Below are 576,716 nucleotides of genomic sequence, written 5' to 3'. Positions count from 1 at the left end.
ATTCAGTTTGGATCTAAAGTATTGATATTTGGTGAGCTACATTGAAGAGTAGTATTCTCTATTACTTGAGTCTACTTGAAGTTGGGATCAAAGTAATTCTGAATAATCCCGTAATAATAGGAACAACTGCCATTATCCATATATCAAATGTCAAAAATAGATATGGAGTATTGGATTACTGATGGAGCTTGCTACGAGCAGTTTGATCTAAGCACTTAAAAGACCAGAAAGAATGATTTCAGTGCCATGGTTATGTTTTATGAATCACTTATTAGACATTTGCCTTTCAGCTCTTTGACACACATTTTCTTGTTGTCAATTTCGCAGAATTTAAGACCTAGAATAAATTTACCTAATCCAATTAAACAAGTATTTTATATAGATAGAAACAGTCCAGGCCTTAACAAGTTATAATTGTTAAAATAAGCTTAGTTTATGTCTCATATTGACCAATGGACATAGGTGATGGTATTGAATATGAATAATCTTTACTTGATGGATGAATATTGCATTTTGTGAAATAATTGTAAATCATTTTTATTATTTTTCTATGCATGGTGGCACGGTGGCGCTGTGTATGGTTGCTGCCTTACAGCGCCAGAGTCCCGGGCTCTTGTCTGTACAGAGTTTATACATTCTCCCCATGACCTGCGTGGGTTTTCTCCAGGATCGCCGGTTTCCACCCACACTCCAAAGACCTAAAGGTTTGTAGTCTAATTGGCTTGGTATAATTGTAAGTTGGCCCTAGCGTGTGTATAGGATAGTGTTAGTGTACGGGAATCACTGGTTGGTGCGGACTCGGTGGGCCAAAGGGCCTGTTTCTATGTGTAAATCCAAACTAAACTAAACTAAACTATATTTGAATTGGTAGATTAATTGAAATAAGCAAATTGGATTAAATAATTAATTGTAGAATTAGACACTTAACAGGGCTGCCAACATTGGGTGAGAGTTGAGAGTGAGAAATTGCGAGGGAGCATAGCGACCGAGGGGGGGGAGGGTGTGGGAGGGGGTGTTCCCCCTCCCATAGTAGGGTCCGGAGGCGGCACCAACTCACCAGGTCCTCTCCTGTATCCGGGCCGGGGTTAAAACTCCATGGGGTGTGGACAGAGCGGTCGACGGACATAGAGCCGCCGGAGGTGAGGGTGGGAGGTGTGTGCCGTGCCTCAGGGGGGAAGGGGGATGGGGGTTGGTGCTGGTAGTTTGGTAGCCCTGCTTTAAACCAATCCCCTCTAGTGCTTGAATCACATATCCTGGGAAAAAGACTATGCATTCATCTGATATTCCCCTCATGGTTTTTACTCACCTCTAAAACAATTTATTTTGAACTTTCAGCACCCGCAGATATTTGAGCGTGAGAAATGTTGTGATCAGCGTGAGAGCATGAGAATGTTGTGAAATACGTGAGTCTCACGCTCAATGCGTGAGATTTGGCAGGCCTGCTAATACAAACATTTTATGCAAGTTCCAATTGTTTGGACAAAAATCACTTATTACTGCTTGTTCAAGTTCAAGTGAGTTTATTGTCATGTGTCCCTGTATAGGACAATGAAATTCTTGCTTTGCTTCAGCACACAGAACATAGAAGGCATTTACTACAAAACAGATAAGTGTGTCCATATACCATAATATAAATATATACACACGTGAATAAATAAACTGATAAAGTGCAAATAACAGAAAATGGTTATTAATGATCAGAGTTTTGTCCGAGCCAGGTTTAATAGCCTGATGGCTGTGGGAAAGTAGCTATTCCTGAACCTGATTGTTGCAGTCTTCAGGCTCCTGTACCTTCTACCTGAAGGTAGCAGGGAGATGAGTGTGTGGCCAGGATGGTGTGGGTCTTTGATGATACTGCCAGCCTTTTTGAGGCAGCGACTGCGATAAATCCCCTCGATGGAAGAAAGGTCAGAGCCGATGATGGACTGGGCAGTGTTTACTACTTTTTGTAGTCTTTTCCTCTCCAGGGCGCTCAAATTGCCGAACCAAGCCACGATGCAACCGGTCAGCATGCTCTCTACTGTGCACCTGTAGAAGTTAGAGAGAGTCTTCCTTGACAAACCGACTCTCCGTAATCTTCTCAGGAAGTAGAGGCGCTGATGAGCTTTCTTGATAATTGCATTAGAGTTCTCGGACCAGGAAAGATCTTCAGAGATGTTCACGCCCAGGAATTTGAAGCTCTTGACCCTTTCAACCATCGACCCGATATAAATGGGGCTGTGGGTCCCCCTCCTACTCTTTCCAAAGTCCACAATCAGTTCCTTGGTTTTGCTGGTTGAGGGCCAGGTTATTGCGCTGGCACCATATGGACAGTTGCTCGATCTCTTCTCTATACTCTGACTCATCCCCATCAGTGATACGCCCCACAACAGTGATGTCGTCAGCGAACTTGATGATGGAGTTCGCACTGTGATTGGCTACGCAGTCATGGGTATAGAGTGAGTACAGCAGGGGGCTGAGCACGCAGCCTTGAGGTGCTCCCGTGCTGATTGTTATCGAGGCTGACACATTTTCACCAATACGAACAGACTGTGGTCTGTGAATGAGGAAGTCGAGGATCCAATTGCAGAGGGATGCGCAGAGACCCAGTTCTGCGAGTTTGGTAACCAGCTTGGAGGGGATGATTGTGTTAAATGCCGAGCTGTAATCGATGAATAACACCCTGACATATCAGTTTTTGTTGTCCAAGTGGTCCAGAGTGGAGTGGAGGGCCAGCGAGATCGCATCCACCGTTGATCTGTTGTGGCGGTAAGCGAACTGCAGTGGGTCCAGGTTTTTGTCGAGGTAGGAGTTGATTTGCTCCATGATCAGTCTCTCAAAGCACTTCATCACCACTGGCGTTAGTGCCACTGGTCGGTAGTCATTGAGGCACGTCACCTTACTCTTTTTGGGCACTGGTATAATTGATGCCCTTTTAAAGCAGGTGGGGACCTCAGACCTCAGAAGTGAGAGGTTGAAAATGTTCGTAAAAACTCCAGCCAGTTGATCCGCACAGGTTTTTAGAACACGACCGGGTATACCATCAGGTCCAGGTGTTTTTCGGGGGGTTCACCCCTCTGAAGGATTTCCTGACATCGGCCTCTGTGACTGAGACTGAAATGCCATCACAGCGAATGGGGGCTCGGGAAGGCACATCAGTATTCTCCCTATCAAAGCGTGCGTAAAACGCATTGAGCTCGTCAGGGAGTGATGTTTTTCGCCGACATTCGAGCTGCCTCCTGGTTTCGCCTTGTAGGAGGTGATTGCATTCAGGCCCCACCACAGCTGCCAAACATCTGTTTCATCCTCTAGTTTGGAGCAGAAGTCCCTCTTGGCCTTTTTGATGGCCTTACCAAGGTCGTATCTGGATTTCATGTAGGCCACTGTATCATTGGAAGTGAATGCCCTGTGTCTGGACTTCAGAAGAGTGCGGATCTCAAAGTTCATCCAAGGTTTCTGATTGGGAAACACTCGGAAGGTTTTTGTAGGGATGCAGTCCCTACTTTATAACAGTTAAGTTACTTTAAGACCATTTCAGAAATGATGGCACTCAACAAACAATCAACTAACAAATTAAAGCAAACTAAAAATAAATAACGTTCCCTTTCCTGACTCGACCTCATAAGTACTTTAACGCTGTTAACAGAGCAAAGGGATATTAATCTCAAGAATCAAAATGGGGAAAGTGGGGGCAATTTTGCTTAAATGGTCTTTCTAAGCCCATTCAGATCTTCATGGAGTCAGAGTTATACAACATGTACGTGGCTGGCCCAGTTTGTCCATAATGATCAAGTTGGCATTCTGCGTACCCAGGGACTGGCTGCCGTTCCCAGATCAGCTCGCGTCCCAGGGACTGGCTGCAGTTATCAGGTCGGCTCGCCTGCCCCGACCCTGCGAAAACGAATTGAAAAAAAACGTGGTTTTTCGGGTTACGGGCCGGATTCAGCCCGTGTGCCGTAGGTTGCCGAACCCTGTCCTAGGTGTTTGGCCTTATTGTGGTCCTCCCCATGTTTTACAACCGATTCACCTGGTTAGTTTTATCTCCGGCTGCTTCATTTTGTTGGCGGCTGCACAATCAACCAAGAAAGAAGAGAAGAGAAGAGATGCGACGTCACTCACAGCCGCCAACTGACGCGCTTCCCCAGATTGCACAGATCGTTGTGATATGGCGCAAAAAGACAAACTGTGCAGGGACTGAAGACAGCGTGAGAATTCTGTCATCAGCGTGAGAATGGCTGAAATGCGTGACTCTCACGCTCAAAGCGTGAGAGTTGGCAGCCCTGTCTAAGGCCAGGATGTGACAACAGACGCACAGGGAGACACATACACAAAGGAAGACACACACACAGGGAGACAGACACACACACACACACATGGAGACAGACACACACACAGGAGACAGACAGACAGACAGACAGACACACACACACAGACACACACACACACACACACACACACACACACACACACACACACACACACACACACACACACACACACACACACACACACACACACACACACACACACACACACACACACACACACACGCGCACACACACGCACACACAGGGAGACAGACACACACACACATACAGGGAGACATACAGACACACACACACAGGGAGACAGACAGACACACACACGGGGAGACACACACACACAGGGATACGCACACACACACACACACACACACACACACACACACACACACACACACACACACACACAGGGAGGCACAGACACACACACAGGGAGACACACACACGGGGAGCCACACACAGGGCGGCACACACACACACACAAGGAGACACACACAGGGAAACAGACACACACACACACACACACACGGAGACAGACACACGCACACACACAGGGAGACAGACACACGCACACACACAGGGAGACAGACACACACACACACACACAGGGAGACAGACACACACACACACACAGGGAGACAGACACACACACACACGGAGACAGACACACGCACACACACAGGGAGACAGACACACGCACACACACAGGGAGACAGACACACACACACACACACACACAGGGAGACAGACACACACACACACAGGGAGACAGACAGACACGCACACGGGGAGACACACACACACAGGGATACGCACACACACACACACACAGACACACACAGGGAGACACACACAGGGAGACACACACAGGGAGACACACACAGGGAGGCACACACATACACACACACACACAAGGAGACACACACAGGAAAACAGACACACACACACCCTTCCTTCCCCCCCTCCATCCTCCCCCTCCCTCCCTCTTCCCTTCCTCCCTCCTCCCTCTTTCCTCCCCCCCATCCCTCCCTCTTTCCTCCCCCTCCCTCTCTTTCCTCCCCCTCCCTCTCTTTCCTCCCCCTCCCTCTTTTCTCCCCTCCCTCTTTCCTCACCCTCCCTCTTTTTCCTCACGCTTCCTCTTTCTCCCCTTTCTCCTTCCCTTCCTTCAATCCCCTTTCTACATTCCCTCCCCCTGTCTTTCTTTGCCTCCATCCCTCCCTTTTTTTCTTTCTCTCTCTCTTTCTTTCTCCCCTCCCTCTCTTTCCCCGGCCGCCCAATGGGGAGTCTGGCGGGCACGGTGTAGCGTGGATTGGCGGCGCTGGCGCTGCCATGTGAGTTGAAGGGCAGGAGGGAGGGAGGGAGGGAGGGAGGGAGGGAGGTTGCCGCAACAGCCGGAAGCGCAGCGCTCGCAGACGGCGCATAAAAACGCTGACACCCGCTGCCCGGGACCGATGCGCTTCCCCAATCCGTGCAGATCGCTGTCATGTGGCGCAAAGAGACAAACTGTGCAGCAAAGATCCTATAGCTCCGATATAGGATCTTTGCTGTGCAGGGACCGAAGACAGCGTGAGAATTCTGTCTTCAGCGTGAGGGCGTGAGAATTGGCTGAAATGCGTGAGTGTCACGCTCAAAGCATGAGAGTTGGCAGCCCTGCAGTTAATTTAAGCTATCACATTGAGGTCCATTTAAATGAGTAACCAAAACACAAAGTACTGTAGACACTTAGCAGGTCAGACAGTATTTAATATTAACATTTCAGGGTGAAGAACAGATGTAGAGTCTTTGACTTGAAAACAAATCTCTGTATCTCTTTTTACAAATGCTGCATGATTTGCTGAATATTTCCAGACTTGTCTCTTTTTATTAAAGGAGTCACCACATTGACTGTAACTATGGCTGTGACCATGAAGCTTTTTTTAGTTGGTTAGTTGACTGTAAACAGTCAGTTTACTTGGGAGGAGGATTTCTCAAATTTAACAGTATATTTTCACTCATGCATGAATGACAGGGACATGCCTATGAAGAATTTAAACAGACAATATTATGTGGAAAGGATATGAATGGGGAAAAAAATAGGACCAGCAGAAAGTCTATACAGAAAATTTAACATCTTGATTAACCAAGTAAATTGCAGTTTATCATTTTAAGTTTCTTTGATTCGTTAAAATATTTCTGCAGTTTCAGTGGGCATGGGACAGAACAAAACAACTCAGTTTGGCAGAAAATGTAAAAGTTCCAAATAGTCATATGATGGTGGGTGTGGGAGTCATAAAATATCATCATGGGGTTGCCGTGTTTTGAGTTTGTGGTTAAAGCATTATTGTCAGAAGCACTTACTTGTCCAATTAAATAAAAAATAACAAGCATTTAATATCGTTGAATCTTCTTGGAATGTTTAGCTGTGTTTATCTGCCTCAGTTGGCAGTTGAAACAAAAATGAATTAAATTCTGAATCTGTGATCTCATGTTTTAGAAAGACGTATACAGACTCTATTGCCTTTCTTTATTTCACTTTTTAGTTGCATTCAGTTTAGCTTAGAGATACAGTGCTGAAACAGGCTCTTCGGCCCATTGAATCCATGCAGACCATCCCTGTCCTACACCCTAGGGACAATTTACAATTGTTTTTACCAAAGCCAATTAACCTACAAACCTGTACGCCTTTATTTGGAATGTGGGAGGAAATGGAGCACCCGGGGAAAACCCACGCAGTCACAGTGAGAGCATACAAACTCTGCACAGACAGTACCCGTAGCCAGGATCGAACCCGGGTCTTTGGTGGGTGTAAGGAGACAAATCTAACTTTACTTATTATTTAAAACATGAAAAACGTATAAAACATTTATTATTTTTTAACATATAAAACATTTATTATTTTGACTGCGAAGACAAGAGAACATCCATTCAAAGACATATTTTTGAATTATTTCAAGTCTGGAAATATTACAGAATTTAATAGCCCTTCGCTTCTGTCCATTAATAGTCCTATTCAGTTTGGCTGAGCAGGGCATGTATCAGAGGTATCATGACATTCTTGGATCATTCCCATGTTACACAGAAAAAAACTATTTTAATGATACCATTAAAGAATCAAGATTCTGTATGTACTTCCTCAGACTGACTGCAAAGTTCAAAATAAATAAATTCAATATTATTACCAAAAAAAAGTTGCTAGAGCTTGGCTCCCTGTACTTTGTTTAGTTTGAGAATTTATATCTGAGAGCCACTGTAAATTGACACGGCCCTACAGGAAAATACGATCCAGAAATTTGGGCGACCCCGATGTTAGACAGACAGTCCAGGCCAGTTTCTCATTGTTATTGATCCCTGAGCTGTACTTACTATGGTTTATGCAGAAGAACATATAAATCTGGGTCCACATTATTACCAGTAGGTCAGCTGAGCTTTGACAATTGGCATTACCGAGAGATAAGCTTTTCGAGAAAGGAGAGCAGTGGAGGTCACTAGTATAGGCTTTGACTAAATTGAAAAAAAAAAAATTCTTACTGCATGTAGAAGTTAGTACTTTTTAAAAACGTATCTTTTTGGTGGTGGCCTGTGTGGGTCTGTACTAGGTCTGTAGATTTTTGTAGGCAGTATGTAGACTAGGCTTCTGTGACAATTCTGGCCCTGCAGCCTTTCTTTCTTGGCAAATGTATCAAGTGGATATTGGCCTCAATAAATACTCATAAAAATGGCAAGTAATACACTTTGAAGCTCAGAATGTGCAGAGATTAGGAATGGGCCATATTTGAGGATTTGAAAGTCTAGCAGATGCCAACAGCAAAGCCAACTACATAAGTTATCCAAAAAGTTTGAATTGTTGATACCTAAATGCAGGAGATGTCACTGTACAGAGGAAAACAACTCACCGTCTAACCAATCTCGATACATTTACACTCAGAGCAGCTGCATTACAATTCCCAATATTTGAAAGGAAGCTAAAGGATTATTTTGAATTTAATTTTTCTCCTTGTGGAATTATGTGGATAATGAATAATATGTCCAAAACTTTATTTGAACAGACTATTTGACTAATTTCAAATTCTTGATGAGAAAACGATTCAGTTTCCTGAAAACAGCTGGGAAGAAACTGTCCCTGAATCCAGAGGTATGCATTTTCAAACTTCTGTACCTCTTGCCTGATGGGAGAGGGGAGAAGAGGGAGTGACCGGGCTGAGACTGTTCCTTGATTGTGCTTGCGGCCTTGCCGAGGCAGAATGAAGTGTGGATGGAGTCTATGAAAGGGAGGTTGGTTTGCATGATGGCCTGGGCTACGTCCACAACTCTCTGCAATTTTTGACACCTACGTCAGACTCCTATTTATAGACTACAGCTCTGGTTTCAATACCATTATCCCAACCAAGCTCATTTCCAAACTCGTGAAACCTGCAGTCAGCACTCCCCTCTGCAACTACATCCTCGACTTCCTAACGAACAGATCACAATCAGTGAGAATAGGTGTCAAATCGTCCTCTACGATAATCCTCATCACTGTTGACCCGCAAGGATGCGTTCTCAGCCCCCTACTATACTCTTTCTAGACTCACGACCGTGGAACCAAATACCAATCCAACTCAATTTACAAGTTTGCAGATGACACCAGCAAAGTGAGCCAGATATCAAAGACTTAGGAAGTTTGGCATGTGCCCAACAGCCCTCACCAACTTCTACAGATGTGCTGTTGAATCATAGTCATAATAAGTCGCAGCATGGACACAGGCACTTCAACACAACTTGCCCAACCTACACTAGTCCCACCCTGCTGCGTTTGGCCCATATCCCTCTAAATCTATCCTTTCCATGTACATGTCCAAATGTTTCTTAAACATTGCAATAGTACCTGCCTCAACTACCTCAATTTGTGTGTAAAAAAGTTACCCTCAGGTTCCTATTAAATCTTTCCCCTCTCACCTTAAACCTATGCCTTCTGGTTCTCATTTCCCCTACTCTGGGCAAAAGACTTGTGCGCTTACCAAATCTATTCCTCTCCTGATTTTGTACACCTCTAAAAGGTCACCCTTCATCCTCCTGCGCTCCAAGGAATAAAGGCCTAGCCTAACCTGCTCAACCTCTCCCTATCAGACCTTCAGGCCTTGGAGACCAGTCTCACCCCAGTCGCTCCTCTTCTCCCTCTCCCATCAGGCAAGAGGTACAAAAGCTTGACAATGCATACCTCCAGATTCACGGGCAGTTTCTTCCTAGCTGTTATAATGCAACTGAACTGTCCTCTCACCAGCTAGAGTGCAGTCCTGACCTCCCATCTACTTCATAGGAGATATTTGAGCTATCTTTAATTGGACTTCATTAGACTTTATCTTGCATTAAATGTTGTTCCCGTAGTCCCTTATCTATACACTGTGGATGGCTTTATTGTAATCATGTGAGACCTTCTTTGGCTGGATAGCACGCAACTGTATCTTGGTACACATGACGATAATAAACGACACAAAACTACGATGGTGTTATCTGCGTACTTGTAGATTGAGTTGGATTGGTATTTGACTGCATAATCGTGAGTGGATAAGGAGTACAATGAGGGGGCAAAATGGGCATCATGGTCGGCATGGATAGGTTGGGCCTGGCTCTGTGCTGAATGACTCTAATGGCTGCCAGTGTGTCGACAATGGGTGATGGAGATGATGTAAGGTTTGAAACTCAGTTTATTATCAAAGTGGCTGTATTTTAATTGAATGGGTACCCCAGGGGTCAGATATATCATCCAACTAGTTTAACTTCATAAATTAAACATTATATTATGTAAATAACAGATCACATTAATGGCAATTCCTAGTACGTTTATTACAGAATAGTGCACTGTACACTTGTCTAATTGACAATGCACAAAGAAGAACCAGTTGGCATGTGGGAAGCAGCACAGAGAATGTCATATTCTCAGCAGAGTTCTTTCTTCCTACGCTATTAAACTTTCAAAGCTAACTACACTTTATAATTTGTATCAACAAAGCAAGTTTCCTCCAGGAAAATGATTTTGTTTTATGTTATAAATGCAGTCAACTGTCATGAAAAAAGAGCATTTAATTAGATATCTGTGTCATATTCTGGATTTGAGGAGAGAACCTTTGAAGACTTTGTAGCTGACGAGCAATTATTTCCTTCATCTTAAGCTGAGTAACAAAAAATAGTGCACAAAGTTTGCCTGATTATGAAATAATCTTTTTATTGTTATAGGGTTACAGCGTCATGGAGTTACACAGCACGGAAACAGGCCCTTCAGTCAAACTCATCCATGCTGACCAAGATGCCCCATCTAAGCTAGTCCCATGTTCCCGTGTTGGCCCATACCCCTCTAAACCTTTACAATGCATGTACCTGTCTAACTGTCTTTTAAATGCTTTTATAGTACCTGCCTCAGCAATCTCCTTCGGCAGCTCATTTGTCATGATATTGGCTGCCCCTTTGAGGCAGTGCCTACTATAGATCCCTTCGATGGTGGGGAGGTCAGTATCTATAATGGACCAGACATGCCCACCATTCTGTGTAGTCTCCATTCCTGGGCATTCGAGTTGCCATTTGTTAATGCAATTAAATGAAGGTGGGAGGTGTCTTAAAATAGAGAGGAAATATCCTCGCCAAGCAACTGGAATACCAAACGCATTGACCATCACACAGAGAACCAATCCGGTCCAGCATGGAACTGATGGCATTGCTGATGAGCTGCAACCTATTAAAATGTGCTGCCTTTGAAGATTAAAGAAAACCAAAGACAGTCTGAAGCTGAATTGGAAACCGAGAATGGAATCAGCAGGGAGAGCAAGAGGAGTAAAGAGATAATTTTTTCAATAAGCTTACATGGTATAACTTGTTTAAATACTGGTGAAACTACGGAGCTATGAACCAGTACTATGGTGACATGCGATAAGCCACATGGACATGCAGGGATTGAGCGAAGAGGATCACCTACAGGCAGAGGAGATTCATTTAACTTGGCATCATGGTCGGCAAAGACATTGTGGTACAAAGGGCCTGTTCCTGTACTGAGTTGCTTTATGTTATAAGTGATTCTCTCAGTGGGCCCTTTCCTCTAACTTGAATATACAGACCCTCCCCAGGTTATGAGGACTACGTATAAACTCTACAGATCACGTTGAAAGTGTGACCATGGGGCAATATAGTTAAATAAAAACAAAGGCCAACAAAGGTGTTCAACTGAACCATTCAGTATTCTCTGCAAGATGTAATGATATTGCTATGAACCAAGTTACCACACGGCAGAAGAAGCCTGTAGCCCTAGAGTGCCTGTGAAATCCATCTCACCGATCTCCCATGTACGGGCTGTACATAAGATGTGATACAATCGACAAAACTTTATTCCTCCCCAGAGGGAAATTGGTCTGTCATTGTCTGCTAACAGTCACAACACACAACAAGGTACACGAAAAATTTGAAATTAAAAGTGAAAACAAAAGAAAAAGACAAGCGACTGTTGTCTGGCTGCCGTATGCACAGCGCCTTCACAGGAACAAATGAACAAACAAACAAACACATTCTTATCCTCTGGGCAGAGGATTCTAAACTAGAGCAAATGTAAACTTTACAATAGCTAAAGACTGATGACAAATTAGCTAAGCAGATTAGAAACCAGAGAGCACCAGAAAACTAAGACAATTAATTAATAATAATACTGTCATTGCATGCCTATGGCCAAGTACCTTGTCAGCTGCATCATTCATAAACGGTATGAAAGAGGATACTTGTTTTGATTTGTTATAACATAATGAGAATTGGGCCTGAAATTCTAATAGTATACCAGGCCAAGTGCAGACCCGTTCCACCAACGCTCCCTACCCGTAGCCCCCACGGGAGGCGTGGTCCTCCAACTCAAGCCGTTCCCGAACGCAAGATTCCAGCACTCCCTCAGCAGTGCTCTTTTAAAAAAAATCCAATTGAACTTGCCCTGCGTGTTGCAATAGCAATTCGCCCTCCCTCAGCTAGTCGAGCCATTGTGACATCATCAGTTGAAGCTGGTCGGTTTGAAATTCAAGATATTTTGATTTTTTTAACCTTTAATCTAATAAATCGAGAAATAAAGCATAACATTTTCAGTGAAAGTGATCTGCCTAGAGGGGAAATACAGTATGTGAATCAGAATATGTAACAATCTTGTGAAAGTTGGCATTTTCAGAGCTTTAATCGTGAACAACGTGTCAAATATAGGATGAAATCTTCAGTGAAGATGATCACTGCTATCCGAACCATTGTGACGTCATCAGTTGAAGCTGGTGGTTTTCATTTCAGTCTTTTGATTTTTTAGACTTTTAATCAGTAATGAGTCGAGAATAAGTCGAGAAATAAAGCAGAAAATGTTCAGATAAGGTGATCCCAGCCTCGAGGGGAAATATGTCAATCGGAATATGCAAAAATGGTATCGTTACCCCGTAGTATTTTTGCGAAGATGTAAAGCCAACCACATATACATACACATATACACACGTACAAGATCAGTCTTTTAATAAGTATATGATGATATGATATATGATATGATAAGCGGGTGATGGGAACAGATTTCCCAAGGAGTGTGTAATTTGTGGTGAAACTGGAATTGTCTGTTGCAGCTACTCCTGTTACTTAAAATACACCTATCCTGACACTTTGAATGCTGCAGGTGACGGAGCTGCGATACCATTGCATCTCTCTTGTGTAGCATGTTTAAGATAATAATTAAAATACATCAATTCACAAGAGAGTAAAAATGGCCACAACATTTGGCTGACTTTAACAATTCTTCTGAGCAGAGAAAATGCCATAAGTTTGCATTTTAGCCTCAAGAATTAGTCATTTCTGGCCTCATTAAGTTATAGATTGTAAACAATTAAACACTGAGCCCATATGGTCATTAAGCTTTAACATCAGCAACAACAACACACGTGGCATTTTATAAAGTGTTATACTTTTGTCCTATAAAACAGTTCGGTAACCAGCATCATTGTCAACAAAGCCAAAGAAATACTCTTCTTTGCAGACAATGTGATGCTGAGTGGAAAAATAAGTTGTGAAAAAGAGGAATAGAATATTCAAAAAAATATATAGGCAGGTTAAGTGAGTGGGCAAGGTGGTGGCAGTTAGTTTAATGCGTGAATATGTAAGCTTATTATCTCTGTTAGGAAGAATAATACAAAACAGATTTTTTTTTTCTATTGCTATCCACTTCCCAGTCTAGTTAAATAATAAACTGGGGCTCATTAGTTAGAACTTCAGTTTCAGTTACAGTTTTAGGGACCCAGGTTCAATCCTAACCTTGAGTGTCTCCTGTCTTGGGAGCACAGTTTCCTGTGTTGTCAGTATACAGTGCATTCAGAAAGTATTCAGACCCCTTCACTTTTCCCACATTTTGTTATGTTACAACCTTATTTAAAAATGGATTAAATTCTTTTTTTTAAAATCATCAATCTACACACAATACCCAGAATGAATAAGCGAAAACAGGTGTTTAGAAATATTTGCAAAGTAATTAAAAAGAAATAACTGAAATATCACATTTACATAAGTATTCAGACCCTTTGCTATGACACTCAAAATTGAACTTAGGTTCATCCTGTTTCCATTGATTATCCTTGAGATGTTTCTACAACTTGATTGGAGTCCATCAGTGGTAAATTAAATTGATTGGACATGATTTGGAAAGACACACACCTGTCTATATAAGGTCCCACAGTTGACAGTGCACGTCAGAGCAAAAACCAAGCCATGAAGACGAAGGAATTGTCCGTAGACCTCCGAGACAGGATTGTGTCGAGACACAGATCTGGGGAAGGGCATAAAACAATTTCTGAAGCATTGAACGTCCCAAAGAGCATAGTGGCCTCCGTCATTCTTAAATGGAAGAAATTTGGAACCACCAGACTCTTCAAAGAGATGGCCGCCCGGCCAAACTGAGCAATCGAGGGAGAAGGGAATTGGTCAGCGAGGTGACCAAGAACCCGATGGTCACTCTGACAGAACTCCAGAGTTCCTCTGTGGAGCTGGGAGAAACTTCCAGAAGGACAACTATATCTGCAGCACTCCACCAATCAGGCTTTTATTGTAGAGTGGCCAGACGGAAGCCATTCCTCAGTAAAAGGCACATGACAGCCCGCTTGGAGTTTGCCAAAAGGCATGAAAACACGATTCTCTGGTCTGATGAAACCAAGAGTGAACTCTTTGGCCTGAATGCCAAACGTCACATCTGGAGGAAATCAGGCACCACTCATCATCTGACCAATACCATACCTATGATGAAGCATGATGGTGGCAGCATCATGCTTTGGGGATGTTTTTCAGCGGCAGGAACTGGGAGACTAGTCAGGATCGGGGGAAAGATGAATGGAGCAAAGTACAGAGAGATCCTTGATGAAAACCTGCTCCAGAGCATTCTGGACCTCAGACTGGGGTGAAGGTTCACCTTCCAACAGGACAACGACCCTAAGCACACAGCCAAGACAACGCAGGAGTGGTTTGTGACAAGTCTGTGAATGTCCTTGAGTGGCCCGGCCAGAGCCCGGACTTGAACCTCATCGAACATCTCTGGAGGGACGTGAAAATAGCTGTGCATCGACGCTCCCCATCCAACCCAACAGAGCTTGAGAGGATCTGCAGAGAAGAATGGGATAAATTACCCAAATACAGGTTGTAGCATCATACCCATGAAAACTTGAGGCTGTAATCGCTGTCAAAGGTGCCTCAATGAAGTACTGAGTAAAGGGTCTGAATACTTATGTAAATGTGATATTTCAGTTATTTATTTTTAATTACTTTGCAAAAATTTCTAAACAGCTGTTTTTGCTTTTTTATTATGGGGTATTCTATGTAGATAGATGATTTAAAAAAATGAATTTAATCCATTTTAGAATAAGGCTGTAACGTAACAAATTGTGGAAAAGGTGAAGGGGTCTGAATACTTTCTGAATGCATTGTAAGATAAATTGTATAAGGTGTAAGGAATATTGGTAGCTGGAATGGAATATAATGAAATATAAAAGTGTTTGTGATAAGATTAAACAAACAACTAGGTAGACAGATAGAACATTTACCGTTATTAAACAGAGTTTGAGTACACAACGGAATTTTCCTGCAGTTTTACAGTATATTGGTCTGATCATGCCTGGAATATTCTGTCCATATTTGGTTTCTGCAGCTAAGAAGGTTATATTTGAATCAAAGAAAGTTCACTAGATGAGACAGTTTTCCAATGAGAAAAGAATGAAAAAGATGGCTCTGTTCTTCAAAGTTTAGAAAGTGAGAGGTTGTCAGATTGACATGTCAGATTCCAGCATATCTACACTGAAGAACATCATCACAGGATAAAGAAATGATGAATTAGAAATGAGATAAAGAGACATTTCTCAAGGGAGAGGCTCATGTTTTTTTTGTAACTCTCTGCCTCCATGTTCAGTCATTAAGTAGATCCAATGGTGAGATTGACGGAATTTAGGAGTGTAAATTAATCACATATCATCGACATTAGGCAGGAAGGTGGAATCGAATTTGGGGATCAGGTTTGATGGTATAACTGGTAAAAATGTATAATAGGCTTGAGAGGCCAAATGTCTTACTCCTGTTCATCAATCTTGAACAGATTGTCTGGAATCAGACATAATTTAAGCAGTGGCTTCAACTTCTTGGACTAATCTGTTTGGCTCTGTTAACGAAAAAGGCTTGGTGAAAAAATTGTTTTCCACATATTTGATTTCCCATAAGTGGCACAATGAGTGATCTCCTGTTATAAATTATAATAGCAGCGACCAATTGGGTGATTAGTAAAATAATGAAAATGAATAAAGGCCTGTAAACAAATCAGATGAATTTACAAACAAATTCCAATTAAATTATACCGAATATTTTTTAATCAATGGCACAGCAAAGCAATAAGGTGTAGCATTAGATGGATAATATAGTGTAATTTACATAGCGTAATTCTGATTCAAAATTTCATCTAACCCTCAAGGGATAAATTTAATACATGTTGGAAATGTAAATAAAATGTGAATCTTCAATGATCATCTGCGCATTGCAAAAAATGAAAAAGAGAGCACTTTAGATCCAAACATATATGGTCAATGTGAAGCTGCTATTGAAAGAGGAAATCATTTTGTAGAATGCTGTCAAGGACATTTGATTAGAAACTGAAATATGTTATTTTTGCTCTGCAATGTAATGGTAAGGCCACTCAGCACATAATGTGCAATTCTAGGCTGTGATGTATGGGAGATAATTCAGAACATGGTGAGAAAACTGTGTGGCATTAATTTAACATGATAGTAAATTCACATAGATGAATTTATCTTCACTGCAGGAAAGATTAGGAGATATCATCCATATTTTTTTTTTCTCAGTGAGAGACATGAATTATTCAATGCGAATAAGTTATTTTGGCTTAAGCTACATTTGGTGATCAAGATATATCGGACATAGAAAATATGTAAACTCCATTTCCCTGGGGGTTCTTCAACCTTCCGTTGAAGTGCAAGAGTTCAGGAGAATCCCACAGAATCTACATCCACACGTGTATGAAATTAGCACTGATGAAGTGAATTAATAGTTTAAATATTGGTCACCAAATTCAACGGACATTTTTAAATTCTCAAGAGATATTGTCATCATTGGCAATGCCTAATTTTGTTTTTGCCCAGCTCTAATTGTCATTAAAAAGTTAGCTGTGAGCCAATGACTTGAACCACAGATTGTTTGGAACAAAATTGTAGGATTTTGATGAAATGATAATGAAGGAACAGTGAAATGATATATTTCTAAATCAAGGCAATCTTCGTGAGTAGATCAATATGTTTTAAAGATAGCTACATTGTTTCACAGATGGTGGTAAGGAATGTTTAGGATGGTGTTCTTATCCTTGCATGAAATGGATTTTGTTAATAAATTCATAAGTCATAGAAGCAAAATTAGGCCCATCGATTCTCCTCTGTCATTCATTCATATCTGAACTATCTTTGAATTCCACAGATTCACCATCCTTTTCCAAAGTATTGTTGGAGCTACACTTATTCAGGCAACTAAGGTGTGTGTGTGTGTGTGTGTGGGGGAGGGGAGATTTAATAGGAGTTACACAAAGGAAATAGGAATCTACACAATAGGAGTTTTACACATAGGGTGGTAGGTGTACTATCACATTGTTTAAAAAACATTTAGACAGGTACATCTTCAGTTTAGTTTATTCTCACGTGTGCTGATTAACAGTGAAATAGGATAGGTTTAGAGGGATATGGGCAAATGCAGACAGGTGGGAGTAGTGTTGATGGGGCATGTTGGTCGGCATGGGCAAGTTGGGCCGAAGGGCCTGTTTCCACACTATATGACTATGACTCTATAACTGGATGGTTTTCCATCATGTTCCTGACTTCTGCTTTGTAAGAGGTGCAAATGCTTTGGGGAGTCAAGAAATTCTCATGTTGACGGATATCCAGTCACTGACCTGCTCACATGGCCACTGATCTTGCTATTTCATTTATGTTTCTGCTCAAAGTGACTCCCGAGATGTTGCTGGTAATAGATTCACCCACAGGAATGTCAATGAAGTTCAAACAGAGATGACTGGATTCCATCTTGTTGGAGATGCTTATATGTTGACACTTGGAGAACATGTTATTTGACAATTATTATCCAATGAATGTCAGCTTTACAATGGAGTTACTAGAGGTAAAATCCCGTAAATTCCCATAAGGTTGTTTTCATTCCTAACGTTTGAGGTCGTAATCAGATCAAACGGAATTTATTAAATAAAGGGTCTGATGAAGGGTCTCTCCAAAGGTGCTGCCTAACCTGCTGAGTTACTCCAGTATTTTGTGTCAATCTTTACTAAATAAGGATCATCCTAAAGAGCTGATTAGTCTGTTCCTACCCCTATTTTGCATGTAATTTTAATAGTATATTGCCAGAGTTGTTCATCAGTTTATATTTAATTATTGTTGCATGCTGCCATAAACACTGTTAATTTTGGTTGGAATGTCATTGAGCCTCTCATTTCATGATAAAACCCTTCTATGGAGATTTTACCGATGACTGTGTAGTGAATCCATGAACTAGCCTGGCTGAGCAGTGGCTGGCATTCAACATCAACCCCATGTTAAACAAAGGTACACAAAATTGCTGGGGAAACTCAGCGGGTGCAGCAGCATCTATGGAGCGAAGGAAATAGGCGACGTTTCGGGCCGAAACCCTTCTTCAGACGTGTTAAACAAATGTTAAACAAATTCAGGCAGAGGCACCTTTACTCATTTTGATGACACAAAAAGATCACTGCAGAAGAGCTGAATCTGAACATAGTTGTAAGGAACTGGTACAAAAAAAGACTCAACGGGTCAGGCAGCATCTCTGGAGAACTCGGACCTGCTCCTGTGAAAATCTGGGGTACAAGCAAATAAACTCCAAACAGCACAATAATCTGATGGAATCTGAAACATAGAAACATAGAAGCATAGAAAAATAGAAAATAGGTGCAAGAGTAGGCCATTCGGCCCTTCGAGTCAGCACTGCCATTCAATATGATCATGGCTGATCATCCAAAATCAGCACTCTGCTTCTTCCCCATATTCCTTTTTTCCGTTCCTGCTTCTCCCCCATATTCCTTTATTCTGGTCTTGTCACCAAAGTGGTTAACCTCACATTATACTGCATCTGCCATGTATCTGCCCACTCACCCAACCTATCCATGTCACCCTGCATCCTCATGGCATCCTCCTCACAGCTCACACTGACCCAGCTTTGTGTCATCCGCAAGCGTGGAGATGTTACATTTAATTCCCTTATCTAAATTGTTAATATATATTGTAAATAACTGGGGTCCCAGCACTGCGCCTTGTGGCACCCCACTAGTCACTGCCTGCAATTCTGAAAAGAACCCGTTAATTCCTACTCTCTGGTTCCTGTCTGCCAACCAGTTCTTTACCCTACCCCCAATACCAAGTGCTCTAATTTTGCACACTAATCTCTTGTGTGGGGCCTTGTTAAAGGTTTTTGAAAGTACAGATACACTACATCCACGGGGTCTCCCTTGTCCATTCTACTTGTTACATCCTCAAAAAATTCCAGAAGATTAGTCAAGCATGATTTTCCCTTCATAAATCCATGCTGACTTTGACCGATCCTGTCACTGCTATCCAAATACGTGGCTATTTTCCCCACCACTGATGTCAGGCTAACTGGTCTATAATTCCCTGTTTTCTCACTCCCGCCTTTGGCTACCCTCCAGTCCACAGGAACTGATCCAGAGTCTATAGAACATTGGAAAATGATCTCTGATGCATCCACAATTTCTAGGGCCGCCTCCTTGAGTACTCTGGGATGCAGACCCTGGGGATTTATCTACCTTCAGTCCCAACAGTTTACTTAACATCATTTCCTGACAAATGTGGATTCCCTTCAGTTCCTTCCTTTGTCCCGTGTGTGAAGAAGAGTTCTGACCTGACACCTCGCTGATCCATATCCTCCAGAGATGCTGCCTGACCTGTTGAATTACTCCAATACTTTGTGGGTACACAAAATTGCTGGGGAAACTCAGCGGGTGCAGCAGCATCTATGGAGCGAAGGAAATAGGCGACGTTTCGGGCTGAAACCCTAGACATTGTCTACTCCAATACTTTGTGGTTTGGTCATAATTCCAGCATCTGCAGTTCCTTGTTTCTCCAGCACAACAATCTCATGTTGTACAACCTTTGTCCAACCAATAGATTGCTTTCCTGCTATTTCTTATTTATTTCACTTTTACAGCACGTCTTGATGTCAGAGAAGATGAAAATCTTTAAGGAATGTGGGGCATTGGTCGCAAGGTATAGATCTGTGAGTATTAGTACCACTGGCTGCAGCTTGACTTACAGTATACAATTTAAGTGCAGGCAGCCGATGACCATTTTCGTTCTCTAACTTCAACAATTCTGTAAATTCTCTCTAAATTCAACAAGATCATGGTTCATCTTGTACCTCAAATGCCATTTTCTTGACCAATCCACCGATACTTTCAATATGTGTGTTTAGATGCTTGTGAGAGTCATCGAGTCATACAACGCGAAAACAGGCCAACCAAGATGGCCGATCTGCACTAGTCCCACCTGCCTGCATTTGGCCCATATTCCTGTACCTGTCCAACTATCTCCTCTGGCAGCTCATTCCATATATCCACCAACCTCTGTGTGAAAAAGTTTCTCATCAGGTTCCCGCTAAATCTTTCCCCTCTGACCTCAAACGTGCAGTATGTCCTCTGGTTCTTGATTCCCTTACTCTGGGTGAAAGATTCTGTGCGTTCACCTTATCTGTTCCCCACATGATTTTATACACCTCTTTAAGATCACTCCTCAGCTTCCTGTGCTCCAAGCAATAAAATACTAGTTGCCCAACCTCTCCTTATAATTCAGGCCCATAAGTACTGGCAACATCCTCCTAAATCTTCATTTCACTCTTTCCAGCTTAACAAAATCATTCCTATAGCAGGATGACCAAAACTGAACATAATACACCAAATGCAGCCTCACCAACATCTTGTAGAACTGTTATATAACTTCCCAACTTTTATACTCAATACCCTGACTGATGAAGGCCAATGTGTCCAAATCCCCCTTGACCATCCTACGTACCTGTGATTTTCAGGGAACAAAGTACCTGCATCTTAGATTCCTCTGCTCTATAACACTCCCCAGAGCCCTGCCATTCACTGTGAAGGTCCTTCCCCGGATTAACTCCCAAATTACAACACCTCACACTTTTCTGCATTAAACTCCATTAACTAAACCACAGCCCACTTGCCCAGCTGATCAAGATTCAGCAGTAATTTCTGATAACTAATTGCTATCTACGACAACACCTACTTTAGTCATAGAGTGATACTGTGTGGAAACAGGCCCTTCGCCCCAACTTGCTCACACCGGCCAACATGTGAGGAGTTTGGGGAAACTTTCTAATCTCTTACCTCGACAGAGATCCGATTTTTTTTTTCCCCGTATCGTATCTCCGTCCGCACTGCGGCCTAACATCGAGGAGTTGCCGGCCTTTGCTGGAGGCCGACTTCGAGAGTTCCACCGCGGGAGACTGCGGGATTTTAACATAGCGGTGCTCGAGGTTTCTGGTCAGAGACTGACTTCGGGAACTCCAAGCCGCAGGAGCTTTGACCACCCGACGCGGGTGCTTCGATCACCCCGACACGGGGGCTTCGATCGCCGGCTGCCAGAGCTCCCATAACCCCTATGGATGGTTCGACTGCCCCGACTGCGGGAGAAAAATGAGGGAAGAAGGTTAGACGTCATTGCCTTCCATCACAGTGAGGAATGTGGGTAATCCGCTGTGGTGCACGTTTATGTTAACTTTTATGTACTTGTGTGTTTTGTTGCTTTTTTAGTATGGCTGTATGATAATTCACATATCACTGTACCTTAATTGCTACACGTGACAATAAAAGACCTTTGTTTAAAAAAGAACTGCAGATGCTGGAAAAATCGAAGGTAGACAAAAATGCTGGAGCAACTCAGCGGGTGAGGCAGCATCTATGGAGCGAAGGAATAGGTGATGTTTCGGGTCGAGACCCTTATTCCTTTCACCTTTGAAACCTTTTGAAATCTTTGATGTCCCAGCTACACTAGTCCCATCTGCCCTGGTTTGGTCCATATCCCTCCAAACCTGTCCTATCCATGTACCTGTCAAACTGTTTCTTAAACGTTGGGTTAGTCCTGCCTCAACTATCTCCTCTGGCAGCTTATTCAAATTTGAATATCACTGTACCCTAATTGATAAACGTGACAATAAAAGACCTTTATTCCATACATCCACCACTTGTGTGAAAAAGTTACCCCTCAGATTCCTACTCAATCTTTTCACCTTCACCTTAAACCTATATCCTCTGGTCCTCGATTCACCTAGTCTGGGCAAGAGACTCTGTGCATCCATCCAATCTATTCCTCTCTTGATCTTATACACCTCAATAAGATCACCCCTCATCTTCTTGCGTTCCATGGAATAGAGTCTCAGCCTACTCAACCTCTGCCTATAGCTCAGACCCTCTAGTTCTGACAACATCCTCGTAAATCTTCTCTGTACCCTTTCCAGCTTGACAACATCAATCCTATAACATGGTGCCTAGAACTGAACACAATACCCTCAATGTGGCCTCACCAACATTTTATACAGCTGCAACATGACCTCCCAACTTCCATACTCAATAATCTGGCTGATAAAGGCAATGTGCCAAAAGCCATTTTGACCACCTTATCTATCTGCGACTCCACCTTCAGGGAGCTATGCACCTGCACTCCTAGATCCCTCTGCTCTGCTCCCCAGAGCCCTATCATTCACTGTGTAGGTCATGTTCTTGTAAGGATACCCAAAATGAAACACCTCACATTTTTCTGCATTAAATTCCATCAACCATTTCTCAGCTCACTTGGCCAATCGATCCAGATCCTGCTACAATTTTTCACAACCATCTCCACTATCTGCAAAACCACCCACTTTTGTATCATCTGCAAACTTTCTAATCTACCGTGTATGTTGTCATCCAAATCATTGATGTAGATGACAAATGGTAATGGGCCCAGCACCGAACCCTGAGTCACACCACCAGTCACAGGCCTCCAGTCCGAGAATCAACCCTCCACCATCACCCTCTGCTTCCTTCCATGAAGCCAATTTTCTATCCATTCAGCTATTTCTCCTTGGATCCCATGCGATCTAACCTTGGATCCCATGCGATTTAAATGTCACCCGCAAGCTTACTAATTAAGCCATGTACATTCTTACCCAAGTTGTTGGTATAAACCGCAAACAACAATGGGCCCAGCACTGATCCTTGCGGCACACTACTAGTCACGGGTCTCCAGTCTGAAAAACAACCTTCCACCATCACCCTCTGCTCCCTTCCACAAAACCAATTCTCTATCCAGTCAGCTTGCTCTCCATGGATCCCATGTGATCTAACTTTCCAGAGCAACCTAACATGCGGAACCTCATCAAATGCTTTGCTGAATGCCACATAGACAATATCTATGGCTTTGTCCTCGTCAACCTTTTTGTTATAATAGACAATAGTCAATAGGTGCAGGAGTAGGCCATTCGGTCCTTCAAGCCAGCACCGCCATTCACTGTGATCATGGCTGATCATTCACAATCAGTACCCCGTTCCTTCCTTCTCCCGATATCCCTTTACTCCTCTATCTTTAAGAGATCTGTCTAACTCCCTTGAAAGCCTCCAGAGAATTGGCCTCCACTGCCTTCTGAGGCAGATAATTCCACAGTTTCACAACTCTCTGTTTTTCCTCATCTCCGTTCTCATGGCTTACCCCTTATTCTTAAACTGTGGCCCCTGGTTCTGGACTTTTTCACTGCAGTTACTCCTGCAGAAAACTAAATCAGATTTGTAAGACACGATCTACCTCATGCAAAACCACACTGATTATCCCTAATCAGCCCCTGAGGAATGCATCAATATCATATCCCTCAGTATCCTTTCCAGATACTTACCTGGCATAGATTTTATGCTCACTGGTCTATTGTTCTCACATTTTTCTTTGCAGCCATTCTTAAATATAGGCATAATATTAGATACTTTCCAATTTTCCGACATCTCACCTGTGTCTGATGAAGATTCATATATTTCAGCCAGTCCTCCTACAATTTCTCCTTGAGCTTCCCATTGTGTCCATGGATATATCATATCAGGTAGATTTATATACCTTCATACGCCTTAGTACTTCCAGCACCTCCTCGACCATAATACACACTGTCCTCAAGTCATCACCATTAACTATCCTGAGTCAGCCTCGATAACAATCAGCACGGGAGCACCTCAAGGCTGCGTGCTCAGCCCCCTGCTGTACTCACTCTATACCCATGACTGCGTAGCGAACCACAGTGCAAACTCCATCATCAAGTTCGCTGACGACACCATTATTATGGGGCGTATCACTGATGGGGATGAGTCAGAATATAGAAGAGAGATCGAGCAACTGTCCATATGGTGCCAGCGCAATAACCTGGCCCTCAACACCAGCAAAACCAAGGAACTGATTGTGGACTTTGGAAGGAGTAGGAGGGGGACCCACAGCCCCATTTATATCAACGGGTCGATGGTTGAAAGGGTCAAGAACTTCAAATTCCTGGGCGTGCACATCTCTGAAGATCTTTCCTGGTCCGAGAACACTAACGCAATTATCAAAAAAGCTCATCAGCGCCTCTACTTCCTGAGAAGATTACGGAGAGTCGGATTGTCAAGGAAGACTCTCTCTAACTTCTACAGGTGCACAGTCGAGAGCATACTGACCGGTTGCATCGTGGCTTGGTTCGGCAATTTGAGCGCCCTGGAGAGGAAAAGACTACAAAAAGTAGTAAGCACTGCCCAGTCCATCATCGGCTCTGACCTTCCTTCCATCGAGGGGATTTATCGCAGCCGCTGCCTCAAAAAGGCTGGCAGTATCATCAAAGACCCACACCATCCTGGCCACACACTCATCTCCCTGCTACCTTCAGGTAGAAGGTACAGGAGCCTGAAGACTGCAACAACCAGGTTCAGGAATAGCTACTTCCCCACAGCCATCAGGCTATTAAACCTGGCTCGGACAAAACTCTGATTATTAATAACCACTTTCTGTTATTTGCACTTTACCAGTTTATTTATTCATGTGTGTATATATTTATATCATGGTATATGGACACATTTATCTGTTTTGTAGTAAATGCCTACTATTTTTCTGTGTGCTTAAGCAAAGCAAGAATTTCATTGTCCTATACAGGGACACATGACAATAAACTCACTTGAACTTGAACTTGAACTTGAGTTTCCCGTCTTTCTCCATGTTAAAAATTCAGGAGAAATACTAATTGAGAAACCTTCCCCATCTCTTGTGGCTCCACATGGAGATGACCACTTTTGTTTACTTATCCATGGTTCTTTCTATTCTCTCACCAGAGCCTCAATTTCTCTTGTCATCCAAGCTTCCTAACACTGACCTGCCTTGCCCCTCACTCCAACAGGAACATGTATGTGCTGAACTCTCATCATTACACTTTCAAAAACACCCCATTTTCCAAACGTTCCTTTGCCCACAAACAACCTACCCTAACCAACTTTAGCAAGTTCCTGTCCGATACCATTAAAGTTGCCCCTGTCCCAAATTAGAATTTTATCTTGTGGGCCCACTCTATCCCTCTTCATATTATTTTAAAGATAATAGAACTGTGGTCATTGGTCCCAAAAGCCTACTGACCCTTCAGTGACTTGCCCGTCCCAATTTCTGAAGGGTAGATCAAGCTTTGCCCTCTCCCTGGTAGGGCCCTATTGCCTAAGGAAACTTTCCCAAACACATTTCACAAGTTCAACCTCATCCAAGCCCTTGGCACAATGACAGTCCCAGCCTATATTGCAAAAGTGGAAATTCCTTATCACGACAACCTTATTAGTCTTGTAGTTGCCTGTAATCTCCTGACATATTTGGTCTTCCAATTCCCAACATGGTGATTATTACCTTTTTATTTCTCAGCTTCACACCATCAATAATATCATGTTGGACTACTGCAGTGACATTCACCTTAATCAGAGGGTAAGGCATGTCTTTATTATGTATAATCTGCTGTTCCATTCAGTTTTATTCTGAATGTATTTTGTCAAAGTGGCTTTGTGCAACTGAGTGGTTTGTTGGATTTTGGCAAAGAACAGTTAAGTGTCAACTACATCTTTATTTGTCTGGAATCACATTTGGCCAGACCATGTAAGAAAATCAAACTTCCTTCCTTCCTCAAGAATTTTAGAAAATCAGATGGTGCTTTACAATCCATTAGCTATTTATTCCAGACTGTTAACTTGAATAAATTTAATTTCCCCAGGTGCTAGCGTTTTGAAATACATTTTCCAGATCTTTTGTTCAGTTATTTGGATTACAAGCAGCTAGTTCCATTCCCAATAAATATTGAAAATATGAAACTCCTGAAAGCAATTATTGCCGCAATGATTAACCTCTTTGGCCAGGCCAGTATTTATCATACAACCTTGAATGTACTCAGCTGATAGTTAAACCAGTGAAGGTGCTTGAAAGAGCAATTAATATGGATGTGGTGTTAAACATAACCCAGAATGGATAAGAACATGTTTATCCCCCTAAAAGTTATCATATTTTTGATGATCATATTTTCTATTACCTGTACCAGATTTCTTGGTGCAGCACAGTGGTGCAACTAGTACAGTTGCTGCCTCACAGCGCCAGAGACTCACATACAATCCTCTGATCTCTGGTGCTGTCTACGTGGAGTTTGCAAGTTCTCCCTGTGACTGCATGGGTTTCAGCCAGGTACTCCGTTTTCCTCACACATCCCAAGAACGTGCGGGTTTGTAGGCTAATTGTCACTGTAAATCACCCCTTGAGTGTAGCAAGTGAATGCGAAATTGGGATAACATAGAACTTGTGCGAATAGGTCGACATGGACTCATTGGGCTAAAGAACATGCTTCCCTGCTGTATCTTTCAATTCAAATTCAATTCAATTCAATTAATTGAAATCTAATTCTTATTCCTCCCACGGCAATTTCCCCTGGATTATTGGTCAAGATACAGAACCACAGTGATCATATGAATACAAATCCTTTAGAATGAAATGTGCTATGAAAGTCCAATTTTAATGTAAAGAGGAAATTAATCAGATCAGATTCCAAAAAGCTTTTAAAATGGAAAGCCCAAGATTTGCGGATGGTGAAAAAGAGATCCCAAAAGTCCTTTCAAAATGTAAATAATAACAGGCAAATTAAGGATCAGAAGGAAGATCTTCAGGCACAAACAGCATGTGCGAAATGAATGATTTACATCCATCGTCACTCAAGATAGAATGCTGTCAATGTCACAGTAAAGGGTAAGAGGATTTGGAAAAGAGAAAAATATGTATTGAAAATATTGGTGGCTCTTCCATAGTAAATCACAAGTTTCAATTGAATATATTCTTAAGTTGTTGAGCAAATAAGGAAGATAAATCACTGAAATTTGCCAATCTATTTTATCTATCATAAAGGGTGACATTTATAATGCCCTCAATATCCAGCAAAAGAAGAACTAATTTGTAACAATTGCCTCTGGAGTATTGTAGTAACTTTATAACAGAGAAATTGAAAAAAAACACCACTTTGTGTTAACCACACGTTGATAGTTTGAATTGAGATTTTCAATCTAACTTAATATTTTAAAGACTTATTTTGCTTATCCAGCTGATTCAATCTTCTCTAGACATTTTGTTATAATAAATCAATTAAATACTAGATTTGGAATAGATTGAAGATGCTGGAAAGTAAATAGATTTACAGGGATCCCTTGCCACAGATTTTATCTAATATAGCAGCAATTACCATTTAATATAAACTGTACATATCTATAGAATTTATAAAGCAATACAAAGCATAAAGGAACTTGGGAAAAGTTGATTCTTCAAAGATACTTTTTGACTCCGATAAGTTACTATCAGGTCTTGTGTTGCATTAGAGATTTAAGGCACTTTTAGTCAAGATATCCTCATGACAAAGGAATTGAGCCAACTGATGGAAAGAGCATCTGGTGGATCGTCTGATGGACATTAAAATTGCCTATTGGCACTGCGCATTGAGGCTAGCACTGCAACTGAAAAACTTCATCCAACATGTCTAGCCGATGAGCACTGTACAGGTTGTTGGTGAAGATTCCAATCATTCCTCGTGGCATGCTCAACTTCCACTGTTCACTTACTATTGCAGATTTAAAAGCAATCGAGGAGGACTCCTTGAAACAATTTCTCGAGATTTCACCAAGGATATCTCTCTAAGGATATCGTTGACTGATTGGGCATGGTTGTAGAAACACACTAGAGAGAAAGCACCTTGCAAGGGGTCATCATCACCTTGAAGGGGGTCCTCTTTGTCCTGCAAATGTGAGGACGATGTGAGACCAGTCAGTGTAGTACCAGCTGCTAGTGGAGGTGGAGGGGCAGGAATGTGAGGTGGGCTTCTTCCCCTTTGTAGGTGTGACGCATTCCTCTTCCCTTGGACCACATCCATCAAGGTGAGCATTGCCACATCTGAGAACCTGTGTGCTACCTCCCCTGATTGCTATGCTCTGGTGAGTTGGTGGACAGCTGTCTTTTACCTTCCTGTTCATCGTGGGTGTGAATTTCAGACAGCGCTCCCCTGCTTTCACTAGCCCCTGCCTTTGCTATGTGTGTGTGTGTGTGTGTGTGTGTGTGTGTGTGTGTGTGTGTGTGTGTGTGTGTGTGTGTGTGTGTGTGTGTGTGTGTGTGTGTGTGTGTGTGTGTGTGTGTGTGTGTGTGTGTGTGTGTGTGTGTGTGTGTGTGTGTGTGTGTGTGCGCGTGTGTTGGTGCGTGCGTGCGTGTGTGTGTGGTCGATCCAGCTCACGGCTTCATCGCTGACGGTCGATCCAGCTCGAGGTTTTTTAGGCGAGTGCCCTCGAGCTTGAAGGTCGAAGCCAGTCGCTGTAAAGTCGCGTTAGTGGGGCAGGCCCTTTAGGGGCTATGGGTGAGTGGTGGAATATTGCATTGGGGGAACGGTTTGCGTTGGGGGAAAGGGTGAGTGGTGGAATATTGCGTTGGGGAATTGGTTGCGTTGGGGGATCAGGCATCCCGTGTGTCAAGTCTTATCTACAAACTTCAAGATTTTATATGCCTCATTTTATATGCCTCACCCATCAACCTAATTTGCCCCAGGGAAGTACATCTCGGTTCAGCCTGCCTCCATATAATTCAAGCTTTCCAGTCCTGGTTACATCCTTCTGAATCTTTCCTGCATCCTTTCCAGCCTAATGGCATCCTTCCTAAACAAAATGGTTAAAGCCCCTCTCTAGTGACTTGTCCATAAAATGACTAAACTCACCCTCCAGCAATGCTGTACTGTCAGAGTTGCTGTATTTTGGATGTGATACAAACTGAGTTTCAGATGTAGGATGGAACTTCATAATACTATTTTGAGCATTGTTATAATAGTTGTTCTTGTTTTTCCAGCCAAAGCAGTGTAGCTGCTGCTGCTGTTTGCTGCTGATGGCGCCGATGATGGCGGCCACGGTGTACTGCTCCTTGCCGCTTTTGTATGTGTTTGTTCATTGGTGTCATCTGTGAAAACCCTACAAAGATTACTTTCACGAGAGAGGTACTCATAAACATCGGACATACAGTACCTCCAGACATCGTTCCGGATTTCTCTCACTCGCTGGATTATTCGGACATACTCGTCGGCGGGGCTGTGGCTGCGTTCAAGGTCTTGAGACGGAGGAGGACCTGTGGGAAGCGCTCTGGAGCACTCATCCGACTCCGGCGACGAGGATCACGCACACCACTACCGAGCATAATCCTGGCAAACGTACGTTCTCTCAAGAACAAAGTGGACGAACTGCAACCCCTGCGCCGGACAAACAAGGATTTCTCTCGAGCCGCTGCTCTGTGCTTCATCGAGGCCTGGCTGTGTGAGGGACAATTTACACTTATACAAAGCCATTTAACCTACAAACCTTTACGTCTTTGGAGTGTGGGAGGAAACCGAAGATCACAGAGAAAACCCATGTGGTCACGGGGAGAACGTACAAACTCCGTACAGAGAGCACCCATAGTTGGAATCGAACCTGGGTCTCTGGCAATGCAAGTGCTATAATGGGGCTTTTTCACGGGGCGAGTTGACGCAAGATGTCACCAGAGTGAAGAGGTCGTGGTCCAGCACGAGTCTCGCATGATATAACGGGGGTAGATAAAGAGTTCCCACGGTACTCGGCATTTCTGTTATTTGTGCGAGTGACTTGTCCGTTTCCCGAGCTTTCGCGTTAAATCTTGAATGAACATCGTGAACTACACGTGACACAAATGATGTAACTTTTTTTTTCACACACTATAAATATCCTCCCTTGGTTGAATTGGCTCATTTGGAGACATGCCTATACTAAGTAATTTCGAGTACAGGATGGTGGTTTTTTTCATTGACGCGCTGTCTGCGACTTTTTTACTTTGCAGCTGCAGGGCACAGACAGACTTATAAGAGAAGTTTAAGTTAACTGCAAACACAGCACTTTTACATCAATAGCAATGTATGTTTTTAAATCTTGGATAACATTAAATGGTTCTCCTCTTGATGAACTTATATATCGTTATATAAACTCACATGAGCACTCGGGAAACTCGGCAGCCTTCGTCTCCAGCAGGTTCCTTTTTCTCTCCCTGTTTCTATAATCCTCTCTGGATTTATCGTAGAGAATCTCGTTAAATTGGTACCATTCTACAAGTTCCCCCTCTTGTTCCCTGGTGAAGTTATATGGCCTTACCTTCTGCCATCTTCCCTTTACATAAGCGTCTGTAGAGGCTATTCCTACAATGGCTACTGGGGAGGCAATCTGAAATCCACCTTGCTCACCCTCTCCCTGCTCCAAGGAGCCCACAGACAGTGTCATCTGTGGCATCTCCTGTTGCCTCTCCACCTGTCTCTCTTGCTGCGTCTCCTCCTCATTCTCCTGCATGGCAAAAACATCTCTGACACGCTTTACCCCCTTTCTTTGAGATTTTCTGGGAGCCATCTCTGCAAGTGTTCCTGTTAAAAAGATTATCCAACAATGACAATTAGGTGGGACGTCCTCGAAGGACACATGTTCCCTTGTCGATATTGAGACCACCTTTTTACTCACCTTCTGTCCCCTCTGTCCAGCTTCCGGGTTTACCGTTCGCAGGAGTTCCCACGCGCTATATCTCTAAAATCTGAAGTTAGGTAATGTCTAAAGGAACTGCAGACGCTGGTTAATGCTGGTTAATATGCACAGAAGGACACAAAATGTTGGTGTAACTCAGCAGGTAAGTCAGATCTGGGAAGAAAAACATAAAAAGCTGGAGTAAGTCAGCGGGTCAGGCAGCATCTCTGGAGAAAAAGAATAGGTGACGATTCGAATCGGAGCCCTTCTTCAGACAGCCTAATCGGAATTGAGTCTGAAGATGTGTCTCGTCCCGAAACATCAGCTTTTTTTCTCCAGAGATGCTGCTTGACTCGCTGAGTTACTCCAGCTTTTTGTGTCTGTCTTCGGTTTAAACCAGCATGTGCAGTTCACTCCTTACACGGGTCTCTGTACAACATTGATTGGTAGCGTTCCGGACCCCTGGACCCGAGGACTCCGACCTGTATCTCTCAAAGAAGTACATGTGAAAAATTTCTCACGGACCATACAAATGCGTAACCTTTCAGTAAAGTCCCTTTTAAAGTCCCTTTTAAAGATTATAGTTATTTTCTTGAATCTCAATAACATAACTCATGAATAAGTTGATGTCCATATGCGGATGCAAATCTTTATTTTTATTTATTTTTTAAATTCAATCCCACAGAAGATAATTTTTACTCACCTTCTGTCCCCTCTGTCCAGCTTCCGGGTTCACCGTTCGCAGGAGTTCCCACGGTACCCGCAAGAGTTATTACGGATATCGCACTGGCCACTACGTTCATATAATGTTGCAATACTCAACCACAAGTGTACAAGTCAATCTTGGAGAAATTCAAACTTTCTTGAATTTTCTCCCGAGTGACCAAGTTACACGATTACCTGCCGTTAGTGCTACGGTGGTCCACGGTGGTCCACAAATGCCGTACTGTTATCGCACGAGGTTCCCATGATGTTAAACTCCGGTTAACTCTTGCGTCAAGTCGCCCCGTGAAAAGGCCGCTTGGCAGCAATGTTACTGCTGCGCCACAGCATAGAAGGTTACAGACAAAGTGCTAGGAAATAGAATTGGTGTAGATAATAGACAATAGGTAATAGACACAGGAGTAGGCCATTCGGCCCTTCGAGCCAGCATCAACCATTCAATGTGATCATGGCTGATCATCCCCAATCAGTACCCCGTTCCTGCCTTCCCCCCATATCCCCTGACTCCACTATCTTTAAGAACCCTATCTAGCTCTCTCTTTAAAGTATCCAGAGAACTGGCCTCCACTGCCCTCACAACTCTCTGTGAGAAAAAGTGTTTCCTTGTCTCCGTTCTAAATGGCTTACCCCTTATTCTTAAACTGTGGCCCCTGGTTCTGGACTCCCCCAACATTGGGAACATGTTTCCTGCCTCTAGCGTGTCCAAACCCTTAACAATCTAATATGTTTCAATAAGATCCCCTCTCATACTTCTAAACTCCAGAGTGTACAAGCCCAGCCGCTCCATTCTCTCAGCATATGACATTCCCGCCATCCCGGGAATTAACCTTGTAAACCTACGCTGCACTCCCTCAATAGCAAGAATGTCCTTCCTCAAATTAGGGGACCAAAACTGCACACAATACTCCAGGTGTGGTCTCACTAGGGCTCTGTACAACTGCAGAAGAATCTCTTTGCTCCTATACTCGACTCCTCTTGTTATAAAGGCCAACATGCCATTCGCTTTCTTCACTGCCTGCTTTTCCCATCATGCTTACTTTCATAGACTGATGAACAAGGACCCCCAGATCCCGTTGTACTTCCCCTTTTCCCAACTTGACGCCATTTAGATAGTAATCTGCCTTCCTGTTTTTGCTACCAAAGTGGATAACCTCACATTTATCCACATTAAACTTCATCTGCCATGCATCTGCCCACTCCCCCAACCTGTCCAAGTCACCCTGCATTCTCATAGCATCCTCCTCACAGTTCACAATGCCACCCAACTTTGTGTCATCTGTGAATTTGCTAATGTTATTTTGAATCCCTTCATCCAAATCATTAATGTATATTGTAAATAGCTGCGGTCCCAGCACAGAGCCTTGCGGTACCCCACTAGTCACTGCCTGCCATTCTGAAAGGGACCAGTTAATCCCTACTCTTTGTTTCCTGTCTGCCAACCAATTTTCAATCCATGTCAGCACTCTACCCCAATACCATGTGCCCTAATTTTGCCCACTAATCTCCTATGTGGGGCCTTATCAAATGCTTTCTGAACGTCCATGTACACTACATCCACTGGCTCTCCCTTGTCCATTTTCCTAGTTGCATCATCAAAAAATTCCTGAAGATTAGTCAAGCGTGATTTCCCCTTCGTAAATCCATGCTGACTCGGACCGATCCTGTTACTGCTATCCGAATGTGTGGCTATTTCATCTTTAATAATTGACTCCAGCATCTTGCCCACCACCGATGTCAGGCTAACTGGTCTATAATTCCCTGTTTTCTCTCTCCCGCCTTTCTTAAAAAGTGGGATAACATTAGTTACCCTCCAATCCACCGGAACTGATCCTGAGTCTATAGAACATCGGAAAATTATCACCAATGCATCCACGATTTCTAGAGCCACTTAAGGAAGTACCCTGGGATGCAGACCATCAGGCCCTGGAGATTTATCAGCCTTCGGTCCCATCAGTCTACCCAACAATATTTCCTGCCTAATGTGGATTTCCTTCAGTTCCTCCGTCACCCTAGATCCTCTGGCCACTACTATATCAGGAAGATTGTTTGTGGCCTCCTTAGTGAAGACGGATCCAAAGTACCTGTTCAACTCATCTGCCATTTCCTTGTTCCCCATAATAAATTCACCTTTTTCGGTCTTCAAGGGTCCAACTTTGGTCTTAACTAATTTTTTCCTCTTCACATACCTAAAGAAGCTTTTACTATCCTCCTTTATATTCTTGGCTAGCTTACTTTCGTACCTCATCTTTTCTCCCTTGGAAACTTAATGGTCAGTATGGATACGATTATGGGCCGAAGCTCTGTTTCTGTGATTTATAATTTTATGACTGAAACAAATTTGCTGTGCCCAGATTGGTACTACCTTTCCAACATTATGTCAGTGACAACACTTCAGAAGTATCTCATTGTTTTGGGAAACCCTGGAAGGGAAATGAAAAGTAATTGATAAATCTGAGACTTTCTATGCTTTATTTGTAATGCACATAAGAGAAAGGTTTACCAGGGTTACCCTTGGTCTACTTCCATAATAATAATAATAATAAATTTTATTTTCGGGCGCCTTTCAAAGTCTCAAGGACACCTTACAGAAATTAACAGAAGAGAAAAAAACATATAGTCGGAGTAAAAAGAATAATAAGGACATCACCAATACACAAATTAAAGACAGAAATCGCTCCAAAGACAAAAAATCAAAAAACACAATGTGAAGAGAGAGCAGCGGCAGCTAAAGCGCGCCAGCGTTCATTCTCCCTTCCGACAGCCATCTTGGACACAGACTAACATGTTTACTTACACACAAAAAAATCATCCCCCCACAGTGGATACCATTGTGGGGGAAGGCACAATGTCCAGTCCCCATCCCCAGTTCACCCAAAGTCAGGCCTATTGAGGCCACCGCTATTGCCTCTACGGAGGCCCGATGTTCCTGGCCGTTCTGGCCGGGTGGTGTTGCCCCGGTGTCGGGAGAGTCCTCACAGCAGCTGGGCCACCTGGAACGGCCGCTTCCTAGCTGGGGACCGCGGCTTCCGAAGCCGACAAGGCCGCGCTGGGTTGGAGCTCCCAGGCTCCCGATGTTTGAATCGGCGCCGCCCGCTCCGCTCCGCAGACCCGCAGCCCGGAGGTGTTGATTTCGGCGGTCACAGCTCACCGGAGCTCCAGCGCGTCAATCCAGCGCGGCGACCCAGGCAAGGCATCGCCCGCTCCGCTCCGCGATAGCGCTCCAGCGCTGTGCCGCCAACGAAGCCGAGGTGCTGGGCGGTCCCCGCCAGGAAACGGCGCTCCACGCCCGCTGGTAGGCCACGAGGACGGGTCGACGGGGCAGCCCGGAGAAAAAGCTGCCTCACCGACCAGGTAGGAACCTAGAAGTATAATTACCCCCTTCCCCCCACATTAAGAAGTCCATTTCTCCAACAGACGAAGAACAAGACTTACTAAAAACTTCAAAAAAAAATGAATTAAACGTACGGCTGCTGGTTAGCAGCCGCTCCCCAAGATGGCTCCTCCACAAAGATGGCTCCTCCATGTCCTGCAATGTAGTCACAGGTTAGTTACTTATCTAGACTTGTTACGTTTAGCTTCTTTAGACATATTTCTTTGGTGTTGTACTGACATGTTACAAGCGATCTTTAACTTTTGCAAGGTCAGGCGTTGTATACTGATATGAGTCATAATGTTTATACTTAACTTGGGAAATAATCAGACAAGCTCAGGCATAAACCAGCTACCATTCAAATGCATTTGCAGTCAGGTGATGTATAAGCTTCTCTGTTTTAACTGTTGGGCTCATAGGCTTTGATTTCCATGGGTGAAAGATAAATGAGCAACTCCAAATTACTTTAAATATAATTTCAGAGCCAAAGCATAAAAGTACAATTTACACATTTCTGGCAAGACCAGACCAAATATTTAATTAAATCACACCCTGAAATTTATTCTTGTAAATATGAATTATGAGAAACATACTGTTAATATTTGGCAAAAAAAACTCACACAAGTGATTTATGGAGCAAAGGCATCAAATTACGTTTGTTTTTGTGCCACTTTCTTCATCTATTCATGTGAAACACTTTCCCAATGTCCCTCCTATTCAATTGTGCAAGTGATCTAATTTTCCTGTATTACTACTATCAATGGCCGTGTTTAACTATTGATGACCTTCCAAAATATTGCGCATGATTATCTTGGCAAGATTTTCTCTGTCTTCCTACTACGGACAATTGACCATGTCCTCCTCAACATATATGAAAGTATAAGAGGCATAGATAGGATAGAGGGAACCTTTATCCCAGGTCGGAAATATCAGTGACTACAGGGCTTAGCTATTAGGCGAGAGGTGCAAAGTTTAAAGGAGATGTGCAGGACAAGTCTTTTGCAGAGAGGGTGGTGGGTGCCTGGAATGTGCTGCCAGGGGTGGTGGTAGAGGTAGGTATGATTAAGAGGCTTTTAGATAGGCCCATGGATATGCTGGGAACAGAGAGGTATGGTTCCTGTGTAGACACATGAGGTTAGTTTATCTGGATATGATGTTCGGCACAGACATTGTGGTCCGAAGGGCCTGTTTCTGTGCTATTACATTATTAGCTTATTTTCTTGGCATCTTCTGCTTTGAGATCTAAACTCAGTGAGCTTTCCTGACTCGTATCAGCTGGAACACTGCAATGCTCCTGACCACACTGCATCTGTTCATCTGCTAGAAATGCTGGCCTCTGTGCTGCTTCCTTGGCACATGATTTAAGGTCGATGTTTTTGAGGTTTGTGAGGGTGAGACAATTGACGTCTCCAAATCAATGTGCAAAAAGGGTTGTTAATTTGCTTATATCCACTTGCACCTCTGTCTAAGCCCAATCACACCACCTAAGGAAAGATAGACCAGGAAAAATAATGTGTGTAGGAAGTACACTAATGAAAGGCTAGTTCCATGGTGTTGGTAAACAGAGATAAAAATTGAGAAACAAGAAATTGCAGATGCTAGAATCTAGAGCAAAAAAAAAAACTGTTGGAGGACCTTCAGGGTTCAGGCTGCCCCTTTCAAGAGAAATGGACAGAAGAAGGATCTTATCACAAAACATTGTCTGTCTATTTTCCTTCGCAGATACTGCCTGACCTGCTGATTTTGTTCTGCACTGTGTTCTTTACTCAATTATTGACTCAAAATTATTGACCCACAAAAAATACAGATGATGCTGGGCAAATACCTGATGATGGATCATGCAAAACATTACACAACAGGCTTGGTAAAAAACATAACGTTGCCAGGAGCACAACAGGGTAAAAGTGAGAACACACGCCAGGATGCAGGTATGCCCACAGAATCTGTAAACAGTACATTATGGTTTTCTATGGGAGGATAAACGATAGATGAATCAATTTGTAGTCCCTCATTTGTACTTATCTGGGTATCTTTGTCAACAACACGCTGGAGATGAGGCTTCTGATTAAGGAAGTGCAGGAATCAGCAAGCTGCCGCTTGGATTGCTGTGTAGAATGAAGAGCAAAGTACCAACAAATGAGATCAGGTCATAGAGCCGTAGAGTGAAACAGTGTGGAAACATGCCCTTCGGCCCAACTTGCCCAAAATGTCCCAGCAACACGAAAATGATCACGATTTGATCACTTGCACAATTGAATAGGAGGGACATTGGGAAAGTGTTTCACATGAATAGATGAAGAAAGTGAAAAAAAAACAATCTGGTGCCTTAATGCTATAAATCATTTGTGTGAGTTTTTTTTGCTAAATATTAACAGTATATTGCACATAATTCATATGTACAAGAATAAATTTCAGAGTATGATCCAAACCTGTGCCTGTCTATCTGCTTCTTAAATGTTGGGATAGTCCCAGCCTCAACTACCTCCTCTGGCAGCTGGTTCCATACACCCACCACCCTTTGTGTGAAAACGTTACCCCTCAGGTTTCTAATAAATCTTTTCCCCTTCACCTTGAACCTGTGTCTGGAAAGTGTTAGGTGGATGCAGATGAGGGTTTTTTTTTTGTTTGGTAGATGGTTGGATAATAGCCAGAGATGAAAAGACGATAAAATGTGCCCTCTGGTTCTCGATTCCCCTACTCTGGGCAAGAGACTCTGTGCATCTCCCGATCTATTCCTCTCAGAATCTTAAGGGCCTGTCCCACATGGGCATCATTTGCTCATCATTTACGCAAGATCATTTACGCCGCACGACGCGCGCGTCATGATGCGCACGTGATGCGCGCATGGTGCGTGGTGACGTAGGCAGTGACGCGCGGTTACGCGCGGCGCCCCAGGATTTTGGAATTCACAAAATCTTCGCGCGCCACCAATGTGACACGCAAATGTCGCCCAAGTGGGACAGGCCATTTATACACCTCTATAAGATCACCCCTCATCCTCCTGCAAAGGTAGGTTGCAAATCTCCCAAGTTCATAGTAAGATGGCAAAACTAGGGGGCACAATTTCCCGACAGATTTCCCATAATTAAAAAAAACTTTCTTTCACAATGCCACCCATTCAACTGAACCCAGATAGAAGCAGTCATTCTTAATTTATAACCTTTGAACTACTTAAGCAGCCACTGTAGTTCTGCTTGAGGTACAGTTGGAGTGTAATACTTTTTGGAAAAGTAAATATTTGTACGTTGCTGCCAAAGGGAAAAAACAAAATTGGAGTCATTTATACTCAGATATTCACTGTATTACAGATTCCATAGTGAATCAGTTGTCTTTATTTTGAATATACTGTATTTATTATTATTTATGTGAACAGTAGAACAGCAATTTAATTCAAAAGACACTGTCAATGCTCGCATGCAACACATGCTTCAAACATTCTGTACAAATGAGTAGATAAAATAGTTAATCTGAAGTGAGAAGTTTGAAATATATAGTTAGGTGGGGTCATTGTGGTGGGAAGGGCTTGGGGAGTTTGTGAAGGGGCGTAAGTATGTTGTGGCTTTTGGAGTCTTGAGGAGGGAGAGCGTGATGAAGGGTCCCGAACCAAAACGTCACCTATCCGCGTTCTCCGGAGATATTGCATGACCCATTGAGTTCCTCCAGCACTTTGTGTTCAGATCAGTTGGTTTGCTTTGTGTGTCATCATGCTTCTATGTGAAGGTAATGTGATAATATGTTTTTTCTATGCAAGTTATGCCATTGTATCATGTGACAGTATGACATTCCTTTGACCCATTTTCATGGGCGATGGTGCCCTTTTATAATATATCTGGCACATCTAATGTGACATGTAACCTAATTGGATTCATACCCATTTCTCCCTTTCCCCCTTCCTCCGTCACCTTCCACGTACATTCCCTTCTCTCCTTATCTTACATTTTATCGTCTTTTCATCTCTGGCCTTTGTCCAACCATCTACCAAACAAAAAATAACCCTCATCTGCATCCACCTGACACTTTCCAGACATTGGACATTCCCGCCCCACCTCTCTTCCAGCTTTCTCCTCCCCCCCCCCCCCCCCCCCACAACAACAAGTCTGATGTAGGGTCCCGACACGAAACGTCTCCTGCCGTGTTATCCAGAGATGCCGCCTTTCCTGCTGTATTACTCCCAGCACTTTCTGTGTGTGATTTTTTTTTTTTCAAATCAATTGTGTAGCACGTCTTCCAAGGCTTTGAATTATTTGGCAAAATTCACTGTGTTCCACCTAACGCGACTTTTGCTGCGGTGGTTCCATCCACGGTCACACACATAACACTGAGAATTCCAGGATGACAAAAATCCCGCAGCAGTGCATCATTGACACCTCATCTTTAAAGTGATCAATGTCTATGTCATGGCCACAAAATGGAAAAGTTGATTCTAAGAATCTCTTGGAAAATCCCTAGGAGTTTCAACGTTACCACACAGTACTTGTACAGCAAGTACTCTCATCATTATCGGCGCTCACTCGAAACGAGTATGACTGTGTGGTCATGGAGGATGCCTGTGTGTGACTTTGTTTAACGTGGGGAGACTGGTGCACAGATACCCACCACATGGTCCTTGACAGATCTGGGTCAGGATCCAGTGGCATGGAGTCCAAGACGACCGGGGACCCTTTTCTGCTGCAGCCTTCATCCGCCTTCCCAGCTGTTGTGACACTCCACTAAAGTCAGCCATCATCCTCCCCCTGTTCCACCGTTGAGGTCTTGTTTGGATTGCTCTTTGTCAGTGACCTCCCCCTCAACCTTACCGCCATGAGTGACCTTACCAGGAGCATAGCTCCAGATGACATCGCTCTCAGGATCTTAGGACCACACAAGCTTCTCCACCACGACAAGGTGACAATCCACGGAGGAACAAGCACTCTATCATCCTGCACAGTTAGGGTTGCCAACTTTCTCACTCCCAAATAAGGTACAAAAGGTCAAAATACGGGGCAAATTCCCGACGGCAATTCGTTAACTGACTCACCTGTGGCTGGGTGAATGATGAGTTGGCCCGGGTGCTGGTCTGCACACAAAGCACAGCCGGCAGGCCAGCTGAGGAGTTTTGGCCCAGGCGACGTCGCTCGCAAAGTCCAACACCCCAACTAACTCATGAACCGAAGATTGGCCATGAGAAGGAGGGGTAGTGGTGTCGGCGGTAAGCGAAGGTCCGAAGGTCGGACAGGTGGCCGGGTTGCCACCCGACGGGGCCATGGGCGAGGCACTACTGCTGCACTCCATGGGCTGCACTACGTTGGGACGGGTGAGGCGGGACCGGCCGCGGTGCTCCAACCTGACAGTCCCATCGACCCGAGTAGTAGCAGTCAAATACGGGACAATGGTGATCCCGTATGGGACAAACCAATTTAGCCCAATATACGGGATGTCCTGGCAGTTGCCAACCCTATGCACAGTGCACCCTATAGAAAATGGTGAAGACTGAGGAAGGGTCACGAGGAAAGGCCTCTATAAGATCACCCCTTATCTTCCTGCACTCCACGGAATAGAGACCCAGGCTACTCAACCTCTCCCGAAACCTCACACCCTCTAGTCCTGGCAACATCATATGCTCAGCCGTTGTGCTCAAATCTGAGACTCCTGGAGTGAAGTGGTACACGGCTTCACCCACCAGGGACTTGGCAGAGGAGATAATCGGCTGCAGCCCAGTGACTGACACATAACTAAACCCCTCAAGCCTACCATCTACATTCTGCCTCGTGCCTGGTATCCAAGTAGATGGACGCAAATGCTCAATGTCAGATATAACAATGTATTGTCTTCCTCCTCTGAATGGAGCAGATCTACTGCTGGTGTTTGGCCATGTGGCAAGAAAAACCAGAAAAGGCACAAGAATATGTCATCATATTGTACTGGAGGTCTCTACAGGTGTCAGGGGTTATGGGGAGAAGGCAGGAGAATGGGGTTAGGAGGGAGAGATAGATCAGCCATGATTGAATGGCAGAGGAGACGATGGGCCGAATGGACAAATTCTACTCCTATCACTTATGACCTTATGACTATACCACAGGACTATACTTAATGTCCAGGACTATACTTAAGCCACCTGGGTCTTACAAGTCAGAGGTGATTGGGGAATGAGAGAAAGAGGACTGATTGTAAGCATGTCGCCATCTCTGATTTACTTCTGGCCTCTGGCTTTATGACCATTATCACCAGCTTCTTCTCCCCAAGATAGCACAACCTCTGGTTGCAGCAGGGCCCCCTGAAGTCCGGTGCTACTGTCAATGTTGGCATTCTCCCAGAAGGGTGAAGGAGGATTGTTAGTGATAAGTTTCCCATGACAGACTGACTGGTATGTGGTATAAAATAAACAGAATTGAAAAGCTTAGAGCCATAAGGTCATAAGGTCCTAAGTGATATGTGTAGAATTAGGCCATTTGGCCTATCAAGTCTATTCCGCCATTCAATCAGGGCTGATCTATCTTTCCCTCCTAACCCCATTCTCCTGCCTTCGCCCCATAACCTCTGACATGTGTACTAATCAAGAATCTATCTATCTCTGCCTTAAAAATATCCACTGACTTGGCCTCCACAACCTTCTGTGGCAAAGAATTTCACAGATTCATCACCCTCTGACTAAAGACATTTCTCCTCATCTTCTTCATAAACAAACGTCCTTTAATCCTGAGGCTATGACCTTTAGTCCTATACTCTCCCCTACTGGAAACATCCTCTCCACATCCACTCTATCCAAGCATTTCACTATTCTGTACGTTTCAATGAGGTCCCCCATCATTCTTCAAAACTCCAGCGAGTACAGACCCAGTGCCATCAAATGCTCATCATATGTTAGCCTACTCATTCCTGGGATCATTCGTGTAAACCTCCTCTGGACCTTCTCTAGAGCCAGCACATCCTTCCTCAGATATGGTGCCCAAAATTACTCACAATATTGGCAGTGAAAGGCATGACACCTAATGAAAGAGTGGTTAAGTACAAGAAAGCATAAGAAACACAATAATAAGTAGTTCCTTGGTCACTACCACAGTTTCACTGTAATTTCTGTAAAAATAATCTATAATAGACAATAGGTGCAGGAGTAGGCCATTCGGCCCTTCGAGCCAGCACCGTCATTCAATGTGATCATGGCTGATCATCCACAATCAGTAGCCCGTTCCTACCTTCTCCCCATATCCCCTGACTCGGTTATCTTTAAGAGCCCTATCTAGCTCTCTCTTGAAAGTATCCAGAGAACCGGCCTCCACCGCCTTCTGAGGCAGAGAATTCCACAGACTCACAACTCTCTGTGTGAAAAAGTGTTTCCTCATCTCCGTTGTAAATGGCCTAATGCAGCTAGAGGTTGAGTGATTCTGAGTAGAGGATGCTGGTGATAATGGCCATAAATCCAGAGGCCAGAAGTGAATCGGAGATTACGGCATGCATATAATCAGTCCTCTTTCTCTAATAACTAAAGATACCATGTTTATGTGTATCTTTGATCCTCTGTGGTCAGTCTTAGGAACCACCCACCCAGAAGATGTGGCATTGGATTTTGTAGTCCAGTTCCATTTGTCCTCCTTTATCTTGCCTTGTGACTGACATTGGATGGGGAGGATTGCTCATCCGTGGTAGAGTTAGATGGTTTTAGTTAAATTATTTTGTAGAGGAAAGAGTTCTGGCACCAGTTGTGCCTTACAGACCTGGAACAGAAGCCCACAGACATCCTGTGCAATCAAGCGAATGTGTATATTATCCCTCAATTTCTTTTTCTAGCTCTTGTGACTGTGCACTTAACACCAGTCGTTAAATAATAATATTGGCTTTCTTTCCTCTGTTTTGTCGGCAGATTTAAGGATTTCATAGGTACTTTTACACTATCCAGTTGTTTTCCAGAAATTCAAAATGCTAATAAAACTGCCTTAATAATTAGTCATAAAGGCGCAGCTGCAATATCCTGACCAGTCCTCTGCCAACCAATGCTTCTCAACTGGAAACCTGCATTCTGGTGTTGCCACTAATCAGCAGTCTGCTTGAAATATTACTCTTGGGAGTCTAAAATGCATCCTTTCTTAATAAATATCATAACCAGCCACAGAATGGCCGAAAGAACACATGTAAAATGTCTCTTGTGCAAAATATATCTCTGTAGCCCTGCTCAAAGTTTTACTTTAGATTTTAAATTGATATTATAACCTTCAGCGCTAACATATTAGATATCAATTTCAGGTAGTTGTCCACAGCGTTTCTTTCAGAAGTAAAATCGTATGTTGCTTATGTTGAGTAAATGAACAAATGGATTAAAATTATTTTCTTTGATACTTTAGCAAAATTATAATTGTGTGAAATTTAAAATTTATTTGGCAATCTTAAGGATACTGCAAACCAGCCACTGTAAAATTAAAAGTAATTGATACCAGATGCACATTATCTAACCATTTATACACTGATTTGGGGTCCTTTTCCAGAAAGCCAAAATGATAATGGTTAATGTCGCGAGAGTGGATTTTGTATAGTAAAATTAACAAGGTACTACAAGTAATGTGTAATAGATTTGTTAACTAAAGTCAAACCACTTTAGATTGAAAGGACACTGTTAGCATGGATACAACATTGGCCAAGAATCAGAAAGCTGAACAGACAGTGTTGTTAGACTGCCTTGAGTATGGCAGATGATATAAATAACAAGGAGGTGGGAACAAATATGAGAACCAGGATAGGTGATGTTTCAGGTTGGAACCCTTCTTCAGACTCTCCCCCCAAGTGGTGATGGGGGGTAATAAATTGGAGGTGAGATAAGGCTAGAACAAATCAGGGCCAGCAACAGATGACCTCAGGAAGGGTGGAGCCCATAATGGCCCACTGTTGGATGGGGAAGGTGTGATAACGAGGAAGATACAAGGATACAAACAGTAGAACTGAAACGATGACAAGGTGGGGGAGAGCAGAGAGAGAGGAGAGGGGAAAGTAATCAACATTCATACCACTGGGTTGTAAGCTGTCCAAGCAAAATATGAAGTGCTGTTCCAAAATGGCCATTGGGTGGGCCAAACATTGCCTCGGTATAGATGGCTGAAGCTTGTGGCTTGGGACAAATAGAAGAAATACTTTTGATTTTTTGCTGCCAGTCATCCAATTTGAGGCAAGAATAGTAGCTGCAGAAGAGAACACCTGGATTATCACTGAGATCTTGAAACAGTGGCATGAGGGCCATACTCATAGGTTCTGGAGCATAATAAGGGCAATTTGGTTCATCTAGTCTACTCAGCCATTCAATCATGGCTGATCTTTCCCTCTCAACCACATTCTTCTGCCTTTGCCCCCTGACACCCGTACTAATCAATACTCCTACTCTGCCGGGTATGACAAGTACCTAAAATGACCTGATCTACTTTTTTTTATTAATCTCTATCTGCTTATATTATTGCTTATACATTTAAGTTATAAAGCTCTGAGAGAAAGCCATCAGCATATTTTTCTTAAGTAGAATGTGGAAACCGCAACAATATATTCACATAAGATGAATAAAGAAGACCAAAGCCGCACTAGATATACATTCAAACAGAATTCCCATGAAAAAAAGGAGAAATTGGAAAAATGAACTTTCTTTTATTAAATGAACTAATTTAATAAAGGAAAGGGTTAACAATGAATCCAGTCTTGAAGTCGGCGATGTCACTTAATCGTCTCAATTGTGCCTCAAATTTGCCATGTGCCACTTTGTATTACGTGCATACTTTTATTATATTATTTGCAATTTATGCAGAAAATTTGAACTTAATTGGCTTTTCCTGACGTTCTACCAAATGCTCTGAGGCTCATCATCAGCAAGCACATTTGCCCTCATCGTTTTGTTTTCATTAGAGAATTTCCTACAAGACTGCAAACAGAGAGAACCCAGCCAAAGCGTTGCATCCGCTTTCACACATGATAAAGCCACACTTGTTTGGCACATTAACTAAACGAAAAGAGCAAAAAAGTACAACCTGACATGTGTGTACAATTTTTGGCACGGATTTTTCCTTTAATCATTTTTAATGTTTGCGGTTTACAATTCACTGCAGTGAAATTGGTTCAATTTCAGCAATTTTAACAAATTGATCTGCAGTTTTGAGAATAATGGGTTTCCTGATGGGCTGGAATATAGGTCTTATCTAAATAGGAAATCACAAATTTTTTAAACTGTTTTTCAGACAATTAAACCAGAGGTTGCAACATGTGAAGATTCAGACCTCTTCCTTAAAATGGGTGTGAACTGATTAGAGCAGCCTAGGGCATGGCTGACGGCAGCAAAGGGCAGCTTGGATCTTTTTTAAGCTTCAGACATCATTGACATAATTTTTTCAAGCAACTGAGTAGATAGTAATTGCCAGTGGACATCTTGCCACAGCAGGCAGTTGGTAAAACTGTGAAATTGAGCTTTGATGTGAGCAAGGAAGTGGGCAGGAATGTATATTTTATTACAGTATTGTATTGTATTGTATTGTATTGTACTGTATTGTATTGTACTGTACTGTACTGTATTGTACTGTATTGTACTGTATTGTATTGTACTGTATTGTACTGTACTGTACTGCACTGTATTGTACTGTATTGTACTGTATTGTACAGTATTGTATTGTACTGTATTGTACTGTATTGTACTGTACTGTATTGTACTGTATTGTACTGTATTGTATTGTATTGTACTGTACTGTATTGTACTGTATTGTACTGTATTGTATTGTACTGTATTGTACTGTATTGTACTGTATTGTACTGTATTGTACTGTACTGTACTGCACTGTATTGTACTGTATTGTACTGTATTGTATTGTACTGTACTGTATTGTACTGTATTGTATTGTATTGTATTGTACTGTACTGTATTGTACTGTACTGTATTGTACTGTATTGTACTGTATTGTATTGTACTGTACTGTATTGTACTGTATTGTACTGTATTGTATTGTACTGTATTGTACTGTATTGTATTGTATTGTACTGTATTGTACTGTATTGTATTGTATTGTACTGTATTGTACTGTACTGTACTGCACTGTATTGTACTGTATTGTACTGTATTGTATTGTATTGTACTGTATTGTATTGTATTGTACTGTATTGTACTGTATTGTACTGTACTGTATTGTATTGTACTGTACTGTATTGTATTGTATTGTTTTGTGGCCATGTGATGTTCCTCCTGGTGCTCTGTTTTCCACCCACATCCCGAATACGTGCAGGTTTGTAGATTAATGAGTCCATGACGATGATCTATCACTAGGTTTATGTTGTCCCACTTTCTTGTTCACTCTCTACACACTTGGGGCAATTTGCAGAGGCCAGTTAACCTACAAACCCTCACATCTTTGGGATGTGGGAGGAAACTAGAGCATCCGGAGGAAACCCACACAGGGAGAATGTGCAAACTTCACAAAGACAGCAACCGAGGTCATGATCAAACTGGCACTGTGACGCAGTGATTCTACCAGCTGCACCACAGTGCCACCCCTGAACATATGGAGCTGGATATGTCGGAAGAAACCAGAGTACCTGGAGGAAACATGCGCTGTCACAGGGAAAATATGCAAACTCCAAAGACATCAGCGTAAGTCAGGATCAAACTCGGGTGTCTGACACTGTGAGGCTACACCTCTACCATCTGCACCACTGTGCCACCCTTAAGATCCTTAATTCAGATCTGTCAAAGGAATGAAGAATTAAAGAAGCTTATCAAGACAAGGAAATGAGAAACCCATAGATAGACACATCTCCAAATAGTCTGAAGAAGGGTCCTGACCCGAAATGTCATATATCCACTGTCTCCAAAGTTACTGCCTGACCAGTTGAGTTACTCCTGCATTTTGTGACTATCTTTAGTATAAACCAACACCTGCAGTTCCTTTTTATTACAAAGGAGAAACCAAGATGTAAAATTGAAATGTTGCTGGATGGCGGCCAATATTAGTCATTGAGCACAAGGATGGTGAAAGGGATGATGTGCATTTGGGTTAGAGTAGTTTAGTTTAGTTTAGCTTGGTTTATTGTCACATGTACGGAGGTACAGTGAAAAGTTTTTTTGTGCTATCCAGTCAGCGGAAAGACTATACATGATTACAATCGAGCCATCCATACTTAGTTCAGCTTATTGTCACGTGTACCAAGGTACAGCGAAAAGCATTTATTGCGTGCTAACCAGTCAGCAGAAAGACTAGACATGATTACGTTTGAGCCATTTACAGAGTATAGATACATGATAAGGAAATAATAACGTAAAGCCAGTAAAGTCCGATTAAAGATCATCCGAGGGCCACCAATGAGGTAGATCATAGTTCAGAACTGCTCTCTAGTGGTGGTAGGATGGTTCAGTTGCCTGATAACAGCTGGGAAGAAACTGTCTCTGAATATGGAGGTGTGCGTTTTCAAACTCCTATACCTTTTACCTGATGGGAGAGGGGAGAAGAGGGAGTGGCCAGGGAGCGACTCATCCTTGATTATACAACTGGCCTTGCTGAGGCAGCGTGAGGTATAAATGGAGTCAATGGAAGGGAGGTTGGTTTGTGTGATGGTCAGGGCTGCGTCCACAATTTGCTGCAATTTATTGCGATCTTGGATGGGGCTGTTCCCAAACTGTGTTCAGATACAGGTTAAAGGGAATAATGTTAAATGCAAGATAAAGTCCAGTAAAGTCTGATTCAAGATAGTCTGAGGATCTGCAATGAGGTAGATGTAGGTATGTTGCAAAGCCTACCTGAAGCGTCGTTGAAGATCTGCTGCTGAGGCTGTGCGCGATTTTGGCGCCGTTTAGAGGGGGCGGGTTTAAAACGCGATTTTCTCTAAGCTGTTCCAATCGAAAATGTTCAGCCTAGTTAATTATTAACGAAAAATCGCTGGAAGACCCCGTCGCAAAAGCTATTATTAGGTTTAAAGGCCTTGAATAATAGTTATAGTAGTTTAAAAATCAATCTTTAAACCCGCGACCGTCATCAACCGCAGGGTCTCATAAAGAAAATAGCAGAAGTTAGGTTGTATATTTTTACATTCAAAAGGGCTTCTAAAGATCCTTTTATACAAAATTTAATATTGCGAGTAGCTCAATTTGGGCCCATTATATCGCGCAGTATTTTTCTGGGCATTTGAGGCACAAATCTACCGCAATGTGAACGTTCTAAACCAGCGCGTTCCACAGGGACCCACTGGAAAGCTGATTTAAATGGGCATTTATTTACAGCAATTGAACACTGAATTCCTTCCATTTGGCCTATAAATTAATGTAAATGAGATTTAAAAATCATGTTTTATTGTGAATTATTTGTGAATATTATTTGGACATTTAGGCTATTTAAAAATGTTAATCATTTATTAAGAAATAGATAGATGTTTAGATCTAGTAATTGAAGTCTGAAATTAGCTACAATTAGGTAACTAACTAATTATATGCTTTAATTTCAGGTCATCCAAGTAAGATTATTTTATATTTGTTTCAGAATGCTTCAATCTATGATAACTGAAAATTTCATTCAGTTCTCTTAATTTTTAAGAAAGTTATGGGCTTTTGACTGTTCACGATCACAACTTTTTTGTTATGTCCATAGAAAATCAATAGGGAACAAGATGCTCATTTCCGAGTATGAAAATGGCCATAACTTTTTAAATACTTGAGATATGAAAGTGAATTAGATGTCAAATTAAACTTATTTTTATGCTTTATCTGATGGGATAAATTACAGACTTGATTTTTAAAATCTCAAAATTTTGTAACATTGCTAGTAGATGGTACTAGAAGAGTTTAAGATAAGCTCAAGATTACTGAGATATAAAAAACTCCTAACAAGTTGCTGCCTGTGTTGTTGGGATTAATCATAGAAATTCACAAAATAGAAAGCTGATCAAAGTGCTCTCCTTGCTACAATTCAGCAGTACAGTATTTCTGAGTGGCAACTCCAACAATCTGGCACATAGTGCTGTGCTTGCAACCAGTTGATACCATAGCAGCATTTGGGAAATTGATCATGTAGCTTGACAAGGGCATTCAGAGGTCTCGTGAAGCACAGAAGCTCCAGAACGAGTCTGACAAGTGTTTGGACGATTGCCTGCGGCAAGGCTGACAGCTGGATGATAAGGTGGAGTTCCAGCGGAAACTGTATTTTCACTTTGAGAACTGTATTTGCTGCAAACAGGTGCACAGCAGGCCAGTGACATTGAAAATGGGTTTTTTTGATATTTATGTTCCCGTGTTTCCCTCATTTTGGAGGATCGATTTTTACCTGGACCAGGTATTGAGCAGGCATGTCAGTGGAGCACCGAGCACCCACGACTTCATCAGAATGAGACCCAGGCCAATTTCACTCTCGGCCCCATTTAACACACGAACGATGAGGTCATCTTTCAGTCTTCCGCACAATCTGCCGGCCCAGCCATGTGACGCTTCTCTCATTTATCTTTTTCTACTTGAAGCAATGTTGCTTTATGTTCTCACTTCACTCCTCAGGAAAACCTGCTGGCTGTGGAGGTATCAGAAGGGTAACTTCCTATAACTTTGAAAGCTACCTCTCTATCCCTACAGACCACACATCACCAAGGTTCTCCTGATATGTTCTTGGAGCTCATAGACTAATAAAGTGATACAGCGTGGAAACAAGCTCTTTGGCCTAATTGCCCACACCAACCAACATGTCCCATCTACACTGGACCCATCTACACTGGATCTATCTATCTATCTATCTATCTATCTATCTATCTATCTATCTATCTATCTATCTATCTATCTATCTATCTATCTATCTATCTATCTATCTATCTATCTATCTATCTATCTATCTATCTATCTATCTATCTATCTATCTATCTATCTATCTATCTCTGATCTTGTTATCTTCCGGTTTGGTGGTCGTTCTATTTGCACGAAAACAGTACACGATAGTGCTACGATTATTTGCCTGTTCACTCACTGTTCTCCTGTGCTGCGAGTGTACCAAGCTCACTCCCCCCTCCCTCCTCCTGCCTACACACCCCTCCTCCTGCCTACACACCCCTCCTCCTGCCCACACACCCCTCCTCCTGCATACACCCCCCCCCCCCACAACCCCCCCCCCCCCCCCCCCACGTCTGCAAGGCCTCTCTAAGATAGCTTTGCTCTCAAGGCATGGGGCTCTTCAACCACTCCTCTATTGCTTACTCATTTCTCATCACATATGCCCTTCTCTGCCCGCATTTTGCAATGAAATGTGGGGCCAATTTTAACCAGGATCTTGTGTAGGATGTGGTGGAGGCAACAACATAAAGTCCCTCCCTCCCCCTGGAAAATCTTGAGCAGACTTATCTTTTACGGAGGTAAAAGACCAAAGGAAAGTTCATAGAATCTTTGTGCAAATTCTCTGACCATTTCCTTCCATGGATGCTGCCTGAGCCATTGATTCCCTCCAACAAGTTGTTCCTTTGTTCAAGATTCCAGCATCTGGGGTCACTCGTGCTTATACTCCATCATCCACTGAATATGCTCGGTGGATTAACAGGCGCTGAGATACGTGTACAATGGTGTATTATAGTGGACATCTTATGGGCACGACTGTATGTGCCTTCATGTCCATGTCTGGCCATATATGGTGTCTTGGGGGCTTCAGGGCAGGAGACATACATGTGATTATCAGCACGGTGATGACACTCAGAATGTTTTCAAAAACAGGTCACCCACCCAGCGTGGACCTCTGATCATCAACGTCCAATGGGGAGAGAGGCAATACAGGGGTTACTCGAATAGTGAAATCCCTCGTCCCCTAGCTCTAGTCTGAAGAAGGGTCTCGACCTAAAACATCACCCATTCCTTCTCCCCAGAGATGCCGCCTGTCCCACTGAGTTACTCCAGCATTTTGTGCCTATCTTCGGTTTAACCCAGCATCTGCAGTTCCTTCCTACACAGGTTGAGATGTGAGTTGTGACATTCTTGTGCTTGGTTTAATTCTCCCTGCAGGTCAAGATCAGAACTTAACTCAACTTCCTCACTGCAGGATCTTTCCCAGCAATTGCCACCACTGTTACATTAGAGAGGTCGCCCGATCACAGTACTCGCGAGGAAATTATATCATCTACTTTGGTTTCAGTAAGGAACAGGTGGCGTCTCCAGCACTGGAGTTTGCCAGCATTCCTGGCCTTCCCTCTAATGCCAGCACTCATTGATCGCACACGTGTTGCCATGAGGGTTCCCCATAATAACCTAGTCCTATTCATCAACGGGAGAGGTTCCTACTCTCTCATTGTGCAGCTTATTCTGGATCATGAGACAATTTTCCTCACGGTGACAGCCATGTTTCCAGGAGGTGACTCCTTCGTCCCGAGAGAGACCGCACTGCCAGACATTTGCATTAGTCAGCATTGACGGGAGTGGTGGATGGCAGTGGGACAAGGCCTCCCTCTGCTTGTGTGACTGCTTACAGCAGTGAACTTTCCCAACATCGCAGATACATTTACCAAGCCGATTAACCTACAAACCTGCACGTCTTTGTATTGAGGGAGTGCAACGTAGGTTTACAAGGTGATTCCCGGGATGGCGGGACTGTCATATGCTGAGAGAATGGAGGGGCTGGGCTTGTACACTCTGGAGTTTAGAAGGATGAGAGGGAATCTCATTGAAACATATAAGATTGTTAAGAGTTTGGACACGCTAGAGGCAGGAAACATGTTCCCGATGTTGGGGGAGTCCAGAACCAGGGGCCACAGTTTAAGAATAAGGAGTAAGCCATTTAGAACGGAGATGAGGAAACACTTTTTCTCACAGTGAGTGGTGAGTCTGTGGAATTCTCTGCCACAGAGGGTGGTGGAGGCAGGTTCTCTGGATGCTTTCAAGAGAGAGCTAGATAGGGCTCTTAAAAATAGCAGAGTCAAGGGATATGGGGAGAAGGCAGGAACAGGGTACTGATTGTGGATGATCAGCCATGATCACATTGAATGGCGGTGCTGGCTCGAAGGGCCAAATGGCCTACTCCTGCACCTATTGTCTATTGTCTATTGTCTATTGTCTATTGTCTATGAACACAGATACAAACACCATGCAGGTGTAAGGGTGATAGTGCAAAGTGTCATTCATCTCATCATGGTGTGTATATATCTTCTTCTTGTGTATGGCGTGCGCAGCCTAAAGTTGTAGGACAACTTGTTCTATTTGATCTTATTTGATTGTGCACACCGGGTTGATTGCATTTGTCGAAACTGGGCGGACCATGTGAAGGTTGCAATCTCCCACCCCGTGTGTATATATGAGAGCAATAGATAGGGTGAATACACAGAGTCTTTTGCCCAGAGTAGGGGTATCAAGAACCAGAGGATATAATGTTATGGTGAGATGGGATAGATTTAATAGGAACTTGAGGGGTTACTTTTACAGAGGGTTGTGAGTGTATGGAATGAGCTGCAAAGGAGATGGTTGAGCAACATTTAAAAGACATTTGGACAAGGACATGAATAGGAAAGGTTTAGAGGGAGCTAGCACAAAATGCTGGAGTAACTCAGAAGGACAGGGATGTCAGAGGTTATGGGGAGAAGGCAGGAGAATGGGGTTCAGATGGAGAGATAGATCAGCCATGATTGAATGGCAGAGTAGACTTGATGGGCCGAATGGCCTAATTCTACACCTATTCCTTATGACATTTAGGGCCAAGACCCTTCTTCAGTCTGAAGAAGGGTCTCGACCTGAAACGACACTCCTTCCATCTTTAACCAAGTGTGTGATTTTTCTTCCAAAAGGATCTGATTTGCAGTTAGTGTTAACTTTAGTGATCTTTTAGCTAACCAAAAATGGCTGCAATCCAAATTCTTGCCTGGATTTTAGCTTTAGGTTGTGAGCATGCTGAATATGGATACATTGCACATGCTGTTTTACTCTCCAACTTGTTAGTAATCATCATCTGGCCTTTTTAATTTGGCAGGAAATGTTTAGAAAAAAAAAAGATTTTAATATTTCAAGTAGCTGTTCACACAGCTGAGAATCCTGCTCATGTAAAGACATGTAAGGCAGTGTAAACTGCCAACACCACAATAGATTTCCGCTCTTGGCTGCCTTCCCGAGCGATTGACGTCACTCCACATTAGACAGCATATTTTGTTCTCTTTCTTGGATGCCTGTTCCACGGCAATCCAAAAACAGGCTTTGGAGAGAGCTCACAGTTGTACACAGTTCAAGATATTTGATCCAGTGTTTGTCCTGCAGCAGCAGTAGCGATCGCAAGACGACATACATGGAGTGGTGGTGGTGGTGGTGGTAGTTTTGCGGGGGGGGGGGGGGGGGGGGGGGGGGTGCTGCATCAGAGATGACAATCCGGCAGTCACGTAGCCAGGCTTGATACAAAACAAACAGCCAGCAGAACGAGAGAGCAAGGAAAGAATAGTGTGTTTATGCGGGTGTGGGCGCTCTTTGGTTGCAAGTAAGCAGAGCAAACAGGAAAAAACGTCATCAAAATGAATTTTGATCAGTACTCCGGGGAGGTCGTAAACGTTTGCTGCAAATGATAATGGAAAATGATTCAGTCGTCCCTTTAAAGGAAAAGGAACAGATTTATCTGTTCTATGCTGCACATTGGGGTGACACTGATTTGCAGAAATGAAACGACACCAGTGATCTTGTGACTAATTATACTGGCATTCCAGAAAAGCTTCAGTGGCCTACAGCAGATCACAAATAACAATGGTGAGCAGTCAGTGCTCATGCTTACCCACAAGTGCTGATAAATAGTTGAAAATAGCTCTTTGCCACTGACATTGAACACGAACAAGCATCTCATTACTGAAATAACTATTATAGATATCAAACAATGTTAGATGAAGCTTACAATGTAATGAACGTGTCCGCATGCACTAGGCAAGGTTACCAACTTCTCTGCCACTAGCACAGAATTTTTCAGATTATCCTCATTATAACAGACCATGGGGAGGGGAAATGTGTCTGTTATTGCCATTTGTCTGCTATAACCGAGTAAGAAGGGTAAATATGTACAAACATTAGTCAGAGGGAGGTGAATCTTGGGAATTCATTGCCACAGAAGGCTGTGGAGGTCGTCAATGGATCTCCTATGCCCCTGTCCCACTTAGGAAACCTGAACGGAAACCTCTGGAGACTTTGAGCCCCACCCAAGGTTTCCGTGCGGTTCCTGGAGGTTCCCGGAGGTTTTGGTCAGTCTCCCTACCTGCTTCCACTATCTGCAACCTCCGACAACACCTGCAACCTCCGGGAACCGCACGGAAACCTTGAGTGGGGCACAAAGTCTCCAGAGGTTTCCGTTCAGGTTTCCTAAGTGGGACAGGGGCATTAAGGTGGATATTGACAGATTCTTGATTACTATGGGTGTCAGAAGTTATGAGGAGAAGGCAGGAGAATGGGGTTGAAAGGCAAAGATAGATCAGCCATGATTGAATGACAGAGTAGACATGATGGGCCAAATGGCCTAATTCTGCTCCTATAACATATGAACTTATGAAACATATTTACCCTTCTTACTCGGTTATAAAACAGCCAATAGACATACATTAATCAAGATACACAATAAACAGGAAAGGAAACAAAAACATTGTAAATACATTTTTAAAAGTTAACTTGGTCCTTTGTTCCTGATATGAATTGATGCCTTAGTTACAATAGATTTTGTCCGCTATAACCAAAATCCGTTATAAAGATAATAACAAGGGTAGACTGTAATGTCCTGGTTGCATTCAATTCAGGCACATATTGTACAAAATCTTGCGAGGAATAGAAACGCACAGAGTCTCTTGTCCAGATTAAGGGAATCAAGAACAAAAGGACATAGGTGTCACGTGAGATAGGATAGATTTAATAGGCACCTGAGGGGTCACTTTTTTTAACACAGAGGGTGATAAGTATGTGAAACGAGCTACCGGAGGAGGTAGTTGCAGCAGTTACTATCACAACTTAAGAAACATTTAGACTGGTACATGGATAGGATAGGTTTAGAAGAATATGGGCTAAATGCAGGCATGTGGAACTAGTGTAGATGGGACATGTTGGCTGGTGTGGGCAAGTTGGGCCGAAGGGCTTGATTCCACCCTGCATGACTCTATGACTCTGCATGTCACCTTTACAAATATTTGCAGATATTCCAATGGAAGGAAATTATCATACATTTATTGTTTCTACAAAATGTTGCCAAATAAGCTGAAATGATTTCAAGAAATGTTCGTATTGAATTACAGCCAACTGTGTGGGTCCAGTTAATGCTGACTAGAAAACGCCAGTTTGTGATATTATATCCAATTTTCTACAATATTAATCAATGACCCACATACACAGTAAAGTGAATTGTTTTTGAAAAAATATACTTCAGCTACACTAATGTTGCAAATCTTTGCATTTCACACATACTAAATCCAGTATCCATTCTCAATATTCATTTGGAAGTGAGGAAAGTGCTTGGAGCATGAGAGATCACGATGGTTTACAACATGATAGTATTTCATATTTAGTTCTAGCAGGACATAATTTAATCAGAAGCTGGTCATGTACTTAAATAAAATCAATTGCAAAGGTATAAAAAATTGGCTTGGGTAGATTGGAAAATCAAATTAAAATGTTGAACAGATGTCAAAGAAATATTTCAGTTTAATATCATTTTAAAACGTTAATTTCAAAATCAAAGCAAGTGGTTCATTATGTTAGTACAAAGACTAGTGGGAATGGTATCCAGAGTTTCAGGAGGCAGCATTGGATGCCATAATTACAACAAAAAAAAGTCTTAAGGTATCATTAATTACCAGAAATAGCTGGAAACTGAGTCATTAATACATAACAAACATTATTAACCAAGGTAGGGAAGCTTAGCATCTCCACACAGATATGTACAAATGTGCAATTCCTGAAATTTAGCACTGTCAATTATCATGACCTTTTCACACCATCTTTAGACTTCTCAAGGTGGTTACTACAACTTCTCAGCAGTTATCACTGGGAATTCATGGACCCTAACCCAGCTCTGAGTTAGATCTGGTACAGACTTTTTATTTTATTTTTTTAATTGCTGTTTTGTTCCCTTTTTCCTTCCGCCCACAATATTTAATATGAAAAAGAATGTGTGATTCTGTTACATTCTGTTTGTAGTTTGTTTGGTTGTTTGTTTGTTTGTCTTTTTGCACAAAGTCCGCGACCATTGCCACTTTTCATTTCACTGCACATCTCGTATGTGTATGTGACAAATAAACTTGACTTGACTTGACTTGACTTGACTGCATTAATTTCAAGCATACAAATTGCTGGAGTAACTCAGCAGGCCAGGCAGCATCTCTGGAGAACATGGATAGGTGGCTAACTAGCATCTGCAGTTCCTTCTTTCTACATCTTAATTTCAATGGAGATGATTGGTGATGGTGGAGGCAGGTAAGGTTGAAAAAGGGTTCTGACCTGAAACATGGCACCTTCCATGTTCTCCAGAGATGCTGCCTGACCAGCTGAGTTACTCCAGCACTTTGTGGGGTATTTTTATAAACCTGCATCTGCACTTCCTTGTGAATGTAAGGTTTAGGTCATTGATGTTTTTCCTCTAAAAGCAAAAATTTATAGATACTAAAAGATTTGAAATGAAAAGAGCTTTTGTCGCAGATGGTGCAGCGATAGGGTTGCTGCCTTACAGCACCGGAGACAGGGTTCAATCCTGACCACGGGAGTTGTCTGTACAGTTTTTGTACGTTCTCCCCGTGACTACTTGGGTTTTCCCTGGGTGCTCCAGTTTCTTCCCACACTCCAAAGACGTAGAATTTTGTAGGTTAATTGGCTTTGGTAAAGATTTAAATTGTCCCTAGTGTGTAGCAAAGGGCCCGTTTCCATGCTGTATTTCTAAACTAAACTAAGCTAAGAAGCTACTGGGAATCTTCGTATTCTGAAATACTTACGGGTGAAGTATGACTTTGTTTCCACACCCAATCCATGGGTTCTGAGGTGACTGATGTAGTCAATATGGGAATTGCAAACTCTTGCACAGGAGTTGCCTGAATGGATGACGAGGTGGGTAGTTGATACACTTATGAGCCTCCATATGCTCTGATGAATAGACTCAAGGTACTGTGCCCCATCCCTAATGGTTCTTCTGCACTGTAGGACTAGAGTTCTCCCTGCCCTCCATTTCTGCAACGGGCCAGTAATATGATTTCCACCGTCTGCCCAGAAATTCCAACCAGGGATATTAAGGAAATGACAAAACCCCAGCATTGCTTATTCTGCATCAAAATGCTTTTATTTGAGATTGCGAGATAATAGCAATTCAAGTATAACAACTGGCTCCGGATTGGCTTTCTGACCCTCCATCCATCCTTGATCTGAGGTAAACCCTGCATTAATCCAGCAATCGTGCCCATTGCCAGTCTGTCAAAGATCCCATGAGGAAGAACCTCCTATGAATAAGCAGTTCACTTCCCTAACTGTAGCTCCTGTCCTGACTGCAGCTCATGTTCTGATTAATAATGCTGTTTGACTGTGGTAACCCTGTTCTATCTGTATTAAAACTGTGTAGAGTGTAGTAATCCTGTTCTGACTGTAGTAAACCTGTTCTATCTGTAGGATATCAATGACAACTGCAGTAACCTTCCTGACTTTGTAATTCTGGCTTGGCTGTAATAACTCTTTCCTGACTGTAGTAATGCTCCTGTCCCACTTAGGAAACCTAAGGTTCCCGGAGGTTCCCGGAGGTTTTTGTCAGTCTCCCTACCTGCTTCCACTATCTGCAACCTCCGGCAACCACCTGCAACCTCCGGGAACCGCACGGAAACCTTGGGTGGGGCGCAGTCTCCAGAGGTTTCCGTTCAGGTTTCCTAAGTGGGACAGGGGCACCTCTATCCTGACTGCAGTAATCCTGCCCTGACTGTAGTATTGTGTATGAAGGAACTGCAGATGCTTGTTTAAACTGAAGATAGACACAAAATGCTGGAGTAACTCAGCAGGACAGACAACATCTCTGGAGAAAAGGAATGAGAGACCAGTCTGAAAAAGGTTCGCGACACAAAACATCACCCATTCCTTCACTCCAGAGATGTTGCCTGTCCTGCTGAGTTACTTCAGCATTTTGTGTCTTTCTTCTGACTGTAGCAATCCTGTACTAACTGCAGTCTCTGCCCAATTTATAGTAACTAAAGAATTATCTTGATCCCTGCTGACATGAGCAAACAGTACTATAACTCTCTTCCTCTTTCCTGTCTGATGCCCGTGTCAAGTTATTGATATATATTTTTTTTATAAGACAGACACAAAATGCTGGAGTAACTCAGCGGGACAGGCAGGCAGTGAAGCAAGCAAGCGGCATCAGTGAAGAAAGCGAATGGCATGTTGGCCTTTATAACAAGAGGAATCAAATATAGGAGCAAAGAGGTCCTTCTGCAGTTGTACAGAGCCCTAGTGAGACCACACCTGGAGTATTGTGTGCAGTTTTGGTCCCCTAATTTGAGGAAGGACATTCTTGCTATTGAGGGAGTGCAGCGTAGGCTTACAAGGTTAATTCCCGGGATGGCGGGACTGTCATATGCTGAGAGAATGGAGCAGCTGGGCTTGTACACTCTGGAGTTTAGAAGTATGAGAGGGGATCTCATTGAAACATATAAGATTGTTAAGGGCTTGGACACACTAGAGGCAGGAAACATGTTCCCGATGTTGGGGGAGTCCAGAACCAGGGCCCACAGTTTAAGAATAAAGAGTAAGCCATTTTGAACGGAGACGAGGAAACACCTTTTCTCATAGAGAGTGGTGAGTCTGTGGAATTCTCTGCCTCAGAGGGCGGTGGAGGCAGGTTCTCTGGATGCTTTCAAGAGAGAGCTAGATAGGGCTCTTAAAAATAGCAGAGTCATGGGATATGGGGAGAAGGCAGGAACGGGGTACTGATTGGGGATGATCAGCCATGATCACATTGAATGGGGGTGCTGGCTCGAAGGGCCAAATGGCCTACTCCTGCACCTATTGTCTATTGTCTATTATCTCTGGATAGAAGGAATGGGTGACGTTTCGGGACAAGACCCTTCTTCAGACTGAGAGGCTGAACATATTTTTATAATTACAATGGAAGCACATCTTTAAATAAAGAAATAAAAGCTTGTAAAGTACCCAACAATTGCTTCCTGCCGTTGAACCAAGCTAAACACATTCCACGTGTAAACAAACAACTCCTAGCAAGCCTAAAGTTCTAAAAGTATCCTAGGACACAAATCAGACTTGCCGAGCGTTAGTTTACAAAATTATTGTGAAGGCTTGTTCTTTGGATAAACAACCACTGCAAATCGCCAAATTTACCACATCACTGCTCCCCGATGAGGCATTGCTATTCTGCTTCTCACAGCCTTCAGCCTACATTCAAAGCCTTCCAAAGTCAGCATGATGTGAAAAGAAAGCACAAATATTTAGCCAATTCCTGGAACATGTCACAAAAAGCGCTCCGCTGGCTCAGTATCCAGCCCTATTACTATGGGTACAGTAAGCCACTTTGAATAGCCAGGGGACTGGGATTCAGAATTCAGAAGAGATGTTGCATTTCTTCAATAGAACACAAAATACTAGAGTAACTCAGTGGGTCAGGCAGCATCTCTGGAGGACACGGATAGGCTATGTTTGGGTCAGGACCCTTCTTCAGATTGACAAGGATCGGTGACATAAACGTTGCCTATCCACATCCTCCAGAGATGGTGCCTGACCTCTGAGTTACTCCAGCATTTTGTGTTTTCCTCAATATTCCACCATCTGCTATTCCTTGCCTCTCCAGTAATTTGCCTATCACAGATGATAGGCTTCCTGATCTATAGTTCTCAAGTTTTTTTTTTGCCGCCCTTCTTAAATAGAGGCACAACATTAGCCTCCAGCCTTCCAGCACCTCACCCGTGACTTACAATGATTCATATACCTCAGCTGGAAGTCTTGCAATTTGGTCTCCGTCCTTCCCACAGTGTACAGCGGGATTTTATTTTGATAGTTAATAAAACAGATGAAATTAACATGGAGGTTTAGTTTAGTTTAATTTAGTTTTGAGATACAGCGCAGAAACAGGATCTTTGGCCCAATGGGACCAGCGATCACCCCGTACAGTTGCACTATCCTACACACATTAGGGACAATTTACAATCTTTACTGAAGCCAATGAACCTGCAAACCTATATGTCTTTAGAATTTGGGAGGAAACCGGAGCACACAGGAGAACCCACGCAGTCACGGGAAAAACGAAACACTCCGTGCAGACAGCACCCATAGTCAAGGTCGAATCCGGGTCTCTGACGCTGTAAGACTGCAACTCTACTGCTGCACCACTGTGCTGCCCCAGGCAATTGGTTTGAAGACTTTTGTTGCATAAAAGCTAGAATTCATAAGAAAGATTTTGCTTGGATTCTGTTAGATTTTGTTAAGGACATATCTGGTGCGCTGATTGAATAGATTGATTCCCGAGGTGAGGTAGCTTCTAATTAGGAAAAATTAAGTAAGATCAGCCTGTACAACACAGAATTTAGGAGAATCAAAGATTATCACAGAAATATACAAGGTTCCAAGAGCAATTGGCACAGAAAATGCTGAAAGCTGTTTCTGCTGCTGTTGCCTGGAGCTAATTGGCACTCTCTCAAGAGAATTGAGACATTTCTTCAATCAGTAAATCTTTGGAACTCTTCAGAGGACTGTGGCTGCTCAGTCTTTGATTATATTCAAGGCTGGGATTGATACAAGTTTGGATGTTAAGGGAATCAAACAACATGACAATTGGGCAGGAAAGTGCATTTAAGGTAATGGAGGATCTTTTTGAATGATGAGCTGGTTCAAGAAGCTTGAATGCCTCTGAGCAACCACTTTCTTCAAATAGTCTTGGAGTCAGACAATGTGGAAACAGACCCTTTGGCCCAACCTGCCCACACCGTTTGAAGAAAAGTCCTGACCAAAAACATTGTTTGTCCATTCCCTCTACAGATGCTCTCTGACCCTCCAGCACTTTATGTTTTATTGAAAAGAAGAAAGATTAGACCTAATGGCACTGAAGAAGGCAAGAAGAATTTGAGAGAAATATTGAAAAAACAAAATTTAACTTTTTATGAGAGAGAAAGAAGAAGGGTCGATACAGGGAAGGGTAAAAGAGGAAGGAAAATATGACAAGCAAAAGAGGATATTGTAACCAGTTGTGTTTGGGAACTGCTGTATTGTTTGAGAATTAATATTTAAGTGGCAATGTTGACATGGTGCATGTAATAGCAATCTTGTCCCAAATAGAATGATCAGTAATTGTGGAACATTCAATGGATTCAAGATTGCTCTAATTGCACTTTCTAATAATGGGAATTATTGTCTTGCAGATGTAACAGGAGTGTGGATGAGATTATTTTCACAAAAATATGGTTAAAACAGGTAAAACAGGTAAATTCACACCTGATCCCCTTATGGGTATCCATGTAAGCACTACTCAAAGACCATAAATTGCACCATCACCAAGGTCTTTATATGGGATTACTTACCTTACTTAAGAAACAATCGTCCCAATAATTTCAACCATAAGTTTTTTTGTTTTTTGTTTTTGTTTTGTTTTGTTTTCAATATGTCTAAAAGTGTGTTTTAGTGTGTTTTAGTGTGTGGGGGGGGGGCACTTACCTCGGTGGAGAGCGACTTTTCTCCTAGTCGCATTTTCTCCCTCCCTCGCGGCCTAGCTTGGATTGGTGTGGCCTCTCCCAGAGTCGGGCCCAGAGCTTCAGCAGCGGGCGCAGTGTGGACTTTCCATCATGGAGCCGTGCGATCCCTTGCCGGGGGTCGCCAGAAGAAGTGCTCCGATCACTGGCCCACGGACTACAACATCCTGAAGCCGCGACCTTTGGAGCTTCTAGTCGCGGGCGCAGCGTGGACTTTCCATCGCGGAGTCTGGGGATCCCTCGCCGGGGATCGCTGGAGAAAAGCTCCGACCGCCGGCCTGTGGCCTATAACATCGTGAAGCCACGGTCTCCGGTAGGAAGCGGCCGATTTAGAACGGAGATGAGGAAAAACGTGTTCACACGGAGAGTTGGGAATCTGTGGAATTCTCTGCCTCAGAAGGCAGTGGAGGCCAATTCTCTGGAGGCTTTCAAGAGAGATTTAGATAGAGCTCTTAAAGATAGCAGTCAAGGGATATGGGGAGAAGGCAGGAACGGGGTACTGATTGTGGATGATCAACCATGATCACAGTGAATGGCGGTACTGGCTCGAAAGGCTGAATGGCCTATCCCTACACCTATTGTCTATTGTCACCTCCTTCTGTAGCAGAGAATTCCATAGTTCACAACTCTGGGAGAAAAAGTTTTTCTCACCTCTCTCTGGGTGAAAAAGTTTTTCCTTATCTCCTCTTAGCTATTTCTTATCATCTCCTTTTCCTCATCTCCTAAGAAGTTTATTAGCCTGCTGGCTTTCCTGGGCTGAGGCACTGAATCTATGAGTCGAAGTGTCATGCTGCAACTGTACAAATTGTTGGTCAGGCCGGACTTGTGCCCTCTAGTTGCCCACTAGTGTGAGCAGTCTCTGGTAGCCACACTACAGGAAAGGTGTGGCAGCATCAAAAAGGGATCAGAGGAGATTTACCAGCATGTTACCTAGAATGGGGAGCTTTACATATAAGGAGAGATTTGACAGGCTACGTATGTTTATTCTAACTCGATCATAGAAACCTGAAGCATGATCTTATGGAGATTTACAAAATTATGAGCGGCATAGATAGGGTAGATAGTCAAAGTGTTTTTCCCAGAGTGGGAGAGTGGGTTGAAGGCTAGAGTGAAGACATTTTATGGAGATCTGAAGGGCAAGGTTTTCATTCAGCGTGTGGTGGTTATTTAGACCAAGCCAGCAGAAGAGGTGGTTAGGGCAGGTACAATTGCGAAGATTAAAACACATTTGGAAAGGCATTCAGTTGGGGAAAACGTAGAGAGTTATGGGTCTAATCTGGACAAATGCGTAGACATTATGGATGAGTTGGGCTGCTTAATGCAATATGAAGGGACTCTGTCACTCAAAGAAAGTTAAAGAAGTTGTTAATTCTTGTTATCTGAGCCCCCAAACAGAAATATTCACATTTACAGGTCACTTTCTTCTGCTTCTTCTTCTTCTTATCCGGTCCTTTGAAATCAGATATTGTTTTTGTGGATTTTCAAATATCTCACAAGGCCGAAGCAGGAAGTGCAGGATCTTCCGCATGGGGCAGGGTGTTTGGATGAGTAGTGTATGTTGCTGCTCCCACTCACGTGGGGCTTCTGCATGATCCACAGACATGGACATGAGGTTCTCAATAACAACCTGACCACTCCTTCTCCACTTTGAATGACCTGTAGCCAAAGATTCCTGGGAGTCAGCAGGGATGTTGAAATTCTTCAAGGAAGATTTGACGACATCAATGAATCTTTCCCTCTGTCCTCCTGGTAATATCTACCAGGACAGAAATCTGAGGGAGGGTTCCGACATGAAACGTCACCTATTCCTTTTCACCAGAAATGCTGCCTGACCCGCTGAGTTACTCCGGCATTTTTGGAGCTGAGTGTCACACATCTTTGGAGCTGAGTGTCAGGTGTCAGGGAACCTTTAATCCTAATTGACCAAAGTCCTTGGTGAATTTCATCATCCATAGCTGTCTTCGCTGAGCGATAACGCCCAAGATATGAGAAGTTCTAGTCTTCTTGTGTTATTAAGAGAGCGCAGTGTGGTGCAGTGAGGCAAGTTGATAGAAGACATTTAAGTGTCAGGCCCATCTTCTCGGGTGCTTCAGCAAATACTCCGTCATTTTGGAATCAATTTTCACTGCTACGCCGATGATACACAACTTTACCTCTCCATAAAACCAAACACCTCCCTTCCCTCAACTGCCCTCACCACCTGTCTTCAAGCTATCAGCAACTGGATGTCACTCAACCTTCTAAAACTCAATGGAAATAAAACAGAAATCATGCTAATTGGCTCAAAGCCCATACTCTCCAAAACCCACCCGTTCACCATTTCAGTTGATGGCTCACCCATACCCACCTCCTCCCATGTCAAAAGTCTCGGCGTCATTCTGGACAGTACATTTTCCTTTGGTCCCCACATCAGCAATATCACACGCTCTGCATACTTTCATCTCCGCAACATCTCCAGACTCCGCCCCTCCCTCTCCAAAGACAATACAAAAGTCCTCATCCACGCTCTGGTCACATCCCGCATCGATTACTGCAACGCCCTCCTCACTTGCACCTCCAATAAACTTCTTCATCGCCTCCAATGCATTCAGAACTCTGCAGCCCGGATCATCACCCGCACCAGATCATCGGACCACATCACACCCATCCTCACTCAGCTCCACTGGCTCCCTGTGCACCACCGGATTAACTACAAGATTTTACTGCTGGCCTTCAAAGCCCTACACCACCTTGCTCCCCAATACCTTTCTGACCTGCTGCTACCATACACTCCTTCCCGGTCACTTCGTTCCTCCTCAGCTGCAATTTTAACTGTCCCCACATTTAGACTCAGCACCATGGGTGCCAGAGCCTTCAGCTGCTCTGCCCCATGTCTCTGGAACACTCTCCCACCTCCCATCCGTCACCTGGACACTATCGATCAATTCAAATCACAACTCAAAACACACCTGTTTAGATTAGCATACCCGACATAACTTCCACCATGTTCACCCTGATTTTAATGACTTAAAATGTTTTGTGTATTTTTTTTTTTTTTTTTTTTTTTTTTAATCAACTTGATTTTAATATTGATAAATGTATTGTGATTTTATGTCCTGTAAGGTGTCCTTGGGTGTCCAGAAAGGCACCAGCAAATAAAATGCATTATTATTATTATTATTATTATACCATCTTGCAGCTTGGCTGACTGGTCCTGAGGTGCAAATGGCACAAATGAAACCGTAGCTTGAATAGGAAGGAGCTACAGATGCTGGTTTAGACCGAAGATGGACACAAAATGCTGGAGTAGCCCAGTGGGACAGGCAGCATCTCTGGAGGGAAGGAAGTCTGAAGAAGGGTCTCAACCCAAAACGTCACCCATTCTTTCTCTCCATAGAGAGAACAAAGGTTTGTGCCGCTGAGTTACTCCAGCATTTTGTATCTATGAAACAGTCGCTTGGTAGTCACAGTTCTTGCAGGAGCTTAGGCTAAGAAGAAGCAGCTGGATGAAATGTGTGGAGGGGGCGGGATAGAATTTTAGAAGATTTTCAATTGTTAAATGAGAACTGATTATTTTCCAATTCATTAATGTGCTGACCTCACATGTTCCTTTCATAGGCTGACCTCACATGTGCTGACCTCTCATGTTCCTTTCATAGGCTTCTTCCGTATAAGAATCTGAAGGTGTTGACATTTTGGAGACCATTGCATTGTAATCCATCAAGATGTGCAAAAGGTCCTAAGTTAGCAGGATGTCCATACGATCAAGGCAGTGCACCATATGAGTGTGTGTCTGTGCGCAATTGTACAGTCTGAGTCACATGTTGGTTATTTGCATCACTTTTGAATCTCACATTTGCATGGGTGGGGATTTTTCCACTGCCGGGAAAGTGAGCTCACATATGTATCTGGTCATTTGTCATAGTTTAGTCGCGTAGGAGCAATCCCACACAGAATGGGCTGAATACTCATGCTTTCTGTGACAACAAAATACACAGCAAATGCTCATTTTTGGAAACCATGCTGAAGTATGCTTGGGTCCACAAGATCTGCAAGCTAAATATGTTCCAAATGTATGGAAATAGTACTAAAATGTACATCTTCTCTCCCAGCATTTAAATAAACAAGAAATGATACACTGTAACTGTTTTCAATTTGGAATTTATTTTTAATCAAATGTGAGTTAAGATTTGGGTGCATGGCAATAGGCTTTTTAATGCAGTTTCCATTTATTTGACCCTCTTACATAAATTCTACAATTACAATTCTTGGAAGAAACTTAAGATTGGCTATTTCAAATCAATTCAGTGTTTGAAATAATATTAAAACTCATTCCTGGCTTCCCTTATGGAAGTCATTGACTTCAGAACAGGCTGAATTCTTTGAAAATTACATTGCTCATACTTACTGAATTATTTTAAGTGCGTAAGATGGGGGAAGCTTTGAATCTTCTTCCAATAATTTCTCACAACTCATAATCCCCAACTTGACCACAGTATTAAAAGAAATACTGTCTACGGAGTAAACCGTTTTCTCTGGAGTGGAAGAAAAAAACAACAAGAAGAATCAGCCCTGACCTTTCCCATAAACTTCCAGGCTGACCATCTCTCCTGCGTCCAGCTCAAATCACCCAAGGGAGGTTGAGTGCAGTGCTCGTCTTATTATCAAGCTCTAGTGTGCATCTACGCCAGTGTATTTAGGCCTTTCTCTTGTTTAACGTTATCGGAGAGCGAGAGAGAATAATAGCTCTGTTGAAGCTGGAGGCCAATTTTAATAGAGGGATCTAACTATTTCGACAAATGCAGAAATATTCATTCTTTTAGAGTGATATCTTGAAATGCTTCACTTGAAATGGCAGAGAAACAAAATCTTTATGAATCCCACATTCAGATGGACTGTGAAAACAATGGCAATAATAACAAAATCCAGAATACTGTAGGAATGGCAACATTCATTAATGTAGGCAGCTGATCACTATGTGTTCCCACAAGCTATGAGGGATGGACTATTAATGCTGGCCTCAACAGCATGGAAAATGAACAACAACAAAAGATCCTGCAGCCCATTTGCAGAATTCAGCCAAGGTGACAGTTTAAAGGCATGCTTTCCAGCTGGTGAGAGGTGTTCCATTAAAGTCTGCTTTCAGCCTGGTTTATTGTCTGCCAACATTAGAGCAGCATGGTGGCGCAGCGGTAAAGTTGTTGCCTTACAGCGCCACAGACCTGGGTTCCATCCTGACTACGGGTGCTGTCGGTACTGTGATCTCGTGGGTTTTCTCCAGGCTCTCCGGTTTCCTCCCACACTCCAAAGACATACAGGTTTGTAGGTTAGTTGGCCTGATAAAATTGTAAATTGTCCCGAGTGCGTGTAGGATAGTGTTAATGTGCGGGGATCGCTAGCCTCGGTGGTGCGGACCCGGCGGTCTGAAAGGCCTGTGTCCACGTTGTATCATTAAATGAAAATAAACTAAACTAAACATATTAATGAGTGCACATAGAAACTAATGGAGCAGTATTGAGCCAGAATTTACTGCATAAGTAACAATAAGGCCACTAATCACCTTCATGTATAAATTGGATTGGAATTATAAGGAGGTACAAAAGAAGTAAATATAAAATCTAATAGACGCTGCTTGAGGCACACCTAAAACGGTACAAATTACAGATTGAATTGCCACAGAAGGTTAAGCCTAGAGCTTCAATCTAAGTACTTTTCAACATCATGGTAAGTTATACAGTAGAACTGCAAAATAATATCTTTGGTACTGAAAATTACATGTTACAAGTATGAAGTTTGCTTTCAGTGGTTGAAGAAGGACAAACATATTACTTACTTATGTTTATGCTTGCTCTCTTCTTTTCTCATTCAACCTAGTATTTCATTTTGTGTAGGAAGGAACTGCAGATGTTGATTTAAACCAAAGACAGGCATTAAAGGCTGGAGTAACTCAGCGGGTCAGGCAGCGCCTCTGGGGAAAAGGAAAAGGAATAGGTGACGTTTCGAGGTCGAGACCCTTCATCAGAAAAAGTATTTAATTTTGTCTGTTCTATTTTCTAACCCTGTTAGGTTCACTACCTGCAAGGGGTGGTGGTAGACACAATAGTGGCATTTAAGAGGCTATTAGATAGGCACATGGATATGCTGGGAATGGAGGGATATGGATCAGACATAGGCAGCGGAGATTAGTTTAACCTGGCATCATGTTCAGAATGGACTGTGGGCTGAAGGGCCTGTTACTGTGCTGTACTGTTTCATGATCTATGTTCTATGTACCTAGTCCAGACTTTGTGCTGCTTTTGGACATCTCTTTGTTCTGATTTCATACAGAGTTTAATACAGAGAAGTGTTAGGTGTTTCATTTTGGGAGGTCAAACCTACACATCTACACAGTAAATGGCAGTGCTTTGGGGAGTGTTGTGGAGCAGAGGGATCTAGGAGTGCAGGTACATATTTCCTTGAAGGTGGTGTCACAAGTAGATAGGGTTGTCAAGAGGCTTTCAGCATGTTGCCCTTCATCAGTGCGGCATGTTGGATGTTGTGGACAGGTTGCGCTGAAGGTCCTGGTTCCATACCGTATGGCTATGACTGGTTTATACGACATAGGATCATAAGATATAGGAGCAGAATTTAGACCATTTAGCCCATCAAATCTGCACCTGGTTAAGGAGATACACTATTGAATTTCTTGTTCAGCCATGTCCCTGGTGCTTTGTAAGAGGGCACCATGTTTCAGAAGCCACTTGCAGAAAATTGCTATAAAAAATAGGAAATAAAACAGGCAAAAGGCTTATAGTTCACCAGTTAGAGTAAGTTCAGGCCCATTGAAATTTGCAGGTGAAACCAAAGTGGGTGAAATGCATATAATGTTAAATGTTGCGTGAGAATACAGAATAATGTTGCTGATTTGTTCATAGAACGGTGAGTTCCTACACTGTGCTGCCAGGGGTGGTGGTGGAGGCAGATATGAAAGTGGCATTTAAGAGACTTTTGGATAGTTCATGTTCATAAGCAGAATAAGGCCATTTGGCCCATCAAGTCTACTCCGCCCTTCAATCATGGCTGATCTATCTCTCCCTCCTAACCCCATTCTCCTGCCTTCTCCACATAACCCCTGACACCTGTACTAATCAAGAATCTATCGATCTCCGCCTTAAAAATATAGGCACATGGATATGCAAGGAATGGAAGAATATGGATTATGTGCAGGCAGATAAGAGCTTGTCTCATCATCATGATCGCCACAGACATTGTGGGCTGTAGGGCCCATTCCTGCGCTGTACTCTTCTATATTACCTGTTCCAAATGTAAATAATTTTGAAGTAAATGAGCTGACGCATGAAGCATAGTTAATGCTGCTAACTAGGGCTGGATTTCTGGGCTACAGTTAAGTTAATAAGATTTATTTTTATTCATGTGTGAGTGAAGGGCATTATTGCAAATCTATTCATTTTCCACCCCTAGTCGTTGCTGAGAGTGGTGGTGAACCAACTTCTTGAACTGTGCGGTACCTCTGGAGAAATTGCTTGAAGGTGTGAAACCAACCCTTGGATTTGAACCCAGCAAAAAATGAGATGAGGACTGCAAGAAGGAAAGCTTTTCACTGTACCTCGGTACACATGACAATACACTAAACTAAACAAAGGAGACGGAATTATTTTCAAGTCAAGATGGTGAGTGATTTGATGGGGGGATTTGCAGATGTGGCATTCCTATCTGCTCCAGTCCTTCTTCTTTCAGTTGAATATTTAGTTTAGTTTAGTTTAGTTTAGTTTACGGATATTGGGTGGAAACAGGCCCACCGAGTCCATGCCGAGCAGCAATCCTCGCACACTTACGCTATCCCACGCACACTACGGATAATTTGCAATTATTCCAAGCCAATTAACCTACAGACCTGTATGTCTTTGGAGTGTTGGAGGAATCCGGAGATCCCAGGGAAAACTCATGCTGGTCACTGGAGAGAATGTACAAACTCCGTACAGGCAAGCATCCGTAGTCAGGATCAAACACGGGTCTCTGGCACTGTAAGGCAGCAACTCGACCACTGCGCCACTGTAGAATGTCCACTAAGCTCAGTTAACACATCGCCAAAAAGATTGGTGAGAGTCAACTCCTGCCTCAGAAACGTCCTGGATCGGCTTCAATGTGCCATCTTCCACAACAGATCAGCAGCAGATGCTATCGCACTGGCTCTTCACCGAGCTTGGACCATCTGAAAATCAGGAACACATATGTCAAGTTGCAGTTTATTGACTACAGCTCAGCATTCAACAATATCGCCCCATCCAAACTTATCACCAAGCTCCAAGACCTGGGTCTCTGTACTTCCCTTTGCAATAAAGAGGCAGCACAATAGTGCAGCTGGTAGAGCTGCTGCCTCACAGAGCCACCTGGGTTGGATCCTGACCTTGGCTGCTATCTGTGTGGAGTTTGTACGATCTCCCTGTAACCGCATGGATTTCCACTGGGTGCTCCCACATCCCAAAGACATATGGGTTTGTAGGTTAAATGGCCTTTGTAAAATGTCCCTAGTGTATAGGGAGTGGATGAGAAAGTGGGATAATAAAGACTTAGTGAGAATAGGTGATCGATGGTTGGTGTGGTCTCGGTGGGCTGAAGGGCCTGTTTCCATGCTGGATCACTGAACTAAAAAACTAAACTAGATTCCTGACTTACTCATGGGCAGGACTCAATCATTGTGATTCAGTAACAACAGGTCCCCCTCACAGACCATCAGCACAAAGCAGAGTCATGGAGTCACGAGTTGAACAGCCAACCAAAATGCCCCAAATAAGTCATAGTCAGAAGATAGACACAAAATACTGAAACAACTCAGCAGGACAGGCAGCATCTCTGGATGAAAGGAATGGGTGATGTTTCAGACTGGGAGTCAGGAGAGAGGGAGCCACAGAGATAAGGAAGTGTAAGGTGTGAAAATGAGACATCAAAGGAGATGCAGTTTAAGAAAAATTAGATGCTGTCTCAAGAAGGTGATATCTATCACAAAGGATGCCCAGCATCAGGGCCATACACTCGTTGTGTCGCTGCAGTAGGAGAGGAGATGCAGAAGCCTGCAGCCTCACACCACTACCGCATCAGCTACTATCCTACAACCATTAGATTCTCATGCCTCGCCTCGTGGGTCGGAGCCCGAGTCGGCGGAGTGGCCGACAGAGCCCGCAGCTGGGGCCCGGGTTGGCACCACGGAGCGCCTAGGAGAGGACCCGGCAGCGTTGTGGAGAGGTCGGTGCGTCGACCGATGATGGCACTGACTGACGGACGAGGCAGACACATGAAGTAAGGGTGTCACTGCCAAGGGAAGGAACGATGGAGGACCCGGCGTGGGGCCGCCGTGAGGGGGACGGGGGGAGGGTGGAACAATGGACAACGGGGAACGGAGACCCGGCGTGGGGCAACCGCAATGAGGGCGAGGGGAGGGAGGGGGAAGAACCAAGGGGGAACTTGCACGGGCAGATGGGGGCAATTTGTAAATTTGTAAGTGCCCTTCATGGGCAACTATTGCATACCTTGGCAAGGTATGCAAGCAAAGAATTTCACTGTGACTTGTCACATGTGACAATAAAGTTTTAATTCATTCTTAAACCAACCTGCACAACCCTAACCCCAAGTCAGCAAGGGAATACTACAGATCACTATAATGGACTTGTTTTCTAATGGTCTTTTGCACTAATGTCTTGCTTTTGTATAGTTTTTCTTACACTGTCTTTAGTTTAGTTTAATTCAGTTTAGTTCAGAGACTAGGCGCATTGCTTAATTAGGAAAGGAAAAATAGATTATGAAAGAAAACTGGCAGGGAACATAAAAACTGACTGCAAAAGTTTTTATAGATATGTGAAAAGAAAGAGATTAGTTAAAACAAATGTAGGTCCCTTGCAGTCAGAAACAGGTGAGTTGATCATGGGGAACAAGGATATGGCGGACCAATTGAATAACTACTTTGGTTCCGTCTTCACTAAGGAAGACATAAATAATCTGCTGGAAATAGCAGGGGACCGCGGGTCAAAGGAGTTGGAGGAATTGAGTGAAATCCAGGTTAGCCGGGAAGTGGTGTTGGGTAAATTGAATGGATTAAAGGCCGATAAATCCCCAGGGCCAGATAGGCTGCATCCCAGAGTACTTAAGGAAGTAGCTCCAGAAATAGTGGATGCATTAGTAATAATCTTTCAAAACTCTTTAGATTCTGGAGTAGTTCCTGAGGATTGGCGGGTAGCAAACGTAACCCCACTTTTTAAGAAGGGAGGGAGAGAGAAAACGGGGAATTACAGACCAGTTAGTCTAACATCGGTAGTGGGGAAACTGCTAGAGTCAGTTATTAAAGATGGGATAGCAGCACATTTGGAAAGTGGTGAAATCATTGGACAAAGTCAGCATGGATTTACAAAAGGTAAATCATGTCTGACGAATCTTATAGAATTTTTCGAGGATGTAACTAGTAGCGTGGATAGGGGAGAACCAGTGGATGTGGTGTATCTGGACTTCCAGAAGGCTTTCGACAAGGTCCCACATAAGAGATTAGTATACAAACTTAAAGCACACGGCATTGGGGGTTCAGTATTGATGTGGATAGAGAACTGGTTGGCAAACAGGAAGCAAAGAGTAGGAGTAAACGGGTCCTTTTCACAATGGCAGGCAGTGACTAGTGGGGTACCGCAAGGCTCAGTGCTGGGACCCCAGCTATTTACAATATATATGAATGATCTGGATGAGGGAATTGAAGGCAATATCTCCAAGTTTGCGGATGACACTAAGCTGGGGGGCAGTGTTAGCTGTGAGGAGGATGCTAGGAGACTGCAAGGTGACTTGGATAGGCTGGGTGAGTGTGCAAATGTTTGGCAGATGCAGTATAATGTGGATAAATGTGAGGTTATCCATTTTGGTGGCAAAAACAGGAAAGCAGACTATTATCTAAATGGTGGCCGGCTAGGAAAAGGGGAGATGCAGCGAGACCTGAGTGTCATGGTACACCAGTCATTGAAAGTGGGCATGCAGGTGCAGCAGGCAGTGAAGAAAGCGAATGGTATGTTAGCTTTCATAGCAAAAGGATTTGAGTATAGGAGCAGGGAGGTTCTACTGCAGTTGTACAGGGTCTTGGTGAGACCACACCTGGAGTATTGCGTACAGTTTTGGTCTCCAAATCTGAGGAAGGACATTATTGCCATAGAGGGAGTGCAGAGAAGGTTCACCAGACTGATTCCTGGGATGTCAGGACTGTCTTATGAAGAAAGACTGGATAGACTTGGTTTATACTCTCTAGAATTTAGGAGATTGAGAGGGGATCTTATAGAAACTTACAAAATTCTTAAGGGGTTGGACAGGCTAGATGCAGGAAGATTGCTCCCGATGTTGGGGAAGTCCAGGACAAGGGGTCACAGCTTAAGGATAAGGGGGAAATCCTTTAAAACCGAGATGAGAAGAACTTTTTTCACACAGAGAGTGGTGAATCTCTGGAACTCTCTGCCACAGAGGGTAGTCGAGGCCAGTTCATTGGCTATATTTAAGAGGGAGTTAGATGTGGCCCTTGTGGCTAAGGGGATCAGAGGGTATGGAGAGAAGGCAGGTACGGGATACTGAGTTGGATGATCAGCCATGATCATATTGAATGGCGGTGCAGGCTCGAAGGGCCGAATGGCCTACTCCTGCACCTAATTTCTATGTTTCTATGTTTCTATGTAAAGAACAGGCCCTTCAGCCCACCGAGTCCACGTTGACCAGCGATCCCCGCACACTAGCACAATCCTACTCCTACTATGGACAATTTATAATTTTATCACGCCAATTAGCCTACAAACCTGTACGTCTGTGAAGTGTGGAAGGAAACTGGAACACCCAGAAGAAACCCACACAGGTCACGGGGAGAATATACAAATTCCGTACAGGCAGCACCCGTAGTCAGGATCAAACCCAGATCTCTGGTGCTGTAATGCAGAAACTCTACCGCTGTGCCACCATACTGACTTGTAGGTATATATGACTTATGTTGTATGTGTTGTCTGAGTGCATGTTCCTCTGATGCTGCTTTAAGCAAGCTTTTCATTGTACCCGCACCATGCCATACTTGTGTATCCGATAATAAACTTGCCTTGACTTGAATTGGAGTATGGAGACCTCTTATGCTGATGCACAGATCAGGGAAACTGTGGCATGAAAAGGTGGCATGGTGGCATTGAAAACATTTAAAGGGACTATGCAGTACAGTATTGAAAGCATAATGAACAATTGCTCATCAGAGATGTGAGTCTTGAAGAGTAAACCAAACAAAATATTCATTTTTTAAATTATAGGGCAGCACAGTGGTGCAGCTGTTAGAGCTGCTGCCTCACAGTGCCAAATACCCCAGATCAATCCTGACATTGAGTTCTCCCTGTGTGGAGTTTGCATGTTCTCTCTGCAACCATGCTGGTTTCCCCGGGTGCTCTGGTTTTCGCCCACATCCCAAAGACGTGCATGTTTGTAAGTTAATTAGTTTAGTTTTGTTTAAAGATACCGGGCAGAAACAGGCCATTCGGTCCTCTGAGTACGCATCGACCAGCAATCACTGCATATTAACACTATCCTACACATACCAGGGACAATTTACATTTATACCAAGCCAACTAACATATAGACCTGGACATCTTTGGAGTGTGGGAGGAAACTGAAGATCTCGGAGAAGATCCACATGGTCACAGGGAGAATGTACAAACAGATAGCACCCGATATCAGGATCGAACCCGGATCTCTGGCACTGTAAGGCAGCAACTCCACCACTGCACCACCGTAACGCCCTTACCTGCGTAATAATTGACCTGTGTAAAGTTCCCCTTATTGAGAACGTGGGATAACATAGAACTCATGTGAACGGGTGATTTATGGTTGGCGTGGACTCGGTGGGCCGAAGGACTTGTTTCCATATATCTCTTAAAAAAATATGAAGGCTTTCCAAACAATATTGGGGTATGGTTGGAATTGGAATTCCAATCAATTGGAATTTGGAATAAGAATTTGGATTTTTCCCCTGTCATTGTTGAAAATTTACCGCCCAATTTCCAGCAGTCCGTGAGTTACCCAAATAGTTTATAGTAACAGGCAACGCAGAATTAAGATAATCGCAAAAAAAGCTGTAAAGGGAAGAGTAGAAAATTGTAACCACATTTTTCGAAGGCGATTGGAATGTTCAAAACATCTTTATAACTTTTGTTGAAGTAGAAATCATAAATATTTGAACAAGGGTGTCAGTTGATTGAAGATGATTACAAAATTCAGTAAAGAATATGTAGCAATCGATGAGAAAAATGCCAGCGCAGACATGATAAATGAAAAAGCCTATTTCTGTGCTATAAACTTTGATTAATCTATAATGCCACTAGCCAGTTCTGAACACATGTTTAGTTGCTAGTTGTCTAGGAAAGAACTGCAGCTGCTGGTTCAAATTGAAGGTAGACACAAAATGCTGGAGTAAGTCAGCGGGTTACTCCATCTCTCAGCGGGTTATTCCATCAGGCAGCATCTCTGGAGAGAATGAATGCGTGACTTTTCGTGTCGAGACCCTTCTTCAGACTGATGTCAGGGGAGTGGGCAGTACACATATAAAAATTGTTGGCTCAAGGATCAGGCTGGCAAGTGAAAGACCCACAGCCTAATGCCCTGTCCCACTTACGAAAACTGAACGGAAACCTCTGGTGACCTTGCGCCCCACCCAAGGTTTCCATGAGGTTCCCGGAGGTTTTGGTCACTGTCCATAATGGTCGAAAGTGGTTTCCGCATGGTCGAGGCTTCTTTTATGTTTGTTCGATTATTTCAACAAAAACAAAACCGGCCTCGACTAATAATAGATCAACGCTTGGTCGAAACCAGTGGAGTGGGGTCGCTATTTACTTACAGGCAGTCAAAGGCCATCTCCTTCGCTGACCGGCCATTTTGATTGGCTCATTGGAGTTTCATGACCTAGAAGACCCACCGGAAGGTAAAATGCCCGCTAACTTTATTAAACTTCTTAAAACTGCCTCCACTCCTTCTCCCTCCCTCTTCTCTCCCCCCTTCTCTCCCCTCTTCTCTCCCCCCTTCTCTCCCCCCTTCTCTCCCCCCTTCTCTCCCCCTTCTCTCCCCCCTTCTCTCCCCCCTTCTCTCCCCCTTCTCTCCCCCCCTCCCGCCCTCTCTAAAGGACTTACCGCGCTCTGTGGCAGCCGTTTACCTTCCTCTTCGTCGCGCAGACAGCGCTCCTCCGCTGTCCCTGGCCCCCACCTTCGCGATGTGTGCCTTTGTGTGTGTGTGTGTCTTTGTGTGTGTGTGTGTGTGTGTGTGTGTATGTGTGTGTGTGTGTGTGTGTGTGTGTGTGTATATGTGTGTGTGTATGTGTGTATATGTGTGTGTGTATGTGTGTGTGTGTGTGTGTGTGTGTGTGTGTGTGTGCTTGTGTGTGTGTATATGTGTGTGTGTGTGTGTGTGTGTGTGTGTGTGTGTGTGTGTGTGTGTGTGTGTATATGTGTGTGTGTATGTGTGTATATGTGTGTGTGTGTGTGTGTGTGTGTGTGTGTGTGTGTGTGTGTGTGTGTGTGTGTGTGTGTGTGTGTGTGTGTGTGGTCAGTAGCAAAGTCCTGTAGGATCTTTGGTCAGTAGATGCAGCTCAGATCTTTGGTCAGTAGATGCAGACTTCGGTCGAGGCTTTCCAGGCGAGTGACCAAAACCTCTGTCGACTCTTGGAAACCTTGGATGGGGCGCAAGGTCACCAGAGGTTTCCGTTCAGGTTTCCTAAGTGGGACAGGGGCATAACTTGATGGTTGAAGGATAAGACTGAAGCAACACGAGCACCATTGTGGCTACCGTCTTGTTGACCAAAATGTTTCCGTTTGAGTTTGAGTTTAGTTTACTGTCACGTGTACCAGGAAACAGTAAAAAGCTTTTGTTGTGTGCTAACCAGTTTTCATGTTATGAAATACAGAAAGAGAAAGCATGATTTTAATTAAGGCTTGTTTTGATGCGCAGTTTCTTGGTTGAGAATGGTGTTGTTATTTCATGCACGACTTCAGGAACCATATTTAAAGTATTAGGTTTCTGCCAAGTGTAAATTATGTGAAATAAAAACCTTCATCTTTGTCGTCTACTGTAAACTTATGAGTGAAAGGATTCTACTCAGAACATTCTCCTAGCAACTACATTCTGCCAAGTCTGCTTTGTATTCAGGTGCTGAAAGAATAATTAAACTGTGAAAAGGAATAATATTTTTTTAGTTCAGAAGGATCATCGACCTGAAACAGCTTCTTCTCTTTGCAATTCTCTCAATTATCTATGTGAATATACCTGGTAAACTGATTAAATAATTTCCTTCCACAGATGCTATGTGATGATTTAGTTTTGTTAGTTTAGAGATACAGCGCGGAAACAGGCCCTTCGGCCCACCGAGTCCGCACCGACCAGCGATCCCCGCATATTAGCACCATCCTACACTTGGGACAATTAAAAAAAAACATTTATACCAAGCCAAGTAACCTACAAACCTGTACGTCTTAGGAGTGTGGGAGAAAACCCGAAGTTCTCGGGGAAAACCCATGCGGTCACGGGGAGAACATACAAACTCTTTACAGACAAGCACCCATAGTCAGGATCGAAACCGAGTCTCTGGCGCTGTAAGTGCTGGAATTCAGCAACTCTACCCCTGAGTATTTGCTGACGCTGAGTATTTCTTGCATTTTCAGTACTTATTTCAAACGTTTGGCATCTGCATTTTTGTTTGCTTTTCAAAATAACAAAAACATTCTGAGGCCCCATTGTTTTCCCTTTTCTGATTTGTAGTCGAATCGAGTTTATTGTCAAGACACAAGTACGGTGAGTTACAAGTACAATATAAATCTTGCTTGCAGCAGCATCACTGGCACAGAATCAAACCACCATATATAAATAACACATAACATTCTGCAACACAGTCAAAAGAAAAAAAGACTGCAAAAAAAAAAACAAGACACAATTAGACAAACAAACAAGTCCGTGCCAGTTAAAAAAGAATATATCTAGAAATTCACCTGCACAGCACATAAAAATCTGACAACATCAAGGATTTCTTTTGTATTAGCAGCCGTTAATAAAGTTTGGCCTTGGGGTGCTATTAAAATACTCAGTTCAGGGATAATTTGGGTCTGGCAGCACCTGTAGTGTGTGAATATATAAACAAATGGATAAGTGAGAAAGGGGCTCTGCTTATGGTCAACTTTCTATCGTCGGTCCTGCATGTGTGAGCCATTGAAAAATTGTTCCTTTGCAATATGGAGCTGCGAGTGCCCGTTTTGCATGGTTATCTCTCGCGTGAGATGGGGACGTGTAGTCGGGAGTGCCATGTATTGTAACAAGGTGGTATGTCCAATGGCTGAATAGTCCATAGAGTCTAGGTCCATAGTCCACAGAGTTGTGTTGCGTGCTATCCAGTCAAAGAAAAGACTGGACTGAAAAACGAAACATGATTACAATCAAGCCGTCCACAATGTACAGCATTTAGTGCAAGATAAAGTCCGATTAAAGATAGTTCAAAGGTCTGCAGTTAGTTAGATAGGAGGTCAGGAGTTGTACAGTTTGATAGCCACAGGGAAAAAAGGATCTCCTGTGGCGTTCTGTGCTGCATCTTGGTGGAATGAGTGTTGCTGAAGGTGCTCCTCAGGTTGACCAGCTTTGGCTTGATCTGCCTTGGCTTTCAGCACTCAGCAAAACCGACAATTGAGCTCTCCCACTGACTGGAGTCACACATGACCTACGTTTTTAGATACAGGTGCTGTTTTTAACAGATGCAAGCTAGTTTGAACTGGTATAAGTTGCATTTCAGATGTGCACCAAGGTCATCAGCAGATGGGTCAAAGCAGCCTGGGCTTTGAAATTGTGTTACTAAATTACCAGCCTTGATTCTTTTGTGTTGCAAGATTAGGGTCAAATGAGCCAGGACATTGTGATCTGCACACATTTTTTGCATAGTCCTGTTTATCCTAAAGTGAACTGTAAGAATAATTAAAAACTGACAAATAAACATTGAACAATGCGACTATGTTTCTGGGCTCTGTCCAAGAATTTAGAATAACGAGAATACTCATGGGGTGATTTTATTCTGTTGTGAATCCAATTTATTGCCAAGAATAATTGTGTTGACGTTGATATCTGGGAACACTGAATTATTGAAGATTTCATGATTATGATTTGATCTCATGATAACAACAGTTTAGATCAAAGTATGGAATGATAAAATCCATATTTATATTATTATGTTATAATTTATATTGAGTACAAGAATTTGGACTTCATTTTACTGATGTATATAATATTAGTTAGGCTACACTTGGTGTATTGTGTGAGTTTTGGTCACTAGAGTGCAGGCAATTCATGATTAAGCTGGAGAGGGTATAGAAAAGATTCAGGCGCATCTCTGGATAGCAGGTTGGATTGAAGGGCTTGGGTTATAAGGAGGGATTGGATTTCTGAGTCTGTTTTTCCCGGTGCAAAGGATTCAAACATCATAGAAATATATAAAACTAGACTAAGTGGGACCCGTGGGTCCCATGTCCCCCAACGCAATATTCCACCTCTCCACCAATTTCAATATTGGTGGCCAGTGGGGGGGGGGGGGGGGGGCTTTCTGGAGCACTAGGATGGGTGTTGTGGGATGAAGGGACTGGTTTCCAGAGGGCTAGTATGGACATTGTGGGCCAAATGGATTCTTGGAGTGGCAGCTCAGTCACTCAAGCCTGATGTGCTGGCAGCTCACTCACGGCTGGTGGGCTGGCAGTTGACTCACGGCTATTCCTTGAAATTCCTTTTCAAACCGGGTGCAAAGTGCAGTTTCATACCACTTCAAGCAGGGTCAAGTCAAGTCAAGTCAAGTCAAGTTTATTTGTCACATACACATACGAGATGTGCAGTGAAATGAAAATGGCAATGCTCGCGGACTTTTGTGCAAAAAGACAAACAACCAAACAACCAAACAAACTATAAACACAATCATAACACACATATTCTTTTACATAATAAATAATGGAAGGAAAAACGTTCAGTAGAGTTAGTCCCTGGTGAGATAGGCGTTTACAGTCCGAATGGCCTCTGGGAAGAAACTCCTTCTCAACCTCTCCGATCTCACCGCATGGCAACGGAGGCGTTTGCATGACCGTAGCAGCTGGAACAGTCCGTTGCAGGGGTGGAAGGGGTCTCTCATGATATTGTTGGCTCTGGAGTTGCACCTCCTGATGTATAGTTCCTGCAGGGGGGCAAGTGAAGTTCCCATAGGCAAGGCCACCAAATTCAAGTGCAGTTTCATACCACTTCAAGCAGGGTGCAAGGCCACCAAATTCAAGTGCAGTTTCATACCATTTCAAGCAGGGTGAAACTATTATAAAACCACAATAAAACCACACAAAACACCACATAGACACCAAACTCACAGTTCAGTAGACATTCAGTGTGTTCAGTTGATTCACAGCTCAGACAGTTGTGACCTCTCCCTCCCCCATCTTGCAGAGACTGAGCCACACCCACACTTCTGGCTTTTATAATCCCTCCCCCCTCCCACCAGAAGGGGCATGGCCTTCATGCCATGATTGACAGCATAGAGGTTCTCAACATTTTTTAAACAATAATAACACTTTTATTTTTAATTGATGGAAAGAATCCTTTGCACCTGATGAGCGGAGGGGGACTGAGTAAGATGGCCAAAAATCACAGCCGTAAGTGGTAGCATTTTACTTCGGAGTCACGTGAGTGACTACGTGAAGAACCCGCTCAGTGCGCAGGCGCGGCATTACGCCAGCAGTGCAACAGCGGCTTGCAACGGGAGCTAGGCTGTCCCGTTACAGGATGAACCGGACCGTCAGGTGAGTACCCTGAGGTCGGGTTTTCTTTTACAGGTGAGCCTTTTTCTGCTTGTGTTTTTTTACAGGCAGAGAAAAAGGCTCTGGAACAAAACTGTCCCCCGTTTTCCCGTTGGGGAGGGGGGCAGCAACAGGCGGTAGGAGCGACCCGGTGTTCCGTAATTCCCCGACACCGTGCCGAGGCCAGCCCGCTAGTACCTGAAGCAGCGGGCTGGACGCATAGCCACTCGAGAGGCATCCGGCAGGTGTTTCCCGATGTCGGACGGGACGTCTCTCCACCCGCACGGGGGGAGAGAGAGCCGCCTGAGCCGCTGGAGCGGTTCACGGAGCAAGTGCCTGCGAGACGCGCTGCTTGAGGGGCGCTCTCGCTACTACAAGGCAAAAGCTCCAGAAGAACCTGTCCCCTGCTCGACTCCAGCGGAGGAGTGTTCCATTGCAAGGGGGGGCAGCAACAGGCGGTAGGAACAATTACCGGTCGCACCGCTATCCCCATCACCGCGCCGAGCCCAGTCCCGCTAGTGCCTGAACTGCGGGCTGGATGTCTAGCCATCCGAACAGGCATCCGGCCGGTGGCGTCCGATTCGTCGGACGGGGACATGTCTCCACCTAAATGGAGGAGAGACAGCCGCCTGAGCTGCATCCAACAGCAATTGGAGCAGCTCCAGCGAGATGCGCAGAAAGAGCGCTCTCGCGGAGGGAGGTCAGGCACCCCCTCCACAGTGCCTCATGCACTGCCCTCTGCTCCCTCATTACTGGAGGCTAGCATTGGTGACCAGGGCTGGGCTGGTCTGGAACAGGGGCAGGCGGACGAATTCGGGAGTATGCCAGGGGTGCAGGAACATGAAGAGCTGTTGGGTGTGATGGACCGCTTGTAGCAACCCCACGGGCTGGAGCACCACTGGAACCAAGAATGGCGGCCAGCATCAACCATTACTGGAAAAGGTGCTCGCTGAGGTGCTGAAACAACACAGCACCAGAAAACGGTGAGGCCCTCAAAGTAAAAAGTGTCAACAGCAAAATCTGGGGGCATGTGGGTCACACATCCAGACCCAAGAACTCAAGCTACAGCGGATCCTAAGGCTCCTGACGTCAGCCATCACAGCCTTTGCTCGTTCCGTGGAGACCACGGAGATGGATACCTGCCAGCAGGATGTGCTGGCATTAATGTGTACCACACAATTTGAGATCAACAATCTCCGGAGGGAAACATAAGACCTGCCCTCAATCCCAAATTTGCTGGCTTGTGTAAAGCCCCAGCTGCGGAGACGGACGCGCTGCCATTTGGGAAAGATTTCAATAAAAACTGAAGGAGATGCAGGAAGCATAAAAAACCTTCGGCCTAATGAGGGCAGGCCCCGGGACGAGCAAACCAAGACCTCCGATACCCAAGTGGCAGCACCCCACGGCATCCACCAGTCGACGTCCGCAATATGGGACTGGTGAACGCTTGGGGTCCGCACATTATCCCCAAAGATCTTTCAGATCAGGGCCCGCAGCGGACCCTCTGGAAAATGCGCCTCCCCCCAACATCGCCAGCATGTCAGAACAAAATCTTCAGGAAAATGAAGAAACAGAATCGCCAATAACCATGGAGGTAGGTGGGTCTGGCCCCTACCAGCATATAGAGAATAAGGGTGCTTTATTAACAGGGGGGAGATTACACTTGTTTAAAGAAGCATGGGGTATGGTCACGAGTGACAAGTATATACTCAACAACATTACAGGATATAAAATACAATTCATGTCAGAAAAAACGCCGCCAGTTCAACAATGGCCCCAAAGGGTATTTCTCCCTCCGTCAAAGAGAAACGTGAGGGACAAGCTGAACTGGTGAGACTTATCACAAAGGGGGTCATCGAAAAGACCAAACATGAACCTTTGGAAATTGTATCGAATATATTCACTAAAACCAAAAAAGATGGTGTCTGTCGCATCATCATTGACTTAACATCACTAAACAAATTTGTTAAGTATATACATTTCAAAATGGAGACATATGTTACTGCCAAACAACTGAATTCCAAAGGACACTTCATGGCAAGCATTTATCTTAAAGATGCTTACTATCTAGTACCCATATACAAGGATCATCGCAGATACCTAAAATTTATCTGGATGGTACAAAGCATTGCCCTACGGGCGAACTTCAGCCCAAGATTATTCACCAAAATATTGAACCCAGCCATGGCAATACTAAGAAAACATATTGTCATGGCATATCTGGAGGATATTCTCATAGTAGGGAAAACGATGGAATTGGCTGTGGCAGCAGTATCAGCTACAAAACAGCTCCTCGAAACTCTGGGGTTCGTCCTACATCCAGATAAATCTAAGTTGAAGCCATCCACTATCATGGACTACCTGGGCTTCACAATTAACTCAGTCCATATGACTGTTACCTTGCCAAAGGCAAAAATGGTTGAATTAGCACAATCATGCAACAAATTAATGGTCAACGAGCTACCAACTATTCGACAAGTAGCAAGAGTAATTGGGGAAATGGTAGCAGCATTTCCGGCTACACAATTCGGACCTTTGCACTATCAAAAAATTTTACAGAGAGCAAAGGTAGGGCAATAAAACGACATACAGGTCACTATGATCGTGTCATGAACTTACCCACTGAAGCAATATCAGAGCTACAGTGGTGGGCAGAAAACGTTTGGCATAGTTTCAGCCCTATCTTTATCACTAACCCTACTTTAGTTATTCAAACAGATGCCAGTGCTCAAGGCTGGGGAGCGACTAACTCCATATCCAGCACAAGTGGTAGATGGACTAAACTAGAGTCATCATTACTACTTACACTGGGCATTAACTATCTAGAGATGTTGGGCGCCTTTTATGGTTTAAAAGCATATGTATCTAATATGCAGCACTTGCATGTTCGGTTACAAATTGATAAATACTACGGTGATGGCTTATATTAACCATATGGGTGGCATAAAATCATTATCATGCGACAGATTGGTCAACCTGATTTGGCAATGGTATGTCGAAAGACATATTTGGCTATCAGCTACTTACCTACCAGGTAAGCTAAACACCCATGCCATAAGAAAATTAAACGCCAGGGTTGCAAGTTTGAACAGACCTTACCTGGAACTGGGATTGTCCAAACAAACCATCACCACCATGTCGGCATCCCTTCGAACATCCACCAAGAGGCAGTACTTAACCAGCATCAAAAAAGGGAGAAGTACTGCCAGGAAACATGGACAACATACGCAACAGCTACAGCCACCAACATACTGGAGTTCCTGGCCATCTACACCACGATGTAGGGATCAGTTACAGTGCCATCAACACAGCGCAGAGTGCTCTTTCTGCTTATCTCAAACCAGCGCCAGGACAACAGGCGATGGGATCCCATCCACTGGTGGTAAAACTGATGAAGGGCATTTACAATATCAAGCCCTAAGCCCAGGTATACTCATATTTGGGATATCAGTGTGGTCCTGACATATCTCAGGGAATGGCCACCAGCCAGATCCCCCGGCCTCGAGCAAGCTACACTAAAGACGCTTAGGTTGATAGCACTTGTATCCGCACAGAGGGTCCAGTCACTACACCTATTGCGACTGGACAACATGATCACAGCTCCAGACCAGATCTGTTGTTATCCAGCGACTGGTCAAACAGAGCAGACCAGGAACACCTAATCCAGTCGTGGCTTACCCACCAGAACCACGGTTATGTGCCATGACCTACCTACTATCCTACATAGACACAACCAGAATATTCGAGGGAGATGAAAAGCCTTGTGGGTCAGTCACAAAAACCTTATGGTGGGGTACGAGCCAAACCATTGCGAGATGGCTCAAGCAGGTGCTAGAAACTGCTGGGATAAACACTAACATGTACAAAATTTATTCCTCCAGGGCAGCATCCATGTCGACGGCTAAAGAATGGACATGCCTATACACCACATCCTGGCTACAGCAGGATGGTGGGAAGGGAAAAGACCGTTCAGAAATTTTATAATAAGCCGTTGGCAAAACCTGGTTTATTTGCAGTAAAGATTTAACTGCAAATATTTAATTTAAGCCCAGGGGAGCAACTTAATTCTTTGTTGTTATTGTTTAAAAAATACCATTGTGTTTTTCTACAAATAGACTCATTGGTTCATTACGATAACATTTCCTCCCTCAAGAACTTCGGCAGTGAGTGAAATGAAACTGTTACACGGTTTGAAATCACAGAGCTTTGAAATCTTCACGTAGTCACTCACGTGACTCCGAAGTAAAATAGTAAGATTAAACGAGAACTTACCAGTTTGAAGTTTGATCTGTATTTTATGAGGAGTTACGATGAGGGATTACGTGCCCTCCGCTCCCACCCTCATTATATGGATCAAACTAATAAATTGATGTCTCCTTATCTTTACTATGTTTACTTCAAAATAACTGTGTCTATCTGTGATTCCACACCGCTGCTTGGAAGTATGCCGCGCCTGCGCACTGAGCGGGTTCTTCACGTAATCCCTCATCGTAACTCCTCATAAAATACAGATCAAACTTCAAACTGGTAAGTTCTCGTTTAATCTTACTATTTTATCTAATATCAATATACAGTGCAAACAGGAAGTTGTCAAGTTTAGACTTTTAATGCTGAGCTTTATTTCAAAGCAACCACCACCAACAACCATTTGCTGAGCTTTATTTCAAAGCAACCACCACATTTTCATTTTCAAACCACATTAAGGGCACTCAAGGTCTGTAAAGCCACACTCACAGTTTAGTAGACACGTGTTCTGTGTTATTCACAGCTCAGACTGAGAGACGTGACCCTCTCGCTCCCCATCTTGCAGAGACTGACTGAGGCACTCAACACTTCCGGGTTTTATTGTCCCTCCGGAAGGGGCGTGGCCTTCAGGAGAGAGAATCTCAACATTTCTTAAACACTAATAACTCTTTTATTTTTCATCGATGGGAAAAATCCTCTTGTCCTGCACAGCGGAGGGCGACTCTGAGTAAGATGGCCAAAAATCACAGCCGTAAGTGGCAGAGTTTTTTCTAAAATCATTATCATGGAAACAGGTCCTTCAGCCCATCTCATCCATGCCAGGCAAGGTGTCCCATCCAAGCTAGTCTCACTCGCCCACATTTGGCCCATATCTCTCTAAACGTTTCTTATCCTTTTACCTGTCCAAGTGTCTTTTAAATGTTGTTATTGTACCTGCCTCAACTTCGTCCTCTGGCAACTCATTTCATATATACACCATCCTCTATGTGAAAAGGTTACCTTTCAGGTTCCAATTAAATCATTCCCCTTTAATCTTAAAAAGATGTCCTCTGGGTGTTGATTCCATTACTCTGGGTAATGAAATACCCAGTTACAGAGGTGTATATGATCACGAGAAGAATGCATACGGTGCATTCACCCTATATATTCCCCTCACAATCATATACACCTCTATTCTTCTTCCTCGTGTCCGGCATCTTCCATATCACATCTTTCCGGTCGGTCAGTGACGGTTGACGGTTGGTGGTTGCAGAATTGGCTACTTCAGTCAGTCACTGTGGTACAGTTTCTGTCGTCAGCATTGCCCAGGATGCGCCACGTGGAGGCTTCTGCTTGCATCCCATACACCTCTATAAGATCACCCCAAATCCTCCTGCCCCCCAAGAACTAAAATCCTAGCCTGCCCAAAATTCTCCTGATAAGTCAGGCACTCAAGTCTGGTAACATCCATAAGGTGTTCTCAGCACTCTTTCCAGCTTCTGATATGGTACGATACGGTACGATAGAACTTTATTTATCTCAGGAGTATTCAGTATTCAGTATTTACTTTAATGTCATTTTAACTGAGTACTTACATACACAGATGAAACGAAAAATTGTTTCTCAATCAGTTCCCATCAGTGCAGTTAATAAAAACAGAATAAATGCATATAGCTTTAAAAATTAAAATGACCATATCTAAAATAGGCCTAAAATTTTAAATAAAAACAGACATTCAGACCGAACAGTGGCTTTGCTTTGACAGGTGCCTAGCTGTCAAACTATGGGCGAGGTTAGATGTGTTGGTGTATGATATATGGGGAGGGGGCACAGTCCGTTAACCAGTCTTGTTGCCTGTGGGAAGAAGCTGTGAAGCATCCTGCTGGTTTTGCAGCTGATGCTCCTGTACCTCTTCCCAGATGGCAGAATGGAGAAGATGTGGTGTGATGGATGATAGGGGTCCTTAATAATGGAGATGGCTCTGCGGATGCTACGCTTCTTATAGATCTCCAACAGGAAAGGGAGTGGGGCACCAATGATCCTGCTGGCTGTCTTCACTATCCTGTTGAGTTGGTTTTGCTCATAAGCCTTGCAGCTCCCAAACCAGGAAGTGATGCCGAGGTCAATATACTCTCGATGGTGCCCCTGTAGAACAGTAGGGAGACCTGCATTCCTTGGTCTCCAGAGAGGGTGGAGCCACTGCTGAGCTCTTTTGATCACTGCTGTGGTGTTGGTCCCAAGAACTTCACACTGCTGACCCTCTCCACAGCAGCTCCATCAATATGCAGCGGAGTGTGATGTTGTTTTCCAGCCCTCCTGAAATCGATCACCATCTCCTTTGTCTTTTCCACATTGAGGATGAGATTGTGAGATCTGCACCACTCCGTAAGCAGCTCCACCTCCATCCTGTACGCCGACTCATTATTGTCACTGATGAGACCCACCACTGTTGTGTCATCAGCGAACTTATTGATCTGGAGGGGAATTGATCTGCCAACAGTCATAAAATTAACAAACTACATGAAACAATCACATCCTTCCTGCAGTACGGTGACCATAAATGAACGCAACAGCTGATGGCCTGAAGACTTGTTTCCTTCTCCCCTGACTCTCAGTCTGAAAACTGAACACAATGCTTCAAAGTGTTGTGAGGTATGTTTTTTTTCACAGAGGATGGTCGGCCCATGTTCATGCTGCTGGGGTGGTGGTGGAGGCAAATACAATGGTCGCATTTAAGAGACTTTTGACTAGCCATATGGATATGCAGGGAATTGAGGGATATGGATTATATGCAGGCAGCGAAGGGTTAGTCTTGACATTATGTTTGGCACAGACATTGTGGGCGAAGGGCCGGTCCTTGTGCTGTACTGTTCTACGTTCTATATTCTAATGAGGCAAAATAGAAGAGTAAAAGTTCAAATGAAAATAGCCTAAAAAATAAAAGAGCAACCTGAATAGAAGAAAAGGCAGATTATGCTAAATATGCAATTAAGAGAAAGCCTGAACCAATATGTAATTGCTGCAGAATTATCACTTCTGTGATTTTAGGCGCAGAGTGGCACAACGGTAGAATTGCTGCCCTACTGCAACAGGGACCTGTGTTTGATCCTGACTATAGGTGCTGTTTGTACGGAGTTTGTATGTTCTCCCTTTGACTGCACTTGCATCTCCTCCAACCTCATCTACTGTATCCGCTGTTCTAGGTGTCAAGTTCTCTACATTGACCAGACCAAGCGCAGGCACGGCGATCGTTTCGCTGAACACCTCTGCTCAGTCCGCCTTAACCTACCTCAGCACTTCAACTCCCCCTCCCATTCCCAACCTGACCTTTCTGTCCTGGGTCTCCTCCATTGTCAGAGTGGGGCCCAGCGCAAATTGAACGAACAGCACCTCATATTTCGCTTGGGTAGTTTACACCCCAGCAGTATGAACATTGACTTCTCTAACTTCAGATAGCCCTTGGTTTTCCATCCCCTCCCCCTTCCCAGTTCTCCCACTAGTCTTACTGCCTCCGACTACATTCTATCTTTTTTCCACCCCCTCCCCTGACATCAGTCTGAAGAAGGGTCTCGACCCGAAACGTCACCCATTCCTTCTCTCCAGAGATGTTGCCTATCCCGCTGAGTTACTCCAGCATTTTTGACCTCCCTTTGACTGTGTTGGTTTTCTCCGTGTGCTCCAGTTTCCTCACACATTCCAAAGATATGCGGGTTTGTTGGCTTCTATAAATTGTCCCAAATGTGCAGGGTAGAACTGGTGTACGGGTGGGTGATTGCTGCTCAGCATGGGCTCGGTGAGCCATTGGGGCCTGAATCCATGCTGTATTTCTACACTAAAATAAACTAAACCAAAGTAAAGCTTTTCTGCAACCAGGGATCAGCCTGACATAACCAGCTCTACAGCAAGGGATTGCCATCAAACTAATGTTATATTCACCATGAAAGCATGGTGAATCATTTGTAGAAGTAACCAGCACCCTAGGTGAACATTTATACCTCAAGCAAGGCCACCAATGACGAGTGGCACACCAGCCACTCCCATTTCTCCCCTCTCCCATCGTGCAAAAGGTATAGAAGTGTGAAAACGCACACCTCAAGATTCAGGGACATTTTCTTCCCAAGTATTATCAGGTAACTGAACCATCCTACCACAACTAGCGAGCAGTCCTGAACTACTATCTACCTCATTGGAGACCCTCGGACTATCTTTGATCGGACTTTACTGGCTTTACCTTGCATCAAGCATTATTCACATTATGCCCTTCATCATGTATCTGTACACTGTGGATGGCTCGAATGTAATCATGTATTGTCTTTCCGCTGACTGGTTAGCACGCAACAAAAGCGTTTCACTGTACCTCGGTGTACACGTGGTATAAACTAAACTAAACTTAACTCAACTTACTCAAAGATGCATGGAGATCTGACTGTCTATCCTGTTTAGATGAGTAAGATATTTATACTTAGTGAGTTCTTAACCTCTAATGCAGTCCAATGGAGAGCATCTGTGGGGCACAAGGTGATCAAAACAAGACGTGTACAATTATTTTTGAGGACACTTCACAGACTATGTGGGTGAAGATTAACATGGATTATATCCCAGATGACAGCACCCAGTAGTGCAGCTGATAAAGCAGCGGCCTCACATCGCCAGGGAACCGAGTTCGATCCTGACATTGGTTGCTGTCTGTGCGGAGTTTGCACGTTCTCCCCGTGACCATGCATGATTGCTCAGAGATCTCTGGCTTCCTCCCACATCCCAACAAAGTCTGGGTGTGTTGGTTAACTGGCCTCAACAAAATAGCCCCGGATGTGTAAGGAGGGGATGAGGATTTAGGATAACATAGAGCCAGTGTGATCAACTAAGGTGATCACAATGGTTGGCGTGGATTCAGTGGGCCGAAGGGTCTGTTTCAATGCTGTAACTCAAAACTATAGATGTCAGACTAGACTTTAGAGATGCAGCACGGTAACAGGTCCCTTCGCCCACTGGGTGTGCACCGACCAGTGATCACCTCGTACACGAGCACTATCCTACACATTAGGGACAATTTACAATTTTTTTACCAAAGTCAATTAATCTACAAACCTGTACATCTTTGGTGTTTGGGAGGAAACCTTGGCACACAGAACACGTGTGGTCACAGGGAGAATGTACTAATTACATACAGACAGCACCGGTAGTCAAGTTTGAACCTGCATCTCTGGCGCTGTAAGGCAATAACTCTACTGCTGTGCCACCGTGCCAACTCTACACACCTCTCTTTTCTCAAAACAGACAGACTGTTTAATTTTTTTTAAATTTTAAGAAGTTTTAGAAATATTCTTATAACAACACAGGAGGTCCTTTGTCATTTTGGCTGTATGCTATCTCCTAACAGAGGAAGTCCCACACCCCCTTTTCTTATTCCCCTGCAGTCCTTATTCTCTCTCATCTGTCTATCGACTTTCCTTTGATTCTTTCATTTACAGTAGTCAATTAAACCATTTGGGATGTGTGAGGAAACCAGATCACCTGGCAGTGTCCAGTGACATACCACAGGGATTGGTGCTGTTTGTGGTATTTGTATTCATGACTTGAATGCCAATGTAGGAGGAATGATCAGTAAATTTCCGAATGACATGAACATTTGGTGGAGTTATGGATTCCGAGGAAGGTTGTCTAAGGCTGCAGCAGCTTATAAATCAGTTGAAAAGTAGTTGGGGCAGAGCATTGACAGATGGAATTTAATTCCAACAGGTGTGATGTGATGTATTTTGAGAAGTCAAAAAGGAGTTGGACAAGTTCAAGTTCAAGTTCAAGTGAGTTTATTGTCATGTGTCCCTGTATAGGACAATGACATTCTTGCTTTGTTTCAGCACACAGAACATAGTAGGCATTTACTACAACACAGATACGTGTGTCCATATACCATAATATAAATATATACACACATGAATAAATAAACTGATAAAGTGCAAATAACAGAAAATGGGTTATTAATAATCAGAGTTTTGTCTGAGCCAGGTTTAATAGCCTGATGGCTGTGGGGAAGTAGCTATTCCTGAACCTGGTTGTTGCAGTCTTCAGGCTCCTGTACCTTCTACCTGAAGGTAGCAGGGAGATGAGTGTGTGGCCAGGATGGTGTGGGTCTTTGATGATACTGCCAGCCTTTTTGAGGCAGCGACTGCGATAAATCCCCTCGATGGAAGGAAGGTCAGAGCCGATGATGGACTGGGCAGTGTTTACTACTTTTTGTAGTCTTTTCCTCTCCAGGGCGCTCAAATTACCGAACCAAGCCACGATGCAACCGGTCAGCATGCTCTCTACTGTGCACCTGTAGAAGTTAGAGAGAGTCTTCCTTGACAAACCGACTCTCCGTAATCTTCTCAGGAAGTAGAGGCGCTGATGAGCTTTCTTGATAATTGCATTAGTGTTCTCGGACCAGGTAAAATCTTCAGAGATGTGCACGCCCAGGAATTTGAAGCCCTTGACCCTTTCAACCATCGACCCGTTGATATAAATGGGGCTGTGGGTCCCCCTCCTACTCCTTCCAAAGTCCACAATCAGTTCCTTGGTTTTGCTGGTGTTGAGGGCCAGGTTATTGTGCTGGCACCATATGGACAGTTGCTCGATCTCTCTTCTATACTCTGACTCATCCCCATCAGTGATACGTCCCACAACAGTGGTGTCGTCAGCGAACTTGATGATGGAGTTCGCACTGTGACTGGCTACGCAGTCATGAGTATAGAGTGAGTACGTAGCCTTGAGGTGCTCCCGTGCTGATTGTTATCGAGGCTGACACATTTCCACCAAATCGAACAGACTGTGGTCTGTGGATGAGGAAGCCGAGGATCCAATTGCAGAGGGATGCGCAGAGACCCAGTTCTGCGAGTTTGGTAACCAGCTTGGAGGGGATGATTGTGTTAAATGCCGAGCTGTAATCGATGAATAACAGCCTGACATATGAGTTTTTGTTGTCCAAGTGGTCCAGAGCGGAGTGGAGGGCCAGCGAGATCGCATCCCGATTTACGACATATGCAGTAAATGGCAGAGCAGTGAGGAATGTTGAAGAACAGAGAAACCTAGGGGTACAAGACTATAAGAAGCGATGGTACCCTCCTAGTGCTGGTAAATGGGATTAGTGCAAATGGGGATAAAAGTTGTCATGGGTGTGGTGGCCCATTTCTATCCTGTAAAACCCCATGACTCTATGACTCTTTGACCTATAGAGTCACAGGGAAAATATGCAAAAACTACACCGAGAGTACCTGAGGTCAGGATAGAAGTGGGCAGCAGGCTTAACCACTGCACCTACACTGTTTCCTTACCGTGTTGCCTCGGGTCATGCGTTTTTAAAATCACTGTGATCTTTGCACTGATCCTGGTGATAAATGCAAATTTATCTGATATTGTCAGAGAAATTTTACCTCTGGACCCAAGGTTTAATATCCCTGGAAGAAATATTACACGTTGATTCATTTAGAATGATTGTAAGATTCTCTTTAAGAATATTCTTGATCTTACAGTGGAAACAAGGAAATGTAGATGCTGGTTAATACATAACATGACACAAAGTGCTGGAGTAACTCAGCTGGTCATGCAGCATCTCTGGAGAATAAGGATGGGTGATGTTTCAATCTGAAGAAATGTCTCAACCTGAAACATCGCTTATCCATGCTCTCCAGAGATGCTGCCTGACCCGTTGAGTTATTCCAGTACATTGTGGCCTTCCTGGATCTTACAGTCTACTTTGTTAATCTCACTGGTCTGTCTGAACTTTTCTGAGTCTCTTCAGATGCTGCAATCAATAAGGCATTCACTGTGGCATTTACTAGATTTTTATTTATTTATTTCAAAAATAGACTTTATTCAAGTAATAAATATATACAATACATAAACCGTGCAAAAAAAATTATCCGACATTTTCGGCGGCTATGCAGACATTCAATACTGTTTACACACATTGCTCAAATTTCACAAATTTCCCCCCCACCCTTGCCGCTCATGTGGCCAATTTTTAGAACCAAGCAGGCTAAACCACATCTCCCAGTGGCCTATGACAGTCTTTCCTCACCTTTCCTTCTAAGTTAGACTGACCTGGCCTGAGTTTCTGAACATCAGCATTTGTGTAGGATTATATCCAGATGCACATCGTGGTATTGTACATACGCCTTATAGAGAAATGCTGAAATTCTAAATTTCATGGCTATGTTTGACTGTCGTCTGACCTTTAATGCTTCCTTTGCAACTGACCTTTCCGTGTCCCCCATTTGAAGATAGCTGGAAAGGAGAAGTGAAAGTGCTTTCATCCATTGCTCTTCATTAACTAAAACGATCTTGGTTGTTTACCAATTTCATTTGCAATTTCTTTCTTGAAGACTGTCAATAGCGAAAGTAGGCGTTTAATTCCTGTATTTTACATTTTGTGGTAGTGCATGAGCCAGTCTGCCTAACCTCTAACAGACAGGCAGGTTAATGCCAGAATGGCATATTAAATGGATACCAATACCGTTCTTCACAATAATCTATATGAAGCTATTAGATTGTTTTTACGCCTCTTCCATTCCGAGGTATGTGATTTAGGCAGCTGTGTTCTACAGTCTGACATAGTTTAATGGAGTTTAATGTAGTGTAGTTTATTTTAGTTTAGTTTAGTTTAGAGATACAGCGAGGAAACGGGCCCTTCAGCCCATTGAGCGCACCGACTAGTGATCCCTACACATGAATACTATCCTACACGAGGGACAATTTTTTAACATTTATACAAAGCCAATTAACCTACAAACCTGCATGTCTTTGGAATGTGGGAGGAAACCGAAGTTCTCCTGTACGTCTTTGGATTGTGGGAGGAAACCAAAGTTCTCGGAGAAAACCCACGCAGGTCAAGTAGAGAATGTACAAACTCCGTACAGACAAGTGAATTTATGAAAGGAAAATTACATATATGAAATTCATGAGAGTGTTTTGATGTTGCAACAATGAGAGAAAACCCCAAAGATGTGGTATGTTTGAACTTTCAGAAGGTCCTTGATAAGGTTTTTTATTAAAAATAAATCGATCACATGAGGTGGAGGACGGTGGTGCTAATGCTATTGAGGGTCATGGGTAGTCAGTTTCTCACTTACTGGTAAGGACACAAAGTATTGGAGCAATATGGTGCATCAGGCAGCAACTCTGGAGAACATGTTCACCACGGATGCTGCCTGACCTGCTGAGTTACTCCAGCAATTTGTGTCATTTTTGTAAACCCAGCGTTTCCAGTTCCTTGTTGCTACCTCTCTTACTAGTGAGGTTCATTTACTTTAGTAGAATGACTTGCTCGTTGTCAGTTGATGACCCAGTGTTCCCTGAGGAATATGGGTTGTTTCATTTTGTGAGGAATTGGGTAAGGAATTGTATTTTGAACTGGTGTGGTTAATGGACAGAAAATAAAAGCTGGGAATTGGTCATTTTTGGATTGGGAGCGAATGGCTATTTGGGTGCCACTGGAATGGAAGCTGAAAACCCAGCGTTTCATAATCGTTAGCAGTGATTAAGATGAAGGAGCCAAATGTCAAATATCCAAATTTGCTGATTATGCAAAGTTTGGTGGCAGTGTGGGTAGCATGGAGAATGCAGCTTTTAAGGAAATGTAGATAGGATAAGTGAATGATAGGATATAATGTAGAATCATTTACTTTGGAAGGAAAAATAGGAAAGTGGAGTATTTTTTTAATATGTTGAGAAAATGAAAGATGTTAGCGTTCAGAAGGATCTACGAAGTCTTGAAAATTAATGTGCAAGCAATTGGGAAAGCAACGGTTATGCCAGCCTTTATTGTAAAAGCATTTGAGCACAGGAGTAAAGATGTCCCATTGCAAAATACATACGACCCTGTTGAGAATGCATCTGGAGCAATTCTGTCTCTGTATTAAAGGAAGTATATATGCAAAAACGGGAGAGAAATGAAAATGTATTTAAATCTGATGAGAAAAATATAATTATACTCCATGGGGAGATGAGATGGGATTTCAGGGAAAAGTTGGTAGGCACATTTATAATTATAAACACTGCTTTCCATTTAATTCCAAGAGAGTGGAAAATAAATTACTGCTGGGCCACTTAAAGAATGAGAAATTGCGTAATAAATTGAGAATAAAATCATGAGGCAGTGGGTTGGAGGCTGTGAAACTACATATTAGGCACACCGTTAAAGATATGAAGGAGTCGTGTGATTTTACACAATGATTCATTTGGGGTTTCATGTTATTTGCAATAAATTTAACTAACGTGTAACAATTCCAGAAATAACGATGAAGCAAACAAATTAACCACATGTTTTATTCGTTCTTTTTTTCTACTTCACCAGACGAGGCAGTAGTAGCGCACGTTGAGCTACAGCCTCACAGCTCCACCAACCCAGGTTCAATCCTAACTTTTGTTTAGAGTGACACACAACAAGCTGGAGTAACTCAGCCGGTCAGACAGCATCTCTGGAGAATAGGTGACGTTTCGTGTCGAGGCTCTTATTCAGTTCGCAGTTTCCACATTCTCCCTGTGATTGCCTGGATCTCAGCTGACTGCTACAGTTTGCTCCCGTATCTCAAAGACTTGTTAGGATAATTGGCCCTAGTGTGTTGGTAAGAGGTGGAATCTGGGGGGAGTTGATAGGAATAGGGGTCAGATAAAATGAAATTAGTGCAAACGATTTCTTGATGATTAGTGCCGACAATGCATTGAAGAGCAGGATTTGTGCTGCATAGCTCAATATATGTTAAAAGAACAATGATTTTTTGGGGGTTTTCTCAGTAGAATTCCAATGACAAAATTCCAAATGATCACTGAGTATTTTCACAGTTGCAGTCAATCATAAAGTTGTATATTTGATGAGTGTGTCATTTGCAGAAAAGTAATTACATTTATCAATGTATTCTTTTTATTATCGTTCCCAAACATATGATATTTCTGACAAACTTGCTCTTTTAAAAGAGAGCAATATTCAATTTTCCAAGTACTGATGAGGGAATATGTTTTTTGTTACAATTAAGAAATCATGAGGAGATAATAGAACAGTCACCTATTAATTGTCAGGAAAGAACAATCGATATTGATTATATATTTTTTGCGTTTAGACATTAACGTCTGTCTGTTGTTTCCACTTCATTAATGATTGGTGATGTCAAATTGCACCTTGTCGTGGTGGAGAAGCTTGTGTGGACCTGAGATCCTGAGAGCGATGCCGTCTGGAGCTATGCTCCTGGTAGGACCACCCATGGCAGTAAGGTTGAGGGGGAGGTCCCTGACAAAGAGCAATCCTGCCAAGACGTCAACGGCGGAACAGGTGGAGGATGATGGCTGACCTTAGTGAAGCGTCACAACGGCTGGGAAAGCGGATGCAGCAGAAAAGGGTCACCGGTCTTGGACTCCATGCCACTGGATCCTGACCCAGATCTGACAAGGACCATGGGGTGGCTGCCTGTGCACCAGTCTTCCCACGTTAAACAAAGTCATGCACAGGGATTAGCAGCCTGGTGACACCCATGGTCAGCCATGACTGAAGACGACTTCAATGACAGTGACGTGCATTGGTGGGGCAGTACAGGAGTGCAGGGGACGGCACAATTGCACAGAGGTAGAGCTGCTGCCTTACAGCGCCAGCGACCCGGGTTCGTTCCTGACTACGGGTGCCACCTGTACGGAGTTTGTATGTTCTCCCCGCAACTTTGCGGATGACAAAGCTAGGTGGCAGTGAGAGCTGTGAGGAGGATGTTATGAGGCTGCAGGGTGACTTGTATAGATTGCGTGAGTGGGCAGATACATGGCAGATGCAGTATAATGTGGATAAATGTGAGGTTATCCACCTTGGTGGCAAGAACACAAAGGCAGATTATTATCTGAATGGTGTCAGATTAGGAGAAGGGGAGGTACAACGAGACCTGGATGTGCTTGTACATCAGTCACTGAAAGTAAGCATGCAGGTACAGCATGCAGTGAAGAAAGCTAATGGTATGTTGGCCTTCATAGCGCGAGGATTTGGTTTAGGATCAAGGAGTTCCTACTGGAGTTGTACAGGGCCCTGTTGAGACCGCACCTGGAGAATTGTGTGCAATTTTGGTCTCCTAATTTGAGGAACGACATTATTGCTATTGAGGGAAGTGCAGCGTAGGTTCACCAGGTTAATTCCTGGGATGGCGGGACTGACATATGATGAAAGAATGGGTCGACTAGGCTTGTATTCACTGGAATTTTGAAGGATGAGAGAGGATCTTATAGAAACATATAATACTATTAAAGGATTGGACAGGCTAGATGCCGGAAAAATGTACCCGTTGTTGGAGGGATCCAGAACCAGGGATCACAGTTTAAGAATAAGGGGTAGGCCATTTGGGACTGGGTTGAGGAAAAACATTTTCACCCAGAGAGTTGTGAATCTGTGGAATTCTCTGCCACAGAAGGCAGTGAAGGCCAATTCACTGGATGTTTTCAAGAGAGAGTTAGATTTAGCTCTAAAGGCTAAAGGAATCCAGGGATATGGGGAAAAAAGCAGGAATGGGGTACTGATTTTGGATGATCAGCCATGATCATATTGAATGGTGGTGCTGGCTCGAAGGGCCGAATGGCCTAAAATAATTTTCTATGTTACTATGTTTCTATGATTCTATGTTTTTATGCAACTGCATGGGTATTCTACGGGAGTTCTTGTTTCCTCTCACACCCCAAACACGTGCAGTTTTGTAGGTAAATTGTCTCCAATGCATAGAATAAAACTAGTGTATGGATAATCGCTGGTCGGTGCGGACTCGATGGGCCGAAGATCCTGTTTCCAAGCTGTAACTCTAAACTAAACTAAACTTTCATGACTTTGCACAATTGTTTTCATTGCATGACAAAGATGATGACTGGAGTGCAGACGAAAAACAAAATAAATCAAGAGATATTCCTAGAAAAATGAACTAGAATTTACTGAGTCATAGAGTCATAGAGTGATACAGTGTGGAAACAGGCTCAACTTGCCCAAAACCGGCCTACAATGTCCCAGCTACACTTGTCCCACCTGCCAGCGTTAGGTCCATATCCCTCCAAATCTGTCCTATCCATGTACCTGTCTAACTGTTTCTTAATTGATGGGATAGTCCCAGCCTCAGTACCTCCTCTGGCAGCTTGATCCATACACCCACCACACTTTGTGTGAAAAAGTTAACCCTTGGATTCCTATTAAATCTTTTCCCCTTCACCTTGAACCACCGTCCTCTGGTCCTCCATTCCCCTACTCTGGACGAGACTGTACATCAACCTGATCTATTCCTTTCATGATTTTGTACATCTCTGTAAGATCCCCCTCATCCTCTTGCACTCCATGGAAGAGAGACCCAGCCTACTCAACCTCTCCCTATAGCTCACACCCTCTAGTCCTGGCACCATCCTCTTAAATCTTTTCTGAACCCTTTCAAGCTTGACAATACCTTTCCTAATACATGGTGCCCTGAACTGAATACAATATTCTAAATGCGGTCTCACCAACGTCTTACACAACTGCAACATGACCTCCCAACAGATTGAATTTAAAAAATGTTAAAAGCCTGTAGGAGGAATATATACTTGAAAAATGGAGAAAGAAGTGAGCTTGACTAGGAGAAAGAGTGTTAAGTTTGAGGTGGTGAGAATGGGGAAGGATGACTAGTGACATGTCTCAAACATAAGAGGAACAAGCAAGGTAGGAGTCGAGGAACACTGGCTATGATACAATTGTATACAAGGAAGTGAGGGAAAGTTGTGGTGTAACAGATAGATTGGAGACCCTTGTTACTCCTTATCAATGTTTGTTTTAATATTCCTAAGAAAACTTCATAAATTATGTTAGAAACACTTAGTAATGTGACATGTGTGTTCAAATGTCAACATTGTTTATTATAGGAAAACCAAATCTTAGTTTAGATAGGGATATGGTAGCCTTGTGATTGTTATGGGGCTGTCTCACTGTACGAGCTCATTTAAGAGCTCTCCCGAGTTAAAAAAAAATCAAACTCGTAGAATCTACGTAGCGGGTACGTCGGAGCTCGGGACATCTCTTAGCGGCTCGTAACGCTAACGGCAGGTACTCGGGAAACGCGGTAAGCTCGAGAAGACTCCTGAAGATTTTTCAACAAAATGTCCAGGAGAGCCCCGAGTACCTACGAGCGGCTATTACCGTAATTCTCCGAGTTCGAATCAGGGGAAACTCGGGAGAACTCTTGAATTAGCTCGTACAGTGGGACAGCCCCATAACTGGATTAGTAATCCAGAAAATAAGATATTTGATCTAGCATTGAGAGGTTAACTCACACCATGGAATCTGGGGAGCAAAGAGGGTGGTAGGTTAAATTAAGCTAATTCAATAAAACACAGATCTATTGTTAAAAAGTAAACCATTTACATTTATATTGAATCAGTAAATAACTGGGAGAAATCTCTAGGGGTGGCGTGGTGATGCAGTGGTAGAGTTGCTAGTGTTAGAGCATCAGAGACTTGGGTTCAATCCTGACTAGGCGTGCTGTCTGAGTTTGTACGTTCTCCCAGTGTCCATGTGAGTTTTCTCCAGGTGCTCCGGCTTCCTCCCACATTCCAAAGATGTACAGGTTTGTAGGTTAATTGGCTTTGGTTAAATTGTTAACTTGTCCCTAGTATGTATGATAGTGCTAGAGTACGGGATGATCGCTGGTCGATGCGGACTTGGTGGGACAAAGAACCTGTTTCCGTGCTGGATCTCTAAAGTCTAAAATGAACAAATTCAAGGAATTATGGACCAGCTTGGATTTGTTAAAACCATCCGTGCTTAACTATCACAAATGCATGTTAACCTTTGGAGATGTTAAAAGAGCACATTAATAAGAGGTTAGGCTATAACCTATGTAAGGCACTTGCATACCTGCACTTCAGGAAGAATGAGAAGATTGTAACGGGGTATAAGAGAGATCTCTGGTTCGAGGGGAGAGAGGATAGTGTTGTGCAGGTAACTTAGGGTGGCTGGCATTGTTCATCTTAGAGCATAGCTGGTTAAGAGTGGATTTAATAGATGTGTTCAGAATCAAGATGGGTTAAAACAAATCAATTGAAGTGAAACTTTCCTCATGGCTTACAAATCAAAAGCTCTAGGGCTGGTATTTGAAGTGATTTTCAAACAAACCAGTAATAATAGAAGAAATGTTTTTTTTTAATGCAATGAAAAAATAAGATTTTAGAATACAGTATTTGATGGGATGATAGATCGAGATTCAATAGCAGCCTTCAAGAGACTATCGGACCAACATTTGAAGAGGATGAAATCTTCAGGGATATGCGGGTGGGTGAGGAGAGTGGGACTAATTGAAAGAGCACAGACTCAATGGACCAAATGCCCTCCTTTATTCTATAATTGTATTACCTGAAATTGCTTAGAGAACTATAATTCAATTCAGCATTTGCAATAACTTAGGCAAAAATAGTATTGCAGAAAAATTTTACATATTTCTAGACATTCGATATTTATGCATTTGAAAGATTATTTAGCTCAGAATAAATCAGGTTTGTGCCCGTTCTGGGTCAAATCACACCCATCATGAATATGAATTTTGATCAGGATATCCCTGCAGTAAATCATCTTTGAACCCTTACATCTGCACCATAGCCACAAGGGCTGTTTGTTACTCACACAAAAATCCTATGTAACTTTACAAGTAAAATAGACAAATTCAATAGCTGTATTTCCAGGCAATAGTCTTTTGCTGTAAAGTGAGAAATAAACATGTTGTAGAAGTGTCTTGGGGTGGGGTAAATTTTTGTGTCTACCTTCGATTTAAACCAGCATCTGCAGTTATTTTCCTACACATGGTTTTAATCCCGCAGTGCCAGTTGGAAGGTAAAATATGTAAATTCTGTAATCTTGCGTAGAACACAATATTCTGGAGTAACAAAATGCTGGAGGTCAAGCAGCATCTCTGGAAGTCATGGATAGGAGCGCTTTGGGTTGGAACTCTTTTTTATGCTTACTAAGTGCTGATTAAGAGTCTGAAGAAGGGTCCTGACCTGAAACGTCGCTTAACCTTGTCCTCCAGAGTTGCTGCCTGAGCTGCTGAGTTACTCCAGCACTTTATGTTCTACCTTTTGGAAACAGCTAATTACCCACAGCATCTAGATATTGTTGCACATGACAGCACCACTTATATTCCTATTGTACTCTGCAAGACATTTTGAACTGATAATCATAAACCACGGAGACAAAATGTATAAAATTAAAACTGACACTTTATTGTGAATGTTGTGAACCGGAAACCAGAAACTGCACATGAACATTATTCCTCAGGGAGGGTTAGGAATACATCAGAGAGACAATTCTCTTACTTGGACAGCATATGGTTGCTTTAATAAGGAAATACCTGGAGTTGGTGGGTTGGCTTATGAGGAAAGGTTGGACAGGTAAGGCTGCATTGGCTGGATTTGAAGAGCAGGAGGTTACTCGATTCAAACATAGAAACATAGAAAATAGGTGCAGGATTAGGCCATTCAGCCCTTCGAGCCTGCACCGCCATTCAATATGATCATGGCTGATCATCCAACTCAGTATCCTGTACCTGCCTTCTCTCCATACCCCCTGATCCCTTTAGCCACAAGGGCCACATCTAACTCCCTCTTAAATATAGCCAATGAACTGGCCTCAACTACCTTCTGTGGCAGAAAATTCCACAGATTCACCACTCTCTGTGTGAAAAATGATTTTCTCATCTTGGTCCTAAAAGACTTCCCTCTTATCCTTAAACTTAGACCCCTAGTTCTGGGCTTCCCCAACATCGGGAATAATCTTCCTGCATCTAGCCTGTCCAACCCCTTAAGTATTTTGTAAGTTTCTATAAGATCCCCCCTCAATCTTCAAAATTCTAGCAAGTACAAGCCGAGTCTATCCAGTCTTTCTTCATATGAAAGTCCTGCCATCCCAGGAATCAGTCTGGTGAACCTTCTCTGTACTCCCTCTATGGCAAGAATGTATTTCCTCACATTAGGAGACCAAAACTGTCGCAATACTCCAGGTGTGGTCTCACCAAGACCCTGTACAACTGCAGTAGAACCTCCCTGCTCGTAGCATACTGTATATGATCCTAAGTTGTCTTGACAGAGTAGCTGCAGGGAGAATTTCCTGTTATGTTTTCAAACAGTGATCCTTCTAAGTGCACCCATTTAAGACAGAAATGAGGACTCTTTTCCCCTCAGAATGTTATGAAACTTCGGAATTCTCTTCCTCAAAGAACAGTGGCAGCAGACTATTTCTGGTTTAAGATTGCAATCATCTTGATAAATTCTTAAACGCTTATGTTTTATGTTACTTTGTGATATACAACAAACGTTGGTTAGCTTGAAGAGACATTGCCATCATTGATTGAGTACTGATTAGGGGTGGCGCAGTGGCTCAACGGTAGAGTTGCCGCCAGAGGTCTAAGTTCAATCCTAACTGTCTGTACGGAGTTTGTACATTCTCCCTGTGACCGCGTGGGTTTTCTCCGGGAGCTCCGGTTTTCTCCCACACTCCAAATATGTACAGGTTTGTAGGTTAATTGGCTTTGGTAAAAATTGTAAATGTCCCTAATATGTAGGATAGTGCTAGTGTACAGGTGGTTGCTGGTCAGCGTGGTAACGCCTATGCAGTATTTTAAATTGTATCAGAGAATGCCTGACATTGAGAGAGCAGTAATGTATGTAGAGTAGGCTTTCCTCCCAAATATCTTTTGAAATTGATAAACCCAACTCGTCTTCCCATGGGTCCAGATATACTAGACGATTGTTTGAATAGACATGCTGACACATGCAAGTTAACATCTTACATTTATAACACTCTTTTAAATGCGCATACCCCATCTTCTGAGATTTACAGGCGAGCATTGGAAGACGGGTTTATCAATTTCAAACGATATTTGGGAGGAGAGCCTACTATACATACATTACTGCTCTCTCAATGTCAGGCACTCCCTGATACAATTTAAAATACTGCGTAGGCTTTACTACTCAAAGATGCAGCGCATTTTCCTGGGTCGACTCACATAGCCAGGTCTCGGTGAAGCACAGGGCAGCGGTTCGAGAGAAGTCCTTGTTTGTCATAATAGGTCGTTTGTGCATCTCCGTTATCCAGACTGAGCCATACCCTTTTGATAATATTGGGCATTTTAAGTGCCTGCAAAATGGAGGATTTCTGCCTTTGCAAAAGCTGCTTGGCATCTTTTTGCAAAGGCTCCAAAGACCATGAGGATCATGGCTCCAGAATGTCTGTCGCCTGGGAGGAAGATGAGTACAAGGTGATGTCCAGATGTCCTTTAATTGATAATATGTATGAGGGTTTTGCAGAAGGAGCTCGGTCCTGCTGCAAATGCATGATCAGGATTGGTTGGGGAATGATAGGTTATACTATTGTTAACTATGTTGCATGGTCTTTGCACCGCCATTTGTGATTGGTCAAGTAGAGAGGCCTTGCCCAAATTGTTTACATTACCTAGTGAAATGTTTCTTTACTAAAAGCAATCGCTGTCTACTAAAGTCTATCAGTGGAAGAAAGCAAAAACACAACTGTGTGTTGCCAGAGCTGAGAAGGACTAATGGTTAAAAGAGGATCATCATTTTGGAAATGGACCATCAAACATCTCAGTTACTTCCTCGCATGTTCATTAATCATTACGTTACCATTTCACATGCAAAATGTACCATTCAACTGGCATCCAGAAGCCTGGATGATTGACCCAGAGACATGACTTCAAATCCAACCAAAGCAGCTGGGGAATTTAAATTCGTCATTAGATTCATCCATGATTAAAAAAGCAAAAACATAACCATAAAAAACAGTTGGATTGCTGTAAGCACCTATCTGGTTCCCTCATATAGTCGAGGGAAGGAAATCCAATCTGCCCTCTGAAAAGGCTTAGGGGCAATCCGTGATGGACATTAAGCACAAGGTTTGCCAACAACATCTCTATCCGGTGAACAAATAAATTAGAAGGAAAATTGTGCCAGGATGCATAATCCAAAATATCCTGTTCATAAAAGTGTTGATCTTCCTGTTGGGGAATGTTAAAGGGGTCAAACACCTCAGCGATATTTTTATTTAGGAAAGAGAGAACTAAGCAATATCATTCATTTAACTACTTTCAGCATAGTTGACATGTAAAAATTTATTTTTTCCTTTTACCTGTGAATCACATTTATTCAGCAGCTTTTTCATGATTACAAAAGTAACTAGTCAAACATCCTAAATCAGCCTTTAAATATTTATCAGCATGTCTCACCCCAGGTTAGGCCAGGAAACTACTGTACATGACGAAGGACCCCTGCAGGAAAAGTTCTAAAACATGCAGCCACATAGAAAGAGTGGAAGATCTGTACTTTGATGCAGTGGTGCATCCTCAGTTGGATTAATTTTTTAGACTTTAGACTTTAAGAGATACTGAACTAAGTGGGACCCGTTGGGTCCCAGCATCACGCGGGAGGGCTGGTCCCCCAACACAATATTCCACCTCTCCACCAATTCCAATATTGGTGGCCAGTCGGGGGGGGGGGGGGGGGCTTTCTGGAGCACTAGTATGGGTGTTGTTGCCTGAAGGGACTGGTATCCAGAGGGCTAGTTTGGACATTGTGGGCCAAATGGGTTCTTGGGCTGGCAGCTCAATCACTGAAGCCTTTTGTGCTGTCAGCTCATTCACTCACGGCTGGTGGGCTGGCAGCTCACTCACTCACGACTGGTGGGCTGGCAGTTGACTCACGACTATTCCTTGAAATTCCATTTCAAGAAGGGTGCAAGGCCACCAAATTCAAGAGCAGTTTCTTACCACTTCAAGCAGGGTGCAAGGCCACCAAATTCAAGTGCAGTTTCATACCATTTCAAGCAGGGTGCAAGGCCACCAAATTCAAGTGCAGTTTCTTACCACTTCATGCAGGGTGCAAGGGGCCAAATTCAAGTGCAGTTTCATACCATTTCAAGCAGGGTGCAAGGCCACTAAAGACAGCGAGTCATGACATCTCCCTCCTCTATCTTGCAGAGACTGATCCACTCTCATACTTCTGGGTTTTATAGTCCCTCCCCCTCCCACCAGAAGAGGCGTGACCTTCATGGTGTGATTGACAGGAGAGAGAATCTCAACATTTTTTAAACACTAATAACTCTTTTATTTTTCATCGATGGGAAAAATCCTCGGCACCTGATGAGCAGACGGGGACTCTGAGTAAGATGGCCAAAAATCACAGCCGTACGTGGTAGATTTCTTTCTAAAATCATCAATATAAAATGCAAATAGGAAGTGTTCAAGTGGAGTTTTAATTATGTAGTAGCCAAGGCAACTTTAATTAGGCAAGGTAACTATAGTTAGGTAACACAGTTTTAGCATTTCCAAACCAAATGCAACACAGCTTTAGCATTTCCAAACCAAAGGCAACACAGCTTTAGCATTTCCAAACCAAAGGCAACATAGCTTTAGCATTTCCAAACCAAAGGCAACACAGCTTTAGCATTTTCAATCCACATTAAGGGCACTGACAGGTCAGTAAAACCACTCACAGTTTAGTAGACCGTGTTCAGTGTTATTCACAGCTCAGACTGAGAGGTGTGACCCTCTCGCTCCCCCATCTTGCAGAGACTGACTGAGGCACTCAACACTTCCGGGTTTTATAGTCCCGCCGGAAGAGGCATGGCCTTCAGGAGAGAGAATCTGAACATTTTTTAAACACTAATAATTCTTTTATTTTTTATCAATGGGAAAAATCCTCTTGTCCTGCGCAAAAGGGGGACTGAGTAAGATGTCCAAAAATCACAGCCGTAAGTGGCAGCATTTTTTCTAAAATCAATATACAGAACAACAGGAAGATCAGACTTTTATTAATATAGATAGCTCGGAAACAGGCCCTTCGGCCCACCAAGTCCTCGCCGACCAGCGGTCACCCCATACACTAGCACTATCCTACACACTAGGGACAATTTACAATTTTACTGAAGCCCATTAACCTACAAACCTGCAAGAAAGTAAACTTAGGGTGGCAAGAAAAGACAAGGGAGTTAAAACCTCTCTGGCATTACACTGGCTTGATGAGGATAGGCTATCCCTGAAGTTAAGGTTAATTTTCAGCTATAGATTTTACAGTAGTTTTTAGAAAGTTTCTCTGCCATACAGTCATTCTGCTTTTCTGCTTTATTTTGGAAACAGTTTGTAACTGAAATGTTGCTGCAAAAAGTCTAATTTGCACCAGCAGAAAATTTTATTCTTGTTAGAATTGCCTGGAAAATTAATTCTGTCTTTAACAGGAATTAACTGTAAGTGGGTTTCATCGTAATTGTAATGTGCTATGGTTTGTAAGCAATCTTACATAAAAATTATGACTCATATTTATAAGAAATGTGCCAAATTGTTCTTCCTCACTGATGCTAACTAACCGTCTGTACTTCAAACCCATTTCAGTTCTTAAGCTTTAATAATTGGCCTGATCTGCAGTTGCAACAAATGAATGTACAAATAATTCTACAAATTAATCTGGCCTGGAAAAAAACAATGCAGAATAGCACAAATGAAATTAAGTGGTGAATAAGACTTTTGATGAGGCACTGGACGAAGCAAAAAGTAGGAGTAAGAGTATGACTGGTATCATCTATATCAATGATTTGGATGAGAACGTACATGGCAAGATTAACAAGTTTGCAGATGATACAAAAGTGGGTGGTTTTGCAGATAGTGAAGATGGTTGTGAAAAATTGCAGCAGGATCTTGATCGATTGGCCAGGTGGGCTGAGGAATGGTTGATGAAATTTAATACAGAGAAATGTGAGGTGTTGCAGTTTGGGAACATGGGCAGGACCTACACAGTGAATGGTAGGGCTCTGGCAAGTGTTGTCTTGGTGGATTCATCTCCTCTTGTCTGAATAAGCTGTGAATAAAGAAGCCTTGAAACCTACCACTGGACTGAAAAAGTGATATATTCTAACACTTGTTCACCTAGGTAGCTAGTAGTTCAACTAGAGAGCAGTCCTGATCGGCTATCTACTTCATTGGTGACCCTCGGACTATCTTTGATCGAACTTTACTGGCTTTATCTTGCACTAAACGTAATTCCGTTATTCCCTTAATCATGTATCTGTACACTGTGGTTGACTCAATTATAATCATGTAGTGTCTTTCCGGTAACTGGTTAGTGCGTGACAAAAGCTTGTCACTGTATCTCAGTACACGTGACAATAAGCTCAACTCAAACTCAACTCAAGAATGTTGCATTACCTGATGGCTGATGTTGGAGCTTCCACTACAATAGAGGAATGCCCAATGTCTGACACAAATGCATGAGTAACTCAACGTGTCAGACACCATCTCCCCGGATAACATGGACAGATGATGTTTTGGGTCAGGACCCTTCTTCTGCCCTGTTCTCCAGTGATGCTCCTGACCAACTGAATTTATGTAAATCAGCATTTGCAGTTGCTTGTCTCTCCCAATATTTCGCCAGTGGAAGCATGGAATATTTTGACACAAAATTCACTTTTTCCCAGGGAAGGTCAGCCTGCTAACATCCCAACTGGGGACCGTTGTATAAAGAAATGAACAGGGTTTTACAGTCATCAATCTGTCCTCCCAATACCTAATTTAATTAATTACCTCTTCTGCCGTCAAACACTCCCACTCCTTCTTTACTGGGTGTGAGGGCGACAGGTGAACTCCAATCTGTTGCTGGTCCACTGGGGAGGTTGAACTGGCTTCATGGAGCAGAATGTGCTGTCCAATATTCACTCACTCGTCTCTTCCACTTCATCAGTGTCCTTGAAGATTCCCCTAATTTAGCAGACTGGTCTCTGGCAATAGAGAATAAAATGCATTCAGCTCTCAATGAGTATGGAGCCTCAGAGATCTCCCTTACATGATATTAGTCAGTAAATGACACTGCAGAGCACTTGTTCATTCGCATCATTACGAGTAGAATGCCCACCATTGTACCCAGCAGCATCTGCTTTAAACAGAAATGCTAATCAGCAAGTTATCCATTAGGGCCTATTACAGGGTTCTCTATTGAAGTTTGCAATGAAAGAACAATATGAAAGCAGCACAAACATGCGAGCTTGTAGCAAGGCCTCGCAGAAATAAAACGTCAACTAATAGTATGTAATTGTCAATCCTTTTAAATGAAGCTGATGGAGGGCAGTGGAGGTGGGGGACGGTTAATGGGGGGGAGGGGAATGGAGAGGTCCTTCCTAATTCTGAACACATATTCAGCTACAAGATATTATGTTGCATTGAGTTTAGTTTATTGTCATATGTACCGAGGTACAGGGAAAAACTTTTGTTCCACTTACTAGTCAGCGGAAAGACAATAAATACATTTTTATCATCGAGCTATCTACAGTAGAAAGGAAAAAAGGACATTAGCTGGGGCATTGAGCTCCAAATTGATAGAATTGTTGAACTAAAGTACTGCTGCCTGTTTGGCTTCATAAAAACATAAGAAACAGAAGCATGGGTAGGACATCTTGCCCTTTATTCTTGCTCTGTCATTCTTCATTGATGATCTTTTGCCTCAGCCCCATTTTCCAACACTTTCACCATATCCCCTGATTTTCCCTAACATCCAAACATTTAGGTTTAGGTTTATAATTGGCACATATATCAAGGTAATAATAATAATAATAATGGATGGGATTTATATAGCGCCTTTCTAATACTCAAGGCGCTTTACATCGCATTATTCATTCACTCCTCAGTCACACTCGGTGGTGGTAAGCTACTTCTGTAGCCACAGCTGCCCTGGGGCAGACTGACGGAACTTTGTTTTGGTTGCCATCCAAACAGATAAGATAAACCATACATAAATACAATCAAGTCATATTGGTCTCTGTTATGAACAAACTCAATGACTGAACTTTCAAACAATGACAGCTTCCTGATCATAATCTGCTTGCATTGCAAATTCAACGAGGTATTCACAGCACAGGTAAAAATAACCTCATTGATGGCACATTGTGTCTCACAGATGTGGTTTGCGTGCCACAAATGCCATTTTAGACTCCAGAAAATGTGTTTGTGTTGTGTTCATATGATACAGTTTCCTAGCCTTTTCCTCACCAGCAATGTGGCAACTACCAAGGATATTTTAGCAGTCTTATTTTGCAAAACTTTGCATTTTTGATTTGACATAGCACATAAAACAGTACAGTAGGGAATCAGGCCCTTCAGCCCACAAAGCCCATGCTGAACATGATGCTAAAATAAACTAATCTCTTCGGACTGCATATAATCCATATCCCTCCATTCCTGCATATACATGTACCTATCTTAGATCCTCTTAAATATTATATCTGCTTCAACCACCACCACTAGCAGCATGTTCCACTCTTCTCTGCACACCTTAAACTTTGCCCCTCTCATCTTAAAGCCAGGCACTTTACTCTTTGACATTTCCACTCTTGGGAAAAGGTTGTTATTGTCTACACTGTCTACGCCTCTCATAATTTCATATAAATTTATCAATGGTCCCCTTAACTGCCAACTCCAAAGAAAAGTTGACCAACTTTTCCTTGTAGCTAATAGTTCCTAATCCAAGCAGCGGTCTGGTAAACCTCTTTTGCACTCTCCCCAAAGCCTTTACACCCATCCTGTATTGGGTCCACCAAAACAGTACATAATAGTCCAATGCAGCCTAAACAAAGTCTTATAGAGTTGCATCACAATTTCTTGACTCTTATGCTTAATGCCCCAACCAATGAAAACAAACAAGCAGTATGCCTTGAATGTTTCTTAAATGATTATGAACGTGTTTCCAAAAGGCCACGTGTAAGAACTTTGAAAAATAATGACATCTCTGAGCACAATGTCATGACACCGATATTGTTTAGTTTAGTTTAGTTTAGTTTAATTTAGTTTAGAGACACAGGCCCTTTGGCCCACCGAGTCTGTGCCGACCGGCGATCCCCGCACTCTTATGCCCCTGTCCCACTTAGGAAACCTGAACGGAAACCTCTGGAGACTTTGCGCCCCACCCAAGGTTTCCGTGTGGTTCCCGGAGGTTGCAGGTGGTTGCCGGAGGTTGCAGGTAGTGGAAGCAGGTAGGGAGACTGACAAAAAACCCCGGGAACCGCACGGAAACCTTGGGTGGGCGCAAAGTCTCCAGAGGTTTCCTTTCAGGTTTCCTAAGTGGGACAGGGGCATAACTCTATCATACACACACTAGAGACAATTTACAATATTACCAAGCCAATTAGCCTACAAACCTGTATGGCTTTGGGAGGAAACTGGAGCTCTTGGGGAAAACTCACACAGATCATGGGGAGAATGTACAAACTCTATACGGACAGCACCCGTAGTTAGGATTGAACCCGGGTCTCTGGTGCTGTAAGGTAGCAACTTTCCCACTGTGCCACTGTGCAGTCTTGAATGATTAAAAAAAACAAATACTGGGGTAACTCAGTGGGTCAGGCAGCATTTCTGGAGAACATGAAGAGGCAATGTTTTGATTCAGGATCCTTATTCAGAAGAAAGTCTGAAGAATGGTCCAGTCCCGAAATGTTCTCTGAAATGTGTTCATGTCCTCCAGAGATGCTGCCTGATAAGCTGAGTTACTCCAGCACTTTGTGTGCTTTTTTTTGTAAACCATCATCTGCAGTCTCTTCTGTCTACATTATCTTTAATGATAGCAGATTTTGACATGGAAAATACTGGTAAGGAATTGGTCTGATTGTTGCCTATGATACAAAAGGATTAACAATGGTCAGATACATTAAATATTACATTTAAAATGAGCCCATAAATGAAGAGATCTTAAAAACCTATGACATTTCACAGACAGGGAGGTAATGTAAGAAGTGACATTATTTGTTTTATCAGGGAATGTTCTTTACTGGGCTTTTTTCATGAATGGTGCTGCACAGATGAATCCATGATACATAGTGACATTGTGTCATAAAGTTATACAGCACAGATATTTACCTTTTGGCCCAACTTGCCCAAGTTTCCTACCTGAGCTGGTCCCATTTGCTTGTGTTTCGCCATAAGCGCTCTAAACCTCTAAACCTTTCTTATCCATGCACCTTTCCAAATGCCTTTCAAATATTGTAATTCTACCCACCTCTGCCACTTCCTTTGACAGCTGTCCACATACCTACCTTCCTCTGTGTAGAAAATGTTGCCCCTCAGGTCTGCTTTAAATGTTGCCATTCTCACCTAGAACCTCTAATTTTCCAGCATCTACCCTCAGAAAAGGACTGTGATTTTATATATCAATATAAGGTCACTGCTCAGCCTCTTACACACCAGGGGGGGAAAAAAATCACAGCCTATCCAGTCTCCCCCAATAATTCAAGCACTCCAGTCCCAATAACACCATTGTGAATCCAATCATTAAATACATGAAAAGCAAAGGCTAGCTGAAAGAGATGGAGAGAATAGTGAAAGTCAAATTTAAGAAAATGGTAGAAAGATAAAGGAAGGCATTGAACCTAAAAGCACGAAATGTTCAAAACCATGCATCCAAACCAAAGGCAGAATAAAAGTAAATTACTTGAGCAAATTCATTATAATGGTTGTGTGGTAGTCAAGGTCAGTGCTTGAATACTCCTTGGTATTTGTGGCTTAGAAAGAACAAACAAATAGAAGAGTCAGGGTAATGGAGGTGAATGTTGCAAAGGCTTTACAATAAAGGATGATATAAAGCTTGTGAACTTTCAAAATGCTCTTGGAACAGTTAATAGAATCAGTATGGGTGGAAATGAAATAATGAGGGACAAGAACACTGGTGGGAATAGCTTTTCCAAGAACAGTTAAACTATTGGGAAGAAATTTAATCAAGAGATGAGAAGTGCTGGAGCACATGCAAAATGATAATCGTGGGGACTTTAATTTTCATATGGGTTTGGGAAATCAAATTTAGTTTGGACAATTGTAGAATTTGGGCCAATTTCCAGTAGCAATATGTAATGCACCAATTAAGGATCCAACAATTTTAGACCTTGTGTAAAAGGACATGATTAACCTGCAATGCCAATGTAAAATATGGACTTGGGAAACATAATTATATGAGGGATTTTTATATAAACCTGAACGGAAACCTCTGGAGACTGTACCCCACCCAAGGTTTCCGTGCGGTTCCCGGAGGTTGCAGGTGGTTGCCGGAGGTTGCAGATAGTGGAAGCAGGTAGGGAGACTGACAAAAACCTCCGGGAACCGCATGGAAACCTTGGGTGGGGCGCAAAGTCTCCAGAGGTTTCCGTTCAGGTTTCCTAAGTTGGACAGGGGCATAAGTCATATACTCTTGATTTTGGGTTGCTGGGGATAAAGGGTGTGACTTGGCAAAAGTAGATTAGCAAATTACATTAAACAGTCAACTGGAAACATTTGTGGAAATATTTCCCAACACTCGATTAATTCCACTGAGAAACTGTGAAATAAAAACTATACATGAAAAACAGTTTATCCTTGGCTCAAGAAATCAATTAGTGATAATTATAATTTAAAAGGAGAGGCTTTTAAAGTTGTCAAGAGCCAAAAAATCTGACGGTTTAGATCTAGGTTTAGATTTTTTATTTTGTGTGTACTGAGGTACAATGAAAAGCTTTGTTTTGCATGCTATCCAAGCAGATCAGGTATACTATACATAAATACAATAACGTCAAACTCAAGTACAGTAGGTAAAGCAAAGGGGAGGATACAGATTGCAGAATATAGTTCTCAGCATTGCAGTGCAGCAGTTCCATAGACAAAGTCCTATGTCTGCAAAAGGATAGAGGTGTACTCTAGCTTGTGGAGGGGTTGTTCAGAAGCCTGATAACAGGGGAGAGGAAACTGTTCCTGTGTCTGGTGGTGCAAGCATTCAAGCCTCCATACCTATAGCCTGATGTGAGCGGGGAGAAGAAGGAATAACTGTGGTGGGACAAGCTTTGGATTATTTTGGCTGCTATTCCAAGGCTGTGTGAAGTGTTCATAGGTGATAGGGCCAGAATTAGGTCATTCAGCCCATCAAGTCTACTCCGTCATTCAATCCTGGCTGATCTACAGTATCTCTCCCTCCTAACCCCATTCTCCTGCCTTCTCCACATACTGTAACCACTGACATCCATACTAATTTATCTCTGCCTTAAATATATCCACTGAGTTGGCCTCCACAGCCTTCTGTGGCAAAGAATTCCACAGATTCACCACCCTCAGACTAAATAAATTTCTCCTTATATCTCCTTCCTAAAGTAACGTCCTTGAATTCTGACCTCTGGTCCGAGCCTCTCCCACTAGTGGAAACATCCTCTCCACATCAACTCTATCCAGGTCTTTCACTATTCAGTGAAACTGGCACAGTGTTGCTGGGCCAGCGTCAAACGCTCAGCATATGTTAACCCACTCTACAACATCTACAACTCCCTGCAAATTCTTGGGTGAGACCCATTGTTTCCAGCGATACTGTCCACCTTTGCATTGTAGAGCATTATAGGGTGCAAGGCTTGCTACAATCTATGGGTATTATGGTCACGTCTCAGGACTCCAGCTTTGTCCAAAAAGTAGAAGAGTTTTAGAAACAGATGGTCAAAATCATTATTGAAGCATCGAGGGAAAACTAATAATAGTAGCTTAGCAAGAACATAGTAATAGTTTGTAAGAACTAGAATTACATAAAAAGGTAAAGAATCACAAAAATAATTGTGGGTTTCTTAGAGGTAGAGGAAGAAGTATTAAAGAGTGACAATGTATTGTTCTGCACCATAAAGGAAATGCAACATATCTGATATGGTGCGAATTGATGTTGGTTTATTTTTGTCATGTATACCGAGATACAGTGAAAGTAAAAGCAGTCACTGAAACTGTGCCGGGCGCAGGACACCCAGGTTCGATCCTGACAACGGATGCTGTCTGTATGGAGTTTGTAGGCTCTTCCTGTGACCGTATGGGTTTTCTCCGGATAGAACATAGAACATAGAAACATAAAAACATAGAAATTAGGTGCAGGAGTAGGCCATTCGGCCCTTCGAGCCTGCATGATCATGGCTGATCATCCAACTCAGTATCTTGTACCTGCCTTCTCTCCATACCCCCTGATCCCTTTAGCCACAAGGGCCACATCTAACTCCCTCTTAAATATAGCCAATGAACTGGCCTCAACTACCTTCTGTGGCAGAGAATTCCAGAGATTCACCACTCTCTGTGTGAAAAATGTTTTTCTCATCTCGGCCCTAAAAGATTTCCCCCTTATCCTTAAACTGTGACCCCTTGTTCTGGACTTCCCCAACATCGGGAACAATCTTCCTGCATCTAGCCTGTCCAACCCCTTAAGAATTTTGTAAGTTTCTATAAGATCCCCCCTCAGTCTTCTAAATTCTAGCGAGTACAAGCCGAGTCTTTCCAGTCTTTCTTCATATGAAAGTCCTGACATCCCAGGAATCAGTCTGTTGAACCTTCTCTGTACTCCCTCTATGGCAAGAATGTCTTTTCTCAGAAAATAGGTGCAGGAGGAGGCCATTTGGCCTTTCGAGCCAGCACCGCCATTCATTGTGATCATGGCTGATCGTCCCCTATCAATAACCCGTGCCTGCCTTCTCCCCATATCCCTTGACTCCAGGAGCTAGAGCTCTATCTAACTCTCTCTTAAATCCATCCAGTCACCCTCTGGGTGAACATTTTTTTTCTCACCTCAGTCTTAAATGACCTCCCCTTTATTCCAAGATGATCCGGTTTCCTCCCACACCCCAAAGACGTACAGCTTGTAGGTTGATTGGCTTCAATAAAAATTGGAAATTGTATTTTTCTGTGGATTAGGATTATGAAATATGGAATGTTGAATAAGGAAAGATAAAACCCGCAATTCTGGGCCAGTTAGTTTAATCTTGTTGATGGATAAGATTTTACAAACAATTACTTGATCTGATTCTGTGCTGTGACAATGGCATGATTTCATGACGATTATCTATCTATATATTAAAACTGTGTGTGTGTGTGTGTGTGTGTGTGGGTGGGTGGGTGTATGTCAGATTCAGCCTTTGATTCCTTTCCGCCAGCACCACACGCTGAATCTACATCATTTTTTCCATTTCGCTAGCTAATTCTCTTTTACATTCACGGATTCACTCCTCAAAACATTTTGACTTTTTTATGTACCCGTTTTTTAATAAAATCCCACTCACTCATTTTGTCGCCTCCTGCTGGCCAGCGACCATAACGCCTGCTGACGCCCGGCTCTGCTCCAAAGACGCCGACATATTTCCCTACCGCTGGTGCCCGGCCCGGCTCTGTCACGTTGCCTCAAGCCAAACATCTGATTTTGAACCGCTGTTTTTCCAGCAGCGGGGGAACAGCCAGCGCGACAGAGCCGGCGTCTCAGAAGTGCCGAGGATGCGAGGCCTCACAGTCTCTAATCGCGCCGCTTTCACTGACTTTTCATTCCACAGTGAGTTCAGTTCGGTAACAACACCCCCCCGCTCCCCCCCTCTCTCCCCTCCCCCCTCTCTCCCCCCTCCCCCTCCCTCTCCCCCTCTCCTCCCCCCTCCCCCCTCCTCCCCCCCTCCTCCCCCCTCTCCCCCCCTCCCCTCCCCCCTCCTCCCCCCTCCTCACCCCCCTCTCCCCCTCTCCCCCATCTACCCCCCCCCCTCCCCCCCGTACTCGGAGTCTGAAGCACGTTCGGGGACCAGACCCAACGGGTCTGCACTTGGTCTAGTATAATATAAATCTGAAGAGTAGTCAAGTCACTCTTAACACTGATGGAGACATCTCGTCAAAATGAAACAATTAGCTGTGAAGTTGAAATATCCAAACACCATGTCTGCAATTATTGAAAACAAAATCTTTCCAATGAACAATTTCCACCTGTACATTTGAACTGCTGTTCAGAGTAAGTATTGGATATCATTAAATGCCACAATTTTGATGGACTTCGGGTTGAGTTCTTGAGATTGTCTATTTCCCACCTATTTGGTCAGTGAGGTATACGAGTTCATTTAACATTCATTGTTCATTGACCTGGATTGAGCAAACTGTGTAGGTAATTAAGCAGTGTTCACTGGTAGATTGTTCATCGGCATGTGTTGATCAGCACATGGATATGCAGGGAATGCAAGGAATGCAAGGATATAGATCATACACAGATGGAAGTGATTTGTTTAGTTTGGTAACATGTTCACCACAGTCATTTTGAATTGAAGGGCCTGTTCTTGTGCTGTACTTTTCTCTAAGATTTGTTAATTGGGTATAAATTGCATTGGGAAATCCCGAGGTTGTGCAAGGCACGATTTAAATGTTATTTCGTCCAATTAATGTTTTTTTTTTCTTTTCTATATTTCTAAACTATTTACTTTGACTCACTGCTTTCCAACAACTTAATTTTGTTGTCTCTGTCTCCAATTAAATCATAATATGTGATATAGGTACAAAATCCACCGAGTGGCGCCAGCAATGGCTGCCTCGCTAACAGTCTGTCTGTCCCTTCCTTCTTTGTTGTTTGTTTGTATGTGTTAAATGTATGTTTTTAGTGTTCTTTAGCTTGTTTTATGTGGGTGGTTGTGGGGGGGGGGGGGAGTTGGGGGAATTTTTTTCTAATCTCTAACCTCGACGGAGATGTGATTTTATTTCGTACCGTATCTTTGTCCGCACTGTGGCCTAACATCGAGGAGTTGGTGGCCTTTGCTGGAGACCGATTTCGAGAGCTCCATCGCGGGAGCCTGCAGGACTTAACATCACGCTCATGATCCCTGTCGGGGTCGACTTTGGGGCTCTACCCGCGGGAGTCTGCGGACGTTAACATCGTGGAGCTCGTGGTCTCTGGTTAGAGACCGACTTCGGGAACTCCAAGCCGCAGGAGCTTCAACCGCCCCGACTCGGGGGCTTCGACCGCCAGCTGCAGGAGCTTCCATCGCCCCGACTGGGGATGGTTCGACTGCCCTGACCGCAGGAGAATAAAAGAGGGAGAATATTGGACGTTGGTGCCTTCCATCACAGTGAGGAACGTGGGAAATCTGCTGTTGTGGATGTTTATGTGTACTTTAGGTAATTGTGTGTCTTGTTACTTTTTTTTAGTACGGCTGAATGGTAATTCGAATTTCACTGTACCTTAATTGGTACATGCGACAATAAACTGACCTTGAAACCTTGAACGTAAAAGAAAAGGGACACCAATGGAGTTGTTGCCTTACAGCACCAGAGACCCAGGTTCGATCTTGACCACAGGTGATGTCCGTACGATGTTTGTACGTTCTCCCCGTGACCATATGAGTTTTCTCCGGGTGCTCCGGTTTCCTCCCACACTCCGAAGGAGTTAATTGGCTTCTGTAAATTGTAAATTGTCCCTGGTGTGTAGGAGAATGCTCGTCTACAGGGTGATCGCTGGTCGATGCAGACTCGGTGGGCCGAAGGGCTTGTTTCCGTCCCTTACCTATAAAGTCTAAAGTCTAAAGGAAAATTCGGAACATATTGTCCAAGATGATTATTACCAGGAAATAGAAGCAAAAAGTTCTTAAAGTATTCAAATGGCAGTTCGATTTTTGGCTCCGATAGGACAGAAATCACGTCATAAGTAAACATTAAGTTGGGGGGGAGCTTGGATATTTCCCAATGGTAAATGTTAACAGTTGAAAGCATTCAACAGGTTGGCACATCTTGAACTGTGATTCAGAAAGCCTGCAATAATGCTGGAGTGATAACAAACTGAATTGGAAAAATGCGAGAGTGGGCAGCAGAATGTGAGTAAGTGCTTTGGCTGCAGATAGGATGACAACATGAACACCAGAAATACCTCCTGTACAGTGTACAGAATAACAAAGTACAAAGAGATTCAGAATTAATAAAATAAATCAATTGTGCAATACTGCACAAAACAGATAAAAGTAGTAGAATTGAACTCCAGCTATAAACAGCACTGAGTTTTGTTCAGACCACATCTTGAGTACTCTCCTCTAGTATAATCAATGACCCTATCCTATACTGCTTAAACACCACAGAAGACATTCAGCCTACTGAGTGCTAGCCTGCTCCCAGGGCAGTAACCCTATTTAGTCCTCTCCTTTCATTCCCCATGTACTCCCTGTAACATCTTCTCTCTCTCACATCAACCTTGGATCCTTTCACAATTAACCTCGACCAAAGAATAATTTACATTTGTCTACCAGCGCTGGGAAAAGAATCACACAGTGATGGAGAGAATGCGCAAACTCTGCACAGAAAGCACCCACAGTTAGGATCGAACCGGGTCTCCGAATCTGTGAAGCATCAACCTCATTGGAGGCCTTTGACCTATATTTTTGATCAGACATCAATGTGATATTTTGCACAAAATCTCGCGCTGTGGATGGCGTGATTATATTTATGTAGTCTTTTCTTTTCTTTGACTCACTAGCATGCAAACAAAAGCTTTTCACTGTATCTCGGTACACATGACAATAATAAACTAAACTAACTGCTGTAACGCCTTCTTGAAAACAAGAGGGAATTATGTGTCTTAGAAACAGTTCACAGGATCACCTCAAGGTTGATCAATAAATGCAGAGCACTGAGCTGTATGGAGCAAGTTCAAGGCACACAAAGTTGGATAAAGAAATGAAACTGAAAGAAAAAACAATCAGCAAGACAGGTGGAAAATATGTGAAGAGAAAGATAGCTCATGTTTCAGGTCGAGGATTGCAAAAGAGAGAAACAGGTTTTAAATTGGAAGCACAGTGGTGCAAGGGATGAAGAAAAGATTCCAAGGCAAGTTGGAAGCAATTTGCTGTATGTATTTTGCCAGAATGTCATGATATTATTTTCTTTAAAATAGTAAACAGCCTGGAAAAAGATCGATTCAGAACTTAATTAAGGGGATATTGTGAGAAGGCAAGAACGGGGTACTGAATGTGGATGATCAGCCACGATCACAGTGAATGGCGGTTCTGGCTCGAAGGGCCGAATGGCCTACACCTGCACCTATTGCCTATTATCTATTAAACTAAACATGATGATAATGACATTTTGAGTCTTTAAGCTATCTTGGCTGTACGGTATATTAATATTGCCCTGTTCATTGACTGGTAAGAGGGGGACATGGGCAGGTTCATGTTTAAATTCCACTTAACCAGCCCATTCCTCACAGTGGTGATGGATATTGAGACATTGAGTGTCCAATTGAGGATAGACTCGATGCTGATTAACATGTTGTAATTGGTCTTGGATTGTGGGATGGGAAGATCATTGGTAATTACCCAATGTTGCACAGAGTCACTTGGCATGGGAATAAGTAGCTCTTGGTGTATATCCTGTGAGACTAGGATGCTCGCATGGGGCCATTTAGGGCATGGTTGGGCTTCCCCAACTTCTATATACAGGAAAAGACACAGCGCTGTTGTATCTCAGCAGGTCAGGCTGCATCAGAACATGGAGAACATGGATGGGTTATGTTTTGGGTCGGTATCCTTCTTCAGAACTTATTGGACAACCAATGGGTCAAAATCCTGCCACTGCAGTCAGATTCTCTCTTTAGTATTCAGGGCATCGTTTTTCACAATAATGTACAATAATCTTCAATGAAATGAATTTTTGACATTTGTAACTCTCAGCAACTTACTTGATTTATTGATTAAAATTAATGAAAGAAAATGAGTTGAAAGTATAATCCAATTTTGTCATTTCAAAGACGTCAGTAAATCAAGAGCAATAACATTATCTAAATATATGTACTAAGTGTCACTATTCCCTCTCAATTCTCTATCCATCAATGCAAGGAAGGAGTGATATGCAGCATGTGATTTACCAGAATATCATCACATTATTCACTTAAAAAAAACAAATTAGCACCTCAGATAAAGAATCATTTTTCACAATTGTTCAGCCGGAGGGCACAAGGTGATGGAATTTTGAGGTCGTGCGAAGGAATCCAATCCCGAGACCAGCACGAATACAGTTGTCCTTTGTTGTGAAAGGATCCTCTTGATGGAAGCGTCCAGATAATATTTTCAGTGGTGAATCGGAACATAACATTTCCTCTTTGGTGGTTGAATGGACAGGAAACTCCATGTGCTTCCTGGTCTGTGAGGTGGCAGAGCTGTCTGGGGCAGCCAGCAAAAGCAAACCTTTTCAAGATATGACAGGATCTGCTGACTCTGCCGAGCTGCACTGCTGTCATCCTGTAGAAGCATGAACTCAGCCAGCATGACCTGTCACAGTGGACACTTCAACATGCACCCGACTGCCGCTGTACAAAAGGAGACTGACTTGAGACTTTAGAGATATACGGCAGAAACAGGCACTTCGACCCCCCGACTCCTCGCCGCCCAGCGATCACCCCGTACACAAGCACTATCCTACACACACTAGGTACAATTTTACAACTTACCTAACCCAATTAACCTATAAACCTGTACGTCTTTGGATTGTGGGATGAAACTGGAGCACCCGAAGAAAACCCACACGGGCCACGGGGAGAACATACAAACTCTGTACAGACAGCACCCATAGGCAGGATTGAACCCAGGTCTCTGGCGCTGTGAGGCAGCAACTCTACCGCTGTGCTACTGTTCCTGGATATCTGTTCCGAAAATAGACACAAAATGCTGGAGTAACTCAGTGGGACAGGCAGCATTTCTGGAGAAAAGGAATGGGTAACGTTTCGGGTCGAGACCCTTCTTCAGACTGATGTCAGGGGAGTGGGCGATACCAATCTGTTCCAAAATAGGTTAAAAAAATGAGCCTGCATTTTCCCTGTAAATGGAAGCAAAATTAAATGGACGCATGTCCATGACCCGTCCACACGCTTTGTGAAGTGTGGAGGTCCTGGATTTAGTGACAAATATGAATAAAGAAAGAAAACGCTGGATAGGTTACATGACTCAGGCAGCATCTGTTGAGACAGAAAGAGAATCACACTTCAAATTGGTGGCTTTGCATTAGAACTGAGAAAACTTAGAGATGCAAGCTTTAAGATGGATTTAAACTTAAATGGAATGGAGTTTTCGAGGGAAGGAGGCTTGTGACTAATGGTGTGCCTCGTGATCATTGCTGGGCCCACAACTGTTTGTCATCTATATCAATGATTTGGATGAGAATGTATAAAGCATTATTAGTAATTATGTAGATGACAGTAAAGTAAGTGGTATCGTAGACCGAGAAGCTGGTTATCAGAAATTACAGCAGCATCTTGATCCACTGGGCAAGTGGTCTGAGAAATGGCTAATGGAGCTTAATGCAGGTAAGTATGAAGTTTGAATTTTGGGAAATTAAACCAGAGCAGGAACTTCACAGTGAATGGCAAGGCCCTGGGGAGTGTGGTAGAGCAGAGGGATCTAGCAGTACAGATAAATATATGCCTGGAAATGGCATCACAGGTCAATAGATTGGTGAAGAAGATTTTTGGAACATTGACCTTCATCAGTCAAGGAATTAGTATAGAAGTTGGAGTTTTATATTGCAGTTGTACAGGACACAGGCGAGGTTGGATCTGGAGTATTGTATTCCGATTAGGTCACCAGGGAAGGTGCCATTAAACTGGAAAGAGTACAGAGAAGATTTACGAGGATGTTGTCAAGGACTCAAGGGCCTGGGCTGCGGGGGGGGGGAGCGAGGTTAATGAGGCTAGGACCTTATTCCTTGGAGCACAGCAGGCTTGGAGCACATTTATGATTAAAAGGTGAACCACTGTTAAAAACACTGTTTTATTTCGAAGCACGTGAGTAACTACATGAAGAGCCCGCCAGCCCGCTTGCGCATCAATGCGTCGACGCATGGCGAGCAAGTCGGAGCAGTTTGAAACTGCTCTGGCATGTAAGTTTAATTTTATTTTCAGCGGGCCGCTGCGGACAGCGGGCCCAGAGTAGCTGACGGAGACGGCCGGTTTTGGGTTGACGTGGAGGCTCCATAAGGAGCTAGATACAATATTGCGGCTGCCGCCGTTGGAGCTCTGAACGGGAGGCCACCGTGGGGCTCCGTAAGGAGCTGGGATAAGATATTGCGGCTGCCAGCGCAGCCAGGTCAACGATCGCTGCAGGAGGTCTAGCAGCAACTGGTGAGTTAAAAATAGCCACGGCCAGGAACAACTGACAGGTAAGCACAGCTGCCGTAGCACCGAGCAATTTTAAACATAGGTGCTGCTTGCTGAGGTCGGCTCAGCATATAGTGTATGCTTTATATTTAGGGTGGCTATAAATAGAGGTGGCAGGTTTTTTAATAGCGGTTGCCACTCGGTCACGTTTGTGACTATCGTAGCAGATAGCATTCAAAGGTCATGTTTAATTCTTTGGCAAAATAACGATGCATCTTATCATGCCAATAAAGTTTAAATTGAAAATGAATTAAATTAATTACAAAGGACATTTATTATCACATACACCAAACGGTGTAGTGAAATTGGACTTGCCATTGCAGTCCAGAGCTCCTGGCTTAGGAAGCCTTTTTTGAGCTGCGTCTATCAGACACCTGTGGGAGCTGCACCTGGGTTCAGGGTGGTGTCATGATAATTTCCGCTCACTTGAGGGGACTGTTGGAGATTCTTTTATAATAGACTCCAACTATGTGGATATCGATTGAGCAGTCGAATCTCTGATTTAATGGGGATATGCTTCTTTTAATCATATGAACACACTATGCTCCGTGTACCGAAAGCATTAACAGGCAGCTCAAGCCATATGCCTGTGCTAACACCTGGCAGGGTTGCAGTATTCCTCCCACTGTTGTGGGGAGTATCGGAAAGAGGTGACTCTGATTATGATGCTGGCTCATCCAGGTCATATGTGGGCCAGAGGCCTGAGGTAGCAACACCTTGTGCAGGGTTCGCTCTATTTCCTCCCCTATATACTTCGTTGAGGCTCCAGAAGGGAGCAAGGGCTCGGAGTCTTTAACAAATGCAACCTGTCTGGTAAGTACAATAAATAATGATGATTTATACCAACAGCAGAGGACCGCGGCAGTGTGGAAAGCCGACGGCCACTTCGGAGTCGCTGGCAGCGCCGGTCTACACAGCTAGTTCCAATTCGGCTCCTAGAGAGAGCAGATTGGCAACCCCGAGTCGGGGCAAAGCTAAAGCCAAGTCTGTGAGACAAGTCCTGTCGGACGATTCGGGACAAGGGGATTCTGTCCCCACATCTATGGCAGATGTGATTAGCCATTCGTCTCAAATTGAAACATCTGATGGATCAGATGGTGGCACAAAATATGCTCCATGTTACGGAGGCATGCACAGGCAGTTCGAGTCATACGCCTGTAGCGGCACCTGCTTCAGGGTTGCAATATTCCTCCCACTCCGATGAAGGGAGTGTTGGAGATGGTGCCAAAAAATATGCTCCGTGTTATGGAGGCATGCACAGGCAGTTCGAGTCATACGCCTGTAAGCAATACCTGGTTCAGGATTGCAATATTCCTCCCACTCGGATAAAGAGAGTGTCGGAGATGGTGGCACAAAATATGATCTGTGTTACGGAGGCATACACAGGCAGTTCGAGTCATACGCCTGTGGCAACGCCTGGTTCAGGGTTGCAGTATTTTCCCCACCATGTCGAGGGAAGTGTCGGAGATCAGTATGGAGCTGACTCCGAACATGAGTATGTGCCGGAATCCCATGCTTTAATGCATGATGTACGAGAGTCGCATAAAGAAGAGCTGCCTGCTCTCACCTCTAAATTTGCTGTTCCCTCGGGGACGGGCAAGCATTACAAGAGGAGTTGGCTAGCGACATCAGCTACCTAACATCACACCAGCTGAAGGAGATGTGGTCAGACAGGGTCTGAAAATTGAACTTCGGTGAAGCTCCAACATGCAGATCGACCCGGGTTCAGAGACGCTGGCAGGTAAGGTCTCTTTATTAACCTACGTAAAAGTCCGAAATTAAGCAGTCTGTCGGCCCAGGTTTGGGTTTACTGGCAGCATGGGCTGTCTAGTATATCTCTGGTAAAGATCAGGTTGATGCAGAGACATTGGCAGGGTGCCTTGCATAGTAACCTCTGTAAGTTCCAAGTAGGAACAGCTTGGTTACCCTGGTTCAGGATACACCATCATGGAACTGGCTGGCCATATGGGGCATATTGACCAGGGAAGCACTGTCTCAATATCTATGATTGAGGTTATCAGGCTGCTCAGTAGAATGAAGTAGTTCAAGTCTCCCTCAACACATGTTTAAATTTCTGCTCAGTTAGTGGAGTTGCCAGTTCATTGGAAACATCATTGCCATCCTCTCTGGGATAGGTAGCTACCAGCAGGAAGCTGGTCTGGCATATAATATTTTATCTGACCTGCAGGTTCATGTTGTGAATCAAAAATGTATTTATAATAATCTGTAGGCTCTCTATACCAGTATTCCTGATTGAGTGGCGGGTCAAAGAGATTGTGTTGTGCACTCTACTGACTCAGACAAGTGGTTTCAGTCAGAGGACTATGAAGCAATTCCTGATTCAGGTTTGCATTATGCTAAATTCCACTCTGAGTAACAACGCTGAGAATTTGTGGTGACTCTTCTAGTCAAGAGTTGACAGGGAACTCGTATTCCCACATCAAGGGAAGACTGTGTTTTCAGCTCTAGTCATAAGGTTCTGATTATATGTTATCAGCGAAATGTATAAATAACTAGATAATGCATCTTCCGCGGCAAGAGAAGCCAACAAATTTTCCGTCCGTATGGTCAATAGAGGAACGGTGGTTCCAAGTGGAATCAGTGACATCTCACGGAGGATGAGTGGTCTGCCCAAGAACAAGAGGAGTATCTTTCTGATACTTCTCAAGATTACAGAAACATGGAGCATGCTGAATCAGGTTAGGATTTGGCTAATCTGATCATGTGTTTAGTTACCCAGTTTAAGATGGATGATTGGCTTTCAGCAATTTAACTGATTCAGAGAATCGATCTTCAAGATACATACTTTGCCATATCTATACACATGAGGCACCGGTTATCTGGTGTTTTGATAACAAAGCCAATGGTGGAAGCTAATTCTGCCCTACTCAGATCTAAGGACATTGTGTCATCGAGGTTTAGATAATATGCAAAATTTGCAGCTGATAAAACGTAGGGGTTATCAGTAGATACCTCTTGCGATATTAAGAATGCGGCAACATGAAAATTAATAGTGCCAATTTTGCCTATTCATTCAGGCCATGGTAAGGCAGCCTGTCTTCTCGGGCAGCTAGCTCTGCACGATTGCATGGGAAGTTTGTGAACAAAATATGTGAGTTACTTTTAAACTGAAGTAATTACTAATGGGAGCAGTATTTTTAAGATGATTATGCTTTCAGCAACTGATCTCAGCACTAAGAACAGTCTTTACTCAATCTCTGGCTCGGTCTCTGGGTCATAACTGACATTAGGGTAGCTTGTTATGGGAATGATCTCATAAGCAAAATGGGCATGATTGCGTACATTTGAAGTTGACAGCATATGCACCAGAGCAGAGATTGGGGGTGTCATTAGGTATACAAGTGCACTGAGCTTGCTTGTACCTATGAGATGAAATATAGTTCTTTATTGTTATTCAATAGTCTCAAGATATTGCTGATGGCTCATTAGCAGCCAATAGAATGGATACATCATACAGCAAGAGGCTTACATAGTGCGTGTTAATAAATTATAAAATTTGGTTGAATATGTCTGGATATTTGCAGATAGAATTCTGCACAGTGTTGCATGAGTTATTGTCTAATTCAAAGTCAATTGGGACTATGGTCCGGTTAAGAACAATGGCCATGTATGCAAGTTAGCATCATGGTATTAATAACCCATGTTTTTCTACCATTAATGGTTTATCTGTTTAAGTGTTTCACACACAGATTGAGTTACTGCATGAAACCACAGAGCTTTGAAGACTTCAAAATAAAATAGAAAGATTAAACAAGAATTTACCGTTTGAAGTTTGATCTTTATTTTATGAGAAGTGAGGGATTACGTGCCCTCCACTCCCAACCCTACTTCTCATAAAGATCATTCAGTAGTTCTAAGGTCGTTAATCTTTCTATAGCATAAGTTCAGCAACTAGTCTGTGGTTTCATACAGCTGCTCTGAAGATTAACGTGCTGGCGGCTCTTCACGTATTCCCTCACTTCAACTTCTCATAAAATAAAGATCAAACTTCAAACGGTAAGTTCTCGTTTAATCTTTCTATTTTATCTGCCAGTCTTTGATTGCGATTTATCTACATTTATCTACACTTGGATCCTCCCCCAGATCCTCACACATTCCATCTTGATCTGCTCCCACATAATACTGGAGTTATCTGTAACTTCACAACTCTTTGTGCACAACATTTCACCTTTTTTTATGAAATGTCTGATTCTCAGCACCTGCTACATTAATTCAAATCTTCCTCAATGGCAAAAATAAACATCACTGGAAAAATTATTTAAGGTGGCGGACGGAGGAAAGGAACAGTGCCAGTGAGCGGGGCTGCCGGTGAGCGGGCTCACCTCCTGCAGCCCCAGAGATGCTCTGGGTGTTCCAACATTGGCTGCGGGAGGTGAGAGACGATACATTCGATGGTCAATGTGTCTGGGTTTAGGTGTCGGTGAAGTGGGCCATTGGAGGCCCTGCAGCATGTGGCTTGAGTGGATCAGGCTCCACTCCAAGTGTGTACACGGATCGGACGCGGCCTGCACGGAGCGATGGAGGACATTGACAACATTACATGGCCAGGCCAACCCCTGCAAGTCCAACCCAGTGTCGCCACCATTACCATGGGGATTTATGGCCAAGTTAAAGCTCTACATTTTTAACAACTCTGAACCTGAAGGATACAACTTGCATAGAAACGTGGCGACTCCTGCATTTAAGTATGATTGTGTCTCTGAGTATTAAGATTTTTAATGAACTGTGTGCAAAAATGAAATATTGCTGTGACTAATTACAAATGACAATAGAGTGCCATTGGTATTGGTCCTGGGCTTGTTGTGATGGACTTGCCTAGGTATGTAGGTCTCACTTCCCCAGAACTGGAATCCAAAGACACAATCTTTCCAGCTGTTCAGTTTTGGTGTTGCCTGGTGCTGGTTTATTATTGTCATGTGTACCAAGATACAGTGCAAAACTGTATGGATACTGTCTAATCTGAACAACAGGTAGAGCGAAAAGAAAAAATACCAGAGTGCTGAATATACTGTTGCAGTATCACAGCATTAAAGTTAGAGAGAAAGTGGAGATTAAAAAAGTGCAAGGACCGCAACGAGGTAGGTTGGGAGAATGAGACTACGTCCTTGTCATATGAGAGGACCGTTAAATAGTCTGATAACAGCTGAGAAGAAGCTGTTCCTGAATCTGGTGGTACGTGCTTTCAAGTTTTTGTATCTTCTGTTCAAAGGGATAGAGGAGAAATCAGAATGGCTGTGGTGTAAATGGTCCTTGAAGTAAATGTTTCTCACAGCCATCTGTAATATCTTCTTACTCATTTGCTCACAATTCAAACGTACTTTAGAAATTACTATCTTTAAGGTCGTACTTTTTGTTCTTTCCTTGATCCCTTAAATCATCCTGTAGATCATTATGCTTCATTACTCTTGCTCACAATTCATAAGTAAATTAGGAATTACTACCTTTAAGGTCATCCTTTTTATTCTTTCCTAGTTCCCTTAAGTCTCCCTACAGATCGTTATGCTTCTTTCCACCAATGTTGTTGGCAATGAAGTGGATCACACATTGTTCATAAGGTTGTAAGGAATAGGAGTAGAATTAGGCCATTCGGCCCATCAAGTCTACTCCATTATTCAATCATGGCTGATCTATCTCTCCCTCCTCGCCCCATTCTCCTGCCTTCTCCCCATAACCTCTGACACCTGTATTAATCAAGTTCCTTAAGTTAAATTAGAAAAGGTCTGAAATATTCAGTAGGTCAGGCAGCATTTGTGAAAAGAAAAGCAGTCACTGTGTCAGAACTTGGAAAGAGAGAGATCAGATGAGTTCTAAGCAGCAGTAAAGTGGGGGCAGGAATACCCAGGACAAAGGCAATGTCTCTGAGAGGCCAGGAAAAACAGAAAAAGCAGATCAGGCAGCACCCATAGAGAAAAGGAGAGTTAATGTTTCAAATGAAAGACCCAGGTTCAGAACTAGGAAAGGAAAATGCTTGAGCATGGGTTGCAACCCAGCAGTATGAATATTGATTTCTCTAATTTCAAGTAACTCTTGCATTCCCTCTCTCCCCTACCCTCACCCACCGAGTCTTCCTACTAGTTACGCTGCCATCCTGCTCAGCTTCACGGTTTGTATCCACTCCTTATCATCTCCACAGCCAACAATGGACCATTGTGGGCTCCACCTTTCCTTGATCATCTTTGCTCCCTTTGATTTGTTTTTTTCATACCTTTCATTCATTTGTTCTTTATACCTTGTCATACCTCTAGTTTTGCTCCTCTGACTATCAGTCTGAAGAAGGGTCTCGACCTGAAACATCACCTATTCCTTTTCTCCAGAGACGCTGCCTGACCCGCTGACTTACTTCAGCATTTTGTGTCTTTCTTCAGTGTAAACCAGCATCTGCAGTTCCTTCCTACACCAGAAAAAAATAGGTGGGCTTTAAGAAGCAGAGATGGTGGGGGAGGGATGAATGGGAAAAAGGGAATATCATTGATAAAGTGAGGCAAGGGATTGAATCTGTTCATTCTCCCCATTTATCTTCACTCAATAACATCCTTATATTCTGTCTTCACTCAATAACATCTATAATTCAGGGAGGCACCATCATCCCTGTGGAAATCCCTGTCTTTTCCCATTCATATCCTTAATTTAGTTTAGTTTAGTTTGGAGATACAGCTGGAAACAGGCCCTTCGGCTCACCAAGTCCGCACCGACTACTGAACCCCGCTCACACTTCCACCATCCCACACACAATAGGGACAATTTACAAAGAGACCAAGCCAATTAAATTAAAAACCTGTAGGTCTTTGGAGTGTGGGAGGAAACTGGAGCATCTGGAGACATCCCATGCATGTCACAGGGAGCAGGGACTAACTCCATACAGACAGCATCCATAGTCAGGATCGAACCTGGGTCTCTGGTGCTGTAAATCAGAAACTCTACCGCTGTGCCACCGTGCCGCGCATTTCCTCCTGAGCTCCTGACAACTGAACACCAGTGGGGCCACTGACCTGCTCTAGCTCTATCTTTGTTCCAATACTTGTAGGAGATGCACTTTGAGGAATCAGAGATTATCCTCCCGGTTCTTTTTTTCTGTTTGACTGTCTCCCGATCCTTCTCTGCCTGTAGACTATTTCAACGAAGGGATGACCACCTGTTGAAATGCACCATTCACGCAATTCTCTGCTTCACAGACGGAGTTCAATAATGCCAGCTGCTGTTCTGGGTCTGAAACCTGGAGCTCAGTTTCATCCGGCTGACAGCACTTCCAGCACTCTATTGACATCAGGGATATCCTGGATTTCCCACACAATGCAGGATGTGCATTTACTCGGACCATTACTCCCCATTCTGTCTCCGTTTCTCAGAATAATTCTTTCCGCTGACAGGTTAGCGCACAACAAAAAGCTTTTCACTATACCTCGATACACGTGATAATAAACTAAACTGAAACTGAACTCAACTGAAACTGAACTCAACTGAACTAATTCAATTAGGTGAAGATTCCATTCATTTCTCATTTAGTTTTAATTATTTAGTACATCTATTAAAAATAAGAACATATTCACTAGGGTTAATATGATTTTTTTTTAAATTACAACACTCGTGTGCTTAAATATAATTGTGCCCATGTAAAGACCGATTTTTACTGAACAGTACGCAAAATGGAATTTCACTCTACCTGTTCCCAGGTACAACTAAACAACAGAATTAAAAAGTAAATGAAAATAATATAAGCTTAATATAAACTTACTAGATGCTCCAGACAAATTCTTAACTACTTAAGGGCCTGTCCCACCTGGCGATTTTTTCGGTGACTGCCAGCGTCATTGACTGACGTATCAGGGTCGCCGAAAGATTTTGAACATTTCAAAAACTAGCGGCGACAAAAAAAATGTTGCGACACTTGAGGAGACACCGCGCATCAATACATTGTCTCGCCACGTCACCGCTGCGCTACGCCGCATTACGTCGCAACTTTTTTGGTGCCCTGATACGTCAGTCAATGATGCCGACAGTTGCCGCAAAAATCGCCAAGTGGGACAGGCCCGTTACTGCTTAAATATTCCATGATAGAGTCACAACTTCGCAACTCGTGCTACACACTAAATTTCCACACTGACATCCTCCACAGTACGTTGTGCTGTAGCAGCACTTTGCTTATGATCAATCTGTGATTATTCGAAGGCATTCATAAAGTGGCCTTTATGTCACAGTGGTGTGTCTTAGGGATTGGTGCTGGGCCCATTGTTGTTTGTAGTTTATATCAACACTTTGAATGAGAACGAGTATAGACGTTGGGTTTGGTTGCAATTTTATAAGACGTTGGTGAGACCGCTTTTAGAATATTGTGTTCAGTTCTGGGCATCATGTTATAGGAAAGATATTGTCAAGCTTGAAAGGGTTCAGAAAAGATTTACAAGGATGTTGCCAGGACTACAGGGTGTGAGCTATAGGGAGAGGTTAAGTAGGCTGGGTCTCTATTCCATGGAGCGCAGGAGGATGGGGGAAGATCTTATAGAGGTATACAAAATCATGAGAGGAATAGATTGGGTAGGTGCACAGAGTATTTTGCCCAGAGTCGGGGAATCGAGGACCAAAGGACATAGGTTCAAGGTAAAGGGGAAAATATTTAATAGGAATCCGAGGGTGGTGGTGGGTGTATGGAAAAAGCTGCCAGAGGAGGTAGTTTAGGCTGGGACTGACTATCCCATCATTTAAGAAACAGTTAGACAGGTACATGGATAGGACAGGTTTGGAGCGATATGGACCATAGCACAGGCAAGTGGGACTAGTGTAGCTGGGACATTGTTGGCCGGTGTGGACGAGTTGGGGCTAAGGCCTGTTTCCCCACTGTATCACTCTATGACTCTAATGTGGCTGGCATGATTAATATGTTTAATGCAGATAAGTGTGAGGTGTTGCATTTTGCGGTCAAACCAGAGCGGGATGTATAAAGTGAATGGTAGGGCTCTAGGGAGTGTTGCAGAGCAGAGGGATATAGGAGAGCAGGTACACAGTGGTCCCATAGCAGAAGCGTCCACGTCGCGGGGCTGGAAACTGGAAGTATCCTGAGCAAATTCTGCTACCACAATCATCTATTACAACAAGTGATGGCTCCCACTGATTGTCACCGGAAGCTTGCGTCCTTTTCAGGACGGACGATGACGGCAATGTCAGCATTTGAAACATAAAAGATGGACACAAAAGAAGAAGGTACACAGTTCCTTGAAAGTGGCATCATAGGTAGATAGAGTTGTCATGAAGGCTTTCAGTATATTGGCCTTCATCAATTAGGGTATCGAGTACAGACACGACATGCTGGAGTAACTCAGTGGGACAGGCAGCATCTCTGGAGAGAAGGAATGGGTGATGTTTCGGGTCGAGACCCTTCTTCAGACATTTATTTTGCTACAGTTATACAAGACGTCAGTGAGGCCGCATTTAAAGTATTGCATTCAGTTTTACTTACTCTACTATAGGTAAGATGTTGTTAAGCTGGAAAGAGTGTAGAGAAGAATTATGAGGATGTTGCCAGGTTTTGAGGGGCTGAGCTGTAGAGGGAGGCTGGGAAGGCTAGAACCATATACTTTAGAGTTCAGGAGGATGAGCAGTGATCTTATAGAGGTGTATAAGATTATGATGAGTATAAAGAAGGTGATGCACAGAGTATTTTGCCCAGAGTAGGGGAATCAAAAACCAGGTGAGGTGAAATGAGAAGACTTTAGTAGGAACCTGAGGGGCAACTTTTTCACACAGAGGTTGGTGGATAAATGGAATGAGCTTGCAGGGTAGGTTGTTAAGGTAGGCATTATAACAACTTTTAAAAGACATTTGGACAGGTACATGGATAGGAAACATTTAGAGGGATATGGGCCAAACGCAGGCAGGTGAGACTAGTGGAGATGGGATATCTAGGTTGGCTGGGGCAAGTTGGGCCGAACGGCCTCTTTCCATGCTGTATGATTCTATGACTCTATGACTCTGAACTCCTCTTCAGATAATGGTTGATTATTTTATTTTCTCATGAGAAAGAAGACAGTCTTGTTGTAATCTACCGATATATTACTAAAACTCATCTTGTTTGTTGTTTGCAGGTTTTGTGTTGTACTTCTATTTGTGCAAAAAATGGTACACGATAGCGCTACAATTTTTTGGCCCACCTTACTCACCATTGTCCTGTGGTGTAAATGAAACAAGTTTTGTTCAGATTGATGGTATATTTTAAAAGTTTTTAACGTTTAAAACTTAAAAAGGGGGGAGGCTGCGCCGACGATCCAGGGTCTGGGCGCTGAGGCTGCCTCTGAGGCCGATGGCTGCTGCTGCTGCTCCGGGCCGGCGCGGCGGCCAGAGGCCGCGCCGAGGATCCGAGTCCTGGGCGCTGAGCCTGGCTCTGAGGCCGACAGGTGCTGCTCCTCTGGGCACACAAGGAAGGAAAGGAGCGACACCCTCGATATTCCTGGAAAGGGGAGGAGGGAGAGTGGGAGGATTGAGGGAGAAGAAAGGGTAGGGAGGGAGTGGGGGGGAAATGGGGGAAATAGAGGGAGAGGAGAGCTGTGGGGGAGGTGAGGAGTGGGGGATAGAGTGATAGGAGGGGTGCAGGGAGGGAGGGAGGGAGGAGTGACTGACGGTAGGGGAAAGGAGAGGGAGGGAGAGGTGAGGGACGGATTGGGGGAGGGGAGGAGGAGAGGGGAAAGAAGAAGGAGGGTGAAGAGGAGGGGGAGAGAGTGCTGAGGATGAGGGGAAATGAGCCGCACCTGCGCAGTTGGGGGCTATGGGTGAGCGGTGGAATGTTCCGTTGGGGAACGGGTTGCGTTGGGGGACAAGGCCTCCCGTGTGACAGGGACCCAGTGGATCCCACTTAGTCTAGTGAAAGATAAGAACAGAGAGTTCAATGTTATCATGATTGACTTTAATTTCCAATTCCGACTCAAGAGCAAACACAGAAGTTTTTGTTTCAATAATAAGACAAGATGCAGTCAAAAACCCAATATTCAAAATCAATATCCAGATTTATTTTTTGTTACACTATGTTTTATCTGTGTGCAGCTGTGTATGTGCTAATACTTGTGATACAATGATATGGCTGTACATTGTGATAAAGCAATGTTCTCAGACGTGAATCACACTCCTGGGCTGAGAATAAGAATCTCGACTTCAATCTGTAAGTTTAATGTCAATGTTTTGTGGCGTGTTGAAATATGCAAATAAGGTTGGTGTGATTTTTCTTCAAATGCAAAGGAGTTAAATGAAAATAAAAGGTAAGATTTTGAAACATATCGTGCTGTAGAACATTGGCATGCACATGCTCATGCAAGTCAAACATCTTCAGGCGCAAAAGCAATCTGCTAATATTGTCAACAGTGACAACAGATTGCATTTACAGTATATAAAGCCTTTATCAGAGTGTGATAAATGTCAGATTGATTTGGGAAAGTGACTATGTAGTTATTAATAGGGAATGATAATTGGGCAGGCTTATTGACAGGAGGAAAATAGTTTTAGGTTTAGGTATAGGCATAGGTTTATTATTGTCGCATGTACCATGGTAAAGTGAAAAGCTTCGTTTTGCATGTTTTCCAAATAGATCAGATATATCATACATAGATATAATCAGTTTGCACTCAAGTACAATAGATATAGCAAAGAGGAAGATATAGAGTGCAGAATATAGTTCCCAGCATTGTAGAGCATTGTTTCCTTGGAAAAAGTCCAATTTCATCAATGGGTTAGATGTGAATCAAACAGAACCCTAGCTTAAGGAAGGGCCTTTCAAGCTTCATACTTGTCTTTTGGTTTTTACAAATGTATGCAATAGCTAAGGGGTATAACATTTGTTTTGTAGGAAGGAGTGAATTTACACCAAGACTACACTGTGTATAGAACATGGCCTCATGTCCAACACACTGGAGTAGTAATGTGAAGGCAAAATCCAAACTAAAGGTACGTGAAAGTGAGGTCAAAGATCCTGGAGGAAATCAACGGACTCATCTATTGACTCTTGGACACACCTGTAACCCTATCTCCCCTTTCAAAGCCCAGAGGATTTGAGCGAAGGACATTAAAAGAGGCAGAGCAGGCCTCTACGATCTGCTGAAGGACACAGAATGTTAGAGTGGTGCCAGATTTCCCTGGGAAGTTTGAGAGTTCCTGCAACTATGCCCTTGATGTGGGCAGATAGGGAGTATCTGACCTTGCCCCGCCCCAGACCCTTCCACTTACATTTAAAAGGTGAGGGAATATAAACCCTTTAACAAGGTTCTGTTGTAATTCCTGTTGTCCCTTTTATTCGATCCTTAACTCAGTTTAGTTTAGAGATACACCGTGGAAATAGGCCTTTCGGCCCACCGAGTCCGCACAGACTAACGATCCCCGCACACTAACATTATCCTACACTGGGGATAATTTTTATATTTATACCAAGACAATTAACCTACATACCTGTACGTTTTTGGAGTGTGGGAGAAAACCAAAGTTCTCGGAGAAAACCCACTCAGGTCACGGGGAGAACGTACAGACTCCGTACAGACAGCACCCGTCGCTGGCGTCATAAGCACTGCAAGGCAGCAACACTACCGCTGCACCACCATTCTAATATAAAAATTCTCAAGTGCAATGCTTTCAAAATGTTCTGATTGTAACTTATTACTTTGAATTTCCATTGCATCCACAGGACTGCCTGAGGTCTATTTGTAAGTATCCCCATCAAATATCCAGCCATTCGTACTGAATTTTAAGTTCCCCTGAAACATTTACAATCCCTATAAGATTGATGGAATTCTTTGCGGCCTAATGGACTTACTAAATAAACACAGAGCAAACTGATATTCCAAATATATATAAATGGCCGGGTTTGCATTTTACAGGATAATCGATCTGTCATGTGGTACATGGGTGCAATACACTGTACAACCTTTGCACTGAAACAAAATACTGAAATTTATGTTCCAACTGCAGCATCTGTGGTTTTATGAGCCAATAACACATCAGCTCTTTCAACACAATCTCTTTCTTTTGCAACATTTTTTGCTCGACAGTTATTTTCTGAAATAAATAAAATTGGAATACAGCTCTTTACATTAAAGGGCTTGTCCCACTTGGGCGACCTAATCCGCGAGTTCTGGCGAGTTTGCCCTCGATTCATACTCGCAGCATGGTCGGCACGAAGTCGTAGGAGGTCTTCGTAACTCTCCTTCATGCTCGAGAGTGGTCTTCGCGTACTCGAGGCCTCAGCCAGGTCGCGGTGTTTTTTTCAATATGTTAAAAATGCCCGCGAGTAAAAAAAGGTTGCCATGGAAAAATCGATACTTTTTACTCGTAGGTTTAGTCGTAGTAGGTCGTAGTAGGTCGGCATGTTAGTCGTAGGTAATCGACGGTAGTCGAAGGTAATCGAAGGTAGTCATAGATAGTCTTCATCATAGTCGAAGGGAGGTTGAAGGGAGGTCGAAGGAGATCGAAGGAGATCGTCTTCACTCTCCACTATTCGGTGTCCAATTTTCCCGAAGTAAGTCGTAGCTAATCGAAGCTGGTCTTCAACATAGTCGAAGGAGGTCGAAGAAGGTCTTCTAGTCGAAGGATGTCTTCAACATGTAATTTTTTCAAACTCTTCTAAACTCGCCAATTAGGTCGCGCAAGTAGGACAGCCCCTTAAGCATCCACAGAGCCTACTATAAGGGAGTCTCCTGATCGCTTGCAATACTGTAGACTTGCCTTTTTCTTGGAGTTACTCACACAAATAACACGTCACACAACTGCCAGGCCTTCGAAAATGCGCCAAAACATCGCGCTGCTTCCTTGCGGGCTCGGTATACTTCAGAATTAAAGGAGTTTCTTTTGGGAAGGAAATTAGGAGAAATGTCTTTACTCAGAGGGTGGCGAATCTGTGGTATTCTTTCTCACAGAAGACTGTGGAGGCCAATGCAATGGATATTTTTAAGGCAGAGATAGATAGATTCTTAATTAGTACAGGTGTTAGGGCTTATGGGGAGAAGGCAGGAGAATGGGGCTGGGAGGGAAAGATAGATCAGCCATGATTGAATGGCAGAGTAGACTTGATGGGCCGAGTGGCCTAATTCTCCTATTTCCTATGACCTTATGACCATTTCTGTACACTTGCTAATCGAGAATCGATGGTATGGCAATACTCTACCAGACTGTTTGTATGAAAACGAACTTTGCTGTGTTAGCACTTCACACATGTGACAATAAAAGTACCTTTCAACCATTGAGGCAAATTGCAGCTTACATATTTTGTATATGGAGCCCACAGTTCATCTCTTCCAAATGTTGCGATCCTTGCATCTCACAGAAACGTCTAAAGGGAAACATCAAAAATCTTCACTTGAACAAAATGCAAAGTGCTGGAGTAAACCAGTGGGTCAGGCAGCATCAGTGGATGGAATGGAATGGAATGATGACATTTAATGCATGGACCTTCTCCCCCTTGGAATAAAATACAAAGTGCAATCTTCTCATGTGGAGCTAATTAAGCAGACTTCAAAGCATTTAACAGTTAATTATTCACAATGCAATAATAATTCTCAAATTTAAAAACTCACAGCAGAAAGTTCCTTGCAAAGGTTTTTTTTAATTAAAGCGTAAAATGGAATGGCACCAATCAGTGTTCAATTTCCTGACATTCATTGAATGGTCTCATGAACCCACTTTAAATGAATACTTCTAGGTCCAGGATTGAAACACTAATTTTATTAAACTGGGAGACTTAATTTATTTTAATGTGATTGTTATAGTTACAAACAAATGTATATTGAGATATATCTGAAAATATATATTGAAGATAGACACAAAAAGCTGGAGTAACTCAGCGGGACAGGCAGCATCTCTGAAGAGAAGGAATGAGTGACGTTTTGGGTCGAGCCTTCTTTAGACTGATTAGGGATAAGGGAAACGGGAGATATAGAAGATGATGTAGAGAGATAAAAAACAATGAATAAAAGATATGCAAAAAGTTACCAGTGATAAAGGTAACAAAATATATATTGATATATGTTGGGGAAGTCCAGAACTAGGGGTCACAGTTTAAGGATAAGAGGGAAGTCTTTTAGGACCGAGATGAGAAAATCATTTTTTACACAGAGAGTGGTGAATCTGTGGAATTCTCTGCCACAGAAGGTAGTTGAGGCCAGTTCATTGGCTATATTTAAGAGGGAGTTAGATGTGGCCCTTGTGGCTAAAGGGATCAGGTGGTATGGAGAGAAGGCAGGGATGGGATACTGAGTTGGATGATCAGCCATGATCATATCGAATGGCGGTGCAGGCTCGAAGGGCCGAATGGCCTACTCCTGCACCTGTTTTCTATGTTTCTATGTTTCTATATATTGAGATATTGATCAGTCTGAAGATCGCCTATGCATGTTCTCCTGGGATGCTGCCCGACCGGCTGAGTTACTCCAGCACTCTGTCTTTTTGTGTGAACCAGCATCTGCAGTTCCTTATTTCTGCAGGATTACACCACGTGTAAGGCCTCAAGCCTTATATTAAAATTCAGGCTTTGACTCATCCCCAAACCTGTCAGAAATCATTACATGCAATGATACAGCAATGTCTTGGCTGATAGAAAAAAATGGGTGTGAAGAGGCAGCTATTGAAGTACAAAAGGGACCAGGTTAGGAGAAAGTCTAGCGGTAGATGGAGGAATGGGTGGAGTTGCTCAAGGGGAAGAAAGATGCTTGTATAATTTGGAAGTTGACTTAATCCAGGATTGGTTCTAATGAGGGACTTACTATAGTTCCCCATATCAGATTTCCAGTTGAAAATCCTCAACCGCAGGCGGCTACAGTGCCGCAAAAACAATGTGTAAAGCAAATTATTATGTGTTTCCTAATTAGCCGTCTGATAACATGCAATCTGCACAATTATAAGAGGAAAACACAGGGAGCTCTAAAAGGTGCGTCTACATTAAAACTCCAATAGTCTGGCATTCTTGGGGTTTTGGTTGTGCCAGACGGTCAGATTTTCTAGACCAACACAATTTTAATTCAGATTGAGATACAAAAGAAATGTTAAATTGTAATACAGTAAACCTTCCAGTGTACCAGGTAAGTTTGAATGAAACAGGGTCCTGGATGGTCTCAAGCACTACTCACAGCACTACACCACTGACGACAGACCTCCGATCCCCCTGCGACATTGCCCTCTGCTTCCTGTCACCAAGGCAATTTCAGATCTAATTTGATAAATTTGCTGAATCCCATGGTCTCTTATCTCTAGGATCAGTCTCCCACGCCACCCTCATTGACACACGTAAGTCTCTCTTTCAAAAAATCAATCAAACTAGTCAAACAGGACCTCCCATTAGCAAAGCCATGCTGATTCTCTTTTGTTAATCCCTGTCTCTCCAAATCAGATTAATCCTGTCCCTCAGAACTTTTCCCCACAGTTTTCCTGCCACTGATGTTCAACTCACTGGCCAATCCCTGCAATTTGGCATTTCCCCCGTGGTCAGAAAACATTTAAACATTTCAATCAGAGGCCCTAATTTATGGTCACTGTCATAATGGTGCTCCACTAATACTTCCCCAGCTATATTCCCAAAGAATTGCCCCGTTCTCTCATCAGACTTTCTATTCACTGATTTAGGAAGCCCTCAACGACACTGCTCTAATCCTTTCAGGCAAAGGCGATCACACTTAATATTGGAAAATCATAATTCATAACTGCAATTATTTTTACATTTTAATGATAATTCTTTCCATTATTTACGCCGGTTTTTATTTATTTAATGAATTAACCTGATGAAGCTATAACAAGTCAATTTCTTACTATTTCAGCACACAATGTCTGTGTTGAACACGGTGCCATGATAAACTAATTTTATCCACCTTCTTCTCCCATCCTTTTGTGAATTGTGGCACTGCAAGAGAAGGCACAAAAAGCAGCATCAAGCTGTAGTGGGATGCTCCTTCTTCAAATTAATATTCCAAGGATTAAAAATAAGACAAACAAGATTACACAAATATACAATATGACCAAATTATATTGCCAACTGTAAAGCAATTCCTACTCACTAATATCAGGTGAAATTGTCTCTCGGGTTAGAAGGGTGAAACAAAACAATACAAACTATGTGAGGAACTTTCTGAAGCAAATAGAGCGGTAGAATCATGCTTTCAGACCCTTGCCCTTCGGTCCAACTCGTCCATGCTCACCTACTGTGGGTGCCCCATCAAAGCTGGTCCCACTTGCATGCGTCATCTCCCTCTATATCGTTCCATTCCATGTACCTGGCCAAGTGTCTTTTATATGTTGTTATAGTACCTGCCTCAACTATCTCTCCAGGCAGCTCATTTCATCTACCCACCATCCTCTGAGTGAAAAAGTTACTCCTCAGATTGCTATTAAATCTTTTCCTCCTCATCTTAAATCTGTGTTCTCGGGTTCTTGATTCCCCTTCTCCAGGTAAAATACTCAGTGCATTCACCCTATCAGTTTCCCTCATTATTCTATATACACCACCATAAGATCACCACTTAGCCTCCTGTGCTCCAAGGAATAGAATCCTAGCTCTGGCCCTCGAGTCCTGGCACTTTCTTTATGTTTTCTCGGGACTCTTTCCAATGATAGTGGTGCCATCGAGTGTGGCAGCCTCGCCTGCAGCTGTTCGTCCTTCACCCTTTTTTTAATTTTTAGTTTGTCAAAAAGTTTTGTTTTGGAGGCCTTTTAGTCTTTTTATGTGGGGGATGGGGGGAGGGGGGAAAGGGGGAAACCGATTTTCCCGGTCCCTACCTCGGCGAGGATGCGTCTTTCCTCCGAGCAGCATCTTCGCCCCCTCCTCGCGGCATACCACGTGGATTGGCACGGCCATTCCTGCCGGAGACCGGCCAGAGCTTTGAGCGGCAGCTTCAGCGGCGGCGCAGCACTGAGGTACCATCGCGGAGCGGGCAATGCCTTACCCGGGTCACCGTGTTGGAGCTCCGGAGTGCTGGGCCTGCCGACTTCAACATCGTGTAGCTGTGGTCTGCGGAGCTTCCAGCTGCGGCGGCGCTGACTTTAACATCGCGGAGTCCTGGGACCTTTCGCCGAGATCGCCAGTGTTGGAGCTCCGCCCAGTGCGGCCTGTGGACTTCAGGAGCCGCAGTCTCCGGTAGGAAGCGGTCGTTTCGGAACTCCAAGCCGCTGAGAACGTTCTTCCGACGCCGGAGTTCCATCATTCCGGCGAGAGGACCGGAAACATCGGGCTGCCATAGCGGCGACTGAAGAGGCCTCAAATAGGCCCCGACCACGGGTAAACATAGAGGAGTGGTCTGAACTTTACTGCCTTCCCTCACAGTGGGAAACGTTGATCCCGCTGTGGGGGGATGTTTTTAGGTTTAATGTTCCATTTTATAATGTGTTTATTTTATTTGTGTGCTGAAATGGCAACTCAAATTTCACTGCACCAATTGATGTATGTGACAATAAATGTCCTATGTCCTTTGATATCCTTACTACTGCAGTGACCAAAAATCACAATAGTCCAAATGTGGCCTCATCAACGTCTTGTACAACTGTAATATAACAGGGGGAGATGGCAGGGTGTGGCCACAGGGGGAGATGGCAGCCCTACCGGCAGTCTGTTTGTCTTTTCATTCCTTTTGCAATTTTTTTTTTTTAGTTTGTTCTAAGTTTGTTTTATTGTTCTCTGGTGTGTTTTATGTGGGGGGGAGGGGTGTGGAGGAAACTTTTTTCATGTTCTTACCTTCCCGGAGATGTGATCAATTTTCGGATCACATTCTCCGGGTGCTGCGGCCTACAATCGCTGGAGCTGGAAGCCTCCTCGGACTGTCGTGAGCCCCACCCCAGGGCGCGGATTTAACATCGGAGCGGGTGGCTTGCCTGGGATCGCTCCCACCGTGACCACCGCAGACTTTAACATCAAGGGCTCGCAGTCTCGGGTGAGGCCGAGTCGGGTGCTCCAACGCCGCGGAGGGCTCGACCAGCCCCGACGTGAGATATGATCGCCCGGCGCGGGGGAGCTGACATCCCCCCGATGCGGGAGTGGAGCGCCTCGACGCGGAGGGCCTGAACGCCGGCTACGGGTCAAGATCGTCCCGTCAACGGGGGCTCGAGGCCCACGACCGAGGAAGAGCTAGGGGAAGGACTTGAACTTTATTTTGCCTTCCACCACTGTGAGGAGTGTGTAGGAGTCACTATGGTGGATGTTCAATGTTAAAATGTGTTTTGATTGTTCCGTTTCCAAGATGGCTGCTGGAAGGGAGAGTGAACGCTGGCGCGATTAGCTGCCGCTGCTCTCTCTCTCAATTGGGTATTGTTGATGTCCTTACTATTTATTTTTTATTTTTTGTTGTTTTTTTTATTTTTTTTTTTGTTTCATTCCGCTTACATGTTTTGTAATCTGCTTACTAAATTTTGTAAAGCGACTTTGAGTCCCTGAAAAGCGCTATATAAATTCAATTTATTATTATAATTATTATAACGTCCCAACTTCTACACTCATTGCCCTGACTGACGAAGGTCAATGTACCAAAAGCCTTCTTGACCACACTTTCAATCCGTGACACCACTTTCAGGAAACTGTGTACCTGTATTCCTAGATTCCTCTGCTCTAGAACTCCAGTTGGGACTCTACGTTTCACTGGGACGATCCTACCCTGGTTTGACTTGTAAGGAAACACATTACAGCCAGTAAATAAAGCATTGGTTTGGCAATGCTCTTACTCTCTCAGCCTTGCAGCATTGAGTACAGGCAGGTCAGTGTCACCTCCAGCAAATTGACTTAATTACGTTTTCTTAGAACTAACACATTGATGACATCTTCCAGAAAATAAGATAACTTTCCCTCCAGTGACCTTAAAAAGTACTCAAAAAAGTACTTAAAGTGCGTTTTCTTGGTGTTAGACATCAGAGACATTTCATGGTGTGATAATGCTGCTTCGATTTTTGTTTTGTTATCTACATTGAAAAGCTGCCTCTTGAGTGACCAGAAATCACAGTGTGAGTACAGCAGACATTTTTACATATGCAAAGCAATTACATTATTAATGGGGCAAAGGGTAACACAATGGCTCTGATACAAAAGATAATCTAGTTTTGGTTTTGTTTAGAGATACTGCACAAAAACAGGCTCTTCAGCCCACCAACTATGCGCCAACCAGCAATCCCCACACTATCCTACACACTAGGGACAGTTTACTATTTTTACCGAAGTCAATTAACCTAGAATCCCGTAAGGATGGTGGGAAGAATCCGGAACACCCGGGGAAAACCCATGCGATCAAGGGGAGCCTGACATCGGTGGTGGGGAAGACGCTAGAGTCAATTATTAAAGAAGTAACAAGAGGAGTATAGGAGCAAAGAGGTCCTCCTGCAGTTGTACAGGGTCCTAGTGAGACCACACCTGGAATATTGTATGCAGTTTTGGTCTCCAAACTTGAGGAAGCACATTCTTGCTATTGAGGGAGTGCAGCGTAGGTTCACGAGGTTAATTCCCGGGATGGCGGGATGTCATATGTTGATAGATTGGAGCGGCTGGGCTTGTATACTCTGGAATTTAGAAGGATTTTTGAAACATATAAGATTATTAAGGGTTTGGACACGCTAGAGGCAGGAAACATGTTCCCAATGTTGGGGGAGTCCAGAACCAGGGGCCATAGTTTAAGAATAAGGAGTAAGCCATTTAGAACGGAGATGGGGAAAAACTATTTCACACAGAGAGTTGTGAGTATGTGGAATTCTCTGCCTCAGAGGGCGGTGGAGGCTGGTTCTGTGGATACTTTCAAGAGGGAATTAGATAGAGCTCTTAGGGATAGCGGAGTTAAGGGATATGGAGAGAAGGCAGGAACGGGGTACTGATTGTGGATAATCAGCCATGATCACATTGAATGGCGGTGCTGGCTCGAAGTGCCGAATGGCCTACTCCTGCACCTATTGTCTATTGTCTAAATAACCACATTTTATGAGAACATGGGAAAATGTTGATTTCCTATTTATTACTAAATGTATGGATGATGCATTTACAAACTGCCTCTCCAATTTCACCTGGTTTAAATTTTAAATTTTAGATAACTTCAAAACAGGTCCCCAATTATTTTGTGAACATTAAGTTGTTTAACAGCCTCTGCAATTTGAGTAATAACAGTGCATTTGGATAGCAGTAAAAGGATTGGTCCATGTCAGCATGGATTTATGAAGGGGAAATCCTGCTTGACTAATCTTCTGGAATTTTTTGAGGGTGTGACAAGTAAAATGAATGAAGGAGTTTCTGGACTTTCAGAAAGCCTTTGATCAGGTCCCACACAGGAGATTAGTGGGCAAATTTAGAGCACATGGCATTGGGGGTAGGGTATTGACATGGATAGATGACATGGATTGTCAACAGGAAACAAAGAGTAGGAATAAACGGGTCCCTGTCAGAATGTCGAGTGGAGCGCCGCAAGGGTCCATGCTGGGTCCGCAACTATTTACAATATATATTATTGATTTAGATGGTGGGATTAAAAGTAACGCTGGCAAATTTGCAGATGCCACAAAGCTGGGTGGCAGTGTGAACTGTGAAGAGGATGCTAGGAGGTTTCAGGGTGACTTGGACAGGTTGAGTGAGTCGGCAGATGCATGGCAGATACAGTATAATGTAGATAAATGTGAGGTTGTCCACTTTGGTGGCAAAAACAAGGAGGTAGATTATTATCTCAATGGTGTCAGATTAGGAAAAAGAGAAGTGCATTGAGACCTGGGTGCCCTTGTACACCAGTCACTGAAAGTAAACATGCAGGTGCAGCAGGCAGTGAAGAACGCTAATGGAATGTTGTCCTTCATAACGAGAGGATTTGAGTATTAGAGTAAATAGGTCCTTCTGCAGTTGTACAGGGCTCTGGTGAGCCCACATCTGGAGTATTGTGTGCAGTTTAGGTCTGCTAATCAAGCGGAATCAAGGGATATGGGGAGAAGGCAGGCACGGGTTATTGATTGTGGATGATCAGCCATGATCACTATGAATGATGGTGCTGGCTCGAAGGGCCAAATGGTTTCCTCCTGCAGCTATTTTCTATGTTTCTATGAGAACATACAAACTCCGTACAGACAGCACCCGTAGTCAGGATTGAACTCAAGTCTCTGGCGCTGTAAGGCAGCAACTCACCGCTGTGCTACTGCTCTACCTTTCCACATATGTCCAGAACTTAATATGTTTCACTGTTGCTGCTTGTCACTTAAATGCTTCCTCAGCTCAATGGTACCTCCATATTTCAGAAGAGAATTGCACAATGCGCTTTCCAGCAATTTGACAATGTTGGTGCGATACACTGTATTTTATAGATGGATTGGTTTCCGCATTTTAATCTTAAAACCTACAATAAAACCGAGCCACCATTATGAATAAGATTAAAGATTTTTGCAACTATTCATGAATGGTAACCTGGCCATTGATTGCATTAACAGTAAATGTTGTTATATTTAGCTGGCGCCTGCAATTTTAATAGTGCTTTAAAGCTAGTAAAAGCTGTTGAATGATATTAATGCAGTAATTTAATAAGATTTATCATTAGACTCATAGACTCGTTACCCAAATGTAAATGTCGCCGTGTCTTCAGGCAGGGGAACATGCACTGAGCTGCTATTTCCATCAGTGTCTGTAATTTCTTTTTCCATCCTCTATGGCCAGATCTGTTTCCTTTAAGGTGTTTTTCCATCTGTGTTGCCAAGGAACCTTTGTCAACCTCCCATCCTGTTATTAGAATCCATACTGAGATTTATTTCAGCATCCACACATTCCGTATGTGACCAGACCACTAATGTCCTCCTTTTATTCTACCTCCTCATTTATTCATTATTATCTGGTATCAGAAAATGAAAGAATAAATTGACAGATGCACCACACTACCTTTGCGGGGTCCCGAGCAGCTTCTGGTAGCTTTCAAATTGATGCGGATAAATATATATTTTTTTACCCCAAGGGTGTGGATTCTGCAAGCACAAACAAAATAAAACATTCACTGGTTTTCCAATACTTTTCAGTTCTCCCATGCTGACAGCCCAGTGGGAAGGTAACCAATTGTAACATCACAGAAGTCAGATTCATTTTATGCTTTTGCATTATAGGTATGCAGGCTTTCTATGTTTATACTTCAGTCTAACTGATAGTCAGTGCACACTTTGGAACAAACCAATATTTATGTAACGCCGGTAGCAAAAAGATCTACTGTTATTGAAAATCTACGACTTAGGAGCATGTTGCCCAGACTCGAAGGCCTGAGCTATAGAGAGAGGTTGAGAAAACTGGGACCCTATTCCTTGGAGCGCAGGAGAATGAGGGGGTGAACATATAGAAGTTTACGAAATTATGAGAAGAATAGATCAGGTAGACTCACAGTCTCTTGCCCAGAGTAGGGGAACCGAGAACCAGAGGTCATTGGTTTAAGGTGAGGGGGAGGGAAAGATTAAATAGGAATCTGAGAGGTGACCTTTTCACACAAAGGGTGGTGGGTGTATGGAACAAGCTGCCGGAGAATGTGGGTGAGGCAGGTACAATCGCAACATTTAAGAAACATTTAGACAGGTACATGGATAGGACAGGTTTAGAGGGATATGGGCCAGCTGCAGGCAGGTGGGACTAGTGTAGAGGGGACATGCTGGCCAGTGTGGGCAAGTTGGGCCGAAGGGTCTGTTTCCAAGCTGTACGATTCTATGACCAGCATTTCAAGGGAGATGTAAATACGCAGGTGTGAGTCTGGTGCTGGGAAGCCGAGAGATGCCAGAGGGAGAGAATTCCTATAGAATTTAAAAGCAAGACCTCTTCAGTTATGGGTCAGTCTGAAGAAGAGTCTCGATCCGAAACATCACCCATTCCTTCTCTCCAGAGATGCTGAATGTCCCGCTGAGTTACTCCAGCATTTTGCATCTATCTTTGATTTAAACCAGCATCTACAGTTCTTTCCTCCACCTCTTCAGTGATGTTTCTTGAAGGTTGATTTCTGCTGGCAGCTCAGCTGATTTAAAGACGCTGGATTCCTGCTGGTCTCTGGTAAGTCTGGAGCTGCGTTTCCCAGTTGCAGGGCAGCCTGTCAACTGGCAGGAGATGGGAACTGCTGGATCCAGTTGGCAAGTGCTTTCCCGCCACAGGCGGGTGGGTCAGGACCAGGAGAAGGACGAGCTGGAGCCATAGGATCAACCTAAACCTAGACCCCCCCCAAGTTCACAGCAATCATCATCCATTAGTACAAAGATTATGCTAGTCCCATTTTATTCCCTCCAGATCATCCTCAATTTAAAGTGTCTGTACTGGCTGGATAACCCATTAAATCTGCGCATCTTTAGGACATGGGAGGAAATCAGAGCAGCCAGAGGAAGCCCATGTGATCACGAGGAGAAGGTACATACTCCACATAGACCCCGGATGTCAGATTGAATCTGGGTCACTGCAGTGGTGAGGCAGCAAGTGTACCAGCTGTGCTATCCCCACACTTATTACCCTGTTAACCTCCAGCTCAAGCAAATGGTTCAATTTCTCACATCTGGAGCCACTGTAGACAATCTTTGTCAAATAGAGACGCTTGTGTTCCTGTGGAAGGAGAGACTGGGCCTTTCTACATCCACCACCCTCCAATCACCACTTCACACCCAATCACCCACATCCTCTGTGCTGCACAACATAACTTATCCAATATCAACAATAAAAATAGAGGAGGTGGAGAGGCTTTTCAGAGGACAAAGGGGGCGGAAATCTCCAGGACTGGACAATGTTTCCCCCTCTACTCTTAAGCTCTGTGCCAAAAAGCTGGCACAGGTCTATACAGTCATTTTTAACCAGTCCCTGCAAACATGTACTGTCTCTGCCTGCTTCAAAGTCTCCACTATTGTCCCTGTACTCAAAACAGCAAGGATTACTTGTCTTAATGACTACAGGCCTGTTGCACTGACCTCTGTAGTCATGCAGACACTCGAAAGGTTTGTGCTGGCCAAGCTGAAAAATATCACAAACTCCCTGCTGGACCCTCTGCAGTTTGCATATCGGGCCAATAGATCTGTGGATTATGCAGTCAACCTGGGCCTGCACTTCATCCTACAGCACCTAGACCGCCAGGGGACCTATGCGAGGATCCTGTTTGTTGATTTTAGCTCTGCATTCAACATCATTGTGCCAGAGCTACTACACTCCAAACTTTCCGAGTTGGCTGTGCCTGAACCCCTCTGTAAGTGGATCACCAACTTCCTGACAGATAGGAAACAGCATGTGAGGCTGGGAAAGCACATCTCGGACACGCAGACTCTCAGCATAGAAGCACCGCAAGGCTGCGTACTCTCTCCTCTCCTCTACTCTCTCTCACCAACGACTGGACCTCCACAGACACCTCTATCAAGATTCTCAAGTTTGCGGACGACACAACCCTGATTGGACTGATCCAGGATGGGGAGGAATCTGCCTACAGACAGGAAGTGTCACAGCTGGCGTCCTGGTGCCGTACCAACAATCTAGAGCTCAATGCTCTTAAGACAGTGGAATTGATAGTAGACTTTAGGAGAGCTCCCCCTCCCCTCACTCCGGAGTCTTTTAAGTTCCTGGGAACCATAATCTCCAAGGACCTTAAGTGGGGGGGCTACCATCAGCTCCACAGTCAAAAAGACACAACAGAGGTTGTACTTCCTGCGGCAGCTGAGGAAGCACAATCTGCCACAGACAACGATGGTCCAATTCTACATGGCCATCATAGAGTGTGTTCTCACCTTCTCCATCATGGTCTGGTTTGGCTCAGCCACCAAGCACAACACCTGGAGGCTGCAGCGAATCGTCCGATCAGCAGAGAATGTTATTGGCTGTAACCTTCCCTCCATTGATGAACTGTACACTGCAAGGGCCAGGAAGCGAGCGGGCAAGATCATCTCTGACCCCTCTCACCCTGGCCACAAACTCTTTGAATCACTTCCCTCTGGAAGGCGACTCTGGATGTGTCAAAGCTGCCACAGCCAGACATAAAAACAGTTTTTATCCACGAGTAGTTACTCAACAGCCAAAAATCTGTAGCTGCCCTTTGATCTGGTATTTTGTTGGTTCACATGCTTGATCAATGGTGTTTTATCATTAATGCCTTATTATTATTAATGTTTAGTGTTTTCTGAGCCATTCGTAACTGTCACTGTATGTCATGTTGTTACTCCTAGTGGCGGCGCGGCTCTGGCTGCAGCGGCTCTCCGGCAGTCCTGTTTGTTTTGTGTTTTTTTGGGTTGTTTATTTTCGTTTTGGTTAGTCTAGTTTTGGTTTTTAGTTTCTGTTTTGGGGGGGGGGTTGAAACGGGGCTTGCTGTCTCTCCCTGCGGGGGAATGCGACTTTTTTGTCGTATTCCCCTTCTCTGCCTCCGTCTGCGCTGAAGCTGGCACAGGTCTATACAGTCATTTTTAACCAGTCCCTGCAAACATGTACTGTCTCTGCCTGCTTCAAAGTCTCCACTATTGTCCCTGTACTCAAAACAGCAAGGATTACTTGTCTTAATGACTACAGGCCTGTTGCACTGACCTCTGTAGTCATGCAGACACTCGAAAGGCTTGTGCTGGCCAAGCTGAAAAATATCACAAACTCCCTGCTGGACCCTCTGCAGTTTGCATATCGGGCCAATAGATCTGTGGATTATGCAGTCAACCTGGGCCTGCACTTCATCCTACAGCACCTAGACCGCCAGGGGACCTATGCGAGGATCCTGTTTGTTGATTTTAGCTCTGCATTCAACATCATTGTGCCAGAGCTACTACACTCCAAACTTTCCGAGTTGGCTGTGCCTGAACCCCTCTGTCAGTGGATCACCAACTTCCTGACAGATAGGAAACAGCATGTGAGGCTGGGAAAGCACATCTCGGACCCGCAGACTCTCAGCATAGGAGCACCGCAAGGCTGCGTACTCTCTCCTCTCCTCTACTCTCTCTCACCAACGACTGGACCTCCACAGACACCTCTATCAAGATTCTCAAGTTTGCGGACGACACAACCCTGATTGGACTGATCCAGGATGGGGAGGAATCTGCCTACAGACAGGAAGTGTCACAGCTGGCGTCCTGGTGCCGTACCAACAATCTAGAGCTCAATGCTCTTAAGACAGTGGAATTGATAGTAGACTTTAGGAGAGCTCCCCCTCCCCTCACTCCGGAGTCTTTTAAGTTCCTGGGAACCATAATCTCCAAGGACCTTAAGTGGGGGGGCTACCATCGGCTCCACAGTCAAAAAGACACAACAGAGGTTGTACTTCCTGCGGCAGCTGAGGAAGCACAATCTGCCACAGACAACGATGGTCCAATTCTACATGGCCATCATAGAGTGTGTTCTCACCTTCTCCATCATGGTCTGGTTTGGCTCAGCCACCAAGCACAACACCTGGAGGCTGCAGCGAATCGTCCGATCAGCAGAGAATGTTATTGGCTGTAACCTTCCCTCCATTGATGAACTGTACACTGCAAGGGCCAGGAAGCGAGCGGGCAAGATCATCTCTGACCCCTCTCACCCTGGCCACAAACTCTTTGAATCACTTCCCTCTGGAAGGCGACTCTGGATGTGTCAAAGCTGCCACAGCCAGACATAAAAACAGTTTTTATCCACGAGTAGTTGCTCAACAGCCAAAAATCTGTAGCCGCCCTTTGATCTGGTATTTTGTTGGTTCACATGCTTGATCAATGGTGTTTTATCATTAATGCCTTATTATTATTAATGTTTAGTGTTTTCTGAGCCATTCGTAACTGTCACTGTATGTCATGTTGTTACTCCTAGTGGCGGCGCGGCTCTGGCTGCAGCGGCTCTCCGGCAGTCCTGTTTGTTTTGTGTTTTTTTGGGTTGTTTATTTTCGTTTTGGTTAGTCTAGTTTTGGTTTTTAGTTTCTGTTTTGGGGGGGGGGGGGGGGTTGAAACGGGGCTTGCTGTCTCTCCCTGCGGGGGAATGCGACTTTTTTGTCGTATTCCCCTTCTCTGCCTCCGTCTGCGCTGAGGCCTAATGGCGGAGCTGGCGACCTCGAGGCTCAGGAGGCAGAGCCCGCCAGGACTCGCACTGAGCTCGCTCTCGTGAGGGCGGCCCGGCTCGGGGCTGGAACAGGGCTTCCGTGAGGGGCTGTGACGCTCCCGTGAGGACGGCCGGCCCGAGGAAGGAACGGTGCTCCCATCGGAGTGGCCGAGCTCGGGGAAGTACGGCGTTCCCAGCCGAGGGAGGAGCGGCGCCCGAGTCGGGGTCGGCCCAGCCCGAGGGAGGAAGCGGCGCCCGGTCGGAGGCGGCCCAGCCCGAGGGAGAAGCGGGTTGCCCGGTCGGGGCGGGCCAGGAACGAGGAGGAGCGGCGCCGGTCGGGGCGGCCAGCCCGAGGGAGGAGATGGCGCCCAGTCGGGGCGGCCAGCACGAGGGGAGGAGACGGCGACCAGTAGGGTCGGCCCGCCCGAGGGGAGGGAGCGGAGCCCAGTCGGGGCGGCCCAGACGAGGAGGAGCAGCGCCCAGTCGGGGCGCCACAAGACCGAGGGAGGGGTAGCGGGAGCCAGTCGGGGCGGCCCAGCCCGAGGGAGGAGCGGCGCCCAGTCGGGGCGGCCCAGCCCGAGGGAGGAGCGGCGCCCAGTCGGGGCGGCCCAGCCCGAGGGAGGAGCGGCGCCCAGTCGGGGCGGCCTGGCGCGAGGCTGAGACGGTAACGGCACTCACGTGAGGGCGATCCGGCTCGGGGCTGGGACGGTGTTCTGGCGGTGGTGGCCTGAGTCCGGGGTTCGGCCGCGGACCAGCGGCTGCGTCAGCAGGACTGGTGGGCGGCAGCTTCGACCACCCCGGGCCGCGGTGTTTGAGCCGCGGGACAGTTGTAACATCGCCCGGGGGGTATCGCCTCAGCGCAGAGGGAGAAGAGGAGGGAAGAGACTGGAGACCTAAGACTTTTGCCTCCATCACAGTGAGGAGATGTTGGGTGGACTCACTGTGGTGGATGTTAATATGTGTTTATTGTTGTTTTTTATTGTATTGTATTGTATGTATGACTGCTTCAATTTCGTTCAGACTTCAGTCTGAATGACAATAAAAGGTAATCTAATCTAATCTAATCTAATCTACTTGTGGGCGGAGCACCACGGCAAATTCCTTGTATGTGACTACTTGGCCAATAAACTTAAAATTACTTACTTACTTAAAATGCTGGAAATGGCCCAAATGCTTAAAACCCTACCTTACAAAAATGAGGTGAACTTATCAAACTTATCAGAGAGTCTGAAAATATTCCATAGGGTAGACAGCAACAGCAGAGTGAGAAACAAATTAACAGCTTTAGAGTCGTTGTTTTTTTTATCATATAGACAAGTACAGTGAGGTACAGGTACAATGAAAATCTTGCTTGCAAGATTCAGACACATACACAAAAAATATTAATTAATCATAAATTGTATAAATTCTACAAGACAATGAGAAGAAAAAGGCCGTGCAAAAATAAAACCAAACATTGGTGCAAAATGACACAATCAGAAAACAAGTCCACAATGAATGTGCGAAAGTGCATGAGAGGAAGCTGGAGAACAAGTGGGTTATGTTGCAGTGTGAAGAGGGACTTAGAGACTGAATGAGATGTATAATGGTGGTGATTGTGACTCAGCTCCAGTTCAGCTTTCACCATTTATTGATTTCTGAAAATCATTATATACTATCTGTGCGCTTTGCATTTACAAGCCTGTTATGCTGCTGTTATGGTGAGAATTTCATTGTTCCGTTGTCAGAAACATATGACGATTATACACACTTGACACCGGTCTCTCTCAGCCAGTTCAACTATTTATGCCACTCAGTTTCTCTTAGTCTCCACACTATCACGAACATCATTCTCTGTCCCTTCATATCTTCGTTCTCTGCCTCTCAAAACACATTTGATTTCTGTTTTACCTTGCACTGATGAAAGGTCAGTGACCTGAACTGGTAACACCATTTCTCCGTCCGCAGTCCCCTCCTGACTGCTTCCTTTTTTTCCCAAGGAAGGGTCGGTTTAAGGAAAACATCACATGTCCTTCTGACCCAACAGTTAAGAACCTGCCCACAAGATCTAGTCCTCAACCTCCTTGCAGCTGCCCAGTTTGCCCATGTATGTATCTTAGCTATTAATTTGAATTACTGCCAACAGGATGAATGAAACATTTTTAATCAGTGCAGTCACTCTCCAGAATGGGCGGCATGGTGGCGCAGTGGTAGAGTTGCTGCCTCACAACGCCAGAGACCCGGGTTCAATCCTAATCTCGGGTGCTGTCAGTACAGAGTTTGTACGCTCTCCCTGTGATCGCGTGGGTTTTCTCCGGATGCTACGGTTTCCTCCCAGACTCCAAGTTCATAGATGAATTTGTTTCTGTAAATTGTCTCTAGCATGTAGGATAGTGCTAGTTTATGGGGTGATCGCTGGTCTGCATGGACTCGGTAGGCCAAAGTGCCTGTTTCCACACTTTATCTCCAAAATCAAAAATAAAGTCTAAAATTGGTTATTTTTTCTTTTACACACCTGCCATGGTTTGACCAGAAGTGCTCACCTTCATGGAAGGTTGTAATCCAGTTTTAATACAAGGACTATTTTAACTACTCCATTCCTCTCCCCAGAAAAACTTCCAGTCTTGTTGAGAAAATTGTGTCAAGCGTTAAAAATGTTGTTCTTTATTGAGCAAAAAATGATCTGCTGGAGGAAAGCATATCAAGCAACAACTTTGGAGAAAATGGAATTAACTATGTTCCAAATTCTGAATCAGGACTGACAATGGTGACCAGTATAAAGACGAGGGGTGGGGACAGAGGGAGAGAGGTGGAGTGAGGAGGGGTTCAGAATGATGGGTAGATGGAACCAGGTGGGAGAGAAGGAAGGGCCGGGTGGGAGACAGAAGGGTCCCAACCTGAAACAAGTCTGAAGAAGGGTCCCAACCCAAAACATCACCCATCCTTTTTCTTTAGAGATGCTGCCTGACCTGTTGAGTTACTCCAGCACTTTGTGTCTATCTTTGGAGACAGAGGTAGTTGGGTAATATGTAGAAGCAGACAAAGAAAGAAAAAAGTAAATGGAACCAGGGGAGCAGAGTAGAGGAGGACAATAGACAATAGACATTAGGTGCAGGAGTAGGCCATTTGGCCCTTCAAGCCAGCACCGCCATTCAATGTGATAATAATAATAATAATATGGGAGCCTTTCAAGAGTCTCAAGGACACCTTACAAAAATTTAGCAGGTAGAGGAAAAACATGTAAGGGGAATGAAATAAATAGTAGAGACATGACTAGTACACAAAGTAAAGACAGAATTCAATTCAAAACACAATATGATGCAATTAATGCACCGATGAAAAGGGAGGGGGACGTGGGGCTAAGGATAGGCAGAGGTGAAGAGATGGGTCTTGAGGCGGGACTGGAAGATGGTGAGGGACACGGAATTGCGGATCAGTTGGGGGAGGGAGTTCCAGAGCCTGGGAGCTGCCCTGGAGAAGGCTCTGTCCCCAAAACTGCGGAGGTTGGACTTGTGGATGGAGAGGAGACCGGCTGATGTGGATCTGAGGGACCGTGAGGGTTGGTAGGGGGAGAGGAGGTCAGCGAGATATGGGGGGGCCAGATGGTGGAGGGCTTTGTAGGTGAGGATCAGGATTTTGTAGTTGATCCGGTGGGAGATGGGAAGCCAGTGAAGTTGTTTGAGGACTGGAGTGATGTGATGCCAGGATTTGGTGTGGGTGATGAGTCGGGCGGCTGCGTTCTGGACCAGTTGGAGTCAGTTGATGTAGGTGGAGCTGATGCCAAGGAGAAGCGAGTTGCAATAGTCCAGTCGGGAGGAGATGAAGGCATGGATGAGTCTTTCAGCAGCGGGAGGTGTGAGAGAGGGTCTGAGTTTGGCGATGTTGCGGAGATGAAAGAACGAGGTTTTAATGACATGGCGGATGTGAGGCTCAAGGGAGAGGGTGGAATCAAAGATCATGCCAAGGTTGCGGGCCTGGGGAGATGGGGAGTCAGTGGTGCCGTCGATGGTGAGAGTGGGGTTATTGATTTTGCTGAGTGTGGCTTTGGAGCCTATGAGGAGGAATTCTGTCTTATCGCTGTTGAGTTTGAGGAAGTTATGTTGCATCCAGGTTTTTATAGCTGACAAACAAGAGTTGATATGGGAGAGGGGGGGGTTGTGGGGGGATTTGGTGCCGAGGTAGATCTGGGTGTCATCGGCGTAACAGTGGAAGTCCAGGTTGAAGTGGCGGAGTATCTGACCAAGGGGAGGATGTAGATGATGAAGAGGATGGGGCCGAGTACGGAGCCTTGGTTAACGCCTTGAGTTACTGTGGCTGTAGCAGAGGTATGGTTGTGGAGAGAGATGAAGTGGGATCTGTTGGAAAGGTAGGAACAGAGCCAGCTGAGTGCAGAGCCTTCAATGCCGAGGTCTTTGAGTCTGGTGAGCAGGATGTTATGGTTCACTGTATCGAAGGCTGCGCTCAGGTCGAGGAGGATGAGGATGTTGAGGGAACCAGTGTCAGCAGAGGTGAGGAGGTCGTTGAGGACTTTGAGGAGAGCAGTTTCTGTGCTATGGAGGGGGCGAAAGCCAGATTGGAGGGGTTCAAGTAGGTTATACGCAAGGAGGTGGGAATGAAGTTGCGATGCAACGATACGCTCCAGGGTTTTTGAAAGAAAGGGGAGGTTTGAGATTGGGCTGTAGTTAATGAGAGAGGAGGGATCAAGACCAGGTTTCTTTAAGACCGATCATCCACAACCAGTACCCCCTGCCTTCTCCCCATATCCCCTGACTCCGCTAAAGAGCCCTATCTAGCTCTCTCTTGAAAGTACCCAGAGAACCGGCCTCCACCTCTGAGGCAGAGAATTCCACAGACTCACAACGCTCTGTGTGAAAAAGTGTTGCCTCATTTCCATTCTAAATGGCTTACTCCTTATTCTTAAACTGTGGCCCCTGGTTCTGGACTCCCCCAACATCGGGAACATGTTTCCTGCCTCTAGCGTGTCCAAACCCATAATAATCTTATATGTTTCAATAAGATGCCCTCTCATCCTTCTAAATTCCAGAATATACAAGCCCAGCTGCTCCATTCACTCAGCATATGACAGTCCCGCCATCCCGGGAATTCATTTTGTGAACCTACGCTGCACTCCCTCAATAGCAAGAATGTCCTTCCTCAAACTTAGAGACCAAAACTGCACACAATATTCCAGGTGTGGTCTCACTAGGGCCCTGTACAACTGCAGAAAGACCTCTTTGCTCCTATACTCATCCCTCTTGTTATGAAGACCAACATGCCATTCGCTTTCTTCACTACCTGCTGTACCTGCATGCTTACTTTCATTGACTGATGAACAAGGACCCCCAGATCTCTTTGTACTTCCCCTTTTCCCAATTTGACACCATTTAGATAATAATCTGTCTTTCTGTTTTTGCTACCAAAGTGGATAACCTCACATTTATCTACATTAAACTGCATCTGCCATGCATCTGCCCACTCACCCAACCTGTCCAAGTCACCCTGCATTCTCATAGCATCCTCCTCACAGTTCACACGGCCACCCAGCTTTGTGTCATCTGCAAATTTGCTAATGTTACTTGTAATCCCTTCATCTAAATCATTGATGTATATTGTAAATAGCTGCGGTCCCAGCACCGAGCCTTGTGGTATCCCACTAGTCACTAGTCAAAGGTCGATACAGAGGATGGATGTTGATAAGCAGGGACACAAAGTCCTGAAATCTGTTAAGTAGGAAGGTGATAATGGGAGCTGTTTATGGAGGGATGTAGAACAGTTGGTAGAGGAGACCTGGAGTGTGTATTGTGTGGATCGGAGGTAAATGGAACCAGAAGGGAGAAGGAGGTTAAGATGTGTGATGTGGGCTGGGGAGGGATGTGGGAAAAGGAGAAAAAATGGGAGGATTGGAGATGGATCGGACAGAGAGAGCGAGGGTAACACAGGAGGGAACGGTTATCTAAAATTTGATTCATTTCAGAATTATTTTCAATTTTTTCTTGCAAAAGAGGGAGATGTGCCTCAGAGGTGGGACAGTGGAAATAAAACCCCTGTCCCACTTACATGTCCTTGGCACGCTAATTACGCGACCTTGCGTCGTGTTGAGGCGCGGCATTCCCGCGAAGGTCGCGCGCGACTTCATGCGTCCGTACAGCCGTCTGGAGTGCGTGACGTTATTTGAAGATGGACACAAAATGCAGGAGTAACTCAGCGGGACCGGCAGCATCTCTGGAGAGAAGCAATGGGTGATGTTTCGGGTCGAGACTCTTCTTCAGTCTGAAGAAGAGTCGCAGCTTTGCGATCATTTGCCTGCTTCTGCTGCTGTTGGAGGTGAGACGTTGCGTCGCGCCAGGGTCTTGGGCCTGTCCCACTTTGGCCGTCAGTTACGCGACAGGCCGGTGGCGCGCGAAGATTTCGTTCGCTACCAAATTTCGGAGCGCCGTGCGATACCACGCACAACTCCATACCCCTCCGCACTTCTCAGTGGGACCGGTCCCATGTGCCTCAACGCAACGACGAGGTCACATAATTTGCATGCCAATGACACGTAAGTGGAACAGGGCCTTTAGTATGGAATTGGGATGATGCGATGCAGCTGTGCAGATTCTTACCTTGTCAGCTCTGTTGAGGTTATTAGAATTATTTTGGCATCGTATACATTTTCGATGAGCTAAGCTGCTGGCATTGTCTCCTCCAGAATTGATACTGAAAAATATGGCTTATTTTTTTTCTATGAAAATGGATCTCCGAAAAAAAATAATTATCCTCTCTTATCCACACTCAAGTTGTTTGAATAGCCGCAAAATGTGTTTTTTGAGGGGTAGCACTCTCAGTATAAAATTGTGATATGATTAAATATTATTTGGAGGAAGTGCAAGAAAGTTTTTTTCCAAAACTTTTCCAGGTTGCAGAGCATGCTAAAAGTGTTACCTGAAAAAAGTATATAACATTCCGAGAGGTATACTGTAGATAGGGTAGACAGTCAGAATGTTTTTCCCATGATAGAAAGGACAAATTCTAGAGGACATAGCTTTAAGGTGAGAGGGTCAATGTTTAAAGGAAGTGTGCCGGGCACATTGTTTATTACACCTGGTCCGCATAGGCATACGGGATCTTCCGGTTGTCAGCCATTTGAATTCCACTTCCCATTCCCATACTGACATTTCTGTCCAGGGCCTCCTCCATGGCCAGAGTGAGGCCACACGCAAGTTGGAGGAGCAGCACCTCATATTTCGCTTGGATAACTTGCATCCCAACGGTTTGAACATTGAATTCTCTAATTTTAAGTAACAAGACTCCCCTCCCCTCCTTCCTTGCCTCCTTCCTCCACCCTAGTTGTTTTACCAGTTCCTCTGTTCTCCACATTGTTTCTTTGAGGTCACACCTTCCCTCGCCAACAATGGACCCACCAGGCACCACCCTGCCTGAGGTCATCTGTGGTTGGTCCTGGTCTTATCTTGCCTCCAGCTCTTCACCTCCCCTCCCCTCCCCACCCACTGCTTTCAGCCTGAAGGAGGGTCCTTTTTCTCCAGAGATGCTGCCTGACCACTGATTCCAGCATTGTGTGTCTATCTTTGGTTAGAGCTTGATTGGTTATAACTCAATTTCAATCAAGAACTGAAGAGTCATTTAAAAGTTACATTGCAATTTGACAATCAGAAAAAACAAACTGTCTTGCAAATAAAATCAATCTGGGGATTTGTTGGGTTTTGTGTTTTACATATTCGCTTAGGGAATGGAATTCTACCAAAAACCACTGTGAATTAGACCCATATGTTGCAACTTCACCTTCACCAGTAAAGAATCCTGGAAAAGAACGAGGATACATACAATCATTATAATGGTTAACTTTTGCATATAAAGCCATACCTGTTGACACACAATTATAGTTTTAATCCAATTTAGCTGAAGCTGCTCTGAATATTGATGAAAAGATTTTGCTGATGTGAGATGGAAACTCCATAGGGACTGGAACTGGACTTTCCGCAGTGGTCATGATGTGTGGGGGATGACCCAGCAACTCCCCTTGTTGAGATACGCCTCTCCATCAACCTCAAGTTATGATTCAGTTTTTCTATTGATTTGAATCAGAAAATCCATTGCAAAGTGAATTCAACATCTTGACCCTATGGAGAGATGTGCTGCTCACATGCTTCCATATCACATTAAGACATAGTGAGAGCTTTCAGGATTTATAGACGAATTCAACATTTATATGGAATTTTGCCTAGTTATTAATGAATAGGAAATTCTGAAATGTCGTATTTTCTAATATAATTTTTAGCAATTATGTTTCCCCCAAAAAGCTAAAATAAATTGTGCACACATTTTAATTTATCTGTTGGAAAGACAAAATACATGGGTTTAAAATACATCTTTATTCTGTTCTTTTCTGAGATGAATCATGCAGTATAATATTAGTATATGAACATGATTCATTTTTAATGCAATCTGCCCTCAATTTCTTTAATAATGTCTATTTATATAGTATGTTTTAACTCTTCTAAAGGTAGAGCACAATTTCATGTGAATGTGTTAAAAATTAACATTGCAGTAATTTCACCTCAGATGTTCTTGATGTTCACCCTCTGCGTACATCTCTCGTTGTACAATGGTGTGATGTGTGTGGAGGGTGTACATTAATAAAACCAGCCTTTCAAACAGATGGCATTCTTTGTTCCAAACCCTTATCCTGACTTTCAAATATTGGCCATGGTTGAGTGGTGGATTAGAGAACAAATTTTAGGTGAGAGATACAAATTTTAGATATTGGCAAATGAGAACAATCTTCTACAGAAAGCTTCTTCATAAATCTGCAATACTGTCAAAACACAGCTTGTTCTAACACAACCTGCAATATCGACTGCATGGAGTGTCTTGTGGAGTGTGGTAAGTAAGGGGCAATTTCAGTTGAAATATCTACTTGTTTCATTTATGTTTACTGTTAGATTGTCTCATCCATGTAATTTTCACTTTTGACAATAAGCAAGTAGTTGAAAAATCTAGGGCAGAGAGACTGGTGGAATCAGTAGCAAAATAAATGGAGTAGCTGGAGGAACTCAACGGGTCAGGCAGCATTTGTGAAGGGAAATGGATACACGATGTTGTTTCGATCGAGACCCTTAGTCGAATCACAATTTTCCTAATTACCAGGTAAAACTGGATAAGTAGGAAATCCTGAGTCACTGTCAACTGACTCAGAATTTCCATAATATGGGTTTATAAATCTCTGAGTTCACAACATGCTTTAGCACAGAGTACAATGGCACTAAGTTTAATGTGTGTGGACTGTACAGGGCATAGAGTTTTAGATTTATTGGACTTTCAGATCGTATCTGTGGACTGTAGGACCTGAACAGATCAGAAAGTTGTGTACTTCAACAAAACTGAGACCATCACCTTCCCATCCCAACAAGATGGGTTTGCAAGTATCGCTGGAAAGGGTTTAAATGAGCTGGGAGGAGATTGGGAAGCTGAACGAAGATTTAGCAGAGAAAAAAGCAGAACTGGAAATGGACAGTAGAAAATTCACAAAAGAGTTTGTAGTGGCAGAGGAAAAAATGGCCAGAAAATGACCAGTGGTACAGCTGGTAGAGCTGCTGGCTCACAGCGTTGGAGACCCCAGTTCAATCCCCATCCCGACCATGGGTAATGTTTATGCAGGAATTTGCACTCTCTCCCTGTGACTACATGGGTATTCACCAGGTGCTCTGATTTCCTCCCACATCCCAAGGACATGGAGGTTTGTAGCTTAAGTAGCCTCTGTAATTTGCCCCTAGTGCAGAAGGAGCAGATGAGAAAGTAGGATAACATAAATCCAGTGTGAATGGGTGATCGATATTCAACATGGACCATGTGGGCTGAAGGGCCTAGTTCCACGCTAAATCCTAAAACTGAACTCGAAATATAAATGGAGAAGAAACAATTTGTTTGTGTATAAGGCTATACAACTCAATACAGGAAGCATAGTGAAGCAGGTGATTGGGCAGGATTGGTAGAAAGTATGATATTATAGCTATTATGGAATTATGCCTTGAAGAGGGGCAGGGTTGAAAATGTAATGTTCCTGGTTACAGAGTTTTGAGATAAGATAGGAACAGGACTAAACTTGGGGTTGTCTGGCAATATTGCTTAAAGAAACAATCACCGATTGAGATGTGACAATAGTGAGAGGGATCATTCAATGAGGCTTCCTGGGCTGAACTGAAAAACGAAAAAAGGGTAAATCATGCTGTTAAGACTATGGATCTCTAAATAGTCAAAAAAAGATAGTAAGCCAATTTTTGGCATACATTGATGAAGAAAAAATGGAGGATTCCCCTAATGTTAAGTAGGACACAGTTGTTGTAAAAGTTATAGAGGGTGCAGTGTTATAATTTGAGGTGAGTAAAAGTTGGCGTGGGGTGAAGGCAGGTCTGGAATTTACTTTACTTTAGGGTGCGTGGTGGGCAGATGAAATTCTGTGATAGTGATCACAAGCATTTATTTTGAGAGGGCTTGTACACAAAACAGGGATTCCTTAATGCTTTGGACGTCACCAGGTCCAAATGAAGTATACTCCAGACTGTTAAGAGAAGCAAGGGAGGCTATGATCACCCTTTTCCAATCCTTCCTGGCTGCAGAAGAGGTGCCAGAGGATTGCAAATTTATACTAACGTTTTGCAACGGTAGGAAGGAGGGAGAATTGTGAATTTTTTGTTGACAAGATGTTTGACAATGCAGCAGAGTTGTTTAAGACTAGCTGAAACCAGTTCTAATCAACAAAAAGCTCCCACATGTGGGAGAGTAAATCTTGTAGTAAACACCCTGCTGCCTGAAGCTAAACCAATCAGAAAGAAACATGATTTTGAGTAGCGCTATCAACAAATAGAAAGACAAGAGAAGTACTATCTGATCCGTGGGAATATCTACATATTGGTAGATAGACATAAAATGCTGAAGTAACTCAGCAGGTCAGGCAACATCTCTGGAGAAAGGAATAGTTGACGTTTCGGGTCGAGGCCCTTCTTCGGACTGATGGGAAGAAAATGTTCTTGGTGGTTATGATTCTCAGGTCCCTGTACCTTCTTCCCAATCGTGTAAACCAGCGTCTTCACTTCCTTCCTATACAAAGTTAAAGTTTAACTGGTAATTGCATCCATGGTTTCTTTGTACTTCTTCACTCAGATAGTATGTAAGCTCGGTACCTGAATAAAAGTTGTAAGATGCTACCACCGGAGAATCATAGAGAATTTGGTGGTCTAACAGAAGGGATACACCAATAAACGCATGATGGTGGGCAAACTATTGCAATCAATTCTAATTAGAATTCTAATTCTGATTAATGTCAGTATTTGGAAAAGCACAGATTAATCAATAATTAGTCAGCATGGACTTATTAAGAGGTCTATGTCAAAATTTTAGAGAAGGTAATGAGGAAGGACTGCGAGCATTGTGTTTGATGTAGTCAGTGAAGGGCCTGTCCCACTCGGGAGTCATTTGCGCGTCACGCAGATGGCGCGCAAAGGTTTTGTAAATACCAAAATCCTACGTCACCAAGCACCATACGCGCATCACGTGCGTGGCACAACATGCGCGTCATGCGTCATGACGCGTAAATGGTGACGCGTAAATTATGCGCAAATGATGCCCAAGTGGGACAGGCCCTTAAGAATCTAGCAATTATATTGACCAGGTCCCATCATTTCCCTCAAGTAAAAAAAAATGTCCATCGGATGCAAGGGAGAGCGGTAACAAGACAAAGTTTGCTTGAGGGAAGGAAATAGCAGGAATGGTAATAATGGACAGGTACTTTTGTGGCTGAAAGTCTGTTACCAATCGGTTTCCATAGAGCTCAATTCCTGATCCCTTACTTCTTATAACATACATTAATGTCTTCAACAACTCTCACCAACTACTACAAATGCGCCGTAGAAAGCATTTTATCGGGATGCATCACAGCAGCTCCATCCAAGACCGCAAGAAATTGCAGAGCATTGTGGATGCAGCCCACACCATCACACAAACCGACCACCATTGACTCCATTTACACTTCACGCTGCCTCGGCAAGCCCACCGGCATAATCAAGGACCCTGGCCACTCCCTCTTTTCCTCTCTCCTATGAGAGGTACAGAAGTGTGAAAATTCACACTTCCAGATTAAGGGACCGTTTCTTCCCAGCTGTTATCAGGCAACTGAACCATCTTATCATCAACTAGAGAATGGTCCTGAGCTTCTATCTACCTCACTGGAGAACCTCGGACTATCTGTAAGCAGACTTCACTGGACTTTATCTTGCACAAAACATTATTCCCTTTATCATGTATCTGTACACTGTGGATGGCCCAATTGTAATCATGTATTGTCTTCCTGCTGACTGGTTAACACACAACAAAAGCTTTTCACTGTACCTCGGTGCACATGACAATAAACTAAACGAAACTAAACTAAAAGTTAAAAATTTACACCAATATGTAAGGAACGCGATTGATAAATTTGCAGTTAATACACAAACTGGCAAATAGTTAACATTGAGGGGAAACATTTTTGTTCGTGAGAAGATGTAGATGGGAGAGAAGTGTGAGATAATACATTTGAGCAGGTGCAACAAGTTAAGGGAATATATGATAAATCAGTTTCAGTTTAGTTTATTGTCACATGTACTGCGATACAGTGAAAAGCTTTTGTTGCTTTTCCCGCCAGCAGAAAGCCAATATATGATTACAATCGAGCCATTTACAATGCATAGGCACATGATAAGGGAATAACGTTTAGTGCAAAGTAAAACCAGCAATGTCCGATCAAGCATAGTCAGAAGGCCACCAAAGTGGTAGATAGTAGTTCAGATAGTAGTAGCCCTCTGGTTGTGGTAGGATGATTCAGTTGCCTGATAACTGCTGGGAAGAAACTGTCCCTGAATCTGGAGGTGTGTATTTTCACACTCCTATACTTTTTGCCTGATGGGAATAGGGAGAAGAGGGAGTGACCAGGTCCTTGATTAAGAAAGGGGATTCGCCAGGGTGCAACTCGTCCTTGATTAAGAATTAAATTGATTAAATGGGAGAAGATTAAGTGATGAAAAGGAATAGAAAGAACTTGGAGCTCACTGTTCGATAAGGTAGTAGAATGGTCAAGAAGGTGATTAGCGCCCGCCGGGGGCTCTGACATTGGGACCCGGAGCAGGGCCTTACATCGCCCGGCGCGGCTTTAAGTGGCCGTGGGACTTGCTAGCGCCCGCCGGGGGCTTTGACTTTGACTTCGGGAGAGGAATGGAGAGCAGGGGAGAGACAAGATTTTGCCTTCTATCACAGTGAGGTGGAGATTCACTGTGATGGATGTTTGTGTAAATTGTGTTGGTGTGTGTCTTGGTTCTTTCCTTGTATGACTGCAGAAACCAAATTTCGTTTGAACTTCATGTGAGGTTCAAATGACAAATAAACGGTATTGTATATTGTATTGTATTGTAAAAAGCCATGTGAAATGTTCCAGCACAAAGGCATTGGATATAAGTGCAAGGAGGTTATTTGAGAAGTGTTCACAACACTAGCTTGACCACATCATAAACAATGTATAATTCTGGCCACCATGTAACAAGAATGATGTGATTGCTCTGTGGAAGGTCACAGGTTACAAGGAAGTCACCAAGACTGGAACAGTGAACTCAAGAGAAACGATTTTTAATCAGTTATTGTATTTTTTTTGAAACAGAGGAGGCTAAAGGGTGTCTTAACTGAGGTATATAAAATTATGAGGGACCTGGGTAAAATAAATAGGAAGGGCCTATTTCCCTTAATCGAACAGTCAAAAATCAGGGCATAGATTTAAAATAGTTGGAGGAATGTATGTTCATTTTAATTTAGTTTATTGTCACGTGTACAGAGGTACAGTGAAAAGTTTTTGTTGCATGCAATCCAGTCAGCAGAAAGTCAATAAATGATTACAAAAAAGTGTAAAGATACATGATAAGGGAATAACATTTAGTGCAAGGTAAAGCCAGCAAAGTCCAATCAAGGATAGGCCAAAGGTCACCAATGAAGAAATAGCAGTTCAGCACTGCTCTCTAGTTGTGGTAGGACATATCCAGAGGGTAGACACAAAATGCTGGAGTAACTCAGCGGGACAGGCAGCATCTCTGGAGAGAAGGAATGGGTGACGTTTTGGGTCAAGACCCTTCTTCAGACTGATGAATGCTATCCAAAGGGTGTTGAGGTCTGGCACTGATTGCACTGATTGCACTGAAAGGTGGTGAAGGCAGATATGTTCAGCATATTTCAAGAATACTTAGATGCGCTTTGAAGAGCTGTGATCTGCAGAGTTATGGATCTAATGCTGGAAGGTGGGACTAGGTTAGGTACAGAGTAGATATAATGGGTCAAATGGCTTGGGTTCTCCATCATAAATGTTTTGTGATACTGTGACCAATCAACAAATAACACCCCATTTTCAAATCTTGAATTATTTGGGAATTGGTTTAAACATCTTTTATCCGAAGGATTCAATCTGCTTTAACGCATTTCTTGCTGTGCACCACTGCCAAAGCTCGTGTCAGATGATTTTCCAACACGCATTCCTTCTGTGTAGCAAAAAGCAAAACCTTCATGACAATTCTTGATGGATAGCTGTGTACAAGCCAATATTCATCAGTCATCAAACTTGAGGTCAAATATTCAATGTCGCTTTAGGGAGCTTAATTATTTCACATGCTCGGATGCTAGATTGTGCGGAAATGAAAATATCTTACCATATCTGTTGGGACACACTTCAGGAGGCAATAATCGTGCTGTGCGTTGGCAAGGAAATGGACTTCATGCAATTGCTGTCTTATATTATTCAATTATGCGCTATTGTTCCCAGTGTGGAGAGACAGGATTGAAGATAGTTTTTCATGTTGGCACAAAGTTTAGTCGCCTGAAGATCAAAATACAGTAATTATAAACCAACAGAGCATTGTTATCTTCATTAAATTGTCAACTATTTTAACAGATGTTGGCACTCACTGTGGTATATGGACGTTTTCATACCTTGAGACAAATAGATAACAGATTTATGCAAATTAGGAAAGTATTATGGAAAGCAGCTTTTGGACCAAGTCACAATTAAAGCCAACGTCTGTTCGCTGTTAAAGATGAATGTTAAGAGAAGTAAATTTAAGATACACGGGGTCTTAAAATTATTTATAATTTAAGGTGAGTCTGCCTGCAGAAAATGAATAAAACTCAACGTAATGGTTAGGAATGGAACTAAATGAAGTGTGCTAAAACTGAAGCTAACTTTTTTTGAATTGGCTTTAGCAAATAAAAAGTTCCCTGGCAGATTTTGTGGTTGCACATAAAAATCTACCTTTTTTTCACAAATCCTTTCATTGGCATCATTATGTCATGACTGGAACTCCTAAAAAGTTAAGGTACAAAGAGATATTAATAATGAAATGTGGCATGTAAAAATATAGATTGGTGTCATTTGGGATGGGTATTTGAAGTACAACAGATTTTGAGCATCACGTTCAAGAAAAAAATTAGCTGCGTAGTGAGGAATGTTATTGCCATATTGTGCTGATATAATAATATTATTGATTAATTATCCCCAACAACAAATCGGCACAAGATACAAAAAATAACTAGTTAAAATGGGTTGTAATTTGCTGGTACGTGCCGGCAGACTTCCAGATGCTGGCAAATGTGGGTCTCCTGAGTGAATGCTGAAGCCCTAATCTTGTCGGCTGAGCTTTGCCAGTGAATTCCTGGCTGTACTCCAGTCCTGGACTACACGGAAATCCAGCAGCACAGGAGGAGCTTGCTGACATTTCCACTTATTTATGCTGTGGAGAAAGGTGAACTCTAATTTTTTTAATTTATTTTTGTGATTTCTGAGGGGCAGCAATGTTGAGGGTCAGTTGAAGGAAATGTTGTGACTAATTCTAACCAGCTGAGGTCTGCTGGTCAAGAAGTCCAGAAGCCCATTACAGATGGAGGACCCAATGCCTCTAACACTCCAAATATGGTCGGACCATATAAAGCCTCAGCTTTACATCCCTGTTTTCATGTTCTAGTCCAGCTTTGTATTTGCCTTTCTTGCCACTGATTCAACCTGCAAATTAACCTTTGGGTAATCCGACACCAGCACTCCCAAGTTTTTTTGCACAGGTTTAGAGGGATATGGGCCAAACGCAGGCAAGTGGGACTAGTGTAGATGGAACATGTTGGTCGGTGTGGGCCAGTTAGGCTGAAGGGCCTGTTTCCACACTCTATGACTATGACTCCGATTTCTGAATCCTCTTCCCATTCAGAAAATAGTTTACACCTTTATTCCTACTACCAAATTGCATGACCGTACACTTTGCTGCACTGTATTCCATCTGCTACTTCTTTGCCCACTCTCCCAATCTATCCAAGTCCTTCTGCAGACTCCCTGCTTTCTCTACACTACCTGCCATCCACCTATCTTTGTATGATCTGCATACATGACCACAAAGCCATCAATTCCATCATCCAAATCATTAATATACAATGTGAAGAGTAGAGGACCCAACACTGAACCCTATGCCATTCTCCCAATCTTCAATCCATGCTAGTATCTTCCCTCTAATACCATGGGCTCGCAACTTGTTTAGCAGCCTCATGTGCGGCACCTTATCAAAGGCATTCTGAAAATCCAAGTAAACAACATCCACTGACTTTCCTTTGTCTATCCTACTTTTTACTTTCTCAAAGAATTCCAACAGATTTAATAGACAAGATCTCCACTTCACAAACCCATGCAGATTTTGGCCTATTTTATCATGTGCTTCTGGGATGGGGGTGAGTGAGCCTTGCTGGAGCTTTGTTTGCCTGTTCAAAATGGGCATCAAAGACAAGGGAGTTTGAACCGGCCCGTTCGCGGAGTTGGATTCAGCCGCGGAACTGACTTACTTACCGTCACCCGGCGGGGTCACAACATCGGAGGCCTGGATCGCCTCAACGCAGAGGGAGAACAAGGAGGGAAGAGACAAAGACTTTAAGATTTTTGCCTTCCATCACAGTGTGGAGGTGCCTGGTGAACTCACTGTGGTGGATGTTAAAATTTGTGTTTATTGTGTGTTTTTGTTATTTTTATTATATGTATGACTGCTGGCATGAAATTTCGTTCAGACCGAAAGGGAATTCAAATTCAAATTAAAATTCAAATTAAGCTCATTCGGTAGCGAAACATTGTTGCCAAAGATCACCCCTGACATGGCTTGTAACCCAGTGTAGTATTCAAGCCCTGCCATGATCACCTGTCATCCGATTGATTGAATGAACCTCCAGCATGTTTTGGAATTCTCTCTTGGCATTCCTGATAGACTTGCAGAGATCATACTTGGTCTTCCTGTACAGTACGGGAACATCTATCTTGAAAGTCTTGGATCTGGACATCAGAATATTCTGGTTATGATGGCCCGAGAAAGGCATATAACTGGCTTCTGCCTCCTGCAGGACGATGCATAACATGTGCTTTTATTATTTCTGTAGCTCTTCGGTCAGCAGTCCATTGCTGACTATGACGATGGTGTTTTTAATTTCCTCTCTTGTGGGAGTTTGTAGTCTTGCTTCTCTTGGCTCCACTGCATCACTGCCCGCTCTTCCCAGCAAGTTGTCAACTCATGGCGCTTTCCTCCACCAACCCTTCTCCCTCCAAAGCGTTTTGGAGGCTCATTGCCGCAGCAGCCACTACTCCATCTTTGACATTGGTCCAACACTACCAAGGTTCAGAAGCAGTTCATAGCAGGCAGCTCCATTATTAACCTAAGGCTCAGTTTCAAGTGGATGTCAGGCATTTGCCACCCAATGAATTATTGCAACCGTTTACATTTTTATGGATCTCTGGTTTGGTGAGTATTATCAAACATAGCTGAACAGAGTAGTATCATTAGATCACAGGGGTCCCAGATTTCCAAATGTTCTTGCCTGTTAGCTCTTAGGGCTAACAGAATCAAGGGATATGGGGAGAAAGCAGGAACAGGGTACTGATTTTGGATGATCAGCCATGATCATATTGAATGGTGCTGGCTCGAAGGGCCAAATGTCCTACTCCTGCACCTATTTTCTATGTTTCTCTGTTTTTGGTGGGCCCCATCATTAAGACAGCATGATATCGACTTGCACTAATGGGCTAAGTGTTCGGCTGGCAACCGGAAGATAGCCAGTTCGAATCCCGCTTGGAGTGCATACTGTCGTTGTGTCCTTGGGCAAGACACTTTACCCACCTTTGCCTGTGTGTGAATGTGTGTGAGTGATTGGTGGTGGTCGGAGGGGCCGTAGGCGCAGATTGGCAGCCACGCTTCCGTCAGTCTGCCCCAGGGCAGCTGTGGCTACAGAAGTAGCTTACCACCACCGAGTGTGACTGAGGAGTGAATGAATAATGCGATGTAAAGCGCCTTGAGTATTAGAAAGGCGCTATATAAATCCCATCCATTATTATTATTATTACTGTAATTGCTCTATGTACTTTAATTTTTGCACTATCATAGTCTAGTTTATTTAGAATACTGATCATTCATTATATGTTTATTTCGTTTTATTTTTGTTGCATCTAAAGTTCCTCTAACGCTGTAGCAAATAAGAATTTCATTGTTCCGGCTCATATCTGGTGCATATGACAAATAAACAATCTTGACTTGATATTAATACTTAATACCTACTACTTACCTGCTGTGCCTTTATTTAATGTGTGGAAACCTCCAGCTACTATTAACACTAGTTCTGTACTTTCATAAATATCAATATCAAATTAAACAGTAGATCAGTAGATCATCAATTTAGTTTAGTTGAGTTTAGAAACAGCATGGAAACAGGCCCTTCGGCCCATCAAGTCCATGCCGACATGCTGACATCAATCACCTGTTCACTCTAGTTCTATGCCATCCCACTTTTGCAGTACATACAAGGAACTGCAGATGCTTCAATTGTGAGGAAAATATAAAGTGCTGGAGTAACTCGGTGGGTCAAGCAGCATCTGCAGAGGGAATGGATATGCAAGATTTTGGGTCAAGATCCTTCTTCAAACTGACATCAATCACACATTGTTAATATAAGGATATATCTGAAATATGTTAAATCCCTTGACATTCTAAAGTGAATAGCTTGGCATAGTTTCAATAACCTTTGCATACAAGTGGGACTACTCAGGTTGCTACTGTTCGAAAATTCATTGAAGCTATAGTGTGAGGCCTGATCTTCTGTGATATTCAAAGCATAAAAAATTAATGATGAATAGTAAATAGTTATAACCACAATGAAAACTGTGAGCAATGCGCAGCTAAAAATATATTCTTACTTCATCTTCAGGGGAAAGTTGAGCTCTCCTTAGCTCTTGCATCATCAATCTGATGTTATGTTCTACAGAAAAAAAATAGGAAGAAATCAAAAGATTTATGTAATGAATACATTCTGTTCTGGGCACCATTCAATTTTCAAAACACATGTAAATTAGGTCAACTGAAGGTGATATCTAATTCTTTGAGATATTATTTTAAAGAATTATCACTGAATTACATATCGCTGTTTACATATTCTGTTGTGCTGCAGCAAGTAGGGGACATATGGGACATATGACAATAAAACACTCTTGACTTGAATTTTATCGTGACCATTTTTATGTTATAAATATTTTTACAGCCTGGTGTGCCAATTCTCTCTCCCTTCACTGGTTCACCAATAATGCTCCTACAAATGATTTTCCTGCTGCTTAGCTACAATTTTGGTAATCCAATTTTGGCTGGATTAACTTTCAAATTTCATAAGAGGTGGATAATGTTGCGCATCAGTTTGCTTTTACACTGTCCTGTGGTATACCATCTGATTAATGAATTAATTGAATTCCCTATTTCTGCTTTATCTGATTCTGCTGCATTGTTTACTTGGTTGTATGTATGCATGGACATTGGGCATTTGTTGCATCCCCTTTATTCCCATTAACAATATGCATTGAACCTCAACATATATATTCCTTCTCATGCAAAAAATAACTTCAAACTGGCTTACTCTTCATGCTGCCTCTTTTTAACAAGATCAGCTGATCTGACTGAAGTACTCTCCCAATGTATGGCTTTTTGTGAATTATCAGCCTAGATTAGTTTGGTTTAGAAACAGCATGGAACACACCCTTCGGCCCAGCGAGTCTAGGATGACCATTAATCACCCGTTCACACTAGTTCCATGCCATTCCTCTTTCACATCTACTCCCTACACGCAACAGACAATTTACAGAGGCCATCTAACTTACAAACCCACACTTCTTTGGGATGTGGGAGGAAACCGGAACAACTGGAGGTCAAAGGGAGAACATGCAAACTACGCACGGACAGCACCCGAGACTACTGTTTGTCGTCTACAGCAATGATTTGGATGAGAACATACAAGGCAAGATTAGCAAATGTGCAGGTTATACAAAAGTGGGTGGTTTTGCAGATCATGAAGATGGTTGTGAAAAATTGCAGCAGGATCTTAATCAATGGTTGATGTAATTTAATGCGGAAAAATGTGAGGTGTTGCATTTTGGGAAGGCTAACATGGGCAGGACCTACACAGTGAATGATAGGGCTCTGATGGTAGTGTTCAGATGGATGGAAGTAAGTAAGTAAGTAAGTAAGTAAGTAAGTAAGTAAGTAAGTAAGTAAGTAAGTAAGTAAGTAAGTAAGTAAGTAAGTAAGTAAGTAAGTAAGTAAGTAAGTAAGTAAGTAAGTAAGTAAGTAAGTAAGTAAGTAAGTAAGTAAGTAAGTAAGTAAGTAAGTTTGCCAAGAATTCACATACAAGGAATTTGCCTTGGTGCTCCACCCACAAGTAACATGACATACAGTGACAGCTGCGAATGACTCAGAAAACACTAAACATTAATAATAATAAAACATTAATGATAAAACACCATTGATCAAGCATGTGAACCAACAAAATACCAGATCAAAGGGAGCCTACAGTTTTTTGAGCAACTACTTGTGGATAAAAACTGTTTTAATGTCTGGCTGTGGCAGCTTTGACAGTCAGGAGTCGCCTTCCAGAGGGAAGTGATTCAAAGAGTTTGTGGCCAGGGTGAGAGGGGTCAAAGATGAGCTTGCCCGCTCGCTTCCTGGCCCTTGCAGTGTACAGTTCATCAATGGAGAGAAGGTTGCAGCCAATAACCTTCTCTGCTGATCGGACGATTCTCTCAGCCACCAAGTTTTTATCCACGAGTAGTTGCTCAAAAATCTGTAGGCTCCCTTTCATCTGGTATTTTGTTGGTTCACATGCTTGATCAATGGTGTTTTATCATTAATGTTTTATTATTATTAATGTTTAGTGTTTTCTGAGTCATTCGCAACTGTCACTGTATGTCATGATACTTATGGGTGGAGCACCAAGGCAAATTCCTTGTATGTGAATACTTGGCCAATAAACTTATTCATTCATTCATTCATTCATTCATTCATTCATAGCTATGAATCTATGAATCTAAAATTCTGTCAAATGTAAGATATTCAATATTATATGAATAACCATAAAATACATAATATTCCTATGCTAGACATGACAGGCTAAATAAGCATGAATGAACTAGAGAAAATCTATTTTAAATATCAAATTATTGTAATCAGCGTGGTTAAATTAAAATATGTGCTTTTTAACATTCAAATTGCTTATAAAACTCACAATTTAACGTTTTTTGAAATGAGTACGAGAAACATGGGAGAATATTTTTAACAAACATCATTAGGTTTATGTTTAGGTTTATTATTGTCATGTGATTCAAAGTACAGTGAAAAGCTTTGTTTTGCATGCTATCCAATCAAATCAAATCTATACATGAATGCAATCAAGCCAAACTCAAATATAATAGGGAAAACGCAGAGTGCAAAATATAGATCTCAGCATTGTAGTACACCAGTTCCAGAGACAAGGTCCATTGTCCGCATTGGGGTAGAGGTGAATCGGATAGTACAATAGCTTATGGAAGGATCATTCAGAAGCCTTGTACAGAGGGGGAAAGCTGTTCCTGAGCCTGGTGGTGCATACTTTCAAGCAATTGTATCGTTTGCTTAACTGGAGTGGGGAGAAGAATGACCAGGTGGGCCAAGTCATTGATTTAGTTGTCAGCTTTTCCGAGGCAATCTGAAGTATAAATAGAGTCTGTGGTGGGGAATCTGATCTATGCAATGGACTGGGCTACATCCACAACTCCCTGTAATTTCAGTAGGAAAGAACTGCAGATGTTGGTTTAAATCGAAGGTAGACACAAAATGCTGGAGTAACTGGAGAGAAGGAATGGGTGACGTTTCAGATCTGAAGATGGGTCTCGACCCGAAATGTCACCCATTCCTTCTCTCCTGAGATGCTGCCTGTCCCGCTGAGTTACTCCAGCATTTGTGTCTACCTCCCTGTAATTTCATGTGGTCTGGGACAGCGCTGTTCACAAATCAAGCTGTGGTGCAACCCGACAGTATGCTTTCTATGGTGCATCTATGTAAGTTTATAAGTCATTGGTGACGTACCAAATTTCTTGTCTCCTGAGGAAGTAGAGGCATTGGTGTGCCTTCTTGACTGTCGCATCAATGTGGTTGAACCACAGCAGATTGCTGATAATATTTATGCCAAGGAACTTGAAGCTGTCAACCACTTCCACTTCGCACCATTGATGCTGATCGTCTCATGTAGTCCACCTTGCTTCCTGAAGTCAATAACTAGCTGACATCGAGGGAGAGGATTATTAAGCTTTCAAGGTTTCAAGGTCAGTTTATTGTCACATGTACCAATTAAGGTACAGTGAAATTTAAGATTCATTAGCACATGAAATACATGCTTCACTTGGAAGTAGTACAAAAGACCAAGTACAAATTAGTTTGAATGTAAACATTAAGGTAGTGGGATTTGTGTAACAGTCAATTTCCAGATATTTGCATATCCAACTCATTCTTCTACTAAAGTAAGGCAGAACATTTTGTTTTGATTCATGAACGGTTTCTTGCCTGAAGCCTAAACACAATTAAAATAATTGTCAACATTTTTAGATGTTTTTGGCTTGCAAAGGTTTTAACTGCGTCCCGCAAAGATCAAAGTGTGCCTGCCACGAGGTGCTCCAACTGTAACTATTTCCACCCCAGGGGCGCCAATTTTGTGTAGCCCATGGGAAAGTATGTCATAACTGCAAGAAACTCAACCACTTTGCTAATTGTTGTCAGTCTAGTGGGAGTACAACATCAAGGACGAAGCTGCACATGATTCAACAAGACCCGTCTGACTCTGATTCCGAAGAGCAAGATGAAGTTTCCCATGGGAACGACTCTGATAACATAGACATTGACTATACCGTACTTTCCCTAAACCTGCGCACCGCAGGCAAAGTGATTGATCCTGCGGTGACCATGATAATCTGTCACAAACCTCTGATTACCAAAGTCGATACCAGCGCCAGAGTAACCGTCATGTCACTCAAAGAGTTCAACAAGATAAGAACCACTGAGCTCATGAAAAAAGACTCCTCCACTCTACATGCTTACGGAGGGGAAATTCTTCACCCGTTGGGTAAAGCTGATTTGAAATGTACTATCAACGAGCAGACAAAGAACTTACTCTTGTCCAACCAAGTTCAGAAACCCTGCTTGGCATTAATGCATGCCATGACTTGGGTCTGGTTTATTTTGGGCGTGCTGTCCACAAACTCTGTTTGACAAAGGAACCAACACAACAGATGCTATCCAACTATAAAGACTTGTTTGACGACAAACTCGGCAAACTGCCTACAATACATAGAAACATAGAAAATAGGTGCAGGAGTAGGCCATTCATAGGCAGGAGTAGGCTGATCATCCAACTCAGTATCCTGTACCTGCCTTCTCTCGATGCCCCTCCATATAAGATCACTATTGATCATACGGTCGACCCGATTGTACGTGCATCTCACCGCGTCCCTCACGGCATGCGGGAGAAAATACACAACAAACTTAAACGTATGGTCTCTATTGGAGTTATTGCCAAGGTCAGTGAACCCTCAGACTGGGTCTCCACCATGGTCTTCACCACAAAAAAAGATAAACCACAACCGTCAACACCTCCTTCCTGTGAAGGAACGGCGTCCGCCGTTCCAGGGTCCTGATGCCCCGCCGTTCAAGTTTAAATCGACCACTGTTCCAGCCGTCTTAATACCTGCTGCCACCAGTCCCATCCACTCCCCGTGTCGGTCTGTCCCTACTGCTCCTGTTGTACCAGCTCCCCGGTGTCCCCGTGACGGCCTTCCCTAAGTTCCCCTGCGGTGTCTCCACACAGACCACCGGACTTACTGAACTGCGCCGTCAACTTTTCGGAGGAAAAGGTTGATGAGGCAGCTCCATACCGTACGAGGACCGGGCGGGTTAGCAAACCACCCATTAAATATGGCGATTATGTTTAACCCCATTATTACTAGATGTGGCGATTTATGTTTAATATTATTTACTCGTTATAGTCGAAATGCCTTAATTGCTTTTTCATTTATACAAGAAGAGATGTAGATGGGCTATTGCTTGTTAGCCAATTAAAATGCTTAGTAATTATAACTCCACCTAATTATAACATTTATAGTGTAAGAACTTGCCCACTGCCTTTCAGTAGCTGCAGTAGTGAGAATGTGTGATGTACTGCTTAGATGATATTGATGACAATAAAGATGCTTGTGCTTCAACCTGCGTGAGATTAAGCTCTTTACAACATTGTTGAGCCAAACAGATGTAATTCAGCTGCAAATGTAGCATTTTCATGTAGTTTGGAGTCTGTTAGCTCTATTTGCCAAAAAGCAATGAAAAATTAAAAGCAGCCAACAGAATTCATCAGAGAATAGCGATACCTGTCCTATGTTCTGCTACTTAGATTGTACAACATTAAGTTTTAGTGTTGTGGAAGCAATTTTTACCAGCTGTTATGAATAACATAAAGAACATTTCATTCCATGAACTCAAAAATAACAAGGAAATGAATTAGCAGCAAATTAAAATGTGATAATCTTTCTTTATTTGCAATCTATCACTCCTTTACTTTTCCCACATAAAATGCTCTTTAGATCTTTCAAAATCTGAATCAATATGTGAACTGAATAATATTAATTGTAATGCACTGCAGATTTTGTCATGGCTCTCTGCATAATTTAATATTGAGTTTAAAAATCCATGGCAACCAGAGATACTTATTCAGCTTTCAGTGCAGCTGCCAATTGACTCTTGAAATCATTAACAATGACCCACAGAATGAGATAAACCTTCAGAAATTTAAAGAGAGGAAAACAATAATTAATCCGTCAAAAATTGAATTGTTAATTTCTTCAGAGTTGCAAACAACAAAGATGAAGCAACAGCTGAAATGTTCAGCCTAATAATGCAGCAGCAAAATGTAAAGGGTTCTGTATATGCCCCTGGTTATCATCCAATCTTTGCTGACGGCCATTTTCACAAGAATATGACCACAGACCTATAGTGACCACAATCTTCAGCCTATAACTGTAACCTAGAAACATAGAAGTTTGTTTCTGAGAACATGAGTCTGAAGAAGGGTCTCGACCCAAAACGTCACCGATTCCTTCTCTCCAGAGATGCTGCCTGTCCCGCTGAGTTACTCCAGCATTTTGTGCCTACCTAGATACATATCTGTGCATAGGTTGCAGGAATTAAAATTGTTTAAATTTTGCGTTAATTAACTTAACGAGTCAGACACATCTCCCCTGTAGTCACAGGCAGCGTGCAGAACAACACTTGCAAAAACAAACTATAGGTTAATTACCCAAGCTAGTGTTGTTTACTACATGAGATTTGTCGGTGACCTCTGAAAACCACATGTGCAAACTCACACAAGTGTCTGCACTGTTCTCAAAGTCAGGCGCCCTCACATTTAGATACCTTGCCTCAGGAGCATTGCAAGCTCCTCTGCTGCCAAATGCTCACCGCCTCATCACAGAAGACCAAAGATCTCAACCAAACAATTGTGGAAAATGTTAGTGTCATTGGAATTTCTATAACCACACTTGGAATGGGCAGGTGGCTCCCAAATGTTCATGCTTTAGTACAAGGGAATCATATCCGATAGATACTCCTCAGCAACACCCCACCATTGCAAAAGAGGATGTAAACTTAACACTATTCTTTTAAAATCTTTGCAAGTTCCTCTACCTCCTTGGAAGGAATTTTCCATGGACATCCCATCACTGAATGTATTTATTCCTTGCCAGCATTCCCCAGTACCTTAGAGTGTATGCTGGTGTAATCCTTTCACGGCCATTTCCTGAGATCTGAAATGCAAGTGATACCAACTTCAGAAACTCAACCTTTAATCCCTACTGTTCCTGGAGCAGAGCAGTATAATATTAGGGAGTTTATGTTGTGGATCTGATGTTAACAAATTTCACATTTTTTCAGCTTTTTGGACGTATTAGGTAATATCTGAACTTTAAAAAAAAAAGTTACAGATGTATCTCTGGGTTTATGTATTCTATTCTCTGCCATATTAGATTAATATACAACCTCATATGAAACTAATTAAAATACAAAGTGCTAAATACTCAAAGGAACAAGCAGCATTATCTGCAGAAAGATGTAGTTACTGTGATGAAGAGTCATTCACCTGAAATATATACTTCTCTCCACAAACTGTTGCTTGACCTGCAGAGTATTTCCAGCATTATCTGTGTTTGATTTCAGATTCTCAGCATCTACATTTATTTATTTTTCCTATTTATGGCAAATTGTTAATAAATATTTATACAGGGTCTGTTATATTTTGCTTTGATGCAAAGATCAAATACATTTCTATGGTTATTTGGTTTACAAAGAAATCATGTCTCAAATGTACTTACAATAAATTTACAGAATCACAAGTATAGTTTCTATATAACAGGGCATTGAAGATTCTGCATCCAAACACCATATTGATATTTCTTCTGACCCCACAAGAAATTTTCCTAATTGTTCACAAATTTCTCCATACCCTCCACTCCAACACAAGAATGTCCTGGGAGTCCTGGGCCTTCTTCACTGTCAGAGTGCAACCCAATGCAAATTGGAGGAACAACATCTCATATTTCGCTTGGGCAGCTTACAACCCACCGGTATGAATATTGATTTCTCTCACTTCAAATAACCCTTGCTTTCCCTTTCGCTCCATCCCTCCCCACCCTAGTTATCTGATGAGTTTCACTGTCCTCCTGATTAATTTAATTAAATGTATGCCTCGTTGTCACCCTCCCTCAGCTAACAATGAACCATTGTACATTTCCTTTATGATCGTCTGGTTTGATCTGTCGTTTTCACACCTTACTCTTCCATATCTCGAGGTTCGCTCTCCCCGACTCTCAAGAAGGATCGAGTCCCAATATGTCACCCATTCCTTCTCTCCAGAGGCTGCCTGGGCCGCTGAGTTACTCCAACTTTTTATGTCTATCTTCGGAGTAAACCAGCATCTACAGTTCCTTCCTACACAAGAATGCCTTCCCTTATCTATTTTCCAGCTTGGCCCCATAGAGAACTCACTGGCTCTCCTAAAGTTATGGCTGTCTGTCTATCTTTCTCAAATTACATGAAGTATTGCAATGTGGTCTCTCCATGAAAGTGATCAGAGCTTCTTCCAGGAGTCACATGATGAGATCAATCTTCTCACGATTTGATGAATTCCCAACACAGAAATCACACTGGAGTCTTCCATTCCACCTTTGGAATTAAGACTGAATCCCACTGCAACTGTACAACTGTATTTTCGTATTGTACTTTTTCATTAAGTAAAACTAATAAAAGTTTTAAGATTAAATTCCCTATTTGCATACAACAGGCAAGAATGTTTAAGGTGAATTCATCCATATAACCATTCAATACATAGTTTCCCATTTCGTTATCTTCATCTCACCTGGCTAAATTACATCCATATGATTGAGACTGGCAAATCTATGGGGAGTTAGGTCTCAATAGAAAATCAATTTCCGATGGCTAAATGATCAACAGCAGAAAACAAGAAACCCCAAAGATGTGGAATTATCAATCTTATTTACTTAGGTTTGTAAGTGCTTTCTTCCTGGATGGGACAACTGCAAATGTGAAAATATTCTCTTCCATATCATTTTTATCCACCGTTTTAGTTTAGTTTTCGACTAGTGAAACGGAGCCTAGAAACTCAATTGCTCAAGTTAGTGATAATTATGTGGGCAGAGCAACAGTTTTGGGGGCTCTTGAAATTCACATTCATCTTGCAGGCATTAAACTGTTTGAAAATTTAGAAGAAAAATTCAGTGTGGGAAGTACATTATTGCTCGTAAAATTTGAGAAATCATCTCAATTATTAATTCAAATAAGTGAATGGATAATGAATCATAGAACCTCATAGACCAGAAGGAGGACTCATCTCAGGGAGGAACCTGCAATTTACAGCAGACATGCAGTGTGCTAAACTCACCTCAATTTAAGACGGTACTGAAGATTGATTTGGCTTCCATTTGTCAGGCACCCCAATTTAATATGAGTGGTGCTCATTTATTGTGGCTGTCAAACGCAAGGGGTTCCTTTTAATTTCTTTAATTGAAGGGAATGATAGGGAACAAAGAAGCAAAGCCAAACATTTCTGATACTTCAAAACACAGAATCCGCCTGTCAACACGCACGCCACCCACACTGCCTGTAGTTTTTAACGGTGTTCCCTGATTTTCACATCAGGCTCAGCTTCAGTGGGGGCACAGTGGACAGCTGTACCACTTGCTTCAATGAAAACTACAACTACTTTCCTACTAAGGTCAGTACTTCCAGTTTTGAAAGCGACCATGGCCACAAATGTTAATACACAATAGATAATAGACAATAGACAGGAGGAGACTACTCGGCCCTTCGAGCCAGCACTGCCATTCAATGTGATCATGGCTGATCATCCCCAATCAGTATCCCGTTCCTGCATTCTCCCCATGTGCCCTGACTCCGCTATCTTTAGACCTCCACCTCCCTGAGGCAGAGAATGATACAGACTTACAACTCTCACAACAAGAATGTCCTTCCTCAAATTAGGGGACCAAAACTGCACACAATACTCCAGGTGTGGTTTCACTAGGGCCCTGTACAATTGCAGAAGGACCTCTTTGCTCCTACATTTAACTCTTCTTGTTATGTAAGCCAACATGCCATTCGCTTTCTTCACTGCCTGCTGTACCTGCATGCTTACTTTCAATGACTGATGAACAAGGACCCCCAGATCCCGTTGTACTTCCCCTTTTCCCAACTTGACACCATTTAGATAATAATCTGCCTTTCTGTTTTTGCTACCAACGTGGATAACCTCACATTTATCCACATTAAGCTGCTTCTGCCATGCATCAGCCCACTCACCCATCCTGTCCAAGTCACCCTGCATTCTCATAGCATCCTCCTCACTGCCACCCAGCTTTGTGTCATCTGCAAATTTGTCACTAGTCACTGCCTGCTATTCTGAAAGGGACCCATTAATCCCTACTCTTTGTTTCCTGTCTGACAACCAATTTTCTATCCATGTCAGCACTCTACCCCCAATACCATGTGCCCTAATTGTGCCCACTAATCTCCTATGTGGGACTTTATCAAATGCTTTCTGAAAGTCCAGGTATACTACATCCACTGGCTCTCCCTTGTCCATTTTCCTAGTTACATTCTCAAAAAATTCCAGAATCCAGAAATCAAACATGATTTCCCCTTCATAAATCCATGCTGACTCGGACCGATCCTGTTACTGCTATCCAAATGTGCGGCTATCTCATCTTTTATAATTGACTCCAGCATCTTTCCCAACACTGATGTCAGGCTAACTGGTCTATAAATCCCTGTTTTCTCTCTCCCGTCTTTCTTAAAAAGTGGGATAACATTAGCTACCCTCCAATCCACAGGAACTGATCCTGAATCTATAGAACATTGGAAAATGATCATCAATGCGTCCATGATTTCTAGAGCCACTTCCTTAAGTACCCTGGGATGCAGACCATCAGGCCCAGGGGATTTATCAGCTTTCAGTTCCATCAGTCTACCCAACACCATTTTCTGCCTAATGTGGATTTCCTTCAGTTCCTCCGTCACTCCAGATCCTCTGGCCACTAGTACATCAGGAAGATTGTTTGTGTCTTCCTTAGTGAAGACGGATCCACAGTACCTGTTCAAATCTGCCATTTCCTTGTTCCCCATAATAAATTCACCTTTTTCAGTCTTGAAGGGTCCAACTTTGGTCCTAACTAATTTTTTCCTCTTCACATACCTAAAGAAACTTTTACTATCCTCCTTTATATCCTTGGCTAGCTTACCTTCATACCTCATCTTTTCTTCCTGTATTGCCTTTGTATTTTCCAGGTAGGCCCAAGTGACATCTACAAGTCAACCAACTCTTTGAGCACCGAGATATTAACCAGCTGATGGGTGGTGGGTATATAGAATGAGCTGCTGGAGGAGCTAGTTGAGGTAGGGACTATCGCAATGTTTAAGAAACATTTAGTCAGGTATATGGATAGGACAGATTTAGAGGGATATGGGTGAAATTCAGGCAGGAGGGATTAGTGTAGATGGGACATGTGGACAAGTTGGGCCAAAGGGCCTGTATCCACGCTGTAAGACTCTTTGACTCTATGAAGTTTCACTGCTTTTACAACTGGACATTAATAACTGGGAATACAAGGAACTACAGATACTGGTTCATCGAATAAAGCACACCAAGTGATGAGACAACATTTCTGGAGAACATGAAGAGGGTCCCGAATAGTCGCCTATCCATATTTTCCAGAGATGTTGTCTGACCTGTTGAGTTACTCCAGCACTTTGTGTTTTTATTAATAACTGGGGCTGTCCATTTCTCTATAAACAAACTCCACTTAACCATGCTAGGTGAGTCAATGGTGACATTACTGTGACTACCACGTCTTGGATCTTCAGATCTCCCAGCATTGTGAGCATGCCTGTGTATTTGTCCCCAATTATCAGGATGAATTTGGTGACTGGAAGCAATGTACCTTAAACACAAACGCTCTTCTCTTTATCTTTGATCCAGCCATTCACAAAACCAGGTAAAGATTGCCGTCTAAAAGCATAGCTCAGATATCTCAATAAGTATCTTCATGCCGGGGGATCTACTCAACTTGTCACATAATGCGTTTTGCATGCGTCTACAGAGCAAGGATACCTAGCCATGGAAAAGAAGGCAAACCATCCTTTAAATCAGAGCTGGTATAGACACTGACCAATGTGCTGTTGATACTGAAGAACCAATATACACAACAATGGCTGCATAAGGCATTTTCTAAGGCTGTTTCCAAATATATCTGATGATTATTGAAATGTAGTTGAAAAAGAAATTTAAAAAATAAATATATTAGTTACAAAATAATGAATCTACTTGACACATTTGACTGACAAATTAATTAAAAACATGGTTGTTTAAAATAAAGAGAAAAATCTTACTTTTTTAATGGTTCTGCAACCACTTCCAAATGACTAAGACCAGGGTAGCTAGGTCTGCCGTAAAACTGAACAATTAGATATGCCTCTGGCATAAACTGTTCCAGTTGCTTCACTGACAAATGATGATGCACAAGACACCTTACTTGTTTAATCATCCCAGATGCTCATGTTTGTTTAATGGAATACAGAACGGTAAATAGAATTTATTCATTCCTCCTGCAGACTGTGCAATTGGGCTGCTCTAAATACATGCCCTGGAGATGTTGTACAAGAGAAAGAATCTCAAAGCTTCGGCTCAAAGGGACGATGTCTGAACAAGTGCTAGCTTCTATTAGAGTCAGGGAGTCGTACAGCACGGAAACACGCTCCATGGCCCAACTCATACATGCCCACCAATATCCCCAACAAACCTAGTCCCATTTGCTGCATGTTCCCCCCAAACAGTAGTAAAGAGGACAAACACAATGCTCGCATTTATTTTGAGAGGGCTAGAATACAAAAACAGGGATGTAATGCTGAGGCTCCATAAAGCACTGGTAAGGCCGCATTTTCCACCGGGGTCGGTGCTTGGGCCGCTACTCTTCACTTTGTGTATTAATGATTTGGACAAGAGGATTGAAGGTTTTGTGGCAAAGTTTGTGGATGATACGAAAATAGGTGGTAGGGCCGGTAGTGTAGATAAAGCAGGGACTCTGCAGAAGGACTTGGACAGGTTGGGAGGGTGGGCAGAGAAATGGCAGATGGAATATAGTGTAGCAAAGTGTGGAGTCATGTATTTTAGTAGTAGGAATAAAGGCATAGACTATTTTCTAAATGGGAAGAGAATCCAGAAATCTGAGGAGCAAAGGGATGGGAGTGCTAGTGCAGGATTCGCAAAAAGTTAATCTGCAAGTCAAATCGGTAATAGAGGAAGCAAACTCAATTCTAGCATTTATTTCAAATGGGCTTGTATACAAGAACAGGGATGTAATGCTGAAGCTCTATAATGCGCTGATAAGGTCACGTTTGGAATATTGTGAGCAATTTTGGGCACCATATCTGAGGAAGGATATGCTGGCTCTGGAGGAGGTGCAGAGGAGGTTTACAAGAATTATCCCAGGAATGAGTAGGTTAATCTAAGATGAGCATTTGTGCTCTGGGCTTGTACTCGCTGGAGTTTAGAAGAGTGAGAGGGGACCTCATTTAAACATAAAGAAGATTGAAAGGCTTGGATAGAGTGGATGTGGAGAGGGTGTTTCCACTAGTGGGAGAGTCTAGGACTAGAGGTCATAGCCTCAGAATTAAAGGACGTTCTTTTAGGAAGGAGATGAGGAGAAATTTCTATAGTCAGAGGGTGATGAATCTGTGGAATTCTTTGCCACAGAAGGCTGTGGAGGCCAAGTCAATGGACAGATTTTTGATTAGTACAGGTGTCAGAGGTTATGGGGAGAAGGCAGGAGAATGTGGTTAGGAGGGGGGATAGATCAGCCACGATTAAATGGTAGAGTAGACTTGATGGGCCGAATGGCCTAATTCTGCTCCTATCACTTTTGACCTTATGATCAAACCTTTCCTATCCATGTACATGTCCAAGTGTCTTTTAAATGTTGTAATTATACCTGCCTCTGGCAGTTTTTTCGATATACCCACCTCCTTCAGTTGCAAAAGCTACCCCACTAGTTACCCCACTAGTTACCCCACTGTGCCCACTAGTTTTAGACACACTTCACCTGAGCAAAAGACTGTGGCTATTTATTTTATTTATGCACCTCATGATTTAATACACCTCAGGAGGGTCTGCTCTTATTCTATGCCTGTCTTTTCCAATTTAAAAAAAAATCTTCATTGCCAACACCTCCCCAAATCCAATTAAGTTAATACATAAAATTGCTTCCTTACTGCACAGTGATAAGATTAATCACCAGTGTCAGGTGAAGGAGAATGCTCACCATAACAAAAACCACAATATATTTTCCATCCATTCATTTAAACAGAGCCAAGGGGCACGCATAGGACGGCAGGGGGCAGATAAATAGAAGCTCAAGCTCAAGTTCAATTTTAAACCAATATTATTCCCTACATTAATTTGTCTAATATCATCTTTGAAACTGTCCCATTTTTATTCCTGTGCACAACTTTAGCACTTTTCTACAACACTTCTTCGCATTATAACAACATTTAGAATACATAAGGACACTTACATGGATAGCAAAAGTTCAGAGAGATACAGGCCAAATGTGGGCAGGTCGGACTAGATGGGGCATCTTGGTTGACATGGAAATGTTGGGCTGTTGTATGACTTCAACTTTTTCATTTGTAAAGTAATTGGGGTGATCAGCTTATTGATATATAGTCTATTACTAAAAAACTTTTAAAGCTGCTGAATTCATCTCCTGATTTGATATCTTGGAATTCATGGAATTATCTGAGTTTCTTGTTAATGATGTTGGTGGTTCAGCTCTTTCCAATTATTTTCCAATATGCTCTTTGCATTATTTTCCAATGCTCAGTATATGAGATGAGATTATCATTCTTTGCAGAACCTTGGAAGATTCTGCATGAAAGGACTGTGTACTGATATTGCTCTCCTTAGACCATCCTACCATTTTTGTGTTTTATGAAAAGCAAGGAAATAAAGTAAGTTATTATTATGAAACCCTTTAATAAGACTAAACCCACAAAATCCAGAAAGCGAGCGGGTAAGATGATCTCTGACCCCTCTCGACCTGGCCACAAACTCTTTGAATCACTTCCCTCTGGAAGGCGACGCCGGACTGTCAAAGCCGCCACAGCCAGACATAAAAACAGCTTTTTTCCACGAGTAGTAGCTCTACTCAATAACCAAAAGCCTGTAGCCTCCATTTGCTCTGGTATTTTATTCATTCACATGTTTAAAATGTAATGTTTTATGTGTCATTCTTAATTGTTACTGTATGTCGTGTTGTTACTTGCGAGCGGAGCACCAAGGCAAATTCCTTGTATGTGTAAATACTTGGCCAATAAACTTATTAATTCATCCATCATTGCCTCTACTAAAGATTGCCACTGAAATGCACTAGAGATGACAGATTAAGCCAAACTTCTAACATCACACTAATTAACCTTATAACACTCAAGCGATTCTGACATCGTCATGAAGGGCTGAATGGTGCAAATTTCTATGATTTTATGGGCGTGATTTCACAATAACCAGCGAAAGAGACAATTTTGAGGAACATAAACAGTAAATGAAATCACAATGGTTGTCTGGCATTTAAAAAAAAAAGCAATAGCTGAAACACTCATTTCTCAGCAGCGAGAAAGATACTACAGGTATCAGTAATTCAGATCAATGATCTTTCGGCCGAATCCTAAAAATCCTGTTGACCAGAGACACTAACCCTGCCTTCCTCTCCACATAATACTATTACGTCCAGTAGAGAAAGACAGCAGTGTAATGATACAATGTACTGATAGGTTGTCTAGAAATGCTGACACTTAAGGGCCTGTCCCACTTGGACGACCTAATCCACGAGTTTAGAAGACCCTAGACGAGTTGAAAAAAATGTCAAGGTCGTGTTGACTTGCTGCGAGTATGAGTCAAGGGCAAACGGCAGAGGTCGCCAATTAGGTCGTGAAAGTGGGACAGGGGCTTTACTATGCGAGTAAGTGTGTAAATTTGCCCCTTTAATATGACACCAAAATGGGGCAGCCTCACCACCTGTCAATTTAAGCAACAGAAACAAATGTGTTGAATTTGGATTGATTGCTTATAAGCATTTGATTTGAGGTAAACACAAAAAGCTGGAGTTACTCAGCGGGTCAGACAGCATCCACAGAGAAAAGGCTTTGAGACTGTGCTCCCAAATGACCAAGGTTAACAGAATTAACTTCATAGCCAATTGAAACATGCAATCCCAATGAAATTTGCCCTCTGTGACCTGCATTGATAAAGTCATATATTTGCTTTGTACTCCACTTTCAAAATCCATTGAAGTTATCGTTATATTGCACATTCTTGTTTATGATTTAGTTAATTTAGGCACATCACATAACACACACAGATTGTGAACCACAGGCTACCACTCTAACTTTCGGTTTGTTTTGCTCAAAGCATTGTGATGTAGGGAACTGACAGTTTTAATCTGCATTAACAACACATTTCCTGTGCTGGGGATGAGTTGCAATATTGCAACATCCCCAGAAATAATTCAATTTTAATAAACAAGAATGGATAAATCTTTCCCACCTTCTGAAGATCAAATTATTTCTCTGTGGCAGCAATAACTAACATATGTGATATTCAGATTAAGACATTTGTATCAAATTAAGCTGCATCAAATTATTTGGTTACTGTTAACATAAATTTACATTCATAAATACAATTGAGAATTTGATATTTATGATGATCTACTTCAGGGTGAGTACAGGAACTAAATTTGGCCACTTTAACAAAACCATCCTATGCACATGAGCTTTCTTAATGTTATTGGTGAAGGAGGGGGTTTGGATTCTTTGTGTTTTAAATGGATCCATGCCCTAACATAAGAAATCTTATAAATTATTTTAATTTTGGGCGGCATGCCCATTCCCACTTCATCATATGTATGACTGGGCTTCTTCCTCTTTTCCCAGTAATAAGTACAAAAATCTCATGGATATTTTAATTACTGAGATTGAGTTCAGCTGGTCAGCAGCAATTGGACATCCCTTCCTTCCCTCCTACCCCGGCCTAACCTACTCATGCTTATCTGCTCCTATGTATTATTGCAGATTAAGAGGTTAAATACAGAACCTCTGTTTGAATCCCTTTCTCTAGGAGCATGACCACAATGTCAAAAAAGAACTTTTAAAGTCGATACTTGTATTCGAATTAATGAATGAATAAGTTTATTGGCCAAGTATTCACATACAAGGAATTTGCCTTGGTGCTCCGCCAGCAAGTGACAACATGACATACAGTGACAGTTACGAATGACACATAAAACTTTAGACATTAATAATTAAACATTATTAATTAAACAGGTGAATTGAATAAAATACCAGAGCAAAAGGAGGCTACAGATTTTTGGTTATTGAGTAGAGCTACTACTTGTGGAAAAAAGCTGTTTTTATGTCTGCCTGTGGCACCTTTGACGGAGTCGCCTTCCAGAGGGAAGTGATTCAAAGAGTTTGTGGCCAGGGTGAGAGGGGTCAGAGATGATTTTACCCGCTCGCATCCTGGCCCTTGCAGTGTACGGTTCGTCAATGGAGTGAAGGCTGCAACCAATAACCTTCTCAGCTGATCGGACGATCCGCTGCAGCCTCCGGATGTTGTGCTTGGTGGCTGAGCCAAATCAGACCATGATGGAGAAGGTGAGGACAGACTCTACGATGGCCGTATAGAATTGGACCATCATTGCCTGTGGCAGATTGTGCTTCCTCAGCTGCCGCAGGAAGTGCATCCTCTGTTGTGCCTTTTTGACTGTGGAGTCTTTTTGACTGTGGATTCCATGTGATTGTGACAAGTTTAACGTGTCCTCGTTATTCTTCTCCATTTGCCAACTGCCTTTGTCACGGTTGACCACAACATCCACGTCCAACAGATCTCCACTTATGTCCTCCTGGCTGGGATATGATTCACTTGTTTCTTTTCTTATTCGTGCAGTTGTACCATTGCCATGAGGGGGCTACCTGGGGGCACATCCTAGCTCACATTTACATGGTGCTTTTTAGTAACATCATCTGCAGAACATTATTTTCTGTACATACATTGACTACAACTGGTTGGAATACACTGACCACTACCTCATCAGCACTTCTCTTGACCCATCAACTGTTCCAAAAATTGTTAAACAGTTTGTCTGTTACACCACACATGATGAGCAGAATTTTCCTTCAGCTAAGTATTGGGAAGGATAAAGTCAATGGAGTAGAAATTCTACCTCACATGAAAATGCATACGTGGGTAATTCTGCCACATAAACTTCACACAGGAACAATTTTCATGCATGTATTATATATTAGTGCATGTAACTGGTGAGATTCACGTGTCTTTTGCAGGGCTCTGGATACTATCCTTTTTTTTTGCAGAAACATGGCACTCATTAAATTCTGCCTCGACATAATGTTATTTGTAGCAGATTCCAAGTGTAGGATCTGCCCCTTTAATAAATATTTTCTTCTGATAGGGCTTGATTATCTATTTGTGAATTGCATTGTTTTAAGGACAAGTGGTCACGTTATGGCAAGAATGCCAAACATGTGATATCACTGCTGTCAGTCCAGGGTTCTTTGTGCGTGGGAGAATTAGGCAGAGAGAAATCCATTATTCAAGTATGCATTAAGTGCTGTTAAGACAGTGGAAAATAAGTTTCGCAATAATTTTTACATCTTAATTCAAGCAAATGACTCATAAGAAAAATGCTGCATAATTCCCGAGAGGGGGCAGTGCTTCCTATTAGGGACCGGGCAGTACTCAAACTTACCTTGGAAATGAAACTGAGTAGGAGGTGGAAGTGTCATCGTGGGAACACTTCGGGACCAGTGACCATAATTCAGTAAGTTCCAAGGTAGTAACAGAAAGGGATAAGGTTGGTCATTAAGATAAGTTCTTGAATTGGGTAAGGCCGATTTCAATAGCATAAGAGAGGACCTGGTGAAAATGCATTGGCAGTAAATTGGCGTTCAGGTAAAATAACTGCTAACAAGTGTACGTTTTTTTAAAGGCGGCTATTAAGAGTTCAGGGGCAACATGTTCCAGTCAGGATGAAAAAAAAAATCAAGATGAGGGAATTTTGGATGAGAAAGGATATTGAATATTGCATCAGAATATTTTTTTTTGTTTTTAATCAACTTGATTTTAATATTGATAAATGTATTGTGATTTTATGTCCTGTAAGGTGTCCTTGGGTGTCCAGAAAGGCGGCAGCAAATAAAATGCATTATTATTATTATTTATTATCAGGAAAAAAGAAACATGGCATGTATAGGCAACTGGAATAAAGGGTGTCACTTGAGGAATATAGAGTGTGTCAGAGAGAACTTGGGGTTGTGGAATATCCTTTCCAAGTAATATGAAGGAGAATGCCAAGACATATCAGGAGTAAGAATGTAACCAGGAAAGAATAGGTCCCCTGAGAAACCTATGTGCAGGAAGGAACTGCAGATGCTGGTTTAAACCGAAGATAGACACAAAAAACTATAGTAACTCAGCGGGTCGGACAGCATATCTGGAGAAAAGGAATAGGTGACGTTTTGGGTCGAGACCCTTCTTCAGACCTGAGAAACCTGAGAAACCTATGTGTGGAGCTAGGCAACAAGGTCAAAGTCCCAAATGAATAATTCTCATCTATATTCACCAAGGGGAAAGACACTGAGTTCAGGAATGGGTAGGTGAATAATCTGGAACAGGTCAGAATTAAGGAGGAGGAGTAGATGTCATGGGACACATAAGGTCCGACAGATTCCTCAGGGTCAGGTCAGAAATATCACAGCTTGACACAGGAAGCAAGGGAGGAGATGACTGGGACTATGATGGAGATTCTTGCATCTTCGTTAACCACGTGAGTCAAAGGTCAAGAGGATTTACTTGACTTATGTACTGGCAACGGAACAATGACGTTCTTATTTGTTTCAGCCCTTATTTGTTCTCGGTCCATTAACGCAATAACACACAAATAAATATACAATAATTAATAATACAACAAACTAATAATCATTAATACTGGGTAAATAGACCATAATAGTCCAAAACTGAACTATGTGGAGCAATCAAAACTTAAGACTGTAAAAGATCATAGTTGCTGAGGTACAGTTGTGGTTAGTGTGGTGTTGTGTTCAAGAATCTGATGGATGCTCTTGGACCTTTAGGTCACCGTGTTTAATCTCCTGCACCTTCTTCTCGATGGTAGATGAGAGCGCGGCCAGAGTGTTGTGGGTATGTGAAGATATTAGCTGCCTTTAGATCCCTTTGATGGTGGGGAGGTTAGTACGCGGGATGGACCGGGCAATGTCCACCACTTTCTGCAGCCTCCTTCATTCCGAGGCATTCGAGTTATCAAACCAAAGTGAAGAATTTTGGAAAGACAAATAGGGATAGGACGTATACAGTAAATGGCTAAAGAATGTTGATGATCAGAGGGACCTTGGGTTCAAGTCCATAGTTCCTAGAACTGACATCACAGATAAATAAGGTGGTGAAGAAGGTATATGGCCTTTATGGGTTGCAGCATGGGAAATAAATTTGGGATGCTATATTTCAACTTTATAATATCCTGTTAGGGCACACTTGGAGTATTATGTGCAGTTCTGGTCACCACACTATACAAAGGATGTATTTGCGGTGAGAGACATTCACCAGATGTTGTTTGGATTAGAGGTCTTATGTTATGGGAGAAATTAATTTGAATTAACTTGTTTTCCCAGGAGCAAAGGGGCCAAAGCAATGACCTATACTATTATAGGAAGCAATAGGACAAATAGCCAGAATTGTTTCCCTTGACAAAAACAAGAGCATAGGTTTAAGATAGAAACATAGAAATATAGAAAATAGGTGCAGGAGTAGGCCATTCGGCCCTTCGAGCCTGCACCGCCATTCAATATGATCATGGCTGATCATCCAACTCAGTATCCTGTACCCGCCTTCTCTCCATACCCCCTGATCCCTTTAGCCACAAGGGCCACATCTAACTCCCCCTTAAATATAGCCAATGAACTGGCCTCAACCACCTTCTGTGGCAGAGAATTCCAGAGATTCACCACTCTCTGTGTGAAAAATGTTTTTCTCATCTCGGTCCTAAAAGATTTCCCCCTTATCCTTAAACTGTGACCCCTTGTTCTGGACTTCCCCAACATCGGGAACAATCTTCCTGCATCTAGCATGTCCAACCCCTTAAGAATTTTGTAAGTTTCTATAAGATCCCCCCTCAATCTTCTAAATTCTATCGAGTACAAGCCAAGTCTATCCAGTCTTTCTTCATATGAAAGTCCTGACATCCCAGGAATTAGTTTGGTGAACCTTCTCTGTACTCCCTCTATGGCAAGAATGCCTTTCCTCAGATTAGGAGACCAAAACTGTACGCAATACTCCAGGTGTGGTCTCACCAAGACCCTGTACAACTGCACCAAGACCCTGTACAACTGTACCAAGACCCTGTACAACTGCAGGAAGGATCTTTAAAGGGATTTAAGGGGAAAGTTTTTACACAGAGAGTGATTGATATTTGTAATTCACTGCCAGAGGATGTGGTGGAGTTATGAACTATATATTTTGACAGGCACTAGGTATGGAAGGATGCGGACCTAATGTGGGCAAATAGCATTAATGTAGATGTGTTGAAACATATCCATTGGCATGGCAGACCAAAGGGTCCAGTTCTGTGCTGTACGACTCTTTAACATTTCTAGGCCAATGCCCTCAGATCCTGACCCAGTTAAAATGTTGATTTACCAATTACATCAGTCACCATAAAACCAACCCAGTTACAACTTCACCATGGTGAATGGATTACAAAATCTCAAGTAATTATGGAAATTGAAGTGAAAAGTTAGTTTCAGTAATAGTGACTGTGAAACTGTTGGATTGCCATAAAACCCCTTCTAATCCACAAATGTTCTTTAACGAAAGAGATCTGATTGATATGTAAGGCTAAATATCAAAAAAGCTCAAAGCTCAAAAAAGCACAGCTCATAGAGTTGCAGCCTCTCTGCTCTAGAGACCCGGGTTCAATCCTGACCTCAGGTGCTGTCTGTGTGGAGTTTGCCTGTTCTCCCTGTGACTGTGTGGGTTTTCTCGGAGTGCTCCAATTCGCTTCAGTGCCATGCATAGTGTCAGAGGCCTGATAGGTTGCTACCATGGTACAGCACAAAGTGAAAATTGCTGGTGGGAAAATGATTGGAAACAGCAGATTGATCAAGGATGTAACTGGTAGAGCTGCTGCCTCACAACGCCAGAGATCTAGGTTCCATCCTGATCTCGGGTGCTGTCTGGGCGGAGCCTGAATTTTCCCCCTGCGACCGTATGGATTTACTCTGAATGCTCTTCCCTCATCCAAAAGTCAATGGGGTTTGTAGATTAATTGTAGATTAATTGGCCTCTGTAAATTGCCGTCATTTTCACACCTTATCCTTCCATATCTCCCTCTCTCCTGACTGTCTGAAGAAGGGTCTCGACCCGACTGTTGACCTATTCCTTCTCTCCAGAGATGCTACGTGTCCTGCTGAGTTACACCAGCATCTTGTGTCTATCTTTAGTTTGTAGGGAGTGGATGAGAAAGTGAGATAAAATAGAACTGGTGTGAATGGGTGATCAATGGTTGGCATGGACTCAGTGGTCTGATTGGCATGTTTTCATGCTGTATCTCTTATCTAAACTAAACTAATTCCACCAATCTGATTGATTTGGTGGTCAATTAGAGACAGACAATAAAGACCTCCCTTAATGGTGATATCTACATCACATGAAGGAATAGAAATAGGCTACTGGAGCACAAAACATAAAACATAAGAATCAAGAGCAGTCTCAATGTCAAGTCTCTCTACCATTCATGGTCTCAACACCACATTCCACTTTCTCAAAGTCAGGCAAGTGTGGAACAGGAGAGCAGCATGAATCACAGTGGTGGAGCAGTGAGAGAGGGTCTCAGAACTGTCGGGAGAGAGAAGGAAAACTTCTTAAATGTAGGCATACTTTGAGGTGATTTTACCGTAAAAAGTAGGCACAGGGAACTACTTTTTACTGCAGCTCCTTGCATTATAAAATTATTAGGTTGTGTATGGTTTACCAACATCACAGTTATAAAATTGATCATCTTGGCCAATAATATTAATAACAGCGAACTAACAATGTAAGGCTTGATGACTCATGATTTTTACACATCACCACCTTATGCCCCTGTCCCACTTAGGAAACCTGAACGGAGACTCTGGAGACTTTGCGCCCCACCCAAGGTTTCCGTGCAGTTCCCGGAGGTTTTTGTCAGTCTCCCTACCTGCTTCCACTACCTGCAACCTCCGGCAACCACCTGCAACCTCCGGGAACCGCACGGAAACCTTGGGTGGGGCGCAAAGTCTCCAGAGGTTTCCGTTCAGGTTTCCTAAGTGGGACAGGGGCATAAGTGGACAGGGGCATTACTGATCTAGAAACCCACTGATTCCCATGGCTATCTAGAAAACCACTGACTCCCTGGTCAATTCTTCCCTTCCCACCCGTACCACCCCCTTCCCACCCCTACCACCCCCTCCCCGATATGCTACATTTGTCGCTTTACCTTCCCCCCTCGACTCCATTCAAGGACCCAAGCAGTCCTTCCAGGTGCGACAGAGGTTCACCTGCACCTCCTCCAACCTCATCTATTGCATCCGCTGCTCTAGATGTCAGCTGATCTACATCGGTGAGAACAAGCGTAGGCTTGGCGATCGTCTCGCCGAACACCTCCGCTTGGTTCACAATAACCAATCTAATCTCCTGTTGGCTCAGCACTTCAACTTCCCCTCCCATTCCAAATCCGACCTTTCTGTCCTGGGCCTCCTCCATGGCCAGAGTGAGCACCACCGGAAATTGGAGGAGCAGCACCTCATATTCTGCTTGGGCAGTTTACACCCCAACAACATGAACATTGACTTCTCCAATTTCCGGTAGCCCTCATTGTCTCCTTCCCTTCTCAGCTCTCCCTCAGCCACTGGCTTCACCTCTTCCTTTCTTCTTCACAACCCCCCTCCCCCCCCCACCCTACATCAGGGTTTCGGCCCGAAATGTTGCCTATTTCCTTCGCTCCATAGATGCTGCCGCACCCGCTGAGTTTCTCCAGCACTTTTGTCTACCTTCGATTCTCCAGCATCTGCAGTTCCTTCTTGACCACCTAACTGATTTTGTGGAAGGTAAAAAAAGAAACGTGATGCATTTGTAAACATTTTTTTACCACACTGTTGTGCGAGCAGTCTTTTTTTGTTTGCATTATGGATAAATGAAAGAAGATAACATGAGCAAGCCGACCCTATAAAGTCTAAACCTTTGAATGTAATGTATATTGTGTCTGGCTGTACCAATCCCACCAACATGCTGTGTAAATAAGAACAGCAGATGCTGGTTTAAATTGAAGGTAGACACAAAATGCTGGAGTAACTCAGCGGGACAGGCAGCATCTCTGGAGAGAAGGAATGGATGATGTTTTGGGTCGAGACCTTTCTGAAGGGTCTCGACCCGAAACGTCATTCTTTCCTTCTCTCCAGAGATGCTGCCTGTCCCGCTGGGTTACTCCAGCATTTTGTGTCTACCAACAACATGCTGCACATACATGAGTTCTAGAGTAATATAATGAATTAATTTCCTGTCAGTTTAGTCGAATGCAGAAATCCACTGAAATGTACGCAAATTAATGTATTATCTGTTGTGCTCTCTGTTCTTCCATCTGGAGTCTATGAAAAGGAAATGTAGAAATGCTCTTGAGATATTAAGATAGCATTTTGTTTCAGTTTCTCAAAGTACATTTGTTTTGCCTTCGGTCAGTTTATCTGCTTTATGAGAGTGGATGCCACACATGAACAGGGAGTTGGACCCCAGGGAGCACCAACCCAAATTTTGCCTTGGCAATGCCCATCTTACACCTCTGATCCTTCTAGTTTCAATCTACTCCTTTGTATTTTTAATATCTTTTTTAATGCAATAATGTTTTTCTGTTGTTGGGAGAACCTGCTGGAGGGTGTATATCATAATAATACTTTATTAGCCAAGTATGTTTTGCAACATAGTCAACTCATGATAGGTCCTGACCCGAAAGGTCATCTGTTCATTTCCCTCCACAGATGTTGCCTGACCCGCAAGTTCCTCCAGAACTTTGTATTTTGCTCAATATTTCAGCACCTGTGGTCTCTTTTCTCTCCAGGATTCATGTTATTAATTTGTAATTAACCATGCACATGAGACTAGGCTATGATATTGTATGATTTAGATGAGAAAGTCTTTGAAAAATTGCCATCTGGTTTAATTTTATTAAAACATATATCATGTGACTTACTGCAAAATGGTAATGTAAGTAAGCAGTCAGAGGATTGTCAGCATATATGATATGTTTAACAGGAAATGTGGAACAGGTTAATGGATCACACCATCTTTTTCACTTTCACAGGACTGATAAGAATAGAAATGTAGGTGGTTTGTAAAGCAGAATCAATTTTTGAACAGATATGAATATGGGAAAGGTGACAAAAGCACTTTGATAATAAATACGGCATGATAGGAGAAGACATCGGATGGAACAATGCTGAAGTATGAGGAAGAATTAACAAGTCAAGTGGTGCAAATGCAAAATCACTGAACGTGTAGGTCTGAATGCAAATGAATGAAGCATGGGGGAAAAAACTCAGCCATATATTGGGCTTCATAAAGCACTAGTGAAAAACAATTCTAAACTTGAACAAGACTATAGTTAAGAGTATCTATTATAGCATATCATTATGCAATGGATATTTTTTTTAAACACCAGGAAACCTAGATCTGTGGTGTAAAAATTACATGAATCTATTTACCTGGATGATTCCAAGGATGAGATGGGCAAGTTCGTCTCATTCTGGGGTTGATTTCCTGCATCTGGGATACATAAGAAAGAATTTTGCAGAAGACTAAAATATTATGAAACATTTTCATGGGATGACAACGTAAAACTATTTCTACTGGCAGGGATATCAGTGAAAAAGTGAGATCAGAGGTTAGGAGCATTGGGAATTATTGGAGGATAGAATGATTTGCCGCAGGGACCAATTGAAACAAGAAACATTGCATCTTTTACAGGAAAATGGATAGAAATGTGAAGCAAACAAATAAAACAAGACTATGGGGAGATAGTAAAGGGCTGCCTTGGTAGGTTTAATATTTATGGAATTATAATCACCATCTGTAAAGTTTGTGAAAATTGGATCTCGACAAAGCCATTTTATATATATCATGAAAAAAAATCAGACATTGGGATTTTACTGTTTGTACTTTGTCCTTTATATAGTTAAAGGTTTATGCAACAACAAAAATGTTACAATAGGGAACTTTTAAGTTTAGTGCAGGAAACAGTTGCCACTGTCAAATAAGCATTTGCGTCATTCGGGTTACTTTGTGGCCACATTTGTGGTTACAAAGGATAGTTTGCTTAATCTGTGTGACAAACTCTTGCAGCTGGTTTGCAGAAATTGTGATCTTTCAGCAAACACGTCTGCTGGACCAGGGACCATCGCAAAAAATCTTCATGCTCAATATGAGTGAAAAAAGTCCAATGCGAGTTGATCCAAATCCTCTTCAGCTGGAAGATTTAATGATATGGTCAGATTAAAGTTACTTACTACTAAAAATAAGGGACGAGCTAAGTAAAAGCTCACTAGGCACAAATTAATGAACACAAATTAAGTAAAAGTCAACTTTCTTTTTCATTTTGAGATGATATGTTTGTAGGTTCCTTATTCTGAACTGTTTACAGATTAGTTATGCCAATTGAAATTCAAATGCCAGCATACAATCTGTGATGCAAAAGTCTCTCAGTATGAACAATGTGACAATTAATTTCCCTTTTATTTTCCACCAAACCACATCACTAGACATATTGCAAATGAAGAACTGAGCAATCTGTGGAAAGAAAAACAGAGTAAATGTTTTATGTCATCAGAGGAAGTGTCTGCTCTGAAATGTTAACACTGTTCACGTCTGTTTCCACAGATTCTGCCTGATCTGCTAAATGTTTCTACCTATTTTTGGCTACCTTGCATTTCCGTCTTTTCCAAGAGTTGCATTTATTAACCCATCCATTCTTCACAATTCAGAGTCTGGGCAGATAGGCTCTAGAAATCAGGGACACATTGGTGTTCATTTTCCAATGTTCTATAGATTCAGGATCAGTTCCTGTGGATTGGAGGGTAGCTAATGTAATCCCACTTTTTAAGAAAGGCAGGAGAGAGAAAACAGGGAATTATAGACAAGTTAGCCTGACATCGGTGCAGGAGAAGATGCTGGAGTCAATTATAAAAGATGAAATAGCGACTCATTTGGATAGCAGTAACTGGATCGGTCCGAGTCAACATAAATATACAAAGGGGAAATCATGCTTGATTAATCTTCTGGAATTTTTTGAAGATGTAACTGGGAAAATGGACAAGGGGGAGCCAGTAGATGTAGTGTACCTGGACTTTCAGAAAGCATTTGATAAGGTCCCACAAAGGAGATTAATGGGCAAAATTAGAGCACATGTTATTTGGAGTTTGGTGCTGACATGGATAGAAAATTGGTTGGCAGACAGGAAACAAAGAGTAGAAATTAACGGGTCCCTTTCACAATGACAGGCAGTGACTAGTGGGGTACCGCAAGGCTCGGTGCTGTGATCGCAGATATTTACAAAATATATTAATGATTTAGATGAAGGGATTAAAAGTTACATTAGAAAATTTGCAGATGGCACAAAGCTGGGTGGCAGTGTGAACTGTGAGGAGGATGCTATGAGGATGCAGGGTGACTTGGGCAGGTTGGGTGAGTGGGCAGATGCATGGCAGATGCAGTTTAATGTGGATAAATATGAGGTTATCCACTTTGGTGGCAAAAACAGAAAGGCAGATTATTATCTAAATGGTGTCAAGTTGGGAAAAGGGGAAGTACAACGGGATCTGGGGTCCTTGTTCATCAGTCACTGAAAGTAAGGATGCAGGTACAGCAGGCAGTGAAGAAAGCGAATGGCATGTTGGCCTTCATAACAAGAGGAGTTGAATATAGGAGCAAAGAGGTCCTTCTGCAGTTAGGGCTCTAATGAGACCACACCTGGAATATTGTGTGCAGTTTTGGTCTCCAGATTGGAGGAAGGACATGCTTGCTATTGAGGGACTGTTATATATTGATAAAATGGAGCGGCTGGGCTTGTACACTCTGGAATTTAGAAGGATGAGGGGGATCCTATTGAAACATATTAGATTATTAAGAGTTTGGACACGCTAGAGGCAAGAAACATGTTCCTGATGTTGGGGGTGTCCAGAACCAGGGGCCACAGTTTAAAAATAAGGGGCAAGCCATTTAGAACGGGGATGAGGAGATACTTTTTCACACAAAGAGCTGTGAGTCTGTGGAATTCCCTGCCTCCAAGGGCAGTGGAGGCCGGTTCTCTGGATGCTTTCAAGAAAGAGTTAGATAGGGCTCTTAAAGATAGCGGAGTCAAGGGATATGCGGAGAAGGCAGGAACGGGGTACTGATTGGGGATGATCAGCCATGATCACATTGAATGGCGATACTGGCTCGAAGGGCCGAATCGCCTACTCCTGCACCTATTGTCTATTGTCTATTGTACATAGATAATAAAAAAGTACAGCACCAGAACAGGCCCGTTGGCCCACAATGACTGTGCTAAAACATAATGCCAAGACCAACTCTTATTTGCCTGCACATAATCCATATTCCTCCATTCCATGCATATCCCAATGCCTATCCAAAAGTTAATCGCATCAGCCCCAGCAGCAGGTTCCAGGCACTCTCCCTTAAAGTGATGCCCTCCAGTATTTGATTTTTCCATCTGGTGAAAAAAATTCTTACTGTCTACCCATTTATGCCTCTCGCAATTTTATTTTATTTTCTATCAGGTCTATCCTCAGCTTTTAACGCCCCAATGTAAAGAATGCCAGTATGTCTAACCTCTCTTTATAGTTAATATCCCCTAATCCAGGCATAATTCCAGAAGGTTTTCGGCCCGAAACTTTGCCTATTTCCTTCGCTCCATTGATGCTGCTGCACCCGCTGAGTTTCTCCAGCATTTTTGTGTACCTATAATTCCAGTGAACCTCCTTTGAACCCTTTTGAAAGTCTCCATATCCTTCCTGCAATGCGGCGACCAGAACTGTATACAATACTCCAAATGCGGCCTAACAAAAGTCTTATAAAGGTACATGGGTAGAGTCAATGTACTCTTTCCCGCTGCACAATCCAGATATGGAACATATGCCATGTTTCATGCATCGTGTATTTGGAGGGGCACCAAACATCACATGAATGAGTGCCAACTGGAATACATGGCAGATGTAATGAGACAGGTGCCAGAGATGTGCCTGGCATGGAATTAACTTCCAGTTCTTCCATGTAACTAAGATATTATCACTCTGAACTCACAGAACAGCCAGACCATAAGTGAAGACTATTCCAGCATACCAACTGGATCCACAACACAAAATTCTGTTAGAATTGATTTTAAAGTCGACTATCTGTTTGATGAACCACAATCTGCTTAACCTCTCATATTTTGTGAGATGTGATAAACATAAGAGATGTTATTCATTTAAAGGTTACAATCGTGCAATATAATGGTATGTGCCAATGCCATCAATGTTCTAATGCCTTGAGTATACCTCAGCACTGATGCCAGAAACAACCTAGACTGCACATTGAGCAAAACACAAAATGCTGGAGAAACGTTCTGGGTCAGGCTGCATCTATGGAGGGAATAGACAAGAACCCACTTCCCCCACATATGCTGCCTGACCTGCTGGGTTCTTCAAGCACTTTGTGTTTTTCTCAAGATTCCAGCAACTGCAGTTCCATCTGTCCCATAGATTGATAACAGTGTGGAAACAGGCCCTTGTGCCCAATTTGCCCACACCGACCAACATGTTTTATTATTTATTATTATTTATTTATATTTTTATGATACTGCCTGTAAGGGAAATTCATTTTGTTGTCTCTAACTGAGACAATGACAATAAATTTGAATACAATACAATGTCCCATCAACACTAGTCCCACCTGCCTGCATTTGGCCCATATCTCCTAAACCTATCCTATCCATGTCCAAATGTTTCTTAAACATTGTGATAGTAGCTGCCTCAGCTACCTCGACCCACAGCTCGTTCCATACACCCTTTGTGTAAAAAAAGTTGCCTCTCAGGTTCCTATTAAATTTCCCCCCTCACCTTAAACCTATGCCTCCATTAGCATGTACATTGGATTACCAGTAACATTTAAATTACAAGTGTAAAAATGTTTAAACAAAACACAGAAATAATGCAAATGTGTGTTTTGCATCAGCAAAAAAAAGGTAATGTTTCAGGTCTATGACCTTTGATCAGACTTTATGTGTAAGATAAAAGGTTTAGTTTTAGTTGCATTACTTACCTAATTAAAAGGAGGAAGTGGGTTGTAAACTAGTTTAAAACTAGCTTGAGACTGCCTTGCCAAAAAAATATCTAAATTAGAATTTGCACAGCTAATATCAGAATAAATGTATCAGGACCTAGTTCCAAACTGTCTTATTGCAAAGTATATTGCTCATACTGGAACTCCAACACATAGAAACATATTGGTTTGAATACTAGTGGGTGCTTAGTTAGATGACGTCAACTGCTGTTATAGTTAAAAGTGTCAGAAATGGCTCAGTGCTTCTGGCAGAAGTGAATGATTACTGGCAAGAGTGTGAGCATTGGATGAGAGGAGGAAATGGATTGGCTTTGTTGTCTGACTTGGATAAGCAGCCAGATAACCATAACTGTCGAAGCTTACAAGAAGGATTACAACTTACATGGACAATACAGCACGGGAACACGCACTTGGGCCCACCATGTCCATGCTGAACTTAAGGTCATAGGTGATAGGAGTAGAAATAGGCCATTCGGCCCATCAAGTCAACTCCATCATTCAATCATGGCTGATCAATCTCTCGCTCCTAAACCCATTCTCCTGCCTTCTCCCCAAAACCTCTGACACCCGTATTGACACATGATGCCAAGTTAAACTGATTTTCTCCACCTCTACCTGTCCATATCCCTCCATTTCCTGCATATTCACATGCCTTTCTAAAAGCCTCTTAAATGTCACTATCGCATCTACCTCCATGGCAACTCCTGGCAACATGTTCCAGACATTCACCAAACTCTGTGTAAAAATGTTCCACACATCTGCTTCAAATTTTGCCTTAAAACTATTCTCACCTTAAAACTATGCTCTTTAATCCTTGCTATTTTCCACTCTGGGAAAAAGGTTTTGACTGCCTACCATATCTATACTTCACATAATTTTATATACTTATATCAGGTCTCTCCGCAACTTCCCACATTTCAGAGAAAACAATCGCAGTTTGACCAACCTCTCTAATCCAGGTAGCATTATGGTAAACCCCTTCTGCACTTCTCCAAAACCTCTGCTGTAATGGGGGAACCAGAGCTGCACACAATACTCCAAATGTGGCTTAACCAAAGTCCTATAAAGCTGCAACATGACTTCCTCACTCTTACACTCAAGACCCCGACCAATGAAGGCAAACATACTATGTGCCTTTTTTTTTTTACCACTCTATCTACTTGTGTTGCCACTTTCAGGAAGGAATGTACGTTGTCTCTAAGACTTGAACTCTGTACATCAATGCTGTTACGGGTCGCCATTATCTGCACATTTTCCCCTTACGTTCAACCTCCAAATATGCCACACCTCACACTTGCCTGGATAAAACACACGTCCCAGCACAGATCCCTGCGGAACTCCAATGGTCACAGACCTCCAGCCAGAATAATGCGAAATTGCAAAGTGTCATCTGAGGAGCATCGGGTGTAACCACTGTGAATTTTTCTAGATGGTGCAGACTTCATCTTTGATGCATGGTGGAGGAAATAAATATTTAGGTGAGTAGATGGGGTAACAACCAAGCCAGTTTTTCATCTTGGATGATATTAAGTTTTGTGAGTGTTATATTTCATCAAACTTCTGGTTTGTTAAAGAATGATAGCAGCTTCTCAGCTGCAATGCTATAACCACATATATTAGTTGTGTTATTCCACACTACCTATACATTTACGGTGTAAAACCATTTACAGTTTCAGTAATGTCTGCATTATTTGATGGAGCCCCTTTAGACGAAAGGGTGCAATTTTCACCCTCTGCACCATGGAATAACTTACAAAACTATTAATTCTTCAGCAACCTGCCCCTTACTCTAGACGATGAATCTCCTTGAATAGTAAGTATGTTACCTGCCATCAACAGTAGCATACTTCAGATCAACAGGTCTAGCTCCAGTCTGGAAGCCAATCGATGCAAAGCAGTGAAGGACTACTGTGATCTTTGCTGACACAAGCTATGCTCTCCTAGCACAGCTCTGCTTGCAGCTCATGGCAAACCATAATCTCAATTTATGTACACAACCTCAGTTTCTGTAAAAGTTGGCTAAATATATCAGTCTGCTCCAGGAATCCTCAGGCAAAATGAACCTGCCTGCCAAAGCCTTTCTACTTTTTCTTCCACTGTCTCTTTGAGAGCTTGAACTGGTTTTAGTTTAGTTTAGTTTAGTTCAGAGATACAGCGTGGAAACGGGCCCGATAACAATTAGTACGGGAGCACCTCAAGGCTGTGTGCTCAGCCCCTTGCTGTACTCACTCTATACTCATGACTGCGTAGCCGGACATAGTGCAAACTCCATCATCAAGTTCGCCGACAACACCACTGTTGTAGGACGTATCACTGATGGTGACGAGTCAGAGTATAGAAGTGAGATCGACCGATTGACCAAATGGTGCCAGCACAATAACCTGACTCTGAACACCAGCAAAAACTTTGGAAGGGGTAGGATAGGGACCCACAATCCAGTTTATATCAATGGCTCGATGGTGGAAAGGGTCAAGAACATCAAATTCCTGGGCATGCATATTTCCGAAGATCTCTCCTGCTCCCAGCACACTGATGCAATTATAAAGAAAGCACATCAGCGCCTCTACTTCCTGAGAAGATTACGGAGAGTCAGTATGTCAAGGAGGACTCTCTCGAACTTCTATAGGTGTACAGTAGAGAGCATGCTGACCGGTTGCATCGTGGCTTGGTTCGGCAACCTGAGCGTCCAGGAGCGGAAAAGGCTGCAAAAAGTTGTAAACACTGCCTAGGCCATCACCGGCTCTGACCTCCCTACCATCGAGGGGATCTATCGCAGTCACTGCCTCAAAAAGGCTGCCAACATCATCAAGGACCCACACCATCCTGGCCACACACTCATCTCACCACTGCCATCAGGTAGAAGGTACAGGAGCCTGAAATCTGCAACATCCAGGTTCAGGAACAGCTACTTCCCCACAGCCATCAGACTATTAAACACAACTTCAAACAAACTCTGAACTATAACAGCCTATTGCACTTTATCTATTTATTTATGTGTAAATATATGGTCTATGGTATATAGACACACTGAGCTGTTCTGTATTTATGCCTACAATATTCTGTTGTGCTGCAGCAAGCAAGAATTTCATTGTCCTATCTGGGACACATGACAATAAACTCTCTTGACCTGATTTGACTGTGTCCGCACCGACCAGCGATCCCCGCACACAAACACTATCCTACATACTAGGGACACTTCACAATTTTGGTTTTCTCTCCCTAGGACCATGCACAAGCTTTTCACTGTACTTCAGTACACGTGACAATAAACTCAACTAAATGTTTAACTTCTGCAATAAAAAGTATTTGTGCTTTCCTTCCCAATCGCATTCGAACAAACCAGAAAGTCATTGAGATTGCCTTTTATATAGTACAGACTTGGTTTATTTTGCCTACTGAATGCTATGTTGCTCTACAGGGTAAATACATACCATTAACTGAATCAATGCAGCCCGATTTGGCACAATTGTCACAATCAATGTTAATTGTGATAGATGTAATCTACCACTTCGACAAGCAATTTATGTGTCACCAATATAAATGTTTGTCAAGTAGCCCGACTCACACTAAGAATGCAGTCTTGCAATTCAGTTTTAAAACTAGATGTAAATTAGCACTGACGGAATTGTAAAAATTATAGTTCTACGCAGTATAGGTTGATAGTCTGCATCTTTGAACCGCTGTGAAAGGATCTGTGATGTTGCAGCACAACTTCTGATACAGGAACAAGCCTCCAGCTATTCCATCTCTGAGAGTTACAGTGCCATCTTATGGGAGAGGTTAATGTGGCCATTGGAGTGCCATTAGCACAAGGTGTGCTAACACACTGCCTTGACATTGTGGGTTCAAGTTCAAGTTCAAGTGAGTTTATTGTCATGTGTCCCTGTATAGGACAATGAAATTCTTGCTTTGCTTAAGCACACAGAAAAATAGTAAGGCATTTACTACAGTACAGATAAATGTGTCCATATACCATGATATAAATATATACACACATGAATAAATAAACTGCAAATAAAGTGCAAATAACAGAAAGTGGTTGTTAATAATCAGAGTTTTGTCCGAGCCAGGTTTAATAGCCTGATGGCTGAGGGGAAGTAGCTATTCCTGAACCTGGTTGTTGCAGTCTTCAGGCTACCTTCTACCTGAAGGTAGCAGGGATATGAGTGTGTGGCCAGGATGGTGTGGGTCTTTGATGATACTGCCAGCCTTTTTGAGGCAGCGACTGCGATAAATCCCCTCGATGGAAGGAAGGTCAGAGCCGATGATGGACTGGGCAGTGTTTACTACTCTTTGTAGTCTTTTCCTCTCCAGGGCGCTCAAATTGCCGAACCAAGCCACGATGCAACCGGTCAGCATGCTCTCTACTGTGCACCTGTAGAAGTTAGAGAGAGTCTTCCTTGACAATCCGACTCTCTGTAATCTTCTCAGGAAGTAGAGGCGCTGATGTGCTTTTCTTATTCTGATTCTGAAGCCCGCTGCTGGTCTTTGCTACCATTCCACATGAAATTGAGACCATTGAGATTTTCCTATGTATTGATTTGAATGTGAAAGTTGCAGCGTTGCCTCTGTTTCAGAGATGCTCCAGGACTGTGATGTTTTGCAAACTCCTTGCACTAAAATCAAGACAAATCAGTGAAACTGACAAAAATAAATATTTTTCCAAGTTAATCTCATTACAAAATACTCTAATAATATTACCTTTTGTTATTTGAGGTAAAAAATACGTCCTTACGTGCTGATTACAAGTGATAGAGAACCTGGTGTATGGGAACAATAGAAAGTATGGCAAAAAACAAAGCGCTGGGTGAACTTAGCAGGTTAGACTACAACATACAGAATCCCCTCTGAGTCACACGCCGACTTGACTGGGAAATATATTGAGCAAAAAAAAACCTGCTGAAGCAGTTCAGCGGGTCAAGTAGCAACATCTGTGGAGGCAAATGCAAATCTGTGATAGACAACATTTCGGGTCAGAATCTAAAGAAGGGGCCCAACCTGAAACATCATCTGTCCACTTCCATCCACAGATGTGGCCTGATCCATTGAGTTCTTACAGATTTTTATTTGCTCAAGATTCCAGCATCTGCAGTCTCCCGAGCTTTCATTTGGCAAATATATTGCTCATCCTTCAGTTGTACTGGTCTGAATCCAAGAATTCCTTCCGAAAGAGCATAATGGGAATGTAATCACCAGAAAGAATGCAACCCACCATCAGCTTCTCAGGGTCCTTTAGGGATGGACAATAAATGCTACCCTAGTCAGTGACAATGAATTCACTATTCACTGGGTTTATGTCTGTAGAATATAATTCTTTCACATATAAAATCCTTGCAAATAGAATGGATTTTTCAACAAGTTTCTGATTAAATTTCTATCCTGCCTAATGGTAATTAAGGTTTAAAAAATAAATAGAAATTTTATAGAATTTGTTTTCTAGTTGGTATGCTCATTGAGATAATCAGCAAGTCTGGTGACATGTGGAAAAATAGGTTTCCCGTATCTCCTCTGTTGCTTTACGGCCTGTCCCACTGCAGCGACATAATTTGCAAGTTTAGAAGAGTTTGCGCTCGACTCAAACTCGCACCATGGTCAACACGTGGTCCTAAGAGGTCCTAGGAGGTCACTGTAACTCTCCTTCATGCTCGAGGGGAGTTCCCGCATACTCGCGGCCTCAGTTTGGTCGAGGAAAATATTTCAGCATGCTGCAAAATTTACCGCGAGTAAAAATTGGTCGGCATGGTTCTTTTGAACTCGTAGTGCAGTGGGGTGAGGTCGCTAGGTAGTCGAGGTAGCCGTAGGCAATCTCCTTTGCTGACCGGGCATTTTAATTGGCTCATTGGAGTTTTCAGAACCAAGGACGGTAATGTTAAATGCCCATTAAACTTTAATAAAAGTTGTCTGGCTTCTTAAAAGTGTCTCCACTCCTTCTCCCCCCTTCTCTCCCCTTCTCTACCCCCCCCTCGCCTTCTCTCCCGCTTTCCCTGGCCCCCGCCTTTGCGATGTGTTTGTGTGTGTGTGTGTGTGTGTGTGTGTGTGTGTGTGTATGTGTGTTGACGGTCGATCCAGCTCGCGGTTTCATCACTGACAGTCGATCCAGCTCGAGATGTTTCAGGCGAGTGCCCTGAGCTTGAAGGTCGAAGACAGTCGCTGAAAAGTCGCGTTAGTGGGCACGCCTTTAATTCTAATCCTTTGCTCCATCCAAATACTCACCCATACAGCTTTCTTTCCAACCCCATTCCTCAACACAAACATTGGCAATTCCTTTGCCTTTGCAGATACTGACTATCCTACTAAATTCCTAAGTTCAAAAGACATCGGAGCAGAATTAAGCCATTCAGCCCATTCAGTCTACTCCAATGGAGCAGCCCATTCTGTATGCCGATGACTTATGCATCGCAACACAATCCTCAGCCTTCCGCCAGATTGAGACCATACTAGAGGCTGCTCTGCAGAATATGACAACAGACCTCCCTGCGCCCAAACCAAACAAAAACGCAAAGCGCAGCTTTCCACCTCCGGAACCGGAATCCGAAACGTCAACTGCAGGTGCGATGGAATGATGTCCTGTAGGAACACTGCAAAGCCCCAAAGTACCTAGGTGTGGTCCTCGATCGCACGTTATCATATCACCAACATGTTGAGAAAACCAAGGCAAAGGTGAACACCCAGAACAATGTCATCGAAAATTTGGCAAACAGCTCATTTGGAAGTGACCCAACAACAATCCGCACTGCAGCCCTGGTGCTCTGTTTCTCAGTGGCAGAATATGCAAGCCTCATCTGGAGCCGCTCTATACATGCACGCAAGGTGGACTCTGCATTGAACACTGCCTGCAGGAAAACCACAGGATGCCTGAAGCCGACAAAGGTTGAACATCTGTATGAGCTGGCAGGCATCGACGAACCATCTCGAAGACGTGATCGGGCAGCAGCAGTAGAACGCGTCAATGCGGACACAGACCCCGTCACCCCTTGCACAATCACCAACATGCCAAGAAACGCCTGAAGAGTCGGAACAGCTTCATGGAACTAGAGCCAGCCGTACCAGGCACCAAAACCAAACAACAGATGGCACCAGGACACCACCTGCCTTATACTACCTGGAAAGCCCTAAACCGCCTCCGCACTGGAGAGGAACGTTGCGGAGACACGAGCGAACGAAGTCTACGCCGCCATTCATTCACGACTGATCTACTTTTCCTTTTCAACCCCATTCTCCTGCCTTCTCCCCGTAACTTACTGATCAAGAACCTTTTAATCTCCGCTTTAAAAATACCTAATGATTTGACCTCCGCCGCCAGCTGTGGCAATGAATTGCACAGATTCACAACCCTCTGGTTAAGAAATTCCTCCTCATCACCATTCTAAATGTACTTTTATTCTGAGGCTGATTCCTCTGCTCCTAGACTCTCCAACTACTGCAAACATCCTCTCCGCATCCACTCTTTCATTATACAGTCGGTTTCAATGAGATCTCCCTTCATGCTTCTAAACTCCAGCAAATACAGGCCCAGAGTCATCAAACGCTTCCCATATGTTAACCAAATCAATCCCGGGATCATTCTCTTAAACCTCCTTACGGCCTTCTCCAACAGCGGCACATTCTTCGTTAGATATGGTACTTTCTCAGTTCCTCCAGCAGATTGTTTTTTTGCTGATGGTGTATTTGATTTAGGGGTTCTATCGTAGTGAGACCAACGATGCAACCAACAACCAATAATGAAAACAAAATCCACATTACGTAGCTCACGAGGAGATCACAAGATCTCTCAAGCACTTTATTCCAGGGTCAATATTAAGCCCTATCCCATTGATGCTAGCCAGGATATTACACATATCCTGTATAATTACATCAGCTCTATTGATGCTTTTTAAACATTTTTTTATGGGTTGGAAAATTTCAGAAACTTACTCCATGCAGCTCCTTAGTCATCAGACCATGTTACAGATATCATAATAAAAACTCAATGAGGGATATGTTGTTGCCTATTTCATTTGGAAATATGGACAGAAGAGTCTGAGAAAATATTGTGATGACAGGAATACAGGTTTACAAGTCTGACCTTAATATATATATTAATTAATGATAATTTGGCCATGTGTGTCTCCAAGGGTGGCCCAAATACTGACATTGTGGGCGGTAATGATGGCATAGTGGTATTGCTGCCTTACAGTGCCACATATCCAGGTTTGATCCACGGGTCTGTCTGTACCAAGGTCTAAACGGAAGCTCAGAGGGGATAGAGCCTTTTCTGTTGCTGCTCCGGCACTCTGGAACACCTTGCCGCTGCACATCAGACAGGCCCCCTCACTGTCCATCTTCAAATCCTCCCTAAAAACACATTTTTATTCTTTGGCTTTCGACACTAGCTGAGGCATTGCTCCTGTTTTTAGTGCTTTTAATGTCTTTTAATTTTTAGTGTGTTTTTTATAGTCCTTCGTTTTACGGTTTTTAATGGTTTTTAATTGTTTGTAATAGCTTTTTGTTCATGAGTTCTCATGTACAGCACTTTGTGGCAACTGCAGTTGTTTAAAGTGCTTTATAAATAAAGTTATTATTATTATTAAGGAAATCTGGTTTTGAAAAGTATTTATATTTGCAATGGGTTAGTTTCAAAGTGTCCTCCTGCCTAACAGAGTTCTGCTCAAAAATGAAAATCTTTGTCTTAGTAAACTCTAAAACTAGAAGCTACGTTTGAGAGTTGGGGAATGGCCTGTATTATCCTCCAGTTTTTGGAGGTCGAGCAACAACAAAAAGTATTAATTGGGCCACCCTCCCACACCCTCTCCCCGCTCGGTCACTCCGCTCCCTCACCAGGTACCCCCAAGGCCGGTGAACAGTGATTGCTCAGCCCCCCCACTTTCAAAAACGTTCCGCGGCCCCTTGACTCATTTACTAATAGTCTCCAAAATCATTGATCTAAATACTGACATTGTGGGCGGTAATGATGGCATAGTGGTATTGCTGCCTTACAGTGCCACATATCCAGGTTTGATCCACGGGTCTGTCTGTACGGAGTTTGTACGTTCTACCCATGACTGCGTGGGTTTTCCCTGGGTGCTCCTGTTTCCTCCCACACTCCAAAGATGTACAGGTTTTTAGGTTAATTGGTTTTGTTAAAGATTGTAAATTGTCCTTTGTGTGTAGGATAGGGCTATTGTATGGGGATTGCTGGTCGGCGCGGACTCAGTGAGTCGAAGAGCCTGTTTGCGCACTGTGTCTCTGACCTATATATCACATAAGATAGGAATTTACAGTTTTACTTGATCCATAAAACAAGCAATATGTGCTAGAAACTTGGGTCTGTTTTCTTTTTTATTGCTGAAGAATGCAGAAATATGAACTCCAAAGCCACCGACTACCCTGCCCTGACGTCAGATTCATTTTTGAAAAATAATGAATGGGAACATAAACAGTCACAAGACCTTTGGTATTGCATTTCCTGTACTTTATCCAATTTTTCTTTTCATTGCTCCCATTTCATAAATTGGTTGTTTTTCATAATAATCCATCAAGAATTGAACTTCCCTATCTGTCCTCAGTGCGTCCTTGGAGGAACTTGAGACTGCTTTGATTGGATGATCTGCTTTATAAATTGCAGTATTCTTTTACTGACTGCAGAAACATTCACAGAAACATGTGTCCAACAAGATACATTCCTGAAAATGTCTTCATATTAGGATTAGGATAAAACAGGAGATTAATATTATCTTGCTCCATTCCTAATAGCTCCCATAGCCATAATAGCTATATAATTGCTATAGTGTGATTATTGCTGGATCGCTGTAAAGATGGGTTTATCAATAGAGAAACAAGGAACCACATATGCAGGTTTACAAAAAAAGACACCAAGTGCTGGAGCAACTCAGCATCTCTGGATAGGTACATTTCTGGACGGACACACTGAGTTTTTTTGGGTGTGTCAATAATCGAGTTGTGGTATTACTAACAAAGAAAAATGCCGAGGAATAATGAATTAATTCATGAAAAATTGCAAAGTTTAAAAATCCTTTAAAGAATAGGAAAAACATTTGGAAATTGATTGAGTTTTTTTATTCCAGGTTTCTTTAAATTAAATTGTAACATCATCTTTTGTCTCTGATGTCCTCATCTGTACCTTTACTACCTACACACTTGACTACACTAAGCTCTTCTGACCAGTTTTCACCATTCATAAACTCATTTGAAACTCACTTGAAACAGATGTATCTGTACCCACATCAAGTACTACTCAACACTGTGTCATAAGGTAATGTGATAGGAGAACAATTAGACCATTCGGCCCATTAAGTCTACGCTGCCATTCAATCATGGCTGATCCATCTCTCCCTGCTAACCCCATTCTCCTGCCTTCTCCCCATAACTTCTGACACCTGTACTAATCAAGAATCTGTCTATCTCTGCCTTAAAAATATCCACTGACTTGGCTTCCACAGCCTTCTGTGGCAAATAATTCCACAGATTCACCACCCTCTGACTAAAGACATTTCTCCTCATCTCCTTCCTAAAAGAATGTCCTTTAATTCTGAGGCTATGACCTTTAGTCCTATACTCTCCCACTGGTGGAAACATCCTCTCCACATCCACTCTATCCAAGCCTTCACTATTCTGTATGTTTCAATAACGTCATGGTCCAACTGTACCTCATCGTTAAAGTTTGTATGTTGTGTTTAAATCATGTCATGGTCTTGCCTTTCTTAAGTTACTCCAGTCCTACAACCTTATAAAAACTCTGCATTCCTACATCTTGTTAAATGAGGTTATGGATAATGTTAAATTGAAAAGCAGGACATACAAAGTGGCAAGGGCAGGTGGTAGTCCTGTAGACTGGAAAGTGGAGGAGAGCCGGGCGGCAGCTGAGCGTGTGGGCGGCTCTGAGCGAGCTGGGGGTTGGAGCGGGCAGGCGGGCGTAGGAGTTCAGATGCGGGAGGCGTGGCGCGAGCGTACTTGGAGCGGGGGGGGGGAGGGGAGTGGAGAAGAGCTGGGCTTCCAAATGAAGAGAGAGAGAGAAGTGGCTTGGATTGGTCGGCATGTGGGCATGGTGACGTCAGCAGCTGGTAAGAGCCGTTTAGATTTAAAACATTTAGTTTGAGTTTTGTGATCAATTTTACTCAAATCTGGGGAAATAATTGACCAAAGAGTGGATGTGCGAATGTAAAAGTAAAATCGCTAGCGAAATGGTAAAAATGTCGGCGTTTTTGCGTCTGGTTTTCGCGGAGTAATGAATCAAAGGCTAACACATACACATAGAGTTATAAAAGTATATAGATGTACATTGAAAGAAAGCAACTAAGGTACATGTTTTGACTCGCTGAGTTCCTCTGGAACATTGTTTGTAACCTTTAACTGTCTGGTCCTAAATTCCTGGAAATTATATCATAGTTTCATGCTTTAAGGTGCAGTTTAAAACCTACTGTACATCTTTGATCAAACTTATGGGCATGTCCCACTTAGACGATTTTTCAGGCGACTGCCGGCGACTGTTAAGTCGTAGTAGGTCGCTGAAAAACCGTCGACTGGAACGTCGACTGGAACGGCAACTGTCAGAGTGGAACACACACACACACACATCGCTTCCTTCACCAGCCAGTTATGCAGGCGGGGGACAGGGCAAGCAGGGGAGCGCTGCCTGAGTGAAATTCACACGGTGCAAAGGCAATGTGATACAGACACACATCACGATGAACAGGAAGGTTGGCGCTGTAATTAAGATGGTGAAAGCACAGTGTATGGGAAGGGTCACTTAAGTCCTTTAAAAGAGGGGGGAGAGAGGGGGAGAGGGGGGAGAAGGGGGGAGATGGGGTGGGGAGAAGGAGTGGAGACAACTTTTAAGAAGCCAGAGATACACGGCTGTGAAGCTCGGAGGACATCAACATTACCAGTCGGTTATCCTTGGTTCTGAAAACTACTGTTTATTTTTCCCAATGAGCCAATGAAATTCACTGGTCAGCACCGTTGACAACCTACGAGAACCTACGACAACCTTCGACCGCCTGGCGACCCACTACCGCTGTACCTACATGATGAGAATTCCCGTTACTCTCCATGGTGGCTTCATTCTGGTTGCCGCTAATTTTTCAACATTTTTTTCAAAAATTAGCGGTGACCAGAATGAAGCCGCAACTAGTTACGAGAATGCGGGAACTACTCATCACCATGCAGGCGACACCCTGGCAACCTCCAGCGAACATGTGGCGACCTCATATTCTCCTATAGCCGCCTAAAAAGTCGCGTAAGTGGGACAGGCCCATTAAGTTCCTCCTCCAAATATCTCCTATTATTCCAGCATTGTCTACCTTTACATAAATTGAGGGGCACTTAAAAACAAATTTAAAATATATTTAAAAGCTTTAAAAGAACAAATCTTTTGAAAATTGAATCATAAAAATACCTAAAATACCTAAAAGTATAAACAATTAAATGCATTAATATAAACAGAATTCCAAAAACAGAGGCCATACAATCCTATTAAATTTAATAGGGTCGTGGATTGTGGAACAAATTAAGATACTCAGATGAACTACCAAACAGGTCAATTGAGTCCAAATCATTACATATATTCATGAAGAAGTTGGATGAGAACTAATGACGAAAGTGATCAAGAAATGTTGGGAGAAAGTTGGAACAGTTTATTGAATTTTATAAGATCAGTCTTATAAAATTCAATAAAGATCATACAAATGAATGACAGAGCAGACATCTATTCTAAGCTGTGAACTTGTTCTAATACTTTATACATAGGTTTATACATAAGCTGTGCACAGGCATTTCTTCACTCTTCCTGGAGGAAGAAATGATGGATGTACACATAAACCTGACAGGGGTTGGAAAATGTCAAACAAACAAATGTGATGGTAGATTTCTTATGGGCTTGGGCCATGCATTACCAGAAAGCATTGGCTTTTATATTTAAAAAGGCAAAAAGCAAATTCTGGTTCATTTAACTGTTTTTATACTGTATTGGTTTTTTTTTTGTAAAATGAAAATGCAGATTATTGTTATGGATTTTGGTTTCCTTTGAATGGATTTCCTTATGAAGTTCTTCCCTTAAAAGTAAATTAACATTTCATTATTATAGAAACTGATTTATACTGTCGTATTCTTATTTTCTGATAATGTGATCTGGGTGTGTAACAACAGTACCCCCTTGTGACTTATTCAGTCAGTTCTTGCTTTCACGGAATGATTTCTCCAATCCATTCCGTAAGGACACTCAGCTCTGTAAGGATTGACATGAATTGTAAGGCTACTTCACTTTGTCAAAACATAGAGCAACAAAGTCACGATTGTGTGCAATAATACAGAATAACGAGACCTCTGCACATTATCATATCATTGTCATGTCTTTGCTTGACATAAATTGAATAATTCCCTTATTTTCTGTCTTTCTGACCGAGGCATAATTTCTCCCCCCCCCCCCCCCCCCCCCCCCCCCCCCCCTCAAGACCCCTGTCTCTTCTTTCATTAATGTTATTATCTTGTCAGCTTTTTGTCAAAATGCCTTCCCGGATCAGAGCGGAATCAACACACAAACATATTTCTCTGAATAAGTTGCATGTTAAAGATACATTACATGAATCATCCACAATGGAATAAAACCGTGATAATGGGCAATCAAGTTAATAATTAGTTTAAAAATCTTAAAACATAAAATATCATTCAATGCAAGAAGGGTCTCGACCAGAAACATCACCCGTTCCTTCTCTCCAGAGATGCTGCCTGTCCCGCTGAGTTACTACAGCTTTTTGTATCTATCCTTTGAATCAAATTGAATCGCCTGTCCAAATATTTCTAAAACAAGTCACTCTATCTAATTCTACTGCCTCCTCTGGCCATAAGTTCCAAGTGTCAACCATGCAGGAACCAATTCCTTCCTCTCATCATAATTCTAAGCTTCTCGATTTTGACATCCCTAACATGGGTAAAAAGATTCTGGCTGTATACCCTATCTATGCCTCTTATAATTGTATAAACCTCCATCAAATTTCCCCTCTGTATCCTTTGCAGCAGGGAAAACAAACCTAGCCTATAAAACATCTCAACTAGGATCGTCCAATCCATTCAACATCCTAGTTAATCTCCTCTGAATTCTCTCCAGAATTACCACATCTTTCCTATAGTGTGGTGACCAGAACTGCATATGATACTTTAAATGGGGTCAAATCAGTGTTTTATAAAGTTGCAACATAATGCCTCAAATTTTATATTCTCTGTCTTGACCTGCAAAAGGCAAACATGCCACATACCTTCGTCAACTGTATTGCCACTTCCACTAAACTATAGACTTGAACCCCAAGGTCTCTCTGCTCATATTCATTAATATATTTTTCCTTTATTTGACTTCAGAGATTGCAACCCTTGTATTTGTCAGAATTAAATTCCATCTACCAACACTCCATCTAACTTTCCATCTGATATATATCCTGCTGTAGCCTTGGGCAACTTCTTTCCATAAACCATCAGGTTGTTGAACCATTCTGCACCACCCTAACCCACAACCCAAACCCAACACCGAACCATTACAGACTTTGCTATTGTTGTTCTACATACCACACTAACATGGTCTTGTTTACTTGGGAAAAAACAACAATTCATTATATGTATATATTTATTGTTGTTGTTGCCACTAATTTGCCTGTAAAGCTGCAGCAAGTAAGAATTTCATTGCTCCAATTCATATCTGGTGCATTTGACAAATAACCACACATGACTCTTAATTTCTCCATTAAAACCCAAAGGTTCACAAGCCTGTAGTTAGTTGGTTATTCCCTGTTGCCCTTCTAAAGTAAAGCTACAACATTTGCTATCCTCTGGTGTTCTAACCTTTCATCTCTGGCTAACGTGGGTGTAGCCGCCTCCATTCGGGCCCCAGTTCTCACCTGCTTTGATCCCCATAGCATGTTGGAATAGATCTCATTTGGTTCTGGGGATTTATCAATCCTTATGTATCCCATGACATCTAGTATCTCCTCCTCCCTCTAAATTATCCATGTATCTTCCCTGAACTAATTACCTTCTATGTTCTTTTCCTTAGTGAATACCAATGCGAAGTATTAATTTTGCATCTCGCCCGCATCGCCTGGCCCCACACATAGATCATTGGTTTGGTCCCTACGAGACCCACTCTTCATCGGCTACCTTCTTGGTTCTTGGTTGGTTCTTGGTTTCTTGCTCCTATGTTGCATGTCAGAAGGTCCTAATCTGAGGAAAGACATTCTTGCCATAGAGGGAGTAATAATAATAATAATGGATGGGATTTATATAGCGCCTTTCTAATACTCAAGGCGCTTTACATCGCATTATTCATTCACTCCTCAGTCACACTCGGTGGTGGTAAGCTATTTCTGTAGCCACAGCTGCCCTGGGGCAGACTGACGGAAGCGTGGCTGCCATTCTGCGCCTACGGCCCCTCCGACCACCACCAATCACTCACACACATTCACACACAATGGAGTACAGAGAAGGTTCACCAGACTGATTCCTGGGATGGCAGGACTTTCATATGAAGAAAGACTATCCTCGGCTTGTACTCGCTAGAATTTAGAAGATTGAGGGGGGATCTTATAGAAACTTACAAAATTCTTAAGGGGTTGGACAGGCTAGATGCAGGAAGATTATTCCCGATGTTGGGGAAGTTCAGAACAAGGGGTCACAGTTTAAGGATAAGGAGGAAGTCTTTTAGGACCGAGATGAGAAAATCATTTTTTATACAGAGAGTGGTGAATCTGTGGAATTCTCTGCCACAGAAGGTAGTTGAGGCCAGTTCATTGGCTATATTTAAGAGGGAGTTAGATGTGGCCCTTGTGGCTAAAGGGATCAGGAGGTATGGAGAGAAGGCAGATACAGGGTACTGAGTTGGATGATCAGCCATGATCATATTGAATGGCGGTGCAGGCTCGAAGGGCCAAATGGCCTACTCCTGCACCTATTTTCTATGTTTCTATGTTTCTATGTTCACTTCCAAATCAATCCCAATGCTACTTCTCTCTTATCTCTGAGTATTGAAGGCTGAATTAAAGTCAATTTTGCACAGGACCAATTTACCATCTTATTTATTTTCTGGAAAGAAGTATCATTTAGAAAGATCACAAAGGAATCACCGTCAGTGAGATCAAACAACTCTAAAGCATTCGGCTATAACATACTTGATATGCAATTATTTTTCCATCAGTTTGGTAATTGAAACATATGACCATTGGAGGACCGATTTAAGCTCACTTGCTGTCTGTGCCAGATCTTTTATTTCTTGAACAAATACAATGTAAATCAGGTTTTATTTAGAGCAAAATACGAGTGCATTACTGAGGATGGAATTTTAGAAAAACATACAAGATGCCCTAGATCCCTCAAGATGAATAACAGATTGAAGAACATTATGCATGTTGGTTAGGCATTTACTGTTGTGGGTCACTTGAGGGAAGCCAATGACCTGATCAGTGTTTTGAACTGTTTGCCATAGGGTTTTTAGAGATCGTAAACTGACAACAATTCCCATTGCAGCTGTAGAGTTATCAAAATATAATCTTCAGCAAAAACAAATGCAAAAATCAGGCCTCCATTGGGTAAATCCAGATCTTGTATTTTATCCAGTGGAATAATTTAGCAGAAATTTAACAAAACCTGAAAATAAATGCAATTCAACATTTGGATGTCACGGCTGTGTTCAGAGGTGACATTACGGATGGTTTGTTTAGTGAGGCTATATGGGTGGAGCTGAGGACCAAGAAATGGATGTTCACCTTGTTGGGGGTGTACTACAGACCCCTGAATAGTCCAATGGGAATTAGAAGGACAAATGCGCCTGAAGATTACAGACAGCTGCAGGTCTAATAAGGTTGTTGTAGTCAGGGATTTTAACTTTCCCAATATAGACTGGGAAAATCAAAGAGTGAAGGATTCAGATGGGGGGCAATTCCTCAAAAGTGTTCAGGAGAGCTTTCTTAAGCAGTATGTGGAGGCCCCCATATGTGGATCTAGTATTGGGAAATTGGGAAGGGCAAGTTAATGAATTGTGTGTGGAGGAGCCTTTTGGGACGAGTGACCACAGTTCGATTAGGTTTAAGATAGTTATGGATAGGGACGGAGAGGGTCCACATATTAAAATGCTTAACTGGGGTAAGGCCAACTTTGAGGGTATGAGAGTATCAAGTTGATTGGAGAAAGTTATTAGAGGGTAAAGGAACATCGGCCAAGTGGGATGTTTTTAAAAGTGTACTGAAGAAAGCTCAGGATGTGTACGTCCCCTTTAGAGTGAAGGGCAAAGCAGGCAAACGTAAGGAAACTTGGCTGACAAGTGAAATTGAGACGTTAGTCACAAACAAGAAGGATGCATTAGCCAGGTATAGGCAGCTGGGATCAAGTGCATTCCTGGAGGTCATGATGAGTATAGAAGTTGAGAGATCATGTTGGAGTTGTATAAGACGTTGGTAAGACCGCATTTAGAGTATTGGGGTCAGTTCAGGGCACCATGTTTTAGGAAAGATGTTGTCAAACTGGAAAGGGTACAGAGAAGATTTACGAGAATGTTGCTAGGACTAGAGGGTCTCAGCTATTGGGATCAAGTGCATACCTGGAGGAGTTTCAGGAACTAAGGAGTAAACTAAGAAAGGAAATCAGAAGGGCAAAAAGAGGCCATGATACTTATTACTCTGGCGAGTATCATTAATGTCATTCCAAAAAGATTTTATAAATGCATCAGAGGGAAAAGGGTAACTAGAGAGAGAGTGGACCTCTCAGGAATCAAAGAGTTCACCTCTATGTGGAGCCACAGGAGATGGGCAAGGTCCTAAATGGTCCTCTGTATTTACCGAGGAGAAAGACAGTAGGACGGAGGAAATTAGAGCAGTCACTGGAAGTGTATTGAGAGCAGTCAGGATTACTGTCAAAGAAGTACTGAAGGTACTGTCGTATTTGAAGGTAGACAAATCCCCAGGGCCTAATCTGATATATCCGAGGACATTGTGGGAAACTAGAGAGGGAATTACGGGAGCCTTGGTTGAAATTTACGAGTCGTCCTTAAATACAGGAGAGGTGCCGGAAGACTGGAGGGTGGCAAATTATTTTCAAGAAGGGCTGCAGGGAAAATGCTAGGAACAAGAGGCCGATGAGCTTAACATGGGTAGTTGGTAAGTTACTGGAGAGTATTCTGAGGGATAGGATATACAGGCATTTGGATGGGCAAAGGCTGATTAGGGATAGTCAGCATGGTTTTGTGCGTGGGAGGTCGAGTCTCACAAATCTGATTGATTTTTTTTTGAAGACGTGACCAAAAAGGTTGATGAGGGCATAGCTGTAGATGTTGTATACATGGACTTCAGTAAGGCGTTCGACAAGTTTCCGCATGGTAGGCTGCTCTGGAAGGTTAGATCGCATGGGATCCAAGGAGATAGCTGAATGGATAGCAAATTGGCTCCATGGAAGGAAGCAGAGGATAAGGTTGCCTCTCAGACTGAATGCCTATGACTAGTGGTGTGACTCACGGTTTGGTGCTGGGCACATTACTGTTTGTCATCTACATCAATGATTTGGACGAGAGCAGACAGTGCAAGATTAGCAAGTTTGCTGATGATGCTAAAGTTCGTGGTTTTTGCAGATAGTGAAGATGGTTGTGAACATTTGCAGCAGGATCTGGATCGATTGGCCAGGTGGGCAGAAGAATGGTTGTTGGAATTTAATACAGAGAAGTGTGAGGTATTACATTTTGGGACGTCGAACAAGGGCAGGATCTACATAGTAAATGGCAGGCCTCTGGGTAGTGTTGTAGAGCAGATGGATCTAGGAGTACAGGTGTTCAGTTCTGGGCACAGTGTTGTAGGAAAGATAATGTCAAGCTTGAAAGGGTTCAGAAAAGATTTACGAGGATGTTACCAGGACTAGAGGGTGTGAGCTGTAGGGAGAGGTTGAGTAGGCTGGGTCTCTATTCCATGGAGCGCAGGAGGATGAGGGGAGATCTTATAGAGGTATACAAAATCATGAGAGGAATTGATGGGGTAGGTGCAGAGTCTTTTGCCCAGAGTAGGGGAATCGAGGACCAGAGGACATAGGTTCAAGGTAAAGGGGAAAAGATTTAATAGGAATCCGAGGGATAACTTTTTCACACAAAGGGTGGTGGGTGTATGGAACAAGCTGCCAATGGAGGTAGTTGAGACTGCGACTATCCCATTGTTTAAGAAACAGTTAGACAGGTACATGGATAGGACAGGTTTGGAGGGATATGGACCAAGTGCAGGCAAGTGGGACTAGTGTAGCTGGGACATTGTTGGCCGATGTGGACAAGTTGGGCCGAAGGGCCTGTTTCCACACTGTATCACTCTATGTCTCTCTGACTATAACTCTAAATCGCAGCATTTTGCTGGAGTAGGACATTGCATGGTATGCCGTTTAGTTATTAGATTCTCTCCTCGTTCAGGTCAAATATAAGGGCAAATCTTCCATTGAGATCTGCATTGATCTGCTGGCGTATATATCCTTAAATGGCAATTGCCAAACAAAGGCAAGGGACACAGCCTCCTCAGCCATGTGCCAGCTGCTTTGTTGTCCTCTATGTGGAGACCATCAAGCAGTGTGATCTTCCACAGATTTCCCAGCTGACGTCAAGAATGTTTAATTGCCATATGTACCAATAGGGAACAATGCAATTCTTATTTGCAGCAGTGCAACATGATTGTAAACACAATACTCAATAATAAGCATACGGAAAAAAAAATCCGATAAATAAAAAACTCTATATAGTGCAATACTAAACAAAGCCTGAAGTCCCTAGTGCAAGCAAGATAGTTCATAGTTCAGAGTTTAGTTGGTATTTGTAGTGTTCAACAACCTGATCATTGTTGGGAATGTTCTTTTTGAAACTGGAAGTCTATTGACTCCAATACCGTGATTTTATATGCAAATGCAAGGAAATACAGTTCATATACAGTTTGTACAGAAATAAGTGGATGAATAGGTATTGGTAGGGTTGCTCTGAGAGCTAGCACAGACTCAGTGGGGTGAATGGCCTTCTGCATCATGAGAAAATATGATCCATTCCACACTGGGAAAATTAAATACAGTAATATTGTCTCCAGTAACATTCTCATAAATTGCAATATAAAATGGACATCATTTCATTTTACGACTTGAAATTTCCCAATCAGCAAAGCTTTCAGCTTTAATTCAGCTTTCCAACATTCACTTGATGTTCCTCTGGTAATGACTTTACACAATCATTCTTTCTGAGATTTATCTTTTCCTCCTATCATATCATAGACATTCCCTTTCCTTTCCTCCTCTCCTTCTTTAAAAGTTATGTTCTTCCTATCTTCATTTTGATAAATTGTTCTTTACCTGAAATGTTCATTTGGGTTTTCTCTCTCTCCACAGATGCTGCCTAATTTACTGAACATGCATTTACTTTATTTTTATTTTGCATATGCAGCTTCTCTAACTTCTTTGTTTCGGGAATATAACACAAATAATTTAGCCATAAAGCGACCTTATTGTGAGACAAGAGCTAGAGTGCAATTGTATATCCATGCTTGCAGTGGGCTTTTCAGTTCACACTTCCCAGACCACTGCATCTGTTTGCAGTCTGTTGCGGCCTGCAGCAATTCAGGATGCTGGATTTTAATACCTGGCAAAATCTGAATGCATGGGAATATTTCACCGCCTCTGGTTGTTATAAATAAATTACAATAACTTGAGAATTCAAAGAGTTTGGCTTTATTTATTTACTTCTGAAAACTCCATAGCCCATACAAAAAGTCAGGCGGCACTGTATTTAAATGAATCAGCTAACCCAACATGTGACTACTTGGTTTACAAGCTGATGTCTATACCAGGCAGTGACCCACAACAATAAGTGTTCTGATTAGGCAATAATTGAAATACGATTGATTGAAACTGAAAAGGTTTTGTTTTTTTTTAATATTTATTTTATTAGAAGCAAGTGTACAAGGAGAAAGTAATCGACAGAACAATTATACAATTTTCGTACAGCTTCAGTTTTAACATTTTATAAACTGATAAGTGAATCGGAAAAAAATAAAAAGGAAAGAATGAAAAGGAAGAAGAAAGATATGAAAAAGAAAGAAGAAAAAACTCCTGAACTAACAAAGAAGTGGAAAAAAAAGCGGAGATATATCCCACTACCCTTCCCTACGCCCTCTCACCCGACCCTAGCATCAGTTTTGAATTTGTGTTCAACCATTCTGTTGTTGAAGAAATTCAATGAATGGAGACCATATTTTGGAAAATTGGTCTGATTTGTCAGACAAAACAAGCCTTATTTTTTCTAAATGTAGTATCTCGGTCATTTCTGTGATCCACATCTTCACTGTGGGGACTGTTATCTTTTTCCAGAATTTAAGTATAAGTTTTTTCGCAGTTATTAAACCGTAGTCAAGGAAGCGTCTTTGGAATATCGTTAACTTAGGGCAGCCCTCTGACATTCCTAATATTATTAATTTTGAATCTGACTCCAATTGAATTTTGAGTGTTTTAGAAATGGTATTGAATATTCCCATCCAGAAATTTTGTATTTTTATGCAGGATACAAAAGAATGGGTTAGGGTAGCTTCTTGGAGGTGACATTTATCACAGAGAGGGAAGACAGTTGGGAAAATCTTGCTCAATTTGGTCTTTGAAATTGAAAACTTTACTAATTCACATCCCCGGCAAGGTGTTTGACAGAATGACAGCATTCTATCAAGAGCACAAACCAAGAGTGGGCCTCCTAACTCCTCATGCGTGCTCTGCTTTTCAATATGATCATGGCTGATCTGCCTAGATCTCAATTTTTCTTCTATTGTGCACTAAATGTAGTTCCAACACTCCCTGCCACACTAAAGCAGCCTGCTCTCCCTCGGTCCTTTCTTAACTCTGATTCATGCTCTATGATTCACAACATACCTAACTTACTCTGTTTGCTCCATGATGAAACAAATTGGCACAGGAGTCTTGGGTTTCACTGACAACAGACATTCACTGACAGCATTCATAACTGCACACGCATTCACCCCAGCCACGTTAATGTTTTAGGCCTGACTCAAAGTTTATGATAGTTACCTATCTGGTAACAGTATCTGGTGGCCAGTGTAGGCAGCCCAAACCAAGCTTTTAATAGGCAAGGAGACAACCATGTGGGTGATATTTTCAACCCGAGGAGCAGCATAAACCTGGAAATAATTATAAGATACTGTTATTTAATTTGGCTGAATTTCCATCAGTATCTGAGAAGTGGCAAAATTACATTGTAGATAATTTTTCCTTGCTATGTGAGGGTTACAGGGCCAGTGTTTAGCAAAAGGTAGCATTTGGCAAAGGGTGAAAATAGTTATTAGATTTTCTTAGTACAAACTCTTCAGTACCGAATGTATCAGGAAAAACTGCATGCTTGACAATTGCATTACAGTTTGGGAGACAATGTGAGTTTCGTCAACACTTAGATTAGGAGCCCAGATCGCAATGGCCTAACAACAGGCAACCAACTTGTAGATAAAAAAGGCATCACTGAGCTGAAGCACAAATTAAAATTATTGTTTTTGGAGGTTTTACAAGATCTTCGGAACATCTTTGAATGTTGCTTTTGGAAATTCTTTGAGAATTCAGCCTAAAGGAAGTGAATACTATGATATTCTGTTCATTTATAGATTCCCTCTCTCCTGGTGAAAACTTGGTCGGGAACAGCATCCTGGAAAATCCTGGGGTCTGGAGCAAGAAAAACAAAAAGATTGAGGCCAGACAGAGGAGCACGAGCAACTGCAGAGGAAGGGATAGATGAAGACTTCTAGTTTGGTTATCTCTGGGTTGCTTCCAGTACCTTGTGCTAGTGAGGGTAGGAACAGGGAGAAAGGGGATCTGAATGTGTGGCTGAGGAGTTGTTGCAGGGGGCAGGGATTTAGATTTCTAGATCACTGAGATCTCTTCTGGGGCAGGGGTGACCTGTACAAAAGGGACGGGTTGCACCATAATTGGAGGGGGACTGACATTCTGGCAGGCAGGTTTGTTAGTGCTACACGGGTGGGTTTAAACTAAACAGTGGGGGGGGTGGAGTCAACAGCGTGGAAGCGTATGCATGCAGTTAATGGAAAAGAGAGTTTAGGAAAGGTCACTTTTAAACTAACAGGGCAGGGGGATGGGAACCAATGCAAGGAGACTGAGGGGCATAAAAGGAGGACAGAAGCAAAAGGTAAAAGGGAGATAAGAAAAACAAACCTGAAGGTTTTGTGCCTTAATGCGAGGAGCATTCGTAAAAAGGTGGATGAATTGAATGTGCAGTTAGTAGTTAAGGAATATGATATAGTTGGAATTATGGAGACATGGCTCCAGGGTGACCAAGGCTGGGAGCTAAACTTGCAGGGGTATTCAATATTCAGGAAGGATAGACAGAAAGGAAGAGGAGGTGGGGTGGCATTGGTGGTTAAAGAGGAGATTAATGCAATAACAAGGGGAGACATTAGCTTGGATGCTGTATAATCGGTATGGGTAGAACTGCGAAATAGCCAAGGGCAGAAAACGCTTGTTGGAGTTGTATACAGACCACCAAACAGCAGGAGGGAGGTTGGGGATAGCATCAAGCAGGAAATTAGGGATACTTGTAGCAAAGGTACAGTTATCATGGGTGACTTTAATCTACATATAGATTGGGCCAACCAAATTGATAGCAGCGCTGAGGAGGAGGATTTCCTGGAATGCATATAGACAATAGAAAATAGACAATAGGTGCAGTAGGCCATTCGGCCCTTCGAGCCAGACCGCCATTCAATGTGATCATGGCTGAACTAGAACTAGGGGACATAGTTGCAGAATAAGGGGGGGCTCTTTTAAAACTGAGATGAGGAAGAACTTCTTCACCCAGAGGGTGGTTAATTTATGGAATTCACTGCCCCAGGGAGCAGTGGAAGCAGAAACTTTAAATATATTTAAGACTAAAATAGATGGTTTTTTAGCTGCCAAGGGGATAAGGGGCTACGGGGAGAGGGCAGGGATATGGACCTAGGTATGGTTAGTATAGTAAGACCTGAGTGATCTCCTGGACAAGTGTCGATCGCCTGGATTGGGGTCGGAGAGGAATTTCCCGGATTTTTTTCCCGAATTGGACCTGGGTTTTTATCCGGTTTTTTGCCTCCCCCAGGAGATCACGAGGTTCTTGGGGTGGAGAGGGGTGATAGCGGTATAAAGGGGAGGGTAGTGTCTTGTGTTCTGTGTCTTGTGTCTACTGTTTGTGGGTAAGTGTGTCTGTTTAGTGTTCAGCCATGAGCGAATGGCGGTGCGGGCTCGACGGACCTGGTGGTCTACTCTCGCACCTACTTTCTATGTTTCTATGTTTCTATCATACAGAATTGTTTTTTGAACTGACTAGAGGACAGGCCAAAAAATAAAATGGGGAAGATGGCTCAACCGTAGCGAATGAGGGAAATCAAGGATAGTGTTAAATCCAAGGGAGGCATATAAATTGGCCTGAGGAAGCAGTAAACTGGAGACTGGGAGAAATTTAGGACTCAACAGAGGAGGATAAAGGGGTTAATTAAGTGGGGGGACAAAAGAGCATGAAAGAAAGCTTGCGGGGAATATAAAAACTGACTGTAAAAGCTTCTTTAGATATGTAAAAAGGAAAAAATGAGTGAGGACAAATGTAGGTTCCTAACAATCAAAGACAGGTGAATTTATAATGGGAAACAAAGAAATGACAGAACAGTTAAACGAGTACTTTGGTTCTGTCTTCACTAAGGAAGACACAAACAATCTCCCAGGAATACTAGGGGACCGAGGATCTAGTGGGAGGGAAGAACTGAAGGGAATCCACATTAGTCAGGAAATGGTGTTAGGTAAACTGTTGGGACTGAAGGTAGATAAATATCCAGGGCTGGTGGTCTGCATCACAGAGTAATCAAGGAGGTGGCCCTAGAAATCGTGGATGCATTGGTGATCTTTTTCCAATGTTCTCTCGACTCTGGAACAGTTCCTGTGGACTGGAGACGCGTCAATGTAACCCCACTTTTTAAGAAAGGTGGGAGTGAGAAAACGGGGAATTATAGACCAGTTAGCCTTACATCGGTAGTGGGGAAGATGCTTGAATTGCTTGTTAAATATGTTATAGCAGCGCATTTGGAAAACAGTGACAGGATTGGTCAAAGTTAGCATGGATTTATGAAGGAAAAATCATGCTTGACTAATCTTCTGGAATTTTTTGAGGATGTAACAGGTAGAATGGATAAGGGAGAGCCAGTGGATGTGGTGTATCTAGACTTTCAAAAAGCCTTTGACAAGGTCCCATGCAAGAGATAGGTGTGCAAAATCAGAGCACATGGTATTGGGGGGTGGGGTATTGACATGGAAAGAGAACTGGTTGGCAGTCAGGAAGCAAAGAGTAGGAATTAATGAATCCTTTTCAGAATGGCAGGCAGTGATTAGTGGGGTGCCACAAGACTTGGTGCTGGGACCCCAGTTATTTAAAATATATATTAACGATTTGGACGATGGAATTAAATGTGAATTCTCCACGTTTGTGGATGACACAAAGCAGGCTGGCAGTGTGAGCTGCGATGAGGATGCTATGAGGCTGTAGGGTCACTTGGATAGGTTGGATGAGTGGGAAGATGAAGTATAATGTGGATAAATGTGAGGTTATCCACTTTGCTGGCAAGAATAAGAAGGCAGATTATTATCTGAATGGTCAGGAAAGAACTGCAGATGCTGGTTTAAATGGTATCTGAATCATGTCAATTTAGGAAAATGGGAGGTGCAACGAGACCTGGGTGTGCTTGTAAATCAGTCACTGAAATTAAGCATGCAGGTACAGCAGGCAGTGAAGAAAGCTAATGGCATGTTGGCCTTCATTGCGAGAGGATTTGAGTCTTGGAGCAAAGAGATCCTAAGAGTTGTTCAGTGCCCTGGTGAGACCACACCTGGAATATAGTGTGCAATTTTGGTCTCCTAATTTGAGGAAGGACATTATTGCTATTGAGGGGGTGCAGCGTGGGTTCACCAGGTTAATTCCCGGTATGGCGGGACTGACATGTGATGAAAGAATGGGTCGTCTGGGCTTGTATTCACTGGAATTTAGAATGAGAGGGGATCTTATAGAAACATATACAATCCTTAAAGGATTGGAGAGGCTAAATGCAGGAAAAATATCCCCGATGTTGGGGGAGTCCAGAACAAGGGGTCACAGTTTAAGAATATGGGGTAGGCCATTTAGGACTGAAATGAGGAAAAACATCCACCCAGAGAGTTATGAATCTGTGGAATTCTCTGCCACAGAAGGCAGTGGAGGCCAATTCACTGGATGTTTTCAAGAGAGGGTTAGATTTAGCTCTTAGAGCTAAAGGAATCATGGGATATGGGGGAAAAGCAGGAATGGGGTATTGATTTTAGATGATCAGGCATGATCATATTGAATCGGGGTGCTGGCTCGAAGGGTCAAATGGTCTACTCCTGCACTTATTATTTTTCTTCTATGAGAGGTGATCAATCCTCCTCCACCCACTCTGGACCACTTCCACCAAGTCCTCACCTCTATTCCCTCCTGCATGCATCCTGAGGCATCTTGTGCTGGGTAAAGTTGTCAAATATCTGTATTTTCTCAATGTTGGCGAATCCGTAGACCTCTCTAACCAATAAATTCCAGGATTTGTAATCACTTTAAGAATTCAATGTATTTAAAATGAGCGAACATCATAAATGTCCTCAACCTAAGCTATAATCCCATATCCTCATGTGTTTCTACGTAATAAAAGCTGTTTCATTCTCTCTATTGTTCCTTGGGTCATTCGGGAATTCCTTGTTATCATGGGACCATGATTATTACATGCACTGCTGCAACTCAAGGTGAGGGCCCGCCACAATCTTGGGATAAATAAAAAATGATCTGTATCCTGAGACCATGTGTAAAAATAAAGAACAGGCTATAATTAAGGGCTGGTTTTGAAGATCTCTGAATGAACAGAGTAAGTCACAAATATTGTGGTCGGGAGACTGCAGATGTTGGAATCTTGAGCAAAAAAACAAACTGCTGGAGGAATTCTGTTAGTCAGGCAGAATCTGTGGAGGGTAATGGTCAGAAAACGTTTTGGGATGGGACCATCCATCAGACTGACGGTATTTTTTTTTACAAATGTTTAAACTCTTGCCATTGCACAGAAAAACACATCGGTATGAATAAGCAAACTTCATTAAAATAAAGTTAATAATGAAAAATATTTACACCAATAATATTTGCAATTATATATATGACAAACTAATAGATTGTTGACGGGTCAGAAGGTGGAATCTGATTAATTACAACCTCTAATTTCTAAGAGATATAGACATAGTCAATCCTACCCGAGGACCTATACTTTTTTAATTCCTGGCCATCTGTTTTAATGATCTGATGTGCAGTCAATAGAAAAGAAAATAAGTGGAAGTCTTGCTTCACTGGAAATACATGGCACACTCCCTGGTGGGCAGGCGTATTTATAATGGAAATATCTGCCTCACAGGGGTAGACACGTCATTCAATATCAATTTGGGGACATCTGCCTGTATTTCCTGTCTTCAGACATAATTCACATGTGGTGTGAAATGGGCACTGCTGTATTGAATTGAATACATTTTATTAGCCAAGTATGTATACATACAAGGAATTTGCCTTGGTGCTTGCTCGCAAGTAACATCACGATATACAGTAGACAATTAAAAATCAAACATTATAATTTAAACATGTGAAGAATGAAATAAAATACCAGAGCAAAAGGAAGCTACAGACTTTTGGCTGTTGTGTAGAGCTACTGCTCGTGGAAGAAAAGCTGTTTTTATGTCTGGCTGTAGTGGCTTTGACAGTCCGGAGTCGCCTTCCAGAGGGAAGTACTTCAAAGAGTTTGTGGCCAGGGTAAGAGGGGTCAGAGATGATCTTACCCACTCGCTTCCTGGCCCTTCCAGTGTACAATTCATCAATGGGAGGAAGGCTGCAGCCAACAACCTTCTCAGCTGATCGGACGATTTGCTGCAGCCTCTGGATGTCGTGCTTGGCGGCTGAGCCAAACCAGACCATGATGGAGAAGGTGAGGACATACTCTATGATGGCAGTATAAAACTGGACCATCATTGCCTGTGGCAGATTGTGTTTTCTCAGCTGCCGCAGGAAGTACATACTCTGTTGGGCCTTTTTGACTGTGGAGTCGATGGTGGCCTCCTATTTAAGGTCCCTGGAGATGATGATTCCAAGGAACTTAAATGACTCTTCAGATGTGACTGTGGTGTTGTTGATGGTTAGTGGAGGGAAGGGAGGGGGAGCTGTCTTAAAGTCTACAATCAATTCCACTGTCTTAAGAGCATTGATCTCCAGGTTGTTGCAATGGCACCAGGACACCAGCTGTGTCACTTCCTGTCTGTAGGCAGATTCCTCCCCATCATGAATCAGTCCAATCAGGGTTATGTCACCGCAAACTTGAGAAGCTTGACAGAGGAGTCTGTGGAGGTGCAGTCATTGGTGTAAAAAGAGTAAAGGAGAGGGGAGAGTACGCATCCTTGTGGTGTTCCTATGCTGAGGGTCAGCGAGTCATAGATGTGCTTTTCCAGCCTCACATGCTGCTTCCTGTCTGTCAGGAAGTTGGTGATCCACTGACAGAGGGGTTCAGGCACAGTCAACTTGGAAAGTTTGGAGTGTAGTAGCTCTGACACAATGGTGTTGAATGCAGAGCAAAAATCCACAAACAAAATCATATCTATATTACTAAAAGTCTGATCTTGACCGCTTTTGGCCCACTGTGCTCCGATTTTCGAGAAAACGCTGCCACCTACGGCCGTCATTTTTAGCCACCTCGCTCAGAGCCCATGTCTGCCTTCCTGGACCAGAGGATTTTTCCCATCGATGAAAAATCAGAGAGATATTAATGGGTTTTTTTAAATCACCATTCTCTCTGCTGCCCCTGCTGGAGGGAGGGGGAGGGACTATAAAACCAGGAAGTGGTGTGCCTCACTCAGTCTCTGCAAGATGGAGGTCACATCTCTCTGAGCTCTGAATAACACTGAACACATGTCTACTCAACTGTGAGTGCCCTTAATGTGGTTTGAAAATGAAAATATGGTTGGTTTGAAGTAAAAAGGCACTGCCTGCAAATGGTTGTTTGGGGGGTAATTAGCGTGTGTGCGGGGGGGGGGGGGGGGGATAGTTAGTGTGTGTGACGCTGCATGCCGCCTCCCCCCCCCCCCCACAACCGCACGTTGGGGGAACAGACCCAACGGGTCTGCACTTGGTCTAGTAGTATCTATAGTTCAAGGGAAGGACATATAAAATATTTTTCCTGTTTTTCATGACAGTTCATGGGATTTTACAGTTGAAAAGTAGAATGATTAAGTGACATTTTCTCATTTTAATTATTATAACTTTAGTCATTATTGACTTTTATTTTTATTATGAAATTAAACTTACTGTTTCTTGGGGAATGTCACACATGTGGTAATGTTGGAAGTTGTGAAGCCTCAAAAGAAATCGAATGAACTTAGTTGACTCAATTCTGAATACTTTCTGAAGAAGGGTTTCGGCCCGAAACGTTGCCTATTTCCTTCGCTCCATAGATGCTGCTGCACCCGCTGAGTTTCTCCAGCATTTTTGTGTACCTCTGAATACTTTCAGTTCATTATAACATCTATTTTGTCATTGTTTGTTACTTTTGATAGATTTTAAGTAAAATCTCTTGGGGTTTTGAAAGTTTTGATGAGCAACCACATCTAAGCATCTTGCAAAAATGTTGCAGTAGGCCATTTATCTGCACATGTTATAAAGCTGTGAAGGTAAATCACTTTCCATGAGTAACTAAGTGTCATGAGGTCTACTTTCTGTGTCTTTACTTGAATAATTAACTGTTAATACAGTATGTAGGTTGATTATCATTTTCTTGATTCCAAAACTAGCATAAAATATCATATCAATGGATGATTATGCAAATCTACAGCTTGTTTTCAGATATATTTATATGATAAATAAATAATAAATTATATCTATTTACATCACAAGCAATTTGGCCTGGACCAGCCACAGCAAAGCCATGGCCAAGAAAGCACAACAAAGCCTCTACTTCCTGAGAAGGCTTAGGAGGTTCGGCATGTCCTCAACAACCCTCAACAACTTCGACAGATGCACTGCAAAAAACATTTTATCAGGATACATCACAACCTGGTTTAGGAACAGCTCCATTCAAGGCCACAAGACATTGCAGAGCTATGGACATAGTATGGACCATCAGCCTCCCATTGACTCCATCTATACTTCATGCTGCCTCGACAAGGCTGCCAGCATTATCAAGGCCCAGTCTCACCCTGGTCACTCCTTCATTCAAGAAAAACGCATACCTTCAGTGGCTGTTTCTTCCCATCTGTTATTAGGCAACTGAATTGTCCTCTCATCAGCTAGGGTGCAGCCCTGACCTCCAGGGTGGCACATAGGTAGAGTTGCTGCCTTACAGCGCCAGAGACCCGGATTCGACCCTGACTATGGTTGCCGTCTGTATGGAGTTTGTATGTTCTCCCCGTGACTGTGTGGTTTTTCCCTCGGCGCTCCGATTTCCTCCCATACTCCAAAGACGTACAGTTTGTAGGTTAATTGGCTTTGGTAAAAATAATAAATTGTCCCTAGTGTGTAGGATAGTGTTTGTGTGTAGGGTTTGCTGGTCGGCATGGTCTAGGTGGGCCAAAGGCCTGTTTCTGCGCTGTATCGCCAAACTAATATAAATTAAACTAAACCTCCCACCTATCTCAATGAAGACCTTTGAACTATATTCAATCGGATATCAGACTGTATCTTGCACCAAATATTGCACCCTTTATTATTCATCTGTGCACTCTGGACATCTTGATAATATTCATGCAGTCTTTTCTTTGACTGGATAGCACACACACAATTGCTTTTCATTGTACCTCGGTACATATGACAATAATAAACTAAATAAACTAAACCAAACTAATCTAATTAAATAAGTCAGAACCTGAATGCAAGTACTCTCTGTATGTTATTTGGAACATTAAGTACAGTATATTGGAATGTTTCCCACTTGCCTGGTTAATGGTTCAACACCATCTCCTTGGCTGTAATGTCCTCGCTGCAAAATACATGAGAGCAACGTGTCACTTATTTCCCTAGCCAGTGACCTCCACCACTAACAAAGCTAAGATTATCAGAGTTGTGAAAACATTATCACTTGCAAGTTTCCCTGCGAGTCAAGAGTCAAGTTGCACATCATCTGTCTTTGAAATTTATTATTGTTCCTCCATTATCATAAATTCATACTCAAAATGTCTTGTGTAAGAAAATAAGCAAATGATTTTAATCCTCATCATTGTTCAGAATGTTACTGGATTTAAAAAACAAATTTGCCCAAATCAGAACAATGTTTTAACTTCCTGAAAGTTATGCATGGTTCATATTTTGGTAGCACCTTATGGATTGTTCATTTGACACTACTGTTAAACTTTAAGTTGAGAAAGTGCATTGGGATGGTATTGAAAAATTCGACTCCAGACTCCACAGTGGTCGTGGTTAAAGGGCAGAAAGAAATGCACCACCTCAGAAACTATCCATCAGCCTGTCCCACCAGGCACCCATAGTCCATTTGTGGGGAAGTCTGTGGATCTTACATTGACCTCATCAGTTATCATAATATAGGATGGAAGCAAGTCATTACCTGATCCCCTTGGACTGGATAAGAAAGAAACATAGGTTTTAGTAGAAATACAGCATGGAAACAAGCCCTTTGATCCACTGAGTCAATCCCAACTATCAATCACCCATTCATACTACTATCTTATCCCACATGCCCACAAATGCCATAATTGTACCCACCTTTACCACGGCCAATGGCAGCTTGTTCCATATACACCTATTGTTCCATATATCCCAATGTGTGAAAAATTATACTTCGGGTCCTTTTTAACTTTCTCCCCTCTTACCTTAAACCTATGTCCTCTGGTTTTAGACTCCCCTTTCATTGGGAAAAGACAATGGTTATTCACCCTATCTATGCACCTCAAGATTTTATAAACCTCTAAAAGTATATCACTCAGCCTCCTATCTCCAGGGAAAAAAAGTCATAGCCTATCCAGCCCCTCCTGACCTGGTAACATATTTGTAAATCTTTTTGCATTCTTTCCAGTTTAATGACATCCTTCCTACAGCAAAGCAACCAGAACTTTAGAGTACCTCAATTGTGGCCTTAGCTTGTAACTTAAAGCTTCTAAAAAAACAACTTTTTTAAATACAATTTCCTTTGCTTCTTTTTAATCTGTCTTAATCAAATACTTCTTTCCCTTTCACCTCACTGGAGTAAACATTGAATTTACCATTTAATTTTTTATCTTCTGATTCAGATTCTACATGGTTCATAATCAATCAGATTATAAAAGTGCTAAATGACACACAGTTGCTTGCCCTGTTCATCCAATTCTCAAAGGAAAACATTATGCTCTTAAGTGTCCTACAAAGTGCCATGCAGTGCCAAGGGAAGAGAATAACAGCTGGAGCTGTTTGATCTTTGTTCACAGCAAACTCCAGACAATATTTATTTATTTTTCAAGATTCAATTCAAGAACACAATCTATGGACTCTGAAAATTTCTCCCACAGGATGTTGCAATTTTGCTTCAGTGTCTTTTCACGTATACTTCACTTTATAACTTCGGATTCATTTCAAGCAATGCTCAGTTAAGAAAATACAGTTCATCATGCTTCAGGCAACAAAGTTGACATGGTACTTTATGCAAAGTAAATAGCATATCTGTGTTCCATCTTAGTTGAGTCGGAACATTTCATACTTAAAAAAACATATCTCGTTTTAATTACATTTGCACTTTTTAATTTATTTTTATTTTATTTATTAGAAGACATTTTATTTCTCAGAAAATCTGCTCTAAAATTATATTAATTGAAGAACTTTGTTGATCACTTCATTCTCAAATTGATCATGGAAATGTCATTTTCAATCCAATTAGATGATTTAACATTAATTCCTGGGGTTAATTTTGACAGATCATAACATGGAACTTGTGATTGCAACTAAAAAATGTTGTTACTGATTTGTATTTCAATCAGCTAAGGTGATAAAAACAAGTTAGAATGGGAGAAGTCCCCAGATTTATTTGGACTAGCCCTGTGGATTTATTTTACATTCAGCTGTGGACAGTCATATTTGTATCTGAAAGACAGCAACTTCAACATATCTGCACTGAAATATTAGCATTAGTTATGAGTTTGTGTCATTGGAGATACATTTGAATCAAATCTTCTGATTCAGAGGCAAAAGTGCTGCAGCTGAATCAAACAAGGCATGCTGGTTAAATTACTGGGCTGGCAGCCAGAGTTCTGGACCATTAAATAAATCTGGAATTAAAGCTAGTCTTGGTAATGGTAACCACAAAACCATAGAATTTTGGGGGGATAAAAAGAAGTCTGCCACATTAGTTAGTCTGTGAAATATGTAACTCCACACTCACCAATGTGGTTGTAAAAAAAATAAAATTGCAGCTGCTCGAATCTGAAACAAAAACAGAAATGTCTTTAGAACACAACCAGTCAAACAGTATCTATGGAAAGTGAAGTTTACTTAAATCGTCCATAGTCCACTCAGTTCAGAGTGAGGGTCTCTGACTCGAAATGTTAATCGGTTTCTCTTTCCACAGATGGTGCCTGACTGGATGAGTTCTTCCAGCCTTTGTACTTCTGCCAAAGTGGTGGATTCTTAATTGTTTCCTTCGTTGACATCTCATAGAAAAAACATAGTCATTCTCAGTCATTTGATTGACTTCAAGTTTTCTCTTTAACTAATACCAGTCTTGTAATGATTAGAATGGAGGCAAGATTAACAAGCTCCGAGTTATTATGCATATAAAAGGAAACTATCAGACAGCTAAGCAAAAGATGCCGGCTCATCCAATGAATTTCAATCAATATCTGGTTTGAGAAAGGACCGAAGATGCCGAGCGAAATAATGCGAGTAGCATGTATGAAAATGGGAAGGCTGTGGCCAAGCATTTTGGAAGAAGACACAAATTAAGGCGATTAAAAGAAAGCCAACAGAACCCTGCATACACACGGAAATTTAGAATTTCGGGCACGGCAGAGCCCTTCGGACGGCAGGCCGTTCGATTGTGTGCGCGAGGAGCCATTGTGACGTCATCTGCCTCGTTAGATTTTTAAAAGATAGTAGACCAAGTGCAGACCCATTGGGTCTGTTTCCCCAATGTGCGGTTGCGGGGGCCAGACCCAATGGAGGGTGGGGAGGGGGTAGAGGCAGCAACTACCCAGGTTGTAGAGCAGAAGCCTACGAGCTAGGTTGCGGCCGGCGTGGACCAGAGCGAGACCCAGAGCGATCTGGGGACGGTCAAAAGCAGCGGAGGGCCGGCCAATCGTGGCTTCCGCAAGGGGAAGCCCACCCACCAGCATGACAGACGAACGGGCGGGAGAGACGGAGAGGAGGTTGTCCCCTTTTCCAATGCGCTTGTCTGCGCCCGCGCTGCGATAACGCCTGCCGTCGCCATGTTGTAGAACTTCAAGGAGCCCAGCGGAGCGCGCTGCATGACGAGCACGTGTTTAGCGGCTTGAATCCAGAGCCCTAGGGGGTGGGGGGGAAGGGTGGCTGAGACACGTAACTCGCAGCTCGTGGAAAACAGCGGGGCTGCGCGTTGAAAATTCTGTGCACCTTGCCGCGAGGAGCAGAGGCATTGTGACATCATCCAGCTCACTTCAGCACGTTAGATTTTGAAAAGATCTCAGATTAGTGAACAATTTTAGCAATAAAATCGGGAAATAATTAATCAAATTTTCAGATTAGGTGATTTTTGAGATCATGAGGTAAATCTCTACCGGAATATGTAAAAATGTCACCGTTAGTGTGTGGGGTTTTCGAGGAGATGTGAATCACATATTAAAACACACCCACACAAATAAACACATCCACATCCAAGTTCAGCGTTTTATATTATAATAGATAGATAGATTTACAGATGACAACAGAGCTCAAGTCATTCTTGTACATAGGACTACGGCCCGAAACGTTGCCTTTTTCCTTCGCTCCATAGATGCTGCCGCACCTACCTTTTGTCTACCTACCTTCTGACAATGAATGAATGAATGAAATGAATGAAAACTTTATTGTCATTCAGATATACACCTAGACACAGTGCACCTTGAACGAAATTTCGTTGCATTTGACGCTCCGATCAGGTAAATAGTAAAAGTAAAAGTGCTAGGTGCGTCCATAAAAATGCCTCATGTGCATGATTCTGTAAAATAAATATATATAAAAAGTTTTTTTTAAAAAGTGTCGATATTTTAAAAGTTCTAGCCTCGGTTTTTTTGATTGTTCAGTAATCTTATGGCCTGGGGGATGAAGCTGTTGCAGAACCTGGTTGTCCCGCTCTTCATGCTGCGGTACCTCCTCCCAGAGTTAAGCAGTATAAACAGTCCGAATTGTGGGTGTGTGGGGGCTCTGGTAATGCCCTTAGCTCTAATCAGACAGCGCTTGTACCCCATGTCCATGATTGAAGGAAGAGAAGTCCCAATGATTTTTTCCGCTGTCCTCACCACTCTCTGAAGGCACTTCCAGTCCGCAGCTGTACAGCTGCCGCACCACGTAGAGATGCAGCTGGTCATGACCGACTCAATTGTGCTTCTGTAGAAGGTGGCGAGGATGGGAGGGTGGAGGTGTAAACTTCTCAACCTGCGGAGGAAGTACAACCGCTGCTGTGCCCGTTTTGCCAGAGATGTAATGTTTGTGGACCAGTTTAAGGTGTCCGTTATATGCACCCCCAGGAACTTGATCTTTTTCACCTGCTCCACTGCTGAGTTGTTGATGCAAAGTGGAGTGTGACTGGGCTGAATTTTCCTTCTGAAATCGACGACAATCTCCTTGGTTTTGTTCACATTTAGGAGAAGGTTGTTCCTGCTGCACCAGCTCACGAGCTGTTCCACCTCCTCTCTATATGCCTGGTCGTCGTTATTGCGGATGAGGCCCACTACTGTTGTGTCATCCGCGTATTTGATGATATGGTTAGTAGTGGACCTGGCGACACAGTCATGTGTCATCAATGTGAAGAGCAGCGGACTCAGGACACAGCCCTGAGGGGATCCGGTGCTCAGTGTGATGACCGAGGAGGTGTTCTTCCCCACCCGCACAGACTGGGGTCTTTCAGAAAGGAAATCCAGGATCCAGTTGCATAGTATGGTATTGAAACCTAGGGGTGCCAGTTTGCTCACCAGATGCTGGGGGATTATCGTGTTAAATGCTGAGCTGAAATCAACAAACAGCATCCGCACGTGGGTGTTCCTCTCCTCCAGGTGTTGTAGGCTCAGGTGGACTACAGAGGAAATAGCATCCTCTGTGGAGCGGTTCGGGCGATAAGCAAACTGGAACGGGTCAAAACTGGAGGGGAGTTTAGAGACCATGTGCTGCTTAATAAGCCTCTCAAAGCACTTCATTATTATTGGTGTGAGTGCTACGGGGCGGTAATCATTCAGGCAGGTTATTGTAGACTTTTTGGGAACTGGTATGATGGTGGCTGTCTTGAAACATGATGGAACAATGGCCTGGTTCAGGGAGATGTTAAAAATGTCTGTCAGAACCAGAGCCAGCTGGTCGGCACATCCCCTAAGCAGACGCCCCGGTATGTTATCCGGTCCGGCTGCCTTTCGCGGGTCAATACCCTCCAGGATTTTGCGGACTTCAGCAGTTTCAAAGGACAGTGTCTGTTCTCCTGGTTGAGGCTCTAATTTCCTCATTGTAGTGGTGTTCAGTGCCTCAAACCTGCCGAAATGATTATTTAGTTCATTTAGAAAGTCTGTGTCATCTTTACAAGACATCTGAGGTGCCTTGTAGTTTGTTATGGCCCGGATGCCTTCCCACATGTTCCTGGTGTTGTTATCATCCTGGAAGAAACCCTGGATTTTCTGTCCGTGGGCGCGCTTTGCTTTCTTAATTTCGCGGTTGAGGTTGGCTCTCGCTGTTCTCAGAGCTCCCAAATCACCAGATTTAAAAGCCGCATTTCGTGTTTTCAGCATGGCACGCACCTCTGCAGTAATCCAAGGTTTGTGGTTGGCCCGGGTTGTGATGTTCCTGATGACAGTGACGTCCTCCATGCACTTCTGTATGTAGCCCGACACTGACATGGCATACTCATCCACATTGATGTTTTCGTTATGAGTGGCTGCTGTCCTGAACATGTCCCAGTCCGTGCACTCAAAGCAGTCCTGGAGTGCTTCTGTAGCTCCCTCAGACCAGACTCTAACCTGCTTCACAGTGGGTTTCTCTCTGATCAGAAGGGGCTTATAGGCTGGGATGAGCATTACAGAGAGGTGGTCAGAGGAGCCGAGGTGAGGCCGGGGTACTGCTCTGAAAGCCTGCTTGATGTTGCTGTAGACCCGGTCCAGCGTATTCTCTCCACGTGTAGCAAAGTCCACATATTGATGGAAATGAGGGAGGACAGTCTTCATGTTGGCCTGGTTAAAGTCCCCAGCAACAATGACAACGCCCTCTGGATGATTCCTTTGCTGCTCACTGATGGAACGGTAGAGAATACGCAGAGCCTCCTTAGTGTTGGCTGCGGGGGGGATGTATACAGCAGTAATGCTAACCACAGTAAACTCCCGTGGCAGATAGAATGGCCTGCATTTCACAGTCAAAACCTCTATGTCCGGAGAGCAGTGGCTGGAAACAGCGGTAGCATTATTACACCAGCTGTTGTTTGTGTAGATGCACACACCCCCACCCCGGGATTTACCAGTCAAAACAGTGTCCCTGTCGAGCCGGAATGTTGTTAGCCCCCCTAAGCTAACAGCCGCATCAGGTACAGATGAGTTTAGCCATGTCTCTGTCAGGACTATAGCGCAGCAGTCTCTCACCTCCCTTTTTATTGTGAGATCCAGATGTAGATAGTCCATTTTGTTTTCCAGAGAGCGGACATTCGACAGGAGAATGGATGGGAGCGGTGTCCTCCACGGGTTAGCCTTTAGCCTCGCCGTTAGCCCCCCTCGACAGCCCCGCTTCTGTCTTCTGTAGCGCCGCCTCCGTGTTCTTCTGTAGCGGCCAGTGCCTGCGAAAGTCTCCGCAATTCTCCGCAATTTCCCGCAATTCTCCGCAATTCTGCAGGCCGCTGGGTTCTCCCGACACAGCAGTCCGAGACAGTGCAGGCGTTCCTCGAGTTCAACGTCCACGCAGTCTCTACTGCTTAACCGTTGTAATCTCAGTAATGCCCCATGATCGTACATTAACTTGCAGCCTGCCTGCTGCAAGTTATGAAGCCGAACCTTAGAAAACTTACCGCTATCCCTAACGAGAGTCAAAGCAGCCGCAGCCAACCAGGGCGCCAATGACAAGTTGTTATTTGTAGCACAAAGCACTAGTGTGCATCTGTATTGATCTATTCTATCCCCCACTGATTTTCTGCCTGTACCCAACTATAATTTCATATGAGCATTATTGTATTTGCTTATCAAAAAAATATACTTTTGCATAAGTATAACATGAGTGCCATCTGGTGGATGTTGTTTGTCATGTGTCTGTTACATTAGTAATATAGTAATTTAGATTTAAAATAGTATTTCAAAGACATACAAACACGTTTTACAAAATACTTTTACAAAAACATTTTTTATACTGTTCTACATTCTGATTAGCTAGCTGGTTGTCAAGCTGTGCTACAAACTCTTGCATCACTGTATCATCCTGAGTTAGTTTACATTAAGTCATTCAGTTCAGTTTGGTTTATTGTCACATGTACCGAGGTACAGTGAAAATATTTTGTTGCGCGCTATCCAGTCAGCCGAAAGTCAAAACATGATTACAATTGAGCCATTTACTGTGTATAGATGCATGATAAGGGAATAACGTTTAGTGCTAGGTAAAGCCAGCAAAATCCAATCAAGGAAAGTCCGAGGGTCACTAAAGAGGTAGATAGTAGTTCAGCACTGCTCTCTGGTTGTGGTAGGATGATTCCATTGCCTGATGGGAAGAAACTGTTCCTGAATCTGGAGGTGTGTTTTCACACTTCTATACATTTTGCCTGATGGGAGAGGGGAGAACAGGGAGTGGCCATGGTGTGACTCGTCAATTATGCTGCTGTCCTTGCCGAGGCAGTGTGAGGTATAAATGGAGTCAATGGAAGGGAGGTTGGTTTCTGTGATGGCCTGGGCTGTGCCCACAATTCTCTGCAATTTAACAGTCATTTAACAGACCTTGTACCTTGGGGACACCTCTTACAATGGATGTGGAGATTGAGTTTGGAAATACTGAGCCTATGATCTGCCCAGCACTCTGCACCACACCTGACCTTGGTCATTCTCACATTTTGCTGGTCTTTCTTCCTGACATAATTAATTAGATGCCAATGCTTTGAGTGTGGATGCATCCAAAATGTTTGTGACATTTTGGATAATGAAAGATGGTACTGGTTTTGAAAAGGTCATATATGTTGCACAGTTTGAATAACAAACCGCCACTACTGATGCACGTTCCCAGTTTGTTTTATGCCAATGCCTTCCTACGGGGCTTTGTAGTCTGTTCCAACTCAAGCAATGGAGCTTCCAAGAATGATGAGTTTCACTGATCTAGTTACAGCTGAGGTCACTGAGTGCATCTTCTTAGAAGTTGGATTCATTATTTGTCATTGTGAGAGCACAGACGCTGATCAAAGTAGCACTTTGTTTTTCCTTCAGTGGGAGTTGAAGAGTCATGAATGCATCATTACATCCGTAAGGGAGATGCGTTAAACTGCTGAGAAGTTTAATATTGTTGGCATAACCAAAATCTACCTCTCTACGCTCTTCGCTACTGAGAACACTCCAGAAGATTGTACATCCACAACCACTCGCTGCCAGATAAATTTAACTCAGTGCAGCAATGACGATATTATATCTAAGATCATAAAAGATATGAGTAGAATTAGGCCATTCAGCCCTTCAAGTCTACTCCACCATTCAATCATGGCTGATCTATCTCTTCCTCCTAACCCCATTCTCCAGCCTTCTCCCCATAACCTCTGACACCCGTACTAATCAAGAATAGTAAGATTAAACGAGAACTTACCAGTTTGAAGTTTGATCTTGATTTTTTGAGGAGTCACGATGAGCGGTTACGTGAAGAAGGGCCGTCCGTCTGCGTGCGCGTCAATCTTCAAAGCAGCGGTGTAAAATCACAGATAAAAAGAAGACCTGAGAATAGTAAGATTGTGAAGAAACTAGCACTTCCATATGACCTTGATAATATGAGGGAGGGAGCGGTGGGCACGTAATCACTCATCGTAACTCCTCATAAAATCAAGATCAAACTTCAAACTGGTAAGTTCTCGTTTAATCTTACTATTTTACTTCGGAGTCACGTGAGTGACTACTTGAAGATTTCAAAGCTCTGTGATTTCACGCCGGTTACGAATCCAGGCGTCACACACTGAATGGATTGACCATGGATGAGTGTAATCCTTAAAGCATTCAGACATAACGTAGTTAAGTAATGACACTGATGCTTTAATGTGAAAAATAATTTTTATTAATAGTAACCCCTCCCATCCTGGGGGGAAACTACAAAACAGAACTTAAAATGGTACGTGCAAACACCCCCGGTCCAGTTATAGGATTATTGTAAAACCGGTGGAACATTCGTTCATTGGCCCACCCCGCAGCTGCTAGGATGTCATCGAGGGTAAACGTCCATAGCTCTTGCTGCCGATGTAGATGCAGCCCTGGTGGAGTGAGATTTGAAATATTGACCCATACCCTGCCTCCAGCATTAAATAGGAGGATAGCGCGCTTCTGGCACTATTAATTGCACTATAGCCTAGTTTTTGATCATAGTACAGGGTGGATAGGAACTCCAGTATATCCTTTTTTTTTTGGAAAATATTTTTTATTGGAGATAGGTACATAAACTAATTACATCATTACAGTCTTACATTTTAAAATTGATAATATTGTCAATTATTATTACATTGTCTCCAATACTTTTTGCCTTTTTTTTTTTTTAAACTAGATAGAACTAAAGAGATAGATGAAATAAAGAAAGAAAAGAAAGAGAAGAAAAAAAAAAAAAAAAAAAAAAAAAAAAACAAAAAAAAAAGGAAAAAGATAGTTAAAGAAGAATGGAAAAATTTATTAAATTAAAAAAGACTTCATTCGAGATATATTCGTACATTTCAGAGTATAGTATTTCATCCATTCTTTAGCCCACGTGCTAGTCAGGTTCCTGTGCTGAACCATTCTGACCCTTTAAGTAATCAATAAAAGGAGACCATGTTCCAACGAATAATTCCTGTTTGTCCAACAGGGAAAATCTGATTCTTTCCACGTTTAAGGTCTCCGTCATTTCTATAATCCACATTTTGATTGTGGGGGCCGTAGGGCCTTTCCAAAATTTTAGAATTAATTTTTTTCCTGTTATTAAACTATAATCAATAAAGTTTCTTTGTGTTGTTCTAAGTGTTTGATTTAATTCTAATATTCCGAGTATTATTAATTTTGGATCTGGGTCCAATTGTGTGCTGGTTACTTTAGATATTATACTAAAAATGTTTACCCAGAATTTTTTAATTTTTATACAGTTTGCAAACATATGAGATAATGTAGCTTCTAAATGTTGACATTTATCACATATAGGTGAGATATGTTGAAAAATTTTATGTAGTTTTGTTTTTGAATAATGTAACCTATGTATTACTTTAAATTGTATTAGAGAATGTCTGGCGTTTAGTGAACACTGATGTATGTGTTGCAAACTTTCTTCCCAAGTATCTTTCGTTATTACTTGATTTAATTCTTTTTCCCATGTTTGTCTGTGTAAGTCCGTCGAAGGAATGTCACTGTCTAATAAGATATTATATATATAAGATATTAATTTTTCTGTATTAGGATGTTTGTTCCAACATTCATCAAGAATTTCTGAATTTCTAATTCGAAAATTTTGGGAGTTCGATTTTACATAATCTCTAAGTTGAAGATATCTGAAATAATCATTTCCTCGAAGTCCATAAGTCTGTTGCAATTCCTGAAATGTCAGAAAAGTGCCTTCCTTGTAAAGTTGTCCCATATTTTTAATTCCATAATTCTTCCATTGTGTAAAACCCCCGTCCAACCATGAAGGCTTAAACAAAGGATTATTCACAATTGGAAGAAAAAGTGATAAATTATCTAATTTTAATGTCTTTTTTAATTGTTTCCAAATTCGTATAGCACTAAATATTATAGGGTTTTCCCTATAAATTTTTTTGTTTAATTTAGACGTAGCAAATAATATCGAACCGATATCAAAAGGTAAACAATCTTCCTTTTCCATTTTTAACCAGTCTGGTTGATGATCTATTTCTTCCAACCAGAAATTCATATTTTTAATGTTAACTGCCCAGAAATAAAACAAAAAATTGGGTAAAACCAAGCCTCCATTTATTTTTGATTTACACAAGTGTCTTTTGTTTATCCTATGATTCTTATAATCCCAGATAAAATCATTAACAATAGAGTCCAATTTAAAAAAAAGTTTTTTGCCAGATATATCGGAATTGTCTGAAAAAGATATAATATTTGCGGTAAAAAAATCATTTTTATGGCATTGATTTTGCCTACCATTGAGATAGGAAGTGTTTTCCAGTATTGAATATTCTTATGTAGTTTGTTCAGTAATGGGGGGAAATTTGCTTTAAATAATGATGTATATATCTTAGTTACATAAATACCTAGATATTTAAATTTTTCATTTACTATTTTAAATGGAAATTGTTGTATTGTCTGTTTGTTATGTTCCCTTATTGGCATAATTTCACTTTTATTCCAATTTATTCTGTATCCTGAAAGTGAACCAAATTGGGTTATTAGCTTTAATAAGTTTGGAATACTAATTTCTGGTTTTGTAATGTAAATTAATACATCATCTGCGTATAGAGAAATTTTATTCACTGTGTCCTTTGTGTTATACCCATGTATTTCCGGATGCCCCCTAACTCTTTCTGCCAGTGGCTCAATAGCAAGCGCAAATAATAATGGAGATAATGGGCATCCTTGTCTACAACCTCTAGATAGGCTAAATTTAGGTGACAACCTTTGGTTTGTAAATATTCTAGCCGTGGGATTTGTATATAACAGTTTTATCCATGTACAGAATTTCTCCCCTAGCTGCATATTTTCCATCACCGAAAATAAATAAGGCCATTCAACCTGATCAAATGCTTTTTCAGCGTCAAGTGAAATTATTGCTAGATCTTCATTAATAATTCTCTTGGAATATATAATATTAAATAATCTTCTTAGATTATAATATGAGTACCGTTTCTGAATAAAGCCTGTTTGGTCAGGGTGTATTAATTTATTCATCACTGTACTTAATCTATGCGCTAGTATTTTAGTTAGAATTTTCTGATCTGTATTTAAAAGTGCAATTGCTCTGTATGATCCCGGGTCTTCCAGATCTTTATCAGCTTTAGGAATAAGTGTTATTATTGATTCATTTAAAGTGTCTGGAAGTTTCTGTTGAGTATATATATACTCATACAGTCTTTGTAAACGTGGGCTAAGCAAATCATAATTTTTTTAATAAAATTCTGAACCTAAACCATCTGGTCCTACTGCTTTACCATTTTTTAAAGAGCCAATAGACTCCTCAATATCCTTTATCGTTATCTCCCTTTCTAATAATTCTCTATCGTTTGAATCTAAACCTTTTAAATTACATTTTATTAAAAAATCTGCTATTCCTTCTGATTGTGCTACGGTTTTAGTTGAATAAAGGTTATGATAGTATTGGAGAAATCTATCATTTATGTCCTTGGGCATTTTTAATAATTCTCCTGTCTCTGTTCTAATTTTATGAATTGTTTTTTCCCCTTCCATTTTTCGTAACTGACGTGCTAATAATTTTTGTGGTTTGTCTCCAAATTCAAAATGTAGTTGTTTGGTTTTTTGATAAAGTTTTATTACTTGTTCTGAATACATTTTATTTAATTTATATTTCAATGCAGCAATTTTATTATGTTTTAAAGTAGATGGCATTCTCGCATTTTCTATATCTAGTTGCTTGATTTCAATTTCCAATGTTTGTTGCTTAATCCTGTTCTCTTTATTATAAAATGCTTGAGCAGAAATTAATGTACCTCGAACATATGCTTTAAACGTTTCCCACATAAGAGAAGTAGGTGTGTCAGGGTTGTCATTTACCTCAAAAAATATTTGAATCTGTTTAATAATATATTCCTGGCATGATCTTTCGTTCAAAATTTGTGGGTTAAATCTCCAATATGCTTGTTTCTCGGACATTCCATTTAATTTAATCATGAATGTTACAGGTGCGTGATCTGAGATTATAATGTTATGGTATTTTGAATTATAAATAAATGGGATAAACGTAGAGTCAACTAAAAAATAATCTATTCTTGAGTATGTTTTGTGCACTGGTGAGTAAAATGAATATTCCCGTCCAGTTGGGTTTTCTATTCTCCAGACATCCTTAATATTAGTGGTATTAATAAATGAATTTAGAAATACACTTGATTGAGATTTTACTTTTTTTTGCCTTGATGATCTATCTAAGTATGGATCTAATGTACAATTGAAGTCTCCTCCAATTATTAATTTATATTGTGTAAATTCAGGAATTTTATTAAATGTTTTATTAAAAAACTTGGGGTTATCAAAATTAGGCCCATAAACATTAAGAAGAATCACTTTTTCTCCATTTAACTCTCCAACTAATATAATATATCTACCATCAATATCCACTATTGTTGAAGAGTTCTTAAAAGGTATTCCTTTACGAATTAGTATTGCAACTCCTCTGGACTTATGGGAAAAGGAGGAATGATATGATTCAGCGATCCACTTAGCTTTAAGTCTATGTTGAGATTCCTTTTTAAGGTGTGTTTCTTGTAGAAATATTATATCTGTTTTGATTAAATTTAGATGTGCCAAAACTTTACCTCTCTTAATTGGTTCATTAATTCCCTTGACATTCCAACTACAAAATGTTATTCCCTGACCCCCTCTTATCATATTAACATCTTGCATATTGTTTCTAAGGTGGTCTATAACCGATCAGAAGGTACAACACATAGAACCTGACCCTGCTCCCGAACCTCAAATAGATGAAATTAAAATCATATACATCGCTCTTCCGAACACATCTCCTTGTATTAGTCTTATTTTTCCATTCAAACATTAAGTTATAAAAATATTTAAAGTGAAAAAAGTGATAGAGTTGGTTAGTATAGGGTGAAAGAAAAAGAACTACATCTACAATTAGTGTAGTTAGTGATAGCCACACTAACGTGGCTAGAATTCTAAAGACTTCCGTAGCCTTTGTAAAAAAAAAATTTCCAGCTCCGTGCCCGAAGGAAAAAAAAAAAAAGATTATTTCTAACATTCAAATAACTTCTTTGGGAGTAACAAACTTATTTACATATCCATACATACACACACACAATATACACACATATATATATATACATATATATATACATACATATATATATATATACCCATATGTATACATACATAAGCACGTAACCCTGCAGAAAAGTTCAAAAACAGCAAAAATTCACAACGTTATTATTCTCACATATCATATTAATTTTTTCGCTAAATCTATAAATTAAATTTTAAATCGAAAAATAAAGAGAAAAACCGTTACTTTTTTAATGACGTAATCTAATTTACCTCTTGCATATCTTCCTATATAATATAAGTATGTAATTCATTTCTACGTTAATCGAAGACTATTAATTATTAATCATTGTTATCAATCATATACAGTATTAAATTTTTATGAGAAATGTTAATGTTAATAATTTTAGTGGTAATATAGTTATTTAATAAGTATTAGTTGTTACATATATAGTTAGGCATGAATATACAGGTAATAATATTGATTAATAAACAAAAATACAAAGATCACGGTTTTATCCAATGTCCTCCGTCCATTTCGGTTTCCGAATGTCCTTAAAGCTCTTAAAAGAACTTTAAAGGTCCTTTTAGATCTGGCTTGACTCCTAAGGAGTAATGTAAATTCTTCAGTCTATGGTCATGTTACTGATTTCTTTGGCATATTCCAGTGCTTTTTCATGGTCTGTAAAAAAGTGCTCCTTGGACTTGTAGAGGACTCTTAGTCTTGCGGGGTAAAACAAGCTGTATTTCAAATCAGGTACATTCTTCAGTATTCTCTTTGTATCAGTGAACAGCGCTCTTTTCTTGAAGACTTCTGCCGGATAATCTCGGTAAATACTGAATCTCGCACCTTCAAAAAGGAGCTGTCCGCCTCGAACAATTTTCTTCATTATATCATCAAATTCATGATCCAATTGCACCTTTACGATAATTTGTCTTGGACGGGCCATCATCTTGTGTACGACGTCCCTGCGCTCTATGAGCTCGACCGAGTGAAGGTTTGTGATCCAATTTTAAGGCTTTTTGTAATAGGTCTGCCACAAAATCCCGAGTGCCCATTTCCTTCTCACTTCCTTCTTTCACCCCTACAATTCTTAGATTCTTACGTCTTTGACGCCCCTCCAAATCAATACACTTATCATTTAATTTGATCACCATATCGGAGAGGCGTTGGTTTTCAGTAAGGAGTCGACTTACAGTTTCCGCACTTGTCGTCACCGATTTCTCAAGTTCGGTTATCGCTGTTCTATGCTGATCAAGTATGTGATAAATGGGGTCCACCTCCGTTTTAACCTTCGTTTCCACCGAAACAAGCCTGGTTTCCAGCACTTCCATCTGATCCTTGATCTCTTCCTCCCTCGTCTTCTTCCAGATTTCCAGCATTTGTTGAACGGTAGAAAGCATTTCTGCTTTAAAATCTACCTTAAAAGAGTCAAGTTCCTCTTTAAACTTCTCTCCAAACTTCTCTCCAAAGGTTTTCATTTCGGCAGAGAGAAAGATTTTAAGATCCTCCATTTCAGACTTTTTCGGTTTCGTTTTCTTCGGAGGGTCTTCCTGGGCCGTCGTTGTAACTGAGGTCGAGGCCTCTGTAGGGCCTTCCTCTTCCTTCTGCGGTTTCCCTTTAGCGACTTTTTTTTGTGTCCCACGGGGGGGGGTATGTTGTACCGACGACATACCATAAAGTCGCGCGCCTGATGACGTCACGCAGGCAGCCGTTCAGATCGCGATCGCTGCAGGTAAGACCCGATTTTCTCCCGTTTTAAATTTCTTCGGCACGGAGCTAGTTGGCGCTGGACTCAAGCCTCCATAGCGCCACCGGAAGTCGAACTCCAGTATATCCGTAATACAAGCTGTATCATTTGAAATGTTGGTGGCCTTGCAGTACATCTCCCACTTCTTGATGTGAGAGACGTAATGTTTTTGTGTGCTGTCCCTCCAGGCCGCTGTTATCACATCCACAGTCCGTTCGGACAGTCCAAGCCTCTGATATGGTCTCCTCAGAATCTGCAAACCAGTAAATTAATTCGGTCATGAAGTGGATGGTTACTCCCCGTAACTGGGTGCACGAGTAGGTCCCTGCTCTTGGGAACAGCCATTAATGGCTGTGTTATCATTCCCAAGATTTTCGGAAACCATGCTTGTGTAGGCCATTCCGGCACTACCAAAATGCCTGTGACCTTGTCTTGCTTGATTTTTGTCAAGCATCGGCTGATGAGGCAAAATGGAGGAAATGCATACATGAAAATTCCTCCCAAATTTAGAGAGAAAGCATCTACTGCCACTGCTCCTGGATCCGGCTCACAGGACACATATTTGAGTAACTAATGGTTTAATCTGGATGCAAACAGATCAATATCTGGGATGCCATATCGTGTGGTTATTTTGTTAAAAACTGCACGATTCAACATCCATTCCGTGTTGTCATTGAATATCCGTGATCTGGCATCTGCCACCGTGTTGTATCTACCTGGAAGGTAGATAGCTGAGACCCAAATATCCCTCGCAATACACCAGTGCCAAATAAGATTTGCCAATCTGTCGCAAGATACAGATTTAACACCACCCATGTGATTGACATACGCCACCGCTGTTGTGTTATCAATCTGAAGTTGAACATGCACATGTTGCATGGTGCTGCAAAAAGCCTTGAGCCCATAATGTGCCCCCAACAACTCTAGGTAGTTGATCCCATGTTGTTGAAGAATTGCGGACTCCTGCTCATTCCATCTACCCCCGCAGCTGGTGACTGTATCAGTTGCTACCCATCCTAAACTGCTTGCATCGGTTTGTAGGACCACCGATGCAGTAACCAGCAAAATATCCCTTGAGCTATGACGTATGTTCGTCATCCACCATTGTAATTCAACAATGGCCTCAGCTGGCAATCGCATCGGTCTGCCGTACTGACCAGCATGGGATCTGAGTGCTCGTTCCTTTGCTCGTTGTAAATTTTGATAATGCAAATAGCGTACTGCTGGAAATGCAGCCACTAATTTGCCAATCACATTCGCTGTTTGCCTGATAGATGGCTTATATTTGACTATTAGATCATTGCAGGCTTTTGTTAAATCTTGTTGTTTGCCCCTAGGCAAAGTCACTGACATGTGAACTGTGTTAATTGTGAACCCCAGGTAATCAATAACCTTAGTAGGTGTCAATTTGGAACGATGATTCGATGATTTGGAACAAGTCTTTCAAACATGGTTTTTGTAGCTATGAACGATGATTCTGCCAATTCTTTGGTGACACCAAAGATAAAAATGTCATCCAAATATACCATGACTATGTGATTCTGAGATCGTAGTAACCCCAGAATAGGTTTCAGTAGTTTGGTGAATAGTCTCTCCAGCCTGCCGCCATCCCTCCACCCTCGCACAATGCCAACTTTGTCCTCCTCAACACCAGGTCGCTCAACAACAAAGCCCTTGCCCTCCATGAACTAATCCTTGACAACACTCTGGACTTCCTTCTGCTCACTGAGACCTGGCAACAACCAAATGTCTTCTTCTCCCTCAATCAAACATCCCCACCTGGATTTAATTACATTTCCAAACCCCGTCCCTCCCGCCATGGAGGTGGCCTAGCTGTTATTTTTAACCAGAATTTTCGTATCACTGAACTCACCTTCCCCCCAGTAGCATCATTTGAATTCCTCGCCTTCAAAGTCCTTTCCTCCATGACAGTCATCCTCATTTACCGGCCACCTAAACCAAACCCCTCCTTCCTATCTGACTTCACTGAACTCCTCACACTTGCCTCATCCCTCTCCCCACGTCTGCTGCTACTTGGTGACTTAAATATTCACATGGACTCCCCCACCTGCAAGCTTGCATCTGAATTCGCCTTTTTACTGGACAGCTTCTCTCTCACTCAGCACGTCACCTTTCCCACCCATGACAAAGGTCACATCCTTGACCTAGTCTGCTCCACAAATCAACCGGTACTCGACCTCCATCCTTGCCTCTTCCCCCTCTCTGATCATAAGCTTATACGGTTCACCATCCCTTCTCCGACACCTCGCCCCCGCTTCCTCCGAGAAATCACCTTCCGTAATCTAAAATCCATTGATTCCCACCATCTCTCTGACCTGCTCTCCACCACTCTCCCCCTGGACTCAACCCCCATCTCACCTGATGATCTCACAAACCATCTCAACTCCACCTTGTCTACCCCCCTCAACACTCTGGCCCCCCTCAAAACAAGAACCGTAACTTTCAACACATCTTCACCCTGGTACACACCTGCACTTCGTAAACTGAAACAGACTGGTCGCCAACTCGAACGACTTATAAAGAAATCATCTCTCACAGTCCACCTTGAAGCTTACAAACTCCACCTCACTGACTACAAAGATGCTCTCATTGCTGCAAAATCTGCCTACCTCTCCTCCATATTCACCGATCCCTGCCTAAACCACAGAACCCTCTTCTCCACAGTGGGCAACCTCCTCAAGCCTCGAGCCAACACTCTCCCTACCTCTACTCCGGTTCTCTGCAACTCATTCCTCCACTTTTTTGCTGATAAAATCAGCACCATCTATCAATCTTTATCCCCTGTACCCGACTCCCCAGCATCTACTCCACCACCTACCAAGGCCCCTCCTTTCAACAACTCCACTGACCTCCTTACCCCTCCTCCACACTGCTTCCTCTCCCAGTTTGACCTGGTCACCCCTATTGAAATCTCCAAACTCATCAGCTCTTCCAAACCCACTACCTGCTCCCTCGACCCTCTCCCCACTCCCCTGTTGAATTCCTGCCTCCCCGTTCTCTGCCCCTACCTCACTAATCTCTTCAACTCCTCATTGTCCCAAGGAATTGTCCCCTCCGCTTTCAAAACTGCTGCCGTTACACCAATCTTAAAGAAACCTGGTCTTGATCCCTCCTCTCTCATTAACTACCGCCCAATCTCAAACCTCCCCTTTCTTTCAAAAACCCTGGAGCGTATCGTTGCGTCGCAACTTCATTCCCACCTCCTTGCGTATAACCTACTTGAACCCCTCCAATCTGGCTTTCGCCCCCTCCATAGCACAGAAACTGCTCTCCTCAAAGTCCTCAACAACCTGATCACCTCTGCTGACACTGGTTCCCTCAACATCCTCATACTCCTCGACCTGAGCGCAGCCTTCGATACAGTGAACCATAACATCCTGCTCACCAGACTCAAAGACCTCGGCATTGAAGGCTCTGCACTCAGCTGGCTCCGTTCCTACCTTTCCAACAGATCCCACTTCATCTCTCTCCACAACCACACCTCTGCTACAGCCGCAGCCACTCAAGGCATTCCCCAAGGCTCCGTACTCGGCCCCCTCCTCTTCATCATCTACATCCTCCCCCTTGGTCAGATACTCCGCCACTTCAATCTGGACTTCCACTGTTACGCTGATGACACCCAGATTTACCTTGGCACCAAATCCCCCCACAACCCCCCCCTCTCCCATATCAACTCCTGTTTGTCAGCTATAAAAACCTGGATGCAACATAATTTCCTCAAACTCAACAGCGATAAGACAGAATTCCTCCTCATAGGCTCCAAAGCCACACTCAGCAAAATCAATAACCCCACTCTCACCATCGACGGCACCACTGTCTCCCCATCTCCCCAGGCCCGCAACCTTGGCGTGATCTTTGATTCCACCCTCTCCCTTGAGCCTCACATCCGCCATGTCATTAAAACCTCCTTCTTTCATCTCCGCAACATCGCCAAACTCAGACCCTCTCTCACACCGCCCGCTGCTGAAAGACTCATCCATGCCTTCATCTCCTCCCGACTGGACTATTGCAACTCACTTCTCCTTGGCACCAGCTCCACCTACATCAACCGACTCCAACTGGACCAGAACGCAGCCGCCCGACTCATCACCCACACCAAATCCTGGCATTACATCACTCCAGTCCTCAAACAACTTCACTGGCTTCCCATCTCCCACCGGATCACCTACAAAATCCTGGTCCTCACCTACAAAGCCCTCCACCATCTGGCCCCCCCATATCTCACTGACCTCCTCTCCCCCTACCAACCCTCACGGTCCCTCAGATCCACATCAGCCGGTCTCCTCTCCATCCACAAGTCCAACCTCCGCAGTTTTGGGGACAGAGCCTTCTCCAGGGCAGCTACCAGGCTCTGGAACTCCCTCCCCCAACTGATCCGCAATTCCGTGTCCCTCACCATCTTCCAGTCCCGCCTCAAGACCCATCTCTTCACCTCTGCCTATCCTTAGCCCCACGTCCCCGTCCCTTTTCATCTGTGCATTAATTGCCTCATACTGTGTTTTGTATTGAATTCTGTCTTTACTTTGTGTACTAGTCATGTCTCTACTATTTATTTCATTCCCCTTACATGTTTTTCCTCTACATGCTCAATTTTTGTAAGGTGTCCTTGAGACTCTTGAAAGGTGCCCATAAATAACATTTATTATTATTATTATTAGTCTGAGAGCTGAAGTCAGCCCATTCGGCATTCGACCCGGATGGGTCAGTTATGGCTTCAAACTTCAAATATCTCCTGTGCTCTTTGTGAATAGATACCGAATAGTATGCATCTTTTAGGTCGATGCATGCCATATAACCATTTTTGGAAACCAAATGTTTATATTTCACATATGTATTGAGTTCTGTAAGATCTAGGATGATACGACACCCTCCATCTTTTTTCTCTTTTGAGAATATGTTAGATATAAATTGATGAGGTTCCGAATACGACCTCTCAATTACCTCTTTGTTTGACAGAGTTTGGATCTCTGCTTGTATGTCCAAACTTTCTTGTTGTGAAAAGACATATGTGCGATTTGGTGAATGTTGTGTGGTGGTAATGAATCCATAATGAACTCAATCTTGAACCCTTGTACACTGTGCAGTTTAAACGGATCCGCTGTGACCCAACACCATTCATTCAAGAAAAATTTCAACCTTCCCCCCACTGGCACATGAGACATGTGTGAAGTGTTCCCCAAGGAACTAGGTTGACTTACCTCTGATGTTACTGGCGGTATGGACAACCTAGTTCCTTGGTTTCCGCTCGCGAGGCTTGGAGGGTTGAGCTGGTGGTTTCCCTTTGCGCATCCTCGCTGTGGGCCGGCTGGGACCTTCCCCTAAAAAAGACCTTGATGCCTCTTGTGCAGGTCTTCCACCAGTGCAGGGGCCCCTAGGTGTGTATCGCCTGGAGCTGTAAGCGTGCATCCGTTGTGATGGGCCCTTTTGAACGATCTGGCCTTTGGTTATGAGGCGGATGGTCTTCGCCTCATCGTCCAGCTCCCGTACCTGCCTTGGCAGATCTTCGCCAAATAAGAAGTTGGCTGGCTGGCTTTACACAGCACAGCAAACTTTGAATTTATTGCCGGTCTGAATGCGTTTTTACGCAAGCAATTGATTTCAAAATGGGCATTACAGAGTAACGCCATTGTATCTTGTTCCCTGTCGTTCAGTAGCCCTCCATCTATTCCTCTTGCAAACGACGTGATGCCAGCTGCCACTAGTTTGAGGACTTTCTGGAGTTTTATCTCCTGTGTCCTGTGTCCTGACTCCTGGTCCAATCTGTCCCCAGATGGTGTGGTTCACTGCTTGTACATTGAGGGAGGCACAGTTTGCAGGAGGGGGGTACCTGTTCATGGTCTCCTCCATAGCCAGGTCTTTCAACTGGTGAGCCGCCAAGTAGTTAATATTACTGGCCAGGTCTTCGTCCAGGGGTGCACCCAATGGTGTGGTTATTGCAAACCTAGATGACTGTAGTGGAACTTCTACTCCGCGCCCCTGGGATCGCTCCCCCACAGTGCTCCCGTATTCGGAATCAGGGTAATGCTGCCCTGATGTACTTCCCCCTTCTCCGGAGAAGACACTTTGGTGCCCCATGTATGAGGTTTCTGGCACGGCCTGCTGTGGGTACCCGTGCTGGTACTGCTCCCTCCTACGGAGCAGATAATTCTGGAGCAACTTCTCCATAAGTTGCTCCATATGGGTAAGTCGTCCACGGACGCTTCCCGATAACGGAGGGGATCCCTCCTCGCCCGACTCATCTGAGCCTACGGGCCTTGCAGACTTCTGTGTGGCCTTGTGTCCCGCCGGGACCGCCACGGTGCTTTGCTCAGGCACCTCGTCTGCTCCTGCCAGCTCTGCTGCCGGCGGCAATGTCAGTGAAACAGACAGTCGCGCGCTACCCGGATAACCGCGGTCTTCGGCAGCCGCCTTCCCCGCAGACCGTTTCTTCACTTTCGACATGGCTGGGTTCACTCCTGAAAAACAAATTTCCTGAACCCGCCAAAATACCACAGAGTAGTTTAAAAACACTTACCTGCCGTTTGGTTTTAAACTTAACCGCTGGGAGGACAAATCGCGCCTGCCAGTCAGTCGTTGCGCGTAGCTTTCAGACGTAATGACGCGCACGCAGATGGACGGCCCTTCTTCACGTAGTCACTCACGTGACTCCGAAGTAAAATCTATCTATCTCTGCCTTAAATATATCCACTGACATTGCCTCCACAGTCTTCTGTGGCAAAGAGTTCCACAGGTTTACCACCCTCTGACGAAAGAGATTCCTCCTCATCTCCTTCCTAAAAGAACATCCTTTAATTCTGAGGCTATGACCTCTAGTCTTAGACTCTCCCACTAGTGGAAACATCCTCTCCGCATCCACTCTATCCAAGCCTTTCACTATTCTGTATGTTTCAATTAAGTTCCCCCTCATTCTTCTAAACTCCAGCGAATATAGGTCCAGTGCCGTCAAACGCTCATCATATGTTAGTTTCCTACCAACCCAAGCAGTTCCTCTCTCTGGTCTGTCAGTATTACAGTTGTCTTCACATTCCAAACACAACACTCTCTTTCGCTTTGTTTTTGTTCGACTGCTGGGTTAGGGATTTCCTCCTATCAGCCACAGTAGGCTGGACAGGGAAGAAATGCTGCAGGCAATATTTAGGGCACCTTTTCAAGCTCCTTCTTCATTCCATGGAAGTGAACTGTGATTCTATTAGGGCTGCTCAGTCACCTTGCTGCGGAAGAAGGTTGTGGGAGGTATTAACATGCAGTGAGTTTGCAGGATCATATCTGCCTAACAACAGTTGGTTCTCAATCAGAAGTCACAGTATGAAAAGAGTAGAAAAATTATGCTGAGACCAAGATTAGAATTTATGGTCTGGTGTACATGAAGGACTGATGAAGTACTCCAGCTCCTGCATCTTACAATCTTATCAGCCACACACAGATATTAGGCCCATGTCACATTCTGAATACCATGAAACAGTGCAGATAAAGTTTTATGTCCAGCTGATTATAGCATGAAACAGTGTAATGTCAAACTGGATATTCCACTTTGAATTGCATCTTCACTGTAGCAACTTTCCTCCTAAAATGCAGATCCTTTGATTCATGCTGTCATCCATCCTTAGTTATTGGCCTCTCTGTAAAAGCCTGCATTTGATTCTCAGCATCATTCCAGGAGTCTCGTGGGGCATGAAGATAATGAGAATTCTCTAAAATAGAATTAAGAAAGGTTAAAGTTGTGTAAATTGGGAGGACATATTTCCCTATACAAAGGGATCAAAACCTAATACAGATTTAAAGTAATAGGTAAAAGGATGAGAGGGGGAGATGAGGAAACAGTAAATCACCAAAGAGTGGTGGGGGCTGGAAGAGTGAGGAACCGAAAGGGTGGTAAAACGTTGAAACACTCATCATTTTTAAAATGTCATAGTTGCATGGTATAAAAATAGGTCCTTCCGCTCATCATGTCCACGCAGACAATACACTATGCAGTTGCTTTTGTCTCCAGCAACAATCTAATACTTTTTGCTAGCCATTGATGCTGAACTTCTTCAGCATTGTCCATTCAGGTGCTCGTCCAGATTCAACATATAACCATATAACAATTACAGCACGGAAACAGGCCATCTCTGCCCTTCTAGTCCGTGCCGAACACTTACTCTCACCTAGTCCCATCTACCTGCACTCAGACCATAACCCTCCATTCCTTTCCCGTCCATATACCTATCCAATTTATTTTTAAATTATAAAACCGAACCTGCCTCCACCACTTCCACTGGAAGCTCATTCCACACAGCTACCACTCTCTGAGTAAAGATGTTCCCCCTCATGTTACTCCTAAACTTCTGTCCCATAATTCTCAAATCATGTCCTCTAATTTGAATCTTCCCTACTCTCAATGGAAAAAGCTTATCCACGTCAACTCTGTCTATCCCTCTCATCATTTTAAAGACCTCTATCAAGTCCCCCCTTAACCTTCTGCGCTCCAAAGAATAAAGACCTAACTTGTTCAACCTTTCTCTGTAACTTAGGTGCTGAAACCCAGGCAACAATCGAGTAAATCTCCTCTGTACACTCTCTATTTTGTTGACATATTTCCTATAATTTGGCGACCAAAATTGTACAGCATACTCCAGAATTGGCCTCACCAATGCCTTGTACAATTTTAACATTACATCCCAACTTCTATACTCAATGCTCTGATTTATAAAGGCCAGCACACCAAAAACTTTCTTTATCACCCTATCTACATGAGATTTCACCTTCAGGGAGCTATGCACAGTTATTCCTAGATCCCTCTGTTCAACTGCATTCCTCAATTCGCTACCAATTACCATTTAACATTCCTTAAAATTTGTAAGAGTACCCGCCTCCATGACCCATTCATACAGTGCCAAAACTACCTTGGTATGACTACCAAGAGCTATGACTAAGGACATTGTGTCCATAGGTGGTGAGATCGTAGGTGAGATATGATGGGGTCACATTTGACCAACATAATGAGTCATCATTTTTTAATGTCCCTAGTTACAAAATTTCTTAATTGCTTTTTCAGCTCAGGCAAATTCCAGATAACTTCCAGAATTCTCACTTCCAATACTGAAAGTTACTTTTTATTACTTTAAAAAAAACTTTATTCATAAAGATAACAATCAAGTATAATAGTTCATGACTCTCTTTACATTCACTGTGTCGTTCGGTTTATACATTCAGTGTTATCGTTCTATGTATTGGTAACGTTCACATAATTTGGTCACATAACATCATTGCCACTCATATGACATCTTGGGATGACACAAACTTCAAATGCCATTGAGTTTCAGTGTATCTCTCAACATGTACTCCTCCAGCCAGGAATGTGCCAGTCAGCAACATTCCCTTATGGGGCTGTCCCACTGCGGCGACCTAATCCACGAGTTAAGAAGAGTGTCTTCCTCCTTTAAGCTTGAGGGCACTCGCCTGGAAAACCTCGAGCTGGATCGACTGTCCGTGTTGAAACCGCGAGCTGCATCGACCGACCACACACAAACACATCGTAAAGGCGGGGGCCAGGGAAAGCGGGGTAGCGCTGTCTGAAATTCACACCTGCGATGAGAAAGACGGCTGCATAAGTCCTTTAGAGAGCGCGGAGAAGGGGGGGGGGGGGGGGAGAGAAGGAGAGAGAAGGGGGGAGAAGGGGGGGAGAAGGGGGGGAAGGAGTGGAGACACTTTTAAGAAGTACTAGACCAAGTGCAGACCCGTTGGGTCTGTTCCCCCAACGTGTGGTTGCGGGGGAGGGGGGGGGGGGGCTGGGGGGCATGCTGCATCACACACACTAACTACCCCCCCCCCCCCGCACACACGCTAACTACCCCCCTTGATATTATATTAATATTATTAATTTGCTCCTTTTACCCCATAACCGCCCTATCCACTGACGCATAACCCCCAACTCGCAGGCGCGTCTAGAGAGGGAGGGGGGGGGGGTAGAGAGTGAGAGCAGAGAGAAGGGGGCAGAGACAGAAGGGCAAGAGACAGAGAGAGAGTGGGTGGAGGGGAGGAGGAGAGGGAGGGTGGGAGGAGAGAGAGAGGGGGGATGAGAGAGAGGGAGAGAAGGGGGCTGAGAGGTGGGTGAAGGTTGTTTCGGGGGGTTGTGGACTTTCTGTGTGTGCGGGTTGCTGGATGTTTGTCTGGAGGGTCTGCTATGTGGGTTTTTGTGGTGTTCTGGTCTGCTTTTTTGCTGGTTCCCTGTTGTTTTTGCTGTTGTGCCTCTTTATCTGGTGCTCTTGTCGGCTTGTGGTTGTTTGTTGCTCTTTGTGTTTCCTCTTTTTCCTCTTGCCTGTTCCTTTCGCTTTTTCTCTTTTTTCCTCGTTTTTCTGTTCTTTTTCTTTTTCGCTCTTTTTCTGCGTTCTTTGAGTCGTTGGCTCTTTGTTCTTTCCTCTCGTTTGCCTCTTGTGTCGTTCTGTTCTCTTCTATGGTGGGGGTAGTCCATCTATTCCCCACTCCCTATCACCTCCACTCCTCAGGGTAGAATAGAGGGCCAGGTGTAAGGCTGGACTCAGGGTCAGGAATGAGAGAAGGATGCAACTGGAGTCAGGGTCAGGAGCAGTACTAAGGTGTGCAGTGAGACCCAGGTTGGTCAACATGGGCCAAGTGCTTGATTACAATCTGGTTTCCATACATGAATACACTAAGATTATTCCTGTTGATCAGAGCCTGGCTCTTCCGTGGAATGTAATTAGGAATGTAATTTCGCCTAACCTTATTCATAGCTAATCCAATTTAAATCATAAATATTGCATTCAAGTGTGTTAAAAGACTCCAGATTGCATAATTTCAAGCTGAAAAATGCAAAAGCTCCGTACCATGGGAATGGGGATCATCCCCATCCCACATCCTCCCCCCCCCCCCCCCCCCTCCTCTAAGCTCCCTCAGTTTGGTCTCTCACAATTTCTCACTTCCAACTCTCACCCAATGTTGGCAGCCCTGATGAAAGAAAACATGCAGGTACAGCAGACAGTGAAGAAAGCGAATGGCATGTTGGCCTTCATAACAAGAGGAGTTGAGTATAGGAGCAAAGAGGTCCTTCTGCAGTTGCACAGGGCTCTAGTGAGACCACACCTGGAGTATTGTGTGCAGTTTTGGTCCCTCCTAATTTGAGGAAGGACATTCTTGCTATTGAGGGAGTGCAGCGTAGGTTTACAAGGTTAATTCCCAGGATGGCGGGACTGTCATATGCTCAGAGAATGGAGCAGCTGGGCTTGTACAGTGGCTTGCAAAAGTATTCATACCCCTTGAACTTTTCCACATTTTGTCACGTTACAATCACAAACGTAAATGCATTTTATTGGGATTTTATGTGATAGACCAACACAAAGTGGTGCATAATTGTGAAGTGGAAGGAAAATGATACATGGTTTTCAAATTTTTTTACAAATAACAAACTGAAAAGTGTGGCGTGCAAAAGTATTCAGCCCCCCCTGAGTCAATACTTTGTAGAACCACCTTTCGCTGCAATTACAGCTGCAAGTCTTTTGGGGTATGTCTCTACCAGCTTTGCACATCTAGAGACTGAAATTTTTGCCCATTCTTCTTTGCAAAATAGCTCAAGCTCAGTCAGATTGGACGGAGAGCGTCTGTGAACAGCAATTTTCAAGTCTTGCCAGAGATTTTCAATTGGATTTAGGTCTGGACTTTGACTGGGCCATTCTAACACATGAATATGCTTTGATCTAAACCATTCCATTGTAGCTCTGGCTGTATGTTTAGGGTCGTTGTCCTGCTGGAAGGTGAACCTCCGCCCCAGTCTCAAGTCTTTTGCAGACTTTCTTCCAAGGTCTTCCAGACTTTTCTTCCAAGATTGCCCTGTATTTGGCTCCATCCATCTTCCCATCAACTCTGACCAGCTTCCCTGTCCCTGCTGAAGAAAAGCATCCCCACAGCATGATGCTGCCACCACCATGTTTCACAGTGGGGATGGTGTGTTCAGGGTGATGTGCAGTGTTAGTTTTCCGCCACACATAGCGTTTTGCATTTAGGCCAAAAACTTCAATTTTGGTCTCATCTGACCAGAGCACCTTCCTCCACATGTTTGCTGTGTCCCCCACATGGCTTGTGGCAAACTGCAAACGGGACTTCTTATGGCTTTTTTTCAACAATGGCTTTCTTCTTGTCACTCTTCCATAAAGGCCCAATTTGTGGAGTGCATGACTAATAGTTGTCCTGTGGACAGATTCTCCCACCTGAGCTGTGGATGTCTGCAGCTCCTCCAGAGTTACCATGGGCCTCTTGGCTGCTTCTCTGATCAACGCTCTCTTTGCCCGGCCTGTCAGTTTAGGTGGACGGCCATGTCTTGGTAGGTTTGCAGTTGTGCCATACTCTTTCCATTTTCGGATGATGGATTGAACAGTGCTCCGTGAGATGTTCAAAGCTTGGGATATTTTTTTATAACCTAACCCTGCTTTAAACTTCTCCACAACTTTATCCCTGACCTGTCTGGCGTGTTCCTTGGGCTTCATGATGCTGTTTGTACACTAATGTTCTCTAACAAACCTCTGAGGCCTTCACAGAACAGCTGTATTTATACTGAGATTAGATTACACACAAGTGGACTCTATTTACTAATTAGGTGACTTCTGAAGGCAATTGATTGCACTGGATTTTATTTAGTGGTATCAGAGTAAAGGGGGCTGAATACTTTTGCACGCCACACTTTTCAGTTTTTTATTTGTAAAAAAATTTGAAAACCATGTATCATTTTCCTTCCACTTCACAATTATGCGCCACTTTGTGTTGGCCTATCACATAAAATCCCAATAAAATACATTTACATTTGTGGTTGTAACGTGACAAAATGTGGAAAAGTTCAAGGGGTATGAATACTTTTGCAAGCCACTGTATACTCTGGAGTTTAGAAGGATGAGAGGGTATCTTATTGAAACATATAAGATTATTAAGGGTTTAGACACGCTAGAGGCAGGAAATATGTTCCCGATGTTGGGAGAGTTCAGAACCAGGTGCCACAGTTCAAGAATAAGAGGTAAGCCATTTAGAACAGAGATGAGGAAACACTTTTTCATACAGAGAGTTGTGAGTCTGTGGAATTCTCTGCCTCAGTTGGCGGTGGAGGCTGGTTCTCTGGATACTTTCAAGAGAGAGCTAGATAGGGCTCCGACTAATAGATAAATATGACCAATTCTTAAGGAGTTGGTCCCCTTTCATCGACTTTTTGGAATCATGTGATGCAGTGGTACCGTAAAGATTACTGATTTCAGGTCAGGTCGTGGATAGATTTACATCTCCGAATAAATATTTGAAAATTTATTTTTTAAGGGTCTTTCTCTCCTATTTCTACTTTCTATTTTTGTTTCCTTATATACACACTTCACGTTTTTCTATTTTCTACTATCTAGTTTTCCTCTTTTTCTTCTCTCTATTTTTTTTTCCTGTCTTTCTTACTTCCTTTTCAAAAACATAAAACTAGAGGTTGTACATAGAATGTATTACGTTATTACATAGTTGGCACCTAAAATTAGGTACCACTGTATTGTTTTGTATTGTATTAACTTCTAATAAAATACATTTAAAAAATTTTTTTTAAAAAAAGATGGCAGAGTCAGGGGATATGAGGAGAAGGCAGGAATGGGGTACTGATTGTGGATGATCAGCCATGATCACATTGAATGGCGGTGCTGGCTCGAAGGACCGAATGGCCTATTCCTGCACCTATTGTCTATTGTAGCGATGTTACAAAACCTACCTTCAGCAGCGTTCCAGTTCTGCCACTGGCTGTGCGTGCGACTACGGAGCCTTTGAGGGGGGCGAGATTAAAATGCAGGTTTGTATTGCTTGTCGGAGAAGGATTTCCTCGGGCTGCTAGCTGATGAAGAAAAATCAATCGGACTTCCGTTCCCAGTTTATTTATTTAAGTCGCTGGACAATTTAATCGCTGGATTAAAGTAAAAAGGGACTTCTAACGCCTTCAACGCCACGGATTGCAATATCAGGATAAAACAAACGGTAAATCCTTTATTTTACATATAATCTTGCTTCTTGGGGTGGCTTTAGTCTAATTTTACAATGCGAAAATGTTAATTAGGCCCCATAAGAATCGGCAGTGTCTTGCCTGACGATATTGGCTTAAAATGTACGGCAACGGCAACGTTCCAATCGATCACATTCCAGAAACACCCACTCGTAAGATGATTTAAATCCTCCTTTTTTTTGGACAATCATGTCATAAGAGCATCTAAATCATCTATATTTTGTGTTATTCTCGCTCCATGATCAATATCTATATTACTAAATCTCTGATCTTGACCGCTTTTGGCCTACTGTGCTGCGATTTCCGACAGAACGCCGCCACCTACGGCCGTCATTTTTGGCCACCTCGCTCAGAGCTCCCCTCCGCCTTACGGGTGCGGAGGATTTTTCCCATCGATGACAAATCAGAGAGATATTAATGTTTTTTTTTTAAATCACCATTCTCTCTGCTGCCCCTGCTGGAAGGAGGGGGAGGGACTATAAAACCAGGAACTGGTGTGCCTCACTCACTCTCTGCAAGATGGATGTCATGTCTCTCTGAGCTCTGAATAACACTGAACAAATGTCTACACAACTGTAAGTGCCCTTAATGTGGTTTGAAAATGAAAATATGGTTGGCTTGAAGTAAAAAGGCACCGCCTGCAAATGGTTGTTTGGGGGGTTTGGGTTGAAGTAAAAAGGCATTCTCTCTCTCTCCCCTCCTCTCTCTCCCCACCTCTCTCTCTCCCTATCTCTCTCTCTCCCCCCCCCGTCTCTCTCCCTTTCTCTCTCTCTCCTCTCCTCTCTCTCTCTCTCTCTCTCTCTCTCTCTCTCTCTCTCTCTCTCCCCCCCTCTCTCCCCCCTCTCTCTCCCTCCCCTCCCCCCTCCCTCCTCCCCCCCCTCCCCCCCCTCTTTCTCCCCCCTCTTTCTCTCCCCCCTCTCTCTCCCCCCCTCCGCCTCCCCTCTCGCTCTCCTCCCTCCTCTCTCTCTCTCCCCCTTCTCTCTCCCCCTCTCCCCCCCTCCTCCCTCTCTCCCCCTCTTCTCCCCTTTCTCACATATCTCTCCCTCCCCTCTCTCTCTCTCCCCCTCTCTCTCCCCTCCCCCACTCCCTCACCCCCCCTTTCCCCCCTCCCCTCTGTCTCTCCCCTGTCTCTCCCCCTCCGCCACCCTCCCACCCCTAAACCACCCTCCCCCCCACAACCCCCTTCCCTCCACCCCCTTCCCCATCCTCCCCCCTCCCCCTGCTCCCCTCACCCCCCTCTCTCACCCCCCCTCTCACCGCCCCTCCCCTCCCCTCTCTCTCTCTCCTCCCCTCCCTCTCTCCCCTCCTCACCCACCCTCGCTCTTCTCCTCCCCCTCTCCCTCTTGCCCCCCCTCTCTCTGTCTCTGCCTCTCTCTCTGTCTCTGCCCCTTATCTCTCTGCCCTCACTCTCTACCCCCGCCCCGCTCTCTTGATGCGACTGCGAGTTGGGGGCTATGCGTCAGTAGATAGGGTGGTTATGGGGTAAAAGGAGCAAATTAATAATATTAATAGAATATCAAGGGGGTAATTAGCATGTGTGCGGGGAGGGGGTAGTGTGTGTGACGCTGCATGCCGCCCCCCCCCCCCCACACAACCGCACGTTGGGGGCACAGACCCAACGGGTCTGCACTTGGTCTAGTTTTTATACTAAATATCCACAACAGTTTTAGTCACATGTATTGTACAAAAATAATAATTTTGATTATATTTTGAGTGGATGTTTCTGGATTAATTTATGGGAATTAAACATTTAATTCCTTCCATTTGGCCTATAAGTTCATGACAGTGAGATATAAAATTCATGTTATATTGTGAACTCTTGTGTGAATGTTATTTGGATACTTAGGCTATTTAAACATTTTAGCCTTTTCTTAAGAAATGGATAGATGTTTAGATTTAGTAATTGAATTTAGATGAATTTAATTGATTAAATGAATTTGATTTGATGAAACTAATAAATATGAATTTTTTGTTGGGTTTTTACTATTTGTTTTAGCGTTTAACTATAATTTCTAACTTTTTTTCCAAAACTACAAATAATAACTTGTTTCTGTTAATGCTGTTCAGTGTTTTTTTTAAATTTACATTATAAACAGATGTCTCCACAGAAGAAATGCAAAATTGTCAATCCAAAAGCCCAGCCAGGCATAGCTAGAGTTCAACTTGAAGTGAATTTCTCTGTCATGCCCGAGTCTAAAAGGGATCTTAAAAATAGACACATCCTGTACTTGTATACCTCGTTTGGAAAAAGTCTGTTTGAAACAGAGAAATTGCTGAGTTCACATTTCTCTTTGTCGGATGCAGAAGGCTATTCATTGGCTGCTGTTAACTCAAGAGTGAGGACTCTCGTTAACCGGACTTTGCTTAAGTTTAAAAAACTCAGCAATCTCAAGGAACTTGGAGCATTTATGAAAATTTGTGATGAAACTTTTAAACTTCCAGAAGGCAGTCAACACATTTCTTTAGTTGACATTTCACCGCCTGATGCTCAAGATCCTGAATCTTTGACATCAGCCGAAAGCCAAGTGCCCATATTTCAAGACACTGAGGACATGGGCGATGACAGTCATAGTCTGCATGCTCCACTGAATCTAGCAACGCCAACGACAGCTGCTGCCTCACCTGAACCAATGCCATCGACATCTAGTGTTTCAACAAGATGTAGCAGAGAATTTCTAACTCTTTCACCAAGGAAACAGAAATTGAAGAAAACACTAAACTTTCTGTCCACATCCAAGGTCGCTCTTGCACTAAAGTATCGCACAAAGATCAGTGAACTTAGGGCACAGTTGAAAACTACCAAAACGTGTAGTTAATCAAGCCTTAAAGAGAAAGCAAAAACAAATAGATTTAAAGGACAGAAAGATTCAGGAACTCAAAACCAAATTACGTGGGAAAACTTTTGCATGAGAGCTTGCTGAAACCAAGGCAGAGTTTTTGAGACTTAAAAAAGCACACAATTGCTGAAGTTTTGTGGCAGTAAGAAAAAGAGGAAAACTGTTTCAATTCACCAGTACAGAAAAGTTCATGAAAAACTAAAGGACTGGGAAGAGGATGTGAGACGCCTCGAATTTGACAATCTTGTCCTCAAAGAAACAATCGATATTCTGCAGGCTGCCAGTATTGTCAAGTCAAAGGTGGACCAGAAGACTTACACCTCAACAACAAGGATGCATGTGTTTGACTGTATTGTAAACACAACTCCCACAGCAAACATTCCAATCCTGATAAGCCAGTTCTGCATGCGGAGTGGACTTAATCTGGAGCATGTTCCTCAACGCAGTGCAGTTGAAGTTATGGCCTGAGAATTGGGAGCTATTGCTGAGTTGCAGACAGCAGAGATGATCCTAGCAACAAATGATTTGACTGTGGGTTTTGATGCAACTACCCAAGAGACCCATATTAACAGTGTACACTTCACCACCACAAATAAATGTCTTTCTGCAGCAGTCGATGAATTGGCTGGTGGGACTGCTGAGGACTATGCGCAACATATTTGCGAAACAGTTGACAATTTGTGTAAAACTTACACTTATTTCAATGAGCAAGCAGATTTTCAAGGACACCAGCCAAAAGATAATCAACAATATTTCAAATACAATGAGTGACAGGTGTGCAGCTAATCATGCTGCGATTAGGATTGTGAGCAGTGAGTGGGGTAAATCTTTGAATGAGCTCTACTGCCACTTGCATCCTCTTGACTCCATCGCAACATTAGTTCACTCAGCCCTCAAAATGCAGAAACAATCCAGAGGAAAATTCTTGTTTGGGAAAGACTGTCGAGCAGTAAATGTCATACTGCAGATGAGCAAACTTCAGTACAAGAATGGAAAAGGGGACCCAAAAGGATTTGTTGCATTTTTGGATGAAAGGAACATCCCCCGAGGTGTCCTCCCACGGTACCGTGGCAACAGATTGCATATACTTTTCTATATTTGTGGCAAGCTCATAGAACATTATGATGAATTTGTTGCCCTGCTGAATAGCGGAACATCCTGTGGGGGGTTGAGAAGCGCCATCCTCCATGACTTCACCCAGGCTGAAGCAAAAGTGGAACTCCAGATATTAGGCTTACTTGGCAAATAACTGACTGGGCCTTGGATAAAGTGCTTCTACACTTCAAGCCAGCATCAGATCAACCATGTTGATGGCATCAAAGTGGTTAAAGGGGTGATTGCTGCTCTAAAGGAAGCCACAGATAATCCAGAGAACTTGATATTGGCAAGGGAAGATTTCTTCAATGAGGAGGTGCATCTTGATGCCACGTTGACAAAACTTCGGGAGCTACCAGTACATCCACAGTTCAGTTCAAATATGAGGAGCTGTCTTCAAGCTGTCATCACTGTGGCGGTAGTGGCGGCGCTGTTAACAGCTGCGGCTCGCCTGCAGTCCGTCTGTCTTTACTGTTTTTTGTTGGTTTTTTTGGTCTTGTTTTGGCTAAGTTTTAGTTTATTAGGTTGTGTTATGGGGGGGGGGGGGGGTAGTGAAACATGTTTTTTTTTGTCTCTCCCTTCGGGGTAATGCAACTTTTTCTTGTCGTATTCTCCTTCTCTGCCTCCGTCTGCGCTGAGGCCTAATGGCGGAGCTGGCGGTCTCCAACCCACGACCGACCTCAAGGCTCCGGAAGCAGAGCCAGCCAAGACTTACCAACGCGAGGCTGCCCGTCTTCGGGGCCGAGGCAGCGGTGGCCCGACTCGCTGATGCGGCGTTCCAGCTTTCGGCAGCGGCCCAGAGCTGAGACTGCGGGACTCGGAGCTGTTGCAGCGGGACTCGGAGCTGATGCAGTGGCCCGGGGCTGGGGCTGCGGGACTCGAAGCTGGGGCAGCGGGACTCAGAGCTGTTGCAGCAGGACTCGGAGGCTGATGCAGCGGCCCGGAGCTGAGGCTGCGGGACTCGGAGCTGGGGCAGCGGGACTCGGAGCTGTTGCAGCGGGACTCGGAGCTGATGCAATGGGACTCGGTGCTGTGGCTGTGGGACTCGGAGCTGTTGCAGCGGGACTCGGAGCTGTGGCTGCGGGACTCGGAGCTGATGCAGCAGGACTCGGAGCTGATGCAGCGGGACTCGGAGCTGAGGCTGTGGCGGGCCGACTCGGAGCGGAGACGGCGTTCCGGCTTTCGGCAGCGGCGACATCACCACGGAGGTCCGCTGGACTGGAGAGCGGCATCTTCGGCCTGGATCGCCTCAGCGCAGAGGGAGAACAAGGAGGGAAGAGACAGAGACTGAGACTTTTGCCTCCATCACAGTGAGGAGGTGCTTGGTGAACTCACTGTGGTGGATGTTAATTTGTGTTTTGTTATTTATTGTTACTGTGTATGACTGCAGGCAACGTAATTTTGTTCAGACCGAAAGGTCTGAATGACAATAAAGGAATCAAATTCAAATTCAAACTGTGTTGAAGAGGCAGTATAGTAAATACTTTGAACTTGATGTAACTGAGAAACTGAAGGAGGAGACTGCATCAGCAAGATCACACAACATTGATGCGGAGGAGATAATGGGAATGTTTAGCTCATCGAAACAGAAATCTCCTAATGCCACCATGTGTTATTTGTCATGTAGGATGCGAGCCTGCAAGAATAGAACAGTCAATTACCTTGATAATCTCGAGGAGCAACATAGGGAGGAGGTGCTCTGTAAGGCAGTGACATGGGGGAGAGTGCAGAGGAACAAACGGAAGAAAAAACAGAAGGAATTGAGAACAGAAATCATCAAGCGACAGAAAGACAAGGAGCATGCTCAGGGCACGAAAGAGAGGAAAAAATAGGGAAAAAATTGAAATAGACTGATTTAAACAGCATTCGCAGAGATTATCGGAATTTGGACTACTCCAAATGTGATGATCTACAGGACATTCTTAATGGGAAAGTAGTAGGTAGAAAGGCATGAGATGCATGGTTTGAAGAGCAAAAACTTGTAGTTTACATTGCCAAAATTGAAAAGTTGAGGAAAAACAAGGTGTACAGAGTTGCTTATTGGTTTCAATTGTCGTGGTTTTAAGACTCAAATTTGGATAAGATGACACAGACATGGAGAATTCCTCAAGAAGACGAAAGCCTTTATTTGCAAATATTCGGCTGGAACATTCAGAGATGACACCACCTGTCCGCTCTCTAATTGCTCCCTGATCCATAGAAACAAACAGCTTATTACAGTTGTGTTCAAGAAGGAACTGCAGATGCTGGAAGATCGAAGGTACACAAAATTGCTGGAGAAACTCAGCGGGTGCAGCAGCATCTATGGAGCGAAGGAAATAGGCGACGTTTCGGGCCGAAACCCTTCTTCAGACTGATGGGGGGTGAAGGAAGGAAAAAGGGAGGAGGAGCCCGAGGGCGGGCGGATGGGAGGGTGGAAGGAGACAGCTAGAGGGTTAAGGAAGGGGAGGAGACAGCACGGGCTAGCAAAATTGGGAGAATTCAATGTTAATGCCATACGGACGCAAGGTCCCCAGGCGGAATATGAGGTGCTGTTCCTCCAATTTCCAGTGTTGCTCACTCTGGCAATGGAGGAGACCCAGGACAGAGAGGTCGGATTGGGAATGGGAGGGGGAGTTGAAGTGCTGAGCCACCGGGAGGTTAGGTAGGTTATTGCGGACTGAGCGGAGGTGTTCGGCGAAACGATCGCCCAACCTCCGCTTGGTCTCCCTGATGTAAATCAGCTGACATCTAGAGCAGCGGATGCAGTAGATTAGGTTGGAGGAGATACAGGTGAACCTTTGTCGCACCTGGAACGACTACTTGGGTCCTTGAATGGAGTCGAGGGGGGAGGTGAAGGGACAGGTGTTGCATTTCTTGCGGTTGCAACGGAAAGTGCCCGGGGAGGGGGTGGTACAGGAGGAAAGGGAAGAATTGACAAGGGAGTTGCGGAGGGAGCGGTCTTTGCGGAAGGCAGACATGGGGGGAGATGGAAAGATGTGGCGAGTAGTGGGGTCACGTTGGAGGTGGCGGAAATGGCGGAGGATTATGTGTTGTATTTGCCGGCTGGTGTGGTGAAAGGTGAGGACCAGAGGGACTCTGCCCTTGTTGCGAGTGCGGGGATGGGGGGAGAGAGCAGTGTTACGGGGTATGGATGAGACCCTGCTGTGAGCTTCATCTATGGTGGCGGAGGGGAATCCCCGTTCCCTGAAGAACGAGGACATTTCCGATGCCCTGGTATGGAATGTCTCATCCTGGGAACAGATGCGGCGTAGGCGGAAGAATTGGGAGTAGGGGATGGAGTCTTTACAGGGGGCAGGGTGGGAAGACGTGTAGTCCAGATAGCCATGTGAGTCAGTAGGTTTGTAATGTATGTCGGTCAGGAGTCTGTCCCCTGCGATGGAGATGGTGAGGTCAAGGAATGGTAGGGAAGTGTCGGAAATGGTCCAGGTGTATTGGAGTGCCGGATGGAAGTTGGTGGTGAAGTGGATGAAGTCAGTCAGTTGTGTGTAGGTGCAGGAGGTGGCCCCAAAGCAGTCGTCAATGTAACGGAGATAGAGGTTGGGGATGGGGCCCTGGTACGTATTGAACAAGGATTGTTCAACGTACCCGACAAAGAGGCAGGCGTAGCTGGGGCCCATGCGTGTGCCCATAGCTACGCCTTGTGTTTGGAGGAAATGGGAGGAGTCAAACGTAAAGTTGTTGAGGGTGAGGACCAACTCCGCTAGGCGGAGGAGAGTGTCAGTGGCTGGGTATAGGTTGCTCCTCTGGTCGAGGAAGAACCGGAGGGCTTTGAGGCCATCCTGGTGGGGGATGGAGGTGTAGAGTGACTGGACATCCATGGTGAAGATGAGGGGGTGAGGGCCTAGAGAGTGGAATGCGTGGAGACGGCGGAGAGTGTCTGAGGTGTCTAGAACATAGGTGGGAAGGGATTTGACCAAGGGGGAGTCAAGGTATGTGGAGATGAGTTCGGTGGGGCACGAACAAGCAGAGACAATGGGTCTGCCGGGAGAGCCGGGTTTGTGGATTTTGGGGAGAAGGTAAAAACGGGCCGTGCGGGGCTGGGGAACGATGAGGTTGGAAGCTTGGTCGGGCAGGGCGTGGGAATTGATGAAGTCGGTGATGGTGCTAGATATGGTGGCCTGGTGCTCGTCAGTGGGGTCATGGTCCAAGAGTAAGTAGGAGGAGGTGTCCGAGAGTTGGCGCGTGGCCTCAGCTTTGTAGAGATCGACGCGCCAGACTACCACGGCACCTCCCTTGTCGGCTGGTTTGATGACCCAATCTGGGTTTGTGCGGAGTGATTCAATGGCAGTGCGTTCAGAGGGGGAGAGATTAGAGTGAGACAGGGGAGTGGAGAAGTTGAGGCGGTTGACGTCGCGGCGGCAGTTCTGGATGAAGAGTTCCAGAGCCGGGACGTTGCGAGGGGGGTTCCACGAGGAGGGGGTGCGTTGGAGACGGGAAAAAGGGTCATCATTGGGGGGTGAGGACTCCTTCCCATGGAAGTGCGCTGTGAGGCGGAGACGACGGTGGAAGCGCTCCAAGTCATGGTGGGCGCGGAACTCATTGAGATGGGGACGGAGGGGGACAAAGGTAAGACCTCTGCTGAGGACAGACCGTTCGGTGTGGGAGAGGGGGAGGTCGGGGGGGGATGGTGAACACCCGGCAGGGGTGGGGGTTGGGGCCAGAGGAAGGCAGGTGGGTGGACTGGGGACGGGGCGATGTGTGGGGGGTTGTGGGTGTTGGAGGAGTGGTGGGTGGTCAGGGGGTGGGGGGGTGCGGGGGCTGTAATGTGGGTGGGGAAGAGCGGGGGTGACATGGTTGGAGGGGGATGGGGAGGGTCAGTGGAACAGCCACTGAGGTTAGCAAGGTTGGGCAGACGGGCACTAGGACCCAGTGGAGTTGAGCCCGGCGGGCCCAGTGCGGCGGCGATGTTAGGCGGGCCCAGTGCGGCGGCGACGTTCAGTGGTCCCGGTCCGGCGACGATGCTGGATGGGCCCAGTGCGGCGGCGATGTCGGGTGGGCCCGGTGCGGCGATGAGGTTGGGCGGTCCAGGGGGGCGGCGAGCGACGGAGGAATCAGCGAGGGGGAGGGTGTCCAGGTTACCGTTGAGGCGGCGAGGCTGGGCATCATCGGTCGGCAGGTGAGGGTCGGCGGCAACATCGATGTGGAGGTCGGTGAAGGCGGCGTCCTGGTGAGTATTGAAGGCGCTCCTCGTGCCCAAGATGTTGTCGCGGGACTCGGGCAGGCGATGTAGGCCGCAGTTGGGGCCCGGAGTCTGCGGGCGGTCGAGTCGCGGAGTATAGGCGTCGGGAGCGGCCTGGAGTCGGGATAATTTAAGGTCCTTTGTGGAATTAAGGTAGGCCAGGAATTTTTTATTTTGGGCTTATTACAGTTCTTCAGCCCTATCTCTGCTTCATTATCTTTCATGCTGTACTCCTTTGCATCAATCTATCGTCAATTCTAACATTCACTGTCTCACCACCATTACTTCCGACCTTGGTTCAGTCTTATTAAACTTTACATTTCCCGTCATATCTCGTCGTTCACATACAAAAGTAAAAATAAGTAACTTGTTTAGTGCCTTGATTACTAGATAAATGATTTAATTAAGTGCTGCTAATTAACTAACAAGCACGTGAGTCTAAGTTGATGTCTGGGGTACATAAAATAGCTGACATCTGCTGGCTATGATAAATGTTTTAATTAAGTGTTCTTCTATACAATCTGAGGAGTATGATGATGCTACTGATTATGATATGCCAATGTACCAGCTAGCAGCCGATCTTCTCCATAAAGACTTGGTCTTTTGCTAGAAATTGTAATTTCTTTAGCTATCTGTTATGGACTTACAGCATATAATACAATAATATTAAAGTTCTGATCTTGAGAATATCACATTTTTGAATTTTCAAGGCAGTCTGGGTGTTTATTGCTATTTCCGTCACAACGGTCAATTTTGTAATTAGCTACAATTAGGTAACTAACTAATTATATGCTTTAACTTCAGGTCATCCAAGTTAGATGTTTCATATTTGTTTCAGAATGCTTCAATCTAAAATAACTGAACATTTCATTCAGTTCTCTTAATTTTTAAGAAAGTTATGGGCTTTTGACTGTCCTCGATTACAACTTTTGTGTTAAGTCAATGAAAAAGCAAGTGGGAACAAGATGTTAATTTCCGAGTATGAAAATGACTATAACTTTTTTAATACTGATGATATGAAAGTGAATTAGGTGTGAAAATAAACTTATTTTTATGCTTTATCTGATGGGATAAATTGCAGACGTGATTTTTAAAATCTCAACATTTTGTAACATTGCTATATTGTCTTTAGACCAGCGTCTGCAGTTCCTTCCTACGCATTTTGTCTCTATTTTCTGTTTAGACTAGCATCTACAGTTGCATCCTGCACATTTTAATGACTGTTTTAAATGTTGCTGTTTTACCTGCTTTTAACTATTTATACAGTGTCATCAGGGGCTGGATTGTTTTTACTGTTATCATGTGTAAAATGTTTTAAGTTTCATGTGCGATGCTCTGGTATTCCCTGGGAAACGTCTTCTCATTTTGCATTGTACAACGGTTGCTTTGAAAGATGACAATAAAGGGGTTGATTGATTGATAACTCTATTAAACTCTACTGTTCATTTTAAAACCAATACTTTTTCCTCACCAGCACGTCGGCCCCGGTCCCTCCGCGTGCTTTTCGCTCGAGCCTGGCGGCGGCGTGAGGGCGCTTCAACCGTCGCGCTCGTGAATGGCAGCGACGCGGCTTAAGCCCGGTTGTTGTGACGCTGCTGTCTGTGGCGCGGCCCCCTTCTGCCAGCGGAGCTGTGGTGCGCAAAGAGCGGTTCGTGCAGCGCAGTAGCTGGCGGTGGCAGCGTCCATGTTGGCGCCGGACCGTTCATGACACCGCGCTGGAGCCGGAGCTACGCAGTCGAGGCCACCGCCATCCCAGACTCCGCACAGGTCAGTCAGTCAGTGCTCAGCTCAGCGACATTGCTTGTGCGGCGGTTGCCAAGAAGGCGGCTTCAGCGTTGCCAGGCCGCTGCTCCAAGAAAATACTTTGAATTCGTGTTACGGCTTTACCCGAGAGGCATCCGCGCTTTGAAATAACATGTATATAAAGCGAGGCAGTATCGTTGTAGCTGGATTTTAGATACGGATAACTGCGCGGTTGCTGTGGTTTCCATCGACTTTTCAATGTTTACAGTGGTCGCAATGACTCCCATGTGGAGTTGTCAACGCGACCTGACGGTGTCGTTTGGAGACACAAGACACTGCAGATTGAGCAAAACACAAAGTGCTGGAGTAACTCAGCGGGTCAGGCAGCATCTTTGGAGGGAATGGATAGACGTTTCGGGTTCCATCCTTCAGACTGATTGTAGCAGGAGGGGTAGAAAACTGGGAAAAAGGTGGAGGGCGGGCCAAAGCCAGGCAAGTGATCGGTGGAGACATAAGGAACTGCAGATGCTGGATATGTAAGAAGAAACTGCAGATGCTGGTTTAAACCAAAGATACCAGAGGATCTCCTCTAGTATCTTTGGTTTAAACCGAAGATAGACAATAAAAGCTGGAGTAACTCCGCGGGACAGGAAGCATCTCGGGAGAGAAGGAATGGGTGATGTTTCGGGTCGAGACCCTTCTTCAGACAGATACTGAATGCTTGAGCAAAACACAAAGTTCTGGAATAACTCAGTAGGTCAGGCAGCATCTGTGGAGAGGCTGGGCAGATGATGTTTTGGGGACCCTTCTTTTTGAGGGATATCAACTTTTGCACAAATTTTAAAACCACAGTCTATAGTGAATACAAGCCCAGTCGCTCCATTCTTTTATCATATGACAGTCCCGCCATCCCGGGAATTAACCTCGTGATCTACTCTGCAATTCCTCAATAGCAAGGTGTGGTCCACCAGGGCCCTGTACAACTGCAGAAGGACCTCTTTGCTCCTCTCTTTATGAAGGCCAACATGCCATTAGCTTTCTTCACTGCCTGTTGTACCTGTATGCTTACTTTCAGTAACTGATGTACTATGACACTATAGGTCTCATTGTACTTCCCCTTTTTCTAACCTAACCTGACACCCTTCAGACAAGTCTGAAGAAGGGTTTCGGCCCGAAACGTCGCCTATTTCCTTCGCTCCATAGATGCTGCTGCACCCGCTGAGTTTCCCCAGCAATTTTGTGTACCTTCGATATTCCAGCATCTGCAGTTCCCTTTTGAACACCCTTCAGATAATAATCTGTCTTCCCGTTCTTGCCTCCAAAGTGGATAACCTCACATTTATCCACATTATACGGCATCTGCCATGTTTCTGCCCGCTCACACAACCTGTCCAAGTCACTCTGCATCCTCATAACATCCTCTTCACAGTTCACACTGCCACCCAGCTTTGTGTAATTGCAAATTTGCTAATGTTACTTTTAAATCCTTCTAATGGCCCTGTCTCACGGTGCGAGTCCACCCACGAGTGATCCCGAGTGAAAGAAAAAATTAAACTCGTGGTTTTCTACGAGATTCCAAGTTTATGTTCACGAGTTTAAACGCGTTCCCACGTGTATCTAAGTTTGCCGTTTATTTCTCATTTCTGCGACTTACCAAGTTCCACTCCCGAGTTACCAAGTTCCACTCCCAAGTTACCAAGTTCCTCTCCCGAGTTACTCTTGAGCCAACAATGACTACCGACGTGTGGAAAAATCATCACATGGTTAAAATGATGTCATGCAGTTTTTTTTTCACTATAAAAAGCCTCCCATGTTTAAATTTCTTAGGGTTACGGAATCAAGGGATATGGGGAGAAAGCAGAAACTGGGTACTGATTTTGGATGATCAGCCATGATCATATTGAATGGCAATGCTGGCTCGAAGGGCTGAATGTGATCACTTCCATTATGTAGAGAGTCTCAGAACGTTAATAGAGATTCCATTCCGTTTACATTGCTCTTTGTGCACGGATCAAATCTTAGCCCAAAGTGTACATTAAGCGGCGAGGATTAATTTCAAAACTTTATATTATTTCAAAGTGTTTTATCCGAACAACAGATCAGGGCAGATGCCAGCCCCTTTAAACATCACGGACAGCTCAGTGTGAAATGGTGCTGGAATTATATATGTGAAATAGTCTTGGGAATGTTATTATCGATCCTAAATGCTCTATTTAAATTATAGGTCATTTAGTTTGTTGTGGTGGCCCCAGATTTAACACCTCAGTCTATTAAAATTGAATTATCTCACTGAACGAAAACATGCAATATGTTTCCATGCAAATATCCAGTGGTTGAGAATTAAAGAGCAGTCATTAGTGTTTTTAAACGGGCGGTTGTAGTCAATAATACAGTAACCAAATTATATTTATTCATTGCTAGAGAGGACGATGTAAACATAGTGAGGTTAGTGAGCAGCCTCTAACATTAACCGCTCCTCGTACTGTTCTGTTGTGTAGGAAGAAACTGCAGATGCTGGTTACCCCAACGATAAACACCAAAAGCTGGAGTAACTCAGAGGGTCGGACAGCATCTCTGGAGAGAAGGAATGGGTGACGTTTCGGATCGCAACTCTCCAGGTTGCTACTTGGACCCACCTGATCTCCCGGTTGCCAAACACTTCCCATTCCCACACTGACCTTTCTGTCCGAGGTCTCCTCCAGTCAGAGTGAGGCTAAATGCAAATTGAAGGAACAGCATCTCATATTTCGCGTGGGCAGCTTATAGCCCAGTGATATGAATATTGATTTCTCTCACTTCAAGTAACCCCGGCATTCCCTCTCTGTCTATCCCTCCTCCACCCAAGTCGCACCAGCTTCTCGTTTTCACCCAACGAACAGCGAACAATGGTCTGTTTCTTTTATCATCGTTACTTTTTTGCATACATTGTTCTTTATCTCTCTACAATACATCATCATCTATATCTCTCGTTTCCCTTACCAGTCTGTCGAAGAGTCTCGACCCGAAACATCACCCATTCCTTCTCTCCAGAGATGCTGCCTGTCCCGCTGAGTTACTCCAGCTTTTTGTGTCTATCGTCGCCCTTCTTCAGGCTGTTCCGTTGCATTGACTGAAAACGAACGATGTGACAGTACCAGTGACTTAATTAATGAAATGGAGACACGTGGAATTAAATGGACTTGGAATAACTGGGGCGGAGGGGTTTTATCGAAAAGTGACTACATGAAATCGGTGGAAGGAAATGGGCAGGCGAGGTTTTGGGTCAGGGTCCTTCTTCAGACTCCATGACCCGCTGAGTTCTTCCAGCTGACAAATGGAGACATGGGGGACCACAGATGCTGGCATGTTGAGCGATACACAAAGTGTTGGAGCAACTCGATGGGCCGAATGGCCTAATTCTGCTCCTATGACATGTACTCACGAAGTGCCGAAGTAAGCCAGTGGGTCAGGATCTGTGGAGGAAATGGATAGGCAACGTTTCGGATCGGGTCCCTTTTCGAGCGAATCAACGTCTGTCCATTCCCTCTGCTGATGCTGCCTGTCCTGCTGAGTTACTCCAACGCTGTGTGAGTTCCTACAACACATTGTATGTGTTTTATGATCATGATTCCAGCAACTGCAGTTTCTTGTCTCTACATAAACTAGGCCTCAGCAACACTGAGTGTACTAACCGGGAGAATATGTTGCTGCTGCCAAAACAACAGTTGGCAATGTATGCACGGTAGATGTCACATTGCGTGGGAAACGAGGTCTCCAGGGAGACAGAAGCAAAGTGCTGGAGTAACTCCGTGGGCCAGGCAGCATCTCAGGAGATTTATAAAGCATTACATTTTGGAACACAAGGAACTACAGAAGCTGGTTTACGAAAAAAAAACAAAGTGCTGGAGTAATTCAACGTGTCGGGCAGTATCTGTGGAGAACATGGACAGGTGATGTTTCGGGTGAAAGAAGGGTCTAAAGTTTGAAGAAGGGTCTCGACCCGAAACGTCACCTATCCAAGTTCCCCGGAGATGACTAATCTTCAACATTTCACTTCTGGCACTCAGGCCAAATCCACGAGTTACTCACGAGTCACTATGGAAACTAACGGGCTACTAGGGTATTACAATGAGTTTAAAAGTTTCAAATTTTTCCTTCAGGAGTAAATTTGACTCGTGGAAATCTTTCAACATGTTGAAAATTTTTCATGAGTTAACAAGTTTCCCGAGTACCTGCCATTAGCATTACGAGTCGCTAAGTTACGTCCACGAGTTCCGACGTTCTCACTGAGTTAATTCTATGTGATTACCATGATTTGTTTTTAACATGGGATCACTCGTGGGTGGACTCTCACCGTGAGACAGGGGTTTAAATCATTAATGTACAGTGCCCTCCATAATGTTTGGGACAAAGACCCATCATGAAGAGTGTTTCTGATCTGTCGGACAGGTGTTTGGGGATTTTTATTTATTATAGAGAGAATTCTTCTGTCATCAGCTGTGGAGGTCTTCCTTGGCCTGTCAGTCCCTTTGCGATTAGTAAGCTCACCACTCTCTTTCTTCCTAATGATGTTCCAAACTGTTGATTTTGGTAAGCCTAGGATTTGGCCGATGTCTCTAACTGTTTTATTCTTGTTTCTCAGTCTCATAATGGCTTCTTTGAATTTCATTGGCCCAACTTTGGTCCTCATGTTGATAAACAGCAATAAAGGTTTCCAAAGGTGATGGAAAGACTGGAGGAAAGACTAAGTGCTGAGAGCTCTCTTATACCTGCATTAAGGTGGCATTTAAACACACCTGAGTAATTACAAACACCTGTGAAGCCATGTGTCCCAAACATTATGGTGTCCTGAAATGGGGGGCTATGTATAAACATAGCTGTAATTTCTACACGATGAAACCAAAACCAAAATACCCTTTAATAAAATCTGAAAATGTGCACTTTAACCACATGTGATTTTTTTTTCTATAACAAATTTCAAATTGTGGAGTACAGACGTAAATAAATAAATGATGGTCTTTGTCCCAAACATTATGGAGGGCACTGTATATTGTAAATAGCTGCAGTCCCAGCAACAAGCCTTGCGACACCCCACTAGTCACTGCCTGCCATTCTGAAAGAGACCTATTAATCCCTACTGGTACTCAAAATTGCTGGAGGTACACAAAATTGCTGGAGAAACTCAGCGGGTGCAGCAGCATCTATGGAGCTACATAGATGCTGCTGCACCCGCTGAGTTTCTCCAGCAATTTTGTGTACCTTCGATCTTCCAGCATCTGCAGTTCCTTTTTGAACACTATTAAACCCTACTATTTGTTTCCTGTCTGCCAAACAAATTTTTTAATCTATGTCAATACCCTACCCCCATACCATGTGCTCTAATTTTGCCCACTAATAGTAAGATTAAACGAGAGCTTACCAGTTTGAAGTTTGATCTGTATTTTATGAGGAGTTACGATGAGGGATTACGTGAAGAAGCCCGCCAGGACGCATGCGTGCCATTCTTCAAAGCAGCGGTGTGAAATCACAGATAACTGTAATGACTAAACATAGTAAGATTAGAGAAGAGATACCAGTTAAGTATATGATCAAGGATGGGAGCGGAGGGCACGTAATCCCTCATCGTCACTCCTCATAAAATACAGATCAAACTTCAAACTGGTAAGTTCTCGTTTAATCTTGCTATTTTACTTCGGAGTCACGTGAGTGACTACGTGAAGATTTTAAAGCTCTGTAATTTCATGCCGTGGAAACGAGTCCATGCATCACGTCTGCCTTGATGACTGTAGGAGGAATTGTGTTAACATAATTTGGACATGAATTCGACATTGAAATCATAAAATTTGTTAACACAAAATTATAACCCCTTTTTATGGGTTTAAATTAATTTACAGAACTTAAAATTGTTTCTGCAAACGTTCCAGGTTTCATTACTGGTTTGTTGTAAAATAATTGGAATGTTTTTTCCCCAGACCATTCTGCTGCCTTGAGAATTTGGTCCATTGGTACATCCAACTGTATCGCTGCCGATGTAGGTGCAACCCTGGTGGAATGAGATTTTAATAATATTAGTATCCACCTCAGCCTGTGTTAGCACCTGTTTCAGCCATCTTGAGATGGTCTGGACCGTCACTCTTTTGTGTGGTTGCTTGTGGCTGACCAAAAGTGCCTTCTCATTGCCTCTTAGGATTTTCGTTGTCTCCATGTATAACGACAGATGTCTTACTATACAGAGACGGTCATCTGTTGGGTATGACCTAAATTGTATATTGAGGCCTGCTGATCCCTGTCTGTTCTGCTTTACTAACTCATAGATATGAAACGTAATATTTTCTGTTGAGGAAGTCATGTTGTCCAGTCTTAGTTTATGCAGTGACTGTACCCTCTGTGCCGTGACCAATGCCATTAGCATGACTGTTTTTAATGTCAGTCTGTGTAGGGACAGAGCTGTTGCTGGAGACCAATTCCTGAACATCTTCAGGACAATACTTACATCCCATATTTGGGAGTACCTGGTTCTCGGGGGATTAGTATTAAAAATTCCCCTCATAAGTTTTGTTACCAGTGGGTGAGTCCCAACAGAGTAACGCTCTGTCACCTGCCATAGGTAAGTCAATAGGGCAGTTCTGGCACAGTTGATGGCACTGTAACTGAGCCCCTCATCATAGTGGAGGCCTGCCAGATATTCCAGAACAGACGGGATGTTCATGTCTCTGTAGGTGATGTTGTTTTTATGGCAGTACATCTCCCACTTCCTGATATAGACCAGATACTGTTTTTTGGTTGACTGTCTTGGTGCCGCCGAGATCATGTTCACTGTTCGGTCCGTCAGTCCCAGTTGTAGTAGAGGTGTTTTTAAACTCTACAAATTAATGTTCAAATGTTTATGGCATGGGTGGCTATCCCTTGTTACGGGATGTAGCAATAAATCTGGTCTATGTGGGATGGTGATACATGGTTCTAATACCATGTTTAATACCACTGGGAACCATGGTTGAGTAGGCCAATCGGGTACTACCAAAATACCAGACGCAGAGTCTTGTTGTATTTTCCTTAATACCCGACTGATGAGGCAGAAAGGAGGGAATGTGTAAATAAACAATTTCCCCCCCAATGCAGCGAAAATGCATCTGTCGCCGCTGCCCCAGGGTCTGGTTCCCATGAAACATAATTTGATAACTGGTGGTTAAGTCTGGATGCGAATAGATCGATATCTGGTGTTCCATATTTTGCTGTAATATCAGCAAATACTTTTTTATTCAACATCCATTTGGTGTTTTCATTAAATTTGCGTGCCCTGGTGTCTGCCACTAAATTTAGTCTTCCTGGTAGGTAAGTGGCTGATATCCAAATATCTCTCTGGATACACCATTGCCAAATTGTATTAGCCAGATTGTCACATGATGTTGATTTGTTTCCACCCATGTGGTTAATGTATGCTACCACGGTGGTATTGTCTATCTGTAGTCTAACATGCTGGTGATATGACCCAGTACAATATGACTTTAGGCCATGGAATGCACCCAACATTTCCAGGTAGTTTATGCCCAGTGTGAGTAATAATGATGCCTCCTGAGCAGTCCATCTACCTCCACAGCTGGTGATGGTATTGGTGGCTCCCCACCCAAGTGCACTGGCATCAGTTTGTAGTACCATGGAAGGGTTACTGACAATGATTGGATTGGAACAAAACCAGATCTATCCACCATTTTAGCTTTGATTGGTAGTTTCATAGGTCTGTCAAAGTGACCTGCATTAATTTTGAGTGCTTATATTTTTGCTCTCTGTAAGTTTTGGTAATGTAGAGGTCCAAATTGTGTGGCTGGAAAGGCAGCCACCATTTTGCCAATTACTTTTGCTACCAATCTGATGGATGGTTTGCTGATGTCAATGAGGTTATTGCAAGCCTCTATTAAATCTCTAGCCTTTCCCTTAGGCAGAGTCACCGACATGTGAACTGAGTCAATGGTGAACCCCAAATAGTCCATAGTAGTGGAAGGCGTTAGTTTAGATTTAACTGGATGGATAATAAATCCCAGTTTTTCAAATAACTGTTTTGTGGCTGTTACAGTTTGTTTGGCCAATTCCAAAGTTTTGCCCACAATGAGTATGTCATCTAAATATGCCATGACCATGTGTTTACGTTTCCGTAGAAACGCTAGGGCTGGTTTCAAAATTTTTGTGAACAGCCTGGGGCTGATGATAACCCATTTGGCAGTGCTTTATACTGTCAGCGTTGTCCCATCCAGTTGAATTTTAAGTAACATCTGTGGTCACCTCGTATAGGCACTGAATAGTAAGCATGTTTTAAATCGATGCTGGCCATGAAGTAACCTTTGGAAATTAATTGTTTAGCAGTAACAAAGGTTTCCATTTTGAAGTGAATATATTGTACAAATGTAGACACGCATGCGTCCTGGCGGGCTTCTTCACGTAGTCACTCACGTGACTCCGAAGTAAAATCTCCTGTGTGGGACCATATCAAAGGCTTTCTGAAAGTTGAGGTACACTACATCCACTGGCTCTCCCTTGTCCATTTTACTTGTTTCATCCTCAAAAAATTCCAGATTTGTCAAGCATGATTTCCCCTTCATAAATCCATGCTGACTTGGACTGATCCTGTTACTGCTGTCCAAATGCGTCGCTGTTACATCTGTGATAATCGACTCCAGCATCTTCCCCACCACCGATGTCAGGCTAACTGGTCTATAATTCCCTGCTTTCTCTCTCCCTCCTTTGCTGAAAAGTGGTATAACATCAGCTACCCTCCAATGCACAGGAACTGATCCAGAATCTATATGATCACCAATGCATCTACGATTTCTAGAGCCACTTCCTTGATTATTCTTCAGTCTTCAGTCCCTTCAGTTCCATCAACCCAACACCATTTCCTGACTAATGTGAATTTCCTTCAGTTCTTCCATCACCCTAGGTCCTCTGTCCTCTAGTACATCTGGGAGATTGTTTGTGTCTTCCTTAGTGAAGACAGAACCAAAGTACCTGTTCAACTCGTCTGTCATTTCCTTGTTCCCCATAATAAATTCACCTCTTTCTGTCTTCACAGGTACTGCATACATTTGTCTTAACTAATTTTTCCCTCTCCACATACCTAAAGAAGCTTTTACTATCCTCCTTTGTATTCTTGCCTAGCTTACCTTCATACTTCATCTTTTCACCCTGTATTGCCTTATTAGTTACTTTCTGTTGATCTTTAAAAGGTACCTAATCCTCTGGCTTCCCACTCATCTTTGCTATGTTATATGTCTTCCCTTTTATTTTAATACTGTCCTTGACTTCCATTGTCAGCCACGGTTGTCTCTTCCCTTAGAATAGGGGTGTCAAACTCAATTTAACTCATTTTGGGTCACTGGCAAAGTGCGACTACATGCGCGCCGGATGCACCGCGTACGCGCGAACACAGTCCGAACACACCATGGACAGCTGCAGCCCGCTCTGGCATAGGGGAAATCATCGCGTGGGCCGGATCGGACCCTTTTGCGGGCCGCATATGGTCCACGGGCCGTGAGTTTGACACCCCTGCCTTAGAATCTTTCTTCCTCTTTGGAAAGAAATGACTCTGCATCTTCTGGATTATTCCCAGAAACCTGCCATTGCTGTTCCACCGTCATCCCTACTAGGGTCCCTTTCTGGTCAACTTACCTTCTCCCTCTCAAATTGCAGATTAAAACTTATCATGTTATGGTCACTACCTCCTAATGGCTCCTTTGCCTTGAGTTGCCTTATCAAATCCGGTTCATTTCACAACACTAAATCCACTTTATTTCTTATACTTTGCGCATTCATAAATAACACTTTTAATTCGGTATTCACCTCCCATCTCACACCGGTTCTTATTTCACCTGACCTTACTCCCTTATACCTTCTTGAACTTTCCATACTGCTGCAAGTAAGAATTTCATTGTTCTATCTATGAAATATGATAATAAATCACTCTGGATTCTTAATTTCATTTGTATTGTTAATTGAAATATTGGAATTACTATGGCCCAAATTGCATACAAATAAAATCTTTAACCATTTACAACATTGTGTTAATAAATGTTGTGCTATCACTCGTGATTTTCTTGCTCAAGGAATTAAAACATGATGGGAATTATATAAAAAGAGAGAAAGTAATGTACAGTTGTTGCCAGCAAGAAGGTATGATGTTTGAGGAAAGGATATGGTGAATTTCCGTCGGTAGAACCATCCAAATCCAAGGCGTAGCTATGGGCACGCACATGGGCACCAGCTATGCCTTCCTCTTTGTAACGTCGAACAATTCTTGTTCGGGGTGTACCGTGGCCCGATCCCAGAACTCTACCTCCGCTACATTGACGACTGCTTTGGTGCGACCTCCTGCACCCATGCAGAACTCACTGACTTCATCCATTTCACCACTAACTTCCATCCGGCACTCAAATTCACCTGGACCATTTCTGACCTCCCTACCGTTTCTAGACCTCACCATCTCCATCACAGGTAACAGATTGCTGACCGACATCTACTACTAACCCACTGACTCCCATGGCTATCTGGACTACACTTCTTCCCACCCTGCTTCCTGTAAGTCTCCAACACCTACTCCCAATTTCTCTGTCTACGCCGCATCTGCACCCAGGATGAGGTGTTCCAAACAAGGGCATGGGAGATGTCTTCATTCTTTAGGGAATGGGGGTTCCCCTCTTCGACTACAGATGAGGCTCTCACCAGGGTCTCCTCTATATCCCATAGCACCGCTCTCACTCCCCATTCCCCCACTCGTAACAAGGGCAGAGCCCCCCTTGTCCTCACCTTCCACCCTACCAGCTGTCACATGCAACAGATAATTGCTCCGACATTTTCGCCACCTCCAACGGGATCCTACCACTGGCCACATCTTCCCATCTACTACCTTTTCGGCTTTCAGCAGAGACCGTTCCCTCCGTAACTGCCTGGTCAATTTGTCCCTTTCCACCCAAACTACCCCCTCCCCTGGTACTTTCCCTTGCAACCGCAGGAAATGCTACACTTGTCACTTTACCTACCCCCTCGACTCCATCCAAGGACCCAAGCAGTCTTTCCAGGTGAGGCAGAGGTTCACCTGTACCTCCTCCAACCTCAGCTATTGCATCCGCTGTTCCAGGTGTCAACTACTCTACATCGGTGAGACCAAGCGCAGGCTTGGCGATCGCTTCGCCCATCCAGCTCGCAATAACCAATCTGATCTCCCAGTGGTTCAGCACTTCAACTCCCCCTCCCTGTCCGAATCCGACCTTTCTGTCCTGGGCCTCCTCCATGGCCAGAGTGAGTCCCACTGCAAATTGGAGGACCAGCAGCTCATATTTCGCTTGGGTAGTTTCCACCCCAGCGGTATGAACATTGACTTCTCCAATTTCAGGTAGTCCTTGCTTTCTCCCTCCTACCCCTCACCTTCCCAGCTCCTGTTAATATTGGCTAAATTAAAGACACAATAAAATGGAGGATCCCTGCACTTGTCAGAATTGCTTAACCCTTGTCAGCTGAACTTTACAGGCTTTAATTGGCACCAGCCAGTCTAGGCTCAAACTGATACACAGGATGGTGAGGGGTCCAGGTGTACTCCCTGTTTCTCTTAAATTGATAACATGTATAGCAGTTTTGCAAACTAACCTTAAATGCATCATTTCTATTGGATCGCTGCAAAAGCATTGTAAATAGTATAAATAATGTTGCAAGACGGTCATCCTGTTAATTGATGATAGGTTGAACTGTTAGAGCCTTGGAGAAATTGTTTGATTCTCAGGGCGCATGTTTCAATGTTTGTTCTTGTTTGATTCCATCGAGAGCTTTCTTTCTTATACAATGTATTAGCTACTGTATTATTGGGTTAGGGAAATGTCTGTTATGTATGGGGTTAATCGATATCTGTAATTGGATTGTAAAGAGACCACCCCCCACCGCTGCCACGAGGTCCAGCATCGATCTTCTGGGAGAGCGCTTGGGACTGCGTGGAGTGTCTCTGTTTGAGTGAGGCCTAGAGGGCTTGGACAGGCAGAGACGAGGATCGAACCCGCGGTGGTTAGGTACAGTGGTGGGAACTGTAATTATGTTTTGTTCAAATAAAGATTATTTGTTCAAGTGCTTGATTCAGTGGTTTTTGACTGAAACTAGTCTGCGGGGGAGCTTAGAACGAGCAATTTACACTCCCACAGCCTACTGTCTCCGGCTCTTCCTTTCTTTTTCCCGCCCCCCCACCTCACATCTGTTTGAAGAAGGGTCTCGACCCGAAACGTCACCTATTCCTTCTCTCCATAGGTGCTGCCTCACCTGTTGAGTTTCTCCAGCATTTTTGTCTACCTTCGATTTTTCCAGAATCTGCGGTTCTTTCTTAAACAGAACTAGGGGTTGTAATTTTGAAGTGAGAGGAGAAAAATGTATGTGACCTGATGGGTGAGGTCTTCATGCAGAGGGTGGTGCAGGTGTGAATGAGCTGCTAGAGGAAGCTGTGCTTCCTGTACAATGGCCACTGTTTAAAAGACATTTAGTTAGGTACATGAAGAGGAAAAGTTTGTAAGATTATGGAACACGGGCAAATTGGATTAGCTCCGGCAAAAACCTAATTGGAGTAGATGTGGCGGGCTGAATGGCCTGATCTCTGCTCTGTCTCTGATTCCAGATCTTGTCTGGGATAAGTTTTAAATAGCAGCAAAATTGTTGGGTTTCCTATCTTTGGTTTACGAACCACAGGCCCTTGTTCACAATCTCCTAATCCACTCGGCCAGAATGGTTGAAGAACAAGCAAGAAGTGCTGGTCAGGATTTGTTCCATGATAGCTTATTGAAACCATAAATCAATGAGTGTCTGTATTACTCTGTGTATTACCAAACTTTGTGAAGTTGTTTCCCCAGTACGTAATTTAAATGTTTTAAAACTTCATCGATCAAAAAATGAACTCTATTTCATTCTCCACATATACAGCCTGATCTATTGTATATTTTCAGCACTTTTTGTTTTTAATTTTGATATATTTATTTAAATGTTTAAAAAAATGTGGAAGGCAGGGGTTATCTGGTAATGAAGTATAACAGCAACTGTTTGAGGTAATCCGTAAACTGTTTATATCATCCTTTGGGACAACTAAATCCTTTTTCTCTACCCTCTTTTGACATATTGTAGCAATGTTACAAAATGTTGAGATTTAAAAAATCAAGGCTGCAATTTATCCCATCAGATAAAGCATAAAAAGAAGTTTAATTTGACACCTAATTCACTTCCGTATCTTCTGTAATAAAAAAGTTATGGCCATTTTCATACTCTGAAATTAGCATCTTGTTCCCTATTGCTTTTCCATTGACTTAACTCAAAAGCTGTGATCGAGGACAGTCAAAAGCCCATCAATTTCTTAAAAATTAAGAGAACTGAATTAAATTTTCAGTTATTATAGATTGAAGCATTCTGAAACAAATATGAAACAATCTTACTTGTATGACCTGAAATTAAAGCATATAAGTAGTTAGTTACCTAATTGTAGCTATTACAAATTTCAATTACTAGATCTAAACATCTATCCATTTCTTAAGAAATGGTTAACATTTTTAAATAGCCTAAGTGTCCAAATAACATTCACACAAGAATTCACAATATAACAAGATTTTTAAATCTCATTGTCATGAATTTATAGGCCAAATGGAAGGAATTTAGTGTTTAATTCCCATAAATTAATGGCCATTTTAATCATCTTGCGAGTGGGTTTTTGTGGAACGCAATCGATTGGAACGTTGCGGTTTGCGGTGAATTTAAACTCCATATCGGCAGGAAAAACACTGCCAGTTGGTATAATGACATTTTCGTCGATGGAATTTTGATTAAAGTAATCCTAAGAAGCAAGTTTATATGTAAAATAAACGACTTACCTTATGTTTTGTCGCATACGTGAGATCTGTCCCGTTGACGGCGTTAGAAGTCACTTTTTTATTTTACTCCAGCCATTAAATTGTCCCGCGGTTTGTTTTTTTAAATTCTGAGAACGGCAGTCGGAACGATTATTCAGCATCGGGTAGAAGCCCGAGAAAATATATCTCGGACATGCAGGAGAAAACGGCATTTTAATCATGCCCCCCTCCTCAAAGGCGCCAAAGTCGCGCACACGGCCAGTGACAGAACTGCAGCGCCTCTGAAGGTAAGTTTTGTAACATACCTACATATTGCATCGTTAAAAGTGCCTTACATTACTCCTTTTACTAATTTTAGGTTGCCTGTCAGCTAATGTCATTAGATGAGGATGTAGTGAATAAGGAAGACTTCAAGCACAATCTTGAGAAAAATGCCAACAGGTAGAGTATAGATAAAACTAATCTTTTGATTGAAAAGAAAACTTGACATTTGAAGTGGAAGTAGATTATTCTTCACATATTGGCTTAATCTATATCTGTGGAAATGACGGATTTGTTTAATCCATGGCAGGTGCAATTTTTTGGCTACCTAGAAAAGAAGCTGTTGTAAGCTCCCTTTTTTTTTTAAGTGCCTCGAACTCATCAACAACCTTTCTTTTGACTCCTCCCATTTCCTCCAAATCCAAGGCGTAGCTATGGGCACGCACATGAGCCCCAGCTATGCCTACCTCTTTGTAGATTACGTTGAACAATCCTTGTTCGAGGCGTACCATGGCCCTATCCCAGAACTCTACCTCCACTACATTGATGACTGCATTGGTGCTACCCCCTGCGCCCATGCAGAACTCACTGACTTCATCCATTTCACCACTAACTTCCATCCGGCGCTCAAATTCACCTGGACCATTTCCGACATCTCCTTACTGTTTCTTGACCCCACTATCTCCATCGCAGGTAACAGACTACTGACCGACATAAACCCGCTGACCCTCATGGCTATTGGGACTACACTTCTTCCCACCCTGCTTCCGGTAAGGACTCTATCCCCTACTCCCAATTCCTCTGTCTATGCCGCATCTGCACTCAGGATGAGGTGTTCCAAACCAGGGCATCGGAGATGTCCTAATTCTTTAGAGAACGGGGGTTCCCCTCTTCTACTACAGATGAGGCTCTCACCAGGGTCTCCTCTATATTCCATAGCTCCGCTATAACACCCCACCCCCCCCCCCCCCCACTCGTAACAAGAACAGAGTCCCCCTGGTCCTCGCCTTCCACCCTACCAGCCGTCACATACAACAGATAATCCGCTGACATTTTTGCCACCTCCAACGGGATCCCACCACTGGCCACATCTTCTCATCTCCTCCCCTTTCGGCTTTCCACAGAGACCACTCCCTCCGTAACTCCATGGTCAATTTGTCCTTAACCACCCCCTCCCCTGGTACTTTCCCTTGCAACCGCTGGAAATGCTACACTTGTCGCATTACCTCCCCCCTCGACTCCATCCAAGGACCCAAGCAGTCTTTCCAGGTGAGGCAGAGGTTCACCTGCACCTTGTCCAACCTCATCCATTGCATCCGCTGCTCTAGGTGTCAACTGCTCTACATCGGTGAGACCAAGCGCAAGCTTGGAGATCGCTTCGCGCAACATCTCCGCTCAGTTCGCATTAACCAACCTGATCTCCCGGTGGCTCGACACTTCAACTCCCCCACATTCCGAATCCGACTTTTCTGTCCTGGGCCTCCTCCATGGCCAGAGTGAGTCCCACCGCAAATTGGTGGAGCAGCACCTCATATTTCGCTTGGGTAGTTTACACCCCAGCGGTATGAACATTGACTTCTCCAATTTCAGGTAGTTCTTGCTTTCTCCCTCCTTCCCCTTCCCAGCCCTCCCACACCCCACTGTCTCAACCTCTTCCTTTCTCCACCCTTTATGTCTACCATCGGGATGAAGGATATGAGTTCTGCTGATAGCTGGTTGACGTGAAATGTTTTTCTATTCGCAGGTGATATCTGATGATAAATACTAACTTTATTTATAAAGGATTTCAATATTGGAGAATTGAACTAATTTCCTATTCAGCGTTTAATTTTGCCCTTAATGGCTGCCTTGATCAAGATTTCTATGCTCAGTTCTAACATAATAATTTGATTGAAACCTGGAAGATTTTCATCTATTGCAAAACACTGACTTTTAAATTTTGTATATCCATCAATATGTGGCCTATCGGATGTAGGTGCAGTTAACAAGAGAAATTTGATCCCGCCTGTATTCACTCTTAGCAGCAATATGCTAGTCAATATGTACTCTGCTGCTTTGGTCTAGGATAAATTGGAAAGAAAGAGATCAATATATGGCAAAACGAATTCCCTCTACCTCTTTTGCCATAATAATTCCTTACCGCTTTCATATTAGGGCTATGGTTGATTGCATGTCCAAACATCTTGACTCATAATCTGGGGACAGAAATTCTAATCCTAATATAACATTAAATGTCTTTAAATTCAGTTAAGTCATCTGAAATAAGCAGTAAGTATTAATAATGGTCTGTGAAACTGATAGAATGTTGTAAAAATATATCTGGTTCACTGAAGCCCATTGGGGACAATATCTGCTTGATCCAGAGTTTCGGGAAACTCTCTTTCTCTCTGAAATGGCATAATAAACCACTCGTTTGTCAACAAGGTAGATTGTTATTACTTCCTTGACCAGCAATAGTAATGTCCTGTGAATTTAAAAAAGATTAATTGTGCGCATATTTATTTGGTATCATTGGTACGATATTATTGTTAAGGGGGAGGTTCTGCAAAGGATACGAGTAGTTTTTTTGTAATTGTTTCTTTGTGAAACAATGAAAGTTGGGCAGAAAAGAAAAATTGTGATAAATAATATTAAAAAGTAGAAAATTGGTAAGTGTATAAAAAAAACAAGCAACCAAATCATAATAAAAGTCTATCAATCAATCTTGCAGATATGTAGAGAATTTAATATTTAAAGGACAGACAACTAATTGTTGAATTGTCACAATTTATGTTTTTCATCCTGTAATTTTTGAGATTTCTATTGAAGCAAAATGAGATTTTTGTGATAATTAAAAAAAAAAATCAAATGTCTGCTAATTCTCACATTGCATTCTGATGTTTTATTTTGTTCATTCTACTGAACAATCCAGTGCACTTAAGATAACAAATTGTGTTTTAAGAATGCATAGTCAATTAAAAAAACTTTTTTCTATTGTCATTTATGTTGTAGGTGAAAGTGAGGCTAGAGCAAAGACCAAGGCTCAGTTTGAAGAAGCATTGAAAAACTATTCTGATTTAGCTGCTGAGAAAAAGAAATCAAAAAAGAAAAATGTACCTACCCAAGAGAGTATTGTGGTGAGAGCAAGTTATTAACTATGGCAAAGCTTTCTTAAACTCTGCTTATATGTTTAATTGGAGGATTTTGATAATTTATGTAAGGCACAATAAATTACATAATTTGTTCTTCCAAATGGACCTGTTTTCTCTTTTTGTTTTTAATGTTTCCTAACATTTGAAAACTTGGTTTGCTTTTATTGTTCCTGAAGCTACTTCTAGAATATTAGAAGTTGAAACAATATGGAATTGGAATTCAATAAGGTGATAGTTATATTTAGAAGCTCAATGTTGTATGGTAAATGACTAAATATTAGCATACTATAAAGGTGATCATTTGCCAGGTAGGGCTCAGATTGGTTTTATCCTGATACTTCAATCAGATTTGAACAAAAGTGATTAACAACATCAGAATTGCTGAACTATGAATCAATTGTAATATTTAAATCATTTTTAATTTAACACACTTTAAATACTAATGTGATAAATATTTAGATAGCCAATGTTGGAAAGTTGAAGCAAGATTGATCTCGCCAATAGATTTCTTGATCGTGTAGAAAATAAAGTATTGTAATTGATGAATAAGTAGAAAATACTGCCAGCCATATCCAGTGCAGACAATATTTATAGAGAAAGAAACATAATTAATAAACAATCCGATGTGAATTTTAATAGTAAGATTAAACGAGAACTTACCAGTTTGAAGTTTGATCTGTATTTTATGAGGAGTTACGATGAGGGTATTACGTGAAGAACCCGCTCAGTGCACAGGCGCGGCATACTTCCAAGCAGCGGTGTGGAATCACAGATAGACAGTTATTTTGAAGTAAACATAGTAAAGATAAGGAGACATCAATTTATTAGTTTGATCCATATAATGAGGGTGGGAGCGGAGGGCACGTAATACCCTCATCGTAACTCCTCATAAAATACAGATCAAACTTCAAACTGGTAAGTTCTCGTTTAATCTTACTATTTTACTTCGGAGTCACGTGAGTGACTACGTGAAGATTTCAAAGCTCTGTGATTTCAAACCGTGTAACAGTTTCATTTCACTCACTGCCGAAGTTCTTGAGGGAGGAAGTGTTATCGTAATGAACCAATGAGTCTATTTGTAGAAAAACACAATGGTATTTTTTAAACAATAACAACAAAGAATTAAGTTGCTCCCCTGGGCTTAAATTAAATATTTGCAGTTCGTAAATCTTTACTGCAAATAAACCAGGTTTTGCCAACGGCTTATTATAAAATTTCTGAACGGTCTTTTCCCTTCCCACCATCCTGCTGTAGCCAGGATGTGGTCTATAGGCATGTCCATTCTTTAGCCGTCGACATGGATGCTGCCCTGGTGGAATAAAATTTGTACATGTTAGTGTTTATCCCATCAGTTTCTAGCACCCGCTTGAGCCATCTCGCAATGGTTTGGCTCGTACCCCACCATAAGGTTTTTGTGACTGACCCACAAGGCTTTTCATCTCCCTCGAATATTCTGGTTGTGTCTATGTAGGATAGTAGGTGGGTCATGGCACATAACCGTGGTTCTGGTGGGTAAGCCACGACTGGATTAGGTGTTCCTGGTCTGCTCTGTTTGACCAGTCGCTGGATAACGACAGATCTGGTCTGGAGCTGTGATCATGTTGTCCTGTCGCAATAGGTGTAGTGACTGGACCCTCTGAGCGGATACAAGTACCATCAACATGAGCGTCTTTAGTGTAGCTTGCTCGAGGCCGGGGGATCTGGCTGGTGGCCATTCCCTGAGATATGTCAGGACCACACTGATATCCCAAATATGGGTATACCTGGACTTAGGGCTTGATATTGTAAATGCCCTTCATCAGTTTTACCACCAGTGGATGGGATCCCATCGCCTGTTGTCCTGGCGCTGGTTTGAGATAAGCAGAAAGAGCACTCTGCGCTGTGTTGATGGCACTGTAGCTGATCCCTACATCGTGGTGTAGATAGGCCAGGAACTCCAGTATGTTGGTGGCTGTAGCTGTTGCGTATGTTGTCCCTGTTTCCTGGCAGTACTTCTCCCTTTTTTGATGCTGGTTAAGTACTGCCTCTTGGTGGATGTTCGAAGGGATGCCGACATGGTGGTGATGGTTTGTTTGGACAATCCCAGTTCCAGGTAAGATCTGTTCAAACTTGCAACCCAGGCGTTTAATTTTCTCATGGCATGGGTGTTTAGCTTACCTGGTAGGTAAGTAGCTGATAGCCAAATATGTCTTTCGACACACCATTGCCAAATCATGTTGACCAATTTGTCGCATGATAATGATTTTATGCCACCCATATGGTTAATATAAGCCATCACCGTAGTATTTATCAATTTGTAACCGAACATGCAAGTGCTGCATGTTAGATACATATGCTTTTAAACCATAAAAGGCGCCCAACATCTCTAGATAGTTAATGCCCAGTGTAAGTAGTAATGATGACTCTAGGTTAGTCCATCTACCACTTGTGCTGGATATGGAGTTAGTCGCTCCCCAGCCTTGAGCACTGGCATCTGTTTGAATAACTAAAGTAGGGTTAGTGATAAAGATAGGGCTGAAACTATGCCAAACGTTTTCTGCCCACCACTGTAGCTCTGATATTGCTTCAGTGGGTAAGTTCATGACACGATCATAGTGACCTGTATGTCGTTTTATTGCCCGTACCTTTGCTCTCTGTAAATTTTTTGATAGTGCAAAGGTCCGAATTGTGTAGCCGGAAATGCTGCTACCATTTCCCCAATTACTCTTGCTACTTGTCGAATAGTTGGTCACTCGTTGACCATTAATTTGTTGCATGATTGTGCTAATTCAACCATTTTTGCCTTTGGCAAGGTAACAGTCATATGGACTGAGTTAATTGTGAAGCCCAGGTAGTCCATGATAGTGGATGGCTTCAACTTAGATTTATCTGGATGTAGGACGAACCCCAGAGTTTCGAGGAGCTGTTTTGTAGCTGATACTGCTGCCACAGCCAATTCCATCGTTTTCCCTACTATCAGAATATCCTCCAGATATGCCATGACAATATGTTTTTGTTTTCTTAGTATTGCCATGGCTGGGTTCAATATTTTGGTGAATAATCTTGGGCTGAAGTTAGCCCATAGGGCAATGCTTTGTACCATCCAGATAAATTTTAGGTATCTGCGATGATCCTTGTATATGGGTACTAGATAGTAAGCATCTTTAAGATAAATGCTTGCCATGCAGTGTCCTTTGGAATTCAGTTGTTTGGCAGTAACATATGTCTCCATTTTGAAATGTATATACTTAACAAATTTGTTTAGTGATGTTAAGTCAATGATGATGCGACAGCCACCATCTTTTTTGGTTTTAGTGAATATATTCGATACAAATTCCAAAGGTTCATGTTTGGTCTTTTCGATGACCCCCTTTGTGATAAGTCTCACCAGTTCAGCTTGTCCCTCACATTTCTCTTTGACGGAGGGAGAAATACCCTTTGGGGCCATTGTTGAACTGGCGGCGTTTTTTCTGACATGAATTGTATTTTATATCCACTAATGCTGTTGAGTATATACTTGTCACTCGTGACCATACCCCATGCTTCTTTAAACAAGTGTAATCTCCCCCCTGTTAATAAAGCACTCTTATTCTCTATATGCTGGTAGGGACCAGACCCACCTACCTCCATGGTTATTGGCGATTCTGTTTCTTCATTTTCCTGAAGATTTTGTTCTGACGTGCTGGCGATGTTGGGGGGAGGCGCATTTTCCAGAGGGTCCGCTGCGGGCCCTGGTCTAAAAAGATCTTTGGGGATAATGTGCCGACCCCAAGCGTTCACCAGTCCCATATTGCGGACGTCGACTGGTGGATGCCGTGGGGTGCTGCCGCTTGGGTATCGGAGGTCTTGGTTTGCTCGTCCCGGGGCCTGGCCTCATTAGGCCGAAGGTTTTTGATGCTTCCTGCATCTCCTTCAGTTTTTTATTGAGATCTTTCCCTAATAGCAGCGCGTCCGTCTCCGCAGCTGGGGCTTTACACAAGCCAGCAAATTTGGGATTGAGGGCAGGTCTTATGTTTCCCTCCGGAGATTGTTGATCTCAAATTATGTGGTACACATTAATGCCAGCACATCCTGCTGGCAGGTATCCATCTCCGTGCTCTCCACGGAACGAGCAAAGGCTGTGATGGCCGACGTCAGGAGCCTTAGGATCCGCTGTAGCTTGAGTTCTTGGGTCCGGATGTGTGACCCACATGCCCCCAGATTTGGCTGTTGACACTTTTTACTTTGAGGGCCTCACAGTTTTCTGGTGCTGTGTGTTGTTTCAGCACCTCAGCGAGCACCTTTTCCAGTAATGGTTGTGCTGGCCGCCATTCTTGGTTCCAGCGGTGCTCCAGCCCGTGGGGTTGCTAGAAGCGGTCCATCACACCCAACAGCTCTTCATGTTCCTGCACCCCTGGCATACTCCCGAATTCGTCCGCCTGCCCCTGTTCCAGACCAGCCCAGCCCTGGTCACCAATGCTAGCCTCCAGTAATGAGGGAGCAGAGGGCAGTGCATGAAACACTGTGGAGGGGGTGCCTGACCTCCCTCCGCGAGAGCGCTTTTTCTGCGCATCTCGCTGGAGCTGCTCCAATAGCTGTTGGATGCAGCTCAGGCGGCTGTCTCTCCTCCATTTAGGTGGAGACATGTCCCCGTCCGACGAATCGGACGCCACCGGCCGGATGCCTGTTCGGATGGCTAGACATCTAGCCCGCAGTTCAGGCACTAGCGGGACTGGGCTCGGCGCGGTGATGGGGATAGCGGAGCGCCCGGTAATTGTTCCTACCGCCTTCTTCTGGAGCTTTTGTGCCTTGTAGTAGCGAGAGCGCCCCTCAAGCAGCGCGTCTTGCAGGCACCTGCTCCGTGAGCCGCTCCAGCGGCTCAGGCGGCTCTCTCTCCCCCCGTGCGGGTGGAGAGACGTCCCGTCCGACATCGGGAACACCTGCCGGATGCCTCTCGAGTGGCTATGCATCCAGCCCGCTGCTCAGGTGCTAGCGGGCTGGCCTCGGCACGGTGTCGGGGAATAGAGGAACACCGGGTAACGCTCCTACCGCCTGTTGCTGCCCCCCTCCCCGACGGGAAAACTTTCCTCCTTGAATGGGGGACAGTTTTGTTCCAGAGCCTTTTTCTCTGCCTGTAAAAAACACAAGCAGAAAAAGGCTCACCTGTAAAAGAAACCCGACCTCAGGATACAGGTCCGTTTCATTCTGTAGCGGGAGAGCCTAACTCCCGTGGCAGCCGCTGTTGCACTGCTGGCGTAATGCCGCGCCTGCGCACTGAGCGGGTTCTTCACGTAGTCACTCACGTGACTCCGAAGTAAAATTAGGTTATTTTCCTATAAATTATTCAAACTGTAGCTGCTTTTAAATTGTGATGTTTTAAAAAAAAAAATGATGCAATTAAATCAATATTGTCCTAGAAGGTATTAAGAAGTTCACGCTGTTGAAAAAACTGATGAATGGCCTTCAGCATGAATGTTAACAATGTTCCTCCCACCAGAGTTCAGTTGCTGGCTTACCTACTAAGTATTTGGATCGTTTTCTATTTTTATTTAAGATTTACAGTATCTCCATGTTTGTTTTGCTTTTGATGGTGAGTTTAGACTGTGTTTACCAAAAGCTGATTTTAAAATGCACTTTTTATATTTACCTCAGCTTGATACATTGAGGACTAAATTAGGTCTCCATAAAGATAACGAAGATGAAACAATTTTAAATAACACTTATAATCCAGAAGAGCACAGTCCCCGCTTCTCAAAAAACAAATTGAATGCCAGGACCACTGTTGCAGAAAAAGTTAAGAACAATGAGTTCCAGGAGTCTGAAGAGCAGTGCAAACAAAAGAAAAAGAAGAAAAAGAAATCTCCAATCAATGAAGAACCATTTGAAGAGGAACATTTGCAGAGGATTCCTGCCTCAGAATGTGTTATGCCTGTGCAAAAATTTAACAAAAAGAGATTGAAAGAAAAGGCCATCGTTGACAATGAGCTAGGGAATAATTTGGCAGATGATGTGGATTCGTTAATCAAAGCCTATCAGCAGCAGATAGCTACCAAGGACGCAGGAGATGGTAAAAAGAAAAGTAAAAAAATCAAGGAGCGTTCATTAGAAACTATTTCTCGTGTAACTTCTATATTAACCAGCAAACTGGAGAAGAAGAAAAAGCCATTGTTGGCAAATGTGGGGGAAACAAGGTAAGAATGCGACAAAATTATACATTAGTGATTTGTAATTTATCAAGTGTTTCTATTTTACCAGTCATACAATTCTTAAATAATGTGTTTGTTATTATATTGCTCCCTGTTTCTAATTTAATGTCCCTGCTATAGGAAGGATTATGTTATGTTTGAAGGAGTGCAGAGATGATTCACAAGGATGTCTCCAGGACTTGAAGGCTTCATGAAAGAGGTTGAGCAGTCTATGATTTTATTCCTTACAACGCAGGAAGCTGAAGGATGTTCTTAGAGATGTACAAAGAAAGATGATGAATAGATAGGGTGAAAAAGAGACTTTTACCCAGAGTAGGGAATCAAGAACTAGATTTAACATGAGAGGGGGAAGATTTAATAGGAACCCGAGGGGAGGATTTTGGGCATATAGCTGCCAAAAGAGGTAGTTGAGGCAGGTCATGTAAGAACATTTAAAACATTTGGACATGTGCATGAACAGGAGAGGTTTAGTTAACAGGGCTCTCACTTAACTTTTTTTCCCTGTTGCCAGCCGGGCAACCTAGGCAGCTTTTCAGGTTGCCAAATGACAGTTTAGGTGGTCATTTACGACGGCTTGCATGACGCGTGCAATAATGTGCTCGGACGAAGTGCGTAGTTACCAGTCGGAATTATGCTCAATGAAGCATTCACATATTATTTCTGCTTGAAATAAAGTCACAAACTAAACATATTCATCAATCGACATGATATATACAGGTGCACAACCTTTTATCTGGAGTTCCCCCCCCATTCCCTTTTGTTCCTCCTTAACTTACCAAATTCTTAAGGGGTTGGACAGGCTAGATGCAGGAAGATTGCTCCCGATGTTGGGGAAGTCCAGGACAAGGGGTCACAGCTTAAGGATAAGGGGGAAATCCTTTAAAACCGAGATGAGAAGAACTTTTTTCACACAGAGAGTGGTGAATCTCTGGAACTCCCTGCCACAGAGGGTAGTCGAGGCCAGTTCATTGGCTATATTTAAGAGGGAGTTAGATGTGGCCCTTGTGGCTAAGGGGATCAGAGGGTATGGAGAGAAGGCAGGTACGGGATACTGAGTTGGATGATCAGCCATGATCATATTGAATGGCGGTGCAGGCTCGAAGGGCCGAATGGCCTACTCCTGCACCTAATTTCTATGTTTCTATGTTTCTATGTTCCGGAAACCGAAAAGCTCCGAAAACCGGACATTTTTCCAGGATGTCGTCTGCACACCAAAGCTCGCGTTTGGCGCCAAACTTGACCCGAAACGACGCACGGTCAAACCAGGTCTATACTACTGTAGTGGCTGCCTCCTCCCCGGAGACCGGGGAGACAATTAAACATCTGTAAATCATTGCTTAAATGTTAGTCAGTTAGTTTGGAGGGCTTTTATGTGAAGGGGGGGGTGAAGGGGGAAACGTTAATTCTTAGTCCCCTACCTGTTCGGAGAGGCGGGGAGCAGGCAATGCCTTACCGGGTCGCCGTGCAGTAAGCTCTGGAGCGCTGTGGCCGCCGACTCCCAACATCGCGGAGCTGGGGGCTGCGGGCGTCCGGCCGCGGGCGGCGCGGGTTGTAGCTCCGACCCCGGCAACTCTACCCCTGGCTGCGCGGCGCTCCAAATCCAGCGCGGCCCGCGGCCGGACACCCGCAGCCCCCAGCTCCGCGATGTTGTGTGTCGGCGGCCACAGCGCTCGGGAGCTTACCGCACGGCGACCCGGTAAGGCATTGCCCGCTCCCCGCTGGTATCCCAGTGCTGCGACGCCGCCGACTCCCAACATCGCGGAGCTGGGGCTGCAGGCGTCCGGCCGCGCTGGATTTGGAGCGCCGCGCAGCCAGGGGTAGAGTTTCCGGGGTCAGAGCTCCAACCGGCGCCGCCCGCGGCCGGACGCCCGCAGACCCCAGCTCCCTGTTTCTGTGCTGCATCTTTCTCACCTATGAAACACTGGGACTGAGATTCTATAGTAGATAACATAGCTTTGCTTTTACTGTCCAAAAAAAAAGAATATCTTCTGGTTACTAATTTAATGAATATTAGAGACAAATTAAATAGTTAAATTCTCAGTTAATTGTTTCACATTTAGTGTTTAATTTGAATACCTGGCTCTGTACGACAGCTCATTCATTCGGGTCTTGCATTCTCATATACAGTAAAACTCTGTTAAACTGCTATCCAGTAGTTTGGAAATCCTGATGGTGTGACAGCGGGTTCACCAAATGCAGATTTGCAAGCTCTATTTAACATGCCGTGCTTAGCTTCTTTTAACACCCTCTACACCCATTGATTAGTTTAGATTGATTAATTGATTAGATGAATTTATTTGATACTAGACCAAGTGCAGACCCGTTGGGTCTGTTCCCCCAAAGTGTGGTTGCGCGGGGGGGGGCAGACGCTACACGCACACCCCCCCTGCCCCCCCCCCCCGGCACACGCTAACTACCCCTCCTTGATATTATATTAATATTATTAATTTGCTCCTTTTACCCCATAACCGCCCTATCCGCTGACGCATAGCCCCCAACTCGCAGGCGCATCTAGAGAAGAAGGGGGGGGGGGGGTAGAGAGTGAGGGCAGAGAGAGAATGGGGAGAGACAGAGAGAAAAGGGCAGAGACAGAAGGGCAAGAGAGGGGGGTGGAGGGGAGGAGGAGAGGGAGGTTGGGGGAGGAGGGGTGAGAGAGATGGGAGGAGAGAGTGGAGAGGGGGTCTGAGAGGTGGGGGGGAAGGGAGGGGGAGAGGTGGGGGGGGAGGGAGAGTGGGGAGGGGATGGGCTGGAGGGAAGAGGGAGGGGAGGGGGGAAGGGGGTTTAGGGGAGGGTGGGGGAGGGGGTTAAGGGAGAGGAAGGGGGTAGAAAGAGAGGGGGGGAGAGAGAGAGAGAGGGGGAGAGACAGAGCGAAATGCAACCGTGCGTCACGCGTTCAGAATGTTCTGGCAATGAAGCGTGCGAGTCTCGTGCACGAAAGCTGTCGGAAGCTCTATGGAATTCAGGGGAGCAGCCTGCTGCGTCACACACACACAGTAACCACCACCCCCTACCTCTAACCCCCCCCCCCCTACCTCTAACACCCCCCTCCCTCTAACCAACCCCCCTCCCTCTAACCAACCCCCCCTCCCTCGAACCACCACCACCCTCCCTCTAACCACCCCCTCCCCTCTAACCACCCCCTCCCCTCTAACCAACCCCCCTCCCCTCTATACAACTCCACCCCCTCCCCCCCTATCCTCCCCCCTCTATCCACCCCGCCCCCTCTATCAACGCCCCTCCCCCCCCTCTAACCACCCCCTCTAACCACCCCCCTCCCCCTCTAACCAACCCCCCTAACCACCCCACTCCCCCCCCCCTCTAACCACCTCCCACCCTCCCTCTAACCACCCCCTCCCCCCTCTAACCACCCTCCCTCTAACTACCCCTACTCCAACCATGCAGCAGTTTGATTTTTTTAATTTTTTGATGTTTTGTGAACAATTTTATTCAAAATCTGGGGAAATAATTGTTAAGTGACAAATAATTAAATTCAATGAAGACCAATGGAATCTACAACCTGGCAGGCCGGGGGGGCGGGGCCAGCAGACAGGCTGGGAGGACTGGGCGGGGCCACCAGGCAGGCTGGGGGGCAGGGCCGGGCGGAGCCAGTTGGGCCAGGTGCAAAGGCATTGTGAGGTCAGTGGGCAGGGCCAGTTGGGCCAGGTGCAAAGGCATTGCGAGGTCAGTGGGCGGGCCACCAGGCATGCTGGGGGGGAGGCAGGGATGGGCGGGGCCAGGTGCAAAGGCATTGTGGAAGGGAGGGGGAGAGATCTCCCACCCCTGTCCTATTGTGATTAGACATCTGTGAGATGGCACTCATGCAGAAGGGGGACCATGTGAAAGTTCCAATCTCCCACACCTGTCCCATTGTGATGTCACATATGTAAATGAGATCCATTGTGATTGGACATCTGTGAGGTGGCACTGACTCATGCAGCAGTTTGATGTTTTTAATTTTTTGATGTTTTGTGAACTATTTTATTCAAAATCTGGGGAAATAATTGTTAAGTGACAAATAATTAAATTCAATGAAGACCAATGGAATCTACAACCGGGGGGGCGGGGCCAGCAGAACTATTTTATTAAAAATCTGGGGAGATAATTGACCAAATCTAGAGAGGAGCGCATTTATGAAATCGTAAGTTCACACACACACACACATATTCACACATATATATACACACACTCACACACACACTCACACACACACACACACACATATTCACACACACACACACACACAGTTTTAATAGATACTAGACCAAGTGCAGACCCGTTAGGTCTGTTCCTCCAACGTGGGGGTGGGGGGTGGCCTGCGACATCACACACTAACCACCCCTCCCCCCCACACACCACACCCTTGATATTATCTTAATTTTATTAATTGGCTCCTTTTACCCCATCCCCACCCTATTCACTGACGAATACCCCTCACCTCACAGGTGCGTCTAGAGAGGGAGGGGGGAGGGGGCAGAGAGAGGGTGGCTGACAGGCACGGCAAGTGGAAAAGGGATTTATTAAATCTTAAAATGTAAATAACTTAAAAGATAACAATTTAAATGTTAAAGATAAAATTTATTCAGTTAAGCTCATTTTCGTTGTGTCTCTTGCTCCCTGCTTTGTGTTCTCTCTCGTTGATCCTCGATACATTCAGTTATTTCTTGTTGGGTCTCTTGCTCCCCTCTGTTTTATGTTCTTTCTCGTTGTTCCTCGATACATTGTTTCTCTTGTCACGGCTGTTCATTACTTTTGTCTTAAATTACTTTTTTAGGAGAAATTTCTAACGTTATTTCTTGTTGCGTCTTCATTCCTTCTATGAAGCCAATAACATATGAATAAAAAGGACGATTTTATCTTTTGTAGATATTTATAAACTTCTAAAGACATTGTACTATCGTCTACCGATCTGGCTGTATTTTGGCAACTTCCTCTCGTCTCTTGTGCCATTCTGCTCATTACTGCTTCTCAACGTCGCTTTGTGTTGTCCCTTGACCATCCAGCAACTCGATTGCTCCCATTTCTTTGCATGATGTAAAAAAAGAAAAATATATTTATCCGATGTAGATATTCATAAACTTGTAAAGACAATTTCATCTATTGTAGACATTTATAAACTTCTAAAGATAATTATATCTATCAATGCATTTACCTATAATTAAAAAAAGACATTATACAATTATGTACCATTTTGTATGTATTTTGGCAGCTTATTGTGTCTCTTGTTCCCTGCGAACTTCCGTTACTTTTCGGAGATCAACAAAAGGTACAGTCCTTTCTTGTTGTGTCTCTTGTTTCCTTCTACTCCTCACTGCTTCTCAACATCTCTTTGCGGTGTTCCTTGACCATCCTGCAACATATTTGCTCCCATTTCTTGACAATGTAAAAAAGGGGAGATGTTTATCACGATGTAGGTATTTATAAACTTGTAAAGACAATTTTATCAATTGCAGAAATTTATAAACTTCTAAAGACTATTATATCTATCAATAAATCAACATATGCCAAAAAATGACATTACACTATTGTGTATCGTTTTGGCTGTAATTTGGCAACTTATTGTTGTGTCTCTTGTTCCATGCAAACTTCCATTATTTTTTGGAGATCCTCAAGTGGTTCAGTCCTTTCTTGTTCTGTCTCTTGTTCACTTCTGCTCCTTACTGCTTCTCAACATCTCTTTGCGGTGTCCCTTGACTATCCTGCAACTCGTTTGCTCCTGCTTCTGGGAATGATTTTTAAAGAAGGAGATATTTATTACAATGTAGATACTTATAATCTTCTATCTATCAATCCATCAACATACGAGTAAAAAAGAGATTTGCTATTGTATACCGATTTAGGTGTTTTCTATCAATTTCTTATTGTGTTGCTTGTTCCCTACTGTCCTTGGTTTATTTCTCGCAGATCCCAAAGACGTTCAGTCTAAATATCTGAGATCCAGAAATGAGGTGACAGTGACAGCTCTAGACAAAAAGGCAGCATTTGAATGGTATTAGGGCATTCTGATAAAACTAAAGTAAATTTGTATCAAGGATTAAAAAAAACAATGCACTGGTCCCAAATAATTTCAAATACTGACCTTTCATCCATCTTAAGATCCGAAGTTGATATTCACTGATGGTTACAGAAGTTTCAATTCCACTGCAACTCCTGAGAAAATGCAGTCAATGGTTACAAACAAAATAACTCGACAATAGACCAAAGTGGAAAGTAACACTCATGTCAAACAACAGAAAAAGTAATGATAATTTCCCACACGGCAGAATATAACCACATAACCTTGATACTCAATGCCATTACCAGCACCAAATCCTCAAACATCAATATCTAGGCAATCATCATTTACTCAATAATTGACTCAACAATTGAACTGGACCGGATACATATGCCCCAGATGTGCAAGCCTGTGGTTATATGTATTGCAGCAAATAATCCATCTGCAAGCTTTATCATGAAGCATGAGAACAGCTCCAGCAACTTACTATCCAAAAAGCAAATGCAACTGGCAAGATTTTACATGTCACTTAATGTGTCCGTGAAGCTTTTTCTGAGGCAGCATTTTAAACTTTTGTGTGCAGAAATGTGATTCCTGTGCTAAACATCCATTGTTGAACTGAGGACCAATCATCAAAAGTGTCGAAACTCTGGACATTCGGTTCCTTCTTGCATCCCTTGTTGCCTTCAGTTTTGTGTTTTTTCGTTGACTTTAGGAAAATTTGAGCACTTGCTGCAGGAGTCATCGCTCAACAAAGCATTTGTCTAATGACAACATTCCTGGTTGATGTCATAGAAACATAGAAAATAGGTGCAGGAGTAGGCCATTCGACTCTTCGAGCCTGCACCGCCATTCAATATGATCATGGCTGATCATCTGTAAGGGTTTTCTGCGTCAAGCTTTCGCCCGACCTAAGGTCCCTGTGGTTTGCTCTGGTCCCTCGACCAGGCCGCGCACACTGGTTCCCCGTGAGTGGCTCGACCCACTCACCCCCTACGGTTCTAGACACTGGACTTAGTTGCAGGAGCATTGATAGTGCAGAAAATTCAACCTGACCAGATTTGAAAACCAGGGTTTAAACAGGAAAAAAACTTTTATTTACTGGCTGGTTGTGCTGCTTCCTCCGATTAGGTGGCTGTGGAAGGGTCGTCGGCGGTCGTCTCGGTCTTTCGGGTGGTCCCGGGGGTTCACCTCGCCCAGGGGTCCTACTGCTTTCCTTTTCTTTCCACGTGGCGGGGACTCCAGCCGGAGTGTGTGTCACACTAGACGCCGTGTACTTTTTAAGCGCTGTCCTGTGTCCTCTCTCTCTCCGCAAGTCTCCAGATTCGTTCAGTGACTCTTTCTTTGTCTCCCTCCTTTTTTCCTTTTTCTTAAACCCAAAAATCATGGCCAGTTATTCTAATCCTGACCCGTCCTATCTCCCGCCAGATCTCGGGATCTCTTTGCGTACAAGATGGGTTTCGAGCTCTCTCTTTGTTCTGCGTTATGACCGGGAGTACCGGTGATGGCTAGACGGTCTGTTAATTTGTTTCTTGATAAGTGGTGATGGGTTTAACTGGTTTTCCCGTCACCGGCCAGGTAGGTTTCTATGGGCTATTGTGCTCCCTTAACGAGATTAACTATGTAGGTCGGCTTGGGGCATTGTGATGCCTGCTGATGTCAGCGCCCCAGTTTCTGGACTTCGACCTGGTTTCGGGGGTTTCTGCTGGCCAATATCCATCTATTGTTCAGGCCGTGACTTTGCAGAAACCCAGAGACTGGGCTGTGGGGTTTCGCTTTTGTGGCTGGTCACGAGGTCCCGCGGCCATCTTGGGCCCCACTGATTGTGACATCCCTTGTTAAAACTGACCGCAGCTTTTCTCTCTCTCAGTCCCAGTCCCGTATAAAAAATGTCCAAAATGCAGCTCTTTGGTTTTGTTGATTGTAGCATGAGGGAAAACTTCTCAAATCTTACACATCCAACTCAGTATCCTGTACCTACCTTCTCTCCATACCCCCTGATCCCTTTAGCCACAAGGGCCACATCTAACTCCCTCTTAAATATAGCCAATGAACTGGCCTCAACTACCTTCTGTGGCAGAGAATTCCAGAGATTCACCACTCTCTGTGTGAAAAATGTTTTTCTCATCTCGGTCTTAAAATATTTCCCCCTTATCCTTAAACTGTGACCCCTTGTTCTGGACTTCCCCAACATCGGGAACAATCTTCCTGCATCTAGCCTGTCCAACCCCTTAAGAATTTTTGTAAGTTTCTATAAGATCCCCCCTCAATCTTCTACATTCTAGCGTGTACAAGCCGAGTCTATCCAGTCATTCTTCATATGAAAGTCCTGACATCCCAGGAATCAGTCTGGTGAACCTTCTCTGTACTCCCTCTATGGCAAGAATGTCTTTCCTCAGATTAGGCGACCAAAACTGTACGCAATACTCCAGGTGTGGTCTCACTAAGACCCTGTACAACTGCAGTAGAACCTCCCTGCTCCTATACTCAAATCCTTTTGCTATGAATGCTAACATACCATTTGCTTTCTTCACTGCCTGCTGCACCTGCATGCCTACTTTCAATGACTGGTGTACCATGACACCCAGGTCTCGTTGCATCTCACTTTTTCCTAATCGGCCTCCATTCAGACAATAGTCTACTTTCCTGTTTTTGCCACCAAAGTGGATAACCTCACATTTATCCACATTATACTGTGTCTGCCATGCATTTGCCCACTCACCCAGCCTATCCAAATCACCTTGCAGCCTCCTAGCATCCTCCTCACAGCTAACACTGCCCCCAGCTTCGTGTCATCCGCAAACTTTGAGATGTTGCATTCAATTCCCTCGATAAATCATTAATATATATTGTAAATAGCTGGGGTCCCAGCACTGAAACTTGCGGTACCCCTCTAGACACTGCCTGCCATTCTCAAAAGGACCCGTTTACTCCTACTCTTTGCTTCCTGTCTGCCAGCCATTCTCTATCCACATCACTACTGAACCCCCAATACCGTGTGCTTTAAGTTTGTATACTAATCCCTTATGTGGGACCTTGTCAAAAGCCTTCTGAAAGTCCAGATATAACACATCCACTGGTTCCCCCTTATCCACTCTACTAGTTACATCCTCGAAAAATTCTATAAGATTCGTCAGACATGATTTACCTTTCATAAATCCATGCTGACTTTGTCCAATGATTTCACCACTTTCCAAATGTGCTGCTAACCCATCTTTAATAACCGACTCTAGCAGTTTCCCCACTACCGATGTTAAACTAACTGGTCTGTAATTCCCCATGTTCTCTCTCCCTCCCTTTTTACAAAGTGGGGTTACATTAGCTACCCTCCAATCCTCAGGAACTACTCCAGAATCTAAAGAGTTTTGAAAAATTATCACTAATGCATCCACTATTTCTGGGGCTACTTCCTTAAGTACTCTGGGATGCAGCCTATCTGGCCCTGGGGATTTATCAGCCTTTAATCCATTCAATTTACCTAACACCCCGGCTAACCTGGATTTCACTCAGTTCCTCCATGTCATTTGACCACCGGTCCCCTGCTATTTCCGGCAGATTATGTATGTCTTCCTTAGTGAAGACAGAACCAAAGTAGTTATTCAATTGGTCTGCCATGTCCTTGTTCCCCATGATCAATTCACCTGTTTCTGACTGCAAGGGACCTACATTTGTTTTAAGTAATCTTTTTCTCTTCACATATCTATAAAAACTTTTGCAGTCAGTTTTTATGTTCCCTGCCAGTTTTCGTTCATAATCTATTTTCCCTTTCCTAATTAAGCCCTTTGTCCTCCTCTGCTGGACTCTGAATTTCTCCCAGTCCTCTGGTAGGCTGCTTTTTCTGGCTAATTTGTATGCTTCATCTTTTGTTTTGATACTATCCCTGATTTCCCTTGTTATCCACGGATGCACTACCTTCCCTGATTTATTCTTTTGCCAAACTGGGACAAACATTTGTTGTAGTTCATCCATGCAGTCTTTAAATGCCTTCCATTGCATATCCACCGTCAACCCTTTAAGAATCAATTACCAGTCTATCTTGGCCAATTCACGTCTCATACCGTCAAAGTTACCTTTCTTTAAGTTCAGAACCCTTGTTTCTGAATTAACTATGTCACTCTCCATCTTAATGAAGAACTCAACCATATTATGGTCACTCTTGCCCAAGGGGCCACGCACAACAAGACTGCTAACTAAACCTTCCTCATTACTCAATATCCAGTCTAAAATAGCCTGCTCTCTTGTTGCTTCCTCTACATGTTGGTTTAGAAAACTATCCCGCATACATTCCAAGAAATCATCTTCCTTAGCACCCCTGCCAATTTGATTCACCCAATCTATATGTAGATTGAAGTCGCCCATTATAACTGTTTTACCTTTGTTGCACGCATTTCTAATTACCTGTTTGATGCCATCCCCAACTCCACTACCACTGTTAGGTGGCCTGTACACAACTCCCACTAGCGTTTTCTGCCCCTTAGTGTTTCGCAGCTCTACCCATATCGATTCCACATCTTCCAAGCTAATGTCCTTCCTTTCTATTGCGTTAATCTCCTCTCTAACCAGCAACGCTACCCCACCTCCTTTTCCTTTCTGTCTATCCCTCCTGAATATTGAATATCCCTGGATGTTCAGCTCCCAGTCTTGGTCACCCTGGAGCCATGTTTACGTGATCCCAACTATATCATAGTCATTAATAGCTATCTGCACATTCAACTCATCCACCTTATTACGAATGCTCATTGCATTGAGACACAAAGCCTTCAGGCTTGTTTTTACAACACTCTTACCCCTTATAAAATTATGTTGAAAAGTGGCCCTTTTTGATTTTTGTCCTGGATTTGTCTGCCTGCCACTTTTACTTTTCACCTTGCTACCTATTGCTTCTACCCTCATTTTACACCCCTCTGTCTCTCCGCTCACACATTTATGAAACCCTTTCCCTTTAACTCCATCCTCGACTATTCCCCACCCCCCTTATTCAGTTTAAAACCACCCGTGTAGCAGTGGCAGACCTGCCTGCCAGAATGCTGGTTCCCCACCTGTTAAGATGCAATCCGTCCCTTTTGTACAGTTCCCCTTACTCCAAAACAGATCCCAGTGATCTAAGAATCTAATTCCCTGCCCCGTGCACCAGTTCCTCAGCCACACATTCAGGTCCTGTATCTCCCTGTTCCTGCTCTCGCCAGCATGAGGAACTGGAAGCAAACCGGAGATAACAACCCTGGAGGTCCTGCTTTTCAGGATTTTTCCGAGCTCTCTAAAGTCACGCTGCAGAATATTCATCCCATTCTTTCCGACATAGTTTGTGCCGACATGCACTACCACTTCCGGCTGTTCATCTTCGCCCTTGAGGATTTTCTGCACTCTGTCCGTGACATCCTGGATCCTGGCACCAGGAAGGCAGCACACCATCCTGGAATCCCGTCTGTTGCCGCAGAAACCCCTGTCTGTACCTCTCACAATGGAGTCTCCCACTACAATGGCCTTGCCCGACGTTGGCCTATTTGGTTTTGGCTCAACAGCCCTATTTGCTTCGCAAGCCAGTCCGCCACTCAGTGTAATAACGTCTTCTGTCCTAACAGCTTCTAAGTGGGTGAACCTGTTCACAAGAGGTACAACACCCGGGGACGTTTGCATTCAATGCTTCCCTCCCTTTCTCACCGTCACCCACCTTCTCTCTTCCAGTACCTTAGGTGTAACAATCTTACTATAGGACTTGTCGAGGAACGACTCAGTTTCTCGGACGAACCTGAGGTCATCCACTTGTTTCTCCAGTTCCCCAACTCCTTCAGGAGCTGTACCTGGATGCAGTTCTCACATTTGTAACAGCCCGAGGCACCAGCAGTGTTCTTGACCTCCCACATACTGCAAGCGTCACACTGAATCAGCTTGCCTGACATCTCCTTCCTTCGTCTCTCCCTCTCCAGCGTTTTGTGTAGCCTCCTCTCCTCAACGAAGACTCTCGAGCCAAAGACTCACACTTTACTCACAGGGCACTTCCCTCACTGCCGCACCCTAAGAGCAGTCTTGCTTATATTGACTGATAAATTGCCTAATTTACCAATTTACAAACCAAATTCCTCAGTTTTCAACTGTTTTCCCCCCTCTGACTCACTTCTAACTCTCCTCCCACTTGGGCTAGAGCCAATCAGTGTTTTCTCCTGCTTCTCTTTGTTGCTGTTGCTTCCAAATCCACAGGAGCTCCCATCCTTCAGGAACACCTTTACTTGTCCTTCACCTTTCCTCTGCTAAGAGCTACATATAGTTGGCCATGTTGAAATACTGGTTTCACAAGGTATATCAAGACCTTCTCCGTGGTTTGTCCTTGTGCCTTATGAATTGTCATCGCAAAACTCGACAGAATAGGGAGTTGGCTCCGCCTAATGGGAATATTTTCATGTTCTGACAAATTGATCTTCATCCTAGGAATGAGAACAATCTCTTCTTTGTAGGCCCCCATGTTGATTCTAGCAACAATGAGATTCTTGTGTAGCTGTTCTACAATCAACCTCGTTCCATTGCATAGCTTTGGGGGTTGCAAGTTTCTGATTAAAACAATTGGATATCCTTTCTTCAACTCCAATTTGTGTGGTGGTAATTCACAGATCTCGACTGAATCGACGAATTCCGTTGGGAAGTAAGTTGAATTTGTTCCGTCAGTGACAGTATTGAAAGAATAGTACTCCCTCATGGTTCCTGGGAAGCGTCTGACACATGTTGAATTGATTCTTCTCATCGTATCATTGTGAGGAACCAAGATACAATTCTTAGAGAATAATGTTGCAAGGTGGTCAAATGCTGGATAGATATAATCAATGCAGTCATCCAGTGTTCTTGCTCAGAGAACCATGTCTTCTGGAATGTTAATTTCATTGTCTTCATTCTTTTCAATCTTGTCCTCTCCTACATCCAACAAAAATTGAGAATACTCACCCTCTCCTTCGGTCAATCGCATATTCCTCTTCAATTCAAACTTTGTGAAAGTTTGCCACAAGTACGATGTCTTGATGCAGGAGTTTTGAACATCAATATCACTTCCCATCTTCACTACTGGAAGGAGTTGTCGAAAATCACCACAACAAATAGTAAGAATCCCGCCAAAATTATCCTTTTTGCGGCATACATCTTGAAGAATTCTGTCCACCGCTTCAAAGTACTCCCTCCTAATCATTGGGCATTCATCCCAAACAATGAGCTTCACTCGCCTGAAGAAATCTCCCGTTTTAGAGTTGATGTTGCACGTTGAATCCTCCATCACATGGATAGGTATCTTGAAGCGAGAATGTGCAGTTCTTCCACCAGGCATTAATGTAGCTGCGATACCAGACAATGCTACAGCAATGGCAATTTGACCTTTAGCTCTAACCGTGGAGAGGATCAAATTTATGAGAAATGTCTTTCCTGTTCCTCCTGGTGAGTCAATGAAAATCATTGAAGATGGATCCCTTTGCAAGCAGTCACACGCGTGGTCATAAACATCTCGCTGCTCAGGATTCAGCAGAGGCTCCTTCTCATCAACAAATCACTGTTGTTCTGATCTATTGTAATTCAATTCATTAAGTAAATCAACATTTTCACCATCAATGTCCATCCTTTCATTTCTTGGTCGAGGCAAGGAAAATGTTTCCAGTGTGGTGTTGCAATTCTCAAGCTGGTCCTGAAAATAAAACAGAGCCTGATCATGATGTCTCTCATCAATTGTGATATTTCGATCACTTTTTCTTCTTCGCTCGCTTTCAAGGTAATCCTCAGACATGGAATTCTTGAAGCGATCCCATAATTGTAGAAGATCGTTGATGTCAGTATTTGTCAGCAGAACAACAAACAAATCCCTCATTGCACTGGGGAGTCTTGTCGTCTCAGCATCTTCCATTGTTTGTTTCCAATGGTCGTCAGCTTCCAACAAACCACTTTCTCTGCAGACGTCTTTGAAGGAGGGAAGAATTACTCCATTATGTGTCTTCAAAGACTCGAAAGACACTGGCCCTTTCACGTGATGGAGAAGCAGTCTCATGTAGAAGAGGTCACCGGATTTAGGAGAAATTACATATATTCGTCCAAGAACATTGACTTTAAAAATACCTGGGAAGTCATCCACTCTCTTTCCAACCTTCTTTCTTTGCCATCTCCAGCTGATCCATGTATAAAATCTAGGCACATCAACGTACAATAGTTTTCTTGCAAACAAATCTTCAGAAATCAATCGCAAAAATTCAGTCAAAGTCGTTCTCGCCATTCCATCATTCATCCCTTGCTGAGCAGCATCAAAAAATACTTGTTGTTTGTCTGGTAGATGTACATGAAGTCGAATTACAGGGGGGTGTCTCTCATGAGTTGGAAATCCAAGGACTGATGACCCTCCCTCTGAAAGACCAATGTATCTTCCAGTCAGGTACTGTTTAATCTCGTCATTTACATTAATTCCAAAAGCTGCCTGATCACATCCCTTCAAGTTGTACTTGATGACGTATTTGATTGACGGTACAAAGCAGCATATTTCAACGTTGAGGTGACATTTGAAAGCCTTCAATAGTTCAGTATTATAGGGCAGAACCCAAATGGAAGTAATAGTCTGAAACGGACGTCCTTCTTGATGTCCCTGAAATCCTCCCATGGCTGGAGATCTCCTCCTGTACAGAGGATACGAATCATCTCCACAAATTGTGCTTTCGACAAATAGCTTTGGGAATCTCTTGATGCATCTTCCTTCCTTCCAACATGGAGAGGTGTCCTTGCTGAACGGTCCATGGATCATGTGCTTGAGTACCAATTTATGCAGCTCAGGATCTGCATGCGGGTCTGGAATTTCAGCTTGCACAAATCTTTCATAATGTTGAGGTCTTGGCTTACTCGCTTCATCAGCCAAAGCAGACAGTGGAAATGAGGCAGGCCTCTCTTCTGATATTCCACAGTCAAGATGAAAGCTATACAGTTTCCAAAGAAACCATTTGGTCCAGTGACGGTCTTGATGAATATTATTATTTTCAGCTCGAATACTCTTGCTACTAATTCCGGTCTATCACATGGCTTCTGATTCGGAAAGAGGCACCGTCGGATCTCGCTCCAATTTGGATTGCAGGTCATCGTAATGAAGAATGCAGCAGTACCATACTTCCGAACATACATCATGGCGTCCTGGCATCGTTCCATCATATATCTGGGACCACCGACAAATGTTGAAGAGAGGATGATGCGCCTTTCCTATGTTTTCCAAGTTATTATCATGTAATGCATCTGTCAGTCCTTTGTACGTCGTTGACCTCAACGATACCCGATTCATGGGAATATAATTGAGTCTATCACTTTCAATTTTAGCCGACATATCAACAAGGTATTGTTGGAAGAGTCATCCTCCTCTCAAAAGCTGGTTGAATTCATTGTCACGATTCCTGATCCTATGTGCATAATATCGAATTAGTGTCAATTTCCTGCCGTTACTCATTTGGAGTTGTGAATGCCATCCGTCATCACCAAGTGGAAAGAAAAGGATGTATTGAAAACTCGTAAGACCTATGGGACTCTGACATGATTTTCAGACCTCCTTCTGCTCCTCTTCCTCTTCTTCTCAAGACAATGTGGCGTGATGTTGCCGCAGGCTGATTACTGTTTGGTATGAGGACGGCAACTTCATTGGCAGTTTGCGTGTTAAACCTCCGTTCATGTTGTAAAGGTGGCCGATATTTGGGATTAATAACGATTGATGCCTCCGGTAAATCTCTAATTCTCTCCATCGCCATTACAAGTGAATGAATGTAAGGGTTGTTTAGTCTTATCATGTTTTCAAGCATTTCAACAATGTCCCTTTGAATACCAGCATCTTGGAGTATACTAATTCGCAACTCAATGCTATCTTGCGGGTCCATGAAATAGATTTGTAAGAATTTACTTTGTTGATCTATGTCAGGCATCAACGCATCAACAACATGATGAATCTGGCCTTGAATGATCATTGAAGGATTCCATCCATGTGCCACCACTTCCTTGGCACCGAATGACGCGAGTTGAAAGAGGCAATTGTATTGTCCAATATTCTTTCTGAACTCATGTGCTTGTGTGTCACCTGTATACAAATTAATGAGTGCATTCGGGAGTGTTTTCAGAGGAGCAATGTTGACCTTACCCTTCATGCAGCAAAAGTTGGTTGTTTCTCCTGAGAAGCGGTACGCTCGACAATGAAGGCAAACATTGGTCATTTGACCAACATCAGCAGAAAGATTTCTCCTTGTAAGTCGTGCATTTTGTTGTCTTGTATCTCTGTCTCGCTGTTCATCCAGCCTTCTAGTTCTTTCATCTCCCATCTCTTCATCCCTTCTCATTTGTATTCTTTCTTGATGTTCCTCAAGATGTTGAGTTGTTTCTTGCTGCGTCTCGAGTCCTTCTCTCCTGCTCCCTCTCTCTTTTATTTCTGAGACGTTGAGTTGTTTCTGGCTATGTCTCTTGAGCCTTCTCCTGCTCCCTCTCTTGGCTATTTCTGAGACGTTGAGTTCTTTCTGGCTGCGTCTCTTGAGCCCTTCTCTCCTCCCTCTCTCGTTTATCTCTGAGACGTTGAGTTCTTTCTTGATGAGTCTCTTCAGCCTTTCTCTTGCACTCTCTCATTTATCTCTTAGACGTTGAGTTGTTTCTTGATGCGTCTCATCAGTCAATCTCTCCCGCTCTCTCTCGTTTATCTGTGAGACGTTGAGTTTTTTGCTGTGTCTCTTGTGCACTTCTCTCCCGCTGTCTCCCCCGACTATCTCAGAAACACAGATGTTTCTGGCTGTGTCTCTTGTGCCCTTCTCTCCTGGTTTCTCTCTGGATTATCTCGGAGATGTTGTGTTATTTCTTGCTGCGTCTGTTGTTCTTTCCTGCTCTTCATTCCTTTTTCTCATCACATGACCGTCTTGCAGGTCTTGTCCTCCCTCTTCTTGGCATGATTTGAAAACACAATCTCAGTTGTCAATGAAGACAGATAGGCGGCGCGACTCTCGTCTGCAGCGGCCTCTGCAGTCCGTCTGCGTTTTTATTATTTTATGTCTATGTTTTTATGTAGTTTTTGTTATTTTTGTTGGGGTATGTGTGTGGGGGGGTGGGGGTGGTGTGGGGGGGTTGGGGGTAACTTTTAAATCTCTCCCTGCACGGGAGACCCAACCTTTTCTTTGTCGGGTCTCCGTTGTCGTTGGGGCTGCAACGAGGAGCGGCCTCCAACAGGAAGACTGGTGCCGACTACTCACCTCACCGTCGCGGAGCTGGCCGAGTCCAGAGCGGGTGGAGCTGTGGTGGACGCTGCTGCGACCCGACCCCCGGAGATTCGGTGGCTGCAACTGCGGGTTTGGCGGACGGTAACACCGGGAGCCCGCGGGTCCCTGGGGGGAGACCACTTTTCGGGGCTTCCGCAGCGGCGACTTCTCCCGCCCGAGTTGCGGGGTTGAAGAGCTCCTGGAGCGGGGCCTTACAGCACCGCCCCGCGCGGCTTGGAATGGCGGCGGGTCTCTGCGAGCGCACGCCGGGGGCTCTAACACCAAGACCCGGTGTGCGACCTTGCCTCACCCGGCGTGGCTTTAATGGCCACGGGACAATCGCCATCGCCCGCCGGGGGCTTTGACTTTGACTTTGACTCTGACATCGGGGGGGGGGGAGAGTGCAGTGGAGAGAGAAGTTTTTTTGGCCTTCCATCACAGCAATGTGATGGATGTTTATGTAAATTATGTTGCGTCTTGGGTCTATTTATTTGTAATGTATGGCTGCAGAAACGGCATTTCGTTTGGTCCTCAAGGGGTCCAAATGACAATAAATTGAATTGTATTGTAATAATTGTATTGTATTGTATTTATTCAAAATGGAATCTTTCTGATTTTAACAAAAACGTCCAAACACACTCTCAGTTATCAATGAAGACAGATTAATTTATTCAAAATGGAACCTTTCAGCTCAAATGAAATCAATCACAATGAAATCTCAGTTGTCAATGAAAACAGATACATTTCTTGAAAATTGAGCCTTTCCTGTAGAATGAAATCACAATGACATTTTTTTTTGAATCTGTTGTCAATTTGTTAAAAATTGAGCCTTTTCAAATCAATTGCGAATCTTTAAAATAACCACAAACTTTTAAAATTGCAAAGAAGAAACAAAACGGGAAATTTATTGTCAATTAAAAATTAAAAAATGCTGTCTTTGAAATTAAATGTTGACTTTAAGAATTAAAAATAATCGTTAAGAATTTAGAAATTTCAAAATTGTAAATATGTAACAAATGGGGAAATTTAGTGTTAGAAAAGTTTCTTTTTAAACTATCTTTTAAAAAAAGCAAAAAAAACTCAACGTTCACGAAGTTAAAAAACAATGTTTTTTAATCTAAGCTGTCAATTAATTTTATTTATCAAATTTATTTTAAAAAACGGTCTTTGAAATTAAAAGTTAGTGTTAAGAATTAGTAATGTGAGAAATAATTCAATTCAATGAAAAACAATCGAATCAACAATAATGAGTGCAGTTAAGAGAAACAATTAAATTCAATGCAATAAAAAAAGAAATTAACAATGAAATTCAATCAGATGTTAATGTAAAAAAAAGTAATCTTTTAAATGAAATGTACTCTTTAAGATTTATAGCCAATGGAGGCAGAAAGATCAATTGTTTCAAAATGAACACACAAAAAATGGAAAAGCAATAGGGAACAAGAGTATGGCCATAACTTTTTTAATACTGAAGATATGAATGTTAATTAGGTATCAAATTAAACTTCTTCTTATGCTTTATCTGATGGGATAAATTGCAGACTTGATTCTCAAAATTTTGTAACATTGCTACAATATTGCATATATCCTCGTAGATATCCTTGCTGTGATTCTGATATCATGAATATGCATTTGAAAGGGCTTCCTTAAACCTGTGTGGTTGAGAAGAGACCTTGGCAATCATGTGGATTTGTGTCCAGTGCCTATAATTATATCCCCACTTTCCAAAGTCTTCATTGTCATTTGTGGCTTCAAATGTGGATCCACTGTACATATTACATTGCCTGACTGTCTTAAGAATTATGAAACAATCCACTCACATACCATTATTTCTATTCTTGGTATGGTCTGATGTAGGATAAGAAAAAGTGTGAAGTGGAGAGAGGGTTGAAAACTGTGCGAGACCTGGCATCTTGTTCCATACACCCAGCACACGCTGTGTGAAAAAAGTTATCCCTCGGTTCCTATTTAAATATTTATTCTTTCACCTTTAATTTGTGTCCTTGGTGCTTGTCATCAGCCTGAGGGCAAAAAGTCTGACCATCCACCTAGTATCATATTAAATACCCCTATAAGATCACCCCTCAAATTCCTATGTAAAATTAAGTATTGAACCAATATCTGATTTTTTAAAATATAATAACCAGGAGGCTGTGCATTAAAACACTGGTTGGGTCACAACATTATGTTACCATTTTGGTAAACCATAGGCTTGGATTGCTGCCATAGAGAAATTAATTTAACTCCACAGTGACTTTAATTAGGCAAGTCAACTTTAATTAGGCAAGTCAACTTTAATTAGGCAAGGCAACTTTAACTAGGCAAGGCAACTTTAACTAGGCAAGGCAACTTTAATTAGGCAACACAGCTTTAGCATTTCCAAACCAAAGGCAACACAGGTTTAGTATTTCCAAACCAAAGGCAACACAGCTTTAGCATTTCCAAACCAAAGGCAACACAGCTTTAGCATTTCCAAACCAAAGGCAACACAGCTTTAGCATTTCCAAACCAAAGGCAACACAGCTTTAGCATTTCCAAACCAAAGGCAACACAGCTTTAGCATTTCCAAACCAAAGGCAACACAGCTTTAGCATTTCCAAACCAAAGGCAACACAGCTTTAGCATTTCCAAACCAAAGGCAACACAGCTTTAGCATTTCCAAACCAAAGGCAACACAGCTTTAGCATTTCCAAACCAAAGGCAACACAGCTTTAGCATTTCCAAACCAAAGGCAACATAGCTTTAGCATTTCCAAACCAAAGGCAACACAGCTTTAGCATTTCCAAACCAAAGAGAACACAGCTTTAGCATTTCTAACCCATATTTTCAAACCACATTAATGGCACTGACAGGTCAGTAAAACCACTCACAGTACAGTAGACATGTGTTCAGTGTTATTCACAGCTCAGGCTGAGAGATGTGACCCTCCCGCTCCCCCATCTTGCAGAGACTGACTGAGGCACTCATCACTTCCAGGTTTTATTGTCCCTCCGGAAGGGGCGTGGCCTTCAGGAGAGAGAATGTCAACATTTTTTAAACACTAATAACTCTTTTATTTTTCATTGATGTGAAAAATCCTCTTCTCCTGCGCAGCGGAGGGGTCTCTGAGTAAGATGGCCGTAAGTGGCAGCGTTTTTTCTAAAATCAATATACAGAACAACAGGAAGTGGTCAAGATCAGACTTTTAGTAATATAGATTATATAAATCTGCAATAACAAAATACTTGAGTACGAAACTAAAGGATTGTTGTTAAAACTATATCTAGTTCATTAATGTCCTTCGCCACCATCTGTACTTGGTCGACTCCCGTGTGTCAGACCTACCGATGTAATTGACCTTCAGTGAAATGTTTACATGCTAAGTTCTTGGGGCAATTGCGGATGGAAAATGAACCCAGGAGTGTCCATTTCATTAAAATAAATATATTTTTTATAAAGTGAAGTTTAGAGCTCATATTATAATTTTAATTTTGTTCAGAATTGAATGTAGATTATAATTTCAGAATGCACACATTTGTTGCAATATGCAGAAGCCTTTTTGCCATTGTAATGTGCAAATTGCAAGTAAGCAGTTATTTTTTCACTCAAAAATAATGTTTGTAATAAGTAAGTAAACATATTATAGTGGGTTTATTTTTATAATATTGGTTATATGGTTCATGGCAGCTTATTTTCAGTTAGAATTTCTATTTATCATTTATGGTTCTCTTTTGCCCAAGTGAAATGCACATTTCAGAACTGCAACAAAGCCAAGATGAAGCTTATCTTTCAGGAAAAATGTTTCCTCTCAGAAGATTGGAACAAGAATTAGAAACTATTAGCAATGAAGAGGAAGAGAAGCAGGGGGACGAAGAGATTCAGCAAAGAACAAAAAGAAAGAAGATCAAGAAAACTAAAGGTGCAAAGGTTTTGCAAATAAAATTTGATTTGGGGTTTAAAAATTTAAATATATTGCTGAATTTATGAAATATTTATACGTAAATTTTCACATTCATGTAAAACAAGGTTCAACAGTATAACACTTGGTTCAACAGTGTAATACTTTTATGATGGAATGCAAAATTCAGAATGTCACAAACCTGATATTCAGTTGAGCATGACATTAGAATGGCTAATACAGGATCTTATCCCGAAATGTGGACCACCCTTTTTGCCTCCACAGTTGCTGCTTGACTATTGAGTTCCGTCAGCAGTTTATTTTTTGTTCCAGAATCAATCATCTGTAGTCTCTTATGTCTCCTATTGATTTGTATGTCTTGCTTTCTAATTTGAGAATGGGATCAAATTTGGCTCAGACTCTTCACCTCCTCTGCTCATTATTGAGTACATTAGGCACATTTGGTATACACCAGTCAGTAGCACCAGTGCTGCAGTAACTTAGTGGGTTAGGTAGCTTCTGGAGGACATGGTAAGCGACGTTTCGCGTTGGGACCCTTACTCAGACTCGGTAGCAACTGGAGAAATTAGATGTAAGTACAGTCTACTCTTGTTATTATGGACCTCTTTATAAGGAATTTTGGTTATAGCAGACAAAATTTGTTGTAATCGAGGTGTCCATTCGCATTGGAAACAAGAGCTAAGTTTGTTGTTCTATGGAGTGACCGCTAGGTGGTTGGAGCAAATCTTGTCTCAGTCTGTGGTTACCTTTCCTGTTTATACTGTACATATTTATCTCCCTTACTCAGTTATAGCAGACAATCAGCAATAATGGACACCATCCCCCACCTATGCCCATTTGGTCAATTATAATGAAGGTTATCTGTATGTAATATATTTCAGAGATAGTGGGTAGAGAGAACACAAATAATGTTTGTAATAAAGTATATACATATCTCTCCATGACACTCCCAGAGCCCTACCATTCACCGTGAAGGTCCTGCCCTGGTTTTGTCAAAGTTCGTCTCTTAAAAAGCAGACAACAACAAAATTGTTAAAGGTAAACCAAGCTAATCTTTAATTGATTCGTCAGACGGGAGAGGCAAGATCTACAAAGAGCACAAACTTTGCTCAGTGCTTCTCGGGCGTCTCCCACAGAACAAAGGAAAGTTAGTGCAATTATACATTTTTCTTGTCAGTAAAACACTCCTACCAAGTCATGAAGTATGGCATGATTGAAAGATTCTATAGTCTTTCAGAATATAGGAAAAGCTGGGTCCAAATCAAGCTCATCCAATAACAAGTTACTGCTTATCTCTGGAGCGTCAGCTATGTTTTTCAATCTTTGCTTCTTTGTGGCCTTGAAAGAAGCACATGTTATTACGCAGGTTTCCATCTTAATGTCTTTATTAAAAAGACAACCTGTCCTCCATATTGTGTTCCATATAATTTTCAAATTTATTCAGACTTGGCACCGAGCCATACTTTTGTTCTACTCGACCATGCTTTTGTAGAAGAACTATTCCATTTTGTAAACTATATTAGATTTGACCATTAGCTCTTTCAGTTTGACTTCCCAAAATGCAACACCTCACCCTGATCAATATTAAAAATCATTAAACATTTCTCAGCTGGTTTGCCCAACTGATCAAGATTTTTGCTTGAATCAGAATTAGCTCTGACATAATAAGGAAAAGTTGGCTATCTGAAATTGTTCAATTCATATTGTGTCCTGAGAAATATAATATGGCTAGATGGAAGATAACAGGCAAATGAATGTTAAAATATAGTGGGAGTTGATGAAAATGCAGGGAGAATAAAATGGAGTGTTATAAATGATGCTTGATGGTCTGCACAACTGGGGAATTCTGAAGGTTTGTGCTCGCTGTTGAATTCCACAAATAGTCCAACATTGTAGTGCAGCTGGGAAATCTGCAGTGGATCTCAACTCATAATTTTGAGACGTATGCTTGAGTAAGTATATCAGATTTCTCAATCATTCAAATTTATAGGGAGGAGGGTGGTGAACAGCCAGCTGTGTGTGAACATCTGGAATTTTCCAACCAGTCTCAGTCAATTAAGTTGTGGCAAATGTGTGATAGATTATAGGAAATGGTTAACAAATGTGAGAACTAATTTATAATGTGCATGCAAGTACTGTACTTGTTTAGAAATCTTATGCAATATTTTCACAAGCTATTTAGTACAGACTAGACCAAGTGGGATCCGTTGGGTCCTGTCCCCTCAGCGCGTGGTTGCGGGGCGGCCTGCGGCGTCACACACACGCACGCCACGCACACACGCCACACATACACACGCCACCCCCCACACACACGCCACCCCCACACACACGCCACCCCCACACACACGCCACCCCCACACATATGCCACACATATGCCACACACACACCGCCACCCCCCCACACCACACACACACGCCACCCCCCACACACACACACGCCACCCCCCCTCCACACACACACCACGCTCCCCCACACACACACACGCCACTCCCCACACACACACACACACACTAACCCCCCCCCCCCCGATATATTAATATTATTCATTCGCTCCTTTTCCCCCATCCCCTGCCCTATCCACTCACACATAGCCCCCAACTGTGCAGGTGCGGTTAGAGAGGGTATTGGAGGAGGTAGAGAGTTAGAGGGTGAGAGAGGTAGAGAGGGAGGAGAAGGGGGGGTAGAGAGGGAGAGGGAGTGAGGTAGAGATTGAGAGGTGGGGGGGCACGCGGCAACACATGGGAGGGCTGGTCCCCGAACACAATATTCCACCACTCACCCATAGGTCCCAATACTCACCATTCCCTTGGAGAGGGAGAGGTGGTAGAGAGGGAGTGGTGGTAGAGTGCGAGAGGGGGGAGGGCAGAGAGAGTGGGTGTGGCAGCGATGGTGGGCGGGGGCACCGAGGGAGGGGGGGCAGAGAGGGAGGGTGGCAGATAGGGAGGGGGGTAGAGAGGAGTAGGGGGGCATGCGGCGTCACAGGTGAGGGCTGGTTCCCGAACGCAATACTCCAATCCACCAACCACCCATAGGTCCCAATACTCACCACTCCCTGGAGAGGGAGGGGGGGTTAGAGAGGGGGGGGGGGTAGAGAGGGAGGGGGCTGAGAGGGGGGGAGGGGGGCAGAGAGCGAGAGGGGTAGAGAGGAAGAAGGGTGGAGGGGAGGGGGAAGAGAGGGAAGGGGAGGACAACTTGCTCTATTTAATCTTATTTGATTGTGCACGCCAGGTTGATTGCATTCGTGGAAACACGTGAAGGTTGCAATCTCCCACCCCTGTCCCATTGTGATGTCAATTGTAAATGAGATCCATTGTGATTGGACGTCTGTGAGATGGCACTGTGACATCATCAATGGAAAGTGCTGCAAGAGTCTCCCACTGAAAAGCAGTTCATTTTTTATAATAAACGATAAAAACTTAAACTTCAGAAATATAGGTTGGAATGTGACAGAAAGATGTTTATCCTGTCGTGGGAAAAAATGTGAGTAGAATGTATGAAAATGGGAAGGCTGTGGCCTAGCGTTTGAAAGAAGATACAAATTAAGGTGATTAAAAGAAAGCCAACAACCTTGCATATACACAGACATTTAGAATGTTAAAAACAATGGGAAGAGTTTTAGGATAATATAGATTTTAGGGAAGTTTAAGAAGTATGTTTATAATTTTGTTTCCATGACAGTGGAAAAGACTGAGATGAAAGAAGAATCTGAAGGTCAAGAAGCTGGTTCTTCGTTGGATGATGAACGTCAGAGGTCTAAACCAAGATACATTGCTGCTGATGATTTGGTTCTTGGAGTAAACATCCACAGAACGGACATGTTAAAAACAGATCTTTTCACATCACATCCTTCAGTGAAAGTTCACGTTATTAATGAAGACACAGGTCAATATTTTAAGAAAGAGCACAGGTGAGATACAAGGATCGAAAAAAAATGGTTGATCTGTATGTAGCAAATTCTTTTGAAAATTAGAAGTATGAACAAAACATTTTAGTCCTGCATTAAATTGCACAAAACATTTTAGTTGTGAGTTAAATTGTACGGTGAAATTGGATTTCAACACACCGGTACCAATAAACGAGCGTGCATCTTTCCTTGGGATATAGTGTCATAGAGTTATATAGCATGGAAACAAGTCCTGCAGCCCAACTTATCCGTGCCAAACAAATTGGCAGTCTGAGATTGTCCTATTTGCTTGCATTTGGCCCATATCCATCTAAACCAATGGTTCTTAACCTGGGGGTTGTGACTCCCTATGGGGGTCGTTTGTGGCTTTGCTGGGGGTCATGAAGGAGACACAAATAACATATCAATTTGTTGAGCCTATGTTTAGGAACATAACAAAGGTACATACCACATACAGTATTTTGTTCACGTATGCGCATACTGGTGCCAAAAAGGTTAAGAACCACTGATCTAAACTCTTCCTATCCATAACTGTCCAAATATCTTAAGTCAATTGTATCTGCTTCTATAGCATCCTATAACAACTCATTCCAGATACGGACTACCATCGGAGTGATAAGGTTATTGCCGAGGTCTCTCTTAAATCTCTCCTCTCGCCTGAGTCTATGTCCTATAGGTTTAGAATCCTATATTCTGGTGGGAGGGGAGGGAGGAGATACTGTGAATATTCACTTTATACCTGTCTCTACTGATTTTATACACTTCGATAAGGTCACCCCTCAATCTCCCAAGCCACAAAGAAAAAGTCCCAGCACCTGATTACTCGAGCCTGTAAATCCAGATAACATTGTGAATTTCTTCTGCACCCTTTCCAACATAATAACATCCTTCCTATTGTTGGGTGACAGGAACTACACATGGTACTGCAAGTGTGGTCTTTGTTAAGGACTTGTACAGCTACATGCCCCAACCTGTGTACTCAATACCCTTGTCAATGTAGACAAATGTCCCAAATGATTTCTTCATTATCCTGGTCTCCTGACTTGGCACTTTCAGAGAATCATGCGCCTGTACTCAGAGATCTCTTTGTCCTATGATACACTCAGTAAAGGGTTCTATCATACACTGTGCAAGTTGTGCCCTGGTTTGACATACCAAAGTGCAGTACCTCACGCTTGTCAGAATTAACCTCCATTTGCCATACTTAGACCACCTTCTCAACTGATCAAGATCCTGTTGTAAACTTAGATAATGTGTGTTTCCCCCTTCCCCCCCCACTCATCCCTTTCCACCCATATCCCTCACTCTGGCTTTACATTTCTCTCCTCTTCCTTCCTTTTCTGACACTTGTCATCTTTTCACATCTGTCACTGACTCAACCCATCTGCCAATCAACATCCACCCCTTCTCGCCTGTATCCACTTATCTCTTGTCAGACTTTGCCCCATCCCCACCTCTTTTTCAGCTTCCCCCCACTACAGTCTGAAGAAGGGTCCTGACCCGAAGCATTGTATATCCATCCTACCTGAACCCTAGGTTCCCCCAGCCTTCTGTCTCTTCCACTACCCTATCCTCATTAATCCTCTTCGTGACCTTTTCTAATATCACTGTAGAGCTTATTTTTACATTTGTCTCTTTGAGGAAATTAGTACACAGTGGCATGCAATGAATAGCAGTGAGTTAATTTATTTTGTTGTATGAAAAACAAATATTGTCAAGGCAATACATGCTGGTCAGAATGTTGGATGATTTCCATTGCATTTTTATTGTGCCATGTGATTTTCTGGCACTCATTTGTAAAGGCAAACCAATGTTGAGATTGTCTCATTTGAAAGTGCATTTCCTACAGGGGCCATTTACAGAACGTTTTTGAAAGTGGGGGGTTTGGGGGGGCTGAGTGATCACTGACCTAGGGGGTACCCGGTGAGGGAATGGAGCGATGGTTGTACAATTATAATTTTTTGTTGTTGCTCGACCTCCAAAAACTGGGGGATAATACAAGCCATCCCCCAACTCAAAAAGTGCGGGGATATGTCCCCCATCCTCTCTCTCTCCCTCTCACCCTCTCTCCTTCTCTCCGTCCCAACTCTCCCTCTCTCCCTCCCCAACTCTCCCTCCCCAACTCTCCCTCCCCAACTCTCCCTCCCCAACTCTCCCTCCCCAACTCTCCCTCCCCAACTCTCCCTCTCCACCTCCACCTCCACCTCTCTCTGCCATCTCTCTCTCCCCCTCTCCCTTTCCCTCTCCCTCTCCCTGCCGTCTCTCTCTCCCCCTCCCTCTCCCTCCCCCTGCTGCCTCTCTCTCCCCCTCTCCCTCTGCCGTCTCTCTCTCCCCCTCTCCCTCTGCCATCTCTCTATCTCCACCTCCCTCTGCCGTCTCTCTCTCTCACTCCCTCCCTCTCAGGGCCGTCTCTCCATCATCTCCATCTCCCCCGGCCGTCTCTCTCTCCCCCCTCCCCCTCCCCCGGCCGACTCTCTCTCTCTCTCTCTCTCTCGGGGCCGACTCTCGCTCTCTCGCGCTCTCTCTCACTCTCCCCCCCTCAACCCTCCCTTCCACTCGGCTGCTAATCACAGCGCTTCGTTCCCTGCCCCATATCTCGACTGTGAACCGCGTTGTGATTGGCCGTTGAGGGGAGGGAGGGTTTTGGGGGGGGGCAGTCGGTTTCCGCCTGGGCTGGTCGTGGTTTTGCCGTGCTCACTGGGTGCTTGTTCTGTGATTCTGGATGTCGGAGGTCCTAAGAAGAAGAGAAAAATACGCCTGCGGGCCGGATAATTTTGGGTTATGAAGCATGTCTCGCCAAAAAGGTGGAGGGGCTGCAGCTCCCCAAGCCCCCCCGGTTCCGCGGCCCATGCCCTCGTCCTTCTAAACTACAGAGTGTACAAGCCCAGCCGCTCCATTCTCTCAGCACATGATAGTCCCGCCATCCCGGGAATTAACCTTGTAAACCTACGTTGCACTCCCTCAATAGCAAGAATGTCCTTCCTCAAATTAGGGGACCAAAACTACACACAATACTCCAGGTGTGGTCTCACTAGGGCTCTATACAACTGCAGAAGGACCTCTTTGCTCTTATACTTGACTCATCTTGTTATAGAGGCCAACATGCCTGAGAAAAATGATTTTGATTGAGGGCTCATGTGATAGGATGCACTAGCAGAAAATACTGACCATCATTTCCTCAGCTTCATTAACGTGCAAATGGGTACACTTCCCATGTAGAAGATCATGTGGATTGGTGGAACCTGCCAGTCTATTGAGAATTGCTTGGCCCCTGGCTGCTTGTTGGCTCTCAGCAAGAAAGGAAAGACAATTTTTGTTGGCTTCTTTCAGTACATCATAATGTTCCAACGCCTGCCAATGAAAATGCTAGCCGATTTTCACACAACAAGCTGCCACAAACATCATTATAGCAATTGTTAAATTACATGTTCCAGTGACGTTAAAGGATTAATACTTGACAAACTTTAACCCGGCCATCCTATTTTTGCAGCTAATCAGTGATATGTATCTTGCAGTGTAGCCTCTGTATTTCTGTTCATGAAGTCTTCTGTGAACAGTGGTCATTGCCAAATCCACACCTGACTCCTGAAGAGTATTTCTGATCTGTCGGACAGGTGTTTCGGGATTTTTCTTTATTATATTATTTTTTCTTTATTTCTTCCGTCATCAGCTGTGGAGGTCTTCCTTGGCCTGCCAGTCCCTTTGCGATTAGAAAGCTCACCAGTGCTCTCTTTCTTCTTAATGATGTTCCAAACAGTTGATTTTGGTAAGCCTAAGGTTTGGCTAATGTCTCTAACAGTTTTATTCTTGTTTCTCAGTCTCATAATGGCTTATTTGACTTTCATTGGCACAACTTTATAAACAGCAATAAAGGTTTCCAACGGTGATGGAAAGACTGGAGGAAAGACTAGGTGGCTGCGAGCTCTCTTATACCAGCATTACAGAGGCAATTAAACACACCTGAGCAATTACATATGCCGTGTGTCCCAAACATTATGGCGCCCTGAAATGGGGGGGACAACGTATAAACACAGCTGTAATTTCTACATGGTGAAACCAAACTGTATCAAAAAGGGCCTTTAATAAAATCTGACAATGTGCACTTTAACCACATATGATTTTTTTCTATTACAAATCTTAAATTGTGGAGTATAGAGGCAAATAAATAAATGATGGGTCTTTGTCCCAAACATTATGGAGGGCACTGTAAAGGTTATCACAAATAGTGTGGGTCAACCAGTAGTGTATTGGCTAGTCAAATTGGACTTTAGATTAACATGATGTTTTCCTGGCTCCTTAAGGGCCTGTCCCACTGTACAAGGTAATTCAAGAGCTCTCCCGAGTTTAAATAAAAATCAAACTCGTGGTAAGCACGTAGAATGTACGTAGCGGGTATGTCGGAGCTCGGGACGTCTCTTTGCGGCTCGTAACGCTAATGGCAGGTACTTGGGGAACGTGGTAAGCTCGTGAAGACTAGTGACATTTTTCAACGTTGAAAATTGTCCACGAGAGCCCTGAGTACCTACGAGCGGCTATTGCCGTAATTCTCCGAGTTCGAATCAGGGGAAACTCGGGAGAACTCTTGAATTAGCTCGTACAATGGGACAGCCCTATTAGAATGGAGGTAAAAGGTGTCGGAACTATTTCAAAGAGGATGGGTTATTCATGGTGTCCTCATTCAACACCAGCTTGCAAGTATAACTTAATATGAAATCTTTGAAAATGTTCCAGATGCTTTGTTGCAATAAATTGTGGCACTGGAAAATTGGATAGCTAAGCACAGTGAGAATTTGTTCATGTTATATGGTGGTGACAATTTTATTCTTTTGGAATAGAAGATCAGGGTGGTGAACTCCTCAGATTGCATTTCTGCTCTAATCTACCTGTAGAAAAAAAAATATTTGTAACTAGACCAAAATTTAAGGATTTAAATGGTGGGAAGCTCAAATGTCATCTTTGGAAATATGCAATATGCATTTTCTTTAGTTAATAATTTAAATTGAATGCAATAATTATACAAAATGATTAAATTAGATCAGCAACATAGTATTTATAGGTTTAGCCACACATCTGAGCCACATCTTCATATGGTTAGCACCATTATGGATAATTTTGTTTCTTCCTCTTCAGCTCCAGTAGAGTGCAGCATCCTCACTGGGTTAAAAAATAATTAAACTGAGCAGAAAAATGTGCAGAAATACTAGATTTGAACTGCTCACTTGAAACACTACCTTTCTGTATGTCAGAAGATTTGTTTTGCAAATTGGTCATCAGAAATGTTGGACTGTACTTTGTAAGCAAATATAGAAAATTAGTCATATTGTGTGATTTTCTCAGGTTTAATTTTGCATGCATGGTTTTCAAAGTTTGCAAAACCGCAAAGCAAGGCAAATGATTAATGTTACAAGAATGATTTTCAATCTTTGAGTAACATTTGTAGTATCTACAGTTTGTATTGGCCAACACATAATGAGCATATGTTTTGGAATACTATATTTGGAGATTAACTTTGAGCGTGCACTTATATTGGTTAAGAAGGTAATGGACTGAGTAAATACGATATGGACACGATTTCTCAAGCAAATAACTATAGTAAATCTGCAAGGTTATTTGAATAAAAACAGCTAAATTAATATCGAAAAAGTGACAAATCTATACAGCGCTTTATTCTCAAATATCCCAAATGCCTTCAGATTGTTGCATTAAAATGCAGTGAGATTTTTTGTACACGTGGCAGAATACTATGAATGCCATTTATTGTCATTTGTCCCATTTAATTTGAATCTTTAAAGTGTTAATTTTTTTATATTCTGATTTATTTTCAAAATCTTTGCTGGAGTAAAAGCTACTTGTAAACTTAATGTCTGCTCTTATTTTGTCTCCTCACTAATAGCAATCGACATGTCACTTCATATTATGAGCAAGACAATGTGGGACATATCCTTCCCATCATGACACAACCTTATGATTGTAGGAAAAATAAATCGCCAACTCCAGCATGGGAGGAACAACTTATCTTCAATGAGCGATTTGGTTACTTCCTAAAAGAATTCTTAGAATCACCTAGTACTCTTCTGTTCTTTGAGGTATCAAATATTTGAGTTTGATTTTAGCTTGGTGATAATGCACTTCATAGAGTTTTTGATGACAAATAGATATATGCAAATAGTTCTGTAAATAATGGATTGAACAAATTGACTGCAATGAGTTTAAATTAAACATTTACTATTGTTGGTCCAAAAGATATTAAAATTGGTCAATTAGACATTTTGATTATGGTTAATATTTTGACTTTAGTTCAATCTCTGCAACTTTAGTTGAACAGGTAGGCCGGGTTAAGTGGATAAAGGGGTGAAAACCCTTTGGATTATCACATTGTAACTCATCCTTGGCATTAAATATTAGAAATATCAGAAGGATAAGGGGATCACGCTGAAATATACAATACTCTTACAGGGCTCTACATGGTAGATGCAAGAATGATGTTTCCCCTGGGTATCTAGATTAATGGGTCAAAGTAAGAATTCAGGTATTGACGCAAAGATAAGAAATTTATTTCATGAGGTCGAATGGAGTTGAAATTCTCTACCAGAGAGGGATGTGATGGTCCGGTTATTGACTATATTTCAAAGTATAAACTTGCAGATTTTGAGGGTTTTTATTAATCTAGAAAGTGATGTTGAGGGAAAACATCGGCTGTGCTCTTGGTGTTGATATAGGTTTATTGTTATAATGTGTTCCCAGAAACAGTGGAAAATTTTATTTTGCATGCTCTCCAGGTAAATTATCCATACATGCGTACAATCAAACCACAAAAGTGGGTAAGGGCTGCAATGAGGTGAATTGGGGAATCTGGAATATATCCTTAGCTTGTAATAGGCACTATCAAGAGTCTGGTAACACCACCATAGCACAATATTTAATGACAGCTTCTATGTGCTTTCAAGCTTTTGTAAATTCTAGCCGATGGCGGAGAGAGAGAAGAGGGAATGACCAGGATGCAAGTGTTCCTTTGTGTATTAAATATACGATGTGTGTATTTGTATATGTATTAAATATATTAAAGCAGAGTGAGCAAAGACAAACCAACAAACATCAGAATCATCTCTTCAAGCTTGAGACATTAAATGGCTAGCTAATTTTTATGAGCTTAATGTAATGATTGGGGATGATCAACCATGATCACATTGAATGGCGGTGCTGGCTCGAAGGGCCGAATGGCCTACTCCTGCACCTATTTTCTATTGTCTATTGTAATCTTAATGCTATATAATGCTTGTATATTTTTTACAAGCACTAATCCAATGCTTTACTCCTAGATCCTTGAGTTTGTAAGTATGGATGAAGCCAAAGTCAACTTTGCAACTCAAAGTAGTGAAGGTGGTTGGCGCAAGATATCATGGGCTTTTCTAAAGGTAAGATGGTATTGACCAACTAGAGTCTGAAGAATAAAACAGAAAACTCTCCAGTGTTTTAAGATTTTTGGGTGTACTTTTGTTTCCAGATGCAGATCAGTTGTGTTACATTTTCCACTTCTGGAGAACTACGTGTATCAATCAATTTTTTAAAATAAATGGTGCTTTTTTTCTTGGCAGTTAAAACAGTGTATATTCAGTGAAGGATTCCTTCAATGGAAAATGTGACCATTGATTGTAAAAGTTCCTTGGATTGTAAACAACAAAAGGGGATGATAGCACGATGGTAAAGTTACTGGATCAGTAGTTAAATTAAATGGCCATTGACCTAGAAGCACATGCTCATATCCAACCAAGGCAGCTGGGGACTTTAAGATAAGCTAATTAAATAGATTTTTTTGCCAGAGAAAGTCGTTGAGTCATTTACAATAACAATATTTAAAAGACATTTGGGCAAATACATGGATTGAAAAAGTTAAGAGGGGAATGGAACTAGCTTAGATTTAGGTTTTAGGAGAGCTCCCCCTCCTCTTCCCCCACTCACGATCAACAACACCACAGTCACATCTTGGAGTCATTTAAGTTCCTTGGAACTATCATGTCCAGGGTCCTTAAATGGGGGGCCACCATCGACTCCTCAATCAAAAAGGCCCAACAGACATTGTACTTCCAGCAGCAGCTGAGAAAACACAAACTGCCACAGGCAATGATGGTCCAGTTTTATACTGCCATCATAGAGTTTGTCCTCACCTTCTCCATCATGGTCTGGTTTGGCTCAGCCACAAGCATGACATCTGGAGGCTGCAGCGTATCATTCGATCAGCCGAGAAGGTTGTTGGCTGCAACCTTCTCCCCCCATTGACGAACTGTACACTGCAAGGGCTAGGAAGCGAGCGGGGAACATAATCTCTGACTCATCTGACCATGGCCACAAACTATTTGAAGTACTTCCTTCTGGGAGGCAACTCCGGACTGTCAAATACCGCCATAGCCAGACATAAAAACTGCTTTTTTCCACGAGCTTTTTTTAGCTCTACTCAACAGCCATTGTGAACTATATATCGTGTTGTTATCGTTGCGACCAAAACACCAAGGCAAATCCCTTGTATGTATCCATACTTGGCTAATAAAATTTATTCAATTCAATCTTGATTGGCATGGATGAAGTCAGCATATATGCCTGTTTTCATGCTGTATCATTCTGACACTAGAACAGCCTGTTATTTTTTTCCTGTCTATGCTAGAATCATACCTGTTTGGCTTTGCAGTTTAAAAGGAGGTCAGTTTATGACTGATTTCTCTTCCCTTTTCATGCTTGTTCACTGTGGGCCGAGCATCAAGAATGTGTCTAGAAATCAGTTTTCGTGACCCAAGTCAACGAACTACATGAAATTTTCCACAGATTTAGATGAAATATAATTGAGAAGGATGTCATAATTCTTCATTGCCAAACGTTGCACATTAATTAATTAAACTAATTAGAAAATGAGATCGGGAAAGTAAGCGCCATCTAGTGGCCAATGCCCATATTACACCATGGGCAGCCTATTTCCGTGTTGCAGTCCATTTAAACAATAAATTATTATACCTATATATATGACTTGTAAATATGACTGTAATCATATATAATTAAGTATAATTATATTATAAAAATAATATGATGAATATAATTGTGAGTGTTTTTTTAATGACACTGTCGCAGAGGTCTGGCTCCTGAACCAGCCTAATTAATGGGTGGGTTCCTCCCTTTACTGAACCCCACTGACTGCCAGTGTGCAGAGTGGGGGTCACGGCCGTAGTGGGACTGGGGCAGATTTCCGGGCTGGGGGCAGTCCTGCAAGGCATCTTCCAGTCGCTTTAATAGGAAATGTAATGAGACTGCAGCAGAGGTCCCAGGTTTTAAGGGGTCATGAACCTGCCTAATTAAAGGGTCAGGACAGATCCTCTGGGTTCCCACGTTTACTGAACCTCACTGACTGCCATAGTGGGGAGAGTGGGGGGAATGGCCATAGTGGGACTGGGGCAGTGCCAGGCTGGGTGGCAGACCTGTAAGAGACCTGTCTTATTTCTGATGTAAATGTCACATCCTGACCAAGAATCGAATGCTCAGATGTTTACCCGATGAGTATTCATTTTAAGCTACGAGCCTATATATATGATAGAGATGGTGCCTTTGCAAATGAGGGCTATTACCTTTAACCTAAAATAACCCTAAAAGTGTTGCATTGTTTGAGTATCTGTAGTTTGTGTGTGTCTGTGTATACCTGTCAAACGTGTATCTGCGGATGTGTGGATGTAAGTGTATATGTATGTGTGGATGGATGTATGTGAATGGATGGATGTGTCAATGTATGTGTGGATGTGTGTGTGGATGTATGTGTGCATGGATGTGTACATGTATGTCTGCGTGCAGATGGATGTGTGTGTGTGTGCGGATGTATGTGTGCATGTATGTGTGTGTGTGTGTGCATGCATGGAAGTGTGCGTACGGATGGATGTGTGTGTGGATGTGTGTATGTATGTGGATGGGTGGGCTGTTGCACTATCATTCACCAGCACGCCATTATCATAAGTAATTCACTCATTGTTTAAATAATTTGACCAATTAAACAGTGAAACGATCGACACTAAAATAATACTTTATATAATAATTTATTTCCCCAATTTATTTGTTTACATTACATCTGATCATCATCTGAATGTCCTTCATCAGATTCCAAGTCTTTTGATAAGTTTTGATGTCCATTGATAAGTGAGTTCAAGTTCACTTGGAGCGTCAGGCAGAGGCTACAAAAAAAACCATCTGATAGTCATTAATTGTGCATGGACTTCAGTTCATAACATTTCAACCTCTTCTTAATGTTAATGAGAATAACACTTACTACCATAGATAAATTAGTTCAAGTTCAAGTTCACATACACCAATTCAGTTCTACATAAACATCAGCCATTTCTGACCATTTCTCACTCCAATGGCAGCCTATAAAGTGCAATGAATATTACCCCGTTTTTCTTGCGTGGTCGGGGCCTGGAAATAGCCGCAACGGACGGCACTATGTACAACCACTATGTACAACCACTATGTACAGCCTTCCCCCCCCAGTGAACGAGTGAGTGAAGGAATGTGAATGAATGAAGGAATGAATGAGTGTGAATGAATGAGTGATTGAATGTACAGCCTCCAAATCTCATTTTTTCACATTATAAAAGGGTGCAATTAAATTAATTAAAGTCCATACAGATTAATTTTCATAAATTCAGACTAGATCTTACCTTTCAGTTTGAGTTGATTCACAAAGTTTAATTGGTTTCACAACTTGGTATTGCAGCATCTCAGCAGGGACTTTGCTTTTAAGACTTTCTTCCACTTCTATCCACTTAGCTGCACATTCTTCAGACTTCTTAATGCTTTTCTCACTAAATTCAATTACCCTGCTGCAAGTTTCCACGACATGTATTCCACAGAACTAGAAAGAACCTTCATCGGAATCTCCAGTAAAACAGGCATCAGTGAAGTCTTCTCAGCCATGTTGTGTGCTAGCCTGAAGCAAAGCGCGTGATTGGCCAACTGGTTTTTTCTCTAATTTAATAAAAATGTGCAAGTCTTGTTCATGACGAGTTTCAGGGGTGATTTATATAATATTTTTACCCAACATGTGAAAATTTCATGTAGTTCTGTGACTTGGGTCACGAAACACTGGAATAAAGCTCCTCGGCCCACAGCCTATGGGCAAAAGACGTGTGGAGGATGTTGGAAGAATTTCTGCCATTCACTGGGGAGGCCTCAGAGGAAACAGCATCTCATATCCAGCATAAATTCCCTTTGTCACCTTCAAATAAATCTTAAACCAGATTGATTAATTGGCTGAAAGGGTATTGGTTATCTTGTCCAAGGTTTCATAGTTTGTTTTTCAGTATGTCAAAATGCTATTCATTGCTATTCATTGCCTACTGCTCAGCAATCAATGCCATAATCCTGAACAGGCCTATTTCTAAACTGTTGGACCTTGGCCTTAGTTCTTCCATCTGCAACTGGCTTTTGGACATCCTCATCAGCAAATCTTAATCATTTAGAATTTGTCATAACATTTCCTCCAGCCTGACCCTCAACATTGATGCCATTTAGCATGTTGTGCTCAGTTCCTTGCTCATGTCAGTGTGGCTAATTATAGTGCCAATTCAATCTTTAAGTTTGCCGATTATATAACTCTCATTGTCCCGATCAACAACGGTGATGAGGTGGAGTAGAGGAAAAAGATGGGGAACCTTGTGTCATAGTATCAGTTCAGAACAGCAACTTACGGTTTACTAGCCTTAACGCCAACAATACAAAAAAATTGGTTGGTGGCTTAAGGAAGTTGGGGAGCAGGATGAATACAACTCTGTCCATCATCAGAGCTGCAACAGAGATTGTTGACAGCTTCAAGTTCCTTGGCATCATCACCAACCTAACCTGGCACCTTCACGTTGACGAGTTGATCAAGAAAGTTCATCAAAGTATATATTTGCTTGGGCGTCGAAGATTCAGTATGCCAACGAGGATTCTCTATCATTTCTACCGGCAGACAAAAAAAAGTATTGCAACTGTGCATGTAACTGAGCCTGGCATGGCAACTGTTCTGCTCATGACCACCTGAGAGTGGTGAGTACTGCTCAGTCTAACAAAGCCTCGTCACTTCCCTCAATTCAGTCCATCTTCATGGTGCATTGCATCAGGAAGGCTGGAAGTATTGTCAAGGATGCCTTCCATGCTAAGTCATTCCTTCTACCTTCTGGGAGGGGATACAGGAACATGAAAGCCGGAGTATCCAAATGTAAGAATCTTCCCTATGGCAATGAGACACTTGAACTTATAACCAAACTCCCTTCCTGGAGGTGCTGTGGCACTATTATGGGGATCAAGGAAATGGCAGATGAGTTGGACAGGTACTTTGGATGTGTCTTCACTAAGGAGGACACAAACAATCTTCCTGAAATAGTAGTAGCCAGAGGATCTGGGGTGACGGAGGAACTGAGGAAATCCACATTAGGCAGGAAATGGTGCTGGATAGGCTGATGGGACTGAAGGCTGATAAATCCCCAGGGCCTGATGGTCTGCATCCCAGGGTACTTAAGGAAGTGGCTCTAGAAATCGTGGATGCATGGGTGATAATTTTCCAATGTTCTATAGACTCAGGATCAGTTCCTGTGGATTGGAGGGTAGCTAATGTTATCCCACTTTTTAAGAAAGGCGGGAGAGAGAAAACAGGGAATTATAGACCAGTTAGCCTGACATCGGTGGTGGGGAAGATGCTGGAGTCAATTATAAAAGATGAGATAGCCGAACATTTGGATAGCAATAACAGGATCGATCCGAGTCAGCATGGATTTACGAAGATGAAATCATGCTTGACTAATCTTGTGGAATTTTTTGAAGATGTAACTAGGAAAATGGACACGGGAGAGCCAGTGAATGTAGTGTACCTGGACTTTCAGAAAGCAGTCCCACATAGGAGATTAGTGGGCAAAATTAGGGCACATGGTATTGGGGGTAGAATGCTGACATGAATAGAGAAGTGGTTGGCAGACAGGAAACAAAGAGTAGGGATTAACGGGTCCCTTTCAGAATGGCAGGTAGTGACTAGTGGGGTACCGCAAGGATCGGTGCTGGGACCGCAGCTATTTACAATATACATCATTGATTTGGATGAAGGGATTCAAAGTAACATTAGCAAATTTGCAGATGGCACAAAGCTGGGTGGCAGTGTGAACTGTGAGGAGGATGCTATGAGAATGCAGGGCGACTTGGACAGGTTGGGGGAGTGGGCAGATGCATGGCAGATGAAGTTTAATGTGGATAAATATGAGGTTATCCACTTTGGTAGCAAAAACAGTAAGGCAGATTACTATCTAAATGGCGTCAAGTGGGAAAAGGGGAAGTACAACGGGATCTGGGGGTCCTTGATCATCAGTCTATGAAAGTAAGCATGCAGGTACAGCAGGCAGTGAAGAAAGCGAATGGCATGTTGGCCTTCATAACAAGAGGAATCGAATATAGGAGCAAAGAGGTCCTTCTGCAGTTGTACAGAGCCCTAGTGAGACCACACCTGGAGTATTGTGTGCAGTTTTGGTCCCCTAATTTGAGGAAGGATATTCTTGCTATTGAGGGAGTGCAGCGTAGGTTTACAAGGTTAATTCCCGGGATGGCGGGATTGTCATATGCTGAGAGAATGGGGCAGCTGGGCTTGTACACTCTGGAGTTTAGAAGGATGACAGGATATCTCATTGAAACATATAAGATTGTTAAGGGCTTGGACACGCTAGAGGCAGGAAACATGTTCCCGATATTGGGGGAGTCCAGAACCAGGGTCCACAGTTTAAGAATAAGGAGTAAGCCATTCAGAACGGAGACGAGGAAACACTTTTTGGTGAGTGGAATTCTCTGCCTCAGACAGGTGGAGGCAGGTTCTCTGGATGCTTTCAAGAGAGAGCTAGATAGGGATCTTAAAAATAGCAGAGTGAGGGGATATGGGGAGAAGGCAGGAACGGGGTACTGATTGGGGATGATCAACCATGATCACATTGAATGGCGGTGCTGGCTCGAAGGGCCAAATGGCCTACTCCTGCACCTATTGTCTATTGTTTGTAATTCTTCTTCGTTGTGACAATTCTGCATCGTGGCATTTTTTTCTATTTTTTTCTGCATGACTTTATATTGCACTGCAATCTTTGCCCAATTCTGCTGTTTGGCATTTATTGTATTGTTTTGTATTTGTAATATGTATACTGTTTGCTCTGAGCTTTGTGCAAGGAATTTCATTGCACCCTGGTGTACATGTTAATAAAATGAATCTGAATTCCTGTTCACTTATTGTCAAAACCAGGGCTGGAGGTGCTTGGCTGGTCAGGCACCATCTAGGATGCGTATGGACAGGTGACGCTTTGAGTTGGGATGCTTCTTCGGATTGAGTGGAGTAGGAAAGAGAAAGTGGAAAAAGAGATGTGGGTAGGGCAAATCCAAGTGATGGATAGATACAGGTGAAGGGATGGAGTTAATTGGCAGATGGTTCACAAAGGTGAAAAAGAGATAAAATTTAGTGGCAGGAAGGAGTAGTGAAAGATAAGGCCAGAGGGAGTGGAAAATGACATGGAAGGGGAAAGAGCAGGATAAAAGGGGAATGTATGACTCATTCATGGGATGGGAGAAGGGCATACAAGAGGGAAGGTGCTGGGTGACTGGAGGAATGGGAGAAATGTGAGTGCATTGGTTTGGGGGGCATGGGAAAAAAGTGGGTAGGATTATGAGGTGCTGTTCCTCCAGTTTGTATGTGGCCTTTTTCTCCCTTATTTTGAAATTGGTCATCCTGTGCTCTCTGGCCTTGGTTGTTTATTTCTATAATAATAGTCTTTTTTTTCCTGGGGAATGCTAGCAATACAGCTGATTTAGTTGGTATATCCTAAATTTTCTCTTGTTTTATGTAGCTGGTGGGTGCGAATGGGGTGTTGAATATTGATGGAAAACTCCGCCTACAGTTGTATTATCCACCTTTGAAGGTCAAGAAACTATCAAATTCCATTGATGTATTTGAATGGTGGAAAAAACGCCCTTGGGACCGTTACCCTTCAACTTTGTATGTGACAGTGAAAGGCTTAAGGCTACCTCAAAATGTGAGTCCTAATTCAAGAAACTTCATAGCTTTGCACAAAAAAGTTACTGAATTTTTTCAAGTAGCTTTCAATAGAAAAAGATCTGTAAATTAAAGAATTATTTTAACTCCACAATAAAATTCTCAGACTTTTGTCAATCTGAATTAAAGATTGGTATTGTGTTATTGGATTTGTTAATTTAAATCCTGAAGTGTAAAGAAATTAATTCCTTTCAGCAGTGGAAATGAGAGATCAATTTACAAAAGATTTTGATTACATTTGTAAGTAAAATATTCTTGTAGGGTTTGGGGCGGGGAATGTAAGAACGATTTATACATGTAATACATGATATACACCAGTTAATTAACCATGTATAAATGTATCTCATGTATTACACGTATAAATCGTTCTTACATTCGGGAACATGGTTAATTAACTGGTGGCATTATTTCCCTGTCCTAGCGGCCTTTGTTTTAGCCGGTGATTACATCCATTCCATCCCTCCCTCGCAAAGATGTGGGATTTCAATTTGAACACACTTGTTTGAATAGATGCAAGCTGCATGTACAGCGTCTCTTCTGGGCGCACAGTGCACGAAGCCGATGAAATGAGACAACTGTCACACCAAAGAAAAGACACAGTTGTCTTTGACAACTCTAACAGACCTTTCCGCCGCCCCGTTAGAGGCTGGATGGTATGGGGGAACAAGTGTGTGTTTTACACCATTTCACTGCATGAACTCTGAACTGTTCTGAACGAAACTGAGGCCCGTTATCAGAAACAAGTTCTTCCGGTAAACCATGGCATGCAAAAATTGATCTCAACTCATCTATGGTACGCTCAGTAGTAGTGCTTGACCCCATATGTTTAACCTCAATCCATTTGGAATGACTATCTACCAGTACCAGAAAGTGATCATTACCCTTTATGCAAAAATCTACATGAACTCTCTGAAAAGGTCTACTTGGCCATGACCAGGGTTGCAGTGCTGTTTTTGATGGTTTACTCTGGCAATTTTGGCAGACGCTACATTTGCTCACAAGTGACTCAATGTCACTGTCAATACCAGGCCAATACACAAAACTTCTGGCAATTGACTTCATGCTTACTATGCCAGGATGTTTGGCATGAAGTTCGTTCATAATTTTGTTTCTCAAAGACTGGTACAACCACTCTGTAACCCCACTTAACGCATCCCTGCTCACATGATAATTCATGGCGTCGATTATGGAAAGGCTTCAGCTCTGAGTTCAGAACTGAGTTCAATCCACTATCGATTTCATATTGAATGGATGATTCAATATCTGTTCATAAACCCACTTCAGCACATTGTCTTTCTTTGTTTCTGCTGCAATTTCTGTTGCAGTCAATGGAAAGTCTTCATCTACAACTTGCAGTGTGTAGATTGAGTTCTCACTTCCCAAGTCAGAGATCTCATGGGGCAACCGGGACAACGCATCTGCAACTGCGTTGCACTTGGAGCTTCTATTCTCCACCTTGTAGTCATACTGCAACAGCAAAATTGGCCAGAGCAGCATCTTTGATGCCGCCATGGAAGGTATAGCTGACTTGGGACCAAGTATCACTAATAGTGGCTTATGATCAGTCACCAGGGTGAATGGTCTGCCGAGAAGAAACTGATGGAATTTCTTGATTCCGAACACGATGCTGAGTGCTTCCTTTTCTATCTGCGCATAGTTGCGTTCACTCGATGACGGTGCGGGATGCAAAAGCAATAGGCTTTTCCTGACCGTCATTCATTACGTGGGAGATCACTGCACCTACACCATAACTTGAAGCATCACAAGCAAGTTTCATCTCGCGTGTCGTATCATAGTGAACAAGAAGTTTGTCACTTGTCAAGTTTTCCTTGCAGATGTCAAATGCACGTTGCTGTTCCTTTCCCCAGGCCATTTCACATCTTTTTGTAACAGTGGCTTTAGCACAGTTGCTAAATCTGGAAGGAATCGTGCATAGAACTGCACCATCCCAAGGAATGATCGTAGCTCTGACACATTGTTGGGTTTTGGAGCATTCACTATTGCTTCAACTTTTGCCTTCACAGGGCGAAGTCCGTTGGCGTCTACTTTGAGTCCACGGTCGACCACCTCTGACTGTGCAAATGCACATTTACTTTGACGCAGTTTGACATTGTGGCAGTTCAGTCGTGTGAGAACTTGCTTGAGGATTTCCAGATGTTCTACCATGCCCTCAGTGAATATCAATAGGTCATCCTGGTTGCACACACAGTGCGGAATGCCTTGTAATATTTTGTCCATGACAGACTGGAAAATTTTCGGGGAGGATTTCATACCATAGGGCAGCTTTGAATATGAATACGCCCTTATGTGTGTTGATAGTCAAGTACTGCTGAATTTCCTTATCGACATTGAGTTGGGCCTAAGCGTGAGACAAATCCAGTTTAGTGAAGACTCTTGCTCCGCTAAGTTTTGCATATAGATCTTGCGAGGTTGGTAACGGATATTGTTCGTCATCAATGGCTTGGTTGATTGTGACTTTGTAATCACCACATAGTCGAACAGTTTTATCAGCCTTGGGTACAGCCACAATTGGCGTTGCCCAGTTACTCTGGTCTGTCTTCACAAGTACTCCATTACGCCCTAATCTGTCGAGTTCTACCTCCACTTGTTGCTTTAGTGCATAGGGTACAGGTCTTGGTCGACAATACACAGGCCTCACATATTGCTTAAGTCGAATGTGTGCAGAGTACCCTGTTATTCCCGTGTAACTGTCAGCAAAATTGTTTGCATGTTTGCTTATGACGTTTTCAAGACGTGATTTGGACAAATTGACGCTGAAAATGTTCTTCCAGTCTAATTCTATTCTACTCAGCCAATCCTTTCCAAGGAGGGTTGGTTTATTTCTGTAGCTGGCTACTATGATGGGCAGTGTTACTGACTGACCATTATGCTGAACTTTACAGTTCATTTGTCCACAAGTCTCCAAAACTTCGCCTGAGTAGGTTCTCAGCTTGACCTTACTCTCAAACAATGGTATCTGTGGGAACTTTGTTTCGTACAGGTCTTTGCTCATGACCGAACAATCTGCTGCCGTGTCAATACACGTATCGATTAACTGTTCATTAATCAATAGTTTAGTTCGAAAGTCCTTGCCTTGGCTGGTTGTAGGCTTATCGATGTTGGTTGCATAAATGGTGTACAACCCAAGTTCATTTACATCTGGGTTCACCTCCAAGTTGTGAACTCCTCTCCGGTGTTGTTGCTTGATTCCCGCAGATTGTTGGTTTCCTGTTTTAAGCTTGGCCCAACATGCTGAGGCGATATGGCCTTTCTTCTGGCAGTTATAGCACTTGGCCATTTTGAACTGACAAAATATGAATGAGTGATTACCGTTGCAATGATAACAACTGGCTGTACTCGGCTCCCCGCCATACTTCGGTTTTGGTTTAGCGCCTCTTGGTTTGGCCATAGGCAAAGTCTTGTGACTGTAAACGGCCACTGCAGTTCGTGGTGGATGAAACTCGCAAGCATTCTTTGATGACATCTCCATTGTGGTAGCAATCTTGCATGCTTTCTCGAATGTGAGATCTGGAGTGATCATCAGTTTGGACTGAATTTGTTTATCCACTAGACCACAAACAAATCTGTCGCGTAGTGCTCATCCAAGAAAGGTTCCAAAGTTACAGTGTAAACTTAAGTTTTTCGAGGCAACAATGTACTCATTGATTGTCTCATTCTGCTTCTGGTGTCTAGTGCCAAATTTATAGCTTTGTGCAATTTCCAGAGGCTTTGGGTTGAAGTGCTCCTCCAACTTCTTTATAATGTCATTGAATGGCACGTCTTTTGCCTTTAAGGGTGCAAGGAGATTCACGAGTGTGCCGTACACTTCAGGACCGATCTCCGTGAGCAGAATCGCTTTCATGCGTTCGTAAACGGCCTTATTTGTTTCAGCCACTATCTCTCCTTCACCACTAATCTCCAATATATTGTTTGCAGTGAAAAACATGTTTGCTCTCTCCATATAGGAGCTGAACGGCTCTCTTCTCAAAAGTGCCAAGGTTTCCGATGTAGCCCGTGGACGCTGCCATCGTGTCTTTCTCTTTTTTTTTTTTAAATAAAAGGTCCGTTCATAAACCCCAAATTCCTTGTCTGTTCTGGTGTAACAATTCACCTAAGACTGAGCTGTACAAAAACTATTCAGCTTGAGGAATTCAACAAAAAAACTCAGTCTAAAATGTTATACACTCCCAAGGACGACATCTTGCCACGTAGACACAACATAGAGATAGCCTGACAAAATCTTGCCGATTTATCCAGCTGCTGTTTTCAACTACAGTCCCATGCATAGAAGGATCTGCAGGCCTCTCATGTCCAGCTCGCAAACAACAGCGACACAACTCCGTATTTACTGTTTAAACTGTTAAACAATCCTGAGTGTTGCAAAACAGTCCTGCACTGTATTTAAAGGATGAGTTCACAAACTCTATCCCATCCTTGTCGCCAATGTTGTCATATTTCGGACAGCAGAATGAATAACAACTTACACGCAGGCTGCCTGGATCACAAGAGAGATTTATTACCCAATATCCCCTACTTATATACAACACCAACTCATTAGCATATACATGCATATGCATGAATACATTACATGATGGACGCGGGGGTCTGGACCAATCGTTGACAAGTCCTGCCCCCCGGCAACGTCATGTTCGTTATTGGACTTTTCTGTTGAGCGGCAGTCGGCCCTTTGGCTTGTAGGCGACACCGCCTATCGGGTAGGTGGCGTTTCGACAGAGCGGCCATTCGATAAGTTTGCTTTTAGGCGATGCAGCTTTTCGGTTCGTTGGCATTTAGGCATCCCGCCCTTTCTGTTAGTTTGCATTTAGGCGTCCCATTCTTTCAGTTAGTCGGCGTTTCGTCTTTGGACTCTTTCGGCTTATTGGCGTTTCAGCCTAGTTTCCATTCAGTTCTTTTGCTTCGACTTCTTTGCTTCGGCTTCTTGTCTGTTGGTGCCACGTCCGGGTACCTATTGATTGAATGAATGAATGATATCTTTTATTTCGAACGATTAAAAAAAAAAAGAAGAAAAGAAAAGATGAAAATGAATAAATAAAAGGAAAATTATATATATACATATATATATACATAAATACATACACACATACATATACATGTACATATATACATACATACATATACACATATACACACATATACATAACATATATGTACATACATAAATTAAAAAATCAAAAGCCAATTTCAACATAATACACATTAGACTCGTTCGAAAAGGCATAGGAAGAAGCCTACCCCCATTCTTCACCATTAACAAATGCAAAATTCAATAAAATAAACTAAACAGACAATTCAAATAAAACTACTCCAATCAAGCTATTAAGAAAAAAGAACAAAAAAAGAAAAGAACAAAAAGAGCAAGCACCATTAACATCTGTGAGATTTACATTCTCCTTCCTCATTACTGTACTTGATTAGTACAGGTGTCAGAGGTTGGGGAGAAGGCAGGAGAATGGGGTTAGGAGGGAGAGATAGATCAGCCATGATTGCATGGCGGAGTAGACTTGATGGGGCTGAATGGCTTTATTCTACTATCACATGATTTTATGACCATGAAGACATACTGGATGTCTGGAAGTGAAGAGGCCATGGAGGACTTGTTTGAGTATTTGGGAGTTGTGGGAGGTTATCTGGCAGTTATTTAAGATGTTGGGTGAGGCAACATTTAGAATATTGCGTTAAGCTTTGGGCACCATGTTATAGGAAAGATGTTGTCAAGTTGGAATGGGTGTAGAGAAGATTTACAAGGATATTGCCAGGGCTTGAGAGCCTGAGCTATAGGGAGAGGTTAAGCAGACTATGACTCTATTCTACACGGCCATCATAGAGTCTGTTCTCACCTTCTCCATCATGGTCTGGTTGGCTCAGCCACCAAGCACGACACCTGGAGGCTGCAGCAAATCGTCCGATCAGCAGAGAAGGTTATTGGCTGTAACCATCCCTCCATTGATGAACTTTACACTGCAAGCGGGCAAGATCATCTCTGACCCCTCTCACCCTGGCCAAAAACTCTTTGAATCACTTCCCTCTTGAAGGCGACTCCGGATTGTCAAAGCTGCCACAGCCAGACATAAAAACAGTTTTTATCCACGCTCTACTCATCAGCCAAAAATCTGTAGCCTCCCTTTAAGGGGTTGGACAGGTTAGATGCAGGAAGATTGTTCCCGATGTTGGGGAAGTCTAGAACAAGGGGTCACAGTTTAAGGATAAGGGGGAAATCTTTTAGGACCGAGATGAGGAAAACATTTTTCATACTGAGAGTGGTGAATCTCTGGAATTCTCTGCCACAGAAGGTAGTTGAGGCCAGTTCATTGGCTATATTTAAGAGGGAGTTAGATGTGGCCCTTGTGGCTAATGGGATCAGGGGGTATGGAGAGAAGGCAGGTACAGGATACTGAGTTGGATGATCAGCCATGATCATATTGAATGGCGGTGCAGGCTCGAAGGGCCGAATGGCTTACTCCTGCACCTATTTTCTATGTTTCTATGTTTGATCTGGTATTTTGTTGGTTCACATGCTTTATCAATGGTGTTTTATCATTAATCTTTTATTATTAATGATTTCTGAGTCATTCGTAACTGTCACTGTATGTCATGTTGTTACTTGTGGGCAGAGCACCAAGGCAAATTCCTTGTATGTGAATACTTGGCCAATAAACTTACTTACTTACTTGCTTACTTATTCATTGGAGCACAGGAGGATGAAAGGTGATCTCAAAGAAGTGTACAAAATCATGAGAGACATTGATCAGGTAAACGCATAGAGTATTTTGAACAGAGTAGGGGAATCAAGAACCAGAGGTCATATGTTTAAGGTGATGGGGAAAAATTTAATGGGAACCTGAGGGGTAACATTTTACACAAAGGGTGGTGGGTACCAGAGCTGCCAAAGGAGGTAGTTGGGGCAGGTACTATTGAAACGTTTAAGAAACATTTAGATAAGTACATGGATGGGTTAGGTTCAGAGGGATGAGGGCGAAACGCTGGCAAGTAGGACTAGTGTAGGTGGGACATAGAAAAAAAGGTGCAGGACTATGCCATTCGGCCCTCCGAGTCAGCACCGCCATTCAATATGATCATGGCTGATGATTTAAAATCAGTATCCCGTTCCTGCTTTTCCCCATATCCCTTGATTCCTTAGCCCCAAGAGCTAAATCTAGATCCCTCTTGAAAACATATTGGTTGGTGTAGGTAAGATGAGGCAAAAGGCCTGTTTTCAAGCTCTATGGCTCCAGGACTTGATAGACAGAGCTGTGATCACCACTCTTTGTTAGTTCAGTGGTCGAGTAGAGCAGTTGCCATTACTATGCGGAGATATCAAGAAACTGTCATTCTCATTCAATTTCCATCACTGCCAGTTACTATAAATTAGGAGTTTTGCATTGGTAACAAGCCACCTTGAGAAGATTGTATAGGATGTATATATTTTTTAAAACATTATTTAAATTTCGGTATTTCCTAAATAGGTGAATCCTTCTATACGTTCCATGATGGCTCTTCAGCAAGAACAAGGCACTCTTTCGTATAATGAGCTCCAATCTGAGTTGAAGCGGTCAAGTGTTCCATCAAATTCAGATATTGAGAAGTTGGAACTTTTGAAATGGACCAAACTACCTGGGCAGGTAAAAAAATAAAGACGATTTACTGTAGTTGCATTTTACATTATTGTCCAGTCAGAATTTCCTCACCCCCTGATCCCCAAGTATTTATAAACATTGGTTTGTTATTAATTTAATCTAGTTTGAACTGTTAAAGAACTTCTTAAAATGCTCTGGTTCAAGAGGCAAATGTTCTAAATGGCAATAATGACATGTAAAATTGACTATAGTCCCTCCCTTTTTAGGTTTGTCGTATTCCTAACCAGCTTTTGCTATCGTTTCGAGGAGGACATATTGGGTGCTTCTTTATAGCATTTTCTAATGATGGAAGAAGCTTGGCAGCATCATGTGCTGACAGGAATGGCCATTTCATAGTAGGTGAGATTTGAAAGAGTGTATAAACTAAAAGCAAAGATCCTTAATGTATGATGTACATTATGTTTCCGATGTCATGCTGTTTTCGGTGATAAATGATAACGATCAACAATTTGAAAACACTATATAGCTTTCAATGCCAAGAAGTATTACAAAATCTCAGGTAGTTAAGAATGGCAGTATATGGCCTAAGGTGTTTTTATTAAAGCTACTTGTTATGGCTTTAATATTTCAGAGATGCATGAAATTCTCCAGTATCATGAAAACAGTTGTTGGAAGGTGTCACTGCCTATAATGTGCTATAAATCCTGAAAGGAAGGTTGTCTCAGATGGATACCAACAAATTCCCATCATAGTGCCTTAACTGATAAACTATATATCAGAGCATGAAATTCATTAAAAAATAATCAAATAATGACTGTGATGGTGCAAAGTCAGTTCAGCCCATTACCTGGATCTCTCACCTTTGAAAACTCTTTGAAAGTGTGAATGTACTTTTGCTGCAGTGCATTTCCATGCTCTCAACCTGGAAGAAAAAGATCGATCAGATTACTGCTCTTGAGCACTTCTGGTCCTTTTGGATAGGAAATGAAGGCTGGGTGTTAGATAACCCAGCCTACCCTTTTTTGCAAGGTACATAGTCTGCAAACATAAAGAATTGCAGAACAATACACAGCACATGTTCATTAAATGAGATTTGGAAAGGAATAGTTTATATGGTTCAGGAAAACAGATTAGTTTTCTATACTACTAAAAGTCTGATCTTGACCACGTCCTGTTGTTCTGTATATTAATTTTAGAAAAGACGCTGCCACTTACGGCTGTGATTTTTGGCCATCTTACTCAGAGCCCCCCTCCGCTGTGCAGGACAAGAGGATTTTTCCCATCGATGAAAAATAAAAGAGCTATTAGTGTTTAAAAAATGTTGAGATTCCCTCTCCTGAAGGCCACGCCCCTTCCGGAGGGACTATAAAACCTGGAAGTGTTGAGTGCCTCAGTCAGTCTCTGCAAGATGAGGGAGCAAGAGAGTCACGCCTTTCAGTCTGAGCTGTGAATAACACTGAACACATGTCTACTAAACTGAGTGTGGTTTTACTGACCTTGAGTGCCCTTAATGTGGTTTGAAAATAAAAATGTGGTTGGTTTGAAATAAAGCACAGCAAATGGTTGTTGGTGGTGGTTGGTTCGAAATAAAGCACAGCAAATGGTTGTTGCTGGTGGTTGGTGTAGATGATATGTGCATGTACCTTTAACATAGTGACCTCACCACTACTAACCACTCCCCATATCACAAGTATAATTATAACCTTCCCACCCATTGATCTCCCTCTCTGGTTCCGGTGACAGACCACGAACAGCTAGGGCAGCAATGTATGCGTATCATGAATAAAACAGTAGTAAAGACACAGTGTGTTATGACCTGTCTTTACATGGTGTCAGCATCGTACCTTTGCGCATCCTGTTTGTCAGGTTTTCTTTACTTTTGACCCAGTTCCCTATCCTGTGTGTTTTTTTGTATCTCCCGTGCCATGGCTACTTCTTGCTGCAAGCCCGATATGCTTGTCTTCGACTCAGACATTGCCCATCAGTGGGTTGTCTTGAGACGTGACTTCCAACACTACGTCACGATCGCCCATCCTGCTGCCACCCCTGCGACACAGGCTTCTCTTAAATTGAATCCTTTACTTGTCATTCAGACCTTTCGGTCTGAACGAAATGCTGTTGCCTGCAGCCATACATGTAATAATAACAAAACACAATAAACACAAATTAACATCCACCACAGTGAGTTCACCAAACACCTCCTCACTGTGATGGAGGCAAAAGTCTTAGAGTTACTGTCTCTTCCCTCCTCTTCTCCCTCTGCGCCGAGGCGATACCCCACCGGGCGATGGTAAGTCAGTCCCGCGGTTCAAGCTGCGCGGCCCGGGGGTGGTCGAAGCTGCCGCCTTCCAGTCCAGCGGACGCAGTTGTTGCAACGGGTGCTCCTCAACCTGGCTGGTCCCGATGCCCTGGAACGGTCTGAGTCGTTTGTCTATGGTGCAGATGAAGATGCTCGGGGCCCGGTATGTCTTATGGCTAAGTTTACCACAATGTGCGACATCCCCACTAACTGCATCTTAGAGCGTTTTTAAATGTTCACCCGGCATCAGATCCCTGGAGAGTCAATCGATAACTATATCGCCGCGTTGCGGCACCTGGCCAGGCGTTGCCGCCTGGACGCGCTGACCCCCGATCAACTGACCCGGGACATTCTAGTGTATGGCCTTCAGGATGAAAAGCTAAGGGCTGAACTTCTGCGGAAGCTCGACCTGTCTTTGGACGAGGCTCTGCATGCCCCCCGCCTGGCTGAGGCTGTCGCCTCGGCGGTGTCGCCTGCTGATCATGACATTAACTTTGCCAGTGTTGCTGGCCGCCGGCGGTACGCTGGCCCGCAACGGCAACGGGGTTCCCCTACACCCGGGGGTAGCAGCCCACAGCGTTGCCCCAACTGCAACTTTGCCTCCCATCAATTTAATGGGTGCCCTGCATTGGGCAAAACGATTAACTTTTGCAGTAAATTAAACCATTTCTCTGCCGCTTGCCGCTCCCGTGGGAAGCCAGTTCCTGCTCCACGGCGAATGTTAAACAACCTTGCTCAAGCTGATAGCGCGCTTGGTTCCCAGTACCAGCCTGACGAACTCCCTTTGTCTGATACAAGTTCCTCCCAGGGGGAGACCAGCATATTTTCACTGTTGGATGCACCTGCACTGATAACGGACCCTTCGGTTCGGGTTACTGTCAACGGCTCGACCTTCACCGCAAAAATCGACACGGGGGCCGTGGCTAATGTAATGTCAACAAGCCTCTTCAGGAAGATAAGGACTGATGAGAAAGTTACTCCCGATAACTCCCTGTTGCATGCCTACGGGGGAGGCGTGCTCGTTCCTGTGGGGAGGGCTACCCTGCACTGCAAGGTACTGCAGGCCTCTCGGCCCCTCACTTTTTATCTACTGGATACAAACAACATCACCCTGTTGGGCGCCCGGGCGTGCCAGGACCTCGGCTTGGTCTCTTTTCACCATGATATCCACCAGGTGCGGACCCTTATGGACCCCCTGAACGAATACCCTGACCGCTTTGACGACAAGCTGGGCAAGCTGCCCTGCAGCTACAAGAGCGTTGTCGACCTCGGTGTTGAACCTGTGATCCGTCCACCACACCGCGTCTCCTTCGCCATGAAGGACAAGGTGGAGTCAACGTTGCTCAACATGGTTACCATGGGCATCCTGAAGGAGGTGAGCGATCCCACCCGGTGGGTCTCCACCATGGTTGTTGCTGCGAAAAAGGACAAAAGTGAAATTCGCATTTGCATCAACCCCAAAGACCTGAACCTTGCCATCAAACGCCCGCACTACCCCATGCGAACAGTGGAGGACGTCGCTGCACAGGTTGGCCCGGCCACTGTCTTCTCGGTTCTCGATGCCAAGAGCTCCTTCTGGCAGATACCGCGAGCGGTCCTCTTACCTGACTACCTTCAGCACGCCCTTCGGCAGGTTCCGATTCCTCCGCATGCCATTCGAGATCAACTCTGCCAGCGAGGTCTTCCAGCGGATGATGGAGCAGCTGTTCGCCGGTCTGCCGTGTGCCATCATCGTTGACGACATCCTGGTCTACGGTGAGGACGTTGCTGAGCACGACCTCCACCTCCGTCAAGTCCTGGACCGGGCCCGTGAAATCAACCTCAAGCTCAACCCAAAGAAGTGCCGTTTCCGCGTCCCGGAGGTCACCTATGTGGGCCACGTCTTTACTGCCTCGGGGCTGAAGCCTGACCCGCAAAAGACGGCAGCGGTCTCCGGGATGTCTGCACCCACCGACGTGCCCAGCCTGCAGCGTTTCTTGGGCATGGTTAATTACCTGGGGAAGTTCATCCCCGACCTCAGCGAGCTGAGCGCACCCCTGAGGGAGTTGATCAAGAAGGACACCGCCTGGGCCTGGTTCCCGCATCACCAGAAAGCTTTTGACGTCCTGAAGTCCAGGCTGGTCTGTACCCCCACTCTCAAATTCTTCGATCTGCAGCGTCCCATTGTTCTCACCTGCGACGCCTCCAAGTTCGGTCTTGGTGCTGCTTGCCTGCAGCTCCACGATGGCCTGCAGCTGCCTGTTTCCTACGCGTCCCGCACCATGACCCCTGCCGAGCAGCGCTATGCTCAGATAGAGAAGGAGCTGCTTGCTGTGGTGTTTGCCTGCTCCAAGTTCAAGGACTATATTCTGGGCAACAGCTTCACGATCGAGACCGACCACCAGCCGCTGGTCTCTATCCTCAACAAGCCGATCCACGTTGCCTCGTCCTGTTTGCAGCGCATGATGCTGCAGCTCCAGCGTTTTACGTTCAGAATTGTATATCGCAAGGGCAAGGACATGTTCATGGCCGACACGCTGTCTCGCGCACCTCTAACGTCCACCGATCGCCATCCATATGAATCGTCTGACCTGATGGTGCTGAACGTTAACATTGTGCCTTCACAGCAGATGCAGTCCCTGGTCAGCAACACTGCGAAGGATCCTGCCCTGCAGCAGCTGGCCGACGTCATCCGGCAGGGCTGGCCAGACCGTCGTTCATCCTTGCCGGCTGGTGCCATGCCCTACTTCCTGGTACGTGACGAGCTTGTGCTGCACGACCAGCTACGCTGCGAGACCACTACTTTCAGACCACCCACCGCGGTCATCCTGGGGCCGAGGCCACTCTGTCTCAGGCCCAGAGTCAGTTCTACTGGCCCGGCATGGCCAAGACATCCGGGAGAGGGTCTCCGCCTGCTCTACCTGCAATAGCCTCGCTCCCCATCAGCAACGGCAGCCGCTTCTGCAACAGCCTGCCCCCGAGCTGCCCTGGATGGCCGTCGCCACTGACATTTTCGAGTGGCGTGGCAAGCAGTTCCTGGTCCCTGTTGACTCGTACTCCAGCTGGTTCGAGGTTGACCAGCTGCACTCCCTCACCTCTTCGGCCGTTATCGGGAAGCTGCGTCGCCACTTCGCAACCTTTGGCTCCCCGGCAAGTCTTCAATCGGACAACGGCAGCCAGTTCTCAAGTGCCGAATTTCGTAGTTTCGCTGCCACCTGGAACTTCCGACACTATACCAGCAGCCCAGAGTACCCGCAAAGCAACGGCCTGGCGGAGCGCGCTGTCTGCAGTGCTAAGGACTTGCTGGAACATTGTAGACTGTCCCATTCTGACTTTTATCTGGCCCTCCTCAACCTTCGAAACATCTCCCGCGACCCTGCCTTGGGCTCGCCGGCACAGCGGCTGATGTCTCGCACTACGAGACCTCCGATCCCGGTGACCCAGCGGTCCCTCGTGCCCTCTGTTCTCCAGCCCGCTGCCGTCCAGGAGCGCATTGCCCTTAAGCAAGAAATCCAAAAGCGCTCCCACGACAAGTCCTGCCGTCCCCTCCCGCGTCTGTTCCCTGGCTAAGTCGTCCGGATGCAGTCCCCCTCCGGTCACTCCAGGCTTGCCATCGTCATCGGTACTGCTGGTTCGCCGCGGTCCTATCTAGTCGACCATGACGGTACCATTTACCGCCGGTCCCGCCAACATCTGCGGCTTGTCAACGAGCCCCCACCACCGCCTGCCGACTCCTTTGCCCCCCCGCTGTCTACCACCTTGCCTGCCGCTCCGCGCATGCCTCGGTCCCTGCCTTCTCAGCTCTATCAGCCCCGCTCTCCAACAGCCAATCCTCCCTCGCCTGCCCGTCTTCCCGATGCTGTGCCTGCATCCCCTCCTCCGTCTCCGTCTTCTCCTTCTCCTCCCGGGTCCCCGGTTCGCTCACCCGCACCTGCTCCTGCTCCTGTTCTTCCTGCAGAGGGGGGAGATGGCGAGCTCCGTACCCGGTCCGGGCGGGTGGTCAAGCCGCCTGTCCGTTATGGTGATTTTGCTTAACTGTTTGCTTACCTGCTCTTAGCGTATGAGACATGGTCGCCCTGTCACTACTGTATTGCTTTTCATTTCCAAGGGGAAGGATGTAGATGATATGTGCATGTACCTTTAACATAGTGACCTCACCACTACTAACCACTCCCCATATCACAAGTATAATTATAACCTTCCCACCCATTGATCTCCCTCTCTGGTTCCGGTGACAGACCATGAACAGCTAGGGCAGCAATGTATGTGTATCATGAATAAAACAGTAGTAAAGACACAGTGTGTTATGACTGCTCTTTACAGTTGGTTCGAAATAAAGCACAGCAAATGGTTGTTGGTGGCGGTTGGTTCGAAATAAAGCACAGCAAATGGTTGGTGGTGGTGGTTGGTTTGAAATAAAGCATGATTAAAAATCTAAACTTGACAACTTCCTGTTTACACTGTATATTGATTTTAGATAAAACGCTACCACTTACGGCTGTGAAAGGTTTCACCCTGCATGAAATGGTATGAAACTGCACTTGAATTTGGTGGCCTTGCACCCTGCTTGAAGTGGTACGAAACTGCACTTGAATTTGGTGGCCTTGCACCCTGCTTGAAGTGGTCGGAAACTGCACTTGAATTTGGCACTCATCAGGCTTGAGTGACTGAGCTGCCACACCAAGAATCCATTTGGCCAACAATGTCCATACTAGCCCTCTGGAAACCAGTCCCTTCAGCCCACAACACCCATACTAGCGCTCCAGAAAGCGCCACTCCCCCCCACTGGCCATCAATATTAGAATTGGTGGGACTTAGTCTAGTATGGAATAAAGAGCAAAATGAGGTATTCGTGTTTTGGACCACATTGTTTTGCAGTATTGCAAGTTTGAGGGAAGTAATGAAAACATAAAGTCTGGATCAAAAATAAACCACAGGAATAATTAGATGAAATACTATTTTGGACAAATGAAGAAAATGCCCTTTTCCTTTTTGATCAATTTTATTTATCAAATTAATTGTACAAAATGTTAATGCCAATAGAGGGCAGCAAAATATCATTTATTTTAGAAATTGTAAATTGATTATCTGTAAAGGTTTTGAAACATATTTCATCTGCACTAATCAGTATACTTTTTTGGGACTATGTAGTGTATGAAATTCCTTCAGGACAACCACTTGGAGAATTTAATGGGCACTTCAACATTGTGTACTCTTTGTGCTGGTCAAATAATGATAAAACACTCCTCTCTGCATCATCTGATGGGACAGTAAGGTTAGTACTCATTTCAACATGATTTCCTATTAAATTGTGATAATCATTGAAAATTTGCTGATTTGCAATATGTTATTGTCATTTGCCATCTTCTTTGCCTTTCCTTTCTGAAGCAGTTAGTTTCATCTGCTCGATACATCCTCAAAGTACTCTGAGCAATCAAACATAGGAAACAAAGTGCTGGAGTAACTTGATGGGTTAGTAGCAACTCTGTAGAACATGAATAGGCAATGTTTCGGGCTGACTTGAAAAATTGCCTATCCACGTCCTCCAGAGATGCTGCCTGAACCACAGATCTGCTCTAGCACAGTTTTCTATGCACGATTCCAACATCTGCAATTCCTTGTGTCTCCGATCAATCAAATATCATTTGTTGACTCTGCTATCATATCATATCTACATCCTTTTAAAACTGTGTGGGTGTGTGTCATTTTGCCTTTGAAATGTATTTCCTCGAAAAACAGACGCAAAAACGCAGAGATCTTTACATATTTCGGTTGGGATTTAACTTATGATTTCAGAAAGCAACTCCTCTCTAAATTCGGTCAATTATTTCCCCAGATTTTGAATAAAGGTTTTCAGAAATCTCACTTTTAAAAAAATAATCGCCGCTTGCCAGCTGCTGACGTCACAATGCCCACATGCCCACCAATCATGGCCCACCTGCCTCCTGGCCCCGCCGCTGTGGATTAATGCAGCTGCTGTCAACGCGCATGCGCAGTTTTCCATGAGATACGTTCGCCCACTCACCCCCCCGTTCTTCAAAAGGCGCAGAAAGATCGAGAAAGTTCTGCAGAACAAAGATTCTACAGCTCAGCTCAGCTATAGGATCTTTCTTCTGCAGATCTCGGGGTCAGCGGCGCCTCATGCGCTGAACCTTCTCCTCACTGCCCGTGCAGCTCATGAAGCCCCGCCCCTCCCATCCCCTCCTCATTCCAGCCGTGGGTTTCCAGAGAGTCAGAAGCGGCTTCTGTCTCTGCATTTTTCAGCCCACTCACTCGCCCAGCTCCCCTCCCCCCCCCCCCCCCCCTCCTCTTCTCCCCTCCTCCCTCCCTCTTTCCCATCTCCTCTCTACCCGTCACAGGGGACGACCCGATCGTCTGTCCCGATCGGCTCTGTCACGCTGGTCCCCCCCGATCGGCTGGTTCTCCCCCGCTGCTTTTCACCGTCCTCAGATCGGGCCCCCGCAAGCTGCCGCATCGCCCCTCTCTCTCTCTCTCCCTCCCCCCCTCTCTCTCTACCTCCCCCCTCTCCTCTCTCTCTCTCTCCCTCCCCCCTCTCTCTCTCTCCCCCTGTCTCTCCCCTCTCTCTCTTCCCTCTCTCTCCTCTCTCCTCTCTCTCCCCCCCTCTCTCTCTTCCCCATCCCTCTCTCACTCCCCCCTCCCTCTCTCTCTCCCCCCCTCCCTCACTCTCCCCCTTCCTCTCACCCACCACCCCTGCCCTCCTCCACCCCTTTCCTTCCACCCCATTCCCTCCTCGAAAACCCAACGCGGTAATGGTGAAATTATTCTGGTAGAGATTTACCTCATTTCAAAAATACACCAGATGTTGATAGCAGTATTAATGGTTTATCTGCAGTAGTCCCGCTTTCTTATGTGGGCACGGCCCTAAGAGAGTGGTTTCATCACCCACGTTGCAATCAGTAGTGCCAGTTCTTCCTGCATTGCACTCATCTGAAAATTTGATTCATTATTTCCTGAGTTTTTTACTAAAATTGTTCACCAATCTGACATATTTTTTAAAACTAACGTGCTGAAGCGAGCTGATGACGTCACAATGCCTTTGCTCCTTGCAGCAAGCTGCGCAGAGTTTTCAACGCGCAGCCACAAGCTGCGAGTTACGTGGCCCAGCTGCCCCCCCCCCCACCCCCACCCCCGGCTCTGGATTAAAGCCATTGAACACGTGATCAAGTCGTGCTGCGCGCTCCGCTGGGCTCCTTCAAGTTCTACAGCATGGCGGCGTCGGTCGTTATCGCAGGGCGGCCGCGGACAAGCGCAGTGGAAAAGTGAATTTGGTGACAAGAAAAGGAAGGCAGATTATTATCTGAATGATGTTATCTTAGGAAAAGGGAGGTGCAACGAGACCTGGGTGCGCCTGTACATCAGTCACGGAAAGTAAGCATGCAGGTACAGCAGGCAGTGAAGAAAGCTAATGGTATGTTGGCCATTATTGCGAGAGGATTTGAGTTTAGACACAAGGTGGTCCTACTGCAGTTGTACAGGGCGCTGGTGAGACCACACCTGCAGGTATTGTGTGCAATTTTGATTTCCCTATTTGCTATTGAGGAAGTGCAGCGTAGGTTCACCAGGTTAATTCCTGGAATGGCGGGACTGACGTGATGAAAGAATGGATCGACTGGGCTTCTATTCACTGGAATTTAGAAGAATGAGAGAGGATCTTTTAGAAACATATACAATCCTTAAAGGATTGGACAGGCTAGATGCAGGAAAAATGTTCCCGATGTTGGGGGAATCCAGAACCAGGGGTCACAGTTTAAGAATAATGGGTAGGCCATTTAGGACTGAGATAAGGAAAAACATTTTCACCCAGAGAGTTGTAAATCTGTGGAATTCTCTGCCACAGAAGGCAGTGGTGGCCAATTCACTGAATGTTTTCAAGAGAGAGATTTAGCTCTTAGGACTATAGGAATCAAGGGATTTGGGGAAAAAGCAGGAACGGGGTACTGATTTTTGATGATCAGCCGTGATTATATTGAATGGCGGTGATGGCTCAAAGGGCTGAATGGCCTAATCCTGCATCTATTTTTCTATGTTTCTATTTAGGAATTTAAAGTACAGGCTGTTAATGAAATATGTTGAATGAACCAATTTAGGAAAGACACTAAACAAACTTTATTTGTTGTGTTATTACTTTTTCTAGGGTTTGGAATACAGAAACATACGAGAATCCAGCTGAGAAAATGCTACCACATCCTTCATTTATCTATACTGCAAAATATCATCCATTTGCACAGTACCTCGTAATAACAGGAGGCTATGATTGTATCATACGTGTTTGGAATATAAATGTGAATGAAATGAATGGTCAGTTACTCCAGGAACTTGATGGTCATAAGAGCTTCATTAATACACTTTGCTTTGACACTGAAGGTTGGTTTATTAAATCAAATATTTTATTTGTTTCAAAATTTAAATTATCAATTAATTTGTTAATCATAATACATGGACTTTAGCATTCCCTTAAAGGCTTTTTTGTAAGTAATATAAAAAATATGGACTAACAAATAGAGTTTCAAAATGCAGTGCAAACTCTTATGCAGATAAGATGGGTTCATCTTTCTGCACCTGGGTCCCTGTACACTTCACGTGCCCTGTCGATATAGACGGCCAAATTAATTTGCCTTCTCCACACTTGAATCAAGGCTTTTGGCACATCGGCCTTCATCAGTCATAGTATTAAGTAGAGGTTGTGTGGTCATGTTGTAGTTATATAAGACGTTGATGAGGCCGCATTTGGAGAATTGTGTAGGAAAGAACTGCGGATGCTAGGTTAAATCGAAGGTAGACACAAAATGCTGGGGTAACTCAGCGGGCCAGGCAGCATCTCTGGAGAGAAGGAATGGGTGACGTTTTGGGTCGAGACTCTTCTTTAGAGTATTGTGTTCAGTTCAGTTCTGGGCACAATGTTATTGGAAAGATGTTGGCAAGTTGGAAAGGGTACAGAGAATCTTTACGAGGATGTTGCTAGGACTCGAGGGTCTGAGCTTTAGGGACAGGTTGAGTAGGCTGGGACTCTATTCCTTGGAGCGCAGGAGGATGAGGATGATCTTACCGGGATGTATAAAATCATGAGAGGAATAGATCAGGTTTCTTGCCCAGAGTTGGGGAATCGAAAACCAGAGGACATAGATATAAGGTGAAGGAGAAACGATTAATTGGAATCTGAGCGGTAAATTCTTCAGATAAAGGGTGGTGGGTGTATGGAATGAGCTGCCAGAGGAGGTAGTTGGGGACTATTGCAACATTTAAGAAACAATTAGACTGCTTAGAGGGATATGGGCCAAACGCAGGCAGGTGGGACGAGTGTAGATGGATCATGTTGGTCAGTGTGGGAAAGTTGGGTGGAAGGGCCTGTTTTCACGCTCTATGACTAAGACAAGAGGTCTCAGTGGTGACTGGGTCTCAGTTGGTGTAGTTCAGCCACGGAAGGGTTTTGACTGGGGGGGGGGGGAGGGGGAGAAAGCTGTAAAAGAGAGCTAGCGATGGGGCAAACCCTGGCAAGTTGATACGTGGATTCAGGTGAGGGGTGATTGTAGTTTGAGGACGGGAAGGAGTGGAGCAAAACAGAAATATGGGAATCGGGGACAGATGAGTGTATGGTGGTGGACTGAAAGGAGTAGAGTGACAAGAGTGGTGGGAGATGGTGAGGAAAAATAATATTTATACTGGGGTAGGGGGTCGGCAAGGGAAATGGAGGTGAGGGGTAGGGCGGCCACAGTTGCACAGCGGTAGAGTAGCTGCCTTGGGTTAGATCCCAACTACGAGTGCTGCCTGTACGGAGTGCGTACGTTCTCCCTGTGACTTGCGTGGGTTTTCTCCGAGATTTTTGTTTTCCTTCCACACTGCAAAGACGTACCGGTATGTAGGTCAATTGACTTGCTGTATGTCTAAATTGTCCCTAGCGTGTGTAGGATGGTGTTCTTCTTATCGAGTCCACATCACGAGATTAGAAATTGTTCAGCCGGAGCTGAACACACTTCTTGGCAGGCTGCATACAATCGCATCTTGCGCTTCTTGTGCATAGTGGTGGAAAGATTGGTGGAAACAGGGCCACGACGTGAACACTCTTTCCTTGACCCCAGGATAGTGTTAATGTGCGGGGATCACTGGTCATTGGCCATTGACTCTGTTGGCCAAAGGGCCTGTTTCCACGTTGCATCTCTAAAACTAAAACTAAAAAAGATATGACTTGAAATTAGGGAAACATTCATTTACACAACATTCAGAGCTAACTAAAACCATAAGCTATTGATTAGTACGGGTGTCAGAGATTATAGGAAGAAAGCAGGATAATGGGGTTAGGAGGGAGAGATAGATCAGCCATGATTGAATGGCGTAGACTTAATGGGCCGAATGGCCTAATTCTACTATCATTTATATTCTTATGATAAGCTAAAGTAAAATATTGGGGGAAAAAACTTCCATCTTTGCCTCATTCTTTGGTCCAGAATCTGTGCGAATTCATTGTAGTCTCTGATCCTAACACTATGTCTAACCTGGTTAGTATAAGAGAGATGATAGTCGGCTTAGAAATCCCCAAAAGACCACTGCTGAACTTCCAATCAGGACAACCAAGTTTAGTGCAGAAATATTACCCTTTGTGGAAAAACCTTTGCTATAAATATCAATGTTGATTTTAGATATGCCTCTAGGTGGTGCTACGATTAATCTTTTGCATTTCAAAATACACCAGATGTTGATAGCAGAATTAATGGTTTCTCTGCAGCAGTCCCGCTTTCCTTTGTGGGCACGGCCCTAAGACAGTGGTTTCATCATCCACATTGCAATCTGTAGTGCCAGTTCTTCCTGCACTGCACTCATAGGTGCGTTAGATTGGTTAACATATCCATTAGACGTGCATACAGCCACCCTTTTCAAATACATGGGAGAGATTGGCTACAGTAACCCTACAATTCAAAAAGTTCATATTTTTCACTCCAGTCCTTTCTTCAACTAAATGTCCACAGTTGCCCCTTCTGTGTTCTCTGATAGTTGGGTGCTCTTAAAGTATTTTCACTGCCTTGTGCACCTCATGTCATCACATATATTGCTTTTCACAATCTTTTCCCCCCTCTGCTGTGTTCTTTCTTCCCAACTATTTATTTTGCAGTTTGCCTTAACTTGCCCATCACCACCATTAATTTAAAAGTTATACTGTGCAGTTTTATTTATTTCAAGTGTGGTGGTTAACTATATATATTTTTGAAGGGAAGTAAATGTGTCTAATGCAGTGGAACACTTGGGGAGCTGCTGCTCTGTATGAGAGAGATTTTGTTTTTATTATATGCTTCTCCAGTCAATGGTTCCATTCAAATAGACTTGCTACCTTGCTACCTTAATTTAAAATGCTACCTTAATTTTGGAAATTATTGATTATCTTCCCCACATCATGGAGCAAACAAACAGCAGAAACCAGCCTTAAATCATATCTATGGTTGAAAAAATAAACTTCCCATATTGCCTTTAAAAGTTGTCTACAAACGATATATGAAATTGCAACATTTTTAAACGCATAAAACCACATGCAGGTGACAAACATAGCTGATACATTTTTGTTATAAAAGTTCACTAGAGTTTCAGAAGCCACAAAACAACTAAAGTCTTTGGAAAAATTATAACCTGTTTGTAAAGTGTAGCTTAGAAGCAAAATTCATAGGTTTTAAATAAAGCAAAACAATGCTGGAGATTAATATATCCAAATTGCATCATTAAGGCAGAATGAGGAGCTGATTTTCTCTGATATTCTAGCTACTTAAAGTGAACTAATTCTGGTGAATTTGACATTGTAAAATATTGTACTTAATTATTATTTAGTGTCCAAAATTTCTTGCAAGTACATCGAAGCATGTGTAAAGATTCTTCCTCTTTTAATGATTTACTTTTTCATTAATTCATCCATCCTATTTGATATTTGCAATACATTACATAATCTACTAGCAATCAAATAGAAATGTTATCTCTATGTCTTGATTGGCAGAGTTGACTTGATGTAATATGTGGCACGTTATCTTTGCCTGCCAGTAGGAGTATTAACTCATCAAATGCTCTTATGGCTGAAGGAGGAATTGAAACTCAAGAAAATAAATCTTCAAATGTATGCTTCGTGAGACAAGTCTTCATGTAGCAGTCAGGAGCAGGAAGGATCTACTAGATAAAAATGATCTTGTTATTTACTTCCGAATCACTACCCTTGTAATAGTGTCACCAGTTGTTTGGACTCATTCATGCATGTTAGAAATGGATACATTCGTGGATGCTGTGCAGTTTTGGTTTAAAGACAGCCCATTCATCAATCAAAGTGCTTGTGAAATACATTAATGATCTATCAACAGTTCATTTTTGAAATTCTCATCATTATTAATTCTCTCTTCAGCATGAGTCTTTTGCTTTCCTATCTCGGAACCTCTTACCATCCTCAGACCTCTGCATTCTCCAATTTTGCCCTCCAATTCGCATCCTTGATTCTTAATTACTCCAACATCAGCTGCTTAGACCCTGTAGGTCTGCAGTTTTCTCCCTGAAGTATATTCCACCACCTTTCTCGTTTTAAGAAAATCCACGCCTTGACTAGTACAAAGTGTTGGAGTAACTCAGGGGTTCAGGCAGCATCTATGAAGGGTATGGATAGGCGATGTCCCATGTCTTAATACGTGTATGTGTCTAGGTGTCAAATTTGCTTTATGACTCTCTTTTACCTGAATGCTGCCTAGATTAGAGGTTATTGCCTATAAGGAGAGATTGGACAAATTTGGATTGTTTTCTCTGGAGCTCCATAGGTTTAAGAGAGATCTGACAGGAGTATATAAAATTATGTCATAGATAGATTAGATAGTCAGATCCTCTTTCCCCACAGGGTTAAATTGTCAAGGACTCGGGGCATAGCTTTACTATCGTTGGGGCAAAATTTAAAGATAATGTACAGGCCAAGCTGGGGGGGGGGGGGGGGGGGGGGGGGGTTGAGCTAAAGGGATCAGGGGGTATGGAGAGAAGGCAGGTACAGGATACTGAGTTGGATGATCAGCCATGATCATATTGAATGGCGGTGCAGGCTCGAAGGGCCGAATGGCCTACTCCTGCACCTATTTTCTATGTTTCTATGAGCCAGATATAATAATGATATTTAACATGCTTTTAGATAAGTATTTAGATCATGTCAAAGCAGAGGAGATTAGTTTAAATTGCTCCATGTACAGTACAGACATTGTGGGGCGAAGGACCCGTTCTGGTGCAGTACTGAAGACTATGTGCAGTACTATGTTCTCTGAAGACTATTGGGTCTTCTTGATGTATTGAAAGAGCTACATAAATGCAAGTTGTTGTATTAAAGGGCCACTGCAATGGAAATGTTCATCTACCTATGATTATTGCTAATGCTTCATATTAAGAATTATGGTGAATTATTCTCTTCGGTTTAATCATTCCAATAATCTGTTACTTATTGTAAACTTGGACAACACATAAAGTACAATCAATGGAATCTTTTGTTTTAAATGTTTTAATCTTTTATTTAGTGATTCACACAGCTGGGAATATACCATTTTGCATATAATTTCTTCATATGATCAATACTATAATTATAATTGATAACTAACCATGAGATGTCCAAAATCAATTCATTAAGTCTTTAAAAGTGGGCTGAATTGGCATTTACATATACCGAAACACAATTTCTATCCGCTTCAGTTTGGAGCGGGAGGTTACGAACTGCCATTTCAGTTTAGTCTAATTTTATGCTTAGTATAAATTGATTATAGAGGAATATTAAATACATAAAGTAACTCAATTTTTATAACAATTATTTACAATAGACTCACCGGAGCTCTAGCATAGAGCATACAGATAAGAGATTAATCAGAAAACTGAATGCTAATTTAGTCACCAGGTTTTCTCTGCCTTTGAATGCGTACACGCTAAGAAACAGGACTTGGGCAGTGGTGTCCATTATTGTGCAATGCACATCTTGGCAGCACTTCACAAAATTCAAATGCATGCATGGCCCACAATTGGTGTGAGCGCTCATTTAAGGAAGCTTGCAATATATGTGATGCTTCATTTGGCAATATTTTAAAAAGGTCCTTTCCTGACAAGATTCCGGTCAGAAATTCACCAGTGGAAACTGGTCATGGCTATGTGCCCTCCGTTTAAAAACACCACGAACTGTTGCCAAATCTTTTCCTATCCAAGGTACACAAAAATGCTGGAGAAGCTAAGCGGGTGCAGCAGCATCTATGGAGCGAAGGAAATAGGCAATGTTTCGGGCCGAAACCCTTCCTCAGACTCTTTTCATATCCAACCACCTTCACTTACACACACTATGCTATCCTCCTTAATAGGAACTCCCCCTTTCCCCCGCATCACCATTACCTTTGTCCCCACAAGCTTCTGAACTGTGTGGGCTTCCAGATCTCACTCCATGATGGAGTATACTATACCAATTGAAGGAAATTTTAAAAAGGGAAAATTTGACCTTGACAGAGCCTGCAAATTTGAGAAATTTGGAATAAGAAAGTGTAAACACGACATTAATTACTGACCCACAACATAAAAGTTACAACAGAGAATTAAGTTGAGAATCAAGCTCAGCCAGTTATTTTATATATGTTACCAAGGAGGAATAGTGATGTCCTTAGGCATATGGCAATGCAGGTCCACACTGAAATCTAACAATGGTATGATTTCATATGGTCTGCCAGTGACTGAGCAGCCTGAATGAGCCAGTGGCAAGGGATATGAGTCAATGTTAGGGCCAAAACAAGGTAGCATTGGTGGTTGTGATGTTCAGTTGTCTGTTCTCTTTAAGGTAATCATCTTAATGTGGATGAACTTGTAGTTGTTGATAGTGACATTTAAATCATTCATTGGTGAATGTACAGTTGACTAGATGCCTGAATTGGCAAGTTATCCTGAAACTGCTACTCTCACTGTATATTTTTTTAGTTATGTGCGATCTAAAAAATGTGAATAAAGTGATTTTGTTTTGAATCACCTAACATTAATTTATCATTGCTGCATAAGAGATGAAAACTGCACTGAACAGGGCATTGTTAAAAAAATTCCAACTTCATTATCTCCGGTAGCTTTTGCACATATTTAAGATTTTGTTTCTGTTGCACAGGGTTACGCATGTTCTCGGGGGACAGTTCAGGACTGATCATTGTTTGGAGCACCATTGTAAATGAAAGTTCACAGGAAAATCTAGTTCAGCAGTGGAGCATAGACAAGGTAAATAGCAAGGAATTCACTAGATTTTTAAGAAGTAGAAAATGGGGGTTGACAGGCTACTTGGCCACTCTTGCCTGCTACCCTTCCCATTGGCATCATGGCGCATGGCTGATCTTTTATCACAGGAACACTTTCCTGCACATTATACTCAGCAGTTGCATCCCCACACCCTTCTTCATGGAAAATTAAAAAAAAAAAATCCTCTTAAATGGCTGACCATTTAATTTGAGACGAGGTCACCAAGTTGTATTGCCCTATCATTGACTCAGATACCTTGTCACTATTTATTGCAGGCTCCTCGGTCTAAGAACATGTTAACTCTGTAGCCATTTTCTTAAAGCTCTTAATTTTCAAAATTTAGAGTCACTGTCATATAACACAGAAACAGGCCTTTCAGCTCATCTTGCCCATGCTAACCAAGATGTCCCATCTAAGCCAGTCCCATTGGCCTATGTTTAGCCCATATCCCTCTAAATCTTTTCTATTCATGTACCACTCCATATGGTTTTTAAATCTTGGTATTGTGTCTGCCTCAACAACTACTCTTGACAGCTCGTTCCATATACCTACCACACTCTGTATAAAAGCTGTCCCCCAGGTTAATACTATATCTTTCTCCAATAACTTTAAAACTATGTTCTCTAGTTTTTGATTCCCCTATCCTGGGGAAAAAGACTGCATTCACGCTATATATTCTCATGATTTTATGTACCTCTATAAGATCATCCCTCACTCTCCTGCTCCCCAAGGAATAAAGCCCTTGCCTGTTCAACTTCTCCCTACAGTACTTCAAGCGTAGCCTCACTGACAGTAACTTAACGTCCTAACTTCTACATTAAGTTCCCTGACAGATGAATGCTAATATATCGAAAGCTTTCTTGACCATCCAGTCCAACTGGGATACCACTTTCCGCAAATTATGAATTTATACTCTGAGATCACACTGCTCTGAAAACAGTACTGAAAACAATATTTTCCTGTTGACTCATAGAAACATAGAAAATAGGTGCTGGAGTAGGCCATTTGGCCCTTCGAGCCAGCACTGCCATTCAATATTATGGCTGATCATCCAAAATCAGTACCTCGTTCATGCTTTTTCCCCCATATCCCTTGATTCTGTTAGCCCCATGAGCTATATCTATCTCTCTCTCTTGAGAACATCCAATGAATTGGCCTCCATGGCCTTCTGTGGCAGATAATTCCACAGATTCACAACTCTCTGGGTGAAAACGTTTTTCCTCATCTCAGTCCTAAATGGCCTACCCCTTATTCTTAAACTGTGACCCCTGGTTCTGGACTCCCCCAACATCGGGAACATTTGAACAATCCTCTAAGAATGTTATATGTTTCTATAAGATCCCCTCTCACCTTTCTAATTTCCAGCGAATACAAGCCCAGTCGACCCATTCTTTCATCATATGTCAGTCCATCCATCCCAGGAATTAACCCGGTAAACCAACGCTGCACTTCTTCAATAGCAATAATGTCCTTTCTCAAATTAGGAGCCCAAAATTGCACACAATACTCCAGGTGCGGTCTCATCAGGGCCCTGTACAAATGTAGTAGGACCTCCTTGCTCCAAAACTCAAAGCCTCTCGCAATGAAGGCCAACATGCTGTTAGCTTTCTTCACTGCCTGCTGTACCTCAGTTCCTCTCCAATACTAACAAAGTTGGCTTGGCCTAATTTAGAACTTTAACCGTGAACCAGCTCATTCTTCTAATCTCTTAGTACAGGTTTGATGTTCCATGAATCCACCTGATGAATGTTTCCTGCACTTCCTCCACTCTTGCAAGTTTATCCTTCCTAGATAGTTAAACTAGACTTGCAAGCAATATTCCAGGTGTGGTCCCTCCTGGGCCCATGCAATTGGACCAAATGCAGTTCATACCATGAAAATTTTTGTATCTATTGTAATGAAAGTATGTTTTCAATATTTTGTTGCACGATGAAGTCAGTGGCTAAATACAGCTGACTGCTGGGTTCCTTGTGATCCCACCATGACAAAGAAGAATTCCTTTCTATTTGATCATCTTACCCACAACTGACCTAATTGGCTTATCATATCAAATACTGGTTTGTGTAAAATGCCACCAGAGTGGCAAACTGATTAACTTCTATGATTCCAAGGAAGTATCAGATATTTCTGAAACTGAGTTGTAAGCAGTAGCTTACATTAAGCTTCATTATTTACATGGCTAAACTTGTAATAAATTCTTTGACTGGTCAATTTATTTTTATCTCTGGATAGCTTTCATTTCCACCATAGTTTTTTTGTACAGTGATACCTCACTCCATCCCCACCCTGATGGAACCTGTAGAGAATTGTTTACAGATGTTTCCATTTCCTTTTTATATGTCTCCTCTTGCATTTTATTTTAAAGTTCTTACTTTCTGTTCTTTGCTCTTACTACACCTTATACTTTCAAAAATCAAGCCGTCATCTGCCTCTGGGCTCAACCACTTGACCTGCATCCCATGTCTTCTCCAGTTTTCAGTTTTTAGCCCATTGCTCCTCTGAATAATAATAAATCCTTTGGGCTCTAATTATATTTAAAGCCAGTTTGCAGTTGCAGTTTGTTGGCAATTTTGCAATAGATATTCAGGTGTGATGAGTAACTTGGAAAAGTGTTACACATTTTCATTTCATTATACTTTTTCCAAGTGTGGTAATTTTAAAGATTAAATATTCGATGGTGCATTGACAATTTCGTGTTCAATATTCTTTGCAGGACATATTACAAAATGACCTTAAAGGTATTCCTATAAATCATCTGGAAGTTCATCCAAATGGCAGACGCCTGTTAATCCATGCCAGGGACAGCACACTGAGAGTGATGGATTTGAGAGTGTAAGTAATTTTAATAACAACTATTTCTGTGATTTTCATTTTAACCACCAGTCAGTCCAAAGAATGGTCCTGGCCCAAAGCGTCATCGATCCATTCGCTCCACTAATGCTGCCTGACCCACTGAGTACCACCAACACTTTGTGTCTTGCTCAAGTTTCCGGCATCTGCCATTTCTTGGGTCTCCAGTCTAATTAGGGACCTGCATTGTGTTAACATTGAGTTCTTTATAGTTGGTGGTTTTATTTACACAAAGGAACAGCTATTAACTTTGCTGGCAACTTTAATGTACAATAATTTATCAAAGATTTGCTGCAAGTCCAATGGGTGAAATCTCTTCCACGACAACATGGCTTTTTATAAAGCTCAATCCAAATCTCTTGGAATTTATTCCAAAGCAGTTTTGTGATTTTCTGATGGGCCCCTTCCCCATCCAGGTCCTTCTATTATCATCCCAGTGATTGACATCACGGATAGACTTATTCTCTGACTGCCCTCATTTTGGGGTGATAAAAGAGCCATGTTTTTAGTTTGGGAGACCTGTCCATTGAATTATTAAGGATAAGCACCTTTTAGTCCTGTGCCATTTACAACCTTGTCATCAAGGCCAATGTTGAACAACAATGTGGATTTCATAGATTGAGTAAATCTCTATGCTGACACATTTGAGATGCTGAACCTTTGGGTGGGGGAGACAATGTCTGCATATGAATGGCTATTATGAAATTTGCTGAATAGAAATGTCTTACTAAACTTTAAGAAATCCTATTTATTTTCTAGACTAGCTGCAAAGAAGTACACAGGGGCAACAAATTACCGCGAACACATCTACAGTACATTCACACCATGTGGGACATTTCTTCTCTCAGGGAGTGAAGATGGAATATGTTATGTTTGGAACACAGATACAGGTGTGTTTCAACTGCTAAAGCAATGTTTTATTTTGATCTATTACATTTTAGATTAGATAAATCTAAATTGAGGCAATGGTCAGATACTAAAATTGGGACTTGAATGCATGTCCACAGAGGGATTAGGAAAGGTCATTGAAAGCAAGTAGGATTTTTACTATTATCAGTTGAGGCAGAGCAAATAAGTACAAGGAAGGCATTCTAATGTGGTATGAACAGTTAGGTCACACCTAAAATCCTACAGGAAGGACGTGAAGATTTTAAAAGGCTGTTGTCAGAAGTTGATAGTTTATAGCAAAGACAAACAATTGGATACATTTTCTTTTGAACATAGTGGGCTGTCGGGAAATTTAATAGATGTGAGTAGCTTATAGGGTAAATAGGATGAATCTATTTCCCCTTGGCAGAGTAGTTGATAATTGGGGAAGAATTTAAGAGGAAATAGAGGAAAGTTCAGAGTGCAAAGTGGGGTGGTAATTTGGCACTAGGAAGCAAAATCTCTCATGTTTAAAGGCTTTAGGAGTGCGGTCTTGAAGAGTCATACCTACATGGTTATGGGCCAAGAGCTGGGAATTGGAGCAATGCAAAAAGCTCTATTTGTGGCTGGCAAGAACCAAATGATCATCATCTGTGTTTCTAATTCAATGAGAACCTTGCATTAGGATGAAAGTGTTAACAGCTTTTTTTCCCCATTTAAAATATCCCTTTCCACATTTATAACAATCTTGTCAGTGCAAAAATGTTGCTTGCTACAAGCTATCAATAATTGAATTTGAAAAATGTCTTTCCACATTTTCATATTAGATATCTAAATAAGGATTTTCAAAAGGCTGTTTTTACACATTTAGAAATTAATCTATCCATTTATCCCTTCAGTTAAGTTTTTAGATTTTTTTCATTAATTTGCATCTTTCATGAGTCTTTTATATTATAATAAAGACACAGAAGCAATTTTGAATGTTGCAATGTCTATATTACTAAAAGTCTGATCTTGACCACTTCCTGTTGTTCTGTATATTAAGTTTAGAAAAAACGCTGTCACTTACGGCTGATTTTTGGCCATCTAACTCGGAGTCCCCCTCCGCTGTGCAGGACGAGGAATTTTCCCATCGATGACAAATAAAAGAGTTATTAGTGTTTAAAAAAGGTTGAGATTCTCTTTCCTGAAGGCCATACCCCTTCCGGAGGGACTATAAAATCCGGAAGTGTTGAGTGCCTCAGTCAGTCTCTGCAAGATAGGGGAAGTGAGAGGGTCACGTCTCTCAGTCTGAGCTGTGAATAACACCTAACACATGTCTACTAAACTATTAGTGTGGTTTTACTGATCTTGAGTGCCCTTAATGTGGTTTGAAAATGAAAATGTGGTTGGTTTGAAATATAGTACAGCAAATGATTGTTGGTGGTGGTTGGTTCGAAATAAAGAACAGCAAATGGTTGTTGGTGGCGGTTGGTTCGAAATAAAGCACAGCAAATGGTTGTTGGTGGCAGTTGGTTTGAAATAAAGCACAGCAAATGGTTGTTGGTGGCGGTTGGTTCGAAATAAAGCACAGCAAATAGTTGCTGGTGGCGGTTGCTTCGAAATAAAGCACAGCAAATGGTTGTTGGTGGTGGTTGGTTCAAAATAAAGCACAGCAAATGGTTGCTGGTGGTGGTTGGTTCGAAGTAAAGCACAGCAAATGGGTGCTGGTGGTGGTTGGTTCAAAATAAAGCACAGCAAATGGTTGCTGGTGGTTGGTTCGAAATAAAGCACAGCAAATGGTTGCTGGTGGTGGTTGGTTCAAAATAAATCACAGCAAATGGTTGTTGGTGGTGGTTGGTTCGAAATAAAGCATGATTAAAAGTCTAAACTTGACAACTTCCTGTTTGCACTGTATATTGATTTTAGATAAAACACTACCACTTATGGCTGTGATTTTTGGCCATCTTACTCTGTCCTCCTCTGCTCATTAGGTGCAGAGGATTCTTCCCATCAATGAAAAATAAAAGTGTTATCAGTGTTTAAAAAATGTTGAGAATCTCTCTTCTGTCAATCACACCATGAAGGCCACGGAAGTGTGGGTGTGGCTCAGTCTTTGTAAGATGGGGGAGGGAGAGGTCACGACTCTGTCTGAGCTGTGAATCAACTGAACACACTGAATGTCTACTGAAATGTGAGTGTGATGTTTATGTGGTGTTTGTGTGTTTTTTTGGTGGTTTTATGGTGGTTTCACCCTGCTTGAAATTGTATGAAATTGCATTTGAATGTGGTGGCTTGCACCCTGCATGAAATGGTATGAAACTGCATTTGAATTTGGTGGCCTTGCACCCTGCTTGAAGTGGTATGAAACTGCACCTGAATTTGGTGGCCTTGCACCCTGCTTGAAGTGGTATGAAACTGCACTTGAATTTGGTGGCCTTGCACCCTGCTTGAAGTGGTACGGAACTGCACTTGAATTTGGTGGCCTTGCATCCTGCTTGAAGTGGAATGAAACTGCACTTGAATTTGGTGGCCTTGCACCCTGCTTGAAGTGGCATGAAACTGCACTTGAATTTGGTGTCCTTGCACCCTGCTTGGTGGCATGAAACTGCACTTGAATTTGGTGGCCTTGCACCCTGCTTGAAGTGGCATGAAACTGCACTTGAATTTGGTGGCCTTGCACCCTGCTTGAAGTGGCATGAAACTGCACTTGAATTAGGTGGCCATGCACACAGCTTGAAGTGGCATGAAACTGCGCTTGAATTTGGTGGCCTTGCACCCTGCTTGAAGTGGTAGGAAACTGCACTTGAGTTTGGTGGCCCTGCACCCTGCTTGAAATGGAATTTCAAGGAATAGCCGAGGGTAGTGAGGGGAGCAGAAAGGATAATTGGCGTCTCCCTACCTTCGGTACAAGAACTGTTCCAGAGCCGCTGTCTGAAAAAAGCTCTGAGAATAGCTAAGGACAAACTGCACCCCCTCCACACACTTGTCCCAAGCAGTCGTTCCAGGTGCGACAAAGGTTCACCTGTATCTCCTCCAACCTCATCTACTGCATCCGCTGCTCTAGATGTCAGCTGATTTACATCGGTGAGACCAAGCGTAGGTTGGGTGATCGTTTCGCCGAACACCTCCGCTCAGTCCGCAATAACCTACCTGACCTCCCGGTGGCTCAGCACTTCAACTCCCCCTCCCATTCCCAATCCGACCTCTCTGTCCTGGGTCTCCTCCATTGCCAGAGTGAGCAACAGCGGAAATTGGAGGAACAGCACCTCATATTCCGTCTGGGGTCCTTGCGTCCTTATGGCATTAACATTGAATTCTCCCAATTTGGCTAGCCCGTGCTGTCTCCTCCCCTTCCTTAACCCTCTAGCTGTCTCCTCCCACCCTCCCATCCGCCCGCCCTCGGGCTCCTCCTCCTCCTCCCTTTTTCCTTCTTTCTTTCCCCACCCCCCATCAGTCTGAAGAAGGGTTTCGGCCCGAAACGTCGCCTATTTCCTTCGCTCCATAGATGCTGCTGCACCCGCTGAGTTTCCCCAGCAATTTTGTGTACCCCCCTCCACACACACCTGGATCTCCTGCCATCAGGCAAGAGATACCGTAGCATCAAAACCCGGACTACCAGACTGCTAAACAGCTTTCTGCCACAGGCTGTGAGGCTGCTAAACAGTCACTCCACCTGATTCTGCTGCTTTGCACTGACAATTTAATAACTCTGGCACTGGCCACTCAAATCAGCTGCCCTGGACATTTTAAGGACTGTTTTTACTGTATTTTAATGTTGCTGTTTTACCTGCTTTTAATTTATTTATACTGTTTCATCAGGGACTGGAATGTTTTTACTGTTATTATGTGTGAAATGTTTAAGTTTTATGTGCGATGCTCCGGTATTCCCTTGGAAACGTCTTCTCATTTTGCACTGTACAATTGTTGCTTTGCAAGATGACAATAAAGGTTGATTGATTGATTGATTGATTTAGTCAACTGCCAGCCCACCAGACGTGAGTGAGCTGCCAGCACATCAGGCTTGAGTGAGCTGCCAGCACATCAGGCTTGAGTGACTGAGCTGCCACCCCAAAAATCCATTCGGCCCACAATGTCCATCCTAGCCTGCTGTAAACCAGTCTTTTCAGCCCACAACACCCATACTAGCGCTCCAGAAATCCCTTCCCCTCCCACCCTGGCCACCAATATTGGAATTGGTGGAGAGGTGCAATATTGTGTTGGGGGATCAGCCCTCCCGTGTGAACATGGGACCCAACGGGTCCCACTTAGTCCAGCAGGAAATATAAAGGCACAAGAATCGACACGTAGAAATCTAATGATGACCAGAACTAATTTAATAAATAATAGAGGGTAGAATATTACCAAAAATAATCCAAGACTATCCACAAATTTCATCTCTCTCTTTTGATTAGTCCTACAGTAGGGAAATGCCATACTTCCAGCGGTGGCCATTTTTCACCCAGGGCATTCAGAGAGAATTATTTAATCCTTTGGATGTTGGAAGTTGAAAATTCTCTGACAGTAGTGAACTATGATTGAGTTCTTGTGGCTTTGCCAAACTTTGTATCTCGGCCAACAAATTGACTGATCATTTACATAGAACAGTACAGTACAGCACAGGAACATGCCTTTCAGCATGCAATGTACATGCCAAACTTGATGCTAAATTAAACTAATCTCCTCTGCCCCCATGTGATCCATCTCCCTCCATTCCATGCATATCCATGTGCCTATGTAAAAATCTCCAATGTCAAAAGTAATATCTACCTTCATCACCACCCTCTGTTTCAGACGCCCACCATTATCTGTGTATTTAAAAAAACTGCTCCGCACTTCTCCTTTAAACGTCGCCACTCCCATTTTAAAGGCTGTGCATTCCAGTTCTTGACATTGTCACCCTGGGATAGTGCTTCTGACTGTCTACCCTATTTATGCAAACTCATATTTCTTCAACTCGTTCACATTGCGCAATCCAATCCTGTCAGTCCCCTCTATTTCTGGAAGATCTTCGTATCTGTGATGGAGACAGAGAGAAAATACTTTTAAAATTTGAGTTTAGTTTTGTTTCTCCCCGCTCACCCCCCCCCAATATTTTCTCCTGTCAATGCCAGGCAGGAACACATTAACCTCTAGTGATTTTGATTTTAATGTCTTTTGCATAAATATAGAAGCTATATTACATGCTATTGGAGAAGGGGGAGGTGAAATAGGAGGCTATACTTCAGGGTCAGTTAAGGATGGATAATTAATATAAGAATTGCTAATGACAACATCAGTGAACTATTGAATAACATAATTAAAAAGTCATGTTCTTGTTACTAGCAATAAGTCATTTGTATTTAAATTTCAAGTTTACATCTCCATCCTTCTAAATGTATTTGGTTAATTATTTGTGTAACTGTTTCATTGTGTTTATAGTACACTGATAATCACCGGTCAGTTTGTGTTGTTTTTAAGTGGCAAACTTTATCATAATCTCAGTAACAATTGAGTCCATTTCAAATTCGCTTCCTTTCTTTTGGTAGGAGACCAAGTGGCAATGTATTCTGATCTTAATTATACATCGGCTGTCCGTTGTGTCGCCTTTCATCCCCATGAACACATGGTGGCTTTTTGTGCCTTTGGACCAAATCAGCCTATTCTTGTCTTTCTTTATAATCAGCAAGGTGAGTGACTTTATACTTTACTTTAGACTTTAGAAATACAATGTGGAAACAGGGCCTTTGGCCCATTGAATCCACGCCGACCAGCGATCACCCTGTACAATAGCACTGTCTTACACACTAGGGAAAGTCAATTAACCTACAAACCTGTACGTCTTTGGAGTGTGGCCAGAAGCTGGAGCACCTGGAGAAAACCCACATGATCACCGGGCGAACATTGAACTCTACAGACAGTTCCCATAGTCAGGATTGAGCCTGAGTCTCTGGCTCTATAAGGCAGCAAATCTATAGCTGTGCCACCTTCGGTGACATGTTAAAGTGATGCTTAGAATATCTGTGCAGGTGATCTGTTTAAATGAGGCTTGATAATTCATAAATGTGAGTATAGTAATTTGCAAAAATAAATATTTCTATTTAAGCACCATTCGGAACCATTTTATACATTGTGTAGAAATGCTTTTAGTCAACTATGATATCTCCAAAAGCTTTTGGATTCATAACATTGCTCACTGTTTTGAAACTGTGGAGAGACTGGAATAGAGATACGGGTCAGCGGCAGCAGCATCGGTGTCTGGGGAGACAGTGAAGGTCGGTGACAGCGGCGGTGGACCCGCCCAGGGAGGTGGTGCGAGTCGGCAGCCGCAGCAGTTTTGGTGGTCCAAACCTGGGTTTAGTGGGGGGGAAGGCGGTGAGGTTCGGAGAGGTGGTGGATGTTGTTGTTGCTCCTCATGGTGGCTATCTCGGCCTCGTAGTGGTTGGGCAGGCGGCACTGCGTTCCAGCGGTGGAGCTCCGGGCCTGCGGGTGGGCGGTCGAGTCGAGGAGTGTCGATCGAGGGACCGTTCTGGAGTGGGTGGGTGTGAGTGGGTGTGTGTGGATGAGTGAGTGGGTGAGTGTGTGAGTGAGTGGGTGGGTTGATGGGTGTGTGAAGGACCAGAGCTGTGGGAGAGTCAGGGTGAATTGGTGATCACCAAGTCCAACAGCATGCGCAGATCTGCCATGAAAAGAATGTTGAGCTGAAAACAGTGCATAGACGACAAACTCACTGAAATAAAAAAACTTCTAAATAAGAAGAGCTTGAAAATGAAATAAGTTTATTGGCCAAGTATGTACACATACAAGGAATTTGCCTTGGTGCTCTGCTCGCATGTAACAACACGGCATACAGTAACAATTAAGAACAATTAAAAATGACACATAAAACATTAAACATTAATGTAACCAAAAAGACAATACGGGGAGAAAAGATGAGGTACGAAGGTAAGCTAGCCAAGAATATAAAGCAGGATAGTAAAAGCTTCTTTAGGTATATGAAGAGGAAAAAATTAGTTAAGACCAAAGTTGGACCCTTGAAGACCGAAAAGGTGAATTTATTATGGGGAACAAGGAAATGGCAGATGAGTTGAACAGGTACTTTGGATCTGTCTTCACTAAGGAGGACACAAACAATCTTCCTGATACAGTAGTGGCCAGAGGATCTGGGGTGACAGAGGAAGTGGCAGTGACTAGTGGGGTACCGCAAGGCTCGGTGCTGGGACCGCAGCTATTTACAATATACATCAATGATTTGGATGAAGGAATTCAAAGTAACATTAGCAAATTTGCCATTTAGAACGGAGACGAGGAAACACTTTTTCTCACAGAGAGTGGTGAGTCTGGGGAATTCTCTGGCTCAGAGGGTGGAGGCAGGTTCTCTGGATGCTTTCAAAAGAGAGCTAGATAGGGCTCTTAAAAATAGCAGAGTCAGGGGATGACACGAAGCTGGGGGGCAATGTTAGCTGTGAGGAGGATGCTAGGAGGCTGCAAGGTGACTTGGATAGGCTGGGTGAGTGGGCAAATGCATGGCAGATGCAGTATAATGTGGATAAATGTAAGGTTATCCACTTTGGTGGCAAAAACAGGAAAGTAGACTATTATCTGAATGGAGGCCGATTAGGAAAAGGGGAGATGCAACGAGACCTGGGTGTCATGGTACACCAGTCATTGAAAGTAGGCATGCAGGTGCAGCAGGCAGTGAAGAAAGCGAATGGTATGTTAGCATTCATAGCAAAAGGATTTGAGTATAGGAGAAGGGAGGTTCTATTGCAGTTGTACAGGGTCTTGGTGAGACCACACCTGGAGTATTGCGTACAGTTTTGGTCTCCTAATCTGAGGAAAGACATTCTTGCCATAGAGGGAGTACAGAGATGGTTCACCAGACTGATTCCTGGGATGTCAGGACTTTCATATGAAGAAAGACTGGATAGACTCGGCTTGTACTCGCTAGAATTTAGAAGATTGAGGGGGGATCTTATAAAAACTTACAAAATTCTTAAGGGGTTGGACAGGCTAGATGCAGGAAGATTGTTCCCGATGTTGGGGAAGTCCAGAACAAGGGGTCACAGTTTAAGGATAAGGGGGAAATCTTTTAGGACCGAGATGAGAAAGACATTTTTCACACAGAGAGTGGTGAATCTCTGGAATTCTCTGCCACAGAAGGTAGTTGAGGCCAGTTCATTGGCTATATTTAAGAGGGAGTTAGATGTGGCCCTTGTGGCTAAAGGGATCAGGGGGTATGGAGAGAAGGCAGGTACAGGATACTGAGTTGGATGATCAGCCATGATCATATTGAATGGCGGCGCAGGCTCGAAGGGCCGAATGGCCTACTCCTGCCCCTATTTTCTATTTTTCTATGTTTCTATGATATGCGGAGAAGGCAGGAATGGGGTACTGATTGGGGATGATCAGCCATGATCACATTGAATGGCGGTGCTGGCTCGAAGGGCCAAGTGGCCTACTCCTGCACCTATTGTCTATTGTCTATTAATAATAAAACATTATAGTTTAAGCATGTGAATGAAATAAAAAAACAGCAAAAGGAGGCTACAGACTTTATGTTATTGAGTAGAGCTACTGCTCATGGAAAAAAGCTGTTTTTATGTTTGGTGGTGGTAGGTCTTTACAGTCCGGAGTTGCCTTCCAGAGGGAAGTGATTCAAAGAGTTTGCCTGTGGCAGATTGTGTTTCCTCAACTGCCGCAGGAAGTACATCCTCTGTTGGGCCTTTTTGACTGTGGAGTTGATGGTGGTCCTTGGAGATGATGGTTCTCCACAGAGGACTCCACAGATGTGACTAATGTGACTGTGGTGTTGTTGATGGTGAGTGGGGGGGGAGAGGAAGGGGAGCTCTCCTAAAGTCCACTATCAATTCCACTGTCTTAAGAGCATTGAGCTCCAGGTTGTTACGAAGGCACCAGGACACCAGTCATTTCCTGTCTGTAGGCAGATTCCTCCCCACCCTGGATCAGTCCAATCAGGGTTGTGTCGTCCGCAAACTTGAGAAGCTTGACAGAGGAATCTGTGGAGGTGCAGTCGTTAGTGTAGAGAGAGTAAAGGAGAGGGGAGAGTACGCAGCCTTGCGGTGCTCCTATGCTGAGGGTCTGCGGGTCCGAGATGTGCTTTCCCAGCATCATATGCTGCTTCCTGTCTGTCAGGAAGTTGGTGATCCACTGACAGAGTGGTTCAGGCACAGTCAACTTGAAGAGTTTGGAGTGGAGTAGCTCTGACATAATGGTGTTGAATGCAGAACTAAAATCAACAAACAAAATCTTTGCACAGGTTCCCTGGCGGTCCAGGTGCTGGAGGATGAAGTGCAGGCTTAGGTTGACTGCATCATCCACTGATCTATTGGCCCGGTATGCAAACTGTAGAGGGTCCAGCAGGGGTTTGTGATATTTTTCAGCTGGGCCAACGCGTCTTTCAGGGGTCTTCAAGACTACAGAGATCAGCGTGACAGGCCTGTAGTCATTAAGACCAGTAATCCTTGTATTTTGGGGTACAGGGACAATAGTGAGACTTTGAAGCAGGCAGGGATAGTACAGGTTTGCAGGGACTGGTTGAAAGGCAAAGTTTTCCATTATCATGGTTTCAGATTGAACAACTAAGAGATGAGAAAAAGGACCATCAGTGCTCTATTGAAGTACGAATATAGATAAGTTAACCATCTTGTGTGTAATTATTATGTAGTTTAGTGTCGTTCTGTGCAACCTGGACTAATGGATTGACTGATCACCTTCTCAGATTTCCCTGAAAATCAGTGTCTGTATATCAGAGCAAACAAGTAACACAACAGAAAACAAGGTCTTAACTACAAATTCCAATGGGCATTTGGCAATAATTCGAGCTATATCAATGGTTCATAACTTCAAAGGAACTTTGAGTTGAAAGTTGATTTTTCTGCTGTGTTCTTTATACCAGAGGTGTGCAAAACATGATTTTCAATCAAATCTGAGATGATGACCAGCCAACCTTCCAACTTACTTTTATTTGGTACAGAATCAAATCATCAATCTTTGCTGGATTTTGGTCCTTGAAAATTGTATTTTTGGACCTCCCTTCAAGGTCCTTAAAAACTCCTTGAATTTATAGCTGTTCCAAGTGTACAAACCCTGTCCCTGTCACCAGTTTGCCTGCCTCCATCCCTGAGAATTTCATTTAATCTCTTCTTGTATTTCTACGGTGTGATGAACCATGGCAAAGCTGGTCAATTTAGTCTTCACTGCATTCCCACACCCAGCAAACATATTATTTATTGAGTTGGGAGATCAAAACGCCACATAATGTTCCTGCTATGATTTCACCAGGGTTTTCTTACTTATAGCAAGACATCCTTGCTCCTGTAAGTCCTACAGTGTAGAAACAGGCCCTTCAACTCAATTTGCCCTCATGTCCCATCTATACTAGTCCCACCTGCCTGAATTTGACCCACACTCTTTTTAAACCTATCAATGTATGTGTCCACATGTTTTTTAAATGTTGTGATAGTACTTGCCTCAACTACCTTCTCTGGCAGCTTGTTGCATATACCTACCACCCTTTGTGTAAAAAAAAAAGTTGCCCCTCAGGTTCCTAATAAATCTTTTCCCCCTCATCTTAATAAGTGTCCTCTGATTCTTGATTCCCTACTCTGGTTAAAAAAAACATTGTGCATTTTATCTATTTCTCTCATGATCTTACAAAATTACACCTTGTGCTGCTGTGCTCGAAGGAATAAAGTACCATCCTTCTCAACCCCTCCTTGTTTTCTGGCCCTTGGCAACATCTTTGTAAAACTCCTCTGTACCCTTTCTGGCTTAACACCATCTTTCCTATAACAGGATGACCAAACATGAACACAATACGCTAAGTGTGGCGTCACCAATGATTTGTACAACTGTAATTTAACCTGTCAACTTCTATACTCAAAATTCCAACTGATGTGATCTAACTTTCCAGAGTAGCCTACCGTACAGAACCTTATTAAATGTACTGAAATCCTTTTTGCAACAAATATAACAGTTCTGTTCTTAACAGTGGCATCTACCCATTTGCTTTACATTGACACTTTTTTAGGAGGTTGGACAAAGGCTGGAGATGAAAAGCTAAAAGGTTTGAGATAAGGATAGAAGAAGTGCGAATTGTGAGGCCAGAGGAAGGAATATAGGAGGAAAGGGCAAAGTCGGATCGAGATTATGTGGGGCACAAGGAAATGGGGAGGGGGAGGGGAGAGCAACAATAAAAAGGATATGTGTGGATTAGTAGTTACCTAAAATTGGAAAATTCAATATTCATACCATTAGGTTGTAAGCTACCTAAGCAAAAATTGTTTTGTTTAGAGATATAGCATGGAAACAGGCACTTCGGCTCACCGAGTCCACACTGACCATCAAATACCCGTTCACACGAGTTCTATGTTATCTCACTTTCTCTTTGACTTGCTACATACTGACGGATATTAACAAATTAACCAACAAACCCACATGTCTTTGGGAGGTGGGAGGGAACTGGAGCACTCGGGGGAAACTTACGCAGTCACGGGAAATGTGCAAAAACTCCACACCCGCAGCAGTCGAGGTCAGATGAACCCAGGTCTCTGGCACTGTGAGACTCTACTTGCTACACCACTGTGCTGCTCTAACCTGGAGATGTTTCGGGCCAAGACCCTTCTTCATTGATTACATGTAATAAAAAGGAACTGCAGCTGCTGGTTTATACCAAAGATCAGTCTGAAGAAGGGTTCTGACCTGAAATGTCATCTATCCATTTTCTCCAGAGATGCTGCCTGACCCACTGAGTTATTCCAACATTTTGTGTCTATCATTGATTACATTCTGTGTTTATCATCTTGTACCCTGTCCAGCGTAGGCATTTGTTGATGACCATTGTGTACAGGCTTGAAAAATTGTAGAGACAAAAAACTGCAGGTGTAAATAGCTCGTTCTAAGCTTCCCCCCAATCTAGTTTCAGTCAATAAGATACTGCGTATGGTGTACACAGCCTAAAGTTGTAGGACAACTTGTTCTATTTGATCTTATTTGATTGTGCACGCCAGGTTGACTGCATTAGTTGAAACAGGGCGGACCACGTGAAGTTTGCAATCTCCCACCCCATACTGAGTCAAGCACTTGCGCATCTAAACTTTATTTTGGGAAAACACAATAACAGTTCCCCAAATAACTAACCACCGCGGGTTCGATCCTTATATCTGCCTGGCCAAGCCCTCCTAGCCACGTGCAAGTAGAGACACTCCAGAAGGTCACGCAGTCCTAAGCGTTCTCCCAGAAGATCGACACAGGACCTCGTGGGAGCGGCCTTTTATAGGTCCCCGAACCTTGAGGGGTCGAACCACATGGGGGTGGTCTCTATACAGTCCAATAACAGATATCGATTAACACAGTACATGATAGACATTTCCCTGACCTAATAATACAGTGACTAATACAACGTATCTGACGAAGTTTCTAGATGCAAGTTAACAGAGATGAATTATGCAACATGTGCCTGGATATTCAAGAAACCCAGACAAGGCTCAACACTTAACCCAATCAACATCTAGCAAAGTAAAGCTTTGCAACAATATTTACAATGTGTATGTCTGGTTTCCCAATGTGTACAATGTGTATGTCACCCAATCCGTTTCATGCAATTTACAACCAATTGTAAGAATCTGCAGATGTTCCATTCTCTTCCTGCAATTTATCTACGCTCTAGATAAGCTGGCACCATTCTGCAGCTTGTCCCATTTCTGCTGGAGGCACATTTAAATTGACCAAATGGCCTACAGCCCAGAAGCCTTTACTCAATTTTAGTGTCCTTTGGCCAGAATTAACACAGGTGCTGGTTTACAAAAGAAGAGCTGTGCTGGAGTTACTCAGCAGGTCAGGCAGCATCTCTGGAGAACATGGATAGGCAATGTTTTGGAAATGTTCTCCCGAGATGCTGCCTGACCCAGTGATTTACTCCAGCACTTTGTGTCTTTTCTTGAAAAAATTAAGTATGTTTTGAAGGAATTGAGCTGTATGCCAGTTAACCTGATGGTAGTTCTGATTACAATGCTGCCAATGTTTGATTCCTGCAGCTGCTGTCAGGCTTCGAGTTTCAGTTCTGCATGGAGACCGACCAGGTGCAGATTGAGCAGAAGCAACAGGCAATTGTAAATTATTACTCTTCTTTCTAGTGATGTGCCCAATCTTGCGTGACAGGGGAAATCTAGTGATTCTCTGCAGGTTAACCTGCCCTGGAACAGTGATTTCATAAGCCCTAAGCAAAAGTAGCATATGCAGTTCAAAATCAGATAGGTCCAGATGCTGGAGATCTGAAATAACAATAGAAAATGGTGAAAAAAATCAATCATATGTGCAGAAGAGGTTCACCACGATATTGTCTGGATTAGAGAGTATTAGCTATTAGAAAAGTTTGGACAAACATGGATTGTTTTCTCTGGAACATCGTAGGCTGAGGGGAGAGCTGATATAATTTTATAAACTTGCATCGATAGAGTAATCAGTCTTATTAGCTTTAAAGTGAGAGAGAGAAAGTTGAAAGGAATGGTGTGAGGCAGTTTTTTTCCCCACACACTGGTATTTTGGCAGGGTTTTGCATGTTAGGCTAATCTAGAAGGTTGGATCACATGAGATCCAGGCTGAGCTAACTAATTGGATGCAACATTGACAGTAGGAATTGGTAAGTGGGAGTAGAGGGCTGTTATTAAATTTGGAAGCCTTTGAAACCACAGGTGTAGGTATTAGTTTTCCACCTTGCACTGAATCACTTGGATAACAAGAACACATATGTCAAACTGTTGTTAAATGTTCAACAACTATCACTCCCTTTAAACTTATCAAACTCTGGGAACTGCCACTTCTTCTAACTGAATCCTTGCTTTCCTCCTCAGCAGAAGTCAATCAGTGTGTATTGACAGCAACACTTACTCCTATGCTAGGGCAAGGAGGATCTCAAGATTGTGTGCTCAGTCCCCCGCTCTACTCTCTCTATACCCACGACTAATCTAGTCAGATATAACTCCAATGCCATCTTTACATTTGCCAACAATAGCACCATTTTTGGATGAAGTGAGTCAATACAGGAGGGAGATCAATAATCTGTTGAATGGTTATCAAGCAAGAACCTTGCTCTCAACCTTAGCAATACCAAGGAGCTGACTGTTGGTTCAGATAAGGAAACCCGAGGATCCATGATTTGTCAGTAGGACGGCGATGAAGTAAGTTAACAGCTACAAGTTTATAGCGCATACACATGTTTGAAGATCTGTCCGTATCCCAGCACACTGATCCAATCGCTAAAGAAACTTATCAACACCTCTATTTCCTCAAAAGCTTGAGGAGATTTGGCCTGTTACCAAATAGTCTATCAAACTTCTACAAGTGTATGGTAGTGAGCATTCTGACTGGTTGTATCATAGCCAGGTACAGTAACTTGAATACCCAACAATGAAAGAGGCTGCAGAATGTGGTGGACCTTGACCAGTCTATCACAAATATTGATGATCAAACAAATCTACAGGAAACAGTGCTTCAAGAAGGCAGCGGATGTCATCAAAAACCCCACCACCCTGGCCATGCGCTTGTCTAGTTGCTGCCATCCAGAGGTAGGTACAGCAGCCCGAGAACCGGTTTCAAAAACAGCTTCTGCCCATCGAAACATCAGGCTCTTGAACCATACCGCACAACTGTAACCGTAACCCTTAGCAACAAGCTACCATGGACTACATAGGTTGCACTCTGTATTGCACTATTTTGGTCTGTTTACCGACTATCACTGATAATGTGTTAATGTTTATTTTATATTTATTTGTTGTTTGTGCATTAATGTGCCTGTGAAGCTGCACAAAAGTAAGAATTCCATTGTTCTGTTCCAATTCTGATCCAATTGTTTGTAATCTATATTAATGACTTAGATGAGTGGCATTTGTATGTTTGAGGATGACATCAAAATTGGTCGTGTAGTGGACTGATGTGTTGCATTTTGCTACGTAAAACAAGAGCAACACTTGCACAGTATTTGGTAGGGCCCTGGAAAATGTTGTGAAACAGAAATACCTGGGGCAAAGATATATAATTTTCTGAGAGTGGTGACAGAGTGGAATATTTCAGAAAACGATGTATCTATACCTCCAGGATATGTTTGTCTTCATTGGTCAGGCAATTGAGTACAGGTGTTGGGACATTATGTTGCAACTACACAGGTTAATAGTTGGACTACATCCGGAGTATTTTGCACAGTTCTAGTCACTCTGTTAATACAGGTGCACAACCTTTTATCCGAAGATCCAAATAACGAAAACCTCCGAATAGCGGACATTTTTTCGGTCCTTGAAGAAAGGTCCTTGAAAACGTTCACCGAGGGCGGCCCGCAGAGGTGACAGCGGAACCTCCGGTCGGTCCTCGAAGAAAGGGGAACTAAATCCCCATTCATAAAAGAGAAGGTGAGGGTATATTGCGCGGGAGGGTTAATAATTGACAATATGCTGCTGCCTGCCCGCTGAGTTAAAAAGTTCCCACGGTAGACTCACGATACACAGTGTATCGTGAGTCTTGCGTGGGAACGTTTTAACTCAGCGGGTAGGCAGCAGCAGATTGTCGCTCCCTTCAGTTTCACCCCACCTACACCCCTCTGCTTCCCGGCCATGTGTGTGACCCCTTCTCTCCCCTCTCCAGCTCCCCGCTCATTGCACCGGCGCGGGAGCTTTGCACTGTCTTCACGTCGGCGATACCAGCAGGTCAGTGCCAGTTACCGGAGACGTCAGGACCAACGGGACGCCGACCCCCAGGCCCACTGCAATCACGGAGATCCCAGAGACCCACAGCCAGCAGCAGCCCAGCCCCGTTCCAACTCCAGAGGAAAACTGCAAACTGGCCGGAGACGTCAGGACCACCAGAAGCCGTTCCCCGAGCTGCGCCCCCTCATCGGGACACCGACCCCCAGGCCCACTGCAAGCACGGAGATCCCAGAGACCCACAGCCAACAGCAGCCCAGCCCAGCCCCGCTCCAACTACAGAGGAACCAGGTTTGCGGATGACGGGGCGCAGCTCGGGGCGTCGTAGGGGCCCATCGGGGAGCGGGTTCCTGTTGGACCTGACGTCTCCGGCCACCTGCCATCCTCCGGGAACTGTACCGCCCTTGCAGGAGAGTGGGGTTGTTTGCAGTTGCAGAGGGAGGGGGCAAGGGCGGTACAGTTCCCAGTCTCAGCTCCAGTCCAGGGGGGTGGCCGGAGACGTCAGGACCAACGGGACACCGACCCCCAGGCCCACTGCAAGCACGGAGATCCCAGAGACCCACAGCCAGCAGCAACTCCAGCCCAGCTCCGCTCCAACTCCAGAGGAACACGTAGGGGCAGAAGCTGATGGTGTGCAAGGTACGTCTTGTTCTTGGGGTGGCGGATGAGGGGGCGCAGCTCGGGCTGTGGGCAAACTGCCACTTGTCGCCGTAGCGGCCCATCGGGGAGCGGATTCCTCTGGAGTTGGAGGGGGAGGGGGGTATTGTGCTGTTTGATCGCCCCCTGCTATCCCAGGGACAGGGAGACACCGGCTTTTTAGACTGGTGGGCAATCACTTCCAAAGTTCTGCCCACACAGTCAGTACACCTCTCCTACACTGCATTTCATACAAACATTTATTCTGCAAGAAAAAACTACATTGAAGACTCAAACTCGCGACCGAGTAACTGCCAGGATCGAGGCGCAAACTCGCGACCTAGCTCGGGGATTCAAGAATCCCCGAGCTAGGCCGCCTAAGGGCATGTAGCCCCGCTAGGGTGACATGAGTGCGAGAGGTGATTCAATGCTGCGGGCACATTTACAAATTCAGGAAAAACATTCAACACACTGCATTTCATACAGACATTTATTCTGCAAGAAAAAACGACATTGAAGACTCAAACTCGCGACCGAGTAACTGCCGGGATCAAGGCGCAAACTTTGCGGATATGAGCCGAGCACTCTACCACTGAGCCAGCCATTAAAATCTACGCTAAAATATTTCCATTCCGAAGGCCGACAAATTCTGAATTACGATAAGTGTCTGGTCCCAGGCTTTCGGATAAAAGGTTGTGCACCTGTAGGAAGGACGTTGTTAAGCTGGAAAGGGTGCAGAAAAGATTCACAGGGACGTTTACAAGACTGAAGGGTTTGAATTATAATGAGAGACTGGAAGGACTGTTGGGGTCCCTGGATGGAGTCGAGAGTCGTGCGTCTAATGAGCCTTCAGGTGAGCTTCTGGTCTCGTTGTCCCTGATTCCCGGTCCCGCCGTCTGAAGAACATTCCAGGCAGGTACCATGGCCTTGATACATCGGGAAGGCCTCCGCATTTAAACTGCATGCAATACTCCAAATGCAACCAAACCAAAATTCTATAAAATGCCAACATGACTTCCGACTCTTGTACAGGTCCACCACCAATTTTCTGGCAACGAATGGTCCGCCTCCTCCTTTAATCCAGAGTTGTGGACAGTGAGGAAGGCTGTCAAACTATACAGTGGAATATAGATCAGCTACAGAAATGGATAGAGAAATGACACACAAACAGCACCAGAGGACAGGATTGAATCTATGGCTGGAGCTGTGAGGCAACACCTTTACTAGCTGTACCAGTACTCCACCATATTATTAACAGGGAACTGGAAAGGTGAAGATACCAAATAAAATAAGAACACCATTTGTTCCACTTAACGTTGCACAACCATACAAATCTGGAAATATATCACTGTTCCTTCATTACTACTGGTCTAAACAGCACCATTGAACTATTTTCATTGGAAAGACTGCAACAATGCTTCAACATACCTCCATCTTTGGGCTAATAATAGTGCCTTGCCTCAGCTATCGGGCTGCTACAAATCCTGAGTTGGGGGGGGGGGGGGGAGAATCCTTTCTAAAAGGTGTGGAACCACTGTGTTAGATGAAAAGGATCCTGTTCTTTTGCATTATCAGGATACTTCAATACAAAAATGTAATTTCAGTTGTAATTCTCGTGTGTGTGTGTATATATATATATATATATATACACACACACACACGAGAATGTATATATATATATATATGTACGTGTGTGTGTGCGCCTAGTGACGGCCTGGAGAGACTGACAGGAGGGAATAGACCCCACTGGGACTGGCATGGGCTAGCTCCTCATGCCAGCAGGATCCATCGCTAATCAGCGTTTTGGATCCACCCTTATATTGCTATGAAAGGAATCGACTATGAATAAGAGAACTCGCACAGCAATGGACAGAGCAGCAGCCCTGGCAGGACATAAGCTACGAAGCTGCATCTGTGGCTGGGAAAAGATAACATCAGAGAAGGGTCTCAAGATCCACCAGGGCAAGGAAAAGTGCCTGGGAGAGCTTGGTGTGGGGCCTCGCTTTGACCATTACCTTCTAAGAGGTAGGCCAAATCAGTCGAGTGAAGCCCAGTGGCAGGTTAACCACCTTAGTCCACAGGGTATCAGAACCCTAGGCGAAGCTCAACCAAGTACTGTCCCACCAACAGACACGAGTCCAGAGCCCAACCAGCCACAGTCAGCGGTAGAGAGGAAGATGCAAGGAAAAAAGCAGAATGGAGCAGTCACTGGCTGTGGCTGAAGAGAAAAGATGCTGTCTGGGCTGCCACGTGACCATCTAGAGGCTAACCATAAGACACACACCCAGGGCAGATCACCCTGTGGTGGGCCTGCCTCGACTGAGGGTGTCTTGTGATAAAAGGCCGAAACACCCAGTGACGTTGAGGTTCACAACTGAAGATGTGTTTGATTGGTAGCAAAATCACCTAGTGGTCATCCCCAAGAATACCGGGTGTCAGTTGTGGTGAAGAACCTTAGGGATTGTAACATCCAGTCCTACTAGTCGATATGTGTATATATGTATATGTATGTATATATACAATAGAAATGAACATTCCAAACTTACTCTTGGTAACCATTGAGTCACTGAAACATAGAAACTTATCCCACATGAAGCAGATCATCCAACTCATATTGTCCAAAATAAGATGAATGTGAACATCACAAACCAGCTGTATCATTTGAATTGGCTTCCCAGCCAAAGGTCATAGTATCATAGAGCAAAACAGCACAGAAAGTCGGCCTTTGGCCCAATTCGCCCATACTGACCAAGTTGTCTAACTGAGTTAGGCACACTTGCCTGCACCTGGCTCATATCCCTCCAAAACATGCACCTGTCCAAATGTCTTTTGAACATCTGTGGTAGATTATAATTCTGCCGGTAGTTCCTTTCAGATGTGAAGAAAATCTGTACCCCTATCATTCTTTCAGGTGGTTCTATAAGTGAATTGTCTTTTCCCTACAAATTATTCCACCAATACTCTGAAGACAGCGTTGTCTAGTTAGCAACCAGTCTGCTAGGAAAAATATTTCCTATCTGTTTATCCTGTCCAGGCTGGTAAAAATATTATACATCTAACGGGTCCCATTCAGAATGGCAGGCAGTGACTAGTAGGATACCGCAAGGCTCGGTGCTGGGACCGCAGCTGTTTACAATATATATTAATGATTTAGATGAAGGGACTACAAGTAACAGCAAATTTGCAGATGACACAAAGCTGGGTGGCAGTGTGAACTGTGTGGGCAGATGCATGGCAGATGCAGTTTAATGTGGATAAATGTGAGGTTATCTACTTTGGTAGCAAAAACAGGAAGGCAGATTATTATCTAAATGGTGTCAAATTAGGAAAAGGGGAAGTACAACGGGATCTGGGGTTCCTTATTCATCAGTCAATGAAAGTAAGCATGCAGGTACAGCGGGCAGTGAAGAAAGCAAATGGCATGTTGGCCTTCATAGAAACATAGAAAATAGGTGCAGGAGTAGGCCATTCGGCCCTTCGAGCCTGCACTGCCATTCAATATGATCATGGCTGATCATCCAACTCAGTATCCTGTACCTGCCTTCTCTCCATACCCCCTGATCCCTTTAAGCACAAGGGCCACATCTAACTCCCTCTTAAATAAGAGCTTAACAAGAGGAGTTGTGTATAGGAGCAAAGAGGTCCTTCTGGAATTGTACAGGGCGCTAGTGAGACCACACCTGGAGTATTGTGTGCAGTTTTGGTCTCCAAATTTGAGGAAGAACATTCTTGCTATTGAGGGAGTACAGCGTAGATTCACAAGGTTGGTGGGACTGTCATATGCTGAGAGAATGGAGCGGCTGGGTTTGTATACTCTGGAATTTAGAAGGAGGAGAGGGGATCTTATTGAAATGTATAAGGGTTTGGATATGCTAGAGGCAGGAAACATGTTCCCGATGTTGGGGGAGTCCAGAACCAGGCACCACAGTTTAAGAATAAAGGGTAAGGCATTTAGAACGGAGATGAGGAAACACTGTTTCATACAGTTGTGAGTCTGGAATTCTCTGCCTCAGTGGTGAGTGGTCTGTTCTCTGGATACTTTCAAGAGAGAGTATCCAGATATCCAGATAGAGTCAGGGGATATGGGGAGAAGGCAGGAACGGGGTACTGATTGTGGATGATCAGCCATGATCACATTAAATGGCGGTGCTGGCTCAAAGGGCAGAATGGCCTACTCCTGCACCTATTGTCTATTGCCTATCTGAATTATATCTCTGCGAAATCTACCTGTGAAAAGGTTTCAAAGTAAGCAATACCAACTCTTTCTACATATCTAAAATTCTCCAGCTCTGGCAATATCTCCACACACGCTGAAATACTATTGCGTCGTCCTGATCCAATGGTGACCAGCTATGACTTAACTAGAAGTATACATTATCGAGCTTGATATTCCTGCTCTTGTATTCAATGCCATAACAGATTTGACCAAGTATCTCTCACGGCCTCTAAACCAACTGTTCTGCTATCTTCGGAGATCTTTCAACATGCATGCCAAAATCTCTTTCCTTTGTAATTATTGGTATTCAATTATGAACATTTAGGCAATCTAGCTCCTGCAAAATTAGCTAAAACAGTTCAATCTGAAATGTTAACTCAGTTTCTATTCCACAATATCGCCTGACCAGCTGAGTATTTCCAGCAGTTTTTGGTTTTATTTCAGATTTCCAGGGATTACAGTTCCATTATTTTCATTTTGATTAAGTTAGGTATTTACGTTATGAGAACTTTCCTCTTTAACCTAACCTTTGGTCAACCATCCTGATTTCCTATTTTTGTGGTTATTACTGAATGTCTTGGGGCATTTTTGTTACATTATGGGTGCTATGTAAATGAAATTTGCTGTTTGAAACATAAAATGTTGGAAAAACTTGGGTAGATCAGGCAGCATCTTTGAGAAAAATAAGCATGGTTAAAATTTCAGGTTACTGACGCTTCAGTATGTCTACAAGTACTCTGTTTCCATTTATGTTGATGCTACTCACCAGCTTTAGTTTTTCTGTTTCTTCTTTCGATGACCATTTATATATTTTTGTTATTGTCATTTGTCAATGGTCTATCTCAAAATATTCTAACACTTGTAAATTACATGCTGCAACATTTACTACAAAAACATTTTTTGAGCCTTTTTTTTCATAATGTTGTTTATTAATCAATTAATGCTTCGTTGTCCAGAAGGGAATTCCTCATTACAGTCACCTTGTTGTTCTGCAAATAATTGGTAGGAACCGTAATTCAGTCAGCTGCCTGTTTCTGCATACAAGGAAAGTTCAACGTGACTTTGCCAATCACAGTAATCAATAACATGACATTAAAGAAGTGAAATTTATTTTTTTAAATTGGCAAAAACAGTGTTTTGTATCTTTAACTTAGTATACTGTCTTTAGAAAAAAAGAAAAAATATAGTATTCCATTAAAATTGTTTCTATAAGCTGTGATAAATAGCATTGCATTCCTATTTCAGATCTGTATTTTGGATATAGATCTCTTTCCTGCCACAATTATTACAATTATAATTTTCTTTGGTGTAATGCTGATGTTTAAAGCACTACATGAAATGATGGTTATTTGTAATATATTTTCTATTTCTCCTAGTTGCTCAAATGGAAGCTGAAACTATGAAACATATCTCCAGACCAAATTTAAAATCTACAACTACATCCACACCAAAAGGACCCAAGATTCTTTGCAGCAGTTTTGATAATCGGACTGCATATGATGCTTCTCTGTCTTCATTTGATCTTTCATCGAGGATGTCCGTGAAGATGCATAAAGTTAGGCAAAGGCTGGACTCTGTTATGGTATGTGCAATTTGTGGAAACTGCTGATAAAGAAAAAACAAATGTTACTAAATTGCATTGAATTTTACTTTTAATGAATGTACCACAATATTAACATAGAATTGTACAGCACAGGAACAGGCCCTTTGACCCACAAATTTTGTGCCAATCATGATGCCAAGTTAAACTGATCTGATCAGCATGTACATGATCCATATCCGTCTATTCTCTGCACTTCGACGTCGCTATCCAAAAGCCTCTTAAACACCACTATCGCATCTACCTCCGCCACCACCCCTGGCATCCAGGCCCCCACCACGCTTTGTGTAAAACAAAAACTTGCACTGCATATCTACATTTAACTTTCCCCATCTCACATTATAGCTATGCTCTCTAGTGTTGGACATTTCCACTCTGGGTAAAAGGTTCTGACTGTCTATCCTATCTATGCCTCTGATAATTTTATATATATCTATCGAGTCTTCCCTCAACCTCTGATGTTCCAGAGAAAACAATCTATCCAATCTCTCATAGCTGAAACCCTCTAATCCAGGCAGTATTCTGGTAAACCTCCTCTGCCCTCTCCAAAGCCTTTACATCTTCCTTGTAATGGGACAACCAGAACTGCATGCAGTACTCCAAATGCAGCCTAACCTCCTATGGAGCTGTATCATGACTTCCTGACTCTCAGATTCAATGCCCCTATCAATGAAGACAAGCATACCATATTCCTCCTTAACCATATTGATGTGGTTGCTTGTCGGTAACATAAAGGGGTCATTTCACAACCCTTTTAAAGATATATATGCTTGAAAAAATGGGCAAAGAGTGGAACGCAGAAGATAGAAAAGTACAGCATAGGAAAAGGCCCTTTGGTCCACAATTCTGGAGCTGAACATGATGCCGAGATAAACTTATCTCCTTGCACATAATCCATATTCTTCCATTCCCAAAATATCCATGTGCCAATTAAGAGGCTTGAATATGTTGGCCAAAAATTCATTTTTAGGTTTCAAAAATACTCTGTGTTCAGTGTTCTGTTCGTGTTTAATTTTGTCTGGGGATGCATGACTAAGTGAAAGCTTAGACCAAGGCAAACTGGACAGTGAGCAATAATGGGATCAGGACTTAAGGAAGAATTCAGTTTTGTTACCAGATGTGGGGAATTGGGATATCAATCAGGAAATGCTCGATCAGGAAATGCTGCTTGATAGGAATATTCTAAATACGGTACGATATTCGATACGATATTCGATACGAAATACGACACGATTATTCATCCCAGGAGGGAAATTGATCTGCCAACAGTCAATACAACACAAGATACATGAAACATGAAATTAAAGTGATGAGTGGAAAGATGTGCAAAGATTGGGGATGGAGAGGGGAGGGAGGGGGGGGGGGGGGGGGGGGGTTCAGACTACCCCACGACCTAAGCGGGAGTAGTTGTATAGTTTGAAAGCCACAGGGAAAAAATATCTCCTGTGGCGTTCTGTACTCTATCTTGGTGGAACCATTCTGTTGCGAAAGGTTCTCCTCAGGTTGACCAGTGTGTCATGGAGGGGTGAGCTGTATTGTCCAAGATGCTCTGCAGTTTGTGGAGCATCCTCCCCTCCAAGACCACCTCCCATGAATCCAACTTTGCCCAGGGAATGATATGATTACCCTAAGCATCTTAAATAATATTATTTGGATGTAACATTGTCTGTACACTCCTTTTTATTCCAAAAGGACAATATTTTAACGTAAATTGGAAAATTCATACATGTATTAAACAATTGTATAGCATCTTTCATGACCCCAGGATATTCCAAACCAGTTATTAGCCAGTAACTGCTTTTAAGATATTGCTGTTGCTGTAATATAAAAACCAACACAAACATATTTAAATAAGTATTTAGCTGTACTTCAGTAAAAAAATGTATGGAATTTTAAATAGGCATTCCTGCCTCACTGACATTAAGAATGTTTGTAGATAAGCCAGTTATTCCGTTCTAATGGGCATTTCAGTTTGACAAGAGCTTTGAAATAGCTGAGGACAAAGAACCTTAATGGCCAGAGATGGAGGGGATTGATGTACATTTAGATATTTGAATGAAATAGCAGAAGGAGCATACGATGAATGAATCCCAGTTACCTGAGATTAAAAACATGGAGGGGGGAAGGATTTGCTTAGACTAGTAAAATGAGGAATCCTGAAAGAGAAAACTGACAAATATATCCATAGAAAATGTGGCAGAATAATGGTCACAAAAGTAAAAACCAAAGCAGATTTAAGGCAGATTTACAAATAGAGAAGAATACTTGATGCAGAGGCCCAGCACAGTGCAGCATCGGGCGTCCGGAATGGCGGCGCTGCCCTGCAGCTGCGGCTCGCCTGCTGTCCGTTTGTCTTTTCCTTTTTTGTTTTCTTTTGTCCCGTTGCTACAGTTTATTTCAGTTTATTTTAGTTGTGTATGTGTGGGGGGGGGGGGGGGGGGGGGGGGGTGGAGAAACTTGTTTTAGTCTCTTCCTTCGGGGGGATGCGACCTTTTCTTGTCGTATCCCCCGTCTCCGTCTGCGCTGTGGCCTAATCGCGGAGCTGGCGGCCTCCAACTGGGACCGACCTCGAGACAGAGCCAGGACTTACCAACGCGAGGCTGGCCGACTTCGGGGCTGAGGTGGCGTTGCGGCAGCGGCGACCCGACTTCGGAGGCACGGCCGCGGGCCCAGTGGACTCGGCCGCGGGCCCAGTGGACGACAACGTCGGGAGCTCGCAGGTCCAAGGTTGGTGACCGGTTTTCTGGAACTCCCGCAACGACAACTTCGTCCGCTGGACTGGAGGGTGGCAGCTTCGGCAGTTTCGACCGCCCCGGGCCGCGGAGTTTGAACCGGCCCGTTCGCGGAGCTTGGATTCAGCCGCGGGGACTTACTTACCATCACCCGGCGGGGTCACAACATTAGAAGCCTGGATCGCCTCAACGCAGAGGGAGAACAAGGAGGGAAGAGACATGGACTTTAAGACTTTTTCCTTCCATCACAGTGAGGAGGGCCTGGTAGACTCACTGTGCTGGATGTTAAATTTGTGTTTATTGTGCGTTTTGTTATTTTATTCTATGTTATGACAGCAAGGCACGAAATTTTGTTCAGACTGAAAAGTCTGAATGACAATAAAGGATACTTTACTTTACTTTACTTTACTTTACAAGTGCTTGACTGCTTGCAGAGTAGACAAGTTGACAAGCAGAAGATTTGCTCAAAGGTTTACTGGTCAGTAAAGTATCACTGAAATTAAATATACATCTATGACATTCACGTAACTTGTGAAAAATAAAAATTATATAATATTTAATATTTAAAAACATATTTGCTAAAAGAAACACCTGCACACTTGAAACATTTAAATATATTTAAACTTGCTCACTTCAATTAAATAAAAGCATCAAGACTCTTCATTGTCCACAATTAATTGTTTTTAATTGTTTCAGTGAGATTTACGTCTGATTCTGAACCTTTTCCATAAAATCCCCTTTGAAGTCAGTGAAGTCTCAGATCCTTTGCCTGATTTGACTGCACGTGTTCTAAACAGTGAGCTCAGTAAGTCTGAACTACACATGAAGTCTACCGATGGAACAAGCTGACATGATCTCAGCTGTGCAAATTTGTTAGTAAATCCCAAACCTCATCTTTCACAGAGCATGCAAGAAAGTTGTGAACTTGCTTTTGTTTCAGAGTTTCTGAGACTAAAGGTGGGCGTTGCATTTTGAAACACTGGGAAAAGTCGACAGAAATGGGCCTTCAATTTTCTGCATGCATTGTGTTGAAAGGATCCTCGACTAGGGTCTGAAAAATATAATCCAGTTTATGGGATAGTTTTATAAATTGAATCAGATAGGTGGGAAGTTCATTTAAAATGTATTTAAAAGATGATAATACAAACATCAGAAAGCTGGAAGTGAGGAAAAGTGTATTTTATTTATAACACAATATAAGCAGATAGATTTAGAAGAAATTTATAATTAGATGTATGTTTAAATTTTCATTTTTAGTGTGCTGAATTAAAACTAGTGTTCTCTTCAGTGGTTTAATTATTTCACCAGTAGCACTGTTATGTAGCAATCAGAATTGTTTAGTTATTCAAGACCGACTTTTTTACTAAGGAGAAGGCAATCTATATTTTTAACAGCATTTGTTTTTTTGAAGCTTGTGAAAGCCAGGTGTTCCTGATTTGCGAAGTCCTTGCCCAGGTGCATTCACCCTGTGGGTGGAATCAAGGGAATCTTGCCAAGTTGAGCTACTTTCCATAAAAAAAATTGCATTACATTTTCAATGGAAGCAATTGTTAAGAAGGCTTCGGGGGCAACAAGATGGTGAATTACCGTGTGCTGATGCGATTAACAGAAATATCCATAGATAGTGCACCTGTTGTTTGCATGGAGGTGAGGGGGTGTCAATTGACAGGGGGTCATTGAGATTTATTCAAACAGATGCGGTCTGAGAATATTCTCACCTCCAGAATATTGAGTACTTAAGATTGTTAGAAATTTATATTAACAATTTTTTTAATGTGTGAATTGTAATGTATTTATGAATCCTAAATAAAATGGAGATTGCATGCTAGAATGATACTTTGAATATTTTTTTAACTCCTTTGTGTATCTAATATTTTTGAATATAATTTTATTTGTGCTGCCACTGTGCTAGCATGGTAGTATAAAGTATAACATAGACTGCTATTTCACTCAACCAGTTTTGTTCCTGCTCCTTGGAATTTGGCCAAAAAAAGAACAAAATATAAACTTGGTCACTTTTATTAGATTCAACGGCTTCATCCTTTTTTTCCATCACTAGGACCATATATATTTCAATCTCAAGTCACTCATTTATTTTGTATCCTCTGCTGATGAACCTGTTTATCACCTTTACACTGATAGTCTTTAATGGCCTGGTTATTTAATTATTTAAATAGTAATTCATAAAAGTCCAGCGAACCCATCATACTTGAACATGGTAAGCCACATGGTCTTTATGGAGGATTTTCTGGTGAGTTTTGACATTTTCCCTCCAGTGTATATTCAAAGTTTTTGATTTCTGCAATTCCCCTCCAATTGGGAATTCAGCTTTGAAGTATAATCAGAAGAACATTCCTTTGGCCTAATTTGACTTTGTCACATGGTATCCTGGACTCCAGATTAAATGTTATAGGCTGCTTCTGGAGAGGGATATATAGATTATGGAAGAAAGTAAATGTTGGCTGATGAAAAGATTTCTGGATATGGTTGTCAGAGTATTCCTTATTTCATAGATCAACTTGCCTTATGGGCATAGATCCACTCATTTAACTGAATATCAAATCAGTTTTACAGCCTTTATAATACAGCTTGATAATTTGTACAAGTATCAATGTAATTTTTCTGTTCCATAAATCTTTTGTTTACATGTATTTCAACCTCATCATTCGTTTATTTCGTAAGTCCGGTCTTTTCCTTCTCTCTGACCTCCCTTTGTGTATTTGCTGACAGAATATACAAAAAAATTGTTATCACCTTCATTTCCTTTACTCTGAGCTGTTTCCTTGCTGTTTGTTTGGATATGTTTTCCTCCTAAATCAGTAATATTTGAGGGATATAGTTTAAAAAATATATGTTGCCAAATCCAGGAAATACAATATTTCATTGCAATATAATTTGGACATGTGCTATTCATCTATTTTGGTAATGTCATGATGAGGTGCTGGAAACATAGAATTTTATGCAAGATTAGAAAGAGATGGTGAACAGTCTTCCTTTTTAAGGTGTGACTGGCTCCCACAAGTTGCAGCACTATGGACGATAAAAAAAAAATGTGGTTACCTGATGTTAAAATTGTTCCTAATATTGATATCTGAATCTCATTTATTGTAGGAATCACTACAACAGAGCACCTCGCAAATGGACCATTATCTAGATCAACCAGGTGTGTACATGTACAGAAGGCTTGTTTTTTATTTCCTCCACTTCCTGATTTTATTTCACCTTTCCAGTGTTTGTAGTAGTTTGGTGGAGTCATTAGATACTTTTAGATATACTTTTATTTTAACAGAAGGACCAGTTTATCTGACACTGACACTGGGACTGGATAAGTTTATAGTGAATTGCAAATCAGCCTTTGCTATCTGTTAGGCAGAAATAAACTTCCAAAGAGGTGTATGGTAATGCAGTTTTAAAGGTATGGGACATGTAACATAGGCCTCAAATAAAAATCTAGGGACCTGACTTCAAAACTCACCCTAATGACCTGATAATAATTTGTAACATAAAGAAAACAAAACTTTAGCAATGAAAACGCTGAAATTAGTAGATTGTTTTGAAAACTAACCTAGTCTTTCAGGAGAGCAAATCTGCTATCTAGTTTGGCCAGTATGTAACGCCTCATCCCTGACAATAGGGTTGTCAAATATCCTCTCAAATGACATGCAAGCCACTCTGTTGAGTATTTAAGGATGGGCAATAATGATAGATTTGCAATGATATCCACATCCTGAAAAATGATTAAATAAAACTTTATCAGCCTGATACGAGTAGAGCTTTTTTGTTATTAACCAGATCCAGAAGGCAGAAAGAAATTGGATAAGAAAAGTTTATATTTTAATGGAAGAGGATTGAATAAAGCTAAAAGAAATATAGAAGTTAGATAATTGGGAAGAAGACAACCTACTGATAAAAGGAAGATCATATGCAAATATGTTCAAACGTTTTATTTATAATTATTTACAATGATAAACAACATAAACAGATTGAGCCAATTTTCTGTTTCCATATGATAATCTGTATGCAACGGAGTTACTGCATTATTTTAATGCATTATTAGCAAGTTCCAATCTATACATAATTTAAAAACAAATCTGAGCATTTAGTTACGCATTAATCTAAGTTTAAGTTTGCAAATAATTGCAAAACCTATCAATGATTCCATAATGTTAAATGATGGCAGAACTGATTTTCTATCTTTATCCAATAGATATGACTTCCATGATGACTTTGGATATGCGATGGGATTCCAATCTCAGTTCAACGGCCAATACCTACCTCAACAGTGTAAGTATTAATAACACATTGGCTGATGCTAAAATATTGAACTATAAATGATAAGGAAGTGCTTCATAGTCTTCAATGTAAAGTGAATTCACTTTATCCCAGTATGACTGGGCAAGATATCTTAAAATATTGCTTTTGTTTCATATAAGGTATTAAATTATAAGATGGTTTAACTATTTTTTTCAAGTGTCTCCAATTTAACTAATAGTATTTAGTTATTTTTTTAAAGTATCTTGTATGCCTCTAAATCAACAATCAAAAATGTCACCTCCAATTGTTGTTAGCTAAGGCATTAATGGGAGGAGGAAGCTCTATGGATATCCCCATCCTCAAAAATGGTAAAGATCAAGAAGGCCATCATCTTTGAAAACAATTGCTAAACAGTGTAATTCCTTTGTCAAGGAAGGACTGGTGACACAAACTTCTACAATAAGTGTGCAGAGGACTGGCGAACTTGACCTGGACGGGAAATATAGGTATAATTTTCACAGAGCTATCAGGGCCACCAAGCGACCAAGCTCAATGCATTCTCTGCTAGTGTTGAACAATCATTAGTGCTTGCTGTGAATAACATGGAATCATACAGTCAAACAGCACAAAAACATGCCATTTGCCTTACCCAGTCCAAGCCTAGCATTAAGCACTCATTTATGCTAATCCTGATGCAATTCCCATCAACTCCCCCCAGATTCTATAGCCCACCTACATGGTCAATTAACAAGGGCTGATAAACCTACCAAACAGCAAATCCTTGGAATGTAAGGAGCAAACCAGAGCACCTGCAGGAAACCTATGCAGTTAAAGGCAGAATGTGTAAACTCCATACAAACAGCTCACAAGGTGGGGATTGAATCCGGCTCATTAGAGCTCTGAAACAGCAATTGTACAGGCTGTGCCTGCATGCAACGGTTGCTACCCCACTTCTAGATATTGCCGAGAAAGGGTTTACATCATAATGAATGTACATGAAATTCTGTTCATTATTGTTTATGATCTAGAATTAAAAGGATGATTTGAATGAGATGGAAAGGGAATAGCCCTGAGGCAATAAATGTCAACCGTAAGATATCTACTAGTAAAAGACTGCTCTGATAACAGGTAAAGGATTACAGAAAATTTGAATTGCAAGTTTATGCAAATTAAAATCTGCTTTTGCAGGTCAAAAGTTTGGAATTGGCATGATGAGGCACAGACATGAACTATATTCTTTTTTTGAAAATTATATTCTTTATTTAATTCTGTCAGACTTTAAACTAAATTGTTCCAATATGGAAATTTTACCTTTCTGGACTTTGTTCATTTACATTATTTGCATTTTATATGCAAAGTATTCTGTATAGAACTTGGCATTTTTTTCCCCATCAAACATGAATTTCTTTTATCCAATATAGACAATTTTGTACTGCATTTATACTGTTAAACAATTTAGGACTTGTCTTGAATTCAGTTTAGTTGTCATGGCCAACTTTATGGAGTGATATGCACACGTTATGAAAATATTCAAGTTTCAATGTTTTCACAATACAGCAGAATTTGATATAAAAAAATTAACTACACATTTTTCTGTATGTTTTCCTTCATTTTATTTACTTAATCCCGAGGAATTTGCATATCGTAAAATCCAGAACTTCAGAAGGAAATACATATGAGTAAATGAAAAACAAACTTTTATTGTCTATTACCATTTTCTTCTTTTAAGAAACATTTTAAACAGCAAAATTAAAAAAAATTGTTGAATAGTTGTTTAATGCTGTTTTTTATATGCTAAATCTTTTAAGAAAATTTGCTGCAGAATTATTTGACTGTAGAGCAGTACGTGAACATTTGATTTGTTACATATAGTTAAAAACACGGTTTCTAACTTGGGAATGATGATCAACTTGTGATACTAAATTGTGCGAGGAATGCATCATAATTTCTATTCTCTTTAAAAATAAATCAATCCTCAAATTCCCTGTCCCCTTCCTCTCAAGTCATTGAACATGTGGCCAATACTGTAACTTTATAAATTTCTCCTCATCTTTGATGATTACACAATCCAATTAGATTTTGATCATTACCACAACACAAGTCTGTTCATGCATTCCTTCTCTCTAGAGATGCTGCCTGCCCCACTGAATTACTCCAGCATTTTGTGTCTACCTTCGATTTAAGCCAGTTCTTTCCAGGACACTGAAGTCTGTTTGATCACTAATGGCATCCTATACGATTGAGGCAAATGTAATCCAACTCTTTTTATCCTCCTTGACTTGGTTACAGCATTCCACGCAGTTGAAACATGCATTTCTCTTTGATCTCAACTATGGTTCACAGAGAGAAAATAATCCAAGCTTGTCCAATCACCTTTGTCATCTCCTCAAACAACTCAATCAAGTTAGCAAGACATGACCTGCTGTGGAAGACTTTCTGAAGAAAGGTCTCGACCCGAAACGTCACCGATTCTTTCTCTCCAGAGATGCTGCCTGTCCCGCTGAGTTACTCCAGCTTTTTGTGTCTATCTGCTGACTGTCTTAATTATTCCAATCTGTTCCAAATGCAAGTAAATCCTATCTCAAAGTATACTCTTCAATAACTTCCCTATCACTGATCTGAGGCTCATTGGCCTATAATTTCCTGGATTATCTCTACTCCCCATCAAAAGGAACAACATTGGCTACTGTCTAGTCCTTTGGAACCTCGCCTGTGGCTAGAGAGGATACAATGATCTTTGTCAAGGCTCCTGAAGTCTCCTCTCTTGCCTCTCTCAGTAACATGTGATAGATCCTGGTGCTGGTCCTGGTGATTTATCCATCGTAATGTCTTTGAAGAGACCCCCCCACTACCTCCTTCTTGATCTCAAACTGCCCTGGCATATCGTTATACCCCACACTAATCTTGCTATCCTCCATGACAACCTCCTTGGCAAATATAAATCTAGAGTAGTCCTTTGCCCTCTGGCTCCAAGCATAAATTCCCTACTTAATCCTTGAGTAGTTCCTACCTTTTCTTAGTCACCCTCTAGTTTTTAATGTACATATAAAAAGCTGCGAAATTTTTTGTTTCCACCTTGGCAATGTCAACTGATTTTCACCTGCCCTACAGCCTGGAAGATGAAATCATCATCCATGACTGCGTTACCTGTTGATTTGTTTTAAGTTCCTCCCTCATTTGGATGGCTACCCTGATTCGAAGTCCATGAACTTAAAGTCATCCAAAGCTCTTCCTTCTTTCCTCCTATATAGGTAATATATATAAATTATGTAATGGGCTTGCGCACCTCCACTGCCTCCCATCTCATGTATCCAGTTCCTCCTAACGACTCACCCGTCCGCTCGTCTCCCATCCTTCCCTATTTCCACCCCCTGCCCCACAAATCCCTTCGCCCCACTATCTCTCACTAATTCTACATTTCACACCCATCTTCCTTCCCTACCAGGTTCTAAATCTCTCCTTTTGACTTCTCCACTTCAATTCCAGACATCTGAATATGGGGAGAAATGTTTGTAAAATGATCTGGCTGCCAGCTCAGAGTAAGATACAAAGTACAGGCTGTTCACTATAGGAAAGAGGAAAAAAATAACCCCATTGTACAGCAAATGATGTTGCTGGAGGAGATAAGACAATTGGGGAGGAAGAAAAAGGAATTTAAACTTTGAATTTGCCTAAGGATTCAGAGTAGGACTATTGAGGATGAAATTGCAGGTGAATAGTCTTTGGCAGAGGGATAGCAAACAGTCTTCTCAATAATCAATATAAGTTTAAAACTCCTATTACCGATAAGAATGAATGGGCCAAGGAAGCCTTGTTTCTATTCCATTCCATTCCTATGGTCAGACCATCAAATGTCGCACATGTTCTGAACACTGAAGGTTTTCAAGAGAGGAATAGAATTAGATTTAGTTCTTAGGGCTAAGGGAATCAAGGGATATGGGGAAAAAAGCCAGAACGGAGTACTGATTTTGGATGATCAGTCATGATCATAGTGATTGGCTCGAAGGGCCGAATGGCCTACTCCTGCACCTATTTTCTATGTTTCTATATAATCTAGCACTAATTACTATACTCCGTGACCCATGCTTCTCCTTAATATTTTAGTTCCATTCATTTTAAATGCTGTCTTTCATTTGATATATGCTGGCTCAATTGCATAACCAGTTAAAATCTTTTTGTCAATCTTGCACTCATCCTCTGTTTATGCCCTGTTTGCACTCTGCAATAGTATTCATTAGTTTCTCACTCATATTCCTTATAAACAGCAGGTAGTAAACAGAATATTGTCTTTTGATTTTAATGCTTTTTGTGATGCTAAGATTTTTCTCAACTGTTAAAAGGAGGAACGGTTTTTGTGCAGTGCTAAGGTCTGTGGTTAGCGATAATACATAGTTCAGTCTATAAATGTATGCATCACGGAAAAACTGGGAAGTAACACGCAATCTTGGATGATGCAAGAGATCCAGATAATGAAAAACACCCAGAATTTAACTCTGTGAGACAAAACTGGCAATAAGGGATTCACAGAAACAATAGTTGCCCTATAAGTGAGAGAACAATGCTCAGAAACGTGGTACTATCATTGCAGTCCCAATAAATAATTTCTTTATCACTAAAGGTAACTGTAATCCTACTAACTTTTGAAATTTACGTTCACCAGTGCCTTTCACAGAAGAAAACCTGGTGTGACCTATGTTACTCCAGCCCAACTCCTAATTAAAACACCACGTGCTGGAGGAACACAGTGGATCAGACAACATCTGGGCGGGAATGGGCAGGTCACGTTTTGAGCTGGACTGTTTGGAGTAGAGGGGTGTAAGCAGGAAAATAGAGGTGGGAGCAGGACAAAGCCTGGCAAGTGATCAGTGGCTACAGGGGAGATTGTAGCCACTTATCACCAGTCGCATTTTTCCATCCCCTCTGCAACTCCTCAGTTCACTCCTCCCCAGTAACCTTCTCCTGCAACAGCTGGCGATGTAAAACAAGTCCCAATACCGCCTCTCTCACTTCGATCTAATGACCCCAGTAGTCGTTCCAGGTGAGACAGAGGTTCACTTGCACCATTTCATACCTTGTCTACTTCATTTGCTGCACCCGATGTGACCACTTAACACCAAATCAAGCATAGATGATGTAACTATCACACCAAACATTTGCAATCTGTCCGCCAAGGAATGCTGGATATCCTGGTTGCAAACATTTTAACTCCCATTCCAAGACTGACCTTTCAATATTCGGCCTCTTCCATTGCTAGACTGAGGCCACACACAAACTGGAGGAACTACATATTGTTTTTTTCCAAATTTGGTATGAATGTGGGTCCCTTGAAGACAGAAACAGGTGAATTTATTATGGGGAACAAGGAAATGGCAGACGAGTTGAACAGGTACTTTGGCTCTGTCTTCACTAAGGAAGACACAAACAATCTCCCAGATGTACTAGGGGACAGAGGACCCAGGGTGATGGAGGAACTGAAGGAAATTCACATTAGTCAGGAAATGGTGCTGGGTAGACTGATGGGACGGAAGGCTGATAAATCCCCAGGGCCTGATGGTCTGCATCCCAGGGTACCCACGGAGGTGCCTCTAGAAATCGTGGACGCATTGGTGATCATTTTCCAATGTTCTATAGGTTCTGGATCAGTTCCTGTGGATTGGACAGTAGCTAATGTTATCCCACTTTTCAAGAAAGGAGGGAGAGAGAAGGCACGGAATTATAAACCAGTTAACCTGACATCAGTGGTGGGGAAGATACTGGAGTCGATTATCAAAGATGTAATTGCGGCACATTTGGAAAGCAGTAACAGGATCGGTCCAAGTCAGCATGGATTTACGATGTGGAAATGATGCTTGAAAACGCTTCTGGAATTTTTTGCAAATGTAACAAGTAAAATGGACAAGGGAGAGCCAGTGGATGTAGTGTACCTGGACTTTCAGAAAGCATTTGATAAGGTCCCACACAGGAAATTGGTGGGCAAAATTAAAACACATCGTATTGGGAGTAGGATATTGACATGCATAGAAAATTGTCTGGCAGACAGGAAACAAAGAGTAGGGATTAATGGGTCCCTTTCAGATTGACAGCCAGTGACTAGTGGGGTGCCGCAAGGCTCGGTGCTGGGACTGCAGCTATTTACAATATACATTAATGATTTAGATGAAGGAATTGAAGGTAACATTAGCAAATTTGCAGATAAACAAAGCTGGGTGGCAGTGTGAACTATGAAGGGGATGCTCTGATGATACAGGATGACTTGGACAGGTTGGATGAGTGGGCAGATGCAGTATAATGTAGATAAATGTGAGGTTATCCACTTTGGTGGCAAGAACGGGAAGGCAGATTATTATCTGAATGGTGTCAGGTTAGGAAAAGGGGAAGTACGACGAGACCTGGGTGTCCTTGCACATCAGTCACTGAAAGTAAGCATGCAGGTACAACAGGCAGTGAAGAAAGCTAATGGCATGTTGTCTTCATAGCGAGAGGAGTTGAGTATAGGAGCAAAGAGGTCCTTCTGCAGTCGTACAAGGCTCTGGTGAGACCACAGAGCCCTGGTGCGTATTGTGTGTAGTTTTGGTCTCCTAATTTGAGGAAGGTATTGAGCGTGTGCAGCGTAGGTTCACAAGGTTAATTCCTGGGATGGCAGGACTGTCATATGATGAAAGAATGGAGCAACTGGGCTTGTATTCACTGGTATTTAGAAGGATGAGAGGGTATCTTGTAGAAACATATAAAATTATTAAGGGATTGGACACGCTAGGTGCAGGAAACATGTTCCCGATGTTGGGGGAGTCCAGAACCAGGGGCCACAGTTTAAGAATAAGGGGTAGGCCATTTGGAACTGAGATGAAGAAAAACCTTTTCACAGAGAGAGTTGTGAATGTGTGGAATTCTCTGCTTCAGAAGGCAGTGGAGGCCAATTCACTGGATGCATACAAAAGAGAGTTTGATAGAGCTCTCAGGAATCAAGGAGTATGGGGAAAAGGCAGGAACAGGGTACTGTTTGCGGATGATCAGCCATGATCACATTGAATGGCGGTGTTGGCTTGAAGGGCCAGATGGCCTACTCCTGTTGTCTATGTATCTAAGTATATTCAACCTGAATATCAAAATCTTAGATCATTTGTAATTAATCTCTGATACCATTTATTGTTCTGATAAACTTTTATTTTCATACATATATTGTGCTAAACTGCATTGCACATAAATTGAGCTGATAAAAGGGATGTTTTGAAGTAATTCAGACTATTTAGTGACTATATAAAATGGTGCCTATATGCACAGGAAGCATTCCGAGAAATGAGAGTGCAAAAGAAATCAGTACAAAAATTGATCTTTATGTATAATATTAGACCAAGTGGGACCCGTTGGGTCCCGTCCCTTCAACGCGCGGTTGCGGGGGGTGGGGGGAGGAGGGCGGCCTTTGACGTCACACACACACACTAACCACTCCCCCACACATTGATATATTAATATTATTCATTCGCTCCTTTTACCCCATCCCCCACCCTATCCACTCATGTATAACCTCCAACTGTGCAGGCTCGGCTAGAGAGGGAGGGGGAGGGGGGTAGAGGAGGAAATGGAGGGGGGTAGAGATGGAGGGGTGGGGCGCGTGGTTACAGGGGGGGGCTGGTTCCCGAATGCAATACTCCACCACTCACCCATAGGTCCCAATATTCACCACTCCTTAGAGAGAGAGGGGGGGTCAGAGAGGGAGGGGGGTGCAGAGAGGGAGGGGGGTGCAGAGAGGGAGGGGGGTGCAGAGAGGGAGGGGGTGCAGAGAGGGAGGGGGTACAGAGAGGGAGAGGGTCAGGAAGGGGGGGGCAGAGAGGGAGGGGGGCAGAAAGGGAGGGAATACAGAGGGGGGGGGGGGTAGAGGCAGCACCTACCCAGGTCATAGAGCAGCAGCCTCCTCACCAGGTGCCGGGTCCGAGCGAGGCTGCGGGTGGTTGTGTACCCGAGACAGGCCCCGCTCCCACCGACCCCTCCACCCCCTCTCCCCCCCTCTCTCTCTCGTCCCGCTCTCTCTCTCCCCCCTCCCTCCCGCCCCTCTTTCTTTCTCTTCCCCGGGGAGGGGGCAGAGAGAGAGAGGGGGGGGGGGGTAGAGGCAGCACGTACCCAGGTCTTAGAGCCCTCTCCTCTCTCCCCCCTCTCCTCTCTCCCCCTTATCCTCTCTCCCCCCTCTCCTCTCTCCTCTCTCCCCCCTCTCCTCTCTCCTCTCTCCCCCCTCTCCTCTCTCCTCTCTCCCCCCTCTCTTCTCATCCCCCCCTCTCGTCCCCCCTCTCGCTCCACCTCTCCTCCCCCCTCCATCCCCCCCCCTCCCTCTCTCTCTCTGCCCTGGTGAGGGGGGAGGGGGTAGAGGCGGCACCTACCCAGGTCATAGAGCAGCAGCCTCCCCACCAGGCGCTGGGCCCGAGCGAGGCTGTGGCCAGCGTGGACCAGAGCGAGGTCCGGAGCGATCTGAGGATGGTCAAAAGCAGCGGAGGGCCGACCGATCATGGCTTCTGTGAGGGGAAGCCCACCCAGACGATCGGGCGGGGGAGACGGAGAGGAGGTCATCCCCTGTGAAGGCCAGAGATCGCCAGGTGAGATCGGGATCACAGCGAGGAAAAGGCATCACGATTCCCCGAGTCCCTGCGATCGACGGAGGAATCACAGGTCTCCATAGACGGCCTCTTCCACGGTCACCTGCCCCATGCCCGCACAGCGAAAACGGCCGCCGCTGCCATGTTCTAGAACTTCAAGGAGCCCAGAGTTCAGAAGCCAAGAAGTACAGAAGACAGAACAGGGGTGAGCAGAGGCAGGCAGTCAGATCCATTGTGACGTTATCAGCGAGACCATTTCGTTTATTTTTTAAGTTATTTGAGATTTGTGAACATTTTCATAAATAAATCGAGAAATAATGCGTGAAATTTTCAGATAAAGCGATGTTTGATCTCATGGGATAAATCTCTACCGGAATATGTAAAAAAAAAATGTAAAAAAAAAACTGCGAGTGACGCTGCTCCCCCCTGCTGCTCGCTCCACGCTGCTCCCCCTCCACTGCTCGCTCTCCCCGCTCCGCCCCCCCCCCTCCTCTTCTCCTCCCCCCTCCCCCTCCCTCCACTCCACCCTCCTCTCCCCCCCCCATCTCTTCTTTCCCCCCCCCCCCTCTCTCCCCCCCGGTCGCTGGTCGGCACGGACTTGGTGGGCCGACAGGCCTGATTCCACGTTGTTTCTCTATACTAAACAAAATAAGCACTGTAGGAAAGAACTGCAGATGCTGGGGTTTTTTTTAACTCGAAGGTAGACATAAAATGCTGGAGTAACTCAGCAGGACAGGCAGCACCTCTGGAGAGAAGGAATGAGTGACGTTTTGGGTTGAGACCCATCTTTAGCTCCTACCCAACAGCCATCGACCTCTTGAACACTACAAACACTAACTAAACTAAGAACTACAAACCGTCTTGGTTGCACTAAGGACTTTAGGGCTTTTTAGACTTTACAGATACAGCGCGGAAACAGGCCCTTCGGCCCACCGAGTCCGCACCGACCAGCGATCACCCCGTGCACTAGTACTATCCTACACACTGGGGACAATTTTACAACTTACCGAAGACAATTAACCTACAAGTCTTTGGAGTGCGAGAGGAAACTGGAGCACCCGGAGGAAATCCATGCGGTCCCAGGGACAACCTACAAACTCCACACAGGCAACACCCGTAATCAGGATCGAACCCGGGTCTTTGGCGCTGTGAGGCAGCAACTCTACAGTGTTACTCTGCCCCACTGTGCTGCACCAAATAGTGTTTTTTAATGTATTACTGTTTTTTTGTTATCTACGAATAGATAATGGTTATATGAATGGATATTGTGTTTTCTGTGAATACTGTGCTTGCAGACTTGCGATGCTGCGGCAAGTAATGATTTCATTGTAGCGCATTTTGGTGCATATACAATTAAACACTCTTCTTGCCTCTCGCAGCAGGTAACAGAGAGTCTAATTCCAAGGCGTGGGCCCGCGGCGGGGGCCCATGGCAGAGGGGAGAGTCGTGGACCCTACGGGGGGGGTTGTGTGTGCTCGACGGGGGTGGAAGGTGGCGTGGGCCCAGTGGGGGTGAGGGAGACGTAGGGGCGGGGGGTGACGTGGGCCCGGCAGGTGTGGCGTGGGCCTGGCGGGGTAGAGGATGGCGTGGGCCGGGCAATATTCCACTACTTACCCAGAGTAGACAATGACGTTGAGGCGATCTCTGATTGTATGGAGTGCAAATGGTGATCTGATCCCGCCCGGGCCCACTGCGCACGCGCGGAGAGACTGCGTCATTTTGCTTCGCTACTGCGTCACCGGCTTCCCTCAACTGCGCCGATTCGGATGATCGCAATTTTTTTCCCCCAAATCATCCAGCGGGCCGCATCAGAATTTCGGGTAATTTCCGTCAAAGTCAAAACGCTGATTGCACTACAAATTTTTTTTTTTCTTGCGATTTTTTCTTACTGTGGGGAAAAAACGGGAGGTGCGACCCAACGCACCCCCTAGGGGTGAGGCCGCCAGTGACCATCGAACGACTGCTCCAACACGCTTCCAACACGCCGCCGACCACGGAGTCCGAGGCATCCACAGTTAGGGCTATGGGGGCGTCAACCAACGGATGCACCAGCTTCGTCGCCCGCGCCAATGCTTCCTTCGCCTCTTCAAAAGCTGCCATGGCGACATCGTCCCACTGCACATCCCGCCGCTTACCAGTTAACAACTGGAAGAGCGGCTGCATTATTCATGCTGCCCCCGGCACAAATCTGTGATAAAATGGGACCATCCCCACGAACTTCTGAAGGCCCTGCACTGTGGAAGGCCAAGGGAACTGGCGAATGGCCTCGAACCTGTACGGTAGAGGAACAGTACCGTGCTGCGTCACCCGGTGGCCCAGAAAGTCGTTGGCACGGAGGCCGAACTAGCATTTGTCAGGGTTGATTACCTTGGCGCGAGCAACTAGCCACGAGGATGACATCCATGTAGATTAACAGGAAGTCAAGCCCCTGACCCACGGTGTCCATCAGGAATCGGAAGGCTTGCGCGGCGTTCTTAAGGCCGAAGGGCATGCGCAGGAACTCAAATAACCCGAAGGGGGTGATTACCGTCGTCTTCGGCACATTCTCCGGTCGCATGGGGATCTGGCGGTAACCCCAGACTAAGTCGGCTTTCGAAAAGAAATGAGCCCCGGCCAGATGGGCGGAGAAGTCCTGGATGTGGGGGATGGGATAACGATCCGCAATGGTGCCGTCGTTCAGGCGGCAGTAGTCGCCACAAGGCCCCCGGAGACCTTTGGCACCATGTGCAGCGGGGAAACCCAAGGGCTGTGAGAGTGTCGGACAATCCCCATGGCCTCCATGTTACGAAACTCCGCCTTCGCGATCTGGAGTTTGTCGGGGGCCAGCCTGCGGGCGTGAAGTGGTGGTCCCGAAGTGACGATGTGGTGCAGCACAACATGCTTGAGGCTGGCCGAGTTGAACTGTGGGGTCAAAATTTCCGGGAAGTCGGCCAAACTTTAGGCATAAACGTTATCCACTGACGCCACCGGGTTGCAGATTGGGATGGCGGACGCAGTTGGGCACAATTGGAAGCGTGGACGAGGTGTTGCTCCCTCATGTCAACTAAGAGCGATTGCGCCCGCAGGAAATCTGCGGCCAGCAACGGCTGGGCCACGTCCGCAATGGCAAACGGCAAGGTGAAGTGGCACGCGCCAAAGATAAGGGGAATGGTGCGGATGCCATACGTACATATGGGACTGCCGTTCGCGGCAGTCAACGAGGATCCCCGCTGACCAGAATGCGTGTCCATCCCAAAGGGGGGTAAAATACTGACTTCCACCCCCGAGCCCACCAGGAGTCTTTGACCTGAGCGCCAGTCCCAAGCATACAGGCGGTGAATCTGGCCGACCACCGTGGTGATTACCGGCGGCCGGCCCCAGCCTTTCCCGGAAATGAACAGGGCGGGCGGCATTGGCGGGCCGCCAGACCCCAGCGCTGGTGGTAGAAGTACCGCATTCTTTTGCCAGCTTCTCCCGTAACAAGAGGCTCAGCGGATCCACCGGTGGGTGCGGCCCTTAGCCGCTGCGCCTTCCAGGGCTCTGTGGACACCCGATCCAGCGCGCCCTCAGCTGCCTGGCCAGCCACAGCTCGACGGCGCACTCCGCTAGCGCCAGGGGGTCATCAAAACTCGCCCCTGAGAGGAACAGGCGGATGTCGTCCGGCTACTGCTGCAGGAATGCGTACTCGAATAGCAAGCAGGGCCGGTGACCGTCCATGAGCATCTCCCTCATGAGGGCCGATGGCTTCCGGTCACTGAGCCCGCCCATGTTGAGGATCTGTGACACTTACTCCAGGCGGCTGAGCCCGAAGTTGCGGAGAAGCAGCGCCTTGAGGCCTTGGTATTTATTGGCCGCCAACGGATCGTGCAGTTAAGGCACCACACGACCGGCTGTTTCCTGGTCGATCGTGCTGATGACATAGTAGAAACGGATTGTGCCGACCGTGATCCCGCGGATATGAAATTGCACCTCGGCCTGCTGGAACCATACCTGCGGCTGAGAGGTCCAGAGGTCGGTAGCTTCAGGGCGACCGCGTTCAGTTGGGCCTGGTCAGCGGCAACGGTTGAGCGCTGGCTGCCTGCATGCTGTGCTCCAAAATGTCTATTTTGGAACGTCGGGGGTCACCAATGAGGCAGGACTCAAAGATGTACAGCCAAGAATGAGGCGGGACACGAAGTTTGTCCAGACAGTAAATCTTTAATGTTAACCAATGGTACAGTTCTCTAATTTCAAGTAACTCTTGCATTCCCTCTCTCTCTGTCCCTCCCCCGCCCTAGTTGTCCTACTCGTTTCATGGTTGTCCTGCTTAGTATCACTGTTTGTATCCACTCGTTATCACCTATCACCAATGGACGATTGTGGGCTCCAACTTTTCCTTGACCATTGTTGCTGGCTTTGATTTGTTCTTTTCATATCTTTAATTCATTTATTCTTTGTATCTTTTCATACCTCTAGTTTCCTTCTCCCCTGATTCTCAGTCTGAAGAAGGGACTCGACCCGAAACACCACCTATTCCTTTTATCGCCTGACTTGCTGCCTGACCCGCTGAATTACTCCAGCATTTTGTGTCTATCTTTTTTTTTGACACTTATTGTTTGTCATCTCTATCAATGATTTGGATGAGAACTTAAAGACATAATTAGCAAGTTGCAGATGACACTAAAGTGGGTGGTTTTGTAGGTCGTGAAGATGGTTGTCAAAAATTACAGCAGGATCATGTGGGCTGAGGAATAGTTGATGGAATTTAATACAGAGAAGTGTGAGGTGTTGTATTTTGGGCCATCTAACAAGGGGGTGAAAATCAGGGCTCAGGGTTGTGGAGCAGAGGTACAGGAGTGCAGGTATATCGTTCCTTGAAAGTGGCATCACGGGTAGATAGGGTGGACAAGAAGGCTTTTGGCTCGTTGGACTTCATCAATCAGGGTACTATGTATAGAAATCGGGAGGTCATGTTATTGTTGCTTTAGACATTGGTGAGGCCACATTTTGAGTATTATATTCAGTTTTGGTCACCGTGTTATAGGAAAGATTTTGTCAAGCTGGAAAAGGTGCAGCGAAGAATTTCAAGGATGTTGCCATGACTCAAGGGCCTGGGCTATAGGGAGAGGTTGAGCAGGCTAGGACTTTATTCTTTGGAAGACAGGGGGGAGAGGGGTGATCTTACAGAGGTGTACAAAATCATGAGAAGAATAGATCAGGTAAATGCACAGACGCTTTGCCCAGAGTAGGGGAATTGAGAACAAGAGGATGTTGGTTTAAGGCGAGGGGGGGGAAAGATTTTATAGAAAACTGAGGGGTAACTTTTTTACACAAAGGTGGTTGGTATTTGGAACGAGCTGCCAGGGGAGTTGGCCGGCATGGGCTTGTTGGGCGGAAGGGCCTGTTTTCACATTGTATGAGTCTGACTATCTGTCTTATTGTAACGTGAGGTTACCCTCTACACTATCAGCAACACCGAATTTCCCTATCAGCTACAAACTTGCTAATGATAGCTCCAGATCCAAATTAATTCCGCACATCAGTGGGTAACAGCGGGTATGTAGTCACAAGGTTGCATTCAATTCCTGGTAGATAACATGCAGCACAAGTGGAGGTCGTCTTTAAAGTGCAGTGGGCACCTTGCCTCAGAGGGTTTGGATTGGAAGACCCAGAGCACCATAACAAATAAGCACTTCCGTGAGGAGGTGTTTGGCAGAGTTTATGCATATATTTTAATGTTGTATAGCGAAAGAAAACTGGTGTCACCTTTACTTGAAATAGAAAATATTTTTTTTAAAGTAAAATTCTGTATGCACTCTTTGGCAACGTTTAGAATTCAAATCTGTTTGCGGGTACCTCTTGTTAACTTGAGTTAGGATATATCTAAGAAAAAATATGAAAATATAGTAATTTTAACAATTAATTGCTATTAAAGCTACAGAGCATATCAAATCAGTGGTCATTATTTATACTGCATCTGTACAAAACGATATTACTTTTTTTTTTAAGGTGCCGAACATTGCAATTATTCCACAGACATAATCGGAATAAGTGCGCTGTTTTCTGGGCAACAGTTTACCATTAGAGATTACATTACGTCAGTTAGTAACCCAGGAAATTGCACTTTGGTTACTGATTTGCCTTTCTTTTGCAGGCCCGGCCAAAGCATTCTCATCCTGCACCATCGTTGCTGTCACCACACTCCAAACTGAGGCTCACTTCTACTGTGGGTGCTCAGCTATTATCACAGCAGCCGCCAACCTCACAGATTGGTAAGTATATGTTTTCATTTAGTAATAGTTTCAGTATTTTGCTTGATACCTCTTTTAATTTCAACAGGTCTTTGCTGAACCTTTGTTTGTCATTTGTTTTATACTAATTTACATTCTAGTTGCACCTAGAACAGAAAGCACTCTGAGCACAAACTGATATTGTCCCCTCAGTAATTGCATGACTGTACTCTGAAGCAGATAAATAATTTTGAAGAAACTTGTTATTTGTGAAAAATGTAAAAGTACAAGCTTCCTAAAGCAATAGATGCAATGGATGCAATATGAAAGCTAGTGTAGAAGCAGATAATTCGACCAAATAGTCCATGCTGATGCTCATGCTCTATTTGAGCTCTCTCCATTCTTTTCTCGTCTAATTCTCTCAGTATAACACTTTTCCCCTCATTTGCAATACTAAGGTGGCTATTCATAATCCAACACAATGGTGCCAGGGTTGGGTGGGACTCTGCTTGCGTCATTGCTTTTTCCTCATTAATTTTATATATTTTTCTGCCTTGTTGAAGGATATTATCATATTAACTTCAAATTAAGTTATTTGGAATCGAGGTACCATGAAAATAGATACAAGAACATAGGAAATATACTTATTATGAAGATTTTGAAGGAAAAACTAGTTAAGAGACTAGAGTGTTTTATTGTCATATGTCCCAGACAGGACAATGAAATTCTTGCTTACTGCAGCACAACAGAATATGTAAATATAGTACTTAACTGGAGAAAAAAAGTTCAGTGTGTATATATACACATGCACACATACTTGATAAATAAACAAATATAGTGCAATAATAGAAACATAGAAAATAGGTGCAGGAGTAGGCCATTCGGCCCTTCGAGCTTGCATCGCCATTCAATATGATCATGGCTGATCATCCACCTCAGTATCCTGTACCTGCCTTCTCTCCATACCCCCTGATCCCATTAGCCACAAGGGCCACATCTAACCCTCTTAAATATAGCAAATGAACTGGCCTCAACTACCTTCTGTGGCAGAGAATTCCAGAGATTCACCACTCTCTGTGTGAAAAATGTTTTTCTCATCTCGGTCCTAAAAGACTTCCCCCTTATCCTTAAACTGTGACCCCTTGTTCTGGATAATAATAATAGTCTGTTGTACTTCAGAGCTTATTTGTTGTAGTGTTTAATAGCCTGATGGCAGTAGGGATGCAAATGGAGCAAAGAGTTAATTGCAAAATGGTTGCAATCATTTAATTGAATTTTGAAACTGATACCTCAATTAATTACACATATAAATGTACATGATATATTCACTGCAACATATCACACGGTTTTACCTAATTTTACAAGAAGTATTTCAGAGTGAATAAGTAAGGGATGTAGACCCAGCTTGGCCAGAAGTGTCAGTGGTCTCTGCGCACCTTTTGTCTCTATTGTTTATTTAGGCTTATATAAGGAAAGCTATAGTGACTAATATTGAAATAATAGCATTCTATAATTATGTATTGAAATTGTAGCAACAGGCTTCTGATGAATGGAGCAAATGCTGAATTTTGTTTTTGTTAATCGGCAGCAAAGCAATTGGCCCCAGTGATTAAACACCGTTGCTAAAATGTGTGAAATTGGTAACCAATGTCAAATTTTTTGTGGAAGGATGCAACAAATTATTCAAATTAAAATGTTTTTATTTTGGGTTACATTACCCCACAGGAACAGAACTTTTGTTTTGATATCTGAATGGGCTTTTTAATCCAGAAAAATCTCAAAACTATAGGTTGTGCTTACAATCTCCTAAGGGTTTCATGATACGAACACATCGCGCACACAGCTCCATGCAAGACCACTAGAAATTGCAGAGAATTGTGGATGCAGCCCAGACCATCACACAAGCCAACCTCCCTTCCATTGACTTTATTACACCTGACACTACCTCAGCAAGGCCTCCAGCATAATCAAGAACAGGTCGCACCCTGGCCACTCTCTCTTCTCCTTTCTCCCATCAGGCAATAGATACAGGAAACGCACACCTCCAGATTCAGAGATGGTTTCCTTCCAGCTGTTATCAGGCAACTGAACCATATTGCCAACAACTAGAGAGCAGTCGTGAACTACTATCTACCTCATCGGTTACCCTCGGACTATCTTTGATCAAACTCTACTGGCTTTATCTTGCACTAAACGTTAATCACAATACTCCTTTTATCATGTACCTGTACATTGGATGGCTCGATTGTAATTATGTATTGTCTTCCCACTATTCGGTAACACGCAACAAAAGCTTTCCACTGTACCTCGGTACATGTTACAATAAACTAAACTCAAACTCAGTGCTTGAAATGTAATTTAATTACATCGCTTGGTTATGAGTATATTATTAAAATATACATACGTTATTTTTGAAACATAATTCTTGTTTCCACTTTTCATACATTCCATTCAAGATGACATGAATAGCTTCAGATATTTTCTTTATATGGTTAGCTGCATACCTGCTACATAGCTAAGTAGATTATTTATATGTTGAGTCATTGATTATTTGGTTGATTTGCTCTGGTATGAATTCCCTCTTATGCCATTAGGTAAATGAGTAGATTGCTTTAAGGGCCTGTCCCACTTGGGCGTCATTTGCGCGTCATGCGGATGGCGCGCAAAGATTTTGTACATCCCAAAATCCTGGGGGGCCGCGCGTCATTGCCTACGTCACCACACACCATGCGTGCGTAATGCACACCATGCACACGTAATGTGCACCATGCACGCCTTGCGTGCCGTGCGTCGTGACGCGTAAATTATGTTGGGGAGGGGGTGTGTGTGGGGCAGGGGGTGTGGAGGAGGGGGTGGGGGGAGGTGGGGGGAGGGGGGTGTGGGGGATTGTTTTTGCGCAAATTTAGTTACAACGCAGACTGGAAGTGGTCAAGATGAGAGTTTTAGTAGATAGATGGATGGATGGATGGATGGATGGATGGATGGATGGATGGATGGATGGATGGATGGATGGATGGATGGATGGATGGATGGATGGATCCAGGCGATGAACATGTCCAACAAGAAAGAGAGTTATGTACCTTTTGAGATTCAATGGCATTATCGTTCAATCTCAATAGATAGACGACATAATAGGGTGAATGGACATGGCCTTTTCTCAGGATAGGGAAATTAAGAAACAGAGGTCGTAGGTTAAAGGTGAGAGGGCAAAGATTTAATAGGAACCTGAGGGGGAACTTTTTCATACACAGGGTGGTAGGTATTTGGAATGAGGTGTCAAAATAAATGGTTGAGGCAGGTAATATAACAACATTTAAAAGACATTTGGACAGGTACATGGATATAAAGGGTTGAGAGGAATATGGATCAGTTATGGGTAAATGTAACTAGCGTAGATGGGCATTTTGGGGGGCATGGAAGGGTTGGGCCGAAGGGCAAGTTTCCATGCTGTATGATCTATGACTCATTGCCAAGGATCCCACTTTTGATATCCTGTAGATTACCATTGACTAGAAGCTCAAAATATTATGATTACAAGAGTAGGCCAGAGGCCTAGTATCCTGTGATGAATGACTTACCTCCTAACATCTCAAAGCTCTTTTTGGATGATTGGAGCACCTCAAGAGGTTTGACATCAGTCAGCATAACGCAGTCCATTTAAATGGCACCCAAGGGACCAGCCTAAAGAATCATTTCCTCCACCACTGACATACAATAGCTGCAGTATGTACCATCTATAAAAATGCACTTAAATTAATAACCCAGCTTCCCTACTGTCCCTAAATCTGGATTTCACACTTCTATACTTTTTGGCTGATGGATGAGGGGAGAAGAGGGAGTAGCCAAGGTGCTACTCATCCTTAATTATGCTGCTGGCCTTAAACCATGAGGTTTAAATTGAGTCAATGGAAGGGAGGTTGGTTTGTGTGATGGTCTGGGCTGTGTCCACAATTCGCTGCAATTTCTTGCGGTCTTGGATGGAGCTGTTCCCAAACAAAGCTGTGATGCATCACGATAAAATGCTTTCTATGGTGCATTTGTAGAAGTTAATGAGAGTTGTTGGGGACATGCCAAACTTCCTAATCCTTCTAAGGAAGTAGAGCCATTGGTGTCATTTATTGGTCGTTGCTTCAATATGAGTGGTCCAGGGGAAGTTGTTAATGATATTGACTCGGAGGAAGTTGAAGAGTTCAACCATCTATACTTCGGCACCATCAATGCAAACTGGGGTATGTGTACCGCTTCACTTCCTAAAGTCGTTCACTAATTCCTTTGTCTTGCTGACATTGAGAGAAAGGTTGTTGTCACGACACCAGGACACGAGGTTCTCGACCTCCTTCCTGTACTCCGTCTCATCATTATTTGATATCTGGCCCACAATAATGGTGTCATCTGCAAATTTGAAAATTGAATTAGATTTGTACATGGATACACAGTTGTGGGCCGGCACTGAAATCACTATCAAAACATGGAGGGGACCAATTTCTTAGCGGCCGCACACGCATGCGCACACTCACACACGAGGCTTCGGAGGCTTCAGCCGTGGACCCTGTGGAGACCCACTGTCAAAATAAACCAGAGGTGGCAGAGCGAGCACTCAGTGCTGGTGCTCGGTCTGTTCATCAGACAAGGCGCTAGTGAGGAGAAAAAGACTCCGTACAGACAGCGCCCGGAGTCAGGATCTAAACCCATGTCCCTGGCGCTGTGAGGCAGCAGCAACGCGCGGGCCGAGTGTACCTGCCAGCAGCCACAGCAGACCCTCCGCCTTCCAGATAGAGAACCGCATCCCTGGTGGTGACCTGGTCTCGGTTCCCTCTGCTCATCGGGCGCCGACTCTACACTGTACAGAATCACCCCCGTGTCAAGCGGCGCGCTGGGCTGGAGGAGAGAGCGAGATGCATTAGTGCGTGGCTTCGGCCGTGGGCTTGAATCGGCCCGTTCACGGGGTCTTTCATCGGCCGGCAGAGGCTTCAACATCGGGAGCCTTGATCGCCTCGATGCAGCAGTTTGATTTTGAGCCGCGACGGGCGCTGAAAGGCCCCGCGAATGGGCCGATTCAGCCCTTAGAAAGCGGCTGATAAAGCCCAGATGACAGAACATGGGGGGGGGGAATCGTTCCCCCATCTCTCAAAGCAGGGGGGGGAACGTGTCCCCTTGTACCCCCCAGGATTTCCGCCCCTGGTTGTGGGTGTACAACATGTAAAGAAGGGGGCTGAGAACACAGCCTTGCGGGGGAACCAGTTTTGAGGATTATTGTAGAGGATGATTTAGACAATAGACAATACGTGCAGGAGTAGGCCATTCGACCTTTCGAGCTAGCACCGCCATTCAATGTGATCATGGCTGATCATCCCCAATCAGTATCCCATTCCTGCCTTCTCCCCATATCCCCTGACTCCGCTATCTTTAAGAGCCCTATTTAGTTCTCTCTTGAAAGTATCCAGCGAACCGGCCTCCACCGCCCTCTGAGGCAGAGAATTTCACAGACTCACAACTCTCTGTGTGAAAAAGTGTTTCCTCGTCTCCTTTCTAAATAGCTTACTCCTTTTTCTTAAAATGTGGCCCCTGGTTCTGGACTCCTCACACATCGGGAACATGTTTCCTGCCTCTAGCGTGTCCAAACCCTTAATAATCTTATATGCTTCAATAAGATCCCCTCTCATACTTCTAAACTCCAGAGTATACAAGCCCAGCCGCTCCATTCTCACAGCATATGTCAGGGATTTGTCTCCTAACCTCACTGATTGGGGTCTGTTGGTCAGGAAGTCGAGGATCCAGTTGCAGAGATAGGTGTTGACACCAAGTCCCGTGAGTTTGGTGATAAGCTTGGATGGTATAATAGTGTTGAAGTTAGCATTTAATTGCCTGTGACATTAAATGTGAACATGGTGATCAGTTTCCAGAATTGGCAAGTAGTTTGGAAGCAGGCTGTTTGACACACCAAGTCCATGTTGACCAAAGATCCTATAGCGGAGCAAGATAGACCACTCCTGCAAAATCCAATGGGCTGATGTGTAGTACGCAACGGAGCGTAACTTCCACCATTTCAGTAACCCCGACCCTATCTTTGACCCGACCCGACTTCAGTTATGCGTTCAGTTAAAACGGCACATACCTTGTACAGGGAGGAATTGCAGATGCTGGTTTAAACCGAAGACAGACACAAAAGGCTGGAGTAACTCAGCGGATCAGGTAGCATCTCTGGAGAGAAGGAATAGGTGATATTTCGGGTCGACTTTTTCGATAGCTGCCATGACCCGTTACTGAGCGATTTCACCCTCCTCCCTCCTTTACTACAAAAAAATAAACACTTTAATTTCCCCGGATGGGTGGAAGGGAGGACCCGTATGCTGCAAAAAACATAGGGGTTTTTTGTGTGTTTTAAAACATTGCGGGACCAGGGTTTGTTTTTAGAAAGAAGGTAGACACAAAATGCTGGAGTTACTCAGCGGAACAGGCAGCATCTCTGGAGAGAAGGAATGGGTGGCGTTTTCAGCCAAGACCTTTCTTCAGACTGTTGTCAAGGGAGTGGGCTGGACAAAGGTAGAATGTAGTCAGAGACAGTAAGACTGGTGGGTGAACTGGGAAGAGGGGTGATAGAGAGGGAAAACAAGGGCTATTTCAAGTTATAGAAGTCAATGTTCATACCGCTGGGGTGTAAACTACCCAAGCAAAATATGAGGTGCTGTTCCTCTAATTTGTGCTGGGCCGCACTCTGACAATGGTCAGATTGGGAATGGGAGGGGGAGTTAAAGTGCTGAGCCACCGGGAGATCAGGTAAGTTAAGACAGACTGAGCAGAGGTGTTCAGCGAAATGATTGCCAAGCCGCACTTGGTCTTGCCGATGTAGAGAAGTTGACACTTGGAACAGCGGATACAGTAGATGAGGTTGGATGAGGTGCAAGTGAACCTCTGCCTCACCATGAAGACTGTTTGGATCCTTGGATGTAGTCGAGGGGGGAGGTAAAGGGACCGGTGTTGCATCTCCTGCGGTTGCAGGGGAAAGGGTGGGAAGGAACGAGTTGGTCAGGTAATTTTGAATTATGGTATCTAGATCCAAGCACTAATGTATATCATCTGCTTGCCCCCTGATTTTGTCTAACACATCCGTTCCCTGTTATGCTTCTTGCCAATGATATCATCTGCACCGAGGCATGACCATTTATCATTTACACATCAGGAATCTGAAAAATTATTCTTGTGTTATTTTTCTTTCTTGCATATGATATAATGCAAATGCAGCAAATGTCGGTAATGAGGAAAATGTTAGATGTGAGGTTAATGGTAAAAGTGCAAATAACCGGAGTTGCTTGTACGAGAATTGCAGTTAGTGAGTTCTTTAGAGGCAGTTTGCCAAAATTGATCTGTCCACGAGGATTTTTTTATCTGTGCACCATGACAACTGCTGGCATTCTACTCCCTGCCCTATGTCAGGTTGTAGTTATAACTACAGCATGTGCCAGGTTTCAGTGACAATGCCGCATCTGTTTCCTTTGTTCAGGTAGGCAGCAAATGAAGGCACTGCAGATGTTGGTTTACACCAAAGATAGACACAAAATGCTGGAGTAACTCAGCGGGACAGGCAGCATCACTAGAGAGAAGAAATAGGTAGACACAAAATGCTGGAGTAACTCAGCGGGACAGGCAGCATCACTAGAGAGAAGAAATAGGTAGACACAAAATGCTGGAGTAACTCAGCGGGACATGCAGCATCACTGGAGAGTAGAAATGAGTAGACACAAAATGCTGGAGTAACTCAGCGGGTCAGGCAGCATCTCTGGAGAGAAGGAATGGGTGACGTTTCGGACTGGAGTCTAAGAGTCTGAAGAAGTGTAGCAACGCACTGCATCACCCATTCCTTCTCTCCAGAGATGCTGCCTGTCCTGCTGATTTACTCCAGCATTTTGTTTCTTTTTGATAACCTTTGAAGTCCTTCCTGATGATCTTTGATTCCCCATTATTCCTAAAATCTACAGTGCCCTCCATAATGTTTGGAACAAAGACCCATCATTTATTTATTTACCTCTGTACTCCACAATTTGAGATTTGTAATAGAATGTGGTTAAAGTGCACATTGTCAGATTTTATTAAATGGTATTTTTATACATTTTCGTTTCGCCATGTAGAAATTACAGCTGTGTTTATACATAGTCCCCCCATTTCAGGGCGCTATAATATTTGGGACACATGGCTTCACAGGCGTTTATAATTGCTCAGGTGTGTTTAAATGCCTCCTTAATGCAGGTATAGAGAGCTCTCAGCATCTAGTCTTTCTTCGTCTTTCCATCACCTTTGGAAACTTTTATTGCTGTTTATCAACATGAGGATGAAAGTTGTCCCAATGAAAGTCACAGAAGCCATTATGAGACTGAGAAACAAGAATAAAACCGTTGGAGACATCAGCCAAACCTTAGGCTTACCAAAATCAACTGTTTGGAACATCATTAAGAAGAAAGAGAGCACTGGTGAGCTTACTAATCGCATACGGACTGGCAGGCCAAGGAAGATCTCCACAGCTGATGACAGAAGAATTCTCTCTAGTAAAAATGAAAAATCGGCAAGCACCTGTGCGACAGATCAGAAACACTTTCCAAGAGTGAGGTGTGGATTTGGCAATGACCACTGTCTGCAGAAGACTTCATGAACAGAAATACAGAGGCTACACTACAGGATGCAAACCACTGGTTAGTCATTTAAAAAGGATGGCCAGGTTACAGTTTGCCAAGAAGTACTTAAAAGAGCAATCACACTTCTGGAAAAGGGTCTTGTGGGCAGATGAGATGAAGATTAACATATCAGAGTGATGGCAAGAGCAAAGTATGGAGGAGAGATGGAACTGCTCAAGATCCAAAGCATATCACCTCATCTGTGAAACACAGTGGTGGGGGTGTTATGGCCTGGGCATATATGGCTGCTGAAGGTACTGGCTCACTTATCTTCATTGATGATACAACTGCTGATGGTAGTAGCAAAATGAATTCTGAAGTGTATAGACACATCCCATTTGCTCAAGTTCAAACAAATGCCTTATAACTCATTGTCCGGCGGTTCATTCTACAGCAAGACAATGGTCCCAAACATACTGCTAAAGCAACAAAGGAGTTTATCAAAGCTAAAAAATGGTCAATTCTTGAGTGGCCAAGTCAATCACCCGGTCTGAACCCAATTGAGCATGCCTTTTATATGCTGAAGAGAAAACTGAAGGGGACTAGCCCCCAAAACAAGCATAAGCTAAAGATGGCTGCAATACAGGCCTGGCAGAGCATCACCAGAGATGTCCATGAATCGCAGACTTCAAGCAGTCATTGCATGCAAAGGATATGCAACAAAATACTAAACATGTCTACTTTCATTTACATGACATTGCTGTGTCCCAAACATTATGGTGCCCTGAAATGGGGGGGACTATGTATAAACACAGCTGTAATTTCTACATGGTGAAACCAAAATGTATAAAAATGGCCTTTAATAAAATCTGACAATGTGCACTTTAACCACGTGATTTTTTTCTATTACAAATTTCAAATTGTGGAGTACAGAGGCAAATAAATAAATGATGGGTCTGTGTCCCAAACATTACAGAGGGCACTATATGTCTCGTTGAATAAAATCATTCAAAATCAGAAGTGCAGTACTGTCGATAATTCCAACTTTTTGATAGAAACATTTCCCACTAATCCAAAAGCACTTGCAGTGTTATAAGACATTGGTGAGTCCACATTTAAAGTATGGTGTTCATTTCTAGGCACCGTGTTGGAGAAATGATGTTGTCAAGCTGGAAAGGGTACAGAGAAGATTTACGAGGATGTTGCCAGGACGAGATGGTCTGAGATATAGGCAGAGTTTGAGTAGGTTAAGTTGAGTAGTTGGAGCACAGGAGGATGAGGGGTGATCTTATAGAAGTGTATTAGATTATGAGAGGAATAGATTGGGTAGATGCACAAAGTCTCTTGCCCAGAGTAATTGAATTGGGGACCAGAGGACATGGGTTTAAGGTGAAGGGAAAAGATTTAATAGTAATTTGTGGAGTAACTTTTTCACACAAAGGGTGGTGGATCTATGGAACAAGTTGCCAGAGGAGGTAGTTGAGGCAGGGACTATCCCAACATTTAAGAAGCAGTTAGACAGGTACATGGATAAGACATGTTTGGAGGGATATGGACCAAATGCTGGCAGGTGAAACTAGTGTAGCTGGGACGCGCTGGCCGGTGTGGGCAAATTGGGCCAAAGGGCCTGTTTCCACTCTGTTTTACTCTATGACTCTAAATCTAAAACGGATGGGTATTTATCCTAAGACTATGCTCCCTAATTCCAGGTTTCCTCTTTGGAGGGGTCACTAGCAGTCCACTGGGTTGAGTGCTTTTGGTTGAGGAAATAATGAGCATAAATGGACTCTTTGAGTGTGGAAATGAGAAGAATTAGCAGTGAAATTGAAATATATAAAATTCTGAAGAGGAGTGAGCTGAGAAGAAATTTTCTCGCCAAGAGGGCCTTTTGGAAATCTCTACTCGGGATGTTGATGAAGAGCTTCCTTACCCACTTTCATTTCGGATCACAAACCCACCCTTGAAAGGAATGAGGGAATCTTTCTCTTATGCATTTTACTCTTTTCATTGGGAGGATGTCAATGTATCTGGTTTAGAAATATCTAAACAAGTATCCATTAAATGGGATGTAAATGTGAAGCCTTCTCACAGCAGGGCTGTTTTCCCTTTACGTCCCCCACCTCTCCTCCCCACCACCTTCACCAAACTTCAAATTCAACTCTTTAAAACTTGTTCTCTGCATTTTTACTGTTTGCATTCATCAATTTCATGGCTGGTCTGGAGATTGCAGATACAGTATTGGAATGAACATCAATTTTATTGGTGGATGATACATAACTGTTAATTTGTCATCCTTCATGAGCTTATTTTTCCCCTTTGTAGTCTCTTCCAAATGAAATAGACAATCAGGTTGTATAGAACACTTAGTGAAACATGATATTGAATATATACAAATGAAGCCTCAAACATGAAACATTTTGCAAAGAAAAGGATACCAAGAAAGGTCACCAAGAAAGTTGATGAGTGCCGGCCCTTAACGTAGTTTGTATGGACTTCAGCAATGCCTTTGATGAGGTTTTGCACGGTAGACTTTGGAAGGATAGATTGCATGGCATCTAGGGAGAGCTAGATAACGGGATACGGAATTGGCTTCATGGAGACCACGGTGGGCGGTGCGACTCTCGTCAGCAGCGGCCTCTGCAGTCGGTCTGCGTTTTTATTATTTTATGTCTATGTTTTTTATGTAGTTTTTGTTATTTTTTGTTGGGGTATGTGTGTGGGGGGGGGAGTGGGGGTGGGGTGGGAGGGAGGGAGGGGGTTAACTTTTAAATCTCTCCCTACACGGGAGACCCGACCTTTTCTTTGTCGGGTCTCCGTTGTCGTTGGGGCTGCAACGAGGAGCGGCCTCCAACAGGAAGACCGGGGGCTCTGGTGCCGACTACTCACAGTCGCGGAGCTGGCCGAGTCCAGAGCGGGTGGAGCGGTGGTGGAGCGCTGCTGCGGCCCGACCTCCGGAGGTTCGGAGGCTGCAACTGCGGGTCTGGCGGACGGTGGCACCGGGAGCCCGCGGGTCCCTGGAGGGAGACCACTTTTCAGGGCTCCCGCAACGGCGACTTTTCAACCCCGCAACTCGGGCGGGAGGAGCTCCTGGAGCGGGGCCTTACATCATCGCCCCGCGCGGCTTGGAATGGCCGCGGGACTGCGAGCGCACGCCGGGGGCTCTAACATCAAGAACCCGGTGTGCGACCTTGCATCACCCGGCGTGGCTTTAATGGCCGCGGGACAATTCGCCATCGCCCGCCGGGGGCTTTGACTTTGACTTTGACTCTGACATCGGGGGGGAGAGTGCAGTGGAGAGATAAGTTTTTTTGGCCTTCCATCACAGCAATGTGATGGATGTTTATGTAAATTATGTTGTGTCTTGGGTCTATTTGTTTGTAATGTATGGCTGCAGAAACGTCATTTCGTTTGGACCTCAAGGGGTCCAAATGACAAATAAATTGTATCGTATCGTATCGTATCGTAGGAGATAGAAGATGGTGTGACCAGTGGTGTCCCTCAGTAATTTGTGCTCGGCCCATTACTGTTTGGTTTATATTAACAATCTGGATGAAAATATTCAAGGCATGAATATTAAGTGTGTAAATGGCACTAAAACTGTAGGTGGTATTATGGACAGTAAAGATGGTTATCAAGAATTACCACAGGATCTTGACCGGCTGGGCAAGTGAACTGAGGAATAGCCATGATCACATTGAATGGCGGTGCTGGCTCGAAGGGCCAAATGGCCTACTCCTGCACCTGTTGTCTATTGTCTATTGTCAAACGGAATTTAATTTGGATATCTGTGAGGTGTTGAATTTTTGGAAGTCAAACCGAGGTAGGACCTTCACAGTGAACGGTAGGGCCCTGAAGAGTGTTGAAGAGCAGGGAGATCCAGGAGTACACGTACATTGTTCCCTAAAAGGCAGATAGGGTGCTAAAGAAAGCTTTTGATGTTGGTATTTTCACACAGAGCGGTGTGTATATGGAACGAGCTGCCAGAGGAGGTAGTAGAGGGAGGTTTTACAAGATTTAAAATATATTTGGACATGGATAGGAAAGATTTAGAGGGATATGGGCCAAAATGTAGGCAAATGGGAGCAGTTTACAGTACATGGGGCATCTTAGTTAAAATGGACAAGTTGGACAGAAGTGCAGTTTTTGGTCTGTATGACCCTATGCACAAATTTTGTGCTGCGAAATTGGTCATGGTGTTACTGAGAGTTTTATAACATGAGTGGGATTTCATGGATACTTTTCTTCTTGCGTATGGCGTGCACAGCCTAAAGTTGTAGGACTTTGATCTTATTTGATTGTGCACGCCGAGTTGATTGCATTCGTCGAAACAGGGCGGACCACATGAAGGTTGCAATCTTCCACCCCCATGGATACTTGAATAAAGGGTAAAGAAATTGCAAATCTTTGGGGGGGAAAAAAAGATGATTCATTGTATAGCATTTCCAAAAAGACACTTTTACACTTCCACAAAAAAGCAATGGCTGCCTTCTTTACTGTATCATTCTATGTTATGACTAATCTTGGGTTCAATGGAGCAGAGGAGTTTTGGACGGAGTGGGAAAATTAAGTTGATGTAGAAGTTCAACCATAATATTCAGTGGCAGAGCAAGTTCAATATGTCACAATGCATACACCTGCTCCTAATTTCTACAACAAAATATAATTGAAAGTTATGTAACATTTCTAAAGATTGTAGGTTGCATAATTCTACTCTGAAGGAACATGTATTCCCCGTGCCACAAGTATATCTTGAGTCAGATTCTGATCATTCCAAACGTAAATCACATCTGCAATTCCTGCAGCCATACAAATTTGTCACGCAATTCATCACAGTAAACACTTACATTCCACAGACCTTGTGAGCAGGCTGCCAATGACAATGTGTGGCTCTCCAACTTGATCTTCTGTTCAGACTCTGCTGAGAAAAAAGCAAGTGTCATTCCAGCCTCAATACTAATCCTAATACTCGGTGATAAAAGACACTGCAGATGCTAGAATCTGGAGCAAAAATAATAAGCTGCCGGAGGAACTCAGCAAGATAATCAGCATCATTTTGGTCGAGACCCTTCACCTGGCCACATCTTATTATGTGGTGGAAGCTAGAATAAGCCCCACTCACACAATTGCCAGAATACAAACTGCTGGCTATGCCATGCTCCTGGGATTTCAGCTGTCAAACCTATTAAAACACTTAAATTATTCTAAAATCCAGAAAGTAAAATTGGGATTATTCTAATTATTTTTTTGAAATGTTTAAATTTATTTCAAATTCAGGTTTAAAAGATGTATTTAGTGGCATTGGTGGCAGGTTGTTCAGGACTCAGATTAAAAGAACACACCTTTAGAAAGGAGATGAGGAATTTATTTAGTCAGGCGGTTGTGAATATGTGGAATTCATTGCCATAGATGGCTGTGGAGGCCAAGTCACTGGGTATTTTTGAGATGGGGATTGTCATATTCTTGATTAGTAAGGATGTCAAGGGTTATGGGGAAGGCAAATGGGGTTGAGAGGGTAAGAGTTATGTAACATTTATAGTTAGCGACACCTGGTGGTGGCTCTGGTTAATCAAACCCTCGGATTGGCTGCACGGATCACATGGGAGCGGGGGTGCGATTCGCGAGCTTTTCACGGTGTTGTAGCATTCTAGCGCCACACTTGTGGAAGTAGCATCGTGCTTTTGGCTGTCTTACCGATCCGAGTAAATTCGTTGTTTTCACGTTCCAAAATAAAACAATTCAATTCATTCACTGTCTCGACTCGCCAAAATAGAAACATTTATGATTGAATGGCAGAGTAAGCACAATGTGCCCAATGGCCTACTTCTCCTATGACATGCACTTATGTAAATTCTTCAATGGAATGGTGAGAAATTGCCACAGTTTTGTAGTTAAAAGTTGGGCTACATGAGGATAAAACCCAATCAGCAGTTCCTTCCTGCACATTTACTGAAACATATCTTGCACTAAATGTAATACCCATTATCCTGTATCGACAGTGCTCTCAATAATGTTTGGGACAAAGACTCATCATTTATTTATTTGCCTCTGTACTCCACAATTTGAGATTTGTAATTGAAAAAATCACATGTGGTTAAAGTAAACATTGTCAGATTTTAATAAATGCCATTTTTATATATTTTGGTTTCACCATGTAGAAATTACAGCAGTGTTTATACATAGTCCCCCCCATTTCAGGGCACCATAATGTTTGGGACACAGCAATGTCATGTAAATGAAAGTAGTCATGTTCTTTCTTTTAAAATCTTTTTATTAGTGTTTTTCTAAAGCAAAAACAAAACAACAAAAAAGTAATGATAAACATAACAGTGATATTGATACATATGGATCAGGGTTACATTAATGGCAGGTATAACCTAAATATGAGTCCAGTGTCAAAATACACATTGAATATAGACCTCCCGGTGTAAATATAGTTAAGTGTTTAACAGAGAACTTATATGTATAAAAACAAAAAGATAAAAAGAAAAAAAGAAAAAAGAGAAAAAAAGAAAAAACAAAACCCCCCTAAACTAAAGAGAGAAGAAATAAAACAAAACAGAATCTGGGCTGCAAAGAGTTTCAACAATTTAAGTCCCTGTTTGTCGTCAAGTCCGTTCCACCGTATAACGGTAAAAAAAATTATTATAACAGCTGGAGAGGGGACAGTTTATGTCGTATGAAAATGTTGAATAAATCTTCCCCAAGTCCTATCAAATTTAACCAAGGGTTCAACAATATCACTCCTAATTTTTTCTAAATTTAAACATGATATCGTTTCCAATGGAGTACCAATGGAGTGTGGTCAGAGGATTGGAATCTTTCCATTTAAATAAAATAGATCTTCTGGCAATTAATGTGGTAAAAGCAATTAGCCGATGGGCGGAACAGGACAGATGAATAGAATCTAACATTGGTAGCCCAAAAGATGAGGTTGTAAATCAATACCTAAAACTACAGAAATAGTATCAAAAATGTATTTCCAATATTTTCCAAAAGTGGGCAGGACCAAAACATATGAGTCAATGAGGCCACTTCAGAGTTACATCTGTCACAGGTAGGATTTATTTGACCATAAAAACGAGCTAACTTATCTTTTGACATATGAGCTCTGTGAACCACCTTGAATTGTTATCCAAGTGTGTCTTGCACACATTGAGGAAGTATTAACTAATTGAAGAATCCTCTCCCATTTCTCTATAGATAAAGAAATTTGAAGTTCTCTTTCCCAGTCATTCTTAATTTTATCAAATGTATCTTTTTTAAATTTCAAAATCAACTCATAAATAGTCGTTATTAAGCCCTTCTGATAAGGGTTCAAATATACATTTTTTCCAAGATATCGGTTTGATGTGGTAACGGAAAAAAGGGTAGAGTAGCCCTCAAAAAATGTCTGATTTGTAAATATCTAAAAAAATGTGTTAGGTAAATTATATTTATTGGAGAGTTGTTCAAAAGACATAAAACGACCATCCGAAAACAAATCACGAAAAGCTACTTATCCCTTCCTCTTCCATAACAGAAAGGCTTGATCAGTGCTAGAAGGTTGGAAGAAAAAATTAGATACGATAGGACTCAATAAAATAAAATCATTCAATCCAAAAAACGTACAAAATTGAAACCATATTCGAAGTGTATGTCTTAATATTGGGTTAGTCGTATATTTATTCAATCTCCTCGTAATTGTAAAAGATAACGAGGCCCCGAGAATAGAAGCCAATGATAGCCCTTGAATAAAATCACGTTCTAGATTTATCCATCCTGGACATTGGGTATCTTCTAAATCTTTTGTCCAAAACGTTAAATAGCGAGCATTAACTGCCCAATAGTAAAATCTAAGGTTCGGCAGTGCCAAACCACCATCTTTTTTTGATTTCTGTAAGTATTTTTTACTTAGTCTGGAATTTTTATTCTGCCATATATATAAAAGGAAATTTTGGAGTCAATGATATCAAAGAAAGATTTAGGAATAATAATTGGTATCATCTGAAATAAATATAAAAATTTAGGTAAGATAAACATTTTAATAGCAATGATTCGGCATATTAGAGATAAGGACGTTGGTGACCATTTAGTGAACTGTTGTTTAATGTGGTCAATTAAAGGTGTAAAATTGGCTTTAAATAAATCCTTGTGTTTCTTGGTAATCTTAATGCCTAAATAAGTAAAATAGAATAGAACTAAATAGAAACGGTCCATAATTCGAAACTAGATTGTTTAATGGAAAAAGCTCACTCTTACTAAGATTTAGTTTATAACCAGAAAAACTACTAAATTGATTAAGTAGAGCTACTATTGCCGGTATAGATTTCTCAGGGTTAGAAATGAATAATAACAGACCATCTGCATAAAGAGATAGCTTATATGTCTTATTCCCACGGACAATACTCCAGAAATATTAGGGGATTCCCTAATAGCGCTGGCCAAAAGTTCCAAAGCGATATCAAACCGTAAAGGATTTAAAGGACAGCCCTGTCTAGTACCTCGAAAGAGCCTGAAAAAAGGGGATCTGATTATTGGTAAGTACAGAAGCCTGAGGTATATGATATATCAACTTGATCCAAGAAATAAATTTTGGACCAATCTTAAATGTTTCAAGTGTATTGAATAAGTATTCCCATACTACTCTATCATAGAAACATAGAAAATAGGTGCAGGAGTAGGCCATTCGGCCCTTCGAGCCCTTGATCATCATATGATCAAACGCCATCTCAGCATCAAGTGAAATGACACATTCTGAAGTTTTGTTTGACGCTGTATATATGATATTCATTAATCTCCTAACGTTAAAGTATGAGTAACGATTTTTAATAAAACCTGTCTGATCTTCAGAAATTATTTGCGGTAAATTATTTTCCAATCTCATAGCTAATATTTTGGAAATAATTTTGTAATCTACATTTAACAGTGATATTTTCACGCAGAGAGTAGTGAGTCTCAGGAACTCTCTGCCACAGAAGGCAGTTGAGGCCAGTTCATTGGCTATATTTAAGAGGGAGTTAGATGTGGCCCTTGTGGCTAAAGGGATCAGGGGGTATGGAGAGAAGGCAGGTACAGGATACTGAGTTGGATGATCAGCCATGATCATATTGAATGGCGGTGCAGGCTCGAAGGGCCGAATGGCCTACTCCTGCACCTATTTTCTATGTTTCTATAGGTCTATATGATGTCACTTCTATAGGATCTTTGTCTTTTTTTAGAATTAAAGAAATAGATGCTTCATAAAAGGATTGTGGTAATCTATTCATTAAAAAGGCTTCTTTAAAATCCTTGCATAGCCAGGGAGACAATAAACTTGAAAAATACTTTAAAAATTCCAATGTGAACCCATCTAAATCAGGAGCTTTACCAGAATTCATCAAAAGGATTGCTTTCTGTATATCTTCCTCCGTGATGGGTTTGTCCAACAACAGAGACTCATTATGTGGTAAATTTTGCAAGTTCAGTTTCTTTAAAAACTCATGTATTATATTGGAATCAGTAGGAAATTCTGATTGGTATAGGGAGGTATAGAATTCCTGAAAGGATTTATTAATTTCATCATGGTCTACAGTCAATGTGCCATCCCGTTTACTCACTTTAGTAATCTGACGTTTACTCACTTTAGGAATCTGATTAGCGAGTAATTTACCATTTTTTTCGCCATGTATATAAAATTGACTTTTGGTTTTAAGTAACTGATTCTCAATCGGTGATACTAATAACAAATCATGTCTCAATTGAAGTTCAACTCTATTCTTATAGAGCTCTAGACTAGGAGCTTTTGAATATTTTTTATCAATTTCTTTAATCTCGTCAGCCAATATACGTATTTCATTTTGAGTTTGTTTTTTTAATCCCGCGGAGTATGAAATAATTTGTCCACGAATATATGACTTAAAAGCATCCCAGACTACACCATTGGATATTTCTTAAGTAGAATTTGTTAAGAAGAAAAAAGCAATCTGATCTTTAATAAAATTAACAAAATTTAGATCTTAAAGCAAAGTAGCATTAAATCGCCATTGTTTAGCACTAAGCTTGGAATCAGGTAGTTTGATTGATAGTTTCAATGGTGCATGATCAGAAATAGCAATTGCATCATACTCATATGCAGTGACCGATTAAACTAGCCAAGAATCTATTATGAAGTAGTCAATCCTAGAGTAATCATGAGAGAAAAAAGAAAATTATTTGTCATTTGGGTGTAAGAATCTCCAGACTTCTAACATTCCAGAGTCAAGTAAAAAATAATTGATAAAACTAGCTGATTTATTTGGAAGCACATGATCAGATGTAGATCTGTCCATCGAGAGGTTCAAACAGCAGTTAAAATCTCCACCCATTATTAAAGAATGTTCATTTAAATTAGGAAAGGATGCGATTAAAAAACTCAGGGTGATCAATATTAGGTGCATAAACATTCACCATAGCAACCTTTTGGTTATGAAGAACACCAGTAATCACCAAAAATCTACCATATGGATCAAAAATTGTTTCATAATGAACAAACGGAATTGAGGAATCAATAAAAATAGAGACTCCTTTCACCTTAGCCTGTGAATTTGAATGAAACTGCTGTCCTCTCCAAAACTTGAAAAACCGTTGATTGTCATCTTGCCTTACATGAGTTTCCTGAACAAAGATAATCTGAGCATTTAGTCTACGAAGAACTTTTTTTTTTAAATTCCCCTTAATGGGATGGTTCCAGGCACGTGCAGTGAGTAATTACTCAAGGTAGGCAGTCAGTCGGATTTTAAAAAAAAATTTAAACCGCGCATGCGCAGATTGTTCTCTCCATAAAAATTAAAAATAAAAATAAAAACAGTAACAATCCCATTTTCCCAAGGCTTCCTAGTTTCCTTTATTCTGAATTACTGAATGGGTGGGGTGTGAAGAGTGATGGCAGGTGGGGAGATGGTGAGAAAACGGGAGCACAGGGACAAGTTGAATCAGTTGTCATCTAATTGAATGACAACACTTGTTCAAGGGACCAATTGGGGGGACAGTTCCTTTCACAGCATGTGGAGAGTCTGTGCCAGGGCTAAAGTTGTGGGGAGGGCAGGAGTGTTGAGAAGGAGGGGGTCGGGGATAATGCCAGTAACTCACTCACTCACCGCTGCCGCAGCTCTCCGGGCGCCAAGCCACTGCATTGTAGCCGGGGATAGAAGCAGCTTGAGGAGCTGCGAGCGGCCGCCGGGGCCCGACAGCAGAACTATCCACTACTTCAACGCCTTCTGCCGGCCCGCTCACCTCTGGCAGTGCTCTCCGTCTGAACACCTCTCACCTGCCGCTCGCTCATGTCAGCTGCTTCCTGCAAATCCTTAAATTCCCACAGCGGCAAGAGAGACGTTTTTAGACGGAGAGCTGCCAGGGGTTAGCGGGGGCCGGCAGAAGGCGCTGAGGTGGCGGCCAGTTCCGCTGTCCGGCCCGGCGGCCGCTCGCAGCCACCCAAGCTACTTTCCCCTCCCCCCCGGGCCACAATGCGGTGGCTCCGTGCAAGGAACGTCGCAAGTGGGTTACTGGTATGATCCAGATCCCCTCCTTCACAACGCTCCTACCCTACCCGCAACTTTTCCCCGGGCCAGACTCCCCAAACGCTGTCAAAGGAGTTCACCCCCACACCCCGGGAAATACGGTATTTAAAAACATCACCAAGAAATGTACTTACCACATCATTGGTACGCGAGCTCCATTCTTCTCCCTCTGTTTCCTAAGATACACTTAAAATAATGCCAATCCATATTTGAAAATCCCGCCAAGAAACAGCGTCATGATTGAGGGAACATTTGAAATGTTCTTTCCGATTTGCAATGTCTGCCTCTCTGTACTTGAAGATTTCATCCTTGCATTTTGGTGGAACCTTGGATTTGTGGGCTGTGGATAGCTTTTATAATCTTGATGAATCAGGTCATGTCATGGTTGTCACTAAGTTTTAGAGATACAGAATGGAAACAAGCCCCTTGGCCTACAGAGTCCATGCCCATTCACGCTGGAATTATGTTATCCCAATTTCTCATCCACTCCCTACACACTAGGGGCAATTTACAAAAGTCAGTTACAAACCAACACGATTTTGGGATGTGGGAGAAAACTGGAACAGCCAGAGGAAGCGCACGCAGTCACAGGGAGGACGAACAAACTGATCCCAAGATCAGGATTGAACCTGGGTCTGTGGCACCGTAAGGCTGCAGCTCCACCAGCTGCGCCACTTTGCCATCTATTCTTTCGGTAATAGGTTTTCTTTTGGTCCTTTCCCTTCAGGTACCATTTGAGTTTCTTTTGAATAAAAGCGGAGCTTCATATACAGGAGTGCCTTGTCTTTGCGGTTGATTATGTTAATCTCCTTGCCATTTTCTTCAATCTCTGTGTGTGGTTGAAGGCTGTGCTCAATTCCCAAACCATACAAGAAATATTGGCCTTGCACCTTTGTTCTCCGCCCCCCCTCCCTTCCTCATGGCAGTTCCACCACACGGTGTCCCCATTGTTCTTCCCCCTCCCTCACGGCGGTCTCCCCACGTCGGGTCCTCCTTTGTTCCTTCCCCCGGCAGCGGCGTCCTCAATTCCGCGTGTCTGTCTTCGTCTGTCGGTCAGCACCATCATCGACCGCCACATCGACCCCAGCCGCGGGCTCCAAAACATTTTATTTCATGGAAGAGATTAATAGGAAATGGAGAAGATGATTCCAGGCTGTGCTCAAAGCTACTTTGAAAAAATGCACCTCCGCATTGATTCTAAAATACCTCTGGCCCTTGATTACTCAAAATGAAGAAGGAACATTGAGAAGGTTGAGGCCATCGCTCAGCAGCATGCAGAAGTCGTGAGTAAATGGCACAATGAGTGTACCAGCTCCATTTTGACAAACGAGCGGTACATTGAATTTCTGTTGGATGTTTATGGATTGAAATTTCAAGTTTGGTTCCTGGGGACAAAGGCTAGGGTTCTCCCGTGGTAAATAACTTCTGGGACAACCTTCTGCAGCTCTTCTTTCAGGGCTTCAGCCACCTGCCATTTTCATTATTAATGCCAGAGGATCAGTCATTCAGCTGTGTTCCTCATGATTCTCATTGTTCTCTATGATCTTTTATTTAGGAGGCATGAGTGAGTGGCCATCAGATTACCCTTGAAAGCAATGGTGGATTGGCAGGTTGCAGTGGTGGGCTTCCCATATTATTTTCTTTGTTTTTTCTTTGCAATTTCCGTGAATGTAGTATATCTTTAGACTTTTGTTATTTTTCACGACATTCATATGCACTAGGTTACTTTGGAACAACATTAGATAGTCATGAGTGTGTAATACATATATATTGACAATAGACACAAGTAATTCCTAATTGCTGCAGCTTTGCAGCCCTGAAAATGCAATAACAACCAGATAGATTAACAGGATGTTTGGGCTGAATGAATTGCAGAAAGAGTTTTGCCTGGTTGGTTAGACTTGCTTTGTTATAATTTTTTCATCTACAAAATATTTGTGGCAAAATTTATCTGAAACAATCAGACACCGGTTGATATCTCCGATCACCCATATTACTTATAAGGTTGTTTGCCCATTTCCTTTTTCTTTCAGGAAGTTAGAAAATCACAAACGGCCTTTTTTATCACACGCCAATAGAGCTAAGAAACACAATCAATATGTAGCAGATCAGCTGGGTTTGGTTCCACAAATGGTTTTCTCTAAAGGATAGGTCAAGGTCACATTAGTACACGATGCATTAATCTAAAGATTGTTTAGCCGTGACATTCTTATTTGCATAAGTGCCATTCCTAAGAGATTTTGTGCATACTAAATCTGCATTTCCCTCTGTGTTTGTCATATTCATGTAAAAGCTTGAGTAGTTCCCTGCCAGTGATACTGTGCAAGATCTTCACTGCGGATTTCCTATTCATTTCTGTTTGAAACTGGATACTTCAGTTTTCTTGCTTTTCTGCTCATGCATGCAATGGTGCCAGTCACCCATTTCAAATCATCGTTAAAGTCCATCCTTCTTTCATGTCAGATGCTTGTTGTTAAAGTATACTCCTGTATATTACTTCATTATGTTACATAGCTTTCAAGTCACAAAGACTCGTCTTTCAGCAAACCATCTCAACAAATTGAGTGGAAGAAGATGAAATGAAACAAAGAAAGGATGTAAGATCGTTTCAGAGACAAAATGCCATCATCATATGCACAGAATGGAATAAAACATTCAGGGATGCAAAACTGCTTGCACAGGTGTTTCTTGGTTGATCAGCAACATGTGGTTCAAATTTTTTTTTCTAGAAAAACGTGGACAACTTCTCATTGTAGAGATCCTACTTCTTTTTAAGTCTAATGGCCAACAGCTTTTTTATTAGTTCGGGGAATCTGCAATATATATAATTTGTCATTCAGAGATATAGTTAAACGACTGACATTCAAGGTCAATGACGGTAGCGCAACAGACATTACACTACGCCCTACATGTCTTTGAACCAACAGCTCAAATGTTTCTGGTTTGGCAATCATTAGTTTAATGAAATAGAAGAATTATACTTTTCAGTCTAAAATTATTGATGTTGATCATGCCACCGAGGGTCAAAGGAAAACAACAGATAAGTGCCCAGCAATTGTACAGCATATTATCAGTTCCTTATGTAATGAGCCATTGGCTTGTGCCATTCTCTTTATTCTTCTTCATGCCTGTTCCTCCAATATGGTTCAGTGGTAACTAAGGCAGCACTGTGTCTCCGCTGGCTGCTTCTGTGGTAGATGAGTTCCTATTGTGACCCTGAAAGGTCAAGGATCAGTGATGCCATGAGTTGCAACAATGTTGTATTTTCCCAAAGAGAATTTGAAACATCCTTGAATAGTTTTTTCAATGCCCTTCTAATCTTTTTTTTATGTCAGAGTTTTTCGGGAATTATCCCAGGTACATACATCCACTGAAGGCCTAGCTCCCATAACTTTGGCATGACTGAATGTAGCACAGGGGCAATCTTAGTGCAGCCACTTGACCAATCGCAGAATGGCTGTGGCAACCAGAGATGCCTCACCTTCAGACTCATAGGTTCTAAAGCTCTACGGATTTTTCCCATTCCAATTGCTACCCAGTTGTTATTAAAGCTGCTGCTTTCAGGTGGTTTCACAATTGGTGCTTAAAAATAAAATTCTCCCGGTCTATTATTCTATAGCAAATTATGTTTAAATCTGTGCCATCAGGGCACCAACCTATTTGTCAATTTCTGAGCGAAAGTACAGTCTAAGCCTTGCCTTATAAGTGCACAAAAGCAAATCTGAAACACAAGTTGGAGACCAACTTTTACTTATGTTGGAAAAATGTCCTTTATAATTATATGTAAATTATACGTAACCTCGGTTTAACCTGGTTTGCAGCTGCAAATATCTGGTATTGAAAATATTCTGAAACAACTTCTTTAAATTCAGATTATATTTAAAATAAACAAAACAGCTGAGGAACCATAGCATAATTAACAATTCATTTGAATGCATACAATTCACTTTATTTAAAATTAAATCTGGCACTTATGACTCATATTTCATAGTGTATTGGCAATACAAAATATTTCAAAATTATATATTTCCACTTTTATGAAAATTACTGTGAATATATGATTACTATAAATCATATAAATACAGCATTGAAAACTTCCTAGTCAGCATTTTTTTTGTTTCATGGGAGATTATGCCTTGTACATTCTCATCCAAATCATTGGATGGCACGTACGTGAGGATGCTCTTCATAGACTAGCTCTGCATTCAATACGGTCATCCCCACCAAGCTCACCACCAAACTCCACCAGCTAGGCCTCAGCTCGCCGATATGCGATTGGATCCTGAATTTTCTGACGGAGCGACCGCAGGCAGTGAAACTGGGCCTGCACCTGTCCTCCACCATCACACTGAGCACCGGCACATCACAGGGCTGTGTACTGAGCCCCATGCTCTACTCCCTCTTCACACACGACTGTGTTCCTGCATTCGACACCAACACCATCGTCAAGTTTGCAGACGACACAACAGTAATTGGGCAGATCACCAACGGTGATGAAACAAAATACAGAGCGCAGAACCTGGCGGACTGGTGCGCACGTAACAACTTGTCACTAAACACCTCCAAAAGCAAGGAGCTGATTATTGACTTCAGGAGGTCACATAATGGAGAATACGTCCCAATCTCCATCTACGGGGACAGTGTGGAGAGAGTGTCCAGCTTTAAGTTTCTGGGCACTCACATTTCAGAGGACCTCACATGGTCCACCAACACCGCTGCCCTGGTCAAGAAGGCACAGCGACGACTGTTCTTCCTGCGGACATTAAAAAAGACTGGTCTGCCCCAACAGCTGCTGACAACCTTCTACCGGTGCACCACAGAGAGCATATTAACGTATGGCATCTCTGTGTGGTATCTCAGCTGCACGGAGGCGGAGAGGCGAGCTCTTCAGCGCGTCGTCCATAGAGCGCAGAAGATTATTGGGACACAGCTACCAGCCTTGGAGGGCATCTATCACACACGGTGCCTCAGTAATGCCGTCAGCATCCATAAAGACTCCTCACACTCTTGTAATGGACTGTTCGAACTACTTCCCACCGGCAGACATTACAAGGCCTTCTACGCCCGAACCTCCAGACTCAGGAACAGCTTCATTCCCAGAGCTATAGCGGCTCTGAACCGGCCCTGCTGAGTGCCCCCCACCCCCCCTGGACTGTCTCCATCGGATGGTCACGTTGCACAGACACATCTGCACTTTAGTCTGTTTGAACTGTTTTGACTATTTCACTGTTCTTTTACAATCCATGTTCTCGGGGTATCTAAATCTAAATGTTATTAGTTATTTTTGTTATGACATTGGATGGAAGCTGCATACCAAATCTCGTTGCGCTTATGTGCAATGATAATAAAATATATTATTATTATTATTATTATTATTATTATTGATATAGATGACAAATAGCATTGGGCCCAGCACTGTACCCTGAGGCACACCTCCAGTCACAGGCCTCCAGTCTGAAAAACAACCTTCCACCATCACCCTCTGCCTCCTTCCATGAAGCCAATTTTCTATCCATTCAGCTATGTCTCCTTGGATCCCATGCGATCTAACCTCCCAGAACAGCCAACCTTGCCAAAACTTGTCAAATGCCTTGCTGAAATCTATATATATCCGAAACGTCACCTATTCCTTTTCTCCAGAGATGCTGCCTGTCCCACTGAGTTACTCTAGCTTTTTGTGTCTATCTGCTATACCTCTACAGCTCCTCATCAACCTTTTTTGTCACATCTTCAAAAATCTCAAAACAAAACAATTGAAGATAACACCAATATTCAAAATACAAAGATTTTGAGCTCTTCATTATAAAATTTCTGGATTCTTTTAAAATGTATGGGTAAAAATAAATATTTGAAGCACTATTATGAACTCAGGATACTTCAAAGCGCTTTATGGTCAATAAATTGGTTTTGATGTATGGTCATTGCTGTAACATTGAAAATAAGACATATAATTTGCATGAAGCAAGCTCCCACAAATAGCACAAATGACCACAAACTGTTTACATAATAATTGAGCGATTATATACTGGCCAGATCAAATATGATAACCTCCTTCCATCCTTCACTCTACAAAATAGTGCCATATGATCTTTCACAACCACCTGGTTTAACATTGAAATTGAAAGATTGCACTTTTGATGGTACGACGATCCCACAGTACTGAATTTTTGTCTTTTCAGTGCTGATATCTATATTTGGAACTTAAAACAGGGTTATCTTTTTACCCTGAGTCGAGAGTGCTTCGAAACGATCCAATGCAGACTTTAGGTGCATTGGAATAGCAGGATGGTGTAGTATTGGCAAATAATATAGGCTGGAAGTACTACATTTTGTAAGCAAATACTTTCGCTAAGGCAAATTAATAAATTAAATGAAAATATGACAAATGGATTTCAATGAAGTGAAAAGTTAAATCGTCTACTTTGGATGTAAGAAAGGTGAAGCAGAATATTTTCTTAATCAAGATATGTGGAGGCACAATGAGTTTGAGCTGCACTGAAAGCTAGTCTGCAACCTCATGTGCTAAATCACAAAAGCAAAATAAGCATTGAGCTTTATTGCAAAAGTGAGAAAGTGATGCTTCATGTTCAAAACCCATGGAACAGCTTTGGGCATCAAACTTCAGTAAAGATTTGTTTTAGTTGTAGCAGTTATGTACTTGTTACTTACATTTGGCTTTTACAAGAATAGCTGTGTCATTTACATTGTATTAACATTGAAAGTGAGGCCACATGGTTTCATAAGACTTTATGGATGTTAAATTATGAAGATAAATTGCATAAACATGCACTGTATTCCCTTAAATTTAGGTAACTGAGGGGTGATTTATTACATTAAAATTATGATAGGATCAAATAAGAAGGGTGTGAAGTAAGTACTCTGTATTGTGGGGGAATTCAGAATGCAGCTCTTTAACAATGAAATGAGGAACCATTTTTTTCCACACAGTATATAGTACTAGTCTAAAACACATTCAAAAGACTGGAGATGTTGACTCAATTGCAGTTTCTAAGAAAAAGATGAATAGATCTCTTGGTTAAAAATATCAATAGATAAGAAAGCAAGGCCATTTACTAGACTAGGGTGCTACTCTGCTGGAAGCAAAGTTTCAACTTACTTTATGGCACTCTTGTTCCCAGATCTTTCATAGTTTTGTTACCTACTGCATAAACTATCTTACCAGGAGAGCTTATTGAATTGTCCTATGGCACTACAAGAGAGCATCTACAGTACTTTGCCTGCCATAAGTCAAAGGAAATATTTGTGCTTCTACATCACCTTTGTTCTTTAAACATCATGCTACACCTTTTTGACTTACATTATTTCTGATCTCTCCTCCGCTCCACTCCCTGCTCAAATCATTAAACTTAATGAAGTCCATGGAAAGGATGAAATTATTTAAAAACATTGAAGTTACTGACATTTTAAAATGGGATTCCCTCTCCATGAAACTACATTTATTTAAGTTTTTAATTATCCTTCAGGGCGTGATTCTATGACTAACCCACCCTGCAGAATACCACCTCCCAAGAGATAGTCAAAAAACTTAATTGAAAAAAATTCATTGATAAACTTCCAGAAGTTGCTATTTGGAAGGCTATTTTAATGCTAAGAATAACAGAGACCATAATAATCATCCTTGTTCCCTAACATAATTACATGTTTGGTTTGCTGTTTTGAAGCTCATAGAGCTGCTGCCTCAAAACCCGGGTTCGATCCTGACCTCGGATGTTGTCAGTGTGGAATTTGCGCATTCTCACTGTGACCGCGTGGGTTTCCTCCCACATCCCTAACACCTGCAGGTTTGTAGGTTAATTGGCCTCTGTAAGTTTCCCCTAATGTGTAGGAAATGGATTCGAAAGTAGGATAACATAGAACTAATGTGAACAGGTGATTAATGGTCGGTGTGGACATGATGGCGAAAGGGTTCTGATTCAATGCTGTATCTCAAAACTAAACAAGATGTATCTTAAATATTTTCAAAAATTATATATTTGTAAAATACTTTTCTACACACAGTAAATGGCTCAATTGTAATCATGTATTGTCTTTCTGCTGACTGCACGCAACAAAAGATTTTCACTGTACCTCAGGACATTTGACAATAAACTAAACTGAATTGATCTTTGAATTCATAATGGATTTCAAATTAGAAAATGTTTTGATATCATCCCATGGTACACAAAATTGCTGGAGGAACTCAGCGGGTGCAGCAGCATCTATGGAGCGAAGGAAATAGGCGACGTTTCGGGCCGAAACCCTTCTTCAGACCCTTTGTCTACTCCTTGATATCATCCCATAACAGGTGTCATAAACTCATAGTCATACAACACTGAAACAGGCCTTTAAGCCCAACTTATCCATGCCAACCAAGATACTGCATCTAAGCTAGCACCATTTTCCTGTTTTTTGTCTGTCTAAACCGTTCCTATCCATGTACCTGTCCAAATGTCTTTTAAATGCAGTTGTAGTACCTCTCTCAACTACCTCTTCTAGCAGTTCGTTCCATATATCCACCACCCCCTGAGTGAAAAGTTGCCCCTCAGGTTCCTAATAAACCTTAAATCTATGTCCTGTGGTTCTTGATTCCTTAGCCCTGTGTAAAAGACCCTCTGCTGATTCCCTTCATAATTTTATACACTTCTTTAAGATCACACCTCAGCCTCCTGTATTCCAAGGATTAAAATCCTAGCCTGCCCCACTTTTTCCTGTAGACCCTCGTGTCCTGGTAATATAAAGGGAAGTTGGGGAGGGTCATGAGTTACTGGGAGCAGATGGGAAAGTAAACTCGAGGCCAAAAGCGAGATTAGCCATAATCTTATTGAATATCAAAGATGGTTTAAGGGGCTAGATGACCCACTGCACTGCTGCCCCTGCTCACAAAAGATACAAAGGATACAAAGGACATTTATTATCACATACATCAATTGGTGTAGTGAAATTTGACTTGCCATTGCAGCACACGAATAAAGATAAGACACAACATTAAAGAATTTAACAACAAACATAAAAACATCCCCCCACATTGGTTCCCACTGTGGGGGAAGGCAGCAAAGTCCAGTCCCATCCCGTTCACCCATAGTCGGGCCCATTGTGGCCTCCGCAGTCGCCGCTTCGGCAGCCTGATGCTTCAGGCCCTCTTGCTGGGGAAATGGAGCTCCGGCGTCGGGTTAACACACCTCAGCGGCTTGGAATGTCTGGAGCGGCCGCCTACTCCCCGGAGACCGCGGCTCCCGAAGTCCTCAGGCCGCGCTGGTTGGAGCTCCAACTCTGGCGATCACGGATCCCAGGCTCCGCGGTGTTTTAAATCCAGCGCCGCCTGCAGCCACAGCTCCTCGGATGATGTAGTCGGCGGCCACAGCACTCCAGAGCCCACTGCACGGCGACCCAGGCAAGGCATCGCCCGCTCCGTGTTGGTGTCCCAGCGCTGTGCCGCCGCCGAAGCTGGGATGCCGGCCGGTCCCGACAGGTAACGCCACTCCAGTCCGATGGTAGGCCGCGAGGAGGGGTCGAAGAAGCAGCTCGGAGGGAAGCCGCTTCTCCGACCAGGTAGGGACTAGGAAATAAAGTTTCCCCCTTCCCCTCCCCCCACCCACCACATAAAAGACTAGAAGACCTCCAAAACAAACACTTTTAACTCACTCAAAATTAAAAAAAGGGTGAAAGGACTAACAGCTGCTGGCAGGGCAGCCAAACTCGACGGCGCCCCCTACTATACTAGCTTCTTACACTCTTGACAAGATATTAAGCTGTTAATGGGTTTAAAGCTGCTTTGTGCTTACGCCATCATTTGAAAGTGAGTTGGAATGAGGTTTTTTGGGTTTCTGTTTTAATTTGAATTGAGGCTTCATTTTTGTCCGTTTATTACCTCAGTCAGATTTCCCTGAATCGTTTGCGTCCTTGTTGCAGATAATTTGTATGAAGCAGGTCAGTTACACTCAAAGTGAAAGTAGACTCAGCAATAAATACATCGTAACAAGACGAAAATGGAAAAAAAAGAAAAATACTGTACCATAATTCTGCACTATCTTTTTCATGCAATATCAGTATTTGGAATTAAATTAATTTTCCCCCCCAAGTCCATTGTATATTATATGATCGTAGGGGGCACCATCCTGTATGGTATGACTGCCCAGCCTGCTGCTGTCCGTTTTTTCACTTTTTTATATTTTTAATGTGTTTTAGTTTTTTGTTTTTGGAGTTCTGGTCTTTTTTATGTGGGGGGGGGGGGGGGGGTGGAGAAGGGGAAAACTACTTTTCAGGGTCCCTACCTGGTCGGAGAGGCGGCTTTTCTCCGGGCAGCAACTTCGTCCAGTCCTCGCGGCCTACCAGCTGGTCTGGAGCGGAGTTTCCTGAGGGGACCGCCCAGAACCTCGGCTTCGGCGGCGGCACAGCGCTGGAGCGCTATCGCGGAGCGGGCGATGCCTTGCCCGGGTCGCCGCGCTGGCACTCCAGTGAGCTGAAGACCGCCGATGAAACATCGCGGAGCTGCGGGACTGTGGAGCTGAACTTTACATCGGGAGCCTGCGATCTCTCGCCGAGATCACCAGTGGTGGAGCTCCATCCAGCGCGGCCTGCCGGCTTCGGAAGCCACGGTCTCCAGTAAGGAAGCGGCCCTTCCAGGTTTCCCATGCCGCTGAGAGGGTTCTCCTGACGCCGGAGCACCATCATCTGGCGAGAACAGCCTGGAACATCGGGCCTCTGTAAAGGCTACTGCAGAGTCCTCAATAAGCCCGACTATGGGTGGACATGAGATGGGGACTGGACTTTGTGCCTTCCCTCATAATGGGAACCATTGTGGGGGGATGTTTTTTATGTTTAAATCTATTATTGTTATGTCTATTCTTTTTTTTATGTGCTGCATTGGCAACAAGCATTTCACTACACCTATGGTGTATGTGACTAATAAAATAACCTTTGAAAAAAAAGAACCTTTGATCAACCTATTCTGCAAAGGACCATTGAATATAAGGACATCTAGTAGCTATATGAAATGGCCAGCACAGGAAACTGCAAACCAAAGCTGCAAAGGTATTAGGATAGAAGGGTCAACTTACCTGTTTCTCCATACATGTTCTTGACGTGCATTTGACAGTGTATCTTTCCTTCACTATTTGCTTTGACATAAGTAATATTCTATTAGCATTTTTGATTGTTTATACTCATCAGTTTCCTGGCAGTCTTAACTGAAAATGAATACTCTGAAAGTGCTAACTCAATGTAGAATGAATTGAAGGTTACGGACAGTGGTTGTAATTAATTTGTAGGTTTAAGTTCCAAACTAAGGCATCTTACCCTTCCTCAACTCCTTCAAAAAGTGCCATCAATACTCGTTAAGTTTTTTTGCCAGTTACAACGTGAAACTCAACGGTTAAAACTTAGTATTTATTAATTATACTTTTTGAAGAATCCAACAACTGAACTTTTTTATAACTTTGAAGCTTTTAGTCATAATGAACAATGAGAAATTTTGAAACTCAATTTCTGCTGAGGTGCAAGCAATGACTGGTCATTTTCTGTAGCCGAGAATGTTTTGCATTGCAAATTTCTAAATGCATGCGAAGAATGTAAAATAACATCAACTTATTTGCCAGTGCAATTCATCCAAATGCAGTGTTGCTGGATGGTATATGATTGGAACAGAAGGCTGACATTTTAATGTTGGCAAAATAATTGCCGGGACAGTTCTGGCATTCAGTCGAACTTTTGTTAGTGAAGTTGTGGCTAACTCATGAACAAATTGAATTTCTGTATCAGTGGAACAGAAAGTAAACACTTTTATATGAAAACAAATCCTGTAAAAATGACAATGTGCAAGAGTAAGCTTGAAATTGCATGATCATGTCAGGGCAAGCTAATGTTCAAAACTCTATCAATGACAACAGTATGGTTTCAGAGTATCAGACAATATGTTGTATGGATTTTTATGTTTCCTATTTTAGAATATGATTTATATATAATCTTTCAGTGTATTAATCATCCAAAGAAATTGACATCAGCCCACACCAGATCTTTTGGCAAGAAACGTATAAGATGTAGTTTTAGAAAGGAGATGGGGAGGAATTTCTTTCACCAGAGTGTGATGAATCTGTGGATTTTATTACCAAAGAAGGCTGTGGAGGCCGTCATCAGGTATTTTTAAGTGGAAATTGAAGTGGAGATTCTTGATTAGTATGGGTGTCAAAGGTTATGGGACAAGGCAGGAGAATGGGGTTGAGGGAAATATAGATTAGCCATGATTGAATGGCAGAGTAGACTTGATGGGCTGGATGACATAATTCTACTCCTTTGACATGAAGTTGTACAAGCAAAAAAATACATCTCTATACACTTACAATCTGAAATAGAACACAGAGCATGTGGACACAAGAACAAGAACAGACCCTACGGCCCACAATGTCTGCTGAACATGATGGCAAGATTAACTAATCACATCTGCCCACACATGATCAATATCTCTCTGTTCCCTGCATTTCCATGTGCCTATCTAAAATGGCACTATCATATCTGCACCACCATCCCTCGCAGCTCATTATAGATACCGAAAAGAAAATTGCCCCACACATCTTCTCTAAGCAGTGTCCCTCTCACCTTAAAGCTATGCCCTCCAGTCTTTGACATTTCCATCCTGGGGAAAAGGTTCTCACTACCCATCCTTCTGTGCCCCTTATAATTTTATATACTTCTATCAGGTCTCTTTTCAATCTCTGGCATTTTAGAGAAAACCATCCAGGTTTGCTCAATCTCTCCTTATATCTACTACCCCTTAACCCAGCAGCATTCCAATACATCTCTTCTGCAGCCTCTCCAAAGCCTCCACATCCTTCCTGTAGGGCGGCACCAGAACTGCATGCAATAGTCTAAATGCAGCCTAGCCAAAGTCTTATAGAGCTGCATCATGACATACTGATTCTTGTACTCAATGCCCCAAGCGATAAAGGTAAGCATATCATATGCCTTCTTTAGCGAATAAAAGCAAAGATTGTTGGAAATATGCAACCGATCAAGCAAATATATATCGAGACAGAAATAGCGTCAACATTTCAGATCAATGATCACTCATTGGAATAAATACTGTCGAAGAACGACGTGTTAAGGGTGCGAAATTTAAAACACGGGTGTTGTGCAATCAAGACAAAATGTAGCGAAGCAAAAATGGAGATGGATTAGTGACATTGGTGCAATGTCAAACAAGGGCAACTTAATGAATTGAAGGTAACAAAGGAGGCTTGCCAGGTGTGCCTTGTCCAGTTTATTGATAACAGAAAGTTTCAGCAACAAATAAATAAGGGAGGACTGAAACTATCAATTTTACGAAGGTGAGAATGAGTGCTGTTCGTGGTGGCATGGATGTATGTCCAAGGCTCATCTTGAAGATGCACTAAATGGCTCTGTTGAGGTCAAACAGTCTATATTTGTTTTTGACACAACAATAAATAGTTGAGGTAATTTCAAGGTTATGAAAAGGTTATGAAAAGATATAGATAGCTAAGTTCAATTCAGTTTAGGTTATTGTCATGTATACCGAGGTACTGTGAAAAGCTTTTTGTTGTGTGCTAACCAGTCAGCAGAAAGACAATACATGATTACATGGGTGGGGGAAGATTGCAACCTTCATGTGGTCCGCCCTGATTCGACGAATGCAATCAACCCGGCGTGCACAATCAAATAAGATCAAATAGAACAAGTTGATCTGCAACTTTAGGCTGTGCATACGCAAGAAGAAGATTACAATCAATCCATTTACAGTGTATAGATACATGATGAGGGAATAACATTTAGTGCAAGGTAAAGCCAGCAAAGTCCAAAAAGGATAGTTAAAGAGGTAGATAGTAATTAATCACTGCTTTCTGGAGGGGCCAAGGAAAGAGCGTTCACGTCGCGGCCCTGTTTCAACCAATCTTTCCACCACCACGCACAAGAAGCACAATAAGCGCAAGACAGACACCATTGTGCAGATGCCGAGAAGTGTGTTCAGCTCTGGCTGGACAACTTCTAATCTTGTGTGTGGACTCGATAAGAAGAAGAAGACTGCTTTCTGGTTGTGGTAGGATCATAATATCATAAGAGATAGTAGAATTAGGCCATTTGGCCCATCAAGCATATTCCAACATTCAATCATTACTGATCTATCTCTCCTATCCCATTCTCCTGCCTTCTCCCCATATCCTCTGACGCCCGTATGATTCAATTGCCTGATAACAGCTGGGAAGAAACTGTCCCCAAACCTGGTGGTGTGCGTTTTCACACTTCTATACTTTTTGCCTGATGGGAGAGGGGCGAAGAGGGAATGGCCAGGGTGCGACTTGTCCTTGATTATACTGCTGGCCAAGCCGAGGCAGCATGAAGTATAAATGTAATCAATAGAAGGGAAGTTGGTTTGTGCGATGGTCTGGGCTGCGTCCACAATTCTCTGCAATTTCTTGCAGTGTTGGATGGAGCTGTTCCCAAACCAAGCTGAGATCCATCCTGATAAAATGCTTTCTATGGTGCACCTGTAGAAGTTGGTGAGAGTTGATGGGGACATGCCAAACTAAGGGAGTAGAGGCATTAGTGTGCTTCCTTGGTCGTTGCTTTAATATGGGTGGTCCAGGAGAACTGAGTCAATATAGAACATAAAACAGTACAGTACCAGAATAGGTTCTTCGATGTCTGTGCTGAAAAATGCACAGAATCAAACTAATGCCTTCTGCTTACCTATGATCCATATCCCTACTTTCCCTGTATTTTCATATGCCTATCCACAAGCCTGTTCAATGCCACTATTGTATCTGCTTCCACCACACCCTGTCAGCTTGTACCACTCTGGGTAAAAACAAAACATGCTTCAAGTACATCCTTTAAACCTTCCTTCTCTCACCTGAAAGCTATGTCCTCTGATATTTGACCTTTTGCACCCTGGAAAATGGTTCTGATTCTATTCTAAAGGCAATCATGTCAAACATGTTTTATCTGTAACTTTTTCTCACCAAAAGTCATGGACTTGAAATATTAAATGTTCCTCTTATACTCCACTCACACTATTTCCACTTACTACAGATGTTGGAAATCTGAAAATAAAACAGCAATTTACTTTTTGGCTGTATCAACCTGCTTTGATTGAGAGTGTTCAATGTCAGGCACATTTCGGACCTAATTTCACTCAACAATGCTCCAATGACCAACAGGAAGTGAAGTAATTATTTGTGAGTCAGAAATGGTTGGTCTGCACAGTACTATTTAAGCCAGTAATACCTTGACAGATTTCCAGAGCTCAACCCTGAAGCTAGCGTGAATAGTTTGTGCTAAAGAAGACATAGCCACGTACCAAATTATTGTTTTGTTTCTTTTTTTTCTATAAAATAGGCAAATCAGGAACCTTGTGTTAAGCCATTTAGTCATTTCAAACTCATCATCTTATGGAAGAGAAATTTAATTTGTTGATATATCTGAGAAACATCAGATAAATTTAAGAAATGGAGAACATTAAAAAAAAAAGCTTGCATATGACAAACCGACAGAACTTACCTTTGATGAAAATGTAAGGAAATGAAGCAAAATAGATTTTTAAAAATATCTTGGCTTCTACTTTGTCCCCAAATCTCTTGACCCTCGTTAAAATCAACTGGGTCCCATCCTATTGCTGGGGAATGCTAGAAAAACAGTCCCACATTTTAAATCAGTTTGTACTTATCCTTAAGGGCATGATTCTATGACTAACCCACCCTGCAGAATACCGCCTCCCAAGAGATGGTCAAAAAACTTAATTGAAAAAAATCATTGATAAATTTCCAGAAGTTGCTATTTGGAAGGCTATTTTAATGATTAGAATAGCAGAGACCATAATAATCATCCATTGGAGAATCCTTGTTCTCTAACATAATTACAACTTTGGTTTGCCGTTTTCAAGCTCATCGAGCTGCTGCCTCACAAACTGGGTTCGATCCTGACCTCGGATGCTGTCAGTGTGGAATTTGCGCATTCTCACTGTGATTGTGGGGGTTTTCTCCGGCATTCTAGTTTCCTCCAACATCCCTAACACGTGCTGGTTAATTGGCCTCTGTAAGTTTCCCCTAATGTGTAGGAAGTGGATGTGAAAGTAGGATAACATAGAACCAATTTGAATAGCACGCAACAAAAGCTTTTCACTCTACCTCGGGACACGTGACAATAAACTAAACTGAACTGAGGTTGATCTTTGAATTCATAATGGATTTCAAATGAGAAAATGTTTTGATCTCATCCCATTACAGGTGTCATAAACTCGCAGAGTCATACAACACAGAAACAGGCCTTTAAGCCCAACTTATTCATGCCAACCAAGATACCCCATCTAAGCTAGCACCATTTTCCCCTTTTTGGCCATATCTGTCTAAGCCGTTCCTATCCATGTACCTATCCAAATGTATTTTAAGTGCAGTTGCAGTACCTGTCTCAACTACCTCTTCTAGCAGCTCGTTCCATATATCCACCACCCCCCGAGTGAAATGTTGCCCCTCAGGTTCCTAATAAACCTTGCCCCTCTCACCTTAAATCTATGTAATAATAATAATAATAATAATAATAATAACATCTTTTATTGTCATTGCACGTCAGTGCAACGAGATTTAGTATGCAGCTTCCAACCGATGTAAAAGAAAAGTAAAATAAATAAATAAGCTGTGTGACGTGACCATCCGAGGGAAACAGTCCAGGGGGGATGGGGGGCACTCAGCAGGGCCGGTTCACAGCCGCTATAGCTCTGGGGATAAAGCTGTTTCTGAGTCTCGAGGTTCGGGCGTAGAAGGCCTTGTAACGTCTGCCGGAGGGAAGTAGTTCAAACAGTCCGTTACAAGGGTGTAAGGAATCTTTATGGATGCTGACGGCCTTCCTGAGGCACCGTGTGTGGTAGATGCCCTCCAAGGCTGGTAGCTGTGTCCCAATGATCCTCTGCGCTCTGTGGACAACGCGCTGAAGAGCTCTCCTCTCCGCCTCCGTGCAGCTGAGATACCACACAGAGATGCCATACGTTAATATGCTCTCTGTGGTCCTGTGTTTACCTTGTGTCCTGTGGTTCTTGATTCCTTAGCCCTTTGTAAAAGACTCTATGCATTCACCCAATGCTGATTCCCTTCATAATTTTATATACCTCTTTAAGATCACACCTCAGCCTCCTGTACTCCAAGGATTAAAATCCTAGCCTGCCCCACTTTTCCCTATAGGCCCTCGAGTCCCACATTTCAATTCAGTCAGTAAGCACCAGACATACAGTATATGGTTCACAGTACATGGGTGAGTTTGGGACTTGTACTGTAAATACAGGCAGTTCCAGTTTCAGAGGAGGAGGAGCCATCTTGGGGAACGGCTGCTAACCAGCAGCCGTCCGTTTAATTCATTTTTTTTCCCAGTTTTTCGTAAGTCTTGTTCTTCGTTTGTTGGAGACATGGACCTGAATGTGGGGGGAAGGAGGTAATTATACTTCTAGGTCCCTACCTGGTCGGTGAGGCAGCTTTTTCTCCGGGCTGCCCGTCGACCCGTCCTCGTGGCCTACCAGCGGGCGTGGAGCGCAGTTTCCTGGCGGGGACCGCCCAGCACCTCGGCTTCGGTGTCGGCACAGCGCTGGAGCGCTATCACGGAGCGGAGCGGGCGATGCCTTGCCTGGGTCCACGCGCTGGATCGACGCGCTGGAGCTCCGGTGAGAGGTGACCGCCGAGTTCAACACCACCGGGCTGCGGGTCTGCGGAGCGGAGCGGGCGGCGCCGTCTTTAACATCGGGAGCCTGGGAGCTCCAAACCGGCGCGGCCTGGTCGGCTTCGGAAGCCGACAATCCCCTGCTAGGAAGCGGCCGTTCCAGGTGGCCCAGCCGCTGTGAGGACTCTCCCGACGCCGGGGCAAGACCACCCGGCCAGAATGGCCAGGAACATCGGGCCTCCGTAGAGGCAATAGCGGTGGCCTCAATAGGCCTGACTTTTGGGAGAACTGGGGTTGGGGACTGGACTTTGTGCCTTCCCCCACAGTGGTAACCACTGTGCGGGGATGATTTTTCTGTGTGTAGTTACTATGTTAGTCTGTGTCCAAGATGGCTGTCGGAGGGAGAGTGGACGCTGGCGCGCTTTAGCTGCCGCTGCTCTCTCTTCACATTGTGTTTTTTTGATTTTGTGTTTTTGGAGCGATTTCTATCTTTAATTTGTGTATTGATGATGTCCTTATTATTTATTTTTCTCCGACTATATGTTTTTTTCTCTTCTGTTAATCTTTGTAAGGTGTCCTTGAGATTTGAAAGGCGCCCGAAAATAAAATTTATCATTATTATTAGTTCCATTTAGAACCACTGACAAAACTCGGTATAATCTAGCTCATTAATTCATATGAGCACATGTGATTGTGCCAAAAAAAAAATGCTGCACTTGCATTTGATGGCAGTTACACATGCATTTGATTTTGCTAGGTATCAACTTTTATGACATCCCCCACTGTTGGATTTTTCACAGCCCAGTCTGAAAGAGGCAGGTCAACAGAATTTGATGTGAAATTACAGTGATGTGAAATTGCATTATTAAAAGGGGCATCAAAGTTTACCTTGTTTGCTTCCACACTTGAAATTCCATTTGTTAGGCAAAAAGTATAACTTGCTGTAGAAATATATTGGAAACATTTGTTATATTCCTTTGACTTATAAATTCTTATGCTCCACCCATTCACCAATCATTATGAAAATATATTTCAATCATTGGATGCTTCCAGGAAATGGTTAGCAACAATGGTTTTCTTTAAGAGTGGCTCTTTTAATGTTTGGCTTTATTAACATTTCATTCTGGCAAGCTGAATAGTTAACTTGGAAGTGTGTTACAAAGTTATCACCAATTCAAGAAGCCCGATTACATCATGAACCACAAAAGATTACAAAACTTCTTCTCAACACTGATGTTGTGCCATAGTTTTGTGGGTCACTATCTAAGGCAGCTATTGTTCAAAACACATCTAATCTTCCTTTTTTTGCAGCAGTTTTGATATTTGGGCATTTGTTGGTTAATTGGCATTACATGACAAATAGTAGTAATTTTGTTCCTTCCTTGTAGTTTATTTTTTAAATTACCAAGCTGATTAATTCATCTTAACTTTGAATTGGTTTTGATAGTTAATCAATATTTGACTGTATTGATTAGCAGCTATGTATCCTGCTCAGCTAAGTAATAAAAGATAAAATGGAAGAGAGAGGAAATATAAAAAGACAATTAAAATGTGTTGACAGTACCTTTCTTTAAAAAAGTAGAGACAAGTACTGCATTGAAATCCTTGTTGGAAAAGTAAGAGATCACGGACTAGATGCCAATATAATTGTGTCAAAATCAACATACATTGTGATCTTGAATGCCCTTCTGTAGATTAACCATTTTAGTCTGCCTTTACTATATCTATCACCACACATATTATGCATGCTGCACATTCCATATGTAATCCAGTCCGGATTTTCATCCCTACCTATTGACAACTATTGACAACAGCACTTCAACATTTCACAGTCGGACTTGATGCTGACTACGGAGACGGTAGCATGTAATGTTTCCTCTGCTTGTGTTACAATAAAGACTATGAGTTGTTACTCCTGTGTATGGGTCTCATTACACAACATCTTCCCATATCTGCTTTAGAAATTAAATGTTAAGTACTAGCCAGAATTTACCATTTCAACTTTCCCTGGCAATATATATTTAAAAATTCAATTAACTCTTTCAAATTGTAAAACTTTCAAGGTGGCTATATCCCCTTTTTAAGATCTCTGCTTCTGATCCTTCCATTCTCTAGTTCATGTCAAATGCGAATTAGTTACATTGGGGAAAAGAAAGAGGCTCTATTTGGGAGAGGAGAAAGAATAAACAGCATTTATTTGGGAAAGTAGAATTGAGAGCACGAAGGAAGGAAGGAAATGCATTTGTCACCCTTTTGTTTGCCTTTGACATACCTGATCAGCCAGTGTTTGCAGTGTGAGGTTCTTACTTTTGGTCGCTAGAGTGATGGGTGCTGCTTACTGACTCTCATTTAGGGTTTGCCTGAACCACCCAGTTTCTGACCTTATCAGCGATCAAAGAGTTGAATTCCAGAGATGAAGTGAAAATAGTTGCTCAAGCCACACTTGATTGTGTGGCATTAAGGAGCTGGTTAAAAATATAGGGCATCAAAGGAAAAACGCACCAGCAATAGGAGTTATTTCTCAATCAAAGGAAGATGGTGGTTATTGGCGATTAATCATCCTAGCTTTGGATGTCTTTGGAATCTCTCTGGGAAGTGTCCGAGGACCAATCTCTTTAAGTGCTCCATCAATAACCTTCCTTCCATCATAAGGACAGAGTAGGGATGTATGCTGATTGTATCGAATTGAACTTTAACCATAACTCTTGCTCCTATCTTACATGCTTGAAGAATCTGTTTTACACTGGTTTCCAGCTTCCTTCCACAGATGGAACTCTGCACACTATTAAAGGAGGTTTTTATTAGGAGATTACAATCCTTGACTGTAGTCAGTTGTAGAAGCGTTTACCATTTGCACTTTGTGAACTCTCTTGGGCACATTGTGTTTCCTGTTTCATCAGGAGAGTGTATTTTCCTGCATTTGCCCCATGATTATGTCTGCATTGATTCCAAAAAGATCCTATTATTTTCCTTTTCTACTTAATGTTTTATTTAATTTGTTATAACAGTTATGTGGCATGTTTAATGGGAAAAATATTTCAAAATCTGAATGCTACCCTTTCCACACAGAAGCAATGATTGATTTTAATGTGTTATCTTTCTTCGGTTAGGAGGATTCAGTGCTGTGGGGCATCGTTTTGCCAGGCCGCCATCAGTCAAGCTAGAAACGGTATGACTTTCAAGATTTTCAACTGAATAATTTCATTAATTTCAGCCTGTTCGTATCTTGTATTTTTTTTAACAGTTTTGTAGTCAAATGAAAGTTTCATGATCATGACAAATCTGACATTCATTTCCTGGCAGTGATTGAAAAGGACATGCTAATTTCATGTACGGTGTTACACACGGAGCAAGTTTCTATAAAGTTATTTTGTGTCATGTTTTATATTTCCTTTTGGAGGAAATGTAATTTCTGTTTAGTTCTGACTATTCACTTAGCTTTGTTTAAGAAGGAACTGCAGATGCTGGTAAATCTAAGGTAGACAAAAATGCTGGAGAAACTCAGTGGGTGAGGCCGCATCTATGGAGTGAAGGAAATAGGCAACGTTTTGGGTCGAGACGAAAGGTCTCGACCCGAAACGTTGCCTATTTTATTCACTTAGCTTTGTTCACCAGCTTATCCTCACTAGTCTCCATAGATTGATGCTTTAACAAAGTTATCCTCATCCTCCTTTCTATATTACCCACAATTAATGAACCGGATTTGATAAGGGAACTCAAGGTAAAGGAACCATTAGGAGGTAGTGACCTTAATATGATAAGTTTTAATCTGCAATTTGAGAGGGAGAAGGTATAATCGGAACTGTCAATATTGCAGTTGAACAAAGGGGACTATGTTGGCATGAGCAAGGAGCTGGCCAAAGTTGACAGGAAAGGGACCCTAGCAGGGATGACGGTGGAACAGCAATGGCAGGTGTTTCTGGGAATAATCCAAAAGATGCAGGATCATTTCATTCGAAAGAGGAAGTAAGGGGAGTAAGAGGCAACCGTGGCTGACAAGGGAAGTCAAGGACAGTATAAAAATAAAAGAGAAGACATATAACATAGCAAAGATGAGCGGGAAGCCAGAGGATTGGGCAACTTTTAAAGATCAACAGAGGGTAACTAAAAAAGCAATACGGGGAGAAAAGATGAAGTATGAAGGTAAGCTAGCCAGGAATATAAAGGAGGATTTTAAAAGCTTCTTTATGTATGTGAAGAGGGAAAATTAGTTAAGACAAATGTGAGTCCCTTGAAGACAGAAACAGGTGAATTTATTGTGGGGAACAAGGAAATGGCAGACAAGTTGAACAGGTACTTTGGTTCTGTCTTCACTAAGGAAGACACAAACAATCTCCCAGATGTACTAAGGGACAGAGGACCTGAAGGAAATTCACATTAGTCAGGAAATGGTGTTGCGTAGACTGATGGGACTGAAGGCTGATAAATCCCCAGGGCCTGATGGTCTGCATCCCAGGTACTCAAGGAGGTGGCTCTAGAAATCGTGGATGCATTGGTGATCATTTTCCAATGTTCTATAGATTCTGGATCGGTTCCTGTGGATTGGAGGGAGAAAGGAGGGAATTATAGACCAGTTAGCCTGACATCGGTGGTGGGGAAGATACTGGAGTCGATTATTAAAGATGTAATAGCAGCGCATTTGGATAGCAGTAACAGTAACCAAGTCACCATGGATTTACGGGGAAATCGTGCTCGACAAATCTTCTAGAATTTTTTGAGGATGTAACAAGTAAAATGGACAAGGGGGAGCCAGTGGATGTAGTGTACTTGGACTTTCAGAAAGCCTTTGATAAGGTCCCACACAGGAGATTCGTGGGCAAAATTGGAGCACATGGTATTGAGGTTGGGTATTGACATGGATAGAAAATTGGTTGGCAGATAGGAAACAAAGGGTAGGGATTAATGGGTCCCTTTCAGAATGGCAGGCAGTGACTAGCGGGGTGCCGCAAGGCTCGGTGCTGGGACCGCAACTATTTACAATATACATTAATGATTTAGATGAAGGAATTAAAAGTAACATTAGCAAATTTGCAGATGTCACAAAGCTGGGTGGCAGTGTGAACTGTGAAGAAGATGCTATGAGAATGCATAGTAACTTGGACAGGCTGGGTGAGTGGACAGATGCATGGCTGATGCAGTTTAATGTGGTTAAATGTGAGGTTATCCACTTTGGAGGCAAGAACTGGAAGGCAGATTATTATCTGAATGGTGCCAGGTTAGGAAAAGGGGAAGTACAACGAGACCTGGGTGTCCTAGTACATGAGTCACTGAAAGTAAGCATATAGGTACAACAGGCAGTGATGAAAGCTAAATGGCATGTTGGCCTTTATAACGAGAAGAGTTGAGTATAGGAGCAAAGAGGTCCTTCTGCAGTTGTACAGGGCCCTGGTGAGACCACAGCTGGAGTATTGTGTATAGCTTTGGTCTCCTAATTTGAGGAAGGACATTCTTGCTATTGACAGAGTGCAGCGTAGGTTCACAAGGTTAATTCCCAGGATGGTGGGACTGTCATATGATGAAAGAATGGAGCGACTGGGATTGTATTCACTGCAATTTAGAAGGATGAGAGGGTATCTTATAGAAACATATTAAATTATTACGGGATTGGACACGTTAGATGCAGGAAACATGTTCCCGATGTTGGGTGAGTCCAGAACCGGGGCCACTGTTTAAGAATAAGGGTAGGCCATTTAGAACTAAGATTAGGGAAAACTTTATCACACAGAGAGTTGTGAATTTGTGGAATTCTCTGCCTCAGAAGGCAGTGAAGGCCGATTCACTGGATGCATTCAAAAGAGAGTTAGATAGAGCTCTTAGGGCTTGTGGAATCAAGGGGTATGGGGAGAAGGCAGGAACACGGTACTGATTGTGGATGATCAGCCATGGTGACATTGAATGGCGGTGCTGGCTCGAATGGCCGACTCTTGCACCTATTGTCTATGTATCTATGTAATTGTTTCTGTCCAACTGTGCTGCTTGTGCTTAATATTTTTCAAAGACTTTAATCCATATGTCCCCAATTATTTCCATTTTCTTTTTTTGGCTATATTCCTGCAGTTATATGCCAGCTTGACATTACTGCAGTGTAATGTGTACTGTAACACTAGCTTCTGCTGCTCCTTAAACACTTAAGTAATTGATTTGTCTTGTGTTACGTCCAGTACAGATTATCCCTCTATTTGTTCAAACTGCAGAATTAACTGAACAGGAATTGTTATGAAGGATTGCAACATACTGTCTATTCAACTTTAAATTGAAGTAATGTTCATCTCAGCATAAAGTTCCTAATAAACTTTCTGTTCCTGAAGGGATTTTCTGTTCCTGAAATTTAAAGTACTTAAGCTCATTGAGTCATACAACAGATGCCCCATCTGCACTAGTCCCACCTGCCTACATTTGACTCATATCCTTCCAAGCCTTTCCTTTCATGTAACCGTCCAAATATTTTTTACATTTTATCAATGTACTTGCCGTGACTACTTCTTCTGGCAACTCATTCCCTATATCTATCACCATTCATGTGGAAAAAGTTGGATCTTCGGTTCCCATTAAATCCTTCCCCTCTAACCTTGAACCTAGTTCTTGATTCCCTAACCTTGGGAAAATGACTGCATTCATCCTATCTGTTCCCCTCATGATTTTACACACTTCTATAATATTACCCCTCACCCTCCTGTACTCTAAGGAATAAAGTCCTTGCCTGTCCTGTAGGTTGATTCCTGGCAACATCAAGACTTCTCTGCACACTTTCTAGCTTAATGGCATAGTTCCTATAGCAGGGTGCTGCTGCGAAATTGAACGCAATACTTCAAATGCAGCCTCGCTAATATCTTGCACGATTATAACATAACTTCCCAACTTCTATACTCAATTTCCTGAGTGATGATGATCAGCATGCTAAAATAATTAATCAAAGAAAATTGTCATGAAAAAATTGATATTGAGAAATTGAGTGACATTAAAGGGAAGAAAATCAAGATAAGTTTGCATAATAATACCATTATCAATGTAAACTGCTGCACATGAACTCTATCAAACAGAATTTGTCAACCACATATTAACAGATGAGAAGTAGATTTTAAGAGTTCCTAAAGGAAGAGAGAAGTTAGGAGAAGCAAAAAGGTTAAAAAAAAAAACAGAGTTGAGAAGCTGGAGTTTAGACAATAGATAGATAGTAGCATATTTGTTGGTGGAGCAATAAGCTTTGTAATTCTAAAATTGTTGAGGTGAAGAGATGTTAGAAATTGAAGCACTGGGGAAATTTCACAGATGTGGAAGAGCGAGACCTTGAAAACATTTTTAAAAGAGCGGAGATTTTAAAGTAGAAGCACTGGTGGATTGGGACTCAGTGTTGGTTAGCAAGCACAGAGGTGACGGGTGGGGAAAAGGAGATAGTTCTGTTTTTATTAACTGTAAAAGGATCACCGTGCTGTGCCAGGGGAAAAGTCATTGACAGTGCTCCTCAAAATATCTTGCAAATGGCCACAGAGCTGTTCCCCACATCGTAAAGTAAATTCGGGTCATCGAAAGAATATGTAAAATTGACACAATTATAACCATGTGAATAACTTCAAGAAGAAGCAGGGAGAAGCACCAACGATTTTGCATGGCCGTTTTCTATCTCACCTTTTTGATTTCATCAGCCAAAAGCAAAATTCTCTTTCAATTTAACTGCCTACAGAAATTAACCGCTATCTTGTTTTTGCTTCATGATAGCAATGTATTGATGTGAAGACAACTGAGCTAATCTCAGTGAAGTGATCCCAGCTTCTGAAGTAATGTGCATTACCTTTACCCCTGAGGATATCGAGGCTTGAAAAAAGCTAGTTGAAATGCTTAGAACATTCCAAAGAACACATTCCATGAATGAGTAGCATATTTGTTTTTTTCTGGCAAAGTACAGGTTGACCACAACTTAGAACTCACTGTGCTTGTAAAAATAGCAACAGCTATTCGGTTTATCTAAATATAATTAGTCAATATCAATATCAATACGTTATCGTAAAGATAGCATTCCCATCAACAAACAATATATCAACCTAAATTACAGTGCTTCAGAAAGTATTCAGAGCCATTCACCTTTTCCACATTTGTTACGTTACAGCCTTATTTTAAAATGGATTACATTTTTTTTTTTTTCCCATCAATCTACACACAATACCCCAGAATGAAGAAGCAAAAACAGGTGTTCAGAAATTTTTGAAAAGTAATTTAAAAGAAATAACAGAAATCTCACATTTACATAAGTATTCAGACCCTTTGCCACTTTTGACACTCAAAATTGAGCTTAGGTTCATCATGTTTCCATTGATTATCCTTGAGGTGTTTCTACAATTTGATTGGAGTCCACCAGTGGTAAATTAAATTGAATGGACATGATTTGGAAAGGCACACACCTGTCTATATAAGGTCCCACGGTTGACAGTGCATGTCAGAGCAAATACGAAGCCATGAAGACTAAAATTGTCCGTAGACCTCCGAGACAGGATTGTGTTGAGACACAGATCTGGGGAAGGGTATAAAATAATTTCTGCAGCATTGCAGGTCCCGAACATCACAGTGGCCTCTGTCATTCTTAAATGGCAGAACTTTGGAAACACCAGGATTCTTCATAGAGCTGGCCGCCCGGCCAAACTGAGCCGAACAGGGGAGAAGGGCCTTGGTCAGGGAGGTGACCAAGAACAGAGCTCCAGAGTTCCCCTGTGGAGATGGGAGAACCTTCCTGAAGGACAACTATAGCTGCAGCACTCCACCAATCAGGCCTTTATGGTAAAGTGGCCAGACGGAAGCAATTCCTCAGTAAAAGGCACATGACAGCCGCTTGGAGTGGCCAGGTGGAAAGGCACATGACAGCCTGCTTTGAGTGGCCAGACGGAAGCCACTCCTCAGTAAAAGGCACATGACAGTCCGCTTGCCAAGAGGCACCTAAAGGACTCTCAGACCATGAGAAACACGATTCTCTGGTCTGATGAAACTAAGATTGAACTCTTTGGCCTGAATGTCAAGCGTCACGTCTGGAGGAAACCAGGCACCGCTCATCACGGTGAAGCATGGTGGTGGCAGCATCATGCTGTGGGGATGTTTTTCAGCGGCAGGAACTGGGAGACTAGTCAGGATCGGGTGAAAGATGAACGGAGCAAAGTACAGAGAGAAGGTACACAAAAATGCTGGAGAAACTCAGCGGGTGCAGCAGCATCTATGGAGCGAAGGAAATAGGCGACGTTTCGGGCCGAAACCCTTCTTCAGACTGATGGGCGTTGGGGGGGAGAAGGAAGGAAAAAGGGAGGAGGAGGAGCCCGAGGGCGGGGGGATGGGAGGAGACAGCTCGAGGGTTAAGGAAGGGGAGGAGACAGCAAGGGCTAGCAAAACTGGGAGAATTCAACGTTCATGCCATCCGGACGCAAGCAACCCAGGCGGTATATGAGGTGCTGTTCCTCCAATTTCCGGTGTTGCTCACTCTGGCAATGGAGGAGACCCAGGACAGAGAGGTCGGATTGGGAATGGGAGGGGGAGTTGAAGTGCTGAGCCACCGGGAGTTCAGGTAGGTTATTGCGGACTGAGCGGAGGTGTTCGGCGAAACGATCGCCCAACCTCCGCTTAGTCTCCCCGATGTAAATCAGCTGACATCTAGAGCAGCGGATGCAGTAGATGAGGTTGGAGGAGATACAGGTGAACCTTTGCCGCACCTGGAACGACTGCTTGGGTCCTTGAATGGAGTCGAGGGGGGAGGTGCAGGGACAGGTGTTGCATTTCTTGTGGTTGCAACGGAAAGTGCCCAGGGAGGGGTGGTACGGGAGGGAAGGGAAGAATTGACAAGGGAGTTGCGGAGGGAGCGGTCGTTGCGGAAGGCAGACATAGGGGGAGATGGGAAGATGTGGCGAGTGGTGGGGTCACGTTGGAGGTGGCGGAAATGGCGGAGGATTATTTGTTGTATTTGCCGGCTGGTGGGGTGAAAGGTGAGGACTAGGGGGACTCTGCCCTTGTTGCGAGTGCGGGGATGGGGAGAGAGAGCAGTGTTGCGGGTATGGATGAGACCCTGGTGCGAGCCTCATCTATGGTGGCGGAGGGGAATCCCCGTTCCCTGAAGAATGAGGACATTTATATTAACATTGATGGTAGTAGCGTTCATTAAGTACAGAGAGATCCTTGATGAAAACCTGCTCCAGAACATACTGGACCTCAGACTGGGGCGGAGATTCACCTTCCAACAGGACAACGACCCTAAGCACACAGCCAAGACAACACAAGAGTGACTTTGTGACAAGTCTGTGAATGTCCTTGAGTGGCCCAGCCAGCGCCCGGACTTGAACCCGATCTAACATCTCTGGAGGGACCTGAAAATAGCTGTGCATCGACACTCCCCATCCAACCTGACAGAGCTTGAGAGGATCTGCAGAGAAGAATGGGAGAAATTAGCCAAATACAGGTGTGCCAAGCTTGTAGCATCATACCCAAGAGGACTTGAGGCTGTAATCGCTGCCAAAGGTGCCTCAATAAAATACTGAATCTGAATACTTATGTAAATGTGATATTTCAGTTATTTATTTTTAATTACTTTGCAAAAATTTCTAAACACCTGTTTTCGCTTTTTTATTGTGGGGTATTGTGTGTAGATTGATGTTAAAAAAAATGAATTTAATCAACTTTAGAATAAGGCTGTAACCTAACAAAATGTGGAAAAAGTGAAGGGGTCTGAATACTTTCTGAATGCACTGTATCTGCTCAAGTCCTGGAAAGAGGCCTGAATCCATAAATTGCTGATTCAAATAAAAGTGTGAGGTCAACCCCGATCTTTAATTATGCTGGCACAATTCTCTCCTTGCTTTGAGAATCAAAAGAACTGCCGAGGCATTGAAAATCTGAAATAAAATCAGGAAATGCTGGAAACACTCAGTAGTTCATACATCTGTGAAAAGTGAAACAATCAAGCAAATTAACTCTGTTTCACTTTCTACAGATGCTGCTAACCTGCTGCATGTTTTCTGTTGCTGTTTCACCCTGTGCTCAATTCATTTGAGTGTTTTCTCCTGGCTCCTTGTTCTTCTGCTGTTGGACAGGATTTTACCATAGACAAATATTCTTGATCTCTGTAAACTATTGAGAATTCCCATTTCTGTCACAAGATTAGCAGGAAATCCATTTTGGGAGGAACATTGATGGTAGTAGCGTTCATTTATGTAATGAAACACAGCATTGTTTCTCCAGAGCCCTTGCACATCTTTTCCATTGCTTGTATTTTTCAGTACAATCATGTATTATTTTATTTTCTCCAGTCTGCTTTAATTGTTCTTAACTGCAAGAAGTTCAAAACTACATTATTTTTGCAATTAAGGCCAACATCCAGATTTATCTGATTGATAGTTTTCAGTCATTTTCAATAGTCTTTACTCAGGCTACAGGCCAGACCCAATTCTGAGTACGGATTATGTCACTTTTTATCTACTATGGCTTGAGAATTGAAATAAATTATATTAAATTAAGATTAGCAAATCTGCAGATGATACAAAAGTGTGTGGTTTTGCAGATAGTGAAGATGGTTGTAAAAAATTGCAGTAGGATCTTGATCGATTGGCCAGGTGGGTTGTGCAATTGTTGACGGAATTTAATACAGAGAAATGTGAGCTGTTATATTTTGGGAAGTTTAACATGGGCATGACCTACACAGTGAATGGTAGGGCTCAGGGGAGTGTTGTAGAGCAGAGGGATATAGGAGTGCTGGTGCGTGGTTCTTAGAAGATGGAGTCGCAGGTAGATAGGGTAGTCAAAAAGGCTTTTGGCACATCAGTCAGAGTATTGAGTATAAAAGTTAGGTCATGTTGCAGTTGTATAAGACGTTGGTGAGGCCGCATTTCGAGTGTTGTGTTCAGTTCTGGACAGATGTTGTCAAGCTGGAAAGGGTACAAAGAATATTTACAAGGATGTTGCCAGGACTAGACGGTCTGAGCTATAGGGAGAGATTGAATAGGCTGGTGCTCAGGAGGATGAGGGTGATCTTTTAGAGGTGTATAAAATTATGAGATGAATAGATCGGGTAGATGCACGGAATCTCTTGCCCAGAGTAGGTGGATCGAGGACCAGAGGACATAGATTTAATGTGAATGGGGAAAAGATTTAATAGGAATTTGAGGGGTAACTTTTTCACACAAAGGGATGTAGGTGTATAGAACAAGCTGCCAGAGGAGGTAGTTGGGGCAGGGACTATCCCAATGTTTAAGAAACAGTCAGACAGATACATGGATAGGACAGGTTTGGAGGGATATGGGCCAAATGCGGGCAGGTGGGACTAGTGTAGCTGGGACAAGTTAGCCGGTGTGGGCAAGTTGGGCCAAAGGGCCTGTTTCCATGCTGTATCACCATGACTTTATGACTATATTTAGTATTTCCTTAGTATTTGCCCTGCTAAAGTTGTGAATCTATTTAAGAAGGGCACCAAAGAAAAATCTGGGAATGATAGACCAGTAAGCATCTTGTGTTACAGGGGAGGGTTCTGAGGGGTCAGAGAAACATGCACTTAAAAAGGCATTGGTTGATTAGGGAGGTTGGTTTTGTGCAGTTGGAGATTGTGTATCATGATTTTGATGGAGTTCGTTGGAGATAGATATAGTTTATATACCTCTGCAAGGACTTTGATAAGGTTCCTGATGGTAGGCTGCTCTAGAAAGTTAGACAAGGGATCCAGGAAGAGCTAGCTACATGGTTGTCTTTATGGTATGAAGCTGTAGGTGGTGGTAAAAGATTGTTTTTTAAACTGGAGGCCTGTGCATAGTGGTGTGTCTCAGGAATTGGTAACGTAAGATTGCAGATGACATTAAAACAGACTGAAGATGCTTATCCAGATTTACGGTGGGAACTTTATCATCGTGACAAGTGAGCCAAGGAATGGCTATTAGAATTTAAATCTGAAAGTATGAGATATTGCAAACCAGGGCAGTACCTTTACAGTGAACAACAGGGTCATGGGAGTGTTGTAGAGCAGAGGAATTTTGGAGTACTTGTACACAGTTCCCCTAAAATGTGTCACAGGTAGATAGGGTGCTGAAGGAGCCTTTTGTCATGTTAGTCTTCATCGGTCAGGGATTTAAGGTTAGAATGTTGTGCTATGTTACAGGCATTGGTGAGGATGCAGTTGGCGTATTATGTTCAGTTTTGGTCACTCTGCTATAGGAAATACGTTATTAAGCTGAAAAGTGTACAGAGGTTGGGGAGGTGAGGACTTTACGGTAATTCCTTGGAGTGCTGGAGGCTATGGGATAATCTTATAGAGATATATAAAATCATGAATCAAATAGATAGGTGAAATGCAGTCTTTTTCCAGGGTTGGAGAATCAAGTGCCAGTTTCCATGTTGTGTGACTCAACCACTCTTTTTTACAGACTTATTTAGGCTGTGGGCCTTCCTGACAAGGTCAAGATTTTTTTCCCATTCTCAGTTCTGCTTGAAAAGGTGACGGTAACCTGCTGCCTTGGACTATAGGTGTCTCTTTGGTGGAGGTACTTCTGTAATCCTGTTGTAGGGGGTTTGATCTAATGAATGGTAATATATTTCCAAGTTAAGATGGTGTGCAACCTGGAGGTGAACCTCCAGGTTGTGGTGTTTCAATGAATTTGTACAGACGCTCCACCAAAAATCTCAAAATATATTAAATTGGTTAAACAACATTTCTCTTGGATGATTCAGCCAAAATCTTACCCAGTACTGGTGTCAGTCCTGCATGAGCTGAATTATACACGTTTTTAAAACGTGCATTCAACTCTGAATTGCTTGACTAGATCGTAATTGTAATTTTGGTGTGGTTCAGGTCTTAATCCAGAGATTAAGATGTAGAATCTCCGAGCGTAATAGTTTGGACCTTGTTGCTCAAATTCCCCAAGAGCAACCTTATTGCATGTTCTACGTTTTTGGTTCCAACATGTCCCATCAGTAAAGCATTGGATTGGAAACTGGTAAAGAACTCCTGATAGTTCTTTTGTGTATGACCATAAAACTTTAAGTAGTCAGTCAACACACTGATAAGGACACAGTCTTAAATATAAATTGAAGATTGGCTTCTTGAAAATATAACTATTTGTCTCTTTTGCACTCTAACCTTGGACTGTCTACTCAAATCTTGGAGCAAAGAGTGAAAGTAAAGATTTACGAATGAGAGGGGAGGTACTCCCAACTCTGCAAAGATCTCCATGTCAAAACTAACACGGAAGCTGTGATCTTAATTCAGAAAGGCCTTGACAAATAGTCCTGACCTCAACAATGTGTACATCGGACTTCTGTGTTCATCGCTCTCCTGCATCTCTCTTCTTCTGTGTTCATTGCTCTCCTCAATGTGGGAAGCAGTCTAGATCTGTCCTGGGTTCAGGAAACATCCTTTGATCACGTTCCATTGCTCCCAGTGAGAATTGTGGGACAGTTTCTCAAGAATAGTTAAGAACCTGGCAAGGGAAGAGTGAAATTTTTTTGATGGGCCCTCGATCTCTAGATCAATTCAAGGAAACTAAAAGTGTAAAACAGATCATGGGTTATTTCGCACTTGGATCTTCCATATTGGAACAGAATATGCAGACCGATCAATGAACACTGCATTATGTTTCAGTCACTTCTGTTTCTCTTTGAAACAGATAACATTTGCCAACAATATTTTGGGATTTTATTTAAAACATCGTAAAAATTGGACATCTATGAATACTACGCTAATTTTAGATATTTAGTAAGTTTCAAAGACTGCAAAGAGGAAGTTTAAATTTGAATTAAGTATTAGCAGTGGAATTGCAGAAAAGGCTAGATCACACTGAGATTTGATAATGCTTCCGATCACAACAGTCAGTATTCAGCCATGGTATTGAGTCATGGATTTCCACATGGGGCGCCGAACGATGGCTGCCTCGCCAATGGTCTGTCTCGTCTTTTTCCTTCTTTGTGTTTTTAGTTTGTTGTAAAATGTTTGCTTTAGTTTATTTTTAGTTTTGTGTTATGTGGGGGGTGGGGTAAACTTTTTTTATCTCTTTCCTTGAAGGAGATGTGACTTTTACCGTGTCGTATCTCCGTTTGCACTGCGGCCTAACATCGTGGAGCTGGCGGCCTCTTGCTGAGACCTTGAGCTCCAACTGCGGGAGCCTGCGGACTTAACATCGTGGAGCTGTCGGCCTCTTGCTGAGACCTCGAGTCCACCGCGGGAGTCTGCGGACTTAACATCGTGGAGCTTGCGATTCTTTTGCCAGGGAACGACCTTGGAGCTCAACAATGTGGGGCCCGTGTTCCCTGGTTTAGGGACCTGCTTCGGGAGTTCCAAACCGCAGGTGCTTCAACCACCCCGATCGCGGGAGCTTCAATCGCCCCAACGTGGGAGCTTCGATACCGGCTGCGGGAGCTTCAATCGCCCCAATTGCGGTTGGTTCGACTCCCCTGACCGCGGGAGAAAAGGAGGAAAGAAGATAAGACTTTATTGCTTTCCATCACATTGGGGAATGTGGAGGAGCCACTGTGGTGGATGTTTATCTCAAATATTTATGTAGTTGTGTGTCTTGTTTCTTTTTTGGTATGACTGTATGGCAAATCAAATTCCTCGTATGTTGCAAAACATACTTGGCTAATAAATTACGATTATGATTATGATTTACACAAAGAAATTCTTAAAAATTTACAAATATCCGGAAGGCCAAATTTATCAGTTTGCTCTGCTGCTAGGCTCTTGCTGTAGTTGAATGATAGGCCCGTTTTTACTAACTGTTCTTGAAATTATGGTGCGGTATTGCAGTACAATTTTGGTAAAGATTGGAGGGCAAAGGTTTACAAAGCATAGGGTTGAGTTACTTTTCATAGAATATTTTGTTTTAGTTTGTTTTTTAAATCTGAACATTAGATACATTTTAAATCATTGAAGGGACTTGCAGGTTTCACAAAACACCAAAGCATCACCTCCCGCTTTGACCCTATTAAAGGTGAGTAAGAACATTTTGTGGACAGAGCTTCTGCATGTAGATGCTCAATACCTAACAGCTGCCTACGCTTCCCACTGACTCCGGGTTGCAGAGGACTAGCAAAGTTGGCATAGGATAAACTGCAAATGTCATTTCCAGGCAATTGGTCTGTCAGAATCTGGCCCAATATCACCAGTGCAAAACTGGAAGGAGATAACTACCATTCATCCAATAAATTTGTAGCAACTGGCATGTCACTGACTATAAATATATACTATTTGCATATTCTAAGGTGCAATATTTTACATACAGCTGTGTTTACATGTTTCCTCTGCTTATTCATTCAGGTGCTTGCAAGATATATTTTCTAAAATATGAAAAGAAATTAATAGGTTTCAAGTTATCAGTGTAATTAAATATATTTTCACACTAATGAAGAGTCTGTTTTCGGCATCTTGAAACACATATTTTGGTTGCAGACATTTCAATGTGAAGAAATTGTTTCCACCGGGAAAAATATTGATGTGCACTGCCCGATGTTATTTTAATGGTAATGGTAACAAAAATACCATCATTTTCCTTTTTGTAAAGCTACAGCATGGAAACAGGCCCTGCGGTCCACGGAGTCCGAGCCGAGCAGTGATCACCCCATACACTGGCACTTTCCTACACACCAGGGACAATTTACAATTTTACCGAAGCCAATTAACCTACAGACCTGTAGGTTTTTGGAATGTGGGAGGAAACTGGAGCACCCAGAGAAAACCTATACGGTCACAGAGAGAACATACAAACTCCATACAGACAGCACCGATAGTCGGGATCGAACCCGTGTCTCAGACAATTCCACCGCTGCACCACTCTGCCATCCCCTTCTCTTCCCCATTCCCTCTCCAAGAACTGGCTTTCCTTGATGGCAAGAAAACCACTGATCTTTTGTTTTTCTACATTATCCCTGTCAGGAGCCCATCAAATTCAAAGTAGAGTAGCTAAGAAACAGCAGCTTGCTGTCTCCAACTATAGGTGTGATTTCTTGCAAATCATAGATGAGCTGCCAATTTCAAAATCAACCGAATCCACACTACACATTCTCTTTGCAGTTAGAAATGTTGATAAAGTTGATAATATTCATAGAGTTTGGATTTGATTTGTTGAGGTTGCCATTTTATGATTAAAAGATGATTTATGTCGTAGGAATAAAGGCGTGGACTATTTTCTAAATGGGGAGCAAATCCAGACATTGGAGGTGCAAAGGGACTTGGGAGTGCTGGTGCAGGATTCCAAGATTAAAAGTTAATTTGCAAGTCGAATCGGGTAATAAGGAAGACAAACTGCTACACGGGTGGTTTTAAACTGAATAAGGGGGGTGGGGTGTCGAATGGGCTAGTGGAGGATGGAGTTAAAGGGAAAGGGTTTCTTAAATGTGTGAGCGTAGAGACAGAGGGGTGTAAAATGAGGGTAGAAGCAATAGGTAGCAAGGTGAAAAGTAAAAGTGGCAGGCCGGAAAATCCAGGGCAAAAATCAAAAAGGGCCACTTTTCAACAAAATTGTATAAGGGGTAAGAGTGTTGTAAAAACAAGCCTGAAGGCTTTGTGTCTCAATGCAAGGAGCATTCGTAATAAGGTGGATGAGTTGAATGTGCAGATAGCTATTAATGACTATGATATAGTTGGGATCACGGAGACATGGCTCCAGGGTGACCAAGGCTGGGAGCTGAACATCCAGGGATATTCAATATTCAGGAGGGATAGAGAGAAAGGAAAAGGAGGTGGGGTAGCGTTGCTGATTAGAGAGGAGATTAACGCAATGGAAAGGAAGGACATTAGTTTGCAGGATGTGGAATCGGTATGGGTAGAGCTGCGAAATACTAAGGGGCAGAAAACGCTGGTGGGTGTTGTGTACAGGCCACCTAACAGTAGTAGTGAAGTTGGAGATGGTATCAAACAGGAAATTAGAAATGCGTGCGACAAAGGTAAAACCGTTATAATGGGTGACTTCAATCTACATATAGATTGGGTGAATCAAATTGGCAGGGGTGCTGAGGAAGAGGATTTTTTGGAATGTATGCGGGATAGTTATCTAAATCAACATGTAGAGGAACCAACGAGAGAGCAGGCTATTTTAGACTGGGTATTGAGTAATGAGGAAGGGTTAGTTAGCAGTCTTGTTGTACGTGCCCCCTTGGGCAAGAGTGACCATAATATGGTTGAGTTCTTCATTAGGATGGAGAGTGACATTGTTAATTCAGAAACAATGGTTCTGAACTTAAAGAAAGGTAACTTTGAGGGTATGAGACGTGAATTGGCCAAGATTGACTGGCAATTAATTCTAAAAGGGTTGACGGTGGATATGCAATGGAAGACATTTAAAGACTGCGTGGATGAACTACAAAAATTGTTCATCCCAGTTTGGCAAAATAATAAATCAGGGAAGGTAGTGCATCCGTGGATAACAAGGGAAATCAGGGATAGTATCAAAGCGAAGGATGATGCGTACAAATTAGCCAGAAAAAGCAGCATACCGGAGGACTGGGAGAAATTCAGAGACTAGCAGAGGAGGACAAAGGGCTTAATTAGGAAAGGAAAAATAGATTATGAAAGAAAACTGGCAGGGAACATAAAAACTGACTGCAAAAGTTTTTATAGATATGTGAAAAGAAAGAGATTAGTTAAAACAAATGTAGGTCCCTTGCAGTCAGAAACGGGTGAGTTGATCATGGGGAACAAGGATATGGCGGACCAATTGAATAACTACTTTGGTTCCGTCTTCACTAAGGAAGACATAAATAATCTGCCGGAGATAGCAGGGGACCGCGGGTCAAAGGAGTTGGAGGAATTGAGTGAAATCCAGGTTAGCCGGGAAGTGGTGTTGGGTAAATTAAATGGATTAAAGGCCGATAAATCCCCAGGGCCAGATAGGCTGCATCCCAGAGTACTTAAGGAAGTAGCTCCAGAAATAGTGGATGCATTAGTAATAATCTTTCAAAACTCTTTAGACTCTGGAGTAGTTCCTGAGGATTGGCGGGTAGCAAACGTAACCCCACTTTTTAAGAAGGGAGGGAGAGAGAAAACAGGGAATTACAGACCAGTTAGTCTAACATCGGTAGTGGGGAAACTGCTAGAGTCAGTTATTAAAGATGGGATAGCAGCACATTTGGAAAGTGATGAAATCATTGGACAAAGTCAGCATGGATTTACAAAAGGTAAATCATGTCTGACGAATCTTATAGAATTTTTCGAGGATGTAACTAGTAGCGTGGATAGGGGAGAACCAGTGGATGTGGTGTATCTGGACTTCCAGAAGGCTTTCGACAAGGTCCCACATAAGAGATTAGTTTACAAACTTAAAGCACACGGCATTGGGGGTTCAGTATTGATGTGGATAGAGAACTGGCTGGCAAACAGGAAGCAAAGAGTAGGAGTAAACGGGTCCTTTTCACAATGGCAGGCAGTGACTAGTGGGGTACCGCAAGGCTCAGTGCTGGGACCCCAGCTATTTACAATATATATTAATGATCTGGATGAGGGAATTGAAGGCAATATCTCCAAGTTTGCGGATGACACGAAGCTGGGGGGCAGTGTTAGCTGTGAGGAGGATGCTAGGAGACTGCAAGGTGACTTGGATAGGCTGGGTGAGTGGGCAAATGTTTGGCAGATGCAGTATAATGTGGATAAATGTGAGGTTATCCATTTTGGTGGCAAAAACAGGAAAGCAGACTATTATCTAAATGGTGGCCGACTAGGAAAAGGGGAGATGCAGCGAGACCTGGGTGTCATGGTACACCAGTCATTGAAAGTGGGCATGCAGGTGCAGCAGGCAGTAAAGAAAGCGAATGGTATGTTAGCTTTCATAGCAAAAGGATTTGAGTATAGGAGCAGGGAGATTCTACTGCAGTTGTACAGGGTCTTGGTGAGACCACACCTGGAGTATTGCGTACAGTTTTGGTCTCCAAATCTGAGGAAGGACATTATTGCCATAGAGGGAGTGCAGAGAAGGTTCACCAGACTGATTCCTGGGATGTCAGGACTGTCTTATGAAGAAAGACTGGATAGACTTGGTTTATACTCTCTAGAATTTAGGAGATTGAGAGGGGATCTTTTAGAAACTTATAAAATTCTTAAGGGGTTGGACAGGCTAGATGCAGGAAGATTGCTCCCGATGTCGGGGAAGTCCAGGACAAGGGGTCACAGCTTAAGGATAAGGGGGAAATCCTTTAAAACCGAGATGAGAAGAACTTTTTTCACACAGAGAGTGGTGAATCTCTGGAACTCCCTGCCACAGAGGGTAGTCGAGGCCAGTTCATTGGCTATATTTAAGAGGGAGTTAGATGTGGCCCTTGTGGCTAAGGGGATCAGAGGGTATGGAGAGAAGGCAGGTACGGGATACTGAGTTGGATGATCAGCCATGATCATATTGAATGGCGGTGCAGGCTCGAAGGGCCGAATGGCCTACTCCTGCACCTAATTTCTATGTTTCTATGTTTCTAAACACAACGCGAGCATTTATTTCAAGGGAAATAGAAATAAAAAACGGGGATGTAATGCTAACGATCATAATGTGCTGGTCCGGCCCTTTTTGGAGTATTGTGAACAATTTTGGGCCCCATATCTGAGGAAGGATGTGCTGGGCCTGGAGAGGGTCCAGAGGAGGTTTATGAGAATGATCCCATGAATGATTGGGTTAACATATGATGGCTATTTGACCACACTGGGCCTCCACTCGCTGAAGTTTAGAAGGATGATAGGGTCCTCATTGCAACTTACTAAATAGTGAATGCCCTGGATGGCCTTTGAACCCTTTCCAGGAAAATACCAATCCAACTCAATTTACAAGTTCACAGATGACACCACTGTAGTAGGCCTGATATCAAATAATGACGAGATGGAGTACAGGAAGGAGATTGAAAACGTGGTAACCAACAACTGCTTTCTCAATGTCAGTAAGACAAAGGAGATTGTGATTGACTTCAGGTAACAAAGTACGCCAAAGTAGAGATGGTCGAAAGCTTCATGTTCCCTGCAATAAATATCACCAGCAATTTGTCCTGAATCAGCCACATCAAAGCATTGTCAACAAAGTGTACCAATGCATCTACTTCTTCAGAAGGTTTAGGATATCCCCAACAACCCTCACCAACTTCTACAGATGTGCCATAGAAAGCATTTCATTGGGATGCATCACAGCATGGTTTGGGAACAGCTCCACCACAAGAAATTGCAGAGAGTTGTGGACATAGCCCAAGCCATCACACAAACCAACCTCTCCCATTGACTCTACACTTCACGTGGCCTTGGCAATCTGTAGAAATCGATGAGAGTTGTTGGGGACATGCTGAATTTCCTAGTAAGGCTTTGCTGTGCTTTTTTGGCCATTGCCTCGATATGGCTGGTCCAGGTCTTGAGTCTGAAGAAGGATCCCGACCCAAAACATCACCTATCCATGTTCTTTAGAGATGCTGCCTGACCTGCTGAGTTACTCCAGCACTTTGTGTTTTTTCTGGTTTTCTTGTTCGTCCAGTTTTTATGAAGTGTTTTGAAACTCTTTACATAGATGCTGCTTGAATTCTGAGTGTTTTCAGCATTTTCTATTTATATTTCGGACTTGCAGCATCTACAGTTTTTGTTATTTTCATTCGCTGCATTTCATCTCCCAGCCCTTCTTTCTGTTCTTCTCACGGCAGCAGAATATTCCTCATCATTGTTTCAGCCTGGCCACAAAAAATAGATTCAACAGTTGAAATATGCAGTCACCACCTTAGGTGAGATCTGAGAAGACAGCTTTCTGAAACTGTAACTTTAGGTTTCACTTGCAGCATTTGGTTACCACCAGTGCAGAAGTCATCCTTGCTCCAGTGGCCTGAACATTTATATCCAGATCTACGAGGTTGTTGCAGTTCTTCAGACGTCTGCAAAGTAGTCAAAACATTTTTCCAATGCCCACGGTCATACAGTGCCCTTGCACCTGTCCAGCTGGCCAGAAATTGCTTTCTATTTCTGGCAGTCAGTGTTTCATTCACAAAGGCAGGATTTTCTATAAACATTATTCTTTGAAAAGTAAGATCTGAATAGGCACAGCTCCCAGGATCTGCATCAGACAACACATCTAACCATACCCATGGATCTAGCTGTTGTCATGTTTTCACAGTGTTTCTCTTCTCAGTATTTTAACCACACTCATGGTGGCTGTCAAAGACTGTGCCATTACTTAAAGAATTAGTTTTGCCTTTGGGTTTCTTAACGTCTGCCAGATAATATTTTTAAGAATTTCTTATATATTCATTTGAAATGTAGATCTGTGGAAAATAGTAGCAATCAAGGATGTTTGTGGCTGATGTTGTATCATAAACCCTTAGCCACGTCATTACTTACGACCTAATGTGGTTAAATACTCCTGACTGTTACCTTGTTGATCCCTGATTAATACATGGTTGTAAAACACAAGTCCGTTTTGTTCTTGGCAGTGAGTCATATCACTGCCAACCCAGGCACACACTCGCTCTCAGTTGAAACTACTCAGTTTAATTTTAAGTGATACTTATTGTGAGTAAGCACTTCCACTTCTGGAGGAATTCCTGGAATGATGTACCTATATGTCGAAGCAGCACTAAAGGAAATTTAAAATTAGTTCAAGAGAGAAAATAAGCAATGGGGTAGATGAGAGAGATGTTACTAGGCAAAGAGAAAGACAAATGAGAAAGAAAAACAAATACCATGCATCATTGAAAGAGAGCAAAGATAACTTAAAGAAGGAAGGACCACTCAATTTACAATGGGGGAAAAAGATCTAGAAATAAAACAGTGCATTAAATTCTGCTAAAAGGACATAAAGTGCTGGAGTAACTCAGCGGGTCAGGCAGGATCTCTGGAGAACAAGGTAGGTGATGTTTCGGGTCGGGACCCTACTTCAGATTGCTGGTCCTTTCAGCAGCAGCACTTGATGGGGGTGGTCAGAAGCCTGAATGATTAAACCGCTGTGCTATTTAATTTGGGTATCTAAAACCGTCACAAATGTTCTCAGACCCTTTTTCCAATTATATTGTTTGTCCCTTCAAAAAGCTGCAGTAATTACTTTAGGCATTCCAATTTATACCATCTCTTCCCTCATATCTGTTAGCCCCAGGAAAAAAATTCTCAACACCTGTTTTCGCTTTTTCATTCTGGGGTATTGTGTGTAGATTGATGAGAAAAAAAATGAATTTAATCCATTTAAAAATAAGGCTGTAACGTAACAAAATGTGGAAAAAGTGAAGGGGTCTGAATACTTTCTGAATGCATTGTATACCTTATGGGGCTGGTTGTTTGTTTTCATTCTTGGCAATATTAACCCAGGCTAGTTAGAGTACAAACAACTTATTTTGAAGGAGTAAGAATCCTGGATGGATTCTCCTCTATGATACTTGGGAAAGTTTCCATCTGTTATTGGTTAGTAATGTGAACATTAATTTTAAGATTGTTCAGGAAAGAGATGTAAAATATCATTAAAGTCTAATATTTTATACAATAAAACCAAATGGTTTAAAGTTACCTCCTCCTTTGCACTGTGGTAGCATTTCATCCCATCAGTTAGATATTTTTAATCATGTCCCAGAGACACAATGACTTGCTACTGTGATATTTGCATCCAATGTGTGCACAAATGTACCTTCTGTGGCATGAATTATGAGCCTTCCACTCTTTAAAATGTCTTGGTGAGGAAAAAAGGGTCGTGACGCATATGAATGGAGTATTTATATTGGGGACTACTAATCAGTAAACAGGCCTTTCCACTCCTTCATTCTGTTGATCACTGGAAGAATCTGAATTATAACAATACTCTTGAAACCTTCTCCAGCGTGGCCAACCTCTTGTTGTTTTAACAGTGGCACAAGTGTTAAAAAAGTGTTTAACAGTGGCACATGTTAAAAAAGATGATCTTTGCTATGCATTTCGAAATTCAATTCCAACCCTCGTGAAACAGGAAGGCAAAGCAAATCCAAACAAATTTTAAGGCAATGTATTATAAAATCTGCCCTTGACTCATTTTTAAATTTTCCTGCTTTGTCCAAGGTTTGCCAAGTAGTCCAATACAATACAATCCAGTCTATTCGTCCAATAGTATGTTCCAATTAGATTTTTTCCCCTCAATGCATGCCATTCTTTCAATTTTCAAATACACCTGGATCTCATTTTCTCTTTATCTTTCTTAATAAAGTATAAAATGTGGCTGCAGGAATTCCATTTCCCAGTACTAAACGCTGAAAGACATATCTTTGTTTCTGGAGCAGTAAGTCATGCTCGGCATTTACATGTTTTCAGTTTTAAATAGTCATACGCACAGAAACAGGCCCTTCGGCCCACTTTGTCCATGCCAACCAACACATCTGACGCTGACATTTTTGCACCACCTTAATCACAATTGTCCTGTGGTTGTTTTGTGTCCAATTTTTTTCAGATTGATGTCATATTTCATGTTATTGACATTTTTAGATTTGCAAACCCCCAATTTGAGAAAATTTCTTCCATGTGCTTACAAGTATGATGTCACAATGGGATTGTAGCCCTGCTCGCAACACTGTTGCTATTCAAATACACTGAGTCCTGCTAGCTCTAGCAGGTGCAAATGCATTTTTCTTACAGTCACAGTACACTGAATTTTTTTTAAAGTTTAAAATGTGGGAGGTTGAAAGAGGCGAAATGAGAAGCCCCTGCACAGTTGGGGGCTATGGGTGAGTGGTGGAATATTGCGTTGGGGGAATGGCTGAGTGGTGGAATATTGCTTTGGGGAACGGGTTACTTTGGGGGACCAGGCCTCCCGTGGGGGCTGTGGGTGAGTGGTCGAATATTGCAATGGGGGAACGGGTTGCATTGGGGGACCAGGCCTCCCGTGTGACAGGGACCCAATGGTTGCCGTTCGGTCTAGTATATATTACTAAAACTCTCATCTTGTTTGTTTGTTTGTTTGTTTCTATCTATCTATCTATCTATCTATCTATCTATCTATCTATCTATCTATCTATCTCTCTCTCTCTTTCTCTCTCTCTCTCTCCCTCTCTCACTCTCTCTCCCCTCTCTCTCTCTCTCTCCCCTCTCTCTCTCTCTCTCTCCCCTCTCTCTCTCTCCTCTCTCCTCGTCTCTCTCTCCTTCTCTCTCCTCGCCTCTCTCTCTCTCTCTCTCTCTCTCTCTCATATCCTGGACGTACACCAAAACGGCGCTAACATTTTTGCACCACCTTAATCATAATTGGCCTGTGGTTGTTTTGTATCAAGTTTGGTTCAGATTGATGTTATATTTCAATAGTTATTGACATTTTTAGATTTACAAAATCCCAATTTGAGAACAATAACTTGACAGATGCTGTGGCTGTTAATGGGAGATTCTGGCAGTTAACAGCTGTGACTGTGTCACAATGGGATCTCACAGTCCTCCAATCACAATGGGATCTCATTTACATAAGCTGCCATATCCGACAATTACATTACAATGGGATCTCAGCTGCCCATTAACAGTGTTGGGATAAGCTCTTATATTGTTGGAAGGAGAGGTAGGGAGTGGGGAAGGGGAGGAAAAATATGTTATTTAAACATTGTGTTCAGTGGGCGAGTGCGATAGGGGAGAGGTGAGGGGTGACTGAGGGTAGCGAACAGGAGAGGGAGAGAGAGGTGAAGGAGGAAGGGGAGAGAAGAGGGAGGGTGAAGACAAAGGGGAGGGAGTGTATGAGCTGTGCCTGTGCAGTTGGGGGCTATGGGTGAGTGGTGGAATATTGCGTTGAGTAAACGGGTTGCATTGGGGGAATGGGTACATCACAATATAATCTCATTTAGCAGCAAATCTGAGATCGATAATCATTTAAAAAACCAAGGTTTCTTGGCAGTTTTTTCATGGTGGGGGGGGGGGTGGAATAGGGGAGAGGTTTCATTTACAAAATCAATGACACTTTCCTTGTGGAGGATGGGATGGGGTGGCAGCCCGTTTCACCACATGTGGGTTTTTATTGTGGGGAGCTTTAATAGGGGAGAGGTTTGATTGCCTCCATAAATTCCAGAATTTTTCTTGTGGGGGGTGATGGGGGTGATTGCCTCTGGGGGGCACCTGTCTCTGGTTTTCATTGTGGGGGTGGAATGGGGGAAGTTATTGACATTTTTAACTTTCTGATTCGGTGATGTCGTCAAATTACGCCAAATTGGTACACCAAAATGGTACACCAATTACGCCAAAATAGCACCACAGTTTTTGGACCATCTTACTCACAATTGTCATGTGGTTTGTATCAAGTTTTGTTCAGATTTATGTTATATTTTACAAGTTATTGACATATAAAACTTAAAAAAAATTTAAACAGCGCCCCCACTTGCCCTTAGCAGCGTATAACGTCACAATGGCAACTCATTTACATAAACTGCCCGTTCATTTACAAAACAAAATAGTAACAAATAAATACTTTTAAACATATTGACAAATAAACAGAAGGGTCTATTTCTACTCTGTGGAATTCTGCTTATTAATCTTTCACTTCAGTGGAGTTACTAGATTTGGGATTGATTCAGCAGGAATGTTTCCCAGCATGAGAGCTGGAATGTCTATATATGTTCATCCTTCCATGTAGCACAAGTTGCATGATAGATTGCATTGTCTATGTGAAGAAAACGCCTTCCATAAATTGAAGACGGACGTAATATTCAGATAACCAGTTGCTGGCTTTCTGATTTTCCTCAAAAGTTGAATGTAATATTGCAATGTATTTTTCTTTTCTGTAGACTCGTGCAAATCCTTCAATATCATCAATCAAGGTAGAAGCTGATTCTAATGCACCAATAGAAGAAACTGTAAGTAAACAATTGTCATGTAAGAAAATATTTATTGGATATTCCCCCGAATTAGGCTACATCTGATAATTGTTAATGTTGCTAGGCTTAGTTTTAATTCATTTTTCAGGATGCAAATATTGTTGGTAATGTCAAAATCTATTGCCTTTCACTAATTGCCTTTGAGGAGGTGGTGGTGAACCATCTTCTTCAACTGTTTGCAGACAGTCTGGTCAAATATTCCACAATACTGTTGGGTAGAGCGTTCCTGGATTTAGACATGGTGTCTTCCTGTGTTATTGGAGACGTGGTTAATGTGAATCCATCTTTTTGCCAATGCTCTAGCTAAATCTAAAGGGGCTGTCCCACAGGGCGACCTAATCCGCGAGTTAAAAACAGTGTCTTCGACCTTCCAGCTCGAGGGCACACGCCTGGAAAGCCTCGAGCTGGATCGACCGTCCGCGTTGAAACCGCGAGCTGGATCGACCCATCCGCGACACACACACACACACACACACACACACACACACACACACACACACACACACACACACACACACACACTGTCCCCCGCGATGAAGAGAAGGGGTGAGAAAGGGGGGGAGAAGGAGTGGAGACACTTTTAAGAAGTTTTAATAAAGTTAGCGTGAATTTTAGCGTGCAGGTCTTCCTGGGTCTTGAAAACTCCAATGAGCCAATCAAAATGCCCGGTCAGCAAAGGACATTGCCTATGGCTGCCCTCGAGTGCCTGTAACCAAATAGCAACCCCACTCCACTGCACTACGAGTTAAAAAGAGCCATGCCGACCACATTTTACTCGCGGAAATTTTTTCAATATGCTGAACATTTTTCCGCGACCAAGCTGAGGCTGCGAGTATTCGGGATGGCAGAGTGGTGCAGCGGTGGAGTTGCCAGCGACCTCATAGTACCTGCTAGGACCTCTTGTCGACCATGCTGCAAGTTTGAGTCGAGGGCTCTTTTAAACTCACCGATTAGGTCGCCCAAGTAGGACTGCCCCTTAACTCTCTCTTGAAAATATCCAGAGAATTGCCCCCACTGCCTTCTGTGGCAGAGAATTCCACAGATTCACAACTCTCTGGGTGAAAACGTTTTTCCTCATCTCAGTCCTAAATGGCCTATACCTTATTCTTAAACTGTGACCCCTAGTTCTGGACTATTTTTCCTGCATCTAGCCTGTCCAGTCCTTAAAGAATTTGATATGTTTCTTTAAGATGCCCTCTCATCCTTCTAAATTCCAATGAATACAAGCCCAGTCGACCCATTCTTTCATCATATATCAGTCCCGCCATCCCAGGAATTAACCTGGCGAACCTATGTTGCACTTCCTCAATAGCGATAATGTCCTTCCACAAATTAGGAGACCAAAATTGCACACTATATTCCAGGTGCAGTGTAACCAGGGCCCTGTACAACTGCAGTAGGACCTCCTTGCTCCTAAACTCAAATTCTCTCGCTATTAAAGCCAACATGCCATTAGCTTTCTTCACTGCCTGCTGTACCTGCATGCTTACTTTCAGTTACTACAAGCACATCCAGGTCTTGTTGCACCTCCCCTTTTCCTAAGTCAGGTTGGGGGGAGCTCCCCCCCGCCACGGGTACCATGTAATCCCGTGCTATCTGCTCCATAGTCGGATAGTCAGCGACTAAACCGTCTCCCCCACCTGGTTTTCCAGGTGAGGAGGGGGCTGTGGACCCCCAGCAGGACCAAAAACAAGACCTTTCAAAGGGCGGATGAGCTCCTAGCGACCCAACAGCCATCCACACTTCAGTAGAAGTTGCGATCACTGTCATACATAGCATTGTCACCAGGAGGTCCTAGTGGGTTGCCAGGGGGTCGAAGGTTCTGGTAGGTTGCAGCGGGTGCTGATCGGTGAATTTCATTGGCTCATTGGGGGAAAAAACATACGTTTTCGGAACCAAGGATAACCAACCGGTAACGTTATGTGTCCGCCGAACTTCACAGCCATGCATTTCTGGCTTCTTAAAAGTTGTCTGGCTTCTTAAAAGTTGTCTCCACTCCTTCTCCCTCCTTCTCCCCCCCCCCTCTCCCCCACCCCTCTTTTAAAGGACTTACTGTGATTTAGCCGCCTTAATTATAGCACCAACCTTCCTGTTCATCGCGGTGTGTGTCTGTATCACCTTGGCTTTGCACTGTGCAAATTTCAGACAGCGCTCCCCGCTTGCCCTATCCCCTGCCTTCGATGTGTGCGTGTGTGTTTTCAGGTGACAGTCTCCGGCAGTCGCCTGAAAAATCGCCTAAGTGGGACAGGCCCATTAGTTTGTTGTTAATAAGACTGCACACTAATCTGTCTCTAATAAATTCATTTTGAAGCTCGCCAAAGCTTCCAGCAGCTGTTTTTATGGCACACACAAATGATTCGATGGTCTCACCCACATTCTGGTTATGTGAGAACAATTTCACCCACTCAATGAGAGGATTGGCTTGAGGGTCACAAAGCTGTCAAAACTTTCTTTTGAGATGTTCCGGGTCGTCGGGTGATTCAGCAGGGGTAACGACCGCAGCTGCACCATCGACAGGTTGAAGAGTTATTTTGTCTGCATACACAAACTGTTGTGCGCGTTCGTAAGCTTCATCTCCTGCGAGGTTGAGGAGCATATTAGCACGTTCCTCAGCCGGCTTATCATAGTGAGATGCAGGAATGAAAACATTATACTGTCATTTGAAGAGGCGCCAATGCTCTCCAATTTTGCTGTCGAAGACTAGAGAGTCCAGATTTCGGAAGGTTTCAGCCATCTCTGAAAGTGTAAAAAAAACTCGTAAAATAGCAGCCAAAGTTGTCCGAAGCACTTCTGACACTATGTGTAAAGTACTGTTAACACTGAGTTATAGAACTTCATAATAAGTACTTAAATAAGAATACATACAGAGACCATAGCAACACATACTTTAGTCTCAAAGTCGTAGCTCAAACTGAAAGTATGGTTGCTTACATTTCACAGGATGACATGGTGGAAACCCGACATGGATTAGGGATCGGGTCCTAAATAGCAAAATTAGACGGATCAAATCAGCAATAGTGATTGATCTACAACCGTGCCCGTTGATGTTTTCAACGATGATGATGATGATGATGATGATGATGACTTTCCTTATCTGACACCATTCAGATAATAATCTGCTTTCCTGTTCTTGCCACTAAAGTGGATAACCTCACATTTATCCACATTATACTGCATCTGCCATGCATCTACCCTCTCGCTCAACCTATCCAAGTCACCCTGCAACCTCATAGCATCCGCCTCGCAGCTCACACTGGCACCCAGCTTTGTGTCATCCGCAAACTTGGAGATGTTACATTTAATTCCCACGTCTAAATCGTTAATATATATTGTAAATTACTGCCTTGTGGCACCCCACTAGTCACTGGCTGCCATTTTGAAAAGGACCCGTTAATTCCTACTCTTACTAATTCCTACGATCGAAGCTCCTGCGATCGGAGCGGTTGAAGCTCCTGCGGCTTGGAGCTCCCGAAGTCGGTCGCTAACCAGGGACCGCGAGCTCCACGATTGTAAATGCCGCAGGCTCCCGCAGTTGGAGCTTACGAGGTCCCAGCAAGAGGCCGCCAGCTCCACAATGTTAGGCCGCAGTGCAGACGGAGATGCGACATGGAAAAAGTTGCATCTCTGTCGAGAAAAGAGATTTTAAAAAAGTTTCCCCCACCCCCCCCCCACGTAACACCAAACCAAAGATAAACTAAAACATACATTTTGCAAACTAAAAACACAAATTAGGAAAAAGACAAGCCAGATTGTTGGTGAGGCACCAGTTCTCTATCCATGTCAATATTCCACTCCCAATATCATGTGCTCTAATTTTCCACACTAATCTTTTGTGTGGGACCTTGTCTGAGGTTTTTTGAAAGTCCATACACCACATCCACTGGCTCTCCTTTATCCATTCTACTTGTTACATCCTCAAAAAATTCCAGAAGATTAGCCAAACATGATTTCCCCTTCATAAATCTATGCTGACTTTGACCGATCCTGTCACTGCTTTCCAAATGCACTGCTATTACATCTTTTAATGTAATGTAGTGCAATACAATATGGATACAATAGAAAACAGACATTTCTGACATGGACAACTTGGTTTAAGGACATCCCTCAGGAGCGGAACCCTTGCATATTCCAGGAATATCCATTTCTTGTAAGTCAGGATGGTGCGTGTCTGAGAAGGGAACCGGCTAATGTTTGTGCTTCCATATGTCTGCTTCTTTTGACCTTTGCAGGTAGAAAGCATGAGTTGGGATATACTTTCAGAGTTGCCAAAGCAAGTTACTGAAGTCGTATTTCGTAGATGTGAAATACTGTCTTTATGGTGTGACACTGCTTTGGCCTGAATGATGTTATTTGCTTCTATGTTATTGGAGCTGTATTCATCCAAGCACATGGAGAATATTCTATCTTGTTCCTGGTAGCTGGTGGTAAGGCCTTTTCTCCTGAATGGCCACAATATTTATATGGTTGGTTCAGCAGTTATTTGCCCATTCACTGGTGACCGCAGAATATTTGATATAATGGATCCAGTGATGATAAAGCCTCTGGATGTCAAGCCGGCTACAATCTTTTATTGGACATGGTCATGGTCTGGAACATTGATCAATGTAGACATTTCAGCCCTTCAAGACTACTCTGCCATGAAGAGCATAGACCTATAAGAAGTGGGAACAGGAATGGGCCATTCCGCCTCCCGGTCTGCTTTGCCATTCAGTTGGATCATGGCTAATCTTTCATCCTTAAGTCCATGTTGCTGCCCTTCACCTAGGGCCAGTGCGGGGCCCATCAATGAGGGGCCCTTGATCAGCTCACTGATTAAGAATCTATCTCAAGCTTAAATTTAGCCAGGGACTCTGCTTCGCAACTCTCTGTGTTAAAGAGTATCAAAGAAGAAATTCTTCCTCATGACAATCTAAAATTTGGAATCGAGAACCAGAGGACATAGATTAAGGTGAGGGGGGAAAGATTTAATAGGAACTTGATGGGCAACATTTTCGTACATTTGGGTATATGGAGCGAGTTTCCGGAAGAGGTGGTTGAGGTCGGCAGTAAGTATCGCAATGTTTTTAAGAAACATTTGGACAGGTACATGGATAGGATAGGTTTAGAGAAATATGGACCAAACGGAGGCATGTGGGACAGTGTAATGGGACATGTTGGTTGGGGTGGGCAAGTTGTGCCGAAGGGCCTGTTTCCACTACCACTCTAAAACGGGCATCTCTTTATTCTGGGACCATGCTCTTTGACTCCGGACTCATAAAATGAAACATTTTCCCAGAGTTTACTCTGTCTAGTCCATTTAAGATTATAAATTTCAATAAGATTGCTTCTCAGTTTTCTAAACTCTAGTGAGTAGAGTTGCAATCTGGACCACCTATTTTGTGTCAACTGCAAAGTTGGACATGTATCTGTGCTTCCTCCTTCCAAGTCATTAATATCGCCATAATCCTAGCACTGAACCCTCTTGTACCCTCACAAATCATAGGTTGTCAATCTGGCAATGATCCCCTTATCCTTATTTGTAGGCTGTGGGCCGAGCATCAAAAATATGTCTAGAAATCAACTTTCGTGGCCCATGTGTCGGAACTACATGAAATTTTGGACAGATTTAGATAAAATATAATTGAGAAGGAAGTCATAACTCGTCAGTGGCAAACGTTGCACATTAATTAAATAAACTAATTAGAAAATGAGATTGAAAAGTAAGCGCCATCTATTGTCCCGTGCCCATATTACACCATGGGGAGCCTATTTCCATGTTGCAGTCTATTTAAACCATATTATTATACCATCTATATCGATCTATGTTACTAAATCTCTGATCTTGACCGCTTTTGGCCGACTGTGCTGAGATTTCCGAGAGAACGCCGCCACCTACGGGCGTCATTTTTGGCCACCTCGCTCAGAGCCCCCCTCCGCCATATGAGTGCAGAGGATTTTTTCTGTCGATGAAAAATGAGAGAGATATTAATGTATTTACAAAATTCCCCATTCTCTCTCTACTGCCCCCGCTGGTGGCAGGGGGAGGGGGCCATAAAACCAGGAAGTGTCGTGCCTCTCTCAGACTCTGCCAGACCAGGAAGCGAGAGGGTCACGGCTCTCCGAGCTGCAAATAACACTGAACGCACGTCTACTCCACGGTGAGTCCCCTCGATGCGGCTGTAAAGTGGCTGCAGCCCTTTTTTAAAAAAGTTTGTGTTCACAAAATGAATTTTGGTTGTCGGGTGTCTGCAGCCCAATTGTTTGCCTCGTCTTTTGTAACAAGTTTGTGTTCACAAAATGAATTTTGGTTGTCGGGTGTCTGCAGCCCAATTGTTTGCCTCGCCTTTTGTAACAAGTTTGTGTTCACAAAATGAATTTTGGTTGTCGGGTGGCTGCAGCCCAATTGTTTGCCTTGCCTTTTTGACAAGTTTGTGTGCACAAGATGAATTTTGGTTGTCGGGTGTCTGCAGCCCAATTGTTTGCCTTGGCTTGGCTTTTAAAATCGTTGCAACAGTTGGATGCCTGCCTAAGCATTCATACGGCCCACAATGTCTATACTAGCCCTCTGGAAACCAGTACCTTCAGCCCGCAACACCCATACTAGCGCAACAGACAACCCCCCCCCCCCCCGACTGGCGAGCAGTATTGGAATTGGTGGAGAGGTGGAATATTGCGTTGGTGACCAGCCCTCCCGTGTGATGCTGGGACCCAACGGGTTCTACTTAGTCTAGTATATATATATATATCTTGTGAATATGACTGTAATCACAGATAATTATGTATAATTATATTAAATAAAAATAATATAATTAATTTTAATTCTGTGTGTTTTTGAATGAGACTGCCGCAGAGGTCCGGCTCCTGAACCAGTCTAATTAATCGGTGAAGGCAGTTTTTCTTGGTTCCCCCGTTTACTGAACCCAACTGACTGCCAGTGTGCAGAGTGGGGGGTCACGGCCAGAGTAGGACTGGGGCAGTGCCAGGCTGGGGGAAGGCTAAGGCATCTTCCACTGAGAGGAAAATGCCTAACCCTATACTAACCCTAACTCGCCCCCCTTCCAGAGCTGCCCACGGCTGGAGCTGGAGCCACTTTGGGACCGGCTGCGGGCTCCGTATGTGTGGCCGCTCAGCGCGTTCACCTTGGCCAGCATGCTCTTCTGGATCGTCGTGGTGATGATGGTGGGGAGCAACACTACCTTGCACACTGCCCGGGCCGCCTTCAGCACCCCCATAGCACTGGCTCTGTCAGTCCTTCCGCACTCTCACAGCAACACCAGCCGTCCGACAGTCCGACCGACTCTTCGCAGCACTCACAGGCCTACCGATAGCCCAACCGACCCCTCGCAGCACTCACCGGCCTACCAACTGCCCAACCGACCCATTGCAGCACTCACCGGCCTACCGATAGCCCGACCGACCCCTTGCAGCACTCACCGGCCTACCAACTGCCCAACCGACCCATTGCAGCACTCACCGGCCTACCAACTGCCCAGCCGACCCTTCGCAGGACTCATCGGCCTACCGATAGCCCGACCGACGCCTCGCAGCACTCACCAGGCAACCAACTGCCGGACCGACCCCTCGCAGCACTCACCAGCCTACCGAAAAGCCCGACCGACCGACCGACTGACTTAACCCTAACCCTAACCCTAATCCTAACCATAGCTGCACATTTGTTATTTATCATTTTTATTTAACAGTTCATATCATAACTTTATAAAGATAAATCAATTGAAAAACAAAATTATCAGCAAGGTTAGCATTACCTTTATTCTTTGGAAACCTTGCTATTGCTATTGATGTAATGAGGAGGCAGCCATGATCCCAGGGTCCTCGCTGCCTAGCGACCATAAAACAAAGCGCGGGAATGGTCAATTTGCGTCCGACCTCAATATCAAACGTGCATTGATTGGAAAATTACTACTCGGAAAGTTTTTCTCATATTTAAACAAAATGTGTAGGTTTTGTTCTTGATGAGTTTCACGTATAATTTATATAATATTTTTACACAGAATGGTAAAAATTCAGGTAGTTCCGTGAGTTGGGTCGTGAACCTGAACAAAAAAGCTCCTCGGCCCACAGCCTATTGCAGCTTCCTGCCAGTATTGATTAATTTGTCATTCAATCTGATCATAGCTGATCTTTTACTTCAATATTCAACAATTTGACTTCCACAGCATTATGTATAAGAGCAACTTCTACAGGTTCACAACCCTGTCAGTAAATAAATGTTTTCTTGCATCAGTCCTGTAGCTAAACGCCATAATCTGAGTCTTTGATCTGTGGTTCTAGATTCTCCCCAACCCTCAGCGGACCTTGTTGGATTCAGCCCTTTCAGAATGTTACATTTGTCAATTGTCAGCCCATACCTATATATTGTTCAGGCCTCACAACATGATTTAGAGAAGTTGTGAATAGAATTGAACGTTGTGCAATTGTCTGTAAATAAATATGTTTCTCATCTTCCAATGGAACATCTACATTTCTAATCTTATAAAGTATTTCATTAAGTAGCACCTGGGACATTACTCTGAGAAATGCCTACAGATATGACCTGGGACTTAGATAACAGGCCTCTAGTGATCACAACGTTATACAATCATCAGCAAACAAACCCACTGTTCTGACCTCCAACAACCATAGGCATCTTCCTTTGAGTGAGATGTAACTCCAACCATTTGAGAAGTGTATGCCCTTCATTCACATTGAGTTAATGTTTTTCTGGAGCTCAATGTTCCCTGGTTGTCAAGGTGAACACTTTTACATTGCTGTAATTCAGCTTTGTGTTCCGTGTTTGAAGGCTTTGACGAGGTCTGGAAACCAGTGGCCGTGGTAAAACCCAAACTGTGCTTCAACAGGCAGGGTATTGGTGAGGAAATGCCTCTTGATCGCACTAACAAAGAGCCCTCCAACATTTTCCTTTTAGATTTGTTTTCGCTTTGATCTCATTGACCAGCTTTACCAGAGTATCTTAATGCCGCATTTATGCAAATGCTGCCTTCATCTCAATTGAACCTCACCACTGGAATTCTGCACATTGGTTCATCTATGGATGAGAGATTACCGATCTGAAACATTAACCCTGTGTGTTTCTCCATAGGTTTTGCTTGATCTGTTAAGTATTTCTCACATTTTCTATTTCTGTTTCATTTTTGCACCATTTGCACTTTTCAGTCATTGTCCACATTTCATTTGCCTGCTTAGTGTGGACAAGACATAACCAGATATCTTCCTACTTTGCTTGATGATGACCAATATTGTAACTGTACTGGACAATTTGCTCATGGCATGCTGGTTCTTGAGCTCCAAAAATGCAAGAAATTGAAGAGAGTTGTGAATATAATCTACACTATGGACTATAATTTCTACCCCGATCATTCCCTTTTCTCCCTGCTCCTGTCGAGCGGAAGATACAATCGTTTGAAAGCATATACCACCAGATTCAGGAACCACTTCCCTGCAGTTATCAGATCACTGAATGGTCCTATCATAAGCTAAGTATCATTCCGAGCTCCCAACCTACCTCTTGGCTGCCCCTGCACTTTTTTTTATCAACACAAGATTTTCTGTTCTATAACACTGCAACACCATATTCTGCTCAGGCATTTTTGACATTCCACTACCTGTTGTTTTTTGTCTATGGCTTGATTGTACTAATATATGGTATGATTTGATACCTGTACAAACAAAAACAAGAAATACAAAAGTGCTTTTTTTAAGCATTGGTGTTAGCCAAACATACCAAAACCTCCAAATTTAGCTCTAGTTTAGTTACCAGAAGTACTGCTTTTGGTTAAGGTACCTTGTATTGTGAAAGGGTAATTCCACTCAATGATAATTATATATATATACTACACCACATATGAAAAACTGCAATGACATTGCATTTATTTTCAGATATCCTGTATCACTGAGCAATGGCAATGTCCTGCATTTGGAATTGCATGTGTGATAAGTTTAATATGTGTGTCTTATTGATGAAAGAGCGATAGCATGGAAATTAAATCCTCTGACATGACTGTGGACCTGTTAACTTCACAATTCAACATTCAGCTCAAGAACAGAGTTGTCACATGTAATAGAAGCTTCTCAGCACCTTTCCTTATTTATCTAATTTGGGAAGAAACTCGAAGGATAACAGGTTTCACAAGAGTGGGGGTGGGTGTTGAAGGAAAATTGAAGAAGAATATTTTAAGCTATTTATTAAATTCTGAAATGCCACCTATTTCTAGACTATTTGTCTAGAACTAATTTTTATATTACTGACACTTTCAATATGACAGGTTGATCATTTATTGTACAGCTGTCCTGTAACTCGTCTTTTTAAGGTATTAATAGCAATTAAAATATCCCACTCAGACTTTCCAAAATGTATCAGTTTGTGATTGGGAATTAACCTTTTGAGTTCTGAATGCTTTTACTGTTTTTAGTGCAAACTTTCTGAGCCATGATGCAGCAGCAAGAATACACTAAAGTAGCAGAAATGGATAACTGGAATTGCAGAACTTAGTTATGAAAAGCCAGGTTAAGATTTTTTTATAGTTTTGTTACTGTAATCTTTATAGGATTACTGACTCACAGTTTGATTAGTTCTTTAATCAGTAACAGTGGAAAATAATGATTTCTGTTCAATGCACCACATTAGTTTTTTTTTCTCCTTTAAAAGAAAAACAATAATGTGATGCATTGAATAGAAATCATTATTTTCCACTGTTGCTGTTTAAAGAACTAATCAAAAAGTGTCTAGTATATGTAAAACGGTCAGTAAAAATTGCTGGTTAGTTTGAGGCTTAAAAGCTTTAGTGTAACAATTTTCAGAACATTTGCAAATGAAGCTGCAATAATTGGTTAATAAGAGCATTTACTACAATAGCAGCTGTTGGAAACTAATCTTAGTGGTGCGGAATGTTTTAACCATCTCTTGAGTCCCACAGTTCTTTATCTCACAGCTCCTGCTACGTTCCCACCACCTTTGATTCCATCAACAAAACCTGCAGACAGCCTCAAGTCTTACCATATTACAGCTTTGGTTTCAGCTGTCCAGATGCAGGAGGAAGTTAGTCTTAGGGGTTTCTCTTTGTGGCATGGTTGTGATAAAACTGTGGCGGTCTTATCTCTCCCTTAGGTCGTAGCTCTTTATGACTATACAGCGCATCGATCAGATGAGCTAACCATCCAGCGTTATGACATGATCCAAGTGCTGTACAAAGATAATGTGAACTGGTGGTTTGGTCGCTTAGCCAATGGAAAGCAGGGCTACTTTCCAGCAAATTATGTAGCTAATGAGAGTAAGTTGGCTTTCATTTCTTACTCCTTTATTTCCATGTCTCTAACAGATAATACAATTTTGTTTTTCCTACTTGCTTTTAAAAAGAGGAACTTCAATATCTTGTAAATATGTACCATTTTAACAGGAATACATGAAGAAATACAACCGCGTCAACAGGACAACAATCCTGTTTTAGCAACTGAAGATGAAGAGGCAGAAGTGAAATCCTCAACACCCACCAAGGTAGAAACAATATGAAAGTAGAGAGCTTTAAAATTGTGATTTTTTAAAGGCCAAACACTGCAGGTGCTGGTAAATTGATATAAAACAAAAAATGCTGGAAGTATTTGGCAGGTCAGGCAGCACCTGTGGAAAGATAGGCAGCGCTGACATTTCATGCCAGTGGCCTTGCATCAAAAGCAATAAATGTTGAAGTTGAAACTTGTTTTAAATAATTATTGAGATAGAGTAAAAGGGGAAGAGAGGAAAGAACAAAAGAATATCTGAGCCAGTGTGCCAAACATGAACTGACAAAAAGGATAATGCGGCAACATAAAAGCAGATAGTAATGCAACAAGAAACATAAGATGGTGACAGAGAAACTGTAAGCAACAGCAAGATCACCACAAGCACCTGCTGTCCAAAAATATTGTCGTAGTTATGATCGTAGAATTACTTCAACTTCACTCTCCCATGCACTCCTCCAAGAATACTCAGTATGAGTTTGAGAAACATGACCTTAGCCATAAATTCAGTTGTGCAATGTGTACATAAACATGGAGGAACTAAATGTTAGTGTTAAATTGATGGCAAATGATAGTAGATCATTCACAGAATGTTTCACACGAGAGGATCGTAGAGGGACGCAGAGTGCTGCTGCTGCACAGTCCGGGAATCTGGGTTCAATTTTGACCTTGGCGGCTGTCTGTGTGAAGTATGTACATTCTGCTTGTGACCATATACAGTGCACTCCATAATGTTTGGGACAAAGACCCATCATTTAGTTATTTGCCTCTGTACTCCACAATTTGAGATTTGTAATAGAAAAAAATCACATGTGGTTAAAGTGCACATTGTCAGATTTTATATAAGGCCATTTTTATACATTTTGGTTTCACCATGTAGAAATGACAGCAGTGTTTATACATCGTCCCCCCATTTCAAGGCACCATGATGTTTGGGACACATGGCTTCATAGGTGTTTGTAATTGCTCAGGTGTGTTTAATTGCCTCAGTAATGCAGGTATGAGAGAGCTCTCAGCACCTAGTCCTTCCTCCAGTCTTTCCATCACCTTTGGAAACATTTATTGCTGTTTATTAACATGAGGACCAAAGTTGCGTCAATGAAAGTCAAAGAAGCCATTATGAGTGAGAAACAAGAATAAAACTGTTAGAGACATCAGCCAAACCTTAGGCTTACCAAAATCAACTGTTTGGAACATCATTAAGAAGAAAGAGAGCACTGGTGAGCTTACTAATTGGAAAGGGACTGGCAGGCCAAGGAAGCCCTCCACAGCTGATGACAGAATTCTCTCTATAATAAAGAAAAATCCAAAAACACCTGTCCGACAGATCAGAAACACTTTTCAGGAGTCAGGTGCGGATTTGTCCATGACCACATGACATTGCTGTGTCCCAAACATTATGGTGCCCTGAAATGGGGGGACTATGTATAAAAACTGCTGTAATTTCTACATGGTGAAACCAAAATGTATAAAAATGGCCTTATATAAAATCTGACAATGTGCACTTTAACCACATGTGATTTTTTTCTATTATAAATCTCAAATTGTGGAGTACAGAGGCAAATAAATAAACGATGAGTCTTTGTCCCAAACATTATAGGGGACACTGTACATTCTGTCTGGATGTTCCAGTTTCCACTCAGATCCCTAAGTAGTTTAATTGGTTGCTATAAATTACCTCTAAGAGTAGGCAAATGTTAAAAGTACCAAATAGAAGTTGATAGCATGCAAGAAAGAAACAAGGGAAAAGGAAAGGAATTGATTGATGGGGGATAACCTGGTTGTATGCTGTAATAAGTAAGTAAGGGATGAAAGATCAAATCACATTTGTATCTGTTTAGCACACACAAGCACCCAAAGCATGTATTATTCTAGAGTGGGATCAATCATTGTGCAAATCATAATGATTGATCCCACTACAGTGAAATTGTGTAGTCATCACATTGTCTGTATCATGAATACAAAAGCACATCTGAGTATCATCTACTTGCAAGCAATTAGGAAGTTAAAGATCCAAGGCTCAGTTACACAGAAATTTGAAACTGCAACAACTTAAGAGCTTTGAGAATATTTAAGTTGGAGCCCCTTTTCATTAAGAGCAAAATAGGTCATTGAGTAATAGTCCAGGGCAAAGGAAAGGTGATGGTAGGTAGCGGTGAAGGATGAGGGATCAAAGGGTTCTGAACAGGAGTGCATTTTCCACAGGAATCTTCTGAGAAGCATGGAAGTCTCCACATATCCAAGGAGCATTGCATCCAGAGGCAAAAAATTAAAAAAGCAAGTCAAGTCAAGTCAAGTTTATTTGTCACATACACATACGAGATGTGCAGTGAAATGAAAGTGGCAATGCTCGCGGTGCCACTTTCGCGGATCACTGCAGTAGATCAAGAAGGTGCCTTCAGTTTCAAAAAGGCATGAGCAATAATTGCAGGCCTCCCTGTGATATACATCAGCCACAATTGATAGCAAATTAAGTGAAACACAAAGCCCTGAATAATGCAGCTTCCGTTCTATTCCTGTGTTACTGATTTCCTCTCCATAAATCATGAAACCCAAAACCAAAAAAAAGCTAACTATTATTATATATTCAAGAACAAAACCATCTAATCGGTATTTAGCTTTGCCCCTTTGCCGTGATCCCTGGTGGCTGCAGCCTAGCTGATGGATGGTTGCAATCTTTGTCCCTTAGGAGATTACAGACAATCACAAGGAAATGTGAGGAACAGTGAGCACAGATGATTTAGCTTTGGACACCACCATATATTTATAAATTGTAGTAGTCTGGGGCAGCTAGCTGAGGGGCAACTGTGAGGACATTATTGGAGAGTTTATGGTGGGAGCGCACATATACCTCCTTGATTTATGCACCATGGGCCAACTGCTACTGCTCTGGAACAGTACTTCATCAATCCAAGCAAACAACTGTCACATCTTGGCATCTTCAATTATTGATATGAAGCTGCATATCACTGCAATGTTGGTACATTCTAGGACCCGGATCTGGTTCAACAACGACAAGCCCTGGTTTACAGCAGAACTCAGACAGCTCCGCCAGTCTAAAGATGAGGCCTACAGGAGCTGGGATGCAGACCTCTACAGGCGGGCCAAGTACAAGCTGCAAAGTGGAATCAGAACTGGCAAGGAAAGGAATTCTGAGAAGTTGAGAAGCAAGTTCTCAGCTAATGACTCTTCAGTTTGGAAGGGCTTGCAAGAAATTACCAGCTACAAGAGGAACCCCCCCCCCCCCCCCCCTCCGCTCCTTGGGCAATAGTCAGCTGACCAACGACCTGAACGAGTTCCACTGCAGGTTCGATAAACAGAAACGTAACCCTGGTACCCCCTTCCCCCCCTTCCCAATCACCGCTTCACACCTACTCACAGCCTGAATCCAGTCTGCAAAGACTGGACACTTCCCCACCCAATCCTTCCCAGTCACCACTTCACACCTACTTACAGCCTGACTCCAGTCTGCAAAGACTGGGCTCTCGTCCACTACCCACCCCCTCCTTGCTGCCCAACATCAGTCTGGCCACATCTCCATCACCAACAATAGAAATTGAGGCGGTGGAGAGGCTATTCAGAAGACGGAAAAGCTGGAAATCTCCAGGACTGGACAATGTTTCCCCCTCTACCTCAAACTCTGTGCCAAACAACTGGCACCGGTCTACACAGACATTTTCAACCAGTCCCTGCAAACCTGTACTGTCCCTGCCTGCTTCAAAGTCTCCACTATTGTCCCTGTACCCAAAAGACAAGGATTACTGGTCTTAAATACTACAGACCCGTCGCACTGACAACTATAGTCATGAAGACCCTTGAAAGACCTGTGCTGGCCAAGCTGAAAAATATCACCAACTGTGCTGGACCCTCTGCATTTTGCATACCAGGCCTATAGATCAGTGGATGACGCACTCAACCTAGGCCTGCACTTCATCCTCCAGCATCTAGACCGCCAGGGGACCTATGCAAGGATTTTGTTTGTGGATTTTAGCTCGGCATTCACCACCATTGTGCCAGAGCTACTACACTCCAAACTCTCCCAGTTGACTGTGCCTGAACCCCTCTATCAGTGGATCACCAACTTCCTGACAGACAGGAAGCAGCATGTGAGGCTGGGAAAGCACATCTCGGACCCGCAAACCCTCAGCATAGGAGCAGCGCAAGGTTGCATACTCTCCCCTCTCCTTTACTCTCTCTACACCAACGACTGCACCTCCACAGACTCCTCTGTCAAGCTTCTCAAGTTTGCAGACGACACAACCCTGATTGGACTGATCCAGGATGGGGAGGAATCTGCCTACAGACAGGAAGTGACAAAGCTGGTGTCGTGGTGCCTTCGTAACAACCTGGAGTTCAATGCTCTTAAGACGGTGGAATTGATAGTAGACTTCAGGAGAGCTCCCCCTCCCCTCCCCCCATTCACCACCAACAACACCACAGCCACATCTGTGGAGTCCTTTAAGTTCTTTGGAACCATCATCTCCAAGGACCTTAAATGGGGGGTTGCCATCGACTCCACAGTAAAAACGGCCCAATAGAGGATGTACTTCCTGCAGCAGCTGAGAAAACAATCTGCCACAGGCAGTGATGGTCCAATTCTATACTGCCTTCGTAGAGTCTGTCCTCACCTTCTCCATCATGGTCTAGTTTGGCTCAGCCACCAAGCACGGCATCCAGAGGCTGCAGCGAATCGTTCGATCAGCTGAGAAGGTTGTTGGCTGCAACCTTCCCCCCATTGACGAACTGTACACTGCAAGGGCCAGGAATCGAACGGGTAAGATCATCTCTGACCCCTCTCACCGTGGCCACAAACTCTTTGAATCACTTCCCTCTGGAATGCGACTCCGGACTGTCAAAGCCGCCACAGTCAGACATAAAAACAGCTTTTTTTCCACTAGCAGTAGCTCTACTCAATAACCAAAAGTCTGTAGCCTCCTTTTGCTCTGGTATTTTATTTCATTCACATGTTTAAACTATAATGTTTTATTCTTAATGTTTTATGTTTTATTCTTAATGGTTAACTGTATGTCGTGATGTTACATGCTAGCGGAGCACAAAAGCAAATTCCTTGTATGTGTACATACTTGGCCAATAAACGTATTCATTCATTCAAGTTGGAGCAGTTTCTCTTCTGTACACCTCTCGCAGACTTTCAAGCATGCCAGACAATATCATATGTAAGTAATTGTGCATTCTCATCAGTCTTTAATAATAGGATGCCTCAAAGCAGAACTGGTGTGTGATCTCACCCCTGGCATATGTACATTTTCTCTTGGTATGTTGCAGGCCATTTGTCTGATATGTTCCCATGTACAAGATCCTGCCCCATAATTATCCCTTGCAGTTTACAAAGTTCTAGTATTTGAGCATTCTCCCTTCTTGTTGAACTAGCTATGAAGAATTGTAAGCTTATGGTTAACATTTTTAATGATGTGAGCAGCTAAGTAACAGGAAAAAGAGTAATGTGAAAGGTGTTTTTTTCAGACTAGAGGGAACTGTATAATGGAGTTCCCCAGAGGTTAGTGCTTGGACCACTGTTTTTCTTACTATATATTAATGATATGGGTGTGGATGTGCAAGGCAACATTTCTAAATTTTCAGATGGCACAGTACACAGAGGTGTAGAGAGCTGTGAAGAGGGTTTATAAGACACTTTCATGAGATGTAGAAAGGCAGGTGCAATGGATGACAGAGACAATTTAATGTAAGAAATAAAGCAGAAATTTTAGTAGGAGGAATGTGAAGAGGCAATATAAACTAAATGACACAATTTTGAAAGAGGCACAAGATCACGGAGACCTGCATATATTTGTACTTTGTTGGAAGTGGCATGGCAGGTTCAGAAGGTTGTTAAGTACTAACCAGGACCCTGGGCTTTTTAAGAGAAACAGAACAAGACCAAGCAAGTCATGATGACCCATTATAAAACAGCTGGATAATTATGTAAAATCTGTATGCAACACTTGAGGAAAGATTGTAAATGCTTCAGAGTGGGTGCAGATTATTTAAAGATATCTAAAATCATGAATGGTACAGGTAGAGTAGATTAAGAAACAACTGCTCCCTTTGTCAGAGATCAAGAACTATGATATAGAGAATGAAGATCATTGGCCAAAAATATAGTCTTTAATCAAGAACTATGATATATAGAATGAAGATCATTGGCCAAAATACAGTCTTTAGTCTTTACTTTACTTTACTTTAGAGGTACAGCGCGAAAATAGGCACTTCTCTTCGCCAACCAGTGATGACCCCATACACTAACACTATTCTAAACACCAATGACAATTTACTTTGCTACCAAAGCCAATTAACCTACAAGCCTGTTTAAGAAGATGAGAGTTCATCGGTGAGACCAAGCGCAGGCTTGGCGATCGCTTCGCCGAACACCTCCGCTCGGTTTGCAATAACCAACCTGATCTCCCAGTGGCGCAGCACTCCAACTCCCCCTCTCATTCCAAATCCGACCTTTCTGTCCTCGGCCCCTTCCATGGCCAGAGTGAGGACCACCGCAACTTGGAGGAGCAGCGCCTCATATTTCCTTGGGCAGTTTGCACCCCAGCGTTATGAACATTGACTTCTCTAATTTCAGTTAGTCCTTACATTCTCCTTCCCTTCTCAGCTCTCCCTCAGCCCACGCTCCACCTCTTCCTTTCTTCTTCCGCCCACTCCCCCACCCTCACATCAGTCTGAAGAAGGGTTTCGGCCCGAAATGTTGCCTATTTCCTTCGCTCCATAGATGCTGCCTCACCCGCTGAGTTTCTCCAGCATTTTTGTCTAACCTACAAGCCTGCATGTCTTTGGTGTGAGGGAGGAAACCGGAGCACCCAGAGAAAACCCAGGTGGTCATGGGGAGAAGGTACAAACTCCATACAGAGGGGCACTGAATCAGGATCGAACCCGGGTCTCTGACACTGTAAAGGCAGCAGCTCTACCACTGCACCACTGTGCCGCTCTCAAAGTGGTAAGACTTTTGTTTTAAACACTGTAAGTGGGTTGGTGTCTACTGTGTAAACCAAGGGTTGGAAGTGGGGTGGTCTATCATCTGGATTGGTAAAGGCTGGAGATAAAACATGTTCCAAGTTGCAAAGAAAGGGAAGAACAGTGGAATTATACTGTAGAAGGTGGGAGAGAGTAAATTACATTAACAGTAGTGGTAGCATTAATAACATTTAAAAAAACATTGAGGTGGGAATAGCAATGCCTTCATCTGAAATTGTTGAACTCTGTGCCGAGTCCAAAGCTGTAATATTTTCCATTGAAAGCAGTGCTGGTTGAGGACAGAGGAGGAGTGTCAGAATGATTAATGTGGCAAACAACCACAGGATAATGCGTGTGCATTCAATGGAGGTGTAGGGTGTCCTAATCTGCATTTGTAGAGGAGATTGCTCTGTTAACAGTAAGTACTGTTCAAAGCATAGTATCATACAGAAATGAATGATAGTAGGAAGAACTCAAAAAATAGCTTTTCCAATTTGTGGTAGTGTGAAAGCTTCTATGAAAAGAGGTGAAGTTTGTTAGAGATGTAAGAGTGAAGCCCAGGTTTCATGGAGTGAACAATTCAATTTGAAAAGCTGAAAGGAAATAAAACAAAAAGGTGTCTCAGACTGGAACTCTCAGAATATGGTGAAAGATGATTCATTGAGTGGAGGAAGTTGAAGATGGGGAAAGCCCTATTGTGATGTGGAAGGAGTGAGAAGGTAAAAGCAGAATTGTGGGAAACATTTTGGTAGAGGGGAACCCTTGGTTGAAGAATAAGAGGGAATGCCCCACCACAATTGTCAAAAGATGACTCCTTGTAATGTATAGTAAATGATGTAAGTGACTCCAATTTAGTCAATTTAAAATACATGCATTGGTAGATGAGGGAAAATTATGAACAGGACATTGGTTAGAATTCGCTGATCATTTTCAAATAACTGTTGTGAGATTTTTTTATCCAGCTGAGAAGATAACTGGGGATTTCGATGAACATCTCACCCGTAAATGGTGTTTTCAATAGTTCCGCACTCCTTCACTGCATGTTATTTCTTAGATGCTTTCAAAATAGTATCATGACATTCAGGAAATCTTCATGTGCTCTCGTTGAGTACTATGGAATCATAGAAACTGCTGCTTAACGGGCAAGTACTTATTACAGAAAAAAAGATATATACAAAATTAGGCCAAATATCCCTTTGACCTTGCTCATCCATTCAACAAAATTAAAATTGATACTTTACTTGAACCTCTTTAACATATGATGCACATGTCCAAAAATCTTTGGATCTCCATCTAAAATATACTTAACAAGTATTCATCCCTGTAGCTCATGGGATAGAAAATTCCAAAGGTTTGCAATCCTCTGGTGAAAAATGTAGTCCTCCTTTCAGTCCTAAATGTTTGATCCCTTATCTTGTGCCCCTCTGCAGCCAGAGGAGTCTTGCTTTTGAATGAAATAAAAGGTCTTTTAGGGTCCCTTTCAGAAATTTATTGCCAACCAATTGTCAAGAAAAACATGCACCCATATTTAAGGTTAATATTTCAAAACAAATTGGCCTGATAAAATCATGAGGGGAATTTATAGGGTGAAAGTACAGAGTATTTTACCCATCCCAGGGGAATCAAGAACCAAACGACAAATGATTAAGGTGAGAGGGGAAAGATTTAATAGGAACCCGAGGAGCAACTTTTTCACTCAGTGGGTATATGGAATGAGCTGCCACGGGTAGTTGAGGCAGGTAAAAGGCAGTTGACAACAGGTAAAAGGCAGTAGGACAACTACATGGATAAGAAAGGTGTTGAGCGATGTGGACCAAATGTGGGCAAATGGGACCAGCTTAGATGGGGCATCAGGTTACCTGAGTTGGGCCAAAGGGCCTGTTTCGGTATTGTATAACTTTGACTATGACACAAAAGATAATACAAGAGATACACATACAACTACACAGAGCATTAACATTTATTCTTCTTAACAAAATAAATGTTCCTATTTTTGAGTTTGCACAGAAATACTATTCCAGTCTTTAAAGAGTTAATACAAACTACACACATACATTTGGATATGGCCCTAAGTGTACTTACGAGATCTTAATACTATTTTGGTTTTACCTCTCTGTAAAATGGCACCTCCTGCATCATGGGAATGGCAGAGGCCTGTATGTTTTCCTCCTTGGCCTACAGATTGTAACCACATACGGGTAGATACATCAGGCAGGTTTCGCATTTTCAAACAAGCTGCATTTATTCCAAGTACAGGAAGCCTGTGGTTTTGCATATGTGTTGAGACGAAGTAGTCCAAGTAAACCCCCCACCACCTTCATTTCTTACACACTCTGCTCCTTTTGTTCTCCTACAGATGTCAGCAGTCATCAGCAAGTCAGGGGACCTCAAGTTGATATCTGAGCATGACACAGATACAGAGTCACCTGTGAAACCGTGAGTAACATCATTTCAACTACACACTTATCACATTTTAAGAAGTTCCATTTTACTAAGAAATGTAGATATTGTTTCCTTTGAATTATTTCTGAATTAGAAGAACTTTGTTCATAACTTGTAAACCATTTGGATGGTTTTGTGGTGAGGATCTGATATCAGAAAGGATCAAGGATTAAAGTGAGAAACAAATCATTACCAGAGAACGGAAAAAAACACGCAGTTCATTCTGGAAAGAAAGAGGAAGTTAATATTTCAGGTTTGTCCTTTCACCAGCACATTAATTTTGTCACATGGCATTGACAGCATTTTTGGAGATCCAGAATATTTCTGCCAAAGAGCAACCTTGTCAAGGGAATTTGAAAGAAAAGTAAAGTGAAGAATGTTGCAGGATTTGTATTCATAACTGCAAGCGGCTGTCACTGACAGCACAGATTATAGACACAAAGTCCATCACTTTAAAGAACTCAAGTGATAACTGCAGGGCCGGAAATTCCGGGGTGGCCAGGGTGGAACACGTCGTCCCTCCCCCCCCCCCCCACCCCCCCGTTTTGAGAGGTGGGGGATGATCCCCCCCATTTTTTGTAATCCGGATTTTAAAACCCCGTGAAATTCCCGCTTTCCGCGAGACAGTGCAGGTGGGACTGCTGATCGAGGGCGCCGATTGGACGAGAGCGACGTCGGTCAGCAGGCAATGGGGCGGGACCATGATAATTCAGCGCGATGATTGGAGGAGGGAAGTGTCGGTCAGAGGCGGAAGTAGGGGTGGGACTGAGGATAGAGCGCGGTGATTAGAGGAGGGAGACGTCCGTGTGTGTGTGTGTGTGCGCATGAGCGCGCGGCCGCGAAGAAATTGTGACCCCCCGGTCCACTGATCCCCTCCATGTTCTGATAGCGATTTCTGTGCCTGGAAAACTAAACAATACCACCTATTAGAGTGATGCACATCTTCTGGTCACTGATCTGGTCATTTCTTCTGAATGCATTTCCTACCTGTCTAAGGAGCTGTTCTTTTCAGAGCAAATGTTTCTCTTTGTTATTAGCTGTCTCATTTGATGCCCAAGTGAGATTCACGTTAATATCCTCCCCATAGCCACAAATTGCTAATGCAGTTTGGCCAATCTGCAGATGCCTGAGCATGCAAATATTTAGCTGGAACTGTATCTTGCTCTTTCTTGTATCTGCTTTACCTTAGTTGTGGTAGAATTTCAGTCAATCACAGATCTACAATGAATGTGCAATGTATGTGAGAAACTACATTAGGTGATTCGACCTGTCTGTCTGCGTACATCTCCCTTACCCTCATCCTGTTTGTTTAGGCTCCATGATTTAATCAGTCGATTGTCATTGGCATCTGTATGTAAAATTCAAAAGTGCTTTGATGGATAATGTACATGTATCAGCATTTTGATCTGGCAATGAATAGATTTCACTCCAGCATTGATTTGAGCATTAGTATTGCCAAAGGCTTTGGGGGATGAATGCAGAACTAGAGGCAGAGGTTACTACTTTTCTTTGGATTTAGTAAATCTTTTAGATTATCGGATCACAGAAGTTCAGAGAAAACAGGTGGTTACACTTTTATTCCTTTCATCTGGGTTGTTAATCCTTTCATCGGAATCAATTAGTTAACCTTTATTTCCAGTTTTAAGGTGAGAGGACCAAAGTTTAAAGGAGTCAGTTTAGTTTAGAGATACAGCATGGAAACAGACCTTTTGCCCAACGAGTCCACACCGACCAGTGTTCACCCAACCACTGGTTCTATGTTATCCAACCTTTTGCATCCGACACACTAGGGGCAACTTACGGAATGAATGAATGAATGAATACTTTATTGTCACAGTGAAATTCTGTGCTTGCATAACCAAGGTATGCAGTTGTCGCCCATGAAGGGCACTTACAAAGTTACAAATTCCCCCCCCCCGCGCCAGTTCTCCCTTTGTTCTTCCCCAACCCCAACCCTCACGACAGTCCCCCACTCCAGGCAGTCCACTGTTCCACCCTCTCCCTCATGGTGGTCCCCCCACTCCAGGCACTCCACTGTTCTACCCTCTCCCTCATGGTGGTCCCCCCACTCCAGGCACTCCACTGTTCCACCCTCTCCCTCACGGTGGTCCCCCCACTCCAGGCACTCCACTGTTCCACCCTCTCCCCCATGGTGGTCCCCCCACTCCAGGCACTCCACTGTTCCACCCTCTCCCTCACGGTGGTCCCCCCACTCCAGGCACTCCACTGTTCCACCCTCTCCCCCATGTCAGGTCCCCATTGTCCATTGTAAACCTAATTAATCAACAAATCTACATGGAATGTGGGAGGAAACCCACGCGGTGAACAGGGAGAACAGACAGTACCCGTTGTGAGAACATAACGCGGGTCTCTGGCTTGTGCGGGGCAACTTTTTTACACAAGGGTGGTGAGTGCCTGGGATGTGCTGCCCGGGCTGGAGGTCAAGACAGATGCGATAGTGGCATTTTAGAGACTTTTGGATCAGTATATGGATATGGGGAAGGGGGGATATGGATTTTGTGCAGGTAGATAAGAGATGGTCTTGGCATCATGTTCAGCACAGATATTGTGGGCTGAAGGGCATGTTCTTGTGCTGTACTATTCTTTTAAGTTCAATCATTCAAGGCAAGTGATTCCTCCTTGAAATATGGTCAGAACAGTATGTAGAACGTTGTCTGGTTTCATTGGTGCCTGCATAGTTGCAAAAAAAACACTGCCATAACCTCAGAATAAAAGGACGGACCTTTAGAAAGGAGATGAGGAATTTATTTTGTCAGAAGGTGGTGAATCTGTGGAATTCATTGCCACAGAAGGCTGTGGAGGCCAAGTCAATTGATATTTTTTAAGGTGGTGATTGATAGATACTTGATTAGTATGGGTGCCAGGGGTTATGGGAAGAAGACAGGGGAATGGGGTTGGGAGGGAAAGATACAGTACCCCCCATAATGTTTGGGATAAAGTCCCATCATTTATTTATTTCCCTCTGTACTCCACAATTTAAGATTTGTAATATAAAAAAATTACCTGGTTAAAGTGCACATTGTCAGATTTTATTAAAGGGTATTTTTATACATTTTGGTTTCACCATCTTGAAATTACAGCTGTGTTTATACATAGTTCCCCCCCATTTCAGGGCACCATAATGTTTGGGACGCTTGGCTTCACAGGTGTTTGTAATTGCTCAGGTGTGTTTAATTGCCTCCTTAATGCAGGTATAAGAGATCTCTCAGCACCGAGTATTTCCATCACCTTTGGAAACTTTTATTGCTGTTTATCAACATGAGGACCAAAGTTGTGTCAATGAAAGTCAAAGAAACCATTACGAGACTAAGAAACAAGAATAAATCTGTTAGAGACATCAGCCAAACCTTAGGCTTACCAAAATCAACTGTTTGGAACATCATGAAGAAGAAAGAGAGCACTGGTGAGCACTTGATGCACAAATGGACTGGCAGGCCAAGGAAGACCTCCACAGCTGATGACAGAAGAATTCTCCCTATAATAAAGAAAAATCCCCAAACACCAGATCAGAAACACTTTCCAGGAGTGAGGTGTGGATTTGTCAATGACCACTGTCCGCAGAAGACTTCATGAACAGAAATACAGAGGCTACACTGCAAGATGCAAACCACTGGTTAGCTGCAAAAATAGGATGGCCAGGTTACAGTTTGCCAAGAAGTACTTAAAACATCAACCACACTTCTGGGAAAGGTCTTGTGGACAGATGAGACAAAGATTAAGTTATATCAGAGTGATGGGAAGAGCAAAGTATGGAGGAGAGAAGGTACTGGCCAAGATCCAAAGTATACCACCTCATCTGTGAAACGCGGTGGTGGGGGTGTAATGGCCTGGGCATGTATGGCTCCTGAAGGTACTGGCTCACTTATCTCCATTGATGATACAACTGCTGATGGTAGTAGCATAATGAATTCTGAAGTATATAGACACATCCTATCTGCTCAAATTCAAACAAATGCCTCAAAACTCATTGGCCGGCGGTTCATTCTACAGCAAGACAATGATCCCAAACATACTGCTAAAGCAACAAAAGAGTTTTTCAAAGCTAAAAAATGGTAAATTCTTGAGTGGCCCAGTCAATCACCCGATCTGAACCCAATTGAGCATGCCTTTCATATGCTGAAGAGAAATCTGAAGGGGCTAGCCCCCAAAACAAGCATAAGCTAAAGATGGCTGCAACACAGGCCTGGCTAGAGCATCACCAGAGAAGACACCCAGCAACTCGTGATGTCCATGAATCGCAGACTTCAAGCATTCATTGCATGCAAAGGATATGCAACAAAATACTAAACATGACTACTTTCATTTACATGACATTGCTGTGTCCCAACATTATGGTGCCCTGAAATGGGGGGACTATGTATAAACACTGCTGTAATTTCTACATGGTGAAACCAAAATGTATAAAAATGGCCTTTATTAAAATCTGTCAATGTACACTTCAACCACTGTAGATCAGCAAGCATTGAATGGCGGGTCAACTTGATGGACCAAATGGCCTAATTCTGCTCCATGAACTTATGAAGACTGTCTTGATTTTTTACTCTTGGGTCTTTCAATGTTGAGGTCAATTTGCCCTCTGCGTGCAACTGTCTAAGGGGTTGTCACCTATAATGTTAAATGATGAACTATTTAAAATGCCTGAAGAATGGTTGTTGTTTTATATTGATGCACATTTTAATACTGCTTGTGAATTCAGCAAATAAAACCATTGTCTTTAGTTACTGATACTTGCTACTTTTCCAGTGCATCACAGAAAAAGAAAAAAAAGAAACCAGCAGCCAAACCATTGGATGTAACAACATTTGAATCTATTTTACCGGTCGCTGAAGTTGATCATAAAATTCATGCAAAAACCACAATGAAGAAAAAAAAGAAAAAAACTCTCCAAACCCCAAGTACAAGTGGAGAATGAAATGATGCGTTTCAGCTGCAGTAGAACACCCATTTAACGAGCCTGTGCTATCAATGGGAAAGTGTAAAAGCAGTAACATTGAAGATGGGAATGGCTGTGTTCCTTGTATAGAATAGGATCCTATAGATTTTTTATTAAACAGTAATGTGGATGATTGCAATGGATGTGCTCTTTGTATAAAGAAGCATGCAATAGTTTTTTTTTTACCATACAGAAAGTATTGGTTTATAAATACAGCATTAGATAAATGTGTTTAAATAGTTAATAAAAAGTTAATGTTTTCTTCCAGTCATGGGATTTTGAAGAAAACAAATGAACTGTTCACCATCACAATAATAAGGTTTCTGGGATGGTTTGATTATCTTAATTGAAATAATCAAACTTTACTGTGTATTGTATATACATCAGCTGCAGGAACATTACCAACTGAGAATTAATTTTATTTAAATAGACCCTTGTTACTAGATTAAGATTAATGTTTGTCTCATAGATATTATATTCAGCCTCTTGTTACCAAATTTGTCTTTTTTATTTTAATATTTTGGTTAAAGGTTACAATGCATCTGTTTGTTTCTGTGATTTGATGAAGATCATCATTATATTTATATTCCAGTTCATTATAATACAGCATAGGCATTGGTTATGATATAATGTATCTGAACACATGTCCCATAAGTCAGAATAGCACAAAGAGGATGAACAAATAAAAACATACACAATGGCACATTTCATATCTGTCAAGTTTGCTTTCACATCTCACTATTCTGGAATCATTTTATGTGAGATACAGCCAATCTCATTACATCAATACAAATGATAATTTCTCGCTAGCCAAATCGACCTACATTTTAAAATTAAACATTTATTTAAAATTTGCAACCTGCTTAAAAATATGTTGTCATCAATATCAATCTACATTTCAGACCAGTATGATACCTGTACTACTAGTATTTAAAGATTTGCACCGATTGCAGACTAATATTTTCAGAACTTTTTTTACTTTGATGTTACTATAGGAAAAATGATGCCATTTTAGCCTTAATCATTAGTGGAAGAATTCTGTCACAATGTTATACTTGGATATTTTTATACCCCTTCCAACATTTTAGGTTATTAATTTTTATATTACCAGATTTTGGGAATGTCTTTTGGTTATCTTCTTCTGTAGCAGACAAATATGATTTCAGCAATAAATTTATTATAAATTTGACCCTTGATTATTCATTTTCTTTGTCTCTGGTAGAAATCTAAAGTCTTTGTGCTTTTGCTAAATGAGATGACAAAACTGTGTGAATTTTTTAGTGGTCACTGATTTTCTTTTATGTATCAGCACAAAAAAAGCTGTAATATGAATCATCAACAAGCAGCTCTTGTATTCAATCTGAAAAAGTATCCGAATGCATTTCATGGAAAGATTCTCTAAATCAAAGGTGACCAAAATCTATTGAGCCAGATTTCATCCTTCAGTGAAACAACAGGACTCATTAAAGATCTTGCTGAAATATTTAGTAATTTCTGTACCTCTTGGATTTAACCATCATTTACTATCATATATCAGTTTTGGAGGATTTCAGCATACAAGCAACAGTGATGACATCAAAGAAGCCAATCTTATTGAAGAACATTTCTAGACTGAAAAGTTAGTAAATAAAAGAACATCTCTTTAACTAACTTCTAATACTTTACGGTGAAAATAATAGATTGAAATGTACATATAAGATGCAGGTGAAATGAGTTTGCTAGGAGCAAAGACGTATTTAAGCAGTAATTGCGAGTTTTGTTTTTAACAGTCCCATTATGCCTCATTAAACAAAGCGCAAAGTTTCAAGTGATGTCTTTTACAGCAAGAATATTTTGATCAAATGCCTTGCAATTTTCCTTGATTGCACTGCAACAGTGCTCCCTGTGGATAATAGGGAATTACCAGCAGCAACATATGGATTCCCACATTCATCTTCACATATGCTTTCTCCAGCGATTGCAATCAGACATATTTAATTATAGCCGTACTGTCATTCTCTCTGCAAATACCAGGGTATTGTTCTTCTGTATGCTTTGTTAATTTTCATATTGGAACATAGCTGGAAAAAAAATTCTAAATGATTAATTAAGAGATTAAGATATTTTCACTCAGAGTGGTGGAAATACAAATTCATTCCTTGAAAGTGTGGTAGAGGCAGAAACATTTGTTGCAGCTTCTTTACACTTTCCTAATCCCAAGACATATTTGTCATGTTTTCCTGAATCTCTTTTAATCTAACTTTAGCCTTAATTAAACAAACTGGTCTCATACTTTATTATTTCTCAATGACAGTTCAATTTTAAATATTTCTTCATTTCTCTGCCGTTGTTTTCCACTTGTAAACCTTTTAATGTAATTTCCTTAGCCAATGCACCCTTCGTGCCAACATAATTGACTTTAGTTCCAACTGTGTCCCTGTCAAAATACATACAAATTCAATCATGTTGCAATCACACTTCCTTAGAGGATTCATTTCAATGAGGCAACATGCTAACCCTTAAAAAAGGCAAACAAAAGACATTGCCTTTCCCACAATCTTATTTCTTTATTAATTCACTCCCCAATTTTCTGTTTTTAGGTGGCCTTAAAGTATTTCAACAATATTTTTTAAATTGTTTTTATGGTTATCTCCTATTTCCACCCATACTGATCACACTTCCTGTCCTTCTGTGCCAAGATTATTCCCCACAACTGCACTTATGATCCTTTATTATCAGGGCTTTCCTCTCCCCACCCCAACTATTCAAATTTATTCTGTTCTTTTGAATTGTCACGTGCAAAGAATGGTTAATAATGAAACATGAAAAGGTGCATTCAAATAATTAGTTATGAAATTAATGTATCAATTTATGAAACAGAGCCTTGTCCTCCACGTTTCCTTGGTAAATCATAATGCACATGTTGAAGAGAAACCCTGTTGGACAGTGTCTTGCAATGTTATTGAAATTTTAAAAAAGATGGAGGAATTAATATGGGTGGATCACACCAAAGTTCAGAGTGATTAGGAGACAGCATGACAGCTGACAGTCCTTGCTGACAAGTGGTCTAAAACACAGACCAGCCATAATTGTTTCCTGGTTAATTGAATGTCAGGATCACTTAGAGTGAACAATGGTCCCACATAAGCATGCACAGACAGCAGTGAAAAATTGCTGGGTTGTTGGCCTTTCTGGGGAGACGGGAGATGCAGTTACTAATGAGGTACAACATTCATTACTTCCTTCTGCTCTAATTCCTCAGGTGAATGAAGTAAACTTCCTCCATAGAAGGAAGGGAAAGCACAAGCATTCAAAACCAAGGCAGGAACATTTTGAAAAAATGTCATGAATATATATGCTTTACCGAGTACATTCAAGATGAAGATTTTTTTATGTTTATATATTAAGGGAATCAGGGAGGACGGGGTTTCTGCAGGAAGGTTATACCAAGCTCAAATATGAGCCTTGATCTTAATGGGGTGATAAAGGCACAAGGAGCTAAATCGCTTCTTCTATGAATGGCTTGCAGTTTAAGACTGTTCAGTTAAGACAAGTTTAAGTGGAATTCTTTGCAACAGAAAGCTGTGGAGGCCAAGTCAGTTGATATTTTTAAGGCACAGATAGATAGGTTCTTGATTAGTACAGGTGTCAGAGGTTATGGGGAGAAGGCAGGAGAATGGGGTTAGGAGGGAGAGATAGATCAGCCATGATTGAATGGCAGAGTAGACGGATGGGCTGAATGACCTAATCCTATTCCTATCACTTATGATCTTATGTTCCCCACCACCTTGCACTGCCACTATGATTATACGAGTTCTATAGGGTTTAGTTTAGATCAGATCCTAGTTGAGTGCCATTGAATCTTGTTTGAAACGTCACTGTTGCACTCACCTTTACTTGATCTTATTGGATAGCTGCTATCAATTGTGATGCAAGATGTTTAAATATAAGTATATGTATGGAATTATACAACACAGAAATAGACCCAAATTGACCTTTCCGACCAAGATGCCCTGTCTAAACTGGTCTAATTTGCCTGTGTTTGGCCCATATTGCTCTAAACATTTACATCCATGTATCTGTACCAGTGTTATAGTACCTGCCTCAACTACCTCCTCTGGCAGCATGTTCCATATACCTGTTACCCAGTGAGTGAAAAAGTTGTTCCTCAGGTTCCTATTAAATGTTTCCCCTGTCATCTTAAACATATGCCCTGTGGTTCTACATGGGTAAGATTCTGTGCAGTATAGGGATGTGGATGTTTTGTTTGTAATGCCGTCTCTGATATCATATCAGTTGCAAGATTGAGCTCATACACATATTTCAGACACTTGATTACTTTTCAACAGACTTTCTCCAACTTAACTTGAACTTGTTTTTTTATTTTGCCTCCAAGTGCCGTGGAGTGCTTTCAACAGACAGTTTACTCAAAGGAGAGAATAATATGCTCCATGGAGATTCTGAAGTGGAGCCTTGCACAGCAATAGACAGAGAACATGCTTGGCACATGTCAGCAGTCATTCAGAGAGTCTCCATCTGGCATTGTATAACACAGAAATGGATTGCTCATTCCTTAATTGCAAACCAGGCAAACTAAATTGTTTATATCAAGAGCACCCACAGTTCTTTGCAGCACTCCACTGCAGTGAATGACATTATATGTCATTACAATAGCAATGAATTAGCTGCTACTGACCCAATCTAAATTTGGAAATTAACAGTGCATTTTAATTGGAAATGGACACAGGTTAGTGAGAAAACTGTTGGTATTTTCTTGGGAACAATGATTTAAATGATGCGTGCAATACATAGGGAAGATTCTGTGCATTGTTGGACAGTTATTAACCACTTGGTGATTTTAAACTTCACAAATAGAGAAATGGGGAAACTAAGCTCAATAGAATGTGACATGAAATACTTGGAGCCAAGCCATTTTTGCAACATCCTGCAATTAATTTTTATATGACAGGTCAGGCAAACTGAAACACCCAGTTTGGTTTGTCCTAATACACAGTTATGCCGTTACTACATAGTACACTTTAGAAAGTTTTTTTGTTAAGTTTTATTATGGAGATGTGATGGAAGCTCAATTTACGATGAAAATACTGTCAGGAAAATGAATAGACATATCATGTAGTTGAATGTAATACTATTATTGTTTTTGCTATCTTAAGATGTTTACTAAGCATTCACAAGATTCTATCTACGTGGCATAACAATGTACACACTGTTAAAAGGAAGCATTAAGTGCAAATTCTCTATGCTTTGCAGCTTACAGTTGTCCTAGAATGGCACTTTCAGTCTGTTGGGACTGGGTATAGGCCCAAAGGAATATAAACAAAGGGATGTCATGCACCTGCTGTTTTAAACCCACTGCGGTAAAGTTATTTCCTTAACAGATAGCAGTTTTGCTTAACCAGATGATTTGAGTTTTTGGATGCAGATTTTTGAGGAATGGCCATAGTACTTTAACATTTTCAAATGCAAGACCTGTTTCCGCTTCAACTCCCAAGGTTCAGCCACACATTGAGGCACATTGCACTGAACTTAGATTACTGGGCTGTTCACAATTCTCAGCAGTCAACAAATCAAAAGTTATTTGTTACAAAAATGTATCAGACCATTCCAGTCCATTGCCTGAGACATGCAAGGCAAATAATTGCATAATTTTCAATTGAAGCTTAAAATTTACTAATAACATCTACTCATTTAAATATTTTGTGAAACTTCTCATAGCTTAACGCTGCTGTTGCTTAACCAATCAATTCCGTTCAAAATATGTATCCATGTATGAGTTTGGATTAAAAGGGAACAGGTAAACATTTCACTTATGCCAAGTCGGGGCTGGAGAACTTTAGCTGGAATTGCATATTTCAAAATGGTTCCTTCTTTTTCAGTTTGTTCATTGTGATTGTGGCAAGATGGTCATTAAATTTAGGAAGAAGCTAGTGAGAGAGAGAAGGTATATACACACCCCTGCAAATAAGATTACACAAAAAATGTGGCGATGAAAATATGTGACCCTTTGTAGAGGTTACTGACTCAACAGCTTCCTTGCTGCACCTCCATCATTGATGAGTTGACGATGTTGCTCCTTTTACTACAATCCACAACTCCTGTACTTGGAACATCAATGGTAAATATAGCATTAAAATGTCATGGAAATGGCAACCTCTTATCCTTCATGATGTTGGTAAACTTGTTTCTATTTTTTTTTTTGCTTCTTTCAAGATGCCAGTTGGCTAGACATGATCCCATATAGTCAGCCAATAATTGGGGGGGGGGGGGGGGGGTGGCACAGTGGTGCAGCTGGTAGTGCTGCCGCCTCTCAGCTCCAGGGACCTGGATTGGATCCTGACCTTGGGTGCTGTCCATATGGAGTTTGCACATTCTCCTGTGAAGTACAGGCTTGCAGATTAATTGGCCTTGTAATTGCAGCTACCATGTAGGGAGTGGATGCGAAAGTGGGATAACATAGAACTAATGTGAACTGGTGATCAATGGTCAACGTAGATTTAATGGGCTAAAGGACCTGTTTCCATGCTGTATTACTAAAACTTAGATAGCTGTTCATTCAGTTCATGTTGGCAAGATAGTTAATGGTGTGCAGTGTCAAAAAACAAGTTGATCCTGTACCCACCCAAACTCCAGCTATCTAAATATGTGCACCATTTGTTTCTTTTATCTTTTGCCCAGTCATTGTTATAATAATGTCTATACTCACTAGAGCTGAGTGACAGGGACAATTTACACTAGCTAATTAACCTACAAATCTGCACGTCTTTCAGAAGTAACCCAGAGCACCCGGTGAAAATCCACATGGTCACAGGGAGAATGTTCTAACGATGTGCAGACAGCACGCAGAGTCAGGATCAAACCCGGCGCTGTAAAGCAGCAACTCTACCGTGGCGCCATTGTGGCATCCTGCCGCAAAATGGAATAGCCACTTTATTTAGCAAAGAATCTTTCCTAATTGAGCTAATACAGTCAATGTATTATAAAGGTGCAAAAGACTACAGATGCTGGAATATTGAGCAAAAATAAACTCAGCTGATCAGGTAGCATCTAATAATAATAATAATAATACTACACTTTATTGCCATTGTAAATACATACAACAACATTTCAGGCCACTGCCCGAGCTCCAACGTATCAGATAAATAATAACAATAATGAAAACAGCAAAAACTGAAAGATTTCAGAACAAGTCAGAATATGGCATATTTCACAGTAGTGTTATAGCAGTACAGAATATTGGCTATGGGGGGTGTGTGTTCAGTGCAGAGTTCAGAGTGGTGATGGCCTTGGGGTGGAGACTGTTCGGTAATCTTGTGGTGTGTGATTTGATTGCCCTGTAACACTTTCCTGAGGGCAGAAGGGCAAACAAGTGATGTGCGGGATGAGATGAGTCCTTTAGGATGCGTGATGCCTTCCGCAGGCAACAAGAGCTATAGATCTCTTCCAGGGCAGGCAGATGTGTGTTGGTGATCTTCTGGGCTGTGCTGATGACTTTCTGCAGAGCCTTCTTGTCAGCCGCAGAACTGTTGCCACACCACACCAGGATGCCATGTGTCAGGACGCTCTCTATGGAGCAACGGTAGAATTACTCTAGCAGCCGTAGTGGCGTTGACTTTCCTGAGTGATCTGTGGAGGGGTGAAGGGTCGGAACTTGAAACGTCATGTGTCTTCCCACCACAACAATGATGCAAAGAACTTAAAATGGCAGTTGTGAGCATGTCATGAGAATCCTTCGTGTAAATGGTTGTCATATGTTCAAAAGGAAAGTCTTTCCCTGATTCTTTTATATATTATTACTAATACAATGAATGTACTGAGATGATTTTGGTTCTGTTAATTGGAAACACTTGATGAGGTGTTCTTGATTCTGTTCAATGTTTATGTAGGTACTCTCCATAATGCAAGGTAATCACTACATGATACCAGACATATCTAAAAAATCTGGAGTGATGGATGATGAGATCGGTGCGCCCAATGAAAGAACCATACAAATTGTCTCACCTGCTCATTCTTTTCCCATAAATGTTTCAAAAACATTGACAATGATGGATTAGAGCCTTGTCTCTCAAGAGAGAAATTATGGTCAGGTACAGACGAAAAAATTATGAACTCACAGACTTTGTCTTATTTTCATAATAAATTAGCTGGTGTCCTTTCCAATACACAGAGAAACTATTATAATAATGTATACAGAGTACAACATTTATCTTTCAACCACACAAAATGGCGGCAAAATGGCGCAGTGATGGAGTTGCTTCCTTAGAGCACCAGAGACCGGATTCGATCCTGTCTACAGGGTGCTGTCTGTACGGAGTTTGTACGTTCACCCTGTGACTGTGGGCTTTATCTGGGTGTACCAGTTTCCTCCCACATTCCAAAGACGTGCACGTTTGTAGGTTAATTGCCTTCTATAAATTGTCCATAGTGCGTAGGATAGAACTAGTGTACGTACATATTGTGTACGTATGATCATATTGAATGGCGGTGCAGGCTCGAAGGGCCGAATGGCCTACTCCTGCACCTATTTTCCATGTCTATGTCTACAGGTTATCGCTGGGTGGCCCGGACTTGGTGGGCTGAAGGCCCTGTTTCTACACGGTCTCTAAAGTCTAAAAGGAGGCCTATTGACCCATTGGATGTGTGCTGTTTTTCAGTGGTCAATCCCATGTCCCATTTTCCTGCATCACCAACCTTACACCTTATTATCCATCACAAATGCTATTGAACTCCCCTTCGATTGTGCTTGCTATGACCTATACCAAGGAGTAATTCACAGTAGCCAATTATCCTTTGGGCTGAGGGAGGAAACTGGAACAACTAAAGGAAATACATGTGGTCACAGGGAGAACATCTGTGCAAGACAGCACTGAGAGAAAGGATTGGACGTGTCCCCTGGAGCAGTGAGGCAGCAACAGAGTGGCACCCAACTGCCACATAGGCCAATGTAATTTCAATTAAAAAGCCATTTATTTGATGTTTCAGCTTTTAAGAGCTTAAGTTCTAGAATTTCTCTATAAATCTCATCCTTTCTCTCAACCTTGAAGATGCTCCTTGAAACCTTCTTAATTACCAATCTTTTGCTCATCTTTTCTACAATTCTCTTAATTCAGTGGTCTGGTTTTGTTTGAAGTAATCTGATGAAGTGCTTTGGGAAGTTTTATTTTAAGGTGCTATGTGAATGCAAATTAATGTTGTTTCCTCCAGAATTACAGGGCTTGACTGGGAGATCTCATGAGAACAAAATTACCGCTGCATATTATTTTTTTGCTGCAATACCTGAGCCAATATTTACCCCATAATAATTATGAACAAATACAAAGTTCATAATGCTGGTTGAGTGATTTGCTATTAGCTGCAGCATTTCATACGTGCAATAGGTGACTGCATTTCAAAAAGGGCTTCCATCAGCAGCCTTCACACATGTCCTGTGTAACTCCATATCTTTCCTTTACACCCTAATGTATCAAATATTCTCCAAACATACATTTTCCCATAAACATTCTTTTTGAGATTTTGCATTGGAATTTCCTGTCAGTCAACTGGTCCAGAAGTAGAACACTGGACTTGTGTCAACAAGACAAGCCATCCCGTTATATCCCCTTAACCCAAGGATTCACAACCTGGGGTAAATTTACACCCAGGGGATACATTTCGCTTACATAGGGGTTACATGTGTTGATTCTGGATTTGTACATATTTTTTCTCATTGATTTACTGTGTTTGGTTCTGGCAAACCGGTATCTGTTCATCATTAGTTGTTCATAAATAAGTGAAATAACATTGTTATGTGCTATTAAAGTTGCCAGGGGTAAACAGGGACGAAAATGGTTGGGAACGCCTGCCTTAACCAGTCAGATGAAGGATTGCTGCTGAGCAGCACAGGATATGAACCATTTTAAACCAGGGACTGGCCTTGGACTTTTATCTTCTCCAGGTTTGGGGAGTGCACATATCATTTAATATTATGGGGTTATAACCCCATACTGTACCTCGGTACACGTGACAATAAACTAAACTAACGTATAGATTTAGACAAGGGAAAATGGGAGATGGGTTTGAATGGTATATGAACATCAGTAAGGTGTAATCGCCTGCTTCAATGTCCTTGATCATTGAATACAATGAACATGAATGGATCCATAACAAAGGGTGATTATTATGAGGCCTACACTTGCTCCCCCATATTTGACACCGTCCCTGGTTTGAATATTCCATATTTGTTTTCCTGCAATGCTTCCCTTACCTCTACGTTTATACATATGTCATCACTATTGTCAGGATGTCTGTCAGAATCTCCAGGGATTTTACATAATTTGCTGTTCCTTGACACTTTTCATTGTATAATCTCCTTTCATAGTAGTGGGAATGGACTGAAATAGTATGGAGTTACTGCCTGAGTGCCTCTAGTTACTGTTCTTTACAAATAAAGCACCCAATTTATTCACATGTACCCAATGGACTGGCTCTCAAAAAGGAGATTGAAGAGGAAATCGACAGTTGGATACAACTGATCGACATTGATCACAAGGCATCACTATTGCGTGTCTAATCAACGTGTAGGAAACTTCCCCATCAATCTGTTGTGGGGCAATGTTCCCTCTTTCCTCTCTCTCATTTATCTGTATCTTCAAACGCTGACAAATCCTCCGGGGAGGATGCAAACAAGAGAGGAAACGACCCCAGAGTTTTGGAGAGCTCATGTTTGCAAGTTTGACGACTTCTGCCCAGGCCCGCTGCCTTTCTCTGGACTGAAGAGCATCAGCAGTCGGATCAAACTACCCCCAGATCAGAATGAATCACACAAAGTGAAGCCAAGCTCTTTGGAAAGCAGTCTGACTGATTTGGCACCTTCATTGTCAAGTCAGATACCCAAAGATGCTGAGAAGATGCAGATTCAGAGGAGCTGAGGCCTGCAACAAGAACTGGTTCGAGTGGATACACAAAGTGAAACTCTGATTTGGCCAATGAAAAGCACGCCCCCTCTCAACTGCAAGACAAAATCCAGTTTGTTTAGTTTAGTTTATTGTCACGTGTACCGAGGTACAGTGAAAAGCTTTCTTGTTGTGTGCTATCCAGTCAGCGGAAAGACTATGTGTTGCAGTATGTGGTGCCTCCTCACATATGAACATAAGAAATTGGAGCAAAAATCTCCATTTGACCCTTCTGCCATTCATCAGGATTGTAGCTGATCTTCGACACCAACTCCATTTTCCCACACCATCCCATTATCCCTTGATTCCCTGAATATTCTAAATCTATTGATCTTGGTTTTGAATTAATTTGATGACTGAGTCTCTGCAGCCGTCTTCAGTATAGAGAATTACACCAATTCACCACACTCTGGAGCGGTCTCTCTTCATATGGCCTGTATGTTATTTTAAGATTGTGATTCCTTGTTCCAGACTTCTAAATCAAGGGATACATCCAGTCCATTGAGCCCATGAGACTTTTGTATGTTTCTCTCATTCTTCTCAGTGTTGTCTGCTCAATCTCTCATGGGGCAATTCTCCTTCCATCTCTGGAACCAGGGAAGTGAATCTTCACTGCACTTCCTCTGTGGAAAGTAAACTAGTCTCCAGCTGTGGATTCACCAAGTCACTCTAAAGTGGCAGAAAAGACACAAAGTGTGAGATAAGGAAATAGGATAGTAAAGGCGTGAAGTGTAGAGCCAGAGGAAGGAATATAGGTGGAAGTGCATGTCTCATCTGTCTCATCTGGAAGGACTGTTGGAGTTGCAGGATGGATTGCAGAGGAGGTATAGGGACAGGCATCTCTTCCAGCTTTCTCCCCCTACTGCAATAAGTTTGAAAGGACCCAACTCAAAACACCACCTATCCTTGTTCTCCAGAGGTGCGACATGACAAACTGAGTTTTTAGAAACATAGAAACATAGAAATTAGGTGCAGGAGTAGGCCATTCGGCCCTTCGAGCCTGCACCGCCATTCAATATGATCATGGCTGATCATCCAACTCAGTATCCCGTACCTGCCTTCTCTCCATACCCTCTGATCCCCTTAGCCACAAGGGCCACATCTAACTCCCTCTTAAATATAGCCAATGAACTGGCCTCGACTACCCTCTGTGGCAGAGAGTTCCAGAGATTCACCACTCTGTGTGAAAAAAGTTCTTCTCATCTCGGTTTTAAAGGATTTCCCCCTTATTCTTAAGCTGTGACCCCTTGTCCTGGACTTCCCCAACATCAGGAGCAATCTCCTAAATTCTAGAGAGTATAAACCAAGTCTATCCAGTCTTTCTTCATAAGACAGTCCTGACATCCCAGGAATCAGTCTGGTGAACCTTCTCTGCACTCCCTCTATGGCAATAATGTCCTTCCTCAGATTTGGAGACCAAAACTGTATGCAATACTCCAGGTGTGGTCTCACCAAGACCCTGTACAACTGCAGTAGAACCTCCCTGCTCCTATACTCAAATCCTTTTGCTATGAAAGCTAACATACCATTCGCTTTTCCAGCACGTTGTGTCTTTTTTTTTTAGGTAATCCTCACTTTCTTATATCTCAAAAGTTGATTGCAATAGTTAAAAGCAGAACGTTAAAATGTATGGAGGTTCTCCTAAATCAAAAATAAGCAAAGATTTTGGAAGTCCAAAATACCGATAATTCCTATATCTTTTAGTTATGTATGTGATTGGAATTTCAAGATGAATGAATTAACATCTATGATCAAAAATTAAACTTGTAATTTATAAACACAGCTGACCATTGTCTGTTCATTTCCCTAGATAAGAATGTCACTGATGGTTACAAAAATTGAACCAACAATTTTGAAGAAGCTAAAAAGCAAAGTAGAGAGGACACATAATGCAATCATGTTCGTAATAAAAAGGAACTGTAGATGCTGGTTTATACCAAAGATTGACACAAAATGCTGGAGTAACTCAGTGGGTCAGGCAGCATCTCGAGAAAATAAATAGGTGACGTTTCGGGTCCGGACCCCATTTGGAGCAGAAAAGATCCAAGAATATGCTTGCTGAATGAGGAATTGCAATTAAGCATGATTGCAACCAAATTTCAGAATCCATTGTTTGGTAACATCCTGACTTTATTTCCTCTTTACAGCAATGTTTTTGGGCCTTTAAATGCAATATATTACACATTCGTTTGTTTAGTTTATTGCAGAAAATAAGTGTAAAAAAGCAAATCAATTATTTCAGAATTCAGAGATTTTTTTCCAGGATTTTGTTGGCTGTCTCACCATCAATCTTGCCAATCCAGACTGCCTGCAATAATGCTCATAACATTGAATCGTCTAACATTACTCCCCAGAGAGAGGCATTTGGTCTCCTGCAAGAACTATCCAGTTTAGATGGCAGCAATTAAGGTTTGGGAGGTACGGAATGGTGTTCATTGGTGGCGTCATGGTTAAGGGGTAGGTGTGAATAAATGTCCGAGAGCTTTAGCCTAGACTCGGCAAGGCAGAGATCAGTCCAACCGCACCACCCCTGTTTACAGATTTGATTACATTTTAGGGGCAGTTTAGGGAACAATGTCTTGTACTTCTGTTGGGGTCTGAAAAAGGGTCCAGACTCAAAACGTCATCTGTCCATTTCTCTCCACAGATGTTGCCTGATCCACTGAGGTCCTCTAGCAGTTTGGTTTTAGCTATTTAGTTTAGTTCCATATCCTCGTTTTTTTCTCCAAAGTACTGCAAATGAGTCCTCTTCAATCGGATGCCTATGTTTAAAAAAAAATTCTATGCAATCTATTGCCACCATTGATGACCATACCAGAAGTTTATCGCTCAATATATGTTATCCCTCTAGTTGTCTCTTGTGTTTTGCCTTTTAAACTTGTAGTTTCTAATTACCAACCTAGTTATTAGAAACAATTGTTTGGCCCCACTTCCTTCATCTAAATTGATTTTGAATGCATCTGAGGAAGATTGGCCTATAGTCATTGCATTTAGAAGAGATACACAGGTCAGAGATTAAAATATTAGGTGTTGTGAGGTGATTTCCTCTTGCAGGAGATTCAGAACCATGATGCATTGACTCATGATAAGCAGTCAGCTGTTTAGGACTGATCTTTAACCTTGTAAATGGAACTCTTTGCACCATAACTCTGACCATGCATTTACTGCATGCTTGTTTTAAAATGTTGTACCTGTGTATATTGTGGACTGTGGTGCTGATTTGGTACCAACTGCACACTTGGATTGCAATGTTTTTTTCATCCAAATCATTGATACATATTTTGAAAAACTAGTGTACATACAAGTTCACAAGTTATAGGAGTAGAATTAGGCCTTTCGGCCCATCGAGTCTAATCCGTCATGCAATCATGGCTGATCTCTGCCTCCTAATCCCATTTTCCTGTCAACCCCCCATAACCCTTGACACCCATTCTAATCAAGAATTTGTCTATCTCTGCCTTAAAAATATCTATTGACGGCCTCCATAGCCCTCTGTGGCAAATTAGTTCCACAGATTATCTACCCTCTTACTAAAGAAGTTCCTCCTCACTTCCTTTCTAAAAGAGCGCCCTTTAATTCTGAGGCTATGACCTCCACGTTTCCAAAATAAACGCACAAATATTTTCAGTAGAAAAACAGTTTATTTTATGTACATGGCAGTTGATATACAACCTTAGTCAAGAAGTAAGTGCAGTTAATTTGCAGCTAGCTGATGGCAAGGCAGCAGATTTTAACAATCACCTATGGTGTTTTAAAACAAAGTGTTTAGTACATGTATGCCAGAGGCACTTGATATGGCAGTATAATATAGCCAAGACTTCTTGCATGAGTTGTTAATTGAATTGAAAGTACATCTGGGCTAGTGCCTTAAATATGAAATGAATGGGACAAAAGTAAAAAAAATTAGTGAATATATCAGTGTTCTCCCACAATACAAAAGGTGCATCATATGCATTTTGTCATTATAAGACAAAATATTCCACTTTCCAAAATGTTTGTATTTGAAAATGCTAGGTTTTAAAAAAAATACTAGCTACCAGTGCATTTTTGATCAGTTAACACCATTTTCTCTGATAACTCCACTGCCCATTTCATGCAGCACGTCTACATGCTAGTCTTTAGCAGCACAACATTATCCATTTGGCATTTACAAAATTAACTTATTGAATAAAATATACATTTTTCATACATAAAACTTTTTTTACATACAGTATCAGTATTATGCAAGCTACACACAAATACACACACACGTGCCCATATATAATATATATATTTATGTGTGTGTGTATGTATATATATATAATATATGGCTCGAATTTAGACCAAAAAAGAGCAAACAAAAACAATACTTCAAACCCAATTTTATATCTTAGAAAGCTTGATTTTTTTTCATCAAATTTGGTTTGTAGTATTGCTATATCTCTATTTTGTCATCAGTGCATTTAATTTAATTTATTAACTTACAGGTTTAAATTATAGCAATCAATCAAGTACTTGCAAAGACTAATTGCTTTATCTGCCAATAATACAAAAGAAATACTGATATGTTCCAATTTGCTTTCCATATTTGTAAATTGTAAGTCAACATTTTTTTGTTAAATAGTTTTTGTAACTTCAAGCATCTTATAAGTAAATCTGATATTTGTCTTTTTGATGGTGGAATATCTGACAAACGTAACCAAAACTTAGTGAAGAATGCATTTTGTGACATTCTGAAATTTTTAAGACAACATTTTTGTAAGATAGATGTACATCAATGGAAATTTAATGAGAAGAAATGTTGATCGTGACTCAACAACAAGTGTTTCAAAACTTCTTAATGCTTAGTTGGAAATGATTACATAACTAATGTTCTAGCAGAGAAGGTGTTCATATATTTCCGTGCTTGCTCAGTTACAATAAGTTGATCTTCAGTTTTCCCGCATGCCACAGCCTCCCAGGTATTAACAAACTGCAAGAAAGACAAAGAATGTAGACTTCATTTGGAAAAGACAAACATTTAAATTAAGTTTAATTTATTTGTTCTAAATTCCAATGATGGGAACTAACAGATACAGGAAAAATAGACTTGACCCATTATAGTTACCTCGATTTTGCATTAATTCTTAATTCTTTTTAATTCAGTAAAAATGTATGTTTTGGTAAATAATGCCATCTCAAAGTATTTAAATTTTCCCCATAAAACATTTTACAGTTAATAAAAAAGGAAAAATATAAAAAAATAACTTAAAAAGAACAATTAAACATCTAATTGTTCCTATTTTGAATTTCTTACTGGCTCTATGGAGTGCTGGAACAGAGTTTCAGCTAACCAGGGTTCCAGGTCCATGGACTTCTCAAATCCAGCTGGGATACCTGAAAATATATTACAGGAGTCCAGCTGCCAGTATTTCACATTCAAGTACAGAATGTACACAATAATTACACCATCATTGTTCTTTTCTGCTCTGGACTAAATTTTAGAGTACAATTGGAGCTTGAATTGGTGAATTTAATATTTGGCTTTCTTTTCCCTATAAAGATGATATAAATCTATTTACAAATTTAGTACCCCTTACTATGCTTGTTAAATAAACTAAATTTTAAACAAGTACCAGAATGGATTGCGTTGCGTCCAGTTACTGAGTATTCTGACAAAGTGTTTCTGTTAATAATAGCAATTCAAGGATTGGTTTTACACCAAGCTTCAATTAATGCATAGCTTGTGTTCAGAAAATGGGAATAAGAATCAGTCAGTATAAAATAATTCCACAAGAAATATGAAGATGGGGCATATTTTCACTTCTACGTGTATGATTTAATTGATAGTTCATGTTTTCTACATGCATATCTTTTGTCAGCTTCACTTGTCAATTTATTATACCTTTGTTATTATGATTTGGAACAAAAGGTAAAAAAAAGTCTATTTTCTAAATTTAGTCTGGCTAATGCAATATTGTAAAATTAATAGATGTACATTCCCTACATTTCATTCATTAAAATTAGGTAGATAACATGAGATGCCAAATTCCCTGCCTAGAACACAAACATAAAATCATCTTTTGCATGTCCCCATAATGCCTATTAACATGAGCCTAATGTTACGAATAGTTCTCTATCCATATATATAATTAAATGTGGTGCCAAATTTTGTTTAATGTTCTGCCTGTCTTTTAATATTTTGCCGTGTCAAAGGGATTAGTATATTATTGTCACGCTTATCAAAACAGTGAAAAACTGCATGGATGGTGAGGCTTTTCACTATATTTCAGTACATATGGCAATATTAAACCAAAACTGATGTGGCAAAATATTAAAATACAGGTGAATATCAAACAAAATTTAGATATTGAATGATTTCGGTAATTTCCAAAACTTAATTAAATAATGTAAAATGATGCCCTAACAAAACAAATTCAGATAGTAACTTGACCACCCTTCCAAGTTTGCAAAACCTCATTGCAGAAATTGAAATCAAACATTTCAGTTAGAGCAATAAATAATTCAGCCCAAGACTGTGAGCTAGGAGTGAAAACACTCAGAAAGGTAATGACAAAAAAACACATTTTAGTTAATTACCACTTTTGATTCATTACATTTTATCTTGACTTTAAACTTTGTAAATGTATGCTTGAATACCTAATATAAAAATTACACCTTATGTTTACATCTCATTGTAAAATTATGGTGATCTTAGCTATTAGATATTTATAGATTAAATTAGTTCCCCATTAATTCATCATGAAGTAACAAATCAAATTATGGAAAATGTCTTGTGAAATTGCAAAACAAAACACATGTTGGATCAGCTGCTTGTATTTTGTAATTTGAAGGATATTCTGAAAGTGTGTTAATGGAGTTTCTGCACTATCACCAGTTTAGTATTGCTACTGTGGGGGAATTTCTCAGAATTCCCACACATTAATGTAAAACAGAACATTTGCACGTGTTGCAAAGCTAAATTATGTGGATGAACATTTGTTGCTTAACATTTTATACATACCTGTAAAGGACTGCTCATTTGCCTGGTCATTTGTACAGTAAATGCTTTGTTAAGGATATCATCTGTCTTCTCTGATACAGGCATCATTAATACAGAACTGGTCAGGAGATTTTGCATCTGAAATGCGAAATATGATCAAAATCAATGGCCACTTACAATGAAGTACATTTTCAAAAAGTAATTGTTTCCTCTTTCGCCATTTTCAGTATCTTTCTCAGGCAAGTGTTATTAAATGCTACACACACTGCAAGATAACCGTCTTTTGGGTCCTTGCAAAATATCTCAATTTCTCAGGAGTCTTATCCAATCAAATTTGCACTTAGCGACATAATGGGATATAAGAGATGACCACATGTTTCAACCCAGTGAAAGATTTTAAGGAGATTCTTAATGGATGCAAAAATTTACGTGCAGAATCAATAAGAAAGGGAATTCTAAAGCTTAGGCAGTGCCAGTCCCATTAAATATGGGAATGATCAAGAATACGAAACCTAAGTATAAAGGTATAACGGAGAGTTACTGGCTTGGAGGCAATTGCAGAATTAAGGAGGGGAAAAGCCATTTATAGATTAATAAAGAAAGAAGGCAAATTTAAAACTGGGTGTTACTTTAGGACCTGTCCCACTTGGGCGTCATTTGCACGTCACACAGGTGGCGTGCGAAGATTTTGTGAATCCCAAAATCCTGGGGCGCCGCGCGCATCACGATGCACGTGTCGTGAAGCGTAAATGATGTTGCGTAAATGACGCCCAAATGGGACAGGCCCTTTAGAGACAATGCGGTACAGCAGGCACAGAGTGATGATAAAAGGGATCGTATATGAGTTACTTAACAGAGATTTGTGTGAGCTCATGTTTGTAGGGGGCTAGAATAAGGGAGACTAACCAGCTGTACAATGAAACACTCAAGCCAAGAGGTAACAATGACATGCATGGGGAATTCAGTGATATGTCAGACAAGCAAGGATTATCGATCCATCTTTCAGAAAATTATCCTACTCAATTGCCTTTTAAGTTCTGCATTTTATTAGATTCTTGACTGTTCCAAGAAGGGAACAATTTCAATGGTAATGTTGTTCCCACTAGTTACCTTTAATGTTGTCCACACTAAGTTATCTTTAAGGCCTGCTGGATCTCTTGGTTGCCAGCCATTTGAATTCCCTTTTCTACTCTCATACTGACCTGACCTGGGCCTCCTCCATTGCCAGAGTGAGGCCACATGCAAACTGTAAGGACAGTACTTCATGTTCTGCTAAAGTAGCTTCCAACCTAAGAATATGAGCATAGAATTCTCCAATATTAAGTAACTAACCTATAAACTCACACCCCACTCTTCCACTCCTTCCGCTCTTCCCTGCGCCCCACTTAGACTTGCACCCATCCCCTTCTCCCTCCCCCCTGCCCATTCCACCTGTATTATTTCCCTTGGGTTTACAATTCGTACCTCTTCAGTTCTTGTCTCACACTTTTTGTCTTTTCATCACTGGCCTTTGTTCAACCATCTGACAATCAAATGCCCCCTCACCTGTACTCATCTATCAATTGCCAGGCTTTGTCCTGCCCCTATTTCATTTCCAGCTTTCTCACCTCACCCCCAGCACCACCAGTCTGAAGAAGGGTCCCAACCTATTCATGTTCTCCAAAGATGTTGCCTAATCCACTGAATTATTCCATTATTTTTGTGTGTAGACAAAAGTGTTGGAGAAACTCAGCGGGTGCGGCAGCATCTATGGAGCGAAGGAAATAGGCAACGTTTCGGGCCGAAACCCTTCTTTTGTGTCTTTGTTTGTAAATTTTCAGTTCCTTTTCTCTCCATATAAAGTGACAACATTCTTTAAGAAAAATGGAAAAAAAAGGAAACAAGGGATAACAATGGCCCAAATATTCTCGTGCTCTCAAATAGATGTGCTAAATAGCACAGCAGTGGATACAGTATAGACATCCTGCACAACCCTATCTCAAGCTAACTGAACTGTAACGAACTTTGTACTGCTATGGTAATTCTATGTGGGTTTGTATTATCGTGGTTTGTTATAATAACTGATAAATTAATGTATTAATAATTGCTGTCAATGATTCTAATGTGCCTGTTCAGGCAAGTAGAGCAAAAGTTGGATAACACATCATTTTGGCAAAGACACCAAATGTCAGAGATTTCAACTTTTGGGCCTCATCTGCAATGTCCCAATTCAGTATCCTGTTGAAAACCAATGAGAAATAGCACTTGGTTGGAATAGTTAGGATGTGATCAGTTTTGAGATCACTCAGCCAGGGAAGGCCCAAAAAATGTTGAGGGTGTTAGGGGAATACCCCTGCTCCTCCTGGAAATTTAATTGAATTTAATACATTTTATTAGCCAAGTATGTATACATACAAGCAATTTACCTTGGTGCTTTGCTCGCAAGTAACAACACGATATACAGCAGACAATTAAAATGAAAACATTATAATTTAAATATGTGAAGAATGAAAGAGGCTACAGACTTTTAACTGTTCAACAGCCCGTGGAAAAAAGCTTTTTATGTCTGGCTGTGGCGGCTTTGACAGTCCAGAGTCACCTTCCATAGGGAAGTACTTCAAAGAGTTTGTGGCCAGGGTGAGAGGGGTCAGAGATGATCTTACCCACTCGCTTCCTGGCCCTTGCAGTGCACAGTTCATCAATGGGGGGAAGGTTGCAGCCAACAACCTTCTCTGCAGATCGAACGATGCGCGGCAGCCTCTGGATGTCGTGCTTGGTGGCTGAACCAAACCAGACCATGATGGAGAAGGTGAGGACAGACTCTATGATGGCAGTATAAAACTGGACCATCATTGCCTGTGGTAGATTGTGTTTTCTCAGCTGCCGCAGGAAGTATATCCTCTGTTGGGCCTTTTTGACTGTGGAGTCGATGCGGCCATGTAGCTTTCCCACTGGGTCATTAATTAAAATATAATTTTTGTCCACGGTCCAGCTGAGCCTCATTCACATTTTAATGGAAGAACTATGCTAGCTTCTGGAAATGTTATTCTTTCGGATTTCAATGATATAGATTGCTGGTGGGTAAAAGGGGATTGGAAAGCAGTAATTTTTAACCAATGATCTCTTGTTTACACATCTTGTATCTGATTGAGAGTATTTTAATAAAAAACACATGGAAAGATAAGGTTGAGCAATCACTAGCTGTTTGATGGCATTGACCAGTCGCCAGCCCATTTTTGGGTAGAAGCCTCATTACTACATGTTCCATGGGCTAAAAGCTCCACCTGAGTTTACCATTCTATTTCAATAGATTTTAAAAAGACTTAAGATACAGAAAATAAAAAATAAAAATAGAAAATACCGGAAACACTCCGCAACTCAAAGAGCATCTATGGAAAGCGGAAAAATAATTATCGTTTCAGGTCAGAAAACCTTTGCCACATCTATTTGCCAGTTCGAATGAAGGGTCTTTGTCCTGCAACATTAATTCTATTTATTTTTCCACAGATGGTGCCTGATCTGATGCATTTTCAGTTTTACTGCATTCTAGTTGCTCATCATAGAGTAGATCCGGTAATCAAAATGCTAATCAATTAATTTTAGACACAAAATACTGGAGTAACTCAGCGAGACAGGCAGCATCTCTGGAGAGAAGGAATAGGTGACGTTTTGGGTCGAGACCCTTCTTTTTGTTCACTTAGGAGAAAATGACGCTAAAAATTGCCATTTTTATATCTTTGGCCAAAATTTACAAAATGCAAATTGTTACCGAAGAAATTTGAGTGAAGATTTATTTGGCTAATGTTAGCTCACTGGTGTTTATTGGTGAGTTGTTTGTGCTAGTTCTATATATTGAAAAATACAATATATAATGCTCATCTTGAAGAAGAAATTTGATGTGTTAAACATCAAAATTTGGCATTATTTTCATTAATATGAGAATAATACCTATACTGTCTATCTTTCACTTACTTTTAAAACAGCTGACAATGACAATAATATTATTTTTTTAATTTGTTGAAATGGATCAAAGTGGATCAGAAAGGATTAGCATACTTACAGGTACTTCTTCTAAAGGACTTTGGGAAAAAAGCTGAGTATTCAAGTGTTCTCTTTCCCATGGTGCCAATGTGAAAAATTTCCTCATCTTCTTATCGGGAGATTCCACCTAAAAATAATTTAAGTTACCACACTGCTAGGAATTTTAAAGTAAACGTCTTGACCTACAAAGCAAAGCTACACAATCTTCATGACATAGTTATCTTCATTCTCCCAATGAATGTCTCCACATACAGTTTAGGATGAGTCAGTGCTAATATACGGTGCATTCAGAAAGTATTCAGACCCCTTCACTTTTTCCACATTATGTTACGTTACAGCCTTATTTAAAAATGGAATAAATTCTTTTTTTTAATCATCAATCTACACACAATACCCCAGAATGAAGAAGCGAAAACAGGTGTTTAGAAATGTTTGCAAAGTAATTAAAAATAAATAACTGAAATATCACATTTACAAAAGAATTCGGACCCTTTGCTATGACACTCAAAATTGAGCTTAGGTTCATCCTGTTTCAATTGATTATCATTGATATGTTTCTACAACTTGATTGGAGTCCAACAGTGGTAAATTAAATTGATTGGACATGATTCGGAAAGGCACCCACCTGTCTACATAAGGTTCCACAGTTGACAGTGCGTGTCAGAGCAAATACCAAGCCATGAAGACGAAGGAATTGTCCGTAGACCTCCGAGACAGGATTGTGTCGAGACACAGATCTGGGGAAGGGTATAAAACAATTTCTGCAGCATTGCAGGTCACGAAGAGCACTGTGGCCTGTTATTCTTAAATGGAAGAACTTTGGAACCACCAGGACTCTTCATGGAGCTGGCCGCCCGGCCAAACTGAGCAATCGGGGAAGACAGTCCTTGGTCAGGGAGGTGACAAGAGCTCCAGAGTTCCTCTGTGGGAGAACCTTCCAGAAGGACAATTATATCTGCAGCACTCCACCATCAGGCCTTTATAGTAGAGTGGCAAGACAGAAGCCACTCCTCAGTAAAAGGCACATGACAGCCCGCTTGGAGTTTTCCAAAAGGCATGAGATTCCCTGGTCTGATGAAACCAGGATTGAACACTTTGGCCTGAATGCCAAGAGTAAGCATGGTGTTGACAGCATCATGCTGTGTGGATGTTTTTCATTGGCAGGAACTAGGAGTCTAGCCAGGATCGAGGGAAAGATGAACGGAGCAAAGTACAGAGAGATCCTTGATGAAAACCTGCTCCAGAGCGTTCTGGACCTCAGACTGGGGCCGAGGTTCATCTTCCACCTGGACAACAACCCTAAGCACGCAGCCAAGACAACACAGGAGTGGCTTTGTGACAAGTCTATGAATGTCCTTGAGTGGCCCAGCCAGAGACTGGACTTGAACCAGATCGAACATCTCTGGAGGGACCTGAAAATAGCTGTGCATCGATGATCCCCATCCAACCTGACAGAGCTTGAGAGGATCTGCAGAGGATGTGAGAAATTATCCAAATACAGGTGTACCAAGCTTGTAGCGTCATACCCAAGAAGACTTGAGGCTTTAATCACTGCCAAAGGTGCCTCAACAAAGTACTGAGTAAAGGATCTGAATACTTATGTAAATGTGATATTTCAGTTATTTCTTTTTAATTACTTTGCAAACATTTCTAAACACCTGTTTTCACTTTTTTATTATGGGGTATTGTGTATAGATTGATGATAAAAAAAATGAATTTAATCCATTTTAGAATAAGCCTGTAATAAGCCACGAAGGGCCGAATGGCCTCCTCCTGCACCTATTTTCTATGTTTCCATGTAACGTAACAAAATGTAGAAAACGTGAAGGGGTCTGAATACTTTCTGAATGCACTGTAAGTAGAGAAGAGTAGCATGGTATTCTTTGCATGACAATTTTATTGTCATAAAGCCAAAATATTAAAAAATATTTCTTGCACTATATTTGAATTGTGTCTGGACACTCAAGGGAAAAGAGAAATAAAGAATTTTGGTCTCTCAGTCTAATGCTTAGTTTGCCAAATTACATAGTTGAAGTATTACTTACATTGTAACCTTTAAAGTGATGTTTTTCCTATCTATATAATTAAAAGTCTCATCTTGACCACTTCCTGTCTGTGCTGTATATTGATTTTAGAAAAAACGCTACCCTGTATCGCTGTGATTTTTGGCCATCTTACTCACAGTCCACCTCCGCTGAGCCAGCCCCGAGGATTTTTCCCATCGATGAAAAATAAAAAAGTCATGAGTGTTTAAAAAACTTTGATATCAGCTGATTGGTCCTCTCGCCTGTCAATCACCACAATGAAGGTAACGCCTCTTCCGGGGGGTGGGGGGCGCGACTATAAAACCTCGGATACCTGGACGTGAGTCGGTCACTCTGCAAGATCGCGAGGGAGAGGCCACGACTGTCATTCTAAGCTGTGAATCAACTGAACTGTGAGTCTGCAATGTACTTGCAAAAAATGATTTGTAGGCCTTTAATGACAATGCCATGAGTTGTTTGGCCTGCTGCCGTGCATGTGCTTGAAAGTTCAATGCATAATTGGAAGTTAAATGAAATGACAATGCCATGAGTTGTTTCGCCTGCTGCCCTGGCTGTGCTTGAAACTGCAATGCTTTATTAGGTCCGACTGTGTTTGGAAGGAATAAATTATTTATTAGGTCCGACTGTGTTTGGAAGGAATAAATGCTTTATTAGGTCCGACTGTTTAGTCCAAAAGTCTCGCTCATTTTGTGACTTCCGCTTAGTGGACAGGTCGCACTGATTGCGTAATTTCCGGTGAGTGCAGAGGTCACGCTGATTGCGGAAGTGCCGCTGACTGCGGAAGCCCCACAGTGGAAAGGCCGCGCTCAGCCGTGTGAGTAGATTCAAGAAAGTTTGCTGTCATATATGTGAGTGTGAGTGTGTGTGTGTGTGAGAGTGTATGTGTGTGTGTGTGTGAGTGTATATTGAAATTGGTGGAGAGGTGGAATATTGGGTTGGGGGACCAGCCCTCCCATGTGAAGCTGGGACCCAACGGGTCCCACTTAGTCTAGTAACCTTTTAAAGTTGTATTTGCTTTTGTTGCCGTATCTTTCATAAAACCAACGTAAGATGGATTTTAGTAGACATTTCTAAAGCTTTTAATATTAGTTCTTGCCTTGCCAGGAAAAAAGGAGATTATGAAGTATGTCTGGCTCTCAGTTGAACCCAAGGCCAGATTATTAGGCAAGCATGAGCTTTCATCTAAAGAGCCTGTCCATTGTACGAGGTAATTCAAGAGTTCTCCCGAGTTTTCCCCTGATTCGAACTCGGAGAATGTCCGTAGCGGGTCCGTAGGAGTTCGTGGATGTCTCGTAGCGGCTCGTACGAGTAATGGTAGGTAATCGGGAAATCCGGTAAACTCGTGACGTTTTTTCAACACAGTGAAAAATGTCCACGAGTAAATAAAATACTCGTGATGAAAAAATGTTTTACTTTTTACTCGTACAAGCTGCTACGAGACATCCACGAACTCCTACGGACCCGCTACGGACATTCTGAGTTCGAATCAGGGGAAAACTCGGGAGAACGCTTGAATTACCTCATACAGTGGGACAGGCCCTTAACTAAGTCTGGATGTGCCTCTTGGAAATACTAACGCCCAAGAAGTCGGTTGAAGCACACCCATTATGCTGCAGAACAGAAACTAAATCAGTATCAGTCCCCACCAAATGTAAGTATCACCAACTGGCGGGTCACATTCATTCAGCCAGGCATTTAATAACTTGGGGTGGATTTCAATCTTGTTGGGGTACTCAAACACCTAACACCTAACGCAGCTGTGGAAATGACAACTGGACCACCCCAATAATTAACAAAATTCAAAAAAATTGAAAAGATTTAAATACCAACACTGCCTTCACTCTGCAGTATTATAAAAAGTAGAAATCTAGAATTCTATACCAACTGACACCAATGCAATCCTGTTTCTGAGCCTCAAATGCACAAAATAATTTGGTGTAAGTAATATTGGAAGCTGCATTGTGTGTCATTTAATGTCACTGGGCTTGGAAGCTTCAGATCATATTTCCAGAGGTGTATTGGATTGATCTTATGTTGGCAAATGGATTCTAGATGAACTTCCTTCACGTGGCACAAACAAAATCGATGCTGCTAAATTATAATGTCCTAATCTTGCACTAGAAACTGACCACAAAAGGCATTAAAGTCGTGCTTAAATAAAAATGTAAGTAATCCAGCTGTGATTTTGGCAGTTTTGCTTTCTTAATTAGAATGTCCTGATCTACTGGGGGTGTTCCACAGTTTTAGTATCAGCAATGCTTTAAGCAACACTTAAAGACAGCATAATCTGCTCTGCTCCATTAACCCATTTAACCTGATATCACCCTGCCACAGATATTGTGTAAGAACAAACTGCAGATGTTGGTTTAAAAAGATAGACACAAAAAGCTGGAATAACTCAGCGGAACAGGCAACATCTCTGGAGAGCTCAGTTACTCCAGCTTTTTGTGTCTATCTATCACAGATATTTCCTGTTCTATCTATTTCTCCCATCACAATCCCTATAACTAAAATTTACATTTTCCATCTCTTTCCCAGTGCTGATGAAGGTTCTGAAATCTGAAATGTTAACTATTTCTCTTTCCACAGATGCTACCTGACCAGCTGACAGTTTCCGGCATTTTCTGTTTTAAATAAATACGTACTTACTTCTTGCTTAATTTTCTTTAAAAGTGGTTGGCCATTTTCATGAAAAGTTATATCAGTTTCATCAGTCTCTTGTTTAATTACATCTTGTATATCTTCAGCAAGATGAGATGGTGTCTAGTAAGGTAAGAAAATTAAACATTATCAAAGTATTTCTATAAATGGGATTCAAAGAATCTTTATGCAATGAGCAACCAGCAAACAGACAACCTTACCAGCACTTTCAAGGATCCATATTTGATTTCCTGGGCGGCAAGTGCATTTTTAAAGGGTGTGGGTGTTCTAGGTGAGCCTTCTAATATTGACCTTCTGATATTTGGAGTCCTAAAGCTGTTTTAATAAGAAAAGCTAAATTACCATCTTTCATATCAAAATTAAGTAATTTCTTTTAAACTCCTCTATATTTCTGATGTTCTCAATCAATGTGACTACACATATTTACTGTTCTGAAACCTGTTGATTTTAATAACAGACCTGAAAGGAAAACAATATGCAATGATATATGCTGCATTAAACCCAAGTACCTATCTGTCATTCCACATATTATAAATAAGTTACACAAATAATTAAATTCAGTTCATACTGAAAGGAATATTGCCCAAATTATCTGCTTCAATTTCATACTGCGGAATTTTAAAACGCTAAAATATTTTGCAATGGGTATAATGATACTTATGTTGTTTCTTTCAAAATATTTTTTAACATAGAGATAATCATTTTTTTCCCCCAAGACATTTCTGCTTAAAACATTTACAACAGAATGTATGTCAAGGGGCTGTACAGCATGGAAACAGGCCCTTTGGCCCACCTTATCATGCCAACCAGTTGGCATTCTGGGCAAGTTCCATTTGCCTGCATTTAGCTCATTGCCCTCCAAACCCTTCCTATCCATATATCTATCCAAATGCCATACGCAAGAAGAAGATCTATCCAAATATATTTTAAAAGTTATTATTGTATCCACTTGTATAGCTTCTTCTGGCAGCTCATTCCAGGTACGGACTGCCTTCTGAGTGAAAAAAATGCCCCAAGGTCCCTCTTAACTATTTCCCCTCGCACCATAAGCCTATTCCCTCTAGTTTTATAATCCTCTTCTCTGAGAAAAAGAATAGGAACATTCACATTATCCATGTCCCTCAACACCTTGTAGACCTCAAAAAGGCCACCCCTTAGCCTTCTATGCTCCAAAAGAAAAAGCCCCAACAACTCCCTGTAACTAAATTTATATGAAACTATCTTACTAAACATTACCAATTTGTGACAGAAACTCAATTTTCTCAGCAAATAGTTCGGCCCCATTCTAGCAATAGTCCTTAATGTACTACCATTGGGGCAATCTTAAATGTTGTTATTATTAAATAATCAACAGTAAGTAAAGGAATAAACAAATATCAACAAGAAGCATACTGACGCATCATTTTCTTTTTGAGTCTTAGGTGTTTGGCCACGATGCAGAGGAGTTAAAATAACTTTTTGATTGCCCACTGGTGTAGAAGTTAATGCAGGAGATTCCACTTCTAGGTGATCATTTGAAGATGTATTTAAAAACTGAAAGGAAAAGGTCATTACAGTGAACTGAATCCCATTAAAAATGAAAATGTAAAGTTTCATCAACAGACCACGGTAACAATAAACCTGCAACAGATACGATTCTTAATTGTGCACATGAACTAATTAATAATTTTGGCTGGATGCAATCACGCAACATAAAGTAGTACAGGTGCACAACCTTTTATCCGAAAGCTTTGGGACCAGACACTTCTCGGATTTCGGAATTTTTCGGATTTCCGATATGGAAGATTTTTAGCGTAGATTAGGTAGGTAGCGCGGGCGGCTTGAAAAGTCTGGAGCGGCTGCCTCCTCCCCGGAGACCGGGGAATCATTGCTTAAATGTTAGTCAGTTAGTTTGGAGGGATTTTATGTGGTGGGGGGGGGGGGGGGTGAAGGGGGAAACTTTAATTCTTAGTCCCCTACCTGGTCGGAGAGGCGGGGTGCGGGCAATGCCTTACCGGGTCGCCGTGCAGTAAGCTCCGGAGCGCTGTGGCCGCCGACTCCCAACATCGCGGAGCTGGGGGCTGCGGGCGTCCGGCCGCGGGCGGCGCCGTTTGGAGCTCCGACCCCGGCAACTCTACCCCTGGCTGCGCGGCGCTCCAAATCCAGCGCCGCCCGCGGCCGGACGCCCGCAGCCCCGCGATGTTGGGAGTCGGCGGCGTCGCAGCGCTGGGATACCAGTGGGGAGCGGGCAATGCCTTACCGGGTCACCGTGCGGTAAGCTCCGGAGCGCTGTGGCCGCCGACACACAACATCGCGGAGCTGGGGCTGCGGGCGTCCGCCCGCGGGCGGCGCTGGATTTGTAGCGCCGCGCAGCCAGGGGTAGAGTTGCCGGGGTCGGAGCTCCAACCGGCGCTCCGGAGCTTACTGCACGGCGACCCGGTAAGGCATTGCCCGCTCCCCGCCTCTCCGACCAGGTAGGGGACTAAGAATTAAAGTTTCCCCCTTCACATAAAAGCCCTCCAAACTAACTGACTAACATTTAAGCAATGATTTACAGATGTTTAAGTGTCTCCCCGGTCTCCGGGGAGGAGGCAGCCGCTACAGTAGTACAGACCTGGGTTGACCGTGGGTCGTTTCGGGTCAAGTTTGGCGCCAAACGCGAGCTTTGGTGTGCAGACGATATCCTGGGAAAAATGTCCGGTTTTCGGAGCTTTTCGGTTTCCGGAACTCCGGATAAAAGGTTGTGCACCTGTACCTAAGGACGAAAAGTTCTGTTTCTAGTAACATTATAACTGTAAAGGATTATTTTCTAAGTTTTATGATGAAAACTTAGAAAATAAATAAAGTGTTGAAGGAAGGATAGAACTAGTTATTTAATGAATTATTTATGAAACATTTCACTCCTGAGTAACTATTATTTTCGTGTTAAAACAAAGGGAAACATGGGTCCAGAAAATCAGTGGATCAGTACAAGGTACTTTGTGGCATTTCTGGAACGTCATGAAGCTACAAACGGAATTTGCAAAGTCCCAGTTAGAATTTAAACTCAGTTGCTCCCAAATCTTTGAAGATCCAATCTCGATCATAGATTAGCATCCCAAGGTGCCAACTCACAATTCAATTGGTAGCGGTTTTACTTTTGTCAGAAGGTGGTAGGTTCATGACCCACTCTGAAGACTTGAGTACAACAATTCAAGTACATTCTAATGTTCTTTTGAGTGAGTTCTGCATTAATGACAGTGTTACTTTGAGTGAGCTATTAAGCTAAAGTCCTATCTGCTTGATAAGTTTCACCTCATGCTGTTCTTAAGATGAACGTGATAGTATTCTCTAGTGTCTTTCCCAACATGTGAGAGATAGATGTGTGCAAATAGTCTACTATGTTACCCTCAATCTATTTCCAAGGTACTTCAGCAGTATAAAACACTGGAGTGTCTCAAGGATCTAAAAGGTGGTATACAATTGCATATTTTTTCCTTTTGTTTAAGATACCCTCTACATTCACGGTTCACCCAATATGCCTGTCTCTTCAGGTATACCTGCACCAAGCATACATTGAATCCCAATCATCTGGAAGGTTAGATCACATGGGATCTAAGGAGAGATAGCTGAATGGATAGAAAATCAGCTTCACAAAGGAAGCAGAGGGTGATGGTGGAAAGTTACTTCTCGGACTGGAGGCCTATGACTAGTGACGTGCCTCAGGGTTCAGTGCTGGGCCTGTTACTGTCTGTCATCTATATCAATGATTTGGATGAGAATATACATGGCAAAATTAGCAAGTTTGCAGATGATACAAAAGTGGGTGGTTTTGCAGATAGTGAAAATGGTTGTGAAAAATTGCAGCAGGATCTTGATGGGCTGAGGAATTGCAGCAGGCCAGGTGGGCTGAGGAATGGTTGATAGAATTTAATACAGAGAAATGTGAGGTGTTTCATTTTGGGAAGTCTAACATGGGCAGGACCTACACAGTGAATGGTAGGGCTATGGGAAGTGTTGTAGAGCGTAGGGATCCAGGAGTGCAGGTAGACACAAAATGTTGGAGTAACTCAGCGGAACAGGCAGCATCTCTGGGGAGAAGGAATGGGTGCAGGTGCATGGTTCCTTGAAGATGGAGTCACATGTAGATAAGGTGGTCAAAAATGCGTTTGGCACATTGGCCTTCATCAGTCATAGTATAGAAGTTGAGAGGTCATGTTGCAGTTGTGTAAGACGTTGGTGAGGCCACATTTAGAGTATTTTGTTCTGTTCTGGGCATCATGTTATAGAAAAGATGTTGTCAAGCTGGAAAGGGTACAGAGAAGATTTACAAGGAGGTTGAGTAGGCTGGGACTCTATTCCTTGGTGTGCAGGAGGATGAGGGATAATCTTATTGAGGTGTATAAAATCATGAGAGGAATAGATTGGGCAGATGCAGTCTCTTGCCCAGAGTAGGTGAATCAAGGACCAGAGGACACAGGTTTAAGGTGAAGGGGAAAAGATTTAATAGGAATCTGAGGAGTAACCTTTTCACACAAAGGGTGGTAGTGTGTATGGAACAAGCTGCTAGAGGAGGTAGTTGAGGCAGGGACTCAACATTTAAGAAACAGTTAGACAGGTACATGTATAGGATATGTTTGGAGGGATATGGACCAAACGCGGGCAGGTGGGACTAGTGTGGCTGGGACATGTTGGCCGGTGTGGGCAAGTTGGGCCGAAGGGCCTGTTTCCACACTGTATCACCCTATGACCCAATTAAGGTTCAGGGAGAAGGAACCCAGTATGTCCAAAGTCCTAACATCCTCTTTACTGGTCATTTGTAGGCAGGTGCAAGGTGTGCCACAACAGCATCTGTTTGACTAAACAGAAATCGTGATGGCTAGCTGACTATTCCAACTTGCTTCAGTTATGCTTTTCATAAACTTAACAACATTTAAAATGAGAATCTATCAACTAAAAAGATGCAAATCAAACAACTGAAAGGACTGCCTTGTAGTTATAATTTTGGAAAGTTTTATATCTGGAGATCAGGATTCATGTCCTAGTTACGGGAAACACAACATTTTGACTAAAATGAACATCAAGTGGAAAAGAAAAACTAAACATATTCCAGAAAACTCAGTGAATAAAGTTGGTAATTAAGTGCAAAATTAAAAGCATAACTAATTTGCACTATGCTGATCTGAGAAGAGTGGTCAGAGGGACAGTAGTGAGTAGGTTAAAAATACATAGTCAAATCAGCGAGTACAAAAGTGATTAGTCATTTGTTCCACAGAATTAGTTTCTAAATTGTTAACCATTTTATGTCCGTTGTAGTATTAGTAATATCTGTTGATTACTGTTCGTCTAACTGTGTGGGAGAGAAGGGCAGACCTTTGACATGGGCAGACTTGGGAGTAGAGTAGCTGAAGTCAGATAATGTGGAGGAATTACTATCACCATTAGGTGAATGATTAGGATGGCTTCTTGTTTTGCTGTGAAGGATTGTTGGTGGAGTGCAGAACTTTGAAGGAGAGGGTTGGCTGAACGAAGCAGGGGAGCCCTGACAAACCATGCTTTTGTTTAGGCTTGTATTAGTAAGTCCTTCGCAGTTGCAAACACTGCTCTCTTTGTGCTGGAGCTGTGTAATTTTTGCTGTTACATTTTTGCTAGGTGTGCTGTCTTCCCCTTCAAGGAAGTCGAAACTGCTGAGATCACCCCATGTAGATGGACCCTGAAACAATTTGGGAGGCACGAATCTAAAAATGGCGAACAGTGCCACCTGTGTAACTAACTGCTAAATTCTATAGCTTTCAAACGTGTAATAACATTTGATGGGAATATCCCTTTCTCAACTACTTGTACATTTAAATTTTTAATTTGCTCCAAGATTTTAGTACGATCTACATGCAAAATATTAATGAATATTAATATGAATGAATATTAGTTGAATATAAATTTGTTTTCCCCTCATCATTTTACAGTTTTTGCTAACCTATCCATTTTTGTTTCAGCATGCAGTAACTTTTTTGTTTCAGTATACAGCACAAATCATGGCACGCATTCATCTTTGAAAAAAATATTCTAGGATTTAACAGTGTAACTAGATTTAGGGTGCAGATAGGTCAAATAGAGCAGGACTTTCAACTTCAGAATAGCAAAATGAGCACAGCCAGATTGTGTGCTCTTTCTGCATCCCATCTGATTTTATTTTCCAGGGGGATTTAGAACAAGTAGTAAATGTGCTATTATAAAAACTTAGGTAAAAAATGTCAGATTTTTATATTAAAATTATCTTGAAATTAGTTAAAGATGAACATATATGACTAGAAAGATTTGGATGTTTTTTTACTAGCCCATCCATTAACCATAATTCATGATTCAATAGCCAACTTAAAAGTAACTAAACAGATGCAAATCCTATATTAAAACAATAATCAGGTGATAAATATCACTCACTGAGTCTAGGAGTTGAAGTGCCTCTGTATAATCAGAATGTGGAACATTTCTCAAGGGTGAGAGTATTCCATTAGGATGAATCATGCACCTTGCTGGTGATGCACTTTCTTCTGGCATGGAACCAAGATCCATGTGAGGTGGATGTCCAGGTTGTCGATGTTCCCCCAGGCAAGTAATGGCTAGAGTCCTGTTGTGAACTCCTGCATTATCAATGACTACAGTACCATTCCAGCTAGAGTAATTAGCAGCTTGAGTCTGCAGAAGAGGAAGAGAGAAATTAAAGGAAGTTAGCAATGTGATTGCACACGATTGAATCAGATATTAGCTGAAGCATTTTAGCAGTTGCATCATTCTTGTAAATTACACTTGAAACCTCATGTAAAGAACTATACAAGATGTTGCTTTGCTAGCTAAATTAGAACTCATCTTTTTCTTCCCTCAACAGGAAAAATGAAGATATTGAAATATTGCAACAACTGCTTAAACTTCCTCATTAAATAATAAAATAATTCAATAACCACCAGAGCCTTGTTCTAATCAGGGATAATATTGGGATGATAGATAAAATTTGCAAAGATGTGTGTTCCTTTTTTTGTACTAGTTCCAGTGTAGGCCAAATCAGAATGTTGAGTTAGAGTTGCTTTTGAAGCAGTAAATTACTGCAGCTTACCCTTTTTGATGCTACAGCTCACACCAACGCAACACAGAGGTGCGCAAATCAAAATTATCAGAAAATAGAGGAGAAATTAGAGATAAGCTTAATATGTAGTCAGGTAATGGAAGAAATTATAAACATTTAAAATAAATCAGTTTTATGTAGTTTCTAGATGTAATCTATTAGTACAGTTATGTATATTATCATGCAGGTTATTTGTCATGCAAACCTACTGCATCAATAATCCTCATCAAATCCCAAGCATGCTGGCCATTTATTTTCAATTGGTTTTATCTGGCTTTTACCACATACAATAAAACCAACACCAGCACGATTTATTTTACAACTGAATTACTGCTCATATATTATGGAACCAATCAAAAAGCCTGATTTTATTTCATGCATCACTATTTGCTAATAATTTAAACAAAATCGGTTAATTTGACCAGCCATGTGTAATGTACATAATGTGTAAATAACCGTATTACAGTTTAAAAACACTGATGTAAACACCAAACATGCAATTAAAAAAATAATAATAATACAAGTGATGAAATGCAATGCATAAAAGAGCATAGCCTTTGAAAGCAAAAGATAGATTTGGAATTTGGCTCTAGATTAACTTTTTCAAAGACATAACATTTATTGGTACAATACTGAGGAAATATATTTCAATACATCATTGAAGCATATACTTGTTGGTTCAGTAATATTTAAGACTTTTGTAAAATAATTAAATGAAAAACTGTATACACTATTAATTTGCAAAGGTTTCAGGTTTAACGTTAAGGATTTGAAGTTAATATAGAGCCTTTTAGAGGTACAGAGGAGAGAAAAGAGCACTGGGGTGAAGCTGCTAGCCCATTTATCCAAGCCGCACAGTGACATTCTTACTGGTAATGCCTGCTGCCCTCTCAGTTCATTTTCAGTCGACATTAGTAGCAACTCTAATTCCTTTATTCTTTTCTCTTTTTCAGGATCTTCATCATTATAGTGTCTCTGAAATTAAGTTGAGGGAAAAGAAAGAAGATCAAAGGGTATGATTTTAAATAAGATGTTACACTGATTAAGACTTCCATATTTCAGCTACCAAAGCTGAGGCCAAGCCAACCAAGAAGGGCCAAATGAATTTACAATGAACTTCCTTGAGGATAAGTGGTAAAAACTAGCTGCTAAAATAGAGGATAAATATCTTCTAAAATAAAACTTTTGATTAAATAGTGTATTTCCTGGAAGATGCTTTAAAATAATTTGAAAGTAACCCAAAAGCACATTTGTCTTAATAAAGGGGCTGTCCCACTGCACGAGCTAATTCAAGAGTTCTCCCGAGTTTCCCGTGATTCGGAAAATTACGGTAATGGCCGCTCGTAGGTACTCAGGATTCTCGTGGACATTTTTCAACATGTTGAAAAATCTTCACGAGTCTTCACGAGCTTACCGCGTTTCCTGAGTACCTGCCGTTAGTGTTACGAGCCGCTAAGAGACATCCCGAGCTCCAACGTACCCGCTACGTATTCTATGTGCTTACCACGAGTTTTATTTATTTTTTAAACTCGGGAGAGCTCTTGAATTAGCTCGTACAGTGGGACAGCCCCTTAACTCACATTAAAGTAATCAGGAGGAAAAAAAATTAACTTACTTGAATAGCTGCTGTGGCTGGTTGGGGAACATTGGCCATATTCACATGCAGAGAAACCGGGTAAGGCATTTGATTAGAGATCTGAACAGAATAACAAAAGGGATAAATCAAAACTGCTGCTATTTATCTGAATTATTTTTCTATGCATTATAATACTGAGAGCATGAAATACTTTCAACCAGAAAAGAACCTAAATCGTCAATATTATTTATGAAACAGGGTAATGATAGATTCTGCTGTTTATGAACAGCTACCAATCAAGTACCTCAAATACCTTCAATATTAACAAGAGGAAGCTTTTTAAATGTAGGCAATAAAAAATGTGATGTAAATTAGAAATACTTAAAACAAAGCCTATTCTGGAATAGGTTACTGAACAACTTTTTCCTGTTAGCTGTTCAATGTAAATACGCACAGATATAGTATAGCAAAGTTACTGAAAAGCACAGCAATCCTACCTCTTGTGGGTCAGGCAGATGAAAGTATGCATAGTCACCATTAACTTGGGGTCGGGTAGTGGATAACTGGGTAGAAGGAGGAGTATGAGGAAAACCCAAAAGGAGGTTATTTTTTGGAAAATTTGTTGCAACTGGCTGGTGGTTTGTTTTTAAGGACTCTTGCAGATACCCCTCTTGCTCTACCTTACGACGCATTGTAGAATTCCAGTGGTTCTTGATAGCATTATCAGTCCTACATATGCAGAAAATTTGAAAATGTACATTAATCAACAATTTATCCAAAAACAACAAGAGAAAATAAACGATGCTGTGAAATCAGAAGTCTTTGGCTGTATTATAGTTCACCAACCATCAATGGAAATATCAGCCTGCCCCTTCAAATAGCAGTGTAACAAGACAGTAACACATTGTGAGGACATACAGCATAGTAGTTAATTGCAACTTACAGTATCTTGCCATGGAACTCAGAACATAAAATCTATGCTGTGTAGGCATTATTTATTGATGAGAATAAACATCCATGTGCAGGATAAATACCAGAATAGACAGGAGAGCCTAAAAGACGTATTTTTACATTGTAATCTATGTTCCTTCCAAAAACCTACTAAAATGGCAGCCAACTGAAAATCTATGTCAACAAATGGAAATAGATCCATTGTTGAAATTAGCCCAGATTCAAAACGTCATGAAACAAAAGATATCAGCACTTTGTACCTAATTACGTATAAAACAGGAATGTGCCCATTTACGTTGAACCAAAGTTATTTGAAATGCCTGGCTAGCATTCTTTGAAATGTAGATTGTGATTGTCTATATTTCCCATGAAATAGTGAGTCAAAAAAGTGCCTACATTTTTTTACCCAGCCAATAATGAGGACAATTTGCACACGCAATCCTTGGGCAGAGAAGTGTCAGATGGAATACAGTATAGCAAAGTGTGGGGTCATGCATTTTGGTAGTAGGAATAAAGGCGAAGACTATTTTCTAAATGTGGAGAGAATACAGAAATCAGAGGTGCAAAGGGACTTGGGAGAGCTGGTGCAGGATTCCCAAAAAGTTAATTTACAAGTCGAATGGGTAGTAAGGAAGGCATTTATTTCAAGAGGACGAGTACAAAATCACGGATGTAATGCTGAGGCTCTATAAAGCACTGGTCAGGCCACATTTGGGAGTATGGTGAGCAATTTTGGTCCCCATATCTGAAGAAAGATGTGCTGGCTCTGTAGAGGGTCCGGAGGAGGTTTACGAGAATGATCCCAGGAATGAGTGGGTTAACATATGATGAGCGTTGGACAACACTGGGTCTATACTCGCTGAAGTTTAGAAGGATGATGAGCGACCTCATTGAAACTTACCGAATAGGGAAAGGCCTGGATAGAGTGAATGGAGAGATGGGAGAGAGTGGGGAAGCTAATTTCATAGCCTTAGAATTAAAGGATGTTCCTTTAGGAAGGAGATGAAGAGAGATTTCATTAGACAGAGGGTGGTGAATCAGTGGGATTTATTGCCACAGAAGGCTGTGGAGCCAGTCAATGGATATTTTTATGGCAGAGATAGATAGATTCTTGATTAGTATGGGTGCCAAGGGTTGTGGGGGAAAAGGCAATAGAATGGGGTTAGGAGGGAGAGATAGATCAGCCATGATTGAATGGCGGAGTAGACATGATGGGCCGAATAGCCTAATTTCGCTCCTATCACTTATGAATTTCTGAAACAGTCTCTAGAACTTGTCAGCATGGTCTAATGTCACATGGTAAAGCTCAATTCTTAATATTTATACACTATTAAGTACTGCGTGTCTATATGGAAGATTTAAAAAAATACAAAATGACCCAGAGAGCTGGTGATGTTCATATGTTTTGTGTATAGGAAATGTACACAAACAAGTTTCTTTTGAGTACCAACAAATCTAATCAACATTGGATTAACATGTTTTCTGTTTCTCAGATAAATGAGCATAATTAACAGGTTAGCTGGATGGCTCTAAGGTACATAAGCATTTGGCACCAGGCAGCAAATGAGGAATGTAGGTTTAAGGGGAAAACTGGAACGGCTGGTTTTCTTCTTTAACTTATTTTTAAGCTATTTCAATAAAAACTGTGCATGCTCACATTACCCACTTTAAATTCTATCTGCCTGTCTACTGAAATATTTTGTTCAAATCATAATTTCTCAGTTTTATCATTCCACTGTTCCTCTTAGTTTAGTATTATGTGCAAATGTAAATGCATTGCAGCTTTTGAATTCATTTCATTGTTGCAAACTATATGGAAGTAATCCAAATACTCATCTCTCAGCATTACACTGAGTACTCCCTCCATCATCCATTCTGACACAGGTATTCCTCGGATTATATCTTGTAACTCTGTTACCGTAAATCAGTGTGTTTTAAAAATCCCATTACAATGGTTTAGTTCCTTCAATTATATAATTCTTCAGTACTCCATTGGACTTTATGATGATATTTTTGTTAGGTCTAATTTCAACATTCACTTATTCAGTATTTACCTTCCAGGAAGTAGCTTTGCTATTTCTGCCCATCTATTTCCAAGTCTTTTATGTGCTTGATATATAACTCGGTCTTCTTCCTCTGTCCAGGATGTTTTCTTCACTTCAGGATTCAGATGATTGTGCCACCGCTCTCGACACTGTTTTCCTATTCTCCCTTTTAGGTGCTTTGCAATAACAGACCAGCGCTTTGGGCCATATTTCTGCACAAGTTCTATTACCTATAATAAAATGTTCAGTTTTAACACGGCAATAGCCAAGTTATTTAAATTTGAATGGTACACTAAATTATGGAATTTTCATTTTTTTTAAATCGTTTATTAAATTAATATTTTAAGCAATAGCAACATTGTTCATGCGTTACTATTTTAAAATTAATTTACCTATAGTTTACTAAAATACAGTCGTTCACATACATCAAAACCTATGAATGAAGACCTATGGGAGGAAATATAACATATTATCCACAATACAGAAAAAAAGTGTCTCCATTTTAGGAGAATTTCTTTGGATGCCTCTCTGGAGAAACATCCCTTCTTCAGACTGAACTGGGTCCCGACCCAAAACGTCACTTATCCATGTTCTTCAGGGATGCTGTCGAACCTGCTAAGTTACTCCAGCACTTTTTTTTAAAATAAACCAGCATCTGTAGTTCCTTGCTTTTACATCATTACATTATTTGTCATTTCTCTTAGTTTGACTGGTCAGCATCTCATCACTATGGGATTTGTTGGGTGAAATACCAGGAAGCATATAAGAACAATACATTTCTAAGTGCTAAAAGTCTTTTAAAATGAACCTACCCTTTGATCTTCTTCTTTTGTCCAAGGACCTTTAATGAGTTCAGGATTTAGAACTTTTTGCCATCGGTGTTGGCACTGCACGTCAGTCCGGTTCTAGTTATGTAAAGACATACAGGAACTTATTCTAATGTTTTAAAGATATCAAGAGAATGTAAAACACTTTGTGGCTTTAATTCAAGACAATACTGAGCAGACAAGTTTCATTTCTGCATTTCACTTTTGAAGTATGTAAATGTGTGAGACAATAAGAGAATAACAACCCAGTGTCCAGCGATTCCAACTACTGCAAACATCAAAAGGTTTCAGCACATATTTTACCATAACACCCCAAAAGGACATTTCATTTAAAAATGGACTAAGGTATTTTTCAGTTTTGTCATTGTATATTTCACTGTTTGTTCATCGTTATTTTTTCTCAGTTCTTTACTTCATCAAACTACATTTAATCTCAAAGTGACAGCTGCAGTAAAAGTCAGTGTCAAATAGCGGTCCAGGTGCTTAATGTATGTGGTGAAAGTGAAATGAAATAATCTAAAGTTTAAGGGTCATAAATCATACATGGCTTTTTGTCCAATTCTGAGAGAAATTTAAACTTTTTTATATCTCAGCATAACATGTAAAATATATTTAAAAGTCAACAAAAATCATTCTTACTTTAATAACATTAGAACAAAGCTATTTATTCAATCTGTATTATTGTAAATGCTTTCCTCAAAGAACATTTCAAACAAACAAATGGGTGTAAAACAATTGGATTTACTATTTTTGGATGATTGCTATACACTGTTCATGTATTTATCCATTCATAGTTAATGTAAGTCACATTAATTTTCAAAAACAATAAACAATAAATTAGAATATTAGCTCATATTTACTTTGTCTTGGAATTATACCTATACACCATTGTAAGTAGTACTTACAGGGAGGAAATTAGCAATAATTTTCCAGTCTTCTGTTCCATGTTGTTCAACAAGTTTCTTCAACTTTTCATCCTTTAAAACATGAAGTAACTGCTTAAATTCATTGCTAATATACACACAATAATTAAAATTGCAAATTGAGCCTCTAAGACATTTTGAATAGCCCCAAATAGCCATAGATTTCAGCTAAATTAATAACTGAGTGTGATTATTGTTTAGGAATATATAGTGTCCTTCATAATGTTTTGGATGAAACCCATCACTTATTTATTTGCCTCTGTACTCCACAATTTGAGATTTGTAATAGAAAAAAAAATCACATGCGGTTAAAGTGCACATTGCCAGATTTTAATAAAGGCCATTTTTATACATTTTGATTTCACCATGTAGAAATTACAGCAGTGTTTATACATAGTCCCCCCATTTCAGGGCACCATAATGTTTGTGACACAGCAATGTCATGTAAATGAAAGTACGCATGGTTAGTATTTTGTATGCAATGACTACTTGGAAGTCTGAGATTCATGGACATCACCAGTTGCTGGGTGTCTTCTCTGGCGATGCTCTAGCCAGGCCTGTATTGCAGCCATCTTTAGCTTATGCTTGTTTTGGGGGCTAGTCCCCTTCAGTTTTCACTTCAGCATATAAAAGGCATGCTCAATTGGGTTCAGATCGGGTGATTGACTTGGCCACAAGAATTTACCATTTTTTAGCTTTGAAAAACTCCTTTGTTGCTTTAGCTTTGTGATCATTGTCTTGCTGTAGAATGAACTGCCGGCCAATGAGTTTTGAGGCATTTGTTTGAAATGGAGAAGATAGGATGTGTCTATACATTTCAGAATTCATTATGCTACTACCATCAGCAGTTGTATCATCAATGAAGATAAGTGTACCTTCAGCAGCCAAACATGCCCAGGCCATAACACCACCACCACTGTGTTTCACAAATTTGGTGGTATGCTTTGGGTCTTGGGCAGTTCCTTCTCTCCTCCATACTTTGCTCTTGCCATCACTCTGCTATAAGTTAATCTTCGTCTCATCTGTCCACAAGACCTTTTTCCAGAAGTGTGGTTGCTCTTTTAAGTACTTCTTGGCAAACTGTAACCTGGCCATCCTATTTTTGCAGCTAACCAGTGGTTTGCATCTTGCAGTGTAGCCTCTGTATTTCTGTTAATTAAGTCTTCTGCGGACAGTGGTCATTGACAAATCCACACCTGACTCCTGAAGAGTGTTTCTGATTTGTCGGACAGGTGTATGGGGATTTTGCTTTATTATAGAGAATTCTTCTGTCATCAGCTGTGGAGGTCTTCCTTGGCCTGCCAGTCCCTTTGCGATTAGTAAGCTCGCCTCTTTCTTCTTAATGATGTTCCAAAGAGTTGATTTTGGTAAACCTAACGTTTGGCTGAAGACTCTAACAGATTTATTCTTGTTTCTCAGTCTCATAATGGATTCTTTGACTTTCATTGGGACAACTTTGGTTCTCATTTTGATAAACAGCAATAAAAGTTTCCACATGTGATGGAAAGACTGGGGGAAAGACTATGTGCTGAGAGCTCTCTTATACCTGCATTATGGAGGCACTTAAACACACCTGAGCAATTACAAATGCCTGTGAAGCCATGTGTCCCAAACATTATGGTGCCTTGAAATGGGGGGACTATGTATAAAACACAGCTGTAATTTCTACATGGTGAAACCAAAATGTATAAAATCTGACAATGTGCACTTTAACCACATGTGATTTTTACTATTACAAATCTCAAATTGTGGAGCACAGAGGCAAATAAATAAATGATGGGTCATTGTCCCAAACATTATGGAGGACACTGTATTTCAAGAATTAAAAGAATAACAAGTAATTAGTACAACTGAATACATTAGACATTCTTTAATTTTATCGCTTCTTCAGATCTTAAAAGAAGATTGTATCTCATACCTCTTCACGCGTCCATCGAGTTTTACTTAACTGCCGTTTACAAGACTTTGGTTGTGGACCATCGTAATCATGATCAAACATTTCAATCTCTTCTTCCTCCTCATCACTACTGTATAAACTACAAATAAAATACTTTTAATATTTAGATATCAATCTTATCTCCCAAACTTGAATATATTCTCATCAAACATAACAACGTTCTAGACGGGTTTTTTTCAAATGTGGTACAGGTGCACAACCTTTTATCCGGAGTTCCGGAAACCGAAAAGCTCCGAAAACCGGACATTTTTCCCAGGATGTCGTCTGCACACCAAAGCTCGCGTTTGGCGCCAAACTTGACCCGAAACGACCCACGGTCAACCCAGGTCTGTACTACTGTAGCGGCTGCCTCCACCCCGGAGACCGGGGAGACACTTAAACATCTGTAAATCATTGCTTAAATGTTAGTCAGTTAGTTTGGAGGGCTTTTATGTGAAGGGGGAAACTTTAATTCTTAGTCCCCTACCTGGTCGGAGAGGCGGGGAGCAGGCAATGCCTTACCGGGTCGCCGTGCAGTAAGCTCCGGAGCGCTGTGGCCGCCAACTCCCAACATCGTGGAGCTGGGGCTGCGGGCGTCCGGCCGTGGGCGGCGCCGGTTGTAGCTCCGACCCCGGCAACTCTACCCCTGGCTGCGCGGCGCTCCAAATCCAGCGTGGCCCGCGGCCGGACGCCCGCAGCCCCAGCTCCGTGTCGGCGGCCACAGCGCTCCGGAGCTTACCGCACTGCGACCCGGTAAGGCATTGCCCGCTCCCCGCTGGTATCCCAGCGCTGCGACGCCGCCGACTCCTAACATCGCGGAGCTGGGGCTGCTGGGCGGGCGGCGCTGGATTTGGAGCGCCGCGCAACCAGGGGTAGAGTTGCCGGGGTCGGAGCTCCAACCGGCGCCGCCCGCGGCCGCCCGCCCGCAGCCCCCAGCTCCGCGATGTTGGGAGTCGGCGGCCACAGCGCTCCGGAGCTTACTGCACAGCGACCCGGTAAGGCATTGCCCGCTCCCCGCCTCTCCGACCAGGTAGGGGACTAAGAATTAAAGTTTCCCCCTTCACCCCCCCACCACATAAAATCCCTCCAAACTAACTGACTAACATTTAAGCAATGATTTACAATGATTCCCCGGTCTCCGGGGAGGAGGCAGCCGCTCCAGACTTTTCAAGCCGCCTTCCTAATCTACGCTAAAAATCTTCCATTCGGAAATCCGAAAAATTCCGAAATCTGAGAAGTATCTGGTCCCAAGGCTTTCGGATAAAAGGTTGTGCACCTGTAATGCAATAGCTCAGGAGCATGAACACATTCCAAATAACTTTTTGAGCAAATGTCTTGACATGTATTATGATTTAAAAAGCATTATCTATTTAATTATAGAATTAAAATTCCACACAAAAATTATTTTTACTATATGTCTAGAGTATTTAACTCTATTTACTCCAGATCAATTAGCAGGCACATTTGAAACAATACAATGCCATTAATAATGGAAATATTGCTTACAATTAATATGTATGACTGCTAATCTGTATAATTAAAAGTCTCATCTTGACCACTTCCTGTCTGCGCTGTATATTGATTTTAGAAAAAAACGCTATCCTGTATCACTGTGATTTTTGGCCATCTTACACCCTCCACCGAGCCAGCCCGGAGAATTTTCCCATCGATGAAAAATAAAAAAATTATGAGTGGTTAAAATTCCTTGAGATCAGCTGATTGGTCCTCTCGCCTGTCAATCAGTGCAATTAAGGTAATGCCCCTTCCGGGGGGGGGGGGGGGGGGGGGGGGGGGGGGGACGGGACAGGACTACAAAATCCCGGATGCCTGGAGTCACTCTGTAAGTTCATGAGGGAGAGGCAACGACTATTATTCTAAGCTGTGAATCAACTGAACTGTGAGTACTTGTAATAAATGATTTGTTAGCCCTTAATGACAATGCCATGAGTTGTTTGGCCTGCTGCCCCGCCTGTGCTTGAAACTGCAATGCTTTATTAGGTCCGACTGTGTTTGGAAGGAATAAATGCTTTATTAGATCCGACTGTGTTTGGAAGGAATAAATGCTTTATTAGGTTCGGCTGTGTTTGGAAGGAATAAATGTTTTATTAGGTCCGACTCTGTTCAGTCCAAAAGTCCTGCTCATTTCGTGACTTCCGCTTAGTGGACAGGTCATGCTGATTGTGTAATTTCCGGTAAGTGCAGAGGTCACGCTGATTGCGGAAGTTCCGCTGACTGCGGAAGCCCCATAGTGGAGAGGCCGCGCTCAGCCGTGTGAGTAGATTCAAGAAAGTTTACTGTCTTATATGGTGTGTGAGTGTATGTGTGTTTGTGAGTGTGTGTGTGTGTGTGAGTGTATGTGTCTCTGTGGCTGAGTCTGTGTGTGTATGTGTGTTTGAGTGTATATGTGTGTGTGTGTGTGTGAGTGTATGTGTGTGTGAGTCTGTGTGAGTGTGAGTATGTCATTCTGTGTGTGTAAGTGTGTGATTGATTGTGTGTGTGTGTGTGTGTGTGAATGAGTCTGTGTGTGTGTGTATGTGAGTGTATGTGTGAGTGTGTGAATCTGTGTGAGTGTGAATCTGTGTGTGTATGTGTGTATGTGAGTGTGTGTGTGTGAGTGTGAGTGTGTGTGAATCTGTGTGAGTGTGTGTGTGTGTGTGTGTGTGTATATTGGAATTGGTGGAGAGGTGGAATATTGCGTTGGGGGACCAGCCCTTCAATGGGTCCCACTTAGTCTAGTGAATCATTATAAACATTCTCATATCCATTTATGTTTATTTTAGTTGTATAATTCTACAATATCAAAAATGTAATTGCCTTCTAGTAATGCCATTCTAGTAGGATTTGATCTGCTTTAAAATTTTAAGTATTCTTTTACAATTGTTATTCAAACATTAGTTGTAAGGCATAGTTAAATTAAATAATTGTACAAATACACGTATACAAGATCTAAACAATAAGTCACCTTAATGATTATGAAGAACCCTGACGATTATGTAGACCCTGACCACAAAAGTCACCTTTTTCATACCCAGGATTAATATTTTGACCTTTGTGAGGGTTGGGTGGAGAATGCCAAATGTTGACATCATAATGTCTTTAGGGAGCATGCTTCTAATGATGAGGAAGTTAGTTGAAGGAGTCATGGGTGACAATTTCTACTATCAAATGTTCTCTTAAATTCGGTAATATGTATGTCATTTAGTAAATAGGCATGGGAAAAATGGCAACTTTTGCCAAGAGCCATGCTCAAGAAATATGCTAATACTTAAGAAAAGGATGAAGATCCCCAAGCCCAGAATTATTTCTGTACTAATAGTGTAAGCAAAATCTATGGGTGCAAACTCCAAATATCCTGAGTAATGTCTGCAAAACGCATCTAAAAATGGATATCAGTGCCATTATTATTGAAAGACTAAGTATCGCCAAGTGTCCCCACTAATAGGGTAACAAAATAAGGGGAAAACATTTACTATCACAGGTAAAAACCTGAAAGGCAGGAGAATGGGGTTAAGAGGGAAAGATGGATCAGCCATGATTGAATGGCGGAGTAGACTTGATGGCCGAATGGCTTAATTCTGCTCCTATAACTAATTAAATTCCTTTCCCCCTAGAATGCTGTTCAATCCGCTGAGTTCCACCAACATTTTCTGGAATAGGGAGGTTACACGGCAGTCGAAGTCACGACCCATACTGTTGCCATGCAAGCCTTCTGGAGTACAAGCGGTGAACGTCAGGTAAGCACTTACTATGGCTGCCAGTACAGTGGGCCCGTCTTCTGTCCCAGCATCCGGACTCCACACTGACTGGTTCCACTCGCGGACCCCAGGCCGTCTGGACCCGTGTGGGGGTCGGGTGAATCACCCAGTGTGTGTGTCGTAGGTGGTGAATCACCCGGTGTGAGTGTCGGGTTGAATCACCCCATGTGGTGGTGGGGATCGGGGAAGTGAATCACCCCGTTTGTGGGTCGGGGGTTTGAATCACCCCGTGTGGTGGTGGGGAGTTGAATCACCCCGTGTGTGGGTCATGGGGTTGAATCACCCCGTGTGGTGGTGAGGGTCGGGTGAATCACCCTGTGTGTCGTGTGTGTGTCGGGGTCCGGGGGTTGAATCACCCCGTGTGGTGGTGGAGGTCGGATCAATCACCCCGGTGTGGGGGTCGCGTCCGATGCCGGTGCAGTCAGTGACTCTGGGTGGGTGGAGGGACCAGACTGTCCCCAACTCTGCTGCAGCCGATGGGGACATTGCCGGGTTTATGGCCCCGTGTGTCTGCTGCCCGGAGCCGTGGCCCCGCTCCACCCGGCCCCGTGTGTGTGCGCTACCGATCCACAGCCCGTGACAGAGCAGATGGACACGGGGGAGACGGGCCGGAGGGCAGCCGTGGAGGACAGAGCTGACCCCGGGGGGAGAATGGGGGCTGTCCGGAGGGATCCGCTCCTTCGGTCGCTTGAACCTTGGTGCTCGGGTTCAGACCGCTCAGTCACCTTCCAGCCCCGGGCGGTCAGGGCCGGGAGTTGCCCTCAATCCGCAGGCACGCTGCTCTTTCACAAGTCAGTGAGCAGCTGTGATTTTGGCGGTTTTCTCTCACGGTTACCCCTCTTTCCACAATTTTTTAGTGCAAAAAATTGCCCATTTTGGCGGTTTTTAACAGGTAAGAACGTACGTGTTTCGTGTGTTACTACTGTATGCCGGAAGCTGCCTTGTACTCCAGAAGGCTTGAGCTACTGCGTGTGTTATGCCCTTTGACCTCACGTGCAACATCCCTATAATTAATATGTTTCAATACTATGCCCTTTGAAATTATTCTCTTCAAACTGAGAACTAAGATCTAATTTAACAAATGGGAACAGAATTACAACTACTTTTATTCCTTAAGCTATACAATTCAATTTATTGTAATTTGGACCCCTTGAGGTCCAAACGAAATGCCGTTTCTGCAGCCATACATTACATCCTTCAATGCATTTTAACTGAGGATCTTTTTTGTGTGTTATACAACGCTATGACTCTGCTATCAGCACTGTCAATTGCATGAGATGTAGCGGAGCCACCACTTATACTACTCCAAGTTCAGCCTGAAGGAGGCATTGTTCCTGAATGCCCCCCCCCCCCCCCCCCCCCCCCTGTCTATCCCTGCAGATTGCTCCATCTAGTGGTCGGGCAAGAAAAGTCAAACTTTCTCCCCAATGAAACATTGCATTTCATTTGGGAGCTACTTGGGGAATGGTAATTCAAGATTTGTTTTTGGTTGTGAAACAAATAAATAACATTAACACCTTTAAAAACAAATGTTCAATTGAAATGTAGGTGTACCATGTTTAGTTTTAAACATGTATCAATGCTTGCATAAGTGGTTCATCTGGTCTAAAAATGTTTTGAGGTATTAAACTTCAGGATTGATCTGCAGTAAAAAAATAATGGTTACATTGTCAGAGACTGAAATGCGCAATGAACTTCCAAAATGATCCTTCATATGCTACATCAAATTTTATATAAAATATTAAAAGGATTTGCTCTCTTCTGAGAGTACATGCATGCCTTCACATGGTAAACTCTACAATTCAATACAAACTGACATATATTTACACCAGGAGCATATGCTGGAATACAGAAACAACCACATTTTTGCAGTCGACATCAAAATCAATATATCCTGACAAAGTAATAGCTAACAGGTGACAATATTTTTCTTACTGATCAACCATAATAAAAGTGGTTGCATTTTTTTTTAATCTGGCCCCGCTTTACTGAGTATCTTATCTTCAAGTCCTTACTTCGCCGCAAATGAAATATCTATTGAAAATTCAAGCCAGCTACCGGCAGTTTAAGTATAATTGAACAATCTTTACTGAACTCTGAATTCTGCTAATTGTTGGTACTTGTAAAATAATGCTAAACCAATACGTTGGCGACAACAGAGTAAAAGGTAAATGTTTTTTAATGTTGCCGAGTTCATAGTATCGCGATCGTAACGTCTCTACAGTCAATTGCGAGATTTTAGATAGTTTTTCCAGTGACCCATAAATGAAAGCTCAATAAACCACGAACTCGGCACTTCATGCACTGAACACAACAACTACGGCACTCGGACTTATTTAACTGGTCAAAATCTCCGTTCGGTACTTTTCGTGTGTGATCAAACCAAACTTGCTACATTAAATTAAACCATTGCCGCATTACTATATACGTGCGAGTGTTTTTCGTCCTGAAATTCTGAAAGAATCCTATCATTTATCTCGGCCGTAATGAATTTCCGCCGTTTGCGAGTGCTAAGAACTTTATGATCATGTATCATACACTTTGGGTAGGTGTCATTGTTCCCCATTTCGGTTCATTCGGATTTTAATGACGATAAAGTATCTGGTATACTCAAGTTACTTAGACCACAAATGTTAGTCATGGACGAATGGTCAAGTTCGAGAAAGATATCGGAGCAATTTCTGGCACGGGCACTGCTCCGTGTATTAACTGAATGACAACCCAGGTCAGAGTCTCTGCCAAGTTCAGGTTCTAATGACACATTTAAGAACCACCTTATTTATACTGTGTTGAATGTTTCATATTGTGTTGAATTGTGTTCAGTTTCATAGAGCTTACAAAAAAATAATATCCACGTGTTATTCACCAGTTCATGCACTAACAAAACAATAAAAAAATTATCTACTTCATTGATCAAAATTGAATACAAATTTCTTAAAGCATTCGGTTTGTCCTTGCTCGTAGTTCGGTGAATAATGATCATAGCAACTGCGAAACTACAATATAAACTACACACAAACACAGAGCAGTCAACACTTTCATGTGTAAGCAACGTGTTGATAGACATGATGTATCAACGTTGCAGATAACACTAATAAAACTGTTCCGTATGCAATACTCCGGAGACGTGTAATATAAATTATATTTTTTAGACTTAATGATAATTGCATAAAAGGATCTATCTACATTTTTCAATCTTAGCGCTGTTGTCATTTGTCACTCACAATCAGCGAACATGAATGAATACAGATTCTGCACCTTTTAAATCTACCGCATATACATAATTTCGATTAATAAATTGAGACAATAATCTCAATTTGATTCTATTTGAAATGACGATTTAGTTTTATTGCAGAAGCAATTAGCAAACCACACGTACGCGGCTCCAGATCCATTCATAAATTAGCTGCATGAAATATCTCAACAGGACAGAACTAGCTCACTATTTAACAGGTCTTCTACTCTAACCACAGTGTAAACCTCACTAAATTAAAGTGAAAGTTCTTCCTTTTTCTGCAAGAATCATTTATTGTTTGTTCATCAGGCAGCAGTCAAAACGCATAATAGTTACCTATTCCGTGGCCGCCGAGCCATGAGTTTCTTAGTGTGCGGAAGAAGTGTCGCTGCAAGTGATCACCCAAAGTCACACGAGGAGGAAGCAAGTTGAGATTAAAGTGTACGCTCTGTAAACACAGATTCCTACAAACAAAGCGCTGGACCCTCCCCTCCCGCCAAATCTCGCGCCCAAACCCGAGTCAATGTAATGCGCAGGCGCACTTGTGAGCTTGGCGGTTCTCAGTAAAACCCGCCTTTTTCCTGCAATCCCCGCTCTGGCAGCGCCAGCAGCGCCCCCCCCCCCCCCACCCTCTCCAACTTTACAAAGTAAACAAGTGTGGATAATGTACTTTTGTTCATCTGTCAAGTCACTCACACAATACAGGGATGGGTGAGGGGGGAGGGCGGGGGTTCCCTGTTACTAAACTACACACTGTCATTCTAAAAACGACTTTCTACTGCAGAATGTCAGTCGCGCACAGGTCCAGTAGATTCGTTTTAGGTGAAATTATTCTTAAATAACTTGGGAAAGGGGGTGTTGGGGGGGCTTATGTATCCAAATATAATTACCATTCTGAAAGTATGATAATGTTTTGCACGACCAGACATCCAAACTCCAAATTTAAGAGATCAGATGGTGCTTTACTCGTATTGTCAAAAGGTCGAAAGCTTATTCCATAGATGGCGCAACCTTGTTTTGCAATGAAACCTAAATATGGAGTAACGAGGGTCCTTTGTTCGTAAACCATAGTACTAAAACAAAATAGAAAAGCAAATATGCATTTTCCTCTTGGTGTCTTCTGAAATGTAAGATTTAATCATTGTTTTTTTCGCAAATCAGTACAGAATGTATTCAAAACTATTGCTTAAATTTTATTGACCAAACTCAGCATTCTACATTTTCATTATTAATAAAATGTTAGGATCTTTTTGCTGTAATTGTTATTTTTTTAAAGAGTAGACATTATTCGTGACGAATTTACTCTACATTCAAAACATGCAATAATTTGGGATCTTGGATCACCGCAGTACTTTCTCTTCCCTGCGCACTCCTGGCACGTGTGTGGGACAATAAAACATAAAGCAGCTGGAGACGCTAGGACACAAGGTCCCCATGAATCGGCGGCAGTTCGTGTGCATGAACTTCACTTCAAATCAAATTCCGAAACATCTCCACAATACCCCGAAATGCTCGCAGTTCACCTATTACTTTCCCTTACAGGCGGACTCATGTTCATCTCTAGTACAAGTGGATACAGAACTCGCCGAATGTGCACAATTTCATTCAAATGAATCTGCATTTATCTAATTGATTTACAGATGTCTGTAATACCCGTTAAATTATTATCCTGGATAATAGCCTGCCATGGGCATTATTCTTTCTAAAATTCTACTCGAAATTTTTATTTTTGGATTTGCTGATTCTGTTCGCGCTCCGTCTTTAATCCATACGCGGGTATTTTACGTGTGTTCCCACATTAAACCACCTGTGTTATGACAAACTACGGCCGGATGACTTGCAAGATCTTATATGATCAGTTTATATTTCCAATGCAAACGCCGTGCCGAGTGGTGGTCGGGGTTCCCCAACTTGTGAGGCTCGGTCAGAACTAGAATCTTCAACCACTTTAATATTTGACAGTGCCACTCATCTGACAGTCACCCAGTTTGTTTTGCATTCGGGGTCAGTCCTTGAAAACAAACTTCTTTTTTTATACTATAATCTTGCCTCTGGCTCATTTCTTCCTCTTTTTTTGAACAATGGTTTCCTCAGTTCCGTTACCGTCGTTTTCTCCTTATTTCCCTTTCCTACACCCCCTCCAGTTCGGTGGTATCCATTGGAGTACTTTTGAGACTGCTGCAAACACCCTCCCGGAAACCCCGGACCTGTTGTGTCTGCAACCAGGTCCGTCCCCCCCCCCCCCCCTCTCCAGCTTACCAAACGTCAAAAATCACCCACTTTCCCCAAATTCACTTGCAAGAAAAGGTCTCAATTCATTGAATTAAGTTAATGGTGAATTACCCTAATATTTACACCGTTACCCTAATATTTCCCCGACGGTTATTGATGGCACTGAGAGCGAGTGCACGTTACTCTCTGGACGATGTCTGTCTGTCCATCACTGCGGGTTGGCAGACGTTTGATGGGATAAAGGTGGGGACGTCGGGCTGGCCGATCAGTGGTGTGTTGCAGGCAGCTCTGGGTCAGTCTGCGCCCCGCTTCGCTTGCAAGATGCCGGAGCAGCGCCAATCGCAGATTCATGTGAATTGAATTGTGCACATCCGGCGAGTTCTGTGCAGCAGTATTTATCCATTTGTACTAGAGATGAACACGAGTCCATCTGGAACAGGTGTATGGGGAAGTATTCGGTGAACAGCGAGCATTTCAGGGGTATTGTGAGGGTGTTTCGGAATTTGATTTGAAGAAAGTACATTCACACGAACATGGGAACCTTGTGTCCTGACGTCCACAGTCGCGGATGGGAAACACTCAGCAGGTCGAGCAGCGTCCGTGGGGCGGGAGGCGGTGTTCGCCACTACTACACCGGCCTCTTGCCAGGATCATCGAGCTGAACTTTTGGTTTACGAGCTGAATCTCAGTCGAGGGGAAGGGGGAGTTGGGGGCGTTATTCCTGCCTTTGATCCAGGATGCTGGGGATGGCAATTGCCGAGCTAAATCTTTCGTCTAGTAGTTCCCCGGCCCCGCATAGATCAACCAGGGCAGACAGACACAAAAATGCTAGGGTGGCAGCAGCAGCTCTGGAGCGAGGGAATGGGTGACATTTCGCGTCGAGACCCTTCTTCTGAGGAAAGGTCTCGAGCCGAAAAGTCGCCCATTCACTTTTCTCCAGAGTCATGCTGCCTGGCAACATCTGCAGTTCCTTCCTACACAGATCACAGCTTCGTCTGGTGCCCGGCCTCGGATATCTACCCCTCCCCCAGGGACCGGGAGAGCGGCTGTTTGCCGTTGAATCGCCCGCCGTCAACCGCTGGTGCCCGGGCCGCCACGTGATCCTGCAAATGGCGGCCGCAGGGCCCCACCCACCCTCCCTCCCGCCTTCACACCTACCCGAAGGAGCCGTCCATGGGGCCGCAGCCCCTCCGCTGACGACGCCGCCCCCCTCGCTGCTCCTCGAGAATCTCAGTCAAGACTCGGCGCCCAAGCGGGGCTAGGATTCTCTCTCTCTCTCTCTTTTCCCTTTTATTTTGGGCCGCCCTCCCCCTCCCCCTCCCCGTCTCTCCCACCTGCCCCGCAGCCTCTCGCTGAGTGGAATCCTCCCGATTCAAAAGGTACCGGGCATCTCGACGCGACCCCCCGCCCCTCCCCTCCCTCGCGCCGCCGCGCGCTCCCCCTCGCACCCCCCACACACACACACCCACACACACACCTCGCCCTCGCCGCGTGCTCGCACCTCCATCCTTGCGCTCGACCCCACGCCCATCCCTGCCGCGCGCTGACCCCCGCCACAGTCGCGCCGCCCCCGCCCCCGCCCCCGCCCCCAGAGCGCGAAGGCGAGGAAGCTGAGGGGAGGGCGACAGAGTTGACCGAGTCCCGGAGGACGAAGACGACGAGGAGGGGGAGGGAGGAGGGGGGGGGGCGGCACGTACTCTCGTCTCTCCTGGGTCGAGGTACAAGGGGTGGGGGTAACTCCCGAACCTGCTGGGCTGAGGTACAGGGGGCTCTGGGGCGGTGGTCTCCTGGCTTCAGATACTGGGGGTCATTACCGTCTCCTCAGGGCTACGTACAAGATGCATGTGGTGGGGTGAAGGCCACTACCGTCTCCGGGGTTCAGGTACAGCAGCAACACTCGGGATTGGGAAGGGGCACTGGGACTGGGGTGGGGAAGGATGGGGCGAGGGTGAAGGCGCTACGGCTGAAGGAAAGGCACCTGGGTCGTGGAGGAGGCACTGGGTTTGTGGAGGAGTCACTGGGGCAGGGGAGGAGGCACTGCGACGGTGGATAAGGCACTGGGGCAGTGGAGGGTCACACATCTCCCGTGGGCTTCAGGGTGGGGTGGGACACTGAGGCTGGGTAGGCTGCTGGAGGGGAGCTCTTGGCTGGGGGCACTGGAGCTAGATGATTCAATCTCCCCGTGTTCTGAGAGAGGGGGCACTGGAGGGGTGGGTGATCCTTGCGCGCAGTCTCTCACCTACATTGATCAGCTGGTTTCCTGACTCGCATGTTTCTGCCAGTTGCACTTGACCTCCAAGGAAACATTTCAATGCTCTGCATAGTCTTTCCTGTTGCGGGTCTTCCCCCATCTTATGCCCAACTTCTTGAACTGCAAGCATCTAAACAACAGACTATTACTATGAACGCTTGACACGGAACAAAACTTATGTGATGCGGTTAGAAGCATGGAACAGCATTTGTGCTGCCTGCTTTGTGATTCTTGTGCAAAATTAGCGCGATAAAAAAACGCCAATTGCCTTTCCAGGAAATCTCATCCACGCCTGGTTGTATGCCATAATTCATAAGGCCTGCTTTCAATTATGAGAGTGCAATTGCAACTCATTGGTGACTGTTTGGGGCACACTTTAAGTAGCTAATTGTACCGTACAAAGATTATTACGGCACCTGCATATATATGTCAAAATATTTTTTGAGTTAATATAGAGTATTTTACCAATAAATTGCAGGTCTAAATCAGAATTACTTAATAACTTTAACTTTTAAACACGCACCAAACACACAAAAATATGATGCAATAAGATCTTGTGAACTGAAGTTAATTCAGTTTGGTTGGAAAAATAGAAAGGCAGAATGTTTTACAGTTGCGAAGCTAGAAAATTGAAAAAAATCTGCAGATAGCCGGAATGAGAAATAGAACTTAAGATTCCTTGACAAATGTAGAACAATAATGGGTAATTTGTCAGATTGATTTTCATTGATTATGATTTCTTGTTGGTCTTCCCATAAAAGAACATAAGAAATTAAAAGGATTAGCCAACGAAGTCGCATGAATCTGCTGTGCAATTCAGGAAGGTTGAGGCTGATCTTAATAGACACTGTTTTCCTGCCATATCCTTATATCCATGAACTCCTCTAATATTCACAAATCTAACATAGGAATATACACATTAGGATTAGGAGTAGACCTCTTGCCCCTCAATCTTACTTTGTCATTTATTAAAGTCGTGGGGATCAGACAATAACCTCAATTTAACATGTCTGTCTACCCACAGTAACTTATCACTACTGCCCATCAAACATCCAGCTGCATCTGCCTTACATTTATTTAACTGTCCTGCATTCACTAGGAGTCCCAAGTCTTGCTCTTAGAGAGAAAAAAAACAGCATATGGGATGAAGGTCAAACGCAGGCAAAGATGTGGCCACTATGCTAATTTAGTCAGCATGGACAAGATGGGCCAAAGGGCCTGTTTCCTTGCTTCACAGCCCCATGATTTAATTAGCCAACCCCTTTTAAACAGGAATCCTAGTTCAAGATTCTCCCACAATAGAAAATCTGCACTCCACATACATTCTCAGTTCAAGACACATTAGGAGCTTATCCTAAATTCCAGATTTAGTTGACAAATGTAGAGGATGAGACTCAAACTAAAATGTCCAGTCAATTTGACATGACGTAGATTTTTAATTTGATAGTTTATAACTATTTTATGGACCTACTGGAGTCAAAATGGTTGTGAATCTCTGGAAATATCTCTCTTAACTCACTGCAAATAACTGGCTCTTGAGTACATTCAAAACAAAGGTTTATCGGTGGATCAAGTTATAGGGATAATGTAGAAAACCAGAGATGAGCTAAGAAATCAGCCACACAACAAAGCTTTTCACTCTCTAGAGAGAAGGAATGGGTGACGTTTCTCGTCGAGACCTTACGTCACCCATTCCTTCTCTCCAGAGATGCTGCCTGTCCTGAGTGTCTCCAGCATTTTGTGTCTACCTTCGATTTAAACCAACATCTGCAATTCTCTCGTACAAAAAGGGCTTTTCACTGCCACTCAATATATGTGACAATAATAATAAACTAAACTAAGCCATACAGCCATGCTATGGAATGGTAGAGCAGTCTGGGCAGGCTGAATAATTTATCCTGCTGCTGTTCCTCATGTTCCCAATAGGCTGTTTTTTTTCCAGGAAACAGAAATGTCACAAAGCATGGAAACAGCCGTTTGACCCAACTCATCCATGACGACCAAGATGTGACTAAGTTAGTCCCATCCCCCTGCATTTGACCCATAACATGTTAAACATTTCCTATCCATGTACCTATCCAAATGTTTTCTGAAATTTTATTATTTTATGTCCCTCAACCACTTCCTTGAACAGCTCATTCTACATACGTACCACCCTCTGTGGAAAAAGTTGCCCCGGAGGTTATTATGAAATCTTTTCCCACTCAGCTTAATCCCTTATTCCTCATTTCATTTCCATTTCCACCCTATTTATGCCTTTCATGATTTTCTACACCTTTATAACATGATCCCCCAGTTTCCTATGTCCCTTAGTCTCCCACGACCTTCTGTTTAAAACTAAGATTTGAGCTCCATTAAAAATACTGTACAGGGATTTGTATTATTAGTGGTTTAGCTGTCCTTATCTGATTATGCTGATTTGGAATTATTATACAGTTGAACATAAAGTCATCCTTAATTACAATGTAATTCATGGAAAATTTATTTCAGCCACTTCTAAGCAACACTATTAATTTGTATTAAACATAATCTGCTAGCATTATGTAATCTTTGAAATTAATGTTGTAGTTTCTGACCTGCCTCACTATGGGTTATCTGTGAGTTTGACTGGAACATGCTAACTTTAATGATATACGACAACTTACAATTATTACGGTACTCACCACGCACTTTGAGGCAGCTCTCTCAACATGTGCCTAACATGATTCCTGGAACCTGTTGATTTCTACACTCGGCTCAATTTCCTATTCTTTCTGACAGACATTTTGAAGAAAGAAACTGCAAAACAAAACTTAGCTGCTCTTGCTGGAAAGGATGTTCCTGCACTTACCAGGCGTTTCATTGACAGGTAGCTAACATTTTGCTGTTCAGAAATGAAGTATTGTAAAATAAATGTTAAAAAATCAAATTAAATTTCAAAATATTGAAACAAAATCATGAAATACTTTGTGGCATATTGGATCTTCCAATATGAAAACTCTATGACCACATACTGTCCATTGTTTTAATATTTGAATGCACGCATCCTGCATGTAATCTAGTTCTACAGATGTAGTGAAGCATTTCAGAGAAATATTATCAAAAACACATCTGTAAAAGCAATCACTGTGTGGATTGGTTGGATATAGCATGGTAAAAGTGTACATTAGAGGTGTTGCTTTTTGAGAAAGAAGTAAAGTCAGAGGGCGGTGGAGGCCGGTTTTATGCATACTTTCAAGAGAGAGCTAGATAGGGCTCTTGAAGATGGCGTAGTCAGGGGATATGGGGAGATGGCAGGAACGGGGTACTGATTGTGGATCATCAGCCATGATCACATTGAATGGCGGTGCTGGCTTGAAGGGCCGAATGGCCTACTCCTGCACCTATTGTCTATAATCTAAAAATGAATGGATATTATATTATTACAGTATGTCTGCTGCTCTTATTTTTCAACTTGGTAAAGGCCGTGGATTTAGGTTTTGTTGTCAATTAAGCTTTGAGAATCTCTAGCAGTAGATTTGTAGATGGTGCGCTAAGGAGTTAATTTCAGGTTGCAGATTAGGTGCTACTGAAGCAAGTTACTTTGACCTAAACTAAATCAATCCACTTGTTTGTTGATGTCATCTAGGCAAAGTGGAGTGTGTTCCTTCACACTTTATCAGGGAGCTACCTGTAATAGAAAGGCTTCAGATAGTTAAAATATTGGCAAAAACAGTCTCTGACTTCTTCTTAAAGCCAAGGTATTTTGGTAGATTTGTTCAGTTTCCGATAATGGTGATCTCCAGAATACAGTGGTCGGGCACACAATGATGGTAATGCTTGAAAATAGTCAGGAATTGATTGTTCCAATTGTTGGAAATAGTCATTGCTTGGCACTCGTTTACCATGAATACACAGGGAAGATTTACTTAACTAATACCTGGAATTGGCAGGTTGTCTTATGAGAAAAGGCTTGACAGGCTATGGTTGTGCTCCTGAAATTCAGAATGTGAGAAGACACCTAATTGAACATATTAGATCGTGACGGTCTTGATAAGGTTAATGTGGAAAGGATTGTGGAAGAATCTAGAATTGTGGTCACTAAAGGGTCACACATTTGAGGTGAAAAAATGTTCTGCTAGAGAGTAATGTAGTCTTGGAACCCTTTTTCTTAAATGACAATGGGAGCTGAGCATTTGAATCTTCTTATGGCAGTGATAGATAGATTTAACTAAAGAAGTAGACAGCTGTGGGCTGAATGTTGGAAAATTGAATAACTAGGTACAGGTAATTCTGTTTTAACTCATGTATCCATACTGTGATTTGGATATAATGCAATTGATGAATAGGGAAAACTATTTGTATTACACAGGCCAAATTGGTTATAACGTGATTTCAATTGGAAACTAGAGAACCACGTAAAGTTACTTTGGAAATTGACAAGCAGAAGGAAAGGTATTTTGAAAAAAATGTCTAGGAAAAAAAATGTTTCTATATAACCTCTCCACTTGAATCAGTCAACATTATAATAACACAATTGTCAGTTTCACCATGGGTGGCCATTAAAACCTGACAACAATCCTTCCTATTGACACGTGTACATTGACATTTTATTAAACAATGTAACACACAGCCTTTAAGTGTTTTTAACTCGTAGAAACAAAAATAAACTTAAAGCTATTAATATCTTGTGGTGGATAAGAACTTTGTAATTGCCAGTCTGAAATTCTCTTGCCACTATTCTCCCACCCCATTGACACAATTGTTTTTTTAACATGATTTTCTGTAACATTTCTGAGGAACACAAGTATCATGTCATGGCAGAACTCCCACTACTTGATGGCCAATCTGGTTACATTGGTCATAAAGGCCTCTTTCCCTGCTGTGTGACTAGAATGATTAACATGAATGCAAAATTGAGTTTATTGAATGGCAGAGTGGGTTTGAGAGACTAGCATACTCCTGCTTCTAATATGCATGTTACTTCCCACTTCCCAACCCATGCCTAAATACTATCCAAGTTTTGCTGTCCAGTGATTTGGACCATTAACTGAGGACCTGAATAAGAAACTAAACCTTGCAATCATTTGGAAACATACCCACTTCTGACCCTGACAGGAAAGAAGCACTGATGATAGAAACATAGAAACAGTATGTTTATCCCAGGAACGTTTGCAGTGCTGTCCAGGCATTTTGCAAATTGCCTTTCAAAAATCAAAACCATCTTTCTATGTGTAAGATATAACTGTGACTTATTAAGATTTCTGTAGTTTTGTATTTCTCCTTGATACCCATTGACTTCTATTTTATGAGAAATCAATTAGTGTTGTACTTTAACAAATGCTCCTCTAATATCAATTAAAGTTATTTTTGTCTGGCATTTAGCTGTTGTATTGTATTTGATCTAAACCTGTAACAACGACTTAAACTAATTATCAGTGAGTAGTACGTTGACGAAAATATCATTTCAGAGTGCCATGTGAAGAAAGCGAATGGCATGTTGGCCTTTATAACAAGAGGAATCGAACATAGGAGCAAAGAGGTCCTTCTGTAGTTGTACTGAGCCCTAGTGAGACCACACCTGGAGTATTGTGTGCAGTTTTGGTCCCCTAATTTGAGGAAGGACATTCTTGCTATTGAGGGTGTGCAGCATAGGTTTACAAGGTTAATTCCCGGGATGGCGGGACTGTCATATGCTGAGAGAATGGAGCAGCTGGGCTTGTACACTCTGGAGTTTAGAAGGATGAGAGGGTATCTCATTGAAACATATAAGATTGTTAAGGGTTTGGACACGCTAGAGGCAGGAAACGTGTTCCTGATGTTGGGGAAGTCCAGAACCAGGGGCCACAGTTTAAGAATAAGGAGTAAGCCGTTTAGAACGGAGACGAGGAAACACTTTTTCCACACAGAGCGTCTGTGGAATTCTCTGCCTCAGAGGACGGTGGAGGCAGGTTCTCTGGATGCTTTCAAGAGAGAGCTAGATAGGGCTCTTAAAAATAGCGGAGTCAGGGGATATGGGGAGAAGGCAGGAACGGGGTACTGATTGGGGATGATCAGCCATGATCACATTGAATGGTGGTGCTGGCTCGAAGGGCCGAATGGCCTACTCCTGCACCTATTGTCTATTGTCATTGTTATTGGTATTAGTTTATTATTGTCAATTGTATCAAAATAAGCTTTGTTTGAGTGCTATCCAGTCAAATCATGCTGTACAATCAAGTCATACAGAAGAGTGAAGAACAGTGTTGCAGCATTGTAATGTTACGGTTATAGAGATAATGCCATGGTCTGCAATAAGGTAGAGCAGGAGATTAGGACTACACCCCAGCTATGGCAGGTCAAGCCACAGCTTGAAAAATAAACATATTTAATGTTTCTGGTGGCATCTTCAACAGATCTTTAAAATTGAGGAAAATAAATTCATTTTATGTTGTATAGCGGGTTGGCTGAATGGCCATGTGACTGTCATTGCACATCCCCCATCCAATCTACTTTTTGATTGAAGAAAAAGGAGGAGCTAGCTTATTCAAGGTGGCTTCTAACTACAAAACACCATACTCTATGTTTTTAAGGTTTGCGTTAGATTAAAATATAATGTACAATATAGGGGGTGAGGGGGAGGGAGGATGTGGGGGAGGGGAGGTGTGTGGGGGAGGTGGGGGTGAGGGAGAGAGGGGGGTGTGGGGGAGAGAGGGGGGTGTGGGGGAGGGGGAACCTTCATAACTTTTGTACCATTTCACTGATCGGAACAAAACTTATTTGACTTGTAGCAGAGGAAAATAGTGCGTAAGGTGGCGAAAAATCGTAGCGCTATGGGAGATCGTTTTTTGCACAAATTTAATTACAATGCAGACAGGAAGTGGTCAAGATGAGAGTTTTAGTGATATACTAGACTAACTGGGACCCATTGGGTCCCATGTTCACATAGGAGGGCTGGTCCCCCAATGCAATATTCCGCCTCTCCACCAATTCTAATATTAGTGGGGTGAGGGGGGGGGGCTTTCTGGAGCGCTAGTATGGGTGTTGTGGGCTGAAGGGACTGGTTTCCAGAGGGCTAGTATGGACATTGTGGACCAAATGGATTCTTGGGGTGGCAGCTCAGTCACTCAAGCCTGATGTGCTGGCAGCTCACTCACGGCTGGTGGGCTGGCAGTTGAGTCACGGCTAATCCTTGAAATTCCTTTTCAAGCAGGGTGTAAGGCCACCAAATTCAAGTGCAGTTTCATACCATGTCAAGCAGGGTGCAAGGCCACAAAATTCAAATGCAGTTTCATACCATTTCATGTAGGGTGCAAGGCCACCAAATTCAAATGCAGTTTCATACCATTTCATGCAGGATGCAAGGCCACCACATTCAAATGCAGTTTCATACCATTTCAAGCCGGGTGAAACCACCATAAAACCACACAAAACACCATATAAACACCACACTCACAGTTCAGTAGACATTCAGTATGTTCAGTTGATTCACAGCTCAGACAGTGTCGTGACCTCTCCCCCATCCTGCAGAGACTGAGCCACAACCACACTTCTGGGTTTTATAATCCCTCCCACCGGAAATGGCATCGCCTCAATGGCGTGATTGACAGGAGAGAGATTCTCAAAATTTTTTAAACACTAATAACACTTTTATTTTTCATTGATGGGAAGAATCCTCTGCATCTGATGAGCGGAGCGGGACTGAGTAAGATGGCCAAAATTCACATCCATAAATGGTAGCATTTTATCTAAAATCAATATACAGTGCAAACAGGAAGTTGTCAAGTTTAGACTTTTAATCATTTGCCATTTCAAACCAACCACCACCAAACATTTGCTGTCCTTTATTTCAAACCAGCCACCACCAACCATTCGCTGTGCTTTATTTCAAACCAGCCGCCACCAACCATTTGCTGTGCATTATTTCAAACCAGCCGCCACCAACCATTTGTTGTGCTTTATTTCAAACCAGCCGCCACCAACTATTTGCTGTGCTTTATTTCAAACCAGCCACCACCAACCATTTGCTGTGCTTTATTTCAAACCAACTATATTTTCATTTTCAAACCACATTAAGGGCACTCAAGGTCAGTAAAACCACACTCACGGTTTAGTAGACATGTGTTCAGTGTTATTCACAGCTCAGACTGAGAGACGTGACCCTCCCGCTTCCCCCAACTTGCAGAGACTGACTGAGGCACTCAACATTTCCGGGTTTTATAGTCCCTCTGGAAGGGGCGTGGCCTTCAGGAGAGAGAATCTCAACATTTTTTAAACACTAATAACTTTTATTTTTCATAGATGGGAAAAATCCTCTTGTCCTGCACAGCGGAGGGGGACTCTGAGTAAGATGGACACAAATCACAGCCGTAAGTGGCAGCGTTTTTTCTAAAATCAATATATAGAACAACAGGAAGTGGTCAAGATCAGACTTTTAGTAATATAGATGACGGCGTAGAGATTTTGTATTTGACAGGCATTAAATAATTTAGACTGTTACTGTAAATAAATGATCTCATAAGTGTTGTGTAGCAAAGATAGTGATCTTTGAAATTATTTGATTAAAATTAAAATTAATAAAATGAAATAGTTGACATTTTGGCAGGTGTTGGGATGTACCATTTTCAAAATTTACAGTAATTATCATGCAAATGATAAGGACAGTTCTCACATCAAATGCATAAAAAGAATTTGAATAAAAGTCAAATTGGCATGATGCCAATATTCAACAGCCTCCGATCTTAGGCTTCGGCCAAGAATGATGACACATGGAATTTATCTTCCAAATAACAAATTTTATCATTGAGTTGTACTGAGTTTGCACACTTTTTCAGGTAGAAATAGAAAACAAACTTAATGCTTTGTACGAGCCAACATTTTGACATTTGTTGATCATCCAAATAATTCATTTTAAGGCACACTTGGAATGATTGACTTGGAAATGCAGGGAAAAATCTCAATTACAACCATTTTCTAAGATCCAAGGGAAGTCTGCATAAATTTATCCCATACCAAAAGTGACCTATTTTGCAATATTATTTTAGCTTGATTGTATTTATGGATAGAATTATCTAATTTTGATTGGATATCATGCAAAACAAAGCGTTTCACTGTACCTTAATACATGTGACAATAATAAACCAAAACTGAACGGGACAGAACTTGGATATTTACTTTCTAATTGTTGGGGAAAAAAACAAATATCTATTAGATGAGTATCTGTGGTAGGAACATTATTGGAGAGGGATACATTTGGATAGACAGAGGCTGATTTGGGACAGTCAACATTGTTTTGTGTGTGAGAGATCGTATACCGTGAATTTGATTGAGTTTTTTAAAGAAGTAACCAAGGTTGACATGGGCAATACCGTGGATATTGTGTATATGGACTGAGGCAAGTTTCTGCAAGGTAGGCTGAAGATCTTGTTGCTTGGATACAGAATTGGCTTCCTGGAAAGAAACAGATGGTTGTGATGGAAGGTTGTCTCTCAGATTGGAGACCTCAAGTGGTGTGCCTCAGTGAACCTTGCTGTTTGTGGTTAATATCAACGATTTGGATAAGAATGTGCAAGACATGATTAGTAAGTTTGCAGATCATACTAAAATAAGTGGTATTGTGGATAGTGAAGATGGTTATCAAAAAGTACAGCAGGATCTTGATCAGCTGGGCAAGTTGGCTGAAGAATGGTAATTGGAGTTTAATGCAGATAAGTGAGAGGTGTTGCATTTTGGGAAGATAAATCAGAGCAGGACCATCACTGCTGGTGAACTTGCCAAAACAGTGTGAAGTGTAGATGGAACCCATAGAAGGGTGGTTGGTTTGCGTGATGGTCTTGGCTTGATGAGTCTGATGGTCATCCACAATTCTCTGCAATTTTTTGCGGTCTTGGATGGAGCTGTTAACAAACCATACTGTGATGCATCCCGATAAAATGCTATGTATCTGTAGAAATTGGTGAGGGTTGTTGGGGACATGCTGAACGTCCTAAGCCTTCTCAGGAAGTAGAGGCACTGGTGTGCTTTCTTGGCCATTGCTCTATGACTAAACCCTACTATTTCTCCCTCGTGATTTCATACACCTCTATAAGCTGGGAAAATGTATAGTATTGGAATATATGGAGTATTCTGTTCAGTTTTGGTCACCCTATGGCATTAAGCTGGAAAGAATGCAGTGAAGATTTATGAGGATGTTGCCAGGACTCAAGGGTCTGAGTTATGGGGAGGGATTGGGCAATCTAGGACCTTATTCCTTGCAGCACTGGAGGCTAAGTGATCTTATAGGGGTATATTCCCAGAGGGAATTGGATAGGTGTGTTCATAGAGTCTTATCACCAGAATAGAGGAATCAAGAACCAAAGGATATAGGTTTAAGGTGAGAGGAGAAAGATAGGAATCTGAGGGGCAACATTTTCACTCAGGTTGGTGTGTATATAAAGTGAACTGCCAGAGGAGGTATTTGAGGCAGGTACAATAACAACATTTGGAGGACACTCGGACAGGTACCTGGATAGAAAAGGTTTAGAGGGATATGAGCCAAATGTGGGGAAATGTGAATAGCTTAAATGGTGCAACTTGGTCAGCATTTACAAGTTGTGGCGAAGGGCAAGTTTCCGTGTTGTATGATCAATTCTTCTGACATTGTGAACCCCAAACAACGCAGTTTTCCAGTGATCACATTAGGATTATCCACTCAAAATTTTAAGAATAAGGTAGACCCCCAATCACTGTATGCATGACACCTTATGCAGCCTTCCTTCAAACAAATAATGATTTTTTAACAGTCAGATTTGTTCCCAAACCATCATATTCTACACCATCTAAGATAAGTGGTGAATCTCTGGAACTCTCTGCCACAGAAGGTAGTTGAGGCCAGTTCATTGGCTATATTATCTATTAGATGAGTATCTGTGGTAGGAACATTATTGGAGAGGGATACATTTGGATAGACAGAGGCTGATTTGGGACAGTCAACATTGTTTTGTGTGTGAGAGATCGTATACCGTGAATTTGATTGAGTTTTTTGAAGAAGTAACCAAGGTTGATATGGGCAATACCGTGGATATTGTGTATATTTAAGAGGGAGTTAGATGTGGCCCTTGTAGCTAAAGGGGTCAGGGGGTATGGAGAGAAGGCAGGTACAGGATACTGAGCTGGATGATCAGCCATGATCATATTGAATGGCGGTGCAGGCTCGAAGGGCCGAATGGCCTACTCCTGCACCTATTTTCTATGTTTCTATGTTTTATCCACTTCTAAAATGAATGTGTCAATTGAGAGGAAACCATTTATTGTCCATTCCTAATTGTTTATGATAAAGTAGTAAGTCCATTCAGATGTTCATAAATTCATAAGTTCTAGGAGCAGAATTAGGCCATTAAGCCCATCAAGTCTACTCGCCATTTAATCACGGCTGATCTATTTTCCCCTCTCAACCCCATTCTCCTGCCTTCGCTCCACAACCCTGGACACCTTTATTAATCAAGAATGAAGACGAAGAAAGTCAGAAAGATGCTCAAGTGGAGCATAAATTCTCCAATGATTGTCCAAATGGGCTATTTACGTGCCCTTCATCTGAGTCACTGCAGTCGCCTGGTGAAGGCCCTCTGTTGTTGGATAGAGAGTTCCAATATTTAGATACAGCAACCATTTTGTTTGCCTGAATAATTATATCTTCAGCAGCCAGAATAGGACGCACTATGGTAAGCCCATGCCTGCAACACTGGAGGCATGCGGCAATTGACATGTTGCATTTGGCATGAGAGATTTGCAAGTGCTTCCATTTTATCTGGTGATTAGTTGGTTTTGCCTATAAATAGTTACGTCTTTGACAGACATGGGACTTGATAGATTGGCCATGTTCAGTGATTACGGAACAAAGCTCTGCCTAGCTATACTCCTGTCCCAGTGTCTTCTTTTTACATACTGCAGAAAGCTGATATCGCACCTGAGAGTATCTCGCAAGATGGATCTGGCTCCATCTGCAAGTAGCAATGGCCTATTCATCCTAAATGAATGGTAATGTCAAAACATTTGTTCGTAGTACATAAACATTTATTTGCATTTTCATTTTGGAATTCTTCATCAGATTAGCTTTGCTGTCTGCTTTTTATTTTTATAAGCGGTCAAGCATGGTAAGGCACACCTTTTGTCACACAGTTTACTGTACATAGACACAAAGGACTGTTTAGCTCTGATCTATTTGTATTTTGCTGGAGCCAGACACATGCTGATTGTCGGTTGCTGCATTTTTAAAGGCAAATAGTAAAGTAGATACTGTATTTGTGCACTGTTTTAACTTATACTTACTTCACCCAGGTGCTCTCTGCAGTCAAAAACCCTTAGAGCGCAAACTGCCAGTTTAAGCAAAATTTTCCCTGGGGGGATAAATATGAACAAAGTGATAATTCTGCTGAATATATCTAGACCACTTCAGAATTTACCACAGCCATTAAATCAGGAAGAATATTTATGGCAGTAGAAATACTGAGGCTGAAGGCTTAGTTTCATTTGATGTACAGTGGTGAATCTTCTGCAGGTGAATTCCTTTTGAAGATATAAATGTTGAAATGTTTTGTGTATTTTTAAACCAGAAAGAAGTGGAAATATGATGTATACAGACTTACTGAATCTTATGAATGTGTTAACACTGTGACTTTTGCAGAATTCCCCAGAAATATCATAACCATTTTCTGGACAGCAAATACTTTTTTTTTTAGGCTGGCATTAAGTGGATGTGTAGACATGAAAAAGAAAAAAGTCACCAGAGCTTTATGCGGTGAAACATAAATAAAGGTTGAACATTCATCTATGATAAACGGTTCAATTATAGCAAGACACATGTCAGGTTTTGTGGAAGGAATTATTTTTATGTTTTTACATTTGTGACGAGAGGATAGAGCAAAGTTTCCGCAAATTCGACAGCTGATGTTTGGGTATAGTGTCAGAGGTCACATTGTAGTGTTTTAAGCAACAAAACAGAACTCATAAGAAATGGAGAAGTCACCCATTCTGTTAGTTGATTGATCCTATCTTCTCTTAGTTATATGTTAAATAGTCTGTGTCACTATATTTGGCTGTTTACATCTATGCAGGAATTTTTTATATATATCATTGAATATTATTATCTTGCAGCTGAGCAGCAGATAGTACAGCTGCTGCCACACAGCTCCAGTGATCCTGACCTCCAGTGTAGTCTGTGTAGAGTTTGCACATTTTCTCTGTAACGGGTTTCCTTTTATATTCGAGAGACGTGTGTGTTAAAAGGTTAGTTGGCCAGTGTAAATTGCCCCTAGTGTGTATAAGTGGGTGGCAGATCATGGGAAAAGTTGATGGGAATATTTTTATAAAACTTTGGCTAGGCTGCAAATGTTGGCATGTGGAGCAAAAGCAAACTGCTGGAAAACTCCACGGGTCAAGCAGTATCTGTGAAGGCAAAGGGATGATCAACATTTTGGGCTGTGACCTGAAACCTCGACCATCCATTTGCCTCTAAGGATGCTACTTGACCACTTAATTTCCTTAAGAAGTTTTTCTTGCTCCATATTTGGATTATTGTCTGCAGCTCTGGTCACTACATTGCAGAGATTATGTGAAGGCTGTGGGGAGGAGAGAAGAAGTTCATCAGGATGTGCTTGGATTGGAGTGTATTAGCTATAAGAAAGATTCAATGAACTTGGATTGTTTTCTCTATTGCATTGGGAGCTGACGGACCATTTTGTAGGAGTATATAAATTTATCAGAGGCATACACAAGGCAGATAGTCGGAGTCTTTGTCTCAGGATGAAAATGTCAAATACTAAAGGGCACAGGTATAAGATGAGAGGGGGGGAAGTGTAAAGGAGATGTTCGGGTTAAGTTTTTATATAGTGAATGGTAGTTGTTGACATGATGGACTGAATGGCCTGTTCTGATCTACTGCTTTTCTATCTTCTATTCCTATACCGATTGACATTTCTTTATATTTCATAATTGAGCACGTCAGTTCATATCTGTCCGATTCATCTTTTCCGTAACATTTGCTATAAAAACAATGGACATGCTTTTGTCTGACACACACCTGGTTTAACATTTGTGCTCAGTCCCCAAAAAATAGACCCTAAGATATATAACAAAAATACCCTACATAAATCTTTGACCTTTAACTTTCTTGCTGTGCTTAGTATGTGTTAGGCGAGCACAATGCCCAGGCTAAGCATGTCATTGTAAGGATCTCATTCAAAGTCAGGAGCTAGGAAATTTCCCCACCTACTCAGATCTTAGTCACTGGCTATATTGAACTTCTTGCAAACCAACCTAATAGCTACGATACAACCCAGTTAAAAATGCCCTTTCCGCTAAAATTAGCAGGCTAAACCTGCACATAACATCAGCCAGTAATTTCTGAAGTGCCAAGATCACGGAACATAGTTTTAATACCATGACTTGCATTTTGTTTGAAATACGGCAAAGGTATAGAGACAAGAACTTCCTGTAGGACATTAGAGAAAAATATCTCCAGCAACACTCTGTTTATAGCAACACTAGATTAATCTCACTGGCATGATCAGATATAAGGACACCATGGGAAGCTAGAGAAGAAATTGCAGTCTGAAGAAGGGTCTCGACCTGAAATGTAATCTGAAGAAGGGTCCAGACTGAAACATCACCTATCAGTCTGATGAAAGTCACAACCCAAAACGTCACCTATCCATGTTCTCCAGAGATGCTTCCTGATCCACTGAGTTACTCCATCATTGTGTATCTTTTTATGTAAAGCTGCATCTGCAGTTCCTTGTGTCTACAACAAATTGCATGTCCTGGCTGAGATATATGAATCATCGTTAGTCAGAGTTGAGTTGCCAGATGACTGGTGGGTGGCTAATGTTGTGCCTCTATTTAAGAAGGGCTGCAAAGATAAACCTAGGAACTATTGACTGGTGAGCCTAATATCTGTCAGTGGTAGAAAAATTACTGGAGAGGTTTCAAGTGGGATTATGTCTCACAAATTTGCAAGAACATTTTGAAGAAGTAACCAAGAAGGTTCATGAGGGCAGGGTCGTAGCCATGCTCTATATGGACTTCAGCACGGTTTTTAATAAGGTTTTGCATGATATACTGCTCTGGAAGATTATAATGCAAAGGATCCAGTGAGAGCTTGCTGAATGGATGCAGAATAGATTTCATAGTCAGAAGTAGATGGTGGTCTGGAAAGCTGTTTTTTAGACTGGAGGCATGTGACTAGTGCTGTGCCTGAGTGATCAGTACTGAGCCCATTACTGTTCGTCGTCTATATTAACAATTTGGATGACAATGAACAAGGCATAATTAGCAACTTTGCAATGACATTAAAGTAGATGGCATCATAGATGGTTATCTTGAATTAAAAAGGGATCTTGATCAGTTGGACTGAGGAATGGCTAATGTAGTTTAATTCAGGTATGTGTGAGGTGTTACATTTTGGGAACAATGAATGTTAGGGCCATGGGGAGTGCTGCACTAACAGAGGGATCTAGAAGTACACGTACAAAGTTCCCTAAAAATGGCATCTTAGGTGGATAGGGTAGTCAAGAAGGCTTTCAGCACATTGCCTTTTATTAGTCAGACTATTGAATACAGAAGTTGCGATGTAATGTTCCAGTTGTACAAGACATTAGTGAGGTTGTACTTGGAGTGTGGTGTTCAGTTTTGATCATTCTAGTATAGTAAATATGCCATTATGCTGGAAAAAGTGCAGAGAAGATTTACGAGAATGTTGGCAGGACTCAAACACTTGTAATACTGGGAGAGGTTGGGCTGGCTTGGACTTTATTTCTTGGAGTATGTGAGTCCTAGAGTGGTATATAAACTCATGAGGGGAATAGGTAGGGTGAATGCACAGAGTCTTTTACCTAGTGTAGGGAAATCACTAGGTAGAAGATTTAAGGTGAGAGGTGAAAGATTTAATAGGAACTTGTTGGGCAACCTTTCCACACAGAGGGTTGTGGATATATGGAATAGGCCTTCAGAAGTCCTCAAGGGCGGCATGGATGTGCAGCAGTAGAGTTGCTGCCTTGCAGAGGCAGAGATCTGAATTCAATCCTGACTACGGGTGCTTGTCTGTATGGAGTTTGTACGTTATTCCCGTGGATCTCCGGGATCTCCGGTTTCCTCTCACACTCCAAAGATGTACAGGTTTGTAGGCTAATTGGCTTGATATAATTGTAAATAATCCGTAGTGTTTGTAGGATATTGGTAAAGTGCGAGGATTGCTGGACGGCATGTACTCGGTGGACTGAAGGGCTTGTTTCTGTGCTGTATCTGTAAACTAAAATAAACTAAAAGAAGTACATGAGGCGGGTATGATAACACCATTTAAAAGAGATTTGGACAGGCGCATGGATAGGAATGGTTTAGAGGGATACAGGTTGATGGGAGTAGCTTAGACGGCGTACCATGGTTGGCATAGACGAGTTGGGCCAAAGGGCCTGTTTCCATGCTGTACGAGTCAATGACTGAATCAATGTCTCTGAATCTCACACTATATTTGCAGGTAACGGGGAAGGTGAAAAAGATGACTTTCATTTAATGGTTTTAAAAGTAGTAAAAACACTTGAAATACGGAAATCTGATATGGATACGGGCTAAGAAACACATGAATAAATTATTTTGCAGCCGTGTAAATATGTCATGAAGAGAAATAAGACAGTAAGAGTTAACACTGCATAAGCATTGAACTAAGTTTCGGTAACTTTACATGTTAAGTGTTTTTTGCATGTATTTGCAGGACCAAATGTGTTTTTTCCCCCTTCCCTTTGGTGGGGCAGAATTCATTGGCTTGATAGGAAGGTGTTTGAGGAAAGGGGAGATTTGCTTCTTGTGGCAGAAGCTGCATGGTAGGTGGCACTTACAAATCCAGACATGGTTAACTGACAACGTGATGACTAGCTACTTTTTAAAAATAGAATTTAGGTGGCCAGTATATTCTCATATTGCTGTTGGATAAGATTTTCCAGAATTTCTATCAAAGGATGATTAAGCAATGGCATGATGCAGAGTGGTGTATGACAAGGAGGGAAATTACTGACCTTGTTTACTGGAGGAGTTATGTCTATTGGTGATGCCATCAAGAGACGTCTCCCAGGATGCCGTGAGTGACATACGCCTCCCAGGAGGCCATGAAGAAGCTGGACGGCGGATCCCCGCAGCCGGATTCTCGGGGTCGGAGCTGCGGAGCCATCAGGAGTGGAATCGGCAGCGGTCGACGAGGAGGTCGGTACGGTGGTCGATGAAGGCGTCGGCGGTAGAGGTCGGCGGTCAGCGGTTGTTGAGGGCGCCGGTCGAGGTCAGCGGGTCGTTAAGGGGGCCGGCGGTTGATGTCGAGGATAGCGCCGATGGTCGTGGACTGGCTACATGGATGACGGAGGACGGACGCAGTGCCGAGAATAAAGGAGGACCCGGCGTGGGGGAACTGCCGTGAGGAGGGGGGGGGGGGGAGAACAAAGGAGGACCCTGGCATGGGATACTTTGTAACTTTGTCAGCGTCATTTATGTGGCTACTCTTTGCATACATTGGGTGTGCAAAACGAAGAATATCACTGACGTCACATGTGAGAATGAAGTCTCATTCATTCATTCATTCATTCATTCATTCATTCATTCATTCATTCATTCATCCATTCATTCATTCATTCATTCATTCATTATTTCTGTGTAATTTAGTAAATAAAGGAGGACAATTTGATTTGAATAAAGAAGTATATTTCTTGGTCACATAGATTCCAAGGTATTTAAACTTGTCATAGGCAATTTTAAAAGGATACTGTTGAAGTATAAGCGGGTTTTGTTCCATTATTGGCATAATTTCGCTTTTATTCCAATTAATTCTATATCCCGAGAATGAACCAAATTGAGTTATGAGATTTAATAAACTCGGAATGCTAATTTCTGGGTTTGTGATGTACAATAATACATCGTCTGCATATAAAGAAATGTTGTTAACTGTATGTTTAGTGTTATACCCATGAATTTCTGAGTGGGATCTAATATTCTCTGCGAGTGGTTCTATGACAAGGGCAAATAAGAGCTGGGAAAGTGGACATCCTTGTCTACACCCTCTGGATAAATGAAATTTAGGTGACAACATTTGATTTGTCAATATTATAGCTGTTGGGTTTGTATATAGGAGTTTCACCCATGAACAGAAATTTTCACTGAGATTAAATTTTTCCATCACAGAAAAAAGGTAGGGCCATTCCACCTGATCAAATGCTTTTTTGGGACTCTCCTAGTGGCAGCATGCTGAAAAGGTTGCAAATTCCTTTACTCCCTTAACTTATAACCTTCACTTACCACTCTTTCAATGTTACTTGTGATTACTTAACTTCAAGGCACGGTCTAACTTTTCATAAAGTGTTGATAACACTTTTACATGCATTAATCGTGAAAAGGATTGACAAGAAGGAAAGGAGGGTCCCCAAGGAAGGAACAGGGGAAAGCCACAGCTTCTGACTCTAGTATCATAGAAGCAATATCGAAAATGAACGATGAACTGAAAAATGAACTGAAAATTGAAATGAAAACAAGATTTTGCAGTTTGGAAGAAATGGTGAAAGGAGTTTCGAGCAAATTGAAGGAAGTTCAAGAAAAGCTGATTACGTTACAAGATGAACTTCGTGAACAAAAGGAGCAAATTGATAACTTGCGAACCCTGGGCCAGGAGAGAGACTTGAAGATTGAAAAACTGGAACGGAGAATGAATGAAAATACTCGAGCATTCCAGCAATATAAGATTAATAATATGGATCTGGAAAACAGAAGCCGTCGACTGAATTTACAAATTGTTGGTTTGCCGGAAGGTGAAGAAGGAGATAATTTTATAAAATATGCTTCTAAAATGATAAAGGAGACTTTCAACGTTGAGCACAATGAAAATCTTCAATTTTTGGATAACGCACACAGGATTGGGAAGAAATCTGGTAATAAACCGAGACACTTGATTGTTCGGTTTCACTTTTTGCAAATGAAGGAGAATATTCTCCAGGCAGCAAAAAAGTTGGGCGTGGTTGAATAGGAAGGATGCAAGTTTCTGTTTGTTCCTGATTATAGTTACGAGCTTTTGGAAATAAGAAAGTCTTTTGATAATGTAATGTCTGATCTATTAAAAAAAAAAGTTGCGCCCAGCCTTACTTTATCCAGCTAGACTGTGTATACGACTTTTCAATGGTAACATTCGATTTTTTAACAATCCTCAAGACGCTTCCAGCTTTTTGGAGATTTACGAGGGTGAAGGGGAGTAATTGATAGCTGATTAAGTTATAATTAGAGATTTACTGTTCCTATTTTGACAATATATCGTTTGGTAATGATTAAGAATTTAACTGGATGAGTTGTTTTTCTTTTTTTATATTAATTTTAAAGAATTTCTTTGTTAGTTTTTTACTTTTAAAAGTGAAGGAATTTGTGTTCCCCTGTCTTTAGACAAATTAAGTGAACGCAGTTCTTATTTATCATATTTTGACCATGGATAAATAATATGTAGCTCTTGCTCTTCAGCTTCATTGCCAGCATGTATATTTTTAATTCTCTCAAACCATAACTATGATCGTGTTATGGCTATTGAGTGGCAAATATGCTTTTTTTCTACGTTGGGTGCTGTTGCTAGCAGAAATGGGGGTAGGGAAAGGATTAGGTAGCTTAGTGACTGTCTATAGGGGAGGGGGCTTTTGTTTCTTTTGTTTTTTATTTAGTGTTTTTCATTTGTGCAAAATCTGAATACAAAAATGGCGGAAATGTCGTCACTTCTGGCTCCGCCCTAGATTTTCCTTCTTCCAGTATCATGAACTATTTGGCTTTAAGAAATTAACCCTTTACACCCCACATGATTTTTACAAGCAATATGGATAAAGTTATTAACTTCCTTTCATGGAATGTGAATGGCTTGAACCATCCCATTAAGAGGAAATTTTTTTTTAAAGTTCTTCGCAGACTAAATGCTCAGATTATTTTTGTTCAGGAAACTCATGTAAGGCAAGATGACAAACAACGATATTTCAAATTTTGGAGAGGACAGCAGTTTCATTCAAATTCACAGGCTAAGGTGAAAGGAGTCTCTATTTTTATTGACTCCTCAATTCCGTTTGTTCATTATGAAACAATTTCTGATCCAAATGGTAGATTTTTGGTGATTACTGGTGTTCTTTATAAGCATAAAGTTGCTATGGTGAATGTTTATGCACCAAATATTGATCACCCTGAGTTTTTTAAACAGTTAATTGCATCCTTTCCTAATTTTAATGAACACTTTTTAACAATGGGTGGAGATTTCAACTGCTGTCTGAACCCCTTGATTGACAGATCTACATCTGATCATGTGCTCCCAAATCAGCTAGTTTTATCAATTCTTTTTTACTTGACTCTGGAATGTTAGAAGTCTGGAGATTCTTACTCTCAAATGACAAAGAATTTTCTTTTTTTTCTTATATATATCATAGTTATTCTAGGATTGACTACTTTATAATAGATTCTCGGCTAGCTTCATCGGTCACTGCATGTGAGTATGATGCAATTGCTATTTCTGATCATGCACCATTGAAACTATCAATCAAACTACCTGATTCCAAGTGTACCTGATTCCAAGTTTAGTGCTAAACAATGGCGATTTAATGCTACTTTGCTTTAAGAATTAAATTTTGTTAATTTTATTAAAGATCAGATTACTTTTTTCTTCTTGACAAACTCTACTGAAGAAATATCCAATGGTGTAGTCTGGGATGCTTTTAAGACATATATTCGTGGACAAATTATTTCATACTCCGCGGGATTAAAAAAACAAAGTCAAAAAGAAATACGTATATTGGCTGACGAGATTAAAGAAATTGATAAAAAGGATTCAAAAGCTCCTAGTTTAGAGCTCTATAAGAATAGAGTTGAACTTCAATTGAGATATGATTTGTTATTACCTGTAGTATCACCGATTGAGAACCAGCTACTTAAAACCAAAAGTCAATTTTATATACATGGCGAAAAATCTGGTAAATTACTCGCTAATCAGTTGAAAGCTGTGTCGGCCAAACGTCAGATTACGAAAGTGAGTAAACGGGATGGTACATTGACTGTAGACCATGACGAAATTAATAAATCCTTTCAGGAATTTTATACCTCCCTATACCAATCGGAATTTCATACTGATTCCAATATAATGCATGTGTTTTTAAAGAAACTGAACTTGCCAAATTTACCACATAATGAGTCTCTGTTGTTAGATGAACCCACCACGGAAGAAGAAATACAGAAAGCAATCCTTTCAATGAATTCTGGTAAAACTCCCGGTTTAGATGGGTTTACAGTAGAATTTTTAAAGTATTTTTCAAGTTTATTGTCTCCCTGGCTATGCAAGGTTTTTAAAGAAGCCTTTTTAAGGAATAGATTACCACAATCTTTTTATGAAGCATCTATTTCTTTAATTCTTAAAAAAGATAAAGACCCTACTGAAGTGATATCCTATGTACCTATATCACTGTTAAATGTAGATTCCAAAATTCTTTCCAAAATATTAGCTATGAGATTGGAAAATATTTTACCACAAATTATCTCTGAAGATCAGACAGGTTTTATTAAAAATCGTTACTCATACTTTAACGTTAGGAGATTAATGAATATTGTATATACAGCGTCAAATAAAACCCCAGAATGTGTCATTTCACTTGATGCCGGGAAGGCGTTTGATAGAGTAGCATGGGAATATTTATTCAATACACGTGAAAAATTTAAGATTGGTCCAAAATGTATTTCTTGGATCAAACTGATATATCATATACCTCAGGCTTCTGTACTTACTAATAATCAGAGATCCCCTTTTTTCAGGCTCTTTCGAGGTACTAGACAGGGCTGTCCTTTAAGTCCTTTACTGTTTGATATTGCTTTGGAACCTTTGGCCACCGCTATTAGGGAATCCCCTAATATTTTTTATATTGTCCGCGGGAATAAGACACATAAGTTATCTCTTTATGCAGATGATCTGTTATTATTCATTTCTAACCCTGAGAAATCTATTCCGGCAATAGCAGCATTACTTAATCAATTTAGTAATTTCTCTGGTTATAAACTAAATCTTAGTAAGAGTGAGCTTTTTCCATTAAATAATCTATTTTCGAATTATGGACAGTTTCCACTTAGATTGACTACCGAAGGTTTTACTTATTTAGGTATTAAGATTACCAAGAAACAAGGATTTATTTAAAGCTCATTTTATGCCTTTAATTGACCATATCAAACAACAATTTACTAAATGGTCACCAATGTCCTTATCTTTAATGGGCCGAATCAATGCTAGACTAAACAGACTATACCAATTTTTATTGCCAACTAATATTGCCAAAATTTATTTCATACTATTGATTCCAAAATTTCTTCATATATATGGCAGAATAAAAATTCCAGACTAAGTAAAAAATACTTACAGAAATCAAAAAAAGAGGGTGGTTTGGCATTGCCGAACCTTAGATTCTACTATCGGGCAGTCAATGTTCGTTATCTAACATTTTGGGCAAAAGATTTAGAAGATACCCAATGCCCAGGATGGATAAATCTTGAACGTGATTCCTTACCAGGGCTATCATTGGCTTCTATTCTAGGGGCCTCGTTACCTTTTACAATTACGAGATTGAATAAATATACGACTAACCCAATAATAAGTCATACGTTTCGAATATGGTTTCAATTTCGTAAGTTTTTTGGACTAAATTATTTTATCTTATCGAGTCCTATCTTATCTAATTTTCTCTTCCAACCTTCTAGTACTGATCAAGCCTTTCGGTTATGGAAGAGGAAGGGATTTGTAGCTTTTCATGGTTTGTTTTTGGATGGTTGTTTTATGTCTTTTGAACAACAATAAATATAATTTACATAATTCACACTTTTTTAGATATTTACAAATTAGACATTTTTTGAAGGCTACTCTACCCTTTATTCCGCTACCACATCAAACCGAAATTTTGGGGAAACAATTTACATTTGAACCCCTATCAGAAAGAATTAATAACGACTATTTATGAGTTGATTTTGAAATTACAAATAGATATATTAGAAAAAATTAAGAATGACTGGGAAAGAGAACTCCAAATGTCTATCTATAGAGAAATGGGTGAGGATTCTTCAATTAGTCAATACCTCTTCAATGTGTGCAAGACATGCTCTGATACAATTCAAGGTGGTTCACAGAGTTCATATGTCAAAAGATAAGTTAGCTCGTTTTCATGGTCATATAAATCCTACCTGTGACAGATGTAACTCTGAAGTGGCCTCACTGACCCATATGTTTTGGTCCTGCCCACTTTTGGAAAAATATTGGAAATACATTTTTGATACTATTTCTGTAGTTTTAGGTATTGATTTACAACCTCACCCTATTACTGCAATTTTTGGGCTACCAATGTCAGATTCTATTCATTTGTCCCGCTCCACCCATCGGTTGATTGCTTTTACCACATTAATCGCCAGAAGATCTATTTTATTTAAATGGAAAGACTCCAACCCTCCGACCACACTCCATTGGTACTCTAAAATGATATCATGTTTAAATTTAGAAAAAATCAGGAGTGACATTGTTGAACCCTTGGTTAAATTTGATAAGACTTGGAGAAAATGTATTCAACAATTTCACACAACATAAATTGCTCCCTCTCCAACCGTTATAAAAATTATTTTACCTTTATATGGTGGAACGGACTTGACGACAAACAGACTTAAATTGTTGAAATTCTCAGCTCAGATTCTGTTTTGCTTTTTTTTTCCTTTAGTTTAGGGGGGTTTTGTTTCTTCCTTTTTTCCTTTTTTTATCCTTTTCATCTTTGTGCTTTTTTTCTACATATATAAGTTTTCTTTTAAACATTTAACTACATTTACATAGACCAGAAGGTCTATATTCAATGTGTATTTTGACACTGGACTCATACTTAGGTTATACCTGTTATTAATGTAATCCTGATCCCTGTGTATCAATATCATTGTTATGTTTATCATTATTCTTTTTTTTGTTTTTTTGTTTTTTGGGAAAAAAACTAATAAAAAGATTTTAAAAGAAAGAAATGCTTTTTCAGCATCTAACAAAATGATTGATAAATCTTCATTTAATATTCTATTTGAATATATTATATTAAACAAACGTCTCAGATTATATAATGTATATAGTTTCGGGATAAAACCTGATTGGTCGGGATGTATTAACTTGTGGATCACCAAACTTAATCTGTGAGCTAGGATTTTGGCTAGTATCTTCTGATCAGTGTTTAAAAAGGGCTATGGCTCTATACGAGCCAGGGTCTTCAAGATCCTTATCTTTTTTTGGAATAAGTGTTATTGTTGATTCAGTCAGAGTTTGGGGCAATATCTGTTGTTTAAAAGCGTAGCTATATAAAGTCTGTAAACATGAGGAGTCACTAAATTTTTATAAGATTCATTGTTCAAACCGTCGGAGCCAGGGGTCTTCCCATTTTGCAGAGAGGATCTGATAGTTTCTTCAATATCTGTTAATGTGATTTCTGCGCCCAATAAATCTCTATCTCTCTCTCATTTAAACATGAGAGGTTGTATTTCTACAGAAAATTTTGCAAGTTCACTGAGCTGTCTGCTGTTTTTGCTCAGTATAGTGTCTGGTAATATTGTAAGAATCTATCATTAATGTCCTTAGGTAGTGTGAGCAAATCTCCCTTATCTGATCTGATTTTGTAGATTGTTCGTTCGTCCTCTAATTTGCGGAGTTAACGAGCTAACAATTTCTGTGGTTTATCGCCAAATTCAAAGTGTATTTGTTTAGTATGCTGGGATAGCCTTAAAATTTGAGCTGAGAGTATATGATTTAACCTATATTTGAGAGCAGCAATTTTGTTATGTTTTGTCATAGAAGGAGCGATCGCATTTTCTGTCTAACTGTCTTATCTCTCTTTCTAGTTCATGTTGTTTAGCTTGATTCTTCTTGTTTTGAGAAGCTTGAAGTGCAATAAGACCCCTCTGACAAATGCTTTAAATGTTTCCCAGAGAAGGGAAGCAGATATTTCTGGAAGGTCATTCGTCTGAAAAAACATTTAAATCTGCGTGTTGAGGTAGTCATAACATGCCCTGTCATTTAGAATTTGTGGATTGAATTTCCTGTGTGTCTGCTTCTCCGATATTCCTTGTACTATTATCATAAAAGTTCAGGGAGAATGATCGGAAATAATAATGTTATGATATTTTGAATTATACGTATAAGGAATAAGTTTGGAATCCACTAAGAAATTATCAATTCTTGAGTAAGTTTTGTGCACTGGAGAATAAAATGATACTCTTGCCCTGAGGGATTTTCAATTCTCCAAACATCTTTAATATTGGCAGTGTTTACGTATGAATTTAATAGTTCACACGTCTTAGATTTTATTTTATTTTGAGTTGACGATCTGTCCAAATAGGGATCTAATGTGCAATTTAAATCTCCTCCAATTATCAAATTATACTGTCCGAATTTGGGATAGTATTAAATATTTTCTTAAAAAATAACGGGTTATCAAAGTTTGGTGCATAGATATTAACCAATATCAGTCTTGTTGAGTGCAATTCACCCACTAATATAACATATTTACCTTCAGTATCAATGATAGATGAGATATGTTTGAATGGTAAACCCTTACGAATTAAGATAGCGCTACCCCTCTTGACTTATAAGAGAATAATGAATGGTATGATTTGTCAATCCATTTGGCTTTCAATCTATTATGTGCCTCATTTTTAAGATGTGTTTCCTGAAGGAACATTATATCAGCCTTAAGTAATTTTAAATGTGTTAGTACTTTACCTCTTTTAATTGGTTCATTTACGCCCTTGACATTCCAACTACAGAATGTAATTCCTTTACCCCCAATTTTCATG

At 42.6% G+C, this 576,716-nt stretch overlaps 2 protein-coding genes and 2 long non-coding RNA genes across 8 annotated transcripts; 1 reads left to right on the top strand and 3 right to left on the bottom strand.

Annotated features, from left to right (window-relative positions):
* Positions 1 to 137,699: 137,699 nt before the first annotated feature.
* Positions 137,700 to 270,722, bottom strand: LOC116973158. Its single transcript, XR_004412006.1, has 5 exons — positions 270,648 to 270,722; positions 194,314 to 194,374; positions 164,200 to 164,366; positions 144,416 to 144,498; positions 137,700 to 138,451 (listed from the first exon to the last, which is right to left on the bottom strand). It is a non-coding gene; the product is annotated as an uncharacterized LOC116973158 (long non-coding RNA).
* A 25-nt stretch (positions 270,723 to 270,747) lies between these two features.
* ahi1 (Abelson helper integration site 1) lies at positions 270,748 to 498,690 on the top strand. The gene is made up of 27 exons (XM_033020945.1): positions 270,748 to 270,943; positions 285,110 to 285,192; positions 288,004 to 288,128; positions 293,754 to 294,292; positions 315,235 to 315,413; positions 319,093 to 319,321; positions 325,212 to 325,404; positions 326,638 to 326,733; positions 334,195 to 334,380; positions 341,885 to 342,040; positions 342,262 to 342,394; positions 349,425 to 349,548; positions 352,429 to 352,658; positions 359,404 to 359,510; positions 362,242 to 362,360; positions 363,138 to 363,268; positions 368,753 to 368,893; positions 385,148 to 385,353; positions 391,215 to 391,266; positions 392,311 to 392,387; positions 407,055 to 407,172; positions 448,009 to 448,067; positions 471,542 to 471,610; positions 482,736 to 482,898; positions 483,025 to 483,122; positions 492,462 to 492,541; positions 497,312 to 498,690. The coding sequence occupies exons 2-27, from the start codon at positions 285,183 to 285,185 to the stop codon at positions 497,478 to 497,480; spliced, it is 3,789 nt and encodes a 1,262-aa protein (XP_032876836.1). The 5' UTR covers positions 270,748 to 270,943; positions 285,110 to 285,182; the 3' UTR covers positions 497,481 to 498,690.
* On the bottom strand, positions 299,078 to 299,555 carry LOC116973159. The gene is made up of 2 exons (XR_004412007.1): positions 299,492 to 299,555; positions 299,078 to 299,327 (listed from the first exon to the last, which is right to left on the bottom strand). It is a non-coding gene; the product is annotated as an uncharacterized LOC116973159 (long non-coding RNA).
* Positions 498,691 to 512,050: 13,360 nt separating the features above from the next.
* On the bottom strand, positions 512,051 to 546,940 carry myb (MYB proto-oncogene, transcription factor). Of its 5 annotated transcripts, XM_033020944.1 has the most exons (17): positions 546,776 to 546,940; positions 539,432 to 539,549; positions 537,496 to 537,567; positions 536,576 to 536,668; positions 535,773 to 535,993; positions 533,265 to 533,496; positions 532,807 to 532,887; positions 532,062 to 532,166; positions 530,513 to 530,767; positions 529,426 to 529,787; position 528,818; positions 525,513 to 525,649; positions 524,317 to 524,431; positions 524,105 to 524,218; positions 519,430 to 519,537; positions 515,412 to 515,528; positions 512,051 to 513,380 (listed from the first exon to the last, which is right to left on the bottom strand). In XM_033020944.1, exons 1-17 carry the CDS (start codon positions 546,796 to 546,798, stop codon positions 513,267 to 513,269), a joined length of 2,268 nt encoding a protein of 755 aa, XP_032876835.1. In that variant the 5' UTR covers positions 546,799 to 546,940; the 3' UTR covers positions 512,051 to 513,266. The 5 variants fall into 5 exon arrangements, with proteins under 5 accessions (XP_032876835.1, XP_032876831.1, XP_032876830.1 ...); XM_033020940.1 differs by lacking the exons at position 528,818; positions 529,426 to 529,787 and adding an exon at positions 513,705 to 513,784; XM_033020939.1 differs by lacking the exons at position 528,818; positions 529,426 to 529,787.
* Positions 546,941 to 576,716: the final 29,776 nt, after the last annotated feature.

This window comes from Amblyraja radiata, chromosome 5 (assembly GCF_010909765.2).
Source record: "Amblyraja radiata isolate CabotCenter1 chromosome 5, sAmbRad1.1.pri, whole genome shotgun sequence".
Lineage (NCBI taxonomy): Eukaryota > Metazoa > Chordata > Chondrichthyes > Rajiformes > Rajidae > Amblyraja > Amblyraja radiata.
Note: the sequence above shows the minus strand (reverse complement) of the source record. Positions and strands in the feature narration are given on the sequence as shown.

What these genes read in the sequence shown, in the direction of transcription:
- ahi1 (XM_033020945.1), top strand. An exon ending in AGAGTGATGGATTTGAGAGT is followed by an intron (nt 362,361 to 363,137) that starts GTAAGTAATTTT and finishes TTTATTTTCTAG; the next exon opens with ACTAGCTGCAAAGAAGTACA. An exon ending in AAAGGCTGGACTCTGTTATG is followed by an intron (nt 385,354 to 391,214) that starts GTATGTGCAATT and finishes CATTTATTGTAG; the next exon opens with GAATCACTACAACAGAGCAC.
- myb (XM_033020944.1), bottom strand. Translation starts at nt 546,798, where the DNA reads ATGGCTCGGCGGCCACGGAATAG. An exon ending in CTCGATGGACGCGTGAAGAG is followed by an intron (nt 537,568 to 539,431) that starts GTATGAGATACA and finishes CATGTTTTAAAG; the next exon opens with GATGAAAAGTTGAAGAAACT. An exon ending in ACTCAAAAAGAAAATGATGC is followed by an intron (nt 524,432 to 525,512) that starts GTCAGTATGCTT and finishes TTATTAAAACAG; the next exon opens with CTTTAGGACTCCAAATATCA.